This window comes from Chionomys nivalis, chromosome 15 (assembly GCF_950005125.1).
Source record: "Chionomys nivalis chromosome 15, mChiNiv1.1, whole genome shotgun sequence".
Lineage (NCBI taxonomy): Eukaryota > Metazoa > Chordata > Mammalia > Rodentia > Cricetidae > Chionomys > Chionomys nivalis.
In genome coordinates, this window is record NC_080100.1 from 4,616,446 (window position 1) to 5,193,161 (window position 576,716).

General features: G+C 44.4%; 6 protein-coding genes and 1 pseudogene across 13 annotated transcripts in view; 3 read left to right on the forward strand and 4 right to left on the reverse strand.

Annotated features, from left to right (window-relative positions):
- Positions 1–116,319: 116,319 nt before the first annotated feature.
- Adcy2 (adenylate cyclase 2) lies at positions 116,320–442,264 on the forward strand. Its single transcript, XM_057789671.1, has 25 exons — positions 116,320–116,650; positions 132,026–132,223; positions 210,578–210,739; positions 300,847–300,996; positions 346,722–346,870; positions 352,575–352,686; positions 354,324–354,451; positions 355,929–356,087; positions 356,957–357,089; positions 358,288–358,464; positions 361,013–361,056; positions 365,085–365,165; positions 366,406–366,475; positions 369,243–369,340; positions 383,813–383,897; positions 394,424–394,561; positions 399,713–399,832; positions 403,006–403,175; positions 411,101–411,185; positions 416,277–416,435; positions 421,354–421,500; positions 423,460–423,567; positions 430,298–430,412; positions 435,950–436,074; positions 441,444–442,264. The coding sequence occupies exons 1-25, from the start codon at positions 116,429–116,431 to the stop codon at positions 441,594–441,596; spliced, it is 3,288 nt and encodes a 1,095-aa protein (XP_057645654.1). The 5' UTR covers positions 116,320–116,428; the 3' UTR covers positions 441,597–442,264.
- A 4,055-nt stretch (positions 442,265–446,319) lies between these two features.
- Positions 446,320–467,056, reverse strand: Cfap90 (cilia and flagella associated protein 90). Its single transcript, XM_057789965.1, has 3 exons — positions 466,741–467,056; positions 448,692–448,808; positions 446,320–446,762 (listed from the first exon to the last, which is right to left on the reverse strand). Exons 1-3 carry the CDS (start codon positions 466,948–466,950, stop codon positions 446,583–446,585), a joined length of 507 nt encoding a protein of 168 aa, XP_057645948.1. The 5' UTR covers positions 466,951–467,056; the 3' UTR covers positions 446,320–446,582.
- Positions 467,057–474,785: 7,729 nt separating this feature from the next.
- On the reverse strand, positions 474,786–482,597 carry Fastkd3 (FAST kinase domains 3). Of its 2 annotated transcripts, none has more exons than XM_057789776.1 (7): positions 482,480–482,597; positions 479,709–481,164; positions 479,449–479,534; positions 478,684–478,858; positions 477,600–477,669; positions 476,806–476,920; positions 474,786–475,131 (listed from the first exon to the last, which is right to left on the reverse strand). In XM_057789776.1, exons 2-7 carry the CDS (start codon positions 481,144–481,146, stop codon positions 475,033–475,035), a joined length of 1,983 nt encoding a protein of 660 aa, XP_057645759.1. In that variant the 5' UTR covers positions 481,147–481,164; positions 482,480–482,597; the 3' UTR covers positions 474,786–475,032. The 2 variants fall into 2 exon arrangements, with proteins under 2 accessions (XP_057645759.1, XP_057645758.1); XM_057789775.1 differs by having other exon boundaries at positions 479,709–481,169; positions 482,480–482,595.
- A 119-nt stretch (positions 482,598–482,716) lies between these two features.
- Mtrr (5-methyltetrahydrofolate-homocysteine methyltransferase reductase) lies at positions 482,717–501,967 on the forward strand. Of its 7 annotated transcripts, none has more exons than XM_057790064.1 (15): positions 482,717–482,747; positions 483,620–483,772; positions 484,293–484,446; positions 485,446–485,563; positions 487,867–488,239; positions 489,845–489,967; positions 491,227–491,380; positions 492,285–492,373; positions 493,650–493,830; positions 495,233–495,275; positions 496,378–496,564; positions 497,345–497,463; positions 498,784–498,876; positions 498,974–499,156; positions 501,107–501,967. In XM_057790064.1, the coding sequence occupies exons 2-15, from the start codon at positions 483,644–483,646 to the stop codon at positions 501,249–501,251; spliced, it is 2,091 nt and encodes a 696-aa protein (XP_057646047.1). In that variant the 5' UTR covers positions 482,717–482,747; positions 483,620–483,643; the 3' UTR covers positions 501,252–501,967. The 7 variants fall into 7 exon arrangements, with proteins under 7 accessions (XP_057646047.1, XP_057646045.1, XP_057646046.1 ...); XM_057790062.1 differs by lacking the exon at positions 482,717–482,747 and adding an exon at positions 482,766–483,007; XM_057790063.1 differs by lacking the exon at positions 482,717–482,747 and adding an exon at positions 482,766–482,951.
- A 40,425-nt stretch (positions 501,968–542,392) lies between these two features.
- On the reverse strand, positions 542,393–546,699 carry LOC130887663 (zinc finger protein 58-like; annotated as a pseudogene).
- Positions 546,700–559,937: 13,238 nt separating this feature from the next.
- LOC130887664 (zinc finger protein 58-like) lies at positions 559,938–564,954 on the reverse strand. Its single transcript, XM_057790208.1, has 3 exons — positions 564,831–564,954; positions 564,245–564,340; positions 559,938–560,368 (listed from the first exon to the last, which is right to left on the reverse strand). Exons 1-3 carry the CDS (start codon positions 564,952–564,954, stop codon positions 559,938–559,940), a joined length of 651 nt encoding a protein of 216 aa, XP_057646191.1.
- Positions 564,955–576,602: 11,648 nt separating this feature from the next.
- The window catches only part of LOC130887570 (zinc finger protein 58-like), a 17,636-nt gene continuing 17,522 nt past the window's right edge, over positions 576,603–576,716 (forward strand). The window contains exon 1 of the mRNA XM_057790078.1: positions 576,603–576,716. This exon is cut by the window's right edge and continues 178 nt beyond it. The gene's annotated coding sequence lies outside the window, so the exon portion shown is untranslated.

Below are 576,716 nucleotides of genomic sequence, written 5' to 3' on the forward strand. Positions count from 1 at the left end.
CACAAGGGAGCCTCTTTGCCTTGCTGTTTTTATGTTGGTGTGATGGTGTGTGTGTGTGTGTGTGTGTGTATGTGTGTAGTGTTATCATTCTTCCAATAAAATTGTGCATAACATGACACAGGACAGGACACTTTGACTTCTCCTGGAATTGTCAAAGCCAGGGCACATCACATCCTTTCCTTAGCTTAACACAGAAAATTTAGATTTAAAAAAAGGTGAACCTCTTGTTCTGGATCTGACTGAAATTTTTCCTAAATCAAAGATTAAAATAATCTACCATTACAGTTTAAGACATATAAAGACAAAATTTGGCTTTATAGATTTGTATTACTTCCAACAGTGTTTGCTAAATCAAAGATCTGAATACATACTATTTGAAAGGAGATCTAAGTACATGTGCTTGTGTGTGCATGTGCGTGTATGCATGTGTGTGTGTCTGTTTATCTGTGTGCATAAAAAACATTTTGAGTTCTGGGGATCAAACCCATGCCTTGCGTATGATAAGCAAACACTCTACTGTGATAAGTCCTCAACTCCATGAGCACCTTAATCTTAAAGGGGGTGACATGGTAGAACATGATCATACCCTCAGACCACATCCTACCCAGACCTCTCTAGTAAGTCTCTTATTAATGGCTGGATGCATGATCATTTAGAGAAGAATACTTTGTTTCTCAGGCTCCCTCCTGCTACACAGGCCATGTGCCTGTGTTCTGCATAGCTAGACAGGGAGAATTGTTAAGATTCATAATTCATATATTTTTGGTTGTGAGCCTAGCCTTTAACGGCTGAGCCATCTCTCCAGCAGGCGGATCTCTGTGAGTTCGAGGCCAGCCTGGTCTACAAGAGCTAGTTCCAGGACAGGCTCCAAAGCTACAGAGAAACCCTGTCTCGAAAAACCAAAAAAAAAAAAAAAAAAAAAAGATTCATAATTCATGTCCAATTTAATAACTTCATTTTTCTTTACAACTGATTACTATTCCATTCTGTGTATTTACATTTTAAAATTCCACTCATCAGCCAATAAGCACCTAAGCTTATTCTGTTTCTTAGGTGTTAAGAACAGAGCAGCAGTGAACGTGGATGAGCAATTGTCTCTGAAGTAGGATGTCGAGTCCTTTGGGTGTATGGCCAGCAGTGGTATAGCTGGGTCATGTGGTTCTGTCTGTGGTGTTTTGAGAAACCTGCAGTCTTATTTCCAGAGTAGCTTCATCACACTTCCACTAGGAGTTTCTAAGAGTGCCCTTTGGCCACACTCAGGCCTTTCTTATTAAGGTGAAATGGAATCTTAGAGTAGTGTTAATCAACTTTTTCCTGATAGCTGAGACCATTGAACATGCTTTCACATTTACTAACCATTTCTATTTATTGTTTTGAGAATTTTTGTTTGGTTTCATAAGCCATTTTATTTATTGGTTTTGTAGAACTAATTTCCTAAGGTTTTTGTCCAGAGTCCTCAAGTTCAGCATCCTGCCAACATGCATAAGTTTGATGCTGAAGTGACCAAAGGCCTGGCCACAAGTAACTTAAGGGAGTGAGATGTTCTGACTTACAGATCAGAGGAATGCAATCCATGGTGGTGGGACAGGTATGGGAACAGGAGTAACTTCCTCATGGCATGAGCCATGAACAGAGAAATGGGAGTGCCAGTGGTTAGCTGGCTCTCTCCCTTCTTTGTATTTAGCTTAGGATCCCATTCCAAGTGATGTGCCCCCCACAGTCAGAGTGGGATTTCCTTATTCAGTTAGCTGGACACACCCAAAATGCCATAGATGCTTTTCAATTCTATTGAGTTGACAAATTAATCATGGTCCTCCTCTGTTGTGCAAAATGAAAGGTGCGTAAATGATCAGCTCATCTTCCAGCTCCCTGTCTAAGTCCTGTCTAGTAGCCAGCACTTGGTCCTTTCTGCCAGCCTCCCTTCCACATCTCTGCTTCTTAGCTGAGGTTTGTTGTTTATGGAAGTTAGGGGTTTGGGTTTATGTTTAGGTCTGTCTCCTCTGTGTTTACTGTTCTTTCTGGTCGCTTCCTAGACCCTCAGCACTGGGCAAGGGTCAGATCTTAGAATGCAGAATCATTCAGATTTATAATGAACACGTTCCTGGCTGAGAACATCTTTTGTATTTATATCCAAGGCCAAGCACAGAACTTTAAATCTAGGTAGCAGTTAAAACTTAAATTGTGTATGGAAAAATCCACTTGAACCGTCTATACCTCTCAGGGATGAGGCATGGGTTATCAGAATGGGTGTATCTCCATTTTCTACTCCAACTACAAAACCCAGTAAATGCAATAGATGAACCCATTTCTTAGAATTCTTTCCTCTTTTAAAAATACAGGAGTCTCAGATTCCACCAGTGTTGCTTGTTCTGTTGGTTGGGTGTTGCTTGTTCTGTTGGTTGGGTGTTGCTTGTTCTGTTGGTTGGGTGTTGCTTGTTCTGTTGGTTGGTTGGTTGATTTTAGTTTTTTGAGACAAGGGTTCTTTGTGTCACGACTCTGGTTGTCCTGCTAATTGCTTTTTTGATCAGGCTGGAATTGACCTCACAGAGATCCGTCTGCCTCTGACTTCTGAGTGCAGGTATTGCAAGTGTGTGCTGCCACCACAAGGAAGATTTTATTATTATTTATCATTGATGTTATTTTCCCCTGAGGACTGGGAATTGATCCCTGCCTCTCTTTACAAAGGTCAACTCAAATGGTACACAGGATCTAATATATGGCCCTGCTGTAGTTTGAATGAGAAATATCTTCCATACGCTCATGCATCTGAGCCCTTGGACCCCATTGGTGGCCTTCTAGATCCAAGAGGAGGCAGGACTCACTGGGAGAGTTCATCCCAGAGTCTGAGCTTTGAGGTTTTATTACCTGACTCCATTTCCTGTTATCTCTTCCTGCTTCCTGTGCGTTGACGAAATATGATCTCTCTGCTTCCTGCCGGTTAAGCTGGCATCACACCCAGGCTCCCATGATTTGCCACCATGATAGACTCTATGCCCTCTGGAACTGGAATTAAAAATAATGCCTTTCCCCTCTAAGTTTGATGTCTGACTACTCACTCTATCATAGCAATAGTAACTGTTGTAGGTTTGCTTTCTGGTCCTCTGATAAATATCAGTCAGAAGCATCTTCAGGAGGAAAGGGTTCATTTCAGCTTGTATTTCCTTGTCCTAGTCCATCACTGCGGGAATTCGGGGCAGAAAATCAAGCAGATACCATGGAGGAACACAGTTTGGATGCTCACCCACTGGTTTATGCTGAACTGGTTCTCTCATGCAGACCTGAACCATCTCCCAAGGGATGGATGGAACTTCCCACAAAGGGCTGGCCCTCCCACAGCTGCTATCCATCATGGCAGTGCCTCCCTGACATTCCCAAAGGCCAATCTGATCAGGGCAATTCTTCAGTTGCACTTTCCTCTTCAGAGGCGATGCTCTGTTTCGTGTGTCAGGTTAAATAAAAGCTAATCATGACACTAACGCAGGTCTGAATCTTCAAAACCTCCGCTAGATCTTATTCTAGAGCATGGAACAAAAGCAGCATCTTAAGTCGTTTCTTTGATATCTTTTATTGCATTTGCTGTTAGCATGGGTAGATAGCTACAAATTACCACAAATAAATGAAGAGCAAACATTTAATGGCTCATTCTGTATGTGGAAATCAGTGCTTAGCATAGGCAAAACTATTCACAATGTTGATAAAATCTGTATGCTCTGAAGAAGAGAGCAAATTATCTCCATGGTAAAGCGAGGTGTCCGGCTCTTTGTGTCAATCCCTGTATTCACGTACAGAAGTTCACATTGCTGAATGAAGTCTCAGATAGCATGGGAACTACTCCTTACTCTCACAGCTTCAAAACTGGGCACAGCGAGACCTAGAAGACAAGTCACCGTGTGGAAGCAAAGGCACAGTCTTCCCCAGGTCACAAATGCTGTCATTACAACCTATGGGTTTCCTATGGTTAGAAATGCTCGTGCACATATTTTGTTTTGTGAAATTCACCTGTTCATACTTGATTACAGACCAGTTTTAGAAACACAAGCATTCAGTTCAAAACAGCTTTAAATCTACAGGAAATTTCGAAAAATATAATTTCTTAGATATACTATGCTCATTTTATTATGAATACTGTGTCTTACATCTGCAATAACTAACAGAAGACTGGAAAATTACTACTAACTCATGCGTGGCCATATTTCATTCTGGTCTTTAGAATTTCTGCCTTGCGTTTTCTTCCTGGTCGGGGACTCTCCAGCATGCCACATTACAGGTGTTACTACAGCTCTAGGGTTTCTCTCAGTCATGGTAAATTTATAGTTTCATTTCTGTCATTGGGATAAAAATATACGGACACCCCCAAAAAACCCACACAGGAAGGAAAGTGTTCATTTTGCTTCCAATATCATGCTATATAGTCCATTGCATTAGGGAAGCCAACGGAGGGACTCAGACAGCTAATCATGACTCCGTGAAAGACAGAGAGAGACAAACACATTGATTGGCTAATACTCCATGAAAGACAGAGAGAAACAAACACATTGATTGGCTAATACTCCATGAAAGACAGAGAGAAACAAACACATTGATTGGTTAATACTCCATGAAAGACAGAGAGAGAGAGAGAGAGAGAGAGAGAGAGAGAGAGAGAGAGAGAGAGACAAACACATTGATTGGCTAATACTCCATGAAAGACAGAGACAAACACATTGATTGGCTAATACTCATGAAAGACAGAGAGAGACAAACACATTGATTGGCTAATATTCCGTGAAAGACAGAGAGAGACAAACACATTGATTGGCTAATGCTCCATGAAAGACAGAGAGAGAGAGAGAGAGACAAACACATTGATTGGCTAATACTCCATGAAAGACAGAGAGAGACAAACACATTGATTGGCTAATACTCCGTGAAAGACAGAGAGAGACAAACACATTGTTTGGCTAATACTCCGTGAAAGACAGAGAGAGAGAGAGAGAGAGAGAGAGAGAGAGAGAGAGAGAGAGAGAGAGACAAACACATTGATTGGCTAATACTCCGTGAAAGACAGAGAGAGACAAACACGTTGATTGGCTAATGCTGCCTCTTTGCTTAGTCTCTTCCGTCTTACACAGTTCAGGGATCCTGTCTAGGGAATGGTGCCACCCACATTGGTCTCAGTCTTCTCACTTTCATTAACAACCAAGACAATTCCCTTGAGGCATGCCCACAGGACAACCAGATCTAAAGATTTTCTCAACTGTGACTCTCATCCCAGATGGCTCTAGGTTGTGGCAAGTTAACTTTTAAAACCAACTAGCCAACTTTTTCGAGCTTCCCTGGCTTCAGTGACCTTGACAACCCAGGGAGTCTGCAGAATGACCTTCAGTGTGTATTCATCTGAAGTCTAGTAACAAGTCGCTTGTCCATCAGTGTGACGTCATCAGTGTGCTGCAGGATTAAGCTGAGTGATAGAATGCACATTTCTGATGCCCCCAATGCCCACACTGCAGCCCACTGAAGAGATGGCATGTCACCAGCTGAAATGCACTGGAAACACAGGGGACTAACTGTAGGTTGTCTTCGCTCAGCGGGGATGCATGTCACACGCAGCAGCCACAGCCTTTCCTTCTCAGGATACCTCAGCACAACAACACACAGAGGAGCAAACATCCATAAATCCCTCATAGCTATTAATTCTAACACACTCCTGGACCCTGAACACACCTTTATCCTGCCCCCTTTATCATAACATACTTTTTTTTTTTTTTGGTTTTTTGAGACAGGGTTTCTCTGTGGTTTTGGTGCCTGTCCTGGAACTAGCTCTTGTAGACCAGGCTGGTCTCGAACTCACAGAGATCCGCCTGCCTCTGCCTCCCGAGTGCTGGAATTAAAGGCATGCGCCACCACCGCCCGGCATAATGTACTTTTAATACTAATACTTTTTTCATGAGTAATTACTAAGCGAGAAGATGCTGCTAATGCCCAGTTGCCGTTGGTCACAAGCTCTGTGTAGTTCTTAAAGTGCTGATGATGCTGTTTAGATTTTAAATCACCCGAGAAGAGAGTGGATGAGTGTAGAGCTGAAATAAATGCCTAGAGGGGGAGTTACTCTGTTTTCTGTCTCCTGGAACTGAAGGATTGCTAGGGCTCTGAAGAGGAGAGGAGGAAAAGCTAAGCGAGCAGGTGTCACATACACGCAGGAAATGAAAGCTCACTTTGTGTATGATAAAGAACTAGCTTTCAATGTTTGCTAAACTGAAGGGGACTAAAATGAGGAAAGGGAACTGCATAATATAATGCTGATAATATCAAAACCAGTAAGTGACAAAGCCATTCAAACGCTTCATGTCAACGTATCATGGGTCGGAATCAGTCAAATATTCTCCAAGTGAGGTTTCACTTATTTCTCAAGAAAATTGCAGGTGGTCGTCATTGTTAAATTCTGCTTTAAGAAAGGCATGGGTCAAAAGGCATCACCCAATGGGAGAGCGTTTGCCTGGCACGCAGAAAGCTCAGACTCCAGTGCCTCCAGAAAGTTAATAAAGGAAGAAGGGATGGATCGAGAGAACGACATGACTCGGGACACACCCATAGTGACCGTAGAAGTTACCCCAATGTAACCTACTATCTCAGAGCTGTGTTATCTGATGAAAAAAGACACCCGACTAAAGCGTAAGCCAAGGACAGAGTGACAGCGGCCTGGGGAATCTCAAGTGATAAAATTTAATATAAATATCGCCTCTCAGTATAGAGGCTAAGGGGGTCATATATTGGACAATACTGACTGGAGATTAAACACAGCCTCCCAAATTAATATGTGAAGCCTGGGACCCACCTCCCACAGAGTGCTGTCTCCTCTAAAGCCCGGTGGCTGCCTGCAAAGCTTTGACATTCAGGAAGCTTCTGTGTCTGTGAAGGAAAGTCATCAGCACCTTCCTCGCTGGGAGGACCTTCCCTGGGCCACTTAGAGAGTCTGAGTCAACATACTCAGACAACATGTCAGCCTAGGGCTCTGGGGAATCCCATCCTTCCTGTTGGAGACTATAAACTGAACCAAATTCTGCCTGCTAAACTGAAAACTATATTTGTCATTTCCTACTTTCTTAGGAAAAACATGTCTGGTTTTACATTCCATTAGTGTTGATAATTATTATTAACCTGGCCGGGCAGTCAGCTGTGAAACACAAGAGGTTGTAATTCTTACAGCCAGCATCACAGTAAACTGATTTGGTCAGGGATCTGGGTAAGTAATGAAGGCAGACTTTACCGGTTCTCTTTTGAGATGCCGGTCCTCAATAACCAGCCTCCATATGTGCATGTTTCTGCGATGGCCCCAAAGCACAGGTGGAAATATTGCACAGATTACAGCAGGCCGTGCATGAGCTTGTACTGAACTGGGCAGAAAGGGAAGTTATTAACAGTGAAGTGCACTAGAACCCTGGCATCGACACAAGGGGAAGGCTACTCCTGGTTTCAGTAGAGATCCACATAATTGTTCCAGAAATTTCCAGCTTGCCCCTTTGAAATCACTACCAAGAGTGCCAAGCTCCCTGACCTTCCCACAGAACCTCCTCCAAATAATCGCACACACAACCTTAACAGTAGCACGAATTCTAATTAGTCTTAAATATAAAAACCTGGAGTCAGATACTAGGGCGTGAAAGCTGAGAGGTCAAAGAAGCAGTGCAGCCAGCAGCACTACAGTTCTTACCTCTACCAGTGCTCAGACCGAAGGGGAGATCCTGTCTCTAGGATCTCAGACTGCATCTCCATTCTGTTTCCTCACACTGCCTGCTCAGATGGCACTGATCACCTGTCTCCTCCCACCTTATATCCCTCTCTCCACCCAGTCACATCTCTCGTGTCTCCACCTCCCTAGTGCTGGGATTAAAGGTGTGGGATCCCAAGTGCTGGGATCACCTTTGTGTGAACTCTGTTTCTCTTTTAGAATGGATTGGTTTCCTGTAGTCCAGCATGGCTTTAAACTGAGATCCATCTCTGTCTCCCAAGTCCTTCCTTCTGGTCTTCAGGCAAGCTTTATTTGTTAAAACACAAAATATCACCACATATGAGTGGCAGACAGAAATCCAGTTTTCCTTCCTTAGTGACACTACCATGCATAACATAATTAAGAAAAACCCAGAGTCAGAAATTGGGATTCAAACTGAAGGTCAGAAAAGTAAAACAGCCAGCCACTGGCTCTTACCTTTACCTCAGTCTGAAATGGCGATCCTGCCTCCAGGAATGTTGGAATGAGACTGCCTGAGAGCTTCTCCTCCAGCCTTATAATCCTCTCTAGGGCTGGGATTAAAGGCATGCACCACTACTGCCCGGTTTCTATGACAAACTACTGTGGCTACTGGGATTAAAGGTGTGTGTCCCCACTGCCTGGTCTGTAAGGGTGATCAGTGCTGCTGTTTTACTCTCTGGTCTTCAGGCAAGCTTTGTTTATTAAAATATAAATGAAATATCACTATAGCCATGGTCTCAGGCGTTCTGTAATACACCTGCCTAGTTCATGTTATCTCCAGTTGTTAAGGGGAAAAGGTCTTGCTTACTTGGAGGTTGGATGTACACCTTTCTCACACTTACTCAGTTTCCTTACTGACCTCACCAGTCCTCAGCACTTCAGCTCCAAGAGACACCTCATCTTAGATGCAGGATGTTTCGACGTTGTCACAGGTGAGCTAAGATCCATCGTCCTTCCATAGCTACAAACATGTTTGCCTGCATGTCCATGTGGACACTTGCCCATATGCTGGCCCCGACTAATACATAATGATAAAAACATCTAAAATTCATATTGAATTTAGATAAACATGGTCTTCTCATGTGCTTCTTAGTATAGTTAGAATGTAGACAGGAGAATCAATTTAAAAAAAAAAAGAAACAGTTAAACTTGGTTCAGATTCTCACTTCTACTGCCAGGGTGTTTTGTAACTCTATCCCCAACAGCTGTCAAAGGTGTTAAGTCTACACCTTCAGAATTCCCTGCTTCATGAGTTTGTGTTGTACTTGTCTAGACCAAACCTTATTACATAAGAATTCCACCACCACTCCTAAGGGAAGACTCGATGCTCAACAGGAAAAGACACTTGTCACCAAGCCTGAAGATCTGAGTTCAGTCCTGAGACCCACATGGTGGCAGGAATGAGTCAATACCCATAAGCTGTGCTCTGGCCATCACATGACTTAGGCATTGTTGAAAGGAATTCACGGTCGGAGGATGTGCTTGGTACGGAGTCTGCACACAACACTGTTCCTTTGTCGGGATTTTCAAACAGTCCTAACATGGCGCTTACTAAATATGTTTGTGGAAGAAGTGGGGAAGCACAGGCGAAGTGGAGACCCATGTATAGACCAAAAACGTAACGCAAAGTTGGCTCAGTACCATTCCCTTATTTCTGAATTCCAAAGCCGGGTTACAGATATCACACTGGCCTCATCTGTTCCTGCCCATGTGTCTGCTGGTGCCATGATTGAGCAGCAGCCTTTGTCTGACATCCAGTTTCAGAAGACGGATAATGCAGAGGCAACTGGCTTTTCATTTAGTGAAAGTAAATGGTAAATTGCAGTTCTGCCTTGGATGTTTCAGCATCCTCAGAAATAACCATTCTTCTTCTCTTTAATGAAAGTTCTTCCTGCTCAGTGTTATAAGCTGAACACAGATGAGTCCGTTTGCACGAATGCACCAGAGTTATCTAGATTTGAGGGGCGTGGATGTTTCTTTCCCACTAGGAACAATCTCCTATTTAGGACTTCTCAAAAATGTTTGTTGCTTCTGTAATATCTGAATAACAAACATACAAAATAGCACACACATTTCAATGTGGTATATTTTGGGAAAAAGACAAGTAAGCTACAAAGGAAGCTACATGATTATTGGTCAGTGCTAAGGTCTGCCTTGAATTTCGCAGTCATGACTGTTTTTTCTTATCTAAGACCACTCAAAACAATCTTTCATAAATGCCTATTAAGCCATTTTGGCACAAGATAGGTAGAGGATTGGGTGTGATTGGTGTCAGCGGTCTTTTTTTTTTTTTTTTTTTTTTTGGTTTTTTGAGACAGGGTTTCTCTGTGGTTTTTTTGGAGCCTGTCCTGGAACTAGCTCTTGTAGACCAGGCTGGTCTCGAACTCACAGAGATCCGCCTGTCTCTGCCTCCCGAGTGCTGGGATTAAAGGCGTGCGCCACCACCACCCGGCGTGTCAGTGGTCTTGAAGACAAATAGAGAAGCAGAGAGGGGGTCCTCAGGTCATGGCTGTTGGAAGAAGACCCTGAAACGCTGCTTCCAGGACAGGGGCAAATGAAGCTCCAAGAGAAGCTGGTCTTTGGGGGTTGGAGTCAGGGCGGGTTTGTCAGATGTGAGTGAGCATACTGGATGCTTGGGTCCATCTGACTGAACTATCAGGGTGTGTGTGTGTGTGTGTGTGTGTGTGTGTGTGTGTGTGCAGGCACATGCATGTGCTACAGGTCACGTGTGGATGGCTTTATCTTAAATGACATTGGAATTGCTTTTCTGGCATTTAAATTTAACTCAGCATCCTAGATCTCATCTGGCTGCTTACTCTATGTAAGTTGTGAGGATTGGAGGTTCATGCCTAGGCGTGGGTGGGTTTGTAGTTAGACGGGGCAGTGCTTGGCCATGACCATGAGAGGACTGCATAAGAGCATCGGAAAGGAAAGCTCAGGGATGCTTAGGAATCATTTCCATGCACAATTTTGTGAAGAATAAAAACAAGAATAACAACAAAAATCAAACTAATGAACCCCTTGCTGAGATCTCCAGCTAATGGGGAAAGTGACTAGGCACACTATTCATTACTGTAGCAAGGGCGGGCACCTGTCTGGGGAAGCATCCCCTGATACAGGCTGATGGCATATACTTCAGTGGATCCTGGGGATGACAAAAAATGCGAGATCCAACCATGAATGAGGATGACACCACATACTTGTGAGATTAGAAGAGAGAAATGCAAGTTGTTGAGAGAATACGCGCTCAAGGCAAAGGGCTATTTCAGGGCATCAAAAGCCCTCAGAGATACAAAAGCATAAGCAGTTACATCATGAAGGCCATGGCTGTGTTGAAGGAGGGAGTGAGCTAGGGTAGTTGAGAGGCTAGGAATGTGCAAAGTTGCATGAGGCATAGTAACCAGGCAGGTGCTGGTAGAGGACCAATTTTCCAAGCAAACAAAGCAAAGGTCCTGTGGCCATTCCCATGAACCAGTCAGTCATTTTACAGATTGATCCCTTACTATGATTTATCATAGTGGTCATGGAGAACTCACCCCTCCCCACGCTGGCAGAATGGTCTATTGGGCTCACCTCCGCTTGGTTAAGTGAGCAGACACAGGTGGCCTCCACATGTCCAGGCATTGCTCGGCATGCTCTGAAGATGAGTAGGTTTAGGAGAGCAGTGAACCCAGCATCTCTCTTTCACTAATGATGGGAGTGGGCCTACCTGACCTCAGAGCACCTGGGTCTCTGGTTTGCTCAGGCTCAACACAAAGAAGGTCAGACCTGATCTCTCTGTAAAACCACTGGTCCAGGAGTCCTTGTGTGGGCCCCAATCACTCACCCATGTTCGCTTACCCTGCAAATACAAAAGAGCCACAACTCTGAGAGGAAAGGGTCCCCTGAGATATACACCCTAAGGCTTTCTCACCTGATGAGAGAGCATAGGAAGCTGTATCTATTGGAGGAAACAGAGCCATGTATAGGAGTGGCTCTCTAATTACAGGAGGGACGAAAGAGTGGAAAGCCAACAGATAAAGCGGGTTCTTCTCCAGCCCTGTATTGGACATTGTTTACTTCTTAGAGAACTTATGTCCAGGCAGACATGAATCTGTCTGTTCCCTTGGTGACCCCCATTCCCATTCTGTTGAGCTCCTCCTCCAATCCTCTTCCCTTGTCTGACAGTGACTTACTGACTGACCTCCCCGGGTTCCTGTTCCAGACGAGGTTTCTGGAACTTGGTGTCCTTTCTCTGAAAAACAGTTATTTGATCTTTACTCGTGGCATGGAGCTGCTGTTTCTTAGACAAAATAAATCACTTAAAATTGGCTTTGACCAGTAAGCTGGAACCAAGCAGCGTTTTCTTCTTCCTTTCCCCGACTTGGAGCCTAAATGTACTGTCATTAAGACCATTATCAGCCACGTGAGTTGGGGGTGAGCGGATACACATAACCAGCAGAGCGAGGGAACCTGCCTGAAATTTTAGAATTGTTCCATCAGAGGACAAAGCTTCGGAAACAATCTCCATTTTCAGACATGGTTTACCAATAATTTTCTCTTGAACATAGAAAAGGTTTTTCTTTCGGGCCCTCTATCTAGTTTTCATTGATTTTTAGAGTTATAAATCTAGGTCATTTCCAAAATGACCCCTTTGTTCTATACAGAAGCTACATGAAATGCCCTGCTGTCTGCCGTTTTCAGTGGGAGCAATGGTGAAGTCTGGGCGCTACAGTTTGGACTTTGATCCCTGGGGTATGTCCATCTCTGAATGTTTTCCCTTCTCATCGTTCTTGGGTAATGTTTGATGAGATTGGGACAGACACCGTCGATTTCCGCTGCTCAGTGTTCTCTGTGTGCCGGGAATTACTGAGGGCACAACAACTGATTCTTGGTGTTCAAAATCCACAAAAAGGGAAACACAGACAGAAGGAACCGCAGAAGCAAGGCAAGCTCAGGGCTGTAGGAAGACTGGGTCTGGGAGGACTGCCTCAGGCAACGCCACACAGCCCTCTTCTTTTTCCATAACAGTACACGTTTTCCAACTTCAAAATGAAGCTTTATTTGCATCCCAGCATTCTCACTTGACTAGGCAATTAGCAAATTTCCTTAATCAACCTATAAGAGTCTCGCTTTTAAAGTTCTTGAGTAGATTTCTGTTTTATAAAATAATCTGTGTATGGGTGAGATGACCTGGGGGAATTCATATCTGTTTTACTGACACTGAGGAAACAAATGGTTGACACGGGGAACTGTTCTCTCTGTATTCGGAGAGCACATTGGCACACACCCACACTTGTGTACAATAGGGAAAATGGTAATGAATGTATCATCTGTATCTCTGTGTGGATCATAACCAGTACTCACTACAGCGCGGGAGGGAAATTTTAGTCACCTGTGGTGTCAGCTTACGGAAGGGGTGGTAGACTGACGGCCCGGCGCGGGAGACCTAGGCAAGGAGGAGGGAGTCTGCAGCCTTTCAGACCCCGCTTCCGTGAGATGGTGCACCTTCACTTTCTCTACATTTAATGTGTTTCGATCAAACCCACCCTCCTTTTCATCCCAACCAAGTTTTCCTCAGTCCTCACCATTACTTCCTTCCAACTTCATGTATTAAAGAAAGCAAAACCCCAGAGTTCCCTGAGTGCTGTTTGTACAAACATGTGTGGAGAGCCAGCTGCTGGAGCATAGACAGTCTCTCAGGGCTGCATCGCTGAAGAAAACTGACTCTCCCTTCCCTGGCAGCCACCATTGCTCCTCTGCTAGGGGTGGGGCTTCACAACATCCTCCTCAAGAATACAGCTCTTCCATCTTGCAGACCTTCCATCTCAGACCCCGAGCATCTTCAGAGAAAGATATGTACTGCAAACTTCTTGACTGGCAGTTAGGAATTGGGTACCTGCCACTGGAAAGTGGTAGCTTTTCCGAGTGACAGATTTAGGACCTAACAGATTTTCAGAAACAACGCGATTGAAGATAGCACCACCAAGAGAGATTGTTGCCATGGTAAAGAGTGTACTGACCACCAACTACAGATTTGATCTTCTACTTGCTGAGGAAAATTGAGAAGAATTCCTTCAAGATGCATCACTATGTTAAAACTAAATGTTTGTGTTCCTCGAGTTCCTATGTTGATGCCCTAATCCACCTTCTAAAGGGAGGTAGAGCTACAGCAACGGGAACAGCAAGACCTGTGGTCAGACACAAACCTTTTAAGAAAGCACTCTCCCCTTCTCCCCGTCTTCCTCCCTTTCCTCTCACCCCTGCCATCCACTTACTTGTTCATGGGAAAAGGTCTTGTGACACACAGTAAGAGACCAGCCACCTGCAAACCAGAAAGAGGGCTCTTCCTAGGAGCTGGACAGATCAGAACCTTAACTTTAGACTTCTACACTCCAGAACTGTGAAGTACAAAAATGAGCACATGATTTTTAAGTCACCCACCCTGGAGTATTTTGTCATAACATCCCATGGCAATAAAGGCAGGTTTGCAAAATATCCATTAAAGTACAGTATAGTACTTTAACAAGGCAAGCAGAATTGTCACTGCCGCTGTAGATAAAATATCAAGAAAGACTCATTCATAGCAAGCAGACCCCAGTGTTTCCTTGGAGGAAGCCCTGGAAAAGAATGTGTACTCCTTAGAAATATGTAAATCATCCTGGTTTATAAAAACAGCAGGCCAGCTGAGTTCTCCAAAGCTTATCTGGCTCACAGCTCATTTAATCTGATCACTTAGAAGGCTTTGCTTGGCTCTCTCTGGTCTAGGGACGAATAGTCACAATTCACAAACCAATTCTGCTGTAAGTCAAAATGAATCTTTTAGTTCTAGGGCACCAAATCAAATACACGATTGACTTCAAAGAATTTATAGCTCAACTCTCCCCATTACTGAGCCAAAGTAGAAAGATCACCACCTAAGCCAATCCCCAGAGTCATGGAAGCAAGCTGTGCCGGGCAGGGCAGGGAGGATGTAAGGATGGAGGCTTATCTAAGGCTAGGCAAATCCAGGCAAGAACAGAGCCTGGAGACCTTTGCAGGCTGATGTGTCAGGTGACACCTCCATCAAGGATGTACCAGTGGGATAAACATTTGAGATGCAGGAGGCGAAGGAACTCTTTACCAGTTTATTTATGCATCAATTTCTGATCGCCACAGACTAAATTACTAGAATAGTGTTGTTCTTCACTAGCACAAATTTATTATATATTTCTTTCGGTAGAGTTTGGTAGAGACAGCTGAGAAATTGCCTGATGTCTTTGTTAAGGTGCAGGTTGCTTATAAGCCTGTGCCATCCTTAATACATTATTGCAGAAAGGATATAAGGCAGGCTGTGTTTGCTCCAGCATTCTGGAAGTTCACGGGGTTATTTAAAAGTCAGAATCCTTCATTTCTGGGTGTCTTTAGGTGCAAACAAGCACTTCTACTGAGACAGTTACTATCTACAGAAGCTTGCAAGAGAGCAGTGATGGGAAGCTCCTGTTTGTTTTTGCTCTCAGTCATTTCAGTTACTTTGATGCCTCCTAAAGGGACGTAAACATTGGCTTTTGTGAGATGCAACCCAAGTATAAATATAACTTCATAAACTTGGGTAGTAAAGTGCAGAGTTCAAATCGCACTTGACTCAGACTGAGAGACCAGAAGTTCACCTACCTTACTGAGTGAGTCTACACAGAACACCAGCCCTTGCCACTACTTCGTTGACAGCTGGTCAAGTAAGAGATGTGAGTTGGCAAGATAAATGTAGGTTCTATTCCAGAAACCAAAGCTGCTTTCCACTTTTGCATTCAAGGTACTCTCAGCTTCAAAACACTTACATCTGGAGTCGTGAGATTGTGTTCTTGGGGGCTTTGCAGGAAATAAATTAATTTCCCTGTGCGTTTGATCGTGGTCTCAAAGTGCTCATCTGACTAGAAGGGCTGTTCATAGCCATGCTCATCTGACTAGAATGTTCCTAGCCATGCTCATCTGATTAGAAGGACTGTTCATAGTCTTGCTCATCTGACTAGAATGTTCCTAGCCATGCTCATCTGACTAGAAGGGCTGTTCCTAGCCATGCTCATCTGACTAGAATGTTCCTAGCCATGCTCAGATAGTGCTCTTGAATTCCCTTTGAAGAGCGCTGATACCAGCAGAGACAAAAACACCTCCAAAAGAAACCTGTAAAAATTCAGATGTGGACATTGTCTCCATTTTCTCACGTGTGTGGTGTATCTAAACCATGGAGTTATGAGGACCCATGTGGCTTATGATCATAACATCCATAGACCCAGTAAGAGCCCTGCTGTCTAGGCACTAGCTGTCCTAATAACCAATGTTAACATCATTGTTGTTATTCTGTCTTTACCGTCACCATCACTATTATCATCGTCATCTGTGCTCTTGTTACCACCGTCAAAATCGTCATCGTCACTATCTTCATCATTACCTAAAAATCATAATCATCATTACAACTGTTATCAAGATTATCATCATCACCATCATTATCATAAGAGTTATTTTCATCATCACCACCATCATCGTCATCACCAGTGTCACTATCAAAATAATGACACCACCACCACCATCATCCCCACCACCACCATCACCACCGTCATCACCGTCATCATTCCGTTCTCCCTCTTGGCATTCTTTCTCCATACCTTCAGTACTAAGATATCTATGGAATTTGTATTGAGAGTACATGTTCTAAATTTCTACCTTTATCATTTGTCAGAAATACACTTACCTTACATATCCTACAATGGAGAAAATCATTCCAACTGAGTTCTTCCTTATCTCTCAAAATTAAAACTTTGAGCCGGAATTCTTGTTATGAATGATGAGGCACGATATAACCGGCCAGAATGCTAGACAATTGCTCATGCCCTCCCAGGAACACGCAGAGCTGCCCCTGAACCTGCAGCTGCCATATCAGCCCATTGGTGGTGACTTAAAAGGAGAGCATAGAGGTCAAGGAGAGTGTACGGCTGGTTAGTCTTGGGACAAGTGTGCCTAGTGAGAAGTATGTTGAGTAAGATTGTCATTGTCCCTAGGATCATTTTTAGGAAATCATGGGAGACTGACCTGAGAATCACAGGAAGAAATGAGTCAAGTAAATTCTCCCAGGCAGTGAACCACACAGTGGGGTTCCTTGCGGTACCCCAGAAGAGAGCACTACTGTGCAACTCTGGGGCGAGCATGCAGAAGCTGTCTACGAAGATAGTCACAAATGCCCATCTATGTCAACCCAGGGTGCAAGGGACACAAACTTGCACATCTTTGATTCTCATTCTTTTGGAGTCTGGAGCCTGGGAATGGAGCAGAGAAAAGAGATATCTTAAGTTTCACTTTTCCACTCCAGGCCTTTGTTGTTTGGAATATAGACGTTGCCAGTGTTCGAAGTGAAGCTGTAAGTTGTATGGAAGTGCTTCATTAAAGCAGATGACCACGAGGTAACGGAATGTGGACCTTCTAATTCTTCAATCCATTTTGTAGTCCAAATGTCAAGATCCATACTTCCCTTGCCTCAAACTTACCCCCAAATACCTCAGACTTCCTTCTGTTTGTTTTAGCAGAACAGAGAGTAAAGGTGTCTTCTGGTCTAGTTCAATCAGGGCTGAGGATTGGGGCAGAGAGCAGCCAAGAGCAATGTGTGGGACACGGATGCTGGGACAACAGGGGCAGTGGCCATGGTGATGTGATGCGTGTTTAATCTCCCACGCCTTGAGGACAGTGTTGTCTCCTTTCAGGAAATTTTCTATTTTCTTGATTAAATAATCTGGAGCATGGTGGCATCCTCTTTTTGCTAAACAGTTCTTGAATTCACCTATACTGGTAGGTTCAGCAGCTTACTGTTGTGGGATTTCTCTTTTTTGTATGTACATGGCTGTGTAGTACGTATGCATGTGTACCTGTGTGCATGTGTTTGGGCATGGGCATGCTGTGTATGTGTAGGGTAGGGTTGTGTGAGTGTGTAATATCATATCATATATATATGGAGAGAGAGGGAGCACAGACATGGAGGACAGTTAGGTGTCAGTCCTCTTCTTGTTTGAGACACCAAGCTTGTTTTCCAGTTTCCTGGAATTCATCAATTCATCTTTCATTTCCCAGCAGGCCTGGAGTGTAGGCATGCTGCAGCTTACCTAGGTTCCGGGGATTCATACTCAGGCCCTCATATGAGCACAGTAAACACTTTCCCAACACAAAACTGCCTCCTCTGCCGACGGTTCTGAAATCAGCCATTTTTGTCTTTCTAGAATTCCCAGGGAATAAAGGAATCCCTACCGACACCTTTCAAGTACAGCTCGAGCGGAATGTCTGAGAGAGTGTGGTGAGGATCCAGTGGTAGATCTTTTGGTCTAGTGCCACAAAGAAAATAAGAAGGCAGCACACATACACGCTCACGCACATGAGCACACGCACATGCACACACACACACCAACATACAGGCACACACACGTACACATAGATTCACAATACACATGTGCATACACAAACACACTCATGCACACACAAAACACATATACACATGCATACACACACAAACATACATGCACATGTGTACACACACACAAACAAACACACATGTACATGTACACACACACACACAGAGCCTCAAATCTGCAGAACGACACCAGGGTAAATACCCCTAAGAATGCAGCATCCCTGCTCAGCAGGAAGTAGCCAGACAGATTGACAAAGCCCAAACTCCCTAAAAGATAATTTAAGTGGAGCCTCTTCAATGGTTGCAGAGCAGCAAGCCTGCTTTCCTGAATTCTGCTCCACCCTTCAGTTTCAGAGCAGCAAGCCTGCCTTCCTGAGTTCACCTCCACGTCATGCACCAGTTTGGACCCAGAACGAATGCAGCTGGGGCTAGAAGGCAGAACTTTGCTAGGTGGCTGTGGTGGAAGGCACATTGCCTCAGCTCAGTCGGTGCCTAGCCTGGCGGATGCCACAGCAGTGCCAGGAGTATCAGCAAACGCAACAACAAGTGCTGGATCTGAGACAAGCTGGAGCACAGACCCCACTGGGCTGCCTGAGAACGCAGCCGCGGGGCCAGGAAAAGGCAGTGGCAGTTCTAGGCTCTGCATGTCGAAGAGTCTGCGGCAGAGTGAATTTAAATCAAGAGACTGCCCTATTGTAGGAGCAGGTGGACTTACAACAAATGTCTTGTTCATTATTTCATTTGTATGACATCTGTTAATATTGCTAATGCCTCTTATGTGGTGAAATAACTCAATGGTTACTTGAATAGCCCTTGAAATGTGACAATTAGCACACGAGATTGTAACTGTTTAGCCAAAGGGTTCCTTAGCAGAAGCAGGATCAGCTGGGCTGCTAGGGAAGCCAAAGAGGTGCACGAGCGAGAAAGTGTCTTCCATGCACTCAGCTGACAAGAATGAATGTGCCACGGGGGTATGGCAGCTGGGGTATGTTATTTAGGGGACTGCTGAAGGAGCAGTGGTTTCTGACCGCTCCTGGGGTCATGGCAAAGCCACTCCTAAAAGTCCCGAGTCTGAAATGGTCACACACCTCTGTTCACTTGAGGGGAAGAGGGTGTGTGGGAAATAGTATGAGGAACCAACAGTCTCTGGGATACTTGAATCTACCTGTCTTACAGACTTAAGTTTCTCTCTTGTGTTCCCTAAAAGCCAGTATTCTCCTGAGGAGATGCTGTCACTCTCTCCTGAGTACAGGTTCAATAGAGTGCTGGCCAAAGTGAATGTAGGTGCAGTAGAGACCAAAAGGCTGTGTGGACAGGAGGGTCTTCTGCTTTATAAAAAAATTAGGGTGGAGATGTTGGGAGCAGTGAGACCCCAGATCCTGAATTTCTTGTAAACAACTTGTTTTCCCCTGATCTGAGTGCCTACAGCTGCTCCGAGCACGAGATCTTCAGGAGTTCCTGATGGCAGGAGAGTGGTTTCTGGTGGGTTTGGCTGGGGCGTGGCTATCTCTATATAATCTGCCCCTGAACACAATAAAGGGGGCATTCTTGGGGAATTCAAGGATGACTTGTGTCGCTGTCTCTCTGTCTGTGTGTGTCTGTGTATTTTAACCTCCAGCCCCTTGCCCGAAGCTCGCGAACTGGGTGCCAGAGCACAAATCGCAGACACGGGGACGCGGTGCGTGGCAGTACTCGACTCTGCCACAGCCTCAGCCTCCTGGACAGGGCTGTAGCTCTGTAAGTAGCCCACCACACCCCTGCTAACTGAGGTAGAAAGCCTACATGATGTTCTCTCCTGCCTCTAGAAATGTTCTTGCTCAACATGTGACCTCCTGGAGCAAAGAAGTCCTCGTGAATAAGGTAGCATCTCATCTCTGCATCCTCAGCTCCCAGCAGAACATCAGCTATGTGAGCGCTAGGTTAAACATTGACTCAGCACATCCTGGAGCCACGACGATTGATGGACTGCTAGTCCTAGAGGCATAGGGGGGAGTGGGAAACAAGCATGGCTGCTTTCAGATAGACATCAAGAGGATGATCGTGAGTCTGTAGCATGGCACACTAAACGCTTGCAAGGGAAGAACTGTTCACTAGCCTAGTAGAAGCAGAAATCACGGGAGGCAGATGCTGTTAGGATGCAAGGTCTGAAGCGGCGAAGACCAAGTGTCATTGTTTCTTTGCATCGGGGGAGTTTTATGCAAATAACAGCCAGCTTGTAGTTCAATTTGAATTATTTTGCTGCAGTTTTTAACCCACCTGGAGGAGGCTGGTATAGAACACATCCGTTTCCAGGGTTTGAGTGGAAACGTAACATCAAATGAGTAAGTTTGTACTGAAATGTTAATAATTTTGCCATCCTTAGGTATTATTTGAGAAAGAGGGAAGAAAAAGGCTGCAGGCAATGCTCTGTTGTCTCACTTACAGGTGTCCTGGGTTCAGAACACTCCCCCTGTCCCCCTATCCCCCTGTCGCCCTGTCCCCCTGTCCTCCTGTTCCCCTGTTCCCCTGTGCCTCTGTCCCCGTCCCCCTGTCCCTCTGTCCTCCTGTCCCCCTGTCCCGCTATGCCGCCTCTGTCTGAGTGATGATGGCTGACTTGCTCCCCTTCCCCAGTTGCTGAAGTACAGTTGGACACTTAACTACATGCAGGTTTGAAATTCCAAGACCAGTACCAAGAAAGAGTAAAAACCAGTCCTGCTGGTTGGCTCTCATAAGGAAGGAAGTGCCATGTTTATATAAGACGTCACATGCTCCATAAAGTGTGCCTGAGCTCTCAGGAGGCAGGTCTGCCGCCGAGATCCCCTCTCCCTCACACACGTGACTTTCTACACAGAGTGGGACTGAACAAGGAGGCAGCTCCTGCTCTGATAACCAAAGATGGGACTCTAAAGAATTAAGTGTGTAAGCCTTGAAGGATTTGAGTTTTGTGCACAGCAAGGGACAAGATTCGAGTTTCACTTTCTGCACGCTGAAACCCAGTTAATCCCCTGGCACATTTGCTTGAGACACTGTCTTTCCTTCATTGCATGTTTTTGCCATCTTTGCCAAACATCCGGGGTCTGCAGTTGCATGGATTTACATCTGTGCCCTTAATTCTGTATTTCTGTGGTGGTGTCTTAGTATATAACTGCTGGCAGCCCTCCTGCTCCAGCCTCCCAATGCTGGAGTCCCACGTCTGAGCTGTCTGGGGTGGCTGTGTTTGTTTCCAGCCTGCAGCTCGCTAACGTTTCTGAGATTCACAGGTCTCCGGCTTGGTGTTTATAAGAGATTTCAGAAAATGTCAATTATTTTCTCAAATATTTCTCATGTTCTACTTCCTTTTTATTGGCTCTCCAGCGATATATGGATCTGATCGTTTGGGAATGCTATACCTTATGAATGCTTCATTCTTTGTATTTCTCTAGTCTTTGTGAATTTGTGCTTTGGCAGAGGAATTTTTATTGTGAACATCCTGTCACACACACACGGATGTTCTTCTCTTGGCTGTGCGGAATATTCTGCATCTCTTACTCTCCATTTTTCATCTGAAGAGCCTTATTTTCATTTGTTCCCATATTCCATGTCCTTATTGACAAGAAAACATTTCCCTTTTACCTTTATCTCCGCTTTTCTTCCCTCTTTCGGCTTGCTTTGCTTTGTGTGAGACAGGGTCTTGGGACTGCCAAGTTCTTCAATGAGCTCACAATATTTCTCCTGACTCAGTCTCCTCAGTTCTAATATTACAGGCCTGGGCCACCATGCCCAGCCACATCTGTTCGTTCTTGGTGACTATTTTCTATTATTACTTTCAATGTATTGGTCATATTTATTGTGAATTCTTGGTTGGAGAGTTACATAGTGCAATACTAGAGTACAGTTTTGTCTGTTGTTCAGGCTCTTGGACGTTTATTCATCTTAATTTCTCCGTCATCACTTTTCTTGCTGGTCACCACTGTAGTTTCATGCTCACCCCTTTCCTGCACTCACTGGGTCACAGAATCAGGAAACATTGGTTTTTCTTTCTTGCACTGGCTTCTTGTATCCTGGCAACTCTGCCTCTGAGCTGCACTGTATTTCAGAAGACGATCAGGGAAAGGTCCAAAAGGAGGCCATCCCCCACACGTGAAGATAAGTAAATAGTCATAAGGGATTAAGACTGTTTTCCAAGCAGACGGGGTAGTTGGTTAGACTTACTGATCCTTGCTCTCAGAGTTAGGCTGAGGTTTTTTTCTGCTCTGGTTACCTTTAGAGAACCATAGACTCCAAATTGTGCCACCACCTCCTTGTGCTCAGTATGTAGGCTGGTTGTCTAGTAGCTTCTATCTATTCTAAGTCCCTTGCCCTTGAGATACTCTTCTCTTGCTCCATCCTGACAGTGTTCCAGCATTACATAACTCCTAAGGTACCGAGTGCCTTTGGTGGGTAGAACTCTGTGCTGCCATCATCCCTGAGTCCTTAGCTGAGCTGTACCTCTGGGTCTTGGGTCCTTTGTCCTTCCTGAGTTCTGAGTCTTCTCTGCATCCTAAAGTTTCTCCCAGGCTGGAGACCTGTTCTGTTAACTCTCTCTCTCCCATACACAAGACAGTTTTCTGCCTACCTACCCTCCAAGATAATTAGAATTTCATTGTGCTAGGAGCTGGGGCTCATGAAGTTTTCATGATCTCCCATAGCAGCCTAGCAGGGAGTTGGTTTTCCTTTAGCATCTGGTGAAATGTGTGACACAAGGCCTGCCACAAGCTGCAAAGCGCATTCGGCTTCCTGAGGTGCAGGTGCAGATGCATGGGGTCAGGCAGCAGGGCCTGGTGCAGATGCAGGGGACCAGGCAGCAGGGGCTGGTGCAGGTGCATGGGACCAGGCAGCAGGGGCTGGTGCAGGTGCATGGGGTCAGGCAGCAGGGGCTGCTGCAGATACATGTGTCTAGGCAGCAGGGACTGGTGCAGATGCATGGAGCAGGCAGCAGGTGCTGGGACTGGCTACATCTGAGAATTCTGTTCTCTTCTCAGTCCTGGGTTGTTTACTTGGTGGCCCAAGAACTCAGGACAGCTGGGACTTGTGATATGCCAGTGCTGACTTTGTAACAGTATAAACAGCCCTTTTTCCTGCTTCTCCAGCTCTGAGTGGAAAACAGAACTCTAACGCTTTGAAAGTTTTATATTTCTAATTAGGTCTTTTCTCCACTTAGAATTTTTTTTGTTGTTCTTATGCAAGTTTGAGGTCTAATTTTAGTTTTCCTTCTTGTTTGTAGGGTTATTTTTAACTCAGCACAATTCCTTTCTTCTTAAATATAGTTTATATAACAGATTCTTACAGTTTATATAACCAGCAATCATTTTTACAGCCTGAGTCTGTAGCCAAAGCTGGTCTCTTACTGTACATCCTAGGCAGGCCATAGGCTCAGGCACCTTCTGCCTCCTATTTCCCCAGCTGTGGGATCAAGAACACAGTGGCCCCTTCATCTCTGTCATTATTTGCAGCCTGTTTGCTGCAAGAGTTTTTTGAAGTTATTATATTGTAATTTGAAGTTGCTTTGGCACCTGAACCCCAGCATGTATTCCCACAGACTTGATAGAGGGTTATTCCACGGGTGACTTCTTTCATTCTGAAGTGGTAATTGTTTTGTACGTGTCAAGTTCACAGAGTCTGCACGGGTGGAATAGCCTCCATTTAATTCGGCTTTTCATTTAATTCTTCCAGATGGCTCAGCAGTATCCCTGGCCAAGGACCAAATTTAATATTAATTCCTCCAATTACACTTCCCCACACCTCATGGAGAGTATAAATTTGGAATCTTCACTCAGATGAGATTCTAGCCTGGGGTGTTTAATTTCCCTTAGAAGACATGTTCTCCAAAACAAGAGGCAGAGAAAGCTCCACTCCATCCGCTGACAGATGTCTGAAGGTCTCCTCTGGGCTGGTAGTCCTTTGGAGTCCATCTTTTTCCTAAACCTGCTGGCTCAGTCATTGCTCAGGCAGCATCCCCAGACCACGGCTCAGCACTGAACACATGGCTCTCAGCTCGCTATGCTTCTGGTCCTGGCTCTCCGAACTTTTCTTGAAAACTCACATTTTCTTTTTAAATCATGCGTTGTTTTAGTAAATTAAAAATATATAATAAAATTAGACTTTCTTGTAATTTTAAATGTAAGTTTTACCTTTTTTTTTAGAGACAGGGTTTGTCTGTGTGCAGGTCTGGCTGTCCTGGAACTCACACTCTGTAGACCAAGCTTGCCTCCAAACTCACAGAGATCTGCTTGCCACTACCTCCAGAGTGTTAGGATTAAAGTCATGTATCAAAATCATGTATCAAAAGTATATCTCAAATGTTAGGCACAACTAGCTGGTGTCTGGGTGATCTCAGTGAGCCTTGTCCTACCTGGATTTGCCCCACTCCCTCTTGCTGCACCATATCCCAGCTGCTGAACTAAATGCTGCTGGCACCAGAGCCTTTGCTCCACCCACATGCCGTGTGTCACATCTGCAGAGCCAAGCTCCCTGTGGCTCCTGCTTGTTGGGCTTGGTGGAAATACTTTCTCTATAGTGTTACAACTCATTCCATGTTGTCTGAGGTTTCTGTCCTGCCCAGTTCCCACAGTCGTTAAGTCCCAAAGAAATTGCACAGAGGTCTATATTAGTTATAAACTGATGGGCCTATTAGCTCAGGCTTCTTATTAACTCTTATAACTTACATTAGCCCATTATTCTTGTCTGTGTTAGCCATGTGACTCGGTACCTTTTTCGGTGAGGCAGTCACATCTTGCTCTGTATCTGGATCGTGACTGCAGACTGCAGAATCCTCTTCCCAGAATTCTCCTGTTCTCATTGCCGCGCCTCTACTTCCTGCCTGGCTACCGGCCAATCAGCACTTTATTAAACAAGTACAAGAAGCAAGTGTTTACAGGGTAAAACCATTGTCCCCCAGCAATCCCATGCCATCCCTGGGTCCTGGTCCCTCCATCCCACAAGTCTAGAGTTTGAGAAGTCTTGTAGATGATATCCAGAGCCAAGTTTCCGAAGCAACACCTGGAAGACATGGCTCCTAGAGGCCACTCTCTTCCTCTCACCCCATACCCTGCCTTACTAAACCCCCTTGGTATGAATAAGGTTACCTTTGGAGAATGTGCAAATCATACTGAAAAAAGCACTGATATTTGGGATGAGAGAGTCAGGAGGTGTAGAACGCCGTTCTTAATTCATAGCAGCACACAGGAAGACCTTACAAAGCCATTCAAATGCCTGTGGCTTCTGTTCTGAACTGGGCAAAGGCAAGCATGAGATGGTCACTATGTCTTCTGAAGAACACAGAAAAGATCAAAATGACATTAGAGAGAACTTACCAGACAGTTTTCTTATTAATCACCTTGAAAGCTCAAATGCCACCTTTTCTCAAAAGTGACATCTTATTTCTAAGGCATTCTTGCTTTCAACTGGAACGTTTTATAAACTATCTTTGTGGGTGTGAGCATTTGACTGCATGGGCACAAAGTACGTGCAGTACCCACAGAGACCAGAGGCGGTGTCAGGTCTCCCCTGGAAACAGAGTTATGGATGGCTGTGAGCTGCCATGTGCATGCTGAGAATTGAATTGGGGTCCTCTGAAAGAGCAGCAAGTGTTCTTGACCACTGCGTCGTCTCTCCAGTGTCAAGTTTGTCCTTCAATCATATCTTACCTAAGAAAGAGTTCCGTTCGTCTCTGCAGCTAGACAGAACTGCCTGGTTCCGTCTCCTTTCCTCTTTTGAGAATTATTCTGTGCTCACTATTACACAGTGCTGATCTCTAGACAGGCAAACTGGGAAGCAACACTTCCCCAAACCAGCAGGACACTGACTGTCTCGTCTCTCAGCCAAATGAGGCACCCCCGTGGGAAATGCTCTGGCTATGGAGATCTGGGGCTGCCCGCCACAGCAGCGGGGACACTTCCCAGCAATGGTTGTGGACAGAGTACAGGTATGCAGTGGTGGAGGCTCAGACTGGGCTTGAGTTTTTTACCATATATCCCAGAGATGCCTTATCCCCAGGTCTGCACCTGTGCTTTCTGTTTACAAGGTATTCAGTTAACAGTGTTAGTCTCTGCACCTGGTGCTGTGAACTCTGAACTTAGACCTTATCTGAGTCTCAGTAGGTACACACAGTTCTCGGTCAGTGTGGCCACTGTCCTCCAGCTCCTGGCCCTCTGAAGGACCAGGCCCAGGGAGCGTGCTACTTAGCAGAGGTAGGTGTCATAGTGAGGGATCAGTCATGGGATGTATGGGGCCTTCCCATGGAGGAGACGCAGCTTTTGCAATCCTGTGGGTATCAGAGCACAAGCTCAGGAGGGAGATCTGAGATGCCTGGTCACAATTTCCGTGAATGAGGAATTAGGAGGCTCTGTTTGACAGACAGCTGGGACCCTAAGTTTTGCCTGGGTCGTTGACTTTCATTTCATTTTATGTCATACATTATGACCACAAAAGGAGATGTTTTGTGAAAATTCTCCAAGTCCTAAATAATAAAATTGTATGAAAGCATAGCATTGGTGACCTGTTTTTAGGAGTAATTCACACTTCAGGAAGTCATATCAGTTTTTGTGAAAATCTGAAAAAGGAGATGGTCACTTCACCTTTGCAAAACTGAAAACATCAATTTTTCAAAACATTGCCTAAGCAATATCAAAACACTATAAAATATCTGGCAAAATATGATAACGCAAAGACCGGCAATGAACCGTGTATAGAGAGTCAGAGACTGTGGGGTGCTCAGCCTCAATGAGGTCTTTATATCGCACCCCTCCTCTCAAGACTTGGGGATCTTGGTGGAAAGGGGGCAGTTGCAAAAGTCAGAGGGACGTTATCAGAGCCAGTGGTGGTGACTGGAACCGTATCTTCTGGACACAAGATGTTTGAACTCACAGAGACCATGCCAGAACATGCAGGACAGACACGGGTTCAAACCAATAGCATCCCAGCGTGGAAAAGGGGAAGTGGACACAAAATTCTGCCTCTAATGAAGAAACTTTTAACAATGGATGCTTCCTGAGAAAGGGAAAACCTTTCTCCAATATAGTGTCACGCTCCAGTGCAGGTCCCGTGCTTGGGAGTATTCGGCCAACACAAAATGGACTCTGTTTTTGTTGTTATTTTATTTTTGTTTTTTAAAACAAAAATTAAATAACTGGCTGGATATAGAGAACATAGAGGGGGAATTAGAATAAAAGAAAGAAATTGAGAGAAATATGAAATTCTCAAAGAATAAATAAAAACATTAAAAGTATGATAAAGGATAGCACTAATATTTGTCACAATTAGATAGTTATCTAGGTCCCATTTGGGGTGAGATAATGTAACAAATATAAAAGACAACAGAAAAGCATACATGTAATTGGAATAAAGATGAAAAAGTGTTTTCTGTAATAATTAACTGAGAAATGCAGCTTAAAACACAATGAAGTGAAAATAGAATTTGTTAGTTTTTGGCACCATCTGAAAATTACTGGGAAACTTTGAATCAGAAGCTTCATCCCCCAAAAGTGCACGACACGCAGTAGTTGAGGGGACAAGCATCTTTGCTAAAGGGAGTATGGAATTAACTGCTACGACTAAAAACAGCATAAAACACACTTAAAATTTACACGGCAGTTGTGAATACTTGTCGTTTCAGAGGTGACGCTGTAAGGACATCAAGTGATAGAACCACAACACACTAGACTTCAGTACACCAACTTTGAAAACATTCACAAGTGCCCATGGTGGTACATGTCTATAAGCCCTGCACTGAGGAGGACAGTGAAGGAGAATACAGAGTTTGAGGTTAGCCTAGACTACAAGGAATATCCTATAACACACACAGATATACACACATACACACACAGATAGAGTAGATACATAGATACCTAGATACATAGATGATAGATAGATAGATGATAGACAGACAGATAGATAGATGATAGAGACTGACAGGCAGATAAATAGATATATGTTAGAACATACCAAACTTTTAGTATTAATTGTTTCTAGGCCATGAGATTTTACGCACTTTAATTTTCATCATTAGATTTTCTAATTTAAGCATTTCAAATCAAGCATTCTTCAGTTTTATAATTACAAAGGGAGAATTGAAAATTAGGCCTCTGAGTGTTCCCCATGGGGAGAGGCTTTTATTTAATTAAAGTTTTACAACATCCCTCTGTTCTCCCTACGTACCATGGCATATGCTTTATTTGATGGCTTGCGCTCTCTCTCTCTCTCTCTCTCTCTCTCTCTCTCTCTCTCTCACACACACACACACTAACATCTGCACTGTCTGCCCTCTCTCTCTGTCTCCATCTGTCTCTGTCTCTGTCTCTCTCCATCTCACACACACACACACACACTAACATCTGCACTGTCTGCCCTCTCTCTCTCTCTCTCTCTCTCTCTCTCTCTCTCTCTCTCTCTCTCTCTCTCTCACACACACACACACACACACACTAACATCTGCACTGTCTGCCCTCTCTCTCTCTCTCTCTCTCTCTCTCTCTCTCACACACACACACACACTAACATCTGCACTGTCTGCCCTCTCTGTCTCCATCTGTCTCTGTCTCTGTCTCTCTCCATCTCACACACACACACACACTAACATCTGCACTGTCTGCCCTCTCTCTCTGTCTCCATCTGTCTCTGTCTCTCTCCATCTCACACACACACACACACACTAACATCTGCACTGTCTGCCCTCTCTCTCTCTCTCTCTCTCTCTCTCTCTCTCTCTCTCTCTCTCTCTCACTCACACACACACACACACACACTAACATCTGCACTGTCTGCCCTCTCTCTCTCTCTCTCTCTCTCTCTCTCTCTCTCTCACACACACACACACACACACATCTGCACTGTCTGCCCTCTCTCTCTGTCTCCATCTGTCTCTGTCTCTGTCTCTCTCCATCTCACACACACACACACACACTAACATCTGCACTGTCTGCCCCCTCTCTCTCTCTCTCTCTCTCTCTCACACACACACACACTAACATCTGCACTGTCTGCCCTCTCTCTCTGTCTCCATCTGTCTCTGTCTCTCTCCATCTCACACACACACACACACACTAACATCTGCACTGTCTGCCCTCTCTCCTGGTTGGTGTTGGTCTGCTGCGTCAGGAGGCAGAAAGAGGACAAACTGTCATCTTGTCACTTCCTTACAGGACGTGGTTTTCACTACCTATACAGTCTCCCCAGGGGAAACATGAAAATGGAATTGTTTTTCTAAACCCACTGGCGAGTGTGGAAAACCAGAGCAGAAGCAGGCAGGGGAGCCGGCTTCCGTAAGTGTTGCCATGCAGGTGCCCAGTGAACGAGCTTCCTCCCACTTACTGGGCAGCAGGCAGTTTGGCCGCTGAGCCAATGGGGTGAGAGCAGCCAAGGAGCATTCCTGGTGTTCTCTTCTGTTGGAGGCCAGGCCTGATTTTCTCTCAGGGACACACCTGTTTGTGTGTATTTCTTATCAACAGCATGAATGCACTAACGTACACTCACACATGTTGAGATGACCTCTCTGCTATTTTTGTTATAAATTGACAAAAATAACATCAGCGTCTGGAAGTGAATTTTCTCTCCTCTGCTAACACATGTTTAAATAGAGAGAAGATTGGACATCACAGGCAACTGTCTCTCCATCTATATATCTACACACACATATGTACACACACACACACGCACGCACACACATACAATACTGCTGGATGACCGTGTGCAAAACACAGACATACTCTCAAGGCTCCAGAATTCCCATGAGGTCAAGCTCTACAAAGGAAGCCACAGGTCTGACATGGTGGCTGATGCTTTTCACATTTCTTCAGCAGAGTTGGGAGGGCAGAAGACAGCGCCCATGAGAGAGGCAGCGGTCTCAGCGGGCGTGGTGAGGAGAGGAGAGGGGACATCAAGTCAGGAAGCAAGGACAGGAAAGTAGATCAATGCTCAGATCTCTGGTCTTCACCCACATGAGGGTTACCCAGCTGCACGACAAAGAGAGAACGCAGAAGAGGAAGATGGTGGACAGCAGTAAGCGAGCCCCAGCTGGAGAGTCCAAACCTGGGAAGTTCAGCACTGGAGAAGCCATGAGTTAGTTAGCGGAAGGGGCAATCAGAACAGTGGGCAGTTTTGGCTGGGTCAGAGAGAGAATTTCTGGCCATTTCCAGTGGTGGGTACGAGGAATCAGGAGCTAGGGGTTGGGACAGGAAGCTGGGAGGGTGAGGTGCGCCCCAGTGCCCTGCCCAGGGTGAGGTGCACCCCAGTGCCCTGTGCAGGGTGAGGTGCACCCCAGTGCCCTGCCCAGGGTGAGGTGAGCCCCAGTGCCCTGCCCAGGGTGAGGTGAGCCCCAGTGCCCTGCCCAGGGTGAGATGCACCCCAGTGCCCTGTGCAGATTTGCCTTTGGCGCCCTGAGCACTGTCTTCTAACAGCTGCAGCTGAGAAGCGGGGAGGGCACCTTTTACTATGGAATAGCTCAGAGTTAACTGCCTCGATCCTGACAGTCCATCCTTACTTATCTGTCCCAAGATGGGTGCAGACATCCGCTATAGTTCAGTACTTGATAATCTGATGTCCCCCCAGTTCTGTAATATCATCCTGTGGGGTGGGGGCTTTCATGGAAATTGATATATTTGGGGGTGAGGGGAGAAGCACCCTTTCCTGTGGCATCTATACATGGAGGACACAAAGGTTGGAAGTGAACTGCATATAAATACAACTATTAGTAGAGAGAATAGCTTGGAGGGAGATGCCGCCCCTCGGGAGTGGGTGGCCGCACAGAGCAAGCACCCTTTCCCTATGAGGCTTGCGAGGAAGGGGAGGACAGCCTGAAAGTCTGTTGGAAGTGGAAAGTGGGCTCTAAGGAACACGGGGGCTGAGTTCTGACAACACAGTCAAGCAGTCCCTGAGAACTTCTCAGAGATGGTGTACCGCCTGCATTCTTAACTCCCACAATGCACCTGGATAAACGCCAGTGAGGGAATATGACTGGCATAGAGTATGTATGTCTTCAAAGTGTCATCTGGCTGGTATGCAGAGAATGTGCCATAGGAGTGCAGGAGAATAAGGAGTTTGTGCAGGAGATGAGAGCTTCGAGACGGGCAGCATTTTAAAGTTCCTGTGGATCTATTATGTTTTGTCTTCCTTGTCAGTTAAAAATAAACTCTGAAGAATCACCCACTTCTTGGAACACACCTAGGCTGTACAGAAACCATAATTAGGTTTACCCTATCCTGCACATTTTCTCTCTCTCTCTCTGTCTCTCTGCCCCCCACTCTCTCTGTCTTTCTCTCTCTCCCCCCTCTCTTTCGTTTATTTGAGACAGGGTTACAGGGTTTTCCTATGCAGCACTGGCTGTCCTGGAACTCACTCTGTAGACTAGACTGGCCTTGAACTCAGAGATCCGCCTGCCTCTGCTTCCCGAGTCCTGGGATTAAAGGTATGCACCACCACTATCCGGAGCATTTTCTCTCTTTAAAGATTAATTTAAATTAATAAAAAAAGAGGCCTTGAATTTGAAAGAGAGCAAAGAGATTTATCGGAGATTTAGGAGGGAGTAAAGGGAAGGGAGCAGTGATGTGATTGTATCACGGTCTTGAATATTAAATCATCATCCAAAATTCTATTATTCTTAGATGGTTTCAGGCATCAACACGATGAATCCTGTTCTTCCTCCAATCATTAACATTTCACGTCCTCTCTTTTACTCTGTCTCCTGTTGGAATTTTTCTTTCCAATAAGTTCCTTGTTTACCTTTATGTCTGGTGTATGTGACTCACTGATTGTACACACATACATTCACACATACACACACTCATATATACACACATACACTCACACACACTCACACACATTCACACACTCACATGCAGACTTACACACACGTGTTTTATTATATTAATTTTGAAAATGGGAGATAGAATAATTCAAATGGCTAAATGGGCTGAGTCATATATGACTATACACTCCAGTACCGTGTGAGTTTGAGGTCAGTAGCATTTACTATATATACCAGAGATCTAAAAGTAAGATCTCAAAGTCTGAAACCCTAGAAGAAATGGGGGAGCCCTTGAATACATATAGGTAATGGTTTGCAGGCATTGGACCCAAAGCATAGGCAGCAGAACCGAATGGATACAAACATACCAAACCAAGAAGGTTCCCTATGGAAAGGGACAATGCCCCGAGGGAAAGGTCTAGAGAATAAGAGAGGCTGCACCATCCACTCCTCTGATAGATGGGTGATAGCCAGGATACAAGGAACTTTCCAAACCAAGTAGCAAAGACAAAGAATGAACAAAGGTTGAACAAATTCTCCTTAAAGAAGAAATTCAAAGGATCAACATGTTGGGAGCAGTGAGACTCCAGATCCTGAATTTCTTGTTTTCCCCTGATCTGAGTGCCTACAGCTGCTCTGAGCACAAGACCTTCAGGAGTTCCTGATGGCAGGAGAGTGGTTTCTGGTGGGTTTGGCTGGGGCGTGGCTATCTCTATATAATCTGCCCCTGAACACAATAAAGGGGGCATTCTTGGGGAATTCAAGGATGACCCGTGTCTCTGTCTCTCTGTCTGTGTGTGTCTGTGTATTTTAACCTCCAGCCCCCTTGCCCGAAGTTCGTGAACTGGGTGCCAGCTCACAGAGCGCAGACACGGGGGTGCGGTGCGTGGCATCAACATGCTTATGAAAAACGCATAACTTCATTAGACATCATGAAAATGGCAGATCAAAGCCAGCATGAGATGGTACCGCACATCAGTCAGGATGTCTGTCCTGGGAAGGTCAGAGTAGTCAGTGCTGGCCAGGCCGTCAAGAAGAGGGAGTAGGAGAACAAACACTGGTCCAATGCGAATGTGCACAGCTCTGATATGACCACACAGACGTCCTCAAAAGAACAAAAGCACAGCCGCCATTTGATCTAGCTAGCTCATAGCTGGGTAGGTCGCCAATGGAAATGATGGCATGTCAAACTGACTTCTCAACACGCAGTCTACTGATGCTTGCAGTAACTGAGCTACCGATTCAGCATGGACATATATTAAAGAAAAAGTGACTTATAGACACATAACAATATATTTTGCCACAAACAGGGCAGTGTCCTATCATTTGCAGCAAATTAGATGGAACTGTGTGTATAACTAGACAATGATACATGAAGCATATAGATCAAATCCAGAAATGTGGATACATCTGTCCTCACATAAATGTTAAGGAAAACACTGGAGTATAGAACAGTGTATGCTAGAACCTGAGGTGGAAGGAGGTGATAAGCAGAGAGGGGACATCACTCACATGCTCATCAACACAATGATAGCAGTCGGAGGCCCTGTTGTCCCATAAGGTGGGGGACGGTAGCCCACAGTGGCCTTCAGATAAGCATCCAGAAAGTGCTAGAGGAACTATCTCAGAAATCTTGCAGCTATGCTAGGATAGGCGGCTGTCATAAACTGCTCTGCCAACACTGAATGTGGAGTTGAGGGTGTCAATCTAGGTAGCAAGCGTGGCTGGGTGGTCAAGACAGACCCAGAGCAGCCCAAGGGCCGAGGGAACCACAAAGCGCTTAGGGATTCTTAGGTGTGGAGCATTGACTGCACAGTATAAGCACATACCAACCTCCAGGTGTATAATCTAGACAATAATAGGAGTAGGTGGGAAAACCTGAAGTCACTGGCAGGTGCATTATCAGCACCCATGGTTAGATTCAGAGACCCCTCCTTCAAAGGCTCTTAGGCCCCCCCAGTGCTCATAGCAGGTGGGTTTGCAGCAACCTGTTTGACGTCAGTAAACCAAGGGTTCCTATCTGTTGCTGAGATTTCTTAACACTCACAAGGCAGTCGTAACAACCCCTGCCCCCTCCCCGATAGTTGGAAGGTAATAGCCCAGTGCTTAAAGGAACACCTGTTCTTTGGCCAGTGATCTCTAATTATAAGTCAGGTAGAAGAGGATTCTAGAATGTTCTCTACGGGGGCACAAAATTCGTGCTCTTTGTCTGTGTAACTTTATCAGCCTGAGAATTATTGCTGAATGCTAGTTTTTTTCCTTTTATTATATTTGAGACACAGGCATGGTTGAAGTGACTTATTGTTCATAATTAGAAGCTGTGATTAAAACTCCCAGCATTGCCCTGGAGCTTTCTCCTCAGTGTGGAATTATGGCTGTGAAGCACCAGGAGCCGTGGGCGGGAGGTGTAGCCTCCCGGAATGGCTCATTGTAATGGAACGGTTCCCCGAAGACCAGCTCTGTTAATTAAAATGAGACAAAACTTCTGCTCCCAGGCGCTGTTGGGTGCTGACCCACGGAAAAGTTTAAGGGAGACGAGAGAGGAACTGGCAGTCAGCTGCATTGAACATTCCCAAATTAAAAACATTATTTTGTAATTCCCGTAATATAAACTGTGGGGGCATTCTCTGAATGTCTGGCTGTGTGTGAAAATAAGTTGTGGTATAAATAAGTGTGTCTCTCGGTGTGTGGCATCCCAAGGCAGTGTGATAAATGGCATCTCCCACGGGAGTGCTCTATCCTTATGCCTTCTGGAAGTGTTCGATGGAATGATTCAAATGGCTGAACGGGCTAAGTTGGCCACCTGGTTATAGGACTAGTAGTACATGAGTTCTGATTCTTCTGTAGGATTTGTGCTTTGAGGAGTAAAGACTAAGAAAATCAATATTTTAAAATGGGGTGGGGTTGCCGACAAAGCAGATCTCAGAACCTCAAGCAGGACTCAGCGGGGCCAGTTTAGGATTGCCAACTGTTATGGTCCGGTCACACACAGACTGTGTCTAGCGATACAGTCAAGTTTTGATGCCAGAGCAAGCGCTATAAGCATCTTTGGATCTTTCCCATCAAGGGGTGAACTTTGGTACATGTCTTCAAAGGCTTTTTCACTGAACCGGATGTGCCTGGTATCTCCAGCTGGAGGCACAGACATAAGAAATGATCTCCAAATCAGATTGGACAGCGAGACAGTGTGAACAAAACCTTCAGCGACATTTTAGACATTTCCCAATGGAGAGAAAGACCAGAGGCAGGGGAGGAAAAGGTCACGGACATGTCTGAGAGGCAGGAACATTATGATCTAGCTGAGATGACTGAGGAGAACAGGAGCTCCCAGCTAAAGCCGAGGGAGTCACAAGCAATGGGCTTGCTGTGTGGAGAAGTGTTAGCAATTGACCCCGGATTAGAACACAGAGAAACAAGAAAACACTCATCTAGGGTGGAGGGGTCATTCACTAGAGCAAACACCGCCTTCACCACTGCTCACGATGGAGGAGAGAGCACGGATAAAGTTCTCTTATTCAAATGGAGGATGATTTTGAGAGGAAGAGCAGCCATTCTCCAGAGACAGCCTGGGTTCCAGGCGCCTTGCTTCTCCCCTGGGGTCTTCACCTTAAAGTCAGTGCAAGACAACTTAGCTTGAGGATACCCCTGATGGCCCCTCAAGTCAACAAGTCTCACTTTTCTTTCCATGGGTCGTGGCATTTAAAACACCGTGAGACACATTGTGATTACTTGCATATTTCTTTCTTATTTATTTACTTATTTATCTATTCGTCCCACACAATCTCACAGAGTCCCTACTCTTCCGGGAGCACTGTCCATGTCCTGGATGGTGACCGCTGGACACCACCACCTGGTACTGTGGAGCTGGCGTTATTCCATTGCAGAAGATAGACAATAAACAGTGCAAAAAAGTCAAGCATGGGCAATGCTAGGTGGTGCTAGGTAAGAAGGCAGGGAAGGCATAGAGATAGGAAAGGAGAGACAAGATGATCAGATGGGGGAGGTAGCTAAGTGGACAAAGCTTTTGCTGTGCAAGTCTGAGGTACTCTGTTCAAATCCCCAGACCCAACATAAAGCTGAGGATGGTAACACAGGTCTGAGATCCCACCCATGCTGTGGCGGAGATGGTAAGTGGGGACGAGAATATTAAGAAGCCCACCAGCCTGCTGGCCTAATGCACACGGGACTGAACAACTGAGAGACTATGGCGCAAACAAGGTGGAAAAACGGTTCCCTGAGCTCTACATGTGTGCTGTGGCATGTGTATGTCAGCATGCACACACACACACATACACACACACACATACACATACATACACACATGCACACTCACACACATACACACACGTGAACACACACATATGTGCACACACAAGCACACACAGACACACACAAAGGCTCCAAGATTACTTTTCACCTGTTGAATCCTAACATGGCCCTTTCTACCCCCTTGCTGTCTTTCTGAACCTATAGATTCTGCAGCCTTGCCTTAAGCACAGTTTCTCCTTCAGCAGGGGCCTCATCACTTAGATGGAAGCCCTGTGTGGCCCTGACGATCTGATCCGGATTGTGCTGAGAGGCTCTGGGCAACAGAATGCCTGTTCAAGGAGGAGCAAATACCGACTGTTGGAGGCCAGAGAACACAGATTCCCCACCTTAGATTCCAGTTGTCATTTAACACATCCAAATGATTGCTCAAATATGTTGACATTTACAAAGAATTCATCCTCCATAAGCCTCATATTTAGATGGTTGCATAGTTTACAAATAGGAATAATGCCATCAACATCAGTTGTCCTGTTTTTAGAAGACCTCTCATAATAAGATAAGCCTCACATTTTCTTCCTCATCTGTTGATGGAGTAAAACATGTTGGACTGGACATGTGACCTCAACCTTACCATCATGGACTGGACCCTCCTTGTCCACAGATCATCATCCCCTCAATCCTCCTGCGGACTCGATGACACTTCATTAAGCGTAGAGACACGTTGGTTCGCTTTCCGGTTCTTCACTACTGTCTGAAACACCCAACGCCTGTGTTTGAAAGCATAGGCTTTCTCTAGATTCCCCGCGGGTCATCCTGAGGCTCCCAGCTTCTCCTAGATTGGATTCATCTGATGATGCTTCCGTGATGCCTTTGTATCATGGGACATTCTATCAAAGCACTAAAGCAGTGTCCTTGTGTCTGAGCACTAATGGTGGTTTCTGACTCTCACAGAGTTTGTTGGAATTCTGCTTTTGTTCTGATTCTGATTTCTCTGGAGTAGGGCAGCTTCCAGACTCTTTTTAAATTTGTCCCCCCCCCCTTTAAGTTTACAAACCTCTTTGTCTGCAGTATGTTTACTTTATGCCTGTCTTTGGAGTTTGCTTTTTCTTTTGTTCTTAAGATCTGCCTTTGATGAGGTCTTGCGGGATTCACACTGCCTGAGATTTTCTTGGGTTTTGAACACACAGGCGGGCAGCTCTCAGCAGTGTGAGCAGTGTTACCCAACCCCCGTCTTCAGGTGCTGCTTTACAGTATTCCAGCTGTGCTCTTTCTTGGGATCTCCTACTTAGATGACTTTGCCCTGCCCCCAACCCCCGTCAAGGTGGAAAACACGATTAAGCACCATATTATAATCCCTAAGAAAATTGGAATTCCTTGACATATAAAACAAAGCGAGCTCTTACCCAGAGTCTGAGTTTTCTTTTTTAATCCCCACCTAGAGCACAGCAGATTAGATCATCCTTAACCCTGACAGCCAGTGCTTGCGCTGCAGCAGAACAACACAGCTGAGGTGGTTTATAATGCATAGAAATCTGGCTTACAATTCTGTAGGTTAGAAACTCCCCACACAGTAGCTGACATCTGCTCAGAGCTGACACATCTCCACACAGTGGAGGCGAGAGACGTGGAGGAAGAAGAAATGAAACTTGGTGCTTATAATGGTGCTCCAGCCACCCTTTCTTTTATTCAGATTGTTTTCATGTAATGTACTTGATTTTAGTCTTTCTCCTCCCCCAACTCCTCCCTGATCCCTGATCCTCTGTTTCCCTACTCAGCAACTCCATGCTCTCTCTGTCTCTGCTCATCATTCTTTCTCCCTCTCTGTCTCTCTCTGTGTCTCTTCCCCCTTCTCTCTGTCTCTCTCTCAAAGAAAAAATAAAAGAAAGACAAAAAAAGCAACAAAACCAAACAAAAAGCACATGGGAAAACATGGAATCTGTTTTGTGTTGGCCAACTACTCCGTGAGGGGGTCTGGAGTGTGGTTGACATTCCCAGTGACATGCCCTTGGAGAAAATGGATTTACCCTTTCCTAACTGGTATTAAAAATAACATAAAGGTGTTTTGAAATGCCGTATGGAAACCCATTACTATAGGAGCTACTAACATATAGAAATATATGAGAGGAATTTAAATAGAGTCACCATGTAACAGGAGTTACTTAACTAGCCATCCTATGCTACCAAGGAAAACCCCAGAGCCAGAAATGAGTTGCATCTTGTTGAGTCATTGACCAAAGAGTCCCAAACACACACACACACACACACACACACACACACACACACAAACCTACAACACCACAGGCTGTTGCAAAGGCTGCTGGTACTCTTCAGAACCTTGACAGGAAGACAACATTGGTGAAGGCACAGTTCATTTATGCCATCAACCTTGGAGACATCAAGCTGGTGTTCAACTAGACGCTTTGCCCCTCCTAACTAGTGTTCGTCACACCGGAATGTACTTCAGGCACAACTACAGCAGAGGTCACCACCACTGTCACCAAGCTACAAAACTTGGGACCTACACCAGTGAACTAACTGATACATTGATAAAATAGTGGCACCAATGTTGGGACGAGGTTCTGTTCCTGACTCACAAGTTGGCTTTCTGGAACCTATTCCCTTGTGAGATGCCTCCCTCAGCCTTGATGCAAAGTGGGGGTGGGGTGGGAGGTAGGAGGAGCTTGGCCCTGCCTCAACTTGATATACAAGGCTTTGTTAGCTCCCCATTGAAGGAGGCCTTGCCCTTTCTGAGGAGTGGGGGAGGTAAAAAGGAGATGTGGGAGGGAACAGAAGGAGAGGAGGAAAGAGAAACTATGGTTGGTATGTAAAGCTAAATTAAAAATAATAAAATAAAAATACTAAGTGAGTAACCAACTACTTTCTGATTGGATTTGAGGCCCACTACATGAGATGAAACCCATGCCCAATACAGCTAACGTGACGGGAACTGAGACCAGGTAGATCGTGGGCATAAGGGAAAACTTGCTACTGTTCTGTTAAAGGAACACAGCGACCAAATGTCTCCTAATGACTGCTATACCCAGAAAGCAGGGCCTTGCTCCACTCATATCAGAGAAGCTTCCTCTTGCAGTGGATGGCAATTAACACAAAGAAACACAGATGGGCAGAATTTGAGACTCTGGAGTGGTGAATGGGATGTCTTCCTTAGACCCTTCCTCTCAGGTCTTGGGGATGCATGGAGACTCTGGAGTGGTGAATGGGATGTCTTCCTTAGACCCTTCCTCTCAGGTCTCAGGGATGCATGGAGACTCTGGAGTGGTGAATGGAATGTCTTCCTTAGACCCTTCTTCTCAGTTCTTGGGAATGCATGGAGAAGAGGAGGCAAAGGAGTCTAAGAGCTGAGGTAGTAGATACTTCCAAGGACGCAGCATCTTCTGGACACAACAGGTCTGATGTGTGAGGCTGTGACAACTTGTACAGGATCTGTGCAGATATCGATTAAATACCAAGAGGAATTTAGAGATGAAGATGTTTGCTGCATAGGCTTTTTAAAGTAGCACTCACCCTGAGAGCATCTCTTAGCTCACCTCTTTGGGTGCTCTAAGGTCAGCATGACTCAAACCATTCCAAAACTTACTTCAGCATTCTAAGGTGTCAATAAAATACTGTTACCAAGGCTCGCTGGCTGTGGGGCTACCAGAGCAGCAGGATGCTGAAGAACATCTGTAAGGCAGCCTGGATTCTGTGACACAAGAAGCGCTGGCTAATCACCTAGGGGAGATTGCTGTGCCACACTTTCTCGGAGCAAACAGTCCGTCGTGCTATTGCTGACCTTCCTTTCACAAAAATCTCATTCGTAAAAAGACTATTCGAACAAAAACATGAAAGCAGAAAAATAATAAGCATTGCAAAACCTCATTTTCGGGAAAGAGCGCTGTTAGGACTCGTCCATCCCTCTCTGTGTTTTCTGTGTTCCCCCTGCAATTATCCGCTGCATTTATAGGCAGTGAACAAAAAGGATGTTTTTCCCTCCTGCCCAATTTAGAAACTGCACTGTTTTCTTCCTAATCACATGCAAAGATGGGAGTTCCATGGTAGGAAAGTCAAACTGAAGATTCGTTTAAACTGTAATGTCTGAGTTGTTGGGAAGATTGGAGTGAGGCATGCCTTCTCAGAGTCCAAAAAGCAAAGAGCATACAGGTTGAGGGTGACTTTCGGGGAAATTACAGTGATTTCAGAAGTACAAACAAGGTCTTCTTGCAAGTAGGTCTGTACATGTGATAATATTAGAGAGAAAACATTTATGATATGATTTTTCTTTCTCATCACCGGTCACACACAGGTCCAAAAAGAAAGTAAAGAGGGGGACACAAAGGACAAAAAAATGTTACACAACACAAACTCTCACAGTATTTTGGTGTATGGTTTTCCAGGATTCTCATTAGAGAGAGGGAGGAGACAGACAGACAGACAGAACGACAGACCATGACAACACATGGAGACTTGTATGTTAATATATGTTTGTAATGTCAACTACTTGGGAGACAAGTTCGAGACAGGCCTAGACAATTCAATGATGCCCTCTCTCAGAAGAAAATGTAAGGAAAAGTTGGACGGGTGAGATGGCTCAGCAGTTCAGGCACTTGCTGTCAAACCTGACACCTTTATCTCCTCTTACATCCACACAAAGGCTCCTGCATACACATTTGCGCACTCGTACACATATGTGTGAAGGCACTGCACACAGAGGTGTTTCTGTCACAATCTGGGTACTGTTTGTAGGGGCTTTGTTCCTGTTTTTCAGTTGATTGGGAGGCGTTCTCTATGCCGATGGTTTCCATTTTCACTTTTGTATATTTTGAGGTCCTGGGTTACACATAGCTTCATGCACATTTCCGATGAGTGTCCTCTGAGCTCAGAACCCCCACTCATGGCTGCTCTCTCCGCCTTCATTGTCCCCTCTGTTCTCCTAAACAGTCCTCTGATCTTCTGCATCTTTATAAAATGACAGACAGTTGCACATGGACGCTTATTGCAGCTCTCTTCATGATGGCTAAGTAAAGAGCTGGCCCAGGTGTCTGCCAGCAGCAGCCTCCCTACGGTCCCTGAAATCATGATGACACGCTTATGTTATCACAAATAACACGCTTATGTTATCACAAATAACACGCTTATGTTATCACAAATAACACGCTTATGTTATCACAAATAACACGCTTATGTTATCACAAATAACACGCTTATGTTAGTTATCACAAATAACACGCTTATGTTAGTTATCACTGTCACTCTGAGTGTGTTGGTCTCATTTCATGCTCACAGGAGGATCCGAGTGCATGCGCCTGCGTACACACAGGCAAGAGAGGAATATTGGGTGTCCTGCTCTGTCTGTCACTTTCCTCCTATTCTCTGGAGTCATGGTCTCACTGAACCTGGAGCTTGGCTTAATGTCAGCAAGCCCAAGCAGCTGTGTCTTATCTCTGTTCTGGAGTTACTACTGAGCCCCTGACCATGCTTGGCTTTCTATATGGGTGCTGAGGATTTGAACTTAGGTCCCTGCACTTGTTCAACAAGAGCTCTTAGCCACTGAGCCCTTTCCCTAGATTCAATTTCCCCTTTTGAAATTTTAAATTTCTGCGCCGTGATAGAACTGAATATGTCTTTATTAAGTACAATTTGTAATCCATTTGTAATTTAAAAATGGATAAATTTGTCTGCTGCCAATGCCATGCTGTTTTTATTACTAGAGTTCTGTAATGCAACTTGAAAACGGTTGGTGCTCTCCCAGTGACTCTTGTATTACTCAGGATTTTCTTAGCTGTCCTGTTTTTTTTGGTTGTTTGTTTGTTTGTTTTAGCGAAAGGGTTTGTCTGTAGTTTTGGACCTGTCCTGGAACTAGCTCTTGTAACCAGGCTGGCCTCAAACTCACAGAGATCCAACTGCCGTTGCCTCTTAAGTGCTGGGGGTAAAAGTGTGCACCATCACTGCCCGGCTGCTGTCCCGGGTTTTTAATGTCTCTGTATGAAGCTTAAAGTTGTTTTTTAATTTGTGTAAAGAAGTAAATGGGGAGGAGAGAGGGAGAGCGAGATTAAGGGGATAATATGGAGAGGGAGCAGAACTAGCTAGAGGTCTTTTGAGAAGCCATGTGGAAACCCACCGCTGCAGAAGCTTCCTAAAGTATAAACATATACGAGAGGACTTTACCCGGAGTCACCAAATAACGGGAGAGAGAATGCTCCAACCAGCCATCATATGCTGTCAGAAGGTTTGAAACACTCAGCTCTAAAGGGGATGTCGTTCGTAAACCCTTCTCTTCAAGTCTTGGGGATCTATGTGGAAGAGGAGAGGAAAACATTGTTAGAGCCAGAGGGGATGGACGACTCCAAGGAAACAGCTTCGTCAGACACAACAGGGCTGGCGTACATATATATCTACTCACAGAGACTGTGACGCACAGACCCAAGCAGTTCAAAACTAACAAAACCCCAGCACTGAGTGAACCGAGAAGGTATTTTCAATTGGAACCTGCTGGGAAAGAGAAGTTAGGTTTTCTCTGAGGATGTTTCACTGGGTATGTGAACTACACTCCAGGGCAGTTCCTATGTTCGGGAAAAGTTACCCAATACAAAAGGCACCCCATGTACTTTGTACCTGTTGTGTTTTACTTTGTTTTATTGACTGATTGATTGTCAACTGATTTTTTTGTTTATTTGTTTGTTTTGACTTTTGTGACTTTATTTGTTTTATTTTTTGTTGTTATTGTTTTGTTTTGTTTTGTTTTGCTTTGCTTTTTGGAGACAGGGTTTCTGGAACTCACTCTGTAGATCAGACTGGCCTCAAACTCACAGAGATCTGCCTATGTGCTGGGATTAAAGGTGTGTGCCACCACTGCCTGGCTATTTGATTTTTTTTTTTTTGAGAGAGAGAGAGAGATCGTGAAGATAGTTGGGTAGGGAAGTGGGGAGCATTGGGAGGGAAATAACATGATCAAAATAGATTCAATGTACAAACTTTTAAATAAAAAATTAAATAAAATCCATATGTACATACTAAGAAGATTATCTACTGGAATGGATTTTGCTGTGGCAAGGGCCTGGAAAATGCCAGTTGGGGGCGGTCTCAAAAACAATGGCTGTGGAATTAGAATTGGTAAGGCAGGCGTACACTAAAAACAAGAAACTAAACCGTCTATCATCTGGATCTTTTAGTAAGTAAACCAGGTAAAAGAAAGTTTGGAAAAACCTTTTTCAGTCAGTAAGAACATCAAAGACTAGCTTTACGTACAAACCTTGCAAAGAAAGAAGCCAAAATACAGTTGGGTCAGATGAAGAAGTAATGTATATCTATAGAAATACTTCTAAAATTCAAGGTGAAAACAGGGGCCCTATAAAACAATTGAAATATATTCACATAAAAAAAAATCTGCAAATCCCCTCAGTCAAGGTAACAGTGCATTGGGAAAGCTCAACAGAACTGCATTTTCTTTTTATCATAAGTAATGTATTTTTATAAAGTAACATATGGCTGTTATTTGACTTTTGATACACAGAAACTCTAGACACAGTGGACATGATCAAAGCTCCAGCAAATGACACCAAATGACAACTTTAAAGAGGGAAACAGAGGGAGCAGGAGCTGTGATGAGAAGGCCGGCGTGCAGCTCCCGCAGGTGTCTGTGGCTGTGGATTGGGACACCCACTGGAGAGTGGCAGCGGCTCAGGGTGAGCCGAGCAGGAGACAATGACCGCCACCCCATAGATTCCAGCCGTCACTGGCAGCTCAGCTGGGAGGAGGAGGACCCTGTGGATCCCCACAACTCAGGTCAGTGAGAGTCAGAACAAAATATAGACCCAAACACGGGGAAAGTAGCTATTGGAAGGAGAGAGAGTGAGAGGGAGGTAGTTACAGTCGTCAGAGTGCACCACACACTTGCATGAAATTTTTAAACAATGAATTTCATAAAGATTATTATGCTGCTATATACAATATATATGCTTTTAATATATATTATATATGATATATATTATATGTATATATATATATATATATACATACATACTTCTAAATTTTTAGTGCAACTTTGCAACTTTGTCAGTCTATATAATGTTACTTGTATGTGTGCAGTTTCCGGGCTGAGCCCTTGGTATTGGATCATCAATTGGGGAAGACTGTTTCTCCTTCTCTCAGCGTTCCTTAATTGCCAGCAGTTCTTTTTCTATAGCCGAGGCCTCCTGATATTCCCCTTCCACGTTGTCCTTCCTTGGGTCTGGTTTGGGCAGCATGTTGGTAAGACTGCGTGGGTGTTGTTTCCGGCATTTCTAGGAAGTGATATTTCCCCTTCCATGTTGTCCTTCCTTGGGTCTGGTTTGGGCAGCATGTTGGTAAGACTGCGTGGGTGTTGTTTCTGGTATTTCTAGGAAGTGCAGTCTCATGACAGATTTCCTGACCCTCTGGCTCTCACAGTCTCTCTGACCCCCTCTTCTGGTCTCTGGGTCTTAGGTGCAGCACTTTTGTGGTAGACATGTCGGTTGGGGCTGGGCACCACTTGGTCTCTTGTTCCTTGTGTTCTATTTACACATGTATGCAATTGCTATTCAGGAAACAGAAGCCATGAACTCGAGAGTGGGTGGGAGGAGGAGCAAGGGGAGTTCATAGGAAGGGTTGCGGGAGGAAAGGACAGGGCAAAGATGTTGTAATTATATTTTAATTTCAGAAACACATTTTAAAAAGCTAACAAACATGGTGAGTCTATAGTCTACAGGGTATGCCCGAGGGAAATATGACCACCAGGTGTCACTAGAGCATTTCAGGCGTTGTTCAGGGGACCCTCCAGGAGGCTGGCTTTCAGACTGACAGCTTTAATAGATGGAGAATGGACCACTGAGCAGGAAAGAGGTGGGCAAGGGGATTTCTGAGAAAGAGAGGACGTGGACGAAGAGCTTGTCTAGATGCCCCTGCTCTGAAACAGGACCTTTGGGTCAGAGAAATCCAAAGGACAGTGGTAGCTGGAGGTCTTTGTGGCCCCATGACACACTGTGCCCATAAGGGGTTTATGCAAAGAAGGCTATATGTTCTTTAATTAAAATACACATTACAGAGCTTTTGTAGTAAATAATTCTGTGTGCCATGTAGAAAAACAATAAAGGAACCATTATTGGCTCATTTATTTAAGAATAGTTTATGGTTTTAGCTTTCTTTTCTCTTAGCTACTTTAAAAGACACAAATTATGCTGTAAAAACCAATAATGAACTGTCAGGATTGTGATACTTGCAGGTATTATAAACATAATACTTATAACCCAAGAGAAAAGGCAGAATAGTATAAACATGTCTTCCTGGAAATAAGTGAGTATAAATCTGAAAATAACATATAATATCCAGAATCGCCACTAAGAAAATAACTCAAAAAAATATCATGACACCTCATTTGACAAATTAGTACTTTAAAATTTTCATCTAATTCAGAATAAATCAGCGGAACAGAAATGTAAAAATGAAGAAAAATCACAGATATCAGAGGATATGGTGGTAATGAATCAAGGCCTAGAAGGGAGTCACAGCTGGAGAAACTGTACTTCTGAGCTGAGAAAGACACCAGACCAGCAATGACTTAGAGCAGAACAACAAACTGTGAAAAACCTCCAGCCCAAACTGACTAGCAGCTAGACAGACTGAGCTGGGGGACAGACAGACAGAAAGGGAGAGAGAGAGCATATTAACATAATATAATTAATAATAATATCAATGATGAGGACTGAAAGAAGAAATGCCAATACCCTTCTTACAGAAACAAAATGGTTTGGGAAAATATGATAAACTCTATACTAACAACCTAACTTAGGTGAAATGAACAAAATTCCAAAAAAAAACTAAACCATCCACATTGTCTCAAGAGATTTTAAAATGATAATAACCCTACAACAAGGAACTGGTTAGTGATAAAAGTCACCTGTAATGAGTTTGGGCACTAAAGATGAGTTGTATCCTATATTCAAAGAATAACTTATCCTTCATTAGATTTTTATAGGAAGATAAGGACATGCTTCCCAACTCATCCTGCATCCGGTATTATCACAAAACAGAAATCAGATGATAATACCAGAAGCTAACAAAGTACAAACCACTATCTCATATAAACAGATGAGCAAAATCTCCAGATAAAAATGCCAGCAAACCTAATCTAGAAGTGTGCAAGAAGATTATATGTCATGGTTGAGAAGCTTTGCCTCAGGAATGCAAAGTTGGTTTAGTGTTTGTATATCCGCGAATGAGTGTGAGCCATCAGCCGTCCCAGCAGAGTGATTGCCACTGAGAGGTGACAGGGTGGACACAAAGATGGCTGTCATATTTCTCAGACGTGTGGGACAGATCACGGAGCTATGCCAGATAATTACAAATTTTCACTATGTCCCAAGAGGGGAAAAATGAACAAGGAGGGGAAAGCCACCATTCAGATTTTCAAAGAAGAAACAGACTGTCTCTATTTGTCGCATAATTTTATTCACAGATAATCCTAAAGAACCTACTGAAAGCTTTGATGATGACAGTCTTTAAGTAGACAAGATCAATGTCCATTGAGTGTTGTGGCAGTAAATTATCCTAGGCAAAGCAGTTTAAACAATGAGCATTTATCTCTTGTGGATCAGGATGCACGTATGCTTGGGTTCTGGTGAGATGCCTCTCCTGGGTGGCAAACAACTCATTCTTCTTGCATCTTTACCAAGCATAAAAAGGACAAGAGTAATTCTTAGATACGTGTTTTAAGAGCAACTAACCCTATGCATGAGATGCCTGCCTTTGTCAACTAATTATCTTCAACTCACCCAGTTTCTATTACTATTACACGGGGTACTGGAATTGGTTTTGTGTACAGAAACTCACTGTAGCCCAGGCTAGCCTGTAATTCACCTTTTATCCTGGGCGTGCAATCTTTCTGTTTGCAGCCTTCCAAGCATGGGTTACAGGCATGAGTCACTAGACCCCAGCTCTATTTATGGATTTTGAAGGCACAGGAATATGAGTTTACTGTATGAGAAATAAGAAAATTGAGATTGGAAATAAGTAAATAATTCCATTCAAACATCAGCAAAAAGAATAAAAAACTTAAGAGTGAAAACAAGGGGCTCTATATTAAGACTGAAAGGCAAGAAGTCAGAATAACTACAGTATTCCTGAAAAGGAGAATCCCTTTTCACCCATGTCAAAGCTTACTTTATATTCATGTAAGAAAGAGCTGAGAATCACTGAAAAGAGGTAGACATCCAGGGCAACAGAACAAATCACATATGACATTCATGATCGCTTTGGCAATGCCATCAAAGCAATTAAATGGAAACACAGTAGTCTTTCAGAGCTGGGGAGACAGCCTAGTCGGTGACATGCTTGACTTGCAAAGCAAGGGGACCTGAGTTTGATCTGCAGAGCTCATGTGGAAAAGCTTGGAAGATAGTGTGGCCTTTTAATCCCACGGTTGATGAGACAGAGATCGGTGGGTACCCAAAGCTTGCCAGACAGCAAACCCATCCTACTGATTAAACTGTAGGCCAGTGGGAGACCCTGTCTCCAAAAATGTGTGTGTGTGTGTGTGTGTGTGTTACATAGACAAGAAAAACCATATCAGTTAAATATCATTCATAAGAAAAATAGTAGGAGAAGCTGAGAAAAATATGTAGATTGCAAACTTCACATGAAATGAAAGTGGAAGAAAGCTGATATGGTTGGCACTGAAATAGAGAGGGAGGAGCTTCAGGGCTGCACATTGTTCTACAGGTGCAAAGGGAAATTTCATAGGATGAAATTTTGAAAATTATGCCAATTGCTTTTCTATAGCTGTGATAAAACACCATAACCAATTAAATGTACAGGAAAAGAGTTTATTTTAGCTTATGGTTCCAGAGGAATAAAAGTCTGTAGTGACCAGGAGGCAGGACAGCAAGGAGCAGGCATGGTGGCAGGAGCCAGAAGCTGAGAACTGAAACCTGCAGACACAAAGCAGAGACAAACCAGAAGGGGCCATGAAGCTCTGAATTCTCAAAGCCTGCCCCCTCCCCATGTACTTCCGGGGCAGCTGCACTTCACTGATACTTTCCCAAACAGCCCTGCCCGCCGCGGAACACGAATGAACATGAGCCGATGGGGTCCAAACTACCACAAAAATTAAGAGAACATGGCAATATCACATATGCATACCTTTAAAACATGTGAAGTGAAGCTGACTGGTGCAAAAGGAAAAATGAGACAAACTATTTGACAAAATAAGTACGACGGGGGAAGCTTTTCCTCTACTCTTCATTGCCAGCGAAGGTTCAAAGATGAGACAGAAGCTTTAAACAAGAATACCAGCCGTGTAGGCAACTGACAGTGTATATGTAGAACATTATCAAACACTGGGTCCAGTCTTTTCACGTTCAATCAAGCCACTCAAAGAACCGTGCACATACACCATGAGGGGTGCATTCGTAAATCCTGAAGGATTGACTTGTGCGTGCTTGCAGATTCAAGGAGAATGCTCTGTAATCATTTTCTTTGTTGGCTCAGATATGGCAGTAAAAATAACAAGGGTCTTCCTTATTTTGGACTAAGCAAGCAACTTCAACATATCTAACATGTTCAGCGAAATCACCGTAGAGATTTAAGGAAATACTTGTAAGGGAATGGCGGTATGCTTCTGCATCTTAAAAGTGTGAACTGTAATTGAAGACATGCTTAGAGAAAAATTTAAAGTGCTAAACATTCAAAATTTATGGCACGAGAAAGCACATAATTCACATTCGCAAGCATTCTCTCTGAGGAAATTAGAAATAGGGATATCAGGTTAAATTAAAGATAAGCCCAGGGGAGAATCGCAGAGAAGCAGGACTTTTGGCAGGGAGAGATACCAGGCAAGAATGCAACTGCTTTAAAAAGAAATTTGCTTCTGAAAATTGTTAAAAATGCACACATAGTCACCACGAGAACTCAAGACAGAGGGCCAAATGGAAACTCCAGGAACTGCCGGGAAAGCTGCAGTGCACATGAAGGGCTGGAACCGTCACTAATATGCTCCAGTCCCTGTGGAGTGGAAGACTAAAAATGCAGCTTTCTAGAAATCTAACAAAAGAGCAAAAAGTTTTAAGAAGACCAGATTACTCAGTTAGCCCAATGATAATGCATATATAATAAAAAGTAAAATGCTTCCTTTTTAAAATATATATTTTAATTGAAATAGAATTGTATCACTTTCTCCCATCCCTTTCTTCCCTCCAGCCCCTCCTATAACCACCCACTCTCAAGCTGATAGCCTCATTTCTTATTCTTACACACACGCGCACGCACACACACACACACTCACACTCACACGTATGCACAGATACAGAAATACAACCTGCTGAGTCCTACTTTCAAGGTTCATATTCTGGCTTAGACAACCAATAAAGGGCTCGTCCTCGCAGAGACTAATCCTCCCCCTTGTCCCAGTGGTCATTAGTTTCCTGCAGTTCCGTATTTAGGGGAGGGACCCTGTGTTTATCTTGACCTTCTGTCTCCAGCAATTCGTTACCCAGGAAGGTTTCTGGTTGTGTTTCAACAAGTCTTTACCATGAACATCCTCTCAATGCATGCTCCGCAGCAGACCAAGGCGCATTGTAGGATGCAAAGACAACTTTCATTGCAGTGATAAATAAGAATTGGGCAAGAAAGGAAAATTATATACCATGCATACCACAGAGGAAATACTCGGATTCTAAAGACACAAAGAGAAAACACATCCAGCTCTGTACTAATGGTAGTGTCCTCAAATGGAACTGGCATTTGTCTCGAGTAAACAAAGATGGTATAACAGTGGGAAGCCTGTCAATTATAATTCAACACGCAAATGAACCAGAGAACACAAATCAAATGAACACAGCTACTGAAAATCCTTCATTATCAAAAGTCACTTTTCATTTCGAAAAGCTTACACATTTAGCAATGTTGAAAACGTGAATTGTTTACTCAAATCCATAAAAAACTTAATTGAGAGAATTCTTGTTATCGCAGGGAATGTAAGAAGGTGTTTCCTGTCTTTCTTACACATTTAAAAGTTAGTGTGTGCATCCATGTGGGTATACATGTGCATGCAGGTTGAAATGAGGATGGGTACTATGTGAGGAAGAAAGGGACCAGTATGAGACAGGGGAGGAAGGAGAGAGGAGAGAGGGTAGTGGGTGGTGGCTATGAGAACGTGCAGGAGTTCACTGTGTGAAAGTGATATAACAGATCCCACGATTCTGCTAAATGGATAAAAACAATGACAACAAGTAAGAAGGGGAAGCATTTGGAATAGTGACAATAACACTTGTAAGGGAACACCTAGCAATGTATGTAGAGACATTTTATGGAGACTCTTCAAATACCACACAGAGGTCATGGGAAAGTAGGAGAGTTCATTTGAGCACTTGGTTTCTGAACGTGCAGTCCGTGGTAAGAGGCTCCATTAGTGCTGGGCCTGTGGTACAATAGGGGGCATCACATGGTACTCCTATCACAGCAGCAGGAAAGAAAAAAAGCAGGGAAGCAAGATAGACCCTTCAGAGGCAGCTCCCACCTCCAGTGAACCACTTCTTCCAAGGAGACCCACCCCTCCAAGGGTTTCTACTGCCTCCTAAAACACCATCATCCTTTAGTGACCAGCCTTCAGTCCACATGCCTGCAGGGGATGCTTCATATTCAATCCACACAAGAGAATTCCATAAAAGTTGCTAATGGATGAAAGAATTAAGCACAAGGCCAGAAATGTATCACTATTGAATGGGAAAGCTCACAATGACCGTCATTTACTCCAAAATAAATTGATAAAAATCTACAAGTAAGAAAGAATATCTTGAGAAAAAAAATAATGAAGTTTAGTTGGGCAAATGTGGTCACATTAAAATGCCATATTAATTCAATAAAAAGATACAGTGTCATAGACACGGGAAAGTACTTACAAAGTCCTGTTTACTTTACCTGTTCACTTACCTGCTACCTAGCATCTGTACACATGTAGACAACAGGCAATGCCCATCCGACAGTCACGGTGTCATTTCTCAACATGGGATTGAAAGCCATGGTTCATTTCTTAATTTTTGTGCTTTTCTTCACTGTTCAAATTATTTGTAGTGGAGATTTGATTTATTTTTTTTAAAAAAATACATTTAGTTAGAATTTTTCTAACATATGCTTCCCTATATCATTCAAATAAATTTTCTGCGGCACACAGCTTATGTCCTGTCTCCCCACCCTCGGGCTGTGCATACAGCTCATGTGCTGTTTCCCCACCCTCGGGCTGTGCACATAGCTCACGTGCTGTCTCCCCACCCTCGGGCTGTGCAATGTCGCCTGTTTGTCTCCAGAGGAGCACAAAGCGTTTGAACGTCCCCTCTTGCCACCGTGGTGCCTGTCATGATAAGATGTAAGCTGGATGACTGGAGAGATTGCTAAGCAGTTAAGAGCATTTGCTGGTCTCACAGAGGACCCAGGCTTGCTTCCCAGCATCTACATGGTGGCTCACAACCATCTGTAAGCCCAGTTCCTGGAGATCTCATGCCCTCTCCTGGCTAGACAGACTTCAGACATGCATGTGGGGAACTGGGTGTCAGGTCTGTGCCAATAGCAGATGTAGCCTTTCCTCTGGGTGGTATAAGAGGTGGCCCTTCCTGTCCTACTACTGGCTTGCTTCGCCCAGACTTGATGTGAGAGTTCATGTTATCTTGTTGTGCTGTGTTCAGATGATGTCCCTGAGAGACCTGCTATTTTCTGGGGGAGACTTGGGGAGTGGGGAGATGGGGGGGGACTGAAAGAGTGGAGGGAGGCAAAAAATGATTAAAATGAGAGAATAAATAATGACTTAAAAGAAAAAAAAAACAAGTCCCTTCCTTGAAAAGCTAGACATGGGGAGGTCATCCAGGGAGAACTCACCAAGTACCTCATAGTGGAGAGATTACCCCGCCCCACACTGTAACTTCCGTTCTGGCTGCGGCTCACCCTCTTTATAGCGCTTTCACTATCATAAAACACTGAGCCCAGAGGCAGGTGCTGCTGCTGGCTGTTGTTTGAGTTGGCAGATTTAGAGGCAGAGGCCATGGTTGCCCAGAGAGCAGATAACAGAATTCGCCCATGGTGGAGTCAAGAGCTATTGATCTCCGCTGTTTCCTAGCAACACAATTAGATAAGAATGGCGGAAGAAGGAAAAGATTGAAGCTCCATGTGCTCCCCATCAGTGGCCGGGGTAGTTCACCAACACAAAATTATCTCCCTGGGCTTGTTTTTTGTGGGGGGTACTTTCTTTTGTCTCAGTGGGCTCTGTGTGCTTGTTTTGACTTTGGGTTTTCTATTTTGAGAGAGACTGAAGCAGCCTGCACTGATCATGCGTGTAGCAAGTTAGTGAGGAGATACTTTGGAATATCCAGTCATAAGATGGTAGACAAGGAGACAGACAAAGCCTGGGGATCTCAAGGGAGGCCAGTTTCCTGGGTGGTACTTGAGTTTCCACGTGAGGATGCCTTTAGCTAAAGGGTTCGAATTCACTGAGAAGCTTCAAGTTGAATTCGAAGAGTTCGTCATGGGAGACTCATCTTTTTCTTCACCTGAACTGCAGTTACAGAGTTGGAAACACTACCCACTAGACACAGTAATGGAACTCCAGGAGGCCAGCGCAGAGGATTAGTTATTTCTATTGTCGAGAAAGAGATGACAAATATAGAACAAAGGACATAATATCCCTGCTAGAATAATTCTCTTCATTCTTGTTTTTAAATTTAATGTTCATGTTTGTCTAAATATGCATGAGTGTGTGAGTGTCTGTGTGTGTATGCATGAGTGTGAATGTCTGTGTGTATATGCATGAGTGCTATATTCACACAAGGCTTTTTAAATTCATGCTTTTTTAATGCCAGATTTCCAACAGACTGCAACAAATAGAAGAAGATAATGGGAAATTTTTCTATAGAATTTCCCTCGCAAATGGGATTTCAGCATAAATGTGTAATATTGAAGTTATTACATGTCTAAGAGGTCAAAGTTCACTCACTGATATCTTACTGTGCCTATTGACCACACTAACTTCCATGCAAATATCATATATGTTATATTGTGTAGTTGGTTGTTATTTACTCTTTAGCTCTTAGCTCTTCGGGGGGTCCACCACCAAGCTCCCAAATAAATCACAAATGGAGGCTTATTATTACTTATAAATGCCCGGTCTTTGTTTGGCTTATTTCTACTCAGCTTTTCTTAAATTATCCATCTACATTTTGCCTCTGGGCTTTTCCTTTTCTTACTTTTGTAATCTTACTTTCGCTCTTATTCCATGCTGGCTGGGTGGCTGGGTGGCTGGGTGGCTGGGTGGCTGGGTGGCTGGCTGGGTGGCTGGGTGGCTGGGTGGCTGGGTGGCTATGTGGCTATGTGATTGGGTGGCTGGGTGGCTGGGTGGCTGTGTGGCTGGCTGGGTGGCTGGGTGGCTGGGTGGCTGGCTGGGTGGCTGGGTGGCTATGTGGCTATGTGATTGGGTGGCTGGGTGGCTATGTGGTTGGGTGGCTGGGTGGCTATGTGGTTGGGTGGCTGGGTGGCTATGTGGCTGGGTGGCTATGTGGTTGGGTGGCTGGGTGGCTGGCCCCTTCTTTTATTGTTCCATCCCTTTTTGCTCCTCCTCCTCTCGCCAAGATTTCTCCTCCTATTTATTCTCTCTGCCTGCCAGCTCTGCCTATCCCTCTCCTGCCTCGTTATTGGCCATTCAGCTCTTTATTAGACCAATCAGGTGTTTTAGACAAAGTAACACAGTTTCACATACTTAAACAAATGCAACACATCTTTGTATCATTGAATAAATGTTCCACATCATAAACAAATTTAACCCATCTTGAAATAATATTCCATAGCAATATTGACTAACTAATGTGCAGCAAGTTTGGAAACTTGCTGTGCGTTTGTGTATACATACATACACACATACAAGCATGTACATGCACACACACATGCACACATACGCATGCACACACACACTACTCATATACAATGTATCAATTATCAGGGAGAAAAAGACTCCTAAGTTTCTTTTGTACTAAACATAAATAAGAATTGAAAAGCTAAAACCTGTCTACAAATGAGTGGCAATAACCTGGAAACCCCTGAGATAAGCGAGTGTGGCAGGAACACTCGTGAGAAGGACTGTGTGGAATGCACTGATAAAAAGTTCAGAGCCTGAAAGAGCACATCGAACATTTTCAAGCTGGCAACTCAAAAACCTGAAATAAGGAATCAAGGAGGACAAAGTCATATATATAATAATAAAAAGAGAAAAACAATAAAGTGGTGTATTTAAAGATCAAATGTTATAAAAGCAATTGAATGGTATATTTAACTAACACAGGAATAATTTTGAAACTAATGAAATGCAATATATTTGTTATATACTTAGAGAGAGAAGTAGGAGGGAGCAGAAGACCTTGGTAAGTGTTAACTGCTTTGCTTGGCACCAGGAAGCTCATCTCTTAAACACATAGGACAAGGGCCGTCTGTTAATGCTGGAAATCTGGGACTGAGGCTGCGAAGTCCTGTCTACCGAGAGAGACCAACCAGTCCACAGTGGAAAATTAAAAAGATGCATTTGAGAGAAGGAGAGAACACGCTGGAAACATAAAATGGCTTTTATTAATAACACGTGGATTAGACCATTCAGTGACCCAGTTTTTAGGCTACTCTAATAAAAATATGCCCGGACTGTATGACTCATGTCAGTGAAGGAAACTTCTGCATGCCTGTCATGACCCACCCTCCATCCCCTTTCCAACAGCAAGGGGACATGCAGAGGGGACATGCTCCTCAGTGCCCCACCCCTTCATGGGCATGCTGCTCAGTGCCCCTCCCTTTCACGTGGCAAAAGTGAGCCAGGAGTCCAAATCCATTTTGATGGAGTGAGAGACTTTTCGATACTTTTCCGTGTTCTCTTGTGTTGCCCATAATATATAATTGGCCTGAAGTACCTTGCTGAGAATAAAGTCTTTGGAAGTACAGGTATACATTACATATAACATTAATAATCTTACCGCAGAAATATACAGCTGTCCATTGTGCACTGAAGAGTCTTGTGATGCCAGCCCCAAATGGGATGCACGTAACAATTCCTGCCCTGGAGGCTCAGGATCTATGCAGAAGGTGGGTTGGAAAGATTGCAAAACTCAAAGGCAATAGATTCAATGAAATGTGTTTTCCAGTCACAACAGGGCAGATGGATGTATGAACTCAGGGAGACCTGTACGTGCTAACACAGACAAACCCCAGTATGGAAGAATAAGGTAGCCATGAAATCTCATCCCTAGTCCAGGAGCTATTGGCATTTCCTTCCAGCCAGGAGAAGGAAAGTCAGCTTTTTTCAGTGGGATGGCGCTTCACACATTGGTCACACACCCAGGCATGGTTGGTTGATATAAAGTGGACTCCACGAATTCTTAGATTTTATAGACAGAAAGAGAAAATAAACTTGGGAGGGTTGGGGGAATAAATATAAATAAGATCTATCATATGACATTCTCCAAGATGAATAAACACTGTTTTTAGAAAGAATCTTAACTAGAGTAATTAGTGGAAAAGTCGCTGACCAATGGACAAAGACCCTTGAGGCTGTCTGATGGCACAGCTCAGTAGGAGGGCACTTAGGTTAAGCATGCACAAGTCCCAGAGTTCAACCCCCACTGCCACACAAAAAGCAAGAAATCACCCTCATTTAGCTATTACATGGAGAAAATAATGCAATGATGCGTATTTAATGATATAAAATGCTTTTCCAAAACATTATTTCTATGACTACTTTAAATTAAAGAACACTTTTCATGATTTCCAAATTATTGTGTCTACATAAATACACATCATATATGTGTGTATGTATATATACTTATATACATATCCTGTAGCTCTGTAAATTCTGTGTTATTACAAAGATGTGACATAGCCTCATGTCACTGAATATAAAATAAGATATGAGTTTTGGAGACTATGCTAGCATTTCCTATTTAAAGGAATTATAGCTTCTGAGCTTTGATATTATACGTCACCCAGAAACTGTCTCTTTCAGTGAAACACTGTAGTATTGGGTGGAAAGTCTCCAGAAATGGGCAGCTGAGAAGTCTGGTCTGATCTCTGACTGCTCATTCCAGCCATGTGAGCCTGATCTTGTGCAATCCGCTACACAACTCTCTCTCTCTCTCTCTCTCTCTCTCTCTCTCTCTCTCTCTCTCTCTCTCTCTTTCTCTCTCTCTCTCTCTCTCTCTTTCTCTCTCATGCACACACATGACATATGTGTCTGTTCATCTTCTGCTTTCAGCAGCCTTGAGAAGATTGACCTGTCATATTTGAAAACAAATATGAACACATCACGTGTCATTAAAGATAATAGTTATTGAAAACAGGCAGAGTTGAAATTATTTTGTTAGCCCTTTCTCCCTTGACATCAATTCTTTCCTGCTCATCAGCCATACCCTTTGCTTTTATGTCATATAAGTATGTCTTCCTCACTATGAGTAAAAACAGGACATTTTCACTTGGGGTAATTGAGTATCTTTATGTCTTTCGTTTTACTAAAATTCTGTAACCATTGAAGCATAGCCTAACCTTCAAATTCTCCCTTCAAATTGCCCAGATCTGTTCAATGACCTTTGGTCATGTCAATTTTGCTTTCCTAAGAAACCCACTGCTGTACTGAAGCTGGCCTTTCACCAAACAGCAGTGTAGTTCTGCCTTGGATGAGTGCCAGACTTACTGAACCACAGCTTAAAGCACATGTTCTCTGCTTAAAGACCCAAACGAGTGACAATATTGAGTCCTGTACTTCACTATCTGACAGGATTCTATCAATTCCAGGGGGAAGTGTGAGTTTCAAAAGCAACAGATAAAGTCCCTGAGAAAACCAAAGGATAAAACTCCCACCTTTTGCAGCTGTGGAACTCATTACAGAAGTTTTGTGCAGTAGATTGTAGTTAATACAGAAACTCCCAGCTGGTTAGAGAGTGAGAACAGGTGTCTGTTAAGTACTCAGCCCCAATGGGGGTCTATACTTTCCTCTCTTCTCAAGGATCAGGGATCATCTTGGACGTGGGGGCAAAATGATTGTAAGAACCAGAGTTCAGGGAAGACCAGATCAAATGGTGTCTTCTAGATAAGACAGGAGCACTGCAGTCGTGAGCTTACAGTAGCTGGGGATGGCTGTACATGAGGACATCAGTGAGCATTCTAGCATGGAGGGATAAGAGGTTTGTGAGCCTTCGCCCCAAAGCTAAGAAGTATGGGCAGTTGATGACCTCTTGGGAAGGGAGAGTCAGTTTTCTCCAAGTGTGTGGTTGGCCACAGTTCACTGGAGGCCCCACAACCAGAAGTATAAGGATAGCACAAATTGGAGTCAATGGGTTATTAATGTATATATGAAAGAGGGCAATGAATTTGGGGGAAATAGGGAGATGCAGGACATGGAAGTGAATAGAATCAATGTTCATCATAATAAATTCCCAAAGAGTTAATAAAATTTAAAATTTTTCATGGATGATTTCAATGAATGAAAACCTTTTAATGACTAGAAAACAAAACTCACATCTGCCTAGTGTCCTTGACTTTGCGCTTGCAATATGTCTGGTTTTGCAGACAGTCAGATGCTGGGCTTACTTGCTACAGATCACGTGAAAACTGAAAAAAAAAAAAAAAAAAAAAAAAAGACCACTCTCAGAGCTAAAACTGTAAGACAGACCAGTGGTTCAGAAACCCCGTGAGAGGGAATTGGATCTCTGCAGCACCTAGGCTGCAGTGCTGAGTCCTGCCTGAGACTGCTGAGTCGCTTTGGAGAATGTTCTCCTTGTGATGTGTTCAGCCATCTCTCTTCCTTGACTAACTTTCTCTTACTGCCTGCCTTCGTGAGGACCCCAAGAGAGGTACTTAGGTCTAATTGTTGAAATGTACAAACGAAAGTCTAAGACTCACCTAATTGTACAATTTCACACATCACATTGTGATTTTCCCCCACTACTATGTCGACAAACAGCTCAGTGTCCAAATCATTTGAAGGCTCCAAATGAACCCCGTCAAATAATGGGGAGCAGGGAAATTTCTGGTGGAGACAGGGAAGTGGGTTTATCTGCAGAGTATAAACAGTGTCCTGGATATAACCTGGTAACAAGGCTCCAGATTGTAAGTGTCCAGGCTGATATGGTAAAGGGGCCAGATATGATAATACCTCCAGTACTTTCCATAAATCATAAAACCTTAATGGCAGATTAGTCACCAACATGCCATATGTCTCACTAAGTTCTGTGCAATTAGAAGGGCCGCGTCAGGCAGCCGAAGAGGAGGGACAGACACATCCCGTACAGCCTACCCATGGCCTGTGTCTTTATGGCCTTATGTGGCAGGTTTGGACGAGAACACGTCCTTGTGCTAGTCCAGGAAATAGTTTGCCAGAGCACGTGGCAGTCACTGAATTGGCTCCAGTAATGAGTTTCTTTTTCATTTTCCTTGTGACCTGCGGTGTGACTGCTGTGTGCCTCTGGGCTAAGGACTGGAGGAGAACTCCCAGTATCACGCCCTGATCTTTTCAAATGCCAAGGGCTTAAGCCTTCGGGAGGCCATTCATCAGGAATGAACCTCTCACAGCAATTACTGACTTCTGCAGTGGTTAAAAGAGCATTGCCCTTGATGTGTGTGTACGCATTTTTAAATTTGTTTACTTCAAAGAAAGAAAGGGCCAAGGTGATTGTTGGGGTTGTAGTTATGGTTTTTAGTTGGTCCCAGTATTCAGGCATTAAAGCTTGCTTTTCTGTATTAAAGATTTTGTTGATTTAATCTAATAGAAGGAAGGTGTGATCAGAGAATGGTGGGTTCAGAGAGATAGAAAGTATGTTATAGGTACCCCTGCCATCTCTTACCTCAGTATGTACCCAGGAGGATACAGATAAACAAGACTTTTTCCTGGTTTTACTTTTGTCTTTGGGGCTGCTAACATATGTCTAATTGGACCAAAGAGACACTCCATTAGAGCGAATTTGTGTCTGGGCATGTGAATTTAGCCAACTACCAATGGCTGCTGAAGCCATAAACCCTGGAGGACAGCCTATTACTACCATTTATCCTGAAACCAATATAGGCTCCCACCACATCTTAAATACTTATCCTTATACGCACGGGTATGTGTAGCCTTCACAGCTTACCAGTCAAGTTCCTTTCTGCAGAAGACAGAGGCTGCTAGAGATGACTATAATTGGTCAGAATGCAGATAATAAGTGACCATGGGGTGCCCAGCCCCAAACAGCATGCCTACAATGCGATCTCTACAGCTAAAGCTCAGGGAACATCATGGAAGTTGGGAGTTAATATTGGCTGAGCCGGAGGATCAGGATGCCTGTTCCTACATAATATTTCCTGAACCTAGCAAGAAAGCTCCACAGCATGACTGCCTAACAAAACCTGCGTAATAAAAATCAGTTGACACACCAACAAAGACAGAAAAAATCTCACAGGATTCCATCCTTAAATGGCAGATGAAGAGGGACAGGCAATCAGTGACTGCTGAGAGAGAGAGAGAGAGACAGAGACAGAGACAGAAAGACAGAGAGAGACAGAGAGAAAGACAGAGACAGACAGACAGACAAACACAAAGAGGGGGGATTTCTTTAGGGATGAGATTTCCCCAATAGGTTATCCAGTCTCAAATGCCAACCTTAAACATGTGCACACATAGGCAACACTGAAGAGTTAATAATTAAAGAAGAAAAGACCATGAATTTGAGCATAAAAGTAGCTGGAAATACAATGTTGATTTTATTAACTTCTAACCTCCATAAACATACAGATATGGTATGAATGCATATCCGCACATGCCTACACATTCCAACACATGCCTACAGGGTGTTTGTGCTTACACCTCTGACCATATTAATCAAACCTAAAATAGAAGGATTCAGTTAGAGGTATTTAATGTATTAAGTGGACATTATCTCCTCTGTCCCAACCCCCAAGACGAATTAATGACTTCTTTTCCTAGAAATAATAATTTCTATTTTCATTACTAAATCCATGAACAAGTTTTAGATTTCTCCATTGAAACTGCTTTCACTCCATTTACCAGCTAAAGTTGTGATATCATGGTTCATGTCCGTGCCTCCATGTCTGTGCACAGAGGATGTTTGTCACTTGGTAATCATGACAAGAGGCAGCATCACTACAAAGTATCCCCTGTTGTTTTGAGAAGGGGTTGTCTCACACCATTGCATCCCAGAGCTCAGTCTCAAGTTCTATTTGTTGTCCTGATGAGAGACTTTCCTTAAATGTCTGTATTTCGAGGCGCTTTTATGCTTCCTTGGAGCAAGTCATTCCTTTCCGTGCTTAGATGAGTCTGGGCACGTAAAGTGGTTTGGAAGCGAACAGGACTGGATGAGAATGCCCATTATCCCTTCATTGTCATGCTGCTTACATGGAGGGGTCGCCCCAATGTGATATGTAGTTTTCATCCTCGTTCTACCAGTCACTGATCTACCTCCTGCCATCAATCCACTTAATCCCTCTCGCAGACAATGAAGCTTACAAGATAGGTGACTTAATTCTGCAATTTGTATCCTGTCTTAAGACAGAGCCAAGGTAAAACTGTTTACAGTTGTGGTTAAAGGCCTTATACAACCAGCTGCAGGTTTTTCAACCAACTGTGACTTTACAGGACTTTGGTTTTTATTTTTTTTTATGAAGGATTGTTATCATCTGAGAAATACACATACATTCATGCACATACATACACACACACTACACACATACATATACTCACATACACACACTCACATATGCACTCACATACATACACACACTCATACATTTCTGAGACGAATACTTTTCAATGCCTTACTCACCAGTTACTCACTGAATATATTATTTGAAAGATTTTTCTTTGCTTACAAATTATCAAAATCTTCTTTGCATAGTTTATTTAAAATTAGACATACAATTTCCTAAGATATTGTTAATATTACCAATCATTGAATGTCATTAGCATGATCTTCTGGCTTTCTGGTATGGAGACATCTGCACTTGGTTTACGTGTGTCTTATACTAGTTTCCTCTATTGAAGTGTTTATCTCATTTTTCTTTATCAATAAATAAAAGTTCAGGAGCCACACAAGAGATAAGTCACCAATAGATCAGAAAAATGGCAGACAAGTGCCAAGTGACCTCCTCTTTCTCCTTCCTTGATCCAAAAGGGCTGACAATCTTTCTAAGCCCCTTACTACTCCTTCCTCCATCTCTCTATCTATATGTCCTTGATCCTTCAAAACCTCTATGGCTAATTTTGGCCAGCTAGTGGCTAGCTCTGCCCTCTGATTTAAAGTAACTCCAGTGAAGACAAGTCAGAGGAGGCACAGTCATCCCTACCCAATCATAGCCACTGCGTACACATTCATACCATGGTGTGTCCCTACGTTCCTGAGGCTTGTTTAAGGCCGTGGTGCCTCCTGACTTGTCGCCCCAAATCTCTGTGTTAACAGAGGGTTCTCCTGCAAGAACGTTGAAGTCCCTTCTGCTCAGGGGCTCAGATGAGAATGGAATTCGACACAGCTTCAGCAACCTGATGTGATACCGGTGGCATTGGCTCTGGCACACCACACGAGATGTGATAACGCGAGAGATTGCGGGTGATAAGTGCTAGGGAGAGCGCAGCTGATAAAGTGGGAAGGTAATCACATCCCGAAGCAGAAGCTAACGTGATCAGCATCAGCTCTTTATAGCACAGCCAGACTGCAAACATCTGTATCTTCTGCATCACCCTCAGTGTGTTTGTGTGTCTATCAGACCCCAAAGCTTGGTAAACCAACTGATTAGCTAGCAAATGAAGGATGTCATACAATGCATTTTAATTATATTTCCCCTCTTGTAATCCTCCCAGATTCGTTCTCTCTCTCTCTCAACAAAAACAAAATCTGAAAATCAAACCTAAAATAGAAAATGATAATGGGGGAGGGGTGGAGGTAAGTGGGTGGAGCTGTGTATAATAAAACTCTCATAAGTGGATAACTGGTGGAGCTGGGTGCTGGGCACGTGGGGGACGTTTGGCAGCATCCTCTTTGGTACATACACCTGACACCCTCTAGAGTGAAAACCAAAATGTTAGGGAGCTGGTATCTGATCGTAAAGCCCTTGCTAAGTCTTTTTAGAAAGAGGATGTGTTTCACGTCTGCATGTGCTTACCACTAAACGGGAACCGTCCACTTTGGAAGACCTCAGTAGGTGGGGATGAACTAGCAAGTTTGTCATGTTGACACGAGCAACTATGGAGGAATAAATGGAGATGAAACCTAGAGTAGAAAAGGGAAGGGATAAGAGAAGTTCAGCTACTCTTTTGATTAGGAAGTTTGAGGGCAAGTTGGTATCTGAGACTATGATTCATGAATAAAGACCTGAAGGAGGAGAGAGAGGGAAAAGAGATGATGTCCTGATTCAGAATGCATCTTGGGTGAGATACCAGCAAGGCATTCAGAGTTGGGTGATGAAAGAGGACAGAAAAGGACACCGCCAGACATAGCTCAGCATTTGGCCACTCTGAAGGCGGTTGGTTCTTCTTGTTCTCATTGACACAGGAAGTCATGGAGCAATTGTAGGGAGGAGCAATACTTGACATGCCATTTTTCTAGGGTCAGCTGGAAATGGAGGCACACTAAGGAAGACCAATTAGGAGATGGCTTCAACTGGCAGCTTAAAACAATTGTGCAGAGATGACCACAGTTGATGGCTCTCAAAGAATTGGGCATTCGAGATCTTTCTGTTCAAACAGTAAACAAACTGTTTACTGAACCCGTGCTTTAGAGTATCAGAAACCATTAGCTGCACCCACAGCCTCTCTTTCCAATGCAGAGTAGACTTCAGTTTCTCATGTGTTATCTTCAAAGTACCATCGCCCTTTCCCCACCATGCAGCCCTGAGTGCTGAAGGTTGGTCATGCTGCCCCAGTTCTCAGTTCATGCTGGCTCAGCCAAGAACCCATATTCAGCAGTGGGGTACAAAGGCTCATTTCAGTGGGGGTCATGGCACTCTCATCTCATTGCCTCGCTGTTCGCTTAAGAGCATGATAATGGGCTCCCCCCTCTGTATCTAAATCTCTCAGAGACACATAGGTGAAAAACTTCAAGGGAAGATTTACCTTTGGGATTTTGTCCTAATTATTAAGCTCAGACACTTGTAAGGAAGGGCTTGTGTTATGGGCTCTGATGAGATTTCCTGCCAACTAAAAGAGCAACCGATCTGGAGCTCGGAGAGATCAGTAGAGACTACTCATTGCTCTTTGATTAGTCTTGCAAGTGCAGCTGTTGAATGTGAATTTGGAGGCAAACCCGGTCTGTGCAGACTACACTCATCAAGTGGTGCTCCTTGACAGACAGCTTTAACGAGTCATTGAAAAGCCCACTGGTCATGGTCAATGCAAATTCAGCTTTCTCTGCCTGCAAAGAAATTTAAGCTCTTTGGTTTTCATCTTTATTGACTATATTCTAAAGAGATCTTAGTCTCAGGACTCTTGCAAGCTGAATAAGCTGTGATTTCACTATTATGAATGGTTATTCATAATTTCTACCCACCCTTCTGAAATTATACTCATGGCGCTTATGAGCAAATCCCTCTTTTGCCATTAAGGATGATTTCAAATGAGTTCAAGCAATCCTTCTGCTCAGAGACATAGAAGGTCAATATGATTCTTAATTAAATTTCTGCATGCCTCCCTTGGAAATGAAAAGTAATGCTGTTTGAAATGAAGCCTTCTCTCTAGATGAGATACTTCTTGAAAATAACTAGAAATGAATTGGAATGTCACCTGACATGAGTGTCCTCCCCCTAGGGTAGTTGCGTTTCCTGTGAGACACAGGCTTCTACCATGCTCAGTTTCCCTTATGGTAGAAAAGAGGCTCTGCATTGTGCTGTGGTTATGAGAAGGAAGGCAGCCCTGCACCCACTGTGCCTAATTACAGGAACTTTGCCTTCATCACCATCACTGGATGTTCATCATCACACTATGTTACGGAAAGAAACCGCCAACTCCCAAGCAAATGCCTGTTTTCTGCTAGAGTTTGATGCTGCTGTATGCTTTTTACCACTGCGACATCTGTTTATGTCTTTGCCTTTTCAATACATCTGGTCTACTTTCTAATGTTCCTTGAATTCTGTAATTTATAGCACTCTCTAGCTCAAGCAATTAGATGGTTTCCTATTTCAGAGCCAATTTTCTCTGCCTGGATTTCCAATCATTTAAGCACAGTGCTCTCAGCTGATCTCATGATCAAACTCTACAGCTGCATCCACCGTGAGCCAGTCCAGACCCTTCACCAGTTAGGGTATCCCGCCATCCTTAGTTCTCACCCCTACCATACCAAGTATCTTGGTTCTTCTCTACTTTTCACATTATGCCAAATCTTTCAAAACTTAATTGTATTTATTCTTTGTCTCTCATATGGAACCTATGGTCACAAGCTCTGACAGCAAAAATGCTAGAGACAGAGCCAAACTCATGGCTCCCTGAAATCCCTTCATCTTCTGTAAAGTTAGAGTGATCATATCTACACAGTGTGTTCTTACATTATTAAATGAGTTATTGTATGCACTCCCAAGCATGTATCTGAGGCTGATGGATATCTCATCAGAAAAAAAAAAAAAAAAAAACACTTTATTTCTCTGAATGCCCTCACCTCTCTTGCTTGTCTCACTTATTATTCCTTTAGAACGAGGGGTACTAGATCTATAACTGATACCACCATGTAATCTATCATGGGTGTCCCAATCCGGCTTTGTTCCTTTAGATGGAGGAGAAATGTTTCAGGTTTCCTTATCTCCACACAGACTGACAAAATGGTGACTCCTCTGGAGAAGCTAAATTAATGAAAATCTGGCCGTTTGTCATTCCGTCAACCAAATGCTTCAGCTACTTTTCTTAGCTTGGAGCAGACAGAAAAAGGAGTTCACTCCTTATCCCCTAGGAGACCACAAAGAAATACAAACAGACAAGAACAGTTTCTTGCCCAAATGGCTGACAGACTCCATAAGAAACCTCTTCAATGCCCTTCATCCTCTTGAAGGAATTGGTGCTGCCAGAAAAGTCTAAGTTCTTAAAAGATTTTAAATGCCATATTCTGTATGTCCTTGAAGTGCTGAAGATTATCTAACTGAAATATATCTGTATATCTAGAAAACCAAGCTAACATAATTAAAAGTTTGAACCCAGACCCAGAAGAACAATTATCACATATACTCACTCATAGGTGGTTTTTAAACATAAAGCAAAGAAAACCAGCCTACAATCCACAACCCCAGAGACTTAGACAACAAGGAAGACACTAAGAGAGACTTACATAGATCTAATCAACATGGGAGTCGAAAAATACAAGATCTCGCCGGGCGGTGGTGGCGCACGCCTTTAATCCCAGCACTCGGGAGGCAGAGGCAGGCGGATCTCTGTGAGTTCGAGGCCAGCCTGGTCTACAAGAGCTAGTTCCAGGACAGGCTCCAAAACCACAGAGAAACCCTGTCTCGAAAAACCAAAAAAAAAAAAAAAAAAAAAAAAAAAAGAAAAGAAAAGAAAAATACAAGATCTCTCCGGAGTAATTGGGAGCATGGGGACCTTGGGAAAGGGCTGAAGGGGGAGAGGAGAGGCAGGGAGGGAGCAGAAAAAAATGTAGAGCTCAATAAAAAAGTTTGATTATTACAGATGATTATTAATCTGTATTTCTTAACTATACATTACATTTTTAAATGAACTGCACAAACACAATACCTTAAACAAAAGCAGAAAAACATATACACAGTATAGCAAATCAACCTTGAATTTGTATCAATAGACCAAAGTTCATACCAATGTAAAGTATTTATTTCTCTATCATATCCCCCTTATATATATTTTTCTTTTTAGAAATTGACCATTGAACATTTATAATCAACCCACTTTAAATGAAAACAAACTTTTATAAATAATCATTTTGTGAATTTGGGCATAGTTTTATCCAAAATGCTTCCTGCTGTTTGTTGGGCTAAGTATTTTTAGGATGCAAGGAGACCTTTCAGGGGTTCTTGTTCCATCAAACCACATTAGCCTGGAAGGAATCCACTTGGTATTTGATGTACTGATGAGATCTTCTAACTCTCTAAAATTATGTTTTTGTTCTACTCTTGATCATTTGGAATTCTATAAATAAAATCCACTTCTTTCCATTCTGGGGTTATCCATGCTAACAGCCACCTAATAAAGGAGAATTGATGTTTAAAGTGCTTCCCTTTGGTTTACCTGTTTTCATATTGTGCTGGTCCTTAGCATCTTCCAAACATGTCTAGCTACTTTTAAAGGAAACTGTTGCTTGACTTCCCACCGTGACTCCTCAGCCAGGGAAAATCAGCTGGCAAGATGTACATCATTCTGCCTGCTCAGACCAGCCCTCTCTAAATGACAAAGAAGATTTATGGACATGTTTTAAAATTTTGTTTCTACTTTACTGTGTGATTTCCCCATAACATTGCTATTTACGAAAAGATGAATAGCACTGAATTTTATCAGATGTAGCCTTGAAATTACCTCATTCATATGCCTCATTCATTGCAAACCTAGGAATAAATGAGGCTGCTTGAACTCAGGCCACTACCCCTAATGATCCCAAGGACTGATGAAGGCAAGGCCCAGAATGCTGTTCCCTGTTCCAGGAGTCTAACTAAAATGATGATTCTGTCAGAAAGTCTAGCTGAAACCATTAACAAGTACAAGGAAGCTAATCTAATTCTCACAGGCTGTCCCCAAATTAAAGTACACCATTATTCAAACTCTCATTCTAAGTCACTTTGGAAACTCAGGGTTTTCCCTGAATGACTCAGATTTCTCTGTCGGTTGAAAAAGCCAGGGAAGCTAGCAAAACTACTGAGGCCTACTGTGCTGGCTAGTTTTGTGTCAACACAGCTACAGTTATCTGAAAGGAGAGACCTCAGTTGAGAAAATGTCTTCATACGATCTAGTTGTAGGGCATTTTTTACATGGGAGAGGTCCAGCCCATCATGTGTGCTGCCATCCCTGGGCTGGTGGACCTGAGTTCTATAAGAAAACAGGTTGAGCAAGCCATGAGGAGCACACAGGTAAGCAGTGCCCCTCTATAGCCTCTACATCAGCTCCTGTCTCCAGGTTCCTGCCACGTTTGAGTTCCTATCCCAGATTCCTTCAGTGATGAATAGTGATATGGAAGTGTAAGCCAAAGAAACCCTCCCCAAGATGTTTTGGTCATGGCGTTTTTTTTTTTTTCAACCTACCCATGCAGTTCCATTAAAAACTGTTCATTAGCAATCAGTCACAGAAATTTTTTAAAATCCCACTTATTATATTTGACACTGAACTCTCTGTGACTATCTGCATTTTATCCCATCAGTTTCCCTGAGAGGCCAGTGGCAATAGTGCTCATCTAGCAAAAGGAATTGTAAGGACAGGGAAACAAAGCCCGGCTCCCAGACCAACAGTACGATGGCAGCCCAACTGGGGCCCGACTCTTCATCTGCAGGGCATCCTCTGGCCTCCCAAGGCCTTTAGTGGTCTAACAGTGAGCACCATCTTCTTGCCCACTGCCCCAGGAAGAGGAAGGAGGGTCCCTACCATAGACCAAGGGCAGAAGTTCTGGAATTCACTGGATGTTCTTTCAGATATATGAGAGCTTTGATAAGGACTGGCAGGCACCAAAGAAACAGTTGCCTGGATATGGGATTAATTAGTTGAACATGAGACCATGGCCTCAGAAGGAATAATGCTTCCATAAAGTACTGAGAATAAGAATAGGTTATTGATGTAGGAGTCCCCTCTGTATGCTGTGATTACCGTTAATGAATAAAGAAACTGCTTTGGACCTATAGCAAGGCTGAACTTAGGTAGGCAGGGAAAGCTAGGCTGAATGCTGGGAGAAAGAAGGGCAGAGTCAGAGAAAAGCCGCCCAAGACAGATGCTGGGAATTTTAGCCAGTAAGCCACTATCATGTGGCGATACACAGATTAATAGGAATGGGTTAAATTAATATAAGAGTTAGCCAATAAGAAGCTAGAGCTAATGGGACAAGCAGTGATTTAATTAATACAATTTCTGTGTGATTATTTTAGGTCTAAGTTGGCTGGGTGGCCGGAAACCAACCCTCCAACAAGTTATGGAGCTGTCCTTAGCCAAACAAATGTGTATCAATCATTTTTAAAGGGAAGAAATTGTTTTATGAAGGAACCTTGATGGGTATTCCTGGGATGGCCCCAGAGGGGCTGGTCTGCTGATATTTTCATTGATAAGTAATCCCTCCAGAAAATGTGATTCATTTTAGTGAACATATTATCATGAGCATGATGGATAGAAAACATACATCTTCCATTGTGCATGAGCTTTCTGTAGCTCTGAGCTGGCTCATTCTAGAAAGGGTCACCCATTGTGTTATGGGGATTGCTGCCAATGGAGAAACCAACACGGCCCAAGGTCCGAGTCCCACAACTCCACCACAGTTAAAGCTTAAATGTGTGAAGCCGAGGACACTCCAAAAGGACTCTTTCAGTATAACTGGAGCCTTGATACAAGTGGTGTTTAGGCTGGCTTCTGGAATAGTACCACTCACATGAAGATATCACGTATGATCTCATGACCCGCAGACATTGAAAAAAATTTTTGTTTGTTTGATTTTTGTTTAAGTTGCTAGGTTTAAGGGGAAATCTACCAATGCAAGAATTGTCTTTTCTTGTGAGTGTACATTTAAACACACATGCAGTTGCCTCCTTTAGAAATGTTATCTTTTACCTTAAGATGATAATGTTATCTCTACTTAAAGTTTCCTGTCCCTGACATGAAAACAAAGCATGTCTTGTCAGTGAGGGCTCATCAGGGCTCCAAGGTTTGGTGATGTCGTCTCTCTGGGACTCACATTAGAATTTGCTTGGTGAGAACTGCTCATAGATTATAATAAGTGAGTTACATGCTCATGTCATCCCATACCAAAGAGTCAACCAGCCCCAAAGGGAGACATGGCAATGTGCCATCCCAAGTCAGCTGGACTGATTTGGAGCTTCAGAAACCGTGTCAAAGCTGTCAGACAAACATGGATTTTCTGTAATTCGTTCTCGTTTCTTCTTCCTATTAATGTTTTCTTGTCAAATTGAAATGAAAGCCCCTTGATTAAAATAATTTTTCTTTCTGCTTATGCAAATTCTATTCATTTTAATGTGCACCACATAACACTGTTGTAGAATTTTCAAGTTCCTTATTATTCTTATTGGTATCAGGAGTATAAGATGAGTATTTTGGAAGAAGGAATTGTTTGACATTGAGTTTGGAACATCATGGCTCCCAAAACTCAACACCAGCTGATGAAAATAACACTCATACCCCCGTGTGTGGGTGACTCTAAATAAGTACCTTGACAGCAGGTATTTATAGAGAGCCCACTGATGAGACGTATTTATTATATTTAGTGTCTCCCAGCACCCTCTTCTACGTGATTGATTGCCCTCCAGCAGCAAGGATGCAGTAGGTGTATAATGAAGATGGCAGTGCAGCTCATTTCCACACAGGCTCAGGAATGGGACACAGGTCAGGCACAGAAACAAGTAACAAGGTTACTAGCCATGTAAGTACTCCAGGTCAACTACGTGGGGTAGAATTGCCCCACTGAAAAGTCACAGGAGCGCACAAGTAGTGTGCAGAAAGAAAATCCTTTTGTAGGAAAAGAATTGGGCGTAGCAGAACCAGTCAAATAAAAAGGGTTTTAAAAGAGTCATAGAAGCCAAAAGCAAGGCAGTGAAACCATATTGATATATGATACATGAATACCAAGCAGCAATATTGACTTTTTCTTTGCCCGATATGATTGTAACAGCACACACTGCCCATAACACTCTGAGTAATGGGGTGCTATGTTATAAAAACTGATGTCATTTACTGTAAGCAGTGTACCAATACCTTGTATCGGCTGAGGCCTTCAGTGGGCACATCCAAGACTGGGTTCAGGTTCTGAGCTCAATATATCTAGCCAGAAAAAATGAGCTTCCCCTGAAAGCTGCATTGGATTAAAAAAAAATACAAATTAAGTGCCACCCAACAAACATGATAAAGTGGCTTCTTGCTAGCTGTTATTACTTTGAGTAAAGTACCTGCTACACCATATCATTGTTTCTATGCAGCAGGCGCTTTCGGTGGAATAACCACCACCCAGCATACAGCAGATGCTAGTTATGGCGCAGCAACCCCCAGAGTTGAGACTGTTTATAGACTGACATTGGCTCTCTTTCTATTGATAGACTGACACTGGCCGTGAGGTGACTGCAAGCCGTGTAAAGCTCTTGCCCAGTGATGGAAAGTAGCTGAATGACTCTAGACCTAGCTGCTGACGCTAGACACGAAGCCAGCTTTGATTGTCCCATTTGCCCTTACATATTCATGGCCACTTCTTCCGTAGTCTGACTTTTATTAGGAATTACTGAGTTCATAAGCTTGTGCTCCTGATGTCGTTCCTACACCCAGGGCATCTTCTTCTCGTTCTACCATTATTCCCGATAAGTCCCACACCACATAGTCTCTCACTTCAGTAGGTTTTAAACGTATTGTTTTGGACTGGGTGTAATATCATTGAGCTTGGATTATATTACCAACTCATGACAGTGTGTTTTCTTCAATAAAACTCTCTTGGAAAGCAGAAATAAAAGCTAAAATATCATTGCATACATATACTTAGATTTTCTCTAGAAACAGAAAAGATTTGTCAGAGAGAGAAGAGGTCTTGGGTTTTTACTCTGTCTCCATATATTTCAATCAGAGTTGCTCCTGTCTCCTGAGAAATGTTTGTTTCATTTACAAAGTCTCGTGGAAACCAGTAACCTTATGTTTGACAAAGATGTAGAATGAATCAGTGTTTTAGTTATAGAAATTAATGGATGTGACACTGAAAACCTTCCTCCTGTTTTCCCCTTTAAAGACCCATTAGAATAGGAGAAGAATTGATGAGGTCTATTGAACCCATCACAGACTATATTGCCAGTTCTCTGCTGTGGAAGGAACTTCGGGCCACAAACAAACAGCATTTCCCAATTAAATAAAAAAGACTGTAGAAATTGCCAGGCTGGGTTGGAAATTCTTACCTGAAGATGTGTTAGGAAACAATCATTATGTATCCCTGGATTCATGCATAAACCAGTTTAAGCATTTAGAAAATACATGTATAAAAAGTTGGTTTCTCTTCTCTGTAAGTGTAGACATCAGTGAAGATCCTGGAGTTTTTTTCAAGGGCAAACTTGAAACTTCCGTTCATCACACTTGCTGCACGTCCGAGAGAACCGGATCTGCGGCACTCCACTCGTGTGAATGACGACCTAGGGTACCATCTTACACTAGCACTTCGTGATGGGGTAACACAATACCGTGATGGCAGAGGACCTTTTCAGTTCTGCCGGAGCACTGTGGGCGATGGAATGTCTGTGCAAAGGAAAACTTCTGCAAATCCAATCTTTGTAGAACATGGACAGTACAGTGCCAGGAGCCCAGAGCCCATCTCTGCTGAGTCCTTGTGGCTCAAAGCCTGGATTTGCAGTTTAGGTTGAAACTGTGTTAAATAAACAGCACATGGGTGTCAGAGGAGGAACACCCATCCGTCCTAATAACCATGTCTCCTGCTGGGTAGGGGAAGATGAATCTCTGTGATAAATCAGTTACTGGTAAGCAAACAACCCTAAGAGTCATTCTATAAGACAGAGTAATTTCTTGGGAATGACAGCATATTTACCAGGAGCTGAAATCCACTTGGGTTTAAAGAACTATCACTTCTAATTCCAGGCTTCTTCATTGGCCAGAAATCCCTGCATAAGATTGGCTTCAGGGCCCTGAATCCTAACCTCATCCCCACCAAGCCCAAACAGTCAACAGCCATTGCAACATTATACAAAGCTGTGCCAGCTCTCGCCTTTGTTCCACTGAAACTAAGTTTTCCAAAGGCCAGAAGAACCTCATTAAAAAGCATTCTCATCAACATTAGGCAGTCCCATTTTCTAGGGACAGTTGTGTGATTAAGGCATCTCCCTTGGATTATCCATAGGACAGAAAAGGGCTTATATATACCTTATATACCTTTAAAATCAGTAGAGCACCTGCATGTTATTTTTCTAAAGGAAAAAGATATACTACATTTTGAGGTAGAATTTAGGAGAATTCTATAATTAAAAAAATCTTAATTTTTGAAAAGATTCAATAGTATTTCCCTCAATTCTCTCCCCACCACAGTGCTTCTACAGGTAACATATAACTAAGTGCACAATAAAAAAATCAAACATTGAAAATTATGGCACTATACCAGCTATTATGAGCATTATTGTATTGTTTACTTGTAAACATTTAGAGAGGTTTGATGTCATCAGCACTCCTATGCACAAAAGTAACTCCATGAGTAATAGATATACTCATTAGCTCAATTGTAGTCATCAATCCTCAAAGCAGGAAAATCATCCCTTTGTGTACCTGGTCAGCATCTGTCAATCAAATATCTCAATGTAAAACTCTTAAAAATGAATTAGTAATAGATATTCCCCGCATCTCTGGCACAGTGGAGGGAGAGCTTGGCTTAGGAGAATCTCATGGCACATTTAAGGCTCAAACCAGAGTCTCTCGGTGTGACCTGTGCCTAGGAGAAAACCTCCATGTTTTATGCTGACCATAATTCTTGGAAATGCAGTACCTGGGAGGTCAAAATATAACATAACACATGTGGACAGCCCCAGTACAAATGGGGTCTCAAAAAATTCACCATTGGTCATTCACCTCACCTATAAAAACATCTATATCAGGCAGTTCCTTAGAAACAGAAAGTAAATTATTAGATTTCTGGGACTAGGGGAGGAAGAGATTGAGGTATGGGGCTTCCATCCAGAAGGAAGCCCTGTCTTTATTCTAGATGTGTGATGGGAATTTGCCTTCTCTAGAACTAAACATTTGGAGTAAACCCTGATGCAGCCATGCTTCTTGGGGGACAGACTTCTATCCTGCTGACAGCAATGCTTCTTCCTTGGTTTTGCATTAAACAACATTCAGAGACAGACACGCATGACAGGCAGTGTGGCCCAAAGGCTGTAAAGTTGACTGATCATCTCTTACGAAGCCACCATCATGAGATCCCTTTCCTCTGGATCTCAGCAGACACATTCTGTGATATTTTGAATAGCAAATACCAAAGAAAGGCTTTCAACACTGATTTTAAAATGTAATCACCAGGGAATGATTATCCAAGTGCCAGCACGGATCGCAATCCTTCCTCCACGCGTCTCTTCTCTGCATGTGTGGACGTGTGCTGCAGATAATCACATGCAGGTGTTTCAGACACCACCAGGAAGAACTGGAAATCTCAAAATAGGAAGGGTTGTTGAACATTCCCTATTGTTCTTGGCTTACACAACATGACCTACAGACTTGAGTGTTTCCAAATTACTAATAACAGAAAATATTTTCTTCTCTAAGTATAATCTTGAGATTTCCAGAACTTGGCTTACTTTGCATCTTTGATAAAGAGTACATTTGGATCACACACACACACACACACACACACACACACACACTAAGCAGGCACTATCTGAGTTACTAGAAATTGCCATTTTGATAACAGACTGAGGAACGAAGGGTTAGCCCTTAAGGTGGGGAACTTGGAGCACCTAGTTATCTGGTGGCAGTCATGGGAGCCAGGTATACAGAACGTCCACAAGAGGCTAGCATGTAGCTCCACATCTTAAGTACAATACTGTGCTTCCTATGAATATGGCACGTTTTGACACAGGGTCTCTCTGAGTACTGCTCCGTTGCACTGATAAAACACAATACCCAAGGAAACTTATCAAAGGATCCATTTCATCGGAGCCTGCTTCCAGTTTTGGAGGCTCAGTCCATAATTGTCACAGGCAGGGAGTCTGGTCACAGGCAGGCAGGCAGAAAAGGTGCTGGAGCAACAGCTGAGAGCTACATCCTGATCTGCAGCTGTCACCATGGTCTGGGTACGGTAGTCACACTCTCCTCCTGGCAATTTTACTCTGAATTCTCAGTGACTGATAGTAACCCAAGCTCCTAAAATTCCATAGCAAAGGAAACTTTGGAGCCCATAAGAGGGCTCAGTGGGTAAACACTCTTGTTGTGTCCATGTGGAGACCACAACTCAATTGCCAGAGCCCGTGTGAAGGTAGACAGAGAGAACTGACTTCAAAAAGTTGCTCTCTGACCTCCGTACATGGGCTATGGCATGCACCCCATGCATACACATGATGTACACACATAACAATAATAAATTATTTTTAAAGAATCAAGATATAAGTCCTCAATTATTCAACATGTCTACACAACATGATGAAATATTGTGTCAGCCAGCCCCATCTCCTGGAACAAACACGTCTTTATGTTTGTGCCTATCGTACCCACTCTGTCTTCCTCTCTCCATCCACATCAGAGTGCTCTCAATCACGGACTGACTGTACAGAACCATGGTTGCTTGGTATGTCCAACTGATGCTTAACTTCTTTTAATAATGGCTCTGAATTTTTACTTTATGTTTTATAATTTCCTATAGAATTATTATTGGTGTTAATTCCTTCTGATGTCTAATTTATGAACATAACATTAATATGCTTGGGCATGATGACAGCACAGGGCTGAGAACTACTGGGGCTTGAGGCTTTCACTGTGGGTCACATGAGAATAAGGGGCAGTGTGTAACATGGCTCTTGGAGATTAGTACATAGCCATTCCCTCATTTCCTCATCAAAACCTGTTCAGATTTCATATAAAACTTGAGTAACAGTTTTAGCCGAGTCATCTCTTAGGACTTTACAGAGAGCAGCGTACCTCCCTTATTGACTGCCCCCAGGTAGCAACAGTGTCAACACTGCCTGGTACGACCTCATGAAGCTGTCAACAAGTTCAGAAGTTCTCCTCATCCGCGCCACCATTTTCAGGAGCATACAATGGGAGATTTGACTCAGAAGTACGAGTTGGCTTCGCATGGACAGCATAATGACGGGTAAATGGTGGTGTCTGGACCCAGACCCAGACCTGAACAATGTGGCAATAAAACTGCTTTGATTTCATAAATCCAGATAGAATGTGTTAATTAAATTTCTTCCTAGGACCACACTGAGTGACTGATCAATTGCATAGCAGGCTGTCCCACACGCTCCACGCAGGGCGAGCACTGTGCAGTGTTTAGCTATTGATTTCACTCCATTTTTCATTTTTACTGCAGTCTCCTTTTCCTTGTTTCTCTGAGCTCTTAGACGTTCACTTAAGTGGCACCCAGTGGCTCTGCTTTGTCCTAAAGCCTTTGGGTAGAGTCAATGGAATGCTATGCTATCTGACCTTTTCCATCTAAGAGACAATTCATGAAGAATAGATTTTTCTTGATGGCAGGGCATGGATTACTTACTTGGTTTTATCTGGCACTAGGGGAGCAGCTGCTGAAAAACAGTGACCGATAGACCTCATGGGAAGCTTATTTCAACTGAAAAGAAAATCAACAATGCTTAATATACTTGAATTTCAAATGAAGTCACAATTGCTTTCTGCTAAGACTGCTCTGGTTACTTATTACCCCGCATCAACACTAAATAAATACACCTCTTGGCTTAAACTTAGGGATTAGTAAAGGCCTTTACTCTAAGCAGAAAATTGTACAAATGACCCATTTAATATTAATCAATGAAACAAATTAACCTTCATGAGCCCAGACCTGGGGCCCCGCCTGGCCTGGCCTGGCCCCAAAGCCCTACTGTGCTATTGGCTCTGGTTCTTGAACATGCCACTGAATACCCCTTATGTTTCAGTTTGCTAATCCCTACGGAAATAACAGCATCACTGCTTCCCCGGGCTACTGACAAGACTGTTAAATTCACACACCCCAAGTGCTTACAGCAGCGTCCAGCCTTCTGTTGACATTTTTCCTGTGACTCAGATACTTCTCTGATGTTTAATCTTGTTTTCTTTTTCTTTTTAATGAGTGTTTTCCAAAGCATATTTTTCTGTCTGTTCCTGGGAGACAGGTGTGTAAAGTGGTCATTTCCTACCGGATGCCCAACTGCACCCCACTTCATCCACACACTTTTTCACACTTCCCTTGCCGTACAGTGGTACGGGACAGGGCAGAGCAACACCGCTCTCTTCATTTCTACTGTCTCTGGAAGCAACACCGGGGCTCCCCCATACTCTGTGCTGAGCAATTCAATCAAGAGATTTAAAGCCACATTCCCATAACTGGGGTGGGAGACCACAGATAAAGAGGAGATCCTGAAATGATCGCCTTCAATTAATTACTTAATGCAAAATCTACCAAAAAATCTAGATTGATATATACTCAGAGAGTTTCTTAAACTTACTACAGAATACAAAATATCCTGGAGGTTCTCTATAAAATATGAGAGTTTTCACGTCTTTGGTACCTAAGCCAATGAAACATGGACTGGGGCAGTGAAGAAGAGCCCTGTCAGGGCTGCAAGGATGGGTTTGGCTTGGGGAAGGAGTAGAGTTTTACTAACCAATGCTGTTTGCTTGGTATTTTATACAGAGCTTCTTACATACAGTTTGCACACTCCAGCATGGTAGATTTCATTTGTTTTTTTTTTCTTTTCGTTTTTTAAAATTAAATTTATTTTTTTAAAAAAAGAAAAAACAAAACAAACCATCCCTGCTCATCCCACATACCAATCCCAGTTTCCTCTCCCTGCTTCTCCCACTCCCTTCTCCCATCCCCGTACCCGCATCCATTCCTCAGAGAGGGCAAGGTACACTGCCCTGGGGAAGGTATAAGGCCCTCCCCACTATATCCAGGCTGAGCAAGGCATCTGTTCAAAGAGAACAGGCTTTCAAAATGCCAGTACAAGCAGTAGGGACAAGTCCCCGCTCCACCGTCAATGGCCCCGCAGTCTGCCCCAGCCATACAACTGCCACCCACATTCAAAGGGATTAGTTTGGACCCATGCTGGTTTCTTTCTTATCCAGCTGGAGTTGGTGAGCTCCCATTAGCTCAGGTTAACTGTTTCAGTGGGTGTCCCTATTATGGATTTGACTTCTTTGCTCATATTCTCACTTCTCCCACTGTTCGACTGGACTTTGGAAGGTCAGCCCCATGCTCCACTGTGGGTCTCTGCCTCTGCTTCTGTCAGGCACTGGATGAAGGTTCTTTGGTGATATTTAAGATAGTCATCAATCTGACTACAGGGCAAGGCCAGCTTGGGCACCCTCTCCTCCATTGCTTAGAGTCTTAGCATTGCTTGGGGTCATCCTGTGGATTCCTGGGAATTTCTCTAGTGCCAGATTTCTTGCTAGTCCCATAATGGCTCCCTTAATCAAGATAGCTCTTTCCTTGCTCTCATCTCTGTCTTTCCTCCACCTCGACTATTCCATTCCCTCAAATTCTCCTCTTCCCTCCCTCTTTGGCCACTTCCTCCCCTTCTACCCTCCCCTCTCCCCCCACCCCCATGCTCCCAATTTTGTTGAGAAACCTTGTCTATTTCCCCTTTCCAGGTGGATGTATGTGTGTTTTTCTTGGGGTTCCCCTTGTTACTTAGCTTTTTCTAGGATCATGAACTATAGGCTCAATATTTTTTGCTTTACATCTAGTTTCCACTTAGGAGTGAGTACATGCCATGTTCATCTTTCTGCGTCCGGTTTACCTCACTCTGATTTTTTTCTAGTTCCATACATATGCATGCAAGTTTCAAGATATCACTGTTTTTTACCGCTGAGTAATACTCCAATGTATAGATGTGCCACATTTTCTTTATCTGTTCTTTGGCTGAGGGACATCTAGGTTGTTTCCAGTTTCTGGCTATTGCAGCAGCCTTCCTATATATGAATGATAAAGAAGCTGGAAGAAATCAGAAAATATCACCCTTTCACGATAGCCACAAATAACATAATGTATCTTGGGGGTAACACTAACCAAAGAAGTGAAAGACCTGTTTGACAGGAACATTGTTTTTGAAGAAAGAAATTGAAAAAGATACCAGAAAATGGAAAGATCTCCCATGCTCTTAGATTGGTAGGATCAACATAATAATAATGCCAATCCTACCAAAGGCAATCTATAGATTCAATGCAGTCCCCATAAAAACCCCAACACAATACTTCACAGACCTTGAAAGAACAATAATCAACTTCATATGGAAAAACAAAAAACCCAGGATAGCCCAAACAATCCTGTACAATAAAGGAAGGCATCACCATCCCTGACATCAAGCTCTATTACAGAGCTACAGTAATGAAAACAGCTTGGTATTGGCATAAAAACAGAGAGGTGGATCAATGGAATCAAATCGAAGACCCAGATATTAATCCACACACCTATGAACACCTGATTTTTGACAAAGAAGCTAAAATTATACAACGTGGCTGAATTGGTCACTGCATGACCTCATCTTATGCTCTCAAGAGTTTCTGAGGAGTACAGAAATAAACAGAGACTTCTCAACAGAGGAATCTCAAAGGGCCAAAAGACTCCTAAGGAAATTTTCAACATCCTTAGCCATCAGGGATATGCAAATCAAAATGACTCTGAGATACCATCGTACACCAACCAGAATGGCTAAGATCAAAACACCGATAATAGCTTATGCTGGAGAGGATGTGGAGTAAGGGGAACACTCCTCCATTGCAGGTGGGATTGTAAACTTGTACAACCACTTTGGAAATCAGCACGGTGGTCTCTCAGAAAATTGGGAATCAACCTACCCCAGGACCCAGTAATACCATTCTTGGGCATACACGCAGAAGATGCCCAATCATTTGGATTTTAAGGGAGATCATTGTTTCTCATGGTCCTGAGATGACCTGCCTATTTTATCTACCCAAGTGACTAAATGGCTGTTGTTCCACTCGAGGGTGAGTTGCCATCTCAAAAACTCAGAACCCCAACTCAGTCACCGCAGAAGCTAGAAGCCATCACAAGAAGCAGAGTTTTCTACAGCAACTCTTTGTGTGTTCTCATCTCTCTCTAAGTTGTAGTATCTTGGGAGCTATTTATTCTTGGCCTAGGGGCTTCCAGTAGACCAAGGAAATCCCCCTTGGGACATCTTCTGAACTACACTGAGCCTCATTCTCTTACCAAGTGCTATGGTTATAATGTGCCCCCTAAATCAACATATATGGGAATATATGATCCTCAATGTGTCGGAATGGGGGAGAGATACTTAACTGCGTGACAGCTACAAAGTGTGAAGCTCTCAAGAACGAATCAGTGTTGAGTGGAGTGATTGAATAGAGATTAGTTTGTCATGGAGTGTGCTCTGATAAGAAAGAATCTGCCCTCGTGCCTGCTCTTACACGTCTCTTTACATCCTGGAACACCTTCCGTCGTGTTTGTTATAGCAGAAAGACCCTGCAAGACACTGCCTCTATGTCCTCAAACTTCCCAACCTCCAGAACAGGAGCTAAATAAATTCCTTTCTTTTAAATACAATTCAGGCTATGTAGCTTGTCATAACATGAAGAAACAAACCAAGACATTGCAATGAAGTTCCTTTTCGTAGACTGTCGTCATGTTGAGATCTTTTAGTGTTACCTGTATGGATGGGGAAAATGAACAAAACTTAGGACTTGGTTGTTTATTTTTCTAAGCAGTAGGAAGATTTACTCGTGCATCAATTATCTTTACTCCCTTGTTAATCCTTGCCACTACAATCGAAATTTCAGACAAAACGAAACTGCAGCATGAGGTCCCCCTTCCCTCCTTCTTCCCATCCTCCTTCCTTCTCATCTTCCTCCTTTCATTTTTTCCTTCCTTTGCTTGTCCTGCTGACCTGTGACCCTCGGCCCTCTCTCCTCTGCAATGAAGCCAGATGTCCTCTGCCTGCCTCTTCCACAGCCTAGAGGGTGGAACAGCCTGCTTTTTTTCTGCGCCAATGCTGAAATCCATCCAGCTATATCATGTCAGAAAGCTTCATTATTCCCTTTCGGCTGCAATAAGGGTCTCCGATTGAAACAGAATATCTAATTACATTGAAAAGGGAAATATCAACATCTATTTATAAAATACCTTCCTGGTAGATTCATAGATGCATATTCTGTTTAATGAACCAGAGAGTGACCAGATTCGCCTCCGTCATTGCTGGAATTATACAAATTAGATAGGAGGGTGAGCTGAGTGGCCTGGCAGCAGCTGAGTGCCTCTTTTGCTCTGGTTTCCTAACACCCAGTTGTGCTAGAATAAAAAGTCTTTGAGGACGGTGCCGATTCCTGCTGAGGCCAGTTTTGTGAATTCGGGTCCAGGGCTCATTAGAGGACCAAGCGGAGCCAGCATGGAGCTCACAAAGCATCTGCAAGGTACTACAGATGATTACAGGCTTTTGTTCCGTTGGAAGCTGGAAGTTGGGAAAAAGAAACCCAGGAGGCTGAAAGAGCTAGAAAGGCTTTATAAGGTTTCCAGAGCTGGGATGCCTGGGCAGTGAATCGTGGCGTTGTCTTGATCCTCCTAACTTGAGTTTATGGGAAGTAGCCAGCAGTTCTTCTAGTTGCCCTTCATGCTGCCCCTTTGAAGACTTAGCCCATTCATGTTATGCAATGGTGCCTCTCAAGGAAACTCGCTTTGTGGCAGCATTAATGATGTCCTTCAGCCCCCAGAGGGACTTCTGTGACAGGTACACTGCTTTTTCAAATAGAAAATAATAGAAATTATTTCAGGAAATATTATTTTGTGTTTTATGTCATGAGATATGAGGGCTGGGGAATGTTAGAAGTTGATCACTGCAGTACATTTATAACCGGTATTCTCTGTGTTTATATTCATTACTGTGTGGGATTCTGCATGGTTCAGAACCTACATTAGTAGGATCAAAGACAAGAAATTTTGTTATTGCCACAAAAGTGTTGAGTATAACGTTGAACTTGGCATGCATATAAAAGTACAAAGCACACTATAATTCTAGGTGAACTCAGCAGGCTCAAGTTCTCACTGTGGGCTGGAAAGCAGTCCAATTTCCTTTAACATTGTAGAAGAAACATGGTGTTGATATTCCCACTACCGCAATTAGAACGCCAACCAAAGATGTGGGCTTGGAGGGACAGCGTTAAGAAACTGTGTCTCATGTGCAGAAAGTAAACTCCTTCATAGGATCTATTGTTTAAAAAAGAAAACGTTAGCAAGAAAAAGAAGTAGCAATCACTTGCACACTTGGTGTGATGGTGTCTCTGAGAAGATAAGACGATGGCAGGATCCACAAGACTGAATTTGCTTAGTGGACAGGTTACAGGCTTTGTAAGGTTCGCAGACTACTGAAAACTGACCTCAGAGCGAATGAGAGCCTTGACACAGGACAGTCATCCTCTCTCTGTCAGTGGGCAGATCCCACTGGGGCACGCCAAGATCATCAGGGACAGAATAGTTACCGCTTTTACAGTGGGAACACTCATGGAAGTCATTGTTCCCACACGTCTTTGTGGGAGCCAAGCTATGCACACTTTATCTGGTCTCCACCAGTACTGGCATTGTGGAAAATATTACTACAGATTGAATATCCCTTATTCAAAATATATGTCTCAAATTTAGGATTTTTTGATTCTGCTAATATTTTCATACACACACTGAGAATGGGAGGCAATTACAAACACAAAATCTATCACCTCATGGTCTCAAGCTCATTCTATACACCCATTCCTAGTGTACAGTGTGAAATATTCCTCTGCGGTTTCACGTCAGCAGACTCAAGAAGGTGGAATTGGGAGCATTGTCTGATTATGAATTTGGAGTGAGAAGGTCACAATGGTGGTCTTGACATTGATACAACTTACTGTCTTTTCCAGATTTGCTTGTTCTTGTTTGTGGGGTGTGTGCATACGTGTGTGTGTGTGTATGTGTCTGTGTGTATGTGAGTATGTGTACATGCGTGTGTGTGCGTGCATGTGTGTGCATGCGTGTGTGAGTGTGTGTATGTGTCTATGTGTATGTGCGCGTGTGTGCATGTGTGTGTGTGTGTGTGCATGTGTATGCATGTGTGTGTGTGTGTGAGTGTGTGTGTTTAGTTCTATGTCACTTTATCACATGTGAGTTCCAGTATCTCTTGCCAAAGTTAGACTCAGGAGAGTAAAAGATGTGTTCTTCCTCTTCTTTTAAACCCTTAGCCCATTTATTGTCAGCCATAATCTGGGTTTTCGATCCTGGCAAGCACTGATCTATTCCTCTTCCTTCTTCCTTCCTGGAGTTAGAGACAGTTGTGAGCCTTCGTATAGGTGCTGTGAACAAATCCAGATCTTCTGGAAAAGCAGCCAATGCTATTAACTGCTGAGCAATCTCTTCAGGCCTATTTGTCTGCATTTCTAATATCATATTTCAGTTGATCGTGGTAGCACACATCTCAAATCATAGCACATGGGAAGCTGAGCCAAGAGGATTGTAACTTCAAGGTTACCTGGGACAACCTAGCAAGCCCCTGTCTTAAAAACAAAACGAAACAAAAAAATTCAAAATAAACAATCAATCAAAAATGCATAAATAGAATCATGTAGTATGAGGCCTATAGATTTGTCCAGATTACGTGCTTGCACACATCAACTCCACACTTGTTTCCAATGATGAGGTATAGCCTTGAGTGAGCTGCAGTTAAGTATCCAGTGACACCAGACATGGGGCGCTTCCAGGCCGAGGCTATCATGTTGAGTATTCATGTATGCTTTTCGGGACTGATTTTTTTCATTACTCTGGGATTAATACTTATAGTTCCCCGCACTGTGTTGTTGTGTTTTCACTCTCAAATCATTATTTTTAATCACCTACGTGATTTCCGAAGTGGCTACACCATCCCACATCCCCACAGGCAGTGTGGCAGGGACCCAGCTCCCTGCATCTTCGCCAGCATCTAATGTTGTCGCTCTTTTTATTTTAACCATGTAACAGCTGTGTGGTGATAGCACCCCATGGCTTTAATTTGCATTTCCCTGATGGCTAATAACGCCGAACATCTTTGCATGTGGCGCTTTGCCTTCTGCAATTTCTGGAGGGTTCGCTAGAACATGACTGCGTTCTACTTAGACTGCTCAGTTTGAGAGCTCTCATTTTTTTTTTAAGCATCGGTGCTTTGTCAGAGACGTAGTTTTCAAACTGTTCTCCCAGTCTGCTGCTTGCCATTGTTTCCTGTGCACATAGTCTGTTGGTAAGTTTTATTTTCGGTGAGGTTTAATTTACTCTTTTTGTGGGTTGCTTCCTGGTGATACATCTTAGGACTGTTTCCTCATAGCCCAGAGTTTTTCCCCACACTGTTTTTCTCTAAGTTTCATCTTACCATTTCTATACTTTGTTTTGTTATCATCACAATGAATATTCTTTCCCTTGCTAATGTCCAGCTCCGTTCACTGAGGAAGCCTGTGACTGCCGCACTGGCTGATGTGAATGGATCCCTTCCATCCTGAGTGCACTCATAGAAATCGTGTGTTCCGGCAAAGCTCAGAGACGGACCCAGATGGTGGCTGTCCATTGAGGCTGGACACCTGCTAGGCCTTGCTGGGGCCCCATTTGTCCTTTCCTCTTGTGTCTCTCAGTCACTGCTATATACAGCATGTTCATCAGAGCCAAGCACAGTGCAGTCCTTTAGTGCCAACTGCCAGGGCACTGGGCGTGAAGATTGTGTGAGGACAGCCTGGACAGCACAGCAAGAGCCCATCTCCAAACAGGAGGAAGATGAGACTGAACGGCTGTGGCGAGTCAACCCCAACCATTCGATCACCAGCAAAGATTTGAATGTGTTCCCTGGGGGCATGCATCAGCTGTTAAGAGCTCATGCTGCTGCTGCAGGGGACCACATTTGGTTCCTAGCAACCATATTGGGCTCCGCACAACCTCCTGTAACTCTGGTTCCAAAGGGATCCAGTGCCTCTGAATCTGAGGTTCTGGATCTGGTTCTGAAGGAGTGTGCATGCAGATATCCCAATACACCACACACGCACACACACACATACGCACACACGCACGCACGCACACACATGCACATACACACGCACACACACGCATGCACACACACACGCATGCACACACACGCACACACACGCGCACGCACACACACACAGTAGTTTGAAAATAAGAGACAAAGTGAATATAGTCACTGGAACACTTGATTCTGCCTCCTGCTGACTGGCCAGCTTTGTCATGTTTATTTGTTATATTATAAACAACTTTTGCAAGAAGAGCTGGCAGACTTTTTGGTTCTTCTTGGCTCATTTCATTTTGTATTGTTAGCATTGTTCCCGGGGAATAGAATTTGCTGCTTGGAACATTTTGCCTTGATTAATGGTAAATAACTGCCTTGTATAAGATTTCTCAGCTATCTCAATTTCATCGGCAAACACTCATCTAATGAAGCTTTGCTTTTTACTAACTATGTATTTTAGAGACTTTAGTTTTGAAAGTATCTCAGGCTCCACCAAAAAACTGAGCAGAAGGAAAAATATTCTCCTTGTGCACCCAGCCCTTTCACATACGCACTGCCTTCATTATTGGCACATTCAGTAAGGTTGGTGAATAGATGCTGGCACACCGTTACGAGCCCACAATTTATGTGGGGTTCGTGCCTGTGGCTGAGTGTTGAGAATAAGTTGAAAGGATCTCTACCAACCAGAGCATCGTGCAGAAAAGCTTAAAGTTGTCATTATACTTGAGAGGCTGGGTTTGTGCTTTATGAAACTGCCAGTCCTTCTTCCAGCCAATGAATGGGCTGATGGGCGGGTCTACTACTGTGGACTGATTGCTTTCTTATTTCAAGTCTTAAGTGTTCTTGTTTGATTGTCTATTAGTATTTCTGGTTTGGTAATCCTCAACACACATATACACAAGCATATATACACGTGCTCACATATACATAATATTTCCCTCTTATATGTAATTTATTCTCTTAGTAATTAAATTTGTGGAATTGAAATTTTTTAATTTGTAAATTTTGATAGATGTCAGTTTATCAATAATTTCTTTTGTTGTACCTTTGATGTTTCCATCTAAAATGACCTTACAGACTGTGGCAGTTTAAATGAGACTGACAGTACAGAGTCGTGTATTTTAAATGTGGTCCCCAGTTCTTTTATAAGGTGAAGTCTGAAACTCTGCTCCAAATGAGGCTCAGGGATGGTAGCCAACCCCAAGCACTTAATTCTAAACTACCAGATAGTTCCAGAAAGTGAGTCAAGCATCTGGAATGTTTTACAGCCATTTAACAGTATTGGCTTTTAATTAATTGCTTTAGCTGAGCATAGTAGCACACACCTGTAATCCCAGCATCCATGAGGCAGAGGCAAGAGGACAGAAAGCTAAGGTGGGTATGGACTGTATAGGAAGAACCTGCCTTGAAAGGCCACACACAGTGGAAGACTTTCTTTGTGCTAGTACCTGAAAACAAGCAGAAAATAGTATTTAAATTGCATGAAGCATTTTATTGGCATGTGTTTATTATGCACAGTGGTAGACTTTAGAAAGTCAGTTCATCCAGTTGTAACATGAACTTTTCCCACCCTTGTTCTCTCCCCTTCCTCTCCTCTTCCTTTCTCTCTTGTTCCCTTAAACAATCTCACCTTTACTTTCATGTTATATATGTGTATGCATGTGTGTGCATATGCAAATATATGTATATATGACTTATACATCATCTAGAATCAGAAAAGGAGGGAAACATGTGGTGCCTGTCTTGTGAGTCTGAGTTATTTTGCCTAATATGACAGCCTCCAGGTTCATCCACTTTCCTTCAAACAGCAAAATCCCATTGTTCTTTATATGTGAAGGAAATTGTGTGTGTGTGTGTGTGTGCGTGTGTGTGTGCGTGTGTGTCATTTTTTTTTTACTCATTCATCTGTTGACAGGATCCTCTGCTGATTCCAGAATTATGCTGTTATGATAATCACAGATGTGAAACTATGTAGTATGTTGACCTAAAGGCCTTCAGGTACATTAAGTTACTAAAAGTATCTTGGATATTAGAATGCCAGAGATCTAAGCTGAAATGCCGTTCCTGTTTAAATTGCTCTGTAAAACGTATCAGTCTCTTTCCATCAGTCTCCTGAGTATCCATGTTTAAATGAAGCTTCTTGACCTTCTGGACCAATTCTCTCCCAAGTAAAAAAGTGCTGAATTAATACTGGATGGCTTCTTAGAAACCATAATATTTTTTAAATCAATCTTTATTATTTTGCTTAGTTGCCGATATGTGGAAACAATTCCGTCAAGAAAAGTATGTTTGTGGGAGTCTAAAAGAATAACAGCATTTGCTAACTGGTATTTTCTCATTCAGTAATGAAAATCAATTGACAGACAATGTCTTGAGCTGACCTTCCCGCTCCACCAGAGAGTTGTTGTTAGGTGTTGTTAGGGACTGGGAAGTAGTGGCGACAAGGTCTTTCTCTGGGAAACCAAATGACTACCAGGTATCATTAGAAAGCCACCAGAGGTCGTGCTGATTCTCAGACAGTTGAGTCAGAGTGTCCCTCACGTGCAGAATTTGACTTGAAAAAGAAAGAAGACGTGACGCTCGTCCAGAACAGAATTTGTAAGTAGAAGAGAAGACAAGGATTGGGGGTGGAAGCGTGCCCCGTGGAATCAAGGCACCAGCTTGGTTAGAACTGAAGCAGACTGGAGAGGATGTGATGAAATAGGGGTCTGAATAGCTGTTGGCTGTGCTCAGTGCCACCTGCAGGGTGGGAGATTTGTCTCCGAGCCAAGGAAACAAACAGAATGGCCTTTCAGCAGAAGATCAACGTGACACGGGAGACGGGTCGTAGACTCTGTGTTCGCCGCTTAGATAAATCAAAGGCGCAGGTGTGATTGCTATGGACTTTGGATTCAAAGCCTCTGGGTATGAGTCAGGGATCACTGTCAAGGGCCGGTTTCTATAAATAGCTCTGGGGCAAAATGTGAGGATGATCACCAGGTCTCCCAGGAGGCTCTGTGTTATATATGGAAAGGCGGGTGCATAAACACCATAACAGCGTATCTCCTACGGTGGCTTCAATGGTGCATGTAGACAGCGATACCACAAGAGCACAAACTCGGGAACAGTCGGAGGGAGAGAGAGGGAGGAAGGAGGGAGGAGAGAAGAGGAAGTAGCTCTCCATGACTCCTAGGAATCTTGTGTCTGCTCAGGGAACATGGCTCTAGGTCTGCTTGTGACGCACCACATATGTTAGTGTCAGTGACATGGGAATTGTTCCCCGTGCTGGCTTGCTCTTTTGAATGTAAATTTAACATTAATAGAAGAGAGGAGCTGGTTGTCTTCATATGAAGTGGGTTAATATGATAAACACATAATTTGTTAAATGGCTTCTTTAATTTTTCTATTTTATAATGTAATTACATCATTTCCCCTTCCTTTCCTCCCTTCAAAATCTCCCATATATTCTTCCTTGCTCTCTTTCAAATTATGGCCTATTTCTTTTATTAATTGTTATTGACATATATATTTATATATACAATAAAGTCTTTTCAGTCTGTATAATGTGACTTGCATGTATGTTTTCAGGGCTGACTATCTAGTATTGGATAACCAAGTGATGAACTGGTCTACCCTTTCTCAGGGCAGACTTTGCTTGGCATTCCTTAGCTGCCCACAGTTCTTTGTGTAGGCCTTAGTCCTAGTGGTCATTCTCCATCCTCTGGCTTTTCTGTTGATGTTGTTTTTATTGAACTCATGTTTATGCAATTATGTTGGTGCATAGGTCTGACATTATTATGAGACACAGTCTCATAAAAACTCCCTGATCTATAGAAAAAACACATAACATTTTCATGTCAACTTTTACTTTTTCTAAACTTAATTTTACCTTTGTTAATTCATACATGTATATAATGAATTATAGACATGAAATTTTGTGTAGTTTCTACAGTTCTCAAGAATGAACTTTGTAGATGGCAACATTATATCGCAATGCCATACAAAATAAACATGTTAAAAACATGTTCTTAGACTCAAGCATAAGTATGAAGGTACAAGATTGGTATGTTGTCAGTCTAGTATCCAAAATTGTGACAAATTTGGAATATCCATGGAGAAATAACAGCCAGAAATATGGTCACAGGATCCCCTTTCTATTCAGTTCGAAACAGTGTGTTCTCTCTCTCTCTCTCTCTCTCTCTCTCTCTCTCTCTCTCTCTCTCTCTCACACACACACACACACACACACACACACATCTGAGATCATAAGGATAAGAAGGATTTTGAGAAAATAGAAGATCGGAAATCACCCACTATAAAGTTTCATCACGAGAAGATTTTGGGTACTTAGGTGATGGCAATAACCAATAGCTGAATCCTGACCTGTCACCAAATTGATGAGCGTCGCAGCGATGATACTTTTACTTGTGTATAACTCTAATCTTCAAGACAGGCATCTCTTGTTTATACTGGACAAACCAATTTCCTCATGACAGATGAGAAAGCTGGTACGTAAGGATGTTAAGAATGGCCAGGTAGTTATTGTTCTAGACCTTCACTCTGGAGCACAAAATCTTTCTGATATCAAACTTTGATTGTTTGAGAGTAGTTCTTTGCTGCTCAGCTTGAACTACACACACAATGTTCCTTGCAGTGTAGCTATGTACTAGCTTCCCTTGGAAATACGAGGACACTGCCGCTACTCTGCATAGAGGCTTCTCTGGCAATCAATACCCACGATCCTGTGCTTCAGAATCAAGCACAATGTGTTCTGTAACTTACATTAGCTTGATAATCACTGGCTGGAAAATGAATAGACAAGGCAAATGGAAGAGGGGTGACCACTGGGTAGCTAAAGAAATGAATTTGTTTCTCTATTTAAAAATTAAATGAAACGACAACAGAAAATCCTCCTGTTTAATCAAAGCTTGTAACACAGGTTTGTCAAATAATTGAGAGTCATCAGAATACAACACCCCAATCAACAAAACGAAATAGCAAATTTACATAAACCTGGTAACAGTCATGATTTGATTCTCAGATAATTTTTCCATTCAACAAATGTGGCCTGCTGGACACCACACCATGGCTCTGGGCCCACGCACAACTGAGGCTGGGGCACTGGGGGCTCCCCTCAGGAACTTCCTTTGAAGTTCAGTTGAGTTTGAACTTTATTGCCAGTATGCCTGTGGTGTAGCTTGTGGACTTGACTATGAACCACATCCACCATAATCCTGTGCTGGTTTTTTTTTTTTTTTTTCCCTCTCTAACTCTCGTTCAGTTCATTCTATCTGAAATACCACCCCTTTCCTGGCCAAGAATGTCAGACTGCAGATTGAAGATTGCAGCAATCAGTCCCTTGCTGTCCGGCATGCTACAGCGATTGGCTGCAGATGTAGTTCAGTGGTAGAGTCCTGATCTAGCATGCTGAAGTCCACATGTGACATCTCTGGTGCTGGAAAAAGCAATTCTCAAACGTTAGAGTACAGGCTATGTAGATTTTGAAAATCACGTATGAAGTTTAATTTAGAGAGGCCTCGGGACTCAGGGAAGGTTTCTAGTAAGGGTGCCTGCCACAGGTGATCCTTTCATCCAGATTCATCATGTAATGATGAATGGACTTAAATGCCATGAGCGTCTATTGTTTTCTCTGTAGAGTAAGTCATTGATGACTTTACCACCTTCCTTCCAAATCTCTGCTCTTCATGCTTAGTTCTTCATGAGTGAGAACAAACTGTGACTTCATCCTATTTATAGTATTAATGTCATTTGAGGTGATATTTTAAAAGAAAGAGACCATGAGTTTGCACAGACTGCAAGAATGTGGGTGGTCCTGTGGCCTCTGCATCATGGGTTTGGTTCTTCCAGAGAGGGGCCAAAAACAAACACTGTCCCTTCTGGACAAGATGGCTTGCTGGAGAACTAGGGCTGCAAGAAAAGCTCCCTGTCATGAAGAATAAGACACACAGGAGTTGATTACCATCTTGGATTCTTTTCCTGGCAGGGTTTCGAATACTTTATGCATTTTCCATCCAAAGTTTCTTGTCTGATTACACAAAGGAGAACAAAGTCATTAAAAGTAATCACCATGTTAATAGACAGGAGATTGAAGACTCTGAGGGTTGGGTAAGTCCATCTTCCTGTCACATGAGGTGGTTTGGTGCTTGCCTGTAGGCTTCCAAATGAATATGAATTGGTAATCAGCATGTTTCATATTCATGATGCAATCAAAACGCATATTTGATTGAACGCTTCATTTAATAAACCAACAAAATATTCATAAGCATCGTGGTGGTAAGAAGAGCTTGCATTTTCATAATTTCTGTTGAGATATAATTACATATAGTAAAATCTTCAGATCTTAAGTTTGCTTCACTGTGAGTTTCTTAGAATGTACATACCATGAAACCAGGAGCCAGTGAAGCAACTGTCAACTTTCAAATCCTCTTATTTCTTAGTAGATTTCCATCCTAAACCCAGAGATCTTGCCCCATGGAGTAGCTTTTTTGCTTCTGAACGTCATAAATATATTACCCACTTTCCATGGTCATCCATAACAAGCATCACTAGCTCTTTTCTTCCTGGTGCTAAGGATCATGTCATTGGATGACCATAGTGTCACTCACTTTTTTCTCTGCGTTGATTGGCATGTAGGTCATCAGTATCATTTGTTTATATTGATAAAGAAGAAGAAACGTTATGGGTTGTATGTTTCTTTCTGGTGCAAGAATACCATAGAATTTCAATGTCATGTCTCATGTTGGGATGATTAATTTTACCACTGGGCATAATCTAGAATTACCTGGGAAGGGAGTCTCAAGGAGGGATTGTCTATAGATCAGGTTGGCCCCTGGGATGTTTGCTAGGCATTCTCTTGATGTGTTAAGGTGGGAAGGATCTGCTCAGTTCCTGGGGAAGAGTGGAGGGTGTGAGCTGGGCAGTAGGCAAGCAGGCATTCTCTCTTTGCTTTCCACTGTGGATGTGACTAGAGACCTTAAGGTCTTGCTGTCTTGACATCTGTGCCATGGTCAACCCTAACCTGGAATTTCCAGCTAAAATAAATCCGTTATCCCCTGCTTTTGTCAGGGTGTTTGATGACTGCAACAGAAACAACCTGAACAAATTTATCAGAAACCACCGTCAGTTCTTCTTAGTGGTTGTGCCCCCCCCCCCCCCCCCGCTGCAGCTCTCCACCGGTTGGAGTGGAAAGTCCTGTATGCTTGAGCTTGGGCGCGGGTTCGGACACAGGGGTTGGATCAGGGGAGAGCACTGAGCTCAGCTATGGCAGGATTTTAGGGAGTAAGGATGGGGGTAGTAGGGGAATTCCAGAGTCAGACAGGGGTTGATGGGGTTGAGCAAGAGTGAGGTAGCAGAAGTCTTGTCAAGCAGGGATTGGTACTGGCATTGTTGCAAGGAAACTGGAAATCTCTATACAGATTATGTAAGCTATCATTAAGCTCTGGAGCATCTAGCACTTGTTTTGTTTCAATTCTGATTGGTCCCCGTCGGGGTACAGTCTGTGATTTTCCTGGTTATTGTAAGGGTGAGGCTCAGCCAGTCCCAGTGTGGTTGAAGTAATGTTAAATTAGGTCTCTTCACATGGTAAAAGAAAGCCAGAGCCTCTCAACCTTCTTCCAGCCCAAAACACTGTGTGCCCTCTCAATCACCCCACTTCTTTGTCCAGGGCACAGCAAGTTCATTACCATGGTTTCAGGTTTCATGTGGCAATTAACCTTTAAGGAGCTACTGCCCTTCAAGTTCTGGCTTAGTAACAAAGAGGGCTATTCACAACCACCTGAGCAGCTCACCAAAACATTCCTCCACCCCACCCTGCACATTCCAAGTGAGTCCATCTAAGGCCAGCTCTGTGCATGTCAATTGAAGTCACAAGTCACATAGCAGACAGAATGTGGATTAGGCAGGGGAATACTTCTTTCCGTTAGCCTGGAAATTAGGAAAATGAACCCAGAACATTTTAAAACAATGACTCTCTTCTGGCTTATTCTTTTCAGGGAGCAGGTAGAAACAATACTTTCTTTAAAATGTATGGCCTCTTGTTATGGTTAAGACACATTTTAAAAATGCTTCATTTTCGATTATTTTGTAGTTGTAAAAGTCAGATCAGCCGGTGCTCAAGTCCTTTTAAATGCATCCTGGTGATTTGTTCACATATTTTAATGATGTGATTTCCCCAGAAGCTTCCTTGTATCTTGTTTTTACCAGGGGTGCTATATCACAGTGCGAAGGCAGAATCTCCTCCCTGATAGATACAAGGACATTTCTTCACTCTCTGTTTTGAACATAGTCTGTGTCCATATAACCATGTTCAAGACTTGATGCCTGGTTCTTGGGCCATTTTAAATTCATTTCAGAATAACATTTTGATATAACTGCATAAATCATACCAGACAGATGTCAGGGTCTCTTATTTCCCATTTCTCCCCATCTCTCCTCTAGTAATTCTTTTTGAAAAGACTAGATAATATTTAATTCAATGCATCCGTGCTAGAATTGCTCAGATGTTTCAGAGAACATCTGTGTATTTCATTCATCCTCCCACCCACCCCCAAAAGCAACAGACGTGAGTGTGCTTGCTGCAGATTCATTTACCCAACAAACATTTACCGAGTGATTGATAGAATTTGTCTGAAGACTCTATCTGTGTCCAGCAAAATAAATGCATCATCCTTTCTAAAGAAACATTTCTTCTTTGTGGATACAGAGGCTGTGTGGAAGAGGGGAACCTGCTAGTATATGCATGGGTTTCTATGAAGAAATCCCACACATATTTCAAATGACAGCCCCACAATTCCATTCAAATAAAGCCCCCATGCTACACAGAATTGTATCCTTCCTCCAGAATCCCACATTAAAAGTTATATTCTTTATGCATTGCAAAGCTTTTAGAATTTTAACATTCTGTGGAAAATCCAGCTTCAACTTTACTGTAAAAAGAAAATTCCAAAATGTAATCATTATTTCCAGACAAAAGTGAGGAGTTGAAGGCCTGCGGAAGAGGTAGCCTCTAATGCTTGCTTTCAAAGGACCTCGAAAGAGTGATTTTTTTAAATAACAACCATTTTCTTGCCTAGAAAGTACAGAAACATTCCTACACAATTCTGAGTCAAGCAAGCTTAGTACTTTGTACTCAGAACACCCTGAAAACACAGCGGCACACATTGTTATGGGTATGCGAAGGGGCTCAGAGTGGGGCTTGCGCCACGACAGCTGGGCTTGCATGGTTGCACGTCTCAGATTAATGTCGAATACGTGAAGGGGATGGAAATCAGTCATGCTTTATGAAGGTGTGTTCCCAACGCTGCTGCTGAGAATTAGGATGAGGTGAAAGTCACGACTGCCTCACTGAGAGCTATGAAGAAAGGAGGACCTTGGAGACTCACTGTAGAAGACGCTACAGCGGCTCTCCGAGATGGAAACTGTTTTCTGGTCATCTGGTGGACACTTTCAGAGATGTATGTTTGCCACTAAGCTAAGATCCCCTCCTGAGGTTCCAGTTTGCCCTGACCATCCCAACTTCCTGTTTGTTTGTTTGTTTTTCGAGATAGGGTTTCTCTGTAGCTTTAGAGCCTGTCCTGGAACTAGTTCTTGTAGACCAGGCTGGCCTCGAACTCACAGAGATCCGCCTGCCTCTGCCTCCCGAGTGCTGGGATTAAAGGCGTGGGCCACCACGGCCCGGCTCCAACTTCCTTTAGTTAAGTCTATTACTACAATTTTTTCCATTATGTGGGAAGGAAACAAAACCAATGGTGTGTTACTGGTTTCTGACCTCTCCAGCCTCAGTCGAGGTCTAAATAGGAAATAAGCCATTAACTCACCGCCCATGATATGGAACTCAGGAGAGCATTCCTCTCTAGAGGGGCAGAGCTGTCGTTTGTTCTCCTGAATTAGAGCATCTGGTTATCAGAAGGATGGCTGCTCCCTTCTGTCCACCTGGCTACCAGAAAGTGGAGCAAGAACATCTCACAGTTCAGTGAACAATCCCATGTGGCAGGGAAGGTATAGAAGACACCTGATGTCACCTCTGGCCTCTGCACACATGTACACATATGTGTTGTAGAATATTACTGTAAGGCGTGTTACTTTTGCTTATGCTCTGGAACATTTGTTTGATGATGCAAAGATGTGTTTGATTAAATAAAAGTCACCTGTGGTCCGGAGGCTGCGTCAGCAACGAGCTGACAAGAAGTTGTAGGGAGGAGCCAGGTGGAGAAGGGTTTATAACGAGGGGCCAGGAAGAGCACGGGGACTTGGGAGACTGAGGAGGTGAGCTGGGTGGGCTGCTTGCTACTCAGCCTCTCTGGGGAGCAGGATTCTATCTCAAACTTTGAATCTGGAGTGTTTTAGCAGGAAAGAGATTTAGACAAGGTTTCTTAGTAGTTTTGAAAGACTTGGTGCCTGAGGGAACAGAATTTCTTCAGGTAGGGGTATCTTGCAGCCTAGCCTCTGCTGGTAGTGGCAGCGTTGCAGTTTCTGACTAGGAAAGCTGTAGTTTCAAAGGCAGATGATTAAAAAAGAGGATACTACGTGTGTCCCCATACCTCTCCATCCACATAGACATGTGTAACCACCGACAGTCAAGCCTTTACTCATATAACAGAGAGAGACATGGGCAAAGGTCAGTGAAGCACTCACCCAGTGCTTCCAGAGCCAAGTGCTGCACAAACGGCCCCGCCGGACACTTGAGATTAACCAATATGGATTCTAGAAAGCAGCACGGCGTGGCGGTTCCCGGTTGTGGACGAGTCTCCCGAGGCTGCTCCTCACGTAGGGCAGCTTTCAATTACATCTCCATCAAATTTGCTGGAGCTCTGTCTATAGAGTGAGACCCTTTCTTAGTTATCAGCAACCAGTTCTTAAATCTGAGAGTTGTTATACTTCCATCAGTAAAGGGAAACTTCTTTAGCTAATTATTAAATGTGCTTAATGTGCACTGATGGAGACTTATTTACATGAGCATAACCATTGCTTCTGGCACGCAGAATGGAACACTCCTGGTTGGCTTAACTAAAAGCCCAAAACTTAGATTTTCCAAGTAACATTGTTGATGCAGTGGATTAGGAAAGAATAACCCTGTGACTCCTCTGTAACTAATTTAGAGCATAGTGAAAGAGCAGACTGAACCTTCGGACCAACAAGGAATGAATGAGATCAAGCAATTCCATTTCTGTACTAAGCAAAGCTAAAAGCAACACCGTGATTGTCATCACTGAAGGTGTTGGCACCATGCAAACATTCTTAGCGCCCAAAGGTAAGATGGCTTTGTCATCGATGGCAGGTCTTTGTTTCCCTGTATATTTCAGGAGAACCTTGAAGGGGCAGGAACCCTACGGTAGAGATCCTAATAGGATCATAATTTCCTGTTTAATCAAATTGGAAAGGCTAGACTCTGGCTTCCCAGAAAGTCAGAATGAAGAGGCCCCTTGTATCTTTGTTCTCTCTGAGATGTTTTAGCTCGATACCAAACACAAGTGTGTCCACAGAGGAGTTTGCCTTGGGACAGGAAGCGCTTCTCTAAGCTGTTACTCAATACTTTCTGGGAACTAACACTGACAAGCATCAACTCAGACTTCACTGTTAGAATTAGTGCATTTTGTTTCTGCTTGACAGCTGGGTTATGGATTAATTTGGGTTGAAGACTTCTAAGCCGTTAAGCCCTATCTTCAACTGAGAGATTTCCCTAAAAAAAAAAAAAAAAAAACCCTCCAAGATGTGCTTAAAGACAACATATATCTTGCTAATTACTGAACATTATCTCAATTACCTGAAAGCAGTTGCTAGCTGTTTGGAAAGTTGTGTAAAATATGGCCTGAATCTCATTAATTTACCATGAGCCTATGTCAGCACATTAGAATAGTATGCCTGGTTTCCATAAATGTTGAAAATATTTTTACTGTGCTTTCCAGACCTTGACTTAACACCAACATTTTTTTTTTAATTTTATGATTTAAAAAAATGTATTATGGGTAGAAGACATGGCCTCTTTAGAGAGTAGAGAAAGCAGGCAAATATAAACAGGAGGAATGTCACCAGCATTCACACCTTCTGTGTGTAACTGGTGATATGCTAGCTTTTGCTTTAACATTTTACTGTAGGGTAGTAGATACTGCGTATATTCATTGAAAATATGAAATGACTTCCATAGAATTACATTTTTACTGAAAATGTCATCCTTGAAAGCAGGGCAGTGGTGGTGCAAGTCTTTAATTCCAGCATTTGGGAGGCAAACACAGGTGGATCTCTGTGAGTTCAAGAACAGCCTGGTTTATAGACAAGAGTTTCTGGACAGCCAAGGCTACACAGAGAAACCCTGTTTTGAAAAATCACACACACACACACAGAAGAAAATGTCACTCTTAGGGGAAGTCTAACTATTCCATGTTCATGGTCTGTTAAGTTGCTTCTTCTTGTGTGTCCGGTCCCTCTGCCTCCCATCTACCACTGCTCATATTTCCCCATCATATACATGGAACATGTCCCCTAATTTAGCTCCTTTAAAATTTTATGGTTTTAGTGGTACCCACATTTAAATTTAAAGTAATTTGATATTTTATTTTATGGTTTATTTTGTTCCATGTTATTATATGCTCATGTATTCTTTGATTTTGCTATCAAAGAAAAGTAAGTCCAGCTCATGATCAGGCCCTCAGGTGCTGTGGGAGGGTCCTCCAGCAGAAGGGTGAGTCCATCTCTCCCTGGCTCCATTTCTTGCCAACTCCTGCATGCAGTCCATGGAGCTGATCAGACAACATATGGTTCTTTACCTGCCCTTTGGAGACAGGCTTTGATCGTACCAGCCTCTGTTTACTTTCCCTCAGGGAATTCCTGCTGTTTGTGTCTTAAATTATCAATCTTTATTTAAAAGTATTGGGAACATCACAAGTATTAGTCTTTTCACTGCCCTTAAATAAAATCTCGTGAACTTTTAGATATATACACCTAAACCCTCTGATGGCTTCAGACTTGCGCCTCTCCTGTGATCTAGTTTCATTTACTATTGCTTTCTTATTTTCTTATGTTTAAGTCAACAAATATCAAGTCATCAACCCTCAGTTTGCTCCCATTTGAGACCTTAGTAAAACCAAAGTTATTCTAACTCTTGGCTATTCCTACACAGTTCAGACATCTTTCTGGCTGGCTTTCTTCAGACCTTTAGAGTTTCCTATACAGATGCATCTTTGATAGGACTATAAAAGCTATTATCTATAACTGGTTCATGATTCATTAATTCCTATGACAGACTGGAGACATCTGTAGTTTCCTCTTATTATACAAGATTGTGACAAACTTCTCATGTTTATGTGCTGATGTGCAGCTGACAGAGATAATATTCATGCTATTGTGTTAAAAGTTTCAAAAAATGTTGTGGATTGTTCCTCCAAAGTTTGTTCCAATCCACGGTCCTCTGCTAGACTTCCAAGACAGCTTCTCTTATCCTGTTAGTATTAAATATTTTACTATTTTTGAACATAGCACCATATTGTAGTATCCATTTGTACTTTTAATTGTGTGATAATTATAAAAAGAGTATCATATGTGGTTACTAAATCTTTTATTATTTTGTAATATCATTTCTACATTTATCATCTATCTTTATTGCAGTGGTTCTCAGGCTTTCTAATGCTGTGACCCCTCAATACAGTTCCTCATGCTGTGGTGATCCCCAACCATAAAGTGATTGTTGTTGCTACTCCATAACTATAATCTTGGTGCTATGAACCATAATTTAAATGTCTGATATTCAGATGGCTATAGGTGACCCCTATGACATGGCCATTCCACTTCCCAAAGGGGTCACAGCCCAGAGGTTGAGAACCATCACTTTGTTGATACTTCATCCTTCTGTTGCTTTTAAAGGTGTATTTTCATAAGAAAGTTGTGCGTTGGTTATGGCATTTTATACTTGCCAGTTTTCTGTGATATAGCATGGTTTGCTCACATAAATGATAAACTCCTCAGTGCAGTCAAGGGCATCAAACTTTTCTGTGATCCTAGGTTCTGCATTTTATCTGGATAGGAGCGCTAGGCCCAAATCCTGCCCTTGCTGCCTGCTCTGAAGGGGCTACAGCTCTCCTAGCCATGTGCTCAGTTCCTGAGACCCTCTGAACTTGACCTGTGGCAGCCTTTGGTATTCAGGCTTACAAGGGGTCACATTTCCTGGCCTGAATTTGGCTTCTAGGCCTGCCCCTGAGGGGTTGGACGATAGACCTTGAATGTGTGGAGGATGCTCCCACCCCTGGGACGGACCTTACCTGCCGGACTCCTCTGTGCCCATTCTTCAGGGTTCCCTGACATTCCTGCTGCATCCCCCCATGCCCCACCTCATTTCTTCTCATTCTCCTGCTAGGGCTCTTTGTGGTAAACCCTGGGTAGGCCTTGGCCCCTGGAAATTGCTTCACACAGTAGTTCCAATAAGTAAGCCAGACCGCAGAGTGCAGTGACAGGTGGTGAGAGGGGTATCTCCCCAAGGATGTCGTAATTTCTCTGCCTCTGTCTGTTACCACAGCTGAGCCTCCAATCATCAGGAAGCAGAATGAACTGTCCATGGTGCCATTCCCAGGTGGGTGAACAGATACCTGGAAGGGCAGTGGCTGCTTCCTTGAGACACTATTTAAGAGTAGTCCACTGTGTGAGAGCACACACGCGCTGAACCAGGCTTGAGAAGAGTTAGAAGTAGAAGGTATTCATAGTCAAATATATGCATGAAGGGTATTAAAATATTGTTAGCATAAGTTGTCTAAATTTTCAGTTACTGTGTAAGTCCTTATTTTGCAAGTTATACTGAGTTCATTTTATAATACTAGATGAGGTCAGGTGGTGGTAGCACTCTGAAGGCAGAGGCAGGTGGATCACTGTGAGTTTGAGGTCGGACTTCTCTACACAGCAAGTTGCAGGACAGGCTCCAAAGCTACACAGTGAAGTCCTTTCTTGAAAAACTAATAATGATGATAACAATAACAATAAATAGATGAAGCTAAAGACTATAATGTAAAAGATAAAAATGTTTCTTGGGTGATTTAACTATTATACTGATGCTGAATACGTATGTTATGTCGGTAAAGGCCAGGGATATTTTCCTTAAACTGAAATCCATTCCCACACCCTAGACTTCCACCCTCCTGAAGTGCCAGGCCTGTGAAAGCCTACCAGGTGGCCCATGAAATGAAAGGGTAAGTGGAGTAAAGGTTTTCCTTCCTGCAGCTGATTTTCTAAACCCATTTCCCCCAGAGAGAGCCCTTCAGTTCCTGGCACTGCATTACTGGCGCGCTGATGTACACAGGTGCACACATCCAATCCCATGCCTGTAGGCAGGACACATTCCCACCCTACAGGCATGGCTTGGGTTTCATTTCTTTTCTTTTCTTTTTTTTTATTTTATTGCATTGTCTCATTACCTGCAGTGGGAAGTCACAGAACCCTCTCAAAATAATGTCTCTATGTTAAGAGGATTGCACAGCCTTGAGTGAATAAGAAGACAGAGCGCTAGAAGGAAGCAAACAGTTTTAGAAACATAATGCACTAAAAGCTATTTTTGAGCAAATCCCCTCCTGAAATAGTCTGACTTCAACCGCCTGCATCCTTTTTCTCCCTTTCTTCTTTCAGCTCTGAGATAATGGCTTTTCACCTTGCTGACTTCCAGGTAGAGGCCATCAGCCCTGATCAGGGTATCACACACACTTGGTAATTACCCTGCCAGACCAATATGGACTGGCTTGCGTCTTCATCACCCTGCAGACGGTGTGGCTGGAATGTCAGAAGGGCGGGCTCAGTGGTACATATATGCCCAGCTCATACCCGACATCTTCTACCAGGAAGAGATAGGAGAGGGAAGGAGGTAAGGCCAACATGGAAACCACTGAGGCCAGTCTGTGATCTACTGCTAGAAGCTGTGTTCCCAGGGATGCCTTTTATCCTTGCAACCCCAGGATCTATGATAGGACATATCCCTTCAACCAGTGTCTAGATGTGAGGACCCTGCAGCCACAGTTAAGATTGCGTTCCAGGTTACTCATGGATTCCCTGTGCTGCTTCTTTCTCCACAGCACGAGAGATCCTCCTCGGGAAGCTCTGCTGCCTCCTCTCCATCTCCTCTCTGACCCACAGGGCTCTCTCTGTACTCAGCTCTCTTCACCCACAGCTCATGTTGGACTGTGGCTTCATTATCTGATGATAACTTTACTTTTAGTTTCTGTTGTGTGTTTTCTATTTTGCTCAACTCTCTGAGGGTATTTCCACTCTGTTTCTTACCCTGTCTCTTTATTCAGAGCACAGCATTCCCGGAAGACAGCACCAATCCTAACAACGACAGTGTGTGAAATCTGTGTTATCAATGATATCATTTCTTTCAGTTACAGAGGTAACGAACTGCTCTGTGGTTGAATTTGAGGTCTCTGTCTAAGAGGAAATCCATGCCTGATAATCCAGTCAAAACCCCACAGATGAGAAGGTTATTGGGTCCTTGGAGGGAACTTATTGCTGTGGCTTAGTGAAACTGACAGTGTCAAATTATTTTCTTTGTATTTATGTTTCCACTTGTAGACACAAGTGTGCTCAGCCTTCATCTGTGAATTTTCTCTTCTCAGTGAACTACAGTGTAGGCAGAGACTTCTGGCTGCTCAAGGGGTCAAAAATCAGTAATGGCTGAGTGTTCAATCTTAACAACATTACACTAGCCCTTGTAAAGCTCAGGGATGTTGTGGGATAGGGCCTGGAAAGAAATGTAAGACCAAAACGAAACACCACTACGTATTCTCACACGTTTCCTTCTCCCCACAATGCTCATTGATTCTCTGAAATTCTTCATGGAAACCAATGGCTGTTTCCCATACTTCGGACACAAAACTATTGACCTTGCCATATTTAGACAAGACCATGGTACTTAGCCTCATCTAGAACATCCAAATGCAATGCAGTAAATTTAGCTACAGGAAATGACAGTGAAGGCACAGTGAGTGGTGAGCTGGGTGTGGCAACTGTCCAGTAAGTCATCCCGCCTCAGTGCATTTCCTAGTTTCCCCTCTTCCCACAGATAATGATGGAGAAATACAAGATGAATCACGTGATTTTGATCATCCCAGAGCTGGTGTTCATCAACAAATAATTCCATGATGGCAACGTTCAACCTCTCAAGGCATGACGACATACATTATGACCTACATGATTATCTACATGATAACATGCATGATGACAGACAACTAAAGTTGTACCCAGGGGCTCCATTAATTAAGGGCCAACTATGAATCAGAAAATCTCAAGTCTGACCCATTCTATTTTTCATGTCATCGTAGCTTCGTGTCTTAATAACTTTAGAAAACTTTCTAATATGGGCTTGTGTGTGTCATCCAGGGAACAGTGAAAAGCTGTGAGTTTGGTGCAGAAAAAAAATAAGTGTCTACAAACTAATGACAGTTTGCCTCTAGAGAAACACGGTTGATTTTTAATCTATGGGTGATGTTTACGACTTTCAGATATTCTAGGTTCTCAGAGCCTTTCCCAAGTCAAGCTGTAAAGCTAGATGCATCTCCCTCTAGAATGAATCATTGCGTCACTTAGTGTCCAAGGAGCATATGGTGAGTGTAGGGTCTCTAAGTGACTGAAGGTCTGGTGAGGGAGTCTCAGTGAGAAGAGAGTGCTCACTGGAATCACTCAGTGTTGGTGAACACAGCTGTTACACCGTCAGACCAATTGCTTGGTCTTTCAACCATCACAAGGCTGTCAAGTTAACCACACCGTATGATGACAGAAGTAAGAGAAGTATTCCATGTGTAATTCAGGCACATGTTATCAAACACATGTGTATACATCCAAAGTATCATTTGTGGCACAGAATATTGAATAAATAAAATTTTGAATGGGATAAGTAAATAAATCCTGTGTCATACATTTGGTCATATAAAGACTCTTGGTGTCACTGAGGAGGGTGGCGGCTGGCTGTGGCCTTCAGAGTCAGCAGCCACCGGAGGTCCGTGTGGGGCACATTCTTCCAAGCTGTCTCTGCTTGCTCTCCTGGGGAAAGCTCCAGCGAGGAATGAGCTTCACACCGCGTGTAGGTTTATGTGGTTTGAAAGTGTTTTTATTGGACAGAAGATGAGAAGAAGGTGGAAAAGAAAAACATTGGATCAAAAATGAGAGAATCCTTTGGGCTGAAGTTTAAGGACTCAAGAACTTATTACCTTCTTGCCTCTCCCTTTCTCCTGTACGTGGGCAGCAACTGCTACCCTCAGCTGGACTTTGTCTCCTCTCTCTTGAGGAAACTTCATGCCTGACACCTCAAACCAATGGCACATGGCTTCCCACTGCAGTCCCAGCTGATGAGATCCATGCTGCAGATGCTCTCAGGCTGAGATCGAGGCATACACGGCTTCAGTCTGTGCATGACCTGGCTTCACAGAATCAATTCCCCATACAAGTTCATGCTCACTGTGTTGATATTGCTTCAGCATGTTTTGATGTGTGTGTGTGTGTGTGTGTGTGTGTGTGTAAAGTGATTGCATGAGTGAGTTATGTGCATGTGTGTGTTCACAAACTCACACATATCTCTCACGTTTTTCAGCTTTAGCTGAGCAGGTTTCCCACTGTCACGCTTCTTTCACAGACAGCAGAACTTGCCAGAGATGGGGCAATGACTTACTTGTTGATGCAGTTGCCTTCAACACAAGACCTGGAGTTTGGTCCCCACCCCCCCACACACACTGTACATACACACACCACCACCACCACCAACAACAACAAACCATAAACCTGGGCGTGGTGTCACATGCTTGTAACTCTATTGCTAAGGAAACAGAAAGGAACACACCCATGATGCTCCTTGGCCAGTCAGTCTAGTCAAATTGTTCAGTGAGAGAACCTGTTTCAAAAATCAAAGTGTATGGGTACCTAGGCTGTCCTCTGATGTTTGCATACACTCACAGGAAACCATGCCAGTTCATACACATGTCCACCCACATTTACATCATACAGGCACATGTATGCACGCATTAACACACATTAATGTGCACACATATACAAATGTGTACAGACATATATACATGTTTGTGCACACCAGAAAGAAAAGGAGGAAGAAGAAGGCACGAAGGAGAAGGAAGCACCACTCGACACTGCTGTTTAAGTTGATTCAGACCTGGCATGGCAGCTTGTTCCTGCAGTCCCATCAACTGGGAGGTTGAAGCTGCATGCCAGCCTGGTCATTATAGCAAGACCCTATTTCAAAAGATTATAAATATACTTACAAATTAGGTTATAAATTAAAATATGTACAAAACCCATAGTTATGTAAATGGGTATAATTTTATCAGAACATGCAATAATATACACTAAACAGATGGTCAACCACAGATTTAAATTTAAAGTAAGAAAATATTTCTACATCATTACATTCGATAATAATGGTGATTATATTCTAAAGGGATTTATTTAATTAATCTTCGTAATTTGGTATCTAGGTAACAATAATTATTATCAATAATGGTACTGACCTAAATTAATTTTGTACCTTGAAAACGAAAACATGGCTTTCTGAAAGCAGTGCTTGTGTGGTTGGGGAAGTTAGACAACACAGAAAACTAGTTCCCTAGAGCAATTTAGCTTTATTGTATTTTTTAATTTAAAAATTGCATTTGTTTATCTCTCTCTCTCTGTCTCTCTCTCTGTCTCCGTCTGTTTCTCTCTCTCTCTCTCTCTCTCTCTGTGTGTGTGTGAGAGAGAGAGAGAGAGAGAGAGAGAGAGAGCATGTCACATGTGTTCACATGTGTGGAGGTCACAGGACTGCTTGCCTTGGTCAGTTCTCTCCTTCCACCATGTGAGTTCTGGGCATTGAACTTGGGTTTGTCAGGTTTGGCAGCAAGCATATCTACCCACTGAGCCATCTCACCAGCCCATACCTTATTGTTCAGAATCTCATATGTCACTGAATTTGCTCTAATAAAATAAAATTACTTCAACATTTTGCACCAACCTAAGCAAATAACAGAGCCATGGCAGTTTAAAATGTATAAACACTTACATTTGATCATTTTCTCTGGTCTCATTTCATCCTGCGATCCAGATTGGAAACTTAAGACAGATACCTTGTGGTCTGGAAAAGCAGTTTGTGGAATCAGAGTCATTCATGCTAGGCTCAACTTCGCAGTGTTGCATATGGTAGATCCGAGAAATGGAAGATTCCACCGAAACATGCCACGGTTGGTTGTCAGACCATGAGCTAGACCTGTGACATTTGCTAAGAATCAATAGTCCTGAGTCTAGCTATGCTGTCAGTTGGCAGCTTTGAATTCCGAAGGAAGAAGGATAGTAAGTTTCTTGCCTCACATACAGAATTTTAACGGAAACACAATTGTCAACTGAAAAACATGGTTCCTTTATCGTCCTTCTCTTGTAGCTGTGCTTTCAGATTCCATTCAAGTGTTTTGAAATATTAGACTCAGAGCTCCCCTTGCCCAGTCTGTAACTATTCACCAGAGACCATCATCATTCCAAATTCACTAGATAATCTACTGCGTTCCCTGTAACTCCCCTTACATTGAGTCAAAATGTATCTCTTCAGTTTCAAGCTGTTACTTTCAGCATTGTGCCAGGGAAGCATCTCCAGTTGGCTTTGTTCACATGCTAGCTCTGGGCTAAGCAGCTGTTCCTAAGTTGCAACCATTACCTGAGCAAAGGACCATAGCACAACCTTGGAAACATTTCAGACATATTCTTTTATTTCATTATCAAGTTTTTTTTTCTTCTGGAACCCAGGGAGACCTAAGGACCAACTTTGCTAAGAACAAAGAGAGCGTTGATTGTGTTTTACCCGTAGCAGTGGCCTTGAGTTTTCAGCGAGGCAGTCCTTGTAGAAGAAAAGCGCTGCCAAGAGAACAAAGGAGCCCAGCCTGCATTTCCTCATGTCCCTGGGACGGGTGCCTGGAAGCCCAGAAAGACCATCTCCATTTCTTTCCTTGCGACTCTGCCAGTGTTACCAGTTTAGTTTAGGCATCTGCTTGGCACATGTTCTGGGCAGTAGTGGCTCCCAGTGGACGTCACCACTGTAGGGACTTCTGTTCCGCTGTGACCAGTCTGAAGGTGGACTGTTGCCCTGCTCACTGGAGGGGAGTTCTGCTGCTGGAAGGTGAGAGTTCTCACAACTTGATAGAGGAAAGAATGTTTCAGAAGCAGTATCCCTTTATCCTTAGTCTCTTCTCATTCAGACCCCTATCCCATAAGTGTAGGAGTGTTCAGCAATGGTGGGTAAACTTGAGTTAATAGTTGCAAGTTCAGAGAATACTTGTCTGGATGGGGAGAGATGCTCCTGGGATCTGAGGACCTCATGAGCCATTGCCTACCTCCTCTAGACTCCTCCCAGGCAGTGATCGCCTGGATTATTGAGTTGCAGACGGTCAGGAATATTGTAGAATATTCTTTAACTAGGAAAGATGTGTTACATTTGCTTATGCTGCATCTGTTTAACGATGTAAGGGTTGTGTTTAATTATGTAAAGATGTGTTACATTTGTTTCGCCTTTCCTGCCTAAGGCACCTGATTGGTCTAATAAAGAACCGAATGGCCAATAGCTAGGCAGAAAAAGGATCAGTGGGGCTGGTGAACAGAGAGAATAAGGAGGAGGAGAAATCTGGGAGAGAGGGAGAGAGTGGGGAGGAAGAGAGGGGAGAGGAAGGGAGGAGAGGAGAGGAGGGGAGGGAAGGGGAAGGGAGAAGAGGAGAGATAGGGACATGTCTGGGGCCAGCAGCTTCTAGCCAGCTAAACATTGGAGGAAGCAGTGAAGTAAGACATGTGGAAAGAAAGATTAAAAAAAAATAAAGATCTTGGACAAAAGATAAATAAAGAGAAACAGGTGAGTTTAAGAGAACTTGCCGGAAATCAGCATAAGCTAGGCCAATCATAACTAACAAGTTTCCATGATTTGGGAGCTGTTTGGTAGCCCAAAATGAAAAAGTCTGCTACCCAGGAGTTTTCTTAGTTGAGGTTTAGATATCAGCATGTTTTTTTAGCGTACTGTAAGGTGGGCCTGGGGACCCAGACCTAAGACTGCATTTAATTTCAAGCATGATGAAAGGAGCATGTGGAAAACAGAAAGTAGAGGATGCAAACTACACAGTGAGGAGAAAAAGTGAGAGAGAGAGAGAGAGAGAGAGAGAGAGAGAGAGAGAGAGATCGGGGAGAGGGGGATGTGCGGGGGGGGGAGTGAGAGAGAGGTTGGGGAGAGGGGATGATGAGGAGAAAAAGTGAGAGAGAGGTCGGGGAGAGGGGGATGAAGCGGGGATGTGCGCTCTGATCTCATGACTCCTTGATAGGAAGTAGATTCTGATGATGTCCGGTGTGGTAGCCCCAGGATGAAGGGGTGACAGCATCAATATAGCGTTTGATGCAAAACCTCACAGAGCATGTGTGGTCCATGGCACCAACTGTATTGGGCAGGAGAGCAAGGAGAAAGAGGGATTAACTGGTACACACTGGCCTCACCACCAAAAATTTATCATTAACACTATCCCAAATTCCCTTCAGGCCCCTGAATTGCAGAAGGCCCCTAAGACAGCTGAGGTGAGAGTTTGCCACTTTGTTCGGGTCTAGCAGGGAGTCCTAGCAGCCCAGGGTGAGGTCTGTAGGGATCCCAGAAGTTGTGTTAGTTGGGAGTGGACCCTGATTAGCTTGACCACGCGATGACCACTCCATCAGCAGATGATGACCACAGTAGGGACATCCCAGAGGAGGTTAGTAGGGTGAGCAGGTCTGACAGTGTGTGTGGGGGGGAAATCATGGGCTCCCTTCTTGTCCCTTCTAAATAACAACTGGGTGATGCTTTTGAAGTTAGGCAAATCCTGAAACTAACTGAGACTCCTGCCTGTGAGTGACAGCTTGGGTAGTTACAAAGGGGGCTGCTTGGCTCAGAATCAGGCTGAAATGCTTATACTGGACAGACCTTTCACCTTCTGACCCAGGGAGGACAGGCTTCACGAAAAGCTCAAAATATTTATGGGGACACAAGTCTGAGTGGCCGTCCCGTGATCCACTGTGAGACTGAGGAGCCCAGTTACCAAGGGAAGTTTTTCTAGAAGGTTCCGTTGGGCAAAGCGCGCATGGGGGCCCTGGCTTTTGGTCTTCAGGGCTTACCCCTATGATGTCACTCCTTAGAGTTATGCATCACACTAATTTCCCCAAATAAATAAGCATTCTAAAATCATCAAGTCTAGAATTCATATCTGCCCATTAATCACTTTAAAATTAGCTTATTTTAATTATCTTTGATCCCTATCTCGCAGTAACCATTATTTAATTGAAATTTATATCCCACCTATTTCCAAAATGGCTGGAAGTGCCATTATAATTTGGCTCTGTTTTAGATAGAACAATCACAGTACTGTCATTAATCTGCTAACCCTTCCTGGGAACAGGAGGGGGTGTCAATCAACCAGTTAGCGAAAAACAGAGATTTCCAGATAGCTAAGAGGAAAAAAGGGGGGTTAGAGACTTGGACAATTTCCTGTGTATTGTGATACAAATAAAGAAGTAATAACAGAAGTAAAGAAATACTGTGGTTATCATACAGTCTGGTACAAGACCCCTTTGCAAAGGTCTTTACTGAGAATTTATGGTCCTGGACCAATGACCGGAAGAAGAGAAACAATTGCAATAAGCATCCTTTAAGAATCAACAGAAAGACCAGACATCTCCAGGCTTTATTCATTTAGAAGGAGTCAGGTGAAAGGCAGGGTGGGGCAAGAACCCCGGCCTCGGGCTTGGGTTGCCATCTTCTGTGCTGAGTCTGGAGACCACTCAGCCTTTCGACACATCCAGGGGGTTATCTTCCTGGCTAAGTACAGAAATGACTTTACAAATTCCATCTAGAGTTCATCCTGTTGCATTCCACACAAACACAGGCTGGTAGACCCCAGCGGTATGGACACAGTGCATCCAGGGAAAAAAAACATCCGGATAATCTAACCCAAAGGAAGGGCTCTGACGTGTGAGTCACTGGGCTAACTCGCTCTTTTACACAGTCACTGTGTAACACCCCACTCTATGGTCATTTACCCCTAAGTTGTCCTGTAATACTAAGGAAGTATGAAGAGCCGGCCGCTGTTTTATTGCGACATGCCAGTGTGGTGACATTTTGTAAAGCTATCATCTGAAATAAGTAAGCATAATTGTAGAACATCTTTACAAAGTTACAAAAGTAAATACTACCACGGGATTTCTTCTCAATGCATGGAAGGTGGTGGAGCATTCACCGTACAGGATGTACCTGCAAACAGTGCCCAAGGAGCAGCCTCAGCGTGCTTGCGCTTCTGAAACCTGGCATTAAGCGGGTTGCGCCACTGTTATGCATCTCACAGCCTAATGCCGATCTAATGTATTTCATTTCAGATACTTCAGTTATTAGCATCCTTACTCATTTTCTTTCTTTATCTATCAGGTTGTTTTTTTTTTTTTTTTTTTTTTTTTTCAGATAAGCCCTCCACTTGTTGGCTCCTGGGAAGAATTCATTTAGAAGTGAGGGCCTCAGTGGGGAGACAGGCCTTTTACCATGTGTTACTTAGTAGCCTATAATGCAATAACAACTGTCTAGGTTTAGATGGTCTTTTTATGCCTCTGGCCTGTTGAGCATGAAAATGTCTTCAGCGTTCCCCAGTAACAGTGTAAACACTGTGTGTCTAGATAGAGTCGGCACATTAACCGTATCTGGCCATTTGGAGCTAATTTAACCAAGGCAGTAGGCCACAGCAACCTTCTGATCATTGGCCCAGGCACCACCTGTATCAAATGCACGAGAGAGAGTTGAGTGAACAGTCCCTCAGGTGGCCAGTGGACACATGCTGGAGAGGGTGGATTCTGTCCTTTTAGGATACTGGGACTAGGTTTTCTTTAACTGGTTCTGTACAAAAACTTAAATACTGTGAATCTGTGTGTTCAAATATTTTTTTGGTAGAAACCCAGTGTTGAGATGTCTTTACCCCCATTTGTGTAAATGATAAGAGATGATGTGATAATCCTAAATACTAGTTATCCATGGCAATGTGTTTGTAAATACACATTCTCATGAAACACGTTCCTTAAGCCTCCCAGCTCCTAAAACATTGTTTGACAACTATGTCTTATTGTTTCAGAATAAAGCCTGAATCAAGGCACTTAGCATTCAGCTACTTGTGTTAAGAGAGGACAGAAAGTAGCGGTCAATGAGAATCCCCCCCCCCCACACACATACAGAATGACTTCAGGCAAGGAAGCAGATGTGAGAGAGAGTGTGAAGTAAGCACACAGGCAGAGGCCCAGATGTGGGTCTAGAAGCAGGGATGAAATGGGGCTGATGACGGGGACTGAGCCTTCGCCTCTGCTCTGCATTCTGGGGGTCCTGAATCTAGAGGTACGAAGCATTAGAAATAGGCGATGAGAGAAGGGAATGCCTGACACTTGAGAAGAGCCTAGTAAAGTTGGCAAAACCTCGTGGTTTGGGGGATGTGGGCAGCAGCCACAGCAAGAGGTCGAAGCTGGAGTCTAGCTCAGCAGTGCTCCAAGTGGCTGGGGCTTAGCATCCATCTGTGAGAGAATCCAGATTGTGGCCAGGTTCCATTTGGAAGGGAAGTGCTTAATTCTTTAGGTCTGAAGGGATGCAAAGGCAGCCTATGTTTTGGTATTTAGTACGCTGGTAAAAGCACCACAAAAATGTACCTGGGTGTTTGAAATCTTCCACTTCATAGCAAATTTTCTTAATTTATAATCAGAAATCTACAACTCAATTTGTATGCACGGGTCATAATGTTGGAAATTGAGTTTTGAAATATATTGCTTTTGTTAAGAGTGCCAACAAGAACAAATCCAAAATGCAGCAACTCTAGCTAGCTGATTCTGAGCGTTGGAACTTGCCAGTCAGTGGCAGCAAAGGAAGGGTCTTTATGGGAGTGACTTGTTTCTACCTCTGCCTCTTTCCTGTCAAGTTCCTATCCTTCAGCCTCTCACTGGATGCTCCACAAGTCCTCTGAAGATGTACCAATATCTCTTGCAATTGTTTTTCCATGATGAGTTACCGGGGACTCACAGTACCAAATATCATTTTCTCTTGATAAAACTACCTCAAAGGGTCATTTCTTTAGATAGTCTCTTTCCACGAACACATTTATTGCACTCAAATCCCTTCTGGATCTGGCTTCAGATGCAATCTTACTCTTTGCTGGATTGGTCAGGTGGAATTCAGAGCAACAGGCATTGAGTCTTTCATGGGCATTTTGCCACTTCACGGCGGAAAGCATGGCGAGGTTTCTAAGCACGTGGTGAAGGACACTGTTTCATGGAGTAGCAACTGCACACATGTCCACCCAGGCCTGCAGCACAATTAATAAAAATACAGAGACAGAAATTCGGGTTCAACCTGAAGGTCAGAGAAGCAAAACAGCCAGCCGCTGGCTCTTACCTCTACCTCTGTCTGAAACAGCGATCCTGCCTCCAGGAATCTCAGAACGAGACTGTGTCTGAGAGCTGTGTCCTCCCATCTTATACTACTCTCTAGTTCTGGGATCAAGGACATGCACCACTATCCACCTGGCTTCTATGGCTAACTAGTGTGGCTACTGGGATTAAAGGTGTGTGTCACCACTGCCTGGTCTGTAAGGCTGATCAGTGAGGCTGTTTTATTATTTGATCTCCAGGCAAACTTTATTTATGAAAATACAAATGAAATATCACAGCACAGGCCCTGTAGGATCTGGCAGAACATAGCCTGATTATGGAGTCCTACAGCCACTCATTCACTGGGATATCGTTTAAGAAGTAGACTAACTTTTTCCTTCATTCACTCATCTACTCATCTGTACATCCACCCGTCTGTCTGTCCATCCGTCCATGCATCCATCCATCCATCTGTCCGTCCGTCCGTCCATCTGTCCGTCCATCTGCCCATCCATCCATCTGTCCAATCATTCATCCACTCACTGTGTGTTTTGTAAATTATGATCACAGGGACATGGCATTGGACAGAAGAAACAAAACCCTTCTATCCCTACTGAATTTACAATCTAATGGGGAAGGGCATTGAAACTGAAATAAGACATCTGTGTGCACAAAGTCAACTTGGCATACTGCTAATAACGTGTCTCTTTCCTAAAAGAAATATCTTAAAGTAAACAGCACTTATTAACAAACAGAAAAACTCAGCACACTCTTAAAATACAGTTTGACTTGTATTATCTTTAGTTTTTACATTGGGTATAGAAGAGTTTTCTTCTTGATTTAAAAAGGTGGGTTAAAGGTATTCATTTACTTAGCATAGTATAATGAAAACATATTATAATAAACAAACCAGTTTATTATTTCAAATGTAAATTAGCTAAAGCTTAGAGATTTTACATGATTTTTCCAGAGATGCACAGTTGATATCACAGGCAGAACAAAATCCAGTACTTTAAGAAAGTTATTGCCTGAGCACTGATGGGCTATTATCAGACAGTATGAAACAACAGTAGTGGTACGTTTGATTTATTTTCAAATTCAAAAATAAAGCCATGAATCAAACAGTGGGCAATGGTTTAAAACCATAACCTATGTTATCTGAATGGAACGAGAAATGGAATTGGACAGAAATACCCTTGAACAATGTCATAGCTGTACTTGTCACAGAGAGAATTTCTTGTTTCTCTTCAAATATTGTCCTTTAATCTTAGGGTATATCTAGGTTGCTCCCTAATGACTTTAAAGACATTCACGTCTAAGAACTGATGTGAAGGGTCATGTCCTCTACCACCCCTTGCCAAGGCTCAGGCCTTGGTTCTCAGCTGGAGGCAGCACTGGGCTCCTAAGTGTCTACACTTTTAGATGAGTTACTTTGCTGATCATTGCGACAAAATAACCAACAGAAGCAGCTTAAGAGGAGAGGGTTGGTGTTGGCTCTCAGTTCAAAGGCAGAGTCTATCATGGCTAGTGGGCCCTGGTCACACTGCATCCAGTCGGGAAGCAGAGAGATGAATGGTGACGATCACTTCAACTCCAGGTCTCCGCTTTATTCTTCCCAGGACCCCAGCTCAGGAAATGATACTGCCCCCTTCGATGAACTCATGTAGAAATGCTTTTTCAGTCATGCCTAGAGGTTTGTCTCCCAGGGGATTCTGGATCCTGGCAAACTCACAACCAATATTAATCGTAATAGAGCCCTAACTTCGTTGGCAAGTTAACTCATTAGTCCCTTTATATCCACCCCAACTCCTCCATCTCCATCTCTCCACTTCCACCCACCCCACCTCCCCCCACCTCCCACTTCCACCCCCCACCTCCACCTCCATCCACCCCCACCTCTACCCACCGCCCACCTCCATCCACCCTCACCTCTACCCACCGCCCACCTCCATCCACCCCCCACTTCCACTCATCTGTCATCAAGTGAGTTGCTTCACCTGTTCTTGCTATTTGACCATGCACAGAGCTAAGTGTCCATGAGCTGTGATCACTGAAGCCACGCCTCCAAATCCATCTTCCCCTGAAGATGTCTCAGCTATTTTCGCCCCATAACAAAGAAAATAGTCTGTTTAAATAAAAATGTAAATGTTAGCTGAGCATACAAAACATGTTTCGCGGTGATAATTAATCTGTTGGCATACCATCCGTTCTTTATTATATATATTTTAGAGGTGTATTTGCCAAAGAGAAACATACATGAGCAGGCAGGGAAGTGCTGTGCTCATCTTACCTGTATCCCTGGGTTGGTTGGCACGTGTCCACCTCTGCCCTTGGTAAAGCTTACTGACCTGTTTTTATTTAATCAATGAGGACACTGTGGACATTGGGAGGAGTATGACAGCACCCTTGTTGACTGAGCTAATCCAACTGAATCTGAACTAGGAACTAAGAAAGGGGTTACTTAAGTAAAACTCACTGTGTACAAACCTGTCCTGCCGTGTGATGACTTGGTTCTCAGTCAATGAGGTGGGGAACACGGTGCCTGAAGTCTGATCAGGGGGTAAGGGTGGAGTCTGGGCAGACAGGACCTTGTCTTCAGCCTGGCAACCCAGAGGTTCCACGTGCAGGAATACACGTGTTGGACACAGCCTGCTAGAGAACTGCTTTCTCATTTGCGGGACCAGCAGCAACATGAAAATGCAAGGCGCCTCTTTGAAAATAATTAGGAATTCAAGGTGATGCTAGCAGAAACTTATGCCAAGTACAGGAGGACCCCAGAGAGCCTGGCTGCTGGTCCTCCCTAGCAAGATAGAAGGCTGCCCTCTAGTGTTGCAGGGAAGGCGAAGTTTTCAATCCTGCTTTCCTTTCCCTCGGGCCCCCTTAGAGCCTCCATCGTTGATTTCTTTGTGCGTTTGGTCACAAATTGATGCAGGGTACATTTATGGGCAAGCCCCCTTGCTCCTCACGCCTGGCTGCTGTGCAGCAGCCTTGATACCTGAAGGCGTGGAAATGAACTAGAGGACTCCTCGGGGTCCCTTTAGTGTCACAAGCCTATATTTCATGTCTTGGCTTTCTACTCAAGGTTATTTTTCATTTTGTTTCTTGCTGTTTAGGGGTTATTTTTCCTCTGCTTTTTGTCTCCCTTACAAAATAAAACCCGTCGTGAACTTTGAAAAGATTCTTGGTTCCATGGATCCCCAAACACAGATAGAATAATAATCATTTTTTGATAGTTCACTTTTTTTTAGCATTGCATATAAAACACTGACAGAGGCTCTCATAAACAAGTGAGCACCCCAAACAAAACAAAAACAATGAACCCTGACGAAATTGCAGAGGAGGCTGACGCAGCCTCGGTTTTTATGGGGCACCCTTTCTAAGGCCTTGGTCTGTGTTGTCTCCACTGAAGCTGAGAGGAGAGAAGAGCAGGAATGCTGGCTTTTGTTCCTGGTTTCTCTGCACAGCTGTCTTTCTAGAGATGCTGCAAATCCCTCCAAGGGTCTCAGAATGGCAAGACTTTTTTTTTTTTTCTCCTCTGGGCATTCAGTGCAAGCCTGGTAGGTACAAAAAATTTTGTTTAACTAAGTGAATGTAGGTAACTAAAGATTTCCTAAGGCCCACGCAGAACCTTTCCAATTAAAATTTGCCTTTATTTTTACAAAATATTTTGAGATTATTTTAACAAAATCTCCTGAGTTATGGTTCCTTCGCATATATGTCCTGGACAGTGGGTATTAAAATGCCTTTTGCTGCTAGAGAAGAGAAAGGATCTAAGCATTTACTGTTCCCTCATAAGTCTTACAGCCCCCCACCCCCTATCCTTAGATCCCAGATTATCTTTTCTTCCTCCTTGTGTGGGTGAAGGAGGATGCTTCTTACTGCTCACGCTGAGGAAGTGTGAGCTGCAGAGGAGATGGGGAGCAGCGTGTTGCTAGCAGGGAGGACTGGAAATGCACAGTTCTGCACAACCCAGACAGTCCTGCACTGGGATGGTTTGCGGCCTCTCCATGCAGAATCTGCACAGACCACTCGGCAGTGTTTCCTGCAAGGGGATCCCCTGGTTATTAGGTTCTAGGCATTGGTGCTATTCGCTGCTGTAGCTTGCTTTCAGAATCTCTAAACACATGTAAAACCTGAGAATACAGTGTTCATGCTTCCTGGTTCAAAAGAAAAGGCCCAATCAGTCAGAGGGTTTGGGCCTGCAGGAAAGGCTGAGGCTGGGTCATGAAGGTGTGGTCAAGGGTGAGCTTTTGTTTAGCAGATCAGGGAGGCTCTGCAAACAAGTCTGCTTCCACTGTTAGGGCTCCCTTAGAGGCACTGAAAACGAACTACCAGGGAGAGAGGAGAGGTCTTCTTTGGCCACTGCTTCCTCCTTTTCTCTTCATGACACCAGTGACAGAAAAAGCACAGGACTGAGTGAGGAGGATGGCAGGAAGTCCTCCCAGGACTCCATGTCCCGGACTTCAACTCTACTGTTCCATTTACCCCATCCCTGCTCTCTGCAGAGGCTCCTACAGCTGTGTCTTCACCCTCTGCATCCAGCTGTCATGGACTGTTGTCAAAAATAAAATCGTGCGAATCCCTGGGTCTGAGTGTCCATGCAGAGCCCAGGTTCAGCACTGGCGAGTCTCATAATTCAGCTCCCCTGCCCATGCTGGTTTGCAGCTCAGATCGGCAGGCCACAGCCAGAGGAGATTCAGGGGTCTCAGGCAATGTAGTCCTGGGGTTGACCACCTACTGAGACAGGGGAATGGCTGGCTATTGATGCATTTTTGTGTTTTGAACTCCTTAGAAAGTGGCTTGGGGAAATGGGTTATGAGCATCTTTGAATCGAAGGAACCCTCTAGAAGGAGTCCTTCGAAGAGCAGTGATTAGATCTTGCATCAAGAAACTAGAGAGAGCGACAGTGGTGGGAAGTCTCAGGCACAAGGAGGCCGGCAACATGGCTTCCCCAGATGCCTGCAGAGCCTGCCCACAGATCTAGCTGGGTCTCCCGTGCCTCGGGCATATGGCCCCTCAAAGTAGCAAGTGGCATGGAGTGACTGAATCCCAGGCCAAGCATGCCTACACTGAGGCCCGCTCCTGCTCCTTGGTACAACGTCCGTGCCATCCCTGCTATACCACAGGGGTTATGGGGGACCCTGTGATACCCAGCACCAAGGTCCATGGGAAACTTCCAAAGTGTGAAGAGCGAAGGGCAGAGCACCAGTGAGGCCACCTACCTGAGGACCTCAAGGGTCTTTACTTACACGGTGTGACTGAGTTCTTGGGGGATGTTCTTTCAAGAGGACCCCCCACAAGTCCCTGCAGGGACCTAACCCCTGTTTTGCAAGGTACTTCAGAGAAAGAGAAAACTTGAAGCCACAGCCTGCTAAGTAGAGGCTCTAAAGAGGGGCGGTGGTCAGGCATTCGAGACCCCTCTCTATTGGTGCGTGGCAGCGCCCTTCCTGGCTGCCCTGTGAGATCATGGAGAGGCAGTGGGGACTCTGGAAGCCCCGAGGAGGTCGAGGGTAGCCCCAGGCTGTGCTCTGCTATAGTGGAGAGCTGGGCTAGAGCCCCACTCTGCCGGACTGAGGTCCAAAAAGGGAGAGGAGGGGGCTCCCCACTGTGTGGCCTGTGACGGGGCTGAGGGGAGAAAGAAGGACGCCCTGCGCAGCTTTCCCCAGAGCGCGGGGCCTGGCCGTCGGGGGAAGGTGGTGGGCGCGGGCCGGCGCCGCCCCTGCGCGGAGGCCCGTGCGCCGCGCGCGGGGTGGGGCGAGGCGGGCCGAGGGGCCGGGTGGCTCCCGCCCTCGCGCGCGGTGGCGGCGGCGGCAACGGCGGCGCCCGGGAGCTGCCCTGAGGCCGCCCCCGGCCCCCGCCCGCGCGTCAGCGCGCCCAGTCCGGGGCTCCGAGCTCCGCCCGCTCCCGAGGCCCCTGCTCACAGCTCCGGGCGGGCGAGCGGGCAGCCGGCGGGTCGCGGCGGCGCGGGGGCGGCGGGCGGTAGGCGACCGCAGAGCGGCGCTGCCCGGGCCGGGCGCGCACGGCGGGCGCTCAGCTAGCCGCCCCAATGTGGCAGGAGGCGATGCGGCGGCGCCGCTACCTGCGGGACCGCGCCGAGGCGGCGGCGGCGGCAGCGGCGGGCGGCGGCGAGGGGCTGCAGAGGTCCCGGGACTGGCTCTACGAGTCCTACTACTGCATGAGCCAGCAGCACCCGCTCATCGTCTTCCTGCTGCTCATCGTCATGGGCGCCTGCCTCGCCCTGCTAGCCGTCTTCTTCGCGCTTGGGCTGGTGAGTGGCCTCCCTGTGGCTCCCCGGGGACCTCGTTGGTGACCCTGTCCCGCCCCTGGCTGCTGTTCACCCGCTGCGTCCTGCCGGAGGCCGGCGTGGCTCGGGCGAGGGCTGTGGGCAAAGGAAAAGTTTCCTTGGAAGGCTTTGCCCAAAATAAAGTTGCCAGGGCGTGCTCCAGGTGAATGGGGCAGGGCGCTTGGGTTCAGCATCTCCGCGCCCGGTGGCCAACTCTGCGCGTTCTCCGGGCGCCGCTGCCCGCAGCAGAGGCGGTCCTCAGGCTTCCTTGGCGCGCCTGCTGCCTCCCATCCCGGTCCGTGGAACGGCCCCTGCTCTCTTTGAGTTGGGTCTGGGCATTATTTAACTCTTAAAATAAGCTGCCTTAGGAAAGCGGTTCACGACAGCAAAAATGAAAACTAGATAATGTTCTTTTTTGCTTTTGAGTCTGCCCGTGCTTAGCCCTGCAGAGAGAAAGTGATGGAGTGTTGAACAGATGCCCGTGGTTCATCCCCAGAGACTACAAGTGAGCTAAAATTTGGAGGGCCCCTAGCTGCTTTTTCCTTTCCAGAGAAAGGCACATCTTCCTTGAAGATGGTCTTTTCATCACGGGGGGCATTAACGCGGCCCAGAACGCTGATGTCAATTTTTTTCCCCTGGTTCATAATTTTCAGTCAGGAATCTTGGGTTGACTCCCTTGAGCCCTGAGAGGAAATCTGTCCATGGAGGTAACTTCCTCTTACCGCTTCTCTTCAGTGTGGTTCAAACTTTCCCCCCCTGCCCATGACTTGTGTGTTCAGACTATGTAGGAGGCCTGGATAGCCTCGCGAGTTGTGTGGTCAGTGGTTGATCTGGGGCCGTCTCCACTGAACGCTATTTCCCGAGCCCAGGGTGCAAGTCCATGCCTGTGTTCATCAGTCTCCCTGAACAAGACTAGCAGATTCAGCTCATGCTGTCTCAAGGGCACAGAAACTCTGTTAGGTCTTTGGCAATTTGTTTTAGACATCCTGAGCATTATGGTGTTCACATTATGAGTCGAGAGAAAAGTTTCCATCGTGGCTCAATCTTTTCAGTGCCCCCCACCCACCTGTGTGGGTCCTGTTTTCTGATTAAGTTCAGCGAGGTAAGGAGAGAAAATCCAACGTGGCAGGCCATGACGTCACTTGTCCTCTCCTGCAGCAGGCAAGGCAGGGAGCCCCTTTGAACCTAGCAGCCTAGGTGTGGGGGGAGGGCAGCCCCCAGCCCTGCCAGGTAACTGGAATTTGTTTCTTGTCGCTACTTACAAGACCAAAAAGAACTTAAGAGAGATTTGGGGTGGGGCGGGCGGGCTCACTGGCCCAGAGTCTCCAAAGACCTCCCTCATTCTCAGGCTGCTGCTGGCTGCAGGAAAACGCCACAGTTGTCCTTCGGAAACCTGTGTGTTCTTCCTCCGTGTTTCTGTTTGTGGGTCTCCTGAACCTGTAATTCAAATCCTCCTGGCTGATTCCTTTCTAAATGGGGAGGAGCAGGTGATGGCCTATTTATAGTGCCGTTAGTCTAGGGAAACATGTGTGAAGTTCTTGTTCCCCAGGCACACGACTTTGTTTTCCATGTTAGAATGGTCCAACTTAACCCTCCTTGAATTAGGTGCTTTTGAATGGGCCTATGAGAAATTCACGGGGGAAAGACTCGAGGCTCGCTTCTCTTAGTGGCCTTTCGAGAGTTCCTTTTATGCTCTGTTTTGCTTCGTTTAAATGTTGGAATACTGTCCTTTTAAAGTCTTTGAAACTTCCCTAGACATATACGATGTATTTAATCATATCTGACCCCCTTCCACGCCCACCTCTCCTGAGTTTATCTCCCTCCCTCCTTCAAATCTTTTAAAGAAACAACCCTGAGTCCTTAATGCTGCCCACATGTGCATGTCTGTGGGGTTGCCCACCAGTGCAGGGAAGCCTGGCAGTGGCCACCCCTCAAAGAAAAGCGACTCTGCTTCTTGTAGTAGCCATCAGCTGCCAGTAGCCCCTCAGCTAGAGGTAGGATCTCATGCTGTCTTAAAGGGCATTGTTACTTTTCCTTAATATGCCAGTGGTGTCCACGCTTGTCTTCATTCATTTAAAACATTTTAACCAGAGTGGGTGTTTTCCAGATCTTGGTTGTGACCCAGGCCAAGGTCCACATATGACATGAAATGGATTCTTTTTCCCAGTGTCCCCGGCTGGCTTCAGGCCTACTATGTAATTTTTAGTGTAAACTGCAGGCATGTTCCAGGGAGAATGCCTGGATCTGGTCCCAAGTTTACCTTCAGGTGGGCACTCTGTCTCTGGGATTCACTGAAGGGAGAAATGCCCAAGAGATGTGGGCACTGTCCTTCAAAACCACGTCAGAGGAGAACAGACTCCGAGAAGCCCAACTTCACAAAGACTTATTTCTACTTTGCTTCTAGAGAAATCATAGCCAGCATCTCCACTTTCAAAAAGGAAATTACCCATCCAGATAATCAAAGGTAGTTATGGTAGGAACGCCTCAGATGCAATAGGGTTGAGTTGGAGCTACGCTTCCAAAGGTAGAGATGCGTTCTTGTCTCAGACTGAGCAGACCATGACCTCTGGGAGGTCCACCTCGGGGATGGAACCGCCATTGTAGCTTTGGTTCTGCCGTCTCTCTGCCTTGGCACACTCTTTGGAATAGCTAAAACAGTAAAACAGATCTAGATTTTACTGCTTGAAATCTTGGATAGTTTCCTTCATTTCCATACATCTGCCTGGTTTTGATTTCTGTTAGTCCTTCATGAGTTCTTACAGTAACAAATGGGTGGGAGCGTTCTTAAACACAGCTCCTGTCTCCTAGTCTACGTGGGCCACACAATCATACCAGGAGAACCGAAGTGCATAGACAGCTTTTTGCTATTTACCATTGCCTTTATGTACATTGTTTTTTTTTGTTTTGTTTTGTTTTTGGTTTTTTTTTTTTTTTTTTTTGGTTTTTCGAGACAAGGTTTCTCTGTGGTTTTGGAGCCTGTCCTGGAACTAGCTCTTGTAGACCAGGCTGGCCTCGAACTCACAGAGATCCGCCTGCCTCTGCCTCCCAAGTGCTGGGATTAAAGGCGTGCGCCACCACTGCCCGGCAGTACATTGGTTTTGAATTTCTGTTCAGAAGGGTAAAGGGGGACTGGGGATGTACTCAGTGGGTAGAGTGCTTGCCTAGTATGGAAGCCCTGGGTTCCATCCACCACACCACATAGAATCATCGTGGTGTTACCTTCCTGGAATCCAGCACAGTAGACAGAAGGAAGAGTATCAGGAAATGCAAGGTCATTCTCACTCCAGTATGAGTTCTAGTGTAGTCTGGGCTACAAGAAACCTTGTATCGAGGTATGAATGAAAATAAATAAGAAGGGAAAAATGGCAACCTGTGCCTTGGTTCAGTTTTATCCTAACTGATACTGTTAACATTTTATGTCACTTAATTTTCATCTACCGTCAGTCTACGATTCTGCCACACTGACCACAGTGTTAAACAGACCTTTGCTGTATTTTCATTATCTTGGAAAAACAAATGCTAGCTTGAAACTTAACAGCCTTATGTAATTGATTGTTTTCTATCTAAAAGGCTAAAAACAAAACTGATGTCACACTTGCTAGTAACTATCCCAAGATGGGATAGTTTGTATTTCCACTTTCTATTGATACGGTAAACACTTTTTCTTTGCTCGCTATGGAAAGTTTCAATAAAAAGCTGATTTATGATTTTTTTTTTCCGGCATTGGTTTGTTGAGTGCCTACCAAGTGCCTCATGGATGGTTGTCAGGGCGACCCTGAAACAGAAAGCTTAGAACTAATGAGAGCAAACTAAGTTGTAAAGATTATCATGTCACTTTGAGCTTTAGAGTTGGCTCTCATTACTGAATGTATGAAAACCTCCTTTCAGAACAAAATCTTCTCATTGATTATGTCTGAGGTCTGCCAGCTTTCCTCAAAAAATTCCCTTCATTGTTAGAAAAGATTGACATAAATTTCGCTTGTCAAAGTACCAGATGCCTCTGGCCATGTTTGTTTTGATTAACATTTATGATTAGGAGTAGTCAATATTTGAATGGAAAAGTTATAGTCCCATAAATTGGAAGCAGTCAGATGTTTTAATAAAGTAGGTTTTGTAGCATGTCCTGAAGTAAGAACATGTACATTTATTAACTATACATACGTAGCATGTGCAGGTGAGCATATGGCCCACCGACCTGATCGCGCTGTGGTGAGCTAGCTTTGAGAAGCAGTAAGTGTAAGTCCTTTTCACCAATCCCTAGGTTTTCCCCACTTCAGGAAAATTTATCAGACAGGGTCTTTCATCTGCCTACAGCAAAGCATGTCCGTCTTTCAGAACGAACAGGCACAAGCATCTGTGTGGGAACCACATCTTGATGGTCCATTCTTTCAGCACCTGCTGCAGGTGGAAGGATCACTCACTTATGAGAAAGGCTGGAGTCTGGGAAATGCCCCACCTCTCTAAAGAACAGGAGTTTCAGTGTGTGCTTTATGTAGTTCCAGAATTCTAGAAGCATGGAACAGAGCATTTTCGTAAGCACCAGAGCAAAGTTGACTAAGGAGCCATCTTTTCAGGCGTTTCTAGCACTGCAGCGATGATTCCTTTGCAGGTGTTGGTGATTTGCAGCCAGCCAGTCACTAAGTCATTTCAGTTCCATTTTACCTGTGGCCAAAGAAAAACTCTTAATTTTGTGCATGAATGTGGTCACAATATAAAGAACTATGCAGGCACAAATTGAAATTGGAAGCATCCCATGGATATTGCCTTCTGGATTTAAAAATGACGGTAGAGAACTACCTTGACTGTACAACCTAACCATCTCAGTGCTTAAGAGGCAGGTGCAGGAGGACCAGAGTTCAAGGTCATGCTCAGATTGTTTTGAAATTTGAAGCCAGCCTGAGCTACAAAAGTACATGTCTGGGGTGTATGAGGAAAAGCATGACAGCATTTAAAATGGTTAAGAGCATCTCTCTGTCTTGGAATTTTGATTTCCTTCCTTTCTGTGTTCCAGCATCTGTGATCTGAGGTGGACTATTTACCACATTATGGTTCCCTTGTTCGTCAGATGAAATTGGGCCTGCCTCAGAAGGAGATGATCCAAATGGCCAACGGGCAGCTGGGAGATTGTTTGACAACACAAGATCCCCTGGAGATGCATTTTTGTTGTCCTGTTATCCAACTGGTAGTTGACTTGAGAGGACTTATTCAACACAGGAGCAAACTGGTGCCCGGGGGCTAAATGAACTTCTAAGTCATGTAGTGCAGAGATGGGGGTCAGATCCCAGGGCACTTGGCTTTCCCCAAGCAATGCTGTGGGAGAGCATTGCAGGTCTGGAATTTCCATCCCTGACTTTCATAGTTCCCTGGTAGACACCCCTCCTGCTGTGAACAGTCTCAGACTTGACTCTGTAATGGCTGCATCTTCTTCCCCTCTTTCGGTGATGAAGGGTGACAGAGATGCTTCCTCATCACTTATTCCTTGGGTTGGTGGCCTCAGTTATTTTCAGTACACTAACTCCTCCTAGGATTTGCCTCATCGCGCCGAGAATCCACTCATGGCATTCTGGTTGTCTGAGGATGTTCTGGCATAGCGGAATGGACCATGAGAGCCATTCCTTTGAGCTGTGGTTTCTTACTGGTATTTTGAAACCATGGAATCTATTGAAAAGTAACAATAGAGCTGAGATATTGTTCATTTAACAGCGTCCGGTGGTGGTCTTCGTGACAATCATATGTTTGACCTGTAACTGGTTTTGGCAGGTGTTCAGGCAGAATCTAGTAGAATCTTGGTCTATTAAAGATTGTTGACATCGAGGCAGTCACTTAACTTGCCCTATTTCTTATCTTCCTGAGCACCTGCCGAGGCTGCCACTGCGTTGGCGTCATCCCCAATGGTGCACCCCAAGTATCTCATGTCAACACACTGAACCCATCTCATCAGTTACTCTTTACTTCTGGGGGTAACTGGTCACTCTGGGCTCCTCAACCAAAGATGCCTGTCTAACTCTCATTCCCCTCCTTCCTCTGTTGTGTGTTTGCATTCAAGTTCCTGGAGAATCCAGCCCTTGCTGAACACCTCACCTTTATTGATTTTTGCTTCTGATGATTGAAATGCTCGTGAATTGTACCAAGCAGTTTAACCCTCACATTGCTGGAGAAGCTCAGATAGGTCTATCTATAGGCATGTTTTCTCTCCACCCATTGTGAGCTCTGTGGAGAAGGAAGTCACTGTCCTCCACGTCTGATACAGCGCTAAGTGGGCAGCAGCCTCCCCACGGCTGCGTTTCCCACCTGTGGCCACCAGTGGAAAGCAAAGCCTTGCTGGTCCACCTGCATCTGGTCCTCAGTGTCAGTAGATAACCCTTTCCAGTTAAACCATCTGTTCTTTCCTCCATTACTTCTGTAAAGTAAAATGAATAAATCCCCTGAGTAGGTAGGACAAGACAAGACATAAATATGCCTAAAGAAAGTGTGTCCTTGTCAGTACAGTTTCTATACCTCAAGAGGAGCTCCTTGGCAAAGGCTTGTGTTTGCGGACGTATTTCAGGATGAATACTGACATTTTTAAATGCTGGGTGTTGAAGAAGGACGCAAAAAAAAAAATCCCACACTAGTTCAGAATTGAGTGTAATAAAAAGTTATTTATTTAGGGGTAGACTCACAGATCACAGTCCTCTACTGGAATTTGTAGAGTAGGATGTGAAAGGCCAGGGATATGCTTCCATTTATATGATAAATGTGCATATAGCTGATTTTTTTAAGGAGGAAGTGTGGATACTTTAATGACAAGTCACATTTTGACAAAAGTTTAACATTCCCCAGCACAGAAATTCTTCTGAACTTGACATTCCTATCATCTTCTATACTTCTCAGTGCTTACCTTTGAGTAATTTTAAATAAAATTACCAAGAGTAATAAAGGAATGTTTACCCTGTGATAACACGGTATTAGACTAAGAAATATACACACATACCTGGTTGGCAAATCCCAGGTGCACTTGGGAGAGAGAAGCATTAGTGAGTCACCGCGTGTGTTTGTTTCCTTTGACAAAATTAGTCTTGTGCTAAATCAATGCCCCTTGTGTAAGGGCACAACAAAAGCCCACAGAAGGTACGGGAGGCAAGGCGAAGAAGTGCCTTGGAGCGGCCTCGCTGGCATTTGACAAAAATTTCCTTCTGTGCCTTTCCACTTCCCTACCCTTTACTCCCCTAAGTTTTTCTTTGGTCCACTTTTTTCTTTCCAAACCCAGGATCTGGTGAGGATCGTGGACACAGAAGCAAATGTCAGGGACCTGGAAAACCACTATGAGATGACTGAGCAGCAAGGTCTTAGCGTTGCCCAGAACTCTAGGGTGAAACTGTGCTGAAGGTGAAGGAAGGTGCACGGGAGAGAAAGAAGAGACAAGGATGCATACACGCATACATGCATGCACACAAACTTACACACACACACATACACACACAGAGAAAGAGAGAGAGAGAGAGATTGATCAGAGTCTTGATCATTAGAGAGTCTTAAGACAAACTCTGTTTCAACCCAGTCAAAAAGCTAGTGATTAAAATCATTAGGGACATTGAGATATATGGAGTGAACACTGTCTTAGAGTTGAAACACACAGGAATACAGACACAAAGATCCTTTGTTTGTTTGTTTGTTTGTTTGTTTTGTTGTTGAGACAGGCTCTTACCAGGCAGCTCTAGGTGTCCTAACAGTGTAGACCTGTAGACCAGGCTGGCCTTGAACTCACAGAGATCTGCGTGCTTCTGCCTCCCAAAGGCGCTTGTAGAGAAGTTAGTGGACAACATGGATGAAGCTTTCTGCGTACACCCTTCACTGTCCTTCATCCCTGTCAGGGTTGGACGTCACAGCTACGAGATGGGGCTCAAAGGCACCAGAGACCTGATTGTCGTATGTGGCACATGTATGCTAGTGTGTACAGTGTGTGTTTTAGTTTCCTGTGTTGTTTTAAAAGAATAAGGTGCAGCATTTAAGATCCCAAGATAATAGTTTTCTGTAAACATTTAAAATGAAAGAAAATTTTAGGCTGGTCTGTTAGCAGAACCATTAAAGAGCTACGGAAACGATGAACTCACTGATATGATCAGCTGAGTACCGATGGCATGGATGATGGGATGTGGACATAGCTCAGACACAGGATGAGCCTCACGGTTAATCAGTCCCCGTGATGGGCAGCAGTTGATTCAGACATAACCGCCGTGCACTTTGGAATTGGGAGTGGGTGCAGAGTGGGATTAATCATTCGATTAGCTTGATGAATCTTCCCTTCCTGAGCACAGTCCTCCTTGATTTACATCTGGATTACTGGCTTACTCATATGAAAATAAACAGCCACTAATCCAGGATGGGCTACATCTGCCCAGCGATTTATTTCTGTGTCTGTGCTCCATCTCATTCCCCGTCTCCCTCCAAGTGTAAGCATCACGTGGAATTGTACTTGTCTTCTTTAAGCTTTCATTTTTGTCCACTTTATCACGCACACGCACGTACATACACATTGTGCATTTACAGCCAGTCCCTGGTCTAATGATTCTTCAATGTAAGACTCTTCAAATTAGGAATAGTGTGAAAATGATATCCACTCAGTAGACACTGTACCTGCACATTTGACTCAGACTCGTTCCTTACTTTAGAGCCGTGCAGCCCAGTCCTCTCTTGCAATGCTGGACAGCAGTGGCAAACCCCCTTCTTTGTTAGACTATCAGGAAGGAAAGCCTCCCAGGCTTCAGAACCCCGGTGCTGAGCTGAGCTGCTTTCTAGCTTAGATATTCTGAATACATTTTAAGCTTACCGTATTTTTGTTTATGGCGGGGTTCTTGGGGGCATATCTGAAGCCGAGAAGCAGATCTACAGATGTGCACTGTAAGGTGCATATCCACAGACACATTGTCCTTTTGGTAGCAAATCAACTTTTACTGGTGAACTCTAGTTTTTCTTCACATACCTCCCATGTGTTTACAATCCCACAGGTGGGTGTTCTGTTTGAGACTGTCCTGTACCAAGGGTTAAGTTTTCTTGTTTCACCATTGGTTTTAATTGTCAACTTTGCCCAATTTAAAATTACCTGGGAAGACTATGTCCATGAAGGACGTCCAGTTCAGGCTGGCCTGTGGGCATGTCTGTGTGTGGCTGTCTTGACCACTTTAATTGAGCATACCTAGTCCACTGTGGGCAGCACCATTCCTTGAGTTTCGGTCCTGGACTGTGCACTCTTAGAGAAGGGCTGAGAATTAGTAAGAATTACCTATGTGTTCACTGTCACTCTACTCTTGAATGCCCGTGATCTGACCAGCTGTCTCACGGCTGTGGTGGATGAGCTGGCATGTTGAGCCAAACAGACCCCTTCTCCTCTAATTGCTTTTGCCCAGGGTATTTTACCATAGCAATGGAAAGGAAGCGAGAACAATTGGTGAAAGTTACTATGTGTTGAAATTAAACTAATCCCTCCCAAGTGTTGGGACTGCAAGTGTGTACCATCAAGGAAGGGAATTTTTGTGCCAAGACTCATGACAAAACCACAGCAGAGGCAATGTGGAATTATTGGCGGCTCTAATTGCTAACATAGACGACCTACCCGAACCCTCATATTTAGTATGTTCCTTCAAGAAGATAGCAGCCCCCTCCCCAGGAATATTCCACCCATTGACAGCATCAGATTCAGAATCCAGTGTATTCAGCAAAGGGCATTCATGTGCCCAAAGGAAGTGTGGAAGTCATTCCCTGTGTCTGGTTTTCCTTCTCTTGGTCTGAATGTCTGTAGGCTGAAAAGGCATATTGTTGACTCTTTAGCAACACTTCATATACAGAAAACAGCCACGTTAATACCACCGACCCACCACTGCACCAGGAGAACAATCCAAACTGAAAGGGTTTACTAGTGATATACTCTGTAAAAAAATAAAATAAAATAAAGTGTTGTGTTTGTGTCTGTGTCTGTGTTGTCTGCTTGTGTGTCTGCATATCATGTGTGTTTGCCTGGTGCCTCCAGAGGCCAGAAGAAGGTGCTGGATTCCCTGGAATTCGAGTTACAGATTGTTATGAGCCACCGTGTGTGGTGGGAATTGAACCCAGTTCCAAGGGAAGAGTAACAAATGCTCTTCACCTGAGCCATCTTTCCAGCACCCCCGGGCTCACCCTTTTAGTTGTACCTTAACCCTGACCCACCCTTACTCAGTCATATTCAGTCAAAGATTGTGTGACAGACAACATTTCGCGGTAGTGGGCATCTCAGATTGCATGGTGACATTGTCATGCCCGGTAGCTGTTGGTTTTCTTCCCTAGCAACTGCTTCTCAAAGGGAGAATAATTTTTTATTAGGTTTTAACAATTACCGAGGAGCCATCGTTAGAGACAAAGAAAGAGCCCCCAATGAGATGAATGTAAAGCTCAGCACCAGACATTGGGAAACACTGTCCACCCACAGGTACTCCAGCTAAAAATATTTGGTGAGGATTCATGGATACACTTTCGCCTCCCAGACTCCTCTTTGGCTCAGTTCTAGCAAAGAACCATAGAATTCCAGAGATTCTGGGTAATGTGATTCCCTGCAACACCAAACCCACACCATAACAAACCACCCCAGCTCTAGGGCTTCTCCGTCGTCCTCCCTGGCACTGTCACTGCTTGCCATGACACTGATAGACCACTTCCACAGTCTTTCAATTCAGTTTAGGGTTTTTTCTTCAATCAAAGGGTATTTCATTGTTGACCTGCACACGTGAGATGAGCTTTAATGTGCTTCCTATGTGCTTTTGCGTGCATTTCTAATTTGCATTCTGCCATGATCAAAAAGCATGGGTCCATAGGAATACTTCACAGTTTTTATATTTTCAGCAAGTTGCCTGATACATCATGACTCTGTGTGCTAGTGATTGGATCCAGGGCATCCCATCAGCGAGGCCCGTGCTCTACCATTGACCCACACTCCCTGCACAGTGTGGAGATGCTCTGAACGTCCATGAGCACTGGGAAAGAATGCTGTCCTCCCTTGATGTTTTAATTAAGTCAGGCTTCCCTCTTAAGTTTGCTGCTTATGTCGCTTGCTGGATTTTGCTTTTGTCTTGCTTGCTTGCTCCGTTGATAGCTTGAGGGAGGTCCTTGAGCTTTCTGTTCTGAGGAGACTCATTTACTTTTATCTTTAGTCCATTTTTTGCCTTATACACTTTGAGGGTCATTAGCTTTGTATATATTTAAGATGGTCACAATTATATATTTGTTTTATATTCTGAGTTAAAATATAACCATAGATAGGAGTGGAAGTGGTTTTTTTCTTCCTATTACATATGCACACGCCAATAGGTGTCTCCAGACCCACACCTCTATCAGATGAAGAGCCTAACTAGGCGCAGGTTCTCACCCTCACTCGGGTGCTGCCGTGTTGTGCTGAACACCCAGAGCCACGGAGTCCGCAGCAGGGTGCGGAGATGAAGGTGACTGGGCCGCTCAGCCGCTTACACTGCAGGAGACAATGCAGATGCATTTCTGCTGTGAGGATGGCTTCAAAGCACTTCGGGAGAGTATTTTTAATAGAGCAGTATTGCTATACATTAGGGCATCTGTTGCCATCTCAGTGAAAAGCAGCACTTTTTACAGGAAGGAAAAAGACAGGTGCACCTGGAAGACAAATGATGGAAGCAGATAAACTGCTGCTCTGCAGCGTGGCCTCGGAGAGACACGGGATGAATAAAAGTGATGGGTGTTTAATAGTCCTAGCAATTAGAACCCATACACGATTGCTAGAAAATGCATCAAAAATGAAGGACAGAATTTTCAAAGAGAGTGATAGGAGCCCATTATCGTTATGGTAGATAATACCTCATGGAAAGTTTCCTTTGTGGGAGGCATTTTAGTACACCCCATTTTCTGTGCGTTATATCCCCCCCTCTTTACCTTTTAAAGGGTATTTTAGTACTGCTAAAGGCATTTAATTTAGTACATTTTATTTCATTTGGGGTGTGTGGTAACTTTTACACTAAAGGAGGAGAGGGAGTGAAATATAAAAATAATTTAGGTAGATGATGCTCTAATGTTTTCATTTCTGCATTAGAAGCGACTGGTTCTCTTCTGTTGCGGAGTTTAGAATCTCATCTTGCATAGAACGTAGCCATGGGGGTAACTCCATGGCTTCCTTGTCATCCATTGGGAATGGTGTGGGCAAAGGGAGCAATGCAGTTTCAGTCTGAGGGAATTCCTTGACTTCATTTACTTAACCTTAAGAAAAATGCATGATGCGCTGGGCGAGACCTGGGGAAGAATGTAGTTTCTAAGCTTTTACATACTCTATGAATGCTCCTCTCTGTCTTCCTGGACACAGTATAAAGGGTTCTATTTTGCGGAGAAGTCTCTGTCAAACCTCACTGGGAGCTGGTGCTCGTCAGCAGATGCAGAAGAAGTGGACGGCTGTCCTCTTCCTCTTTTTCAGTGGGTTCAGGCTTGGCCAAGAGTCATGTCCCCAGCTCCATGAGCAGCAGCTGACTGCCCAGTACTGTGGGCCGTGTGGGGCCTCAGCTCCCTACCGGGCAGGTCTCTCTGTGCAAAGGTGTGGCTGTCTGCTAGTGTGCACAATGTTTCTGGTAATGTCACCCAGCTAGTGAGCAAAAGTATACTCCACCACCAGCATCCCACCGTGGCTCAGGGGCCCACCTCCGTAAAAAATGAAGTGTGCACTGAGTGATGATACACATTAGCTCTGAAGACCACACACACACACACACACACACACATTTTACACCTCTGAATGGAACATCTGTATAATTCTCCTCCACCCAAGACTCAGGGATCATGGCAAAAGGAAGGGGACAAGAACCATAGGCAATAGATGATCACAAAGAAATGCTATTTTTCTGGACATAGTAGAGTGATTGCGCACACAAATTAACAGCCGAGCTGGCATGCACGTGGCTGGGCGCAGGTCACGTAAATTCTAGCACGAAGAGGAGAGGTGAGCACCAAATCCTAACCTGAGCTAATGAGCTACTTGGCAGTTGATGGCTTCTGGGAGAGGAAGAGTCAGTTTTGTTTAAGGGTGTGGTCCCTGGTGGGTTGACCTCCCTCCAGCGAAGGCCACATATCCAGTAGTACGTGTCCAGAATAAACTGTACATGATGGAGTAAAAAAAAAAAAATGGATGCAGAGTTGGGTGTTGAAAGAAAGGGGGATGGTACTGGCGAGAATTGGGGTGGGGCTGAATATAAACAATGTGCGCTGTACAGAAGTCTCAAAGAACTAAGAAAAACGAGAAAACCGCCTTCTTTATAATTTTAAGAGACATTAAAATATCGTGTGGAGAGCTAAAGGGTTGTGCAACCCAGCTACTTGGCCACCGAAAGCAAGTTACATCTAGTGTTCAGACCCTGAAAACAAGCAATAAAACGCGAGAGAATATAGAGACTTAATGTTTACATTTTATGCAGTAGCATAGTATTATAGCCAAGTAGGATGGCAAAAGACTCCCCAGGAGTCGCTGGGAAAGCTCCTGCGGACCCCTATTCTGGCCTGGCTCCCTGAAGGGGCACTGCTGTGTCGACAGTTCCCACAGCTCCTGGCCTTCATCTTCCAGCTCTGCATCTGCTAGGCGGTGAGGTGAATACTGCCCCTTCACTGCATTCAGGAAAGAAACGGAAGCGTGTTCTGGAAAAATAGCCTTCGGGCTATTGTGTGGTTAGTTGTTCTTCACCGGTGTGGTTAAGTCCGTTGTGAGAGGATTAATATAAAGTTAGTTTTTTGGCCCCATGTGTGAAACAGGCATATCCCAGTGGGTCCTGAGCATGTTAGTGCTTAATATCCGAGGGCTTGGCTCTCATAGCCCACAGGTTGTTCATCACCCTTTGCAGGGACTGTCATGGTGTCTGAGGGTGAAAGCAGTAACTTTGACTTGATTGTGGGTGGAGAGATGAGTGGGCCAGAGGGTGAGATCATCTCATGGTTTAGCTAGTTTTTGTCAGGTCTTGAAACACTGGTTCTTCTGGCCTGTCCAAAGACACACCTTTTAACTTCTGCAAGAGGGCTGAGCCCCCATGGCACATACCTGCAGTGGATCCTTGGGCTGGACTCCTGCTCTCCTGCTCTCTACATGAAATGGAGGTGTGAAGCTGCCAACGGGACAGCAAGGCTGTGTGCCCCACATCACCTTAGGCATCCTCAGGCCGCAGAAGACCTCACTTTACTGTTCCTTCACCAGCCTCCTTACGGCCCTGGCCATGTGGAGAGTTTTGACTAAACCTCCATTTCATGTGATTGTATTTGTAGACCCTTGGGTGAGGGTTAAAGACATTTATATTCTGTCCCCTAGTAAGTGTTACTCATAGCAGAACTCCAGTTCAAGGTGGCCAATCTTAGTCCTTTCAGGTATAATTGAAGAAAACATGATGTCTATGGTACAGTACTGATCTTCTATACAAATTAAATAAGAGAGAGAGAGAGTAGAGAGAGAGAGCGAGCGAGAGACCAAGTGGTGGTTTCGCACGCCTTTGATCCCAGCACTCACCCAGGGAGGAGAGGCGGGCAGATCTTTGTGAGTTTGACACCAGCCTGGTCTACAGAGTGACAATCAGAGCTACACAGAGAAACCTTGTTTTGGAAAAAAAAATAGAGAAAAGAAATGGAGACAAAATAAGTACTGGTATATAAACATGAATTTGGGAAGTGGTACCGGGTAGAAGCTAATAATAGGTAAATGGTAATAGGTGCATGGGCACTTCCTTTCCACCTAGTGGGACCGAGAGAGGGAGGCAGTCGCGGCAGCTGTGGGCACTCTCTTATGTTCTTCCCGTCCACAGACTTCTATATTTAACACGCTCTGTTCCTTCATTAGTAACCTGTGATCCCTTTAGGACAATAATTGGCATGAATTAAAATAAAAGCTAATCGTTGTAGACATGGAAGTAGTCCAAATGCGTTTCTTTTTTTAAAAAAAATAAAACATTTCAAATCCATTTGGTGACTTAATTTCCTGAGCCCATGGTATTTATGATCCTCTAATTCAGGCAGTGAAGCTGATGGCCTTAATTTCTCCGGGCGTTAATGGGTTCTTACATTCATTTGCTTTTCTTGAAGTCACTTCTGCATAAAATATATTTCTCCATTTTTCTGGAAAATGTAAGTGTGAGTGTCTGGCTATTTCATCTTCTTTAAGTAGCCCCCATTGCATGATCTGTTTTGAAAACCATGGTTATTCAACATAGAACTTGGAAACTTTTTGAAACTTTGAAGTGTCCTACTTTTGAAATGGTTCTCAGCCCCACACGGTTTGGTGCTGATTGCCGTTGGTGATGTTTTCTCATAAGTCACTGTCACTTGGTTTCCTAACGGCAGCTTCTCACTCTTTTCTGTTTCTCTCCCCAGGAAGTGGAAGACCACGTGGCATTTTTAATAACGGTTCCCACTGCCCTGGCAATTTTCTTTGCCATATTCATCCTTGTCTGCATCGAGTCTGTGTTCAAGAAGCTGCTCCGTGTGTTCTCGATGGTGATCTGGATATGTCTGGTTGCCATGGGTTACCTGTTCATGTGCTTTGGAGGCACCGTGTCTGCCTGGGACCAGGTAAGGACTTGGCGTACGTCTGTGGATTCCAACTCTGTGCCTTGATTCAAGCCTTACTTGGTCACGTAGCCTTCGTCTTAGGCTCTGGAAGACATGACTGAGGAAGGTTTAAAAATATGTCTATCTTTTAATTGACAAATAATAGTTGTATATTATGGATAGTAATGTGACACTTTGAGTTATATGTGGTGTAAGGTGATAGAGTCAGGTGATCAAGATATCAAACACCTGACTGAATTACTCTTTCTGAAATGAGAATGTTTAAAATCTACTCTTTACAACCCTTTTATAGTTTTTTGGGACAGGGTTTCTCTGTGTAGTTGAGCATCTGTCCTGGAACTTTGTAGACCAGGCTGACCTTGAACTCAGAGATCCTCCTGCCTCTGTCCCCCAAGTGCTGGGATAAAAGGTGTGTGTCACCACTGCCTGGCCTTAACAACCTTTTTTGAGATAGGACCTCACTATGTAGCCATAGTTGGCTTAGAACTTGCTACATGGACCAGGATAGCCTCAATTTCACAGATCCCTCTGCCTCTGACTCCAAGTTTGGTGATGAAAGGCTTGCACCACCACACCTGGCTCTTTTTAGCAATTTTGAAATATCTAATCTATTATTATCGACTGAAGTCAGCATAGTGAGCAATAAATCACCAAATCTCATTCTTCCTGTCGAGTTGAAAGTGAAATAAGCCAGACACAGAGGAGAAAGTCCTTTGAAATATCTATGGAGAGGTGCTTAGTAGGTCATGGAGGTGCAGCTGGAATCCATCAATCCTGCTGGCAGCAGCACTGGTCTTTTGTTTGGATAATGGAGCCACAGCTAGGTGTAGTCTAGAGTTTAGTCCCATCACTTAGTGTGCCCTGGCTCTCCAAGACTGGCTAACACATGCGTTCCTCCTCAGTTACACTTACTTGTATGTAAAGACAGACTCCAGTCACACTGCTTTTCTACCAACACGATCATATCCTGTGAGTAAGCTTGCTTCCTATTCCTGTTGCAAGCGCATGCCCACTTTGTTCTCACTGGGGCTCTTGAATCTGCCGTGTTTGGATGATGCCATGACTTAGCAGTATGGTCCAGCCTGTGATGTTACTCAGTGCTCCTGCCTTGTGAGTGGATCCTCTCTTGCAGCTGCCCAATGGCTTGGTTGAATGATGTGTCATGTAGGGAAAAGGTCTGGGTGAGGAGAGTTAGACAAGAGGCCAGCTTAGTTTTCGTCAATTAAAACCCAAGCAATGAGAGATTCAGCAACCCAGAGGCCCCTCACAGGGGACGGAGGAGCAGGGTCCACAGACAGACTGGAGACGAGAAAAAAAGAGCAGCAGAGGCTGGTGGAGACCTGATGGGAATGGCTGGAACACGTCCACTGGACAGAGGATTCTTAGCGTGACCTGACTGAGCCCCAAGTCAGGCATGCTAAGGATCTGCCAGTCTATGCTCATGTGACCAATACCAAACTGTCACTGTCCTTGGTGGCACTTTCTGCTGCAGAAGTAAGGCAGGGCGGAGTGACTTCAAGTTTGTCTTGCTCTAAAATGACACAGTCATAGTGGACACTGGAAACAGTGGGTGACTTCACCTCCTCCTCTTCATCGATTGCCCTCATGCTACTTAGAGGACTTGGTGTACCCCTCTGTGTCCTACCTGGCAACCTCCTTGTCCTCCACTGCTGTCCTTGTTCTGCATACCTGAGACCAGGTGTGCCAGACCACCCGTCTTCATGTTCGTCCTCAGCTAATGTCAGCTTGAGGGCCGACAGTGACACCTAGGTGCTTGATGGCGTGCACCTAGTATCTCCTGGACGTTCTCCTGCATTGGAAGCAGTTACTCACTGTCTTTTCCATTTCAGTACAAACATCAGAATCAGTTTGTCATAGTCATGGAAAATCCAACTGGTGTCTGGCGTTATAGTTTATTAGATTGTTGGCATTTTGCTTTGTGTGAGATTTAAAGCTAAAGAATTTAATGGGGGAGGACATTAAATAAAAAAAGAACACTGGGAAATTTTGGTAGACCCTTCCCTGTCTGAAATGGTGGTGTCTCTCCAAAAGTCTGATGCTTTTTTTTATGTGCTTCTAGGACTTCTCCTTCTTCATAAAATTAGCAAATTTTTGTTTTTGTTGTTTTATAAAAGGAGTTTTGAATTACCTTTCTCCTGCCCATTTTGGCATGTCTGTTGTTGTCCTTGCTCAGCTCATCATATACATGCAACTAACACTATGCAGACTGAGCAGGTCATTATTATTATATATTAGTGATATATATGTCTATACACATGCTTCTAACTGCCAGTAATGAAAACAGAGGCCATGGACTTGAAAAAGAGCAAGAAAGGAAATATAGGAGGGTTTGGAAGGAGGAAGGGGAATGGAGAAATAATCTATAATTTCAAAAAGTATAGAATGAATAAAATTATATGTCAGTATAATAAAGTAAAATGGGTTACTCAAACTTTAAAAAGTTACTCTACCTAATTGTTAATTTTGATGAGATGTTGGTTCTTTTCCTTTTTTCTGTTCTGCACACAGCAGTCTCAGAAGAGCTTTTGCTGCTTCTTTGCCTCGGGGTTTCGGTTTATTTATATACACAGTGTTGTCATCTGCTGCTGACAAAAATTGCCATTTTCCCTTTCAAATCCTTGATTCACTCACTCTTACACAGCACACTAATTTCTTAGCTGGGACATGCGCCATAAGGGGTAATCAGAGCCCACCGGTGGCATCAAACCCGTCTCTTCCTAAGACACCTCAGATTCATGAGTAGCTTTGTGATTATTCCTAATAACAGAAGTATTTAATCAGGAAGGAGTCTCCCATCTGTCAGGAAGTTCTTCAGTGAGCAGCCTTCCCCATCTCTGTACCACACTCCGCCAGTCACCTCTGACGTTTTCCCTGGATTTCCTGTGGCACCCACTTCGTAATAGCTCTCTTTCGTGGTGGCCTTGCTTGCTGGTCATGGGGACCAAAGGGGACTGACTCCCAGCCTGCTGTCTTTTCCTAGGGAGATAGGCAGGGGTGGAGAGTCAGGCTTCTTAGTTAATGGGCAGCTGAGCGCCACTTTGTGATCTCTGGGTTTGCTGTTGCCTACATCCACTTGCCCTGATTTTACCTACCTTTGATATAGCATGTGAGATTTTACCTTGCTTTCCATCAGTCCCTGGTTGTTTTTAAACATTTTAAACAGTCCCTGGAGAAATCTCAAACCTGCTTGTTTCATCCTCGCCCTGCACCAGCTCGCTCATGACTGATTTCTCTCGGGAGCTGGGTGGTGGGTAAACCCTTCTCACGTACCCTGGCATTTTTGTTTCCTAACCTGTCATTGGATAGATTTTTCAAAATATCTGCACATGACCTTAACTGCTTTGTAGCTGTCTTTTTCTAGCTTTGGGGCCCTGGAAGAAGTATTCACATCTGAAGGCTCAGGTAACTTGTGTTGATCCTATGGGTTGAGTGTCCAGCTCCAAGCTAGGCATGTTTCTGCAGACAGATCTGTGCCTGGTCCTTCCTCTCACTGTGGGCGGTGTACTCAGGAGAGACCCATGGCTGGGATCCGTGGTTGTAGCTGTCACTTTTTGTTGGGATGGAGATTCACTGTGAAAGCATGTTGGTCCAAGTTTATCCTGCGGTGTTCTTGACTGGAAGTGCCGTAGATGTGGGCTCCTCCCCAAACACTGGCCATCTAAAAGTGTGTCGGTAACTTTACCCTGCTTCTGAAAGTGCAGAACCACCCTTGCTCTTTAGACCAGCATGCCCCCCACCCCCCCACCCCGAGGGTGGAGAAGCTAATATTGAGAAGGACTACCCCAAGGGCGAGTTTTCTAGAAGAGGCTGCCCCTCCTGCTCCTGGGTCCTCATGGGAATGATGCGTGGGAACTCAGTCAGAGAAAAAACCCCAGTGTAGCTCCTTTCTCCTTCCCCTGAGGTTGTGGGCCTCAGTAGCAGTAACATGGCAGTGGCGGATGGAACTGTTTGCTGAGGAGGTGTTTGTGAGGAGAGTTGTTCGGGGGCTCCTTGGGTTGTACCTGGCCTAGTGAGCCAAGTGTCACTTGATAGCCTTCTAGAGACCAGGTTGACTTTGTCATTTCTAGTTTCTGAAAGGGGTCACTGATCCTATGTAACCCTCAGCTCTGTCTTACCTCACCTTGTTCTCTTCTATGGACAAAGCCCGGGCCACAAAGACTCTTTAGAGTCAGTGCATCCTAAGGACACAGCTCACCTCCCAGCAGCTGAGGGTGAGGTCGGGTCCCCCTGCTGTCAGGTCTCATCTTCACCGTACAGCAGCTTGCGTACAGCACACAGTCCCCAGCCTTCCCAGTGCAGGGCAGGGGTGAGGATGGCCAGCATCGGGCCCTAGTGAATGCTTGCCTTACCTAGCTTAGTCCTCTTCTCACACAGTAGGCGCCGTCATGCCCAGCCCTGCTAAGGTGGAGGTGGCTGGTGAAGGATCTTGCTCAGGCTAAGATGCAGGTTAGGGGAAGAGGTTGGCACACAAGAGAGCCGACTTCAGAGACCAGTTCTCAGCAATCCTAGCAAGTGTGACTGTCCGGTAGTGGGCAGAAGCCAGGGCTATCGTAAATGCTCTCCATTACGAGGAGAGTCTCACCAAAAGAATGATCCAGTCCACAGACATCAAGGAATGGAGTCTGAGGAGTGTGCTACCTCAGCAGTGGGCAGGTGTCCACATCGTTACCCCATGCTCTGGCTGGGTAAAGATGGGGGATCTGTGCAACTCTGGGAAAGTAAATGCCTGTCAAAGGGTGGGAGGCTTGGGGTAATGTTGTCCCGCCATCATAAAGCTTCAAAAGAATAACTGGGGGGAGGGAGGAAAGTGGAAGGTCAGGGCGGGGGGCTTCAAGACATTGGCCATTGATGTGTGGGGGGCTTTTCCAATGCTGTTTTGGTTTAACTCATGCCAACCTTATCTGGATGATATTTCACTCTGCAGTGATTGGCTCTGATTTACATTTGCTTCATGTAGCTGTTTGGTAAAGGCCAATTCTCACAGTGGTGTTTCTGATGTTCTAGAAGCTCTGAGTAGAGCTCTGGAGATGCACTGTAACATTCTTATCTGCATTGCACACGGGAGTCCTTGCTGTTCGCCCCACACTCTATGAATGCTTCTGGGGGAACAGCCACCTCCCCACTGACAACGCGGCCACCAGGCCATGCTTGCCTGTCATCTTTGGATTAAAAGAACTGGAGTCCTTTTGAAACCTGAAGTCAGCACAGGAGGACTGAAGCTTGCTTTCTGTCCTGACACAAATGGGGCACGTTTTGTTTTGAAGAACTCAGTAGCAGTGTGCACGGATGCCTCTCCTTTACCCAGCACATTGCAGAGAGGAGCATCAGTCTCTGCCAGGGGATCCGCATTTCACACAGGAGTCCTTGCTGGGGGGCAAGTGTTGGGAGCTGGGGAACTACAGTGTCCAAGAGTCAGTCCCCTGCGGAGGTTCCTTGAAGGCCGATTAATGATGTTGAGATGAATCCCCTGTTGAGAATTGCAGAAGCACACCCTTACCAGGAGAGGTAGACTGCAGATTCCCAGAGAAGCGAACTCCGGTGAAGAAGACATTGTTGAGATGTTCTCGTGTGTAACTGTTTGGTGAAGTACATCCACACAGATGGACAAAGAGACAGTCATCCACTTATGTGTCTGTACAGATGTGGGGGACATTCTCTTTAGCATTTCTATGCCATAGGGCATTGACATGTTCTAGGAACAAAAGTGCGACCTTTTCATTCTTATACAAATGACATCGGTTCACCCTTCTTGTCTGATACTCTGAAAAAAAACAAACAAGCAAAAGAAGACTCTATATCTTCCGTTTTCCTAGTGAAGCCTAGGTTTTTAAGGTTGGCGAATTTCTAACAGGAACAAGTTATTTCTTCTTTGCTGATGATTATTCCGGTTTGTTGAGGTGGGAATCTTTTGCAGGAGACTGGTGGTGAGGAATTGAGTTCTGGTCAGGATTGATGACCGCAGACCAGAATGGCAGGTGCTTATATAGCTGCTGCGAGCCAATTAGAATCCCCTCCTCCCCGAATGTTAGAGAGCTGAGTCCTGTTGCCCTGCATTTTCCCTGTAGGAAGGGTGAAATCAAACCTTCTGCTCCTGACAGCTTTGTTAGAAAGTGTTGAATCCGATGGCGTGGACTTGCGACACTATGGCCGACTTGGATGACAATCTCGACTCTGTTGCTTTAAAGATGCCAGCCACATGATGAGTGCTCACACTAACTCACAAAAACCAGGAGAGCCGGGCGGTGGTGGTGCATGCCTCTAATCCCAGAACTCTCCGGGAGGCTGAGACAGGCTGATCTCCGAGTTCAAGGCCAGTCTGGTCTACAGAGTGAGTTCCAGGACAGCCAGGGCTACACAGAAAACCCTGTCTTGAAAAACCAAAACAAACAAACAACAGAAAAACAAAGAAAAAAAACACACAAAAACAAAAACAATGCTACAAAACAGTAGATAAGTGGCAGACGCCTCACTGAAAGTTGGTAAGAGGGAGAGAGTAGAAGCCTTCTGTGGCCTTGGAAGTGGCACAGAATCAGCTGGTGTCCCCTGCCTGCAGCATTGGCCTGCTGTTAGCACATTCCCACTGGCAGATCATTCTGCTTGCGGATGACAGGAGAAAGCCTTCCCTTCAGAGCCCTTCCTGGGCTGCCCAGGAAGCCCTTTTCCGTGAGCCCTGGCGATGTCTCATGGAAGCGGTTTGGATATGCACAAAACACAGATGTGAAAAACATTTAAAAGTAGTTTTTATCTCAAAACAAAGATGGAGGAGTTGGCTTTTCAGTGGCGAGGCCCCCTCTGCTGGGATACGAATTTTAAGGACGCATACTGGGTAGACTAAGCCTGCTGTACAGTTATTTTGGGATCCCACACAGCACTGGCTGTTTAGAGTGGAGGCAGCATTTCTGAATTCCCCCTCCTGTTGGGTCCCAAACAGCATGTGGGGAAATTATTCTGGCCTTGCACCGATACCTGCCATGCCCCTCGCCGGGCTTTCGCAGACCTTGTGTCATTGGGTAGCTGCTTCGGTTTGTGTCCTCAGCCTCCCCCTTCTCCGGTCAGAGATTTTTTTCAGAGGAACATGGGGCCGGCCTTGGAGATTTGCATCTTAGTTAAGTAGGGTAAGGTCATTAGGCAGGCTGTACCAATCCGTCTCTGTCTGTTCTTTCATGATACTCAACCCCCACCCCATGTCTGATGTGCATTTTATTTTGTCTTTTGGTTTTGGAGTGTGTATGATGTGTATATTCTATGTGTATTCATGGATGATATGCATTGCCACAGTGTACAGGTGGAAATCAGAATTCACCCGGAGGTATCGGTCTTCCCCTTCCACCATGTTTGAGACAGAGCCTTACAGGGCTGGCTGGCTGTCCCCTGAGCTCCCAGAAAGTCTCGTCTCTTATCCTCTCATCTCATAGGAGTGCTAGGATTTACAGATATGTGTTACTTCCTGTGTGTGCTGGGCATCAGAACTCAGAACCTCTGAGCCATCCCCCAGCACCCAAAGTACATTTTGCTAACACTACACCCTCACCATCAAAGCTAAATGACCAGCTCTAAAGTGTATTTCAAAGACTATGTGACCTGGGACCACACACACAGGCACTCACTCACATACAAATGCACGCTCACATGTACACACACACACACACACTCACTCACTAGACTGCAGGCAGTTACAGTAATGACTGAATGAATGTACAAAGAACACAACCGTCTACTAAACTCGACCACAAGACTGCTGGGCCGCACTCCCAGGTTCCTCCCAACACCAGGCGCCGAGCTCACACACCTGACTTTATCAGCACAGACTCATGCAGTCAGGACTATCACTGCTTGTATTCAGCTGATGGGAAAATTGGCTTCCAGAGAGGTTAAGCAAATTGTGTAAAGTGTAAAGCAGGAAGAGAAAAGGTATTTGTTTACATCTGGCATCCCGGTAGCACCACAGCTGACTCTGCACCCCCATTGTTACTCGTACCCAAGCTTACTGTTTGACATGGAAGGAGCACCTTTAGCAACTCTAGACCACTTCCGTGTTAGAGATTCAGAAACTCAACATGTGGGGGGTTCTTCTGAGATGCCAGAAACTTAGACTGATCCAGCTCTGAGTCACCAGCTGAGGTTTTCATTTAGAGATTGTTTCTTCCACATTCTGTGAGAGATGGGACCTGACAGGCAGAGGAAATCCACGTGACCGTGGCGTGTGTGCGCTATGTGCCTCTCCTGTGTACCGTAGGGAGCAATGCTACTTGGGCATCCCTTGTTCTTAGACTGAAGCTGAAGTTCTTGTTCACTGTGTTAGAGTTCTTATAAGCAGGCCTCCTTTCCTTTCAGGTTGGAGCTATGTAGAAGCACCCAGGCACCCAGGCGTACGCGCAGGGGAGCTGCCGGAAGCAAAGGGATGAATCCTTATCTTCAGGCTGGAGCAGCAAGTTCTCAGGAAAAAATAACTTCCCAGTTAAATTATTTCCTATTAAGAGTTGCTAAGCAACACCCCACTTAGCTCCTCTAGTGTTCTGTATTTCAGGCTTCCTTTTCTCTGTGGCCACTAGTACCATCCTCCCCTGACTCAGACAGAAAAGAGTAGAGAGCACACCGCAGATCTGTGGCTCCCTTCTCACAGACAGTCCTGGCAACCTGGTAGATCCAAGGTAACTAACCAGGACATGCCTCCTGATGATATTGATCCTGTCCTGCAGAGTCTTGTGTACCTAAAGATCATTCCCAGCCAAGCTCCGAGTCTCCCATTTGTAGATGAGCAGGCATTAACTTTCTAACTCTGCTTTCCTTTTCCTCTGGTTGGAGCTTTGCATTGTCTTACGTGTAGCCCCTGTGCCTGACTTCCATTTCCCAGAAAGCTTTGTGGATACAGAAAAGCAGATATGACATTGCCCCTGCAGATGGTGCTGGAAGAGGTGGAGGGGGGTGTTGGTATCACTTCCCTTTATGGCTGCTGTGACTGGTTGCACACAGGATGCAATGTAATGGAGGAGGTCCCTGCTGGAGGGTACCACCCATCCATCCTGGCGGCCATGGTAATGGAAGCAGATCTCAGATGTGGTGGAAGAGTGTCGGGCTGCTTGGTTATGGCTGGGAAGATATGAGAACAGAGGAAGAACAATGCAGTGCTCTCTTTTACTCTTTTAATTTAGCTCAGGACCACAGCCCACGGGAGGCTGCTGCCACATTGAGGGTGGGTCTTCCCTACCTTAATCCTTTCTGGAGGCACTCTCATAGACACACACACACAGGAGTGCTTCGCTAATGCCCTGGGTACTTCTTAATCCAATTAGTAGACAATCGAAACTAACCAACCATTATAATTAAACTATGTGATTAGCACACAAATAGAAGACGTGAAGATGCAAGGGGGCTTCTCAGAAAGAAGGGCTTTAGTAGTTAGTAGGAGGGGCGCAGGAGGCTAACGGAATGTGAAAAGACCGTATGGACTTGTGTGAATGACGGTCTGAAACTGTCAAGGAGTAAATAATCAAGGGGAAAACAACAGAAGACTCAAATCTAGAATGTTCTATTCCAAATTCCATGTTCTGTCCTCCTCGTTTTCTGTTTCGTTGAGATAGAGTTTTATTATGTCTTTACCCAGGCTACTCTCAGGCTCCGTGGAGCTGTTTCCTACAGGTCCTCATGTGATCGTCGGTCATCATGGAGCAGTGAGCTATGATGGCTTGTGTGCATGGTGCCTTCCTCACAGAGTCATGACGATGGAGGAAGCCAGCCGATATGGTGACAGTGGAACTGTGTCCAGTGATAGTGAAAGGCAGTTAGCATCCCTTCAGAGAAGTGGGGTACAGCCCACAGACACTACTTGGCCCCCTCTTCCCCTGGTTGCTTGTGGGCAGAATGTGAGGTTCACTGGAGGTAGGGACTCCAGTTATTCACGTTCCCGAGTCCGTGACATCAGGGTGACAGGTGAGCGACCTGTGTTCCTGTACCCTAGTAAACACATTTGTTCACAAACAAAAAATAAAATCAACTATCATGCCATACCTCCCAAAACAATCTGCTTAATGCCTTTAAATACTGCTCTGAGCACAGGCCACCTGCCTTCTCTGTGCAGAGGCACTGAGCCCCCAGGAGGTCTCTAATCAGATAAACTGCTTCCCTAAGATTGCAGTGAGTGCTGGGTTCCCATCATTTATTACTGAAACATTTCCAGCTTTTGTTTTGGTGATTGTCCTGCTGTAATGAAGTACCACATGGGAGATATCTCTTTCCTTTTTTTCTTTTAAAACAATCTTTTCTTATTTTACATACCAATCCCAGTTCCCACTCTTTCCCCTCCTTCCACTCCCCCTCCCCTTTCCCCACCCCACCCTCCCTCCACTTCTCAGAAAGGGTAAGGCTTCCCACAGGGAGTCAAAAAAGTCTGGCACATTGCTTTGAGGCAGGACTAAGGCCCTCCCTCCTGTGTCTTGGCTGGGCAAGATATCCCTCCAAGGAGAATTGTCTTCAAAGAGTCAGACGCCGCCCCCACCCCTCCTGGAGAAGGAGGAATCCAAGATCATTGTGCCGACCAGTTACTTTTCTGGTGGGCGGTGCTCCCTATCTCTGATACCATGCCTTCTTATGGTATCTTCACATGGTGGCAAGCGGACTGGAAAGGGACGTAGATGTTGAGTCTAATGGGAAGGCATGGTGGATGGATGGTCCTGGCAGCTCTGAATCCTCTTATCAAAGTGTAAGCAACCAGTTAGGCCCAGTCACCCACTGCAGACCCCACCTGTCAGTACTGATGCACCTGCAACATAAGGCATAGAGGGACACACTCAGACGGTAGCAGCCTGGGGTGGTTCATCGCAGCCTTACCATCTTGAGAATCCACGGTTTCTCTAAACCCTTGGGGCACACTGGGATTTCCCTGCTGAAGCCTGGAAGCTGCTGGCACTGACAACCATCCTCTTAACCTCCCTGAAGGTCACCCTCGGGACAATGACAGGAAGCTCTCCAGGAGTAGAATTAGTAGTGTTTCCCCCATAGAGACTCTGGTTAGGGGCCTCAGTTCTCATGTCTCTTTATAACAGTGGCAGCATAGGACCGTAGCGCTGCCTGAGAGAGACACCTGTGCAGGGCACAGGGCCATGCTGCTGCTGTGTCTCTCCCTGGCCTTTTGTTCTTTGCCATTGTCATTGTCACCTTTAGCTTGCAGCTGTGTCAGGCCAGGCAGACTCTCCCTGTGTGCCTCTGTTGTCATGCGACAGTCTCCTTCTAGCACATCAATCTCACTAGTTCAGCCACACATGCCCTCATCCTAACTAGGAATGGCTATGATGACCCTATTCCAAATAAGGCCACAGCCTGAGGTCCGAGGCTAGGGCTCCAGCGCGGCTTTTTGAAGGGAGTGGGCCGTCCTTTAACCCGCTGCGTGCGCCACAGAGGGATCTGGTAAGATACAGTTTATGGAAGTTGTGTTTCTTTGCTTTCACACGTGGTGACGTCCAAAGGCTCCTAAGACTGAAGACTGAACTCTAGACATAGCCTGTGTCCAGATCTGTTATGTGGGCCCCAGAAAAGTCCCGTTGTGGGTCTCCTGTTTAAAATTTTATTGAACATTTTCAAACCACGATAGTAAAGCAATTACATCAAAGCTGACCCTCGGGGGTAGCACAGGCCTCGCTGGCTCTGCGGATCTGTCCACCTGTGTCTGTTGTGATGCTGACGGGAGGGTAAGGAACGGTGTGGAAGATGCTGCATCTCAAAGACAAAGAGCCCCCGACGACCATGTGTTCTTGGCCCCTGAATTTTCTTAGGAAGAGAAGAAGTTCCTGTTATGAGGAAGGTTCTTCCAGCCACCTGAATCCTGGGGAAAGGGAATGACAGAGAGATGGGCGAGTACAGCCTTTGAGGGCAGCTGCTTCTGCTAGAAGATGGGATGGGTGCTGACTTAGGCTGAGAGCAGACTGATGGGCCTAATAAAAGTCTTGGTTTTGCTACACATGATTTCTGATTGTTTTTGTTTGGTTGCTTAAATTGAGCTGTTATTTTACAGAGGAGGTTTGGTGCCCGAGGGTCCATTAGTACACGACATTCTATGCCCCGGTGCAGATTATGTTAAATTTATTCTGCAGGAAGTTGCTTTTAGCACCTTTATTATCTAATAAATTTAAAGTTAAGATGAACAAGTATTTTGAATCCAGTCATGCAATCATTTCATTTTGATGTAGGCTGCGCTAGAGATGTGCGCATTGAAGCTGGATGAGGTAACAGAAGCCCAAGTTACTTTCCCACCTCAAGCAACTAAAACGGGACAAAATGAATGAAGCAGTAATTTTACGATAGTTGGAAATATACTGCAGGAAACACGCTTGCAGCAGAGGGGAAAGAGATGACGGGGTCGAGGATTGCCCAGCTTCCTGTCCCATGCCATTCTGGTGCAACCAGAGAGGGGGATGTAAACAGACCCCAGCCATGTGCTGAGGAACAGAAGGGGATCGGAATCTGAAAGGGTAGAGCACTCAGGGGCTAGGAAAGGGAAGAGGGGAAGGAAGAAGAATAGGAATCACTCCCGAACTTGAGGGTACCACTGCTCTTCTGCAGACCTCTAAGGAGCACGTGCTGCTGGACTCACCAAGGTCAGGGAAGGAAGTGGGAGGGGCATAGTGCAGCACAGCTGTCACTCAACTGGAGAACCAAACAGGGGCATTGTCTCGGGGCAGGGAATCATCTTATCACAGGGACCAAAGGGCTTGAAACTCGTACCCAGTGAAGAGAGGTTCAGAATACATGCTTTCTACATCCATAATTCCATTCAGAGATTTTGTCACTTTTATTTTAATAGCTGATGGACAAGCAAGAAAAAAAAACCATAGGAATATAAGCTGTTTGAATAGCACTATGAAACAGTTGGTCAAGCCGATTTCTAAAATATTCCTACCAACAATGCAACGTATCGACTTTCTCAAATGCATATGGAATTTCCAAGAAAGAACTTGTTCTGGGCTCCCGTAGTTTACTAAATTAGAAATGATTGCCGTCATACAATACACGAGAAACGCGGAAAATCAATCAGTAATTGGAAAATAGCAACCTACTTCTAAATAGCCTATGAGTCCAAGAAATAATTACGAGAGACATTAGAATGAATATTGGGCTCAATAAAATGAAAACACGTGCAATACTTTCAAAATTGCCTTGCTCGGCGGGAGTGTCACAGCTGTGGCTTATCTAGAAGGAAGGAAGGGCTCGAGTCAGTAGGGTCAGGTTCCATCTTCAGAAGCTAGAAAGTGGCGTGTAAACTATCAGGAAAAGAGAAACGTAAACACTGAAATTTTATACAGAAAAATCATAGTGATGATCAATGAAGTCAAATCTGATTCTTTGAGAAAACCAGAACAGTTGATCCAACTCCAGCCAATTGATCAGGAACAAGGATGGGGGTAGTTAATCAGCACTGGGAATATGAGAAGGGTTATTTATAAATTCTGTAGTCTTTGAATGGATAAGAAGACCCTATCATGAACAACTATTTGAGTTTAGAATGTGAATGTCCTGAAGGCCCATGTGTTCATGTGATCCCCAGCCATCGGTTCTATTGGTTGATAGAATCTTTAGTAGATGAAGCCCAGTGTGGTGAATTTAGCTAATTAGGGGACATATTTTTCAAAGAAAATCTTGACACTCCAGTCCTTGTCTCTTTATTTTTCTTTCTGGCTGCTATGTGTTGAGAAGCTTCATCAACCATACTGTCTAGACATGATGTACTTAAAAGTAACAAGACCAACTACCTATGTGCTAAAACCTTCAAAACTACAATCCCAAATAAATCTTTGTTTTGTTTAAGTTGATTATTTCAAATATTTTTATAGTAACAGAAAGCTAATTTGTACAATTTTACCCAATGAATTATATAACCCCAACCAAAAAGATAAATTCCTTATAATCAAATTAGAATAGATCTATATATTTAGAAATAACTGGGAAAAAGAATAAAAATCAATTGATTAAAAATTTAAGATATATCATTTAAAAAATCTCCAAAACTAATGATTTTTCTGGTAAGTTATACAAATATTTAAGAAAATGATAATCGTAGTATTAAAACTTACACAAAATAGAAAAGGTATTTTCTAAATCATGTCATGAAATTATTGTTATTCTCATGTCTTAACCAAGGACATTTTATAAAAAGAAAATAAACACTGTAGTTTTCATGAATATAAATAAAAAACTAAACTATGAATTTATCCAGTTTTAATACTCATACTATGTGCATGTGTATAAAGACAGAAAGGACAATATTGGTATATATGCAAAAGACATAAAAATATATGATAATATATAAATGATTTATCCTAAGTATACAAAGTTGGTTTAATACTGAAAGATTTGTTTCTGAGATCTGGCACATTAATCATCATTTCAGTAGAGTGGCTACATCAGCCTTTTATCAGACACTAAAGAGTTACTTGACAGCAAGGTGGTGGAGGCACACGCCTTTAATCCCAGCACTCTGGAGGCAGAGGCAGGCGGATCTCTGTGAGTTTGAGGCCAGCCTGGTCTACAAGAGCTAGTTCCAGGGCAGCCTCTAAAAGCTACAGAGAAACCCTGTCATAAAAAAAAAAAAAGAGTTACTTGACAAAATTCAACACTTGTTTATGGTAAATTACAGGTCCCCTAGGGATCTAGAATAAGAACTTCCTTTAACTGATAAAAGCCATTACAAACTGTAGGGTCCTGCTTAGCTGTGAACTTCTGAATGAAGTCCCCTGCCATAAGGGACCAAATAGGATGGTCTTTCCCACTTCTGCTCCCTTTCAAATACTTGACTTTCTCTCTCTCTCCCTCTCTCTTTCTTTATTTCTCACACACATGCCTTACTGAGTCCATTTTGTGTTGTTCCTCTGTCCATTTGTTTAGGGTGATGACTCCCAGTTCTCCCTCTCTCAGCAAAGGATTGGAGAGATGAATTGTGTTCAAGAATCTAACACCTTCTAAACTCCTATAGATTCAGCATAATCCCAGTCAAGATCTCAACAACTCTGTTTGCATAGTGTTAAAAAAAAAACAGGCCCCGAGAGTGTGTGTGTGTGTGTGTGTGTGTGTGTGGAAATGAACAATACTGAGGTTGTTGAGAAGGGAGGGAAGTAGCAGAAGAAATCGAATATAGAGGTCATACCCTATTAGATATGGAAAATTTTCTGTTAATCAGCAATAATCAGGATAATGAAGTGTTCATATAAGCAGACATTTAGGGCAGTGGAACACAGTAGACTGTCTAAAAATAGTCCCCTGCATACATGCTCAATACACTTTGACAGTGTTCCAAGAAAATTCGATGGAGAAAGCATAAACTTTACAGAAACAGCTACTGAAAACAACTGTAGAGCCTTGCACTAAGATAAACCTTTGCCACTAATTCACGGTGTGTTAACGTTAACACAGAGTACCATAGACTTAAATATTAGCGCTGAAGATATCAACATCTCAAAGGAACTGTGAGGGTGCTTCTCTGCCGCTGTTGGTGTTGAAGGCATTTAAAAAGAACCCGGGAGAAGAAGTCAACTATTAAAATCGAGAGGAGAACAGAGTCACTGGGAAGCTCATAGAGTGGCGATGTTTCCTTCTGGTTTATGATCTACAGAGAAGATGATTCTGTGAGCGAAGATTTAGTAGCTAATAAAATTTTAAAAGTTTGGAAAATCAGCTGCCCAGTCTTTTAAAGTCAGTCGCTGTCTAGTATCTTTTACAATGGCTTTCAACAATTGTGCACATGGTACACATTCACAGTGTGTAGGTATTTTCTTTAATGTTCCTGGAACACAAAACTTCCTTTATTGAACTCTTTGACCTCCTGACTGGGGATATAACTCAACAATGAGGTTTTCCAGGGAGCACAGAATACATCCTTTCAAAGCGTGTAATAGTGAGATAACCTCTAATGTTGGAGACAGGAAGCCCAGTTTTCTGGTGAAGGGAAACAAAGAGGGAAATTATTTTAATGAAGACAAAGTGATAAGAGTAGATAGTACAGTATTGGTGCTGGAAGAGATAATTAGGGCATGGGAACCGAATTGGGGAGCTTGGAATGAACCATTTTCAGTGCAAGTACAGTGGGGATGGTGTGTTCCGTTCAGTATACAGAAGCACAACTTCAGAATGTAATTTATAAAAACTGAGCAAAAAGTATCTATTGTAAAATGCACATACATACTCACTAAAGATGCAGATATAAGATCTAGGTGGATTAAAATCTACATGAAGAACATAGTTCATTAAGGTTCTCATAAAATGTTAAGAATAGAATGAAAAAATAGTTTATAAATAAAAGAAATAAAAATAAACTATTAAAGCATATAAAATTAATTCAATCTACTTTGCTTCTTTACTTAAATCTGCGTGGGCACACAGGGCAACATGGAAGAGTTGCTTTTGCCCATGTTGCCTGTCACAGAAGGAAACCCGGGGTTGGTGTTGAAGGTACAGTGAAATAAGTAAAGCTCGGGTATGAAGGTAAAGCCACATTAGCCAGAGTCCATCCTGGACCCGCGTAGACACATGAGGGATGCGGTCAGACTCCGTCACACTCTGGATCCACATCTTTGGAGAATCTCAAGCAGAGTCTTTGTATAGGAATGAATGCTCCCTTCTTTATCAAGAATTCAAACCACCTGATTCCTGGGGCTCACATGGATGTCCAAGGCTTTCGGGTGTGAACACGTTCTCAGGCTTGCCTTCCAAACTGGACACAGGAGCAAGCCTTTGTGATCCATCTGCCGCTTTGAGTGATGGCATCTGTGAGCTTGGGCCTGTCTGCTTGTGGGCTCTGAAGAGTGGAGCAGGACCCTTCACCCGCCAAGTAGAAGTTTGGTCTTAAAAAGTAGTGTCTCCCACACCGCGGTTATAAAGAGCCAGTCCTGTCAGCCAAGATTTTCCTGGCGCCTGTCCTGTGGGAGGCCTGCGTGGGTCCAGAGGACTTTTGTAGCTGTGTGTGGAGGAGCTGACTGGGGATTCGGTGCGCTTTTCTCCAGAATGCTAATTTGTGATTAACTGCTGCTAAGAGAAGGCTCCTGTCTGCTAACCAAAATACCTTCTTTTTGGTACTGTGTTAACGCTTGAGCCAGATAGGGGTCTGGCTTTATATGATCTGGGGGCCTCGTTCCTCAGCATGGCTTAGCAGCTGACTTACATGTTAATAATGATTAGACGTGAACAGAGTTCCTTTTCCCCCATGAAGTAATCAAGGGATTTTGAGAGGGTGAGCATCAGTGAAAAAGGCCACTCAACATTTAGGAGTTCTCTGAAACCTGAGAACCCGGCAAGGCTGTTTTTCTGTAGGGTTGTCCTGGGATGGTACTTTAATTATAGATTACAGTTTGTAGATTTGGTCCTTCTCTGTCATTTGTCAACCTGCTGTTATTGACTGGTCACACTGGGTGATAGGCTTGTGCTATTTTTCTGGTAGGTTCTCAGGCACCTTTTACCACCCCCTCCCACTCCTGGGAACTGACTTCCATTCTTATGCAGAGTGGTGCCCAGCAAGGAGGATGGGTGTTTCCAGAATGCTAGCAGTTTCTACTGCCTGGGCCAAACCAGGCCTTGGTTCTATCTGACATCTTCTCTCCCAGACACTGTCCACTCATGATTTAATACCCCTGCCAGTGCAGGGACTGTGGTCCCCTTAGGTCATATGACAGTGATCTGGGCTGGCCGGCATCTAGAGTCAGCAGTTAGCAGACACAGTTCAGAACAGAAGATGCTCATTTCAAAGCACCAGAAAAAACTCCTATTGTATAAAACCTGTTAATCACATGGATATATTTTTCCTCAACCGTAAAATTTCTTAATGAGAAAACATGATTAAAACTCATGTCCTTAGGAGTGGATGCCCAAGGTGCTGGTGACCGACAACAGCTCAGGTTTCATTCTGATCCAAGCCAACTCTATTTTCAGTATCAGTCGCATAGTCAGACGTGGCTCAGGCTTCTCTCATGTTTCAGCATACCTTGACAGTGGACACGGGCATTTGTGACCCCTAGACATGAGCAAAGTCCCCGAGTGCGGAGCCCTTTGTTTCCCTGGGTTAGCTAATGCACTTCTGGAGACAGAGGCCACTGGTAAACCTCAGAAGCCCTTTGAAAAGCCATATTTGTAAATTTTCTGTCCTGAAACTTTTTGATAACTCTACAAATCAATTTTTGGTGTTTTTCACAGGCAGGTTCAGAGTCTTACAAGTTGTCAGTCCCTTGAGATTCCCATTCCCACCAACCCTTGAAAGGGCACCGTTCAGCTCTCATGAAACTCTCAAGGGTCTTCTTTGTGTTCTGTCCAGTGTTGTATTCTTTGTATTCTCCTGCTGTGTGGTGTTGCACTTGTCATTTGCTGTTCTGTGTTCAAGCTCAAGTCTTCTCCAGGGCCGACCCCCTGGTGATAGGCTGCCCAATCCCATTTCTCCAGGGCTGACCCAGTGATAGGCTGTCCAATCCCATTTCTCCAGGGCTAACCCAGTGATAGGCTGTCCAATCCCATTTCTCCAGGGCTAACCCAGTGATAGGCTGTCCAGTCCCATGTAGTCATGTATAAACACAAATCCTATGAACAACACTAACTAGAGTCAGAAGAGGAGTTCATGACGTTGCGATGCAGGGTAGGGGCAAAGGATGAGTTGCAAAGGGATGAGCTGAAGTGGGAATAATGAAAATACAGTACTTACATATAAAATTATCAAAAAAATGTCAAAACAGGAGCTAATGCCAGACTGTTGTGAACATCTTTCTCTGTAGCTGGTCTGACCTCAAAGGGAAAGTAGAATGATGAAGACATCGTGGTTATGGGAGAGAGCGTCACATGTGAGGGCCTCTTTGAATATCCTGCAAACCAGGGTGGGTGTCAGTTAAGAAGTTCACTTAAACACAAATGCATACAAACACAAACAAGAATCCAGGTGTATTTGAAACCTCAAAATAAATATCCAATAGTCTCTATTAAAAGACTAATTACTTATTGAGTTCCCACAAACAGAATGTCTATCAATGACTTGCAGGAAGGTATCACTAGGGATCCCTAGAGCCCACACTGTATAGAAGCGTCGGTTTGATTTTAGGAGACATTGCCACTGTGCAAGAACCTATAAGGCCCCATATCAGGGCAAAGAAGAAGAAGGACTGCCCTTGGACCTTGAGTGTAGAGCTTTGGGACACCAGGGGACAAGTGAGTAGGAAGGGAGGGAGGTACCAGGTCTAGGTTTGAGAATCTAGGTGTCCATTGAGATCTCAGAGTGCAAGAAACAAGGCTTTTTGATAAACACAGGCATTGAGCCTTGTGGAGGAGTGCTTGCCTGTCATGCGCAAGGCTCCGAGTTCCATTTGTAACGTTGCAAACAGTCAATCAATCCATCATTCCATCCCCCAGTACATCGCTCATTCGGTATAAAAATGGAGCTTTGTGTGCTTAGAGCCATGCAATGAGATGGGGAGGGAGCAACAGTAGAGGATGACAGCATCCTAGGAACGGTCCGGAGAAGTAAGAGAAACCGTAGCTAAATACAGGGATTACAGCATTGAGAAAAGAATTTAACAATGGTGAGTTGAGGACAGATGTCAGACACTGCAGAGGCTGAGGTCCGTTGGCTACTGAGGCCTGCTGCTAAATTAGAAATGATAGGGAATTAACGTCTCCTGAGGCAAGAGGAAGCTCCGTCATGCACTGCTTTTTCATTTACTTAGAAACGAGCCCCACTCGGAGATGGCACTAAAATCGTTTAGGAAAGGTTGTCCTTGATTTCCTTTCACAGGGAGATAGATAATTCACTGAGAAAAGGCACTCTTGGGCTCCGCTTTAATGATTATGCCCTGAAATGTTTAATTACAGAAGCTTTTCAAGTATTTTTTCCTGAGTTACTTAGGAAAAAAAAAATCATTTCATTTGGGTTTTCAGAGCTAAAGCGTACATGCCTAAGAAAGAATTGTCTGATTTTCTTTCCGCTGTGACAGCTTGGGCCCTGTTCCTCCAAACTAGCTCCATGGAGCATTGTTCTCAGGGAGATAGCATTCTGATTCAATGGGTCTTCCATGGCACCCAAAATAATATCACGTTGAAAGTTCATGGACATTAACTTAGAGCAATGGCTCTATCAACAATGGTCAAATATTCCAATGACCTTACATTGTGAGGAATCTGTTAGGGAGAAAAATCAAACAAGCTATAGCTGTTTATCTGAATTTTAAAAATGAACTTATGAAAAAACACAATACTAATTTGAAAATATCAGCTAAGACATAAAAGCCAGTTTGTTCTCAACCCATGAACACATGAGGGTACACATGAGGCATATACTTACTCAGAGTTAAGAGAGCCAGGATCATAAAACCAACTGGTGTTTGACTTCAAGCAAAGATAGAAGATGCTGCTGTCTCTGGATTGTAGATGAGGGGCCGAAGTCTCAGAAGTCAGCCTGGGTCACCACTAGGGTCACCATGGAGCCACTAGGTGTTGAACATGGTTTTCCATTTTAGCGTGTGTGCATGTAACCTTGGCCAGAGTTGAGCTTGATAAGACAAGAGAAAAGCATGTTTGAATACAATTTTCTTAGACGATGAAATTTGAATGTCTTAGAAAGAATCAAGCAGCCAAGAGACTCAATCTTGACTAGAAAGGAATTGCAGGGTTCAGAGGCAGGTTGGGTGTCTAGCCGTGACTGTCCAGCTGGTATTGGAGAACTCAGGGATGCCATCACACCTCCAGGGGGTTACCACCTGCTTGCTAGTAGCCAAGCTTCCTAGAGTAGGGAGTCTTTAGGATCTAATCCCCGCCTTCCTGAGGAGGGGCTTAGTTGAGTGTTCCTGCATGAATCATTGATGACCCTAAATGTTTTAAGAAAGATAATGGGTTGATTCATCGGTTAACGGACGTGTCTCATCACCCATCCTCTTAAGCTGGTGACAAATGTCTAAACTGGTTAAAAGGCTATCAGGGAAACCCCTTCATTTGGAAACTGGAGTAGTAGTTTCCAATTTTCCAAATCAGTGTTGCCCCTGTGGTTGACTGAAAGCTGGTACCACCTTCCAGAACTTAATAATCAACGCTTCAAACAGTGGCATTAGAAAAGAAGGCACATGTAATAAGAGGCACTTGGCATCATCTCCCAGTCTGTGATACCAGCCACAGAGAGGGTCCAGTTACGTTAATGCTGTTCTGAGCAGATGTTTCTATAGCAGTTACACGTTAAAGTTATTTTAAAATATTTACTTATTTTATGTGTCTGGGTGATTTGCCTATATGTGTGTCTGCACCATGTGCTTGCCTGGTGCTCAAGGAGGCTAGAAGAGGGCATTGGATCCCCTGGCACTGAGTGACAGATGGCTGTGAGCCACCCTGGGAATTGAACCTGTGTCCTCTGGAAGAACAGTCAGCGCTTTTAACTGCTTAGTCATCTCTCCAGCGTCACAGTTGTTTCTTGTGTCCCAGCAGCCAGCTCACATCTGTCTCACTTGTGTCACGTGACAGCTTCTCAGGGACCCAGAGGAAGACTGAGTGGGGTTATGAGTCTCACCTGTCCGTCATCCAGTTCTCCCAGCACCTCCCTGAAACCCAGGGTGGCTTGTTTTATGTCCCCTGCCTAAGCCAGGGCACCAGTTGGAATCCTGTCCTAGAGGTATTTTTATAGATGTGGTTAAACGTGTATAGTTAATTGCTTTCAAGAAAATGACCCTTGACATTTGGGGCTGAATCCGCTCAGCTGGAGGCCATTAATGCAAACCCAGAGCTTCTGGAAGGCAGAGATCTTCAGCCTCAAGCATGCAGCATCAGCTCCCTTCTGCTTCCAGCTTTCCCCATAAATTCTACTGCAGAGCCCAGGTCACTTCCTTAAACATCTGATCTCATGTTCAATTTCCCTGGCTCGGTTTTTATCAAAGAATTCTGATTGATACACCTTTGTTACACAGAGCTGCCTCACAACCGTGTTTAACTGTCATTTCCTTAGATTGCCCCCAAAACTTCAAAACTTGTTTGCTTTTCACAGAAGTCCGTCATTTATGTCACGAGTGACCTTGGTCAGTGGTTCCTATATTCAAAGCACATTTTAATCTGTCTTTCTTTGTGACTCGGAGTTTTGCTGTCTTCGGTTTCAGGCGTCTATTGCTCTCTTGAGACATCTGTCGTTTGCCTCTGATGAAGTTGTGAAGAGTTTCTCCTCTGTCCTTTTTGTCTTTTGCATTTTCTCAGTATGTGTTGCATATAAAATTTCCAAATGAAAATTAAATTAATTCCTCTTCTGATTTTGAGAGGTCCTATTTAGGACCCACCCCCTCCCCCCCCCCCACACGTACACTCTGCCCGTGGGACATGAAGGAGTGCACATTCGTGAGCTTATGCTAACACGTAGATTCTTGACCCGCGTGGAGTTGGCCCAGTGGAATGTGGAGCATGTGGATCCAGTTCTCCCTTCGCCCTGCAGCTGCTCCAATGTGGCTTTCAGCAAGGTTGTCCCTCCTTTCCATGACAGACCTCCAACTGGAGCTTGAGTCTGTTCTTTGGAGAGGTTTTGTAGTTTATTTAAATACTGACAGTCATTTCATATTAAACACATCATTGTAATTCTTTTCTAGAATTAGAAAAAATATGCAGATGTTTTATTTGAGTTATATGAAAATTATAACTTCTTTTTTGTTTATTTTTTTTTATTTTTTTTTGTTTTTTTCTTTATCGAGAAAAAAAAATTTCCGCCTCCTCCCAGCCTCCCATTTCCCTCCCCCTCCTCCCACTCCTCTCCCCCTCCCCCACTCCTCTCCCACTCCCTCTCCAGTCCAAAGAGCAGTTAGGGTTCCCTGCCCTGTGGAAAGTCCAAGGTCCTCCCTCGTCCATCCAGGTCTAGGAAGGTGAGCATCCAAACTGGCTAGGCTCCCACAAAGCCAGAACATGAAGTAGGATCAAAACCCCGTGCCATTGTCCTTGGCTTCTCATCAGCCCTCATTGTCCACCATGTTCAGAGAGTCTGGTTTTATCCCATGCTTTTTCAGACCCAGTCCAGCTGGCCTTGGTGAGCTCCCAATAGATCAGCCCCACTGTCTCAGTGGGTGGGTGCACCCCTCTAGGTCCTGACTTCCTTGCTCATGTTCTCCCTCCTTCTGCTCCTCATTGGGACCTTGGGAGCTCAGTCCAGTGCTCCAATGTGGGTCTCTGTCTCTATCTCCATCCATCGCCAGATGAAGGTTCTATGGTGATATGCAAGATATTCATCAGTATGGCTATAGGATAGGGCCATTTCAGGTTCCCTATCCTCAGCAGCCCAAGGAACTAACTGGGGACATGGCCCTGGGCACCTTTGGAAATCAGTGTGGTGGTTTCTCAGGAAATTCGGGATCAAACTACCCCAGGACCCAGCAATACCACTCTTGGGAATATACCCAAGAGATGCCCTATCATATTACAAAAACATTTGTTCAACTATATTCATAGCAGCATTATTTGTAATAGCCAGAACCTGGAAACAACCTAGATGTCCTTCAATGGAAGAATAGATGAAGAAAGTGTAGAATATATACATATTAGAGTACTACTCAGCGGTAAAAAACAATGACATCTTGAATTTTGCATGCAAATGGATGGAAATAGAAAACACTATCCTGAGTGAGGTAACCCAGACCCAAAAAGATGAACATGGGATGTACTCACTCATAATTGGTTTCTAGCCATAAATAAATGACATTGAGCCTATAATTTGTGATCCTAGAGAAGCTAAATAAGAAGGTGAACCCAAAGAAAAACATACAGTTATCCTCCTGGACATGGGAAGTAGACAAGATTGCCGGGCAAAAAAATGGGATCATGGGGGTGGGGTGGGATGGGGGTAAGGGGAAATGGGGAGAGAAAAGTGAGAAGGGGAGGATGCGGGGAACTTGGGGAAATGGGATGGTTGGGATAAAAGAAAGGTGGATATGGGAGCAGGGAAATATATATCCTAATTAGGGGAGCCATCTTAGGGTTGGCAAGAGAAATTATAACTTCTGTGGAGGGCACCGAAGGCTTTGTGGTCTCAGAACATTCTCTATTCCCCTCCTTCATGTCTGTTCCTCTTCCTCAGGCTGGTTTGTTTCATGTGCTTCTGTGAGTCATTACTGCTTTTATTCTGTTTGTCGCTTTGTTATGAGTAGCATGTGTTCCCCACTATGTATTTTATGTTCTCATGCTTTAAAGAATTAATTTTAATTTTCTGGTTTTTAGATCTGTTTGCATGAGTGTGTGGTCTACATGTGTATCTATGCACTACGTGTCTGTTTGGTGAACTGGACGATAAGAATGAGGCTCTGGGGTTGGAATTACAGGTGGTTGTGAGGCATCTCGTGGGTGTTGGGACCCCAGTCAGTGTCCTTAGCTGCAGAGCCACCCCCCGGCCCCCCCGGCCCTGTTCTTATACTTTTGTAGATGTTCATTGATTTTGTGTTTCTTTTATGTCCTCACCTTCTACATTTCTTACAGTTTATACGTGTTTTAAACGCACATCTAAATTTTCAGAAGCTTTTACTGTGTGTTAGAATGGCTTCTGCCTTGTTTCCCTTGGTTCCCGTGCCTCTCTTTCCTCATCACTGCGTTGTTACCCTAAGGACAGTGGTGATGGCTGGCGTCTGGGTCATTTCTCTGGTAGAACTTTCACTAGTGTTTCAAGGTTAAGGCATTTGAACCAAACTTTCTGTTTACCTAATTCATTTATCTACACTAAGCACCCACTGCATTTCCTCTCTTACCGCTTTTTTTTTTTAAAGCATTGTGTAGTTTGGTTAAGTGCTCTTTGACATTTGGGGGAAACGGTCTCATAGATCTAGGACTGTGGTGGGTGACATAAGGATCTGAGTTGTTCGCGGCAGTCTCTAACATTGTAAGAACATGGATTTGCTTCTGGATACTTTTTATCCTGAGTTACAGCTTATCTACTGTCAGACTTGGAGGCTCCACTTTAAATGTTACTTCTTTTGTACAATATATTATTTCAATCCTTTTATTTTTAATTCCTGGCTATTGTAAGAGGCTCTTGCATGAAAAGAAAGACTTTTGGCCTGCAAGCCGTTATGTAGGTAAGACAGAGCAGCCATCCAGGTCTGTTGATGGGCCTTGTTTTGGGTCTGCTCTGTATGTGTGTGCAGCCTGGATACACAGTGTTTGCTGCACTCTGTGGACTTTGCTTGTTAGTTTTTAAGAGGAGGTCATTTCCTTGGGCACTTAGGAAGAAGTGCATTCCTGTCTCCTTGCCTGTGGACTGGTTCTGATTGAGAAGCAGGCCTGTGAATGAATGGGATGCCCAATGACTATGGTTAGATGTAGCTTCTGCGTATGGGGAATCCTTTTAATGACTCTTCTGTGTATTCTGTGCCCATGTTAACGCTTAGGCAACTGAAAGTGGGCGTTTGCTGCCTCTCCTCTGTGGGCTCCTGTGAGGGGAGTCACTGCTGCTGCACACTCAGGCTGAGCCCTTGAAATGACAATAAAATAATTAACACAAAGTGGATCCCGGTTTCCTCCTTGAGATGTGTAATAAATGACCCCGGAGCTCGCCGGAAGAGGTAATGGCTTTCCCTCTGGAAGTCATCCGCTTGGGAGAGTATTAACACTCCAGTTTCCAGGGGAGAAAACAATCTTCAAATAGCTCAATCTTCACTTAAACCATCTTCAAAAATTTCCGAACTTGAAGTGTGAATATCCCCCTTGATTCCTGCCTTGCTGACTTTCCCTGTAGGTCCCTATTTCCCACTTCTAAGCATTGGTAATTTTTTTTTATCACACAGTTGGACAGAGACAGTATTGAGAGATGTTCACTCAGAAGACATTTCAAAACAGTGTTCAGACGTACACATGACATCATGCTAACTGATCAGGTTTTAGTTAGGAGTATATGTGCATATTCATATACATACATGCATATAACAGCAATGAATGGAAAGCAGACCGTGAGTTTAAACAAGAGGAAAGGGGGAGGGAGGGAGGAAAGGGCAAGGGAAAATATTGCAATTATATGACGATCTCAAAAATGAAAGAGATGATTACAAAATAAAATTAACAGCAAAATATGACTGATAAAACACACACACAAAATATAAGGATGATAACCTAAGTTGAAAAAACTGTCACGCGTGACTCTAACCTGCAGAGTTGGCACGGCCGAGGTCTGGATGGTTCCGGGCTGTTAGTCACTCACCTGAACCAAGGCTGCTGCTCTGTCTGTTCACTGGCGTGCTCTGACCATGGCTCAGGGGCACCGAATTTCCTGGACTGACACACAGTGTGGGAATCAATTCCAACTCTTCTAGTTACTGTGGTCACATCCTGATAAATAACCTTTCCCAGGAGACCATTTTGTTGTTTGTAAACACTTGCATCTTAATATTAGATACAGAAAATGAAATTCCTGATTCAAAAGTTTCATGCAAGAGGCTTTAAGATACCATACCCTGCCTGTGACTCAGGAGTTTGTCCTTTTGTGTTGCAGAAACTGATCCTGGTTCTGATGTTACCGTTCTGATTTTTGGCTTGAGTGTGCTATGTAATCAGACTGTATTTGTTTAAAGGTAGCAATGGGAAAGTAAGACTAGCTAAGGTTTTACAGTCCTGCTTACAGCGTGCTCCTGGTGGTACTGCATCAGTGATGGAGGCCAGAGTATCCCTCATGTGTAGTATTTAGAAAAGCCATGGCCACATATGGTTCCACTAAAACTTGCGATGTAATTGGTGAAATGCGCTGAAACGGGGGACATGTGAAGGACCAGCCTAGTAGATGCGGTGTCATGCCTTACATAGGGTGACCCTGTGCAGTTACAGTTAACAAACCAAGCCATAAACTCATATACTATGATTTGAAAAACTATATAACTTATATAACCTACCTTCAAGTATTATTTTATTCATATATGTATTATAATCATATGCTACTAGGTGATTTATGATGAAGATGTGCATTATTTGATATTTTCTTAAATTTAGTTATATAAATGATAGACTTATTACAGAAGATTTGTTTTCAGGCAAATTTTTATGTGTTTGTGTGAATGCCTGCATGAATGTAAAATATGTATGTGTGCTACATGCGTGCCTGATACCTGCAGAAGTCTGAAGAGAGAGCCCAGTGCCATGAGAGCGGAGGAACTGAACCCAGGAATTCTGGAAGAGCAGCACTCGCTCTTCACTGCTGAGCCATCACTCCAGCCCAGGGGTAAAATTTAAAATTATAATTTTACCTGTTTTGCTCATGTTTAATGGAGGGTGTGACATAAAATATTTACAGTCTGCACAGGCAGGGAAGTCTGACTGCATGAGCATACTTTTCACTATGACCTTATTCACCAGTTATATTGGCAGTTTAGAACAATAATAAAATTTAAAGTTCCTTTAAATTGGTGTATTAATTATTAATTTGCAATGAAAATTGGATGGAATAGTATTATTTTAAAAATAAAAGTTAGTTCTCAGACTTAAAGATTATCCTGTTGATTTGAGCGAATGAATTTATCTTGAGAAGCTGTCTTTTGGGATGGAGTGTTTGCTTTTTAATGGTTTGGTAAATGCATGGTTTGAAGGAGATGGAAGGGGTAGTTTCTTGCCTGAAGGGTATCAGGACTTACAGCCCAGAGACTCAGAGCTTCAATTAACACAAATATGTTTAAGTTACTGAAGTAAGACGCTCATATTGACATATGAATACTCTGTGAATTGCACACCCCATAAACAGCATGAATATTCTCTGAAATGTTATTGCAGTTAGCGTCAAATAAATAAATATTCTGCTTGCTGTAATGTTCAGGTTTTAAATATTAATAGTTTATGGAAATATTGCTTATTCCTGCTGTAGTATTTAATGTGGCCTCTATTTTTTTAGAGTTTAAAATATAACCATAAATTGTTGCATGGGGGTAATTCATGAAGCGTTTGTAGCCTCGATGTAATAATCCATTGTTTTCCATTTTAATATTCATGCGGCACAGCATAACATAAGATACGTGATTCCATCTCTTTTTGCTGAGGCTTGATAGGACTCTCTAGTCAAACTGAATTTTTAAAGGAGATGTGTTTGTTCCTTTAATTCAGTAAGATTAATTTGCTTTCCTTTGCTGACCACTTGGTCCTAGACAGCAGTCATTCTCAGCTGGGCTTCACACTGATAAACAGTATGGGAGTCAATACACTTTTGGAAGGTAGCCTCTTAGACTCTATCCCAGAGTCAGCTGCATTCTTGGTGACCGAATCGTCTGTGTTAGCCAGCCCATGTGCCAATGCCCACAACAGTTTAAGAACCATAGATTTTCCTACTTGAAAGCCCCTGTCACCCTGCATCCATGTTCCATGCTATGAGGCTTCCGGTGAAGACCTGCTGATAGGTACCTGTGATAATGTGCCCAGACGCTTTACAGTTTTCTGGTTGGAAACAAACTTATACCTCTTTCTAGTTGTCTGAGTTGGGCTTGCTTATTCAGTCATGGCTACTTGCCCTCTGGGGACAAGAGGGTGTAGTAACCTCAGTGTGGTATCTTCTGTGTCGCTCCTGTGTAGGTATTGTCTCTCTGGCAGGAGACCCCGGGTTATACTGGAGCCTCCTGCACAATAGTAGGGACTCTCAGGGTCTCAGAAACACCACTCTCCTCCCTCCGTCATGTTCCTTGAATCTCTCTGAAGAGGAAAGAAAGACCTTGATTCTTCCGTAGAACTTGGAGAGTCAAGTCCCAAAGGGAAGACATGGGAAGAGAATAGACTGCCAGATCAGGGCCCTGCAGTCAAAACTACTGACATCTGGGTTGAGGATTTCTGGCCCAATGTCCATTGGTCCGTTCAGAATCAAAGGCAGTGGAAAGAGGGCAGAGTTCCCATGAAGGTGAGAAGTAAATCACTGAGGACAAAAGAAATTGAGACTGTGCACAGTCGCCAAGACAGGAGTGTGACCATGTCTGTTGACATCAAACAAACCCCCAGCTTTCAATTAGTAATGTCGTTCAAAACAATCTGAGTAGAAACAAGTGAAACACAGATTTTATTTCAAGCAGTTTCCTCACTTGAGGCCTGGACTGCAGCTTGTGATCCTACCATTCTGCTCCTCGGGGATGCTGAAGCCATGATGGCTGTAGCCGTGATTAGACTCTGATTAGGTCGCTCTCATGGGATTTTGCAGTGTCTAACGTTCTGAGAGTCCTGGTGCTTCACAAGAGAATAAGGAGGTATGGGAAATGATATTGTTTTTGATTAATGAGCTTTGGACCAAAAAACTAATATAGTCTTTTATCTTATTTATAAGTGTAGCCGTTTTGAATTATTCATGTTGTACTTTAAATTAGTAATGATGTCAAGGAACAATTTTGTACAATAATATACAACAAGGAAGCAGTGTTCAGTTATTTAGTGGTACTTCAGACATTGAGCTAATATAAAACTAAAGCAAGGTTTTGCAAGCCATGCTCATATAATTTCAACTAATGCATAATTCATATGCTTTCTAGAGGTATCCTTTTATTTGTTCCCCAAGAAATATGTAGGAATATGAGACGTATCCTGGGATTCTCTTGGTAACTTGTGGGTTCCAGTTCCCCACTTCACAGGTTATAAGCAATTACAGCAAACATAATGCTTTTTCTGTCTAATATGGTTGATCTAGAGAAAGGAATGAAGCAAAGTTTATTTTGTCAAGGAGTTTAATAAGATATAATATGGCTAATGCCATTATCAGTGGCCAAATAATCTCAGAAGATGAAATAACACAGAATAAAAAACATTTGCCGAAAACTGGATTGTGCGTGAACAAAGTAACATGTTCAGAACTTGGGAAGGGGTCAGTGGCAGCTGCCTTTGAAGCATCATGTAGGGAGGAGCTCAGATGTAGCAGATTATCCGGCTAAGTGTCTGAAGGGTTGATGGAACACCACTCCTCACAGTGATTCTGTTGCTGTGATAAGATGCCATGACCAAAAGCAGCTCAACGGAGAAAGTTGATTTGGGCTATGGTTTCAGAAGGATCCAGTGCATCGTGGCAGAAAGGCACATGTGGCATTGACAGCAGGAGGCAGGGAAAGGCACAGGAAGTCAGTGAAGCTATACCTTCTCAAAGCCCACCCCCCGCGATGTACTGTCTTAAGCAAGGTTCCATGTCTAGAGGCTGCTATTAATTTCCTAAACAGCACCGTCAACCAGGCACCGAACGGTCAACTGCATGAAGGGCAGAGCTCCTTGAGACCACTGTAGTATGGCTGTTCTAGGGATGGGCTAAGATGACTTCCGTTGAAGGAGAGAGGCTCTGCTTTTGGTTCCAGCTGCCCAGCTAGCATATACCCGAAATAACCACACAGAAATTGTATTAATCAAATTACTGCCTGGCCCATTATCTCTATCCTCTTATTAGCTAACTCTCACATCTTGATTTAACCCATTTCTATTAATTTATATCACCACGTGGCAGTGGGAAAGAGTTGCATGTCTGTCTCTGGCAGCTCCATGGTGTCTCTCTGACTCTGCTTTCTTCCCCCCAGAATTCAGTTTTGTCTTCTCCGCCTACCTAAGTTCTGCCCTATCAGGCCAAGCAGTTTCTTTATTGACTAAGCAATGAGAGCAACACATAAACAGAAGGACCAGACTTCCAGGAGTGTGTCTATCAGCATGTGATGGAGTAATGGTGGAGAATAAATCATGCCAAGCTAGGTGGCTTGCCTTATGAGATTATTTCTCACTGACTGTCCTGGGAACTAATGTGTCTCAGCTGAGCCTCCCTCCAGGCTGCAGGTAGATTTAGATTTCCCTCCCTGAACTTCATGATTAGAAATGATATGTGTCTTCTCACTAAGCGTCACCACAACACAAGGACCAAGCCAGATACTCAAGCACTTGACAGACACAGCTGCTCTATGTCCTCTCCTCATCAGAAGTCAAAGCCAGCCATGTAACCAACACTGTCAGTGTAGAACAGGAGTACCCTGGATACAGATGGGGATGGAGCAGCGGGAATTTGTACAGCCAAGATCTGAGGAAGCAGGGAAGCCTTCAAGCTGAAGATGACTTCAAATATATGCAGATGCTCATGCCACTGTCTCTCCTGTCTCCTGCTCACCATCGCCTCAAATCCACACCCCACGTTTAAAGATGGCGTGAGACTTGTTTTTCCCAGCACAGTTTATCTTCAAGCAGGGAAGCCTTTTCAGAAGCAACAATTCAATGCTGCTATTTTTTTTCTAAGCATAGGAGTGTGAGTTTGGAGAGTAGTTGAGGTTAGTGTTTATTTCTACATTAGCCCAAATGGGATAGACTGTAGCTACTCTGTGCTTATTTGGGGAATCAAATTAAAGATAAAATATGAAGTGCTGGCATTCCAGGCAGCATTAGTGATAGACAACCTCTGCCATGATGTGGACACACCTAGCGGCTGACAGAGGTCTGGGGCCAGAGGCCCTGCCTTGGAGCATGTTGCTCCGTTTGCTCTTGCAGATGGAGAACCCAGTGGGATGTGTGCACACCCCAACATGTCAGCGACGTTCAGAAGGAATTCGTGAGGGTTGCATTCTGCTTTCTTGTAGCTTTTATTTCATCAGCTGCCTTGAAACTTACTGTATCTGCATGTGTACCTCTAGTACATCTGAGATTTCGATGTAGCCTCCAGGCTCACCAGACCCCCAAGGAGCTGCAAGGAACTACAAACCTAGCTGTACTGTCTCTGTGGGTGTCATGGTGTTTGTGAACAAATGAAGCCTGAAAGTTAAAAAAAAAAAACAACTTAGAGTTTTAAAAATATGATTTAACTGTAACTTCCTGCAAAGTATTATACATCATCATATCATTGTTTTAGACAAAGTGTGTTTTAATAGATTCTTTTCTGACCTCACCTCCCACTGTTAACTACATTTTCGTGTCAGTCTCCTTTCTGCGTCCATGTAACCTGTGGCCCTTTCTTTTCACTCGGACCCTCTTTTTATTTCTGTTGGTCTCTTTTCTGGTTTTGGGTTCCTGGCATCTGTGTGATTTGAGCGCACACCATTGCTGCTCTTGCGATCCCCTTTAAGTAGAGCAAGTCGAGGAGCGGATGGAGCAGCACGGAACCGTCTACGGAAGCAGATTGAGGATTCGATTAGGATAAGTGTGCTTTCATAGCCCACAGCAGAAGCCCGATGCTGTGTCTCAGCTTGTCCGACCTTGTGATTTGAAAGTGGCAGCTGATTAACACTTGGAAGAGAGTCATCGATCTCCGGCTAATTAATGGAAATGTTATTAAAATACTGGCAGATGAGAGTAAGAAACATGTCAGTCCCCAAATTGTGTTTCTCAGCTACTGGTTAATAATAATAGGTCAGTCGCCAAGTTCTCATTTCCTGATGAGATGGCGTTCGGTGTGTTGCTGGTCTACTCGCACTCACTGAAGCCGACAGGAAATCATTCGGTATTTCAGTCGTATAGGAAGTACTTCCTTTCCTTGCATCAAAAGCGCTTATTGTTGTGTAGCTACTGGGAATTCAAGTGTTTGACATGTTATTGATGGGGAGCTTTGAGATGGTACTAACTGACAGCAGACGTTATTAATCACACCTCAGTGTTCTGAGATCAGTGTGTATCAAGTCTTTGATGGAGCACTCGCCACAGCTCTAGGCCTCCCTTGACTGTTTCCCTTCTTTCTGTATCACATACTCATCTGTTGTGTCTGTGACATTTCACGGTTGAGCAAACCTTTCTGTTTATCAAATGTGTGGTTTGGATTAGAGCACAGACGTTCCTATACCTCTGTTTGCTTCTGTGGCTCTTCTCAATGGCACGGCGGATGCCTGGAGAGAGGTCGCTCTGGTGGTCTATGTAATAAAGGACTTGTCATATCAAACAATTCAAGTGGAAGGGGAGGATGGATTTCACACACGTGTTGGGAAGGGGATATCTTGGAAGACATTTTAGACCTGATTGGAGAGCTCATGGCCTAGAGCTTTCAAGTCATTTATTTTCTTTTGACTTGACTCTTGTTTCTGTTAGAATCAATAAAATGTGTGTTAAAAGAAAAATTAGATAAATTTGATTACATACTTGGCATTTGAAAACACAATGGCATTTGTGCTCCTTGCCTACCGTTGCATGTCTCCACTCATCTGAAGTATCAAAGCCAAGACACTGTCCTTGTGTTTTTCCTGGTGTTTTTCCCACAAGGGGTGATATCTTCACCACCCCTTCTACCCTCGTGTAAATGGCAGAGAGAACTGTGCTCCATGAAGTCAGTGCTCTGGCTAGCTCCTTTCTGTATGCCTGTACTGGGTTTTTCCTGTGTCCTCAAGTCTTTAAGCAAGGGAACTCATCCAAAGATGGGTGATGTTCCCCAAACAGAAAGCTTCCTCTTCCTGGGGTTTCAGACACTGGCCAGTCCAGTTCCCAAACCTACACAATGTAACATGATGCTCTTATGTTATTCTTCCTCTGTTGCCTGGGTGATTGTCAGGGAGTGCAGAAAGACAGATAAAAGGATCAGCCTGAGGAAAGAGTGGGCATACTGTTAATCCTGTAGTGTCCCATAGGAGTGTCTATAGAAAGTGAAGAAAAAGACATTGCATCATGCTCACACCCCAGAAAAAAACTATGGAGGTTGACAGGAGGGGGAGATGGCATTCCCGTGAAGGACTAAAAGCAGTCTATGAAGACAGTGCCTTCATGGGCAGGGAAGACTTGCAAGGAAAAGCAGATGCTGGAGGAAGGCAATGGCAACAGAGGAAAGCCACCATGGAGAATTCAGGGCAGGACTCCTACGGTCTCCTTCTGAGCATCTGCATTTGGGCGTGTCTCCCACACCGCCAAGAAGAGTGTGTTTGATTTTGAATAGAGAACTGGTATGACTATTCATCCTTATACAAATTTGGGCCAGAATTGTTTCCGAGTTTGAGCTTTACAGCTTTTTGGAATGTCACACACACACATTGTGTGTGGGGGGGAGGGGGGAAGAGAGAGGAAGCTCTGAAGGACATAACCAAATTAAACACAAGATTTTTCATGTATAAGCTACCTACCACACATAGGCTAAAGGTAATCTTATATATTTTTTATTTTTAGTGCATATGCCTTTTGGCTGTATCCCATCACCCAATCCAGGTGTTTTGAGTGCTCAAATAGAGTCTGATTGTAAGAGTTAGCCAATAAGAAGCTGGAGCTAATGGGCCAAGCAATTAAACAATATGACTTCCATGTGGTTATTTCGGTTCTGGGCGGCTGGGATGAACATCTGATTTTGATGCTCAGAGTCAGCCTGTGCTGGTTACTTCTCAGGCATCTACGACGTGTGTATCGTCGGCTGTCCATCTTCCTCTATACAATGCATGCTGTTTGAGAGCTGAGGCTGGGTGGAGCTACTGTGCAGCTTCTCCTGACCCTCCAGGGCTCTCCTTGTGGATCATGAAGTCTTTTGTAGGTTGTTGGTCTTCCCTAAGGATGCCATGCAACGGCTCTCATCCCGGATCCCTGCCATGTCTCTCCAGTTGCCTGACATGGAAGCCTCTTGGATCCATAAAACTGCCCAACTCCTATCCAGGTGCCACTGACTGACTTCCAGCGGTATCACTTGGGATGAAATCTCTTCCCACTTGGCCCCGATCCTTTCCTAACTCATGATATAAAAATCATGGGTATCTGAAGTCACTGAATCCCAGGAGAGTGTATTAGATCTGGAATATCAGTCATGCTAGCTCCAGGCGGGCATGCCTGAGTCGGAATGCGATATAAGCTCTGTCACTTAATACACAGTAAAAATAAAAGTCGCTGCTTTAACATTTGACAGAACTAAGTCAAAATAACCACCTCCAAATAACAGGAGTGGGTGGTATTAGGGGGAGGTGTGGCGTGTAAGAAATTGAGGAATGTTGAGTTTGCAAAACTAATTGCATCTAGAATTTCAGATCTCTCTCTGGGTGTCCAGCTACTATACAAAGATTGAATTTTGGGTCTCTCCACCAATATTAAACGTCTTTCACATTTTCTTCTCCATCTCATGTCCTGTTGTTCAGCGTGTCCAGCTCTCTGTGTCCAACTCCCCCAAGTCCTCCACAATGGATCTTTTTTTTTCATCTTTTTAAAAGCTCTTTATTTGTATTCTCTTTCAAATTTCATTTCTATTTATTTATTTATTTATTTATTAAAGATTTCTGCCTTCTCCCCGCCACCACCTCCCATTTCCCTCCCCCTCCCCCATCAAGTCCCCCTCCCTCATCATCCCTAAGAGTAATTCGGGTTCCCTGCCCTGTGGGAAGTCCAAGGACCACCCACCTCCATCCAGGTCTAGTAAGGTGAGCATCCAAACTGCCTAGGCTCCCACAAAGCCAGGACGTGTAGTAGGATCAAAAACCCATTGCCATTATTCTTGAGTTCTCAGTAGTCCTCATTGTCCATTATGTTCAGCAAGTCCGGTTTTATCCCATGCTTTTTCAGACCCAGGCCAGCTGGCCTTGGTGAGTTCCTGATAGAACATCTCCACAATGGATCTTTTTTTATCTTATTCCTTGCAATATGCTTCTTGCAAGTTGAATGTTCAGTTCTGCTGCATCTTCTAAAAAGTCACCTTTCCCAGACCGTAGGCTCCACTCTCTCCCCCGAGAGCCCCACCTTTGATTTCATGTTCCCTGTGTACCAGCGAGTTCATAGATGTCGCCAGCTGGGGGTACTGGATAGCTCAGGCATTGCTAGGAATAAGCTCCCTGGGAATGGAGACACCTGGAGTTCTCAGAGGGAAGCTATGCATGGTTGTTAGGATGACAGTTTAACAACTTGATTACATTCTGTGTATTTGTGTTTATAGATACAGAGGCAAAGATAGGTGTCTATTCTAAATTATTTTAGAAAATGTCCTCTTTCTCTTAACATGATGTGTGTGTATGTGTGTGTCTGTCATGAAGCATCTCATGAACGAAATATTAGCACCTGCACACCTATTGCCTAAACTCAGAAAGCATCGAAGACAGGAGGGTACCCTCTGAAACAGTTTCTCTTCTGAAGAGTATGAGCCCCCATTAACCCATGTACTAGGAAGAGAATGTGTGCAGATGAAGTTCTCTGCTGAGCTTGTGACATCCAGCAAATGATTATCTTTATGTCTTTGATATTCACTTCAACCCACTGTTACGTTTTTCAGAGCAAGTATTCAGAAATCGCTCCAAGGTTTTTCCGCTGTCTATGGTGGCTTGTGACACTCACAGAGTCCCAGTTTTGTTTGCTGAGATCTGCCTGCTGGCACCCCTTACTTGAGGAGACAGAAGAAGTTGATTTTCATGATGATAGTTTAGAGTTGACTCTGGAACCAGCCATGTTTAAGAGAAGGGAAAGAGTAAGAGCAATGAACTCCTGTAGCACTTGCTGTATCAGGTGCTGGTCCGTCAGCCTCTCCACACCATTGGTTCTCATGCTCAACCAGCCAAGGAGACTCTTCTTTTGGAGCTGAGAGTTAGCTCAAGTCCACTGCCCAAAGACCAGCCAGTGAGTGGTGGGACCAGGTTGATAAGCCAGATAGGCTAAGGTTCTGAGATGAGGTTGGCATCGCACAGCAACAATGCCTCTTGAAACCACAAGCGTGATTGAACTTTCAGCAAATATGCACACACTATCCTTCAAATGTTCTCAGCTCTGCCAAAGCTTCTCTTGCATCAGTATTTCCTGGCAATCGCCATGGCTCTGAATGCATGCCTCCTATCAGCTACCATCTTCTCAGGAACTTGGGTTACATCTGGCCGTGTTTGTCATCAAAAAGAGTCTTGTAGTAGTGGTTGGTGTGCCATTTTGTCAAAGCAAAAACTCAAAGGCCAAATTGTCCTCAAATGCCTGGCTGTGAACTCACCCAATCTCCAGTCATTCTTGGACTCCTGTTAGTTAGCAGTTTCTGGATAAGTGAATTTTATTTTGATAGCAGAAAGAAGGAATAACTTAGAGGGTCTTCCCAAGACAAGTAACTTGAGTTCAAAGTAGTGGTTTTATCCATACATCCTATTTGATTAAAACCTTGGGAGGACTGTATCTCCTTCCTGGCTCTCCAGTCATTCAGGGCATGTGGTAAAGTTAGCCATCATTTATGGGTATTTCTTGAGTGGTGCATTCTTACAGGTTTTGGGAAATGTCTTGATATTTTAGTTGTTTCGATAACTGTGATTTCTAGAGGATGCCTGGTGAAAGTATGCTAAGCAATAAAAGATGAACCAGCATATTGCCACAGGATGAGATGAAGAAATAGTGCCAATGTGAAAACGACAGTTCTCAATAAAGGAGAATCAAACATGCTTCTTGCTGTATTTTAATATTACAAAATAAAATATTTCTATTGATGCTAGTGATCTGGGTTTGGGGCTTATTTTATTGCCATGGTTACCATTGTCATTTAGGAAAAGAATGAAAGTGAAAAGTGTGTTCTACCTAATTTTGTCTGATCTCTATTTAATCAGGAATATGCGTGTGCCAAAGTAAAAAAAAAAAAAAGTCAGCAGTCTTCTGAAGAATGTTCTAGAAAGGCTCTAGTTTCGTAAGTTAGGCTAATGCTGGAACTGAAAAGGGAGGCAAGGCGTGGTAATAATAGGAAATGCAGTATAGAAGTCTGAAGGAAGGACCTGTCATGAGGCTCCTGTCAGAGAAGTGAAGCAATGAGAGCGTTCCCAGAGGAAGGATGCTTTAGGGATATGTTACAAGACTGTATTACTATAGAAAAAGATACCAAAGGCAAGCTAAATGGTAGATAAAAGCGCCGAATCTAGCTCATAGTGTTTGCAGCTGGAAGAGCAAACAGCAAGGTGCGGCCTTTGGCCGGGGACATTTTGGTGTATCGTATCCTGTTGAGAAGGCATGTGCATCTGTATGTAGTTTCTCTTCGTTTCCGGGTCAAGTTGCCAGGACTTGATAACCTTATCCGATCCCATTGTTCCTTGAATGTCCCAAAATATTTTGATAGGATTGAGTCACTACCCAGTGGCATTAGCCTGACACCGGGGCAGGTCGCATCCAAACCGTAGCAGCAGCGGAGAAAGAAAACACCCTTTCAGTAATGCTGTCAGATTTCATTTCGGTTTGACAGCTAGATGACAGATCAGGCAAACGCTTTGCAAGCCTGAAAGCGAGTTTGTAGTCGCTTTTGACATTTTAAAAAGGACTGTTATTTTTCTTTTTTTGGTTGTTAAAACTTAAGCTGTTTTTGAAAAACATTATTATGTCAACAGTCACAAGTGTGTTTGTGGACAAGAAGTTCGTGGATTAGTGGCTGAAGAGTTACAGCTTCTCACATTATACCCTCCTTGCTTGACTCAAAAAGTCTTCTGTTCATCTGTCAGCTCTAGGAATTAGCCCAGGAGGGAGGACCCAAAAGCCACTTGAGACTCTTTCCAGGATGTGACTTCAGACCACACATTTGAACTCCCTCAATCACAGGCGTGAAAAACACTGGAAGCCAGACAGTTAATGGGTGCTTGTCTAAATAACACCTTCAAGAAATGTCTGGGTATTTCATGTCCAAGACAGTCATGTAATTTATAATCAGCCATGTATGTGTGCGGCAAAGCCTGCTGTCCTTCAGGGCTTGACTAGCAGACATTGTCTCCAGAGGGGAAGGGCAGCAGATCAGGACACCCACATGCTCCTCATTCTACCTAGAGTGAGTTGGCCCAACAGGAGAGACTACTTCCGTGGCTGACTTTGTATTTTTAGAGACTTTCGGTAAATAATCTTATATGTTTTGTGATTAGAAAAAATAATCTCTGTTTTGAAGAAAAAATTAGAACATGCAAAAGTTATATATTTAAATAGTTACATAAATAGTCAACCAGCTGTTCATAAATACTGTGGATTTTCTTATGTTGATACCTGGAAGTTTCTCCTTTATATTTGGATTTTACAGGACATAAAAATCTTATTTGTAATATGTGACTAATTCTTGATATAAATATGTATAATTTTAATGTTATTCTTTTAACATTGATGGTCCCATACTGCTTACCATGCATGTTACAATTAAAGGTTGGCTATTTTAGATGATCTGAGTAATTTACAGTTTGTTTATTTAAATTTTTAATACTTTCATTAATTCTTAGATAATTTCACCATTGTAAAATGACCATTAACTCAGCCTCTACCTGATCCCCCCAGACCCACCCGTTACTTACCAATACAACATTGTCTCCTCTTTTAATTTGTAATCCACTAAGTCTGGTTTGTGCCATGTACTCTTGGGTGGGTGTCCTTTCCCTGGAGGGTGGTCAGCCTACCAGTGGCCACACCCTTAAAGAAAGCAGAGTCTCCCCCAACAGTTGTTAATTGCCATAACTACTCAGCACCCACCTCCCCTCCCATGCTGGGCCTTTGTGTGAAGAGTGTTTCTCTGGGGCAGCAGGCAGGGCTGCTTCATGTATGAGCTCACAGCAACTGTGACAGCACAAGTCCCGCCACCTTTTTCTCTTGTCATTGAAGGCTTGTGCGTGAGCATCTATCTCAGATCATTTCGTAGAATATAACCCTTGAGGCGCTAATTCCCGGAAAAGCATGGGGCAGTGTTTGAAGCTTTTGACTTTAGTTTGATTGCGTTCACCCTGTTTTGATGTTCAGTTATTTTCCTCCTCCCTCATTGTTCTGATTATTTTCCTGATTGTTGCAGTTAGCCTTTGAGTCACCGGATTACCCCGAAATTTCTTTATAAATTTCATTACATGTATCACATTCATAAATTAATTTCAGTTAGCAACAGATTGACAGTCCGGATGCTTCCTGGATAACTTAAGGCAGCCCCTCCTGGCTCACATTCATTGCCTCTGATGGGGTGAGGTGCCGCATGCCTCGACACAATGCATTCTGCACATCGCTGTGCAGCTATATTCTGCTTATGTCTAAATCAATCTTATTCATAAAATTTGCATGAAGAATTTTGCCAACTTTTTAATTTATGTGTGTGCATGTTGTCTATGTGCACATTCCAAGTATGTACATCTCAAAACAAATTAACTATTGATTTTTAAAACATGTTTTCTTATTTTGATTGGTCTTCTGCAAACAAGCATAATCACCCATTCCTCTCCACATAGTTATATTTGGCACCTTCTTGCTCAGCTTATTGCTGTGGCTAGACCTTGGGGAATAATAAATGACACCACTCGTGTGGTATTGATGGCATGTGCTAACTTCAGTGGATGCACACATGGAATTCCAAGGAGCGTGAGGAGGGTGGATGGCTGTTGGTGAGTAGTTCAGTGTGGAGTCTAAACAGTGTTCTTCTCTCCTTATGGCCTGTTTTAATTTTGCACACTTCTTAGCATCTTTCTTTTCATATTTTTATGGGCATTTTCATCATTTGTATTTCTTGTTGCATAACCTAGTTTTGAACGGTGGTTTCTCAATGGATGTTCAAGGTTGCATGTGTCGCCTGGACAGCTTTTGGAAGCTACATGATCATCTCCTATACTTTGTTTTCAAGTTTAGTTTGGTTATGATCAGAAAACACACTTTACATGTCTAGACTGAGATTTGTTCATTGGGTTCAGACCATGTTCCGTTTTGACAGCATCCCACGGCTGACTGGTGATTCATGCAGTCCATAGTTGTTGGGTGTGGTGTACAACACAGCAGAAGTCAGTTTTAATGGTTCTGATTTGTGCTTTAAGGAGAATTACCATGTTTCTGAGTTTATCATGAATGTTTGTTCCTTCCTAATCAGAGATGTACAAAATGCTGGTACACCACAAGGCTGAGATTGAAGAATCAATAGTTTGGGTTATTCTCCAAGAGAACACTCCAATGATGATCGAAGACTGCCCTATGTAGGAGGAAACACTTCATTCTACCTTAGGAAGGCCAAATGCATTTTTCTTTTAGGTTATTACCAAAACACCAAAAACATTTCATTCTGTGAGTGCCATGCAGAGTGTAAGAGGTCACTGGCAATGAAAAATAACGAAGTTCCAAAGATCCCTCACAGTGAGGCAGTGTAGACCACTCTCGACAGCACCACAGTGGGCTGTGGCATGCTTGCTGACATTACATGGCTCTTAAATTTAAACTCTGTAATTTAGGTATATGTTGCAAGAGACTGGTATCCCAAAGCCTCCAGAGCCATCTTTAACCAAGAAGCTATCTACAATCGGCATCAGCGTGGAAAGACAAATGGTTATCTCTAATGGAGTCTCACTGGGTGTGTTACCCACACGTTTGCAGGCTTCAGGCCCAACAGTAAATGGCCGACATAAAATGAGATCTGTGGAATCTTTGTAGACGTTTGTAACGTATCGCTTTGTTGGTCTTACAATTCCTTTGCTTGTCTATCATAGCTTACAATTTTGTGTTTTTATGGTGTGTGTGTGTGCGCGTGTGTGTGTTTTCTCCTATGCTTTTACTACACTTTAAAAACATTCTGGCTTGTTTTGTTGTTTTCTAAGAAGAGAGAGGAAAGAACAGCATGGTATTGGGTGCGTGGCAAGGTAAGGAGGATCTTGGAGGAACGGAGGAAGTGGTGATCAGAGCATACTACATGAAAAAAATGCTAATAAAAATTTATATTCATCTACCTGTTAGCACTCTACATATGCTTTTTACATGTTGAGACATGATGTTTCTGATCTCATTTCCCATAAATCACCATCTCCTTGGTTCTTCCATTTATAACAGACCTTACCAAAGCTGCTTTCACCCTGGTCTCAGTTTGCCCTTGATCCAGTATTGATCCAGAGTGAATGAGATGCTAAGGCAGTGAGGATGCCCAGAGGAAAACAGGTCTACCTCGGTCCCGATGGGTGAATACTGCACTTCCCTAGGTAACTCTCAGGCCCAATTCTGCTGGAATGGGTGGCCACTGCTACCCCTCCTTCTTACTATTCTGTGTGGTGAGTCCTCTTCACCCTCTGAAATTTGGATCAATGTGACTGCACACCTACTTAAAACTTTCATAAATCTTGAAGAAAGACAGGCATGTTCAACAAAGAAATTTTAAAGTAAGCTACCAGTTGAGGAAAGTACTTAAAAGTTAGAGGAATGTCAAAAAATGTTCTTAACATATAGAGAGCTTTTATTCTGTTTGATAAAAAAGATTAAAACCTCCAAAGAGGAAGAGGCAGTCATGAATGTATAATTCACAGGACAAATATTACATGAGAAGCTTCAAAGTAGTATCAGTAGCAACAAATGAATTTCAAGAGGTGCACACATGTTCCATCCCTGGGCCAAGTGCTAGCACGTAGCCCTGGAAGGGATTTTGCCACATTTATTTAAGTCTTAAAATGCACATTTATTTTGACACATCGGTTCCACATCTGGTGAACCGCGGGAAGAACATAATTACATAAATGTGCGAGATGGTGCGAGATGTGTCACGGAGTCTTTGCTGGAGCATTCCACAGTTCAGAAATGCCAGATTAAAATAATCGGTGGAATATGAAGACTCATTACTACAATACTTGTGACACATCCTTAAAAATCATATGTCTTCATGTAAGCTGATCCTGTGGATTTTCTTCTGGTGTCCTTGACCCCTCTAGCTCCTACAATCCTTCCCTCAACTCCGCCAAATGTTTGGGTGTGGGTCTCCGCATCTATTCCCATCAGTTTCTGGATGAAGCCTCTCTGATGACAGTTGGGCTATCTATCTATCTATGAGTATAGCAGAGTATCAGTTTTGGCCAGTTGTGTTGGGTTCCACACAGTCTGAACCTTCATGGGACTGACCTATACCCTCTGCATACATGTGACAATTGTGTAGCTTGGTGTTCCTCTGGGACTCCTAACAGTGGGAGTGGGGCTGATTCTGACTCATTTTCCAGCTTTCGTGACCCTATTCCTCATACTGGGTTGCCTTGTCCAGCCTTAATATGAGGGGAGATGCCTGGTCTTACTGCAACTTGATATACTGTGTTTGGTTAATAACCTCCGAGGCCTGTCCTTTTCTGCATAGAAATGGAGGAGGAGTCGGGGGGGCGGAGAGATATGGGAGGAGGGATTGCAAGGAGAACAGGGAGGAGAAACTGCGATCTGGATGTAAAATAGTAAAAATCATAAGATAATATGTGTAACATAACTCTACTCTGCTTGCCATAGAAAACAGAAGGGTAAATGTCCAAAGGATAACAGGAGGACAGCAGGGTATGTCGTCAGAGACTGCTAATAATCTTTATTTTAAGCATCTGTGATGTTCCCTAGTAAGCCTTCATTAGTATGAAGGTGAAGCAAAACATTATTATTTGTTAAGAAAGTTATATTGTTAATGTAGTTTTATGTTTTATTTTAGAATTTTGTATATGAGTACCATATTTATATTATTTCAATTCCACTCTCTCACCCTTCCAACTCCCATGTCCCAGCACTCCTTTTCAAATCCATAATCTCCTTTTAATTATTGTTGTTACACACACGTGCACACGCGTGTGCGCACACACACACACAAACACACACCCTCCTGAACTAATTTAATGCTCAGTATCATATGTGTATATGTTTAGGACTGACGACTTGGGATTGGGACACATATCAGTGTGTCCATATAATTCATGTTCTAAATGTAGAATCACAGTGAAAATACATGATTTTTCATTAAGGATACACTAAGAAAGTGGAATCTAACGAGCTATTCGGTACCATTTTCTCTGTGAAAGTGAGCATGGACAGATTTTATCTGTTAAGACAAGAATGTATCAAGTTTTAGTTCCAAAATTTTATAGCTTTATATACATGTATATAAACATATGTATGCATATCTGAATATGTGCATTCATGTCAATATATTTGAATGTTTATATGTATAAAACTTAGCATACATATCCACACCTATGTATTGCCATGTAGTTTGCAGCAGTGTTTTGGTCAACAACAGACCATGCACATGGCAGTGTACCCATAAGATTAAAGTCAGCAAAAAACCTGTCTAATCCAATGACGTCAGTGCCAGTGTATGTAGTTCCTAGCATACGTGGTAGTCACATGTTTCCGGTGCTGCTAGTCTCAGCAGAGGTCCTATGCCGATTGTCCTACTAAAGCACAGTAACTATCATAGTACGTCATAATTGATGGTAAAAGCAAGTGACTATTACTAGGTTACGTACTTACTACACTGTGTGTTTTCATTGTTCAGAGTGAATCCCCACTGATAACGTTGGTAGACAGCAGTATGTTCTTGCCCAAGCAGCAGCCCAGTTACTCTCCTGTTTACTGCCCCCTCCCCCTGGGACAAATCCTCAGGCCATGCCCTGTTGTTGCCGTGCACATCTAGGCGGCAAACACATGTACTATGATGGTTGTGCACATTTCTCAGAACTTAGCCCATCATTAAGCGTCACATGACTGAGCACACATGTTCAACTAAGTTCTCTGATGGATCCAGAGATTTGTTTTTACAAGCTCTCTGTGTAGTTTGCCAGTGATATTTTTAAAAAGAACTGTAAGGGAAGTTGCGGGGGGTGGGTGGGTGCAGAGCTCTATGGAAAAAGCCAAGAGTTTCAGACAATATTTGGGGAAGGGCAGCACCCTCTTCTTGCAGCGGCTGGCAGCCATGTGAGCAATTGCAAATGTCTCGAACACCTCCAGGCAGATTGTTACTGTGGGAACAGACCTCACTTTGTAAAGTTGGGGGATGCAAGCCTGTATCACTGTGCTTAGCTGCGCCTTCCTAGTGAAATACGGATCCTTTCCCTTTGTGAATTCTGGCATTTCAAAGAAGTTTTATATTACAATAAAAAGCAGTTGGCCTTAGAGCTTATATTAACCCTGTAGCAAGCAGACTTGACAGTGTAGATGTTAAACTTGACCTAATAGTAAAAGATGGTACCAAAAAATATCTCCGTGGTCAAGAGGGGCAAAGCACACTAGAGCAGCCTGTGTGCGGAGGGAATGGCTGCTTGGGAAGGGTAGTCCCTAGAAGAGAATGGTCTTAGCCCTAAGGTATGGAAGATGGCATGCCACCAGGAATTAGACACAGACATTGGCTATGGGCACAGGTTTCTTCCAGAGAGTTCTGAAGTGTTTAGTGTATGGCGGCCAAAGGAGGTTCTGCTCCTCAGGATACCCTGCTGTAATGTGACTGACAGCCTGGATATGGGTCCTTGGAAAGGGAGCATCATGGCGTCGAGGCTGCAGTTCTGAAAACGAGCGTCATTCACCCACATGGCCTTTCTCATAATTTCCAGGTTTATTGCTTCTCTTACATATCAGGTTTGGGACCAATGGGGCTTTGGCGTCTCCTTTGCCCCAGTGAATCTGAGCCTTACTTCTCATCCTGTGAGTCCTTCCTGCCATGTTCTCAGAGCATTTTTCTTTAGAACAATTCCTCCACAGTCACCTTGCACCACTGCACACAAGAGTGAAGGAGGTCACTCGGGCTCCATGCTTCATAGCTTCAGTGCCCATGTCCTTCCCTGGACTCATCATTTGATCCACAATCCAAGTCTTCGCTGATCACTGACTTAGAGGAAGCCTACCTTTTAGATGAGAAGCTTCCTCTTTGCCACTTAGATCTTGATGGGGTCTGACCTTTTGGGGTCACATTTGGTACACCATGATGAGACATGTGGGGGATGTTTTTCTGAACATAACCCCTAAACAGCATGTTCCTTTAGGTTCAAATCAGAAACTTTGGTTCCCTAGGAAGTCAGTATCGTCATTCGCATTTTTTGCAGTAGACATATGACGAGACTGGCCTGATGGGGTAGAACTTATGCTTTTTCTGAGAACAACCTATTCGACGTGAGGCCATTTTTTTCCAATGGTGATTCTAGTCATAATTTGAATTGATTTCCATCTTTGATTTCAGAACTGAAATATGCATCCTCATGCAGCAAATTTAGACTGTTTATTTAGATAGGCTTTTATTGGAAAACTGCAAGTGGTGTGGGTGAAAACTTGTCTATACAAAACACATCATTAAAAAAGTGTTGTGGAATTTCAGCTTCTCCTGAAAACAACATTGGGTTATTAATAAGCTAGTCTGTAGGTAGCTTTGTCAGGATTTCTGTGAGGTGTATGAGTGATGCAGGGCCATTCTATGCCTCCCACTGTCCTGTGGGAAATGCATTGTGCCCCCCAACCCCTGATCATGGCCATGTATTTTCCAGCTCAGCTTGCCTCTGGGACTTCTGCCCCCACTGCTTGTCTTACTCAGCTCTCTCAAGCACGCTTTGAGTCCAACCTTTTTAAAAAAAAAAAAAACGCTCACTGTGGTAGAGAGTGATGGAGGGACTTTCCCAGGAACACAAGAGGAGTGCAGTGCCGAAAGGGAAGTTTCTACAGTGGCCAGCTGCAAACGGAAGTTTCTGTCCCTCCTGGTCTAGCAGCCATTCAGTCCCAAAGAAACACACAGAAGCTTATATTAATTACAAACTGTTTGACCTATTAGCTCAGGCTTATTATGAACTAGCTCTTACAACTTAAATTAACTCTTCATTCTTATCTATGTTTAACCACGTGGCTTGGTACATTTTCTCAGTAAGTCATTCTCACTTGCTTCCTCTGCATCTGGCTGTGACTGCATCTCTGCCTTTCCTCTTTCCAAAATTCTCCTAGTCTGGCCACCCCACCTATACTTCCTTCCTGGCTACTGGCCAATCAGCATTTTATTAAACCAATATGAGCAACAAATCTTTACAGTTGTACAAAAGTATTATCCCACAGCAGCCCACCTTCTGAGGGAATTTTCCTCTTAAGCCACTTCCTCAGTCCATCCAGTTACCCAGAGCCACAACGGCTTTGTGCTAAGCACCAGTCTCACTGCTATGACAAAATTCATGAAAATCACATGGGATGGCTGATAAGAATTAGAGAACTAGGGCAGAAAAGGGGGACAGGTTGTCACTTTAGGCTGATGATCGACCATCACCAGCCATGTCCTGTGTCCCAAACGGTTCCAGAACTTTCCCAAACAAATGCTGCATCTAGGCATCAAGTGGTCAAGTGTGAGCAAACCTGCAGATAATACCATATTCAAACTGTAACTGTCAGTTCAGGAACTGTCTTTAACACAAAGATTCCTGGAGGGCACAAGCTCTTAATCTCTTCTCTAAATTCATCTGGAGACCAGAACTGCCTCAGAGGCTCCAGAAGGGCACATTATGACCTTCTGCAGAGTGAGCTTCCCAGGGCATGCCATTCACAAAGAGCTTCGGACAACTACGGTTATTCAATACCCAACAGTCCCCCTGAAAACATGCATACAAGTAGCACTATTCAGACTGAAGAGGTTGTACTTATGTATTTAGGAGTATGTACGCCTATACATGTATGCATGTAATAACAATTAATGAAGAAAAGAGGTCATGGACTTGAAAGAAATCAAGGATGGATATATAGGAGGATTTGGAGGGCAGAAGGGAAAGAGAAAAATAATAAAATTATAATCTCAAAAAATAAAAGAAATAATTTAAGAAGACAAAAATTATGCTTCTTCCCCTAACCAGCCAACATAAGAGAGGGATCCAAGGTGTGGGAAATCCTGTGGGTGCTGGAGAGGGGGGAGATGGCATGGTTATTACTGTACTTCATGGAATCCATGCTTGAAAATAAAATGCTTAAAATCATTCATTTGCTTAGTAAGATAAATTATTCTTCATGAGCTGGGTTGAATAGCCAGTCCACTTCACTCATCTCAAAATTTCCATAAAAATGGAGAAGATAACTGATTCTTCTCCCCATCCTGAGAGAGGTTCTGAGCCTATTTCACCACTTCCTGTCTGTGACCATGCATACATGTCACCACTTCCTGTCCATGACCATGCATACATGTCACCACTTCCTGTCTGTGACCATGCATCATGTCACCACTTCCTGTCTGTGACCATGCATCATGTCACCACTTCCTGTCTGTGACCATGCATACATGTCCCCACTTCCTGTCTGTGACCATGCGTACATGTCACCACTTCCTGTCTGTGACCATGCATCATGTCACTGCTTCCTGTCTGTGACCATGCATCATGTCACTGCTTCCTGTCTGTGACCATGCGTACATGTCACTACTTCCTGTCTGTGACCATGCATCATGTCACCACTTCCTGTCTGTGGCCATGCATCATGTCACCACTTCCTGTCTGTGGCCATGCCTGAGCCCATGCGTACATCTTCTCTTTGGATATTCAGTTTGAAGGTAGGCTTCCCACCGATGCACGCTGGGGCCCCGGATCTGTGTGACTATGCCCCTGGTGGGGTGTGCCATTCCAGACAACCTGAATTCATTTTCTTGCTCTATGGTCACTTGTGTTTGTTTCACAATAAACCATCTCCATTTATTTTGAGGAGAGAGCTGGTGTTTTGCATTGGTCGTGAGGATGTTCCCTTTCTGAAACTTATGCAAGCAAATAAAAGCAATTTCATGGAGTCTAACAGGGCTTGACATGGGCATTCCAGATGCATGCAATGAGTCTTCAGTTCCTTTTCCCTTATTCATTTTTTTTGATAGAATTCTGAAGACAGGTTTAATATGCCATTTGATGTTCAAGTAAAAACTTGAAGGATATAGTAGCAAAATTTATCATTTTTACTGAGTAGGGATATTACTTCTGAGGAAAGGAAATTGGATATGTGATAGGAAACTGACTTTTAGTATGAGAGTAGGTGGGAGTTCTCACAGACTGAAATATATATTCACAATTGATGTCAGCTCCTCCCCTACAACTGGTAGGAGTTGTAGAATATTAATAGTGTCTATAAGAGCTGTCCTTTTATTCTGCTAATACCATTATTCATATCTTTCAGAGATTCTGATACTAAATGGCACCATTTTTAAATGAGAATATTTAGCCGCTCACAGTTTCCTGTGAGCTGACTCCTGCCTGCCCCACCCACGCCGCAGCTGAAAAGTGAATCGGAAGCAGTAGCTGCTTCTCAAAGGCTACAAAACCTTGATTGGGGAACAGTGAAGCAACAGAGGCTTTAATATAGACAGAGGAGACAGTTCTCCTCTGAGTCTTCTGACTCAGTCTGAAGACAGAATAAACCAGGAAAGAACAGAAATGTACTTTAGAGTGAGGTGATCTATGCCTCTGAAAGCTGTCCGCACAGTGATGCATTGATATAGTCGCATATGAATATTCATATATTTCTTTGTTCTTTATCATGACAAAATGCTTAACAGAAGCCACTTACTAAAGGAAGAGCTCATTGTGGCTCACAGTTTGAGAGTGCAGTCCATCACGGTGGAATAGTCATACTGCAGGAGGTCGCAGTGACTGGTTGCATTGTGTACGTGAGGACGTAGAGAGACAGTGGGCAAAGCAGATGTCATGCAAGTGTGGGACATGAGCTCAACTCTTCGAAACCCACATTAAAAAAAGTTGGACAGGGTCCTGTGGCTCTGTAACCACAGTACTCTGTGGAGAGATGGGAAGTAGAGAATGGAGATCCTCCAAAAGCTCACAGGCAGCTGGATTTGGTGAGCAAGACACTGTGCCTCCAACAGGACAGAAGGCAAGGACAGACGTGTCCCATGACATGGGCTCATCCATACACATACATGTAAACTCACATACATACAAATACACAAACATATACATCATACAAATATCCACATGTCCACACACACATATGAGAGAGAGAAAGAGAGGGAGGGATGAAAGGAGGGAGAGAGAGAGAACCAGAGAAAGATAAAAATTCTTATGTTCTACTTACTTTGGGCTGGTGCCATCCTATCCAGGCTGGGACTTCTCTCCTCACTTAATCCCTCACAGACACATACCAAGCTTGTCTCCTCGATGGTCCAAGCCCTGTCAGGTTGACAGTGCAGATAACCATGTACAGACGCATCCATGTGCGCTTAGAGATTGTCTCCAGTGTTTGGAGGGATCGCTTCCTGATAAAACCTTTGCAACTTGGGAATGTTGTGACTCAGAAATCCAGGTAACTGGGGCATTCTTCTGTAGAAGCAGAGTGCACTGGTGTCCCTTGTTTGCCTGATGCGCTCCTGGTTTACTGGGTGTTGCTGCTCACTCCCATGACAGCATCTCCAGAGGTCCTATCAGGAAAAGGTCAGAATTCAGGAGTGAAAGGATGGTTTCATGAAGGCCTGCTGACCTCACACCCTCAGTTTAGGACATTCATGGAGGATCAGGTTTCACAGCACACCTCAAGTGGGGGGTGGGGGAGGTGCCGTGGTGCTGAGCGGACAGGCAAGGTTAAAAAAACAAAACAAAACAAACAAAAGATGTAAATGAGGAACCTGTGTTTTCTTGGAAGTGATGCCGAGGTACAGCGATAAAATCCACTCACTGGCAAACCGGACACAGTGAGGGGCCGAGAGACAATGCCAGCTCGTGGTAACCGTGCGTGGGCTGGGCTCTGTGACAAGCCACGGCTGTGGGCAGGAAAGTGATGATTTCCAGTTTTTAAGGCAAAAGAGAGCGCGAGACACTTGTGTCAGTGATCATAGCGGAGAAGCACAGAAAGACAGTGGAGCTGGCCTTGATGGGGTGTCAGGAGGAAAGAGACTCAGGAGACGATGAGGGTCCAGCTCACTATGAAGCAGAACCTAGTAGGGTGAGTGGTCCTCAAGAAGGTTCTGCAGCGGTTAGATGGTAACAGCTGGGTGTGGAGTAGGAGGAGCTTAACGAGGGGGATTGTGTGGATATCAGTCCGTGTGGAGTAGGAGGAGCTTAGCGAGGGGGATTGTGTGGATATCAGTCCGTGTGGAGTAGGAGGAGCTTAGCGAGGGGGATTGTGTGGATATCAGTCCGTGTGGAGTAGGAGGAGCTTAGCGAGGGGGATTGTGTGGATATCAGTCAGTGTGGAGTAGGAGGAGCTTAGCGAGGGGGATTGTGTGGATATCAGTCCGTGTGGAGTAGGAGGAGCTTAGCGAGGGGGATTGTGTGGATATCAGTCCGTGTGGAGTAGGAGGAGCTTAGCGAGGGGGATTGTGTGGATATCAGTCCGTGTGGAGTAGGAGGAGCTTAGCGAGGGGGATTGTGTGGATATCAGTCAGTGTGGAGTAGGAGGAGCTTAGCGAGGGGGATTGTGTGGATATCAGTCCGTGTGGAGTAGGAGGAGCTTAGCGAGGGGGATTGTGTGGATATCAGTCCGTGTGGAGTAGGAGGAGCTTAGCGAGGGGGATTGTGTGGATATCAGTCCGTGTGGAGTAGGAGGAGCTTAGTGACGGGGATTGTGTGGATATTAGTCCGTGTGGAGTAGGAGGAGCTTAGCGAGGGGGATTGTGTGGATATCAGTCCGTGTGGAGTAGGAGGAGCTTAGTGACGGGGATTGTGTGGATATTAGTCCTTGACAACACCTGAGGCTGAAGGAAAGAGAAGAGCCCGGTGAGGTCGTCAAGTGGTTTCCTGACTGTGTAAGAAGACTAGAAGAATCAGAAGACAGTCATGTGTGGAGTGGCTGCCATCCGGTCCACAGTGTTAGGTCACATGTGACTGTGAGGAGATGCTGGGTGTGTCCACGGGAGGACAGTGTATGAAGGGATTTGGTGCTGGGTTCTGCTTCCCACTGCAGAAATCCTGAGTCATGAGTGGGCACGGGTGACGTGACAATAGGTGACGTGACATAAAGGATTAGGTCAGTGGATACCGTTAGGACAGTTTTGAGGTACAAAGAATGTTTCTGATTTTAGCAAAGCCAAAAGACAGTGTTTCAAACTCAAGAGCATTTCCCTAGGGGAAGGCAGTTTAAGGTGAGAAGGAAATTTGGTAGACTTGGTGCAAACCTTCCCCTTGGCCAGGCTCATAAACTGGACAGCCAAATTTTAAGTGATCATTTTAGGCCAGAGATTGGAAGACACTGGTATGGAAAAGACAGCTTGTTCAGAGGAAGGCTCTCTTGGTTCCCTCAACCTCTGCGTGCAATTGGCTGTGCCTCCGTAGTGCACAGGACAAGAGGGAAATAAGGAACTAATGTGCTACAGCTAGCCCTCATCTTTCTAAGGGCTGGCCCTGATTGAGTTGACACTCACCATGGAAAGGTGCCTTTGCTTAATCAGCTACTACAGGGAGACATTTCCTTCCTGCCCCATCTTGCCTCCATCCTGGATTCCTTCAGTCTAGTTTCACCAGGGCATGGTGACCTTACTAAAATCCATGATGGCCAGGTCATAGACTTGCTTAGCACCCTTCTGTGGCTTCCAAGTCTTTATGCAAATATAAAGTGTGTTAAAATAGGAACTGAGTCTCTACCTTCCATCCTTCCTTCCACACACATCTGTTACGTCTTTCAGCTTCTCATAGCATTGACTGTGAATTATATCAAAGACATCTTTTTCCCATATACTCAGATTTTACTATCACTAACCCTCCTGAGCCAGGGCTAGATCCCATTGGCAGACACTTGGGTAAGCCTGCAGGGGGCTGGGCCTCAGAAGGCAGAGAACATCAGCTGATGATGAGATGCCCTGAAGTCCCAGTTTACTATTGCAATAAGGGCCGTCAATCACTTGTATGTATTTCCAAACAAGTGTGAATTGAAGTAAGAGAACTCTACTACAGGAAGTTGTCACCTTGACTCAACCTTAAATGATGGGTGGAAATGAGGGGCCCGTCCTTCTGATCCATGCTTTCTGGGAGAACACTAGGCAGACCTCCTCCTGATATTGGCTGTCCTCCTAGAGGACCACATACACACTCCTTTGAAAAATTATCCATATGTTCTCCTCTCCACTGTCAGTTGCTTTTTGCCATTTCTCTCTCAAACCCTCTGTGTCTGAGAAGAAAAAAAAAAACAACTCAAGTAAGTCCACGTTTAGTCCCTGGTAATTACCTTTAGCTCAGCCCATGACCTTATTTATCGCACACAGATACACATTTGCCCTTTAGCTGTAACCACTCCTCTGTCACATCTGAGTCAGGTTATGGTCTGAACTTCGCTACGTTAAATCTACTTCATCGCGCCTTTGTAGCTCCTGTCATTGATGTCCCAGATACCAACATCTCTTTGTCAGGAATACCAGACCTCATTCCATCATCTAATTCATTTGTTGGATGCTGAAAATAGGGTAAATTTAGTCTTTGGAAAATTAATGCTATAATTTTAACCAAAAAAGTCATTGTACAACATTAATGGCTCTTAAGACCCGAAACTTTGATTTGTTCATAGGGTATAAGGCTAATGGCATTTATAATGGAACAGTGGCACTTGTTTTAAATGAAGTGACCAAAACTGACTATATTTGGGTATTTTTAAGATTGAGGAGTATATTTGATTTCATCTTTTGCTAATTAGAGCTTCTTAAATAAGACTTATTTCCAGATTGGTTTGTCTTATTTTATAAATAACTAGTGAATGTCACGTTATACACCTCAAACTTCCCTGGAATTTACATCAGCAGGAAGAATCTTAAGGATCTGACATCTTTTTCTAAATGTAGTTCATGAAATCGTTTCATTTCTTCTATTTGGGAGTCGTCTAGAGGCAGTTTCAATGAATTATTTAGCCAGCCAGTGGAGGTTCCCCTCATCTCAAAAGGCAGCATAATCATGAAGATGACTGAATTTATAAAGTGTTCTTTCATGCCTACCAAAATGCATGTGCTCATTCTGTGTGTGCTGGTGCATGGCAAATGCTGATTACTTTGCGAGAATATTGAAGGAGCTGGGGGCATTGCTCTGTGGTGCGGGCTTTGCTGGGCACACAGAAGGCCCTGGGTTCAACCTGAAGAACTGAAACAAAAAGGAAAGGAAGATGAAATATGAAACGATATATTTCTGTTATCAGAGACATTGAGCAAGACTAAAATCTGGGTGAGATAGTTAAAAAAATAAACATTAAAATATCATTCAGTAGAGCATGTTTTTGAGAGAAAAAACTAATATGAATGGTGCCCAGATCAGTTAATTTTATGTTGCTATCACAAAGTACCCAAGGCTGGGTATTTTATTCAGAAAGAGATGTATTGGGAGTCAGGGTTTAGAGGTTTGGGGTATAATACTGACTGCAGTTCAGATTTGTTAAGGACCTCAGAATGGAGGTTGTCATTATGAAGTCATATGGAAATAACCAAAAGCAGACTCAAGAGGAGCCAGATGCATTCTTTCATAGCAGCCTTATCTCAAGAACCAGTGTGGACCTGCCATTACCTTTGGAGGGAAATACCCCAATGAATTAACAAGATAAAGCCCATCTCTTGAAGGTTTGACAGTTGTTCAGTATCACCATACCGAGGAGCAAGTCCCAACACATGCGCCATTGGGCAACACCCTCAAACCATATCCAAATTCATTATATTACAGAAGCATCTATTCTTCCCACATAAAGACCTCATGATAGCCTAAAGTATGATTCAACTAGGTTCAACTTGGAGACCAAGAGTTTATTGAGATTACTTACAAGCAGATGTGTAAGGGGTTGCTCACAAGAATAGAGACAACATAAAGGCAACTGTATCATTGAAAATCCCACCCTGCTCTGAATGACAGCTTGTGAAAGCTACATCTTCCAAACAGGTAGCTTGATAGATCTGAAACTCTTACTGCTTCTCATTACAACCTTGGAGGACAAAGAAGCTTTTGTGAGTCTTGAAAATTTCAGGGACTTCCTGAGACTTGCGAGTTGTTCACTTCCTGAACCTTAACAAGTGTTTGTTCATGATGGGATGTCTCAGTTCAGAGGAAATGGCTACAAAACAAAGTCACAGCAATGACTCAGTTTGAAAGCAGTTGTTTACTGCATGTTCATACATCATTGTGGTGAAACTCACTATCACGGTCAGAATTATCAGAAAGAAAGTGGATGGCCAATGGTGTTGGTGGGTAAATAGATGAATGCAGACTTAGTGGACCGCACACATACAGCTTCCACCTTGCACTGATGTTGTATGGATTAGAGTACTATAATGATATGATATTGACATGCTCATTTTTTCTTTAAGTAGCTGTGGGTTTGTGGCAAAATTGCACTTAAATTTATTTATAGCCACTTAAGATGGTACAGAGTGAGTGCGTGGCCCTGGCAATTTGGATCTCAGCTTCAAAGCTTCTTTGGTCTGACTTTTTGGTTATCCAATACCAAATAATCAGCACTAAAGATAATCATACAAGTAACATTATATGGACCAAGCAGGTTGTATTTATATGTTGAGTCATATATATGTATATACACGTGCACACAAATATACATATGTAACAAAGATTAAAGAATGAGAGGCCATGGATTTGAAAGAGAGTAGGGAGAGAGTGAATAAAATCGTTTGGTGGGAGGAAATGGAAGGGAAATTATGTAATTAAGGTATAATCTCAGAAATTAAATGTATATAATTAAAAAAAATCCTTACCTGAAAGTGACTAAAAAGAGGTTAAGAAGTTGATTTTCTCTGCCTGTTCTTTTGATGTTACCTATACCCATGGCCGTTCTTCCCTATCAGGGCCATTTATGGATGCCATGGAGAGCCTCACTCTGTGTAACTCTATACATGTGGTATGGAAATTTTTAAAAACGGATGGCATTTTAATAGAATATATATTACTCAAAAGAATTAAGGAAACAGAAATAGCAAATAACTATTTTAGAAACCTAAAAAGAGGAAACTTTTTTCTTATTAAAATAAATTTTAAATTAAGATAGAACTATGCCGCTTTCCCCCCTCCATCCTCGCCCAGATTCTGTCCTTACAACCCTCCTATGCCTCTCCTCTCAAGCTGATCATTGCCTTTTCTTTGTTTATTGTGGTTACAGCACATTTCTCAGGGATGAAACCCCTGGTGATATCCAATGTAAAGAGGTCATCCCTGACACTGTGTGCATCAAAATGACAAAAATCGTTGCAACAGGCCCTTATTTACACGTTTGTGCATGAATGCTCACACGCACATGCACACACACACACACACACACACATGCATGTAACAATAATAATCAAGGAACTCATTCAGAAGGACTGTAGTATCAGAGAGCACACCTGGGGCTGTGGGCTTTCGGGAGTGTGTTATGTATTAAGAAATAAGGAGAGAAAAATCTCTTCAGCAGATTTTTTTTTTTATTCTGACACCATTTAATATTTTGACTAGATAAAAACAACACAGCAAAAGTACCACCCCTGGTCCATTTGTATGTGAAAAGTGTAGCAATGGTGGCTAATCCCTAGTTTTTGTTACCACATTGACTGTAAGTTTTTCGCGTGTGTTGCTCATTGGTAGGATATCAGTGCCTGGTAGAGAATATCTACTTGGTGGGTTGATGGGGGGATAATGTCTGCACCAAAGCCCAGAGGTGGAGTCTGCCAGTGTTTCCTCTACTTGGTGGGTTGATGGGGAGATAGTGTATGCACCAAAGCTCGGAGCTGGAGACTGCCAGTGTTCCCAACTGGGAAGAGGATGGGGAGAGAGATGTAATTATAATCTCAAAAAGGAAAAAAAAAAAGGAATGTTTAACAGGCCCATAGAGAGAAAAACATTTTCCCGGGAACTATGTACAATGTGTTATGGCCTGGGAAGGAAGTTCAACAGCTGAAAATAGAATTTCGTTACATTCTTTTAAAATTATAAAATGGTAAAAATAAAAGGTTGCTTTGATATATTCCCTCAAGTTAATTCCTATAATTTATGTCCAGTTTCTAAGGGACAAACTCTTACCAAATAATTGTTTTAAGTCTTTACCATTTTATTAAAACGTAGTATATAAGTAAAGCATGTTATAAAATAGCTGTTTCCAAATTGGAGTTCTCATTAAAATGAAGATCGAAAATTGATGTGAGCTATCAGCTTGTTAAATTTTCTTGTACTCAGCTGAAGGAGCAATGGGAATAAATGAGTATTTATAGAGAAAAGCATATGGAAGTGTCATTTTTAATTGTGGCCGTTATACTTGACCTAGAAATATAATAATGGCCAGGTTCTTTAACCTGTGTATAGTTTAATATTTAATCTCTCGATGGAGGATATTAATATGATGTGCATTATACATTTGTTAAAGTAGATTGGATAATGCACGTGAGTTGTTAGAACAGTGGACAGTGAGTACACAATAAGCAACACCTTCCTGCGAGCAAAGAAGCGCTCACGAAAACACTGGAGTTAATGGAGCGATTCCGTGAACCGGTGTGCTGAGGGCTGGCGTGAACAGACTTCAGTGTGCAAGCTGAGAAGGAATGAATGTGGTGTGATGATAGAGAGATAGATGATAGACAGATAGATATAGATAGATAGATGATAGATAGATAGATAGATAGATAGATAGATAGATAGATAGATAGATGATAGAGAGATAGATAGAGAGATAGAGAGATGATAGATAGATGGATGATAGAGAGAGAGAGATGATAGATGGATAGATGATAGATAGATAGATAGATAGATAGATAGATAGATAGATGGATAGATAGATGATAGATAGATGATAGATAGATGGAGATAGATAGATAGATAGATAGATAGATAGATAGATAGATAGATAGACAGATAGGTGATAGATAGATCTATATAGATAGATATTCATTCCTATGGCTACATTATATTACATATATATTATGCTGATATATTCATAATAATATATCCAGCCATAAGCAAAATTGGACAAAAGCACTCAAATTTGCTTGGTAAATAAGATGACTAACAAAGGAATGCCCTAAGAGTAAATATTGTTAAAGATGCAGAACTCTAACATATGAGCACTCGGAGTTCTTTGACAGTATGTTGTTTTCTATCTATAATTCTAACTTGAGTGCTTTATCAATCAACATGAATGTGTAAGTATGGAGAGATTATTTATTTATTGCTGACACAAATTTTAAACATTCCAGACAAGAAGGTCCAGAAAGATTATGTGAAGTAGATCCATGCACGGCTGCATACATACACATATATTAGAATGTAGTTAAGTTCTAATAATTAGGTTAGGCTCCCAGAATAAAGGTAGACAGACAACCAGACAGAAATATTTGGATGGATATCTATCTCTTTGCTAACCATTTGGGAGTAAAGACAGGATATTACAGTTTCTGGTGTTAGCGGTCCTATTCTGGGTGGCCTCATAATCTCAATATAACCCCCCCAGAAGCCTTCACATCACTAATAAAGGAGAACACACGAAACTGTTTCATCGTCCCAAAAGCATGACAGAGAGAAACTAATAAATGTTGATGCTGTTTTGGATGTTGGGAGCAGTGAGACCCCAGATCCTGAATTTCTTGTAAACAACTTGTTTTCCCCTGATCTGAGTGCCTACAGCTGCTCTGAGCACGAGACCTTCAGGAGTTCCTGATGGCAGGAGAGTGGTTTCTGGTGGGTTTGGCTGGGACATGGCTATCTCTATATAATCTGCCCCTGAACACAATAAAGGGGGCATTCTTAGGGCTTTGGTATCAGTGTTAAAAGGTCTGCGTGTCGGTCTCTCTCTTGCGTCTGTATTCTCAACCTCCAGCCCCTTGCCTGAAGCTCGCGAACTGGGTTCTAGTGCACAGAGCGCAGACACGGGAGCGTGGTGCACAGCATTTGGTGATGAATAAACTTTTATATATGAACTAACAGAGACAGATGTGGACCCAAACCCAAACGGAATCAGAGAACTACCGCATAGAACAGAGGACAGGTTGATGGCCACCAAGAGGCGGAAAAACAACATAACCGTTCCAGAGGTTGGGAGATCCCATCCAAAGTGAGACAACTGTATCCCTGAGGAAGATAGGGTTGGCCTAATGCAAGAGTCACGTGATGAGGAGATATGCTACCAAAAGTCTCCTGGGTATGGCATGGCCATTGCCCCATGGACTCACTGCAGCCGTGGTGAGTGGCACACGACTGAACACATCAGCATTTCATCATGGATGGGTGGGGCCTCTGGCCTCACGCCTTCTCCAAAGACTGGCTGGCTAATGATTGCTGGGGTAGGGAGTTCAGTTTTATTAAGTATTAACTTACCACTGGGTTAGTTGTCCTGCTCCAGTCAGTACACGCCACCCCCGCAACACACACAATGCTGGGGCAAACAACTTTAGTTAAAGTCAGGGAGTCACACAAAAAAAAAGAAGACAAGAAAGTAGGAAGGAGACTTAAGAAGGGTCTCAGCAGGAAAAGTACGAGAATGTTAAAGAATGTTTTTAGAAAGAAACGTGTTATGTATGTATGTATATTAATTTCCAGAGAGGAAAAGGAAAGCTACCTGAATGGGAAAATCCTTAAACGTGGCATGTCAGAACAATGACTCACGGTGAATTTACAGGATGGTACTGAGAAGGTCCAGGATGGCAGGGTGTTCACCTTAGACTTAAGGCACCAATGCCTGGCAAAGGAGGACAGAACAGGGGAGAGCAAACTAACCAAAGCATAGGGCTGAAGAGAGTGAAAATGGAAACCAGTCACACTGAAACAAAAGAACAGCGGCAAAAATCAGAACTCGCTGCTTCTTCCCAAGAAGCCATTGATTGCAAAACGTCTGTGCTGCACCTTCTTGAACTTAGATAGTGCCTCATTCCTGCCTACGTGGTTTCTTCCTGAGATGGACAGGACTTGGCAGGTGTCTCTGCAAAACTCCTGTAAGGACAAATCAGAAAGAAGGAATGGGAAAATCTCTTGAAACAACAGCAGCGTATGCTCAAGCAAGCTAAAACCCAATCATAAGAAGCACGTTCAGATGAATTATAAAACTTAGTCCACTGGGCATACGGTTCAGTGGGAAGCCCGCCTGCTTTGCAAGGGGCCCATGGGATCCACCCCAACAAAGTGTAAGATGAGGTATTTGATGTCACTTCTGACTGAATAGTGATTTAAAGGCCATCCTGGGCAACATGAAGTGGAATATTGACTATCTCGGGGAAAATTTGAAGAGAGCAACAGAGCATTTCACAAAACTGTGAGGAAAGATGCTGAGGACTGGACACTAGCCACAAGAACCACGGTAATAAGATAATGAGGTTAAATGGATTGGACTCCACATACACACCTACTACATACATATTTCATTATATTGCTTTTATTTTTATGGATTTATATCGTATATCTGTTGAAACCATATCCCCCCCCCAAATAATTAAAGTCCTAGAATTTAAAAATGCAATATGAGAATTTTGGAGAAAATGAATTAAACCTTTAATCTGTGCATCGAAGGCCCCATCAAGTACCAGAGGAGACCGGCCTGAAGTATCTATGCCAAGACATTTCTAATTACTAGGATTTCAAAGATAAGGAACGTCTTCAAAAATTTAATAAAAATGACTCATTAATCACAGAGGAAATGAACTATGATTGGCAGCGGCATGCTTTATAGTAGTCTACCAAGTAATGGATTTTTTTCCATGATCTCATAATTTCCTATTCAGCCCGACTGTTTCCAAGAATGAAGAACTCAGGGATGTCACCTTATGTAAGCACCCTAGCAGTTGTCAAGGTGGCTCTTGAAGGAGTTTGAAGAGAGAAAGACCTTGTTCTTGAAAGCACTCCGGATCCCACTTGCTTTGGTAAATAACACCTTTTTCACAAAGAAGCTGAGCAAACAAAAGGGAAAACAGCAACAAAAAAGCAAAGCAAACCAGTCTCTCTGGCAGCCATCCCTTGCGGTTTGAGTCTGTCTTACACTGTCACCGGAGCCTACTTCAGAAGCATCATACTGAAGAGCAAGGATTTTTTTTTTCTCTAGGAGGTGACAGAAAACTTAGACCTAGCGATGTGACCTGTCCTGAATCTACTGCGTCCTGCAGGACGCTCAGAAAGCCTGGAGTCACAGTGAAGCCACAGTGATTCCCAGGCCATCATTAATGTTTAACCAATAATGAAGAACATGATCAGCTTCTGAACTTTGTGGCTGTCTTGTATATCTCTGAGTGAAATCAACATCGACCAGTGTGGTAAAACAGACCCTCTAAGTCTTATGTGCCCTGACATGATAATAAAACTTAAAAAAAAAATTGGAAGCCAGGTTGACAAGGATATGAAACAAACTGATAGTGTGTATGATACGTTTATAATATAAATTGGTTCGGCTACCTAGAAAATGTCCTAGGGTCTACGACAGTTCAACGCAGGCAGAAAGCCTCCTGCTGAGAAGTGTCAGTCATTCACCGATGTGAGGGCGTCCCCAGCAGCACTTGGAATAACCGCTTCAGTCTGTGCCCGGAGACTGCTCCCAGGGCCACCAGAGGAAGAGCAGTTCCACGCATTGTGCCACCTTCCCGGAAACCAGGCAGCGATGCAAAGAAGAAACACATAGATAAGAAAACAACAACTGACAAAGGATTGTGTGGCGTGGTTTAATTCATATGAAAATTAAAAACATCCACGGTTCCTCTGTGGCAGGAGTCAGGAGTCACTTTTGTGAGCTGGCTCGCAAGGGTGATCAGGGCAGGTTCTGGGATGCCTGAAGCATTTTACTGGTTGGTTTGGTTGCGGCAGCATTTACTTTGGATGTGCAGGTTTTGGACTCTTCCTAATGCTGCTCCTCTTTCGTTATGGAGGCCGTAGCTTGGAAGACAATAGAGAGGGAAGGTGAGGTGAGCTTTAATGGCTGCGTAGGTAATTATCAGGAGCCAGAAGATCTGAATCAAAGATGGGAAGCAGTTAGCGCCTGCCTACTACAGAAGGAACAAGAACACTAAACACATATGTATATGTGATATCAGTATAGTCAGTGTTGCCACTAAACCAACTTTATAGAAGCATAACTCTTTATAAATGTGAAGAAGGCAACTTCCCACAGAGAAAATGGAGAGCTAAACATAAATCTGACACGCTTGGTAAAACCGTTGTGTGGTGTTTAATAACTGTAATCTCTCTGTCTCATCGGTAGTTCCTGCAATGGGTTAAATGCTTGCTGTGCAAGTACACAGACTGAAGTTTTGTCCCCAGAAGTTATGACTAGGCAGGGTGGAGACGGAGGCAGGGGTGCCGGGAGGCTTGCTGGCCTTAGTCTAGCCAGGTCAACCAGCCTCAGGCTCAGCGAGAGATGCTGTGTCAAAATATAAGGTGGGGAGTGACTGAGGAAGACTCGGTTATCAGTCTCTGGTTTCAGCTCACACCTGCACACGCATGCATGCACACAAACACATATTCACACATATCAATATATAAAGCAGATACGAATGAACCTCACCTGTTTATAAAAAATAATAACTCTTTCTACTGGATCAAAAAAGAGAACCCAGCCCTGACTTTTACAAGAGATGAAGACAGGGTATTTAAAAGATCAAAAGACTGTTGACTGTATTTTAGGGCTGTGTCCCTTTGACATGGCTGCCACTGTGAGATGCTATTTGATTTCTTTCTTTCTGAACAGTTAATTCCCATAGGAGGAAAATCAATTCTTGGAGAGTTTGAACACCAAACAAGGTAGGGTTGGAAAGGGCCAGTTCATAAATCTGCGCGGCTATATACATGTCTTCATAGGTGAGTTGGGGGACAATGGTCGCATCTTGCCTGTGGTAGAATTCTTGATGGCTTCTATAGACTCTGTTCCTGTGGAAGGAGATCTCTATTTGTTCCTCCATGTCCTGCACAGACGTCCTCCTGCTGAGGACTGCAGAGTGGAAGTGAGAAAAGAGGGAGCTGGGGGAGAATCCTGGCTGATGTCACCATTCCATCAACCAAGGTCACTAGCAGCAGTGTAGGTCACAGTGACAGCTCTTGCCGTGATAGGAGCTGACAGCATCTCTCCTCCTCGGGGCTTCTCTTCCCCAAGGGACAAAGTTATGAGGCCTGCACACGACAAATTTCAGCAAAAGGACATTCTCGAAAGTCCGTTATTGATGTTCCTCATCTCATCAAGATCAAAGACAAGTAAGCCGGAGGCCCTAGGGATGTTTGAGGACTGAGCAGCATTCTGTGACAGAAAGGGATGCCAGGTGAGAAGGAGCTCGCGGTGAAGCCTGAGCATTAATTAGCGGTGACTTATCAACTCTGGCTCATCATGCGCGCGGCAGGTGCAGCTGCTAGTGGAAGGCGCTAACAGAATGGGGGTGAAGGGTGTGTGCGCCTGCATTATCTTTGCTTTTTATCCTGTAAATAGAAAGATGACTTTAAAAATACATGATTAAAAATACTTGATGTAAAGTTTCTGAAGGAAATGAGGCAGAGCCTCCTTAGTTCAACGCAGACGTTAGCAAGGAGAGCGCATTATCCTGTCAGAAAACTAGAGAACTCTGTGGAACTGTGAATGAAGGAAACTCTTTCCTCCACGAGTTGCTTTTGGCCATGGTTTGTTGTCATAGCAATAGTAGCCCTAGCTACAGCACCTACTTTTTATGATTAGAGAGGATAAGGTGATATAAGATTATATGTACTTATAAGGGTGGGGGTAAGGCTCCAAAATTAAACAAACCAAAGAGTAAGTCTTTAAGGAAAACTAAAGATAATAGAAATCTAAGCCAAGTCATCAATGATGTCAGCCTTAGAGTTGTATATTAAATGATACCCACTGATAAAGGTGATGTGTTCATTGGAATTAAAATGAAAATGTATTCATTTGAAGTGCAATGATACTTGGAAATAATGGTCACACTTAGCACTCAGCTCCTGATTTTTAAATATCCTTTGATAAAATGAGGGTCCCTGGGAAATTCTTCATTTCAATTCGCAGATAAAAGCCTAGTTTGGAAATTATCAACACATATTTAAAGGGTGAATTTTTCTGAAGTGGGCATAGACTCTGAGTTCATCAAGACATCTATAGGTCAGAATGATGCTGCAGGACTCAGGAGATTTTACCCCATGCACGTTCCTTCAGATGGCTTCCTACATCCTTTTGTTAACAAGGAGTGGTTACATTTAAATCGCTCCCCCAAAGCTGGCCATCTACGTTCCCTTCCCTTCCTGGATGTACTGGTGAGTTTTCTGACAGGATATTTAGTGTTCCTGTTATCGTGTGCTTCCACAAGAAGGAAGAGGGGGGCACAAGCCAGCAGCAGACTCGCCAGTCCCATCTGTATCTGTCAATCTCCATCATTGTGACGCAGCCTTGAACGCATGGGGGAATTTCCAACCCTAACACAGAAGAAGATGGATGTTGCTAATCAACAGAAGAAATTGCTTCATTAGGATGTTGGTACTTTGCAATTAAAATTGTTGATATTTTTAACCAACAACTTAAAATTACATTTTTAAAAATAGTTTTATAGGGTTTTGGATGAGAATTATTTTGATGTAGAATAAAAGATTTAATAAAAGGGGATTTTTTCCTTCAAAGTCTTAGTAGCTAGTGAGAGAAATAGAGAATAAAGTTACATAAGAGATACTTACATTCTCTTTACCAAAAGAAGATGAGGTTTGATCCCCCTTACCAAAAAAATTAAATGATTTCAACTCCTCTATAGAAAGAAAATGGCACAGGGAAAGGTGAGCATGAACTTGCAGAGAGAAGAAATATATATATATATATATATATATATATATATATATTCTTTTTTAGTTTATTTTTTAAAACGATCTTTTCTCCTTTTACATACCAATCCCAGTTTCCCTTCCTTCCCCTCTTCCCACTCCCCTCACCTTCCACCCACCCCACCCCCATCCACTCCTCAGAGAGGGTAAGGTTTACCATGGGGAGTCAACAAAGTCGGACATAGCGCTTTGAGGCAGGATCAAGACCCCCCTCCTATTTTTTGCCCGGCAATCTTGTCTATTTCCCATAGCCTGGAGGATAACTATATGTTTTTCCTTGGGTTTACCCTCTTGTTTATCTTCTTTAGGATCACAAATTATAGACTCAGTGGCCCCTATTCATGTTCTGGCTTTGTGGGAGCCTAGACAGTTTGGATGTTCACCTTCCTAGACCTGGACGGAGGGGGGAGGACCTTGGATTTTCCACAGGGAACCCTGACTGCTCTTGGGACTGGAGAGAGAGGAGAAGAGGAGTGGGGGGAGGGGGAGAGGGGCGGGAGGAGGGGGAGGGAAATGGGAGGCGGGGAGGAAGCGGAAATTTTTTTTTCAATAAAAAAAATGTTAAAAAAAAAAAAAGACCCCCCTCCTAAATCTAGCCTAAGCAAGGTATCCCTCCATAGGAAATGGGCTCCAAATATCCAATTCAAGCAGTAGGGATAAATCCTGGTCCCACTGCCAGAGGCCCCACAGACTGCCCCAGCCCCACAAATGCCACATTCAGAGGGCCTAGTCTGGGTCTGTGCAGGTTCCTCTGCGGTCAGTTCAGGTCAGTGGACTGACACTAGCTCAGGTCAGCTGCCTCTGTGGGTATCCCCATCATGGTCTTGATCCCTTTGCTCATATTGCTCCTCCCTCTCTTTGAGAGAAAAAAATCTTAATCTCACATTTACCTTCAGCCTGGTTTGGCTACAAATAAAGATCCTAAGAGGCTGAAAGACTGAAAAACCACAGTGCTGTGGTAAGTTGGCTTCTTTTGCTTTCAGGATTAAATCCACCCCCCTTCTTCCCCAGCACCACCACCATGGGAAGGTTCACAGAAGAGGGCCACATCATCCTCATGGCACCTACATATTCAAGGTTCACACTAAACAGTACCAACAGTCTGCATTATAGATCCCTCAGCTAGGCCATCCCTGGGCTAGGCCATCCTCCACTGGGGCTGGTGAGCTCAGGAAGGCTAGAGCATCTTTGGGCTAGGGCATCCTCCGCTGTGACTGGTGAGCCCGGGAAGGCTAGAGCATCCCTGGGCCAGGGCATCCTCCACTGGGGCTAGTGAGCCTGGAAAGGCTAGAGCATCCCTAGGATAAGGCATCCTCTGCTGTGGCTGATCATCTACCACAGTAGATGTCTGTAGACACAATAGAAGTCACCACAGCCTTCTGCCTTGGAGAACTGACAGGGCCGAGGGGGAAAACCAGAAGCCGTTCAGAAGCCGTTCTCTAGTCCGGATGGGTAGATGCGACTGCAGACATTCTTTTGGTTAGCTGTTAATAGCAGAGCAAAGGAGTAATGGAATCCCTGCCAAGGACCACAGACATAGGAAGAAATTCAGCAGAGGCCTCTCTCTGTTGGACCTCACTGTACTGTTTACTCAGTAACTGCCTCTAATCTGAGAGCCCAACGTCTGTGGAAACCCAGTCGCAAGGCTGGGTACCAGCTCCTTCTATGGGTGGGCTTGTCAGCCAGTGGGAATCAAATCCTTGAAGGAGTCCCAGGTGTGTGCGTGTGTGCATGTGTGTGGTGTGTCATGACCACTTCGTAAGTGAACAGATTTGTTTATTAGCAAAGTTGAAGTAACTTATGAGCCATAAAAATAAACAGGAGGCCAAATATCAAACTTTATATGATCTGAAGTTGAAATATTTCTTTATTGAACCCTTTTTCATATCCGTATTTTCAAAGAAATGAAATTAACAAAAATTTGAATGTGAAATCATTCTTTTTGTTTAGCCCATAATTCTCTAGAACAAACTGCTTATGCAAACAGGAATTAATATACACTTATTAATATTTAGCTAATAATATGCATTATTTATCCAGAAATAAATGCGATGTTTTCTGCTTCTGAAAGTGAGTCTAAATCAATGTGAACTCTGGAAGCATGTCATTTGTTATGTGTTTCCACGCTACTGATCATTAAACTTTATTTCTTTAAGTGACATGGTACATGAAGTCATGGAACAATGACTTCAACCTCAAACTGAATGCATGAAATATAAAGTAGAAAAGCTGCCATCCTATGTGAATTGCGGGCTTTGATCTAAACATGAGGGTTGTTGGTAGTACGTGGGGTGATAGCCAGATCCCTTGGTGTGCTGTAAGTACTCTGAAGGCTGCCAGTTTCCCTAGGGAAAGAGAACAAGAGTCTGGGCGCCTCCACTAACACTGATTGGTCAGAGCTAGTGCTGTGTAGGAAGCAACTGTATCATTCAAGAAAGCTTCACCCAGTTGATGCTAAAATAATCTGTCTTACAGCTCAGGGATATGCATTCTGTCTGCTGAGATTTTCCTTGTTTGGCATAAGGCAGAAGCAAACCAAGGCATGTAGAGCTTGGTGGGCCTCTCTGGAGAGATCCCACGGTGGAATGCTAAGGCCTGCGCTGATTTATGAGATGCTGGATACATAGTTTAAACTGGAATCCCAGAACAATATTTGTTTTTAGATGAATAATTCACTCATTTTCCCAGCATGATTTTTTCTCATCTGAAGCACTGGCCTTTCAGATTAAGTAAATATAGTGTTTCAAAAGAATATAGACATGAATATTCATAAGAACCAAAACAGTGAATATAAATAAGAGCCTTTTGCATAACATTCTTTATTTATTTTTACAAGTGAGTTACTTTTTCCTCTTTACTTCTTAGATGATATATTTCAAAGTAATTTCCCAGGACACTGTTCTTTCCACAAAGCCCAGGTATTATGAGATGGAGATCATCTCTTTGTCAAATCTCTTCAAACAGTGACATTTTTCTAAGCATCCATAGAGCAGATCGCACTGCTATGTGGCACTACCAATTAGCCACAGATTCAGCCAGCCTGCTGCCAGGAACTTGATACAGCATTTGTCTAAACAAGTGGAGGAATGTCCAACAACAAAGAAAATGAGATAAGATTTCATATCCTGAAAGTATAAAGCTAGTTCATCCACACAAAGTGTGCAAACAGTTCCCTGGTGTTTTCATTCATAGGCCACGATTTAAAATTTAAAACCTTCCTATATGTAGATGGTGCGTGATTGTGCCCTAGGCATAGAGACAGCATTGTCCCTTTATTGCAGCTCCCTGGGGGTAAGGTGAAACAGCTGACAACAGGGGACACCGGAATGAGAAGAGAAAGGCACACAAGTGTGAGGGCTTCGCTTAGCATTGCCCAGGTGACTATCTGAGAAAAACCCGTGTGCTACTGTGCTCTTCAATTTACTGATGAGGGTAGAGATTCTTAAAGCCTTCCGACATCAGCAATTTCTGAGCCTTCAGGGGTTAACCTGCATTGCTGCCTTTTTGTTGGCTACCAAAGGCTGTCTCTGTTGTCTTTGAACATTGGGCCCATAATAATATTTGAAAATTCATAGCTGAGAATTAATAGGAGGAAACCTAATACAGCCACAACAGAGATGGGTAAACTTATGGCACAGCGTACCTGCTGTGTGGTTACCACATGCCATCCTAGAGAATGGGGTTCTGCTTGGGAAACTCTGGCCCGTCCTGTCTTGGTCCATACACACTGAGGACCAGGGAGGCATGAAGGGGGAAGTGTAGCCACTTCTACAAAAATTTAAGATCAGAAAATAGAAAGTTATCTCCTAGCTGAAAAAATTAAATCATTAAAATAATAGATAAAATAAAATACATTAAAAATGGGGGCGAGAGAGATGGTTCAATGATTAAGAGCACTGTCTGCTCTTCCAGAGGACCTGGGTTCAGTTTTTGATGCCCGCATGAAGGCCAACAACCATCTATAACCCTAGCCCTAGATGTCATCCTCTAGCTGGGCGTTTTACACTTGGGATGCACAGACATTTGTGCAAACAAGACACCCATACACGTAGAATGAATGGCTAAATGAATATCTGTAGGACAAGCATTCTTTTCTCTTAATCATGCAACTAGACAAGGTAAGACGTAGGCATTTTCTAATAAACAGTATTTTCTGGACTCTGGCTTTGCTCCATGTCCCACCCACACCCACCCCTTAGGGGGGCTCAAATGCCAAGAAGGCTGGTGGAAATGCGGATGGACTCCTCTCAGGCTCCAGTTCACTGCTGTAATTCCACCGATCAGAGAAAGTCAGCCGAGCATGTCCAAAAGCAATAGGTAGGGTTTATCCTCCAGTGGTGAAGCCAGGGCTGGAGAAAGACAGACTGTGGTCAGAGGACATTCTGCTTCCTCTTCCAGTAGGAAACAGGAAAATCCAAGGAAAGTGGCCTTGTGTTCTTACAGTGTCTTTTGGCCAAAGACCAACATTCAAAAGAAATCTTTAAGCTCTGCATAGATATTGTAGGAAATGACCTTAGAATGAGGAAAGAATGTGCCCTTTCCAGATGAAGCACAGATTTTAAACACTCTCACAGCGAGGATGGACACAGTGGCCTAATTTCAGACAAAAGACAGTCATTTGTTAATTATCTGTGGAAAGGCTTCAGATTTCTGCTTCAAAAAGCGGCTTCCGCAGACCTGACATTCATCGTGTTTGTACCCGGGAGTAAGGAGACAATTGGGGGGGGGGTGCTTGGAAGCCAGGTCAATCACAAATGATTGGTGTGCAACCATGAGGGCCCCATCATGAGCACAAAACAGCAAGCCTGGTATGACAGCACCCCCGTCATCTCAACCTCCACCAGGGAGACGGGGGAGAGGGTTTCCTGAGGCTTGCTGGCTAGATCACCTAGCTACACTGATATGCTCCAGGCTCTGTTAGAGACCTAACTCAAAAACTAAAGTGGAGGAAGATAACCAGGCCATGAACTTCTGGTCACCACATGCATTCACATACATATACGTATGTACCAACACATATACATTCATAAGCTTGTACACACACTTTCACACACAAGCTAAGCGAACAACAATGAAAGGAATGAAGTAAGAAAAGGAGTTACGGAAAGTGAAGAGACTGACTTAGAGCCTGGCTCTTGCTGAGGTAGTTCACAGGTCCTAAGAATCCTGGGGGAAGGAGAATTCGTCTCTCCCAGGCATGAGCCCCTTTGTTGACTGTGAATTGAAGAGTGGTTAGTCTTGAAACCACATACATGCATACATACATGCCACCACCAAAAAGGGACTCAGTCATATATATGTGATTATATATGTATCATATAGATAATGATTATCAGCTTGAGCATGGGGGGATGGGAGGAGCTTGGAGGAAGAAAGGGAGGAAGTGATGCAATTCTATTTAAATTAAAAACATATAAAAGGAAAATTTAAAAAGTTCAAGTAATGTATGTGTGCACATATGTATATAGTATACATATATATGGATATAAACATATTTATATATATAAGTAATATACATACATGCATACATATATATGGTAAGACTGAATTGGGGAAATCATTGCAGGACAAATTAGCATCTTAATCATGTAAATTTTGAGGACCAGTCTTTCCTTCTATTCTTCCTAAAAGAAAGTGGCAGCGGTGGAAGCTAAGGAGTGAACTATTTGTAGTATATGGATTTATTTGGGAACTGTATCAATTAAAACCCCTTTAAGAATCAAACGAAGATCAGAAACATTGTATCATGCAAGGTGTCAGTGGGACTCCTCTCTTCCTGGTTTCAGAGATTTCCATCCATCACTGGTATTCCTAGGCTGGTCGTGAAGCAGTGCATTTTGGAGGGGGCTATGAGGTGGGACAGGTGGACACCCTACAGTAGCAGAGAAGCAAAGAGACAGAGAAGGATCTCGGGTCCCCAAATTCCTTTCAATGGCACAGTCCAGTAACATAACCTCCTTCAACTCAGCCCCAACCACTGAAAGTCCCAGCAGCCTCCAGTGATGTCACAGACTTTGGATTAAGTCTTTAAATACACGAGTCTTTTGAGGGATGTTCACACGTCAGACTACAGCACCTTCATGGACGTTGGGATGTCGGATTGGGTTTAAAGTGAATCTTAATCCAGCAAAGGAGAGTGCGAAGGTGGGGCTGCACACTTCTCTAGCCCAGGATGTTATCCCATCACTGACGGTAGCGTAGTAGAAACCGTGAATGGTGGGAGAGAAACTGGAGAGCACACACTTAGGTAGATATCCAGACCCAAGTCAGGCTGCCTCTCCTAGTCTTCTATTGTATTAAGCTTTTTAAAAATGCATGATCTGCCTCCTACCTGTTTCAAATTAAAAAGGCACAGAGGGATCGCATTGTTCTACATTTGGTCCTACCGTCAAGTCTCTCTAATGCTGATAGCGTTTGAAAGAGGATAATGAAGGCTACCCTGTGATTCATGATCTCATCATTACCATTTCAAAGCCCGGGGTATCCGTCAGGGGGGATAATGCGTGCAGTTGATTCATAATATAGCGTTCAAGGTACTCTTTTCACATCCTAGGGGTGTTCAGAAGAGTTTTGGTTGGAAGTATGGAGGAAATAGAACCTCTTCTACTATTCCAGTCATCAGTATGGCTTAGGTTTTTGTTTTGAGTTACTGTTCTAAAGGAAGTTTTGTATATATTAATGTAACTGTGGCAAGAGACATCATGGGGACTACTGAAAAATTAAAATAGAATGATCCATAATTCAACCTTTCCAGGCTATGAAGAGCAAGCAGCCTCCCCTTTTCAGAATGGTAACGAAGGCAGATCATCTCGAACATCCATCAATGATGGAATAGATAAAGAATATGCCAGTTTAAAAAAATATCTGTCTGTGATGATTCATGCCTGTAATTCTAACACTCAGGAAGCTGAGGCCGAGGAATTGTCTAGTGCTCAAGGTCATCCTATGTGATGTAGTGAGTTATCAGACACCCTACGCTACAGAGGAAGAGTCTGTCTTAGAAGGAAAATGTGGTACGTTGGAGTAACAGCTTACGAAAAAAAGAAAGCCCTATCATTTAGGACAAGACAGATGAGCATTGGGAATGTTGTGTGAAGGGAAATTAGTCAGGCATAAAAGAGGAAGTAGTACCTGATCTCACATGCACAGCCTAAAAAGCTAAACTCCTACCAGAAACAAGCTAGCAGTGCAAAAGCCATGCCATGCGGGAAGCTGCTTCGTAGCTGCTGTAGTGAGGCCTGTGGTGTATCAGGGGTATAAAGATCAATACTAAAAAGGTGGTTTGAGATTACAGTCATTTAACTGAAGCAGGTGCTCCCCGGGGCTTTCGACTTCTCCAGCTTCGGCTTCTTGCTCAGGCATACAGTACCACGCATGAGTTTTTCTCTGAGGAGCCAGACCCTAAATCCTGCCGGAACAGAAGCAGAAGTGGCATTGCTGCGAGGTGGTGGACAATAGGAAGTGGACTTTCTCGAAACAAGTGAGACATGAAGGGACTGCTTTGGGGCTGGAGGGTGGCCGGGCCCTCTGGCTGTCCCTCTCCCCGGGCTCTCCAATCTTGCAGCTGTGACGCGACTCTTCTGCTCCCACACAATGACTGATGCCCATAACATATACAATCCCTTCCTCCTTCAAGCTGTTTATGTCAAATATTCGATCATAGACATGATAAAAAATTAAGTAATGCAGCTACTCTGTCTCTGGTCTTAATAGAAGTTATTATAACATTTCATAATTTCTGTGTTAATTTACATTGCCAGCATCCCAGCAACCATATACCATGTTCCCGTGTCCTCCATCCTGGAGAGTACCTGCTGCCTTCTGTCTTTTGGTAATCGCCATAAAATATAAGATAGTATCTCCATACGCTTGTAATCCCTATTTCCCTCATCTACATACGTGTGTGTGTGTGTGTGTGTGTATGTGTATAAAAAACTTGGTTTGAATATTTCTACCTTTACTTTGGGGGAAATTTGCTATTTTTTCATTTATAGTTAGAATTTCCAGCACAATGAGATACAATGCTATACCCTCACATTTTACTTAGAATGGTATAATTGCTATAGTTTGGGCCCAACACTTGTCTCTTTAAAAATTTGGAAACTGAAGGCTGGATAGAGAGCTAAGCAGTTAAGAGCACTGACTGCTTCTGCAGAGGACCTGTCTTTGATGCCTGGCATCTACATGGTAACTCACAGCCACCCCTAATTCCAGCTGCAGGGAATCTGTCTTAGTTACTTTTCAATAAGATAGCATGTGTTAGCATGATAGCACATCATGACCAAGGCAACGTATGGAAGAAAGCGTTTGTTCAGGGTTTACTGTTTCAGAGGATGAAGCCATAATCATCAGGTCAGGGAAATCACAGCAGGCAATCAGGTATGGCATCAGAGCAGCAACTGAGACCTCATATCTCAGTCCATAAACAGGAGGCAGAGAGCATTAACTCAGAATGATATAAGCTTTTGAAACTTCCAAGCCTATGCCTAGTGAGACTCCTCCTCCAACAAGACCACACCTCCTAATCCTTCCCAAATGGTTCTACCAGCTGAAAACCAAGAGTATGAATTTATGAGCCTGTGCTGGTCATTCTCATTCAAATCACCAGAGGATCCAATACCCTCTTCTAGCTGCTTAGGGCACCAGACATGCATGTGGTATACATATATACATGTACGCAAAACACTTATATACATAAAATAAATAAATGAAAACAAGCAAATCAAGAAGCTAACATACTATGGTATTTCTAATTTCTCAGAGGATATTTGAATAAAGTATCATTTCAGTAACTCTGTTTTCTGGTTATAAAAAGTCAAAATGGGATTTTTTCCCTATAGTTTTATTTCCATAACAGAAATATAAACCTTTCTTTGATGACATTTCTCTTGAGAACCCCATTCCACTCACAACTGTTTTTGCCTATCATGTGGATTAGTGGGTTCGTAAAACACAGAAGAGAGTGGAAGGAAGGTCAGCAAAACTTTAGTAGGGGTTGCATTCCCTGTGCGCAGGGGCTGCTCCCTCTTTAGTATCTGCTGCTGCCTGCCATGGGCATCTGGCCAGTGTCTGTCCAATAGAGCGTTGGGTTTTTTCATGTAATTGATCCATTAAATAGAAAATTTTGAATTCAGGAATAAACATATTTACAGTTAATGGCGAGGCCAATTAGACTGAAGAGGACAGTGGGATATTGTAGCGATGCTCCTGGGGCACGTGGGCTTGTGTTACACTGGCATGGACAGTAGACATTTAGTGAAGAGAGCAGCTTATGTAGCAACTACTATGTCATGTGCAGGTCTTGACTCTGCAGCCTTGGCTCTGAGTAAATCCAGCCCTTGCTCATAGAAGGTCATTATCCTTTGCTATGTGGGCCAGCATCACTAGATAAACAAAACAGTAAACACGATAAGTAAAGTCGGTGAAGAGGACCAGGGGTATGGAAGGCAAGGACGTGTCATGCAGAGTTCCTTGGGTCCACCAGAGGAGGACGTCGTCCAAGGAGGAAAAGCCGTAAAGGATCTTTACACTCAGAAGCACAGACCTTGCAGTATTATCCGGACAAGAGAAAATAGAATGTTGAAGCAAGGTGGACCAGGGAACACATGCTGAAGTCAGATCAAGGTGGACCAGGGAACACATGCTGAAGTCAGATCAAGGTAGAGCAGGGAACACATGCTGAAGTCAGATCATGGTGGACCAGGGAACACATGCTGAAGTCAGATCATGGTAGAGCAGGGAACACATGCTGAAGTCAGATCATGGGCACTTGTCTAGCTAGGGAAGATCAGCACTAAGGGAACGTGTCCTATAAATGCCAGTGCACTTACTACTATAGACTGCTTTGAACTAGTAGAAGTGATAAGCTCACATTTGTAGACTTGTGCCACAAGGAATACTTAAGTTTTAAAAAGCAAACTGGTGGGCTGGAGAGATGGCTCAGTGGTTAAAAGCATTGCCTGCTCTTCCAAAGGTCCTGAGTTCAATTCCCAGCAACCACATGGTGGCTCACAACCATCTGTAATGAGGTCTGGTGCCCTCTTCTGGCCTGCAGACATATACACAGATAGAATATTGCATACACAATGAATAAATAAATATTTTAAAAAAGCAAACTGGTTAGTAATGTATACAGAAATAATCCACTTTTGTAAACATCACATTAACAAGGCAGAACGGGGGATACATGGCCTTGGTACAGTTGAGGTTAGCTGAGCCATGCTTATTGACTTGGGGGCTAAGCACTACAAGCTTGTAACTGCCGGTTACGTGGATCACCTGAGATCTTCTACCCTCACTTTCTGATATATGTCTTATTCCATGACTGTCAGGGAGAAAAGGGACCATAACAAATTATGCACTGTGTGTGTGTGTGTGTGTGTGTGTGTGTTTTCTACTAGTGTAGAGAAGCTACGCTAGTTATGTTTATGCTTCATAGATAGTCGTGGAACCTCCCCTAGCTGAGCAGACATGTTTGTAGGAAGTTGAAATATGAAATTGAAGGGATACAAACAATGGAGGATCCACTCTGCTGTCCTTGTTCAGATGGCAGAAGAAGGCCAGTGGGTTATCTAAACTACATTCTTGCCAAGTGGAAAGGCCCTGAGGTGGTGTCATGGATGTAGGGTAGAATAATAGACAGCCACCAGGAGTGGAGTATGGGGAAGTCTTCGGCCAGAAGGCAGCATGACTAAGGATAAGCTTTGTTGGTGCGTGCCTGAGAGATTGGAGATTGGGCCGTCACCAGACGAAGGGAGTTGGCTGCAAGTGGAGCCGGTCAGTGAGTCTGAGAAAAGCTCTGAGGTCTAGAAAGTGACGGTGTTCAAGGGTCAAGTGGATGTCTAGGAAGATGTGTGTGTCTTGCAGAGGCTTGGTGAGGATGCGTGCTTGTGACTGCTCTACCGGCGTGAACACAACTGCTGTAGATTCCGCGTTTCTGGTATTTCCAGTAGTCCTCAGAACAATGGCCTTGCTTTTATTTTCAGTCTCTTGTCACACACAAGAGAGAAGAGCACAGCTTGGAGGAATCTTATGTCCCCATGGTAACATGGAAACTCTAGAGATTGCAAGAGAAGTTTCTGGGAGTTATTTTACCCACATGTTCTTTAGATGTGCCAGATCCACTTAAGTTGTACATATGGTGCTCCTTGAAGTTGGGTGAGAAAACAGACCTAACACCATGAGGACCCTCTGAGATTAATAATGTGTGAAGACAGTTCCTCCAGAAGACCTGAACTTGACTTTCAAGGACCAAGTTGTGCTGGTGGATGCTGCACAGGCATCCCGTCCTGGGCTCCTGAAGCACCATCACTGGAGCCCTGACCTTGATCTGATGCAATGGCTTGCCTCAGCTTTGGGAAATCAGCTGTGATGGGCTGGCCCTCAGTAGCTGCTGGCCAAGGTCATTAGTGAGCCCGACACTCGGCGCATGTTCTGTCATCAAGAAGATAACACGATGGAACCAGTCCCTTTCTGCCTGGGCAGATCATTGTTCACTGCATGGAGTGCTCCTAAGAGCAGCCCTGAGTCTCTCCCACACTCTGTATCTTCATATGTAAATTACCTGAGATCAAGCTTCTGCCTTGATTTCATATATTTTGTACAGAACAGGAAAACCAGAGCGTATGTCTTGCTGACTTCTAATGCTTTACTGGAAAACAACTCCATAGTCTTTTATTTTGAAGAGGCAAAAGGAAAAAAAATATTTGCTAGGGAAAGTATGGCTATGTTAATCTCCTCACCCACATTTTTTATCCTGACAGCCCATATAAATATAGCCTGAAGGGGAGGAAGCGGGGGCTTGAAGCAGATGGCCTACACTAAACTCGGGCTTCCTGAGGACTTCTGGTCACTTTGCCCACCCACGGTGGCTTTCTCTTTGGCTGTCATTCCACGGTGACAAAGCTTGTAACAAACAGAGAAGACGGTTTAGGGGCCATTTCATTGTCTCTGCAGAGTGGGGCTGGTTGGGAAGGGAGGCCCTTCTCTCAGCCGTGAAGATAGCTGGCATGCATGACAGACTCATCTACTTGGTTGTAATGGCTCAGAACTATGATCGAGCCTCCTCTCTTCCCTCTCCGGGAGCTTCTGCCCCATCAGAGGAGCTTCTGCCCCATCAGAGGAGCTTCTGCATGTTTGTGGAATGAATGTGTGTCCTGTTTAGGATGCCCTGAAGAAGATGAAAGGATGCGTTTTAGGAATTTGTGTTGACTTTTAGGCTGTAAACCTCCCGTTTTCTGTGTGCACCACAACTGTGATGGTAAAACAGACAGGAGGTAAGATGCCATCCTGGAACCGTGGCATAGAGGCACACAAGCCTCTTAAGTTACAAGTGTGCCACAGAATGGGCAAGAACTGGCCTCCTCGGGGCAGCACTGTGTGTAGGGAACAGAACCTGGTGTTCATGTCACATTTGGGAACTCAGAAGATTTGCACCAGGGCAGCTATGGTGATCTATCCATTTCTATCCAGTGACTCGGCTTCTGTGTCCTCTTCAGATGGCACGGGATGCTGCAGTAACATGTGTCTCTCTTCCCTGAGGTTCGTGACCTTGTACTCTTTAGTCTCTCTTGCTGTAGATGTCCCCTGATGTCTCTCTCTGATGTTCTTCCATCTCTGGCTCTTTTGCAATGAAAATGTTCTTGTTTTATTACCTAGTAAGCATTTTGATTTCTATTCTAAAAGTTTCTCTAAGTGGTTTCATATCGATTGTTTTTATAAAGGTCAAATTCATAAAATATAAGTTAGCCATTTTAAAATGGAGAATGTGGTGGCATTCGGTGCCTTCCCAGTATTGGGCAGTGAATGTCTCTGCCCAATGGAAAAGCCTTTTCTCTCACCAACAAAGAAGTCTACACTTGTTAGACCATCACTACATGTCTTCTGTCCCACAGGCTTGCTCACAGACCAAGCCAAATGGATTACTAGGGATTTCCTTATCCTGCATAGTTTATATAAATGGAATCATGTAATAGAGAGCCTTTGAGGTTCATCCACACTCTATCATGTGTCAAGACTTTAATCCATGCTATTGCTAAATCACATTCTGGTGTGTGGGTTTGACAGGTGATACCCTGGGTATCATGGCTGGGTATCCGTGTCCCCATCTTTTAATTGATATGCAAATTCCGTGGTGTGTGTGTGTGTACTTCCCTTTGTAACTGCTTTCTGCATATTTAGGAGTGAAACAGGATCGGATGGTCTTTCTGTATCTCACCGCTTTGCCAGAAAGAACTAAAGCCCCACAGCAGCCGAAGCATCTTCATCCTTGCCCTGTGTGTCTAACTTTGCTGTCTCTAAAGCAGCGATGCCCAACCCCAGTGGTGACTTGGCTCTTTCACACAGTGTCCTTAAACTCGCCTTGTGTCTGCAGCAGTTTCCTTACTAAAATTTGAAGTCCCACACAAGAAATCTTTTTCTCCCATCATGATGGCTGGTTATCTTTTTTCTTTTTCCCTTTTTTTTAAAAAAAAATTATACGTTTTATTATATTTTAGAAGAATATTTTCATATTATTTTATAGACCAATCCCAGTTCTCTGTCCCTCCCGTCCTCCACTGCCCCATCTTCTCACCCCACCCCCAGCCACTCTTCAGAGAGGGTGAGGCCTCCCATGGGGACTCAATGAAGTCTGTCACATCACTTGAGGCAGGACCAAGGCCCTCTCCCTTGTATCTAGACAGAGTAAGGTATCCCTCCATTGGAAATGGGCTCCAAAGAGCCAGTTCATGCACTAGGAATAATGGAAAGGGTACCTAAAATGCCCTTCCGCTGTAATCAGATTGATGGCTACCTTAATTATCATCTTTTTCTCTTTTTATGCATGCATATACATTCCTGTGCCGGCTATGGCGAATATGAAGGCAGAAAATAACCTCGGGCCTTGACACAGAGCCTCTTGTTTGTCTCCACTCCCCATGCCAGGCTAGTTAGCCTGTAGGCTTCGGAGGTGTCTTCCGGTGTCCACTTCCTGTCTCAGTGTAGGACTGTGTGACCACCACATCCAGGTTTGCATGGTTCCTGGGACTTGATCTTGGGTCCTCATGCTTCCATGGCAAGTGTTTTACCCAGTAGGCTAGACTGAGTTCATCTCTGTACTCAGTGAGTTTGTGACATTGTTCCTCAAGTGAGAATGTTTGTTTTCTGCCTGCTCAAACAGTAAAGGAATGGGGATTTTCTGACACTCCTGTTTTCCTTCCTTCTATAGGTGTCCTTCTTCCTCTTTATCATCTTCGTGGTATACACCATGCTTCCCTTCAACATGCGAGATGCCATCATCGCCAGCGTCCTCACCTCCTCATCTCACACCATCGTGCTGAGCGCCTACCTGTCGGCAACCCCAGGGGCCAAGGAGCACCTGTCCTGGCAGGTGAGTGCCCTTCGCAGTAGGAAGCAGTGGCCTTCCACAGCCCTTCTCAGCAGCCGTGGAAGACGCCAGGTGACCTCAGGGTATCCTTGTTGTCTGCTCTCCAGCAGCTGCTCCTTGTCTGCTCCTTGACATGGTCTGCGAGGGCCGTTCAGCCCTGTCCTCCACTGTTCGGGTCAATCGTCACTTAGCCATTAGCAGCAATGAAACTAACGTTCAGAGGATAGTTGGGGATGGAAGCACCATTTTGCTGATTTCTGCGTGGCGATATGATTTTGGAGACAAAGGAATACATTAAAATCTTACTATATGTTACAATTTCAGGACACTTACTTTTAGAATAAAATATCATGTGATTAGAAGCCAAGTCTCCCCAACCTGTCTCTTTACAGAGTACAAGAAACATTTGAGTTTCTCAGTCTTCTGGAAGACCCGTGAGCATTGAAAAAGCAGTTCTTTAAAACTCTATAGCAGCAAATTTGTGCATTCCTAATAAGTGGCATTTCAAGAAGCCATTCTATTTAATTAGTTAAAAGCATTTTAAAAGCTATTTGGTTTCCTATTACGTGTATTCATAAACATGAGATTCAGTGATTTGGAGTCATTCCTAACAGTGTCTTTTTTAACCTGAAAATATATGCTTTTATTTTCCTGTTTGGGGGTAGTCACAACCGCTATGTCCACAGCATAAAATATACTAATAGATCCAGTTTTCAGAAAGGGTGTTTTAATTTTTGTTTGTGATGAAATTGAACCAAAGCCATGGAATTCTAAGTAAGTCTTCTAACTCTGAGCTGCATGCTGACTACACAGAGGGGGTTTCCATATGGCTAACCTGACCTCTGCAGTGAGAGAAACTGGGTGTTCATGTGTTGGAAGCGGATGGCTTACTTCCTGGTAGCCAGGAAGCAGAGAGATGGCAAGGAAGTTTCTGGGAACAAAACACATCTTCAGAGTCATGCCCTCATGCCCTCAGTGACTGGCTTCCTCTGAGAAGTCACACCCCCTGACAGCCTTTCACCCATGAACCCATCAAGGGTTAATCCCTTCATGAAGTTAGAGCTCTCTTTTTATCCCTTTGCTATGCTCAGCTGTTTAGGGATCAGCCTTCAACACAAGACCATTTGAGGTCATTAGGAAATCCAAGGCATCATAGCACCCTCTGTCTGCCCTGAGAACAGAGGCAATAGTCTCTAACTATGCAGTGTTCTGGGTCTGCACCTCTGAGACACAGACAGAGGCCAGCCAGCATTTACACAAAGGATTGACTGAAGGTGAAGTGTATCACTGCAGAGTGATTAGTTGGTAAATAAAGACCACATTCAAGCTGCACAGCACACTGAGCTGATATGCAAATGCATTGTGCAATGATTGTTAAGTAGACGAGGTTACAGACTCATCCCTACGCGTGGTGTGTGTTACAGGTAACCTTGTTCCTCCTATTTGTGCCCTTTGACTCTCAGCTTCCCACTTACCCCAAGTCCCAACTCTGTGAAACTTCCATGCCGTTCGAGGGGAAGATGATCCCACTGTGGACTGAGAGGGTTCCAGAAACTTCCATTGCAGGTTCCACCCGGAGCTGATTCCCCAGTTCTGCATTGCCTTCTGCCATCTGCACCTTGTGGGTGATGCCCCCTTTCTTCACCAACAGTAGCACCATGTTTACTGCTGGCACCTGGAGCTCCGCCTCCTGTGTGGGTAGCTGTGTGCAGTAGCGAGTGCAGATACAGAGTCTGCTCCGCCCACTTATGTTCCAAGCACAACCGTGGAAAAGCTGCCCTTCCTCCAGCAGTGGCCCCTTAGGTGTTTCATGGTTGTGGCAGCTGTGCAGTGGGGGTCTGCACTGCATACATACCGGCACATTGTACCTATCTCCCTGCTTCCTTCATGAAGAAATGAAGTATTACTCTCAGGATGTAAGGCCTTAATAGCTGTCATAAAAATCAAACAGAATTATAAAAATAGAAAAAGTCAATGCTTCACAAAGAAATGTGTGTGTGTGTGTTCTAGGCCATTTTATATTGTATTGAATTGTTTTTGATGAATTGTTATCTGTGTTAGTGAAAGAAATCAGAAAAAGATTATTATGCTTTTTAAAAAAAAACTCTTTCCCAAAACTAATAGGAAAATATGATGGCTGTCAGCTAGAGGTAAGATAATTATGGAACTATATAAATGATTTTAATATTACTTAATGCTCTAGTGTTTCATATAAAGATAACATTGGAAAGAGAAGAATTTGTGATCCACTTCTGATGTCATCAATAATTCTTTAATTGCAAGAACCAAAAGGGTAGAATACAGTGATAGGTTTAAAAAAGATGCAGTGTAGTAACTGTTATTAAAAAGAACGATTGATTCATATGTAAACAAGTATGAAGCAATGAGCTTTATGACTCTTGACCACTGCTGAGAACAAAACCTAAAACATACCACTGGTATTTTGATTCACAATGCTTATGATAAGTATTGCCTAGGAGAAAATCTGCCTAGCCTATGTCCGTCCTAAGAATGTTTTATTAAGGTGCATCTTTGGCATGGGGACTCTGCTGAGATCGTGTCTTACTTGTCTGTTAAGTGAAGTACTGGTTGAAGGGCAAACCACTCCTCTCCAGTGCTGCATATCAGAGTTTAATGTTCTTGGGAATTGCATTTAGCCACCATATGTCTCAAAACATTCTCATCCCATGACGGAGGAAATTTAGTTAATGATGGATATTTATAGAGACTCCTCTCTAACACAGGAGAAATTTGAAGTATTACCCCTCAATGAATGTAATAACTTTTATTTTGAAGTAATTACAGACTTATCAGTAAGTCACCAGTTCAATACAGAGAATTACTTTCTCCTGAAACTACTTAAAAGCAAGTGACATCCACACACCAATACGATGCCCCAATCCCAGTGTTTTTCCCGCAGTTCCAATGTCTTATAGAAGCATAACGCATCTGTCCGTGTCTGAACGTCCGTGCCACTTGGTTACTCTTACAGGATTGCCCCCACCTTCTCCACGGCAATATGCTATTAATCCTCCGCATTTCAGTCCGAAGCCTTCCTTGCTCTCTCTTTGGTGCCCGTGGTAGCCACACTCTTGAAGGTTACAGGCCCACTGAGAGTGAAGTGTTTTTAACTTGAGTTTTCTGTCTCCTGGGGAACAGGTTCAGGTTTCCATCTTTGTTAAGAATCAAGACCACAGGCCCTGGAGTTGTAGAAGGGGTGATGAGCTCTACTTAGTCTGAGTCCACTGGCCTTGACGGCTGTAAAATTACTACCCGCGTCTTTGTTGATGATACTTGCTTTGTAGAAAGGAACTTTAAGGTTAGGCATACAGCCTGCCCTTCAGCTTTTGAGTTCTTTTATTATTTGCACACACCTTGTGCTGTATTTCCCATTTTGTTTTGTATGTGTTAAACCATGTGTGTCACAAAAGCATCTCCGGGACCCCTGCCAAACTGACTTTAGCCTTCTGGGCACACCCTCCTCTTTTTGGAACTTTTCTTTCTTACAGAATAGGAGGTTTCAGGTTTGACTTGTTTTGCCCTGGCTACCCCTAAGAGTAAGATCTCTGCTTCTTTACACATTTATTTACTCGTTAATTTATTTTATTTACCAAGGCAGGGTTTCATGTACTCTAGGTTGGTCTTGAACTCTCTATTGCTGAGAATGACCTTGAATTTCTGACCCCCCTGCCTTCGTTCCCTAAGTGTTGGGATTAGTGGTATGCACCACATGAAACCAGCCTTGACTGCATGCTTAGTTATGCAGACTACAGCCTCTGTCCTCTGCTTCTGTGCAGTGGAGAAGGTTTAGAGGTAACATCTATGTGTTGGGTATTTTTTAGTTTTTTGTTTGTTTTTGCTATCGGCTGTCATCGTCACAATGTGAGGCCCATATATTGAGAGCTGTATTGGTTGTTATACATACTTGTATCAGATGATTTTTCCATTGTTGTAATAAAAATACCCTGAGGGAATTAACTTAGAGGAGGAAAGGGTTTCTTGGCTTAGCATCCTTAAGAAGATACGGTCCATCGTGGTGGGAGCATGATGCCTGCTTGGCAGGCAGGGAACTGATGCTCATATTTCATCAGCACATGTAGCACAATTAATAAAACCCAGGTTCAACCTGAAGGTCAGAAAAGCAAGACAGTCAGCCACTGGCTCTTACCTCAGTCCGAAATGGTGATCCTGCCTCCAGGAGTCTCAGAAGGAGACCGAGTGAGGGCTGTCTCCTCCTGTCTTGTATTCCTCTCTAGTGCTGGGATTAAAGGTGTGCACCACTACCACCTGGTTTCTATGGCAAACTAGTATGGCTACTGGGATTAAAGGTGTGCATCACCACTGCCTGGTCTGTAAGGCTGATCAGTGCTGCTGTTTTACTCTGTGAACTTCAGGCAAGCTGTATTTATTAAAATACAAATGAAATATCACTACAAGCACGTGTGCATTTTTTTTTGGTCCACAGCTGCAAAAAAAAATAATAATTTCTATGATTCTTAATCTCCTTGTAAAACTAGGCTCCCATATCAGATTTCATGGTGTCTCCCCATCATGCCAACTTGTCTATAATCCTGTCTGCTCTCTGGGATCTGAGGATCCATCCATGCGAGGCTGCCACTATGACTGCATTATCTAGGAGAGAAGCAAAAGAGTGGGCAGAAGAGATGGGACAAAGAATGACCAAATTTTGAGTTGCATCATTGTAGAGAGGAAGAGTAAAGGAAATGTAGTTGGGAAGGCAAGATGAGACACACACATCCCTCCCCATTGTGCTGGCTGCATCCTGCCTGAGCCCGAGGTGTGGACAGTTAGGCAGCCATGGGAGGAGAAGGGAAGACTGGAGTCCTGCCTCACAGGCAAGGGCAGTGGTCCAGGCTCAGTAGGCTTTTACATCTTAAATATGTATCGTGTTCAGTTCCCATCTTGCTCACTTGCAGATGTCCTCATCACTGTTTTCGTGATGCCTAACCACCTTCTAGAAATGTTCAGGCATTCCTACACTATGCACCATGCTGCATTTTATATCTGAATTTCAGTCAGTCTTGCATCTCTATATCCTTGGTATTCACAGCACGTTCTGAATTTTCATTTCATATATCGATCCTTTTCCCCCAGGAAAGGGGGGATTTGAATATAGATTTATTTAAACAAGTCAGTTATATAAGAATCCATATTTATGAAAGAAGATGGACTAAGGATTGCTTATTGGTTTTCTAACAGGATTACTGAGATGTCAGGGAAATTGGTACAGGATTCTTTGACGCTATGATGGATTTAATATATCTAAGTGTGAAACACGTGGAGCATTTTCATTGAACCTAATGTCGAATAGTCTATGGTGAGTTTGTAATCAACGGCGATGTAGGTTTGTTATGTAACTGAGATGAAGTGTAATCAGGAAGTGTATATGGGAGTCTGGAATTAAATTGCATTTGGGGTCTAATCTGAGAAGCTCAAAGGAAGAACAGCAGATTACCAGCTGCCCAGTTTCTGGTGTGGAAGGGACTAATTGCTAGGAATTTGGATCTATGTCCTGCTATTTGTTTTTCAGAGAAGAACTGAATATTATTATTTTCCCCCAATTAAGAAATAATTCTTTATATCACAAAGCTATGGATTAAGTATAACTCATATTTTGTTTTAGTAAAATATTGCTTGCCGCTTATGTGTTTGAAACTCATTTCAGTTTGGAAGGAAGGGGGATTGGGATGGGGAAAATAGGTGTGTCACATGACTGAACTTTCAAATGTGAAAGCATCCATGCTCCTCTTTCCCTCCCCACCCTCCCCACTCAGCCCTCACACCACCTGATCTGACTGCAGAGAATTCTTGCCTTGGGCACAGGGGATAAAGAACAAGTAAGCAGCGTTAATGCTGGCTTCAGGATGTAAAATCACACTAAAAATATTTGGTCGTTTCTTCAGTGAAAACACAAGCCTAGGAGACTGGATTTCAGGTTCGCAGTTAGCAGCCTGTCTGTCTTAGAGTGATGTCTAGGTTTGTTCTGTGGCCTTTATGAGTCAGGTGTGTGTGTGTGTGTGTGTGTGTGTGTGTGTGTGTGTGTGTGTGTGTAACAGGCGGAGGACAGGAATCTATCAGAGCACAGATCTGTTCTGAAAAATTTGATAAAGGATACATTAAAAGAGGGATTCCCTAAAAATGAAGAAGGATTGAAATCTGTGAGCCATGTCTATCCTCTGTTGGTTTTCTCATGCAAACTCTGTGACTTGCATCCTTCAAAGGGGGTCATTCTCTGCACACACATTACACTGTGACAGATTTATCAAAGCTCACTCTACAACTTTTGCTGGCATTTTATTTGAGAGGTCGAGAGTGATCTTCCTCCTATCTTCACTAATTTGTGTGTCTTTCGGTCCACACTTATAAATCCCAGCAGCTTTGAGAATTACAAATGTTTGTTTCTAAGGGAGGAAGGTGGATTGTGATAGACACTGACCCATGACATTCATTAAAGCACACAGCAGGTAATGAGAAGATAAACACTACCATTGAGGGGTTGGGAGGGGTCACCGATGGCCCCTCCCCTGTGTACCTGCCCACATGAGGAAGCCCCTGCTATGTGTAGCTATAATTTGTCCTCTGTAAGAAGGTTGCGGTTTTCCTGAGGGGTCCCTCTCAAGAGAAAAAGACACGTTGTGAAGAACAAATGGCTGAGAATGGATACAACAGGACTCTAGGGTGTAGTTCAAGAAAAGACAGACTTGTGGCTGGACCTAATGATCTACAAAATGGGAATGATTATCCTGGCATGATGATGGCCTTTGTCCCTGACTGGTCACATTGTAGGGATGCATTCACCCCATTTTGTTCAGTGCAAGACAGGGTGGACAGCCCAGAGAAATCATTCCAGGGGCTGCAGAATTGATAAAATGAAGAAATAAATGAAAAGGACTTAACTGGGCCAGGCACGTAGCACTCTGAGCATCGAGCATTGGTAATAACTGCTTGGTGGCAGATGCACGACATTCCCAATACATTTTCAGAGTGCAGCAACCTCCCCAGGCTGGTGACAGAGGGAGAAACATGTTTCCTGTTAGCTCAGAAGTCACCAGAGCATGAGAACACTGGTCCTCTACTTCACATCTCCTAAGAGATGAGAGACCTTAGTGGACAGGCTCAAGGCTCAGACTCACCATTATGGAAACTCCAAAGCTCATTAGCATTGTGATGTAGCAAGGAGCACGGGGAGGTGGGCGGTAGCTTCTAGGTATCAGGAAGGATCTGGGTTTGGATCTCACTTCTGCCTTACAGCTGTGTGTAGTAGACACAGAGGTGATACTCCCAGTTTCTCCCACAGACAATCTGGGCTGGCAGCACTTGAAGATGCTGTTAGATGCTGGCTTTTAACTATTATCCCCACGGGGACTGTCTAATGCCTGTAGAGACCTGCCTGTGACTCTGGTAAGGTGGTCCATCTCGTGGAGTGACCATGTCTAGGATATATATCCATTCAGTGCTGGCCCTGTGATGTGTTGCTCCAGCCTCAGATCATTCATGGTTTTTTTTTTCCAAAGCACGAACTGTGGTTCAAATTCTCCCTCCACCCAGTTCCACTCCCTTTCCTCCCTTCGGGTCTTGGTGCTATGTCTCTCCTAGGAAACTCAAACCTTCTGTGTCAGAATGTTGTCTATATTTTCCAGTGGCAACAAGAACGAATCCCTGTTTGCCCCCATATAGGACACTTACTGTATACCAAAGAAGTAATACCACCCAATTCCAGCTCGGTGAACAAATGCCTCCGTGGGGGTTACTCCCAGGAACATGGTTGTGGAGTTATTAACAGGAGAAGCAACATAACTCAAAGAGATTAGACGAAGACTCACAAAAATAGCATCATTGGACTTCCTTATGGAGCTTGCAGGGAGCTGCCACATGGAGGAGTCTCTTCTCCCTAGCAGTTGGGCACTGCTCACAGAACCTTAGGGGAGGGGGTTTGTGAGCCTTGTACGTTTTGTGAACTTCCTAAACCTGGACCGCAAATGGTATGGCTGCAGGCCATCTCTGTTGATACGGTTCAGGTGAGCATAGAGGCTCATCCTTCTCAGGAAGCTCATGAAACTTACCAGGCTGAGAATTAGGGAGGCGTGATGCATTTCCCGTTGAGGAGAGTGTGTGGTACCAGGAAGCAAAGAGCACACTGCCATCCAAGGCTTGGCTATAACTTTTAAAGTCCTGGCCATAGACACCTATTTTGGCCAGTTGGATTCCACCTCCTAAACATCCCATAGCCTCCCAAAGTAGCACCACCTGTTGGGGAACAGGTATTGAATGCTCAAGCCTGTGAAAACATCAGATTCAAATCATAGCCATAGCAGATACTGTATATAAACAGCCCGTCATCAAGCTGCACTAATACTTATCCCCCAATAAGCAGGAGATAGCAGTAGTAATATATTTTTGCTTGGTTTATATGGTTTCAGAGACTTCAAGAGAAACAGAAAATAAAAATACTTTTTATATAAAGTCATAATCAAAGTGCAAATGACCTACAGAGTTGAACAGGACAGGGTTTGGGTCTAGTTTTGATTATCCAGCCTGTGGTGTGTGCTTTGCAGATCCAAGATGACAAACTTCATGCTGGTAAGATTCTACAAGCCCACAATCGATGACAAGAAGCTACTCTGCTCATTCTCAGGGTCTGAGGTCCTCTAGGTTCAGATGGCATGGCTTTGGAAGCCCCTGAGACATGGCTTCACAAGTTACAACTTTGACAACAAAGTATTGGTTGGGTTGGTAGCCTCCAGAGACGAAGAATGGAAATCTATTTATACTAGTATCCTTGCTTCTGGTGAACCAGTGACTCTTACTCTTTGGACTTAGATTCCATGACTCTATGCTTTGTCAATGCTGTATTTTCTTTTTTTTTTTTTTTTTTTTTTTGTTTTCTGAAACAGGGTTTCTCTGTGTAGCTTTTGAGCCTGTCCTGGAGCTCCTTCTGTAGACCAGGCTGGCCTTGAACTCTTAGAGATCTGCCTGCATCCTGAGTGCTGGGATTAATGCTGTATTTTCTAATCTCTGTCTCTGTATCTTCATTTCTTCTACTGTTCATGGGGACAGTGGTTCTAGTAATAACCCCCATTCTAAATTCAGGATGTTCTAATTTCAACTTCTGTGATTTAATCTGGAAAATTCTAATTCCCAAGAAATTATATATAGAAAATCCCAGTAGTCATAAAATTGTGAGATCTACTGTTTGCCTCACCCTGGGTGCCCACACCCACAATTATCCACAGCTCCACTTCTCTCCCTCATGTTGACCTCACCATGGTTTCACACACCCATGGTTATCTGCAGTCCACTTCTCTCTCCCTCATGGCTGTTGTAGGCTGCTCACTGGCTCCCTGATTCTCCAACATCAGTGAGCATGTTAAGCTCTGTGGTGCATAATATATGAAAACACCTTCTTGGAAAGTACTTTTGGTAACAGGAAAACAAAGACAAGCTAGCAGAATTAAGAGTGTTTGGGGATTTAACCCTTGTTAAATAAAACTCTCATTCATAGGGAAAGTAAAAATGATGATTGTTCCATATAGTTTTCTATAGCTAAGACAACTAAGCAACTGTCCTTGACTCTGTGCCCATTATAAGATTAGAGAAAGACTGGTGAGGGAGAAAGGGAGGGAGATAACAGGAGAGGAGAGGGAAAGAGAGGAGAGGAGTGGGGGTAGCTCAAGCTCTCAATGGGTTTCCATGAACCACCACTCCTGAGCTCTCTTGGTGTTTGGTCTTTGTTCTTCAGGCAAGCAACCATGGCATTGTCAAGTAGATTGTTTTATTATTCAAAACAAAACAAAACACCCCAACTCATTTCCTTTTGAGTGTTTTTTCAAGCTACCTTTAGGAGAAAAACTTACAGCAGCAGGACTATGAAGTAGACTCATTGGTTTAACTTTCAGTTTAGTAGAGAAGTCTTCTTTTAAACAGAGGCTAACTTGGGGGTTAAGAGAACTGAAGTTTATAATTGGAAGCAAGGAGCCATTTACATTTATTTACAGGCGTTTTCGTCTCTCTTCCTTTTCTTTAAAGAAGGGAGTCTTGAACTGTTACAGACTTGTATATCCAGTGTGGACGAGACTGCACAATATTGAGCACATCTTGAGAATCTATAACTACACCTTTGGAGGTGTGATGTACTTTTCTATAGTTTACTGCTTGATTTTTTCTGGATGGGAAGTTATTTTGCATCTGTCTTGAGGATGGCAAGAGCAAACACCCCTAGTGATAGCAATGAGTGATTTCCTCACTCACATACTCTGAACTGTAGTGTTTAGTGTATTAGCTTAAACTAGGTTAGATTAGAGATACCATCTTCTGTTTTTCCTATAAAAATGTTTCTGTTTAGATTTACTTTCTCCCCAGGAGTTGGTTTTGTTAAATTATATTCTTTTATAAATACTGACTTTCTCATTCAAAATTGAATAATCTATTTATGCTTTGAATTTTTTCTGTATTTCTACTTACTTTTCTCTGATTAGAGATTTGTTCATGAATCTTATTATTCCAACTTCAGATTCATCCAACTAATACTTTTCTTACTTTATTTTAGTGCTTCAAATAGTGAATTTTGGATCTATGCATTATTTTATGCTTCTTCATTTTTTGTTACTTTCTTTTGTGTTTTTAATGTTAGTATCTTAATTTTCACTAATATCTTTATGAAATATCTCTCAATAATTATCATTAATATCTTAATTTTCCTTTATTTTTGTTATTTAACTCGTAGTTTTTTTCTTTCTCAGCTGTATAGATACCAGATTCTTAGTCTTAGATATATAAACCTCTTACCATTATTTTTTGCATATTTTAAACTTGGTTTGCATCTCTGTTTTGTGTAGAAAACTTTCATTGTTGTTGTTGGTGATGATGTTTTTTCTGACAATAGGCTATTTTTTTAATTTTCACATTTATTGTTGATTATAGTTTTAATCCATTAAGATTAGATATAGTGTTCTATTTGCTTTTTATGTATTCTTTTGAAAAATGCTTTTATTTCATTTCATTATTGGTATTACTTATTGTGTATGTACTTAGCGTGAGTGTTTGAGTGCAGGGCCATTTCTGCATGTGATGATTAGGATTCTGGATTCTGGAGATGGAACACATGTCATAGTGCTTGCATGATGTCTGAGTTAGGGTTTCTACTGCTGTGAAGAGACACCATGAGCACGGCAGCTCTTATAAAGGAACACATTAATTGGGGCTGGTGCAGAAATTTAGTCCATTATCTTCATGGCAGGAAGCATGGTGGCATGCAGGCAGATGTGATGCTGGACAAGGAGTTGACAGCTCTGCATTCCAAATTGGTGGGCAGCAGGAAGAGACAGTGAGCCACTAGGTGTGACTTCAGTTTCTGGGACCTCAAAGCCTGCCCCCAGTGACACACTTCTCCCAACAAGGCCTTCCACGTGAGCTTCACACTGGCCATGCTGCTGCTGCTGCTGACCCCCGTCCATAGTCACTAGAACTCGCTGAGGCACTTTTGGTGGGTGAACTAATGTCATGATGACCTGAATTGCACCCCCCAAATCTGCAATGGAAGGAGAGAACAAACTTCTGAGCGCTGGCTCCTGACCACCACACCTGCATCACTGTGGTTCTCCATAGCCAGTGGAAATGATCCTGGGGCTAGGATAAAAATCCTACTTTCACAGTGCATCGCTCATATTCTTCTTTCCCTAGTTCAGCTTCTTGAATATCCCAGTCTCATTGGGTCAAGCATCTTGACTCAGCTTCCATCCATCTGAGTGGGCCCTTGAATAGCAAAGCTCCTTCTCCTTGCATTGCGTGTTAGCACCTCCGTGAATGTCCATCAGCACCTCTGTGAATGTCCCTTACAATGTCTTTTCCTTTGATCTCCTCTCTGGTGCCTGCTTGCCTTTGATACTCACCATACTTACACTGGAGGTTAGACAGCAGTGTCTCGGTTATTTCATATTGAATACATAAATGGCTGGTGTGTTTCCTGTCTCCTTGGGAACCTAGTTAATTCCCAGGCTGAGAAGACGAAATATCATCTTCACATGGTAAACTACAAATATTGAGTTTTCAAAAACTTCTTAAAAACCTACCTTATATTTTAACTCAAACTATAGATCAAGACCTAAGACGGGACAGAAGATGCAGACACTAAGAGAGAGGGGGAGATATTTACATGTACACTATACTTGGATTCCAAGCCCTGTGATGGTTTGCCCAAGAACTGCAGTTTGACAGTTGAACTCATCCGAGCAGAGAAGTCGTCCATTCTAATCTTCGAGCATTCTTTCTCCATGTCTCCTTTTAGCTCCATCTTTCAAAAGACAAGCCTGCTTCTGGGTAGAAAAGAAGAGGTTAAGGCGGGGGACAGTGTCAGCATTCGGCCTTAAGTGGCCATGGGTGGCATACAGATGTGGGGATGGAGGGTGAATAAGGCACCCACACCACATGCTCCTGGAAAACCTGTTTTTGTCTTTCATGGGATGTGTCAATCAGAGTTTAGCACATTTCTGTGTCTTTGTGTCTTTCTTGCCCTTTTTTGCCACACATTTCACGGGCCTTGAAGTAAACTCTCTGTGGAAGAGCTTGGTCTTTTTGAAATATTTTTGCCCCATCACTTAAGGTAAACAACATTAAATGGGCAAACATAGGACTAAACCTCTGAGATATAGGACAATGGAGCACACAGGTATGTGATCAAATGTAGACACACAGTAGGTACCAGGTGTCCTTGCCAGCACCAAGCAAAGAGAATCAATGGATGGTTCTTTTGTGGCCTTCACCCTCCTTCAGCAGCCCCACTGGGTCTTAAGTGTTGATCAGTTAGGTCTGGTATCTACCAAAGGTAGCTGTGAGAAGTTTATTAGTTAACTTTCTTGCTTCCTTCTTTCCTTCTTTCCTTCTTTCCTTCTTTCCTTCTTTCCTTCTTTCCTTCCTTCCTTCCTTCCTTCCTTCCTTCCTTCCTTCCTTTCTTTTGATTTTTCAAGACAGGGTTTCTCTGTAGCTTTGGAGCCTGTTCTAGAACTAGCTCTTGTACACCAGGCTGGTCTCGAACTCACAAAGATTCACTTGCCTCTCTCTGCCTTCTGAGTGCTGAGATTAAAGGTGTGCGCCACCACAACCCAGCAAGTAACTTTCTATTGCTGTGATAAAACACCATGACCAACTTATTAACTTATTAAAGAAAGAGTTTAATTGGGATGATGGTTCGAGAGGGTTAGTGTCACTGATGGCAGAGAGAAGGCATGGTGGCAGGGCTGGAACAGCAGCGGAGAGCTCACATCGTGGTCCACACTCAGATTGGTGAGAGGCTTTTAAAGCCTCCAAGCTGGCCCCACTGATGCACATTTGTGGTTCATTGAATACAATTGTCCCCTATAGGTTCATAGGTTTGAATAAGAGCCCTAATTGGTGGGACTATTTGAGGTTTCAAAAGTCCAAGTCATTCTCAATTAGGCCCCTCTGCCTTGTGATTGTGTCTAGAGATGTGCGCTCTCAGCTGGTGCTCCAACGCTGTGCCTACCCACTGCCATGCTCCCTGTCTTGATGGCCATGGGCTCTAAGTCTCTGAAACCACAACTCTTTCTTTTATAAATTGCCTTGATCACAGCCAGAGAAAAGCGGAGGCATACCTCTGCCTGAAGACTGCAAGTTTTAATACTTCCCAAATAGTTATACCAACTGGGGACCAAGTTTCAACATTCTTATCCTAACCAGCACAATAGCAATAACAAAAAGGATGATAACAATCCTAAAACCTCCTCAAATGTCTGTGTCATTCTCTTACTGTCTTCAGGATATCCCAGATCTTTACATGGAATTTGAATCATCTTCTGAACTTTACAACTTACAGTATTATAAAATAACCAGAATAAAGTTACAAAAATAATGAAAGAAATGGAATGTATAAATAGAATTTTGAGGATCTGGGATTGATGCTCATTGGCAGAAAAAGTGAATCAAAATTGAACTGTCCTCATTGATGTTCACATGACCCATAGGAAGAATAATGGCTAAATATTTGCTTTTATTTAGCCCATATAATTTCTGTCTCTGGACCAGTGAAGAATGACTTATTTTATCTACGTAACCATGCAGTAAAGAGCACTGGCTCAAAGGGTATTTTCAGAATATTGCAGCAGAAACTGGGCCCACCAACCTAGTGAAAACTGCCTTATGTTTCTCTCATAATATTGTCCAGGAAGGGCAGCTCAAATTTCAGACCTATTAACAAGGCAGGAGGGAATGTTTCTTGTGAGTGCAGAGTGGTCTCGGAGGCAGATCAGATCCTTCATGAGGGAATCCTCGAACCTTACCCTCCTGGAGATGGTACAGACTCCACTTGAGTAGATGATCTCATGGTGGCATTCCCAGTGAAAAGAGTCCCCATGTCAAAACCTCACTTAAGAGGACCAGAGCAGCTGGCATTTGTTGGATTAAAATAAGAAATCCCAGTGAAGATGTTGAGGTGACTTGAACACCCAGACCTGTGCAGGTGAGGTGCGTGGAAAGCCCACCATCCCAGCAAATCCTGTCAGACCTGTTCAGTAGCACACAGCACAGGTGATTATCCCCACTTTGATGGCCTTCCTCTGGGAACCTTTTTCAGACATCTTCAAGAACCACAACTCATGCCTACAATGCCTTGAAACTTCATGGCCAGCCTGGTTTGTGTTTGGTTTTGGCCTGGGCAAAAAGTGGCTTTATTGGCGAGAACATTGATCACACAGAACTTAGGAGGTGTGGTTGGGGCCCTTCTTGCCAAAGGCGAACACATGGACACAACACCACTTAAACTGCGTTTGCTGCACGACTCAACACGTCTTCCATCTCTCCCCTTCCCCTTCCTGTTTGTGTGCCTTAGAAGTTTGACCTCTAATTTTCCCAGCATGAATGAGAGACCATGGATTTCACGTCCCAGTATGTGGTCACCTTCTCCCAGAGAAGCCAGGGTCTCCACCCCATACTGGCTAAGGCGACCTCCAGTGGCATCCCTGCCATAAACATGGTATTTCTAGTTCTTGTATGATCTGCTGACGTCAGAATCCCCCCTGGATACTTTTCCCGCCCTCTGTCTGCCTTGCTGTTTGCTTAACTGCTGGAAAGATTTCGCGGCATGCCAGTCAGCCATAGAGTGTCTTACAAGTCGGCTTTCAAGTTCATCTTAGACTTTCAGAGTGGAGCAGAGCTGAAAATAAACGCGAGAACACAGCGACTTCATTTCCTTCCTTTGGCTCTTCTCTCGTAGGGAATTTCAAGCTTGTGTGAGCTTTGGCGAAGAGGCCGGGGAGTGGGTAGGCATTTTATCCTGATGTTAGAGAACATTTTTATGGGAATCTTACAAACCACCTCAAGTTTATTTTGGGGCCAAATTGAGATTCTCATTTATTATTTAAAGGATTTTAAAATCTAATATTTATGATGTCTCAAAGTAAAGATTTCCATTTCAGTGCTGACCTTCTGACTTGCATGTGATTTAGAAATTGTCTGGACGGCCTCTGCTTCCAGATTTCCATGTGTATCTTCAATACAAGTCAGCTTGCACCCCACGAGAATTTCAGCAGGGGTCTCCAAACTCAACTCATTACTTCCCAGCTTATGAATTTTTCATGTGTGGAAGGCACCACTGCCTTCTTGATTCATCCTGTGAATTGGGAGTGATTCACTTTGCTTCCTCTTCAGCTCATCCTCCTCCCAGCTACTGGATCTGAGACTCAGTTTCTCCACTGTCTTCTGTTCCCCAGGTTCTTTCCTTTCTGCCCAGGTCTTTGCAATAGCTCAGCCTCATACACACCTACCCGAAGACTGTAAGACTTCAATGCCTGTTTACACTTTAACCACTGGAAGAACAGGCCGCCCTGTGACTATTGAGATAGCTACAGGTCCAACAGGCACAATCCCAGCTCTCGTACAGGCTGCCCCTTCCTTCCTTGGCATAGGTTCTGAGATCCTTGTGGGTCCTCTCAGTTCTGCTGCATCTACTCTGCACTCTGGAGCATTCTGGCATTGACACCTAGCCAGTACCTGACAGAAAACTTAGTTATCACCTGTGTGAAGTCCTCACTGACCCCAAGTGTGTGCCAGGTATCTGGGAATCTGTGAGTAAGCTCGGGCAATAGGTCCATTTCCCTCTGTCTGGCTCCCATGTTACCCTGGAAGTCTATGCAGAGGAAGAGCATTGCCTTAGATCTAGGGCTCCTAGCAGATGCTAAAGCCATGCCCCCCCCCCTTACTACAGCAGCATGGGGGATCCTGGAGTCAGGAAGGTGTGAGCCCAGATTCTAGTTCTGCATGAATGGGTCACATGAGTTTGAGCAACTCAGGTCAAGTTTGAGCTTCTCCAACCACTTATGAGCTATGGCCCATGGCCTAAGTGTAGAAGAAGGGTAACAGGACTGGACTGAGGATGTGGCTTTATGTGGCCTTACACTGAAGGTGTGGCCACATGTCCTGTGAGTGGCAGCCCCTTTTCAGAGTATAGCTTTTCGTACCCCTCACTTTTTCTGGCTCATTTTTTGGTAACAAACAAACATAGAGCTTTTACAGTCAAGACAGAGCCACTGCCCAAGACTTTTAAATGGGAGGACATATTTCACATCAATCATGACATCGGTAATGTTTTCTGTAACGGTTAGGGGTGAATCATAAGATGTTTAGCTCTGTATTGTTCTGTATCAGACAGAATAATTACAGTTCCATGTCCACCCACAGCTATGGAGAGTGATTATGCTGTCTGAAAGGTAAGCTTAAAGAGTGGTTTAATTGCTCCATAAAACTGAATTGTTTTCTGTTTTGTTTTGAGACAGTATCTCATATATCCCAGGATGGCCTCAAATTCCCATGTAGCCAAGGATGATCTAAGATTCCTGATCCCCTATCTCCACTCCCCACATGAGATTACAGGCATGCTCTACCACCATTATTTGGCTTCAAACGTAATTTCTTAAATTAAAAAAAAAAATACCTAAATTCTATTCTTGCTGTAAATTTAACAACTTGTTAAAATTTGCTGTCATTTGCTAGGTCATCATCCAGCAGACTTAGTTCAAGGAATTCCTACATCCTAACACTTTCTGTCAATATCAGTGTGGTGTGTATGTGAGTTTTCGTGTGAGTGAGTTCAAGCAGGCATGCCAGGACACACACACACACACGGAGTGAGCAGACAGTGTCCAGTATTGGTCCTTGCCTTCTGCCCTGTTTCAGACAGGGTCTCTTCTGCCATTCCCCACTGCACTTGCCGTCACCAGGAGCTCTGGAGATTCTCCTATCTATTTCCCATCGTACCACAGGTACAATTGGATTATAACTGCCTGTGCTACTGTGTCTGGCTCTTAGATGGGTTCTGGGGACCTGAACTCAAGTCATTGGGTTTATGCAGCTGGACTTAGCCACAGCTCTGTGGATAGGAATTTAAAAAAAAAAAAGATAAAAGAAAAAGGAATCTTCAAGTATTTGAATGCCTACTCAGAGGCCTGTAAGCAATGCTGAAATCTAGGAATGCAGACTTAGCAGCTTGCAGAGTGACCATTTCCTTCATAATGTACCCATCTTCTGACTGCATTACCATGTTCCATACTGTACTTTGAGAATTGCAGCGGTTCTTTACAGTGATGTTGGGTCTTGCCAGTTTCTGGACAGTGATTGTCATCAGGGCTCATGAAGAAAATCCTCAACCACAAAGGCTGATTCCTGTGTCTCTAGAATAGGGATTCTGTATTTTTCTGGGAGGCTGGGGAGATAATATTTTCAGGTCATGGGCTGTCTGGTGACAGGCGTGGATAGCCATGCTCTGGGAACAGCCACAGGCAGGGAATTTGTATGCCAGCAGGTGTGGCTGAGCTTCAAGAAAATTGTTTACAGAAACAGGCACTAGACAGAGGTGGCTTGTGGTCTGTGCCAGAAACCAGCTATCAATCATGCCCTCACCCCAGAGCAGAGTATCACAGTACACAGTCCTTGAGTAGCTACTGTTACCATCTTCTTACTCAGCATAAATGTTTGTTTTCTTCCAAGACTTAGAGTGTGCAGCTTCCACTGCAAGCTTCCTCTTGGAACTACACCCCGTCTCCATGGTCTTTGAGTCTGGAAAAGCACACTTGTGACATCCCTCCTGGAAGTCACGCTTGTTTTTTGTTTAATTGGTCTCCACACCTCTCCACTAACCGTGAGATTCAGGGCTGTTATCATTTCCATCTCTGATTCCGGTGGTGCCCAAATGTGTCTGAACGTCTTCTGAAATCCAGCAGATGCTTCCATTTCAAGAGGCACACCCACATCTTGATGCTGTGAGCACTGGGAAGCGCAGGCCCATGCCATCGGTTCCCTGGCCCGGCTTGTGCCATCTGCTAAGCAGTTTCCCAAAGAGTGCCCAGGAAAACCTGTGGAAACATCCCAGAAAATGCTGCTCAGTATTCTCCATGGTTTGCATCCTGACTGCCCGGCTGGGATCTTTGTTCTGCAAAGAGAGACCACTGTTCATGAAGAGAGACTTTTCTTTTAAGCACACGAACTAACTCATGGTTTTCCTGTAGTGTTGCCTCTTTGTTTGCTGGTTGTTTTTTTTTTTTTTTTTTTTTTTTAAATTCCATCTTCTGAGAAGACAAAGAAAGACCAGAACTTCTTGAGGGGTGTCCATCCTATACTTTGTTTGCCGTGCTGTCTGTTGGCCTAGCTCTTAGCTTTCTGTCTCCTGTGAGAATGTTGTCCTGGTACTGTATTCCTAGCAGTAGCCAAACTCTCTGGCCAGTGTGCATGGTCCCATCAGAGTCCATGCATGGTCTTGCCACAGAGTCCTCTGCTACTAATGCCTTCTGCATTTGCACTGGATTTCGTTCCTGCTTTTACGAAACAAGCAAGTGATTTTAAGTGGCTTTGGCTTCTGACATGATCCACTCTTATTAGGTCTTCAAAGGCTCTTGAGAATTTTTGTTTAGAATGTCTGTAAATGTAGCCTGGAGGGTTTTCATGCTCTGCCCAAAGCGGGCATCTAAAAATAAAGTTTAAGCTGACTGGCAGCAAGAGAAGTGCCCAGATCAGCAGATGGTGTGAAACGCGAGGCTTGTAAAAGAAAATGTATTCATGAAAATACACATCCCTTCCATGTATTAAAGGTCTGCTAGGAACACATGTTCTTGGTAGACTGGAGGGCTGTCAGGGTGTCGGCAACGGAAGGCATCTGTATTTGAGCTTGTTGAGCTCCTGCCTGAGCTCTCTGGTGACAAGAAGCATGACCAGGAAGGTAGTCCGACCTGGAGGGTGCCATGCCACCTAAGGTCAACGCTTCTGAGGATGTGGCTCCATGGTGACCAATGGACATGGGAAGCATCTCAGTGCACCTTATAGGAGTCACCCCCATTCTGCCTGTCCCACATTTTTATCAAAGGTGTGTTTGGTGACAGAGATGATAACGAGACATTCCCAGAGAAGATTGTGATGACATGATTGTGGAGGAGAGGCTGAAAATAATTAAAACAGAATACAGACCCCAAAGGAGATGGAGGTGTGTGTGTGTGTGTGTGTATGTGTGTGTGTGTGTGTGTGTGTGTGTGTGTGTGTGTGTGAGAGAGAGAGAGAGAGAGAGAGAGAGAGAGAGAGAGAGAGAGGTGTGCACATGAACACATTGTGCATGCAGGTGTTTGTGTCCATGTGTATGGAGGACCAAGTTCAACCTCAGATATTCTTCTTCTTCAGAATCCATCACCTTGGTTTTTTGACATAGCGTCTCTCACTGACAAAGAATTTGACCAGAGGGTGAGCTGACTGGCCAGCCAGCCTCAGCGATCTGCCCGTCTTCTGCCTCCCCAGCCCATAGATTACAAGCACATACCTCTGTACTCTGCTTTTTGTCTTTTGTTCTTGGGACTGAATCCAGGTCTTTGCACGTGCACAGAAAGCACATCACCAACCCAGCTCCTGCAGGACATTTAGCATGGTTAGAACATGCAGGAAATTGCTTTAGCTTTCCTTTCTAACAGATAAACACCAGAACACAACCTGGATGAATGCAACAAGGGGAAAAGAAGAGACCACAGAACACCCAGAGAGCTTTGGGGATTCTTTTGTACGTCACAAATAAGGCCACATGATACTTGTGTGCATGAAACAAGGAGAGTACAGATGTCCCTGTGTAATGGCCCTTGGCACAATGTCTGGTTATTTTTAGGAAGCAATAACTGTTGCTTGTTTAAAATTTAATGGTTAATTAGAATGGAGTTGATTGATGTTTACAAATACTTCTCAACTCATTCGTCTTCTAAACAGTGGGCTCCTTCCCCTTCCTCCACAGTGGAACCTCCCAGGGGGTGGTTCAGCTTATAAGTGGGTAGAAGCAGTCTGACTTAAGAGCCCACATCCCAAACCACTGTGGCATACCAGGGCTACCTGCTTTCGTAGCTAAACAGAACCTTTTACTATCGTCAAATTCAGTACAATAAAAACAGACCTTGAGAGGACTTCCTTGGCTTTATTCAATGACTGGGTAATGTTGTCTGAGTTTTCTGACCCGCCTGGTCCCCGTAGTCATTAAGTCCAAAGAAATCACACAGAGGTCTACGTTAGTTATAAACTGATTGACCCATTAGCTCAGGCTTCTTATTAACTCTTATAACTTATATTAGTTCATAATTGTTCTCTGAGTTAGCCACGTGGCTTGGTACCGTATTCTGCGGTGCAGTCACATCTTGCTTCTTCCGTGGCTGGGTCATGACTACAGAAAGAGCTTTCCTCTTCCCAGAATTCTCCTGTTCTCGTTACCTTGCCTCTACTTCCTGCCTGGTTGTCCCACCCTACACTTTCTGCACCTGGCTACTGGCCAATCAACGTTTATTTAAAATATAATTGACAGAATAGAGACCATTGCCCCACGTCAGGGTAAGAGTTAAGCTTTGACACAATGCCTATATCTACTATGCTGGATTTCAATTTATGGAGATGAAGTTTATATGTTACAGAAACAGTGGGTCTCATTAAGGACCATGTTCAAAAAGTCCCAGGAGTTCTGAGAGTTGTGTGGGTGCCCCACCCACAAGGGAGAAGTGTGCAGACAGTAAGCCTGAGTTCTTCCAGCTCTGTCCTTTCATCAGTAGGCAAAGAAAGGGCATCATTATCTGCTGAAGACCTGCGTAGTAGAATGGAGCATGGACAAGAACCTTGGCCAGCGCAAAGCCAAAGTGTCAGCATTCTTCATGAAGAACTCAATGGGAGACCCCTACTGAGAAAGACCAACACAAGTGTTCTAGACTCAGACAGACGCCCACATCTTCTTTGTCTTCTTTTCTGTACTGTTTAATTAAAACAAAAGTGAAACAAACATAGATAAGAGCCCCAATTATTTACCTTGAAGGACTCCTTGGAAAGCAGCATCCATGCACATACAGCAGGGCCACGAGACAGTCCATCGAACCGCTGCACACGAGACAGTCCATCTAACCGCTGCACACGAGACAGTCCATCTAACCGCTGCACACGAGACAGTCCATCTAACCGCTGCACACGAGACAGTCCATCTAACCGCTGCACACGAGACAGTGCATCTAACCGCTGCACACGAGACAGTCCATCTAACCGCTGCACACGAGACAGTCCATCTAACCGCTGCACACGAGACAGTCCATCTAACCGCTGCACACGAGACAGTGCATCTAACCGCTGCACACGAGACAGTCCATCTAACCGCTGCACACGAGACAGTCCATCTAACCGCTGCACACGAGACAGTCCATCGAACCGCTGCACACGAGACAGTCCATCTAACCGCTGCACACGAGACAGTCCATCTAACCGCTGCACATGAGACAGTCCATCTAACCGCTGCACACGAGACAGTCCATCGAACCGCTGCACACGAAGCAGGCATCTGCAGCCTATTTCCCAGGATCCATGTCTATCTTGTCGATCCATCCTGAAACTACCCTTGAAGTTATCCAGGGGCACTTGCCAAAAACATAGCCCTTGTGCCCTCATGGCACTGGCATCCTAATTGTTTCCATTCCTCCAGTTTCATCTAATTCACTGTGAAAGATAAAGTAGACCAGAACTTCATTCATCTGCATGGGGAGCTACGGCATAAAACAAAACTGCACCTACGTGTAGAATATTTAGCTTTAGTAGAAGTCTATCATTTTATTGATCCTCTCAAAGGACTAGAATTACTTTGTTTAATTTCTTTGTCATTTTCCTGATTTCAGTTTTATTAGTTTCTGATCTAATTACTATAACATTATTTGAGGTTTACTTTTCTCCCCCCTCTCTGGAAGATGAACATTTTCATTGCACGTGTTAGGCCTTTATTTTCTGATGTATGAATTTAATGTTATGAACATAAGTAATCTATTATCAGTGCCCCACAAATTTTGATAAATTCAACTATTCAGAATAATTTTTAAGTTTCTCCTGACACTTGCTTGGCTGGTGGATGATAAAAGTATATATTATTTAATTTTCACATGTGTTAGGTGAGTCTAACTGTATTTTGATGTTGGGCTTGAGTTTAACTCTGTTCTGCCCATGAGACATCAGTTCTGAAAGCATGTTTCATATGGTTTTGTTTCTTTTTATCTATTAAAGTTTGCTTTAAGATCCAGAGCAGCATCTGCTACAATAAATGTATTTGTGAGGAGAATGCCTGTCCTCTGTTGTGAGGTGGAATGTTCTGCAAATGCCAACAGGGTCAAATTGGTTGATAAGTGATAAGTCCTTCATACTCCTGTTCTGCTTGCTTCCTCCATCAGTTATTGCAAGTGGGGTTAAGTCCCCACCTAGCACAGATTTGCTCTTTCTACATTTTCTAATGTGTTTCTTCTTTGTGTTGCTAGATACAAAGAAACTTAAGAATCCTGTACTTCATCATAGAATTCACCTTTTATCTCTATGCAGTGATGTTCCTTAGCCTTGAAAATCTTTCTCACTCCAGTGTCTCCTTTATATAAATTTTAATGTGACTGTACCAACTTTGATTTGTGTTAGCAGGTCTATCAGTCAGAATTGTCCAGGAAATCAGTCAGATACACATTCACCCACACCCACCCATGCACACTAAGAGATACACTTCAGGAGATTGTTTACATGACTGGGGGACAATAATAATTGAGATTGGCAATAATTGAGGCTGGTAGGCTGTGAACTTTGGGGAAATTGCAGTTTGAATAAAAAATTAATTTCTTCTTTCCTGTAAGAAGTTCTGTGTCACTCATAAAACCTTCATCTGGTCTGAGGAGGCCTATTGTGTGTGCTGCAGTTGACCACTTTAAGGTTTTTAAAGACATCTTCACTACACCTCCTAGGTTAGTGTTTGATTTCAGAAGTAGATACGAAAGCCTCGCCAACTTGGCACATAAAACTAACTGACAGATTCCAGCCTTTATCTACCGGGCACCAACACACATCTTTAAACACTAAATTTAATGCAAAAATAAGTGGCGACCATATTTTCTCATAACATGACACAGCCATCCTATGTGCAATGAAATACATCAATACTTATCTAAGAGAGGGTGTGAAGTCACTGGTAACCATCACTATTCTTCTTCATATCTCCTTGCTTCAATTCTGTGATATTAATTGTTACTAATAAGCTTTGTTATATTTTAGTTAGAGAAAAAAAAGCAGACATTTGCTTTACATATGTGTGGGTGTGTATGTATGGATAGATACTTTTATTTTTTCATTGTTTCTATGAACAGGAAACCAGGTGGGGTTTGGTGGAGCCCATTCTCTCAGGGTAAAGAGCATAGCCTGGTGTCATTGGCAACCCACTGCTCTACTGGAGGTATCACAGCTGAGCTGCTTTTCACGGCTGTTGGCAGCATTTAGTTCCTCATGGGCAGTCCATCCACGAGTCTCAGATTCTCATGATTTCTTGGCCAGAGCCTCTCTTGGCTAGTTGCCACTTGGCCCTTTATGTGGCCATCTCACGCCATGCCCCTCCCGTTGTTTTCCAGACAATACTGAGGAAGTGCAATGGCATCACAGTGGAAGCCGAAGTCTACAGTCTAGTTGGGAATTGGCATCTATCCATCCCCATTCCCTTTCCCTAGTCATAAGAAGTGGGACACTGAGCTCCACAGTCATTACAAAGAATAACACACTGATTCAAGAGCATCAGCGGGCCTGGGATGTGGGGTGCCATCTAGTAACGAGGTAACTAAAGGCCCACACCCCACATGTCCAGATTGAGGGTGCCTCCTGGAATCACACTGGATTCACTTCCTAAGTTCACTCCCAGTTACTGGGCTGTTCTCTGTTTCTTTTCTTTCTGTCTGAAACGGAAATAAGACATTAGAGTCTGTTCATCCTGACAAGTGTTTGGTGTGTATGGATGTATGTCTTTCTTAAAGACAGTGCCATTCGGTACCTGTATGCCTGGGAGGCAAAGAATTGTGTCTGTTCTGTGCTGATGATCTGCAGAAACTTCTAGTGGAGCAACATGGACCAGGATGCATCCAATCTCAGCCCCGACAGCCCAGCCTACAGCCGCAGAGATAGAGTCTAGAGAAGGGTGCATATCTGCTGTTTTTTGCCTCTGGATATTTGTTCCTGCCTTTTGAAGGGGTAGTTTATTTTCCCTGAAGGTCATTTTGCAGGTGAAATGACAGTCCTTTAGCACGCCACTGGAAGGCCCCTCTCCAACTGATAAGCAATCTTTCGCACATTTGCTCTTTTCGGCAATCACATTTTGCCGGTAATCCCTACCTTCTGAGAGGCTCAGCCTGGGTGATGGGAGGCTTAAGGACTGGGATGTTATCAGAGCCCTCACAGCTGTTCCAGGAGAGGCACTATGCTTGGTCTTTCAGAGAGGTCATCACAGATATTTTGGGAAATCTCTCTTTCTGAATTATCGTTTCCCAGAACCATCGGAAGAAATGCACCTTTTCTGTCTTGTAAAATTTTCTGCTGAGAATTCCTCTCTCTTATCACTGCTCCTTCATACCGAGAAAAACAAAGACCACTCAGCCCTTCCATTAGCCAGCGTGAAAAGCCTGCACAGAAACTAACTCTCTGATGAGGTCGTGTTTTTTCCTGTATTGATCCTGTGGTCCTTTTTGTACAAGAGAAATCAGAAACCTATTTCATCTAACACGTCCTCGTAGGTTTATATGTCCCTAATGCCATGCCCAGGGAAGGTTGAAAATGAGGAAAGTGCCTGAATAGATATGTCAAAAGTAATGGAAATCATGACTGGTTGTGTACTTTCTTTGGTACTTGCGATGAGGAGCGAGCATTACCCAGTGTGTCCAACAAGCTCCACTTCCTAACTCTTGTAGTAAGAGCGCTACCTCCTTGTACTGTGGTGAAAGCAGCCTTGAGGGAATAAAGAGTCTTGTCCAAATGGACAGCATGTAAGTGACAGACCGAGCACTCAGGTTCAGGCATGCTGATGCCATGCTCCATAGGTTTTTGGGGGTGCTATGTCTGCATACTCTGAAATGGTAAGCACCCCAAGTCAATGCAACTAATGAAGAGCTAACATAGAAATTCATCACCCAAGAGAAGGGTGTAGGGTGTCACACCTAGAGTTGTATAAATGAAAGACCCAGAACAGAAACCTCTGACTCCCTCATTTTACTCAATTTTGAGACATATTATAGTGGCTTTGACTGCAACTTAATTCTCAATCAAAGTGTTCTCTGTCTTCAAGATCTGGTCACTGAGTAGAGAAGATACATGGCTATTCAGTAGGCATCTTCTGAACCTCTGCTGCTGAGCCTGGGGCAGGGTATGGGCTGGCAGGAGTGAGGTGACCAACCCTATGACAGTCTGGCAGGTCTTGCAGAGTTTACTAATGGAAACTGTAGCCTGAGTCTTGCACATGTTTTTCTCTTGAGTGTGGGCACATGCTGCAAGTAGGGGCTTGTCTACAAAGGCCAGTAAGCAAGATGCTCCTGGCTTGCAGCAAACCGATCAGGTTCCCAGCTGTTTCAATGAGGCACCAAATCTTGTTCATTGCAGAGCTTGGCCCTCCTACTCCTTTTGCTGTCAGTGGTAGGACAGATGTCCCTTGTCCTGAAGAAGGGAAGCTTCAGTGGAAGCTAATGTTGAATTTGGCTCCAAGCAGCCACGTCCACTGATGCCAACTGGCTTTCTGCCTCTGCAGGTTGGTCCTGCACATCAGTGTTTGACACTATGACTGCTTCTCCATTGTGCTCACGATAGCTGACTTTCTGCACTTAGAGCTGCAAGACTTTCAGTGCCCAAGTCCTCTTTCTCCAGCTTGTTGCTTTTCACCAAGGAAACTCATGGCCTTTCTGCCATCTCATTGTGTAATGAATTTGAAAAGCCATTACTATAGGAATGATTTCTACCAGATTACTCTGACTATAAATTACATAGGAGGAAGCTTCTGGATTTGGGGCTTCTTTCTCTGGGGTACACACACAGTTTACTTGACGTCATTGCTGCTTTTATGGACACAGTCACATCTCATGACTGAGCCAAGTAGAAGGAGGCAATATTGTGAGACATTTTTTATACACACATATTAAATGACTCATCAGGTCTGACAGACAGCAAAACAGTATTATCAGATTAAGAGGAGAGCTTTATTTAGTCAATTATTTATTCTTAATATCTTAAAGATTTATTCTTAATTACATATTTTTATGTGTGTGTCTGTGTGTAGGTATGTACATAAATGAGTTCAGTACCCACAGAGGGTACTAGATTCCATGAAGCTGGACTTTCAGGTGGTTGTGAGCCACCCCACATGGGTTCTGTGAATTAAATTAGGGTCTTGTGCAAGAGATTTACACACTCTTAACCACTGAGCCATCTTCTAGGCTCCAGTGATTTATTCTTTAGTTGATTTTTCTCCCCGATATGTAAAAAAAAATATTTACTTACAATGGCCCTAATGGTTCTCTTTGATAAATACATTTATACACATACTTTTATATTAAATCAAACATAAAATTTATATATTATAAATTGTATAGCTGCTCATATGCCACCATGTAAAATCCAGGCATTTGAAACAGAAATGAAATGCCCCATAGAAGCGATTATGTCAGGACCACAGAGCTGCCATCGTTGTCTTTAAGGACAGCCAGCAGAGCTGCTGGCTTAGAGTCCACGGCCGTGACTGGTGCCTATGTTTGCATAAGCAATTTTTATAAGCTCTGCATCAATGGCCCCTAATTGCTCTGCCCCTCCCAGGATAATCTACCGCAGTCTCAGCTTTGCTGGTATTTTTAATAATTTCTTAATAGAAGCAAGTCAGAATTTTTTCTTCGGGCTCTGGCATTGTGATCACAGTGTCACTGGTACAGTGAAGTCAGGACAATGTGCCCACATTTCAACCCCAAAGAACCTCCCTGGCAACCTGCCCAGAAACCCAATGCCATCTGTAATTTACATATGCATGAACCTTGTAGAATTAAAAATAAACACATAAGCAATAATATTTACTTGCCTGCCTTTGTTCCTCGCTGTAGGGGTAGAAGGAGTAGGCGGGACGTGTTCATCCGCCCTGGAGCCCTGGGGCTGAGCAGTGTTTGCTGCCTCTGCAGTGTAGCCGAAGAAAATCCCATGTGGTGGTTGTGTAGGTGAGGAGAACGCCACAGGAAGTTAGAAGGGCCTCCATGAAGCTCTCGGCTCCATCGGGCTAGAATTATTTAAGTCTTATAAATGACCAGAACGGGTACAAGCAAGCATTTTAACCAGGGAAGCAAGGGTATGTTACTGTAGCAAATCATCCTGGAACCCCCACGGTTATAGCAGGGCTGCATTTCTTGCTCACATTCAGCTTCTGACATGTATGATAGGCTGCATCCTTTCTGCAGGCTCTGGAAGAAGGGGGCATCCCCACCTGAAGTATTGCTTAGCTTAAGCAAATGGAAGGCTGAATGAAGCCATAGGCCTTTGGGGTGCTGCCGAAGATTCTGCTCACAATGAGTGATGTCATTTGTATTGATCATGACCTGGCCAAACCTTGTGTTATTTGATCAGAAAAATAGAATTTATCTAACAGAAATGGGGCCCTTGCTCTCAAAACAAGCTTGAGATTAAGGAATAGGAAGGTCTCACCTCCGCAGAATGTTGCACTAAATATCAGTGCAGATTAACCCAAAGGTTTCTTGAGTTATTTTGCTTTTCAAATACAAAGCCTTTTGCAGGCAGGCGTCTACTTGCTGCTTGATCTTTCCTACACCATCGGTGAGATACACAGAGATACTTTCATGCAACTGTAACCACATTCCCAGGCTTTAGTGAAGGCTCCAGCTTTGTAACCTTGTCTGAGAGGATTGGGTGTCACCTGGTCAGGCTTCCCCCTGTGGCTGACCTGGGAGAACATCATTTGGGGCCCTGGAAGCAAGATAGAAGAGTCTCTCGGCTTATGACACACTTGGGACTCTGAGTCAGCAAAGACCTTCCTGAAAGGTTCCTGAGGTCCATACCTGTATCTCATCTTCAATATTGTGAACTTAGGTGGCAGGAGTTGAAATGATCCAAAGCAGTTTCTGCTTGCAGGAAGTTCTGGGATCTGTTTCCCAATTGTACATTGTGTGGTCTCTCAGTGCATGGAGACTCCTGCAGAGACTCACAACACACAGCCTTGGAGGACAGTGTACATGGTTTCCTTTTAAGATCTTAGCCAGGAGTGCGCTTCCTCTTGGGACCCTTTTCTCATGCAGAAGACATAAGGAGGTCCATGATGGGGCCTACATCTGGTTCACCTAGGAGGCAGTGACCACCAAGTATGGCTGTCACTGGTGTCTGCATACAAATAGGGCCCATCACCTCACTAATTCTGGGAAACTGTGTGTTTGGAGGACACATGTTTCAAACGACGTGAGAGCCCATAGAAAAGTCTCATTTGCCTGTGCCCTTGTATGCCCACGTGGAGATGCCTGGGAAAGCCACCCAATTTCAAAACCATTTCTAAGGTTATGCCTTCTGCTTTTTATTATTCCCCATTTAGATAAGCCTGTGGGAGAGGTATAATTTATTTTTTGCTTTATAAACTTAATTTTATTACCTGAATAATAATATGTTAGCAGAAAACAGTGAAATCAGGACAGAGTTGCATCATTCAGTTAAAACTGCCATTAATGGCTTAATGGGAATCCTGTAATATTTGGGGTAGATTTTAATAGCACTATTGATTGGGAAGAGCAATAAATCTATTGTAATTGCTTTCAATGGATGGAGCTTTTTATTAGACTAAGAAAAGACTCATGAAGAACTGAAATGGTGGCATAAACCTTCAGATAAACTGACTTGTTAAGGCAGAGGAAATAAAAAATTTCTTACTCCACGTTTTAATCACATTTTTCTTAAAAAGTCATCTGAGAACTAGGACCTGTGATCTGCTGGAAGCAGCATTTTGATGACTGGCAGGCCTGCTCCATGATGGCACTAACGGAAAGGAGCCTTCATGTGGTGCAAATCCTAGAACTTTTTTCTTTCTGAGGAAGAAGTTATCTCAATATCATATTAAAAGACATTAGAAGAGGAGAAGGGAGAGGATGGAGACATGCAAGTGCTAGACATTCAAGCCTGAAGATCTCCAGCACCCAAGGAAAGGGCCAGGTGTGGGAGCAATGTTTGCGATCCCAGGGATGGAGAGGTGGAGATGGGAGAGTTTCCGTGCAAGGTCTACTCGAGTTGGTAAGCGCCAGGTTCAGTGAGAGACCAGAAAAGGTCAGGGAGAAATGAATGAAGAAAGATGCCAGCCCTGACCTCTGGCCTCTGAATGCGTTTCCACCTGTGTGCACTCACACACATGAATGTGTCTGTACACATACACAGAATATTAGGAGATGTAGTTTCCTTATAGTCTTGGAAACCTTTGCATAAAATGCAGTGATCCTTGTTGACAATATTTACTAAATGTAGCACATTATATAAATTCCCGTGATTTCTTCTGATATCCTTTGGTCTGGATCTGCAATTAATATCATAGAAAGAGCTCTGTAAAGTGATTTTTCCTCCCTTCTGCCTCCCCTAGTCTTTCTGCCGTGTGAATCTTCCCTCTCTCCCCAGCCCTTCCCCTTCTCTTGGTCCCTCCATCCTTCCTCCCTTCTTCCTCCCTCTTCTCCACTCATGTCTTCCTTCCTTCCACTCATGCTGATAAAGCCCAGGTCTGCACACACACTACCCAAGCACTCTCGCCCTGCAGGACACACCAGCCTGAACTGGATGTTCTAAAACCTCTTCTATGTATAAATTTTAATTTTTTTTATCATAAATGTACCAGCGTAAAAGTGTCTATTAACTTTTAGGAGATTTTAGGGTTTTCTGTTGAGGCTGTGTGTTTCTTTTAATTGCTCTTTTGTACTAAAGATTTATTACGGACATAGAGCTTTTAAAATACTCTACTGACAATGCAGTATTTGTTAATTGCTTTTAAAGGTTGGGATGACTCTGCAGCGCAGTCTTCGTCACACTGGTGGAGACAAAGGACAATCCTAGATGTGGGCGGGTGTGTGCTTTAGTGCCAGGCAAACTGAGAAGTGAATTCCCAAGGGAGCCCATGAGGTCATCAGAGCCTGTGGTCTTCTAAAGACATGGGAAGAACTTCCTGGGGTATAGCTTATGTAGAGTAAGATGCGCGGTCCGGCATATATGCTCTGGTGACTTCTGACCAATCTGTCATCCTGAATTGGCACCGGCATAGTCAAGATGGAGAGCAGTACCCTTCGGGATTTTAATATTGTGGACCACCCAAAACATGCAGCAGGCTTTCCCGGAGTCCTGGCTTCCTGCTACATCCTTGGGTATCATTATCTGTGACATAGCCTCACCTTTCAGGAAAACGTATGTCTTCTTGCTGGAGTCCTCAAGAGCCAGGGAGAGAGCAGAAGGAGGAAGTGTCACAGACCTCAGGGCGTTCTCATCCCACCTCTCACTCCATCTGCTCTTCCTGTAAGACAGCTGAACCTAGGAAGGCCAGATTCATTCTGTCAGGCTGCTCCTCCAGGGCACTTGACAAATACAGCTTACGGTGCCTTCCGTCCCAGTGATGTGCCCATGACCTCATAGTGTGTGCCCTCTGATGAGGACTTAGGCAAGCGGCACATGCCTTCATATAGGTTGAGAGGCTAGATCAGAGAGGACACCATAGGCTTGACTGTGGGTTGGCCCGGAACTTGAAAGACGGCCTCACTCTGCATAAAGTCATTGCTGTCAGAAAGAAAAATGCAGAGGCTTCTCAGAATGGAGCTTGTAAAACATCAAGGACCCCCAGATTTCCAGACCTTCCTACCAGAGTATTTCATGGGTGTTAAGGAATACAAGCATCAGAACATGGCTGATTAGCTTCTCAAAACGTTCAAGGGAACTGTAGGGAGATGGTAAACATGACAGGGCTTAATTACTGGTGACGTTCTCACCTGTGCTACTATGAAAATTCCACGTGATAATAAAGATGTGTCTGTTTAAAAGATCCCAGAGCAAAAGATGCATGTGAATGTTGAGTAAACGAGTTATCAGATCATTTTTTAACTGTCCGATGGCTGAAGCCAGTGTTTAGAAACAGCATAAAGGGGTCGAGGAGTTGGCTGCAATGCTGATGTGCTTGCTTCTCAAGCAGGAGGACCCGTGTTTGATTTCCAGCACCCATGTAACAAGTCAGCTGTGTTAGTAGTGTGATTGAATTTCAGTGTTGGGATAGGAGCAGGATGATCCCTGGGACTTTCTGGCCATCCAGACTCCCTGAATGATGAGGTCCAGGCCAGTGAGAGACCAGGCTCTCCTGAATGATGAGGTCCAGGCCAGTGAGAGACCAGGCTCTCCAGAATAACTGAGAACAGTGGCCCTAGAGTAACAGCCACGGTTCATCTCCGCTGCACAATCACAGCCGACTTTGCACCCACCTGCACATAAACACACTTTCGCGTGCCTGCCAGATGATCAGCCACATCCCAATGTGTTAAAATTGATACTTTTCTTCTTGCAAATTAAAGATACAGGATTTGTTCTGTGATGGTTTTTTTTAAGTGTTGATCCAAGCACTTTTGTCTTTCATGGAAAAAGTTGAGTGTTCTGGTGGCATTTTGTTTGAAAAGTAAATTTCGCTTTCAACCATAATAAAGAAAATATGCTATTCTTAATAAGGAAGTAGTTGTGGGAGGAGGGGAAATACACATTTGATGATAATTATAACCTCCAACTGTTTACTTGTTGTAAATAACAGTCTAGATGGGACTTGAGTAACACCTGTGTTACCATACGGTGGAGCTTTGGGGAAAAATAGATTATGCTAAATTCTATAAGCTCATGTAGACTCCAGATATGATCTTTATACACAAAAGTATGCCAGCCGGGCAGGCAGCCCAACTGAGTTTTTTGAAAGGGCTGACAGAGCTAATGTGGGCATGCCTCCTTCAGGTTTCAGACTGTGGCTGGACCGAGGACTTGGAGCGCACAGTACGGCTTGAGCCCTGTGGTGTCTCGGGGACCTGTGACTCTGGGAAATACTTCTGCACATCTGCAAACTGTGCGGCAGTTCTCGCTGCAGACAGAGTCACGGGGGTCAGCAACCACTCCCAGATGCAAAGCAAATGTGTCTGAAAACCGCCCGGCCGTTTCTTTCAGACCCTGATTTTTCCTCAGCTTACCAGAGGCCTTCTGTGATGTCTCCTCACCCCGAGAGATGTGGAAGGAATGGAACTTGCAGTCACCGTGTTCTCAGATCAGAGGTCATGCATCTCCCTAGAAGTGTTGTTGTGCATCTGATTGACATGTGTGCATTTCGTGTGTATAGTGTTTGAAAAGATGTCTTGAAAGAGATGTTGTTCCAGCAGGTGATGTAGTACCGTCGGTAGCGTGTTTGCCTTGGGTACGTGAAGTACCACATACCAAAAATGGGATTTCATATGAACAAATTAGCATGGGCATGTCGTTTCTGGGATATCATAGCTAGAACATTGTTTTTCAAACCTAAATTTTGCTCACCTAAAGGCATAAATGATACTTGCTTGAATCCTGGGGGAAAACATTGCTCTGGGTATTTCTAAAAAGACAGTTTCCAAAACATTCCGTTCTTTTTTGCTTGTGTTAGCAAACTATTAAGAGCAAGTTAGTGTCACCAGAGAAAAGTATTTAGCTAAGTTGTATTCAGTAAAAACCGAGAGTCAGATGTGGAAGCTGGGAGCTGGATTTCTAGGTCTCTGTTCTCCGGAGATCAGTAACAGCAAACCTCAACTGAGGAAAAAAGAAATCGAGGTCCTGGATCTTGGGTATAAGGCAGGATGCGCTCTATTGTGCAGCAGATCTTGGGTGTAAGGCAGGGTGCTCTATTGTGCAGCAGAAGCAGCTAAACTCCCTCTGCTGAGGTGTCTGTGTTGAGTTCACATGTATGAAAAACCTGGACGTCAGGAATTCTCTAGAAGGAAAGGGAATATTTCTCATCTCATCCATTGGTTATGTTTTCTTCACTGAGAGTCAGACTCACAGACAACTGTTATATCATTGTTCTGTATCTTTTGAGGTTTTAATGTTTTCATTTTTAAAGTAGTTAAAATAATAACCAGTTCTTATCATAAGGAGGAAAATGCTACTTAAAAGTCTCTCGTATGTCTATAGAAGTTACTGAGCTTCTTTGCATGACTTCACTCCTTTATACACACACTCAACATTCAGATGTCATCATGAGGACTGTCTTTTGCAATCTCTGGCCTTGAAGCTTCTGAATAAGCTTGAATGGAGGTATTCATTTGTATTCCTTTTGCAAAGTAATCGCGACAATAAAGGTCTGTTTGAATTCACTGCCGTTTTTTTTTTCTTTTTTAATTTCCCTTTTCTTTTCCCTCTCCCAACTTCTCACAAAGCCTTCCCACACCCCCACCCACCCAACTGCTTATTCTTTCTCTTCCTCCCTCTCAAAAAAAAAAAACCCAACAACAAAACCAAAATGAAAACCAAAGCAAACTTTAAGTAAAAAAGAAAATCAAAAAAAGAAAACAAAATAAAAAGCCCCCAGAAAATGGAGCCTGTTTTGTGTTCACTGGGGCCTGCACTGGAGTGTGGCTCATATTCTCAGTGATGCCACCGTGAAGCAAACTTATTTTCCTTTTTCCAGCTTGTGTCAGTTACAAATACCTTCTGAGTTAGGGGCAGGACTTTCCCCCACTTTTCCTTCTCAGATCAGGGATTTTTTTTCTTGTTTGAACCTGTGCGTGTCTTATGTATATTGTCACTGTCTTGTGTGTCCATCCTGTTGCATTTCCCTGGAGTCCTCCATCACATTTGACTCCTACAATTTTTCCTTTTCCTCTTCTGCGTAATTCCTGAGCCTTGAGGGGCTAAGGTTGGTAAAGACATCCCGTTTAGGACTGACTGCTCCAAAGTCTCTCTTCTTTGCACATTATCTGTCTGTGGAGCCCATTGTTAACTGCCATCTAGTCCAAGAAGAAGCTTCTCTGATGAGGGTTGAACAATGTTCTGCTCTTGGGTGCAGCGATATGTCATTAGTGGGCATTGTATTGCTATGCTCATTCAGCAGAATAAGAGTGCTGTTCCCTTGGGTCCGTGACCCTTGTTGACTCAGACTCTTGACCACTTAAACAGTGCCAGGTATGGGGTCCATCTCATTAAGTAAGCCTTAGATACAAAAAAGTGATTGGTTCCTTCCATAACATTTGTGCTGAAACTGTCCCCGTGTGTCTTGCAGATCGGTCTCTAGTGTAGATCACAGTGTTTGTGCTACTGATGATGACTTTTCTCCTCCGGTAAAGTGCTAAGTACGGGTTAACACCATGAATGCTGATCCATAGGGGCGAAGCTTTTAGTTGGGTACCAACTCAATTTCCCCATGTTCAATGACACAGTGAAATACTGTGTGCTCAGCAACAGGGCCTTACTCTTGCACTATGGAGAGCAACAAATAGCCTTAGTAATAGCCTGTGATGTTTGGGGAACCGATGAGACCTCTTTGGTCAATGACTCAACAAGGTTTAACCAACTCTTGGCACTGAGTGTTTTACTTGATGGCATGTTTAGTTGGGGCACCGTCTCCCATCTTATATGATGATTCCATTTGAATTCTGCTTATTTCTTGATTGGGTACCATCCCTTCCTGTTCCATGCATACCACAGGCACACTGCGTCAGGCTGCTTCTCTAGGTGTGTGAAGGAGATGAGCCGCAGAGTCACTTCTTACCGTGCTGGGGTACGAAGGGTGTCTGATGAACTCAAGGGGCTCTCTGGGATTTTATTGGAAGCAATAGCAGTCAGCAGTGCTTCCGTGCGTCAGGCGGACTGTAGAAGCCCATGGAGTATACCAATTCATCTCTCCCTGCAGAATCCCTGGGAGATACAGAGAGGGCGATTGTTTTACTCAAGGACACCTAGCTGCCACTCTGCCTAATTTTCTCACTGGGTGAACGTCTCTGTCTCTACAGCCGTGACTCATTTTCTGGCTGTGGTGATGGCCGTAGCTTCTTTGGTTAAGGATGTGTCTGTCCTGCCCCACAACTGTCCCCTGAGCCAGGCTGACGTCCTGGCTTTGAAGAAACTGTAACTGTGCTCCACTGTCACTGTGGCGAGACCCAGAAACTGGATGGAGCTGCCCCGAGGAGTTCATATGACCCGTGTTAGCAGCCATGTGCCCCACCACAATTTTGTTTCATCCTACATGTCAGGATTCACAATATTTTGATGGTCAGGACTAAGCCCAATCAGCAACGAATAACCTTTAACCAGTACCAGGAAAGGTGGGAAATTCCAGAATGTACTGTAGCGAATAGAACACTAGGCTGTAGGCACGTGAAATTTCCCCGTGGCCACTCAAGTGCCACCCGTGACTTCATTTCCCTCCTTCCACACAGCAAGCTGTTCGTTAAGCCATTTACCAGAAGTGCTCTCGCTGCAGAAGTGGGGTGTGTCTGTCAAGCACCTTTCTTGTCTGCTCAAATAACCATAGAACAGCACACAGATTCCCTTGGGTGTCATCTGTTCCTTAAGCCAGCCATCATAATAAAGACAAAGAGAACTTCGTGCCTCCATGAAATCTGTTTCAAGCCATTGGCTAAAGTAAGTAGGAATGTGTTTACACTCTAGCCCCGGCACTCAGAGAAGACAGCTAACCCAGGTAACCGTGGCTATGTTAACCCTCACGTCAGAACCCAGCTCCCAGTGCCCAGTACCTAACACCCTGCACCCAGCACCCAGATCACAGCACTCAGCTCACCCCATACAGGCTGTACCAGAAAAACTGAGTTCTTGGTTCCCTTCAGACTGGTCCCTGACTCGGAGATGTTGTGGGTCCACTTGTCATCATTTAAGAGCCCTTCAAATGCACAAATGAAGCGTTGAGTCATTCATTAGGATATTTACCAGAAGTGCTTTTCAGTTTCTTTTCAAGGCTAGAGCACTAAGTTCAGACAGGAGATGTGCTCGTCAGGCGTCTTTCCCACGTTAAAGTAACTACACAACAGCACACTGCCTCCCACGGTTGTGATCTGTTCTTTATGACATCCTCTATGACAGAACTGAAAGAAAGAATACTGTCCTTGTGACCACTGCTGGGGCATTTCATTTGTTCAGTATCAGTTGCCTTCAGAGGATTCAGGAAGAGCACCTGGAACCCACCACCACCACCACCACCCCCAAGCACAGAAAAACAGCAATGATGTACCAAACACTGTTGTCTGAGCTTCAGAGCAAACCCAGTTCATACTGGTTGCTTTCTTAGCCCAAAGGATGGGGGCTGGCACTTCTGTCCACCAGCCTGCCCTTCAGAACATCCCTGAAGATTGTGAATTAACCAGAGTCTGCTCCCTTTGAAACCCCATCATCAAGGGATTGCTGGCAACTCTGGAAGGCCCAGGCAGATTCAGTGTCTCCAGACTGTTGCCCAGAGGCAGCCAATCAGTACAGCCTGAACTACGCGTATTGGTAGATTCGAGAAAGCACAAATTTGAATTGGTTTGGTCTTGAAGCTTTTTCCACTGAATACCTAATACCATCCCCAGTTCTTAGATATACACTATGAAGAACTTCATTTGGCTTTCTCCAATTGAAAAGAAAAATCAATCTAGACTTATGCTTCCAATAATGGAATAGATATTCCTTATTAAAGACTTCTCTCCTGGAGTAAGGGCAGTAACAGCATCAAGGAAGGAGCCTTGGGCTTGTTAAAGTAGGACCCCTGTCTGGGTCAGTGCATTACGAAGACAGCCGTGAGTCAGCCACACTGCTCCAGCATCCAGGAGCCCTCTGCATTAGCACACATGCATGAACAGCACAAACTCCCTTTTATTCTCAGTGAGTCTGCATAAATGAACATCCCCTTGTGTCAAATCTGTATGCCCAGGAAGTATGATGGGGAGAGAGGCACAATTCCCGTGTGGTCAGGAGCTGAGTCACACTGGAAACTGATTCTTCGTGGCAACAGGGCTGAATTGGCCACTGCTTCACCTCATCCTATGCTCCCAAGGGTTTCTGAAGGGTGGAGAGCTAAACAGAACTCTCAACAGAAGAATCTCAAATGGCCGAAAGACACTTAAGGAAATGTTCAACATCCGTATGCCGTGCACCGCGCCCCCGTGTCTGCGCTCTGTGCACTGCCGCTCAGTTCGCGAGCTTCGGGCAAGGGGGCTGGAGGTTAAAATACACAAACACACACAGAGAGACAGCGACACGGGTCATCCTTGAATTCCCCAAGAATGCCCCCTTTTTATTGTGTTCAGGGGCAGATTATATAGAGATAGCCACGCCCCAGCCAAACCCACCAGAAACCACTCTCCTGCCATCAGGAACTCCTGAAGATCTCGTGCTCGGAGCAGCTGTAGGCACTCAGATCAGAGGAAAACAAGTTGTTTACAAGAAATTCAGGATCTGGGGTCTCACTGCTCCCAACATCTCCCCCCTAAATTTTGTATAAAACAGAAGACCCTCCTGACCACACAGCCTTTTGGTCTCTACTGCACTACATTCACTTTGGCCAGCACTCTATTGAACCTGTACTCAGGAGAGAGTGACAGCATCTCCTCAGGAGAATAGTGGACCTAGCAAAGCTCTGCTCCAGCTGCCTTCTAGCCCCAGCTGCATTCGTTCTGGGTCCAAACTGGTAGGGAATTTGGGCATTGTCATTCTGTCTGGCTACTTCCTGCTGAGCAGGGACACTGCATTCTTGGGGGTATTTACTGCCTTTTTTTTTTTTTTTGGTTTTTCGAGACAGGGTTTCACTGTAGTTTTAGAGCCTGTCCTGGAACTAGCTCTTGTAGACCAGGCTGGCTTCAAACTCAGAGATCCACCTGCTTACTGCCATTTTCTAGTCATGCTTGGATGCCACCGCGGCAACGGGGGAGAGGCGGAGGCTCCACCTCCCCCACGGAGCTGGAAGGTGGCAGAGCAGCCTTGTCGCAGTCTTGCTGCGCTTCTGCGCCCTGAGGCCCGCACTGGAATCGGGTCTAGCCTTCTTGCATTCTTGCCTCTTCGGTCCTCAAGGCAGGTCCCGGGTTTTGCATGCCTTGAAGCCCCTCAGCGCCCCCCCCCCCCGGAGCCGCCTTGGCTTTGGAGCCGCTGCCGCTCACACTCCACTGCAACATTTCAGGAGGTCTCAGGGATTCAAACCACATGGAGGCAGAGGCAGGTGGATCTCTGTGAGTTTGAGACCAGCCTGGTCTACAAGAGCTAGTTCCAGGACAGGCTCCAAAACCACAGAGAAACTCTGTCTCAAAAAACCAAAAAAAAAAAAAAACAAAAAAAAAAAAAAAAAAAACACACACATGAGTATCGAATAAATCCTTAGGCTCTCATCGTTTGTGGAGACAAAAACAGAACCTCCCTTCCAAAACATCAAATTCTTAAACCCATATTTTAAAGTCAAAATACTTTTCTTGGCAGTTCCTAGAATCAAATGTCTTCCTCCAGTCCAGAACACAAAAGACAACACAATCAACATATCATACATCTGTACACATTCATCTCTTTGAGCTATATACATTCTATCTTTTCCCAATACATACGTCCCCTCCAGCCAGGGACAACCCTGTTCCTTTATCTCTTTCTCTTGACTTCCACTTGCTGCCAAACCGAGCAAGGACCTCAGGATTAACACATACCCCAATCCACCCTCACCTTCTGAGGGCGACCTCTCAGCAGTCTCTAGTTCCCGATATCTCAGCTGGGACCTCCAATTGCCACTCACCGTGCCCCCCTTGTCTGTGCTCTGTGCGCTGGCACCCAGTTCACGAGCTTCGGGCAAGGGGGCTGGAGGTTAAAATACACAGACACACACACAGAGAGAGACAGCGACACAGGTCATCCTTGAATTCCCCAAGAATGCCCCCTTTTTATTGTGTTTAGGGGCAGATTATATAGAGATAGCCACGCCCCAGCCAAACCCACCAGAAACCACTCTCCTGCCATCAGGAACTCCTGAAGGTCTCGTGCTCAGAGCATCTGTAGGCACTCAGATCAGGGGATTACAAGAAATTCAGGATCTGGGGTCTCACTGCTCCCAACACCCTTAGCCATCAGGAAAATGCAAATCAAAGCAACTCTGAAGATTCCATCTTACACCTGTCAGAATGGCCAAGATCAAAACCACCAATGATAGCTTATGCTGGAGAGGTTGTGGAGTAAGGGGAACACTCCTCCATTGCTGGTGGGAATGCAAACTTGTACAATCATTCAGGAAATCAGTATGATTTCTTAGAGAATTGGGAATTAACGTACCTCAGCATCCAGCAATACCATTCTTGAGCATTTACCCAGAAGATGCTCAATCATACTACAAAGACTTTTGCTCAGCTATGTTCATAGCAGCACTATTTGTAATAGCCATAACCTGGAAACAGCCTGGGTGCCCCTCAACTGAAGAATGGATAAAGAAAATGTGGGACAGTCTAGGTGAAGGAAGAACAGCGATGAAAGCAAGGAAAGAGATGTTTTGATTGAGGGAGCCATTATGGGGCTAGCAGCAAAGCTGGCACTAGAGAAATTCCCAGGAATCCACAAGAATGACCCCAGCTAAGACCCTAAGCAGGAGAGGAGAGAGGGCCCAAACTTACCTTGCTCTGTACTCAGACTGATGAATATCTTAAATATCACCATAGAACCTTTATCCAGCAACTGAAAGAATCAGAAGCAGAGACCTGCATCAGAGCACTGGACTGAGCTCCCAAAGTCCCGTTGAAGAGTGGGAGGAGTGAGAATATGAGCAAAGACGTCAAGACCATGATGGGCACACCCACTGAAACAGTTTACCCAAGCTAATAGTAGCTCACCAACTCCAGCCCGACAGGGAAGGAACCAGCTAGGACCAAACTTGACCCTCCGAATGTGGGTGGCAGTTGTGTGGCTGAGGCAGACTGTGGGATCACTGGCAGTGGCATCAGGATTTATCCCTACTGTTTGTAATGGCTTTTGGGAACCTCTTCTCTTTGGATGGCTACCTTGCTCAGCCTAAATATAGTGGGGAGGGCCTTGGACCTTCCCCAAAGCAATGTGCCCTACACTCTCTGAGGAGTCCAAGGGGGAGGGCTGGGGGGAGATGGAGGCAGTGAAAAGAGGGAAGGGAGTAGGAACTGGGATTGGGATGTAAAATGAAAAGGATAGTTTGTTTTCTTTTTTAAATAATAATAAAATGAAAAACAAGAGTTTCTGAGTAATTGTGCTTCTAGTTTGCAGGTATTAGAATATTTCAGCATGGGTGGAAGGGATATAAAATCCATTAAGCCAGTCAGCAACTTTTCATTGCTGTTTGTTTGTTTTTGAGAATTTTGTACGTTGAAATAGGAACTTATCTACCCACTGTTTCCACCTTCAGCTCCTCCGTGCCCCTCAATATTCTCCCCCAATGTCATGGGTTTTGTTCCTGAGGATCCAGGAGGTTTTGTGAGTGTTGCTCATACATGTGTGGCTATAGGACTGTCCACTGGAGACCCCCGGCCACCATACCCTCAATAAAGAGTGACTTCCCACCCCAGCAACCATCTGCTGTTGTAGCTCCTCGGTGAGGGATAGGCCTGGAGGTCTGCACCCCCTCCGTGCCGGGGTTCGGGCTGGCTCTGTCTTCTGAGGGTCTTGTGCGGCTATCAGTATGGCGGTGAGTACGGGACATGCCATGCACTTCACAGCACTCTGGCTGTTACGTTTCTTTCTACTCTTATTTCAAGAATATGTGAAACCATTTCAAATGGTCTTTATGCAAAAGACATTTCCAATACTTCTAAATGGACTGCACCAATAATTCCAGAATGTACCTGATGATATATTTGTGAACATCCTTTCAGTCTGTATCCATCCATCACTGGAATGTTTCTCGGGGCTAATCACAGTATGAGAATGTGCTTTCTGCTTTGCCGAAATGAAGACAGATACAGCTTCGCCTCAGTGGTTTCCATGTGCCATTTCAGGGCTTTGATTTCTTTCCTCGGTTTCTCTCCTCCTTCCTCTCATCTCTCTTCCCACTTGCTTCTCTGCTGATCTGATCTGATGTCACATTCTAGACAGTCACTCTCCAGCCCCGGGCTTTGATTGTTGAGCCTTTTTCCCCTAGATAAGATCTGCGTGTTTTATTGGCCAATATTATTGTACACAGTGATGGGTTTCTAAAGGCTTTTTCAGCAAGTGCAGCAAATAGAATCCTGAGATCCTCTGCTTTCTTCACTGCTGCTGCGACTTCCCTTCTCTCTCTCTCTCTCTCTCTCTCTCTCTCTCTCTCTCTCTCCCCCCCCCCCCCGCCGCGCACCCGCCCCCCCCCCGTCTGTGCTCTGTGCACTGGCACCCAGTTCACGAGCTTCGGGCAAGGGGGCTGGAGGTTAAAATACACAGACACACACAGACAGAGAGACAACGACATGGGTCATCCTTGAATTCCCCAAGAATGCCCCCTTTATTGTGTTCAGGGGCAGATTATGTAGAGATAGCCATGCCCCAGCCAAACCCACCAGAAACCACTCTCCTGCCATCAGGAACTCCTGAAGGTCTCGTGCTCAGAGCAGCTGTAGACACTCAGATCAGGGGAAAACAAGTTGTTTATAAGAAATTCAGGATCTGAGGTCTCACTGCTCCCAACACCCCCCCCCATGTGTGTGTCTTCCTCTCTCCCTCTCTCTCTTCCTCCCTTACCGCCTCCCTCTCTCGCACATACACACAATTTTATGTACCTATTGGATTTCAGGCTCCACAAATGAGAAAGCAAGTGATATTTTACCTTCTGAGTCGGAATTGTTTTGTTTAATATGATAGTGTCTGGGTGCACCATTTTCTCTAACTGTGTGTGACACGGTTTCACCCTTCTGAGTCATGTTGGCGTTCCTTTGACTTGCTCTTGAGAACAGTGGGTCTCATCCTGTGGTCACCACCCCCTTGCCAAACCACTATCTCCCCAAATAATGACACCACAATCCATATCTGCAGCAAAGTTACAGTTATGAAGTAGTGATGAAAATAACTTTATGGTTGGGGTCACCACAACATGAGGAGCTGTATTGAAGGGTCACAGCCTTAGGAAGGCTGAGAAGATTGTCTCTGTAAGACTCCTTCCTGCTTTCTGTCATTCCAGTGAGAGCTTAGTCATTCCTGTTTTCTTTCCTCTACAACTAAAGTGACAACTGATGTCTCTGAAACCTGTTTCCATTGTATCTTAACTGATGTCTTTGAAACCTGTTTCCATTGTATCTTAACTGATGTCTTTGAAATCTGTTTCCATTGTATCTTAACTGTTGATGAAGATGGGATATTCTTTCGGGGTGTGTGGGTCCCCTGTCTTTACTGCCCATGGTGTGTAAAACTTGACCTTTTGACTTTCAGGGGCCTGATGTTGAGACTAGCTCTTAAGACAGCTTAGAAACCCAAACTCCATCAGTCATATTTCCAGAATTTTCCAACTGCCACATCAATCTTCGCCCTATTAGAGTTTGTTATGCAGATTTATATAGCTGCTTGATATCTGTAGTCATTCAATGCATCCTGTGTTACTAAAATTCTCTCAGTTCACCATCTCACACCACAGAACCATGAGGAAAAGCATGACCTCTGTCAGACCTGGAAGACATTGGAGGTGCAGAGTTTGAAGAAAGGTGTCTATGCACACGCCTCCTTCTTGCTATCTTTCTTTTAAAGGAATAGTTTTCCTTTTGTGTATCTTACTGATTCCATTACATTCCTCTGAGGAGAATATTCTGGATTTTTGTTTCCCGTATTTGATCTGGTTTTAAGAATAGCTCACATTTTGTCCATTTGTTCTTTTCGTTCTAAGCGAAGAGCCGGGCGGTGGTGGCGCACGCCTTTAATCCCAGCACTCGGGAGGCAGAGGCAGGCGGATTTCTTTGAGTTCAAGACCAGCCTGGTCTACAAGAGCTAGTTCCAGGACAGGCTCCAAAACCACAGAGAAACCCTGTCTCGAAAAAAAAAAAAGCGATGAGTGCTCAGAATCAATGTGCATTTTCTTAACTGATGCCCCCCAGCGTCATTTGGGTCGTGCCCACATGCTCCCACGGTGTCACAGTGTATCTCTAATCTGTTTACTCATCCCCATCTCAGGCTCTGATCTGTGACTCTCCAGTCTCTCTGTCTGATGAGAATTAGTAGCAGATCTCCCTCTTCATTAACCACTAGTAACATCAATTTAAGAGAAAGTTGCCACACTGTGCATACTCTTACCCTCAAGCTTGGTGCAATAATTAAAATGTTGATAGCTTGTTATTAAGCGGTAGGGGGAGTCGTTTCTCAGGTAATAGCAAGTTTCTCATCTGAGTGCCCAGTCTCCTTCCCAAGGAGTTCATTGGTTTCTCAGAAGCATATCTCATGAGCTTAAAGAGAAATCACCGGATATATTGGGGTATGTTCATGGCTTTTGCATCTAGAAATTGTTGAGAGAGCTCATCACTAAGATGGCCTGTATTTTGTGTTGAAGGTGTGCCAAAAGTAGAATTTTCTCTTTATTAAGATGAAATCTGAGACTTCAGTGCTTTCTAAGCAAACCAGAGAGCACCTGCTTCGAACCTGCATAGCATGACCTCAGTCAAGGTGAGCTCTTAGTTAATACTACTCAATGGACACATTCTTGAGAATATGCATTCCTCCTTTGGATTGCTCAATTTCCTTTGTGTGTTTGTGAAATATGTATTTTTTCTTAGTTAAAATTTGATGGATCAGGCATGAATCTAATTTACTATCTCTAGGCTACTTGCCCCTTTAAATCAAGCTACAGTAATATGACTGCCAGTGTCTTTGTTGACCTTTTGTCTTGTAGACTCAGAACTATTGCAAAACTTTGGCCCTAATGGATTGCTGAAGTTAAGGCTTACTTTGCATGAAGGAACTGGTCCTACTTAATAGTTGGGCGTGAGTGTGACTCACATGGAGTCTGTCTATTCTCATGAAAGGGATAAACATAAAAATAGGCAATTCCAGCTCATGTGGCGATAGTCACAGGGTAATGGATGGCACCAGAGAGAGCTTCTCAGTGGCTGAACCTGGCAGGGGTGGGGAGCACCCAAGAGGGTGACACTGTAGCACAGAGTCCAGGGGACAAAAGAAACGTGACAAAAAAGTGGTTTGGCCTGTCTTTTTTTTTTTAATTTTTTTTTTGGCCTGTCTTTTGAGTGTGTGTGTATGCGCATGTGTATGTGTGTGCGTATGTGGAGTATGTGTTTGTGTGGGGGTGTATGTGTAAGTGTGTGTATGTGTGCATGTGTATGTGTGGGATGTGTGTATATGTATGTGTTACATTTCTTGTTGCTTGGGCAAATCCTTGAAAAAGGAATGGTAGCTTTGGTGATGTGAGATTCCCCCCTCCACCCCCCCCCCCCCCGTATGCTGTGAATGCTATTGGTTAATAGAGAAGCTACTTTGGGTCCATTGCAATACAGAATAGAGCAAGGCAGAAATTCTAGGCAGATAGAGGAGCGAGAGAGTGGGTGGAGCCAGTGAGATGCCATGTAGCTGCCAGAGGAGACAGATGTTGGAACCTTGCCGATAGACCACAGCCTCATGGTGATGCACAGATGAATAGAGATGGGTTGATTTAAGATGTGAGAGTTAGCTAGAAACATGCATAAGCTAATAGGTCAAATAGTGTGGTGATTAATATAGTTTCTGAGTGATTATTTCACGTCTGGAAGGCTGGGAAATGAATGAACAGTCTCTGCTCAACAGTTTGGGCTCACAGTTAAGAATACAGTCTATAAGGGCAGGGAAGGCATGGGGCATGAGGCAGCTGTTCGCATTTTGCCCATAGTCGGGAAGCAGAGAAGAGGCAGAGGCACACGTAGAAATATTGCTGCTCGGCTTCCTTTCCTGTTTGTGCTCAGTCCAGAGCCCAAGCACAGTGCTTGGTTCTCTTGTTCATGAGGATACGGATGCAGACACATTGATGGGCTGGCTGCTCATTATGAGCAACTATAGCAAACGTCACTACAATATGTGAATTCCATGCCCTGCACACTCATTATAGACGATGATCATTGACTGAAACGGGGTAATGCAGTTCCTATACTGCTCTAGTCAAAATATAAAGGAACCAACCAGTTTTAGTCCAAGTCTCTCTTTTCATGTTGTCCTTTAAAAATATGCAGCTGCTAGGCATTGTGGGTACAGCTCCCTAATACATCCCAGATTGGAATGTGACCTTACAAGGAACAGCTGGAGTGAAAATGTGAAGTTGGAAACAGAGTAGACTTCTGTGAGGCTGGGAAAGAGGCTGGATGTTATGTCCTGACTCAGAGTGAGAGAAGGTGAATTGTGGATGTTACGTCCTGACTCAAAGTGAGAGACGGTGAATTGTGGATGTTACGTCCTGACTCAAAGTGAGAGAAGGTGAATTGTTGGATTCAGCCTAAATATAGGTAGAGGCACTTGAAAATGAGCCGAAACGAGATGAGGGAAGAAGAGGCGTAGAAGGAAAGAGGACAACACGTAGCTTTCTAAGTTAAGACCTGTCCACGGCAGCCAACAATAAAGCCATAAAGGGGAGCTAAATATACAAGCCCACCACACTAGAGAGCCTCACTCTAGAATGTGGCACCTGGGAACTTCCTCTTAAGGCTCAAGAAATTTGCTGCGATTCAAGTACAGTATTATTTTAACAGGGTTTCTTAAATATGTATAATCCTATTTCTTTTGTTTGGAAAGAGAAACATCGGTGGGGACCAGGCCCTGTCCTGGAGCTTTTCTCAGTTTTCCTTCATTATTAGTACCTGGGAATCAGGTTTTTAGGGTTGTGGAAACTCTTCTTGTTCATACATTGATGGTTGATTCTACAGACATGGGCATGGCTAAGATTCCACAGGAGGTATGCTCTAAAGAATACCAAGTTAGCTTAAATATATTTAGATGCCCCTTCGCCTACAGCAGGGCTACATCTTATTAAACCCATCATGAGCTGAAAATGTTTTGTGTCAATGATACCCTGGGCACAGCTGACCTGTGGAACATCACAGCTCGGCATCATGAGATGCTGTTGAACAGCATCCCCTCATCACAACACGGCTGGCCCAAGCTGCAACTCGTGGCTGTGGCCCAGCATCGTCTCACCTGCTTGGAATAACACCCAATTTCAAAATACAAGTTCCACTGAATACCTGCAAACCAGTGTTAAGTTGAGCCATTGCGAGTCAAGGACCTTTAAAATGATATGAGGTCTTTGTTCGTGAGGGTTCTCTGGGTTAAACAAGGCTAATGGTATACAGCCTCCTCATCATAATTCACATGGGCTTACTCAGAGAAGCACATCACTGGGCTCTTGGATCTCCTGTCTGGCCATCACAAAGTTGATTTGCAGAAATCTCCAGTGGCCTCCTCTAATCTCCAGGCATCTCTCTGTGAGAGATCAATAGGCATGGGAATGTAGGCATGAGGTTGCCGCCATGGAACACAGTGCCATCTTACAGTTAACAGTTGTTGTTTTTTTAATAAGTAGAAGCAATACACCATAGATTAACAGATAATATAATGAATATCGAATTCAGTCACAGTCATTTATTATGAAGAGATATTATTGACTGCACATAATTCATATGCTCCAGTGGAGTATGCTGTTATTATACACCACCTGCACGGGAGGATTCTGTACCTATTAGTGTCACCACAAATGGATTATGGGACGTTATGAAGGTCATGCATCACTAGGTGACAGGCACATTCAGCTGCACCATAATTGTACGAGACCTCTATGGTCACTGAAGTGCAATGAGCGACACACGCGGTATATCATGCCTAGGGTTGAGATGCCCACACAAATGGACCCTCTCATCCTCTGACTTTTAATTTATATCTCCTTAGGGTGACAAGCTAGGCAAACCCAACTTTGACCTTCAAGTGCAGAGTAACCGTGGATCACAAATGAGGCTTACAACCATGAACCCTAAGGAAGTTCTGAGCGATGTTTACAAAATGTCATAGTCTAAGAATGTTTGCTTCGTTCTTTTGAAGGTGGGAGAACTTTCTGTCTGATAGTAAGGGATGAAATGGCTGCATGTTGTCACAACCAAACACAACTGTGTAAACGTGACAGAGGAAATGCATACAAGAAACAGGCATTTGCAGCATTGTATAGAAACGGTTTTTTGGTTTTTGGCATTTCAGAGTTGATGGCAACATCACAGTTCCATCGCTGAGCGGAAGCCCCATATATGAACACAAGCTCCAGGAGGACAATACATAAAAATTCAAGTGGGTTATTTAGGGCAATGGAGATTATAGCAGATTTATAATATTTTCCTGTAAATTACTTGTGTTGTTTTCCATAATCTAAATGTAAAATGGTACAAATTTATTTATTTATATTTAAGATGTAACCATTGTAGTTATTAAAGATGGTTGTGTGGAAGTTCGGGTATGAAGTCCATAGGTATCCCCTCATTTTTCAGTTCCTTTACTTTTAAACACTCATTATTAAGCTAATTGGTTGGTTTAATATTCCAAAAATATTTCTCAAATTAGGATTTTGGAGTCAGGCTAATAGATTTTCTGTGGATCTGTTTACCTTTGGAAAAGCTATTTGTTTTGCTTTATTTTTAAACATTTTAAAGTTTTTTAGTTCACATGCAGATTAATGTGTTTCATTATGATTTTCATACAGCTATATCATTGAATATTGGAAGTGGTAATAATTTAGTGTCCCAACCCCGAATCAATTAAAAGCAAGCTGTGGTTTTATGATGAAACATACACCATGCATCCTGCTTCCGAGGATGCTCAGGTTCAACACCAGTGCTAAAATGGTAACTTACTATTATTGTAAATAACTCAGCCTATGGGAAAGCAGAATTGAAATTGTCTACAGCATGCTACCTCTGAACAACATTATGGGCTTTTCAGTACTTAATAAATGACCCTGATAGCACGTGTGTGCACCTACATGTGTGTGTGTGGGGGGGGGGATTTGACTTGGCAAATAACTGTAATCATTTTTTTTTTATTTTCTAAAGCAACAAGGAAGTATTATTCAGAATAAAATACTTTGAAACGGTCCCTGGATTCAGTATTCTTGGTCTTTGAGTTCTCTTTATCAGAAATCCAAGGGTTTGTGCACCCTCTGCCTCTCAGCTTCTCCCCACCCCCAGAGTGGAGGCAAAAATGTTTTCTTTCTGGCTTTCTATGCTGCATACAGGCTCTCCTGGGAGGGGGGCGGCACTAACAGAGCTGTCACCAGGCTGCCACAGATGGTTCTGTACTAAATCTGCAGCCTCAGTTTATGACTTTCCGGGGGAGGGACGGGGCTGGCTGGAGAGCACTCATGCTCAGGAGATGCTCCCGCGGTTAGCCTGTACGGTCAGCCCACTGGTTACAGACTGCAGATACCCCTCCCCGCCCCAGGCTTTGGGCTTTTTCAGGTTGGTCATTGAAACCAACAGAATAGCAAGGTACTAGGTGGTGAAAGAAAAGAGGATTTCAAAATTATCCTAGCTTGTGTAACAACTGGTGTTAGATTGTAACATGCTACATGTTGCAAAGTAACATGTTACAAAGTAGCATGCTTCAGTATGTTTGTTTTAAATGCTCAAAACGTCCTTACCCCATAGAACACTAATATACTTGAAGCAAGTTATTAGAGGTCACCACACAGCTTGTAAAATGGAGGCAGAGACTAAACCCTTTTACCATTTTTTTTTGGGGGGGGGCTTTCAAGACAGAGTTTCTCTGTAGCTTTGGAGCCTATCCTGGAACTTGCTCTTGTAGACCAGGCTGGCCTTGAACTCACAGAGCTTCGCCTGCCTCTGCCTCTCAAGTGCTGGGATTAAAGGCGTGCGCCACCACCATGTAGCTGATCAATACCCTTTTCAACATTATTGAGAGTTTTTCTAACTAAGGTATTTATTCTAGACACATCCTCAGACATTAAATGTATCTGAGTAAACAAGTAAAGCAAGCAATTTGTTTAAAGTTGTCAGGGTATTTTTAAGAAAATTTATGTGCAAATTCACCAAGGGGGTTTATCTTTACTAGGAAAATAACTTTTAATGTGATAACTCAGTGTGTGTTAACGAAGCAATCTCAGTGTCTCCGATGCCCAATTTCTTCCTCATTAATTTGCATTGAATGCCATTTTATGTCCATGAGTTGTGGAGGGGAATTAGTCTTTTTTTTTTTTTCTGTTTTTCAGACCACGTGCTGGTTCAATCAGGCTCAGCCAGTCAGTTAGTAGGGTTATTAGATGATTCCAATGAGTCAGAGGAGGCTCCTATGAAAAGCGAAACATCTCATAACTCATTCCAACCTGCAGGTTTAGAACTAATAAAATAAACAAGTATCCATGCTTGATATCGAATACATGATCCCAAAGCCAGAGTGTGCAAACATGCACAAAGCTACCTTCATTCTGTGAACGCCTTCAAAGTTGCATGGTTCCTGAGCCTGCAACATTCTATAAACAATTATAGCTTCTGCCAAACTTGCAGTTACCATGCACATATGTCATTTTGATACTCGTGTAGCTGTAATCAGACTTTCCTAAAAATACTGATGGTTTTCACGCAGATATCTGCTGGTGGGTGTGGCACTGTGAGGCTGGAGACAGCATCTGGGAAGCTGTTGAGCCTGTTGCTTGGGTCACAGCCCTGGGCATTGGAGAGGCTTTGGAGAGGAGAGCCTCATGGTGTCACAGACAGCTGAGACAGAGTCACTATTTGTGCGGCTGCTTCCTTATAACTGTCAACATGAATAAAACAATAATAAATAAAATAGAGGAGATGGTTGTTTCAAAACCCCAAAGGAATGGAAATCTATGACAGTTTGTCACCTGTCTCCAGTAGTGGGGCAGAGGAAAGTGAAGTGTTTGCCGACTCAAACCAATGGCAAGTTCCAGCGGCTGTGTGGAGAAGGGCAGGAGAGAAAGGAGGGCAGAGCCAGCAGCTCCCCGCACAGCTGTCTGAGCTGGAGCTGCAGACTTGTGGGAAGACACCAGGACTGTGACTGTCTCTAGGAGAATCCATCCTTAGTTCCCAGGAGAGCTCCCCCCAGGGGTCTAGAGTCAAATAAAACAGACCAGAGGCTCCTTGATACCCATTTCCCAGTTCTGTGAAATCTGTAGATGCAGAGTTCTTTGATTGAAAATACACAAAGGGAGAACACATTTAATGTGTTTTATTTCTTGGAATATAATCCATCAGAGAAGTCTTTGAGAACTTTCACCAAACGGCCTTGAAATATGGGTGTGAGCAGCGGTGCAGTGCCTGGCGCCATGCGAAACCGGAACCTGAAATATGCTCCCTATGCTTATTTTCTTACTGAGAAAATTGCAGAAATAAATACTGAGCTATCCCTGCTGTGAACATTTTTTTAACTACCCTCACCTTTTCCCCTACTCTGAAAAAAATATCTCCCTTGGGCTTCCATTTGCTGTCTGGATATTTTTAAGGGGGAATTGTTTTCTTTGGCAAGCCTTTGTTTGCAGATATGCTTTTCATTTTAGAGGCCTCTACAGCACATTGACTTGTGCACCTGGTTTCTTGGTAGTGAGCAAGGGTTTGTAATGGGGGTATTTATTTTAAGGGCTTGCTTATCTAGCTCTGAAGCGGGATCCATGTTAAATAAAGCTGGCAGGCCCCTCTCACTACCAGTTTCCATGTGTAAACAATCAGTGTGCTAACAGGTCTCTTGGGGCCTGCAAGCCTGTAAGTTCTTCATGTAACAGGTCTGGAAGAAGTCTGTAAGTGTGTAGCAGAAGGTCTCCTATGGTGTAGTCCAAGGCTACCGGCTATGAGACCACTGTGATGGTGAAATGTCACCCAGAAGCTCACGTGTTTGAGGACTTGGCTTCTAGTTGCTGGTGCTATTTGCAAGGGTTGCGAGACCTTCACTGGGTAGATTCTAATTGGAAGAAGTGGGCCACTGGGAGCGGGCCTTGACAGCCCTGCCTCAATTCCTGACCACTCTTAGTTTCCTAGGTGAGGGTGTGATTTCACCCCAACCTCCTGCTCCTCCTATTGTCCCTGTTCTGCCTGTTGCCATGTCTTCCCTTTGAAACTGCAATCCAAACCAAATCCTCAGACTAAATACTTTCCTGGGCTCCCCTGAAAGGTGGGAACAGGACAGGCAGATTTGAAGTAAAATCTATGGACACACATTAGACCGTGCATCTGAATCTGGATATGACATCCATCATGACCGAAGACAAACAAAGGTCTTCTCCAAAGGACAGGAGAGCATCGGTGACCGGAAGACACTTGAGCGAGGATCCCTTTCAACTGAATTAAAATGATGGAGATTGGGGTAGCCAGGAATGAGGATAGTCCTTGGAAACTGCAAATATGCTCATAATTCTTCAGTCCTACTTTGATTAAGACACACGTGTGGGCTTTCTGTTGGTGAGTTTGCCGTGTTTACCTTGTAACTCACATGATGTAGACGTGTTTGGTTCACATATAATATATGAAACCTTGTCTGAGACTCCATTGCATCAGGTGGTGCATGTTCACGCTAATTCGACTTTGAAAAGTCAGTAATACTCCTTGTACCAGCTGCCACAGTCCACCAATGAAGATTTTAAACAGCTAAGAAGACAATATGGGTTGAAATGGATTCCAAATATATCTAGCCAAAGAAGGAAACCTGGAAATGGCAACCTGAACACATAGGGCAAGCATGAATTAACTAGTGAATATTAGACTCAGTCCAACTGTATTAAGAATTATGTGAAATACTAAGGGACTAACCTAAATAAGAGGCTGTTTGTATCAGAGTTGGGAACATCCATATGCAATCTTTAAACCACTTTAGATATAAAGGCATTCTGGTAAAAGTATCAGTAGAAGATAATGGCCAGGAGCCTTCAGCGGCTCTGTTAATATCCCCAACTGTAGGTCGGAAGAGTAAACACTACTAAATAGCTTCGTGACTGTTTGGTGAGCATCGGCCAGAAAACCATCAGCCCTGAGTGTGCCATTGATTTTTCACATAGGGATTGCTGTGCAGCCTAAGCTGGCCTGGAATTCCCTGTGTAGCTCAGGTTGGCCTGGAAACCATGATCCTCCTGCCTCTGTTCTCTAAATGCTGCCAGGATTATAGAAGAATGTCAGAATGGCTGCCTGACAAGTCCTTGAAGTGATTCCATGATAATCAAGAAACAACAAGGTTGACTTTTCTCAGTCCAGTTTAGGAAGAGAAGATACCTCAACTACCAGCATATCTTGGTTATGAGACCAAGCTAGGATGAAGGAGATGATCTGACTGTGCTCCTAATAAAAATTTATATAAAAGAATTTTAGTAAATAAAATCCACCAATATACACACAAGAAAATCTCTCTTAACCATGTTAAGTTTCTCCATTGCAAGTAGAATTTAATATTTGCAACTTAAACAATTTCATTCTCTGCATACACAGAATAAAAGAGAAGATGAGTATAGACATTGTAATGACTGTACAAATTTGTCAATATTTACTTCCCATCTTTGTCTTTTAAAAAAACCCAGCCGTTTAGAACAGGGCAGTTTAAAATCGGTAAAAGGCACACGGGAAATCATGCAGCTAATGTTATACTCTGTGGTCATGTCTTGAACATGTTCCCTCTGGAAGCTAGAAGATGCTTCTATTCCATTTTACTATAGGGCTTGCAAATGAAATGAGGCAAGAAAATAAATGTCAGCAGACATAAAAAGGAGAAGTAAATTCTTTCCCTAGATGCGATATTTATTTGTGGATTGTAAGGCAGACGGCTCCCACATGAGCAGGGTGTGTGTTTCGCAAGCCCGTACATGAAAGTCAGTTGCTCTTTGATACATGGTGGCTAGGAAAATTGAAGAGTAGAAGATATATCTTCTTTGTAATTTTGTCAAACACCAAAATATTTAATAGTAAATTAAATCACAAATGAGATTTTTGTATTTGGCATTGCCTAGCAGCTAAATAAAAAAGGGCACTTGATTACAAACCAAAGAAAGGTATATTTAATATAATTGACATAAACAAAACTCACAATCATTAAGTTGGAAATTTTCTCAAGGTCATTGCACATATTCAGTTGGACTCACAGGTGAATCCAACAGTCATTTTTGCAGAGTTATGTGATCCGATTATAGTGTTTACAGAAAGACAAAGACTTTGGGCGGTGTGAGAAATCAGGTAAGAGATCATAATTTAAGTCTTTGCCTTGATTACCTTTAGTAAACAGAACAGAGTGCTTATATATAAATTATATAGAATAGACAGACAGATACATCTATAAAAAGTACTTGAGATGCATAAAAGCTAAAGAGGATTGGTGGGTGGACGAATGGGGAGAAGGACATTTAATGAAGTAAGTAACCGACTGCTCTCTGCCGTTGTGACTTTTCCTAGAGAAACACAATCAAATGTATTTTTACCCCAAGTAGAGCACAAGCAAGAGACCAAAAAAAGATTGCCCTCCAGTCTTGCTCGGTGAACCAGTGAGCTTTGTTGGGGTTACTTATAAGCATGTAAGTGGCAGTTATGTCCAGGATCGTGAATGGCTCAAAGTCAATTATGTCCCTGGAAGCTCCCCATGCCTTCAGCATGAATGATGTCATGGAAGCTGCATCCTTGGCGCTCCCTGCATGACTTGCAGGCAACTTTTTGGAGAGACCTCCTTAGCAGCGCCGTTACCACCAGTATGACAATGTGGAGGAGACTGACTGAGGAAACTTGTGACTATCTCATGTCCATTTTAGGGAATCAGATAAAGCAGGAATGACTCAGGCGTACCCTTGTCCTGCTCACTCTCATTGTTGTTAGCATCTGTGTGTGTAACAAATGTAACAGTTGTTCCTGAGTGGGGCTGCCAGGCATGGTCTGGTGGGGAGGTGGGTGTTAGAGAAGCAGCCCCGGGAGATCCGTGCACCCTGGCCTCCGTATTTCATCTGCTAAGATGCACCAGCCGGCTCTGTGATGTTGATGATGTTCCCATTTAACATGGAGGATCTAAGAAACTGTATGGCGTGGCCTTGAGTTCTTTGTCCTGTGGAGAAGAGAACTCTCAGTTCTTTTCTTTCAATGCCTTCCACAGATGAGTTGATGAAGATATTGGCTCTTCCCTCGTCGTCCTCAGGGAACTCATTCTATCAAAAGAATAGGGTATGTTCTTGGTAGACCTCAAAGATACAGACTTACCATTTGGGAGGAGGTCCAGTGTTTAAGGGGAAGTGGGCATACTAGCTGGTAGTCATGGACAGTAGCAAACATCTAAACCACAGGTGCGGAGGAGGTGAGTCACTGTGAGTGTGTGATTCTTTCTGCCCTCCGGTTTGTTTGCAGTCATTGCCGCGCTGTGAGCTGAGAACCCCCAACTGTCCGTGTCAACGATTAAGTTTTCTTGGCTTGAATTCTTTTCAAAGCAACCAAAACCAAAACAACATTTTCTTTTGATAACACTAAATAGGGGAGCTTTATGTTTTAAACCCACGGCTGCTTTGTGCTTTATTATCACAAAGCCTTCAACTCTACCTCTTGTAGAGCAAAAATATTATTCATTTCATTGTTTCCTTAACATCCGCCTTGCATTCGGGTAACCGCTGAACAGAGCATTGAATGCAAATGCAGGCTTTATATACAGTTCAGGAAAACAGAGATGTCATTATGAAAGAAAAATAGTGTGCTTGAGTCTAGGTTGGTTAATAAATAAATAAATAAAAACCTTGCCAACTCTAGTCATTTGATTGTACATTGCTCCCTGTGTTATAACTGATACATGCAATAGTTAGTATCTGTGGAAGGAAAAATATTGTTCTGATTTTGCTTATCTGTTTCATTTTTTTGAGCCTGATCAGTATTGTAACTTTGAATTAATCCATGAAAAGTTCAAAGAAGCAGTTTAACTGGGAAAGAAGATCCCATTTAGGTTTTGCAAACTATTGATAACAAAGTAATTTTTGTGAAATGTTGATGCAAAATGTCCAACCAGAGTGATAATGTTTTCAAAGACCTAACTTTGAGGTCTCACTCTGATCGCCAGCCTGCCCTTTCTGTCCATGTGCCCTGTAATCCCCTGTACTTTCCTCCCTCCATTCCTGGCTTTCCTGGGCTCTTGCCATCCCAGAATCCATCAGAGTGAACTATTCCTGGTCAATTTATGAATCCTGTCAAATGTGATAGAAAGAGAATGTACAGTTAATTAAATTCTGTCATGCTTGTGGAAGGCTTCATTTTAGAATAGAAGACAAACTAATCACACACACACAGGCAGACAGGGACCTTGAGTGCTTCCCCTTCCCTGAGTGTGTGTCTAGGTAGTGAGCCGACTGCCTCTAAATTACCCAGACCTGTTCATGGTGCTCTGTGTACAGAACTGCCAGAGAAGAGCTTGCTGTCTGCAGTGCTGGGAGTCCATAGGCAGATGGGCAATATGTTATCTCACTGTGTGTGTGGGAAAAGTCATCTTGAGATTATGGTAAAACTTTATGGGTAGAAGTTCATATTCTGTGTCTCTTAGTCCACATAGCCATCTGTTGATCTTTCTGTCTCTAGATAGCACCCACTCCTTACCCACCCATAGTGACATTTTTAGACTCTAACCTCTGCGTAGGAATTTGCTTTAGATGTTGGAGGCTGCAAGGACTTTTTCCACCGACTTCCAGCCAACTGTTAGCGTTGTTTACTGAACACTCTTCATGTTTTCACTCACTAACAAAACTCCATTATCTTTATTATTTACATATCTCAATTGCCCTAAGAAAAGTAAAAGAAATTTAGAAGAAAATGAATTTTTCCTCAGGGTACATACAATAATATCGTATTATTGGGTGAAAATTGCATTACAGCTGGGCCAGTCTTTGCCAAATTCATCTGACATGCTCAACCAATATCTTACTGGTCCTATTTTTGGTAAGTTGATAAAATTAATTGGCAATTTATAAAAAAAATTTATAAAAACAATAAAAAAGCAAAACCAAAGAAAATGAAATGTCGCTGAGAATCACAGACAGCTGGGTGTTGTAGTGGACACCCACAGTCTCTGCTTTTTGGAAGGGCTGAAACCAGCCAGGACAGTACAGCACAACACCAGGAAATCCCCAATGGTTGCCAGGGCTCACTCACTGGCACCCAGAGTGCTTCTTTGCCCTTCCAAAGTTCTCACACAAACAGAACCACAGCAAACATTCGAGGACACAGGCATACTCTATTCCAGCAAGACTTTGTGTGCCCCGAATGTTGAGATGTGTATGGCTTTTGTATATGATGATATAACATGTAATTGACATTCTTTCCAGTGTTTATGCATGTTTTCTTTCAGTGTATATATAGAAATATATATGCAACACTTTCCTAATTTATCAGCTGTATAAACCAGTGGCAGGCTTGGTTTGAGTAGGGATAGCTGTCCAACCCTGAACCCGACTGAAGAGTGGAGAAACACACCAAAGACTGGTAAACGATAAGATGTCGTAAACGGGGCATCACTAGCCAGTGAGGAAAGTGAGGTTTTGGGAAATATTGTAAGCATTTGGCTGCCTTCCAGAGGATAAAGGTATAGTGAGTCTTTTTCTGTCCCACCAGCCAGCTGCCAAATAATGACACGGAGACTTCCTATTAATTATGCAAGCTCGACTTGAGCTGAGAGCTGTCAAAACTTAAATTAAATTAACCTACTTTTATTCATCACATTTTACCATGTGGCTTTTTACCTCTCTTTCATCTTGCCCCTCCTGTTTTGGTGATATGAGATTCCCCTCTGTATGCTGTGACTACTGCTGGTTAATAAAGAATCTGCTTTAGGCCTCTTGCAGAGCAGAATAGGGAAAGGCAGGAATTCCAAGCAGATGGAGAAAGAGAGAGTAGGTGGAGTCGAAGAGATGCCATGTAGTTGCTGAAGGAGAGAGATGCCAGAACTTTACCCAATAAGCTACAGCCACGTGGTGATACACAGATTAATAGAAATGGGTTGATTTAAGATAAAGGAGTTATCCAGGAATATGCCTAAGCTAATAGGACAAGCAGTTTTCTAATTAATACAGTTTCTGTCTGATTATTTCGGGTCTGGGCAGCCGGGAACGAACAAACAGCCTCTGTCTACAATTCCCCTCCATGTCTCCTGGAGTCCTCACACACCTAGATTCATCTCCTCCTCTTCCTTTCTCCCCCTGGAAATCTCATGGATGCCTCCTGCCTAGCTGTTGGCCATTCAGCTTTTGACTACATCAAATACACCTTCACACAGTGTGCAAGTATCCCATGGCACAAAGGTCCTTCCACTTGTTCATCATTCGGCAGCAAAGGTAAAATCCTAATGAGAGACCAGTGAGGCTGCCGAGAGAGCAGATCTTCAGCTCAAGTCTTGTCACTGGAGTCTGACCCCTGGAACCCTTGGGAAGGTGGACGGAGAGCTGACCCCACGGGGCTGCCCTCTGACCTCCACCCAGACACTGTAGCATCCACACAAACACATATGCCATGCACACACATTGAAAACCTGTAAATGCAATTGAAAGTGAAAGTAAGTCATTAAAATTAAGGATAAATGCAGCAAATCAAACTAACTTGCAGAACAGTGCTAAAGTCATTAATGACAGCCATTTAATTATTGTACAATTGCCTCGACATTTACAAAGAGCAAACGGCACAAGACAGCCTCATGGCTTATATGTTCCAACTATCCCCAATTTGTTTTTAAAGTATTTTACTGCTCTTGTCTCATTGTTTTATTAAAATATTTTAATAAACGGTTGCAGCAAATAGATGGAAATCATACACAGTAACCAAGCTGTCAGGATCCCAGCTCTGCTCGTACCAAATGCACATGGGCAAAAAAAAAAAAAAAAAAAAAAAAAAAGACCAGAAAGAAATGAAACCAGTATGTGTTATCAAAAAAGACAAAAGGAAAATATAATTGAATAGCCAATTTTGTAATCTGGAAACGGCATCAGATGCTTAAGGAGTTGTGCTTGTGACTTTAAATTCTGCTCAGTGCCCCGTTGGTCATTGTCCTGAGAAAGCAGGGCCATGGATGGAAACATTGCACTCTTTCTCATCTGGAGGCCAAAGATGAGCCCCACAACGTTCTGTAAAGCGATGCTGCCTTTCGGATCTCCCAACATCGTCGCTCACCTTCTACCAACTGAGGAAACACTACTCAAATAAAATCAACGCAAGGGAAGAAAAGCCTGAGCTAGACCACACCAAACTGGAATGTTTAACCTGTTCTTTGGTACATCCGTGTCTTTTTCTGTGTGGATGCGTGGATGTGGAAGTCACAGGACAACTGTGTTGTCCTCCCTCCCGTGCCATCCGCTGCCCTAGAACTCACTGAGTAGGCTGGACTGGCTGGCCAGTGAGCCCCAGGAGTACACACATCTCCACCTCTGGGTAGAAATTACATGTGGATGCAGCCATGCCTGGCATTTGGACCAGGTTCTGGGGATTGAACTGCGGTCTCCATGCTTGTGTGGCAAAGCTTATACGGACAGAGATTCCTGCCCACACCCTTTATGACTGACACTAAGTTATTTTGTAACTGTACTGTCTGTAGCTGTGCATCCAGGTGTTGGCTATCGGGGGCACACTCGGCTGACACAGACATGACCGCTTGGGGTACCCAGGTACCACAGCCACACACATATGTAGACTCCGTCTATGAAAACTAAGGTCAGAGAAAGCAGGAGCTGTTGGAAGGTGACAGAAGGGTGTGAGTCACTGGGGAGTCACTGTTCTTCAGTGAAGTACCAAGGACGAGAAGGGTCGATACCGCAAAAGGAGGTGACAGAGGCTAAGTTTGGAGCACTTGCAGAGATGGTAGCCTGTAGGGATTATTAATTCATATCTGGAATCTTTCAGCTTCATCATTGAATTTCTTTTAATCAGTTCTGCCATGCACCAGTGAGCGCTATAAATTACACACACGGTGCTGCAAAATTGGATCGTATTTAAATTGTGTCGAACTGAAAATGCTATTTTAAAAATACATATAATATATAATATTTTTAAAAGTAGAATTCACAGTTAAGTTATGCCCACATGCGCACACACACACACACACACGGGATTGTTTGTATATTACTTCTCCTTTGCTTTTGTCATTCTGGGGATTAAACACAGGGTCGCTCTTACTTGTGCTTGGCAGTCCTGCTGCCTTACATCCTCTGTCACGGCCCCAGCTTTGAGTATGTGTTTCAAGAATGTTTATCCCAACCTATGCAGCAGTCTCTTTTCTATTGCCGAGAGAAAACACCATGACCGGGACATCTTATCGAAGGAAGGGTTTGTTTGCAGACATGGGTCCAGAGGGAAAGGTGTCCTCCACGGTGGAGAGGCGTGGCATCAGGCAGGCTACGACCGGAGCAGCAAGCAGGGAGCTCACATCTCACACTACAAACGTGAAGCAGAGAGTAATGTGGAGTAGGGAGAAATGTTAGACTTCAGGACCCACTCCCAACTGACGTACACCAGCAGGGCCAACCCTCTAAACCTTCCCTCACAGAACCACCAACTGGGGACCATTGTTCAAATACAGGAGCCTATGGGGCCTTAGCTCTGTTCTCAGTGAGTGACTCTTCAGTACTCTGTCGTCTCGGTGCTCAGTCATGACTCTTTCCTCTGTTCCTCCATGTCTTAGTCTTGTTTGGGGAAACCCTCCCACTCTGATATTACAAGATGGTACCCTAGGATTGAGTGAGGCGTTTTCATGGGGAAATCATTTCTCGGTGTTACGGCACCAGGCTTGATGGATGATTCAAGAAGGTGTTGTCTTCAGATAAATAGAACCTAACAGCCTTCGTTGATTCCCCATGGGAGGCCTTACCTTTTCTGGGGAGTGGATGGGGGGTTGGAAGGAGCAAAAGGAAAAAAGGGAGGAGGAATTGTGGTTGATATATAAAACTAAAAAAACTAACAATTTAGTAAGAAAATGTTTGCTATTGGTGATAATCCACAAGCTAATTGAAATGCAGACACAAGGATAACAGAATGTCTTGGCACTCATATGAAGATAAAATATGATTTTGTTGTTTTGGTTTTGTTTCTTTCAAAGAGAGCAAAAAGAAAAGGAACATGAAATTAGGTGGTTAGGGATATGGGGAAGATCTGGGAGGAATGGGGAGAGGGGAAAACATGATAAAATATATTGTATGAAAAAAGTTTTTTAGAACTTTTCTTTGTTTTTTTTTTGTTTGTTTGTTTTTGTTTTTGGTATAGGATTTCTCTGTATAACTGCCCTGGCTATCCTAGAACTCACTCTGTAAAGCAGGCTGGCCTTGAGATCAGTGATCCACCTGCCTCTGTCTCCTGAGTCCTGGGATTAAAGCCATGTGCTACCACCACCCAGCTGAAAAAAAAAAGCTTATAATTAAAAAAAGTAGGGAACAGTATCTAAAGGGGCTCCAGGAGGATGCAGAGCCCCAGCAATGCAGATGGAAACAGGGCTACAGGGCAATGCAGAGGTCCAGCAATGCAGAGGGAAACGAGGCTCCATTGGGGATGCAGAGGTGTAGCATGCTGCTCCTCTCTGACTTAACACACAGATACCAGGACCTGTCAGCCTGATGGGGACCTTTACCTGGAATTTGGAAAAAGGGAAATGAAGAAAAAAGTCTTAGGAACTTACAAGAAAACAGAAAAAGAAGTAAAACTGTAAGGAGACCTGGCTTGCATGATATAACATGTCAGGCTGAAGTTGGTTTTGATGCAGAAATATGCAGATCAGCAAGTGCAATAAAGGTACCTACAGCAAATACACATAGAAAAAATCCTGACGGAGAGAAGGTTCCAGAAGGAAGTCAAGTTGAACGAATTTTGTAGACTTCATTTGGGGTTAGACTGTGGAGAAAATCCCAGCTGAGTCGAGCATTGGATGGGATGGGGCAACAGGAGATTGCAGGAGCCAGTGAGAGATTCATGAGTAGTGGCAACCGGACGCATTTCCTTCAGACTCCCAGCTTCACAGAGATAAGGGTTCCTCAGTGTTGTGGGGTTGGCCATGTTATATAAGATGGAGCACACATTTTGAAGTTTGGTTTTACATTCCATTGCTATTGTTGACTCCCAGCCCTCTGCGTGAACAGATCAGTTGGGATTAGAGGGTAGGCTGGAGGACCTGAGGCAGCCCCCAGAACATATGGGAGAGCCGTGAGGACATCTGCCCAGCTCTCCCCAGGGAGACGCATCCTCCCTTAGTTATTCCATTGCGTGGTGACATGAACACTTCTCTTGCTTGCAGAACATGAAGGCATTTTATTCATACACACAAAAAAGACCTGAACTCTCCTCCACCCCTTCTCTTCACAGCGTGTTGGAAGCATCTCTACATTGTAGCAAGACTAGAAAGCTCCAGAGGTACCAGGGAGGGGGGCACTGGAGTTGGGTCTTGTCACTGCACACAGGGTGTGGTCTCAGCGTGAGGGACCCATCAGACCTAGAAGAAGCAACAGTACCAAAAGGTACCGTCAACCTTATTGTCCCAAGAGTTCCAGGGGGCTTCAAGGTAGAAGAGCTATTACTTCTCAACCTAGCACCAAGGGAGGGAACTTCCTAGAGTTTGTTAGTTTGATAAAATGCTAAATTTACATTTTTAAAAAACAGGAGTTTGAATTAGCGATGTATATGTTCATTGAGAGTTCTTGGGTCCATCCCATTTGATTTTTGTTCCTTTGGTCTTTCACACAGAAAGCTGACGTTGGGGTCATGTCTTACAATATTCCAAAGGCAGCAATGTCTCCATCAGCAAACTCTCAGGCACTTTGGAATGGGACCGAATGTTACTTTTCATTAGCAGAAGGCCTCCAATGCTGAGTGATTTCATTTTCAGCCAAAAGAGATTTCTTCTTGTGTGAGGTCAGCAGAAATGATTCCATGATTTCGGTCTGATGTGGGGACCTAGCTCATGCACAGACACCATGTCAACTAAATGCATTTGTCCTGTGGGGTTTTCAGCCGAATGTGTTGCTGGCTTGCCCTTGGCCAGGCTCGCTCATGCATGGAGGAGGATGGAGTCTTTTGCTGCTGGCCGGATGAGCATGCACAATGTCATCTCGCTCCTGCCTGACTTGGGATCACAGCATTTTGGGGCTATGAACATGAGTAGAACGTGGAGGAAAAGAAAGCTAGGATGAGGGCGAAAAAAAGAATGTAGTGAAAACCCACCGAAAAGAATCAAAATGTCTTTCCTATGCAGTCGCGACCCACAGATGTATGTATCTAAAATATCCATTAAAGATGCACAGGTTTTAATAACCCCACAGGCTTTTTCTCAAAACCAGGAAAAGCAGCACACGCAATGACAGATCTCTGTCCCTAGGATGTTGCACCGTGGAGGACACAGGGAATGGTCCCTAGCTGGAAAGTGAGTCTGCACAGGGTTGGTGGCAAAGGACGCTGTTATCTAGGAGTGAACCAGGGAAGACGTCCCTGACAGTGGCAGATGATGATCTGAGGTCTGAAGGATGACATTCTCCACAGCCACAGAATTCTAGGTTTGCATATTTGCCAGGAAGTGAGTGTGCCGAAGAGAGGAGTAAGCCAAGAGATTGGAGAAGGGGTTGTGGTAGAGCGGGAGGGTGTTGACGCTTGTCTGCACTGAACGGAGCAGTTGGCCATCACGGCTGATGCCTTTCTCTTGGTCGCTGTTACTGGCTGCAGTACTGTGAGGAAGAAAAGGCAGGTTCCCCAGATGGGCTCTGAGGTCACTACTGTTGCAGCAACTTGGGTGTGGGTGTTAGCGATGGACATGGTGAGAGGTGTTCTCTGTGGGGTACACACCGAAGGCTGAGCTGTCTAGGTTTTCCAGCCAGTCAGACATGGAGGAGACAGCCTGCACCTAGGATTCTTGAGTACGGAGGGTGAGTATGCAGACGAACACCAGGTCACTTTCTGAAAGTACAATTGAGAGGTCTTAACTTCGTGATCAACAGAACCGTGAAGACTCCGTGTTTTCAAGAACAGGACTCACTGTTTTCCCTGGATGCTCCAGTCTCTGCAAGGAGCCAGGGATGCTTGTGTACTTCTGTGTATGGTGGCTTTTTTGCACATAACAGTCTTTAATTACTTGACTTAATACTAACCTTACATGGTTCTCATCAATTATACTTAACCAGAAACATAAATTTGCATGAAGGAGTGGTGTTTGTCTGTCTTGTCTTCAAGAGAATGTTTAGTGTATAAATGACCAAATGAACAAAATTTCACCAACACACTGGGTGTTCTATATTGGGAAGGCATTCACCCCTGAGATGTGATTTAGAATTTATTAAAGAAAATGACCCAAAGCTCTTACATGAAGAGCTATTTCCTTTACCTTCTTAAACCAATATTATGAACCTTATTTCAGAGCAGGAAGAAAGATTGTGTCCCAGGAAGAGACCGGCCTCAAGGCTGGTTCCAATGGACAGGATCCAGAGTCTACTTGTAAATGCTGTCTGTCTGTGTGGCTCTAGGCCAATTATTTGGGATACTGGTGTATCATTTTAAATTAGTTTGCCTTCCTCTACCCTTCCCTTTAATCTGTTTTCATTGTCCTTCAAGGCAGAGTGCTTTCCAAGGGAATAGTGCTGTTATTCATTATCTAATTATAATCGTTCCGTCCAGTGAGTGCATGGCGGCAGGCATCCAGACACCTGGCCACACCTGTGCCAGCTCTGGGAAGTCAGGTGGAGCAGAGGAAACAAACAGCAGGGAGTCTGAGAGTGGATCCAAGAGCACCTTCCTTGTCCGCGGCTGTGGCTCACCCTTGGGTGGCTGTTTACATTGATAGTTCCATGTCTGTTCACAGATAGTTTTATGTAGTTTATACTAGTCTTCCAGGCCCTCGAAGCAGAGGCATTTAAACATGCTGTTTTCAAACCTACACTGTATTTTGTAGTTCTTAGTCTGGTTCTTAAGGAAAGAGTGGTATGAGATTGGGGGAAAAGGCCCTTTCTGTTTGTCATTCTGTTAGTTTTTCCCACACGTCTGTTGGCCGAGAAAAATCCCTCTCTATTATTAAAAAAAAAAAAAAGAATCAATGCCTACCACTTCCCGAACAAGTATCTCTAAGTTAGAAATTACATAATGTTTAAATGTTAGAAAATTATATAAACATACCAAAAATTTTGTGTATGATATTTAATAAGTAACCCCTTTCAGCTTTTTTCAGTTTTGCAAACACATTCCCTGCAAAGGACTTCTGACAGGACTTCTCACCCCTGCTCCTTGCTCTGGCAGCACCCCTCACATTCCGGGGAGACCACCCCACCCCACCTTGCTGTATGTCCCTACAATGCATCACTTAACAGCTCCCCTGGGTATCTACATATCTCCTAATACCTGACATGCTTTTTATACTGCTAAAAGAAAGGTTTTAGCTGCAATGAGCAGTCGTTCGAGCATTAAAGGATGTGTGAACCAGGAAACACTGCATGACAGATGGCTTTGGGCTGGACTCCCGCTGGGTGCAGCAAGAGTTCACAAGCAGGAACTGGCAAGGTTGCTCCGTGGTTAAGAGCGCTTGCTGCTTGTACAGAGGACCTAGTTTTGATTCCCAACACCTAGATGGTGTCTCACAACCATCCCTCTCTCGTTCCAGGGCATCTGACGCCCTTTTCTGGCCTTCATGGGTATCAGGTATACATGCGGCGCACATACGTAACTGCAAGCAACGCACTCATACACATAAAACAATCTCAAACATTCCATTCGATGACTCCGTAGGCAGAATGTGGACGTCCGACTCACGGTACATGGTAAACCCTAGAGACCGTTCAGGTCATGGTTTCTCATGGAGAATTATATAGTTTCACTTTCTTCTTTCCTGAGGTTTGGTCTCCTATCACAGAAACCTGGATGCTTCTCAATCTAACGACTTTCAGAATTTTTTTTTTTTAAATTTTCGAGACAGGGTTTCTCCGTAGCTTTTGGTTCCTGTCCTGGAACTAGCTCTTCTAGACCAGGCTGGCCTCGAACTCACAGAGATTCGCTTGCCTCTGCCTCCCGAGTACTGGGATTAAAGGCGTGCGCCACCACCGCCCGGCTCAGAATTTTTTTTTTAATCCATATAGGTTCAGAAAATGCTTGTTAGGTGTAATTTATTTACTTAAATATTTAGTGTTTTGTGTGTGTGTGTGTGTGTGTGTGTTCACCACCTTTGTACAAATGCTCACAAGGGCCAGCAGAGAGTGTCAGAGCCCTGGACCTGGACTTATAGGTGGTTGTAAACCACCTGATGTGGATGCTGGGACCCAAACTGAGATCCTCTGAAAGAACAGCAAGTCCTCTAACCAGTGAACTGTCTCTCCAGCCCTCCTCAATGTGTTATTGAAATCCCAATTAGGTGCTAGTTTGTAGCCAAACATTCCTTTGCCTATTGAGGAATGGATAGTTCCCTCCCTCTGTACCCTTCAGTGGTTGGAAGCACTGTATATCATCGTGTGTCTTCACAAGCAGGAAGTATAATTTTGTTTTTCAATGTCCATTTCCTCCCTGGAGAGCGAGGGAAAATCCACTCCTGTGAGACTGGGCAGGAAAATCTTGAGCTGAAGGCCAACATGGAATACACCACTCGATATCTGCCCCCACACACCAAAAGTTAACATGGGCAGCAGACTGGGAATACAGTGATCTTGGACAGATTTTACATAAGCAGGGGAAGTGGCGTACAAGAAAACACTCGGAAATAACTCATCAGCAATGTTTTGAGTTCTCCTGAAAGCCCAGCCCATAATATGTCTCAGGTAGAATCTGTACAAGAAACAAGGTTCAGAGACCTGTTGGTCTATTTTTCTTTCCTTTTTTTAAAAAAACTATTTGAAGGTCAAGAAAGCCTTAGGCTTTTCTTGGCTCCTCCCTTCCTCTGCCAATTGCTCTTTCTGGTTTCTGCCTGAAGGCACTGGAGGAGTGAGGGGCCAGGGTGAGGCTGGGGCTGTGGTTTGGGCTAGATTCAAAGCAAATGTTCAGGAGGGCACTCGAGAGAGTGTCACAGGACCCTCTTTGAACAGTCTGAGCTCCCAGACTGCACAGGCCGTCAGGAACACCAGGCTGCAAAACCACCGAGAATGCTTCAGGGACTCCAAGTCTGGCTGTGCTGCTTCCTGGGCTCAGCCCTGCTGTTGAAGATGAATTCCTTCAAGAGTGGGAGGATGGGAAGGGCTGGGAGGTGCCGTGGTGGCACCGATTACAGTCCACCGTTCGTGTCGCCAACCCTTGATGAACACCCGTGTACCTTCCACTGTGCGTGGAGATGGAAATGCGCTTAGTGTGAAGTCTAGCAATTGAGCTTTGTTTCTTAACTTCATTGCTAAGTCCAGTGAAGGAAGTATCCTTTGACTTGGCAGTCAGGCTTCAAACCAAGTACGATGTTTACATACATGAGAACATCATATTCTGCTCTATAAATACACACTTGGGACCATGCCAGATGACCCAAGTTCCATCGCCAGGACCCACGAGATAGAGAACAAATTCTGGCAGGTTTTCCTCTGATGGCCTCATGTTCCATGACATGTAAATGCATGTGTACACACACACACACATTCACACACATACAAACACACACACAAATAAAAAAAGATAATTCATAATCCTAAACCCCCTTAGTGCTGGGTAGGAGCTGAACTTATTCCCTCCCAGGACCCTCTTTCCTTTAGATGTGGCCAGGCTGGACCAGGAAAGGACAGCACATGAACAGGAGGCAGACAAGGGCTTGTGCTCACAGAGGAAGGCGCAGCCTACAGAGAACTGCAGCCACATCTTTAGGGGAAAGTTCTTTCCAAGGAGTGGACACCAGCAGACTCCCAGAGAGGCCCAGCCAGTGTTGTGGCCACTACAGTAGTTTGAGAAGCTGGTACATAGTGTCGTGGCCAGCATTTCATAGCAGTTGGCTCATGGGCTAGCAATAGCACAATCCCATTGGCTGTTTACAGTGTGGGTTGTTGAGGGGTATCCTAATCCAGCCAGGGTTTTCTGGAGGTGGATCCTGGTGTTCTGGACTCCTGATCTTCATTATGGATTATGGAACTAGGAGAGCAGAGCTGGAAGCTGCAGAGGACTGCTGGGGATTCTGGGCAGAGGGCTGCAAGACATGGTGTTGATAGCTTGAGCTCTTGGCCAATCGCTACCTGCCAGGGTTGTACTGTCCTGCTCTTAGAGCTTAGGACACTTGCTTTCCAATGACAAGCAATGGATGTGGGATACCTCCTCAAGGAGTCAAGTATGCTGATTCCCCTCTGGGTACCCGTGAGGATATGAAACCCATGTCCGTTTGAGTCCCCAAGTGTCCCGTTGAGCGGTTATTTCCCCACCTCTTACTAAGTCTTGGTAGACTTCATGTTTCAGGCATGAAAGGGATCTTGGCTGGAAAGGGAAGCTCTGGGGACCCATAGCTGCCCCGTCACGGTGTCGGCCTCCCTGTTATACTGAGCAGGGAGTTACTCGCTCTCCCGCAATTGCTTTAGTAACGGCTCCAGATGGATTTCTATAGTGACCACATGGGGCAGGAGCTGTGGGTTTATGTCATACGTCATGAGGATCGACTGAGAAGCAGAAGAGAAATTGGGGTAGGGAGAGGTCACATGATGAGTGGTGTAAGAGAATGTGGTATCGAGGGGCGTGTCCTGATGTGAGTCTGAGTAACAGGATAGCAAGGGTAACAGTGAAGGTGTAGTATGTCAGCTTCATGTCACTCTGACAAGCCACCTCCAAAGACCACCTGATAAGAAGCGAAGGTTTTGTCTCACGGTTTTGTATGTTTTGGTTCATGGATGGCTGGCCCTGTAGCTTTGGAGTCTATGGTGAGGTGGGACAACATCGTGGAAGCATGAGACAAAGGGAATTGCTGACTTCATGGGAGAGGGAAGAAAAAACAGAGCACTGATATCGCTTTCAAGATTACATAGCAATCACCTACCCTGCCACCACCAGGCTTGTCCTAAAAGATCCCACCTCCCATAGAGTCATGGCCAAAAATCAAGCCTTCAACTCGTGGCTTTTGTATATATTTCAGAACCAAATTATAGTGCAAGAAGCATGATAATTTTATGCAGAGATTATGGGACATCCCTTTTGGCCATGTTGGAGAGTATCTTTGAGTCACTGGGTAGAGATTTGTGCCACTATAAGTGAATTCTTAAAGGGGTATCTAGGATTGAAGCACAGATTTAGGGACATTTTACTAATGGCGTGTGTCAACCATAGTTGCCAACGTAATCGTTCAGCTGCAATTCTAACAAAGTAAAGCAAGACATGGCAATGGGGACAGAGGTGTCACAGGAGTGCTCAGTGACAGAAGACAATGAAAGATGACACAGAAAGATGCCAGGGGGTGGTAGATGGCCAAGCTTGGCAGGGGAGGGTGCCTGATCACGTACATGTGCCACGTGAATTTGAGGAAGTTGGAAGGGAGGGTCAGAGTGAATTTAGGGGAGCTGGAGGGCACGGGCTATTTAGCAGTTTGAGATTGCCAATAAAGAATGTCCCATGTGAGCAGGAGTCCAGCTGTGGTTCTGGTGGACATCACCAATTTAGCAGATGTCCAAGAGCTGAGGATCAGGTCCAGTTAAAGACCTGAGATCTCTTAGAATCAGAGCTAAAGCTAGGGGAGGGCTCCAGTACAGGACCTATGGCCCACAGTCATGCTGAGGGAGATGTCCAGCCCTGTTTCTGCCAAGGTGAAGGGTGGAGCATGGTGGTCTGAACTTTGCTTAGGACCCGAGTCCTTCTCAATGGGCTCCTTTTAGTTTCATTTTGACAGTAATTTTTAGACCAGTTTAGTTTCAGGGCTAAATCAATGGTTTTCTTTTACATGAACGGAGGAATGGAATGACCATGGAAGACATTAAGATAGGGCAAAACCAGTCAAGGTCAGTGTCACTGGACCTTCCCTCCAGAGACCCCAGAGGAGGTCCTTATTTTCACTCTTCTACATTCTGGTGACTTCAGACATCCCTTAACAAGGATTTCCCCACCCTGTCTTCTCTCCTCATGGCACCGGCCACTGCATTTAGTAGCGACCCTCATCCATGATAATCTCATGGGAAAATTATAGGTCTGATCACACCAGTGGTGATTTAATGAAGTCCCTGTTGTAGGTTTCAAGTGGGTGAAAGGGTCACCATTGAGTAGCTACAATAAATGGCTGGGTGGCAGCTCTTGACATTTCTAGGGAACACAGTCTCACAGCGATCTCCGTGTCCCTTGGTCATTAGTATCTTAAGGCATTATGGGAGTAGTGAAATAGTCTTCCCTAGGGAAGAGCACACTGATTGGTTGTCTGGTACCAAATGATCATCCCTGAAAATATGCATACAAGTAACATTATACAGACTAAGCATCTTGCTTTTGTATATTTATATATATAAATATATATAGCAACAATGAGAAAAAGAGGCCATGAATTTGACCGAGGGCAAGGAGGGATAGATTGGAGGCTTTGGAGAGAGGAAAGGAAAGGGGTACATGGTATAATTGTAGTATATCTCAGAAAAATAGCAAACCATTAAAATAAAGTAAGTGTTAATGTGTGAGGTGCATGCCGGGTACCAGGAAGGCATTTCCACACTGTGCTCCAACCAGGTCCCACATGGCTTGTAGCCCATCATTATATAAATGTTCCTTGAAGAAGAGTACATCTTTTGATTGGCTAGCTCTTTGGTTCAATTGGTCTGATTTCAGTGGTGCTGGGAGTTGAAGCCATGACCTCATGGTAGCCAAGTACTCTGCCACTGATGTATGTCCACAGCCATCTGCTCCAAGTGGTCAGTTCATGAATGTCTTCTTCATCTGGACCTGCTGCTTCTCAGCCTTCAGAGCTTCAGGCCCTGGGCCGCTTGACAAGGACCCTTTTGTGTTTCTCTAGAACTACTTCAAGGGCTCTCCTTTGATTGTCTTACACCACAGTCATAATCATCTTGCTCTTAAAACTATCTTAGTATTTCTGCCTGTAGAAGAAAGTTGATTTTTTTTTGATTGCTCTCAGTTTGTTGCCTTATTGGTTTGCCAGACTATTTAAGGCATGCCATATACATTTCTTTTATATGTGGTCTCAGCTTGCTCATTCAATTTACAAAACATACTCAGAAAACTCCATGGGAGCTCCTGCTGCAGACAGGCAAGGCTGTTGGCTGACTCAGCTGGGCTTCCCAAATACATGAGTCAGCTGTACATTTGACTGGGAAAAGAGAGCCAAGGACATGCTTGAACAAATGGAAATTGTTTCTTTACATTAAAAAAAAGCATTCAAGAGAAGGGAGATCCTGTCCATGGTCTGGTGTGTCAGTGGGGTTAGGGTCCGCACCTCCAGGAGTCTTCTGGCTCTCCCCACGGTCACTGAGAGCCCACTGCACATCCCACCCCTTCATCTGGAATGGAATTGAACATAGGGAGCAGGGAGTTAGACGTGTCCCAAGTCCCAGGAACTGCACCTGCTCTTCTTTCTTAGGAGAAATTAAGTTTCAAGAGGGCCTTCCTCCCACAAACCACTCATCTGGCTCCTTGCCACATCCAATCACAAGAGAGCCTGGGAACACAAACATACGGGGTGTGTCCTGACTTTTCTTTGCGTGTACGTGTTGGAGAGTAAAGCAGGCACCCGTGGAGACAGGGGCAGGAAGGGCTTGACTCAGAGATCAGCCCTGCGTTGTTCAACCCAGCTATTTCCAGGTCTTAGGGGCCTTCATTCTACCACCGCACACAGGCATCTCATCTGACTCAAGGAAAATAGCTATTAGCTTAGTAGGCAGTCATTAACTCTGAAGTAGATAAGCCATGAACTGTAGTTTCCCCCTTTTAAATACGGGGTGAACTTCTTGGAATGCAGCGCCCCAGGCACTTCCGTGGCACGGAGCCATGCCTCTGTCGTCCTACGACTGTGGTCGGCCTTAGAGAGGCTGTTAATTAGATGGGGAAAACCTTGTTTTGAAGGGGATGCTAGTAGACATTTTGATGCCAGGCTTGATGCAGCATGAAGCAATCCTCTCGCTGAGGGCCTGGGTAGGGGACAGTCTGGCTTGCACCTCCCTTGGAGGGGAAACTCCATGCTCTCAGTATGTTCCTTTGCCCCCCCCCCATGGAATGTTGTGGTAGAGAGGAAGGGGAAAAATTAAACAATTACACAAACAGTATCTTATCTATGTTATTAATTCAACATCAGTCTATGGGAAAATTAATATTATTTATGAAAGACAATCATGCATTTGCATCTGGACTGGGCTCATGACCGTGGAAACGCAGCGTTTGTTGTTAGCTGAGTTCTCTCTGAGTGCCTTCTTGTAGGCTCTGGAGTACCGTCCTTCTTATTAATTTTAAACTTAGCTCAGTTGCTTAGCCAGACGAGCATATTCAGGATACTTACATGCTCCAACGGAAGAACGTGGGAGTGATAATTTCAGAATGCAGCTTGTTGTCCAGTTTTAATGCCATGGTTTCTGTTTCCTTAGAAGACTGGGATATTTGCTTTGTGCTTCAGAGACACCATTTATTGGTACACACAAGTGTGTGCTCCATCATGCCGAGAGGGCGTGTTTCAACACCGCCCTTCCTACGTCATAAGGGAGCCGCTCCTCCCAGCTATCTCAGCCTGGCTGTGGTACTGTGCTTACCCTCTTCCGTCTGTTGGCACCTCGTCGGCACTGGCATGGATCCTCTGAAGTGTCACCTTCCTGGCACGGTTGTGACACCTGAGAGCGGGTCTTGGCTCACCTCTACCTTGACCACTCTGCCTTCTTCTCCACTCCATCCTGAGGATACCTAATTCTTTTCACTGGCGTTCCCTTCTCTCCGCAGTCCATGTAGGAGCCCCCTAAGGAGTGGCAGGGTATCTTTCATTTGGTTTAAAGCGTTAATCCAGGCCTCCCATTTCTTGTTTGAATAGCGAAACCATCAGGCATCCTCATTAGCATTAACCATTATTCAATCCCTGACAAAATTCTCAGCCCTCCTTTCCACTTGAACTGTTTCTTTGTTCTGAGGGTATTAAAACTGAGTCATCTGCTTCTTACCTGACATTAAGTTTCTCCATTGGTCTGCGCAGCCTTTGCACATGCAGATATTTGTGTTAAAATTAACTGCCTTCCGGGGTGGGTTCCAGGCATGCGCCTGTCTTTTTAGCACGCCAGGCACACCCTGATTCAGAGCCTAGTGCCCTGAATCTCGTGAGGAGAAGACCCAGAGGCGCTTCATTTTGTTTGCTTCCCAAACATTACCCCTGAGCCAGAGGGTGCATCTGGGTTGCACCTTCTCTTTACAGCATGCCCTACAGCGTTGCAAAAATGTAGCTTTGCACCCTGTACCATCCTGTGTGTTTCAAGGGATGTTTTCACTAGGTTCCTTAAAACTATAAACCAGGGTGGGAGTCACACACAAAGTTGGGTATGATTTATTGGTTGAGAAAGAGGCACCTGCTCAGATGGGTATACTTAAATCTGTGCCAGTGGACTTGTGAGCAAATTGACCTTCGTTGAAAGAATGATGTCGTCAGGCAGAAAGCAGGCCCTGGGGAGAAACCTGTTCACAGAGAGAGCAACCTAGAAGCCTGTGTTCCTCTGCTGATCATCATCTTCCTTCTTGGGTGGTGTCAAGTAGGTTTCTGGAATAATCCAAGCTATGAGACATGCATTGCTGGCTTTATCTTTAAAGAGGCAGGAAAGAATGAACTAATATTAATGTGGTCATTTATCACAAGGAATGAGTCTCTCCTGTAGACCGGAGGGTTGTGTGGTACCATCCCCTACCTTCTCTTTCTGGAGAAAAGAAAGAGCCATTTCTGTGGGAATCACTCATGAGTGTGGCATTAGCTCAGCGGGGATGCTGATCCCTGTGTTAAAGTCACATCTCAGTCGGGGAAGTTGCTCAGCGATAGAGGGCTGCCCTGGTGTTATTAAGGCCACCGACTTAACCCTCAGCTCCATCGCCCAGAAAATGGTGGTGTTTCTGGAAGTTTTTCCATTATCACTCTCCTGGGTGCTTTTTAAACAATATTTTGCAAGCCACTCTTGTGAAATTTTAATACCAGTGGTATATTACATTCTGCGCGTGGCACGTGTATATGTATGTGTAAATTTAATACCTTATCAAGATCCAGGGTCTGACCAAAGGACTGCATGGTTGCGATGAGGAATTCATAGTTTTGGATATGGAAACCTAAGGCTTAGACTCCAAGCCAGGGGTTCTCAACCTGTGGGTCACGACCCTTCCACAGGGGTCGCCTAAGGCCATCAGAAAATACAGATATTTGCATTATGATTCATAATTGTAGCAAAATTAGAGTTGTGATGTAGCAATGGGAATAATTTTGTGGTTGGGGTCACTACAACACTAGGAACTGTATTAAAGGGTCACAGGCATTGGGGAGGTTAAGAACCACTGCCCTAGAGAGTATCAGTGGAGACGGACAGATTAGCCAGGGACTAAAGCTGCCAGGAAATGCCCTCCTCCACACAGGGCTATTCCCCCAGAGATGGGCTTTCCCCATTTTTCTGTAATTGAGGCATTCACCACTCACTCACCACCACCTTCCTAGACACAGGCCATTTCTCTGGATGCTTTACAGTGCCCAGCAGATCAGAGTTTCATTTTCAGTTTCAGAAAGGTTTCATTTTCTCTTTGATTACAAGCAAGGATCCCAATCCTCATGGGGCTCACTCTTTTGGGGAAACTTCATGTCCAAACTAATGATGGGTTTTCAGGTGTCACGCTCATGGTTTGCATGAAGGGACAGTTCCACATGCATAAAGACAGCACCCTGATATCCAAAATAAGGTAATGCCATGGCGTCCTCAGTAAATGTGAGAGGCAGAACCTTGGGGTGGTTGACTGAGAAACAAAAATCACATTTACATATAAGTCCAAGAGGGCGGGATGATATATGTTTTTGTTCGCATATGATTGTCATCTGTACCTTGAGCTGTTCCTGACATGTCATGGTTTTCCATTGTATTTGTTGAATGAATGACTGTCTATTTTTCAGTAAATGAGGTAGGGAGACCCCAGCTCCGATCAAGTAGATCATATGGACATGGGAGATTTCATTAATTCAAATAAGGAATTAGAACCCTCGCTAGTCATGATGGGTGCTCTGTGAGCTACTCAGTATCCAGAAACGGGAACGTGTGGAGTGTGAGGAGAGCCGGAAAGCAGGCCAGTGAATGTAACCATAAACATAGGAACACAAAATACATGTTTCATAGCCAGTGACTGTGCGGAACTCCAGGGAGTGTTGTTGGCAGGGAGCAGAGGGAGCACAGTCTCAAGGACACTTGAGGGGTAGCACAGTCTCAGGGACACTTGAGGGGTCACCTGACACCTCAACAGGAGCATCAGGAGCAGGTGTAGGCAGTAGGCAGGGAGCAGGAGAAAACACATGGGCAAAGAGCCTGAGCGTGGATTCGTGGCAAAGCTGGAAGGTTTTACCTGAAAGGTTGGCCTCCAGGGCAGAGCTACGGGGCAGAGCTACGGGGCAGAGCAGGGAAGAATGTGATAGACACGGCCGAATGGAAAGTGTTCAGGGCAGGGTAGAGGTAACGAAGAGATCCATTTTTATGATCCAGACCTCGAAGGAGCAGTCCATATGTCCTTTTGACATTGCTGTCTGGAGAACAGATGACTACAGCAGTGACTGGAGTTTGGGTCATCGGGAAGAGAAACAAAACCAACTGCTCAGAACACTCAGAAGCCAAGTGAGGAGTAGAGGGACCATTGGGAGGGCAACTTGAAAGGAATTAGTGTCCCTAAAAGGATGTTTCGTGGTGGATTGTGGTTACTTCCTCACGCAGGGGAGGGACAAGAGCAACACAAAAGCTTGTCAACACATCTTGGAGGTTTATCTTTAAAGGGAAAAGGAGAGGAAGCTGGGAGTAGACTCATCTGCTGAGAAGGAGGATGCTACAGGGAGGGTGGTGCAGACCGAGCTATGATGTGGAGCCTAGAGTCCTCCTGCCAGGGAGATCTGAGAAGCAAGGCGATGGTCCAGGTCTATGTGGTTTTCTGATTCTCGCATGTGGACTTAGAATGTGTTTTCTTGAAAGCTGTGGAATTTGCCGTCAAATTTGATCAGAGTGCATTCCGAACACATAATTTAAAGTGATTCTGGTCTGTTTAGTCCTGTTCTACTCCCAAAGTGATTTGGATGCCAGGCACATCTTTTCTTCATCAGCATCCTTCACTGTGGCGATTGCTGTAGGAATCCTTGAAGTATGGAAACCATTCCTTCTCACAATTACAGAATTTTAATGTTCCTGTCAGGAAAGTGGCTCTCAAGGCCTCCTGACTGCAGGAAGCCCAGCATTGCCTGGCTCTGTTCCTTCCCAATGCAAAGATGATTTTGAGTTCTGTTCTCCTTATAGTACCATTAACACAAAAAATGTAAAAAAAAAAAAATAGAAATTTTTTAATTAGTTACCAAATGGAATGTCTGCTCTTTATTGTGAATCTTTTGTCTGTCTGTCTGTCTGTCTGTCTGTTTGTTTGTTTTCAAAGATGGGGTTTCTCTGTGTAACTTTGGTGTCCTGGAACTCACTCTGTAGACCAGGCTGGCCACGAACTCCCAAAGATCCACCTGCCTCTGCCTCCCAAGTGCTGAGATTAAAGGCATGCTCCAACACTGCCAGGCCTTATTATGACTCTTAAAAGGTCATAAATTCATCTGTTAGTGTTAGTCTTGATTTTCAAAACCTCTGCTAGTTCCCCTCTTGATGACTTTAGTGGTCAGATTTATTGTGGTCTATGTTCACTTTGGCAGTATTTTTTTTTTCATGTTTCAGAGTTTTAGTGGCCTTAGACGAATTGCTATTTTCTGGATGGTCTACAAAGCCCTCAGTAAATGAGGAATTGTATTAGTTTGTCCCAGAATGAAGATATGTTGGAACTTCTAATTTACTTATTTTTATCATTGAGAGTCTCAAAGGAAGTACAGCCCTTTGGTCTTATTTTCTTTGTAACCTGGAAAAGTGTGGGTCAAGTCCACCATATTGAAAGCATCTGGCTGGATAGTACCAAGAAAAAGAAACTGGATCTCATCAAAGGAATATATTTCCTTTTAGAACTCATTTGATTGGATATAGAGAACACCAGGTGATATAAACATAAACCGCACATTACTTCTTCAGGAAAGATTAAAATTCGTGAGTCAAAAAATGACAAATACATTGCTTGTGGGTCTTTATGCTCTGCTGGTACAGTGGGTTTCTCTGATGGGTTTTCCAGGAAGCAGTTGTGGTCGTTTGAATGCAGTTGGCCCCCATAATCTCTTAGGGAGTGACACTGTTAGGACATGTGACTTTGTTGGAGTGAGTATGGTCTTGTTGGAGGAATGGGCTTTGAGGTTTCCTGTGCTCTGGATACCACTCAGTGTCTCAGTTGACTTCCTGTTGCCTGCAAGATATAGAACTCTCAGTTAATCCTCCAGAACCACATCTGCCTGCATGCCACCATACTCTCCGCCGTGATGATAGAATGGACTGAAACTCAAAGCAAGCCCCCTCAATTAAATGTTTTCCTTATAAGAGTGGCTGTGCTCATGGTGTCTCTTCACAGCAATGAGAAACCTAACGAAGACACAGACGTTGTGATGTGATGAGTTAAGTTGGTGCTCTTGAGTAAGGCCTGTATGGGAGTGAGAAGAGCAAGAGCACAGAGAGGGGCAGCATGGACAGCCGTGGAGGCGTGGGGTCAAGCCAAGTCACAGAATGACCCAAGTGCGATATCCATCACTTGATGCAACTAAGGGGAAAACACTGGACTTCTGGCCCTGTATTTATTGATCACGGTATTCCGAACAGCTCTGGGAGATAGAAGGGAAGATGGAAATGAGTGATAGAAAATAAAACCCCAGAAAATAGAGATGTTTCCAGTTCCTGTGGGCAATTACTGGAGAAGCTGGCATGGGAAATAGAGATGTGGCAGGAAAGCAGGGTGGAGGAGACCCCACTGCTCAACCGAGAAGCCTGGTGGAGTCCTGCCACCAGAGTCTACGGCAGTGTGCCCTGAGCGGGTTCGCTGACCTTCCCTGCTATGGAGCAGTCCTTCAGTGCTGCCCACCCAGCATTAGGGCAGCCCTGTTAGCTGGGGGTGCAGGTTTCCATACGCCTCCTGTTCTGCAGATGCCAACCACGCTTATGTATTCATGACGATGGCCACCTGCACTGATGAAAACTGAGTGTGATCAACGGGGCTCAAGCAGGACGAAAGCTCTCCTACCGGGAGACCCTGGGACTTGGTCTCTTTTCACAAAGTCAGGAACTAAAGGCAGCTCTGCCTAGATAGCAAGTGGTGTCTCAGAAATAGCCAAAGAGGAGACCCGAGGAGCTGACCCAAACCCAGTGAGCACAGAGCTGAGCCTGGGAGGACCGAACCTTCTTTGGCCAGCATGAGCAGTGTTAATATATCTTCATCTTACTTATGTCTTCCATAAGCAACAGTTACACAGAGGTAAGTGAGATGGACTGTGAGTCTAGTACAGTCAACAGAGGTGGATCACTAAGAAGCGCCTAGAAGCAAAAATGGTATTTGTAAATTTGTACAAGATGTTTATGCAGAAATACCATGTATCCATGTTTGTAAATGTTGAGCACAACCCAAATCTCACTTCATCTGCTCCGGTTTTCCCTTTCCAAACGGTGGCTTCTTCGTTCATTTTTCTGTATATACAGGCTTCCATCCCAGACCTTCCAAAGGCCTTAATGCTAAATCTTCGTAATCTTTCTCTTGAGGCCTTGACTTCTAGGTTCATTCAGAGAGGCTGGTGACCTTTCTGCCAGGACTCGGGTTGGCGACAATGCTCTGTCCAAGGCCCTACCGGGCAGCCCAGTAGAGCACAGAACAGGTCTCCAGATCATAGCTACACAGTCTTCCTTTCGCTCTCTGGATTGTATGATAACAGAGCATTTGAGGTCTGGTCACTTCTAAATTCTCTGTTGATTTTCCTTATCTTTGGTAACACCTTAAATTGATACTAATGGGATTATCTCTCTGCCCATGAGGTTTTCTGGGGCTGTGACTTTCTGGAGGCACTGAGAGAGCAGATTATTGCTTCACGTGTCAGTGCACACAGAGAGGTCATTCCTGACATCAGTGCAGTGCTCCTTCTCAACATTTTCTCAGGGCGTTCCACATAGCAAGTCCACATCATTTCATTGCACATTTTGTTTAATTAAATGAATTGTTATATTCACTTTGTTGGAACTCTGTTTGGTCAGTGAGGTGGTTTCTAGGCTATGAGCCCAGTACTCAAGAAGATATTGTAAAATTTCAAGTTAAATACGTCAGTGTTTGGTATATGCCAAATCTCCAGCTCCCTTGAAGGCTGTCTTGAAGGAACTCCTGGTTCCTGCATTCAATTGCAGTGTGTTCTCCTGTTGACCTTGAAGGAACTCCTGGTTCCTGCATTCAATTGCAGTGTGTTCTCCTGTTGACCTGGTTTGCAAACCTGGGTTTTAGTTGTTACTGAGAGCCACCCCTGCTTAAAATCAAGATGGGACCCCTGCAAAATTTAGGTTGCAATTTTGAACTAGAACTGAATATTGTGAAGTTATGTAGCACTCAATGTTCATGGTGACTGCTGACATCGAGTAGTAAATCACTGTGGTTGGTTATCTAAGGGTGACATTAAATACTTGATTATTTTTTATATTTGATTTCAACATATCATGGTGAGTGCTAGTTGTGACTAATAAGTCTTTAGAACATAATATGAAGTTGTTTTAACCTTCCTGGTAACATACTAAAAATCCCTAGAAGGTTCTTTGGTCCTTGGAGCTTTGTAAGGAATTCATGACAGTGACACACTGCAAGCACTGTGGATCAAGGAATCTGTACTAGTGCTCTTATTTATCCTAGTGAAGCTCTGTCGTGTTTGAGGAAGAGGGCGCTGCCTGTCATGAACCTTCCTTCAGCTGCACCCATCCTACTCTTACTCACAAAGACAGAGCTTTGATGACTCTCCAGAGGCAGACTGTGGGACCATCATCTGAGAAGCACAGTGACTAAGATTAGCATCTCGGCTCTCATGAGAACGCTGCTGTGTGGCAGTGTTCCACCACCTCAGGATCTTACAAGCTTTCTGCTTCCTCTTCTGCACTGATCTGCGAGTCTTGTGGGGAGGTGTGATGTAGCTATCCCATTTATGGCTGAACACTTCAGGGCTCTGGCATACAGGAATTCACAATGCCTGGAAATGCATGTCCAGGACCTTCCCAAGATCAAGCCAGACTAAAACTTCTAGCGTGGATCAAGGGGGTTTTAATGACTGTCTCATTTCCGGCCACAGTCATCTTCAGTAATAAGTGACATTTCTCAGAAAGGGGTGCCAGTCCCACATTCTAAAACATCCAAGTTTTATTCTTTGAGTATGTTTGCTGGGAATGTGTAAATTAATTGTTTTCTTAAACTTATTTTGTGACCCAGTGAGGTAGCTCAGTGAGCAAATGTGTTTGTTCTGCAAACCTGAAGATCTGAGTCCAGTTCTTGGATATTAAGGTCGAAGGAGAGAACATACTCCCAAAGGGTATCCTATGACCTCCACATGCACACGTGTGTCTACACACAGCATATATAAATTAATTAAAGGAAAAGAAGGAGAGAACATACTCCCAAAGGGCATCCTATGACCTCCACATGCACACGTGTGTCTACACACAGAATATATAAATTAAAGGAAAATAAAAATGCATTGTCACGTTGATAGGGACCAGTTGTGTCAACATGGACTTCATGTGTTGAAGTAGTGACTCCACATGAGACTTCTTTTGGATACGAAGTCTTTGAATGATATCTAGTGTAAAATGAAAGGTTAGAGTTACCTCTAATGCTAGTTGTTTGATGAAAAGGATGTCAGAACACTGATACTTGCAGGGCACTTACAGAAACAAGGCTATGCAAGGTGTCACTGTATTAATGTCCCCTTCAAAAAGTAGACTGGAATTTAATCACCTTTTAAATAGTGGTCAGTGGAAAGTCTATGAAGTGGTGAGGCCATGGTGGATCCACCTTAGTGTTGTAGGAGTCTGCTTGTTCGGTCCCAGCTGTCCAGAGTTGAGATAACCACACATACACTGTGTTAATTAAATCACTGCTTGGCCTATTAGCTCTAGCTTCTTATTGGCTAGCTCTTACATCTTAATTTAACCAATTTCTATTAATTTGTGTATTGCCACGTGGCTGTGGCTTACCAGCAAGGTTTTGGCTCATCTCTTCCTGGTGGCAGCTACACGGCTTCTCCTGACTCCACCTTCCTTCTCCCAGAATTCAGTTTAGTTTTCCCCACCTATCTCTATTCTGCCATGTGCAGACCCCAGACAGCTTCTTTATTCATTAACCAATAAAAGCATCACATTACAGATGACCTTACCACACCACCTTAGTGGGCACCTCTGTGCTACTTTAAGACTGCAAATGCAGCCTCCTTTGCCCCCTTGCCACCTATTTCCCACCTTGTATAGGCACAGCATGATCCTAGAAAGGATGTGGCATTTGGGGCTCCACACTAGACTCCAAAATCACCAAACTCATTGGCACCTTGACTCTAACTTTCCAGTCTGTTTTGCTGGGATCTGGGAGCTTCATTTGGACTATAAATTATGTAGAGTAATGTATTCTGCCATTACCAGTGTGGATGGATAATACAACACACAGTGAAGTGCAATAACAAGACAGTCGCTGGCAGGCTAGAGAGAAGCTCAGCTTTGCCTGCTCATACCATGATGTTGGCCTTAGATGATAGATAGATAGATAGATAGATAGATAGATAGATAGATAGATAGATAGATAGATAGATGATAGATAGATGGATAGATAGATAGATAGATAGATAGATAGATAGATAGATAGATAGATAGATAGAGCTGTAGCACAGGAGAAGTTGAACGGTGCTCTAGGTAAAACAGATGCATATTCTCTTATAAAAATTACCTAGAGGTCATAGGGAGGCATCAGTGTGTCTTAGACCTTGCCTTCATGTGCTCACAGGAATGGGTAGACCGAGGAGTGCGGCAGGTGCTTGAGGTGACTCAGAAAGAACCTTCTGGGGAGTCAGAATGCTGTACAGTGCATTTCAGCCTCTTGTCCTCTGGGAGAAACTGCGTACAGGCATCTCCTTTCAAAAGCACTGTTATTAACTACTCTGTTTTTTCTACCCGCAAATGGTTTCAATTACAGATCAAAACATCTGCTGCCTGTTTGTTTGTTTGGTCGATTGGTTGGTTGTTTTTTTGTTTTTCAAGACAGGGTATCTCTGTGTAGCCCCAGCTGTCCTAGAACTCACTTTGTAGACCAAGCTGGCTTCAAACGCACAAAGATCCTCTTGCCTCTGCCTCCCGAGTGCTGGAATTAAAAGCGTGTGCCACCACCCAGCTGTTTGTTATTGGTTCCCATGTGTCTGTGTGCTGCCTGTTTTGATCAGAGTGAAGAGAATATTCCAAGCCAACTGAAGAAGCCAGAGCACTCCTTGTCTTTCGCCTTCTTTGGGAGTCAGAGACAGCATGGCCACACTGCTCTCCTGGGAGCACGCTTCCTAATGCCATGTTTTCCACCTTGAAGATGGACCTGGTACAATTCGTTGTTGCCCGTGTGCTTGTGCGTAGGCACAGCCCCCATTGTTCTGTGACCTTCAGTGCCCGTATCACTGGATCATCTACTAAGTGTAAAAGATACAGTCTTAAGGATTTTCCTAGTCGTAGTGGGGCACTATTTATCTGTTAAGTGGTAATGAATAAAGCAGGTGGTATTTAAATGAAGCTACCTTTGGTTGATTCAGATTAATTAGAGTTAAATTAATGAAAAATGTGTTCAGGTTTTCTTGAAAAAAATTAAATCTGCCGAAATTATCATAACAAAACAAATTATATAGTTTCTTGGAAAAGCATATTAAGGACTAGTCAAATTGGGATTGTATGAACAATATACTTCCATGCTTATATATGTCTGAAAACCACTGAGATGTATCAGTTAAAATGGATCCTGCTCAGACAATAAGCCATTCCCATAGGAGCAAGAATTTAGAAAAGCACAGAAACCAGCATCAAGGGGTTTCTTAATGTTCTGGAGACCACTTGTCTCCTAGATCTCTCAAACAGGAGCTGGAACACCATTGAATATCATAGACTTTCAACGTCTGAGGACATGGTGACCACTATTGGTTGTCAGTAGCGATGTAAAGTTCAAGCAACCATTACTGGATCATAAAATATCTGGTGTGAACACCAACATATTGTGAATGTGTGTGTGCCAGAAGGCATTGTGAGGAGACAGGATCCCAGCTCCATGAAGACCAACTCTCAGGGAAGGGCTATGTGCTCTCGGATGCTCGGAGACTGGGGTCTGGAGCCGGTTTGGAGAGCAGGGGAATGAGGAGGGAAGTGCCTGATAGTACTGTTTGGTAAAATAGGTCATCTGTTAAAAGGAAACAACTCACCCCATTCTTGGATACAAGATGTGGAAAATATGGGCTGTGTTCCTAGCAGGTCCTTCTCTTTTAACTTCTACCACAAAAGCCTGTGAAATGCTCATGAAGTGTGGTATGAAATTATCAAAGAATAGACACAATAGAAGTTAAAACACATATTTAAATTACTGTTCCTGTAGTTCTCTTTCCTTTTTAATCTCTGTAAGTTCTTTGTAGCATTTACCTGTTACATCTTCCCCTTCCCACAGTGCAGCCTGTGGCTAAGGCAGTCCTGTTAGCTTGAACTCAGATGTGGAATGCACTGGAAATCACCAGAGTTGTGGCCCCTTCTCCACAGAAAGTAGGAGCCTGGAGTCATAAGGGAGCTTTGTATACCCATCTTCCACGGAGCTCTGAGTACTGGGACACTGACTTTTTGATCTTTCTGCATATTCTGATCTGTCCATCAGAGTGCCCTGCTCTCCGCAGGTTCAGATTTACAGCTGCTGAGCTGTGAAACATCTGGGTTTTTAGTGTCCCCATTTTGAAGGAAAGCTGTGCTCTCAATGACATTGTCTGTAGGGAGATCATGTTGATCTTCTAGACGCCATACTTCCTTTAAGTAAGCATTGATCTTCTAGACTTCATACTTCCTTTAAGTAAGCTTCCAGGTCGCTCCAGAAAAGAAAAATGGTTCTGAAGGCCCCCTCCCTGCTGCCTACTCACTGCACTGGAACTGAGCACTAGCCCTGTGGTGCCGTTCTATATCCGAAATATAGCTAGAAATAGCCCAGTGGCCTCAAAGAGACATGGGAAAGAGTGTAGAGGAGTGTAACACAAACAGTCATCATAGTACTGTCTACTGTGTGATGGTAATTTCCCTTAGGAGTCAGATTCATGTGACTCCTCATTTTCCGTTTTAACCCAAGGCCTTGACAGTAGCCACTGTTGAGACTGCTGAGCCTTCTGTGTCCTTTCTCCTTCGTTTAGAAGGATTTTAAATTAGGGTAGGGTTCTAGCACCCAGCCAAGTACCTGTGGCCATTGTTAACCAAAGCTAACAGTGCTTCCTGTCTTGCCTAAAGTACAGGTAAAGCAGAATGCTGAGCCCACTGAATACAGCTAATTTACCTTAGAAATGCTAAGGAGGTGGACTTGAGATTACCCCATAGCCATGTCTGAGATCTCCATGAAGGAGATTTCCAGGTGATGGTTCTCCACCCCAAGAGCATCATCACGAGCCAAACGTGATGCTTTGGAGATGCAGGGGGCTTGCTGAGTACTCTCTGGTGCTTCTTCATGGGTTGCCTCCCTTTAGTTTTCTAGGACTGGTACTTGGCATATTTGCATATGGACAAACTGTTTCAAATACAATATTCTTTCCCTTCTTACACTGTGTTGTTTCCTGGTAGTGGAAAATTATGATTTCGTGATGGTCTTGTGCTGTGGCACTCAGTTTGCCTTACCCACAGCATATATGAATGCCTCTTTCTTTCTGTCGGGTCCCCTTTAATTTCACACCTCAAATGTACAGTAAAGAAATGGACATTAGCCTCCTTAGATTGCATAGCACCCCAGAGTCGCCAGGCATCTGAGCTGGCACCTAAGCCATTTGGTACATTTCTATGGTGTTTGAAGTCAATAAACAGCACCCTTAAATGTTTTCTCCCAGGTGACATTTTCTCAGCCGGGTCACTCTTTGGGTCTGGTTGAAAGTGGCTTGACATTCTCCCTACATTCCTCTCTAAGCATACACAGGCATGAGGCTCCAAGGACGTGTGACCATTCCAAAACGTAGCCACTTAAAATAGCTGTAAATGATGGAAAGCTTTTATAACATAGGATACAAATGCCTTGTAAAGAAAAGAAAGTTCCAGCTTCTCTTAAAGAAAAGTGGACCTCTTCTGAATTCCTCAGAAGTCCTTCGTCTCCTGGCAACGGTGTTTCTCCTAGAGGTAAAGTCTGGGGAACGTGAGTTGGCCAGACAGCACTGATCTTGGGGAACCAAGGAATTGCATTCACACATCATGTAGTTTTGTTTCCTTGACCATAAGAGGGGCAATAAAGCACGGGATCCTTCTAGACTCTTGAAAGCTTGGAGAGTAGGAGGTTTGGGGAAGGAAGGTGGTGGCCACCTGAGAGAAGAATCATTGCTTCCTAGTGAACGCTGCTCTTCTGCAAGCCCATGCTGTGTTCATGCGCATCTCTGAGGATCAGTGAGAAGGTTTGACAGATCTTCCACCTTTAGATCAAGCAGAGGCAGGGACTGGAAGAGCTGTGGGTACAGCAGGCTTCTATGGGCTGTCCTGGCACAGTGCAGTTTCACAGATTCCAGACATGAACCTCACACAGTCTGAAGATGTAGTTTTAACCCGGGAGGGGGGAGGGTAAACCTAGTCTGGTGTTATTACCTGAAACGTTTTTTTCTTTTTCTTCCAAACCATTTCAGAGGAGGGTAACTTCCCTGTCCTGTTTTCTGACAGAGGTTATGGTAGCTAAGTGAGACAAGATAAAAGAGACAGAGACAGTATGATGCTATCAAAGAAACCAAACACTGTGAAAATAAGAGTTTTTGTTATATGCTGTGTTTGGCAGCCTTTTGGAAAATAGAAGGCTTTGATGTGATTTTTGAGAAGCAAAATCTTAACCTAATCATTTCTTTTACACCTTGGGTTTGATATGAAATTATATGACTGCATCAATTTGAAAGAAAAATGGCTCAGGATGTTAGTTAGGTGCTATTGAAATTCCACAGTCAGTTCTGTTAGCCGTAGAATACGGTCTACCAAGACAAAGTCAGGTATCAGAAAGGATATTTCACATCAGAAAAAAAAATCCCATCATATTTTATTTGAGATTAACTCTTTGTCATTTACTTCTTGAACACCTTTTGTGTGTTTGCAAATAAAACTCAGAAGATGCACTCCTAATTACTGATACTTAGGAAGTGTTGAAAAGCATCGAGAGTGAATGGTGGGGTCTGGAGAAAGGGATCAGAAATCAAGAGCTGTTGCAGAGGACCCAGGTTCTGATAGCACACCCCACACTGAGCAACTCACAGCAGGTTGCACTGGGGATCCAACACCTATGGCCTCCTTGGACACTGATGTCATATACACGTGAGTGTGCATGTGTGTGCGCACACGCACAAATAGATAAAATAAGTCTTTAAGAAAAAAAAAGAATCAACATGTTGAAGGAAGTTTTTTAAATCCATGGCTAGGCAGACACACACTGCTGCCTCATAAACCCCACTTACCACGGACAGACAGGCTTCCATTGATGAAAAATAAGGAAAGTTCTTTTTTTTTTTTTTTTTGAGACAGGGTTTCTCTGTGGTTTTGGAGCCTGTCCTGGAACTAGCTCTTGTAGACCAGGCTGGTCTCGAACTCACAGAGATCCGCCTGCCTCTGCCTCCCAAGTGCTGGGATTAAAGGCGTGCGCCACCACCGCCCGGCGAAAGTTCTTAATTTTGTGTGAGTGTGTGTATGTGTTTGTGCATTCATGTGCACATGAATGTATATGTGTGTGGTCATATGTGTGTGTGAACCTGTGTATGTGTGTTTATGTATATGTTTATGTATTGTAAAGGCATGTGTGCATAGGTGTATGTGTATGTGTGTATACATTGTACATGTATATATGTATGTGTGTTGTGTGTACTATGAGCATGTGTGTGTATGCATATATGTGCCTGTGTGAAGACCACAGGTCAAAAAGTTCAAGTGTCTCCCCAATTGCCCCCCATTTCATTCTTTATGTCCCTACACTGAACCTGAAGGTTGCTTACCAGACAGGACTGGCTGACAGGTGGATTCCAGGAGCTCTCTTTGCCTCCTCTGCCCGTTGTCATGATTACAGAAGCATGCCACTGTGCCTAGTTTTCACTGGATTCTGGGGGGTCAAACTCAGGTCTTCCTGCTTACATCGTAGGCACTGTAACAACCGAGCCATCTCTCCTGTTCCATAATTTCTTACTGGACAGGAATTACTTGACTGGTCAGCCACACAGGCAATGTGAATGGACCCAGAAGTTCTAAGGGCACACCCAGGCTTCAGTCTGCAGTTAGGGGTCTGATCTGGTGTGGCATTCCCAAAGCAGCCTGCCCCCCAGGCAAGGGGTAGAAGATAGCTAAGGTAATGAAGAGAAAAACCCCACAGTTCTGTGGTGACAGGGTCCTCCAGCAGAGCTGGTTCTGCAGCCTAGAAGCACTCTTTTGATACCTCCAGTTTAATCCCAGTGTGAAGTCTGACAGCCATGTCACTTGTCAACAATTGTCCTGGGCACTGTGGGACAGATGTACCACCCACTGGAAAGGACAACTTCCCTTCTGACTAAGAGGAAATGAGTGGGCAGTGTAACCTGAGGAGAAAACAGAGAAGAGCCTTTGCCTTGGCAGAGGATGGGGCTCTGCATTGGCTGCACTCACGCCCCCTGCTGGTAAGGCTGGGGCACAGGCAGTGGCTTTGCTCACTTCTGTTGCTTACCTTGGGTTCATATTCTGGAGGAGTTGAACTCCCAAAAGCTTGCTATTTGTGTTGAAGGCACTTTGAGAGGAAGAAGGGAGTCAGCCTCACAGATGATAACTCAGTTGCTTTGTTATTGCTTCAGATGTATGCAATGAGGAAAGAGTTAGTGTTTTCTCAGTGAGCAGCGAAGCTTTTCTTCCTTCCTGCATTTTTTGGAGCTCCATTCTTCAAAGATGTTCCAGCGATGATGAGGTCTGAGTAATCCTCAGCAAACCACATGGTCATTTCACAGAGGCTAAATATAGCAGGGTTTATGAATGGCGTGCTACTATATGTGAATCCCAGATCAGACTTGTTCAGCTGCAAGTGGAGCCCCTCAAGCAGAACGTTAAAAGGTCTTCTAGCTGGGCACAGTAGATCACACTTTTGATCCCAGCACTTGGGAGACAGAGACAGGCAGATCTTCATGGTGTCTACAAAGTGAGTTCCAGCACAGCCCTCGCTACACAGTGAGACCCTGTCTTGAAAAGCAAACCAGCAACAACAACAAAGAATGTCTTCGAGACTTCCCACCCGCTCTAGCGTTGGCACTCACAGAGGCTGTGCATTGCTGTACAACAACAGTGAAACAAGAGTCCTCCATGCTAGGAAATGTGTGGACATGACGTCAAAATTGGTCTCATTGCTCTCAGTGACCTCTGACCTGGTACACACACTCATGGATGATGAAGACATATGCCATCCACACAGCACTTGTGTTTTACATGGGAAAATCATGTGAAACCCTTGTGTATATGGGCCACACGTGTGGTTCATGTGGGGATACTGGCACACACACTGCACATGTATGCCGCATTGATTACATGTCTTCCTCATGCATATAGCATGTAAAGAAAAGCACACAGAGGTGCACATAGCATTAATATTTTAGCTATATGTACTACTAGAGTAGAGATAAAACACAGATGCACAAAAGAGCCTCTCAAAGGTGAGCTGTGAGACTGAGATTGATGAGCCACCCTGTCCAATAACTGTGGTCTTGTGAGTCACGTGGGACAGCACCAAAGGCGCCTCTAAGCCCATAAGGTTCTTTGTGGAGTCTATGGAGTACCAACAGCAACTCAGAAACAAGTTTATCAATCCATTCTTCTCATCTTAACTCTCCCCTGCCTACCTCTCAATCTCCTGCATTCCCCAGGACTTTAGGGTACTTAGAACCAACATGTCTTTTCCTTCTATTCCCACAGCCTGTCAAGAGATAAGAAAAGGCATTAGACAGAAAGAAAAATAAGAAACATGGCCACCTTTATTGTCATTGTAACTTTAGAAACACACTTAAATATGTCCCCTGCCTACCCCCAGATGAGGTCTTCTGCAGCCTTGTTGAGAGATACACCATGGCTGGGAACGTAGCACATGCTGATGCCCGCTCTTTAGGGAAGGCAATCCGCATAGTGTCTGTGCTTTACTCCTGGAAACCATCCCATGAAAGCATGCTGGTCAGAGAGAATGAAGGGACAGCACCCGTGATTCTGTGGAGTTTGAATCCGAGAGAACTTTGAAGAAATGGGATAAAGCTCCTGCTCGCTTTGTCGAGTGGCGCGTGATGCTAGCATTGCTGGGGAACACGAGGTCTTTGGAAACAATGCCCTTTCTATGCCACTGAAGCCACAAGAGACTTGCCATGTTTAACGGTCATGTGGTGTGTCTGCCCATATCCTGGGTAGGCCTACAAACTCAACCCTGAGTCCTAAGGAGCTTGCAGTGTGTGAATTATGCGTCAGACAAGAGCATCCTGGGAAGGCCATTGTCACCCCCGCTGATGGGAATACAAAGGGAATATGTCTTGAGAGCAAATTTGTAACATAAATCAAGAACTTAAAATGTGCCTGGCTTTTGACTTCTTATGTTATTAGTAACTGAGTCTAAAGCAGTGATCAGAGAGGAAGTCACGGCTTTGTGCACTGTGCATGAGGCTGACATCTGAACATAGTGCAGGCACATGGAGTATTAGCACAGTAGCATCGAACAATATAGACATATACAGACATAGCTAAGTGAGTCATCGAACTGAATACCAACTAAGAATTTGGAAACCTGCCTACACATAATTTCTGTGATCTTAGATACCTTTTATTTTTTGTTACATAAACAGAGCATGCAGCTACCATAAACACAGAACCAGGCCTTTATGAACAAGACGGACATCTTGACAAAGGAAATTTAGAACAGAATTTAAAATAATTATGGGTAGCAGACTTTTTCCTGGGCAGGGAAGTCAGGGCTGTTTTCAGCTTTCTTTTATATTTTTGTGTTTTCTAAGTTATGAACACACTTTTATTCATCGAAAGATTCGTAACTATTTTTGCTTAAGGGCTCCTTTCTTCGTCTATAAACAGAAAACCATTTATCGAGCTTTAGTGAATGCATTTCAGGGTGGGATGGCGCGTGTCAGTCTGCATATCTCAGAGGTGCCGTGTAACAGACGTGAAACCTCTGTGTCATAGGACAGTAGACTGCGGGTGGCTGGGGAAACTCTCTTCCACATGTCTGTCATCTTGAAACAAATGTAGAAAAGCAAGCATCTCAGCTTCTGATAGCAGACACGAGAACAGAGTTAACCACAAATGGCTGCAAGCCCTGGGTGGGTACAGTTCTGCTCCCATGGCATCAGAAAGAAAAATGGGTCAAAAGATCTCCTGAGTAATTTGGAAGCATGGGGGTCACGGGAGAGGCTAGAAGGAGAATGGGGAGGAAGGAAGGGAGCGGAGCAGAGAAAACTATATAGCTTGATAAAAAGGGGTCAAGCCCACCGTCAAGAGACAGACTCTGAAGGGCAGGATGAGAAAAGGGGATGGAGTCTTGAGTGGAGATGGATGTTTTGTTTTAGGCAAACCATAATTCAAATGTCAGTTAGAAGCAGGAGTAGAAACAATTCCTGAATTGTTTTAATTAACCCTGACATGCAGTCTGTTTCTAGTGGGTCCACAAGGAAGATGCCCTCACCATTCTGAATGTCCTTTTTCGTCTCTTTAGATCCTGGCCAATGTGATCATATTCATCTGTGGGAACTTGGCAGGTGCCTACCATAAGCACCTCATGGAGCTTGCTCTGCAGCAGACCTACAGGGACACGTGCAATTGCATCAAGTCCCGGATCAAGCTGGAGTTTGAGAAACGGCAGCAGGTAAAGTGTGTTCTTAGCCCTGTACCTGTGCTATACGGGGAGTTTCTAGGATATTAGCTATTATTTAACACTAGCGCAAGCGTCTTTCTTGGTTTAAACAGGACTGGGACATCACAGCAGCGCGTGCAGGAGCTGTTTTCCACCCGGTTGATCATGGCCACCATCCAGAATCATTTTAGCATCAGGAAGTCATTTCATTAGGGGCTGGTGGCTGCCGTTGTTTGCAGCTGTCCTGTGACGATTGTCAGAATATTGTATAGAGATGTACACGGGATTACACATGGACCGTATGGAAACAGTACAAAGCATAACTGATAGGGACACTGGGAGGCCTGTGGGGTTAAAACATGCAGTGCCCTCCAGAACAGCAGAAACACATAAAACAGACAGACTGGAGGGGAAAAAAATCACCCGAGTCTTGCAGTGGAGATCCTTTATTTTTATTTATTTATGTTTGGATTTTTGAGACAGGGTTTTTCTGTAGCTTTGGAGCCCGTCCTGGAACTAGCTCTTGTAGACCAGGCTGGCTTGAACTCACAGAGATCCGCCTGCCTCTGCCTACCGAGTGCTGGGATTAAAGGCATGTGCCACCCCCGCCCAGTGACATCATTCATTTTAGGTAGTGGCATGATACTATGTTCGTGACTTTTCTCATTGCTGCGAGAAAATATTTGACTTGGGCAATGTGAGGAAAGATGGGTTTGTTTAGCATGCGAAGTTTAAGGGCTCTGTCTGTCACGGCAGGGAAGGCGTGGCAGCGGGACTGTGTGGCCACTGCTTCCGCGGTGTCCACAGTCAGGAAGCAGAGATGAATGCTCCCGCTCAGCTGTCTTTCTATTTTTATTCTTGCTGAGGCCCAAGTCTACAGGGTCATGCCACCAACATTCAGACTATACTTCCCTCATCCAGTAAACCTCGCTGGAAAACGCTGCATAGACACCCCAGCTGTGGGTTTCCATGTTGATTCTATGTCCAGTCAAGCAGACAATGAAGATTCACCATCACAAGGGCCACGGGACAATCCTTAGTCTATTCTACGCGTTTCGTCAAAATGTATTTTGGTGGTGGGAGGGAAAAATGATCACTTGAGTGCTGGCACTGCATTTCTGTTTGTGTATAGATCTGAGAATAATAATCAGGTTCTTTTTCAAATGGGAACATTGGTTCATTTGTTCGGCAAATATTTAGTGAACAGCATTGGCACTGAGCGTGGGTCTAGGCATCTGGGTGTCTACGTTCTCACTGTTATTACCGACAATCTTGTGGGTTTTTAAATTATTTTTTAACCTCCTATACAAATAATGTTAAATTCATTTGTTAAATACATGATGAGATTGCCCCACCTCCATAGTTAATGTGATCTGTTTTGAAAGAATTCAGATGAGGTGCATCATAGTACACAAAGACAGAGTTTATTGTAGAGTAAACTGGAGAACCCTCGATGGGTGAGAGTGGCCGGCGGGACCGTTGCAGGGCAGAGCCCTCTCCCTATGTGAGTGAACGATGGCGCATAGAGCACCAGAACAGCCTCCACTGAGGGTATGCTTTGCACTGTTACTTCTGAAATTTCTACAACTGGCAGCCTTACCGAGGAGTTGTTTCCTATCTAGGTAAGTGACAGGCCACTTGGATTGACGCTTTTGAGAGGGGCAGTGAAATGCTCTTTTCCCTTAGCAGCAAATAGCCACCTAGCAAATAAATATTACAACCTTCTGGGAAATCCAGGAAGTCATTTTCCCACCTGGACCAGAGAAGGCCTCAGATCCGTTTTAGCAGTAATCAGAGCTCTGCTGTCTCTGTTCTTGGTTCTCCAAGCTGCTGACTGGGAAGGGTGGGTCCATTCCTAGCAACCTTGAAGTCTGCTAAGAGCTTACTTACCTATCTACTGGATCTGTCAATACCAACTGACAACTCAGTTTATCTTTAGATATTTGTGCCCAGTTGTGTTTAATTTCTGGATCCTGGAAAATTCCACAGTGTCAGTAAGTGGCCCTGCTCATTCACAGGCGGTGCTGCTATCACAGGGCACATCGAGTTGTCCTGGGGATAGATAGAGAACGTGTGTTCACACAGATAGATCTCCAACAGACCAAGGAAATGATTCCATCCAATTTCAGATTCACGGGAGGGTGAACCAATTGGGGCTGTTTTCAGGACTGTGGATGGTCCAAAAACAGCCTTGTTACTGAGAAGCTCATCCAGCCGGACTTTCAGGTCGTGCGAGCGGCCTCACTGGAGCCTAGCCCTGCTCTTCTTCTTTTTTTTTTTTTTCCTTTTGATTTTTGAGACAGGGTTTCTCCGTAGCTTTGGTTACTGTCCTGGAACTAGCTCTTGTAGACCAGGCTGGCCTCGAACTCACAGAGATCCGCCTGCCTCTGCCTCCAGAGTGCTGGGATTAAAGGCGTGCGCCACCACCGCCCGGCTAGCCCTGCTCTTCTTTATACCTTCTAGTACCCCTCCCCAAGCAGTCAGGGGGTGAAGATGGAGTCCTGATCACCACCCCCAGTGTTAGGGGGCTTAGCAGGTCCATCACTGTACACCTGGGGTCACTATACGGTGTTGCTTATTTCATTGCAATGGCTGTCAAGCCGGCACGTCTCAGAGGCCACCACAGTATTCCCTGGCTATCCAGTGGTCGTGTCTACAACTGTGTAGTCCAGAATTCAAAGTGCTTTAGAGCAGAAAGTTTCTCTTACAAATCAAGAAAAGAAAATCGGCAAAGTGGCTCAGCTGTTAGGAGCACTTACTGCTCTTGCAAGCACCTGAGTTCCATCCCAGCACCTACATAGAATATCTCACAACTGACGACCGGTAACTCCAGCTCTGACGCCCATTTCAGGCCTCTGTGGGTAACCATGTCATGTTCACATACCTCACACATATACATGAACACATAACTTTTAAAAGTACAATTTAAAAAAAAAAGGATGGAGATGCGTCAGATTGGTCCCAATAGAATCAGCTAACTTATTTCTCATCACCTCGAGTCTCTATTTCAAAACAGTACTAAGGCTACAGGGAACTGCAGTTCCAAGGAGACGGATCATAGAACCTAATGTTTACAGTCACAGCTTTGACAAAAGCAGTGATTCAGGCTACTGACATCATCAACACATCATATTTCCTTGGCATGGCCCGGAGCTTTGGGAGAACACAGCATTCTTGCCTCTCTGAGCCAAGAAGTCTAAGTGTCCTGGCAGTCCATGTGGCCACGTCTGCCACACTCAGCTCCTGGGTCATGGATTCTCGGGGGCAGAGTCTCTGGGACCCTCTTGGGAGGGAGCAGAAGGGGATGAGTTATTTTATGAGAAAAGCCAAAGATCATCCCTAAAATGAAGAGGAAAGACATGGGTGGCAGAATTCTCGACATTTAATAAAATAGTGTTTGGTCCATCGATTGTTAATGGTCTCCAAAGCTGGAAGTCCATCTCCAGAGACTGATTCCTGGAATGCGCTTTTCCTGTTGGGGATTCAGAAAGCGTGTTTCTAGAATGAAAATATGTGGTGGGTTTATTTTCAGAACAGTTTATTAAAAAGACAAAAAAATCATCTTGCTCAAAATAAAACTTGGTGTTGTGGAGATGGCTCAGTGGGTAAAAGCATTGCCTTTTAGCCATGAGGACCCGAGTTTGAATTCCTGCGACCTCTGTGCAATCCAGACACAAGGAGAAAGAATCCTTAATCTCAGTGCTTTTCTGGGGATGTGAGAAGTGGAGACAGGGGAAACCCTAAAAAGCTCATGGGCAGCCAGCCTGGCTCAAACATCTAAAACACAGCAAACAAAGAGACCCACTCTGAGACAAGGTGGAAGGTGCGTTCTGACACTCGGGTTGTCCTTTTCCCTCCATACATGGCTGACATGTACATGCCCAAATTCACATACAAGCATCCATACATCTCTACATGGACACGCTACACACACACACACACACACATACACACCTCAAGATGTTGATCTGATAGATTTGAGAATAATTAAGAAGAGAAAAAAATGGCAATGTATGTGCCTTCATAGAATGGATTAGTCCCAGAAACATGAGGTCTACCTGGTGCCACAAACCAAACTGATGTCTTAGGTTCCATGTGTCCTTCCTTGCGTCCCGGTCACTTGCTGTCACCCAGTACCACTAGCTTCCCATTGTAGTAAATAGCAATACCTTCATAAACTCTTTGTCAAGGAAGATGCATACTGTATAGCTAGGAAGTTATTTTTGCAGCCATTATGTAGATAATAAATACTGTATCCCAATGTCACATGGCAGGTACCTCAAAGTGAGCCGATACCCACAAGTTTGAGAGGCCGTAATCTTGATTAACTTTGTGAATTCATCTTCTCATGCCTAAGAGAGGAAAGTAGAGGGCAGGACCCCATAAGACAACCCTCTCCAATCCTGAAGAGACCTATAAACAACTGTTGTTCCTGGGACATATGTAAAGAATTGCCTGATTCTAGAAGCATTTGGTTCATCTATCTGTGATGCTTTCCCTAGATGCCAATGAGAAGTCTGTCTAGATATTAATATTAATACATGATTAAAACATCTGTGTAATATAAAATGAGGAAAAAGAAAAACGAAAATTTTTGATAGGAATATTCTCAGACTTGCACTTTTGCCCTAAAAGTGCCCACATGTGGGTGCAGCAGCAATCACTACGTTTCAGTAGGGAGGAACACATGCGCGTCCCTAGAACTGAGGCTGCCTTGGGGGCTGCAGAGTTAGCCTCTGTGTTTCGACTGTTACCTGCTGCTTCAGCTTCTGCAGGAAAAGCCGCAGTCACAATTGAGCTTCACATGGCATGGCAGATGCTTCTCTGTCAGCCCAGGGCACAGCATCTCTCTGGAGTATGTAATGGACTCTCAGGAACTCTGGAGAGCTGGCTGCAGAGCCAACCAAGAGCCCTTTCTCTTAACTGCTATAGCAATTGAAATTGATGTTGCCTCTGCGGGAATAAAAACTGATTTCTTTTTCAGTGTAGAGAGAATAAGTCTACTGGGCAAAGGACCTCCCACCTGCAACCCAAGCAGTTTGGAAGGTGAAAGGGGAGGATTGCCGTAAATTCAAGGATGCTCTGGGCTCCATTGTGAGTTCCAGGAGATCCTGTCTCATGAAACCAGGAACAAAAAGAGAAACCAAGAGAATGGGGGAGACAGAAGGGAGAAAGAAAATAAATCCTTATTAATCTGTATATTGTCATCATTTTAAAGACATTAGAAGTGTTTTTACAGCCGGGTGTGGTGATGCACACCTTTAATCCCAGCACTCCGGAGGCAGAGGCAAGAGAATTTCTGTGAGTTCGAGGCCAGTCTGGTCTACAAAGCGAGTTCCAGGACAGCCAAAGGTACAAAGAGAAAACCTGTCTCAAGAAACAAACAAACAAAAGCATTTTTACAAAATTTATTTTGGTGTGGGTTCTGTAGACAGCACACACATCCCGTAGGAAACCCTAGCCAAGTGAGGCCAAGACCCCTGGAGCCAGAACCCTGTCGGGAGGACAGCAGAATGGGGTTCTTTTCTGTTTTTGTGTTCAGGCTTGCTTTTCTCTTTCCAGAGTTCAAAGGATAAGCAAACAGCTTCCGTATAACCCTGACTAGCCTGACCCTGGTTTTGGTTTATACCATTGTGCTGCGCACCCCCGCCCCCATCTGCACTCTATGCGCTAGAACCCAGTTCATGAGCTTCGGGCAAGGGGCTGGAGGTTGAGAAATACACATGCAGAGACAGACCAACACACAGACCTTCCAACACTGGTACCAAAAAAGCCCTTCTTTAATAGCACTTTGGAGGCTTAAATACCCTGCCAACAGGTGAAAATCCCATCCTCTGATCCTCTAGGCAAAGCACAGCTTCTAGTAACTTCCATTAGAAGGCTCTAGACAGGGAAGAACAGCTGAAGGCCAGGACTTAATTGGTCCCAACACCATTGCAAAACAACAACAACAACAAAAACCAAGAGTACCGGTACACACTTGTGATCCCAGCACCTGGGGTGTGGAAGCTTTAGAGAGTGTTTACTGCTGTCTTTGGCGTCTCCTCCCTGACAAGGAGGTCTAACATCTGTCCTTGGTGCCACGGCTTTCTGTTTGTTTATGGCTTGAGAATTTTATATGTGAGTATGTGTCAAATGCACAACCCACTCCCCGCAGATCCTTTCATAGTCTTCCACCAGCATTCCCTCCCAAATTCCTTTATCCTGTTTGAAGCCCACGGAGTCCGGCGCATGCTGCTTGTGTGTACTTGGCTGCATCCGCCATTCCAACCCGCCAGAATAGCATCAAGAACGGCTTGAGTGTGTTGTGCTACCGTACATGGGGTTGTACTCCTAGAAAACTGGGCTGGGATGAGCCATGGAGAAACCTCAGGAAGACTCTATGGAAATGATAAGCCATCTGGGTGCTTTTAGGTGAGAAATAAGATCAATTCTGGGAGAAATTAGTCAACAATCTTCAAAGCAGTTCTTTAGTTAAAAGAACTGAGACATTACCCACTTTTTTATTTTTATTTGTTTGTTTGGTTTTTCAAGACAGGGTTTCTCTGTATAACAGCCTTAGCTATCCTGGAACTAGCACTTATAGACTAGGCTGGCCTTGAACTCAGAGATCCACCGGCTTCTGCCTCCTGAGTGCCAGGATTAAAGACCTGTGCCACCAACACCTGACAACATTACCCATTTTTGGAGATTGCAATAAAGGTTGTACTGTGAGCATTCTTTTTTAAAAGGAGCAGAAAACATCCGGTGAAAGAACAAGAAAAACAGAGAGAAGCTACCAAAAATCATCACCGAACTTGCTCTCTAAGGAAAAGCAGAAGTGCAGAGGATTCTAGAAGGTCACAAAGAGCAACCATGTGTTTGTTCTTTATAAAGATGGATGCTCCTCTAAAGAAAAAAAAAAAAAACAGAAGAGAACCTCTTAATGATCAAGGGTGCCCAAATATCTTTCTACCGTGGTCATACAAAAGTCTAATGGTAAAATAAAACCCCCAAAATTTTCTCCATGTGAGAAACTTCAGCAATACCTTCTGCCGGTCAAAACACCCCGATTAGCAAGAGAAACACTTGGAAGCAGTTGCATTACTCCAGACTGTGACAAGCTAACACTGTTGATTTCAGTAGAAAGGCTTAGAGCCCAGGATGCTGTCCTGGGAAGGACACGGGCTTTGCTGTTGCTGATGCCACGGAAGCTTCCAGTATTTTAGGGTGATGACATTTTATTCTTTAGGATGAGGCATCTTGACATGTTCAGGAATGTGTGGTAGGAAAAGCATAATCAAACAGGAAGGATCAAGTGTGTTCCGCATCAGTTGATGTGTGAGAAAAACAGGAACTATAAAATAATTAATATTTAGAAAGCAGTTCGAAACTCTCCCATCCTGGTCTCATCATGCATCCTTCTAATGCTTGCCGCTTACAGGAGAAACTGTGGCCCCATCTCAGAGTCTTCTGAGACCACTATCATGTTTTTGTTTTTGTTTTGCTTTTATTTTTCCCTGGGTATTGATAGCAGGTATGATATTACAGCTTTTTCCTAGGAAAGGGGGCATTTGGGATTTATCTTTCCGGACCCACACGCACATGGGAGGGTCAGGTAGCATGAGCACAGACCCTCCCTTCTATCCCTTGTGTGCTCGCTGAGTCCGTGCCATTGTATTTCTGCAGGTTGAGAGTTAGGACCAATGTAAATACTCTGTGGATGCTTCGATGCCTTTCCTCACATATGTTGGGTGTGACCAAGTGTCCTGTCATAGAAAGTGTGGTTCTCATCTATTGTAGGTCCCATGCATTCCTGTGAGATGGCGACTGTAGGAGACATCTGACCTGGAAGGCAGGGAGGAGCTAATGACCAAACATACGAAGTAGCAGAGCAGCATTTCCTCATAGATCCCGGAAGAAAGAGGATAGCACACGGGTTCTGGAGAGGGAATGAACCTGAGTGTTGTGAGTCTGAGAGCCACTCAGGCAGCTTTCCTGAAGAGACACCTGCTTGGAGGCTTTGGAGCAAACAGGCACTGTCTCCAGTGGCTTAGACTGATTGACTGTGGTGTGATATATAAGTGTAGTCTATACCAGAATCAGGGCCATGGAGGTGAATAAAATAGAGTCTGTAAATGCAGGAGAGAAGGGTGCCGAGGAGGACGCACCAGGCACATATCTGCATTAATCACATCAAGGAAAGGGATGGGCAAGTACCTGCCGTGTCCAAGGTGAACCAGTCCTGCTTCTAAAATGAGAAGGGCAAGACACTTCCGAACCGCAGACAGCTTGTGCCCTAAAGGGAGCTGCTCTTTTGTTATACCTGGCACCGAATAAAAGCAAAGAATGTGGAGGAGTGTTTGCTAAAGTCCTCTGCACCACATAGGATCCTGCCCACGATGTGTTTCATTATCTCTGGCATCACTGCTTAAATTATGCATTGACTGTTTCCAGTGTATGTCATTACATTTTCTGATGGATTGTTGTCTTCTAGGTTATTTCCTTTTATTCAGAATCATTCATTTTATGGAAGGGGAAGGGAGTAATATTGATGTTTTTTATGTATTTTTCCTATACTATAAAACACTACCATGTTTAATCTAGTCTATATTTTTGATTCATTCTACCATTAGCTACTAACAAGGATTATAGGTCAGATAGAAACAATTAGAAAGTTATTTTAAACGAATAACATAGAACTATGGAGGAAACAAAGAATGCACAAGACTCAGGGAAATAACCAGAAATAGTTAAGACAAAATCTCAAGCACCAATGAAGTTCAGAGCTTTAGTAACCAGAGAGGATACATCACAAAGGCCGTGCTGAAAACATCCATTCATGCCAGGCTTGGGAGGACATACCCTCACACTCACCCCTTGGGAGGCAAGGCAGCTGGATCTCTGTGAATTGTAGAACTTCCTAGTCTACAGAGTGAGTTCTAGACTGGCCAGGACTGCATGGTGAGACCATTTGCCCACATATAAAAATATCTGCACATATCACTGAATGTAGTATCTTGAGCTAACTACTCACTGCATTTCATATCTGTGCTGGTGAATTTCACTAAGGCAAAACATGGCAGAATATATAGGAGTGGGTGTCCCAGTGGGCACTCTGGGACACAAGGAGAAACGTGGACAGCTGATCTTCACCATAAGAAAGGAAAGTGGGTCAGGGAAGACTGAGGACCTTGGCTCTAATGACAAGATTCTTGGGATTGTGTGTCCTGAAAATTAATGACTAAAATTTGAAGGCTTTGTTGAAAAACAGGGGAAAACCTTTCATTAAAGATTAATACTTCATCAGCTGAGATGAGTGAATACTGAATGTAGATAGAATATTCCACCCTGGAGAAAATTGATGACGCTCTCAAAGTTGCAGATGAATAATGGGAAAAAGCTAAAATTGTCGTTAATTCAAGTTTGTGGTTTTACGTCCTCAAGAAAAATGTTCATTTCATGACAACACATTAGCATTTTGCTTTCTGGGACATCTCGATTTGATTTGATTTGACTGGGAAGGGACCATTATCAGAATTCTGCCTGAAACCGACCAGATCAAGAATAGTATTGTACAGAGAAAGAGAAATATACAAATTTTATGGTAGTTTAGCTGTTTCCTGGATAAAATGGGTTTAGCCATTCTATCTCTTGTTCTTTCTTTTCCAACCAAATAGAGCAATCTGGGTCATGTTGTCCGAGTCTAAAGAAATCATAACTAATGAATCCCCGAGCTGAGGATGCCATGAGCTTGGGAAAATTTGCTTTTCTCGTAGGTCATAAAAAGTTTTGAACTTGTTGGATATTCTTCTCCTCATTTGGGGTGATCATGGACAGCAAGATGAGAACTGTGAGCTTCATCATTGGCTTGTGTCCTTCATCGATCCCTTTCTCAGCGAATTACCATGGAACTCACTCATCTCTTTGAAGCCACTGACTAGTGCAGGTGTCCCAGTGAAGGTCAGCAGAGGATGGGTGGAAGGCAAAGGGCGTTTTGTCACGTGGAATCAAGAGCCCCATTTGATCTGCCCCACAACTTTCAGACAGAATAAACCTCCGCCTAAAGCTTTCTTCGACTTGTGCTAAAACTGACGTTGTACAAAATGAAGACATAAAATACAAATTACCCAAAGTTCCCAATTCATGAGTAGCATGAATGATCATGGGGCTAGCTGTGAGTCTATTCTGTTGTCCCTTTTTGGTGCTATGCTAATGTGAAAGGTCCCAGGAGTCACATCTTACTTTTAACCTCAAAAACTGAACTATATGTGTGTATACATAAATAAATGGTTATCTGCACACTGGAGAGGCTGAGAACCCAGCAGTTGCTCAACCGACAAAGCTGGTGTGGAAAGCCTAGAAGATTCCTGAAGAGACATTGACCTTCAGTCCATGTTGAAAATCTGAAGACATGAGACTGGTGCCAGCCACAGCAGCAGCAAGCACGTTCCTCCAAAGGGAAGTGAAGCAAACATGCATTCCTGCTTTTTTTTCTTGGACTTCTTTGTGTCCAGGCCCCAGCTGAGACGTGCCTCTGACTCTGAGAACGGGTCATCCTGCCCCAATTCATCCCTATGACAACACCCAGGGGTGTGTCTCTTAGGTGTTTCCAAATCCCATCAAGGTGACAATCAAGATTAATTTTCATTTGCTTGGGTTATAGGTCATCATCAATCAAGTTCTTGTCTAGCAAGCCCCAGGCCTAAATTCAATCCCCAGTCAAAAAAAGAAAGGTTAGCCATTATATTATCATAGGTTTAGATCAAAGATTTGTGCCACCGCTACGGCTAATAATGCTTCCTCAGAATACCTGTAGCCTACAGTTGGGCAAAAATCCTCTAACATCAAACCTGACCTTGAGCATCCCCTATTGTTGAAGGAGGCCACTAGTTAGTTCCAGGTCACTTAGCCCCAAAATAATCACGCAGAAGCTATATTAATTAAATCACTGCTTGGCCCATTAGCTCTAGCTTCTTATTGGCTAACTCTTACATATTAATTTAACCCATTTCTATTAATCTGTGTATTGCCACATGGCTGTAGCTTACCAGGTAAAGTTCTGGCATCTGTTTCTGGCAGGGTTACATGGCTTCTTTCTGACTCTGCCTCCTTTCTCCCAGCATTCAGTTCCGTCTTCCCTGCCTACCTAAGTCTGCCCTGCTATAGGTCCAAAGCAGCAGCTTCTTTGTTCATTAATGGTGATCACAGCACACAGAGGGAAATTCTCTGTCACCCTATCCTGTATAGTCTATTGCATACTCTGCTAAAAGTGAAAAGCAGAGTGGTTGCATGACTGTGGTTTCATACCTTCAGAAGCTCAAAAAAATCCCAAGTTGAACCAACGTAAGTCAACACATACGTAAACCAATCACTTTCAAGCAACACTGTTAGTCCACCTTATTTGAGACCTATTTCATTCCTTTGGAGTTGCCTACATGAGAATGGATTGAGGTTGTCCCTTTTATTCCAACTATTAAGCCCAATTTCTGCTGTCCATATATTCATGGGTGTGGGACCTTTGGCTGGGGTATGTTCGGCCTATGAGTGGCAACATTCTTAAAGAAAATTGTTTGTCCTTTTCACAGCAATTATCAGCTGCCAATAGCTTCAGGGGTAGGACAACATGTCTACCTCCCCTCTCTACGCTGGGATTTGGTCATGCATGAACTTTCCTGGGGCTTTTGCATGTTGTTATAACTGCTGTGAGTTCATACGTACAACTGCCCTGCTATATCTGGAGGACGCTGTCCCCTTGTATTCATTCACAACTTCTGACTCCTGCAGTATTTCTATCCCCTTCTCTGCAGTGAGCCCTGAGCCTCAGAAGGGGAGCATCCAGTAGCGATGTTCCATTTAGGGCTAAGCATTCTGCAGTCTCTTATTCTCTGCTCTCTGTCCACTTGATGATCTGTGTTGATCATCATCTACTGCAAAGAGAAGCTCCTCTGCCGTGAGGGCTGAAAGAAGTCTTCATCTCGGAATATAAAAATAAGCCATTAGAAGTCGGTTTAACATTACATCCACTCAGCACAACAGTAGCAGTAGATTCTCCCCTCGGCCCTGTGGCCAGTCTAGTGATGGATTCTTAATCCATGAATGATTCCAGGTATGGGTTTCTCCTGTGGGCCGTAACTGAAATCCATCAAAAAGTGGTTGGTTATTCCCATGATTTTTATACCACTCTTGTACCAGGTGACATGTCTTGCCAGGTCAGTCATCACAATAGCTAAGAGGACTCATGGCTGGTTACTTTTCTTCTCTGGTACCATGCATAGTTCTTCCTAGCACAATGAAAACTAGCCAGTACAGATGAAACTTCCAAGGAAGTATTAAGTACGGTTTAACGTCTTCATGTTCCCTGATTCAAATGCCCAGTGTCTTCAGCAATGGGGTCTAAGTTTCAAGTTGTAGAGCATCACTACAAGCACTGGTAATAGCTGGTAATGTTTGGGGATCTGTGGGGCCACTGTCAGCAACTCTAAAAGTACAAAGCTCTTCCTAGCACTGGGCTTTTTACTTGCTACATCTTAGAATATTCTTGCCAGTTTTTGAATTGTAATTGGCATTTATCTCAGTGACCCCAATAATGCATGGTCCTTCTTGCTGCTTAAACATTGTAATTTGTTTTCTGTAACCATCAGTGAATAATGCGATAAAGGTGTTTTCTTTCTGGGCTTTCTGAGCAGCAGCGTTTTCCTTCTTGCTTCCTCCAGCTCACTGCTTTCCTTCTTGAAAAAGGTGACTGTTCCTTTTACTCAGGGCTCAGCACTTCCTAATGCCTGTGCTCAAATGAAATAGCACCCAAATAGACTTCTCAAATGACAACATTCCAGCCTGCCTGTCTGAGGTTTTGTTTCTGGGAGTTTGGTGGGCTCAGGGGAAGATTGTTTTTTATTGACAATAGATTCTTCTCTCATACAAAACATCCTGACTACAGTTTCCCCTCCCTCCACTCTTTGCCTACATGGAGAAGACATTCTTAGAGTGTCAAGGATACCGGTTTTTGTTTTTTGACCTTTTGCCCTTGTATGAGTCCTTGAGAGCATTCTTCCTATTCCTGCCCACCCATCGCATGCATTCTTGAGGATACATGCAGGGGTGTTTTTCCTCAATATCTGTGTTAGTGAGCTTTCCTAGGCCCCAACTTGCTAGGCATTCTGTTTAAATTTATCACTGGCTTTCAATCAGCTGTAATTCTGTACTGTATTTTGTTTGTTTTTTAGACATTTTGTCAGCAATGCAATGGACATAAATGGCCCAAACCCCACCTCTGACTGTACCACATGTGTCTGTCACTTTCCACTTATGCTCTGTTTTTACCTACCCCAACCCGAAACCTCCCTCCTTACCTCGGCTGTCGCCATTTTGTTCTCTAAACAACTAATTGCTGTGCTCATGGTTTCCTCTTTGTCATGGACACAGTGACCTGCGTTGTTTAGCTTCCATGCCCCCAGACTAGTCAGGTTCAGAACACATAGGAGCATCCTATTAATCCTCCCAAGGCACAGTTAATTCCAGCGAGGCTGAGCCTGTTAACAGCTTGGCCTAGTTAATAATGCAGTGTCCCTAGCAGATGTCCCCTGACTTTTGATTGAGAAGTAATGTTATGTAATTGTTAGGAGCCTGGCCTTGGGTCCACACTGCTTAGGTGTGAGTCCCTTGGCACCTTTTGACACTGAAGTAACTGTGGGAAAATTACTTCAACTTTTTAATCCATAATTTCGTATAAATAGCTCATTTGGGGCTGTAGTATTTATTATACATACTATCATCACTAAAAGGATATATGTTCACCAAAGTATTATATGTGAATTCTGTGTGGCCAAAGTGAATGTGTGATGTAAGTGTCTCTGGTACTCCTCTCTTGCTGTAAGGGCATACTCTGACCAAAGCCACTCAGGAAAGGGTTTATTTGTCTCACTATACATGGCAGAGAGGTCAGGGCAGCAGGGACTTGAATCAGTTGGTGGCCTTGTACACAATCAGGGGAGAAAAAGGAACAATGAATGTCTATGTTCCGCTCACATTCTCATTTTTATACAGTTTGGAGTTGCAGCCTAGGGAATGATTCCACCCACAGTGGGCAGACATTCCCATCTCATTTAATGTAATCAGCATAGCCCCTAACAGGAATGGCCAGAGTCCCCTCTCCCAGATAGTTACAGGTCTCATTTAAGATGACAACTGAGAATAACCATAACAGAATTATGCAGTGTGTTATGTCAAGACAGAAGCTGTCTTGGTCAGTTTTTGTCACTGAGATACAAACTGGAGTTATCCAAGAGGAGAGAATTCAGTTAGGAAAATGCCTATTGGATTCCTGTAGGCAAGTCTGTAGGGCATTTTCTCAGTTGATAATTGAAGTGGGAGAGCCTAGGCCACTGTAGGTGGTGCCACCCAAGGTTCTGAGTGATAAAATAAAGCAGCCTGAGCAAGACATTGGAAACAATCCAGTAGGATACACTACTCCATGGTCTCTGCTTCTATTCCTGCCTCCAGGTTCCTGCTTACGTTTCTGTCCTGCCATCCCTTCATGATTGACTATAATTGAGACGTACAATCCAAATAAACCATTTTCCTCCCGGGTCTCTGCTGTGAGACAAGTCGGGCTGGCATCTTTGATGAACACAACAGATGTTTGAAACTGGCAGAGCAAGAGTCCTACACTACTGACATCCAGCGTTTCACTTTAACATCTGTCTGCCAAGCCAAATCAACATCTGTGAATAAGACTAAAGCCAAGACGTAGGGATGCACATGGATTTAAGAAATCCACCATCCACAAGTCAAACAAACTGAGATTATTTTAAGATTTACCTCATTAAGACCAGTATTAGGCCGGGCGGTGGTGGCGCATGCCTTTAATCCCAGCACTTGGGAGGCAGAGGCAGGCGGATCTCTGTGAGTTCGAGACCAGCCTGGTCTACAAGAGCTAGCTCCAGAACAGGCTCCAAAACTACAGAGAAACCCTGTCTCGAAAAAAACCAAAAAAAAAAAAAAGACCAATATTAATTCAAATGAAAGACGGGGAAAAATTGGGAAATAAGCATTGTATGGATATATACTATTAAAACTTTATAATTGCGGCTAAATTATTATTAATTAATGTAAAAATAGCACTAAACAATAAGAGAGATAAGCCTTTTTAATGGATAATTTCATCCTGGGAATTATTGAACTGATGGGTGTCCCATCCAGGAGACCTAACTATATATATGTACATACATATTTACATTTCAATAAATTTTTAACTACAAGATATATATATATAATTTATCCTACTGCTTCAAATATGAATACTATGTCCATATAAGCACATACAAATTGCTTATTCAGTTGGTTTAAGTCATATTAAATATCTCCCTTTTAATTTCAAACAGCTTTAAAGAAGAAAATAGATTTTTATGTTCATCAAAGTGGACCATGAGTTCATAAATTTGAAAAGGTCACTTGTGGTAATTCAGATTTCATTACAAAAGAGATCAGAGACTTTGTTTGTATAAGAGTAAGACATCCCTGAGTTATAAGTCTAACATGTCACGTCACTGATCTTTCCCTTCTGCCTGTGTGTGGTGAGATCTCAGTTTCAGGCCAGATAGAGAGTGTTTATTTTGCACGAACTATGAAACTGTCGAAGTTTAAATATCTACAGTTGCTGTGGACGGACTGTCCTTGGTAGTTCCTCCTGTTTCCTGACGCTGTCGCCATCCTTCCCATTGAAGTAGTTCAGTTGCAAAGTACAAAGAAGTGGATCCCCCTTTCCTTCCTCCTTCCTGATAAAGGAGACAGGGGAAATGGCAGAATACCAAGGCCAATTTAAACACTGCCTGGGCTCAGTTTCCTCGTGTGGACATGAGGCTTCCAGACTTTATCCTGAGTAGGTTTCTTCTGTCCAGCCATCCATGAGTTTATATTTTTCTAATATTATTTTCAATTTCTCATGAACCTTCAAAGAAAAGCATGTATGACTGGTGGCTTTTTCTTCATATTTTCAACTGTAAATCAAATTCTGCTTTTGATGGCTCCTTATTCCTCCCCCTTTCATCCGTCTAACCTGTAGACATTTCTTCTAGCATGACATCATATTGTCCATCTTTTAGGTCATCTTTTAGTTTTTATTTTATTTTTATTTTTCTAGGCAGGGTTTTTCTGTGGCCTTGGCTCTCCTGGAACTCACTCTATAGACAAGACTGGCCTTGAACTCACAGAGATCTGCCTGACTCTGCCTCCTGAGTGCTGGGACTCAAGCTGTATTCCATCATTGCCCAGCGTGGCCATAATTTTAATTGTAAATAATCTGCTTTGCTTATACCCACAGCCGACACAGGATAAGACGTTGGGCAGAAATGTACGCGTTTCCCCAGACACACAAGCACAAGCCTGCCACCCTTCTCCCTCCATTCTCCTGAGTTTGCTGGCTTACAAAGAGCAAATGCCCGCAACAACGACTGTCTCGGTGAGGCCCTCAGTAAATGACAGCTGCCATCAATTCGTCATCTTTGATTATTTGCACTGAATGCTAACAAAGCTGAGTTGATTAAGTGGAATTCTGGAATGATAATTGCATGAAACCCTCCCCACAGTCACAACTACAGAACTGAAAGCTAGGTTTGAGCGGCGCAGAAGGCTAAAAGGCATGGGATCTTCCACTGTGCACCTCTTGAAAAGCCCTAAACTCTCTTGGCTCCTTCACCCTGGGGAGAGATCTCCCCCTTGAGTTTAGCCCGGTGCTGCTGATGTTGTTGATAAGATGATGAGTATGAGAATGTGACAGCTCTGAAAAGAGCTCACTTCTCTGGAGTTTATGGGATGAGGGCCAGTTTAAAAAGAAAATAGAGCTGAAGGGAGATACTTTTCCCACATCCTAATACAAGGGAGTTGAGCAAGATGCTGTGGTTCCTGGAACAGGATCATCTGTTTGTAGGACAGTTGCCTAGGGAGTATTGCTTGCATCAAAAGATGCTGAAGGACAGTTCACTGACAAGATATTGCACAGTGGTTAAGTCACCACTCCTTGGTGATTTGGCAAAATAAAGTGTACAGAGAGAAATGTTGTGTGGATTGTAAATTCCATGAATGACTGATGTTTCAGTCCAAGGCCTGGGGCTGTGGTTCAAAGCCTGTGATGAGAGGTTCTGCTCAAAGGCTGTTTACACAGCCAGGATATAGAGCCAAGAGTACAATGTGTTTAGTGATACTCTCTTCTAGTAGATAGATAAGATGCTCATTGGTAAATACTTCTCCACTATGTCCTTTAAAAGTCATTTTAAGCAACTGAGGTTCCAGCCCCTGGCAGGATACATACCAAACTTTATCATACATATAAAAGCTGATCAAAGTAACTCTAAAAGATGAGAGCTTTAAATCACTCTGTGATCATAGCTGTGGGCATTTGCTTTGCCTTTCTCATTAAGTCAGGACAGTCATACAATTACTGAGCTTTTTATACTATGGGAAAAGAACAAGAAAAAAATAAAACAGAAATAAATAGTTGGCAGGGGGGATTGGTTGAAATTGCAATGTTTTCTTGCCAAAAGGAAAACCTAGTTTCAAGTATTAACTGTAAAATGTGTTGCCATTTTCATTTTTAAAATGTGATTTGATGGGCGTGTAAGGATGCATACAGATAGTCCATTCACTGGTCTTGACGCTTCAGATTTGCCATTTTAAGCTGTAATTTTATTTTCTATGAAATTATTTTCAGTGTTAATGAAAGGAAACCCTCAGACAGTGAAACTTAATAATTTGCCTTTCCTGTAGAACTTTTTTCATTAGACTGATCTCACTTTATATATAATAAACATAGATTTTAAAGATGTTGTGTGGCCAGCCTGGCGTGGGGGGATGTCACTTTCGTTCTTAGATATGATTACTAAAGCAAGCTAGCGGGATGGGAGTGGATTTTATTGTTATCGTATGTCATTTGCACAAAACGCTAGGTTTCCTTATGAGTCTTGGCATGCATGAGATGTCTTTCTACCATTCTCCTCTCTGTTATCCTTTCTTTATATTTTCGGTTGTGAGCCTAGCCTTTAACGGCTGAGCCATCTCTTATAGAAGCCTTGAGAATACCATTCCCCTTCTGGGAGTGCGCCTTTCCTTTCTGTGAGGTGACCCTTTCCCACTCCATGGAGTCACCTGTTCCCAATTTCTGGGGTGCTCCTCTCTCACCTGTATAGTCATCCTTCCCAATAATGAGCAGTGATCTTTCCTATTTTGTGCAGTCCCCTTTTTCATTCTTTGGACTGCCTTGCCATTGGTATGTTTTTTTTTTATTGATTTTTATTGAGCTATATATTTTTCTCCGCTCCCCTCCCTTCTTCTCCCCTCCCCTTCAGCCCTCTCCCGTGGTCCCCATGCTCCCAATTTACTCAGGAGATCTTGTCCTTTTCCACTTCCTATGTACATTAAATCCATGTATGTCTCTCTTAGGGTCTCTTTGTTGACTAGATTCTCTGGGATTGTGAATTGTAGGCTGATTTTTCTTTACTTTGTGTCTAAAAGGTACTTATGAGTGAGTACACATGATGTTTGTCTTTTTGGGTCTGGGTTACCTCACTCAGTATGGTGTTTTCTTGTTCCATCCATTTGCCTGCAAATTTCAAGATGTCATTTTCTTTTCTTCTGTTTAGTACTCCATTATGTAAATGTACCACATATTCCTTATCCATTCTTTGGTCGAGGGGCATTTAGGTTGTTTCCAGGTTCTGGCTATGACAAAGAATGCTGCTATGAACATAGCTGAGCACATGTCCTTGGGTGTGATTGCGCATTCTTTGGGTATATACGAGAAGTGGTATTGCTGGTTGACCTTGCTATGTTAGTGCTTAATTGTATGTGAGGTTTCTTTGGCGAACTCTTTAGAAAAGCAATGACATATTGCACACATAAAAGAAGAAAAATGTAAAAATAAAAAGATAAGTGGGGATCGTAGTTTTAGAGTGTTTAAAATGAATGGCCTTCATGACTCCGACTTTTCCCATGCAGCTCTGTGTCAGAACTTTACAATAATTCCCTGAGCCCAGTGCTGCTGGGGTGATGACAGAGTAGGGTTCTTACCAGCAGAACTTATGTTTTATACTAGATGTAGTTACTAAGAAATTTGTATTTTGAAATCCTTACTTTTGCATTTCTTTCCATTTCTCAGGGGAGCTCTTAGACCCAGATCTGAGGGTGGTCTGTAGAGCCAGCAGAGGGTAGCTGGGGGTTGATGAACTTGATTTGGACAAGTTTCTCCTTGGCTAAGACAAGAAAAAATGGCAATTTGAGGATAATAATCTCCTCCAAGCTGCAGCATTTCAAGAAAATTAAATGTGGAAAAATGGAAGGTGTTAACTATTTTCCTGGCAGCAGAATTCAATAGGTATTTGATGGGCTATTAACCCTTCTCTCGGCATTGGTGTTAGAGCACTGGGGTGGAACCCAAACAAAAACTTCCTTAAATAATCTTCTGAAAGTAAAACCATGTTTTCGATGTTCTATGAGCATGTAATACTATTGCATGTATGTCTCACTATCACAAGAAACTTGAAAGTTCCAAGTTCTTGTCAGCACTCATGACGAATGGATCTGGGATACTTGGAGTACAGTCATCTTGGGAGCAGAGGGTAATTTCTGCTTCTGGGAGAGTTAGAGTTCCAAGGAGAATTGTTGAGAATGGAATTAGAGATTCGAGTCTGGAGTTCATGAAGTTCTGGGCAAGATCCACATGAAAGAGATAAAAAGAGGAGCAAAGGTTGCAACTCTCACGTTGACAGACTGAGGAGATTCCCATGTAATAAGAAGACAGCCAGCAAGGCTGGTGTTCAGACACCCTGTGGTTGTCAAAGAAAGCAGAGGATGTGGGCCAAGGTAAGAGGATCACTCACTCCTGTGAGTTAAAGGGAAGCCTAGGCAACATATGCAGACCTGCCTGTAATTCCTGTTTTAACTAAATATGAGAGATGAATAGCATGCACGTATGCTACTGCATGGCCCAAGGGAGAAGGACATGGATGTCTGTATGAGAGTCGAGTAAGTGCTGGAACCCTGGGCCTGAGGAGGAAAGAAGTGATGGGCTTCTCTGCACATGGGAAGGAGTGGAACACAGAGGGAAGAGCAGACAGTCTGATCTTCCAGGCGGGGTGTAGGCGTGTAGGTGGACATACAGCTGGTAAGGATGGGGTCCTTCTTTTCCTTTGTTTTTACTGTGTGCCTTCTCACGCACAAGCGGTGGTTTCCTCCTGCTCTTTGATTTACTCCTCCTTTCATGTCGTCATACTCTGTCTTCCTCACACAAGCCTGGAGGGCTGTGAGACGTGGCAACATGCACTGGACTCACTGGAATGAATATCCAGGCTCCCCTTGGTAGTCTGTGTGAGCTGTGAAATGGTGGGAATGTGTAAGAGGGAAACATGGATAGTTATCCTTTGCTTGTTTGTGAACATGGCTTCTCAGTTCAGAAAGTGTTTCTAACTTAGTCAGAAGTGTTTCCAGTGATTCTTGATCTTCCTTAGCGTTGAAAGTCGGGCTATCTAAGGACATATATCTGAGAGTAGAGATTAGTACCTGCCTTACCATAATGCCCCTTGGCTGCTTTCACAGCAAGATTCCTGATTGGGTGTCTCAGGGTCAGGACCAAGTGGCCCAAAAGTACTTCTAAACTGGCTGTGTGGGAAAGGGACTCTCATATATGGTTTTTCTTTGGCTTTTGTTGTTGTTGCTTTTATTGCTATTCATGCCTGTTGGGGTGGAGCGAATGTATTGATCAGCGTTCCTCAGAGAAACAGACCTCAGAGGGTCCACACACATATAGTACAGACTTCTACATGGCATACATAAAATTGGCTCACCTGATCAGGAGGTTGAAATGTCTTGATCTGCATCTCAAAGAAGACCCACCAAAGCATATAGGGAATGCTGAGGAAGAGGAGGCAGAAAAAATGTAAGAGCCGATAGATGGGAAGAAAGTAACGAAATTCTGCCCCTTAGACATGCCGTGGCTTTTGTACATATCACCTCACTGAAGCTGCGGTTGCTTGCACAAAACCAAGCCAGTTAAAATCCTAACCTAGTTGGGGTAGGAGCCCCAAAGGCCCACCGTTGGTGGTGGAGCTCCTGGCAGCTCGTCAGCTCATGGCTGCTGATGGAGGAGGAGTCACTCTCCTTTAGGGATGCAGATGCTGATAAGTTGTCCACACCCCAGTGAAAGGTTCTACACCCGTGCACATGGCCAGTCCTACTGGACTTGGGATTATTAATAACACAAGAAGAAGATGTAAAGTTGAGAGATACAATGAGGAGTCCTAGGAAGAGCTGGGTGGAGGTAGTGATGGATGGGTCATTATCAAAATCCATTGTATACATGCATGAAATTTTCAAATAATAAATAAAATATGGATGGACTGAAGAGATGACTCAGTAATTAAGAATACTGCTCTTCCAGGGCTGTGGTTTGATTCCCAGCATCCACATAATGGCTCACAAGCATCTGTAACTTAACCCAAATGCTCTTCTGACCTTTCTGGCCACTGTATACTTTTGGTACACAGACATACATGCAGGTAAAACACCTTTATGCATACATTAAATAAGAAATGAATCTATAAAGACTTGTTTCAAAACTAAAATATTGTTTTTGAAAGAGTTTGCCAGATAAATCCCAATCCATGGACAAAAGATTAACAAATCCCAACTCTAGCTAGCAGATCAGGTGTAGATTCTAGAAGAATAATGAGTGAGTAGCTGAAGAGATGGCAGTTAGAATGCCCAGTTGTGAGGACCAGAGGCCAAATCCTGGCACTTACATTGCAGATGCATAGAATCCATCTCTGAGGGACCCCACATCCTGTTCTGATCTCCATATATTCATAGTTGCCTATGACTGCAGACACCCACATGCCCACAGACACACATACACATAGACCTAAATAAATAAAATTTCAATTGAAAGAAAAGTAAAGGGCACTGTGTGTGCAGAACAATACTCCATGAGCTGGAAGTACTAGGAGGGAAGAGGGTGGGATCGTGTATCGGAGGACTATGGCAGCAGCTCCCTGTCTCTGCCCAGTGCTCTGCCTGTCTCCTGCAGTGCTTATATGTGCTTTTTCTCCATCTGAATGTCTTCTCACTGCACACATGCACACATACAACTGCACCTTTTACATTTCTAACCTATAAGCCAAGCGATTAAGAGGTTCACCAAAGTTCTCCAATCAACACCAAAAACAATGCCCACTAATGCCTTCCTATGGGCTTATTGGCATGAAGTAACTAACTAGACAGTGTCTGTGAATGTTCAGGTTTGCACAGTCTGGGCTTTTCCTCTCTCGGCTAAAGGTCAGAGGTCTGAATTCCCAGCTATGAATCTTCCTGATGAACCATAAGACCCATGCAAAGGCAGCAATGCCTGAAATATAACAACCGCCTAGTTGCTGAAGTCACCAGGAAGAACCACACTTTGAAAATCCACACTGAAGGTGCACAGGGTCTTTGGTCTCTGTGTACAGTGACACCCTCCTTCCTTAGATTTTCAGCGGTGAAACTAGGAGTCTCTCCCATGCTTCCGCATGAGGGCTAGATTTCAAGGGGCTGCCTTTCAAGGCCAGCCAGAGAAATATTTTTCCTGTAAGTTCTTATCTTCACCTTTTATCAGTGTATAAATGGTATTCAATGCATTGCTTCTTTGAAAACGCAAGGCTAAGGAGACAGAAGCTGTAGCTGTCATCGTCACTGCACAAACGAGCATTAACCAATGGGGACAGGGTGGAAGAGACAGAACCAGTGCGATGGAAAGAAGGAGAGATTTAAGGAATTATTTCATGCAAGTATGGAGTCTGGCAGTTTCAAATCCCCAGGCTGAGTACAGGCTTGAGCCAGCGCAGGAGTGAGCCAGTTCAAATTAAGAGACTGTGCACCGTACACCTCCCCTTGCTTGGGGAATCTCGTCCTTTCCCTGTGGAGACCTTGAGCATTGGGAGTAGGCAAGCTGCTTTACTCAAAGTCCATCAAGTTAAATGTTAATATGAAACAAAGTTTGCAGGAAGATCCGGAAGAATATACAATCATATATTGGACACTGAAGCCAAGCTAACTTGGCGCTTGAATACTTAGGTTTTAAACACTGAAATGGGGGCCAGGGTTGTAACTCAGTGGTAGAACAGTTGCCTAGTCTGTACAGGGCTTCAGTTTTGTCCTTGGCGCTGTATTAAAAACACTAAACATGAAAATCTATTCCATTCTAAGTCTTTGGAGAGCTATAAAATCCATTGTGCCAACTTTCAGACTCCGAGATCAAAGTACTGCCATTGGCTGTGGCTTCTACCAACTTCACCTTCAGCATAGGTAGCTCCTTATGCTGCAGCTTCTCCCATGATTCAGTCCAGCTCTAGTTTAATAATGTGTCATTTAAATAATTACACATGGCTTTCCAGGGCAGTGTACTTTGAGATGAGAGTTGGCATAAACCAAAGTGTCTTCTTCGTGTGTGTCGTGGCGGTGGCAGGGGGGATGCTCATGTGTGTATTGTACTTCAGAACATCACAACATCCAGACCACTGCTCTCTGTTGGCTGCCTCGTTGCTTCTTGTCAGCACTGAGATGAAAATGAAAACAGCATGGTAAAGCTGATACCAAAACCATTGTCTGTCTCTCTGTAACTGTGCGGAAACCCACAGCTCTGTGGTTTCTGAGTAATACTCACCCGTTAATCCTCAAGTATCCACAACTTGTAACAGGACACTCGTGGGGCCAGGGCATTGACTCCCTAGGGACAGACAATGGCTCTGCTATGAGTAAGATCTACAGCCATGGCCCAGATTACAGGAAAGAGTTTCATCAGTTTAAGGCAACTTGTATAAATAAGACTTCCCCGGAGAGTCAGTTTCCAAATTGCCGCCGTGGATTGGACATAGTCAGCAGGTCAGAGACACACAGGGAGCTGTTACTTATACAGACCCACATTTCCAAACTGCCACGTGATTTGTTGGCTGTCACATGAGGACCAGGTGAATACAATCATCGAAAATGGAGCTGTTTGTGTGAGAACCTTTAACATTCACGTCTTAGTGACCATGTAATTCTTCGTGCTGATATTTCCAAATCCAGCTTAATCAGCTGTGAGAATGCAAACCCAGGCTGTGTGGACTTGTAAGAGGGACACAGATGCTGTGTGGAATTTGGTTTGTGTTCTGACAAATAAAGAGGGCAGAGTAAGGCACTAGTTAACCACAGAAGCTGGGCCGTGGGCCACACCTTTAATCCCAGCAGAAATGCATTTGATAAAATTGACACACACAGTTCCAAAGGCCAGCAAGTCTGAACTCTATGAGGCAATGTAGTTGGCTGGAGATTCAGGCAAGAACTGTGGCCCTGAGTCAGAAGAACAGAAACCCAGACACATTTCTATTTTATAGGTTGGAGGTGGGATTCCTTCTTCAGAGAACTAAGTCTTTGCTCCAAAGTCCTCCCAGTGAGTAGATTGGGCCTTCCTACATAACGATTCCGAACAACTGGGCAGGATAGCCTAACCACACTGGTGGCTTATATCAGTCACCATAGGGATGGAAAGGATAGCTCTGAGACAGGAGATGCCTTCTGCCTGTCTTTAGAGACACAGCTCCCTGTCAGCACCAGAAATCTGGGTCTCTCTCTCTCTCTCTCTCTCTCTCTCTCTCTCTCTCTCACACACACACACACACACACACACACACACACACTGCATGGATTGCCTTTCTTGAAGCCTATGGAAGAGATTTCTTAGCCTTGACTATTGTCTACTACTCCATGCTTTTCTTGATTACTTAGAATCATCATGGTTGATTTGATCCAAGAGACAAAGCGTTAAGACATGAGCCATCAAAGTGCTTATGCCAATTCACTTGGGGGTAAAGGTTGCTGAACATGATAAACATGCATTTATCTCTCTATTCTTAGAACGTGCACACAGTGTTCTAGGGACAGTTGTCCCTTAGTGTTCATGAAGAACTGGGTCATGATAGATACCAAATTCTGTCATGTAAAATGAGAAAGTATCCATCCAGAAAACCATCCACATTTTCCTGCATGCTTTAATACACATAGTGTAATGTTAATTCTATATGAAGAGTTGTGTACTTCATTGTTTAGGAAATAGTGGCACAAACCCCTCTACATGTTTAGTGTTTATTTGATCTAAAATCCGTTCAGTGAGATCATGAGACGCACAGAGGAGCCAACTGTACATTATAAATCACAGCTTAGATAAGCTAGAAACCCTTCTAAATTATTTACTTGTGTTACATTTATTGGAGAGGGATGCATGCCATGGGCAGAAGACAACATGTGGAAGTGAATTCTCTGCTCCCCACTGCGTGGGTCCCCAGGATCAAACTCGGGTCATCAGACTCATGGAGCCATCTGTCCAGATCCTAAATGACTTACATTTTAATCATGTAAATACGCCTTCTTTCTGAGGTTTCGGCAAGAGCATCGTGATGAAATATGCATCATTAATGGGAACACAGGCACTGAAGGACCGTGATTCAGAACAGGACACAGTTAACATGACAGCAGGAGTGGCTCCTCCCGTGCCAGTAATTATGTTAAACATAAATGGATTAAACTCCTCGTCTCGAACACGTAAGAGATTATTGACAACGCTGGCAAGAGAGTCTCTACTGTGGTCTATTTTAGCTCCATGTACTTGGACACTTGATTTTCATGAACAAGTGATCCCTTAATTCAAAACAAAACAATCGAGGATACTAACTTTACAGTCTGAACTTTTCATGGAATTCAGTTCTTTATTGGCATTTCCCCTCATGTTAATCAACTCCTAACAATTTAGCCACAGGGTACTGTTTTTTTAAGATTTATTTTAGGTTTTTACTGAAGATTTTTTTCTTTTAGATTTATTTTATGTTTTTGATGAAATTATGAGTTCTATTTTGGGGGCTAGAGAGATGACCCAGTGGTTCAGAGCTCTGGTTGCTGCTTTTCCAAAGGACCCAGGTTCAATTCCCAGCACCCTCATGGTAACTCACAACTGCCTGTAACTCCAGTTCTAGTGGATCTGACACCCTCAGACAGGCAAAACACCAATGCATATAAAATAAATAAATTAATCTTATGCAAAGAAAGTGTCTTAGAAACTTGTCCTGAGCCTGATGGTGGGAAAAAAGCCTGTAGTGAGACATGGGTGAGAAGCCACCTCACAGATAGTGTCATGCATCACACCGATCAGCCACACATGCCACTGGGAGAGCACCATATATCGCCTTGATGAGTGCCTCATCTCACTGATGGTACCATCCTCTCCCTGATAGAGAAATTCGTCTGTCTCTACCTCCTGGCCCCATTGGACCAGTCCTGGATCGTTTTCTCATCAAAGATACTTCTTTTGGCCATGTCTGTGGAGCCACTTTTACTCTGGGACATGGCATATTCACATCCTGGGAGTGGAGAACTGAGATGCCAATGAAAACCCCTGTGCCATTGGTCACATGTCCAATATGGACCCAATATATCCACCAACTTGTTTTCTTTACAAGAAATATTGGGTCCACTTGTGCCATGGGCTTTTCTCTATAAAGAGACCATTCATTCCTAGGGATCCTGTAATAATTTCCCCAAATATAAATTCTTCTTACCACAAACATACTTTCCTCCAATTCTGAAAGCAAAACTTGAAATGGGTCCATGGTGGCCCTTCCTTCTGAGAATTCTAGAGGAAAATTTGTTCCCCTGCCTTTCCAAGATTCCAGAGGCTTCCCACATTCTGGGCTCGTGCTCTATCCTCCATCGCCAAAGCCAAGAGCATAACATATTCATTTTCTGTGTGTGCCTCTCTGTCTGTCTCTGTCTCTCTCTGTGTGCCTCCCTGTGTCTCTTTATGTATTTCTCCATCATCATCATCACCATCATCATCATCACCATCATCATCACCATCATCATCATCATTGCCATCATCATCGCCATCATCATCGCCATCATCATCACCATCATCGCCATCATCATCACTATCATCATCATTATCACCATCATCATCACCATCATCATCGCCATCATCATCACCATCATCATCATCATCGCCATCATCATCATCCTCATCATCATCACCACCACCTTTTATTTTTTCCTCTTTGCTTTCCTCTTATGAAATCGTCTGTCTGTGTTTCCTGACCCCACTAGAGCAGTCCTGGATCATTTTCTCATCAAAGATACTTCTTTTGGTCATATCCACAGGGAAGCGTTTACTGTGGGACATGGCATATTCCCATCCTGGGAGTGGAGAACTGAGATGCCAATAAAAACCCCTGTGCCATTGGTCACATCAGTTTTGTGAATAGCCATCCATTTATTGACAACATAAAAGTTGTTTCCTGATGAACACAAACTCCAAATTGGAAGATATTGCTGATTCCAGATAGAATACAATAGGATTCAAAAGACAATGAACATCCTTAGGTCAAACAATTATTGAAAGTTTAGCACTGGTCAGTGTTTCAAAGGCGAGAGATGGTTGGAGAATCTCTCCATGTCAAGCTCAGAGGCAGAAATGCAAAGATGGTTTCCACCTGTTCTTGTGAGTAGAGACAATGGCAGCTGCACATCCTCACTCCTCTCCTGCACGCACAGGTGTACCACATGGCATAGTTACTACTGGTCTCAAAAGAGCCTAGCCAATGCTTCTCCAGCCTTGCAAGTCAGCAGACAGCCTTGTCTCTTGGTGCCCAGGGAATGTTGACCATTCTACATTGCCAATGGCTCCTCTTCTAATTTTAATTTGCATTACTGAATTGTAGATGTTTTACTAGCATCTCATCTGGCTTAAGATGTATTTCTAGCGAGGTCTAGGGGAAAAAAGTGTTATGAAGGAGGCTATTAGCCGATCTCCAAAGACACCATGACTGTAGAAGTTCCAGCTCCCACATAACAGAATGGCTTCACCCACAGGCCACTAGATGGTTCCTGGTCAGCAGCATCAGAAATGAAATCTTGGGAGAGGAGTTGTAATGTGGGGGCATCATAAAGAGCAACCAGAGCACAGAAAAGCCATTCCTGGGAGCAGAGTCAGAATTTGAGAGGGAACTCATGTGCATCTTCGGTGCCTGACACGGCCTTACTACTTTGAGATCAAGCTGGAGCCTTCCAAAGTGAGTCAAGATAAACCTGGAGGTTGGTTTTCAAGGTGATGCTAACATTTTGTGTTTATAGGCGCCTACAGAACTGAGAGCCCTCTGAGTGTTTTAAAAGAATCTCTCATAAAGCTGTATAATAAAAAAACATTTAATGACAAAAGATGGGACAAAATTGCCCAAAGGACACAACCATAGTTTGTTCAGTCTAAAACAATAAAAAATAAATAAATAAACCATGTGAGGTGTTTTTCCCCTCACTGCTGAATTGAAAACTCATTATAAAATTTTGCTTAAATTGCACAAAGCTATTTCTGTTCTCCAATAAGATTTTCACTTGCAAAGTAAGATGGTAAAGAAAGACTTTTTTCTTTCGAACTACAGTGAGACTCTATACCAAGGCCCTTCAACCGGGCTGCCTGTCTGTCCTTCATATGTTGCATCAGTGGGCACCAGGAGATCACTGGTGACCCTTTGAGGTCCTAGTGTCTTGTCTAAATGCCATCACATTTCTCGTGGTGGCCCACCCTGCGCACCCAGCCAAGTGTGATCCGCAGCTTGATTTTGTAGCACCCTCCGCAGATGCTCCGTTCATGAAAGGAATTTCCCATGCTCTAGGTTCAGAGTGAGGAGCGTGACAAGCAGACAGCAGGGCATTCATGCATGAGAAGTCCCTCTGTCGTGTAAGCAAGATGTATTGGCTGATGAGTTTTTCTGCGTGTGTTGGAGGATGCTAACATTCATGAGTGTCCCAGACTCAGACAGAAGGCTAAAGTCTTGATCGTCATCCTCCCTTGGTATACTGCCCCCTTAATAGAGGTCATTGGGTCACATCCTACTCTTGAGCTCACCTGTCTGCCCCAGAAACATCACTGCTCTCCCCATTCTCTCCTGTTCCCGTTACTTGTGCTTCCTTTGGGGTCCAGACCCATCTCTTTCACTTAAAAAGAAATAATTGTCTATCGTGTGGCACTGGATGGTGGATTATGAAATCAGTTCCTGGATTGGAGGCAGCATCTCAAAGGAGTGAGAGAGTACACTTCATGTAAAAAATAAAATAAAATTTTCTTCCAGGATGGGGTTAATCGTCTCTCTCTCTCTCTCTCTCTCTCTCTCTCTCTCTCTCTCTCTCTCGTCCTCTTTGTTTCTTTCTTTTGATAGCACACAATTATAAATGTGTCTGTGACTAAGTTATAAACATAGATGTTCATTAATGCCACACATCATACCTGGCCTCCACTATCCACTCAAGACAGAAGATCTGTCTCTGGTATTGCTTTTTAAATTTCCCTACTGTCCTATTTTTAATGTATTTTCATTCACTCAGGACAAGAAAGCCTAATGTTAAGCCTACAGCTAGTGCAAAGATGGGCCTTGGAGGCCATGAGGCATGGACAGGCCAGGGAGCTCAGGCAGCTGTACCTCAGTGTGCGCCACCAACAAAATACTGAGAGTCTCTGGGCGTCAAAGATTGCAGCCAGCGCCGTTCTATTCCCTTTTCTTCTTCCCAATGAATGCTTCCATATTTATCCAAGTATTAGGAGATTTTTAATTATTAAGCATTGGAATAATACAGATAAAGCCAGGGGCAACTGTAACTGAAGTGATCACATTTAATACTTTGGATAGCAACGGCACACCATCCTGGATAGCAACAGCACACCAGCCTGGATAGCAACAGCACACCAGCCTGGATAACAACAGCGCACCATCCTGGATAACAACAGCGCACCATCCTGGATAGCAACAGCACACCAGCCTGGATAACAACGGCACACCAGCCTGGATAACAATGGCACACCATCCTGGATAACAACAGCACACCATCCTGGATAACAACAGCACACCATCATGGATAACAACAGCACACACCCCTATTGTTAGTCCAGTGTTGCCTCATAACTTTTTACATCAATGTATACAACTCTATAGGTTGGAAACCATTTTGACTCAACTCTTTTCTGGTGTGATTTTTAATAACATTTATTTCTGTATTCCTCTAACAAGCCTCCACTCCCTAAAGGCTCCATAACTTGTCTAAATATCATCACTGGCTGGAGACCAAGTCTTCGATCCATATGTCTATTGGGACCTTTCCAGTTCAAAACCACCACACATCTGTATTCTCCAAGCTATCTCACCGGCCCTGGTAAAAATAATTTCATTAAAACTTCTGCAGCACATGAATATGTCTGTGATAATGGAGAAAATGCTGAAGCATTTCTTATTTTGTCCATTATTTTTGAGCATTTCAATGCTACGTGTTCTGGCTGCTTCCTGGGGGTGGAACTCAGTAGAAAGCGAGCAAAATCATTACCTTTCTTCCTTACTGACACACTCCTGGAAGACAGCGCTCCCGAGAGCAGTGGATGCCTGAGTAGGAATGGAGGAGGGCTTATGTTTAGTATTAATTACACAACTGAAGATCAGTTCCCTCTCCGATCACAGAGCTGCCTCAAGAGCCTCTGACTCATTGTTGGCTGCATGTCTTCTGGAGACATCCCTGACAGCTTATGAATCAAACTAATTGTAGCTCTTACTTGGTTATGAAAAAAAATGACATGTGCGTTCTTCTAAATGAAGTCTTTCTCACACAAATTATAGGTTGCCACTGTAGATCAGGCAACATGTATTCTGGATTCTCGCTGTTGGAGAATTAGCTACTAAGTGGGGAAATGAGATACTTTGTTTTGCAGTTACACTGAGGTTGAAGACCCCTGTTTTCTGTGTCTAAACATAAGGGTTTGAGAAGTCTTGATTCACCACAAGTATGGCAAGCAGTTTGCCCTGACCGGGCTCCTTCCTCCTTAAGCTGGAGGAAATGAAACTGTAGCAGGTAGTAACAGTCTAAACGCCCATTCAAGTTAGTGGCTAATCTCAACTAGAACTTAGAGCTTTGGTTGAATAAAGCAATCCTGCTGCCCTGCCTACCTTTGGTTATCTTGATGGCAGCCAGACACTTCAGTCCCCCACATGGAGAACCCATGAAGACATGAGTGTCGGGCAGAACTGGGATTCCCGGCGCGACTGGCTAACACCAGGGCTTAGTCTCTTGCTGCCACACTCAGAACTCCTGCTGATTTGCACCTTTGCCCTGGTGGAGAAAAGTAAGATAAAGCCAGAGGAAGGACCATTCCATGGGTTCAGTCTCCACTACTAGAAACAAACCAAGAATAACCCTGGTTGGAAACAATGAAACCTTCAATGTCAAGCAGTCCAGCTCTGCGATTTCTTTATGCGAAAGGGGCATGGCAAGACCTAAGCCAGGCTGGTGAGCACACTGAGACAGGAACTTCACGTGGATGTTATTCTAGCTCACATGGTGGCTGCTTTTTTCCCCTGTTAACTGGGATCAAAATCACAGTCTTGCAATTGTCTACTTTTAAAAGAATTGCGCAAAGAATGTGAAGGAAGAAGGTAATGGGGTGGGCTGTTCCAATTCACTGATGTTCAGAAGAAAAAGAAGGGAAGAAACTTAAAAACTAGATAAGGAAGATGCAAAGATTAGCATGATACGTCAACATGTGTGGGAGATTGATGGGATATTGGCCCTTGGTGAGCTAGCTACCTCTGATAGAATAAAAAATCCATTGGGGGCCGGGCGGTGGTGGCGCACGCCTTTAATCCCAGCACTTGGGAGGCAGAGGCAGGCGGATCTCTGTGAGTTCGAGACCAGCCTGGTCTACAGAGCTAGTTCCAGGACAGGCTCCACAGCCACAGAGAAACCCTGTCTCGAAAAACCAAAAATAAATAAATAAATAAATAAATAAATAAAAATAAAAAATCCATTGGGGGGAGTGGATACCTAGGATCTGATCCTCCTCGTTGCAGGTGGCACAGGAGTGCCCCTTGGGATGGTCCAGCCAACTGTCTCGCCTTGATCCCACTTCCTCTTTCTAGTATGCACAGTCCATGGAAGCAAGCACTTAATATTTTCAGTGAGGATAAATGAAGGTAAATTCTGTCCTCTGCCTGGAGACTGGGGGTGGGAGGGAGGACTTCCTTCCCAACGAAAGCAAGGAGTTCCCTTCTCTCCATTCCTTGCTCCCTGTCTTTTCCCGCCATGTAGGAATTCCCCTCATCCCTCAGTCAGAAGCTGAAAACCCCTTCTCAGCTGTTTCCCTCCAGGTTTGTGGACACTAGTGAGAACCCCCTGACTTGGCTGGGTCAGTGCCAGTTATGCCTGTTGTCTGTTTTATTGGGATTTCTTTGTTGCCTTTTATAAATGATGGTCTATTTGGTTAGATATTGGGAGAGTGGAATTCTACCTTATAGCTTTAATGTGACTTAAATTTGGCCATCTATCTTGTTCATATTCTTATGGCTACCAGGAAATTGTACCATAATTATTGGCCATGAAATAGCTTTAGTAAACTCCAAGAATTCATAAGAATATATAAAGAAATGCATCATTCCTGCCTATTGTGGACAGTAACTGAGAGAATTGGTATAAGTGAAAAAGTTAGCATAAAGTTAAATGTCAGGTGGGCACTTCGGATTACACACTTGCCTTACTTCAGAGGATGCTGTGTGTGGACTCAAGGGGCTACATTGCAACTAACACATTCAGAATTCCTTTGTGATCAGCACTATCCTAAAATCATCACAAGCAGCAATTCTTTGCATCACACTGCAGCCTTCTAGTAGGGACCCTCTCATTCTCCTATATGTGGGGGTCAAGCTTAGAACTGAGAAAATCCATAGGAATTTGTGAAAATCTTTTTAATCCATATAGATTCTTGCCTAAATAAACTTGTGATAAATTTAAAGTGACCCATCTCATCTGTAGGCAACTGCTGAAGCTTACCTTCTACCCCATTTATTTTAAGAATGACTTGCCAGGTATTAGGTTTTTGTAGGAGCAAACAGTAGAGAGTAACATCACAGTCACCCAGTTCCTGTGAGACCCAGGCCTTCTCTGTCTTATCCTGTGCAGTTTAAGCTTGGCCAAGAGCCAGGGTTCAGATGAAAATGCAGACAGCCTGTGAGTATAGAATTAGAAACAAGAGGAACTCACAGGATCAAACTGGAGTCCAAGGGAACTCGGCACTTACAGCTGTGGTTTCTGCGTTCCTGGGATCGCTCACAAGTAAAGATGCCACTCTCTGCAGAGGCAACCATCGTGGCTCTACTAATGGTTTAGAACCATAAAATTGGGAGACTGCTATCCCAGTACGGGAAGTGAAATGACGTGGCCAGTTCGTTTTCCACACTTGAAGTTTGGTGTGTGTATGTGTTTGTGCAGGGGGGTAGGTAGGAACGTGTTACTTGCTTTGACAATGGGAAGTGGCACCATGCAGCCCAAACTGCATGAGAACATGACAGTCTCCTGACTTCTAAGTCTGCTACTTTGAGACAAGCAACATGGAGGCCACGTGGCCTAGGGAAGGACACATCACATGATCAGACTTGGAAAACAGAATCAAAGCCTCTGAGATTGCCAGAAGTAACTGCCAACCAGACCTCTCTCTAAAGCTGTCCTGCAGGGCCAGGATGCTGATTGAATCCAGTCATCTGATTTAGCCACAATGAAAACAGCACCCGCCACACACCTGCTGCTTCCCAGATTATGAGAACAGAGGTTGCATTGTTTTCTTACCTTCTATATTTTAGGGGATTGTTTTTTGCAGCAATAGCTGGTGGAAATGCATTCCCAAATGAAACAGGCTCTACGCTCAGCCAGTGTGGGTGCATAGTGTGAAAATCACACACTTCTCCCTCAGAAACCACTGCAGAAGATTCGACATTTTATCATACTTCAGCCTAGCACATAGCAAGTCAATACTCTTAACATCTTTGGGGAGATTGACAGATATTTTGGTTGGAATGAGAATCATCAAGTTTCTTTATTATGCTAATATGGTTATTCAAATTAATCAATAAATATGGTTTTTAATTGAATCTTCTCGCCAACCATGTCTTTCATCATTCCTATGCTGATCTGAATTTGTGTTTCCTGCCAGAAAATTTTGCCATGGCAGGCTTGAGTTCATAAGTTATACGTTCCCTCCCCACCCCTCTACACTGCATTCTGGGCTGTGCACACTCCATTCTGTCAGCAGCTGGAGTCTACCTCAGAGGATGTTTGGCCTGCACGCATGGTGGACATGAGCACTCAGGCTTGAACCTGCAGAACAAAGGGCCAATGCTCCGTCTTCGGCTCTAGAAAGGTCAGATATCAGAAGCCCTTTAAGGATACATTGAAAGAATATTAAATCTCAACAGGCCTACAGTTCCCCCACGAATTTACACATACCTAACAACTAACATGATATCCAAGACATTTTTTAAATATGAGTGTGAATATGACCATGCATGCATGCAAGTTACATACATGCATGTACAGAACATTTTATCCATGTTTTCTTCCTTAGAGAAAAATCAGATGACTTTAAGAATGACTGAAGATGAAACTCGGGATGTATTCCTATTTCTGTTGCTATATTCAAGGATGTCTCCCCATTTCCTCCTGACACCTTGACAGCAAAAGGCCCAGATCTGACTGCAGAGATTTATTTCACTAGCTCTCGGCTCCCAAGAACTCTGAGGATCAAGAGGGGGCTCTACTGTACATGCTGCATAATGTGTGACAGAGCAGAGGCCAGGAGAGTCTCCTGCCAGCTGCCATTAAAGAATTAGACAGAGTAAGGAGAGTACACTGGAAATTCCGTTCAGAGTGTCACGAGGCCTGTGGCCCTTCACCCATGCATCCGTTGCCATGTTCGTTCAGCAAATATGTCACATGCCAGGTGCTGGCATCTGTTTTATGCTGGGCACATGATACTAAACAGACACAGTCTGGACGCATGTATGCCAGAAGTTAATAGGTGATTCCAGTAGGACTCGAGGGCCATTGATAGGGTAAACCAAAGCAGATGGGCGTGGAAAGAATGGAAGATGGAGGAATGTTGTGAACTAGTCTGAACAACTGTTTACAAATAGCTTTAACCGAGGGAGGTAGATGGGAACAACATGAAGGTATCAGTCATTAGGTCCCAGAGGAAGGATGCTCTCCAGGACAGACTTAGATAGCATGTGACCCAGAAGATCTGGAAGGAGAGGAAGTAAAGGAGGTGAGGTGCATGCAGAGAACCACACCTTAGAACATACTGGGGGTCTATAGTTTCCCGAACACTAGAAGCATCCAGAGGTGGTGTTAACCAGAATTGACTGCTTTCTATCTCAGACAGACCTTCACTTTAAGGAGAAAAAGGGGGCAGAGAGAGACAAACAGGAGAAAACCCACTTGGGAAGTAACTCCTTCTTCAGATACATTGCTGGCACCTGAAGAGGAGCACTAAGTCAGTGTCAAGGCAGTTCTGTGCTATGAAGACTCGTAAGAAGTGAGCAGATGACTGCAGGTTTATATTTAGGCAACTGACAGCATGCTCAGCCATTCCTTCAACTGTATTGACAAGGGCATAGCCTGAGCAGGAAGATAATGGCTTCTGCTAGAAAACGATGACAGGGAACCCAGAGAACCCTGGTTTGTCTCCAGTTCCTACTCTTTCCTTCCATAAGAACAAGAGCATCTTTCTAGATAAGCATACCCCACCCAGAGTACAGGCGCGCCTCAGCCCCTCTTTGGCTGGGTGTGTAGTCGTCTGGGCTCTTGTACGGTAGCATGAGGGGAGAAGTAATGAAGTATTTCCCAGCAATGCCCTGGAGAGATGTGCTCTTCCTTACTGGAATGAGGGGAAATAAAATTACGCAGAAGACCATAAAACCCAGATTGGAAAGGAACTGAAGTAAAGAATGGGGAAGACCAAATGTGTCTGACATTCAGAGCAGTGATTGTCAGCTCTTTCACCCCCAGAAGACATGTGGCATTTGTCAGGAAGCCTATGTTGTCTCCACATGGTGTAGGAGGTCCTTCTGTCTATGTGTTGCTTTTATTGGTTAATGAATAAAGAAACTGCCTTGGCCTGTTGATAGAGCAGAACTTAGGTAGGCAAGAAAAACTAAATGGCATGCTCAGAGAAAGGAGGCAGAGTCAGAAAGACACCATGGAGTGCAGCCAGAGTCAGACATGCTGAAACTTTGCCCGTAAGCCAGTGCCATGTGGCTATACACAGATTAATGGAGATGGGTTAAATTAATATGTAAGAGTTAGCCAATAAGAAGCTAGAGCTAATGAGCCAAGCAGTATTTTAAATAATATGGTGTCTATGTGATTATTTTGGGTCTAAGCTAGCCAGAAGGGCAGGAAGTACAAGCTACCTCCTCCAACACATAAATGTGTCTGACATTCAGAGCAGTGATTGTCAGCTGTTTCACCCCCAGAAGACATGTGGCATTTGTCAGGAAACCTATGTTGTCTCCATAGGCACTGGCATTTCTTTTGGCATCTAGTGACGTGAAGCCATTGCAGTGTAGTCTAAGTCTCAACCTTCAAAGCTGCTAACCCTTGAAGCATGTAGAAAAGTCCCGTAAGAAAAGCACAGGAGCCAACAGCACACTGGTAGCTGGTGACTTGGAGGGCCAGCAGACAATGTGAATATGCAAAGCACAGATGCAGACATTAGGGCGTGGTGAGGACTGTGCTCAGCTCAATGGTGCCTACAGGAACAGACCCAGACCATGGTTAGATCCTTAACCACACAGCAAACCTGACATACATGTGAACTCTGTGAACCAGCCAGGCTCAGCTCACAAGATATCAGGTAATTGTTTTCCTTTGGATCTGATTTTTTTTTTAATAAGTGTTAACATTACTGGACTTGTAGGCCCCTTTTACTTGCCAGATAAGACAGGAGAGATCAGGGTCCCTTCTTGGGGTTCCTAGTCTCCTTAATAAAATAATCCAAGAATGCAATCAAATGGAAGGGCAAAGACAATTTTATTAGCATTTGAAAAAAAAAAAAACTTCGGGGCAGGCAAGTTGTAAAAATATCAGCAGTCTCAAGGAGAGAAGAAAAAAGTTAAGCTCGCATGAAGGTCAGACACATGGTAGGTGCGTAAGTCAGCCCAAACTGTGAGGGAAACCCAAACTGTTAAGGAAAGCATGCTTCAAAAGGAGAAAAAGAGAGAGAAGTCACACTTTACTGATAATAAAGAAAAGCAGGTCAACTTACAAAACTGGGCTAGAGCATAGGGGCTGTTATTCTGGGAAGGAAAAGCACAATGTCTCGTTAAAGGATTAATTATTCCGCCCATCTCTTTAGCATAACTTAAAGTGAGCCCACCTTCCTAGGGGTGGTTCCTTTGCCAATGATGGACATAGCCCATCCCGAAGGTTAAGTCTCCACTGAGGTCAGATTCTATTCTCTTAATCAGATGGATTTTTCCCTTAGTAAGCCTTTCCTGCTGTTTTAGCATCAAGGGCTTCTGTCCTCAGCCTCAGATGAGTGGTGAGACTCACCATAACAAATTCCCACCTACATTATCTGTGTGCTCTGCTTGCATCTGTAAGGAATCCACCACCAGATGCCTCACTTCTCAAAGTCTGTGAACTCTGAGCTATGCTTTTTTTTTTTCCATATCAGATCTGAACTAGCATCACTGTTTAGAGCAGTGTGACTCTCCCCAAAGACAATTCTATTAGCAAAACTTAGAAGCAGTGTTCCTGCGAACTACTTGCTGTCTGGTTATGACAATGTGTTCTCCAAAGACAAATATATGAAATGCGTAAACACTTTGTATTTGGACCGTGCAGGTAACAGGTCAGGGGTGTATGCTCAGCCTGCAGTAGAATAGCCTTAAAATAAAATTTGAGGAATGCGGCCTGCCCCCTTTTCAAGTTTTGGCTTCAGTGGGTTTGTCTGTCTTTAGTTGCTTCTCTGTCCTCTGAGGAAGCACAGGACTGGGCCTGATTAGCAGAGGAGGATCCTGCACTTCTGCACCCTTCTCTTTCTCATTTATTATTCGTCCTCTGAAAAGTTGCTTTTGTGCTGAAGTGGTAGATCCATTTAGTGCCCAGGGGACAGCCAGTGTCAAGAACAGCCAGTATTGGGTACAGCCAGTATAGGGGAACATCCAATGCTGGAGATGATCAGTGTTGAGGGACAGCCAGTGCTGGGGATAGCCAATGTCAGGGGACAGCCAGTGCCAGGGGGATAGCCAGGGTCAGGGACAGCCATTGTAGGGGACCGCCAGTGTCGGGGACAGCCGTGTCGGGGGACAGCCAGTGTCAGGGGGATAGCCAGGGTCAGGGACAGCCATTGTAGGAGACCGCCAGTGTTGGGGACAGCCGTGTCGGGGGACAGCCAGTGCCAGGGGGATAGCCAGGGTCAGGGACAGCCATTGTAGGGGACAGCCAGTGTCAGAGGGACAGCCAGTGTTAGGGACGGCCATTGTCTCTGGCTTCAACATTCTTCAGGGGAAGCACCATTCTCCCATCAAAAATAAAGACTCCATCGTACCCAAGACAGGTGTATGGGATAGTCGGGCACTAGCTGAGGCTGGGTCCTCCATACCTGTACCTACGTTCGCTTTGTCTCCTGAGCACTGGTGAGAAGCAGTCAGCCACTCACTAACTCTGACTTCAGACAGCGACTCCACCCATTTGCTTCTCCTTCGTCTCTTACAAGACACGGGGCGAACAGCAGTACCAAGTTTGTGGGGAGAACTAAACAGAGTAATACTTACAAATTGCTTAGGCCTGGAAGTGGTGCATGGAAAGTATCTAGAAATCTTGTTGAGTGGAGAATCTTAATCAAGAGTACAGCACCTGGCCTCAAGAAATATGGATCAGAAATCCACCAGGAACTGTAGGACTGCTTACATAAAAACAGTCTTTCTGTCAATTTCCGTGACTTCTGCTTTTCATTGGGGCAAATCTTGTAAATAAATTATTCTTGCTTCTTTGTGTAATAGAAGGAATGCAGATTAATACACCATCGCTGCTATGCTTGATGGAACCCATAGGGCTAAAAGGGCAGAACTTCAATGCCACTGAAAGCCTGTAAGTTCCTCAGAGGCAGGCAACCTTGATGAGCCTTAACTTCTGCTCTGAGTGATGAAAAGAGAAAATCAGAATGTCAGAGAGGCCCATCCCAGACTTTCACCTTGAAGTCACAGTCACAGGTGGAGGTTCCCTACATGACTAAGTACATGAAATCTCATCAAGTCAGAACAGCTGGGGACATCGTCTATCAAATGACATGGGTTAGCTTGCACAGCCTTTATGGGGTTATAAGCTTCTCTACAGCTCCAGTATAGTGTGGTAGAATTGTCCTCAAATCAAGGTGATCTCCAGGAATCATGGTCTCCCACTTGTACTTGTTGGGCATAGGTAGATTAGGATTCTATATCATGCATGGTTGTCAGGCTTACAAAGCCACTGTCTCTCACACTAATGGTCCTCAGGAGGAGGCAAGCAAAAGCCTGGTGAGCCTGCCGGCCCCAGATGCTCCACATGAAGGAGAAATGCGGCTAAGTTTGATTGTTAACCTTCCATGATATAGCATCACCTAATAGACCCTCTGGCGTGGCTGTTAAGAAATTCCCAGATTGTGCTAACTGGAGTAGGAAGACTCATCCTAAATGTGAACCTCGCCGTCCCTTCGGCTGGGATGTCAGACTGGACACAAAGGAGGGAATAGTTGAAACACAGGCCTCATCTCTCTCTGCTTCCTGACTGAGGACACCATGGGACCAGCGGCTGCACACTCCTGTTCCCATCGCTTCACCACCATGTAGAGCAGGACCATCAAATGGGGAGAAAAAAATAAACCTTTCTTCCCTTACATTGCCTTTCTCGGGTAGTCTGTTGCAGCCTTGCAGCAATGTAGCAAGAAGAGCTAACTGAAGCCCTTACCACAGATGTCCATTCCATTGGTCCCATTGGTCATGGCCTGATCAGTGGAACATAGAGGAGGGTCTGAATGTTCCAGAGCAAGTCAGTCTACTGCTAGAAGTTGTACGTCTGTAACTACACTCATATTAATTATCTACATCTTATTCGTTAATATATTCAGCTTTGCTTTGGGGAACCCTTCATCAAAGCCCACTTCCTTTTGTTTCTTCTCGAGTTGATGATACTGTAGGCATCCTCACCTGTCCTTTCTCCCAGAGGAAATCAGAACCCGGTGTCCTGACCTACCTGGCAACCCAGGTATCCTGCTTTGGATTTCATTGCCCAGTGTCCAGAGTGTGGCCAGTCTGCACACATTTTCTCCACAGGGCTACTTAGCCGTCACAGATAGTCCATAGCTGGTGCGACACTCCGTCTGCAGATAGATGACCTTGAGTGATGGGTCAACCAGAATCGGCTTCCCTCTGGAGTGTTTCACTGCTGGCCTTTATGCTAAGTGAGATCTTGATTCTATGCGCAGTCCTTTATGCGGATATCATGTTCCATTATCTCAGACTCGGTGCAAGGCCCCACCCGAGACCTGCCTGTCATCTTCCTCTGAGTGCTGGAACTCAAGTAGTCTTTGTCCTGCTCTGGAGAACACAGCTGTGGCCTTCCCCAGGGACCTCCACAGTCTCCCAGCAAGGACTGAGCATTTATCCACCTGATGAGTGATTTCTGGTTCCCCAGAGGCTCTGATTTGGAGAATTGAATTGACAGTTGATGGTAAACAGTTCAAGCTTAGAAATACCAACTTCCCGTCATCAGTGACTATGGACGTAATTTACAGTCTGACTTGATGGGTGCTTTCGTCTCTAACTTCATTTGGCTGGAGAGTGATTGCATGCGAGTGGTGGTTTCATCTTTTCTACCTCTTTTTCACGTGTGCTCTCCAGAAAGCCTCTGGTCACCTCTTCACAAACCAGAGTGAGCGGAACAGTCACCCACGGTCCAGGTTGGAAGTCTCAGATTCTGCCTTGACATTAGGTTTTCACTGAGCCACGGCTATGCTGATTTTTTTCTGTTGACATAATAGTTAAATTGAAATGAAATTATATGTAATTGGGGGTTTTAGTAAGAAAATATGTTATACATGCAAGGAAAGGCTGAATGGTTGGTGGCAGAGACTTGTGGTTTGCTGAAGAGTACATTGATTTTAATTTGGACGGGGCACTCCAGTCCTCTAGACTATGAAATAAGCAAACCCATTGTGCTAGATAAAAATCCATTCTTCCCCAAGTTGTGTTTGGTCATGGAGTTTTATCGTAACAATAGTAACCCTGAGTAAGAGCCCCTCCTTCCCCACACACAGAAGTGGACATGCTGGCCAGAGCGTCCTTGTCCTTCTCACACTTCTGGATCTGCTCCTCAAGGACCACACAAAAGCAAGATTATGGTTGCAATCTCTTGACTGGCAGCCCTATTTAGGAAGGTTATAGAAATTAGGGGAGGTGGAACAAAAGTCTCGCTGGTGGAGAAAAGTTACTGGGGACACTCATCACGGAGAGCATGGAGCAGCACACGGTTACTGGGGACATTCGTCAGGGAGCAGCACACGGTTACTGGGGACACTCGTCAGGGAGCAGCACACGGTTACTGGGACACTCGTCACAGAGCACTGGAGCAGCACACGGTTGTCTGGAAAAGGTAACTTCTACAAAGAGCCCACCACAGTGCGAGGGAAGTGTTTGCTTCTAGCAGGGCCGTGGACAGTTCCCCTGGTACAGTAGAATTGGTTTCTAGACAATGAAATCAAGTCTCAGATGCCCATGCCTCTGTTAATGGCAGCAAAAAGGCTGGAACTCGCATCTCCCCACATCTTCTCCCATCTCAGGGCTGCTTCTGCTCCAAAGGGCCGTTCTCCATCATATATAAAAACTGTAACTGCTTACTAAAATGGGCATTAAATAAGCATGCAGCAAGACTTTTCAAGTAATAAGTATTCAGTGTGATGTGCTTTAATTAACTGGTCTGAAGCAATACTTACATGGACCCTGGGAGGAAAATCTTTGCAAGACAACAGAGCAGAGAAGCAATAGCACTGTGGCCAGAACACAGCTCCAGCAATACACAGGTGATGGGAATCAGCAGAAGGCATCCATTCTCTCAGGTGTGCAGGCCTGACCCTGGCTGCAACATGAGGTGTGCTCTAGTGTGAACTGGTAGCTCCTTTTCACACTCTCTGTGGGTGTCTTCTAAAGGCCAAGGTCTGGGTGGGACCTGAGCTCCTTCGTCTTGCAGGGCAATGTTAGATGAGACAAGATCTCCCTTTACAAGTGCACGAGGGAGCCGCCTATGGCTCTGCCCCGCTCTGGAATCCAGGTTTCTGATAGGCCCTTTCAGTTGGGAAGAGGAGAGATATGGTACTTAACATCCCCCCTGCATGTTACACTGGCTTGGTGTTCTGAGAGGATTCAGCTGCATTTAAAACAATTGTTAGATAGAAGAATTCTGAAGTAAAAAAGTTTAAAATTCCAACCATCCAGCATAGACAGGAGAGGGGCTCATGAGGTCTCACCCCTATCTGAGAGCTCTTAGCAGCTGACATCTCTTTCAGGAGAGAGAGTCCATTTCTGTGGGGGTGTGACCCCTCAGAGGTCACATGCTCCAGTGATGGCTCTACACATGTGCACATACAGTTATCCGTGCTCCAGTGATGGCTCTACAGATGTGCACATACAGTTGTCCATGCTCCAGTGATGGCTCTACAGATGTGCACACACAGTTGTCCATGCTCCAGTGATGGCTCTACACATGTGCACATACAGTTATCCGTGCTCCAGTGATGGCTCTACATATGTGCACATACAGTTGTCCATGCTCCAGTGATGGCTCTACACATATGCACATACAGTTGTCCATGCTCCAGAGATGGCTCTACAGATGTGCACACACAGTTGTCCATGCTCCAGAGATGGCTCTACAGATGTGCACACACAGTTGTCCATGTTCCAGTGATGGCTCTACAGATGTGCACACACAGGCCACACTACGTGGACTCGGGACTGTGAAAGGAAAATGAAGAGGTCATGAATTTGGGAGGAGGACATAGGAAGGTCACTGAGAACTTGGAGGGGCAGAGTGGGATAGAAACAATAAAAAGAATTGGTAGTAAAAATGTGTAAAATTCTCACATAGCAGATGAAAATTTAAAAAATTTTATCCAAGTAGTTAATTCTTTGCTTGAAAAATGAATTAGCTTTAAATGTTTACTCTCTGCCCAGTTCACTAAAAAGAAGAGGCTCACACATAAGTAATTCTAAACTTTATCTGATCTGTTTAAATTGGATTTTCTTGCTGGGTGGTGGTGGTGCATGCTTTTAGTCCCAGCACTTGGGAGACAAAGGCAGGCAAATCTCTAGGAGTTTGAGGCCAGCCCGGTCTACAGAGCGAGATCCAGGACAGTCAAGGCTGCACAGAGAAATTTTGTCTCAGAAAAAAAAAAAAAAAAGTTTTCTCATGGACCCTTCATCACAAAAGTAACTTAAAATATAACCAAAATGTTTTTGTATTGTTACATTAAAACCATTGGGGCTCATAATGCCATAGTTTGATTGGCAGAACATAGAAATTTACTGCATGAACTCTGGAACTCTTGCATAGAGCACTCTTTAAAAGAACACGTTTTAGGAAAAAATGTATTGGCCATTAGCATTAGATCTGGGGACAAAAGATGGTCAGAGGGGCCGTTTGGCACTCACAAACTTCATATTGAGCTCTCTTTTGTAAGGGAAAAAAGACAGATTTCAAACAAAGTGCCTGAGATTTCATCACCTTGCACACAGGTTTGTGGTGGTGCTTGCTCTCTGGCCCCACACCTCTCCCAGGTCGATCCTGTCTATGGACTACTCTCGGAAGAGTTGGTATTGTGTGCCAGTCATACCCGGATGCCCAGGTCACGGACAAGCTTTTGTGGGGCTCATTAACTGTACCTCCTAAATCTGTCATTTTAGTATATTTTCATATACTGGTGTGTGTATGTGTGTGTGTGTGTGTGTGTGTGTAAGTGCACAAGCACAGTGTGCAGGAGTGAGCATGTGGAATTCAGAGGACAACTTTACAGAGTTAGTTCTATGCCTCCCGTGGGTTGTAGGGATCAAACTCAGGCCATCAGGCTTATATGCAAGCACTTTACCACTGAGAAACAGCACTGAAACCCACTGTCTTTTAAATATATTTTAACAGCATTCTTCAAATTGTATTTGGAAGAGGGAGGTGTGTCACCGCACAGCTATGAAAACCAGAGAACCCGTTCTTTCCTTCCACCATGGTATCAGGGACCAGACTGCAGTTGTCAAGCCTTGTGGCAAGCGTCTTTGCTCACAGAACCGTGTCAACGCTCCACTCCCGAACATTCCTCTGTGTTCTAAATCCACAGCGATTCTTTAATATAACAAAAGAGACGGGTCTGTTTTATATAACATATGAATTTCATCTTCTGCAGTTTTTCAGTACATTTTTTAAAAAGTTGGTCATTCGTCTGCTTTCGGATTTAAAATAGAGATTGTGACTTACATTTGGTTGTTAAATAAGGCTTGGAGTGGGAGAGAAAAGCCACTATATTTGATTCTCCATTTTTGCTCATGAAATATGTGTCCCCAGGAGGGACTGGCTTGGGGTATAGCATGCTTCCTTACAGAATATGGAACAAAGGCTAAGCCACGTGGGCCCCACGTAGAAGATCTGAGTTCAGTCTGTAGGTGGTCTCAGTAAGCGAGATGAGGGACTGGGGTGGCAAGGAAGACGTTGCCAATGAGTGAGAGAATGAGCTCTCCTGAGGCCCTTTAGAGGATCTCTGGAAAAAGAAGCAGGTGGGCATGGGAGATAACTGAGACCCGAGAAACTGAACATGGAAAGGAACGAGCTACAGTGACTACCAGGAAGCAGATAGCAATTGCCGTGTACCGTTTGACCTTTAAAAGTGGAAAAAGACGAATTTAAAGGAAATTCATGTGTTTTTAAACTCAAGCTTTTCTTAGAAACTCACTTTTACTAAGATCTAACCTTGTGACCACCAGAAGGGTCCTGTTAACTAAGAGCTGAGGGCCCACCCTGGAGCCTGCAAGGTACCAAGAAACATCAGTTGTCAAGAGCCGTGGCTAGGAGGTCATACTAACATAGGGGACTCTACTGATTGTTTTAAATGCAATAGTTTAACATTTAAACTATTCTATGTTGACTTTAAACTTTCCATGATTGCCCTTATGTGATTCTTTCCTTGTAGAGGTTGGGAAAATGACCCCCAACTAAGATGGGTATATACAGAAGTCAGTGTTGGCTCCCATGCTAGGATTCACTTCTAGTGTGTTCACTAATGCGGAAACCAAAAACCCACAGAAAGCTCATGCGCTCTGGTGCTCTTAGCTTCTTCTGGATGGTGCTTCGCAGAAACTCCCACTTCCGACTCTGTTTTCACAGTAGTTGGTAATCACCGGAGGAGACAATGTTTATCATAGAGGAAATGAAATATTGGAAAATATTTGGCTTCCTTTTTCAGGGAGTGTGGGATATAAGCCGCCTTTCCCAAGTGCAATGAAGCTTGTGGTTTATCACACACATGAACGGAAAGGTGAAATGAATGTTTTTATCTCACGCTGTCTGTTGGTATTTTGGGTTTTTAATATTATTCCTGCTTTTCTATTTTAGAATCAAAATAGATGAATAATATCCTTGGGGAAATAACTTTACCTTCTTTTATTACCCATGTGGAGCACTCTTATTGAGAGTTCAATAAATAAGAATATAATGATATGGCCCGACCTCTGAAGAGTTATGGTTTTTTTCCATCCGAGGAGAATGACTTCCCTGCCAGGCAGCCTCTCCCATAACTGTCTGAAGTGTGCTGCCCTTTTTCCCCTTCCTCGCAGGAGCGCCTTCTGCTTTCCCTGCTGCCAGCTCACATAGCCATGGAGATGAAAGCTGAGATCATCCAGAGGTTGCAAGGTCCCAAAGCAGGCCAGATGGAAAACACAAACAATTTCCACAACCTGTACGTCAAACGGCACACCAACGTGAGGTACGGTGCACACCAACGTGAGGTACGGTGCACACCAACGTGAGGTACGGTGCACCGTGCAGGCCCTCAGCGGCACGGGGAGTCGGGCGTCACATCACACAGTAACTGCCTGTCCTTTGATGGTACAGTGGGGCCCACTCCTCTTACCTTTCTGATGTCACTCGGAACCTTCACATTGGGGTGATATAATTTGACCTGCTTCATTCATTGGGTTGATACATAGTTTGTAAACTTTCTGTCTGTGATGGAGAGGAACAGAGAAGGAGAGGTGGATGGTGAGGTCTTTTTCTGAGAGCCCCCACAGTCAGACTGCAATATCATCAGTATGAGTGTGCATGAACTTCTTAGACACAATGGCCAATCCTTCCAGATGTGTTTCCTGGCTACAGAGCCTCCATGAAGCCAGCATTCCGAGGAGGTTGGATTATTGGGTCGACCAACTAGTGGCAATGGCCACAGGGGCTTGATGCAGATCTTTATATTTCTCATGGCAATAACTGCTTTGTCAAGACAGACATTGTCGTAAGTATATTCCCCAGAGAGTCATCCTTAGAATTATAGTGCTCGGAAGCCAGCAAGCCAACACTATGGGATTCTAGGCAAGAGGGAAAATGTACGAAACCTCTATTGCCCCTGATGTAGAAAGTGACCTGTAAGGCCCCTCCCTTCAGGCTGGGAAGGAGACTCATTCCTTCATCCCCATCCACAAGCCACCACATGGCAAGTGTTCCTTTCTTTTCCTCTCCATCCAGGTCCCTCCTTCAGGAATTTGTTCTCTCATCCACCATTGTGATGATGCCAGGCTTTCTGTTAGTCCCCACAGTCCTCTGCACATATACCCGGCTGTGTCTGCTAAGCTTTGGTGATATTCTTTAGTGTCAGGGAAGATTCTTGAATCATACTTCAGTATATTCGGGACCACAGATATGTTTAACTGAACATGACCTAGATGTGGGCCAAAGCCTCTTCCCCAAATCTTGACTCTCAACCCCGGCTGGGAAGCATCTGCTAGAACTGGAACCCAGTCTATTCTCCAAATCTGGACTCTCATCACAGGCTACTGTCTCCCGGGTCAGCTGTTTTAAATCAAAGTTTTGAAATCCGAGATGAAGCATACACTTTACTGAAACTTAGATACATAGCTCATTTGGCATCAAATCTTACAAAAAGGTACCCAGAGCCAGTGGCATGCAGGACCCAAGTATAGGCATAAATAAGTGGGCAGTAAAAACTCGTTTCACCAGACAGTACCTAAAGGAGAAACACTGGTGACAGGATGGAAATCGTGGAGAGAAACATTGAATGGGTGAGGGAGAAACTAAGTCTATTTAAAGAAAGTTATGGCCCATTAAGCAATAAAATTGTTTAAAAGCCCCGTTTGCCTTTGGCTGTGTAAGCATTTCATCTATAAAGTTAAAGAAGCAAGAAGTTAACATTTCTGGTGTCTGGGGGTGTGCCATTCAAATGCTTCCTCTCTCCAGCTTTCTGCCACCCAAGCTACTGCAATCCCCCTCCCACTGCAGGAGCTGATTTCAAGGCATTTATTTATTTGGGGAATCAAAGCCTGCAAAGGAAAGCGTGGAGGCATAAGCAGTCACTGGACATCTTGATGGACACCGTGGCACCCTCAAGCAGTGAATAAATCCCTTATACCACCTGTATTACTTGTCAATTTTTGTTTACCAGAACACCCCAAATTTAGTGGCCTAACACAGACATTAGCATCTCACAGCATCCGTGGGCTAGAAGTTTAAGAGATATTTGTCCAGATGTTTGAGGCTTGCACTCTGCTGTGAAACTCAGGCCAGGTGTTAGATACAGCCGCCAGAGGACCTGCCTTCTATGTGGCTCCTGCCCTCCGTGGATGGTTCACATGGGGTGTTAGCTAGAGGCCTCAGCTCCTCTGGTCCTCACCATCAGATGCCCGGACGTCCTCACCATCAGATACCCGGACATCCTCACAGCATGGCGGCTCAATTCTGCCAGCACAAGGAATTCGTTGCTGGGCATCCAGAGAAATCAACTATTTGCCTCCTAGTTCTGCTTTGGTGTCCATTAGAGCTGGGGCTTATTCCTACTAGTAGCGGTTCCTAGCACTGATGAAAATAGTGATTTCTTACCGGGCGGTGGTGGCGCACGCCTTTAATCCCAGCACTCGGGAGGCAGAGGCAGGTGGATCTCTGTGAGTTCGAGACCAGCCTGGTCTACAAGAGTTCCAGGACAGGCTCCAAAACCACAGAGAAACCCTGTCTCGAAAAACAAAAAAACAAACAAACAAAAAAAAAACGTAGTGATTTCTTGATCTGAGGACAGCAACTGTTGGTGGCCTTCTGACCCTGGATTGCCTTTCTCTGGATCTTTCCCAGTCGTTCTTAAGCAAGCACAGACAAAACATTTGAAAACAGGGCTGGAGAGATGGCTCAGTGGTTAAGAGCATTGCCTGCTCTTCCAAAGGTCCTGAGTTCAATTCCCGGCAACCACATGGTGGCTCACAACCATCTGTAAGGAGGTCTGGTGCCCTCTTCTGGCCTGCAGACATGTATACATAATGAATAAATAAATATAAAAAAAAACATTTGAAAACAAATGAAAGCAAAATAAAAACAAGTGTGTTTTTGCTTAATCCTACGTATCATTCGGTCTGAAACTACATCTTTGCTACATAGCTCAGGACACAGAGAATTTTTCTTCACTGTGATTGGTTTCCCTTGTCCTCAACTTCCTACCTCTGGTGTGAATCCCAACCAAGCCACAGACCTAATTAATACCAGCTTCCCCAATCCAGATCTCCTGTCTCCAGATCCGTGTAATTCTTCTGTTCCTTGTTGCGTTGACCGTGCAGGCCCCTACTGACAGAACACGTCAATCTTCGTGTCCATACAACCTTGATGTTTCCTTTTCTTCCCGAGTTTATCCTCATCTGTGAATGAGCGATATTGTCACTCTTGAGGCTCCCTTGTGCTCTTTCCACTCTCCCAGGACTTCACTCTCTTTGTAAGACGTGGAACCCAGCCTGTGTTCATTCACTGGCGGGTGACTTAAGGCAACGACAAAACTAACAAAGATAAAGTGGTCTTCTTCCCGGGCAAGCTCACGATCCGTCTGAACCTAGATTCCAAACACAGTTCACCCAGGAATTACCCTTCAACATCAGTTTCTTCTCTTGGATGCTCCCTGCCAAAATCTAATCAGTTGCAGTGTGCGATTCATCTTCCGTCTGTGTCTGACCATGTCTCTCCACTGCTCCCCACACAGACCTTGCTCAGGCTCCAATGGCCTCCCTGCTTCCACGGGGCACTCCCAGGGTGACCTCTGTGATAATGATTCTTAGATCATCCTCCCCCGACCCCATCCCCATGTGAGCCTTTAGTGCAACCTTTCTGATGCTGCAGCCCTTTAATACAGTTCCTCATGCTGCGGTGATCCACCACCAACCATGAAATTATTTTCTTTACTACTTCATAATTGTAGTTTTACTGCTATGTATTGTAATGTAAATGTCTGTGCTTTCTGTTGGTCTTAGATGACCGCTGTGAAAGAATCATTTGACCCCCAAAGGTGTCACGGCCCACAAGGTCGAGAACTGCTGTCTTAGAGCCTAACGATTCCTTTACGCGGTTTCTGATACTGCACCACAGTCTCTGCTTACTCTTTTCATTTCTCTATTGAAAAGCAAGGGACGCAGCCCCGCTGTTCATATTACAACACTGGGGGTCACCTATGATATGTATGGCCAGCCTACCATGGGGCTGCTTTGCCCAGTTCAGGTTCTAATCATCAGAAAAGCTGATGTTACAGACGAGAAGGAAGTGGCTTCACCCACCTTCACCTGTTCCTTTCCCAGAGTTCTTTGTATCAGGTGCTCCTTCTCTGAGTGAGCAAACTCAATCCTTCCTCTTGGAACATGGCTCAGCTTCTGCCAGCCATTCCTCTAAAGGGATGGTGGGAGGAATTAGGCATGGTTTGAGAGATCATGTGAACAGAACAGAAAGACCAGTCTTTTCAGAAGCTTGTGGAAGTCACCTGTCCCCCAACAGAGGAATGCATCTCTCCCGGGATAAAGCCGCAGCCTGTGCTTTACTGCAGAGTCCTGTCCTGATCTGGCTGCCGTGAAGATGATTGGCACCACATAGTTTTGTTTTCGATGTGCTGAAATGGGCACAATGTTTTACAGTTTGACCACTTCTAAGGGAATAGTTCTTTGGGAGGAAGTGTTCACAGAGCTTTCCCACTGTCTTGATCATTTCCATAACCTTTTCCTCATTGTCCATGGGGTTCCCATCCCCATAAATCAACAAACCCCGACTTCCTCCCCTAACCCAGCACCCGCCACTCTGCCTTCTGCCTACAAGGGCTGCTTTAGTCTAAGGCAACATGGAATGTAATCACTTAACATTTGACATTTTGTGCCTTCAAGTCCAGCATTTCCTGGGATTTCGTTTCTTTCCCAGGCTGACTAATATTACAGTGTATGTATAGATCGCAGTTTCTCTTCCCATATGTCCACAGATGGACTTTTGGGTTGTTTCCACCCCGCCTTGGGAATAAAGCAAATTCAGACATTCACGCATCAACATCTGCTGGAGTCTTTAATCCCACATCTAAATCTTGTTCTCGGGGTTAAATTTTTCAGGAGCTATCATAGTGTATTTCATAGTGGCTATACCCATGTACGCTTTCACCAGCAATGCACAATGGATCCAACTCTCCACATGGCTGCCAATTTCCACAGTTTGCTTTTTGGGGTTTTGCGTTTGTTTTAATAACCTTCCTCATGACTATTTCTACTCTATGGTACATCTCAAGCCACAACATCTTCACTAAGTGACTGTTCAGACACAAAGCCTTCGTGACCATCTGGACTGAGCTATTGTATGCGAAAGGGTTGATGCACACACTGGCACACATCACTGGTTATTCTTGGGGCAACTCACAGTCACCCCCACTGATCTGCACATATGCAAATGAAGCTGTCACATCCAAAGAGTGAAGTTCCCTGGACGCTCACCTCCCTGCCTGCCCGTTCCCTCTCTCCTAACAGTCTGCCGTTTCCCTTTTCAGTATTTAACAGGAGTCACCTTTGAACACTCACCGGTGTCTTGATTTGTTTAACATGTCACCCCAAGTGAAGTCTAAGCCTAGAGTAAAGGATGCAGGATCAATCATTATTCCCTTTTAGAAAGGAATATTATTGCTTTGAATTTTTTTTCATTTGAGTTGGTGCACACGGGATTGGACTTTAGCAGCTGTTGCTTCTACTGTAGGAGTTTGTACAGCATGAGTCACATGACAGTTCAAGTGGGACCGACATTCCACTGGTCACCTGGGTTGCATGAGTGGGAAGGCAGGCATGGGGGAAGACCAGAAGGAGAGGGGGAAGAAGAAACGAAAGGCCTGGAACTAGACCAGTATGATGAGGCAGCTTGTCTCTTCCCACTAAGTCCTCAGGGAAACTGCGGTTGGATATGATGTATGAGAGAGGAATAAAAAAATAAATTAAAAATAATTTTTAAATGCAGCACTAGAAAAATATTTAAATGGTGATGTATTTCAAGGTTTATGCATTTCCTGTCCAGGAAATAGCATATTTCTCATGAAACTACTAAGTACAAAATATTTACACTGTTCTAATAGGAAATTGCCATGACTCATCTTTACAATGTAATATAGACTTTTAAGTTCTCTTCCCCACCTGTTCCCACAGCATCTTATACGCTGACATCGTTGGGTTCACCCGACTTGCAAGTGACTGCTCCCCTGGGGAACTGGTCCACATGCTGAATGAGCTCTTCGGGAAATTTGACCAAATTGCAAAGGTGGGTTTCACAGCGAAGACATATAACATCCGGGCGCATTTTCTCTCCTTCGAGAACGTTTGCAAAACCTGTTGGTTTTACTTGCCATATCCAGGAGGATGCCCTGGCATGCAAGTTCTCTGTGTTTTCATCTATTTTTAGCGGTCTGCTTACATACAATTCTACACTCAAAATAGTGAGACTCTCTTGGCAACCCTGTGCCCCTTGGGATGTTAGGGAGGCATTTCCACGTGAAGGTTTAATCATTCTCTCTTCACAGAGTTACGTAAGATTCTGGAAAACCCTAAGGTATGTGGTGTGCCTTGTGTACGAGCCCTTTAATCACTGTTGCCTCACTTTCATCTTGTAGCCTCTGTGCCACTTAAACAGACACGTCAGTTCACAGTCGTGCTGTGAGTGTGTACATGGAAAATTTCACAAAAACCTAACCTCGAGCTGGTGAAATGTGGGTGGAAAAACATTTCCTTTTTTTCCAGCTCTTTGCTTTTCATTACATGTTTCTTTTTAGCCTGATTTTGTCTCTGAATGGTTTCCCAACACCCTTCATTATACCTACTAGTATTCGTTACTTATATGCACAAGAGTTGCTCTGCGTGGGTCGGTCATTTTTAAACAACTGCCAACAATGTCTACAGACGAGGGCATGGTCCTCTGTGGCCTGTCTCCCCGAGTATGCTACGTTATCATGTGCATCAGCTCCCACTGGGAAAGGAGGTTAACATTTCAGTGAGAGAATAGCTCTGCCTCACTCCTTTTCAAAGGAAAATGTTGAGTTTTGTAAGTTAACATTTAAAGAAAAAAAGAAAGGGTGAAACTTAATGACTTGAATTCTCCCATTTTTATTGCGTTGCCTGGTGAGGTTAGGTAGAAGAACGTGACCGGAAGCAGCATCCCTCATGTCCACATGATCATCTCTATGCTGTGTGAACCTCTTAGAACTCACATCTCCCTGTCCCATAGGGATCAGTCATGCTGGAATAAAGCCTAGTCTTCAAGTGTGATTTCATTGTAACTAGTTATATGTGCAGTGATTCCATTGCATGTGATAGATACAGGCAACAGGAAGTGTGTCTACAAAAGAATCTGGAACGGCACACTATTCCCCAGAGTAGGTGGATACAGTGTGACCTCCTCTCGGAATGTCTGGGCTTCTTCTGAGTCCAGTCCAGCTGATGTGGTCAAAGACAGGATCCATTCTAGATGATAGATCATGACGTATGTAAATGACATAAATGGAGCACCGTGAACAAGCAGCCTGCCCAGCCCATTGAATGAATACTGGGTAAAGCAAGTCACTTAAGCCGAGCAGCTTAAGGTCACAGCCAAGCACTGCTGTGAAGCACCAACATTCTGCAGACGTACACTAGCCGGTTAAGAAGTGTGCAAGAAGCCTGACTAATGAGTAATTTGCTTTTCTCTTGTTTATGACACTGCACTGGAATTACTAAATACGTCATCATAGTGCTATAAATAAGCATGAAAGTATGTCCTAGTTTATGAGCTATTAGTCAGGAAGAGACACATGCCGAAATGACCTCGGGAGCTGAGTCAGCAGGGCCGGCAACAGGTGCCGTTCAGCAAATGCGAATCATTGTGAGAGCACCGTGCAAATGAGGTCTTCCGCTTTCTTCTTCCAGGAGAACGAATGCATGAGAATTAAAATTTTAGGAGACTGCTATTACTGTGTTTCCGGACTCCCTATATCTCTCCCCAACCATGCCAAGAACTGTGTGAAAATGGGACTGGATATGTGCGAAGCCATAAAGTAAGTGCATCCCTCGGAAGCACTGCTCTTGTGCAGAACGGTTTGGAGTTGTATTTCTCACCTGCAGCTATTTCTGATTTCCATGCGCGGGCACTAACTGTACACTTAAGGATAAATATGAGGAAACAGATCTCTTGGCGTGAGGAGTCCTCAGTCCAGAGAACGGCTAGTACCAGCACTCAGGGGCATTGTTATCAACCACTGGTTTCAGAGAAACTGAGTTAATAATTTGTTGGTTTCTGAAGTGATTCAAACAAACTCCTCTCACGGGCTCCACATTGATTCAAACAAACTCCTCTCACGGGCTCCACATTGTAAATTACCTGTTGGTCTCAGGTATGATGGATGAGGGGATAAAAACAGTTTGCTTTCTTAACCCCCCAAGAATGGGTGACAGCCTTGGCATCTCATCCATTCTGGGAATTCTTTGTTCTCTTTCTCTCTTGCACAAAGGAGCAGCATTTGTATTCCCATTATTGAAGCATGAGTCAGGAAGTCTAGTGAAGGGTTACCCTTTGGGGAAACCACTTATTTTTTTTTCACATCAGTAGTCCATTTCGTGGCAATTTTGGCATGCCCTGGTACCATCATTATGCCACGCCCCAGGCCATTGTGAGATGCTAATGCTTTGCTTTACTGTGACGAGCGATGGGAACCATCTGTTTTCTGCAATGTGCTGCTGTCCATCTCTGTTCTCTTCCTCGTTTCCCCTGGGGGAATTCTACCCAAGCGCTGAGATCATCTTCCTGGACACTTCTTTTGTAATAATATCTTAAGTAATGAATGATAGAAGCCAACATTGCCCAACACTTCTATCTCCACATCAGGGGAGTTCTTCACCGGCCTCTGTCAACAGTCATCAATAGTCATAAAATATCAGAGACAATTTTTAATTGCAATCCTCTTCATAATATATTATTAAAGCCTTTAAAATTATTTTCCTTTTTAATTAAAGAATATATTCAGTTGATAAGATTTAACCTTATGATTATTTCTTAAAGATCCATATTTGAGCAGAAGTTATTAAGCTCCCAAATAAGTTATATTGTTCCTCTGCCAGCAGAGTATGTTTATCAGGGGCATGCACATTAGGAATTGAAAATGGTATTTGAAATGGGGTCTGATGCTGCAAGACAGTGATATGCAGACATCTGGGTTCGAACACAGCGGGACTTCATGCACATGGATCAGTTCTGTATGCATGTTAACTGAGGACATGAAAACAGTGGCCCAAATGCCTTGTCACTACTGACCACTCCAAGCAGAGCCTGGAGCTTTGGGTCCACTTCTGGAGTGTTTAGGAGATGCTACCCTTCCTCTTGCTCCAAAACAGCAGATGGTGGTCCTCTGCCATGGGAGGGTCTATGGTACATTGCCCAAAGTCTGAGAGGTTGAATAATAACATGCAGGGAGATTTTCTGTGCACCAACGGAATAAAATGACATTAGTGAGCTATACACACTTCTCCCCTCTTTAGGAAAGTGAGGGATGCTACAGGGGTTGACATCAACATGCGTGTCGGAGTGCATTCTGGGAACGTCCTGTGCGGTGTGATTGGTCTCCAGAAGTGGCAGTACGATGTGTGGTCTCATGACGTCACTTTGGCCAACCACATGGAAGCTGGAGGAGTCCCCGGGTAAGACAAACCTTGAATTTCTCTCTTCAAGCTGGTGGCTCAATTCGACATGTCAGGTCAACCAGGTAATACCGGCTTGCAGAGTTTTAGATGGCTACTCTTGCCTGAGTTTGGTATCATAACCTGTGTCCAGTAGCCTCTTGCAAAAATCACTTGGCCTTGTTCAAGTGCTAGAGGCTTACTTAGAATGTTAAAATATAAATAAATAAACCTCTAGGCTTCCTCTTTAGCAACACACACACAAACTCAAACACCAATTCTACAAACCTCTGAAGCCTTTATCCAAGCATTGCAGATACCACATAGTAAATTCTACACCTTTCTTTGTTTGCGGATTTACAAATGTTGATCAGAGCTGTCGTTGAATGATGCAGCGCAGGCTTGGCATCGCTCTAGAACTTCTACATCTACAAGCAGTAGACTAAGTCCCATAAGCAGCCGGAGAATCCACTTGTGGTTAAATGTCAGCCATGTGACTCCCACATGTGAGGGCCGTGATTCCAAGGCACACAAGAGGAAACACTGAGGAGGAAATCCACGCTTTCACACAGCCGACACTTCTGCTCACAGCCCAGATGCAGATTTTGACAGATACTCCCATGAAAATGCATTATCATCCAATATTTTCTGCTGAGGTTCGCCACACCTGCTGTGCAGGTTTCTGTGAGCACAGAGGATCTACAAGTGTTGGTGTATTAGGACCTCTAGGTGCTGTTCTTTACAGTAATGGCCAGTCCAGCACAAACTTCCATTGAAGTCAGTATTTCAGAGGACACACTGGTTTTCCTTCACTAGAAGAGAAATTATTCCCCAAGCCGCAAGCAAACAGAAAATCTTTCTTTACATCTCTGTTTAAAATTCCATTTCAGACGCGTTCACATTTCTTCAGTCACCCTGGAGCACTTGAACGGGGCTTACAAAGTGGAGGAAGGAGATGGTGAAATAAGGGACCCGTATTTAAAGCAGCACTTGGTGAAAACCTACTTTGTAATCAACCCCAAGGTCAGTACCACTCTACAGTGTAGATAATTAGCTCGTTATTTCTGTGATTGGGGAGCAGGTAGTGAAAACATCATTGCAGGTGATGCTTTTAGCTAAGAACTGGCTAAATCTTCACCCTCAAAACCACTTTAAATGCAATCAATGGCTTGATTATAAAAGACGTTTTGCAACAATGAATTCCAGTGCTTATTCAGAAGACAGTTGAAATGTATTGTCTCTCTCCATGTGCTGATGGGATGGATGAAGGGTGCCGGTCAGGATTATTATAGAGGTCTGTCCTGTTGCACAGCGCCACCTGTGAAAGGCTCTCTGTGCGCACAGCCTTGAAACCTGTGAGTTAAGAAGAAATAGAGATTCTTAATGAAGTCATCAAACATTAAAATCTCATCAGGTGAAGTAAGATAAGTGTGTGGAATAAAAGGGAGAAAGTTTTTCAGGATTAGCAAGTAAATCTCACAATTCATTTGTGTGAAAATGTAGATACATACAGACCTGCTTCCTTGTGTGCCAAAAGAGCCCATCACCTGAGAAATAATCAGGCAGGGAGGTACTGTCTGTCTCGTCTTGTGTTCATGCCGCCTGTTAGAGGAGATCCAGGGACTCAGGGCTTTCAGCGCTGTTCATTTCTCTCAAATTCCTGCCAGATGGGTATCATCATCCATCATAGGCCCCTACGCTCTGGGAAGTGGTGTAACTGTCTCCAGGTGACACCACTGGTAAATGGTGAAGAATGCAGGGATATGGGCATCCAAGCCATGTCACCCAAGTTCACAAAGTCAAGATCAGATCCATTGGCATTTGTCTGCCATGGCTTCCCTATAGCCCACACTTGCAATTAGTTTCACTGTTGACCTAGAGGTCAACACGAGTATTATGAATGGGAAGCAGTGGATAAGTGACAGGAAGATATGTTCAGGCCAAGAGTCACAAATTATAGGTACATGCGGCCACAACAATATGACCAGTGCAGCCAAACCTAGTTATAAAACCACCAAAACAAACTAGAGCAGATCCAAGTTCGGCTGAAGGGTTGGTTGACTTCATGAATTATCATCCACTAATATACCTACCACTTTCACTGATTGAGTTTTGCTACGTAGAGAGAAAGCAATTGACTTGGTCCAGTGAAACTGGAGCTGGACCAGGAGGGAGGGGAAGGTTGGAGTGTACCAGTCGTGATGCTGTTTCTCCTCCCAAGGGAGAGCGACGGAGTCCCCAGCACCTCTTCAGACCCCGCCACACCCTAGATGGAGCCAAGATGAGGGCATCTGTCCGCATGACCCGGTACTTGGAGTCCTGGGGAGCAGCCAAGCCCTTCGCACATCTGCACCACAGGGATAGCATGACCACAGAGAACGGGAAGATTAGCACCACGGTAAGCCTGCCTCAGAGAACGGGAAGATTAGCGCCACGGTAAGCCTGCCTCAGAGCCATAGGCATGGTAGGAGGGCTGTGGGCTCCTCCTGCAGCAAAAGATTGGGTATCTCCAGCCAAAATGCTTGTCTGCAGTGATGGTGACCTCTGAGTTCACGGGGCCTTTGAATCCAACACAGAGCAACTTTGCTCTTTGACTCCATAGCCCAACATATCATTATTTATACAACTGGCTGTGACAAGACTCTTTAACCAAGTTCTTTTTTTGTCTTATGAGGTAGAATACCATGAGCATTTTAACAGGAGTAGATGTGAAGGCAGATGGCTGCTCATGGGCATGGCCAGGACTGCTCCAATTCCAGATGGGCAGACTGTTATAACAGCGGTGCCTGCCCCATCGCTGTGCGTCCCTGTTCTGGTTCCAGCCACAGATACCAAGGTCCTCACCATGGGGACTTGCGCAATAAGATGCAGAAAAGACTATGGAAAATAGATGTAGAGGGAGCAGGAAGAGTGAACACAGTTAGATGGTTAACATAGTCCCAACCGTTATTTCAGTCCTAAAACCACTTCCAGTTCAGATAAAATGCAGTCTTTCATGATTTTCACTGGCTGAGAAGGAGCGTGGAGATGTCAGGTGGAAGGCGAATTCCCATCTGTCCTCTTCCCCAGGCCTCAGAGTCTGGCAACAAACCCTTAAGTCCAGCAGGTGGGACCTACAGGTTAATCGCGTCTGTTTCTACAGCTTCTCTACAGTTCTTACGTTGTCTCTTTCATTTTTGAGATTATCCTATAATCACGTCATTCCCCTCCCGTGTATCCCTCCTTGCTCTCTACCAAACCCATGGACTCCTTTGTCATTAACTGTTGTTCCACACCTAACTTAAAAATCAATGTAAAGCAGCAGAAGCAGAGGAGAGTGTGGGGCAGGTCCCTAGAGTCCCCTTCTAATGGGCAGGGGAGATCACAGCGGAGCAAGATAAATGAATAAGGTTCCTTCAAGTACAATAAGCCCCGTGAGGAAGGTAAACTTAAGTGGATCAGGGAGTAAATGGTGTCTGCCCTAGGCAGATGAGCGTGAAAGTCTCAGGGGAAAGAACAGAACAGACCGGAAGAGCAGGCAGGAGGGCAAGGTCAAGTCCGTCAGAGGACTGAGTGCGGTGTCTGCTGGGAATGGAGGAGAGGCGGATGTGACTGGGAGTCGTCAACCATGGCGAAAGGAAGCTGTCTAGGGTGGGAACTGAGTGTGGCGGCTGCTGGGGAGAGAGGGGAGGCGGGTGTGACTGAGAGTCATCAACCATGGCAAAAGGAAGCTGTCTAAGGTGGGATGACAGGGTGAAGAGTTCACGTGACCCTTTCGGGGTGTCTTAAACCAGCGAGGATTGCGACAAAGATGTATGCTTTGGAGTGACAGAGCAGGACTTCAGAGTCCCCAAGGCAGAGCAGTGTCCTCTCCGGCTGAGACTGCAGCAGACACCGTGAGAAGCACACTCACGGCCATCCTGGAAGGGGGAGCAAAGGAGACGTGATGGTGGCATGGGTCTGCGCCCCCAGCGCATCCCACAGCTGGAGAATGGTGATTCACTGAGATGACCGCTGCATGGCAAGTCGGGTTATTTAAGATGGAAAATTACGACCTTTCTGTAACCACCATCAAGTTGGCATCTTCTGCATACTTCCATCCGACAAGGAAGACCATGGGCGGTTGTGCAAGTCTGAAGCTGTCGGAACTGGAGACTGCAGGTGGCGTTGGGAGCTGACGTCAGGGTGACATCATCAGGAGAGGGGTCCATTGTGGAAGGCCTGCAGCATCCAGTCCCTTAGGGCACTTAGAACAGGCATCCCCGACTCCTGTGTCCAGTTGCCAATTCATATCAATGTTCCCAGTCACAAGAAGCGTGAAGCCAAGTTTGAATTTACTGTTCCAGCTTTTACGTTAATTCCACAGTGTCCCTGTGGTCTTTTGGATTTTGAACTCTTGCTACTATTACGCAGTGTGATATCTACCTGCCAGCCCTAACCCGTGTCTCCCTTCCACTCTTTCTGGAACTTCCAATTGGTCATGTGATATTTGTTCCATCTGTCCATTGTCCCTTGAGTCCACACATTGAACCCGTGGTGCCATTTCTTACAACCTGGTTAAGTGGTCAGTCCTTGGATGGACAGTGAATGTTTGGAGCTCCTCTTGTGTTTTAAAGACTATCTATTATTTGTGTGATATTTCCAGGTGACTGCAAGCTTACAACAACTCTTTTGAGGGCTTCTGGGGACCACCATTTAAACTGAAATCTAAACGTTTCAAGATTGCAAACTTTTAAAAAGCAAGATCATGCTGTTACTCCCAGCACCCCAATGTCCAATGTTTGTGCATTACACCAACATTTTAAGTGTTTATGATAAGCCCTCTTCCTCATATGGATTATCACGTAGTTACTTAAACCATACTCACCACGATAAAAGAAGAAACGCGTCCCATCTCAGGATCATCGCCTCCTTCTTCCTGAGAGATGCTTTTGACACTAATTGAGTTTCTTTGTTTTTAATTGCAGGATGTGCCAATGGGTCAACATAATTTTCAAAATCGCACCTTAAGGTAGGGCTTGTCATTGACAGTTTAATTTCTAAAGGCATATTGCTAGTTATTTATCTGAGAGTAATTATCGTCAATTAGAGCTATTTCAAAGATATCTTCCAAAAGAGCAGCTCCTATAAAGAACCCTATCAAATTACTGCCAGCTTCTAAAAATAAGAATATTAGTGTCTTGCTATTAGGCTTGAGAGGGAGCGCGGGAGAGAAGGAAAACACCACCTGCTCAACTCTTTGCTGGGGATAGAGTGTTTTCTTGAAATCCCTCTTCCTAATAGAGATAGAGTTTTTAAAAACCTGAATTGTTTTACATTTTTCAATTGCTACTTAGAATCTATGTGCTGAATCCCAAAGGTGACCCAAGCTGCCCACCCTGCTCAAAACGGAAAAAAATCCTTTAAGAATTTTCTCACGCATCCTGCCACTATCCACAATAAAATCGTATCTCTGTCTTTTTGTTTAACTTTATGTGTGTGAGCATTTAGATACATGTATTGAGGTGCACTACATGTATGTAGTGTCCATAGAGACCAAAAGAGAATGATCGAGCCCCAGATGGTTATCGCATGGGGGCTGGGAACACAGCCTGGGTCCTCTACAATAGAAACACACGCTCTGAACCATGAAGTCGTTCCTCTGGGGCTCACTACATTTTTGACCTCACACCCCTCTGTCTTCCATTTTACTCTAATATTGGAATAATCAATGTAAAATATTGGCACAACAGTTAAGGCAACTTTCCTTTTACTACAAAGAGACTGCCTTTGACGTGTACAAAATGGAAGAAAAATGTAGGATTCAACATATTTCCCTGTAGAATATGCAGTGTGTCCAAGTGCAAAGTAAACACACCTGTCAAGCCCGTTTGTTTTCCCAGAACCCTTCCATATGACTATTGCAACTAACTCTAATTTGTATTCTTGCAAATTTGAAATTTTAGCATTGAAGTGTAATACTTTCTTCCTTATGTTCTGAAGTTGATAAAGCTCTTGTGATTTTTTGAAACATGTTTTTTCATAATCTGTGCCACGTTAAAGTGAACTTAAAGTAATCTTCAGAAGATTATACGGTACCTCTGTGTCTCTAAGGTACCTTGAGAAGGCATCACCTGCCTGAGGCTGGTGGTGTGCTCACATGTGTATGAACAGCCCCCCTGAGAAACTTTCACTCTCTGTATTCTTCACATTGGAGCTCAGTTTCAATGGACAAGATAGAGTAGGAAATGCTTCATAGGAGCCCAGCACCGAGCAGGGAGGTGACTTCTGGGATGAGCGTAACGAGGTGTCTAGTGAAGGCCATGCTACCATTTTATCTCAAACACCAGAGAAAATCCAATTTCATACCAGCTGTGTTCCCGTGGGGCAGATACTCTTGCATAATTGTTATGAAGTGAAAGAACCTGAGACACAGGGGAACGGGAAGATGCCAAGAGTCTCATGACTACCAGAGCTGAAGCCAGGACTTGACATGCCTCCAAAGCCCTGGTTGGTTAGGAAGGTCCCTGTGTACACTTGTCCCCGTTTGTCTGTGGTTCTTGACCTTTGCTGGCCTCTAAGCATGTGGAGAGAACACAGCTTTTGAGTCAGACTCAAAGGGCTTCCTCTCACATCTGAGCTCTGTAACATGGCCCCCTACAAACTTCTCTGAGGTTTTTGCCTAACCAGGGCACTGACTTCTCCTGATGTCTCCTGTGCCTCTGTAAGTGAGTTTGCTAAGGAAGTGCATTGGACAGATCTGAGAAGGAAAATCCCTAGATGAGTATTGACGCATTGGAAAGAGGGATTGGAGCACAGAGCGGTGGGGAAACTGAGCTCAGTGTCAGGGGCCAACGAAATGACGAGAAACCAGAACTGCTGAACCAAGGGGACAAAGTCAATCAATAGGTGTTGGTGAGTGAAACCACCAAGGTGTATAGGTGTATAGGTATTATAGGTGTACAGGTGTTATAGGTGTACAGGTGTTATAGGTGTATAGGTGTTATAGGTGTACAGGTGTTATAGGTGTTATAGGTGTATAGGTGTTATGGGTGTGTAGGTGTTATAGGTGTACAGGTGTTATAGGTGTATAGGTGTTATAGGTGTGTAGGTGTTATAGGTGTACAGGTGTTATGGGTGTATAGGTGTTATAGGTGTGTAGGTGTTATAGGTGTACAGGTGTTATAGGTGTACAGGTGTTATAGGTGTACAGGTGTTATAGGTGTACAGGTGTTATAGGTATACAGGTGTTATAGATGTATTGGTGTTATAGGTGTATTGGTGTTATAGTTGTATAGGTGTTATAGGTGTTATAAGTGTATAGGTATTATAGGTGTATAGGTGTTATAGGTGTATGGATGTTATAGGTGTATAGGTGTTATAGGTATATAGGTATTATAGGTGTTATAGGTGTAGAGGTGTTATAGGTGTATAGGTGCCTTGTCCTCTCCATGGTGGAGGTCACACAAATGGGAAATCTGTGTCTACAGCAGGATCATTATGCAGATGGTCAATTGAAATTACTCCTCAGAACCTGTACTTGGTGACTGCTTCGCATTGCATTTAACATGGTGAACCCTGCACAGGCATTTTTCACTAACCCTGAGCAGATTAACAGAGCCAACACCTTAGCTCAACCGCTCAGGAAATAGGTACATTTGCCTGTGAGCCCCAAGTTAACAGTGCAATTTCCTTAGACTTGGCCAGACTGTGAAAAAAAAAACCACTGAAGTAAAGTCCAGAAACTCCAGCCTCATCATGGAATTTGAAAATTTAAAAGAGGGTCTAAGTACATCACTGGGAGCCTGTCAGTGAGGGTGCATGTCCACACCAGGTGATTGCTAAAGACCTTTACTTTAAAAAAAATTATGCAAAACGGATGGAGGTGAAACTTGGTGGTAGAACACAGGATGATTCTCCATAAGGCACTGTGAGATCCCAGTACCAAACCTAAATAAAATAGGACCAAAACCAATCTGCCTTCTACAAATGGATTTGAAGTTGGTAAGATTAAACCTCATAATTGAATTGGTTTGATGTGTATAGTTGGATCACTTCATGACTTTTTTTTAGAATGAAATCTGCACTTGACCTTTTAGAGAGTGGCAGAGAGAGACACAAAGTCAAAATCTAGAGTGTGAGAATATACACATCACTGTGTCTCACTGATGGTTCTTTGAGATTTAATTACAGATAAATGATAAGTGTGACATGCCATATTTGTTAGTGTTCTTATCTATATATATGGGCAGATAGGACCTCAGAAAAGTGCCAGTGTTGTTCCAGATTAGATCTACCCATTTAGTACTGAACCATCTTGATGCATGTGTCTGAAGACAGGCATGACCTCATTTAAACTGGCAAGCAAGGGCCAACCTATGCTTTTAATCTTTCCAGTGGATATTTAACTTTTAAAATAGATGCCAACCTCACCATCTCCTTTATGCCATTCTCATATGAATTACCTGCCTCTCAGAGTAGGGAGGGCACTGTTAGTTGGCATAGTTCACTTAGGAACTATCTTTTTTTGGCTTAAGGTCACCTTCCCCAAGACAAGTGTGGTAATCTTTAAGTCCACAAACAGAAGCAGGCTCTCTGTGGGTGTGACTTTTGCCAACCACAGAATACTTACTTTAAGCACAACAGTTATACTAAATATATTGTATGAAGTGAATCTTTGAAATGTCTAAACAAAGACTAGCTTTGCAAATTCTTGGAAACTGGCCGAGAAACTTCAAATACAGGAATGACTAACATAATCACATTTCTCTAGGGTTATTTCTATAGCCAGTGTGATTTAATCCAACTGGGCTGTAAGTGGAGAGTTAGGACATCACTTAGGGAAGGAAGATCTTTTTGTATTAAACACCACGTACTCTTGGTGGTGATTTGACCGTCCAGTGAGTGTCACAGAAGAGTAAGTCGATGTGCTTCCCACCATAAGCATTGTGGTCAATGTATTCAGTCCACAGGTGAGTATATGCTTTGTTACCATGAACACCAGCGTGATATCTACCTTCACACTAGCATTCTCACTCGCAATGTTTCCTTTTCGTATAGAACTAAGTCACAGAAAAAGAGGTTTGAAGAAGAACTAAATGAAAGGATGATCCAAGCCATTGATGGGATCAACGCGCAAAAGTGAGTGTTTTTATTCTCAATCGGCTTATTCCAAAGTCTAATGTTTTAATGCAACGGAATATTTTCCAAGCATCTTCAGCCCAACACTGCCATCCTTACAATAGCAAACCCGAATGTCTCAAATGGTTCATCAATTTCCCCCAGTGCCCTTCGTAGTAGGTTCTGTTAATAGGATTTCTGTCATGCTATAAAAAAAATAAGTTCTGCCTAAAAAATAGCCACCCAGTTACTTAGCAACAAACAACATGGCGAGGAGTCACACAGAGAAAGATCTGTGTCAGTTCGTATACTTGGCTTTTATTTTTTATTTTTTAAATTACATGATCTCCTCTCTTCCCTCACCTCCCTCCAGTTCTTCCCATGTATCCTCTTGCTCACTCTCTCAAATTCATGGCCTGTATTTATTTGTTGTTACATATTTTAAAGTTAGTAATTATGGAGAAACTTAGATTTGTTGTGAAACTCATCTATGTCATAAATGAACCCACCTGTGCCACAGAGGACTTTGCTGTGTCATGTAAAGTCAGCTATGACACAGGCCCTCATCTATGTTACAGAGAACACTACCTGATTCATGGGGGACTCACCTGTGTCATGGGGACTCACCTGTGCCATGGAGACTCACCTTCCTCAGCCTCTTCTCCCTTGATCCCCATAAACAAATTTCTATTCTAATGAATCCAGTCACTATGGAAATCACTGTGGAGGTTGCTGACAAAATAAACTAAATATATGTCCATATATGATCCGATTATGCCATTCCTAGGAATATGCCCAAAGGACCCTTAACTCAACAGATGACAGCAATTCTTCCACATAAATCTTTATTTTTAGCATTTCTCTTGAAAAGTTCATGGTTTTTATTCTTTTGAGATGAGAAAGATGATAATAAAGGATTTGGGGTGAATGTGAATGAAGCGTGGGCATGGGCTTCTCCTCGGATGGATTCTCTTTTAGCTGTTTAATTTGGCTAACTTTAGTTTGAATTTAGTATGACGATTATAATATATGACTTTTTCCCAGAAGGGCCTTGTGTGACTATGCATGTTACTTTTATTGATCTGGCTACATTTTTAGCCATTTATAGTATCTGAACTAGTCATTGGCATTTTACACCAAAATAATACTCAGTTTGGGAGGATTTACGTCCAAGAAAGAACAATGCTGGTATGTTATTTTTTGTGAGTATCTCCAGATGCTTGGTTGGATGTTTGATGTTTTCTGTCTTTCTCGTTCCCAGGCAGTGGCTCAAGTCTGAAGACATTCAGAGGGTCTCCCTGCTTTTCTATAACAAAAACATAGAGAAAGAAGTAAGCCATGTTTTCTCTTAAAACTATATGACTTCCTTTCTGAAATAGTAGTTTTGATTTCATTCATCAAACTGGGTGGATATTTTTTATATAGTTTTCAATTAAATACTTTACTAATACCTGTCTTTGAAACTTTTATTGAATTTGTTCTTTGATGGTTTCAGACCAATGATTTCAGACCTATACCTAAGGCATTCTGATTTCTGCACCACCTCGACCTGGGTCAGGACCACCTGGCTCTACTACTCCCAGACACTCACACCTTTCTTTTTGCCAAATTCTTTCTCTGGCCCTCTGGTAGTTTTGCACATCTGGTAGTAAATGATGCATGGCTGAAATTCAGAAGGAACAGGGAATGTAATCACTAATGTTTGACTGTTCTGAGTGTGAAATTTTCTCAGAAAAACTTTTAAAACAGTGGTACTCAACCTTCTGGGTATGCCGCAACCCTTTAATGCAGTCCTCCTGTTGTAGTGACCCCCCAACCATAAAATTAATTTCATTTCTACTTCATAGATGTAATTTTGCTGCTGTTATGAAGTGTAATGTAAATATCAGTATTTCCTGATGGTCTCAGATGACCCCCGTGAAAGGGATGTTCGGCTCTCCAAGGGGTCAAGGCCCACTGGTTGAGAACCATTGCTTTAACTGGGGAGAGGGGGATCATTCCTAATAAATTGACAGCATCATTCCACAAACTGTTTGAAGGTTGATAGAAGTCTGGAGTTTACATCTAGCTACTGCGTTAAGGAAATTAGAAAACTCAAACTTTTAATTTTGCTGCATCTAAATACTTTGGCACCATGACTCTTAATTGAGCTGGTTTAGGCTCTGATAAGCAACAGATGTGTGGCTTTTACAGATTTACAAAAATCACCCCCAGGAAGGATGTGTGGTTCTGTTAGGTCACACCGGCACCCTGCTCACCTCTTGTTTTGTGTTGATCCAAAGAAAGAGTAGGCTTCAGAGGTCATGTCCATCATCCAACCACATACTTCCAAGCTCAGGTTGAACAAAATGCTTAAGTTGGCAGCATGCTCGACTATTATGAAAACTCTGCCTAGAAGGCTCACATCATTGTTCCATAGAAACAGAACGAAAGAGTCAAACATTAAGTCTTTTCAAAGTCCATGAAAGTTGGATTTTACAGGCACATGCATTTCCCCGTGTGCCTCATCAAGAAGATCAGTAACATACTCTGCAAATTGTTGCCCAATTAATACTTATACTGTCTTAACCCCTGAGTCACGCTAGCAGATCCTAAAGGCCGTTTATTATTTAACTGTCGGCACTGTCCCTTCCTGCTAGAATCCCTTGGTTAACACCAAACAGCAATCCCATCTCTACACAAAGCCCTGAAGACGTTCAAAGATAAAGAAGAATATAATGTACGGGATTTAATCACATTCCGGCAATTATGCTAATATGGCGCCTTCATCAGCATGCAAATCGTCCTGGCTATTAAGTCACCAAATTCAATAGGAAAGGCATTCTAATAAGGAGAAGGCAGTCGTCATTAAGAATGCAGCTTTTGAGTAATTGTGCACACACCCCATGCGTACACATCTGCAGATGCCAATGCGAAGGCAAACTTTGGAGAACACTGGGATTTTAGCGCCCTTTTCAATCTCTTAGTTCTTGGAAAAGGGGAGAGAATACAACAAGATGTATGGACAAATAATCGGCAAGAGACCTAGGGGAGATACGTCTTTCAACCAAAACCTGAATGACTCAAACCCAAGGACTACATCCATTTCTTCCGAACTTGGGAAACAGACTAGACCCGTATAGATAACAGAACCTTGGGGTATTTGTAAGAAGTCACGGCGCCGATTCACAAAACTTTGTCTCCCTTAGTTTTGTTATGAACTCAGTTTGGGAAAGCAGCGTAGCTTCCTATGTGGAGGGCTGCCTTCAGTCTTCCTGACGTAGGTCCTAGGGCTTCTTACTAAATGAGTCCCTTAACATCATTCATCAATATTAATATGAACTCTGGTCTGCAGTTCCTTCAAGCAGAAACAGGGACAGAAGTGGTTTCTGCCTCACGGTGGGTCTGTCATCAGGGTTGAACACTTAGGACCTAAAGCACTCAGAGTTGTAAATTAGGAACAGACACTGTCACAGCCACCCACCACCATCATTGCGGATTCAGTGGTGTCTGGCTTTGTGTTCCTAAGTCAACCGGGAGCAATCCTGGAGCGGCTAGTATCGCCAGTCTGTCGTCCTGCACGGTAGACAGGGCCCCTACTGATGGCGCTGGACAAGAGAAAGGAAGCTCCCTAGGCCATCCTCAGAACCATCCCACACACCTTCTTCTCTCTTCATCCAGCACTTTAAGTAGCCTTGAGGTAAGCAATGAAGAAAGATGCTGACATGCAAGCATTGCGTGTGTCCGCCATTTTCTTGGTGCTGTTTAAAAGCGTTACTACTTGGAAAGTCATTCCCTTTCCCCCACAGAATGCTAGGGTAGGGAGACGGCGCAGGCATGATCCACTGAGCTGCGCTGGGGTGCTTCCTTCCTTCCTGGCCTGACAAGTGGGTTTCCAGCATGTGCACTCATACACTGCAGCCTGTGTAAGCCTCTCAACGTTCACCTGGATGGAGGCCGCCGACTGCCTGAGATGGCAGCCATAGCTTGTTTTTGCCTCCCCCGTCCCAGATACAGTGAAGCTGCTGTGTGCAGCTCTGCTGTGTGCAGCTCTGCTGTGTGCAGCTCTTCTCCGCAATACCCATCAACCATTTCTCACAGTGTCCCTTTCCTCCCCAGTACCGAGCCACTGCACTGCCGGCGTTCAAGTACTACGTGACTTGTGCCTGCCTCATCTTTCTCTGCATCTTCCTTGTCCAGATTCTTGTGCTGCCAAAGTAAGTCCGTTAGCCCACCCCCTTGGGATTCCCAGCTGGTGCGCCTCTCCATTGGAGCATGGGTTTATTTACAGGATATGTAAGAATGTTAGTTTACAAACAGAGGGGCCGTTAGCCATATCACAGCAATGGCAAGGTGACTACAGTGTTGTGATAATAATACTGGGTTTTCAATATGGCTGTTCTATTCTAACTTTCATTATAGAATTTTTTATAAATACATTTGACCTTTATTCCTTGATCTTGGTATGATTGTGATGCCCAGTCTAGAAAATTTAGGCTAATGTAGTTTACATACAAAGAGCTCAAATGCAAGGTGTTCCGATTTCTTGCAATACCGGGGACCAAGCCCAGAGCCGCAAGCAAGCATGTGCATTGAGTGCTCTACCAATATGCCCAATCCCCAGACCAATCGGTGTCATTTCTAATGTTTTATGCCACTGTTGGGTCTGAAGAGATGGCTTGATGTGAAAGGGCTTACTGAGCAAGCATGCGGAACTGACTTTGGAGCCCAAACACCCACGTTAAATCTCACTCTGGTAGCATGTCCTGCAGCCCCTGCACTGACTGGGAGTGATCCCAGACAAGTGCATTCTGGGATCTTCAACCTCAGCACTGCTTGTGGGGATCAGAGACAGGTGAATCTTAGGATCTTTTAGTCAGCTATTCTAGCCACAGTGACAAGCTTCAGGTTCAATAGAGACTCTGTCTCAGAATGATAATGTGGAAAGCAGAAAGGGATGGTACCTGGTGACGACTTCTGGCATCCACAGCACACATACACAAAAGAGCGCGCATGTGCCTGTGCATATGTGTGCACACACAGTGTCGTTACCAGATAAAAGGGCAACACCTGCTCCTGGCCTGTCTACTCCTCCACTGTTTTGTACATTCTGTGAGTTGTGCACCCCTCTTTTGTCTTAAATCTGCCCTCTGTTATACATCGGGGTACAGGTGGTCATAAGAGAGAAGGAGACACAGAACGGCGCATCTGAGCCAAGCGGGGAATCTGGCCCACACTTTCAGATGGGTCCATTCAGGCTCCACCCGCTCACAAGAAAGCATCCTATTGTAACTAGGGAAACTGGTGGCTCATCTCAGAGTTACTAGTCTCGTTAATGAAAGAATTTAAGAGCAGATTCAGAAGAAAACTTGCAGCCAAGTTTATTAGAGTTTGAGAGAGAAAAGGAAAACAGGTAAGCATTAACTCTTGGAGAATTCGTAGAGGAAAGTGCTGGAAAAGAAAAAGAGAGAAATCTGTGCCATTTGTAAGCCATTTGAGGGGCAGACAGTTGGGGGATGGTACTTCAGTGGAAGACTGAGGATGCCCTAAGTGCCTGGGCTTTGGCTAGTGTCTGAAAGGGAGAGATGGAGAAAGGAACAACTTTCTTGAGTAATTCAGAAAATCAGGCTTACTTAACCCAGAGCTCTCTGAGTGCCTGGCTGTACTGAGGGCTGAGCTTCTGAGAAGGAAAATATATTATTTGCCCATCTCTTCAGTACAGTTAGTTAGATGAAGGGCAGACCATCACTCCTCCAATTTCTTTAGCACAGCTAGTTGGGTGATTGACAGGCCCAGCTGGATGAACGCTTGTGATGTTGGTAGCTTAAAATGTTAGGTCTCCATCCACAAAGAGGAACAGATTCCAGTCTCTTGGAAGGGAAATGGCCATCCCTAATGAGCACCAACAGAACACCAATAAAGGTTTCTTTAGAAGTCCTCTATCTAAAGAGGTAGCATCATTTAGGAGCAGTGCTGAAATGGGGGAGGGGGACTAGATACAGTCCATGTCCACTGTGAAAACTAGGGGTCATTCCAGAGCTGTTCAGCAGACAGGGGCAGTGTCTGGACTGGTCACATCCCCACACGGAGCCAAGGGAGAGTTGCTGAGGGTCCAGATCTCCCTCCTGCTTGTGGGGTCTCTGCCCTGAGCTGCCCATCCAGTTTCTATCTGCCGCTTTCACCATCCTGGTTCCTAAAGGACACTCTCTCCCACACTTTCTTATCATGGCTGTCTTCCAAGACGATGACTCTCGCTTTGTACTGTCAATCAAGTTTTGAGAAACTCATCATTCTTCTAATAAACGGATATAGAGGAGATTTTCTGAGATAGGTTTTTCTCTTGTCACTGCCTATTTTGTAGGAGCCAAAAAAAAACCATTTTCAATCTACCAAGATTCAGCGGTGTGCTGCAGTTTATCCTGTGAAGTGCAGCTAGGACTTGTGGGCAGCTGGACTGCTGAGATTGAGTGGCGGTTTTTTCAGACGAAGAGGCTTAGCAATTAGAATCAAATGCTGTCTTCCCTTCTATACTGCAAAGGCTTTTGTCCTGGGCGCTGAGCCAACACAATGGCATTTATAGGAGAAATAGCAAGGCAAGGCATTATTCATGTGTACAGTTCCTCAGCTATCTCCCCAGTGTTGGAGGGGTTCCCACCAGATTTCCTCTTTTCCCACAAATTAACATCATCAGACATGAGCCAAAGGCACCCTTCTCTGCTTAAAAAAAAAAAAATCCTCGGTGAAATTTCCCACTGTCAGCTGACCAGCCTTCCGTTCAGATATGCCAATAAATTAAATTCCTTTCCAGTACCAGGCCTGCAGCAGCTGGTACATGAGGGAAATGTTCGTCCCCGACGCAGACTGCCGGAGAGCAGAGGCACGCTGGTGAATCACGATCACCCAGGGAGCTGCGCCCTCACTGCTACTACTGAGTACCTACGTTCATTTCCTGCATCTGTCCATTGCGTGAGCCTCTGTGTTAGCCCACATCCTAAGTGACGCAGGGGCTGTCATCCTCTGGAAGGAACTGAAAACGTGAATGTCTGTTTTTAAAATATCCCTAAAGAAGACAAAGACTGAGCAGGAAGAAAAAAAAAAGCACTTCATAGTTCTTAGTTTTAAGAAAGGCATTGCAAATAAGAATTCTTAAAATTTCAAAATTTACATCACCTTGTCATATTGCAGTGTTGGTTTTGATTTTCTTCTCTCTTAGTCTGCTACATATTGATGCGCCCAAGAAAAGCCCATTCCCTCATCCCATATTTAACCATTGAGCATGAGCCCTGTGGAGTCCGCACAGGCCACCTTTCCTACTGCTGTTGGCAGATGCAAGCCAGGAGGAAGGCTCCTGCAGCCCAGACTCTGGCCCCTGCCTCCCTCGGGAATCATGCTGTATTGCCTTTCTTCCTTCACTGTTTTTTTGTAGTAGCCCTGTCTCTTTCTATTAAATTGTGTTTACTTTGAACTGTTTCAAAGCCACAGCAAAGGACAGAGAGTGATGTCACAACCACCGCAGTGTTCACAGCACAGACTTGCAAATGCTGCAGATGGGATCCTTCCTCAGGGCACTGTGTGGACTTAGGTGTGCTTCCTATACGATCTTTTTAATTGGTGCAGTCTTCCTTCATGTGAATGATACTTTGTTCACTTTATATTTTTATTGTATTTGATGACGAGTGCTTTCATCTCTTGTCTTGTGCTAAGTGCTACTATTTGAACCCATATTCCTAACTTTTAAAGCATTGCTCAGTTCTTTAATTCCTCTCGTGATTCTGGAGCTTGGACGTCCACAGGGAATGCATTCCATTCCCTGTCATTGTGGTCTCATCCTGTGCATGTAGGAAATCTGCCTTCTCTGGGTCCTTCTGGGGCTTTTGTCTCTTCTAATTTCTTAGTGTAGATGGGCACCTGTTCCTATGCACCTAAGTGACAGGTGTGGCCTTTCCTGTCTTTGTTGAGCTGCCTGCTTTTGTCTCTATGCCCATTGCGTCCCTTCCAGCCCACAGCTCCTAACTGTACATGGTGTTTCTGATTCCAGCTGCTGGCTGCACAGTCTTTCCTTCAGGTTCCACTGCTTTGAATGGTTGTGCTTCACTTAGACTGGTTCCATACCCATCTTAGATTTATAATTTCAATGTGTGTCTACTGGGTTCTCATGAAAATATGACTTTTGATATATGCAGTTCTATATTTTGCATATGGATTTTGAACATTACTTTTATCTCCTGAAACAATATTGCTGTTTTCATTCTATTACTTATGGCTCATAAACAGATGGATTGTGCCATTTGGTCTGTTGACTATCCTGTGGAGGTGTTTCCTTTCACTGTTTCTAATTTAGACATGATTTCATCGCAAGGGCTCCGGCTCACAGTCACCTCACTCATTCTTGCCTATAATGGCATCATCATGAGGTGGGTTTTGGTGCCAGGTACCTCTGGGGTTCACCTGTTGGAGGTACCACCTTTGGCTACATCCCTAGGTGGAAATGGCTGCATAGTAAGTCATGGAGATTGCATGTCTGTGGCCCGAAATGAGATTGGGGATCCTGAATATCTATGATGCCTTTTTCCACTTAGGGTCCTTGTAGAAGGAGCAGTGGGCTACATTCCTGCCGCCCAGCTCCCGGCCGCCTGGCTAGATTATGCCCCGAAATAACAACACACAAATTGTATTCTTTTAAACATTGCTTGGCCCATTATATCTAGCCTCTTCTTGGCTAACTCTCACATCTTGACTAACCCATATCTAATAATCTGTGTAGCACCACGAGGTGGTGGCTTACCAGGAAGATTCTAGCGTATGTCCATCTTGGGCTGGAGCTTCATCATGTCTGACCCAGAGAGGAGAGGCATGGCAATTGCCTCACTTCCTCTTCCTCCCAGCATTCTGTTCTGTCTGTTCCACCCACCTAAAGGCTGGCCTATCAAATGGGCCAAGGCAGTTTCTTTATTAACCAATGACCTTCCTCCATCAGGTCCTGGAGATGGTATTCTTCTCTCAAGATCTCCAGGCCTGCTTTCTACTCAGTGGTGGTACAGCGCTTCATGGCCCCTGAGCTCCCTAAACCATATCTCAATTCCAGCTCACAATGAATCAAATTCCTGGACGCATCACTTACTGTGGTAGATGTTAAATCTCAGACTAAATAGACTGTGCCAGCCTTGGGTTCCCTTGGGTCTGTCAGGCTTCAATGACCCTCAGAGTTTGATGCCATTCTTGTGGCTAATAATTTTATTTCTTATCTAATCTGTGTGAAGAATAATTTGTTGCACTGTATGAAGCATTTTCACTAAAATTTGTGCCTCTCACTTTTGCTTGGCGTGCCCTGACTTGTTTTCTGACTTTGTTGTGTTAGAGTAAGCTTGCTTCCTCATCAGCACTCCCTCTCATATGCATGGATAGCTGTGTATTTGTAATTTTTGTATTTTAAGTGATAATTGTACAAACATATGGGACATGGTGTGGTATTTTGATAATAATAGGTATGGGGTAAATTAGAAATCAAGGTAGTTATGTCTACTACCTGCTAAATCTTTTCTAAGTCAGAAAAGGCAAGCATTGATTAGGATGAGTGGGTGAGCTAATGAATGACTAACGGGATCTTTTAATTGGAAATGGTCAGTGGAGGAAAGCATTTTCTGGAAAGAGGTTCTGGAACCTTCTTTACCCAGTCAAAATTTTGAAACCTGGTTCTAGTTTCAGGATTTGAGTAGAATTAATTAAATTATCCACTGACCCCTCTGTGCAGGGCTGCTCTGCCTGCACTGCATACATATGATTTTACCTCCTATTTTAAGACCAAATAATATTCAAACACAGAGAGCATTTTTGCATGTTTCAATTATTTTATTCAAATTATCTGTCAGATTCAATGATTATATTAAACCAAGCATTGTTAAAATTATTGAAGCAAGGGTAAGTTTTTCTAATAATGTTTAGTTAGATATCTTGTGTTTCATTATCCTAAGCTAAGCTAATAATAATGATACTTCACTTAAGATAATTTAATAGCAAAATTGCAACATCAGAATGATTTTTTCTACTTAGACTCTGTCAATTTCCTTACTAATTTAAAGATATATTTTCAGTAATTCTTTAATAGTTTCTTCAAAAGGCCATTTTTTATAATTATCTCAAAAGAGGAAAATAAAAGACAACAATCTGAAAATAGTATCATTCATACCCAGTAGAAGTAGACTCAATTTCTTTGGCATCAGCAATGGGGATTAACTACAGTAGAGGCCATTTGCTTTGATGGGAAGTCAGAAGCTGGAGCATGCCTCAGGAAAGCAGACTGTGATAAGTTAAGAGAAACTGTCTTGGCAGCTTATAGTGATGCCCACCGTAAGAGCTATGGTGCTCTTACCCAGTGCTTCAAGACGTTGTGAGGATTTGAACCAGAGGTCATGAGCTGGATGTGTTTTGGGTTGATGTGTTTGCTTTCCTGGAGCAGGAAAGAAACATGATCGAGTAAGATGCGATGGTTTACGTGAATGGGATAAAAATGGTCCCATCCTGAGCTGCATTATAAAGAGGATGCAGATGGTTCTTGCTGCCTCATTAGATATGACAATTATCAGAGGGATATTTTGTGGATGCAAAAATTATCAGAGTTCTCTTTGTGCACTTCGTTTGAGAAGCTAGAAGAATACCCTACCATTCTACAGAAAGAAAGCATCCCGTGGAAGGGACAGATTTGAGGAAAAAATGTGGATAGCAGGGCTCATTTTTCACACCAAGGATGTGCGCATATATTAGACACCAGGTGCCTGTGTTGTGGGAAGGAAGGAAGTCTGTGAGCTTTGGAATCCTGGAAGAAGTTACATTGAAATACAGTCTGGAAAATTCATTTCTTGGGTAGATGTTAAGTCTCAGGAAAGGGTTAGTAACCATGGGAGGCAGTTAGCCAGCGAGAAAGCATGTGTGCTTTCCATGGGATAAACCGTATTGGGAAATTCAAACCTTTGGTCTGTATGATAGCCATGAAGGGAAATTTTGCTAGCCAACAGCACTCCTTTTTCTTTCTCCCATACTTGAGGACCTTCACGTGGTGTGAAGACCTCAGAGCTGAGTCTAATCACCTGCGAGCTGGCATCTGGGCCAAAGACTACATGAATTCCTTTCCCTGTCCTGAACTTCCGCCTCTTCTCTGCTCTTGGTTGCTGCTCAAGTCCCTTCCCTTTTGAAGCTGTTCCACTTATTTCTACAGGAGAGTTCCAGTTGTTTCATGGTGACTTGTCATCTGTCCCCTCCACTATTGCCCTTGATAAATGCCACTCAGAAGTTCTGAATAGAGGTGGGATAGTCTTCCTGGAGGGATACGTCGGGTGGTGAGGAAAAGGAGGCCCGTGTCTTACAACCTTGAGTGAAGTTCCAGAGAAAGGCATCCCTGTTTATCCAGTGAAATAGCTTATAATAAGGATGAATTGTAGGCTCTGAGGGAATATGCTTCTGCTGAGTTATTCTCCCCCCAAATGAGTGACTCTGTCTCTGTTAGGGCCACCTGTATTTCATGAAGGCAAAATCATAGAGGGGGAAAGGACTTTGTCTCCAATCAGCCTGAAATTTCCACGAATGTAACAATATAACTGATTAAAGTGGCAAAGCCAAACATCGTCACTAAAAGGTGTAATTTCTCTTGCTTCATGGGAAGGAAGAGTCAAAGTTACTTTTCAGTAAGTTTATAAATCAGTTATACGCATGTGTTTAAAAGAAACAGTTTCACAACAAGAATGTTAATTGAAATTGATTAAGTTGCACAAACACCTTGGTACGCTTAATGGGCCAGGGATGCTTTTGAAAGAATGAGCTGGATAAATGGTAGTAACTAAGAGCTTTGGACCAACCACTGCCCTGACTCGTGGTATTTCTTGTTCCCTGGTGTCTTCTATTACAGAGGACCATTGAATTCATAGTTTGTAAACAACAGGAATTCATCTCAAAGGTTTTAGAAAGCAGAAGTCTGTCCTCAGGGTGGCAGCCTGGATAGGCTCTGGTGAGGAACGTCTTATGGTTGGAGACTAACTCCATTCTGGCAATCTGCTCACATCCCACACAAGCATTCAGTACCTAATAACCTTAGAAGAGACAAATGTCTGCATAAATAGAAATGACATCTGGGACAATGTTTCCTGCTATAAGAATTTAGAAAATGATAGTAATAGGTTCCCCAATAGGGTCTGTGATCTCTCCAGCAAACTGGAAGCTGGCTCAGTTTAGTACTGGACATGAATTCCCTCCTATTGAGTGGACCTTAAGTGTACCTAGACAGCCAGCTATTGGTTACCCCGGAGATAAATCTGCCACTATTGTAAAATGGAAGGTATCTTGCAAGGTTGGTCATTATTGTGACTGTAGACTTTACAACTAGATAGGAAAATTGATTGTTTTCCTTCCATGGCAGCTTGCATAGCATCTTTGGTCTACTCCTTTCTCTACAAAAAAAGGATGGGTATTGGAGTGAAATTGTCAGCTTCCTGGTAATTGTTTTATGGAACACTAAACCAAACTACAAACACATTTTCTCCAATTTTACATGAAATATCAACAAATAAATAAATTATACAAACTCAGAAAAGCCATCAAAGGGTCTGAAAAAGATTGAAATAAGTTATAAAAAGTTAAAATCTTAGAGTCTGATATATAGAAATACCAAAATCAAATAATAAATAACCAACAGTATCTAAATATCTAAAATATCCCTGCGTGTTTTATCCTAGGCTATTTGCCTTTGAATAAATCACAAGTCCACTGGGGAATCATAAGAGAAAATTTTAAATGTTTAAAGAGTAACAGATCATATATTAAAATATGTGAAATATGTCAAAAAAGTAGATGAAGGTTAGAGATTATGAATTTAAAGCATTAATGGACTGAAGGAGAGGAGGGAAGAGAAACTGTGGTCGGGGTATAAAATGAATAAATTAAATAAACAAATGAATATTTTTTTAAAAAGTTTGTGGACACAAAGAAAATTCAAGAAACAGTTCTATACAAAGAATTTTCACATACAGTTTAATTAACCGCTTATCTATAAAGGGCACAAGTGTGTTTATAAAATACAATGAATTCTATGTAAAACATACTATGTACACATCAGACCCTGGGTAGACTTTTAAAGGTAGAGGTGGCCAATCCAAACGAATATTCAGTACCCAAGTCTTTGGAATGCAGAGAGCTGTACTGTATTTTGCTATTTTTGTGGCCGTTGTGCAGCAGAGCACACATGGATACCAATAATGTATTTCTCACAGACAAGACTGATGTGATACTATCAAAAATATTAGACATAGTTATGCATTGAATTTTCAAGACTATTTAACTTACTATATTTGCCTTACTGTATAATTTAAGTGCTCCTAAGCTCCTTTTCAAGTAAGTCTTTGTACACTGCAATGTACTATGGTGCATTAAATAATGGAGTTTTATGATCTCTATTATTTTTGTCATATTTGTCCAGAATATATGAATCTTATTAATATTTTAGAATAAATAAAATGTTTGCATTAGAACAGAGGAAAACATCTAATCTTTTAACTGTTTCCAGTTTAGGGAGGCAGGAAGAGATGAACACATTAGACTCAAACAAGTAAATGAAAATAGATAATACTTTTTGAAGTCAGTAAAATAGAAAATAATTAAGAAAAAATTAATGAAACTAAAACTTGGCTTTTAAAAAATAGTTTAAAAAATTTTAAGCCAGTAGCAAGACTGATAAAAGAAAATAAATATAGAGGAGATTAACACAAAGTTCTCAAACCGTGAGGGAAAAAGTAACTCACTGTGTACTTACAGATACCACCTGAATACATTAGGAATTTTGTTATTTCCTGAGACTGAAAGTATTTATATAAGATAAAATAAGTATCCCTTATTTTTGTATCTACTGATTTGTATTTTTTATCTATTGATTTACTTAAATTTGCTTTAAAAATCTTCCTACATGGGGCTGGAGAGATGGCTCAGCGGTTAAGAGCACTGACTGCTCTTCTCAAGGACCAGGGTTCAATTCCCAGTACCCACATGGCAGCTCACAACTGTCTGAAAATCCAGTTCCAGGGGATCTGACACCTTCACACCAATGCACATAAAATAAAGTTAAATAAACCATAAAAAAAAAATCTTCCTACAAGAGAAAGTCTACACCCAACTGTTTTTATGTGAATCTCAAGAAACATTTTAAGAAAACAAGAGGAAAGAATTACTCAAATATTAACACATTTTATAAATGTGCACAAATAAAAACATCCTACTTTTAAAAAGAGCCTAGAAGCCCAAGGATACAAATCCAAGGTCACGTGGCACTGTGTTCTGGAGAGCAGCAGTGGGAAGGCAAATGCACAACAAAGAAGGCAAAGGACTGTTCCAGGAAGCAGATCACAGAAGAGGAAGCTGCAATAATATAAATTCTAGGCATGATCGAATTCAAATGAATGGCTTTAGTTTCCGGTTGCCTTCATGGAGGGCTGAGACACGTTTTCCCCGGTCCACATTAGCGTGTCAGTTGTGTAGAGTTGAGACACGTTTTCCCCGTCCACATTAGCGTGTCGATTTCCTTTTTAGCTCATGCTTAGGCAGCCCTACTGGTGAGCCGTGATGGGTGTAGCTCCTAGTGTTACAGTGCTATACCACTGCTGCACCCTTAGGGTTATACTACACCGCTGGTCCTTGTGGTTCACAGGTGACAGCTGTGTGAGACTGTGTTTCACTTCCCTCCCTTGGAGCCTTGAGTTTTATGATGGAATCTCCAAGAGAATTAGCAATCATAACTTCCTGTGTACTCCAGTGTCTCTTTGAAAGACAAGAAGAAAGTGTTGGAAGGTCCAGAGTCTTAGAGGGAAATATTAGCATACTCTAACATTTGCCAATTCGGTGCAAGTCTGACTCTCAGGCTCTCTCAGAGTTTTAGCTAACACACTTCATTCCCAACAATAAGTAAAATATATAGCATTTTTAAAATGCATAAGACATAGTAGAAATGTGACATATTTATCACACACAGAGCAAAAATAAATTATCATAATGGGAAAAACAGAAGCCCCAGTTTCTGTTCCAATATAATGAAATTAGAGATAACGAGGGCCAACCAAAAATAGTCAGTCTGCACAATTTGATAATCATGTTTTTAATTATTCTCATATTATAAGGAGATGGAAAATTGAAATTATAAACTTTACAGGGAAGAGTAACTATGAGTAGCTATATACCAAAAGCTATAGGATTTAATTAAAAGAATAATTGTTGGAATATTTATGACCTTTCTTAAATGCATTTATTAGGAAATATAAAATATTGGTTATAAATAACAATTAAAAACAAACAGTATAAGTTTCAAAAAAAGTTATTTTCAGTTGAATTGGAAGCTAAAAATGTAGAAAATTAACAGAAATCATAGTCCTTAATAATGAAACAAAAACTCAATTTTGAGTTTGGCAAGGTATGTGGTTTCAAGACTCATCCAGATTTTAGAAAAAAATAAACATAAGAATAAATTATTTCAAATATGTGAATTATTGAATTATAGGAAAATGTTACCTACGATTTTTGTATTTATTTTTTAAATTATAATTACATGATTTTCCTTCTACCATTTTCTTCCTCCATCTCCTCCTGTGCATTCCTCCTCATTCTCGGTCAAAGTCATGGCTTCTTTTTCTTTAATTGCTGTATTCCTAAATACATAAACAAAACCTGCTCAACCCATATAATGTTATCTGCATGTATATGATCTTGGTTGGCCGTGTGGTATTGGATAACCTGGGGAAGACCATTTCTCTGCCTCTCAGCCCTCCCCCATTGTCTAGTGTTGAGAACCCATGAGCTTTTCTTTCTGTTAGCATGTCGGCTGGTAGTATTGTTGTTCAGGTCTTGTGTAGGTATCCATGTTGATGAGACTTCTTGGGTGTGGTCTTTCTGACATTTCTAGGAAAGCAATCTCACAGCAAACTTCCCATTCATCTGGTTCTAACAATCTGGACACCCTCTTTGCCACAATGATCCCTGCGCCTTAGGTATAAGAATTAAACTGTAGATGTTACATGGAATTTTTACATTTCAAAATCCAAATACAATAGATAATTTCCTAGTGGCATTATCAAGAGTGATTCAAGAAACAGAACCAACAAACACAGTGGAATTATAAATGCTGATGAATAAGAACAGATCTCAGTCAAAAATATAATTTCACTGTGACTGGAGAGATTGCTCAGTGGTTAAGATCACTTATTGCATTTGCCGAGGATCCAAGCTCCCAGGACCAACATGGTAGCACACAACCATCCATAACTTCAATTCCACGGGATCCAATAGGGATACAAACATACATACATACATACATACATACATACATACATACATACATGTTCTATGGAGGGATAATGTTCTGGATAAGGGAATTTAGGGAGCACATAGTTGTAGCACAAATAATAAAAACACAGAGACAGATATTGGGGTTTAACCTGAAAACCAGAAAAGCAAAGCAGCCAAGCCACTAGAGAAGTCTTACCTCTGCCAAGGCTGGGAGACCACAGACTAAGCAGACAGCCTTCCTCTCCTCTCATTTTATACTCCCTCTAGTGCTGGGATTAAAGGTGTGTGACTCCCTAGGACTGGGATTAAAGGTATGAGCAACCACCACATGGATTTGTTTCTTCATTGATCTTGTGTAGCCCAGGGTGGCCTTGAACTCACAGAGATCCATCGGCTTCTGTCTCTCAAATTTTGGGATTAAAGGTGTGTGCCACCACTGCCTGACCTCTAGTGGCTTAGCTTTGCCCTTCTGATCTTTACGTAAGTTGTTTGTGTAATAGAATCTTGATGGGCCATGATGCCAGTCAACAATCTAGATTGGATATACATACACCATCTTATAAGGATCTTCTTTTAAAGCACCCTGACTCAATGCCCAAGTGTCGGTTTGAACTGAAGATTACAGCTCTTGTTGGCCCCCATAATCATCTCTTGAAATAGCATAGGTGTGTGAGACAGTGGATTGAGAGGTTGTGCCCCATTGTGAGAGCTTTAGGTGTTGCTCAGTACATCAACTGCTTGCTCCATTGCTCTTCCTGGGGCTCAGGGAGTGTTCTTGCAGGATGATTGCAGTTGAACTTTGTAGCAGGAGGAGCAGGCTTGTTGGGGTTTCTCTCCTGCCCAGTTCCCACAGCCAGCAAGGTCACAAAGAATCACATAGAAGTCTACATAAGTTATAAACTGATTGGCCCATTAGCTCAGGCTTCTTATTAACTCTTATAACTTATATTAGCCCATTATTCTTGTCTATGTTAGCCACATGGCTCAGTACCTTTCTCAGTGGGACAGGTCACATCCTGCTTCTTTGGTGGTCTAGGCTGGACTGTGGAGGAATGGGCTTCCTTCTTCCCAGCATTCTCCTGTTCTCATTGCCCCACCTCTACTTCCTGTCTGGTTGACCCGCCTATACTTCCTGCCTTGCCAATCAGCATTTATTTTAAACATGATTGACAGAAGACAGATAATTCTCCCACACCAGTACTTACTCATTTGTCTCTGGTTCTTCTATTCCCTTCCTTGCCGTCTGGAGGGTTCTCTTCTCTTCAGAGCTGCTTTCATCTGTTTCTGCTCTATTTCTAGCCAATTGCATTGGCACCAGCTTCCACGGTGGCCTCAGATTACATCTGACCTTTTATGGGTGTTCCATTTGAATTTCGTCTGCAATTGTTCATGGTGTTTTTGCCCCTCTCTTAGTGCTGAACTCTTCTAGCATGGTGTTAAATAGCATATTTAAGACTGAATTCTTTAGTTATTGAAAGTACCACTCAGACATACATAAAATTCCTTTTTTCATGTGGATTTATGTATCATATGAGCGTGTGTGCTCACATGTGTGTGGATGACCTCACCTGTGGGTACATGCATGTGTGTGTGCATATGAGGGTCAGATGGTAACACTGGGTGTCTTCTATCACTCTCTACTTTATTCACTGCGAAAGAATCTCTGCTTTGAACCTGATGCTCACTGATGCAGCTAGCCCAATGAGTCAGTTTGCCCTGGGGATCCACTGTCTCTCCCTTCTGAGTGCTAGGAACATGGCTTCCACACCCACCTGGCTTAGTACTGGGTGCTGAGGATGAAAACTCTAGTCTTTGGTTGTTATAAGTAAGTGCTTTTCTCCACCAAGCTTTCTCCACAGTCCTGACGTACATTCTCCTATGTGAGCCTGAAAGCTGTCTGGGCAGATTTAACTGGACATGCTTTTCATGTGATCACAGGATGCTTCCATGTTGGTTAACTCGATCATATATGTGCATGGCCTGCTCAGTGACGTCCTGAAAGAAACTTGGGAGGCACCTAACAGTGTCTATGTGGAATATAGTTGAATCTGGGTGGAAGGTGTGGAGGAGACTGGAGATTCAGTGTCCCCAAGACACCAGTAGGGTGTAGGGTGAGATGCTCAAGGTGGTCACGGTGGCAGCCATAGAGACAGCAGCTTCTGGGGCACCGGGAGCAGGAAAGAGGCACTCAGGAGATGTGATGGATTATTTATCTGTATGTGTATGCATACATACATGCATTCATACATACATGCATGCTACTGTTTGAAGTTCTAGTTCAGTCACATCCTAATTAAGTGGAAAGTGTCGTTGCTGCTGCTTTCCAGAGTGACAGACATGACCTCCACGCTAACCTGTTGCTTTTTGTTTCCCGGTAGAACGTCCATCCTTGGCTTCTCCTTTGGAGCTGCGTTTCTCTCCCTCACCTTCATCCTCTTTGTTTGCTTCGCTGGACAGCTTTTGGTAGGTGCTTCCAACATAGAACTTTTGGAGAGTGTGTTGATTATATTGAAATGGCTTACTTCCATTTTTCAGCAACAAAGGGATTGTTGACTGATACTTGGAGAGCTGTGGTTTCTAGCATCCTTCAGGCCATTGGGAAAGAGAGTCTCAGGTATAAACTGAAGTGTCTCAGAGACAACAAAGACACTTGCTTAACAGCTATTACAATGTTAGGTGGCTTTTTTTATACCTGGAGATGGGGCTTCACTCTAGTGTAGACTGACTTCCAACTTAGAATCCTCTTGCCTCAGCTTTCCAAATACCTGGGGATATAGATATGGACCACTGCACCCAGCAAAGATGAGTGTCACTTCCAGAGACTCATGCTTTTGTTCATCTGTTTGTCAACTGTTTGGAAATCATCTCTGAGTTTCAGACTACTTGTAGTAGTGAATGCAAGTGTCAGAAGGTTTTTATGAAAGGGGTAATCAAAGTATTTTTAAATACACCTTTGAAATCTAAATTGAAGATATAAAAAGTTAGAAGTCTAAAAAAAGATACCATTTATTTGTGTTTGAAATCAACCATTGTACAGTTTCATAATTTACATATTAGCTAAACATGAGTTTGGGATATAAAAGTTATCTCTTCATTTATTTTTTGCATATTAAACAAGTGTCACTAGCTGGCCAGAGAACTATGAGAGCTACCTTAGAAATCCAGCGAGGAGACATGCAATAAGCCAATGTTTCATTTTAATGGGCACAAGTGAAAACAGGAGAGGCTACCTAAACTGAGCCCCAGGCATGCATGTGGTGTACAGACATATGTGTAGGCAAAGCATCCATGCCCACAAAATACTTACTATGAGAATACACATGGTTTGCCGTGATCCACAGTCTTACCTGTGTGGAAAAGCACAGACCCACTCTCCTTTTCCTTGTCCCCCAAAGCCCTCTGCAGCCCACCTCTCTGGCCTCCAGTACTAGAACTATCACTGTGCTCCACTTCAAATCCAATCCTGTTCTAAAAATAACAGTTCACACCCCTGTGCCTGAGAAGCTGTGTTTGCCATCGACATGGAGACGGGGCATGGAGGCTATTGGGTCTGCTACTTTCAAAGAAATACTATGATCTTTCTCATGCCTCCCTTTTGGCCTTGGAGATTCCAGCCTCTTTATTATTAAGAACACAGCTCTTGGGGCTGGAGAGATGGCTCAGTGGTTAAGAGCATAGCCTGCTCTTCCAAAGGTCCTGAGTTCAATTCCCAGCAACCACATGGTGGCTCACAACCATCTGCAATAAGGTCTGGTGCCCTCTTCAGGCCTTCGGCATACACATATAGACTGTTGTATACATAATAAATAATAAATAAATATTTAAAAAAAAGAACACAGCTCTTTTATCCCCCTGTTCTTAGACTGTGGACCCCCAAGTTCTATTAAGATGAAATTAACAGTTCTTCATTACCATCCCCCTTCCTGGGGGCTTCCCAAACCCTGGTACCTACTTGCCACTCAATAGCAAGTTCTTCATGACTCTCTGTTGTCTCAGAAGATTTCAAAGCTACAAATGAACCAGTGTCTGCCTGCCCTTCAGAAGGCTATAACATGCCAGGGTTTGCAAAGGCTAAACTTGAAGACATGTCTTTTTTATTTACTTTTAAAATGAGCACACAGAAAGGAGCAAGTTTCCTTTGTACGTTTTTATACGTGCATTGTTTTGGATTATCCTCCTCCCCTGCTCACCTCCCCAGTCTCTCCCCTCACGTGAACCCTTCCATCCCCAGTATCAATCACCCTATCCATTTTCATGTCTCATGTACTTTGCTGCCTGCCCCAACCCATTCCTTAAAAGTCCCTTCCCAAACTCATGCTCCTTTTGCAGTGTCGAGGCTGATACCTGTGCTCACTCCCACATAAATAAATACACACCAGCAGTCCTAGCTTCTGAGAGGGAGAGAGATCACAAGTTCAAGGCCAGCTTGGTCAACATAGTGAGTTACAGGACAGTTGGGGTTACATAATAAAACCCTGTCTTAAAAAGTAGATTAGGAGCTTTAATCCACACATGAGAGCCGTCATGTGTATTTGTGTTTCTCAGTCTGGGATACCATCTTAATATAATTTTTAGGTATATCCTATTTCCTTCAAATTTCATAATTTCTTTGTAGCTGAATTAGATGTCATTGTGTGTGTACCCCATTTTCACTGTTCATTCCTACATTTATGGATACCTAGGCTGATTTCATTCACTTGCTATTGTGAATACCACAGCAGCAAACATGGCTGTTGTGAATAACACAGCAGCAAACATGGTTGCGCCAATATCTCTGGGTTGTATGCCCAGAAGTAGTATATCTGAGTATATCATATAGTAGTTGTTATGATTCAGTCACAATATGGCTGACACTTCTGGGTTCCAGGGCCACGCATGTGCAGACAAGCCCTCAGGCATGACCCATGTGCAGCATGGTTGTATCACCTACATATGACACAGCTATGTGAGCCCTTGTATGCATGCATGAGCTCCATCATCTGCATATGAGGTAACCATGTCATCCCCTCTGCGAATGCGCTAGGCAGCCTTTAAGAGCTGGACACGCCATCTTCAGCTCTCTGTCTTTCTCTCTCTCTCTCTCCCTCTCCCCCCCCCCGTCTCTCTCTCTCTTTCTGCACATCAACCTTCACCAGGCCTGTACATGCCCCCCCTAATAAACTCCTAGGGGGGTTTGTTGCGTGTTTCGTGTTTCCTTCCCACTCACGCCAGATAATTTCAGTAGTTCTATTTTTAGTGTTCTGAAAAACCTCCATTCTGATTTCTGGGTTGGCTGCACCAGCTCACAATCCCACCAGCAGTGAATGTTCTTTCCCAGCATCCTCTCTAACATGCGTTGTCATTCATTTTCTTGATATCCATTCCAACTAGAGTAAGACCTCTCGCTCCAACTAGAGCAGAGGAAGATCTCTCACCTGACAAATATCAAGTCAAAATGGATTCGTATTCCTAAGCCAAAAGCTGAAATAGTGAAACAGCTAGGGAAGAAAACACGTCGAACTATAGGCGTAGACACAACACACTTGGGAAACAGGGCTCCAGTAGTACAGGAAGCAACCCAAGAATTGACAAATGTCATCACACAAAACTAGAAGAAAGCAAACTGTTGACAGGAGGAAACAGCCTACAGAATGGGGTAAAATCCTTGTCAGCTGCACTTCAGATAAGTTAATATTCAGAATGTATAAGCAGGTACGAATTGAACACCAAAAACCATAAACCTGCACATCAATAAACGAGCCAATGAATTGAACAGATAGTTCTCAGAAGAGGAAATACAATGGCTAATAAATAATTTGAAGGGTGTTCAACAGCCTCGCCTTCAGGAAAACACAAATTAGGACATTTCTCTTGAATGTTCAATAAAGGAATCCGTGAATAAGGCTCCCCAGTGGCCGGCTGTAACTTCAGGAAGAAATTCTCAACCCAGTAATGGGTTCTTTTGGTATTTGTAGGATTCTGTAATGGTTGTTTAACTGTCAACAGCAGGGTTATTGATGGATAATTGATCCAGAAAGTGTTAAGTGTGTGTTGTACGGTGCTGTGTGAATAGAAAGGGAAATTGTGTATATCACAGATACTCTATGGCGATCATGGCAAGATGGTGCCGCCACCTGGCTGCTCATTCTCTGGGCCCTAGAAAACCTACCAGTTGCATAAGAGCTGGTGGGATTAGCATTTACTTGTTAATTAAATATCAAACTTATGAAAATGTGCAGAATGCCGCCAACTGTTAACCTGCAAACATAAATGCCAAGGGCAGTATTGATGCTAGAGATGCCAGTGTGAAATTCTTGCTGTGAAGAATTAAAGTAAGCTGCTCTATCCAAAGGGAGTCACGCAGAGGCAAGGGTGGTGGCTCGCTTTAGTTTTGACTTTCAACATGATTGGAGGAAGAAACACTGAGGCACAGATCAGGCAGAGATGGGTGTGTCTATGAAGCTGTTTCCGGGGCTGCTTAGCAGAGGGAAACTCCATCTCAAATGTGGGTCATACCATCACATGAGCTAGACTGAATTACAAGGCGGGGAGGGGAAAGGCCAGTTAGGTGTTTTCCCCTTTCTCTGCTTCCAGGCTCATGGCTCCCACTGCCAGCCTCCCCTGTCATGATGGACAGACTGCATCCTACTAAGCTGTGATTCAGAATAAACCACCTAGGTTGCTTATGTCGGGCTTTTGGTCACAGCAATGAGAGAAGTTACGAACACTGCCACTCTGGCCGATGCTTTTCCTTCAAAAGGATTGTCCTTGGCATAGTCTTCTGTGCAAAATGTATAGCCCCAGGAAGCCATGGCGGTTGGCATTTCACAGCTGGCTTGATAAAAGGTCGTGAAGCGTGCCACCTGCAGACACTCAAGTGACAATGGCACACAGCTCCGAGCTCCTTTCTGTCGACCCCCAAATGTGAAGAGATTTATTCGGTAACTTGTTGTGAACCTTGTCAAGGAATTTCTTTCTTTTACAGTGGCCCTGAGCAGCTCCTCCCTGCCCTTCCCTCCCACCTGCAGCTTGCCACTGCCTCCCCAAGGAGTGCTCCCTCCCACCCACCCACCCATGGCACTCCTTTCCAAGTCCTTGCACGTGGAAGTGGGCTCGGCAGCACGTCCTATCCCAGAGACCTTGGGATCTCCTCCAGTTCTGTGATGAGCATCATGGGACTCCAGCCCTATGCTGCATAGTTGAGCCTCAATTTTATAATATGCATTTTGAACTTTTTATTGTGTCATTGCCTCCCCTGACATATAGTAAGTCCCTTAAGACAAGAATGCCTTCTCAACACCCAGGGGCCTCCCACTAGACCCAGTATAACCCTGTCCACGTGAACATGCTTTGTAAGTAGGTGCTGCCTCGACACAGGGCTCTTTATCTCCCCTATTCTGCTCCATGAAGCCCCTCCAACCCCTCACAGATGCTCAGAGCCAGTGAAGGGAAAATTACAGTGATGGCAGGGTCAATAATGAACACAGGTATTGTCAGACAGCTTCTGAGCTGTGTGGGAGGGACTTACCTCTCTGTGGTACAAAACAGTACCTCTGACCAGAAATAGCACACACACACACAAAAAAAAAAAAAAATCCCCCAAACAAAGCTTACCTTTGAAAATGGTAGAAAATGTCGGAAGAAATTAGAAGTAGCCGTGTGCCACCCAGCCAGCCACCTTCTTCAGGACAATGATGAAAGCACACTGTGCAGAGTTCATCCTAGGGGAGGAAAAGTAGGTCACACGCCAGCTAACACAAAGCTCCGGCCCCTTCAGGAGTGCTGCTCCATTGAAGTCTGCCTTCTCTAATGGCAATATGGCACTCACCTTCTAGGGCTGAGCGCGCTGGTGACCCTTTTCCCTCTCAGCTTCTCTTTGTCTGTTTGGAAAATCAGTAATAATTTGGAACTACGTCTGGTAAATCGCATGTGGCCGCATGCTGCTTTCTCTGATCCAGACGCGCCCCTCCTTCATTTGACCAGCAGCATACATGCACATTATAATCGCTGCTACAATCGATTTGATGTGTTCTCATTCACCATGTCTCCTCTTTGACCAGCAGCATACATGCACATTATAATCGCTGCTACAACCGATTTGATGTGTTCTCATTCACCATGTCTCCTCTTTGCCTCTGCTAATTTTTTCTTTCTTCTGTGTTTTTTTTTAACAGTTATACTTTTTTCTCCCCAGCAACTTGGACATGATGCATTCCAACCTGGCTGATTATTTGGGGTTTGGTTTTCTTTTATTTTAGAATTTGGGCTGTGCACCTGATTCTCAAATTCTATTATAGCTGCATCCTGAACAATACAGGGACCATAGTCTAATCCCATCACCCATCCCATCATCCGGGCTAGAACTGTTCAATCTTTGTATATCTAATATTCTCCGATTAGTCACTTTATCATTATTCTAGTTGGTTGATGATTTATCTGACTGTCCCTTCTCTGGGACTCGGTTTTCTCAGTAAGCAATGCCTGTCTTCCTAACCCTTCCCATGAGAGCACTGCATGACGGCCTTTTCACTTTACGAATCTGTGTGTCTTCATTGTGATCATTTATCATTTTTTAAAAGTTTGTGCTTACAGTGTCACATTCTCCTAGCCTGTACAGTACCCAGAACTCTCTTTCTCCCCCTGCCTCTCCCTCTCCCCTCCCTCCCCCCCACCCTGTGTCCAAGTACAACATGCATATTGAAGTCAGAAAATAACTTCAGATTTCCTCACCTTTCACCTTGTTCCCCTCCCTTCTTTCCCCTCCCCTTCTACCCTCTCCAAAGGTCCCCATGCTCTCAATTTCCTTAGGAGATCTTGTCTTTTTCTAGTTCCCATGTAGATTAGATGCATTTTTGTCTCTCTTAGGGTCCTCTTTGATGTCTAGGCTGGTTTTTCTTTACTTTATGTCTAAAAACCACTTATGAATGAGTAATATTTGTCTTTCTGGATCTGGGTTGCCTCCCTCAATATGATGTTTTTTAGGTCCATCCATTGCCCTCAAATTTCAAGATGTCATTATTTTTTCTTCTGTGTTGTACTCCATTGTGTAAATGTACCACATTTTCCTTATCCATTCTTTGGTCCAGGGGCATTTAGGTTGTTTCCAGGTTCTGGCTATGACAAATAATTCTGCTATGAACATAGTTGAGTCCTTGTGGTATGGATTGAGCATCTTTTGGATATATACCCAAAATTGGTGTTGCTGGGTCTTGGCTAACTGGCCCACTAGTTTCCAGAGATTCCTGTCTCTGTCTCCTATCTCAATATGAAAGCAATGGGATTGCAAACGTGTTCTGCCACGCTGGGTTCTGTGTGGATCTGGGCATCTGGACTCAAGTCTTCACATTTGCATGGCTGGTGTTTTATCGACTGAGCCAAATCCCCGCCTCACTGATGGCAATGTGTTGGGTAGAGTTATCTTTTCAGCCTTTGGAAATCCAAGTGCACTGTGTCAGCACTGACTCTCCCGTGGAGAGTCCTGTCTGTTGGTTTGGGTTCCAGGACTTGAGTGTTCATCATGCACCTTCTGTCACCCCGTCCATGGGTCTCATGGCTCCCAGCAAAACATCTAGCTCTTCCTTCCTGTAACTGTATATTTTTCTTTCTGTACAAATTTCAATATAGTTAGTACCAACCCTGTTTATTGGTGGTGAGTGTGGTCCTACCTATCTGTCCTACCTATCTCAATGTGAGGAAGAATACGGCCCAGTGATGAACAAGAACGGGAGGAAGCAGATTTGGTGAAATGATGCTAGTTTCTAAGCACAGACTACACCACCCTGGACTCAGGAAGCATCTCCTCTTCAGTTGAATGGTGCCTTCTGAGGACAGGTTAACGTACTGTTTGAAATGCTCTTATTTATAATGTTGAATCAGAATGTGGCTGTTAATAAATCTCTTTTTTTTATCAGGGGTGATACTCAAGAACTGAAAACCGAATATTCTCAGCTGTGTAGGGAACTGCAAACAGAATCAGGGTTGACTCTTTCTGTAATGAGTTAAAATACAAAGTTTCACTGTGGCATTTTCATACCCCAGTTTCTGTTCCAGGCAGGGTCTTTGTTATCCCAGGATGACCTTGAACTTCTGGTCTCCGCAGCTTCTCCTCCAGAGTGCTGGGACTGCAGCATGGGTCACTCTGCCCCGGCTTCTCCATTATCCTTTGATCATTTCTCTTTCATTGTGAAGTCACAATCTTTGGGTTCTTCTTATTTCATCCTGGGTTTCTCTGTTTGCCCACAAAGCCTTTCTGCTTCCTCTTCCCAGATGCAAGCACTGATGACCAGCTATCACCATTTGCTTTTAACTCTGCCTCTTGTTGGCAATGTGGGTAGAAAACAGAGACACCTGCCTCCTTGACCCTTACAACAATGTAGCCAGGCAGTGGTGGCTCACACCTTTAATCCCAACATTCAGAAGTCAGCGACAGGCAGATCTCTGTGAGTTCATGGCAGCCTGGTCTATAGAGTGAGTTCCAGGGCAGGCTCCAAAGCTACAGAGAAACCCTGTCTCCATAAACAAAACAAAACACAAAATAAAAGCAATGAACATTTTGCTTGCTGTTTATAAATGGTCTCAAAGTACAGCTTTGAGGGTCCAGTGAAGACTGTGGGAGAAGGAAAGAAGCCAGGTGCATCCGAATCTGTGGTCCTGAGCCCACCAAACCCCTGTGTCTAAAGATCTCTACACGTTCTGCCAGTCACTTGACTCTGCTGCATGACTAGAGACAAAGTTCCCATGGGTTCATCCACATCTATTTCAGTGAACATCTAGCCTAGGGGTGGAATATAGCATACTCCTACTAGAGAGTATATTTAAAATCAGTCCCCTCAATTTGTTCTAAAACTTCAGAATTTTTAATTTTGTGATTTCAAAAATGTCTTGTAGTAACTAGATAACACTTCACCTAATTGGTTGTAATATGAACATCTGAGATTACTATGTGTTATCCTTGGAGTGATAAATATTTGTGTTTTCTATTCTAAATCTTCAGTATCATGGGTATTTATTACTCCCAATACAGAGAGAAAAGAATTGATTAGAATCATTTTTATCTTTAGAAAAATACTATCCCTACTCCATAAACTTCAAACATAGATGTAATGTTTTAATTGACCGGAGCCCAGCCAAATACTATTGTCTGATAGAATCTGAGGTCGATAAGAACATTATTTTCTTGGATCTGGATCTTCCTACCTCATCTCTGTACAGAGCTCAGATCTGAGTGTGTTTTGTGTCAACACCACCGCTAGATACAGTATTCCTTACACAATAGTGATGCACTTCTTTTCACCCGTGGCCCTTGTATGTCCTGAGAGTTAAGGGCCACCATATTGGGTAACAGATTCAAAGGCATTGCTCACCCTTCTGAAAGCCCTGTTGTTTCATCAGCATGTGAAATACAGGCCTGTCTCCCTGTGTGCTGGTGCGGGGCAGCCCTGCAGAGCCCAGTTAATGTGGTTCCTGCTCCAGCCAGAGATTCAGCTCCTGGGGCCAATCAACACAGACTCTACTCTGCACTGGCTTCTCAGTGCAGAGTGCCTGGGGGAAAAAATCTACCCAAGGAATGAGCCCCAAACCTGAGTCCTCACCCACAGGAAAGGACTTGTGTGCTGCAGACTAAGATTCTTCATTTTTTGTGTCAGGGGCTGTGGGTGGGGGTGGGGGCCAAGTAAAGAGTAAGAGAGGAAAAAAGAACTGATTACTGACGTCATCTGAAGAAAACTGAACTAGACTCCAAGTCACAAAGATGCCGTGCAGAAATACCAATGTTTTCTTCATTGAAATAATGAGAAAAGTCAACACTTGTGAGTTCCTTTCCAGTGCCTTAGGTTTACGTCTCTGAAAAGGCCAAGGAGGTGGGTGCACAGATGGAGACAAGAGAGCGTAATTAACGTACAGAAAGTCTCACAGCTGTGGGGAATTGCATAGAAGTCGCTGATTGGACTTTTACCCTCAAACAGCCTCTCGTTCGGCATCAGCCTTATTTGATACTTGTGTTGACATTAAACATATTATACTGCTTATGTCAACAATATTTTAGGAGTAATTCAAAAAGAGCGTGTGAAATAGGTAAAGAAATGTAAGTGCTGTTTGCTAATGTCACTGGGGACTGTCTCACATTGAGTTTTAAGTAGATTGTGCCAGGTCTACCACAATATAAACATGGGAGTAGTTTTGTGCTCTCTGGAATCCATCGCCTTGGGACTAGTCTCTGTTAGGAAGGTTGAAACCTATCTCCCTAGAGATTCCCTAGAGAATTCTACAGGTACTGCCTGTCATATCAGATAAAGGGCACAATCCTCGTGTGACCATGTGACTCACTGTACTCTACCCTCAGACCTACACTGGGGAGACTCATGGTTCCTCCATTGCGAAGTGGAGTAAGAGCAGCCATGAGGCACCATAGTACAGGGTAGAGTCCATGGAGAGCGGTGAGGAAACATGAGCTTCCATTCTATGACAATTGCGATTCCTGCTCGTAGCAAGAGAGCTTCAGTAGACATGCGTACTGGAGCGTGGGCTGGAAGCATCCCACATCTGCTTCAATAAAGAAACTAAACTCTGTGTTTACGTGGTCTGTTCTTAGGCTAGCTGCTCCCACAGTAAAAGAAATGGAAGTTATGTTGATCTCTTTTCTCCAAAAATCCACTGAATTTGTAGTTATTGTTTCAGATGACACATCCGGTCAGTACATCCCCCAGAGTGACTTAATTAACTGAAATTTTCCCTCTGCCAGAACTACCTAAAATCATAATTTCAGGTCTGTCTGAAAAGACATGCAATCATATCATACCTTTGTCATAGATGCTTAATTTGTTCTTAATCTGACAGCCCAGCCAACATGATTTTAAGAAGGTCGTGACTTGTATGGGTCCTCAGGGAGGGATAGAACCGATTTGTTTAATCTCTGAGACGTGTCGGTGTTTCCTGCAGTTTTAAACACCATCATTTTACGCTCCAGAGAGTATACTACACAGCAGTATGCCTCTTCTTTCTCTTCCCCACAGCAATGCAGCAAGAAAGCCTCTGCCTCCCTCATGTGGCTTCTGAAATCATCCGGCATCATTGCCAACCGCCCATGGCCAAGGATCTCCCTCACAGTTATCACCACTGCCATCATCCTCATCATGGCTGTGTTCAACATGGTGAGCTCCTGGGCTGGGTCAGGGTTGGCATGGGCAGAACCTTTCTTCTGTGGTCTGCCTTGTGGGATGGGCTGGTTGGTTTTCATCTGGCTTGGTTTGGTATGTGTGTGGATGTTTTTGCTTGTGTGTATATCTACCCACCACATGCATGTCTGGTGCCTGCAGAGGTCAGATGAGAGCATCTGATTCCCTGGACCCGGAGCTATGGAGGGATGGTTGTCAGCTAGTGGGTGGGTTCTGGAGATTAAACCTGGATGTCTGGAAGAACAACCAGTGCTCTTAACTGCTGAGCCATCTCTCCAACCCTGCGTCTTGCAGTTTGAGGTGTCCTTCTGACACCAATCGCTTCCTGCCTATTCAACCCACCCTCTCACAGTTGCTGCCATCCGTCTGAGGACAGAGAGGCTTTCCACAGGCCTCTGTGTGAGGAAGATGGCTTTATGGGATAGTTTTCCATGTCTTGTCTTTTGGTGTCTGCTCAGCAGACAATCAGGATAACCAAGCAGGCGATAAGGATAGCACCAGGAGAGACAGCATCCAAGCGATGACAGCCAACCACAGGGGCCACCCTGCAGTCTAAAGAGGCCTGGCTGCAAACCCCAGTTCATTATAGACTGAGATGGTAGGAGAGGTTTTCATTGCACATCACAGGTTCCATCTCCTCTTCTCAGCATTGAGTACTACAACCTCTGTCATGGTGGATCTAAGAACCAAATAAACCCATGTTCTCCCCATAGCTAAGGTGGTGCCCTGGTTCTACAACCATGGAACCAATGATCAGTCTTTTCATTTCTGTGTTATCATTACTTCTTCTTCCCCCAAAAGAACACTTGGGCTATCATTGTACTTGGGGTGCATCCTTATTAGTGCCCTCATGCCGTCATCATCATTGTCACCACCATCATCATCGTCATTGTCATCATCATTGTCACCATCATCATCATCATCATCATTGTCACCATCATCATCGTCATCATCACCATCATCATCATCATCATCATCATCATCGTCATTGTCATCGTCTGAGCTAGGGTTACTATTGCTGCTATTAAACACTATGACCAAACCCAACTTGGCAATGAAGGGGTTTATTTTGCTTACATTTCCACATCACAGTTCATCCCAGAAGGAAGTCGGGGAAGGGACTCAAACAGGGCTGGAACCTGAACGCAGAAGCTGATTCAGAGGCCATGGACGGGTGCTGCTCACTGACTTGCTTCTCACTGCTTGCCCAGCCTGCTTTCATAGAACCCAGCACCACCACCTCAGGGACGGCACCACCCACAGTGGGCTGGGCCCTCTCCTGTCCCATTAGGAAAATGCACACATGTTTACCTATTGCCCAATCTTATGGAGGCATTTCTTTCTATTGAGGCTCCCTCCTGTCTGATGACTCTAGCTTGTTTCAAGTTATCTTTAAAACTAGCCAGGATAACCATCCTCAGAAGGTCCTTTGTCACAGTATATATTGCAGATGTCACTAGTGGCTGGGAACAAAACAGCAGTATCTTGAACAGCCCTTTCTTCCCAGAAGCATAGAATGAGGATACGGTGACAGATTTGACATAAGGTATTAATAATAAATGGTTTAATGTCCCCACAAGGTAGGAAACATTCATTCTCAACAACAAACATGTATATAAATGTCAAAGTGCGCCTAGAGCATTGTGAGATGCTGAGAACCCAAGGCCCGCTCTGACTCCCGGGAGTTCACAGTGGAAAGTGGGAGACTGCCAGCTGGATAAAGCAACCAGCAAATCATCCTAAACCACGTTGGGGAGGGCAGGATGACATGGGGTGAGGAGGAAGTGGGGAGACACTGGGGAGGGCGGGACAGCGTGGGGGTCAGGAGGTCAGGAGGAAGTGGGCAGACACTGGGGAGGACGGGACAGCATGGGGGAACAGGCAAACACACATGTAAAATAAAAATAAATCATTTTAAGACGTACATATTATTGAGTAAAATGTTACAGAAAATGTTTGATTTAACCCCTTGCCTTGTCCAATCCCATGGCAATAATTCGACTTGCAAGATAATGGAGTCCTCCCTACTGTCCGTTCCTCTCCCCTCCCCCACCGCCGCATGCATTTTCCCTTCCTGCCCCAAGGATTTACTTGTTGTGGCTCCAGTGAGTGAACTCCCACAGTAATGTCCTGTTGTGTCTGGCTTATCTCACATAGCATGCCGTCTTCACGACTCTTGTCTTCCTATTGGCGCCATTTCCCTTCTGTCACAGAAAAGCTTCAGTTGGCCCTGTTTTCCCGGCCAATAGTCAGTGGTCCCTCTTAGCAGCTTCTCAAGGCTCAGCTGCCATTTGTCCTGCGCACTCAAGATGGCACAGATGTATTCAGGACAACCTGAGAGACCCGGGGGCTGTGGGGTAGCCCTGTGCCGCCAACTGCGGAGATGGGCAGGGTATATGGGAACTTCCACAGATGTCACTCGTGGTTTTTCCGAGCCTGCATACAAGTAGCTCTGACACAGTCCTGGTGAGTCGTATCTGAAATGACCTCAGATGTCACCAGGATTTTGAGTGTCCCACATTCATCTATGTGATGCTAAACATCTAGATGAAAAGTGAAGGAAAATATTAGTTCTCCATTTTTTCCAGTATAAGGTTTTGTTATCAAATTACAAATGCCCTTGTTTTGTCCTGCCTGCGTTTCCGGCTGGCTGTCTCGAGTCACATGTAAGAGCTGGATAACTAATGAAAAAAGAGGCCATGAATTTGGAAAGACAGAAAGGAGAGGTACTTGGGGAGACGAAAGAGGAGGGAGAAACAATGTTATTATATATGATAATCTCAAAAAACAGAAGAAATGATGTCTAACAGAAAGCCGGAGCACCCTGCCATGGTTGATGCCGGCCCTGTGGTGATGCCATCAGGTGCTCTCCCACATCATTTCCGGGAAACTTCCAGGAGATCTGGAACGAGTCAATCAAACACAAACTTGTGATTCACACAGACGAGAGTTGACTGAAGTCAAACATTGAATAACCTAGAGTTCTAATGACATCACCAGGCACAAATCACCATGTCAGATCCTGTGTTCACAGCTAACAGTACTTGGAAAACATGTTTCTGATTGAGACTCGACTTGTGGGAATTATAATTTGTTTTTTTAAACAGTCTTATTAACACTCAATGAGACTATCTTGTTCAAGGCAATATAAATTTCCCAGTTGTCACCAAGACTTTAGAAACTAAAAAGACTCCAACAAGGACTGCCCTAAACAGTCATGACATTGAGAATTCATGCTATAAGGAGAAGTGAGGTAGCTTAGCGTGGAAGAGTAGGGAAGAGGGACTGGGAAGGATCATGCTCTGGGGATGTATAAATTCTAGGAAGTTAGCAGAAGTGTTGTCCGGAAGCTTCCTTGTGCACAGAGATTGGCCTTGTCTACTGATTTTTTTAAGATTTAATTTTATTTTATGTGTATGAGTGATCACATATGTGTGTGTACCACATGCATGCAGTGCCCCCTGAGGCCAGAAGAATGTATCCGATCCCCTGGAACTGGAGTTATGGACAGTTGTGTGTCTCCAGGAACCACGCCTCTGTCCTCGGCAAGAGCGTTAGGGCTCTTAACTGCCAAGCCAGCTCCAAAGCCCCCCACATTGACTGCTGGTTTTCAGATTCATAGCATTGTGCTTATGTATGGCATCCTGGCAAAGGCTTGGCTTCACAGAGGCTGTTGCTACCCACACAACATGAGCATGGCACCTCATCTTTCTTCTTTTTGGTCTCCATAGTTACATCATCAAGAAGTTTTTGTTAATTATTTTAAAGTCCTGGGTTCCTATAAGTAGACTTGGTGGTATCTCCCCAAGTCGAAAAGGCTCCATTTTCTTCCTTTCTGCACGCTTCCGTGTTTAAATTAATTGCACTTGGGATTGATTGAGTCAAGGTCTGTGGTGCTTTAGGTCATAGCGTAGGCCTCGTAATTTCTTCATTCTGTTTCCCTCCTGTTACAATTTTCCCAAAGAATTAAGAGAACTGTAAGTTAACTGGAGATTGCGGATCTTGCTACAAATTATTTAGCAGCAGATAAAGACATCTATGTTTCACTGACTTTTAACTATATATTTTATTTTTAATGGATAAAAACACTCTGTCTAGTACCGTTGTTGGGAGAGGAAAGAAGTATCGCTCAAATTATAATAAATAAATATCTCCTCTACTTGAGATAACTGGCAAGAACCAAAATATATAAACACCAAAGAATATAAACGGGTAAACACAAACACAGCAACCATGGAAAAAGTGCAAGAAAGGTTTACATGTCAACCTTGAATGCTAATATTTAGCCCAGTACCGAATACACAACCTAGGTTTACAGATTAATTTCTTTCTGGAGAGAGAAGCTTGTGAGAGTCCTGATTTTCTAGTTTACCTTTCCAGAGTATGTCTGTGATCCCCAGTCACATGACAGAAAACTGATCAGTGGTCACCGAAGCAGTTCGTGCCAGAGCTTGTCTAGGGGAGAGGGGTTGGGTTTGTCCTGCCTTTCAAACAAGTTGGTCCTTTACCTCTGCATGCTGACCTGGATGCCCATTGCTAATCCCACCTATCTTTCCAGAAACATCCATTTCCTCAAGTTTGTAACCCTTTACCCACCAACTGTGAAGCTCACAGATAATGTGTGCAAATATGACCGTAGGCAGATGTGACCGTAGGCAGATGTGACCATAGGCAATTGCCTTTTTTAAGTCTATTGCTTCACTGCATGCCTGAACCAAGACGGCAGAGACTGAAGACAGTTCTGTGTCTCTCATTTTGTGAGTGGCGGCTGAATATCTGTGTGGGGATGATGTCAGCTTAGCAAGCCTTCCCGTGCTGCATGCATTTCAGTTTAACTCTTGATTCAGTTGCTTCTGTTTGCAACAACAACAGCAACCACAATCTTGAAGCCTTGGAGTTTCCGTACTGAAGGTGCAGTACTGTGATGGTTGTTTACTTATTGCGTAGAACATCCCAAAATGTCAAGAAGGAGAAATTAGAGCTGTAATCGCTGGCAGTATAGAGACCCTGGACCATCCACTGACTGCATATAAGAAACATAATCATTCATGAATGCTGCTCTCACCTTCTACTTATTACATCCAATCTGTAACAATTCACTGAAGAAAATATCGTTTCTCTTTGCAGTTTTTCCTGAGTGACTCTGAGGAGACCACCCTTCCTACTGCCAATACATCAGACGCAAACTTTTCTGTCCCAGAAAACCAGGTAGCGATTCTCCATGCACGGAACTTGTTTTTCCTCCCGGTAAGAAAATTGCATCTACTGGTGTTTTGCTGTTTGCCTGTGATGTTTGCCTAAACAATGCAAGGTCCTCAGCCTCAGATGTGACCTAAACTTAGCCCATCATCCCAATCATAAGTCTTCGGAAAGCAGATTCTGCTCAAGGAGCCCCACATTGGTATGTCCCACCTATACATAAACCACATGATGGACTCAGGAGCTCTGAAGCCCCTGAAGGTAGCATGGCTTAGCAGATCCACCCACTGGAGCATCAGGGAAATTGTGTGGTGTTCACAAGACCACACATCTCTAACCCCATATTACAGGACATTTAAGACTGACAGGGAATGGGGCAGAAAAAGGTCCCACTTACCTCTGGTCATGACATAACTCTTCTTAATAATAAGTATAATAATTGTAAAAATTACAGTAATAAATTACTGTATTAAAAATTGGCTGTTTTCAATATAAAAGCACACCAACTCTTTACCTGAAAACTTCAATTTGTGAATTAATTTTACAGATTGAACAGTTTTCCCCACAAAGGTTTTGGTCCAAGTGTCTGCATAATAAAAAAGAACAATAAACTGAAAGTAGATAAGCACAATTTTTAAAAATTCATTTTGTTACAACCAGTCTTTAAATTAAACTCAGCCTTTAAATAAGATCTTTTAAAATATTCAATAAATAATATACATTCATAGTAAATTGATAAAAGTATTACTTAAAACCATTCCAAGACACATGATCACAATTTTGTAATAATGTATGTAGTAACATATATCGGAAGCATGGAGAGACACATAGAGATGATAGTACCGGCCAACTGTGGATACTGGGACCATTAGACTCTCCCCTTTTCATGTGTGTTGTTTTATGTGCTTCTAATTTTAACATCAGATGCTGCTAGCTGGAAACTTTCATAAAACAGCAATAAATCCCTTTTTAAAAATGACAACTTATGAAAACTCCACGTCTTTACAAACAATGACAAAATTGTAATATCCCTATGCCAAAATCATAAATTTTACTTAGCTTTGCTTGGGCTGGGTTCTGTTCTGAACTCTTATTATTGTATATGATCTCCACGTGAGCCCCCTGTGTTGTCATCTGGGCTCTCCACGTGAGCCTTCTGAGGTGGTTGGCATCATTTCCATCAACCCTTTGAGGGGCAAAGGGAAGACACAGGACCCTTCCCTGCAGAAAGGAGCTCTGCTGTGAGGTTCAGATGGCCCAGGAGATGCAGGTAGATGCCCCACCATGTTCATCTCTTAGGTCAACCTCACAGCTCTGAAGAGCAGCTTGGGGTCCTTGTGTCCCCTGAGCAAGGAACCACCAGGCTGCAAGTCATAACCTCATGTACTCTTTTTGTAAAGATCATATTTACATTTCATTTGCTTTATTAAAAATCTATCATGCTTTAACACTTTTAAAAAAAATACACTGGTGGATTACCAAAACTAAAAAGAGCCAATTAAAAAGAAAAAACACTCAGTGCAAGCCTACATTCTGTGAGAGTCTAATGACACTAATCAATTGTATCAAATTACTATCAACATTCTGATCAAGTCTCCTGGGGTTTCCTACAGAGATGTTGGTCCACCCCGAGCTATCCTAAGAAGGACAGTGCTAAAGTGTATTGGTCCATGGGTCTTCAGAAGCCCCCTAAGGTTACCTAACTGCTCACCTAAGATGTAACCAGGGCTGATTTTGAGAAACACACTGCGAGGAGACGAAGGCTTCGCTGCTTATATGTCCACATTTCTCTTATTTCACCTGACCACACAGGCCTGAATAATCCCATCATAGCCCTTGGCCTCTTTCTATTTTCTGTGGTGGCTCAGAGCAGTGGAGAACCAACATGGAGTAGTCTTTCGTGAACAGTTTAGGATTACAACACTCATTGTCTCATAAGATGCTGCCACCCTCAGTAGGGAGTGGCTGCCAGGCATTCACACAAGGAAACTCTGACTTCTGCTAGAGTGACCCATTGTATCATCCGATGGCAGTTGCTGTCTCCTCTGAAAACAGTAGTGTGAGATGAAAGTTCTCCAAAGTAAAGGGCTTGCGCTGACGCTACACAATGCCTCTTCTGTGAGAACAGAACTCGTGAGCTGACATCTGTAGCCTTCTGTTGAGCCCCATGGGAGTGACTCAGAGTGAGGCGAGTTCATGAATGGTGCATCCCTGTGATGAAAACACAACTGGATGCCTTATGGACCGTCCATGTCACTGAACTAAGATGCTCGCCCTTTCTTCATGTTCGTTCTGTCCTGGAAATGCTGGAATAGAAACCCAGCGCCTTGTTATTCAGATCTCCATGATGTAGCAACAGAAAGCCTTCCGAAATGGCAGATGCCTGTCTTTGGCAAGTCTGCCTTCACTGCAGGTCTTGGACGCTGGACTTCCTGCATCTGTTCTTTGCAGGGATCTGTAAGAATGACGTCATAACCCTCATTGTACACTGAAGACGCTGAGATATTGACAGTTATGTCGCTAGCCAGACATCACCGAGTTGATAATGAGTGATGGGAGCAGGCCTGAATCCAGGGCTCTTCCACACCTGCCTGCATGTGATAGACAGAGGGGAGATGGTCAAGGAAGTGGACACACCTTTCTGGGGTCTGAGATGCAGTGTCCCAGCATCCTTATGGCACCTGTCCAACTCCAATAGTTTGACCTTGACCCTTGGATCAAGCTCTCAGCCTAAATCCTGATTCAGAGAGGGTCTACTCTGAATTATGAATTCTCCTTTAATAAAATGTCTGATAGCCTGGTGCTTTTAATGGAGATACCTGCAGGGATTTAAATCCTTTCATGAATTAACAAGTTGACAAGGCCAAGAAAGGGTCTACCTAATATCATCTCTGAAAATCCCTTCAGTGTGCACAGCACACTCTGCTTTTTCATCTTCAAGAAATAAATGGCATGTGTGGATGACATGTCTTCAGTTTGGGTAGTTTTGATTTTTTTTTCTGAAGTGTTTGGCTAGTGTTTTTTATTATTTCTATTTGCTATGCCAGATTATTTCAGAATCTCATGAAAAACACACTCAGGTGTGAACCATCAGGTCAGAGTATAGAGATGTGCACCTGCCTCCCCATCCAGCTCTCATGTTGACCTTACCTGTTTGATGGTACCCCCAGATTCAGTGTTTCTTAGCGACCCTGAATGTATGTCCTTTTCTCCTGTCCCAGTACTTCATATACAGTTGTATCCTGGGCCTGATCTCCTGCTCCGTGTTCCTGAGGGTGAACTATGAGTTGAAAATGCTCATCATGATGGTGGCGCTGGTGGGCTACAACACCATTCTGCTCCATACCCACGCCCATGTCTTGGATGCGTACAGCCAGGTCCTGTTTCAGAGGTGAGTAGACCCACTCCGTTTCTCCTTATCACACTCGTGGCTATTATGGTCTTAAGATCTTATGTTCAGTGAAAATTAATCAAAGCTGCTGCTCTCAGTAATCGCAGTGAGTTTCTTTGAAATGATGGTTCAGGAATATGAGGTGTGTTTTCATTCTTGATAATAGAATATGTGTTGAGAGATGCATGTCGAGAATATGCCAGAGTTAAGAGAAAGGATTTGTATAATATGAACCCTTCCTACCCTACCCCCGCCCCCTTAGTTGTCCCTGTGTTGCCCAGGCTGTATTGAGCTCCTGAGCTGCAATAATTCACACACTTCAGCCTTTCCAGAGGCCAGCACGCATGACAGATGTGTAGAGCCATGCCCATCTTCATAAATACTGTGTGGTAGCAGCATTCTGGGACTGCCTGCCTCAGCCCTAGGCATTTTTCCCTAGGCGGTTCTCTGTTGCAGAATTGTCCAATATATGGTAGGGTGTTTAAACATTGACATTTCAGCATTCTGCATACCAGTCTTTCCATAGCCGCTCCAGCAGCAAAACCCGTACCCAGAAATCACTCGATCTCCCCAGGAGAGTGATTTGGAGACAAAATGTCATTCAGTTCAAAAGGAAAGGCACTAGACAGAATAAGTAGCTGCTTTCACAAGTCATGGTGTGAAGATTCCTTGTAGACTTTTCCGAAATACCACTGTGCAGAGGGAAAAGGTCAAACCTAGAAACTTTCTTGCACTGTGAAAAATCCGACTGCCAAGAGAAATACAATCCTGTTGACTCTCCCCAGGACCGGATGCAGGAAGGCACCCTACAAAAAGAATCTTATCACGGTCATCACACAAAAGCACTTATGAGTTGACAGTCGTGTTTGTACAAAGTTTTCAGTTACCAAACTACTTCCAGAAACTTCTAAAGAATACTTGATCCGTACTTGAAAGAGGGCATCTTAATTATCATATTATCCATTTCACATCTCAGTAGCAAGGTGTTTCGTGCCAAGCCTTGATTTCTAGGCCTACAGGAATTTTCTGTGAATTCTTTGCCTTTTCCTTCATATCATCCCTCTATTTTTGTGGGGTTTTTTAGTTTGTTTGTTTTTCATCGCAGGAGGGCCTTGTACATTCCAAGCAGGTTCTCTATCACTGGCTTTTATCTCCAGTTTTTAATATAAAGAGTCCTCAAATAAGGCGCACGGAAATGTCAACTCAGAAAGATGGTTTGTGCTGATAACGTGTGATCTCTTCTCCAGGTGCACAAGGTGACCCCCTCACTGAGCACTTCTTATCAATACAGACACTTTCAGAAACATGGCATCAACAGTTATTGTCACCTAATTTAATTTTCCCCATCCTCTGTGCTGTGAAGCCTGATAGTCTGTAATCGTGCTGAGGGCACGAAGTTAGAGAAACACATAACTGTATTAAGGGAATGCTATTATTCCTTGATATTAATAATAATTATTAATTATTCCTTAGCCAAGATGAGATGAAACTAGAAGTTAATTTTCCTATAAATTCTTAAAATCCCCAGCCAAGCATGCTTTATTATCTCTCCACCAAATCCAGCGAGCCTGTATCACTTCCCTAGATAAATGTACCATTACTGGTTTTTGCATACCACTGATAGACCTATTAAATTTTCCCTTATTAAATTTAAAGTGCTGAGATATGTCACATGTTTGACGCAAAGAGGGAAATGAGATTATAAAGCTTGGCATGAGGACATTATTGCTCCTGCAATGGGACTAAGCCCTGAAGAGACACCATCGCCAAGAGGCTCAGCGGCGGCAAAGCGGCTGCTACGTACTTGTGGGGTGTCTTTGCACCCTTGCTTTGGAATTCCAGTGACCTCGCGCCAGTGGCGATGACTGGTAGAAGCCAGCATTCTCTTCAGGGGCTGTACCTGCCACTGTTGGGAATCTCCTTCAGAGAGCTCTGCCCTTCTCCAACAGATACCTGTAGGATCTGGGAATTCTTTCGCCCCTAAATGCATTCCTCTGCTGAAGGAGCAGTGATAGAAACAAGGGGTGGAATAGCCCATCACCTCCAGTTGTATGGTCTCCCCAACACCAAGGGAACCCCGAATAGAAAGCCCTGAGAGTGGCTCAGTCACCCCGATGCCCATGTTTTCTGTTTCCTGCACTTTCAAGGCTTGGTGTGAGTGATCAAGGTTTCACCACGCTTGGCCTGTTTTATTGTGCTGACGTGAAAGTGGGATGTGTTTGCAAGCTTGCCTTCCAGTCCAGATGCCAGAGTCCAGTCCAGTCAGAGAGGGAGCGTCCTCAAATCCCAGAACCCCATATGTCCCTCCAGGGGGTAACTGGCTTACAGATGACCAGAAAACATGGGCCTTCTGCTGGAGCCAGTGCGCTGCTGAAGTCCATCTGGTCATGTCCCTTCCCCTGCCCATTTCAGGCATTGTGTCCTCATCCCCTCCTCGATCTACATTTCCTTGACCCTACTGACTTTATACCAAAGCTTGGCTGTCATAGGTCAGCATGATTCCTCTCGATAGGGGTTTCTGGAATTGTCCTTCATTGTTCTAGAATGTTCTCAGAGGGATGCCTCCCAGTTCTAGCCCTCCCTCCAGAGGTATGCCAAGTACCAAGTCTCTTCTGTCTTGTTTCCATCCTGGAAATGAAGATTGACCATTTCTATTGTGGTATGTTCTCTCTCTCTCTCTCTCTCTCTCTCTCTCTCTCTCTCTCTCTCTCTCCCTCTGTGTGTGTGTGTGTGTGTATGTCTCTTTCTCTGAGAGAGAGAGCGAGGGAAGAGCCATACACACATATACTCACACAGTCTTGAGGAGTTTAATTCTCTCAAATTTAGTCAGACCCAAGAGTACTGCTATGCCTACAACTGTGCCTAGCATGTTCCTGGTGCTGAATGAATAAATAATACAATAAATAAATATAATCAAAATATGTTCCAAGCAGTACAAAGGTCCCAAACACTGACAATAATAACCCCCCCCCCATCTACTTCCTGCCTCTGCAGCTCCTTGAGGCCAGGTCACTCAAAAGAAAGTTTGAAGAAGGTCCGGGCCATCTCTGTTTAATAACAGTGCCAACAAATGAACACAGTTGGCATGTGAGGCATGCTTTGTCATGGCCTGGTAAGAGGCCTTCACTAAGGCAAACTTGACATCCATCATGATAACTACACAGAGAAGGTCTGTACAGCTGTGCAAATGGTTGGCATCTTCACCTCTTCTGAGTTCTCTTTTTCCAAGAGGGCTAGCAAAGGAAGGAGAAGCCAGCACTAGAAAAGCTTTTGCTACTGATTAATTCATAAGATGACATCAAAGGTGTCATTACCAATTCATGAATGTGGCAAGGTTTTTCAGGAAGAAACATCAGACTGCATGGGGCAAACGTGCCGCTAACGGTCCATTCGTGGCAGGTCAGCAGCATCCCGGCACCAGATAAACACTTCTTCTGCGTCACTTCACAGGAAGGATATGTTTGGAAGGTGCAGAATGAGTTGTTCCCATATATCTGGGTTCATTCAACAGCCTTACATTCTTACCAGTAGAATTCTTACCAGTAGAATTACAGAGAAATGAGAAATTGAGGAAAAATGAAAGAAAAAAAAAACCTCCCAGAGCAGAAGAAAAAGTCATTGAAAAAGTCCATTGTCTGGGGTTACAGGGCTGTGGCGGAACCTGGACAAAGGCTAAAGTGAGCTCTACTGAGGCTGCTTAGTTCTCGGGGCATCATGGGAAAAGAGGGCCCACGTGTTCTATGCTGGCAATCCCTAGCCCCAGCAGGGAAATGTTCATGTCCTGTTCACCTGATACCCACCCAGTTAGGGGTGGTTGAAGCCTCTGTCCATCCATCTCTGATACGTGTTCTGTTAGTGGCTGGCCTTGTCTGTCACTAGCTGCTAGTCTCTTGGCCTCCAACCTTAATCCACTCTGATTTGCATTTTGTTAGTGGCTGGCTTTGTCTGTCGGCTAGCTGCTGGTCACTTGTCGCTGCCCTCCAACCTTACTCAAGTGCTGTCAATTACTAGTTTCTCTGTTCTCATTCACACTTGATTAACTCATAGCTGCACCATGTCAGAGAGTTCACCTAGCCACCAAGATGTAACCACAGTCTTTCTGTTTAGACCCTTGCCTATGGTGTGACTTCATAGGTGGAAGCTTCTGGCTAGAACCAGCTTTGCAGTTTATTCTGTTACAATCAGCTGTGTTAGAAGCAAAACTATCAAGACAATGGTGTCTTATACATATCGCTCAAGGATTTGGGGTGGAGGTAGCCAACTTGTGGTCACAGCCCCAGAACTGTGTCCCTCTTCTTAGCCGTCTTGTTCTTATCTGACACCCAGCAATAGGCTTTCTTATTCAGCTTCTGGACTCTGTCATGGTAACCCTTCATCTTCCCTTTGCCCCCAGTCTCTGTTTTCACTGCAAAATCTGGGAGCAGCTTCAGTCTTCAGCAAGGGCCCTTTCCCCTCAGTACCGAGGGAGCATCTTCCGCATCCGTGAGATCATGTTTGTGTCCATATGCCCAGGTTGCTTTTCCTCCCGAGAGTAATGAAAATGTCCTGTGTACCTCATCAGAGCAGTTTGCCCACGGGATAGACACTGACTGGTTCACTAACTGGTTTCTCCATCGCTCTCACCTCATTTATCAGAGTGTTTTGTGCATTGGGATTCCTAAATCTTAAGGGTCAGGATGATTGCTCCTTAGCAGCCTCAGGCCAAGGGCCAGCCAACTACACATCAGTGTGTGACTATAGGCATGTGTGGGGCCCAAGTCCCCAGAGTCCAACCTATGCATAAAAGAAAGCATACATCCCTGTCCTGCTAGAAATCACTGTCAGAAACATTTAAAATTACACTGGCTGCATCTCCTGGCTTCACAACTTAGTGATGTTGTGACCTGGTATCCCACTGCCCAACCACAGGAGATCAAAAAAGCTTAATCATTGTGTGTGTCTGTGTGTGTGTCTGGGAGAGAAAGAGAGAGAGAGAGAGAGAACAGAGAGAAACAAATATTGAGTTAAAAGTGTGAGAAGTATCATTTTATATAAATAGCTAAACCCATTCAATGATTCAAATTATGACACTTCACACACAAAAAGATAAAGGATACATTGACATTTTAATTCCCAGGACTTTACAATGTGAGCTTATGAGAAAATAAGATAGTTGAAGATAAAAACAAAATTAAAATGAGATCAAAGGTGCCCCCCTTGCCCAGAATGGCTGCAGTTTCTAAGACTATGGCCTGGTGACGAGACAGAAACAGCGCTTGAGGTCGCCCAGCGATGATGAAGTCGGACCCTGATGTGACCCAGAAGCGAGCCCAAGCGAGCCCTAAAAACTGGACAGAGACAAGGGCGCTCTAGGTTTCCGAGGCGAATTGTTCAAAACGCAACTTGGCTTCAGACTCCAGCCTCCAAGTCTACGCAATAGCACGATTCTATTTGGAACCACTCGGTGACGCGGCCTTTGTTGCCGCTGCGGCAGGAAGCTGACAGTGGTCAGGACAGTAGAGCGAACTCTCGGGAACATTTCCAGAGTTTGCTTCATCTGTGCCCTCGCTGTCAGCCCCATCTACCTGCTCTTGGACAGTGACCCAAGAGTAACCCCAGAATGGATCTTCACATGCGAATTCAGCTTTGAGATTTCAAGGGTCCCAGCTTCCTTTGTCTGCAAATGTCTGCTCCTGCAGCAGCCCACAGTTAACAGCTGACCATTCATTTTGCTTACTCGGTAAAAGATACTTTTGAGAGAACGTTTTGAGAAAACTCGGTTTTTCGTGATGGACAGGGAGTTTCACAGCAGAGAGGGGCTTCCACCTACTGGCCCCCAGTGTTCTGCAGGCTGTGTGCGGCTTTTTGTAAGGTGGGTTGAAGTCTGGATTTTGTCCCCTCCAAGACCAAGGAGGAAAGCCTTCCCCTGGCTCTTCCTCCTCCGGCTCACTGCTGTCTTAAGTCGTTTGGAAGGTCTGAAAGACAGGAGGAAGTATGGTGTCAACCCCTTCCCTTGCCAAGTTACTCATGAGGCGTCCGTGTGAGGCATCCAGAACAGCATCCCAATGGCTTGCTTACACACACTCTCTACGTGTTAAATGAAAACCTAACCAGGTTGCGAATTCATAAGAAGACCCTGCCTGACCCTTACCCCTTGTCTCTGTATTTGAGGCCTTGGGTCTCTTAATGAGAGATCTAAAGAAAATTAAGGGAACTGAATCTTTATTATGTCTCTGAAAGAAAAAAAACTGCAAAATTCTGACCTGTGTACTTAGCTTTTTATTCTTAGTTTGGTGTTGGAGGAGTGGTAGCTGGGAGGGGGAACCTGTCATTTCTGTCTCTGTCCATGGCTTACAAAGCTAGGTAACATGCACATGCAAAGCCCAGCCTGTACCTTCCAGGGATGGTGGCTGTGCTATCCTGCTCTTACTAACCAGTCCTCACAGTGTCCGTGTGGTTAATGTAGAAGAACAGAAAACTGAGTTTAAAGCTCACTTATGTCACCATTGCTGTTAGATACCTGCTTTCCCCAGCCATTTAAACTGTGCCATTAGGCACATTTGCCTGAGGCCAAGAAGAGCCCCGTGCTGTAAAATCAGCTCCAGTGACAGAAAAGCAGCCCTGAGCCCTCCTCCTGATTCTTGAAGAAATTGAGACATCCTTGTGGTAAATGAGGTCAGCATCCTGACAGCCACAGCAGGTGCCCCCTTCTGGAGAGTTCTTCCATCACCGGGAATGGGTGATTCCTGCAGAAATCCGCCCTCCCTTCCCTCCTCATGTTGCGTTCTGCCTGTGAGATTTGCTGGTTTCCTGTTCCCCTGTCTTCTAGCCATCTCCTCCTATTGTCACCGTACACTGAATTCTGAAATCAGCAGTGCCATTTAGAAAGAGTGCCGTGGGTCGGTCTGTGTCCCGGCGTATGCTTAACCGATGTATCCAGAATGACCCCATAAGGTTTTCATTGATATCACCTTTGACAGATGAGGATAACGTTCACAAGGGTTTCTCCACAGTCCCACAGCTCATAGTCCCAGTCCTGGCTCCTGTACTTTAGAGCCCACCGAGCTACGTCCAGTTCTCTTAGGATCTCACTTGCCCCAAACCTTATGTGAGGAAACTGGAAGCTCACAAAGCAAATGAAGAAAGTGGTTGCCAGCCACCACGTTGTCCATGGGGCAGCGTCTGCACAAAGTACCCATTGTTTTCCAGCTCTTCCTTGTACTCGAATGTGGGGAGGTTGCTTGCCAGAAAAATGCAGGCCACTGCCAAGAGTTGCAGTGGATGTCTCCTTGCATTACTGCAGATGTGCCAGGAGGCATTGCCTTGACTGCTGTACTGAGAAGGGATGGCGCAGCGCAGCTAACCGGGAATTGCCAGTGTTCGCCTGGATCAGCTGGTCGATTAGCAATGAACAGAATTCCTATCTCTGTGGTGCAGAATTGCACAGACGTGTTAAGAGTGCATCAGCTAGAATGTTATAAAAACCACACCTGTCAGTCACAAGCAAGAGGGGCTTGTAGAAACTCACTTCCTTATTTCATTTTCATATCTTACACGGTCAACAATTTCAAAATACTCTCTCATCCTGAGAGGAATAATGGAAACATCAAGAAACCATACATCCCATTATCAATCTCTATCCCACAAGCATTAATAGAATGGATTAATTCAAGTCCCTCCTGCAATATCTGTTAGAGCTCAGTGCAGAGTAAAGGTCTGTATTAATTCGCACGTTTTCCTTTACTGTGTCCTCAATATGTGGACTTCAACCTTTTGCTGTTTTATGCAAATTGGGTTTGTGATATATTTGAAATGTGCATTTGACTGGACGAAATCTGGAAATGACGGGGACTCTAGAGTTTGTCAGTGCTGGGGTTCTAAGCCCTGTATGCATGTTGTATTGTTGTGTTGTGATCTGCCTGTCCATCGTTTGTTCTCTTCAATAGACCGGGCATTTGGAAAGACCTGAAGACCATGGGCTCCGTGTCCCTCTCCATATTCTTCATCACGCTGCTCGTCCTGGGTAGACAGGTAAGACGCTCTTTCTGTTGTCTCCTGAGGTGCAGATCTGCGCTGTAGATATGTTTCTGTTTAAAAAAAAAATGTTTCAGATCATCTAATTACTTAGACAAGCAAGACACGCAAGGTGTGGGCCAGATACAAAGGAAAAGGTTGTTTGTCCACGAGGGGCAGACTTCAGAACCCCAGAGATAGGAATCAATTAATTTTGCAAACAGCTGAAACTACAGACCCTTGTGTGGGTCGGTCACGGTGAACAGCACCCTTCTTCCCAGAGTTAGCATGCCACCTTGGCTTCGATTGCAGCCATTCCTCAAAACATGGTTCTCTGAAGAAAAAAAAAAACTTCATTCTGTGGTGCAAATGAAACTATTACTCATTCTTGGGGCCTCTGCCTGCTCCTGGTCTCGTGGGAGAGGCTACAAATAGTAAAGTTTAAGGATTACCATGTTTATGCCTGTGCACACAGTCAGCCATGGTGACTGTAAGACGTATTGGAAGCCAGGCCTCACTGTTTTAAAGCCTAGGGTATCGGCATTGTGAAGCCAATAGATGATTTGGGTTAAAAGGCACCGAACCTTTAACGTGGTAAACCAATAGAAAAGCACATGGACTCTGTGGCGAATACCCACAGACTAAGTGACTCTCAGTCTGGCTTCCAGTCTGCCTTCTAGGTAGCAAAACTGCACAGCTGGGCAGAGTCTGTTTCATTGGCTAGTATGCAACCTCTGGGACTGTCCTCTAACACCTCAGCAGGATGAACTGCATGCTTCCTGGGAGCTAGCAGTATGGCAGTCCCTGGGCTCAGCTAGTTGGGGCCCTCAAACCCTGTCTGCTTTGGGGGCTCATCTCTTTCCCACTTCTCCTGTGACTTGATCATTTGTCTGTTGCTTGTTCTCACTACTGACCAGCTTGCTGCTCTCAGTCATGAAGCAGCCTTACCCCTGCACTTCCAGGGTCACCCAGTAAATTACATAGAAAAGAATGAGATTCCTTGTGCAATGGGGAAATAGCAACCCCTCGGCTAGCCGCCTGCTTCTCCGTGTCATACCATTGATGCGATGTCCAAAGTCTCTTTAATAATCTCCAGTCAGATCACCTCCCATCCCAGAGTATTCGAAGATGCTAGAACCAGATTGAATCCCACCCAGCAACCCATTTTTAATGGCCATGGGGATGGCCAGCATTCAGTACCCCTCTGTGATTGTGGCCATCCCTTTTTTCTCCTTACCATAGTGATACACGTGCTTCATATCCCAGACACCTGGGAAAAGCATTGCTTCCCAAAGGGGTGGAGTAGCTCTTTGTGGTCACTTATGCACCTCGGGCTGTGACTCACACGTCTGCATGAGGCGCATGGGAAACACCATGGCGGGCCAGGACTGAGGGCTAGGCCTCAGTCCAGAACCAGCACAGGGATGATTTGCTACAGAAGAGTCTTCTGGGATAAGAAAAGCTGTGCTCCCACACCCTTTCCAAATCACAGATACGTTGCAAACAGCTGCCAGTGCTTACACAATATCTCCAAGGGCTGTGGCTTCCATGACTCTGGAGTGACCACTTCCTAGCTTGTTTATCACACAGAAGAATAGATAGCATTTTTGCAAGCTACCTTCATGGGTGTGTGGTCTCCTTTACCCATGGCCACCTTCTCCTGAAGCAATAAAGAAGTGTTTGCTTTCTGAGCAAATCGGCAGCCTGAAGCTCACTCTAGTTATATAAGCTTAAGGAAAGCAATGACCAGGCTGGGAAGTTGGCTCAGGAGTTAAGGATACTTTGGCTCTTACAGGAGATCCAGGTTTAGTTTCCAGCACATATGTGGTGACTCACAGCTATCTTTACCTCTGATTCCAGGGGATACAGTACCCCTATTCTAGCTTCCACAGACACCAGGCACACACATAACACAGACATTTCTGTAGGCAAACGCACATACACATAAAATAAATACATCTAAGAAAATTAAAGAAAACTTGTCCAATCTCTTGTACAAAATCTACAGTAATACTTGCTGTATTAAAATTTTAGTTTATGAGTCTAATTTGGCCAATGAAGGGCTAAATTAGGAATATGGAAGAAGCCCATATTTCCTCTAGTTTAAACTGTAGCATGCTGCATGTCAAGTCTGTGTAGCATTTGAGGTGCATTCCTAGCATGAAGCAAGGCAGTCTCCGTGATCCCGCAGTAAGACTGATGACATTTTGTTCAGGTGTCTGGACCCAAAGATGAGTCAACCCCACCCCTATTACCCCTGATTTTGTCCTTGAAGGCAGACAGGAAGCTCTTTAATTCCTTGAGGTGGGTTTTGGAAATAGGGCAGAGCATGAACGTGCTATGAGGCTGTGTTGATTGTGACACAGCACTAAGGGTCGCCAAACACTTGTGATGCACTCCCTGCCTGACAGGATTTGAGAGATGGTGGCTATCTGAGGAACAGGAAGTTTACAGAGTGAGACTATGGCTCAAGGAGGCTAAGCAGAACTCCCACTGTGCTCCACAAGGGGACCAAGGAGCTCTTTAGCTCTTCTTATCAGCTCTGCCTGCCCCACAGTCACCTAAACCATGCCTTCCTTAGTCCTAGATCTCTGCTTAATGTCTTACATGGCCATCCCCACAGCTCTGTATCAAATCTGCATTCTCATGTAAAAGATAATGTTCTCGTGTTATCTTACAGAGATAACAGCCATTGAATTTAAGACCCAACTTAACTCCAAGATATGTTCATCCCCAGATCCCCATCAAATATATAAACATATACACATGACCAAGTAGTAAGATAATAGTCACGACTCTCAGGATGCAGGACTTGAACTGTTCAGTTCATTACTGGTTTGAGAGAGATACATTTGATTTCTTTTGTGGCCTTCAGCATGAGTTTCTCTTATGAACAGTGCTTATACACAGAAGAGAGAATCTAAAGCAGTTTTCATTACTTGAGAAACTGGTACAATGGATAGATGGACTGGTGAATGGATGAGAGAGATGCTAGAGAGTTTGTGGATGCATAAATATAAATGATTGACTGATGTTGATACTATAGGTTGAGTACATAATTAACATATGCAAAAAGAGCTATGATGTGATAAATTATGGATGGATAGATAAATAGAAGATAGGTAGGTAGGTAGATAGATGATAGATAGATAGATAGATAGATAGATAGATAGATAGATAGATAGATAGATAGATAGATAGGCTATATTTGTAAACAAAAGAAGTTTATTATATGCCTCAAAGTTTTAGACATTCAAGGGCAAGCTCCTGGCACTCTCAGCAGTAGTGAAAACCATCTTGATTACATCACATTGTACTACAAGTGTGTGGCAAGAAAGATTTAATCACAAAATAGAAAGCTAGATAGTCTTCCAAATCTCACAGTCTCTTCAAAGGAGATACCTCCAGTAACTAAAGGACCTCCCACCAAACTACCCCTCGTGTCTTAAAGGTTCCATGCCATCATCACCACACTGAAGACCAAATTTCTAACACTTAAACCTGTCAGGGATTCGTGTAAACCATATCCAAACTGTAGCAGGAAGGTATGTAGGTGGACACATAGGTAGATAGTAGATGATAGACTATATTACGATGCATATATACATAGAAAGATGAGCAAATAATCTCTTAGCAGATATTTCCAAGTTACTGATGTCCTTCCAATAGGAGACTAACAAAATATTTGCCTGTGATGCCATAAAAACGCCTGAGCAGCCTCTTGCTGTGGCTCATGGGAACCTTGAGACTTAGGTGCAGCAGGTTTACTACCTGAGTTGGCTGGGAGGTGGTCTCATTTACATTGCTTTCCTTTGTGCCTGACTTTGGATATTCCCCCGTGTCTTCTTGATACCCCACCATGCCCTGCTTCTTCTAGCTAAAACCCAACTGCACTGCCCAGTTGCCCGCAGATTCCAAATAAATGTTGCATTCTCCAAGATAGAGGGCTTTTACAGTTAGTGAATGGCACAGTTTTTATTAATATGGTGTGTGAGAAATTTGACTTTAAATATAAAACTTTTAATAGGTTTGTTTTTGAAACTGCCTCACTGTGCGAAATGAAAATAAATGGCACACCAAAGAAGGGAATGCTTCTTGATGTATCACGTGTAGTTTGGATCAAACTAATTAATGAAGGATTGTTGTCTGTCAAGCTCGAAGTGTGGGTTTTTTTCTAGAATCCCTACTTGTGCTTGAGTGTGTGTGTGTGTGTGTGTGTGCGTGTGTGCGTGTGTGCTGTAATTTTTATAATTAATCAAACCAGTATAGCAGCAAATGCTTAGTTTCACTCTCCTTTGCATTTATGTGTTAATAACTTATTCCCTGTGCTGAAAGTCGCCCTCTCCGTGAAGCCCGTCTTTGACAGAAGGTTTCCCTCAAGGCTGTTCCGTTACACTCAGTATATCACAGGAGACATGAAATTCTGGCAAGGACAGAGGGTCACTGTCAGCTAATCAGTTTCTCCATTTCTACAACACTAATCGTAACTGGCTGATATGCTTTTGTATTATATTTTAATACATACTAAGTTATGAACATATATGTTTCTCCAGTGGCCCTTTTCTAATTCAATAATGTCAATGTACACTCTTATCTACAATATGCTGCCATTCTTAATACATAGTACAATGATAAACAAAAAAATCCATACTGAATGAACAACTCTATAATTGTGGTAGAAGAGACTGCTTTGCAAATTATAAGGGCAAATTACCACAAATTTAAAGTGTTTTTACGTAGTGAAAATCATTGTCTAGCAAGCACCATGAAATTCTTATTTATTCATTATTTTCATGCTACCAAGCTGCTTAAAGAGTAGCTTGAACGACTCTTGGCAATCTAGAGGAGCTTCCAGTCGTACTAACTTGTCAGCCTGCAGAGCCCCTAGGTCCCTGTTGCCGAGGCCCACACACCCCTCAGTCTGGTCTCGGCAAGTCTGTTTTGTGCGGTGACTGACGGATACTTGGGTGGGACGGCGGGCTCTGTGGGGAGGGCGACAGTTCCGTTTTGTGCCGCTTTGTTCTTCTTGTTTTGTTTTCTCTTTATGACCTCCACTCTGGCAGGACAAGATGCCTATTGTTTCTTCACCTCTGTGTCCTCTTGTAACAGAGTGAATATTACTGTAGGTTAGACTTCCTATGGAAGAACAAGTTCCAAAAAGAGCGGGAGGAGATAGAGACCATGGAGAACCTGAACCGAGTGCTGCTGGAGAACGTGCTTCCCGCACACGTGGCTGAACACTTCCTGGCCAGGAGCCTGAAGAACGAGGTCAGATGGGCAGACTAGGGTCGGTCGGGGTCAGGGTGGGTTTGGAGGCGCTATACACTGGATTTGCAGGGTGTCCAAGGTCGGCCTGATGTGTTCCATTTCAAGAGGATGTTGACTATCCATAGAGACATCAGGGGAAGCGAAGAGGTATCCCTTGGTTACTAGAATGCTTGCCTAGCATTTTCATAGATGGGATGTCTCATACCTGTGATCTCAGCATGTGAGAAGTAGAGGCAGGGGGATCAGAAGTTGAAAGCCATCTTCAGCTGCACAACAAATCCAAGGCTAGCCTTGAGTGAGAAAAGGACCATGTGAGACCACGGCTCAGAAAAATAGTCTTCTAATATCTAAGCAATAAAAAATTTGTTCTTAAGAATTTCTTCCAGGCTGGTGAGGTGACTCATAGGCAAAGGTCATTGCTACCAGGCCTGATAACTTGAGTTCAGTCTCTGGGGCCCACGTGGTGGAGAGAGCCAACTCCACTAGCTCTCCTCTGGCCTCGGTAGGCTCACACTGTGATGAGAACAGAGGCACGCGCCTGTGCAGTCAATTGCAATTTAGAATTTCTTCCTTAAGCGTGGAAAGTTCTGAATGCATAATAAGAGGCTCAGCATTCCCAAATAAGCCCCCTAATTGACCACGTCTCTCTCCCCAACCATGAAGGACACTTTATTCACCAACACCCGTGTGATAGAGTCCAGGTCAGGAGGCCCAAATAAGCCAGAGCCATGCTGTCGGGTTCCTTGGGAGACTCTCAAGGCCTTGGAATCTGAAGGACAATGAGCTAATTTATGAGACTGGCAGATATAAGAGCTTTCCATAGAAGCACCCACAGACCTGAGTCTGCCCACCTTGAATGGAGAGAAGTGGGCATTTGAGGATGCTCAGCAGACTTGGATAGATTGTGTCATTGAAATGTGCAAGTAGCTTGGGCAATGAAATGTTCTGTTGTTTGTGCTTTTTTTTTTTTTAATATCGCTGAGAAGCAAGGGAAGGCAGACAGATCCACAATTGGACATAATTTCAAGTATTAGGTTAGCACTGCCAGCGTGATGCCCTGTGCTTTCCGTGACGGCTGAGCCATCTTCTCCACAGGAGATTTGTGCTGAGGTTTGGGAGAGGATTATGAAGGCAGCAGAGGGAAACTGGACGGATGAACTCATTACCAGATAAACTCAACCTGAGTGAACAGGCTGCTGCGCATCCTCTTGTGAGGAGCTTGGAGCCGCTTACACCCATGCTGAGATGGAGAGCGGGTTTCACTAACAGACATTTCGTGGTTCCCATCCACCGCTTTTTCCTTATGCCTTTTTCCCCCCGATACTTTAATTCGTGTTGATTTTATTGCAGATTTAATGATGCTTAATGTATTGCATTTATGCCCCAGAGATGTATTCTTAGAAAAGTCAACTTATAATTTACAAACAATAAATAAATAACCGTATGAGGGGCAGCAGCCAAGACGTCCAGGGGTGCAGGGCATAATGGTCCTGCCAAAGCATCAAAACATGCTCTCCTCCTCGTCACCTGTGTCCCCTGACCTAAGCAGCTTTCTCAGAAACCGCAAGGAATTAAGTCACTGCACAAATTAAGAAATTGCTTTAGTGGTACGGGAGTCTCTTATACCTCTGGCTGTTTCCAAGTTTTATTTATTTATCGTTGTGTGTCATGTGACCGGTGTGTGTAAAATAAAGGTGTGCATGTGTCACGTGTGCATGTGGAGGTCAGAGGACAGCTTTGGGGAGCTGGTTCTCTCCATCTACATGTGTTTTGCAGGCTTGCGCACCAAGCGCTGTTACCCACTGGCCATCTCGCTGATCCTGCTCGTCCAGTTCCTAAGTTTAGCCTGCTTCTGCTGTGGCCATGTGAGCCAGCTGGTGCTGCCCGAGACACAGAAGAATGTCCATGCCAGGGGACAGCAGTCTGTCTGTCAACACGCATCAGGAGTGTGGCTTTCAGGCTCTGGGGAGGCCACTGTAAGGGAGGGATCACTGAATCTGAAAAGAAAGTACTAGAAACTGGGAGATGGAAGTGGCAGGTGACAGAAGGACTGGAGGGAAACCTTGGACCCAGAGGGAAGCACCACAGCCCAGGGCTGTCCCTCTTTGAAGTATCCTGGGCCAGGGCAGCAGTACAGCCCCCTCCCTTTATCCTCCCTGTGTGTTGATTCCACGCAAGCCTCCAAGCACAGTTTCTCTTCTTCTTCAATAGCCCTGGTCCCTTTTGTATCCCTGTGGGAGAAATACCAGAGCACATGTTAAAGGGGAGAAAGGTCCATTTTTGTTCATGGTTTTAAAAGATTCAGTCCATGAACGGGTAAAATGAGGAGCCAGAGCATGCGGTAGTCCCGAGGAGACAGTCCCAGTGGCACACCTCCTCTGGTGGCCTCACCCTCATATCCACTACCTTCCGGGAACGACCAGAGTGATCCACCAAGGGACTAATTCATCTGTGAGGTCAGAGCCCTCATGCTGTAATCATCTGAAAGCCTCTTCACAGACATGGCCAAACGGGGTGCCGCACAGCTTCCCCAGGCGTTCCTCAACCCAGCCAAGTTGTTCTGAGGATCCAGGTGAAGGAGGTTATGTTTAAGTTTATCCAGGCAGCCTCCTTCAGGGAGCCAAGTCTTGATCAGCAGACATTCTGGGGATATACTTTGTAAACAAGAGCCCTCCGAGGACTCCCAGCCCAATGCCCAGGGCATCCCTTATCTATGAGAACAATAGATTGGTTTGCCCTGCGCTTTCAGGAGAAAGCACTAAAAAGTGGGCCGAGCCTGCGCATGCTCTAATTGAAAGTCAGTTATAGGTTTTGACCTGTATGGAACTGACTAGGAGACCAGACGCTGAAGAAGAGAGAAAGTCATGAAGATGAGACTTACTGTAAGGGCAGAGTGGAGCCCTTCCCATAACCTAGGGCTTAGCACTGACTGATTTAGGGCTCTGAATGGTCCCAGGAAACTCAGGAAATACATAGTGAGCCCTGACATTTGAAAATGCCAAGAAGAAGGTATGATTGAGTGACGAGGCCCACAGGGCTGGGACACTGGGACTAGAACTAGACAGACAGGATGTTGGAAAGTCAAGAGGCTGGGTGTTTCTCAGGGACCGAGGATGAGAAGGAATACTGACAGGCCGTGAGGAACAAGACCCGGTTTACGTGAGTCATTGCAGCTTTGGACAACTAATGCCATTGCTGTGTGCCTCAGTTTCCTTATCTGTAGGGAGAAACCAATCGCATGGACTTCGTAGGATCACAGCCGTGTGTGTTAATGAAAGTGTGTTCACAGAGGTGAACAACCCATCATGAAATGGGCACTCTATGTGTGATGCCTGTCAGGGGAGGAGATAATGCATGGAAAATGGTTCCTAGTGTTGCTAAATGTCCCCTTAGCCTTAAGCGGAGAGTCAGTGCATCTTGTAGGACTTGTATTAAATGGTCTTAACCAAAATGGGCTCCCAGCTGTTATCTCTTCTCTGGTGCCCTGATGCCCGAGCAGTAGCCAGCATTCCTGGAACCTGGCCTCGGGAGTCTCGTGTACGTCAAGTCATCTACACAGGATAGGAAGCTCAGTGCACACAACAGCTCTAACGAGATCTGCGCTGCAGGCCGGCTCAGCCACACTGAGTGCCGGGAAGACAGGAGAGCCTTGATACCATTGTTCTTGCAGCATTCACGGATGTGGAGACAGGAGCTGAAAGCGCTGCACATGACAGGTCCTGGGAATAGGGTCTTGGCATGAATCTCCTTTTCCTTGAAGCTGTTGTGACCTTCCTTTGGGTTGCCATGCCCTAACGTGTTTATTATGAGGCTGAGCTTGGTGTAAAAAAAAAATTGTCCCTCTGAAGGTACCTGAACCTGGAATTATGATGCTCTTTAAGTGTGCACCCTGCCAAAGGATTGGCCTAGCTGCCAGGGGAGCAGAGCTCACTGGTGATGTGTGCAGAATGGCACCCTGTCCCCCACCCTGTCCCCCACCCCAGGCACATGAGCAGCACCAGCCCTGGAGTGCTGCTGTCACTCCGAGACTGGCTGTCTCACTTCGGGGCCGAGTGAGACTTTCCTGGGCTGCACTGTAAACCCCAGTGTACCAGGCTATGCTGCCTGTGCTGCAGACAGGCTCTCTGCACTTGGGATGAGCCCACCCACAGCCCCCCTTTCTGAAACCATTGAACTTGAGGGTTTCACTATACAACAAGGGAACAACGGAGATGCCTTGCAACTGTGAGGGCAGGATGCTGTGGTTTTGCTGCCCTTACACTGGAGTCTCTCTCCACTTGAAGTTGAAGGATTTTTCAACTAGATGCATCTGGGATTTCAGGCCTGTGAATAAGTGGCCTGAGGGGCTCCGTTCTTTCTTCCTGGTGCAATTGAAGGACTCACTTGAATAGTTTTATCTTCTTTGCAATACCCAATAAAGAGGGAAAAACAGACTTACTTCCAAAGGATCAAGCCGTAACACACTATTTTATTATAGTATTGTTCTTTGAGGAATGGCTCTTGCTTCCCTTCAGTTGGCTGAAGGGCATTTTGTCCTAGCCCAGCCTCTGATAGATTACACCTGTCTGAAGCAGAGAGGACAGGTTTTACTCAAGGATTCCGACTGATACATAGCTGGTGGCCGATGGAACTTGTACCTGTGCTTGAGAGGTTTTTCTGTCTCACTGGCAGCTGTGAGAGGTCCAGGACTGGGCTATTGCAGGTAAACAGGGCCTGCGTACAATAGCATCTTCCAGGAAGTGTGGTGAGGTTCCATTAAAACAGATGGATATTCCTGAGTGGAAGCAGCACTCGAGTGGCTGTGCTGTCTGTGTGTCCGGCAGGAGGAGGGTCCCACTCTCCATGGGCATCGTCATATCCACAAGTCCTCCTCTGTTGGAGGCCAGTGAATGCTCACATCCTCTCTGTCTCTCGGCAGGAGCTGTACCACCAGTCCTATGACTGTGTCTGCGTCATGTTTGCTTCCATCCCGGACTTCAAGGAATTCTACACAGAATCAGACGTGAACAAGGAAGGCTTGGAATGCCTTCGGCTCCTGAATGAGATCATTGCTGACTTTGATGATGTAAGTGCTGAGGCTTACCTGAAGAGCAGGGATGCCCCATCCCCACAGCGTATGCCTCTTAATACAGTTGAAATTAGTTCAGGACGGTGACATCATGCCTTCAGACTTGCCCTTCGAAATAACTTTCCTTTCTTTCAGTTTCTCCTCCCTCCTCTTCTTCCTCGCTCTACCGCTACCACAACCCCAACCCCTATATTCTCACCCCAAATCCACTTCTCCTGCTTTCTGTTTAGGAAAGGGCAGGTCTCCCGTGACTATCACCAAAACATGGCATATCAAGTTGCAGTAAGACTAAACACCTCCCCAAGTATTGAGGCTGGGCAAGGAAACCCAATGTGAGAAGTAACTGACCTGGGCTCCTAGGGGCTCACAGAGATTGACCCAACAACCAGGGAGCCTAGGCTGAATGTTATAGTTCTGCAGCTTGTCCCTCTCATGGGTCTCCTAACAGTGGGAACAGGGGTTGTCCCCAACTCTTTTACAAGCTTTTGGGACCATCTAACTTTTGGTAATTTGAGCTCAAGTCATATCCTGTACCTTGTTTACTGGATAATTTGGTGGGGGGATACATTTTATTTTAAAAGTAATGTAACTGCAGAGGACAGCTACTAAAATCTGCATTTAAGTCATTAGTAAGACTTTCTAGAAAGGCTTAACCTCCAAGAAAAATACTTAACCCAACCCTTTACATATTAAAACATAATCAATCTATTTATCACAGTAGATTATCAGCATCACTGTCTGTTTCAAGGCCTTTGGCAGACATCAAATTGAGCTGTATATGAATGGCGTGCTTTGTTGTTGACAAAGCAATACATGTGTGGGTATTATATCATTTTCCAGAGAGGACATGACATATTGTTAGACATTGAAATAGGTATCATTTTTCACCTTGTAATCTTCTGTCTATTAGAGAATAATATGTCCTATTTTCTGGTAAGAAAGAAAAACCCACACCTGTGATTTCAAGGCCATTGCAGCTGCTCTCCTCATATCAATATTAGACAAAATAGAAGACATTTGTCATCTGTGAGTGTGTGCTCGTCCTGATTCATGAAGCTTTGGCATACATGAGGACACTGTATAGCATAATGGTTTCAGAGCTGTGCAGTTCCTAGTGGCTTCTGGATCCTGTGTCCTCTCTACCCCATCTCCACGTGAGCTCCCTCCAGATGTTCATGGAGGAGTCATGACAATCAAAGCCTTCTGCTCCTATACCATCTGTACAGTGGAACGCAGTTGCGTGTTAGCTCCAGCTTGCCTGCAGCAAGATGCAGGCTTCCCAGTCCAGACGAGTGAGTGCCAGTGACACAGGGTTTTCTCACATGCTTGAAGGGTTTTGTCAGTAAGCCTGGAAGAATAGTCTCTGACTAGCAGAGTAGCAAGAAAGCAGCAAGAAAATGCTCCTGGTCTTTGGCAGGTGCTGTTCATTTGAGACTGCCCTGCAGAATCTCCTCCCATCCCTACGCTTCCCATAGCCTTCCCACCGTACCAGAATGAGGGTGAATGCAGAAGCCTGGAACTAGTACTGAGGCCAGTTGAGATCGGGGCTGATGGAAGGGTGAGGTCTTTAGCTGGGGAATCTCATTCTCCTCACTTCAAGTGCTCAGCTGTCAAAGCCTTGCAGGCCCTGCAGGGAAGACCTTACACACTGAATCGGTGTTATATTTGTGCCTTTTACACATGGAACTGGAGATTTATTTGCAGCCTGTTTCCCGTATCGTAATTTACCCTGGTTCCTTCCCTAAGTCTGACAGGCAATCTGTGTGTATTACAAGCACATCCTCGTGTTCTCTTCCCGTCCAAGGTGATGTGCTTATGAAGATGTCTGCTCCCAGCATGCTCAGGTGGGAGAGTGGCATGCCCTTTACTGTGGCCTAGGATCCAGAAATGGCTCGGTAGAGCCGGGGATTCAGGTCAGCGCCTGGCCAAGTAACGATGGTTGTCATTGCTCTGCAGCTGCTTTCCAAGCCAAAGTTCAGTGGTGTTGAAAAGATCAAGACCATCGGTAGCACATACATGGCGGCCACGGGTCTGAGTGCTGTGCCCAGCCAGGAGCACGCCCAGGTAGGTGCACACCTGTCAACTGCCTAAGGATGCGTGTGTCCAGGAGTCACGCTGTAGCCAAACCCAGAACTCTACCATGTGTATTGCCCAAAGTTGAATGTTCATAGTCCTAAGAGAATTTAAAAAAAAAAAAAAAAAAAAAAAAAAAAAAAAAAAAAAGGAGCTCTGGAAACTTCTTAGAGTTCTCTGAAGTCTGATTCTAGAAGATAAAACAATCAATTGTTGAATGATACCAGGTAAATAGACAGGTGATGAAACAGTTAATAGTTGATTGATCCCCGACAAATAGGCATGTTAAGGCTGAGTGCTCCAGAGACTCCCGCTCTCTGCGCAGTGCCCAGTTCTGGGTCTCTTCGCTAATTCCCATCTACTACAAAACGAAACTTTTCTGATGAGGGCTGAGAACGCTCTGCCTATGAGAACAGCGATACGTCATCGAGTCATCTGACTGCTCTGCTCCTTTAGCAGAAGAGTAATGGGTTTCCCCAGCCAGCGACCTTTGAGTATTTTCAGTCAACTAGGAGTGGAGACTTTTTTCTTTTTTTAATTTTTTTTAAATTTTATTTTGCATTCCAACCACAGTTCTCCCTCACACCCCTCCTCCTCACTCTCCTCTCCCCCAGCCCACCACCCCCATCCACTCCTCCCAAAAGGTAAGGCCTCCCATGGGGAGTCAACAAAGCCTAGCACATTAAGTTGGGGCAGGACCAGGTCCATCCCCACAGCATTAAGACTAAGCATGGTATCCCTCCATAGGGAATGGACTTCATTCAGAAAGTTAGCTCATGCACCAGGGATAGAGCCTGGTCCCACTGCAAGGGATCCCTCAGATAGACTAAGCTACACAACTGTCTCCCACTTGCGGGAGTGGAGGTCCGAGAGCTGCCAGTGTAGAATTCACGAGTTTCCATGAGCTTGGTTCAGCTGTTTCTATAGATTTTTCCCTCCATGATCTTGGCCTCCCTTGCTCATATATTCCCTCCTCCCTCTCTTCAACTGGGTTCCCAGAGCCCGACTTAGCTGTGGATCTCTGCATCTGCTTCCATCAGTTACTGGATGAAGGTTCTTTGATGACAGTTAGGTGGTCACCAAGCTTATTACAGCAGATGGCCAGTTCAGGCACCCTCTCCACTATTGCGAGGAGTCTTAGCTAATTAGCTGGGGTCATCCTTGTGGATTCCTTGGAATCTCTCTAGCACCAGGTTTCTCCCTAACTCCTTAATAGCTCCCTCTATCAAGATATCTCTTTCATTAGGATGGAGTGGGAGAGATTTTTATCTTGCAGTGTTTTGTTTCTGTGTTAATGTAGAAATTTGTGCAATTTGTTGGGTTCCCACCTTATCAGGAGAGTAGGCATGCTGAGTGGTGTTCAGCATAGTTTCACACGCAGCCAGCTCTAGGACGGGTGTTGCACAGAGGAACGGGACCCACCAAACCACAGTCTCCCTCCTAAAGTAGGTGGAATTTAGAGATAGGGAGGCATGAGTCCCACATTATCGGTTCACCCACACCTCCACTGGAGGAACTGAGAGACAACCCAGACCCCGATAAAACAAATTCCCATGAAGTATCAGGGAGGTCTGTTCCTATCCTAACAGTCCTGAGTAGAGAGTGGAAGAGGGTTCCTGACTCAAGAGGAGGTATCCCAGGGTTTCTACTACTGAGATGAAACACCATGACTAAAAAGAACTTGGAGGAAGAAATGGTTTATTTCATCTTAAAGTTTGTAACTCTTCACCCAAGGAAATCAGGTCGAAATCAAGGCAGGAACCTGGAGGAGTATCTGATGCACAGGCCATGGTGGAGTTCTGCTTACTGGCTTGCTTAGTCCACTTCCTTATACCATCTAGGCCCACCTGCTCGGGGGTGACACCACCCACAGTGGTCTGGATCTTCCCACATCAATCATCAGTCAGGAAAATGCTGCTACATTCTTGTCTATGGGCCAATATGATGGAGGCATTTTCTTAATTGAGAGTTCCCCTTCCCAAATGGAAGAGTCATGTTGAAAAAAAAAAAAAAACACTAGAAACTAGCCAGCTGTATTAGTTTTAGTTTTCTTCTGCTGTGAATAGATGCTTTTTATTTCTTATAAAGAAAACATTCAACTAGGGTCTTGCTTACAGCTTTAGAGGGTAATTCCATGACCATCGTGGCGGAGAGTTTGGCAGCAGGCCAGCAGCCCTGGCGTTGGAGCCGGAGCTGAGAGCTTCCATGTTGAAACAGCAACCATGAGGCAAAGAGAGAGAGAGAGAGAGAGAGAGAGAGAGAGAGAGAGAACCAACTGGAATGGCATGGGCCTGTGAAACCTCAAAGCCTACCCTAATCTGTACTCAGCAAGGCCTCAATCCTAGTCCCTGAAACATTCTTGGGGCCAGGCATTCAGGCATATGACTTGTGGAGTTATTCTCATTCAAACCACGACACCAGCAGTACAGACAACTCTCAAATTATTCTAACTAGATAGGTCATGTGTCCTGCTCGTCAGGTGATTTCTTTCAGAGACTTAGTCTAATGGCTGTACTAATTGATCAGTGGGGGAAAGAAGGAGAAAAAGTAAAAGAAACCTAATGGATTCCTATCCTTGAACTCTCAGTCGAAGCCGCCCAAACCAGCTTAGAGCCTGGGGTGAAAGAGCAGTGTAGCCCTGTGCATGCTCTTGCCCATTTTTAACAGGTTGTATTTTCCCATATACCAGTAATGTGTTGAAGTAAAAAAAAAAAATGTAAAATATAAAATACAGGTTTTTTTAATGCAACATTGCTTAAATGTAAGTATCTCATATATAACCAAAGCAGAACTCGTTTTAAGTTTTTACTTTCTGTTCTAATAGAAACAAACAGATTTTGTCAATACCTTCACTGTGTATGTGTTGGCGTATTCGGTCGGTACGATAAATAACCAGACCAGCTCAAGAACAACAGATATAATTTAATAATTGAAAAAGGGGGGAACTCACACTACAGGAGTGGGAGGTCCGAAATCCAGAATGGTCTGGCGAGCACTGCGTAGAGAGAGCACGCACCTACCTAGCCCGGTTTTTCTACCTGTGCTCCAGGCGGCCACACCCTAACCAGATGTGATTGGTTGAGCTTCCCCATCATCTCCCCCTTTTATCTAAACAAGATCTATCCAAACCCAATACAACTATATACAATAGGAACAGATACCAAATGTAAAATTATAAGTAATAAACAATATTAAGCAAGAAACGCATAACAAAAGTTTTACTAAGCATTCTATTTCAAGGAGTCTAAATAATGTATTGAAATTAAGTTTAGCTAAATCATGAGGAGGGTAACTACAATTATCTAATCTTCAACTCCATCAAATATCTGAGAAGGGAAGTAATATTACTTGAGTAAACAGGAAGTCCAATCGAGAAACTTCCAAAACGTGCAACAAGTGACAGAGACACTGACTACCTGGGCAATCACCCAGAGTCTCATTTGCAATGTTGAGGCAACCAACTTTGGCTAAGGCCTGACGTAACTGACATACCATTTTCAAAGGCAAGAAACTTTTCAGAACTATCTTACCCTGTCTTGGCAGGATATGACAGTCCTGTTTCATCCATTTACGGATACTCTGTATTTCTGGCAGTGGTTGAGGTATGGGCATTTCTTTGCCCAAAGGCCAGTTCTGCCAAGAAGAAAGGCTCCAGGTGGAGTGTCTTTGGTGCTCAACATTCTCTTGGGAGTAGATCAGTGTTGCCAGGAGTGATTGTGTCTCATTGCCACAGAACTCTAGGTTAGAAAAGGTTTGATTCTGCTTCTGAGTTGGCATTGTGATTCACCAGTGATGGTTTTCAGCCCGGACAGAAACAGCTGGCTTTCTGCATCTGTCTCCTTATTTATAAAGCGAGAACATTCTTAAGGTTCCTTATATATAAACCTCTTTTCCTAAGACTCTTCGGAAGATGGCATTTACTATTCAGAATATTTAATAGACTCCACGGTCTCCATAGGCAATAAAAGGGCTAATAATGGCAGTACTGACTATTTTCCACTAATGATATCATTGTCGTCTGGCAGAACTGAGATAAGAGCTTCTGGGGCATAAATGAAATATTATATGCCATCATATCCATGCAGGAGACTTCTACCCAATACAAGCCATTTGTGATTACAAATTTTAATTAGAATCTCAGCAGGTCATACAAAGATGGCTTTCTGTCTGGAAAGCAGTTCATTGCATTTTGTGAGGTAAAATATGGCTTTCTTGATAAATGTCAACACAAATGTTATTTTTCTTAAAAAAAAAAGAATGCCATGTCTCTAAAATGTGCTTCATATTGTTTCTAAAGTTATAAACAAAATATATTTATGTGACCAGATGTTTAGTTTTCATAGCCAAACATTCAATTTGCAAAATATGTGGACTTTTTAAAGAATTGGTTGGATTTTCTTAAATCCAAAAAGAAACAAAATTATCAGAATTGTGGCCGTTTGGAATCTGGACTTTATTTAAGATTGCCTGGGCATTGTCTGTTTGCAGAACTATATCTGCCCACCAGTTACATGCAGAGGGGCGTCAATGCTCAGCTGGGCCCAGCCTTGGTATCAACCCCTGCTCAACTTTATTTGTGCTTTTAAAAGGAAATGGTGAATTCTAATTTAAATCACTAAGACAATGTAACTAGAAGCTTGCGTTCCAGATTGTAAGAGAAGCAGGCATTTGTTAAGAGAGCAAATGCTCCAGGAACAGACTTGAAGTCCAGCCTGCTCCATCATCCTGTGACGGGTGCCCTGATGGCCAGATGTCCCCTGAGGAAGTGTACAGTGTGTCCAAGCTGGGAGCTTGCCCATCTCCCGGGCCCTTACTCCTACCCTGGTGACCTCAGTCTCCACCAAGTGCCATCCTTGCAAGCCATGTTGATCCCTTTCCTTGGCTTTAAGACCTCAACCTGCAGTAGCCAAGTGGCAGTTTGGAGATAATTGTCTTGACTTGCAGAGTGTTGCCTTTTTGAAGACCATTTTACTGCAGAGTGAGCTTTCCCACCCTTTGTGGCTTTTCTGGTGACAGTGAAGAGCAGGGAGCAGAAGTGGCTTATTCTCCCCGCCTCTGTCCCTCTGCTTCTCTGCACAGCCTCCCTTGCTCCGCCTCTGACTGCTCTGCAGGCCCCACTGACTGTACAGGAAGCCCCTGCTTTATCCCTACCTGGTCAGTCACCCTCTGTGTTACCACTGGTGGCAATTACTTGACCAGTTTTCATCTGTTCCCCCACTAATTCTAGCAGGAACTTAAGTCAAAGACAGTACACACGGAAGAAAACTCGTTTAATGCCATGCCTGAGACCTCCATTGTAGTGAACAGTGCCTGCAGCTTTGATGCATAATTACAGATAGCTCAGCAAACCTCTACCAGCAACACGTTTGGAAAGAGGTGACATCCGGCCGGGGCTGGAACAAATCCCGGAGGGGAGAGCAGAGCAGGAGAGATAGGGACTTCCTGTTTGCTCGGGGTGCGAGCGCCCGTTGCTTGTTTTGCATTTAACATTGGCATCCAGGCTTTCTTCTTAATGGTTTTAATTTTAAAATATGCAATTCGATAACCTTTAAAATAAATTCATTTGCTTACTGTATGTGAACCAAACAGGCATCAGGGCTTGGTTGGGACCAATCTGTAGATGGACCGCTAGCTCCATCCAGCACCTGCCAGGAGCACACATCTCTTTCCGTTCTCCATCACCACTGCAATTCAGCCTCAGGGTCCATGTGAGCCAGGAAAAGCTCCACACTCCCCCCATCCAGGGCATCATTAGCGGGAGCTCGCTGGCAGAGCAGGGACTGGAGACACTTTCATTCAACCTCCACCACTCTGCTCCTTAAAAGCCTAGTTTAGGAGCCACCCAGCACGATCCCTAGGAATCTTAGTACCTGTTGGTTACCCAGCGGATGAATTCTTTTCCACCATGGCCAGCCCAAGGGCCTTTATTGTGAAATGAAGAGTTGGTGCGGAGGTTTCAAAGTGGGGTTCAGAGAGCACAGGAGATGCCAGCAGGAGTTCACTGGCAGAATGGAGAGGCATCCAGGTGTCTTCCCACTGTAGCTAATGGCCCGCTTCCCTGTAGATAAGGCTCCATCTAGTCACCTTGCTCAATGACTTGTTCAAAGGTTTCTTTCCAACGATAAGAAGTCATATTCTGAGGTACAGAGGTTAGGATTCCCACACAAGACTCAGCCTGCAGCATGCCCACCTCGTGTCCTGGAGAGACAAAAGTAAGGTGTGTGTGTTACCAGAGCTGGGGAAAGCTGCTGTGGGATGATTGGCAGCTGCCACCAGAAAAGGGTAGGCTTGCACTTCATGGTGAGAGCAGAACTCTATCATCTAAGCAGCCCTTCTCAGCTTCCGTAGAGCTCCTGGTGGACAGTTCCAGCTGGGAGCCAGGGAGAGGCAAGGAAGGAGGGGCCCTTGGCTGGGTCAGACCAGATAAGGTTCGGTATGTGGGCAATGAGGAGTAAGAGCAATGCAGAGCTAAGGTGGGCCACATCTCTGAGCCATGGTGCCTTCTCCCGAGGGCGCATGGGATGCTGGGACAGTGTGTCCACATGTCATGCTCTGGCCCCAACAGTGGACTCAGATAAAATACATCCTGCGATGAGATTTAATTCTCCCACTGTGTCCCATAAAGGTGAGTCCTCCCTTCAGGATGGGGCCTGGCTCATGACAGGATGATGACATCGTTCTGTGATTCTAGCCCGACCTGGATGTCTGTGCTCTCTTTCAGGAGCCTGAGCGCCAGTACATGCACATAGGCACCATGGTGGAGTTTGCATATGCCCTAGTGGCAAAACTGGATGCTATCAATAAACACTCCTTCAACGACTTCAAACTGCGAGTGGGTATGTTGTGCCAGGGCATCTGAGCAAGCACCGAGGCCTGGGGTGGAGAATAAGGCTTCAGGACGCAGTGGAGAGCCTGGTGTGAGGCAGGCTGTGTCTAGAAGGGCGTAGGGAGGCCGTGAGCTCCCCAGAACTGCTTCTGTGCAATTTAAAAAGAGGCACTCCCTTCGGCTGAATTCAAGGAACAGAAGCATGGCTCAACAGCTGGAGCTGGAGCAGTGTCTTAGTTCCCAGAACGTCCCCGCAGCCAGCTGAGGGTTTACCTAGCACATAACTCTTCCCTTGCTCTGCCATATTGGTGGGAAGCCACCATACTTGCTGTTAACAATGACCTGACATCAGCTAGCTTCCACACCAGTACCAGAGATAAGCAAAGTCACTGACTGGTACTTCTTAGCACTGAGGGTGGTGGCATGTCTTGTCATTCCACCACTGAGAATTAGGAGCAGGAGGATTCAAGAATGAAGTTCAAGACTGTCCTCGGCAGCTATGTAACAGTTCAAGGACAGCCTAGGCTACTTGAGACTCTGTTTCAAAAAAAAAAGCAAACAAACAAAGTATACATGTTAGGATTACTGGATTTGGATTCCATTTATAGGAGCACAGTCTTCAGGAACACAAAACGTGTGTCCCAGATAGCTCTTCCCATTCTCTTCAACCCTGTAGAAATTTTTAGTAGTCATAACTTCTAATTGACTGAGAAAACAAAACTTCTTGATTTCTGAAAAGTTTTTTTTAACAAACTTTAAGTTGATATTTAGCATGTTCCGTGATGACTTGCCTTTTCCAAAGTCTTACTTTTAAAAAGCAGTGTTTGAAGCCATCAGCTTAGCACACAGCTGGCCCATAATATATGCACGGTGTCTGCAGGAATTCGTGATTTCTAAGAGCTTCTTTGACAATTTTTTTTTTTTTTTGCTTTCTTGGCAACACATTTTGCTTCTTCCACTAGTCCACAGACAAGCAGTTCTTGTGTCAAGATCCATCTGTGTGGTTTATAACTTTACTTTGAATACAGATTTCTACTGGGGGGGGGGGGGCATCTGGATACTTGAAGCTATTTTCTTCCTTCTCGGTACATGTGGCCTGAATTTTAAAGCCTCCTGATGGCAGATGAGGTACTTTTCATGACACGTGCTGCTGTCGGCCTCTGAGCATGTTTTTCCTTTGTCCCGTGTCACTTCTGTACAGGTGAGCCTTTCCCTAGACTCTGCTAACACAAAAGTCGGGGGCAAGGGGACCAGGACACTACCCTGTCAGCCAGCAGTCCACACTGAACATGTTTCTTGATCCCTGCAACAGAGCTTTCTCTGTGCATTTTCTTGACAGCCTGGAATATGGTGTCCTCGAGCGTCGGTGCTACGGCTCTGTTGCTATAACAAAATCCCTGGATGCTTTGATAAGGAAAAAAGGGTTCTGCAGCTCCCAGTTTTGGAGGAGGCTGACAGTGCAAGACCAGATGCTACCCCTTCATTTGGCCCAGACTGAGGCCGTAACGATGACATCACAGCATGGGGCAATGACGTCATAGTTGTATATGTAAGAGAAAAGCCAGAGAGAGACTGGAGGATTAGATTTATTCTTTGTAGTAGCCCACGCTCAGGACAGCTGAGTCTACATGCACAGTGACATATTCACTAAGTCCATCCTCTTGAAGGCCCTACCACCTGAACACTGAGATTTCTATGGACAGAATACCTTTTCCAAATATACATGAATAAAAATAACCCAGCCATGTGACATGGGAACAGAATCACTCTGTGTCACATCCAGAGTGGTCTCAGTGTTGAAAGGGGTAAGGTGGTGGATTAGAAACACACAGGACTTCTCTGCATCTCCACAGATCTAAAAAAACAAACAAGCCCAGCAGGTTCTTGGCTGTAATAAGATGTGGTCACACAGAAAGGAGCACAGTAAACAGCGGGCGGCTACAGACTAGATGTGATCCACGGGTGACGTACTTCAAGGTCACAAAAGAAACAGCCAACCCCAACACAGAGCTTTGAGCAAAATGGCGAGTGAGCGAGTGTCTCCCCAGTGGAGCCGTGAGAGAGAAACAAGCTCAAGAAAACGCACAGGAGCAAAAGCTGAGCTCCACAGAAACAGCGCTAGACCACAGGCCTGCACGCTGCGCTAAGCAGATAAGTCAGGCAGGAGCCCGGTGCTTCCTGCGCTTGCCCCCTGGTGTAGCCAAGCCATCCTGACCCGTACTTTGCAGCCAAGTGTCTCTGTGGGCAGAGCAGAAGACCCTGCATTGTTACATCTTCCAACCACACAGGCCTTCCCTCTTCCCCTGATACAGCTAGAAACAACCCAGTGAGCCAGTGTGGCCCCATGAGGAGGGTGAGGATATGGACCAGTATGACCCTATGAGGAGGGTGAGGATATGGACCAGTTGTGGCTCTATGAAGAGGGTGAGGATATGGACAAGTGTGGTCCCATGAGGAGGGTAAGGACGTGAACCAGTGTAGATTCATGAGGAGGATGAGGATTGGTTTGAGACTAGCTGCTGCAGATTAGTCCTGGAAAAGGTGGTTACTGGTCTAGATACAAACTTTCTGAATTATTTTCAGCAGTGAATGACTGCCCTCAATGGGTATTTGTCGAATTCCTTTCTTCTGCTTATTAGATAGCTTACATCTCTCCATTCAGCAGACACTTCAACCCTATGGTCTCTTAACCCGAGTTTTACTTGCCTTTGAGTCCCCCTTACCCATGCCCTCAGGCTCCCCTAAGAGGTATTTCTTGTCTGACTCAGCACAGAATACTAGCAAATGGCAGTTCACAGTGGGAACATAGAATAAAATTATCACAAAAAGCAATGGCTCCAGCAAGAATTAGATCCACTCTTGATGCAGCTTCTTCCGCATGCCATGGGATCAGAGCCATAAATCATGCACACTCATCTTGCGCCAAGTAGAAGTAGCCTTCTGCTAGCCATAACCAGTTCAACCAGCTCAGGCCTCACCCATCCCCAAGAGCTGCTGTCTAAGCAGAAGTCTATGACAGCCAGAAGAGACGCTGATGGATGAGGGGCTAGCATCTCAGGCCAGCATCCTGACCTGACTCCTGGCTGCTCTGACCCTTGTGACGGAGCTGGATGTATGATTTGAGCTGTCTACAGTAGAAGCAAGTTTTGCTGAGTACAGCACAGAAGCAAAGTGGAATATATTTCTCATATCTTGGACATGCAGGATTTAATAGAATAGTATTTGGATTTTGTTTCTGAGCCTAGATTCCCACTGCAAAAATCTATCACTAAAAAATTCCCTCAGTAGGCAGGTCTGCAGTCAGAAGCTACATCTTTCAGAAGTGGTGAGGATGCTGGATGCAGGAGAAAATGTAAATGAGTGATCTTAGAAGCCTATCAGTCGTTCCAACGGCCCCCTCCTACTCCACCCAAACACTTATGGGTCTATGTGTTTGAACTGAATTTCTTGGCAAGAAATAAGAAGTGGGCTTAGAAGATCACAGGGCTCCTGTCAGTCGCAGACACTGGTTTGAGTCTTGCCCCACTGACTTCTGATAATAGGTGCCATCGCCTTGGCCCACCCCTAGCGACGACACTCTGAGCCCAATCAAGCAGTAACCAGAGTTTGTAATTGAAGCTGATCAAAAAGGGACCTCATTAGAATCACTGTCACCTTCATTAACAGTGTGTCCCCGAATGCCGTATTATCTGGGGAAGTAATAAAGCCCATATAGTCCAAGATTCCCACAAATTGTTTGTCCTTCAGCAAGAACTGGGCCAGCTGGATCAGAAAAAGAGCACTATGGAATTCTCCATATTGAGTTTTGTCTTCTTGGAGACTCAGTTAGAAGGGAGACTTCCACCCAAGCAAGATGAAATTCCTCAGACTAATGAACAAGAAAGCTGAGGGTTTAGCTTCAACAGAACCAGACCCCAAGATTCTTGGAGGTTGGTCATTAGTGTCATTTCCTTGTAGAGGGCAACCTCAACAGCCGGCTCTCCTACAATCTCGGAGATCACAGACTCGCCCTTACTTCTGAATGCCAGTGTATATATAATCCACTTGTTTATATTAAATTCTATTAGCATGTTTTGTTTTGTTTTTGAGACATGGTTTCTCTGTGTAACAGTTCTGACTGTTCTAGAATTTGCTTCTAAGACCAGGCTAGCCTCGAACTCACAGAGATTCACCTGCCTCTGCCTCCTGAATGCTGGAATTAAAGGTGTGTACCACCACTCCCTGGCTTAAATATCATTATTTAAATTGTATGATTTTTTTTTTTTTGCCTGCAAGTATGTTTGTTTGCCATATGCCTGGTCCCACAGAAGAGGGCATCAGATTCCCTGGAACTGGAGTTAAGCAGCTGTGAGCCACTGTGTGGGTGCTGGGAATTGAACCTGTGTCCTCTGTGAGAGCAGCCAGTGTTCTTAGACACTAAGCCATCTCTCTAGTCTCTTTCCAGTAATTTTTAGAGATTCCCCAAACTTGAGTTCCACCAACCTTTTTATCTCACATATTAGTTGTTTTGTTATTAGCACAGACATGAGCAGAAGCTTTCTGCTCTCTCTAGAAGTAGTGCCAGTGAGAGGAATCCATTGGGAAACAGTGTAGCAAAATAGATCACCATCAAGAGCATGTTCAGAAGCAATGAGTTCATGCAGGTAAAAACCACATATAGCAGAGACAAAAGAGATGTGCTGTTAGGGACCGCAGAAGCCATGAGCCCATGCAGGTAAAAATCACATGTAGCAGAGACAAAAGAGATGTGCTGTTAGGGGCTCCAGAAGCCACAGCTGACTTGCATTCTTCCTTCTGCCTGAGTCATAGCACCTGCCTCTGCTTTCTCACTCACAAAACAGTAACGCTAGTTGTCTGACCCACCGGCTAGGGTCATGACGCCTGTTAGAGGATTTTGTGGTGGGGGAGCACTGAGGGTAGTTCATGGCAGTCAGAGATGCTGCATCAGTGTGGCTCCGGTGGCCACTGTGATTGCCGTGTTGGCAAAAGGGTGGTAAAATACGCTGAGTTCATCTGCTCAGGGTACACAGTTAAAATGTGAGTATTTGGAAATTAATTATATTAATTATATTAGGCTTGGTAGCTCACACCTTTAATACAAGAACTTGATAGGAGGGTTTGAAATTTGTAGTCAGCCTGAGCTACCAGACAAGACCCTGTCTCCAAAATGAAAACAGAAACAAGGCAAAAGTCACGTTAGTTATGAACTCTGGAAGAGTTGTGATGATCTCAGCCTAAGATTCTTTTGTGACATCAAGAAAAACAGTTTGTCACAGTAATTAGTTTTTTGAAGCATGCCCTCTTATAACAGAGAAGGGACAGCAGCCCTGCAACATGGGCAGAGATCTAAAGGGAACACAGACATCATGGGCACCGCAGCACCTTGAGAGGATAAAGTTGGAATTGCTCTGGACTCTGATGTGTAAAGTCTGTGGTTTGTTTAAGATTTGTTTAATAATGATGTCTCAAGCACACTGTAGACAGCTTTCTGACTTAGGACACTTGCTGCAATTAGAACCTTGCTAACCTAGCTCTGCCATGTTGCAGGTATCAATCATGGACCTGTAATAGCCGGTGTCATAGGAGCTCAGAAACCACAATATGACATCTGGGGCAACACTGTCAATGTCGCCAGCAGAATGGACAGCACCGGGGTCCTGGACAAAATACAGGTAATTCAATTTCTTCTCAGACACTCTTGGTGTCTACATCAAGTTACATCAAACAGTAAAATAATAATAAAATTTAAAAATTTAAATAGGTAAACTTTGAGTTCACTTAAACCCTTTTTTAGGGAAAATGTTAGTTTTTGCATTTACTGTCGGGAATGGCACCAACCAGATTCTAATGATGCTAAGGCCATGGACCTTATAAGGACTTCAGGTCATCCTCTGACCAGAAGTGGCCTGTGTGGCAGGACGGTGGCCCAGGGTCCTGGGTACCTAAGAGATGCCCTCCTGTACTGAGTGCCGCGGAGGTGCCTCCCTGAACTGCTGCACTTTCTGACCCCATCACACATATAAAGACTTTGCGGGGAAGGCCTGCAGCTCAAGGGAAAGTAAGACGGAAATCAGCCTCGCATGGCATTTCAAGAGCTCTAAATAACCCCAAATCTCCACAGTCCACCCCAGGGAGAGAAAGACGACATCTGACAAGGGAAAGCAACAACCTGAAAAGATAAAATCGTACCATGTTAATATTCCCGCTGCTCATTAAATCCATTTTAGCCATAGCTAAAGTAACTCTAATTAGAAGAACACTAATTATATTCTAGAAAAAAAGGGTATAAATTGCTAGATGGATAATGAGAAAAGGTCTGGTTTAGGAAATGTTATGAAATGTCTCCAGTTCTCTCACCGAGCGGCAGTTTATGTGGGGTGGAAGGACAACCCAGTCAGGATAGAAAGTCCCAAGATGGGATGGAGGCAGCCAAGAAGAAGGCTATGTCCTCCTAGAGTTGGCAGTTTATCTCATTTAATTCCTGGCTCCACTCAAGTGCTGAGCTGTGGACTATGGACTATGGACTTGTTTGTCACCAAGTGCCCTCACACTGTGGAACGGTGTTGCATTGGAGACAACAGGCACACAGTGGTCATCACAGCCACTGGGTCTCAAATATGACAGCATCATAAAAGAGGGCATGTTTCAAACCATGAACTTTGCAGGATGGAAAGTGAGCAGACAGGCCAGAAAGGGAAGTTAGTCTGATTCCTAAATGATTTTACAGTTGCCTCTTATGAAGGGCTGGGATGCTGCAATAGCTTCGGGCTATAGGTGCTTGGACCTGCACTTCCTCTCTCCCGAGCAGCACTAGACATGTGAAAATTGTTCAAATTATGATATACAAAGGTTAAAGACTTTGTTCCAAATTCTAGCCTTGTGTGGAGACTTGGGTCACCTCCAAGCTACCCAAAGAGAGATGGTACAGGTTCTTAGTACTTTGATGAGACTGTGAGCTTTTCCCTCCCAGAAGCCTCTTGGAGCAGGTGCTTGCAGCCAGCCACTTGCAGAGAGCATGATGGCACCGGGCTGCCTGCTCTACAACGTACCTCTTAGTTCTTTTTTTTATCCCCTGTTTAGTTATTGGCCTCTGGTGAGAATGGGTGTTGCCCACAGGACAGAGGCAGTGGAGAAAAGGTTTGGGGTCACTGAGGGGAAAGAAGGAAAGATAGGTGTGGGCACGGTTAGAGGGTGATCCGCGGAGGAGGGGAAAATTTAACAACACAGACCTGTGCAGAAGGAGCGCAGGGGGCTGCTGCCCATTCTACCATTTGAAATAAGAAAGATCTAGGACATAAAGAATAACAACAAAGGGAAACAAGTCCACCTCTTTATGTATCATTATTTAATTACATGCATATGAATATGCGTCGTGCGGGCAGGAATGTGGATATGTGCTTGTGAGAGTTGCCTGCAGAGGCCATGATGCCTGACCCCTGGGGCCTGGAGCCATAGGTGATGGCAAGCCATGTGATGTGGGCTCTGGGAATCAAAGTTGGGTTCTGTAAGAGCGGCGTGTGCCCTTAACCGTGGACCAATCTTGTCAGCCCTGGTCTTGTTTTTAACCTACATCTTTTTACACTTTCACACAACATCTGTAGAATGAGACGCGTGTTCTCAAGGTTTAGATGTCACTTTAGATGTATTTATAGGAAAATTACAGTTAATTTTGTGCCTTGATATGAAAATGTTGTTTTAGATTGTACATGGAGACTATCTCCTTTATTCCCATCGTCAACCCCATATCCAAATCACTTCATGTCTTTTGATTAAATTATAGTAGAGTTTTATTTGACCTATTTTTATACTGGAGAAAGCCTTTCTGAAGCCTGCCATTGCAGTAGCATATTGCTCCCCACCACAGTTACTCTTTGTTCCTCAAAGAGGGATAGGGAGTTTTCTGAAGAGCTGAACACCTATGCTTATGGTCTTACTTGCCTTCTTCAAAATTGGTTTCAGTACTAGAGATAAGCGAAAACCAATCTGACTTCTAGTGATGGAGCTAGTGAGCTGCTCACGAGTCCCCAGAACGCATGTGCCTGCTCAAGCGTAGTGTCCGGCATCTGCAATGAGGTGCTAAACTCCCCAGCTGAAAGAGAAGTGTGTGTGCACATGTGTGTATTTGCATGTATGCGTATGTGTTCTTGCACATGTGTGCATGTACATGAGTGCTTGCATGTGTGCATGCATGTGTATTTGTGTAAGTTTCCATGTCTATGTATGTTCCCATATGTATGCATGTGTGCTTTAAATGTATGTATTGTATGCATACATGTGCATATGGGCTTGCATATGTGTGTTTAATATGAGTGTATATGGTGTGTTTGCATGTGTATGCATCCATGTTTGTTTTTCACGTGTGTGTGTCCATACATGGACATGTTTTGCCAACTTCCCCTACCTCATTCTCAAAATTAAGTGGTTTCACATCTCATCCCAGATATGTATTGTTATGAAAGATAATTCCAGCTATGTGGAAAATTTGCATGAAAATCACTGGACATCCATTGTAGGCATTGTCATGTTTGTCCTTTGGAAGATGTGCTAACTCCCCACGCTGTGTGCCTCAGCTTGGATAAGGGTCTCAAATGACCAGAAGTTTATAACGTTGCCTCGCATGTGCAAAGCTCTAGATTTGAACTCAGCACTGCCAAAAAGAAAAAAATTATATATTCTACTGTCATCAAGAGCAGGGTTTTAGTTCACCCTGCTCTCACCCACCTGCCTGGCATAGCATTCCATCTTGTTCAGCCCAACTGGAGTCGATTTCAGTGGCCGTTCTGAAGGAGAGTTTGACTTTGGTTGATAATTAATGGAGCAAATACGGCTTTTCAGGGCTCACCTCCTTCCACTTGAGTCAATCAGTCAGACCCTAGTTCTCGCCAGGTGAGCAGCAGTCCAACAGGGAGAAGGCAGACGTAAAGAAGGGAGGTGTGCAGATGACACAACCAAGTCCTCCAGGCCTGACCAACCCAGCTGGCCGTTACTATGGGAACAGAGGCATCTGGCCATGCTCACAGGATCCAACTCAAGTAACCTTTGCTCTGGTCACATCCCCTCTACCTGGGAGGCTGAGATTTGGTTCTTCTGATGGTGCCTGAGGCTGGTCATTTTCGACCAAGAGGACCCAGTAGAGTACCAAGAGATAAGTGGTCCAATATCTGAGTCTAACCATGCTCTAGAGCATCAAGGCCTTCAGTTCTTTCTACGTGAATGTTGTTAACCAACGCCAAGGGATGCCAGCAATCATGGACAACATGGAGTCTCCTTGTAGGCATACAAAGAACACCACACCCCTTACCAAGGACACACTTTCCCACCTGTGTTTCCTCTCCATACCCAGAATGTTCAGAACTTGATGGTTCTTTAGAATATGCTTTACTATTCCTGGCAAGTTTAAAGTCCTTGGTGTAAACATCAGAAACAGCAAGGCTGTAAGTCCCCAGCAGCCACTGTGGACATGGCCGTGCCCTGTGTGACTCTGAGGGACTTTCTTATTGACACTTATTGAACTATGTGTTCCAGGATCTCAGGCAGGTGGAACATCTCCACAGATAACTGAGGAGGAACTAGGGCAGATCTCTGTAGAAACAGGGAAAGTTTGCAGCCTGTGGCTTGTGCTGACTCAGAAACTGATGTGGGTGCCAGGCCGGCTTCCTTCTGGGAACTCACCTTGCTCTCATCCAAAAGCTGCTCGTCTCTGCTTACATTCCAATGTAACAGAGAGGAAAGTTATGACTGAAAATTTCATACATTATTCTCTTCCAATTTCATGTTTTTGTAACCGATGGAATCCACTTCATGACATTAGTGTGTGCATGAGTGTGCTGTGATCTACTGGATCACAGGTCGCCTCCTGGGGACCATATACCCGAAGGACTCTGACTCTCCTCCCCTAGGAGCCATCAGTCGCCAATATCTCCTCAGCTGAGGGATGGAGCACCCTATTTCCTTCTCCGTTCCGGGATGTCGTGTGGCTTGATGCTGTGCAGGTCTCATACATGCAGACATGACACTCCCACGTTCATATGTGAATCTGCCCTCTTGTGTCTCACTACTCATCCACTGCCTGTGGCCAGTGTAGTCTTCCCATCTGTGGTCATCCCTGAGCCTTGGGACGGGAGCTGTGGTACAGAGATGCCAGATAGAGCCGAGCAGTTCACGATCTCTATTCCCTGCATGTTTGCCAGTTGCATGTGCTATTGCCGTTCTGATGCAGGTGGAGAAATGCATTCATTCACAGGTATAGAATGAAAGAGCCTAGGGAGCAGTTTATGCTACATCCATTTAGCAGAGTGATGGTACTGGGTTCTCCCCTAGAGCTAGGACCTAGCCAACCATAGGTATTTGGCACAGTTTAATGGTACCACATGTGAATTCTGCCTTGTGGTTCGTGTACTAGGAGGCGTATCTTGCCAGGTCAGTCACTGTAGGTTGCAGTGTTCATTGCTATGTAAGATGGTTAGTTGTTTTTCTCCAATAGCATCATGCCTAGCTAACCAGTCAAGATGACGCTTCCAGGTCTATACCAAGTTCTGGAGGAGAGCAATGGCGATAACCTGTAATGGTTTCTACAGGACTCCACTGACCACTAGCTCCAAATGACGCATCCATCCCTAGCAGCAGGCTTTCCCCCGATAGCCTATGTTGTCTAGGAGAGGTACTGTCACCCACCCCCTCATTATAGAGTAATTCCATTTAAACTCCAAAGTATGCGTACACTTTAGGCAGCGTCTACAGTAGTGTGTCTCCATGTAGGTTTTCCAGGTATTCAGTGTTGCTTATCCCTCCCCGATAAGCCACAGGCGTCTTAACTTTGGACATTATTTGGCAGTTTAGGCTCTTTCCGTTTCCTTTTTTATACTAGCACTAAATTAAACATGACTGACTTTAACATTTTCTGGTAGATTGTTTTTCCTCTATTAATGTCTCAGGAATGGAGTTCTTGGGGTAGCAAACAGGACAACTCTTTGACTCCGTTTGAAGTGGGTGGCACCGACTTGGGGAGTAACCCCTTTGTGTGTGTTCCTGTGGCCCATAGGTGACCGAGGAGACCAGCCTCGTCCTGCAGACGCTTGGCTACACATGCACATGCCGTGGCATCATCAACGTGAAGGGGAAAGGGGACCTGAAGACATACTTCGTCAACACAGAGATGTCAAGGTCCCTTTCTCAGAGCAACTTGGCGTCCTGAGAATCTGCCCCTTCCTGGCAAGGAGAGCGTACTTGCAGGAGCGAACCACGCACTTTCTGACTGCAGCCGCCTTTGTGTCCGTCATGTTGATGTCCGTGCTCTGTCCCACCCTCTGGAGCCCTCGCAGAACTAGTTCCTGTGACCCAGTGGCGTACTGTTTGGTGTCTGCGTGAGCCCAGATTGTCCTGCCGCTTGCACTGTGCTTACTCCTAAGCAAAAGGAGAAGGGAGCGCGTCCTAGGAGAGCATTCAAAGAAGTGTTGAAGAGAGAGGCGAAATGAACACAAATTCTTAAGGCAATAAAACTGGGGGGTGTATCTTATCTTCTGGTGCATGCTCTTGTCTGGAAACTACGGTAGCTCGTAACTGCATCCCTAGTCTGATATTCAAACACACAGTATTTGTGAATTAAGTTGATCCTGTCACCCAACATGGAGTCTGTGCTCACCCATCCACGCGTGTCATTGCCAGCGATCATCCGCGGGCCTCAGCCGGGACTCACGGCCCTTGTCACCCTGCTCTGTTGTCTTGTGGAAGCGGCCCATTGCCGTCCATCAGCAGAATGAGTCCTCAACAGCCTAGGACCAGTTTTGTACCAGACTCGTCGGAGGTTTTGATGCCATTTGTCTTTTGTAAGGTTAATTCATTAAAGATTTATGTACTTTGGTTTATAGTGCTGTATCCTTTCTTTCCTTTCCTTTTTTTCCTTCCTCCTGTGATGTGGTCCAGAATGAAAGTCTGTTTTCCGTCTCTCAGCCTTTTCAGAAGCTGCCTGGAAGCTAGGACGGAGTCAGACCCTTGCATGATGGAGATGGCAACACAGTTTGTGATGCAGTGGATTGTGAAATGGTTTTCTGGGAGGAAAGAATCTGTGCCTGGTGTATCTGATGGTCTGGTTTCAATTATGCTGTCTTTTGAGGACCATTTAAACAGTTAAAAGTCACCGGGCAGTAGAGTGCATGCCTTTAATTCCAGCACTTGGGAGGCAGAGGCAGACGTAACTTTGTGAGTTTGAGGCCAGCCTTGTCTATAAGAGCTAGTTCCAGGACAGGATCCAAAGCTACAGAGAAACCCTGTTTTGAAAAACCAAAAAAAATTAAAAATAAAATAAAAAAATAAACAGTAAAAAGTTGGTACAAGCCTCGGAGCCCTATATGCCTACTGGACCTTCTGTAGGGAAATACCTTGCCAGGGCTTGCGGAGTCAAACAGAAGCATTTGGGACCAGCTGTGTAAATCAGGTACCACAATAGGCTGAGTGGGCTGAGAGGCTTTGCTGAGCTTACAAGCTGCCTGTGCTGTCTGAGGAGGCTTAAGAAGACATGAACACAATGTCTGTGGCAAATCCAACTCTGAAGCTGCTTGGGCTTGGCTATTTTTTTTTCTTTTTTCTTTTAACATAAGGAAATTACACTTTGCCAAATGATAGAGAGAGAGAGCAATTTTGCAGGCTGATTGAGCAAACTTGGTTTCCTCTGTCAGTTCCGAGCAGACGTCTAGAGGCGGCAGAGGACTCAGATGGGCTACCAGGAGACTAAAGCTTCCAGTCCAACCCCTGGCTCTAACCCCTGGCTCTGGTTTTTCCTAGCTGCACGTCTCGGGCACATCGCTTGACTCCTCCTAGGCGTATTTTCCTCCTTGTGAGCTCATGGGATCCGGTGATTAAACGAGCTAATGATGGAGAGAGAGCCTGGCAGTACCCAGCATGATCTTACCAGCATGTTCACAGCAGGCAGGCAGCTGCGGTGCCAGGACTTCGACTCAGAACTGTCCTTCGCCGTGTGTGTGTGTGTGTGTGTGTGTGTGTGTGTGTGCTGCATGGCCTTTCAGTTTTCTGCCTCAACCGGGCATTTTTGGATCCTGTAACCACATGTGATATTGGCTTTAATATGGTTAGATCACCAAATGGTAACTGAAGGGAGAGATGTGATATTAGGGCATTCCTCTTCCCTCTAACCAAAACCTAGGCTAGTGTGCTGGGGATGCCAGCGGGTCCAGCCATCAGCAGGCATGTCCAGTGTCTTTCCTCCTGTACGGCTCACACCCAGGTTGTTCTGGGCCGCTGTGCTCTGGTAAATAGTCGCTGTGATTCTTCAGGTTTCCTCCCACAGTCCCCCAGAGAGACAGAGGACAGGGCACTGTGAGAAGAACCTGGGAGGGTAGAAGCCGGAGCTAATTACCTGTCTGAAGCATCCGTACAGTTTTGACAGCACCTAAGGTCATTGTCAGTGTGTGCCTAGCACAGCTCTGGTCTCACACCAGCCTCTCAGGGTGGGATGTCTACCTGCTTACTCTTAACCCAAACCTGGACCACTGAAGAAGAAATCTGGCCCAACCTACATTTACAGATTCCCAAGTGGCTTCCTTCCCTGTGTTAGGTGAATAACTTCCCAGGGGATTCGGGCCACCTTCTGGATTTGAGACTCCCTCCTCTTCAACTACAAATGCAGAGACAGGCGCAGAGATGTCCAGTCTGCGGCTCCCGGTCAGGCGACTGCTCTGTGGCCATGGCGGCACTAAGGTAGAAAAACTGCCTGTTTTATCAGATCGAAAGCAGCCACTCCTGATTCGAACATCTTGACCTCTGAGGAACAAAAAAATATCCTTAGAAACATGCAAATCAGAGGAACTGTAGAGACCAGCATCGCCCACGTGAAGCTGCTTCTCACGCACCTCCCCCTCACCTTTTAGCCCTGTGGGAGGCCCCTCCCACAAAACATCAGGCTAGTCCCCTAACTCCCATGCTTTGATGTGACTGGAGGTGGCTGAGGTGTGCGGTCTGTCAATCTTCCCATGTTCTCTTTGGCTCCTTAGTGCCCTTCCCGGAGGCAGCAGCCGTCAAATCTCCTCTGCCTTCTTCTCTTTTTTATCAGCACACAGATGCAGGAAGCAGCGTCAAACAGTGGTGGGGACTTGACAAGTGGACTCTCCAGGCTAGGGACATGGCTCAGCAGTCGCCGCCACTCGCTGCTCCTAGAGAGCCCTCAAGTTCATTTTCCAGCGTCCATGTCCGGTGCTTACAGCTGCCTGTAGGTTCAGCGTCAGGAGATGTGGCATGCTCTTCTGTCCTCAGCAGGCACCAGCTGCTGTGCACATAACCACACAGAGACATGCACACATGCTTGTAATTTAATAGAAATCGTTTTAAAAATGTCTTTCCTTAAGATGTCTATAACTGGCATTCATATATTGGCTATAAATGTTGGGAAGCCAACAGAAATCCATTTAATTTTCCTGTACTACTACTAAATGTGAGGTCTCTTGAAACCTCAATGGTTTCCATCCCTTTTTAAAAACAAGCAGCATGCTGGGTGGGGTTGCATACACCCTCGACCCCAGCACTTGAGAGAGGGAAGCAAGTAAATCGGAAGTTCAAGGCCGCCTTCATCTTCACCAGAACCTCATCGTCAGAGTCGACGCCAGCCTGAGCCCTATGAGACCCGTCTCCAGTTCTAAAAAGGAAGGAAGGGAAGGAAGGAGGGAGGGAGGGAGGGAGGGAGGAAGGAAGGAAGGAAGGAAGGAAGGAAGGAAGGAAGGAAGGAAGACAGGAAGACAGAAGAAAAAAGCGAACAGTAGATTCAGAGTGTAGGAGCCACCCTGAAGTAATGAAAATAATTTAGATTGGCATTGATTTATTTCATCTACTTATAGGTTCTAGTTATAAGAATAAATGAAGAAAAGGTACTTCACACAAACCCCTATAACCCAGGTTTTTGTGTTTTTTTTTTATTTTGTTACAACTCTACGTGTTCAAGAACACCTCACACGTGCTATTTCACTGTTTGGGAGGAAAAGAGCGAGAGCACTGGCAAGAGTCTCAGAAGATAAATATTTAGGAGTTACTCAGCCTTGAAACTGCCAGCAATTCAGGATCATGTATCCTTAGAGAAAGCACCTTGCAGATTCAAAACAACTAAACCAGTGACTGTGTACCAAGATTAATTAAATCACCTGCCCATTAACTGTGAAAAATTCAATCAGGGAAGATGAGAGATGATGGCTTCGGAAAGATGCATTCATTAAAAATATATCTTAGCGCACGAGTGTGCGTCAAGTTCTCCTGCAAAATAAACGCTTCCAACCTAGGTTAAAAATCAGCTGCTTCCAAAAGAGGAAAGGACCCAAGACGAAAGCCTCAGGCTGGAGGTGGATCTCAGGGGCACAGTGTGCAAGCCCCCGGCTTCAGTCCTCAGCATCAGTAGCAATGACCCAGGAATGCATCACTTCAGAGCTCAGAACTGTGCACATTGCACATGGCCCATTCTGGTAGTGCTCTGATTCACGTGAAACCTTGTCTAAGTTACGAGATTTTACTTAAAGATGACAAAATAACAGATCCAATGGAAAGAGTGCAGCAGGCCGAGTTTTCGCTGTGCCAGCCCGACACCAGAGTCCAGCCTGTGCCCCGTACCTGTGCCCTACAGCTTCTCCCTGAGGTGTGGCAGTGCCACCCATTCGGTTCTCAGTTGTGCAAAATCAATTTATCTGTGACCTCAAGAGAACAAAATGTCCTCTCTGGAGTTCTGTCATGTCAAGGGCCATTTTTCTTTTTTTTACATTTCCTCCCAGACAAACACAGAGGTAATGTTTATATGGTGGCTAGGGAAGTTTCCCTACATGACCGAGAAGAACCCAAATGATACTCCCGTAAAGCCCTCCCCAAAGAATGCGTGCAAAGTGGGAAGCCAGCGTACAAAACAAACACAGCTGCTATTAAAGGGAGGCAAGCTTTCCTTTTATTCAGGTGTTCAGAATGAACTGGTATGGTGTCATTTTAAATAAACCCAATGACAGTCCTTACACTGAGTTTTTGAGCATGAGGGAAAGTGCGGTGCCCAAGCCCCCTTAGATAGTTATGTGCGCACCCCCCCCCCTGCTGTGGTCAGAGTGCATCCCTGCAGCTGTAGAGAACATGGATATGAAAGTGAGTTCGGAGGGCACTCCCTGGCCAGCGCACCTCAACGTGCCCTATAAACCGCGAGACGGCTTCAGGCTGGAGTGATGTGCCCAAAGCCAGGCTCCTTGATGCTGGGGATGTCGTTCTTCCTGTAGAAGTCGGTCTGCACGTGGTTCACACGGCCATAGTCTCTGTTCAGGGGCTCGATGGGCTGATTGATGCGTTTCCCATACACAGAGGACATCAGCACCGGCACGGTCCTTTCCTGTTCCTGGGAAGATGAAATATGCAGTCACCATCGTGAGCACAGAAACCGTCCTGCCCACAGTACATCAGCACAGTGGCCCATCCTTCAGCTGCACCTCACCCAGGTGACATCTCAGTGATTCCTGCATTCCTGCAGTGGCAAAGCCAGGGACCCTAGTCCCTCTATCATCATCTGCTATGACGCCCTGAACTAGACGTCAGTTGTGTTCTGACTTCAGGTGCTGTCCCTCCTCCTTCTGTCCCCTCCCCACCCTCTCCCAGCCCACCCCCTACCAGCCGCTCTTTGCCCCAGCACACAGAGCAGCAGCCTTGAGCTTCCAGCTCTCTTCTTCCCCCTGGCCCCGCTTGGCCAGTTTGCTGCCAAAGAGCTCCAACCACTCAAATCTCTGGGTGTCACAAGGAGTCTTTCCTGACTCCTCCTCTCCCCACCCCCTTCACTGTCGCTATGGGCTTTCTGTGCCTGCTGCCAATCAATGTGGAACCAGGTTTCTTCTTTGCTGCTTGCTCCTTTTTTTGCCAGAACTCAGCTCTGAGAGGACGGGGGCTTGCTTCTTAGTCATGAAGCATGTCTGTGAAATAAGTGATGTCACGGTGCCTTTGTCATTTAACTCCAGCCCAAATTAAGAGAATAAAGAGCGGCGTGGTGGCAGGAAACACTGGCCTCGCACATGTGAAATGAGCATTCAGCTCTTCTACCACATCAGCAGACTTGGTGATCTGAGTGACAGCCACGGTGGAAGAATCCAGTGGCTCAATAGAAATCCCACCGGAAGCCGGGCAGTGGTGGCGCACGCCTTTAATCCCAGCACTTGGGAGGCAGAGGCAGGCGGATCTCTGGGAGTTCGAGACCAGCCTGGTCTACAAGAGCTAGTTCCAGGACAGGCTCCAAAACCACAGCGAAACCCTGTCTCGAAAAACCAAAAAAAAAAAAAGAAAAGAAAAGAAAAGAAAAAGAAATCCCACCGGAAGCTTGGGTATCATAATGTCCATGTGATGCGCTGTCTAATAGTCTCTGAGTACTCAGCCCGACTGTTAAAAAGCCTGCCACCCTCATTCAGAACTGACAATCATGTCAAAAAGCAGACGTGACTGACGCAGACCAGGAGAGGCCCAGCCTGGCCCAGGAGAGGAAGCGCCCCGCAGCACCTGCCCTCTTGATGTGACCATGACAGAGAAGCCACCTCTACCAGCCACCTCCCTCTGTAGCTGGTTCCAGATAATTCCTCCCTTTGGGGAGCATGGGGGACATCAAAGCAAAGCAAGCCACATGCTGGGGACTTGAGGAAAATAGAGATCAGTGTGCCTAGAAAAGCTGTGGTAGCCGGGGCTCAGTGTGTGAGCAAGGACTCCTATCTGTTGGATAAAAAGCACTTCCTAGTTTTATTCTGCCTAAATTGTTCAGTTCCCTAGAACCAATCAGAAAAACTTCATGCGAAAAAAAAAAAGAAAGAAAGAAAGAAAAACTTCATGCGAGACTGGCATCACAGACGATTTTAACTTCTCAGCACAGAAAAATAGATGCAAGCCACATAAATAAAGCTACACAAAGCAATGGAACACATTGTCAAATGTTTGCATATGGTCACATATACATGCACAACCCTGTATATACACACAAACATAAACACACATGTTCATACATGTGCATAAACAATGTGCAAGTGTGTATTTGCATAGATATCTGTGTGTTCTCACATACATGCAGATAAATGTGTGTGGAAATGTGTGCACAGGCACACGCACATATATATTCACATTTAATATAGACACGTGTATGCACAAGATCACATACACATAATACAAGCATGTATCCCAAACACACATGTGTGTGCATATATGCACATATTCACACTGTATGTGTGTACATGTTTATGCATGGGTACACACACGCACATAGTTCTGTTGGTTTATTAGCAACATTTGTATATCTTACCTCCTCATTAATATGAAGTCCCAGGTTTTTGGCATGTTCTCTATCGTCTCGATGTAATTTCTGGTTATAATCTAGTCTCCTCTTAAAAACACAGTCGTAGAGGGAAATGACCCCTGTCTGGGAATAAGCAGAGATGGTCACAGGTGTGCCGGAAGGCTGAGCCACTGGTATCTGATACAGCTCTGAAACCAGCACTCAGTGGGGACCGGAGAGTGCAGACTTTCTGTCTGTGTGAGTAAGCACAGGGAGGGTCAGCACATGGCAGACGGGCTGTGACCTGGAGCAGAGAGGAGCTCAGGCCCCACCAGCAAGAGCAGTGCTGTGAGGATCAAGTCTGAGTGTGAGGAGGGGTCCACAGTACCTCTCCTCTGCCCCCGGTGTTCCTCCTCGAGACATTCCTCAGCGGCTGTCCCTGTTGACGCTTCTCCAGTAGCTCAAACCTAAGTCCATGTTGTTGCTGTGTGAGAATTATGTGGACCGAAAGGTTCATAAAATGTGTTTTTCAGTTTAGAGACTGGGGGTTCAAGGTCAAGGTGAGCAGATTCACCCCCTGGGGAGGGTCGTTTTCTGCTTCTCACAGGGCCCCTTCTCTGCATCATCGCAAGGGAGAAAGAGCACACAGGCTCGCTTAGGCCTCCTTGATGGAAGCACAAAACCCATTCATGAGGGCCCTACCCTCAAGACCTGATCTCCCAAAGACACACCTACTGACCACATGTCTGATGAGTATGCTTCTTGCCAGAGTAAATCTCCTCTGTCTATCTGAATAAGGAGGTGTGTTGATCGAGGTTTCCCACCCGGTCGCACGGTCATACAGTCCCAAAGAAAAGAAACACACAGAGGTCTACATTAATCACAAACTGATTGACCTGTTAGCTCAGGCTTCTTCTTAACTCTTTCTTACATTTTATATTAGCTCATTATTCTTGTCTGTGTTAGTCACATGGCTTGGTACCTTTCATCAGCGAGGCAGTCACGTCTTGCTTCCTCTCTGTTTGGGTGATGACTCTTCCCAGAATTTTCCTGTTCTCATTGCCCTGCCTCTACGTGCTGCCTGGTTGCCCCACCTATACTTTCTGCCTGGCTACTGGCCAATCAGCGTTTTTTAAAAATAATACAAGTGACAACATAAAAGACCATTGTCCCACAACAGAGGGGTGGGGGTTATGTGTGTTTGTGTATGTGTGTATGCATGTGTATGTGCATGTGTGTATGTATGTGTTTGTGTATGTGTGTAAGCATGTGTGTGTGTATGCATGTGTGTGTATGTGTGTTTGCCTTTATTTCTACTTTTCTTATTTCTCAGAGTGTCTAATACAACCTTCTTCTGCTATAAAAGGTCATCGTAACTAAAAAGGAATTACACTTCAAGCTGCTGGCCAATGGAGAAACAGTCTGTATGTAAGCCTCCCCTCCTGAGAGACGAAATCACCTTTCTTCAATCCCATGTATAGCTATAGCACTTGGTAACTGACATTCATGTAATATGTCTGCATATATAACATAAACATGCAATATATACATATATATATATATATGCACATACAGCTTAGATGTTCTGGGAGATGACTTGTTAATAAAATGATTTTCTACATATCTCTGACTTTCTTCTTCAAGTTTTTCTTAGTTAATCTGCTTGTGTGGTAAAATAAATAATTCATGGGTTAGATGGTATGTAATCTTCACCTCACATCAGACTTCGGTTGGTTGCCCTGATTCCTTTGGCAACAAAGCCAGACTTGGCTTCTCCGTGGGATTTGAACTGAGCATGAGCTGTCTCACACACACTGCGGTGGTTTGGTTTGGATGTGCGTTTGTTGGTTTGCTCCTGATAATGATGTTAGAATAATTTCTTCTGTGGGATAGTGGAAAAAAAGGATTCACACACATGTTGCGTGGGCTGGGAAATGCCGTGACCCTGTTTATAGAGCGCAGGAACCCAGGGATGCCGGCAGTGATGGGAAGGGCTGGAAATGCAGCTTCCAGCAATCAGGACATTCATGGCTCATACACAGGTAGATTTGGGGAGACAGCTCATACCTGGCAGTGCCCTGATGTGACCACCATCCAGTGAGGGAAACAATGTGCTTTTTAAGAATCGCTGTGCCAATATTTGTAAGATTTTTGCCAGTAGTCTGATGTGCAGGGAGCTTTCACCCACTGGCAGAATCCTCCTGACTAAACTCAGAGACGCTCTGTGTCTGTCACTGGAGGCTGTGACTTCTGTCTGCATGGCTGCTGCTCGCTAGTGAGTCTCTGCCAACCACCCTAGGTGTGTGTCTCCTGGAAGAAACACATGATCTGGGAAAGGGTTCCTTAAAGACTCACTCCATGGAGAATTGATGAATTATCAGCATTTAGTGCCGTAAAATTGTCTAGTGCCTTGTGTCTTCACATCACATTGCAGACAAAAGTAAATTCTAGATGAAATAGGAAAAAGAGAAAAAGAAAACCCATAAGGGGCCTCCTACACAGAAAAGCAATAAGGAAAATGTCACAAAGAAAACATCAATCACTTTGACTCTATAAAATTAGATATTTGCTTATCAAATAAATCTCAGTTTCTTTAAAAACCCATTTTAAGGCCTGACACGGAAACTTCAGAGTCTTGAACACTCTGTGCAGATCTGTCGCTGCAGAAGCTGGTGGGCCGTCATCCCTCACGGGCAAAGCAAAGATTTCTGGGAGAAACAGCGGGGGGCCCTTCAGTAGCGCAGAGGAAGTCACGCACGAAGCCCACTCTGCAGGGCTGTGGGTGTAAATTCTTTCCAGGTCGGTCCCAGCCCAGATGCAGGACTTTCGAGGCACAAAGCTATTGGCCAAGTCTAGGCGAGGCTTGCAACAAAACAAGAATAAAATAACCTGAGAGCCCTCATACCGTGTTAGTCTCACATACACAGAACATGTTTTAATTTGGTTTTTATTTGTGTGTATGTGTGTTTGAGTGAAGCCATATATGTAAAGGTAGCTACAGAGGCCAGCAGAGGGCGCTGGATCCCCTGGAGTTGGAGCTGCTCAGCTGTGAGCCACCTGATGTGGGTGGCAGAAACTAAATTCGGGTCCCTTGGGAGGAAGAGCAGCAAGGACTTTGTACTGCTGAGCCGTCTCTTGTGGTGACTTCAGCATCGATGGTAGTCAGGCTGCTGGTATGCTCTCTGCTGCTGTGGCTTCCCTGGAAGCCCTCCTCCACTGCTAACACGGCACTGTCTGTAGGTTTAGAGAGCACCCACAGTTCCCAAATATGATCACACCTACGATCAAGTAGTTTCCTTCTGCACTCTGAAAACCGTATATAAAAGTGGGAGTGAACGGTGCTCCCCATGCCACGCTCGACAGTGCTCCCACTAGGTAACTAGCTGCTCAGGTAAGGGGAACCTTCATGGGAAGAGGGCAGCACCAACAGGAAGGGAACAGTTGCTGAGATCGGCCTGAGCTGGATGTACTTCTTGCCCCATGCTCTCCACCAGACTAACCTTCCTGGTGGAGTGGGTCCTACCCGGGCCCTGAGCTGATATGAGAAAACCAAAAGGCAGGACAGACTCAGGAAGAAAAGGGGCATGTAACCGCTGTTACCCAAATGCTCCACACCACAGAAACTTACTGCAATATGCAACCTCACGGGAAAAAGAGAGCAATAGTCTACTGCTTTTCATTGTAATGAGGTGATCTAAAACTCTGTAAAAAGGAGTAGCTGAGAGTCCATGTTGCCTCCCAATCCAGGGTGTCGCAAGCGCGTAGAGCATCTTGATCCGGATTAGGGATTTCACTGTTTCTGGGCAAGGACTGATGAACTGTAGGCAGTGCTCCCTGGCCCCTTTCTACCCCTGCTGTGTGTGCACTGCATATTCAGAACATCACAGAGTAGTAAATGAACTTTTCTATCATTGAAGAATAGGCATAAGAAAGAAAAACGTTCCTGGTAGACGGGCAGCCTCACTGAGTGATGTGCTCCCCACCGCCAGTGTCTAGGCAGAACCGAAGTGTGTCTCCCATTGCCGATATTTTGTTCCTTTGTGGCTTGAAGCAAAATGATTTTAATAAAAACCAATTGGGACTGAGATTCTATCACAATAAAGACTTGGTGCCGCCCAATTAAAATCTCCGAATCACTGAGATTTAGTCTCTCTGATTTAGCTTTAAGAGAGAGAGAGAGAGAGAGAGAGTCTTCCTTAAACATGGTACCCCCGTATGCTACTTGTAATGTCTGATGTCCAACTCCCTGTTTACCTCCTGTGCCCCCAACTACTGACACAGAGCAGTCTCCGGCCAGTTGTGTGTGTGGATATTATCTGTGCAATGGAGTCTTGTGTCTTCCACTCCCATCGTGGGTTAGGTCTACTCCTTCTGTAGCGTGGGAATGGGTCCGGCTTGGGAGATATGATATTGATTGCTAGGTATTAAGTGCTGAGATTTGATCTGAATATAGCATAAGAGATGGTACCTTCTGAGATGATTGACATTAGGTGGGGTTGTCAGGGCAGTCTGGTGGCTATATTCTGAGTGAAGCCAAGGAAGTACATGTGTGCACACTCCTGGCCTCTCGGTGTGGCTTAAACTACTGCAGGAAACACATGTGTCACACTCCTGGCCTCTCAGTGTGGCTTGCACTACTGCAAGAAGCACAGGTGTGCACACTCCCAGACTAACAGCATGCCCTGCACGGATCCTGGACATTCAGCCAGTGAGACCACCAGCACATGTGGTTTCTGGAAATCTCAGAACCATGCCCTAAATAAACATTTTCTTTATAAGACACACAGTCTTGGGTATTTCGTTATAGTGGTGGAAAATGAGTTTAAAATAACTGAAGGTGCCATTTTAGTCTCCAGGAGAGAAACTTGAGGACCTTACTTTAAATGAAACTATAGTCTGAGCATGGGAACAGACAGCCACACTAAAATATATAAAATATAATAAATACTAAAATTTTCCAATAAATTAAGGGGAAATGGGAAAGTAGAGTGGCACGGAAGAAGGATGGTAAATTCTCATTTGTTCTCAGCTCGTGGGCGGACCTGGGCATCACAGGTGGTCACACGACAGTGCCGCAGCCAGAGCTCAGCAGAGCAGCCTCTCAGGTTCTGTGAACCGAGCTGTGTCGTCCAGAAATTCACATGCTGGTGTCTTATACTGGGGAATGCAGATTGCTGCCCTATTAAAATAAGCTTGCTGAAGACGTACTTGGTTACGTACTAGCGTAAGGCAGTACTACACAGGGCGCCTGGTTGCTCTTGAGAAGGACAAATTTGAACCCAGAATCGTACATCAGGAAGGACAGTGTAACCAGAACAGGAAGATGGCCATCAAGAGAAACAAGGGGATGAGAGCTGAGCTTTCCCCCTGAGCCCACACAGACTTTCACCCTCCAGGACTCTGAAAGGTGAGTTTCCGTTGCTTTAAGCCACCAAGCCTGCATGGCACTTTGTGCCATACTGCTGGCCGACGCCCTTGGTAAAAGCAGCTATCTTTGGAACTGCAGGGAAGCCAGAGTGGGGTGCGAGCAGAGGCTATTGCAGCAGGGCTGGGAGCCTAAGGAGCATGCTCCTCTGGGTAAACTGAGATTGCTGGCCACCTGAGCAGACAACACTCAGATACAATCACACTCAGATACAATCAGAGTCCATGGGATTGCCTCTCCGATCACGTGAGCAGTTCTACCCAATGGGCTGTGAGCTGAAGTGGCTGTGACTCCTTAGGCTGAGGTACTGAAGAGCCAGTACCCAGGGTCACAGGCAGCATGGAGCGGGAGCAGCCTGTGAGGTGGGTGCTGAGGGACACACTGCCAACACCTCTGGAAATGTACCGTGAGAGGTAGCACGACTGAGCTCTGTGGACTCTTCTGTTGCTGCTGCATCACCAGCTGTGTCCTGACAGGTGCCGTGGGTGACTGAGGAAGGCAGCTACCCCCTGTGGGCTACAAGGCCGACCTCCACCCTGAGGTTGCGGGTTATTACATCCTGCGGCTCTTCCCCTACCTTGGAAGTGCTCCTACTCCCAGAAGTTACATACACTGTCACACAAACAATAGTTGTGAGGTTTAGAATAGACTGAGACTCTGGTCCTTTCTTTTTTCCTCCTTTTCATTTGACACTAAATATAAAAATAGTCTTCTTTCTCAGATCAAATTGTTCAGTTGGGAGCTCTGCCTCAACCCCACTCCTCCCTCTCTCCAACCCTGTCCCCCTCAGAAAGATCACCAAAAGGCCTGGCTCCTCTCCCCCACCCCTGAAGTTCATGACTGCGCCTACACGATTTTTAAGCTCTGGTCCCTAGACCTGCCGTGTGATTGTCCTCCTCCCTCTCAGCCGTACTTCTGGGAGACTGGAAAGGTCACCCAGGAGCGCTTGGTTCATTAAACCTTTCCTTTTAATTCGACTTGATCTGGCTTATTGTGTCGGCGGAGAAATCCACTATCAGGATATCCAAAAATACCTTTCTTAAATTACTTAAATTCTGTGAGAAAGAAACAAGAAAGAGATGTGCATATTTTCATAATCTTTTTGACAATTTGATGCATGCTTATATATACACATATATTACAATGTATTATGATCATATTCAGCCCATTTACCTCTCTCATCTACCTCCCACTTCTGATTACGTGTGTGTGTGTGTGTGTGTGTGTGTGTTTGTGTCGTGAATAGAGAAAGAGCCTATGTAGTAGGGATATAAAAATAAGTAAATAAGTAAAATTTTAAAATAAATAGCTCTCATTACAATTTATGTTATTTTAAAAGGAGGGGCAGTGGGTTGTCACATCACTGCTCCTGGAGCTGTCCAGCACTCAGGCTGGACGGAAATGAGAAATGAATCAGTGTCTGCCATGTTACACTTCTTATCTTCAGCCCAGTGTTGCACTTACATGAAACCAACCACTCACTGCAGAAAATTCTGCCTCGTTGTTAGTGATTGCTGATTCCTTCGGTGTAAATAATCCCACTGTGAGGTCTAGCGGGACGGCTCAGGGGTTACGGACTCTTATACTTTCAAAGGATTTGAATTTGGGTCCCAGAAGCTTCATGGCTTTCACCTACCTGTAATCTAGTTCCAGGGGATATGATACCCTCTTCTGGCCTCTGTGGGCACCAGGCATGTGCAGACATACATGCAAAAAAAAGAAAAAAGAAAAAATACCCATACACATAAAAAGTAAATTTTAAATTTAAAAAAAAAAGTTCCCACTGTGGACGTATGAGGGTAGCCGACCAAGTGCAAAGTCCAGAAATAATGCTTAAAATGTGTTTTGTGAGTCAGAAGGAGCAACTGGCTGAGGGAGCCACTGAAGCTCACCCCGGCCCACACTGGCTTAAATGCCAATCACCTGTGAACGGTTGCTACTCTTCAAAGCCACAGCGCCCAGATCACCTCCTGCCCACAGACACCTGACCTGCTTCCAAAGCAGAAAATCCCCACCGTCACTGATTCCCTAAGGGCTTCCTTTGACTTCCAATGAACTCAGAGTGTCTCAGTGTGGGTCGGGCAGTGTGCTGAGCTAAGAAAATTTTACCAGCACTCAGGACTGTAGTTTAGAGCTGCAGTTCATCAGAGATGGGAATCAGAACCTTCAAAGGACTGTTTTCTGTGGCTTGCCTGTGAACAAGATCCCGTTCCCCCCCCGGAACATCGGGACAGAAGCTTCGGCAGTTTTTATAACACCTCAAATAATCTGAGACTATTTCACTCTTGAACTGACGTCGGCAGAATTCCTCCGAGCTGACACGTGTCTGTCACACATTGGAAGAGTGCTCGGACTCCATTGGTTCCGCCTCAGTTCTCAGGCCTGCAGACATACACGCAGGGGAGACCCGGTGACTGCAGAGACAGCTGTGCCCCCTCTCCCCTGATGCTAGCTCCTCACTGGCTAGGCGTCCAGGAGTTCCCAACACACATCAGGTAAGGATGATCCCCAGAGGCTTAAAACTCAGTTGTTTTCTGCTTGCAATTATTCAAACTTCTGCTAGGGCTAGGAACATGCTTCGTGATCCCTGGAAGCTCATGCGTTGGAACTTGGTTCCCCAGGTGGCAGGAATGTAGGACGCTGGTGCGCTTTTAAGAGCCAGGGCCTGCCAGGGATTGACTGGGAGGATGTGAGGGTCTGCTTCCTGGCTGCAGACGTGACGGTTTACCCGGTGGTGGGCTCCATCGGCACCCACGCCCTGAGATGGTGTGGACAAAAAGCACACTCGACACAGACCAAGGGCTGCTGCTGAGAATTTTAGTCTTCCAGCGTTGGAGCTAAAGAAACTGTTCTTTTAGCTGGGCGGTGGTACACGCCTTTAATCCCAGCACTCGGGAGGCAGAGGCAGGCGGATCTCTGTGAGTTAGAGGCCAGCCTGGTCTACAAGAGCTAGTTCCAGGACAGGAACCAAAAGCTACGGAGAAACCCTGTCTCGAAAATCCAAGAAAGAAGGAAAGAAATAAATAAATAAAGAAATAAAGAAAGAAAGAAAGAAAGAAAGAAAGAAAGAAAGGAAACTGTTCTTTTAATTTTCACTCTTTTCCCAGCAGAAAGTTTTAAAAAAAAATAAGCAAAAGACTTGAAACAGAAAAGCTTACTTTCTTCATTAAATCACGTGATTAATTGCCAAGAACCTTAGAATCTTATTAGAGTATGGAAAAGCTGGTTTAATATTACCTCATCAAACTGTGAAATAAAAAAATGCCAGGGCACACTGCTACGTGAACAGAGTGAGCTGAGCTGGGATTAGCCGCACGTGCCTACAATGCTAGCACCTGAAGCAGGGGCACAGCACAAGTCTGGATTCGCCTCGTCTACTTACTGAGTTCCAGGCCAGCTTGGACGACATTAACAAATCCTATCTCAAAAGCAGAAATAGAAAAAGGAGAACAGGAGAGGGGTTGGGGAAAGGAGGAGAAGGAGGAGGTTTAGGCACAGAAATGCTCTCCTTAGAGACTTGAGAACCTGAACGCAATCCCCAGACCCCACATTAAAAAAATAAATAACTAAAATGTCAGGTGCAGTGGCTCCCACTTACCATTCCAGAATTAGGAGGCAGAGACAGGCAGAACCCTGAGGGCCACCCACTCTGGCTTCCTTGGCAATCTCCAGATCATCGAGAGACCCTGTCCACACCCACAGCTGCCCTCTGGCCTCCATATGCATGCACATACAGAGACCTGTGTTCCCTACATAACACACAGATGAAAAGTATGTACAGACTTGTGTGACTATTTGTGAACACATGATCAGACTCATATCATTGCGTGTAGAGGCACACAGCAAAGAGATGCCACACCAGCTTGTGGGCAGTGTTGCTGCTGGTAGGCACAATCTCCCTGTGGGAAGACACACTCACCTCCTCTCTCCCTCATTCCTCCCTCAGTGCTGAGTTCCCAAGAGGAGCTGGGTCACTCCCTTAGAAGATTCCACCTGCCTAGGATGAAGACACTGTGCTCTGCACTCTTGGTAGAGCTTGCTGTTCCCAGGGACAGATAACTGAACAACAGGCATGCAGCTAGCACAGGCGAGAGGCACCTGTGATCCCCACCAACCACCGCAGGCATAGAGTACTAAACCACACCTAATCCAAACGCAAACCCCTGGTTTTCTAAGTGCATCTTCCAAAAAAAAAAAAAAAAGTCTTAGGCTTTCATTTTTAAAACTTCCCGTTCTATGTATTCATCTCTCCTTTATCCACCCATGTAGCAGGTGTGTATGGAGTTCCAAGAGTAAGTCCCTGTTTTGATTGGTTAGGAGATAACATGACAGAAATTAATCCTGGCCCGGGGACAGCTGATAGTTCACTAGGGGGAAACACAACAGTAAGATAAGCAAGTTAAATTTTGAGTAGACAAGAATAGGTGCAGAGGAAAAAGAAGAGTAAGGAGCAAGAGAGGGAGTGGGCATGCAGAGAGGCACCTGCCGTCTCCTAACGTGGCTGGGAGTGTAAGCGTCTACTGGAGAGCCAAACAAGACCCCTAGATCCTAGAGACATCAGCCTCAGCATGGTGGCTGCCTCTCCTGCTGCTTAAGAGCACTCAAAGACACATGGTCAAATATGACTAACGTCTAAAGGGCACCATACGGTGGGGGCTCAGGGGAGCACACCCTGGATACTGGCTGTGCACCCCTGTGTACTGGACATTGGCTGTGTACCCCTGTGTGCTGGACACTGGCTGTCCACCCCTGTGTACTGAATACTGGCTGTGCACCCCTGTGCACTGGACATTGGCTGTGTACCCCTGTGTGCTGGACACTGGCTGTCCGCCCCTGTGCACTGGGCACTGGCTGCATACCCCTGTGCACTGAGCACTGGCTGTCCGCCCCTGTGTGCTGGACACTGGCTGTGTCCTTGGGACTCTACTTTGCAGCTCTGGGCAGACTGCATGAGCTTTCATACACAGGAAGGTCTCGCTACCCTAGACCAAGAACATTCCACAGGGAGGGAGAGAGCGCTCCTGGAACACAAGGACGCTATCAGCCCTGCCTCCACGTCTAAGAATCTGCACATGCAGAAGGGGTTCCCGCTAATCCCAGCAAAGCCAACGTGGGGCCTGTGGAACACAGCTTTCTACAATCCGCCCTAGCACGCCGGAAAACACATTCTAAAGCCACTTAGGCGATTTCTTTTTAATGTAACTGTTAGACTTTGGGGGATTTAATCAAAACCTTCATAACAGGGCATTCTCTTCCAACTCGGCTTTTCCATTCCTGGGGCAGAAGTGCTGTGCACAACAGCAGAAGAAAAAAGTAATTTAAAAATGTCATTGAATTGAATCTGCTTTGCTGCCTCTGGAAACATAGCTCTTAGGGAAACACAGGCTGCTAGCGCCCCCTAGGGAGCAGTACCGGAGCTGGTCACATTTTAGCAGCCTGAGAGGACAAACTTGTCATCCTATCCAGGGACAATAGCAGGACTGTAAATAACTTGACAGCCTGCAAAGCATGGATGTGGGGGGCTCCCTGGGGCGGATGAGGTAGAGGATGGGGCAGTGGGTGGATGCTCATCTTTACTGCAGTTCTCGGAATTAATCTCCAACAGTGATGGGTATGTGAGCGGTTGGCTGCTGGGAGTGAGCACGTAGTGCAAAGAATCATCAGTCCCTACAGCAAAGGAACAATAGGTGCGTTTACAAGGGCTTGCTGCATCTCATACCACACGGACTAATTAAGTCAATTCTGTTTGTAGATAAGTGTGTGCACGCATGTCTCTCTGTGTGTGCGTGTGTAGTCCAGAAGCTGATACACAGTATCTTCCTCAAATGCTCTATGCCTCATTTTTTTTTATTTTAATGAGGCAGTGTACCTCACTAAACCTGGAGCTCACTGATTCTGCTAGACTGGCTGACCAGGGAACTCTGAGATCTTCCTGTCTCTATCTTAAGGAATGGTCAACATCCTTAGTCATCAGAGAAATTCAAATCAAAACAACACTGAGATTCCATCTTACACCTATAAGAATGGAAAGACCAAAAACACTGATGACAACTTATACTGGAGAGGATGTGGGGAAAGGGGAACACTTCTGCATTGCTGGTGGGAAGGCAAGCTGGTACAGCCCCTTTGGATGTCAGTGTGGCGATTTCTCAGAAAATTAGGAAACAACCTTCCTCAAGACCCAGCAATATGATTTTTGGGTATGTATATACAAAGGATGCTCAATCATACCAAAAGGACATGTGCTCAACTATGTTCATAACAGCATTGCTTGTCATAGCCAGAACCTGGAATCAACCTAAATGTCCCTCAACCAAAGAATGGATAAGGAAAATATGGTATATTCACACAATGGAGTACTACACAGCAGAAAAAAATAATGGCATCTTGAAATTTGCAGGCAAATGGATGGAGCTAGAAAACATCATATTGAGTGAGGTGACCCAGAAAGACAAATATCGAATGTACTCACTCATAAGTGGCTTTTAAACATAAAACAAAAACAACCAGCCTACAAATCACAATCCTAGAGAACCTAGACAACAATGAGAACCCTAAGAGAGACTTACATGGATTTAATTTACATGGGAAGTAGAAAAAGACAAGATCTCCTGAGTAAATTGGGAGCATGGGGACCTTGGGAGAGGGTTGAAGGGGAGGAGAAAGGCAGGGAGGGGAACAGAGAAAAATGTAGAACTCAATAAAATAAAGACTTTGTGCACCACACATTTGCACCAGGACATCCTGCACCACAGGACCAAGTGACTGTGCACTGAAACCGCCAGCCCACGCCAGCTCTTTCTCCCTTTGGTTGGCTTAAGGCAGAAAACTGACCGTCACACTGTTTAAAACACCCGAAGAGCATCCATGGTCATCAACTCTCTCAGTCCAATCCAAGTATAGCTACAACATACCACAGAGTGGGTGGTTTTAAAGCAACAGGTTTTTATCTCTTACTGTTTGGAGCCTGGGCTGCCCACTGAATGGTTCTTAGTGTCTGGTAAGGGCCTGATCCCAGCTTTGTAGCTGGTACCTTCTTGTGGTGTTTTCTCATGGCAGGAGGAGTGAGATGTCCCTGAGCCCTCTCAGGGTATGATTCTATTTATAGAAGTTTCACCTCATGACCTAAGCACCTCCAGAAGCACCTACTCCTAAGGCCATCACCTTAGGGAAATAGGATTTCTGCATGCAGATTTTTGGGGTTGGGAGCAGACATTCAGAACACAGCACTACAGTCAGAACTACATAATACTGCTGTTCAGCTTGAGTCAACCCTGTAGATGTGTGCACAGGTGATTGTCAGCAAACCTCATTCAAAATTCACCCTCATTATTCTAAATAACAAAGAGATCAGGGAATTCACTTTTTCTGTCCTGCTACTGGCTAAAAAGCAGCCCACGCCCTCTTGAGGCATAAGTACCACAGGTAGACAGCTGGTCAGGAGAATTTGGAGATGTGTTTTGTTGCCTTCACTGCTCTTGACATTGGTGGCTGTGTTTGTATCTTTTCCTTTTGTGTACTAGGAAGGCTTCAGGCTTTAACCGTGTTGTAACTCTGGTTACTAAGATTGAGCTACATTAGTGCAGCGGGGCAGGCTGTAGGAATCCTTTTTCTGTAAGATATTGGACAGTAATTTTTAAGGTGTTGCAGGTTGCCTAGTTTCTGTGAGAATACTCAACTCGGTGAGGTAGCCATGGACAATATGAGGTTAGTGGCGGTGGGGCTGTGTTCTAATTAAACTTTATTTAGAAGGGAGTGGGCAGAATGTGGCTAGAGCTGGAGGTGTAACGCGAACAATGAAAAATAAAAAAGTGGGAAAGGAACAAAATGGGAAGAAGAATAAGGCCAAAGTCGCAGAGCCTGGAGAAGCTGCACTGCGGGGGGGGGGGGGGGGGGGCTGGACCTGCATGGAGGAGGTGAAGAGGTGGAGCCTTGATGGGTGGAAGAGATGCACAGACGCTGGCAGTGCGTGGAAACCAGAAAATCATGTACGCTATCCAGAACGAACAGAAATGTTTCTTAACTCTCAAGCCACTGTAAAGGAAAAGTTGATACAAAGAGAAAATGTCTGTCTGACAGTGAACCTGATGCTAACAAATCCAGGGGGAAAGGGGCATTGCTGACAAAGCAAGGGGCTGCTACAGGGGTCCCAGTGCTGAGAAGTGATAATCTCATAAACAGAAGGGCTCCGAGGCAGGCTTGGTGCTGGCAGAAGAGGCAAACAGGCATGAAGTGTGCTCAGATTATAATTGCTTTTCATGGACAGGGACTGGCTTGACATCCTTGTCCAGAAGAAGAGGCTCAATGATTGTGTGTGTGTGTGTGTGTGTGTGTGTGTGTGTGTGTGTGTGTGTGAGGATGGGGGAGGGGGGGCGAAAGAGAGAGAGATCTGAAACCTTAGTTTTGGAATTGCTAATGTGAAAAAAACTAGTTCCATTCTAAGGGAAATCAGAGATTTGGTAAGTGGGTTTTGACAATATTAACGGTTGCTGGGATTTGTTTTTGCTTTGCAACAAAAGACAACTCCACTTTTCCGTAAAGAAAAGCTTCCCGGAGCTGTCCCCTTATCAGACAGCATGCCTGACATCCCAGTTTCGTTTGTCTTCATTGGAGGACAGCTTTTCCTCAGTATTGGGAAGTTTTCTAGCCATCACTCAGTCAGAACTGACTTTTAACCAGTGTGAGAGAAACAGTGTGTAACTGCTATGATTTTTGTTCATGTGTGTATGCATAAAGTATCTCTATAAGTAGTTTTCGTTCTCAAATATGCACCGAAACAAAGCCATAACCATGTTCCTTGGATTCCATCTTTCCAACTGACCCAAGAAAGCACTTCAGTTCCTTTCAAAAGGTACCTGAGGCGTAAACTTTCAAAATCAGTCATACCCAGGCAGTGACTCAAACGCAGCCATATCAGATTTCATATCTGTATCATCACACATATGCAACTATTTATTTGCACAAGTCCTTAAAGACATGATTTTGCCGCTGCCAAAAACCCCCCACCCAGACAAAGGAGGCAGTCAGATTCCGGGTTAGTAAGCTAAGCCGGCTTCAGCAAATACTTGAGGGTTCCTCTGGAGAACCACTCCTTTGTGTACAGTTGAAGTCTGCGTACAGAATAGCAGAGATTGTTCATGGAAACGTAGTCGGTGTGATTAGATGAACTGCCGATTTAGGATCCACTAGCATAGACGGGAGAACAAAATTTTACGCTGCTGTTATTCATTTGCATAATTTTTCTTTGCCCCAACTCATTCCATCACGGGAACCTTGCTCTGGTCTCCCTGCAGATATCTGGTCTTTGTGAACTCCAATAATTCTGGAATAATTCAGACAAGGCACACGGTGTGCGGTGTAGGAGACAGGCAGGAGAGAGGAGAGCACATTCTTGGGGCGTGGGAACGGACAGTGGCCAGAAAGACATTGTACTGGTTTGTACTTTCAGAAGGCACTGTACCCTTTCTAAAGTCTCTGTCTTTCTGTCCAGTTGGCAGCCTGTCTGATTTGTCTTAGAGGTGGGGGTGGGGTAAACCACCTGCTTTGTAGTAATTTTATAAACTTTAGGACTTCCGTCATCAGGCTTAGGCCTTCCAGGCAGGCTGAGGATGTAACATCTCCTCTCAGGGCCAGACCGTTCCTCCATCAGAAGTCTGAATCCTGTGGTTGCAGTTGTAGAGGCTGATGAGAGAAGGGCCCAGCTCTAGCGCCCTCTAGCCGTGCCATGTCTGACTGCCTCTGTGAAACCTAAGCTGTTGGGTAGTGGGTTTGTAGTTCAGCGGGAGCTAGGAAAACCATTTTGTAGTAACCAGCCTGTTATCTCGCTGGACATTACTTGCTTTATTATAAATAGTGGAGCAGTGGTCAATAAATAGTTTCAGATTCATGTATTTAGAATCCTTAGCTCCATCCTGGAAGTCAGCCTCTGTCTCTGATACATATTTACCTCGCCCCCATCTACTGACTTTTTAAATCCCAGTTCTCGGGGGACACCAGGATGGTATTCCACAGAACCCCTGAGATGATGCGTTATGAAAGTTTCGTTTCATCAGCACAGACTTTGTGACTGTTTGCCACATTCTGTGCGCTAAGACTGCTGTCATCAAAAAAATGGCTATCATATAGGCACTGCACATGTATGAAAAGTTCATCCAACAAATGAAATTACTTACAGAAAAGAGTTTATTGATATGTTTGGTTGGTATTGTAGACAGGGTCTCATGATGTAGCCCAAATTAGCTTTGATCTCTCAATCCTCCTGCCTCAGATTCATAAATGCTAGGAACAAATATGCTCTTCCATGCCTGGTCAGCCAGTTTAAGAATATTGGTCATAGAAAGAAGAATGGGGCCAATGGCAGCAATGGCGTTAGAAACTGTAGCTGTTCACCCTGATCCCTTCTAGACATTCCAGCACATATCCAAGGCTGGGGAGACAGATCTGACAACAGTAGCCACCCCCTTGTTCCTTCCACATCGCTCAACCATAAACAGACCTGCTGCTGTTAGATGAGACCCTTCTGGGAGTGGGCTGGGGCTTATGGTTGCTAACTAGCCACACGAACGAAGAGGCAGCCGACAGCATGAACTCGGTAGTTCTCAGGTTGTTCCTACAGAGGCCTGTGAGGGAAGCCTGTTCCAGGCTGCACTCCTCAGCTGGCCTGTGGTATATCCTCCCCACAAGCCTTCGCTCCACATTTTCTCATCTGCGCATGTCTGTCTCTGAAAGCTTCCCTCTGCAGGTGTACTGGGTTAGGAGCGACCCGACAGTTCACCTCAGTCTGATTGCCGCCGCTTTAGACGTAGGCCTCTGGATAAGTTTGCATTCTGTGGTACTTGAAATCAGGACTCTACAACAGGAATTTTAAGAGTCCGGACACTGAAGTTGCTTACACCTGTGGCTGGGGTGCCTGAGCTACACGATGTGAGCCTGACATTTCATGTGGGCTGGACTGTTGGGAAGGAAGAGGATTCATCTGAGCTCTGGGGTTGCCAGTGGCAGGATAGGAAGAATGCATTATTGTAGGAACACATCAGACACTGTGAAGGAACAAATGGCTTCCTTCATCTCAGACACTTGAGTCATACACACCCCTCTTCTGGACAACTCATGCAGTGCCACAGCAAAAACCTGGGGGATCAGGTCCTGCATTACTTCTTGGGGCCAAGCATCCATATCTGGTATCTCTTTTCCACAATGCCACCCTGAATCTCGCATCCTAAGTAGGATGCACTGATGATGTTTGACTACAATAGAGAAAAGGAGGAACTAATGACCCCACACAGCCTAAATCTGCCTCTTCCATATCAGTGCCTGGTGGACAGAGCAAAGTGGCTGCCTCCGACCATGGAGTTATGCGCAAGACCAGCCAGTGCCCAGTGTTCCTAACCTGGAGTCTGACCACAGCTCCCAGCCCAGCTCTCTCTGCACCCATCTGTCACACTCTGTGATGGGTAGTTTAATGTCAATTTGACTCAAGCTAAAGTCATTGGAGAAGAGGGTACCTCCTTAGATCAGGCTGTAGGCAAACCTGTAAAGTGTTTTCTTAATTAGTGATTGCTGGGGGAGGGCCCAGCTCATTGTGGGTGGTGCTATCCCTGGTCTACAAGAAAGCAGACTGAGCAAACCATGATGAGCAAGTCAGAAAGCAGCACCCCTCCATGGCCTCTGCATCAGCTTCGGCCCCCAGGTTCCTGCCCTGTTTGAGTTCCTGTTCTGATTTTCTTTAATGATGAACAGTGATGTGGAAGTGTACGCCAAATAAACCCCTTCCTCCCCAGCTTGCTCCTCCACAATAGCTCCTGAGCAGAAAGGGCAACCCAGCGTCCTGATAGTAGTCACTGAGCTTTTTAGGGAACAGATGACTAGTACCTTCCCTGCTGTTCCCAGAGAGGTTCCACTGGCCAGCTCCCCACTGTGGCTCTGATCGGGTGATCTCTTTATGCACACACCTCCTCCCAGCTACTCACTCTCGGCACATTGCACTGACATCAGGCTCATCCCTGCCCATCCTCACTTCCTGAGAGTCTTACACCCAGTTGTGGCGGCTGTATTCTTGAGCTAGTTGTGCCTCGGCTCAGTAGAAGGCCCCTCTCTTGCCTGCTAACCATGCCTGGCCCACTACTGTCGGCATATCGCCCTCCAGCCCCTTCATATCCAGTCACATGGGACAGTGCCCCAGACTCCAGTATTCAACCCTCGCGATAGTCAGACTTAGAGCCCCCGGCCAACCCCTGTAAGGGCTGTAAACTAGGAGGCTTTCGTGCTCTCCACAGTGTAGCGTACCCTGTCGCCCTATACAATTCCTCTGGACTCTGCAGCTCCACAGAGTTTGTCCTTGGCACTATCCTCCGCCATACAGCCGCGCCATCTCTGACGCCACTTGCTATGTAACCCTCGCGCCTTAACCTCAACAATTGGCAGGTTGCCCCGGCACCTTCCTAAACTCTCGTTCCTAGCCCTCTGGCCAGACTGTTTCACTACCCCTGAAGCCCTGTCCCAATCACTATCTGAACAGACCCAGTCCTGTGTCCCCGCCCAGGCCTCGCCCTAGCACTGAAGCTCCGCCTCCATCACGTCCCTTGCAGCCTCTAGGCCCCTCCCTGATAGTGCGAGCCCTGCTCCTCCCCTCGCTCTGCTGGGCCCGCTCACCTGGCTCTCGCGGCTGAAGTATCTGAGCTCCTTGGGTTCCTGGTGCCGAGGCGGGATGTAGCTGAAAGCTGGCACCGCTGAGATGGGCAGAGATCGGGGCTTGCCCCGCAGTGTGGAGGCAGTGATTTCCTCCTCCTCTTCCCCATCTTCCACTCCCCCCTCCTCATCTTCCCCCTTTTCCTCTTTTTCTTTCGTATTGCCCGGGTCCATTGCCCGCTGTTCAGTCTTGGCCTGTCCCTCTGCCTAGGAAGCCCAGGCCTCAAGCATCAGCTTGTGGGGTTTCTGCGTCCCTCAGGGCGTTTGTGCTCAAACGTTGCCTGGCAACTGCGCCTTGCCCTCAGCATCCGCTGAGTGACGAAGTGTGTTCTTTGCCACCTCCTTCTAGGTCCTTCTCGCCACACCCTGGGAGAGACCTAGCAGCGGTTGTGTGTGGCTTTCCAGGTAGGAACAGCCTAAGGAACCACACCCATTCTGCTACATCTGCTTTCTTCGCGCAGTTTGTTCCAAGTTTCCGGGCTCTTCATAGCTTTGCAGATCACGACAGAAAGCTACCATGCCTCAGGATCCGTTGGTACAGCCCCGAAACAAACAGCCCTGGGCCACAGGGAGCTTATAGCCTGCAGGAATCCGGTGACAAAGATGAGAAAGGCTGCGGAGGTTCAGGACAGCGCGATCCAGCAGAAACGTGAGGGCCACGTGTGTAACTCACATAATGGAAGGTTAACCGCGCCGAAGAAGAGTGAGCGGCACACATGGAGCCTCGACATGTGGTGGTAGCTGCATTTCAAATGTGGGCTGGGCGGGTCACAGGAGCAGAGGAGAATGACTGTCACTAGGGTTTAAGGCAGCTCTGGACCCTCCCTCCTCAGCTACAGGAATCCCACTTCCTTCTTTCCCCTAGCCTCCCCTAGCAGATTGCCCAAGTGAAGCATGAGTCAGGCAAAAGGCCAGGAACTTTCCCACCATGAGCCGAAGTCTCAAGGGCCTTAGTTTTTCTGGGAACCACTTAGCGATGTGGACATTTCCCTGGAGCTTGGAGATATGTAAAGAAAAAGGGGCCATCTCCCTTCTCCCATGAGCAGAAAAAGTGAAAGTATGCCTGATAGTATTTCTGTCCACGTGAAAATATTAGCGAAACAAAACAAAACAAACCCTGTAATTTACTCTCAACCTTTCCCAGTTCTCAACCTTTTCAAAGGCAGAGCAAGAGGGACCAGTTTGGGGTTCATGAGACTTTGCACACCTGGGAAGGTGAAAGTGGCTGATACTAATTAGGATGAGAACTCACTTTAGCCAGCATAGCCCAGACTGAAATAATTCCACTACAAATGGTCTATTCACAGCCATTCAAATGTAGCTCTGCTAGTTGCCATTTTAGTGGTCACAAGGACTGAGAAGCAGGAGAGGCCACATCAGGCCCATGTGTTGACATAGGACCTGGAAACTGCGCCACTTCTGAGTCCCAGCCCAAGGCACGTGACCTTCACTCTCAGAGCTGCAACTTGTGTCTTGTTTCCTTTACGTGTCTCTCAGGGCTGTCATTCTGCACTTCCTTTTACACCACGCTGGCCTACGTGGAAACTGTGCACGCTGATGGCTGTGTGCACGGCACAGAAGTGCTATGTACCGGGATCCTGCTGTCTGCAGGTCTCCAAAGAGAGGCGTGAGCCCGTATTTCACAGAGGCTCCATGAAGTCCAGGAAATGGACTGGTCAGAGGTCAGGGATGCAGCCCACACTGCAGTGGGAAGCCTGTGCTGTTTCTCCTGAGAGGCTCTGTTAGAAGCCATTCTGCTAACCCCGGGCGGGAAGGAGAAATGAGAAGAGATTGCTGTCTGGTCACATTAGCTGTAACTTCAGCACATCTTGCGTGGCAGACATGCTATATTTATGCTGATTTCTTATACACCCTCACTAAGGCTAGGAAAACCCACCTAGCTCAATAGATTGACGACCAAACCAAGAGGTAGGGAAGTACATAACTGGGCACAGATAATTACTTCGTTTTAAAATAGCAGCATAAACTCAGTTAAGTGGCCCCATGTAATTGGGACTTTAATTCACAGCATCTAACATATCCTCTGCATTTGGCCTGTTTCCTGACGGTCTTAAGGGGTGGGCCAATATGTACTCATGTTTGTGGCTCAGAGGGGGGCTGCCCGGCTGTGTTTCCCTGCAGATTTAGAGAGCATCATGAAGTCAAGTATACAGACACTATTAATAATGTGTTCACACTGGTCTCTAAATCTGAGCCAAGGCCATGGGAAAAAATGAGGTCTAATGAGTGAGAAGAAAGCCATTGTCCACCCAAACCATCTTATCTTAATCAGGACACATGCCAGGGTCCATAGAGAAGATGAACAAACTTTAACTCACTAGATTTCCTGTCCTTGATGTTAAAAAAAAAAAAAAGACATAAATATTTTGAGGGTGTAGAAGGCCTGACGCCGCTGGCTTTTATACTCGGCTGACTTACTGCACTGATCAAGTCCTTATCGTAACCTTAAGCATCAAACTTCTTTGGGCTTTATAGACAAATATAAGATATATAAGATAATCAAGAGGAATGATAGAATTAGAAAACCTTTTTTGGACTATGTTTTAACAATAGTTAGTCAAGTAATGGAGCTAAGTCACACTCGATATAGGCTAAAACTACTAGGGAAAGGTTAATGGAGAGGAGGGAGAAGGGAGAGAGAGAGAGAGAAAGAGAGAGAGAGAGAGAGGAGAATGAACCAAAACTGGCCTTAAACTACACTCTGGGTGTCACCTTCAACTCGGTGGGAATTACAGCAGACACAGGGACAGGTTAGATGACAGTAAGTCAACAATTTTGACCATTCTGTTGGGTAACTGATTAATTTCTCCAGGTGGAGGAAGGGTAGTTGTGTTATCAAGACTTCAGAGCTTTGTAGCTGCAAAGAACCCGAGGACTTCACATCCTGACTTGCGCACAATAAAGCGGAGACAGCACAAGGACCGCGATACTGTCCTGATGTGAAGCTGTAGAAAGCAATTATTAATTTTGTTACTTGAAATAGTGACTGAATGGTTAGAAAATGGTTATAAATGTGCACTGAAGTATTTGGGGCAAAATGATATAATAGCTTGGGTTTTCTAGAAGCACTCCAATAAAAAATAGATGGAACATGACTGAAAAAATATGGTAATTTGTCACGCTGAATAAAGGGACTCATGGTTCCATTATACAATTGTTTCAGCTCTTATAGTTATTCAAAATTTTTCCATAATAACAGTTAAAAACAGCGGGGTTACAGAGAGATATTGTTTCTTGCAAACACAGAGCCCAAAATATCAGTTCAGCCCACAGACCGTGTGTGGCATGTGCCAGAGACTGGGGAGTCATTGGAAAGAGGTGTTTGTTTCTCTGAGACATGAGTTTCCAGGTTTATAAAGGCAAAGCTTCTTTCGATGGACTCCAACAGCCAAAGGACATTAGTATAAAGTTAGAGTTTTCTGATTAGAGGCGTGTTGGGGAATATGATTAGAGGTGTGTTGCTTTTGTTTAGGCTGCATTTGTTTAACTCTGTGAAGCTGTGATTCTTTGCCTGTCTAAAACACTTGATGGTCTAATGAAGAACTGAACAGCCAATAGCGAGGCAGGAGAAAGGATAGGTGGGGCTACCAGGAAGAGAAGATAAACAGGAGAAAAGAGGAAGAAGAGGAGCAAGAGAAGAAGGAGAAGAGAATATCAGGGGCCAGCTGTAACCCGCCCAGCGGCTGTAATCTGCCTAGCGGGTCAGTTATTCCAGGGTCCTGAAGAGGCGCTATCTGAAAAAGACATGGGTGGGAAAGAGGAAGGAGACCAAGCAGAGTTCTTGTCAAGGTCTCCGTTTATTAGCGTAATGGCAGCAGCTTATATAGCCCTTGGATGAGGAATTTGGCTTGGGATGGGGACAGGGGCATGGCAAGGGCAGGAAGGGATCTTGCAGCAATGGTCACGAGTTGACACTTGGTCACGAGTTGGTCACAAGTCGGTCACGAGTCAACACACCTAGTGTTCTCTATGCAAGCGGAATCATTCCTTTTGTGATTCCAACCACAAACAGTTCTCTAGATAGTTGGGATGTGGGGCGGGTTCCGCTAACAGATAGCTCTCAAGATAGTTGGGTGTGGGGTGGGCTCCGCCAAAAAAACAGTTCTTAATACCGTTGGGGTGTGGGCTTTCCGCAAACATCCCCAGGACAATGGTTCCTGCTATATTCTTTGGGAAAATGGCTCCTGACATCCAGCCATCCAGCAAGCCATGGAGAAAATAAAGTATACAGAAACAGAGAAAGCTAAAAGCCCAGAGTAAAAGGTGGCTGGGATAATTTTTAAAAAGCGGGCAAGAAACAAGCAGAGCTAAGGTCAGACATTCATAACTAAGAATAAACCTGTGTGTGTGATTTATCTGGGAGCTGGGTGGTGGACCCCAAAAAAGCCAAAAGATCTCCCATCCATCACACAACAGGGGAGCAAGGGAAGCTACACACTGGAGGAGGCAGAGTCGCTGGCCAAGCAAGGAGGAGACGGTTCTTGTGGAACCTGGGAAAAGGCAGCAAGTCATCCAACCCAGTGAGGCTGGGTGGTACACACTGAAGCAGAACAACTTGTGAGCGAGTGCTTAGCCTGCAGACATGATGTTACAGCTGCGGACGGTCTACCCTAGTCTTCCTAGTCCAGTGTCTGCTCAGAAAATTGAGGCCCCTTCTGTGTCAGAGTGACCCATGTAGCTCAGATCCTGCAGTTCACAGAGGGATGTCCCACACAGCTCAGATCCTGCAGGCCACAGAGGGATGTCCACAGAGGGATGTCCCACACGGCTCAGATTCTGCAGATCACAGAGGGATGTCCCACGTGACTCAGATCCTGCAGATTGCTGAAGATGCTGCACTTCATCATTTGGTTTCAGACAGCACATTGGCACTGCATCCTCAACACTAATCACAGAGACAGTTATCATGGGTCTATAGTTGTAGCCCTGCATGTTGTAAGCAACAAGCGGCTGTGTCCCCATTAAAGCGCATTCCTTTGTGAACCCTCACTATTAGCTGTGTGAAGCAGCTTATCTGATGAAGATGGCGTGTATACTGTTGACAGTAATAGCCCCAGTGTTCACTGAGCTCTGACTGCTTTCTAGACGCTGGGCTGCAGCGCATACGCAGGCCTCCTTGCCCCACCACCTGTCCACTCTCCATGAGTCTGAGAAATTCCTATTTGGGAAAATCTCGGCCTGTGTTCACTAAGTGAACTGATTTGCTAGTTCACTACCACAAAGCCAAGATCTCAATTTGCAATCCTCCAGCAAGTGAGCTGTAAGATTATCTTTTAAAATAGGAACCTGATTGCACCTTTGGTTCCCTAAAATTTACCCAAATCTGAATTTTTCTCCTTCCTATTTTTTCTTTCTTCTGAAAAACACTTGCCCACAAATGCATCCACCAGCAAAGTTTGGAAGTAAGGATTCCTATAACTCAAAGATCTCCCATCCATCACACACTTCATCCTGGTGTAGTTCCTGTTCCTGTCTGTCTAGGCCTGATTCAGGCAAAAAGACAGCGGCAAACATAAGGAAAACTGACATAGCTGTCATTGCCCTTCCAATTCTGACCTTCTCCCTCCGTGTGCAATATACACACACAAACATGCATGCTCTGCTCTCTCTCTCTCCCTTTCTCTCTCTTCCTCCCTCCCTCCTCTCTCTCCTTTACACACACACACACACACACACACACACACACACATCTGCTGCTTTCATCCCTGTACTCAGTCAATGCCATGAACTTTGCTGCCCCCTAGTGACAGTCCCAGAGACTATCCCTGCAGCTTCCAGAGTCACCTGCCCAACAACTTTTCACCTGTTTTCCTTTCTCACTCTCCTTTGCAGATACAGGAAGATTAGACCTTATTTAAAATTGTAAAAGATGCGGTACTTTGTGCTATCTCCTGGATCTGGTTGCTGCCACAGCAAACAGACACAGATCAGAGGCTTGGAGATTCAGATTATAGAGACTTAGCTACACAGTTTGCCAAATTTACGCCGCTTTGTGAAGCCAAAAGTGTAACAACTAGCCTATTTTTATAACATATGCAAATACTTTCAAGATTAATTCTTTTTCAACAGAGCCATGGTTAATTATAGCTTCCTTCCCTGTGGCTATCCTCTTTGCTTTGTACCAAGCACAGAAGCCAGGGTCCCCGTGGCCTAGTTCCCGTTGAGACCTTTGCAGATGGGTTCAATGTGTGTTCCCAGGGAGTCACTACTCACCCCCAGTACATGTGAATATTGTACTAGTGTAGTCTGTGCAGATTTAACTTTCTTAGGCTAAGCCTTAAGACGACTAGAATCCTTATAAGAAAATGTGAACAGGAAGCCCTCGTGAAAGGAAGACCAGAAGGCAGGGCCATGCATGGAAGCAGAAACACACAGACATCAATGAGATGTTCATGTCAAGAGGCAAAGACCCAAACACACCCCAATGGAAAGACAACACCGCGTGTACACCACACACACACACACACACACACACACCAATGGGAAGTAGGTCATGTGTAGATGCCAGTACAAATTAAGGCACTCTAGGAACAGTAGAAATGAGATGGAACGGTGAAGCATTCTCTCCTAAAAGCCTTCCAATGTTGGGAGCTATAGATCCCTGGCCCCTTGACTTTCTTTGCCTGCAGCTGCTCTGAGCAGGAGACCCTAATGGCAGGCTGATAAAGCCTGCAGCTGAAAGATCCCGAGAGCTGGGCGTGGCTAAGGATCCCTATATAAGCTGCCCCCGAGCACAATAAAGTGGGCATTGGCATTCTTGTATCAGGGATGACCTGTGTCCGTGTCTCTCTCTGTGTGTTTATGTGTTTTTAAGTCTCTCAGCCTGGTTCCCAGCTTGCGTATGGTCTTGTTGTGGCACGGGATCTACCAGACCGTCAGTTTAAACAGGACAGTGCAGGACTGTTTGGGGTTTTAGCATTCCAAGGTGGCTATCATGCTGACACCTTTTGGCCTCCAAGCTGTGAGAACCAATATTTCCATGGCTGTGACCCACATACTTTGTGGTACTATTACAGTACCCCTAAGAGTATAAAGCAAAACTTGTCCAAATTTGTTTTCTATTGCAGTAATAAACTCACAACCAAAAGCAACTTGGTGCAAGAGAGTTCATCTAAGTTTACAGGTTACAGTCCACAGTGGAGCCAGGCAGGAGCTCAAGCAGGAACCTAGAGGCAGGAACTGCAGCAGAGGCCATGGACAGAGAGGCTCCCTGACTTGCTCCCTGGTTCTCTGCTCGGCCAGCCTTTTTATATGGTGCAGGGAAAATATCACCTGCAGTGGGCTGGGCCCTTCTACATCAGCTAGTAATTAAGAAAATGCCAGACACACCCACAGGAAGTCTGACCCGGGCCACTGAGGTTCCCTCTTCCCATGTAACTCTAGGTTTGTCCTTTAGGTTCCTTCTCCATATGGCTCAGATCCTACAGGCCAGAGCGATGTCCCACAATCACGAACAAGCCCATGACAAGCAGGTGAGGACACTGAAATGAACCCAGGCTTCAGGATTCTTGACCCACGATTCTTAGTACGCTGCTGCTTCTCAGGACAGCGTTGACACAGTGTGCTCACCTCTAGGGCATCCTCTCTGAGGCAGGAAACTGCACGGCAAAATGGAAAACTACCTAAACCCGAAGGCAGCAGAGACCCAGGATAAGGTGTCCAAGTGGTCGGCAGTGGTGAGCAGTCAGCGCAGCTGTCCCTGTGCAGGGCCACAGACCCGCGTGGTAGAGCCCCCCACAGCTGTCCCCTGATAAACCGGGACGTTAATGCACAGGGTAATTCCTCACGCATCCAGGAACCCCCAAACCCGCCTGGCCAGCTCTGCTTCTTCACTTCTATCCTTCTCACCAACTATCACCCTCACCAATAAAGGAAGTGAAAGAGAAAATGTTTTCTGACCCTTACTGGAAAACACACACCTCTAGAGAACGTCTTTATTAGCAGACAACGCTTCATAATAAGACATACAATTAACATTTGCTCATTACATTGCTTTATTGTGTTTAATGATTCTCCTCGATGCAGTTGAGGCATCTACAACATTCATGTAAGTTGATTTTAAATTTACCGCTAGAGCACATATAAATAATAATTTACCACCAATACCCGTATACATGGTATAGAACAGCCACAGACCCTTTTCAGATCCCACGTCGGTAAACACTTTTCCAGGCAGCAGCAAGTCACAGATTCCTCTGTCTCTTACACTCTGAATCCCGAAGCCGGTTTCTTTGGTTACCAATGGACAGGAGAGTTTGGAGGAAACAGCTTGCTTTGTAAATATTCCACCAACTCAAGTCTTGAGGTAAGTAGCTCCAGCTCATGATAGGGCACCTGGAGGGGAGAGCAGCCATTAAAACCTGTCACCATCCCGGGCAACTCTGCTCTTCCTCTGCCTTGGGTCTTACCCCTCCTCCAGCAGAGGGACCCTGACCCTGGAGTTCCCGGCACCTAGAGGGCAATGCTGGCACAGAGGGGCAGCTGAGTGGAAGCGTGGGCTAAGTGTGCTCGGGACTGAGTACTGACGGAGAAGGACGAAAAGTGAGCCTGAGCTCAGTGGCTGGCAAACCACTAGGGCACACAAAGCCAGAGCCAGGCCTGGCTGCAGAAACAGCAAGGGCAGCGGGAGAAAGTGGAGAGGGATGGGGCCGGGGAAGAGGAGAGAAGGATGGGGAAAGAGGAGAGGGATGGGGCCGGGGAAGAGGAGAGAAGGATGGAGAAAGTGGAGAGGGATGGGGCCGGGGAAGAGGAGAGAAGGATGGGGAAAGAGGAGAGGGATGGGGCAGGGGAAGAGGAGAGAAGGATGGGGAAAGAGGAGAGGGATGGGGCAGGGGAAGAGGAGAGAAGGATGGGGAAAGAGGGAATAGAGAGCAATGGGGTCGGGACCAGAGCTGGGAGCGAGGGCTAGGGAGCAGGCCATGTGTGTGAAGGGCCGGCCTGTGTGCAGACTGGATGAATGGATGGTGCTGAATGCTAAGAAGTCTCTAGTTTAGGTTAAAGCACTGAAGAAACTGTTTCTGCATACTGCATGGCTAGCTGTTAGAAGATGAATTTGGGAACGAGCATGGTACCATGGAAAAGCACCAGAAAGCAGGCTAGAGGGGAGTTAATAACTACTAAAGACAATTGGGGACATGCCTGTCCGTGTTCACCACCATGGGGACATGCCTGTCCATGTTCACCACCATGGGGACATGCCTGTCCATGTTTACCGGAATGGGGACATGCCTGTCCATGTTTACTGGAATGGGGACATGCCTGTCCGTGTTCACCACCATAGGGACATGCCTGTCCATGTTCACCACCATGGGGACATGCCTGTCCATGTTTACTGCCATGGGGACACACCTGTCCAGTTTACTGTGATCCCCCAGCAGACCTTACAAAGTCCCTATTGAGAACATAATGGTAGATGAAGACCCTGGAACCACCTTGCTTGATTTACCCACTAATCAGACAGAACCTGAAGCAAAGCTACTCTAGGAACTTAGCAATTCTAGGCAGAGTTAAGCACTGATAAGGAAATAGATATGTATCACTTTGGAAAATACCAAGTTTTGAATATTCTAACTACAAAATGCAAGTCAAGTAATAAGTCTAAGATATAAACTAGACAGAGCGTGGTGGTCTGCCTGAGTATCCGCCCACTGACTGTTAAAGCAGGTTAAAACAGGCTGGGCCTGTAAGATGCATGAGCAGACAGCGACAGATGGGGCTCAGGAACTGATCCTAGGCTTGCGGGGACCACTTACATCAACTGACAGAACAGAACCTAAGCTAGATGCGCACATGAGCTAGGGGCGTTCAGACGAGGCTGTGCACAGACAACAGGTCGGCCGTCATGGGTGGACCACCCTGGCCACGCCCCTGCCGCCACGCTCATCTGGGTGTTCCCAATGTTTTCTGCTCCGCTCATGGGCTGCTGTTTGTTCCACTGAAGTCTTTACAGTTGCGCTGTATCAGCGTAAGTAACTGAAAAAGCCAATTGGTCGTGGACACTGCTTTTACCTGAACAACCTGGTAGCCAAGCAAGCGCAGGTGCCTTTGTTTAATGGCCTCTTTCCCAAGCAGGTACTTGCTGTCAGAGCAGAACCGCTGCGGGCCGTCAATGCACAGTGCCACCCTGCAAGAGCAAAAGAGCTGTAACTCGTGAACCAGCTAAGGTACTTGTTTTTAGTTGCCAGGGGTTATTTGAACTTGTCTATTGGTGTGTCAATATTATTTTTAAATGAATCATGAGTAAACTGTCCTTTAGTCTGCGGGAAAACATTTAGTGCTACTATTGTCTACCAAATGAAAGGATTTTCCAAAAATGATAAGTTCAGTATTTTCCCCCATTTTTGAAAATAAATTCTTTTCCCCCAGCATATCCTGATCAGCTTCCCTCCCCCTATTCCTCTCAGCTGCTCCCCCCTCCCCTTTGCCTCCCACTCCCTTTCTGGTTCTCATTAGAAAGGAACAGGCTTCTCACAGATAACAACCAAACGTGACAAAATAAAACACAAGATGGAGCAAAACCGACCGTGTCAAAGTCGGATACAGCAGCCCAAGAGAAAGGCAAAGAGTCCCAAGGCAGGCAAGAGAGCCAGAGACCCAGTTCTCATGGTTGAGAGTCTCATAGAAATCCTAAGCTAAGCTAAAAGCTGTAATGGATACAAGTGGTGCAGCCAGTGTGGGCCCCGTGCTTGCTGCTTCCGTCTTAGAAAGCTCAGTGTTTGAATTTCTGGAATCGCTGCTGCCCATCTTGAGAAAAACATCAGTTGGCTAACTTAACTCCAACTTTAAACCGACAGCTTCTTTACCTTTTGTGGACATCCTCATCCACTGTAAACGGCAACACAAATCCATCTTCATCTAATTTAATTTCAACATCTAGCAAAAGAAGAAAGGAAAAATTCCTCGTGTGATACCCTCAACAACATTATCTTCCTGCGTTCCTTGTTCTGGTTTCACTTCTTCCGTATTGCCTTTCTCAGAGGGCCAAGGCTGCAAAGTAATGGCCACAACCGACAGTGAGAACAGTAATTTAATGGACCCCACAGATGAAGAAAGCCAGCTTTGAAATAAGAAGTCTCAGTTACTCTGAAACAGAGTGGTGTTTCAAGCAATCTATAGCATGCCAAAAACCATGATCACCCTCTCCTTTCTCGTGTAACAAAGGCCTGAACCCTTCAGCTCAGAGGGCGAAAACCCTCTAAGTGACGCTGACACCGGCCAGCTGCAGACCTCACCTCCTTACAGGTCTTCTCTCTCCCCATGTACACAAAGCACCCTGCACCCTGACAGGTGCCTCCCAAGCCTGTGCACATCCCTTCCTTCTCTTTCTGACACTACCATCCTTTCTGTAAACAGAGCCCCGTAAAACAGACATGAGATTGTCCACAAACTACTCTCTTGTGTGTGATCGTTTTCTTTTCCTCAACAACCTGAAAAACAGTTAGGGCAGAGGGACAGGGACTCCTCCATCAGCCCTGCACGAGAGAACTACAGCAGATGAAGATCTATGCCGGTGCCATCTATGTGAACGTCTAAGAAGCCATGTGTGTCTCCTGAGCACCTGAAATGTAGCTAGCATGACGGTGTGATGAGGAACCCGTGTTTAATAGCTACATACACTAGAGGCACGACACACAACAGATTACAACAGCAGCTACAAACATCACTGACACTATCTTCCTCAGTCTGTCAGTCTCAGAGGTCACTATGTGGCTAATGTGTGAAACTCAAACTCAGAGTCTTGGCTCTGCACAACTCTGATAGCCCCTCCTTCTCCTTGCCTTTGGGTGAGGGAAGGTTCCCTCCTGCATCTCAAACCCCTGGCTACTAAGTCCTGTCTATGGCTTAACAAGGACAGGATGCTCTGACCAAGACCCCTGAGCTACTTACCTATGGTGTAACAATAGGGTGTCAACACTTTTGATGCAAAATACAGTCTTGATCCTAAAAGATCAATTAGCCCCATCACCACGGACTTGTAGAGGTGGAGATCCACGGGGGTCTCCAGGGAGCAGCACGGAGTGAGGAACGACTTCACTTGATACTGAGGAAGAAGTTTGGGGCCCTAAAATTCATACATGCAAACACAAGAAAGAAAAATCAAAGGGAAAGAGCAATAGTGAGCTGAAGGCTACTAGGAGAAAAGACGGACACAAAACTATGTCATATACACAGCGTGTTTCCAGGACACGGGACCAGACGAGAAGGCTGCTCCAGCTCTCAGCTTTTAAATGAGGAAAGGGCACAGAAGGCTCAGTTTAAAAGCTTCTTTGGATGTCTGGAGATGCTTCAAGGTCATAATCATTCTCAGCTATGGTTTTTGTTTGTGTGTTTTTCAAGACAGGGTTTCTCAGTGCCGGGGAGTCTGTGGTAGTGAACCTCTAGTGTTTGCTGGGGAGTCTGCGGTAGTGAACCTCTCGTGTTTGCCAGGGAGTCTGTGGTAGTGAACCTCTCGTGTTTGATGAAATTTAGGGAGCTATGCGGTAGGACAGCAATGGGCAAAGACAAGAATACAGAGATGGGTCATTTGCCAACAAGGCCATACCACAGGGCCCGTTCAAGTCAAAGTTCTGCTGTTTCAGATGAAAATCACGGGAAATTAACGACAGGCACCCGGGGGACATAAAGCCCGGCCGGGCACGTCCGTATCCTCACCTTGTAGAAAGCACACTCTAGGACCGACGTCATGAAGAGCTGGGTCAGCTGCGCCAGGCTCACTCTATCCACATACGACTCTTCACCTGAAGAAACCAATTGTTCAGCTGGGATTTTGGCATGCACAACGAGGGATTATGACCATAAAACAATTTTCCCTCCTAAGAGACGCACTTTTAAATGACACTGAATCATGAGCCAAGGTAAACAGCACCCGAGTACATCCCAAGTTACAAGGGTTAATTTTCTAACCGCCTCACCTTGCAGCCGTTGAAGGAAAAAGGGGCTGAATATTTTTGACATGAAGTTGACGGGGTGGCATCCAATCAGCGAGCAGGAATGGAGAAGCCTCAGTAGCATTCTTGGTGGAAAATAACGGAAATGAGCAAAGAGCACATTTTCCAGCTTCCTAAATAAAGCAGGGGCATTTGGCGGCAAATAATTCAGTTTTCCAAACGGCTCGATTAGTTCGGAAACCTGACTAGGTGAGAACTTTTCTGACTGGCAAACAAAAGCCTCCGCAATGGCATCGAGGATGGGCTCGGAGCGAATCCGCTTTCTACTGCAGTAGGCCATCACGGCGCTGGTGACCTCGGGGTCCAGGGAGAGGCACAGGGCAGCTATGTGCCGCTCCAGCGCCTCTGTGAAGAACCTGTCGCTGTATCCAAAATACACAAACGCCTCCAAGACCTTCCCCAGCTCTTCACTGGTAAAGCGAGGAATGTATCTCACCATGTGCTTGCCCAGTTTTATAACCAGCGGAACGGCATGAGTCTGGTCCAGGGCCACTAGGGCGGTGAGCACGTGGCTTATGGATTTAGGACTCAGGAAGGAAACTATCGAAAGGGAAAAGTTGTTTATTGTGTTTAAAAATGTCTGGTGTTTGTCCACTTTTTCAGGACAGGCCTGCAGGATTCTATAAATGGCCACGATATCCTCCGGGGCAAATGTCTCCAAATTTTTACTGTGCAGTTGACAAAGAACCAGTTCCAGGGTCTCACAGCCTGCACCTTGAAGTCTAACCAGGCTTTCCCCGAGAATACAAAGAAGGCGGGTTTCCAAAAGGCCTCTTTGGAGACGACTCCGGCATTCTGCCATCAGGGTCAGCATCAGGCTACTTTGAGGATCCACAGGCAATGTAACCAGAGATTGCAGAGCCGTCACCATGGCAGCATCGGTCAGACGTGAGGGGTCCCGCCCACATTGAAAGCACAGAGCTTGGAAGAGGCTGTTTTCTAGTATTCCTTGCGGCAGCCTTTGCTCATAATCTTTTTCCCCGACCTCGCAAATCCTGTGTAAGGCTGCTGACGCCAAAGTGACGGGCAGAGTGTCCTGCGTACTTAGGAAACTCAACACTTCATCGAGCGAGGTGAAGCTGTTTAGTCTCTTGCAGAGTGTCTGTTCATCCTCGCGCGAAAGACTTCGTTCCAGCTGGTTCCATTCCTGTGCTTGAGAGAACCACGTCTCAGCAACTGGATGAAGGTCATTTCCGTTTTGTGAGTGAAAGTTTTTACAGTAGGAATGATGGAATCTGGCCCTGAACAGCCCAGGGTGTAGGGAGCAGAACCAAACATGGAGACGATCTTTGACTATCTTTTGGACGTGACTGGCAGGATGAATTTTCAAAGCAGCCACAGCTCCAGGTATCCAAAAATCAGAGATATGACAGAAGTTTCTCCACAGGGTGATTAACGCCATGCCATCTGATTCACAACTCTGGACTTAGCATAGGAACAAAAAAAACATCATGGTCAAATGTATTGAGAAAGATGATTAACATCAATGTTTACAAAACTAAGAATGAGCATCCCATGACAAAGACTAAAACACAATAATCTTGCATATATATATATATATATATATATATATATATATATACACATATATGTGTGTGTGTGTGTGTATTTAAGACAAGGCTTCTCTTCCTGCGAGCCAGGAAATAGAAAGACCCCCCTCCCCACCCATTCTCCTGGCCCTGACCTCCATATCTCATTGGCTGACACCCAACAATTTCACCGTAACTAGCCAGGCTTCCCACAAAAGACCAGCACACCCTCCTAGGCAGAGTCACAAAGATTTTTTTTTTAATGAACTATGCCCTAAATCTAAACTTCCTGTGTCATAGACGTACCAAGGATGTGCTAAGCATGCCGTTCTCCGGCTGCAGGGCCACACAATGTACTTTCATAAACGTTCCTTTTCAAGGACCAAGTTCTATGGATAAAAGGGAGTCCACCAACACGCGCCTCCCTTAATAGGTAAAGTTGGCTGCTGAAGAAACAGTCCAGAGCCCCGACAATCACATCATCGTGGTTACTTGCTGAGGCTTTCAGTCCCATGTGTCTCCTAACAGTCTTCAAGAGATCCTGTCTTTCTGTTTCATCAATGAACTCACTGAGTTCGCTTCATCCCGAAATTCTTCTCAGTGGAGCCCCTTTGGAGCTCGGAGGACCCACAGGTGCACCGTAGCATCCTGGGGCGGACTTAGCATCCTGGGGCGGATTTCCTGGGGCCTCACCCTCCTAATCCTAAATGTGGTCGCTGCCCAGGCTCTGCAGTAAGTCCTATCTACGGACCAGCTTACAGGAATTCAGTTCGTTTGATCGACGCTTTTCCAGCTAAGAAACTGCAGCACGGAGGATCTATCGTGCCCAGTTATGCTGTAAGCGAAAGAAAGGGCTGGAATTCAAATTTTACCTCTAAACTTCGAGGCTCACGTGTTGGCAGAAGGAAAAGTATATACATATATATATTAGATTGCTTTTGTTGTTGTTTTGTTTTTTAAGAGAGGGGAGGAGCAGCCGGCAAAATTCAAACTCGGGGTACGAAACGGGCAAGGGTGGGTCATCGGCTGGGGCTGGGGCTCCGCACTTGTTAAAGCAATCATAGAAAAGCAAGCGGACAGGGCAACGGCAGAGGAAGGAGCCCAAGGGAGCGCGACTGAGCGGCGATCGTAGCGGGAGCGCGACTGGGGGACCGGAGCGGCGATCGTAGCGGGAGCGCCGGGGAAACGCTCCCCTACGGAACTTACCGAGCGGATCCGAGCCGCGTCCGGAGAGACGCGGAGCTTCCGAGTCCTGGGAACGTCCGCACCCTGACACCGTCCCCTACAGGGAGGACATCCCGAGACAAGACAAGCGCGGCGGCACCAAGGCACCGCCCACATCCGGCGCTCAGCGATTGGCCCAGGTCCGCCGGCGTTTCCATCGGTGGTGCGTGAGGAGCATGCGCGATCGGCTCCTGGGTGCGCGTGCGCTGTGTCCCCAGGTGGTGTCCCGCGCGGTTGTCAGCGACTGGAGGTACGCGCGGCCCGGGGGTGGCGGGGAGCCGGGACTCGCGCCTGCGCGCTGGGGATGGCGTCCCTGGGTCGCCGGGGTCGCCGGAGGCTAACAGGGTGCGGTGGGAGGAGGCTGCTTCGCTAACCTTTCCTGCAACCCCGCCAGCCCCGCACGTGTCGCGTTGCGAGGCGTTTTGTCAGCTCTACGACCCAGCGGATGTCACCTGTAAGCTCCTGTGTCCTGGCTCGCAGGCAGACGAGCCCCAAGAGCTTACAGCTATGGTGGGCTCCTTTCCTGCAGATTGACAGCCTTTCGGGGTTAGCCGCTAGGTAGAATTTCACTCCCCTTTATGTTCTGTAATTTGGTTGTTGGTTATCTCCCAGGTGGGGCGTGGTTTAGGAATACCGTCCCCGAATGAAAGTCCGTGTACACTAATTGCTGATTTATTTTTAGCGGTGGGAACTCTGATGACGGTCAGTGCTTTGAATAGGATCCAGCAGGAAAGGGGAGTCTCCCAATTTTAGGGGAAGGCTGTGCAGTTAGGGTTTTTAAAAAGGAAGAAATAAGACCTTTGTAAATGACACTGTGTTTGAGCTTTGCTCGGGCCCTTCACCTTGCCATCCTTAATCATGCAGGTTACAAGGGAGCAGAATTGAGGTTCAGATCACTCCCATACAAGTATGCACCTCTGAAAGACACCTATAAGGTCCAAACGTAGCTGGAAATCGGGAGTGGGTTTCTGAGCACCACGATTAAGAGTCTCTCTTCTGTATGCTTCCTGTCTTAATTCTCTCAATGCCAAGAAATAAGTGTAAAGATTGCTGTAAAATGAATACCTGCGGGTTATCTCCTCCATTAAGTAGTATCCCCTTATCCCCTTGGTGGTTTTTCAGTCTCACCCTAGATGACCTGAGGTGATGAGAAGGTTTCTGTTGCTGTACGCCACACAGCGAGGACAGGCGAAGGCCATTGCAGAAGAGATAAGTGAGCAGGCTGTGTCGCACGGGTTTGCTGCAGATCTTCACTGTGTTAGTGAGTCAGGAAAGGTAAGGGCAGCTGTGCCTGCAGATTTTCCTGTGCTTTGTGATGTAAAATGAAGCTCTGTATGCATTCCTTTCCATGTTTTTGTTAAGGGGACTCACCCAGGCCGGCCTTGAACTCACACTGTAGCGGAGGCTAAATTTGAACTTGGTAACGTTCTACCAACTAACTGAGATTAAACTTAGATGTATACATGTCGATGAGGCTAAAAAAAAAAATCTGAAACAGAGAGATACTATCTTAAACATTTGAATTAGCTTAGAAAAGCTTAGAAACTGAAACAGATACTTGCTGCCTGCAAACGGTAACAGTGTATGGTTCATTCATCAGCAAAGGCGAACAAAACTCTGCGTCCTTTGCACCTGGTCACAGGACTGGTCGCTAGTGTTTGTTGCAATAACTCAGCAAGAAGGAAGACAGGAAACTGGGCTGGTTGCTTCTGTTTGCTTTGTCTTGCTCTTGCTGGTGTGTTAAATCACAAATTCATGCAATCCTGTATCCTGATTTGGTCTCCTTGTTTTGTAGTATGACCTGAAAACAGAAACTGCTCCTCTGGTAATGGTCGTATCTACCACAGGAACTGGAGATCCACCCGACACAGCCCTCAAGTTTGTTAAAGAAATAAATGACAGGACGCTACCCACAGACTTCTTTGCTCACCTGCGGTATGGATTATTGGGTAATGAACTGTGCTTTGTTTTTAATATTTGCAGTTACTGCTTTGATATAGGAATATAGCTTTCAAAACCATGAAATATAATTGCATGTGTCTTTTCACAAAAATATTGTATCTATATAAAATGTAGAAATGTCCATGATAGTCTAACTTATACTCCAAAGCAATGTTCTGATTCTCTCCTCCCTCTCCCCCCCATCCTGGGTGTATCTGGGCATCCATCCCAGGGCCTCACACCCTAGCAGAGCATGTTACCACTCAGCTACACCCCCAGCACTCTGCAGAGCCTCTCCAGTAGCCATAGAATATTTTCAGAATATTAGTGTCTAGGTCTCACTGCAAACCTAAGGTAGAATTCTTGAAGGAGCAAATAATTAGGATATTCAGTTGTTTAAGATTAACAGCAGGTCTCTAAACGAGTATGTTCCCTAAGAACATAACTTCAGAACTGCGGTTTTCAGTCCCAGCTGGGGAATCTTAATTAATAAAATAATTCTTTTGTATTCACTTGGCCTGCTAGAAGTGACTCCGCAGTTCAGAGGTGAGACTCTGTTCTCTGTAGTTAGTAGCTCTTTGCCAATGGTCAAATCCATCACATGTTAAGGAAATGGTCTAGAGCTTCGTAAAGCATAATTTAAACAGGCTATAGTAAGGATCAGAAGGGCCAGCAAGACGGCTCAGTAGATTAAACAGCTCGCCACCAAGCATGACAGCCTGATTTCAAAGCCAGTTGAGCTATTTCTTCAGATTCCTGCATTGTTACATTTATTCATGGAAGCAGAAATGTTAAGTATGTGCATTTCCTTGACCGGGCGCAGTTTGTTTTGTTGCTGTCTGGTGCTTTCATGACGCGCAGTAGAGGGACACCACATGGCGTCGCTGAAGAAAGTGAGGAAAGGTGCATCCATACATTATTTCTTCTAGATGTGCCAGAGTACATTTTAGTTCTCTGTCGGTTATGTTGCTGAGCCTTTGTATGCACTGAGTATTTGGGTTCTCTAGGTTTGGGTGACTCGGAATACACATACTTCTGCAACGGAGGGAAAGTAATCGATAAACGACTTCAGGAGCTTGGAGCCCAGCATTTCTATGACACTGGACATGCTGATGACTGTGTAGGGTAAGAACAGCGCATGTCTGTTTCCAGTACACTTTCACATGGTGGAAGTTGGTGGGCTTATAGATGTTTGGCTTGGGTTAGCACTGCCGGTCATCTGAGAGCCTCTTATATCTCATCGTTTATCCGGAATCCAGGAAGCTCAGATGAGTGGAGCCTGATTGGCCTATGTTGTCACATCCCGCATCCCCGCCTCTACCCCCAGTATCTGTTAATGGAAAGAGGGAAGCATCCGGCAGGTTACATGCATCTCAGAGTATGGAAGTATTTGTAAGAGTGAGCGTTTTTCTGGCAACGTTGGTATTGCCTTCATGTCTTTTCTTTGCCCTGCTCACAGGGGCCCTGTTAGCATCTCCTCTAGTGGAAGGAGCCCTCAGGCCGAGCATCACTGATTACGGCATGTCTTGGCTGTCTCTTACCATCTTAATGGAGTGCACTGTTACCCTTTTTTCTTTTTGGAGCTCAGTATTTGAGCCTGTGCACAGCCTTCCATATCCACCTAACATGTTTCTGTCCAGGTCTTCAGCCCTGTTCTTTCACAGTCTGCTGATTAACCTTTAACGGTCATTATTGTAGCCAGATGAGAGTACACAGTTTTGGGTTTTGTTTTATTTTGTTTTTAATTCTGTAAAAACACTGAATGAATTTCCAATCAGCGTGTCGTAAATGAGCTGCTGTAGTAATAGTGACATCATTGATACCCCGCTCTTCGCAGTGCTCCTTTTCTGGGTGTGCAGGGACTTCTCACAGTCCCCCTCATCCTGTACAGTGCCCCCGCCTCCCGTGAGTTCCTTCAGCTGCAGTGCTAGGAAGGGTCCTGTCTCATGCACGGTTCCCTCACAGTGACAAAGTTCCGGCATTTTCCACATTACCTGCTCGTCCTGCGGCTTTATTTTGAGCTCTCTTTTGTGAGCTTGGTTTATCTGTAGGATATAATGTTTGTATCAATCTTTAGGCTGATTTCCTGTGTTTCGGGGTCATGTACTTGATCGAGTATTAGAATTCCTGAGTGTGTTCAGTAGTTTGTGCATCTTAAATGCTCAGCCTGACGTCTTTGTGCGTCCGGAGTAAAGGTGTTTGGCTGGAGACTTTCTTGTCTGAAAAGCTGAGACCTCTCTTGCTCCCGTGTGCCTGGGTTGAAACCTTGCATTCCCACTTGACCAAGAGTCTTTGCTCACTCATCTTTCTGTGCCTGAGATGGATAATTGTGGGATGCACTGTGCAGGTTCAGGCCACGGTAAGACAGACTGATGCTCGTGGACCAGGACCATGCTTCTTCCCAGCGTGCACTGAGTGGGCACCGGCTCCTTTCACAGTTACTGGTAGCATTGTCTAACTCTTTCTCAGTTGTGAGAGTGAAGCTTCACATGTAGCTTACCATTGAACTTGCTTTTGTGAAGACTCCCCAGGGTAAATAACGTCTGTAGCACCAAACTCCTAATGAACTCAGTGGGCTCACACTCTGGGAAGATGGCGCTCTGAGGTGAGCCTCCTGATGGCCAGTCACCTATCACAGTGATGAGGAGTTGATGCTGTCTTTCAGTTGAGATAAAAAGTGATCATTTCATTTCCTTCAGTGTCTGCCTCACACTGTCTTGTCCACACCCTCTCCTTAGCCACCACTGTTGGTGGTGTGTCAGGGACACTGTGGTCGTGTTGTGCTTTGTTAGTCCTAACTGAACCTCTGCAAGTTAGGAGTGAGTGATTCCACTTTCTGAAAGAAAGAGAGGGAGGGAGAAGGAAGGAATTCTTTTCCTGAGATTAACCTCCTGGAAATCTAAAGGGGGGAGAAAGAGAAAGAGATCACATTTTAAAGGACACGTTCATAGATTGGTAGATAGGGAGGGAACTTATTTAGTTAGACATTTAGTCTTAATTTAGAATGTTTTTTTTTTGTTGATATCCATTAATAGACAAAGCGAGGTGGTACCTTCGACTGATAAAATGACCATTTATAACAGTGTTGCTAAACTCTGTTCGTGTTATCGGGTTTGAACACACTTGTAAAATGTTAGGTCCCTGGAATGAAGACAGCCAGCTATGAGGGCCATTAGATTCCCATTATCTGGGCCAAATAGCTTCATCTCTCAGCTCGTTTGCTTTGTATGCATGTTCAGTTGTACAGTGCTAATCAGGGCAATGCTGTGCTTTTGAAAATAATCACTTGTGTATTTTTTGAGTAGTCTCTTTAGTGCTTTTAGCATTTACATACAGTGCTCTGCTGAGCAGACAGGCTACTTGTTATTTCACCGTTGTTCTCAAATGCACAACTTAGGCCTTTGGTTTCTTCCCTGTGTCACATACAGTTTAGAGCTCGTGGTCGAGCCGTGGATTGCCGGACTCTGGGCTGCCCTCACAAAGCTCTTTAAGACGCTCGGAGAACAGGAGATGAGTGGTGCGCCCCCACGGCCAGCAGACACCCCCTCAGACACTGCTGTGGGGCCCGAGTTGCTTCATGTCCAGTCGCAAGTTGAACGCCTGAGGTTAGAGGATGCGGACAAAAAGGACCCTGAGGTTTGGGGACAAAATGAAGCAAACAGGAGTCAGACGAGAGCTTTGATTGAAGACTTTGAGTCCTCGCTCGTCCGCTCCGCTCCCCCACTCTCACAAACCTCTCTGAGTATTCCAGCTTTGCCCCCTGAGTATTTGGAGGTGCGTCTTCAGGAGTCGCCTGGCCAGGTGAGAGATTTACTTATGGTGCCACTCACTGTGAGTTCTTGTTTGTGACATCAGGACAGGGGTCCGAGACTCGCAGACCGAGCGCAGCATCTCCGGCTATAACAACAGTTCCGCGGCGGCCGTGCCATTGTGCTGAGCGCCGTCTGTAGCTGCTTCTGTGAGGAGTGCTCACCGGAGGCCTGCAGAGAAGACCCTTCCAGCAAAGCTAGGCCCCTCTCTGTCACAAGGGGCTTGATGTTGCAGAAGCCTTATTTCCATCCCTGGCGTAGCCTTGCATGGTGCCGCTCTCGCTCTGTCTTCGCTTTCAATGGCTGAGTCCTCGGCCTGCTCACGTCATCTCTCAGGAGCCCTGAGTTCGTCTGGCCCTGCAGGACAGAACCTCAGCACCCCTTCTCGTCCATACTCCCCCAGCTTTTGTTGTTGGGCTCCCCGACTCTGCGTTTACATTGCTGTCTGTGCTGCACCTCTGTCTTCCGTCTGTCACAGTGCAAAGGTCTCGTCACCGCGATGGGTGTCCAGCTGCAGACTCCTGTCCTAGCAGCCTGCAGAGGCTTCTCTAGCACTAAATGTCACTGATGGCGAGAGTCAGACTGTGAGATGCTCTTCTTGGCAGTTGTGTGTAGCTTGAGGGGTAAAAGTGGGAGACAGAGTGAGGAGCTGAGCTTTGGTCCATTCTCAGCAGAGGCCTCAGCCTCCCTTGGGATTTTTTTTGTTTGTTTGTTTGGGTTTTTTTGGGTTTTTTTGAGACAGGGTTTCTCTGTAGCTTTGGAGCCTGTCCTGGAACTAGCTCTTGTAGACCAGGCTGGCCTCGAACTCCCAGAGATCCGCCTGCCTCTGCCTCCCGAGTGCTGGGATTAAAGGCGTGCGCCACCACCGCCCGGCTCCCTTGGGATTTTTGAAAAGCGGACTGGTTCTTAGTGATTGTCTGGTACTGGGACGCAGGCTGGGTTTATGGCCATCGTAGCCCTGGGATTTGGACTGCACTGAAGGGGAGGTGGCTGAAACAGGCTGTGACTGCCACAGGCTGAGCCCTACTTACAGAGCTGGCGGAGGACTGAGCTGGTGCTGGTGGCAGTTCTTCCAAGGGTCACATTCCAGAGTTCCCCCTACTGGGGCTCCGGCTTCCGCTCTGACTTCCCCCAGCCTTCCCATATGTCCAGTTGTCCAAAGTTCACTGGCTTTCATTTGTTAAGATTAAATATAAGAAAATCAAGTTAGGAAAGGACCTGGAAGACATCACAAAGAACTAGGTTTCTGTGCAGTTTCCTAAGACCTGTGCTCTCCTTGCAGGGCCACTGGTCACAAGTACCTCTGAAATAACAAAAACTAAGAGTACCCTTCCTCCATCAGGCCTGCTCGCCAGTAGGCTTGGCCGCCTGCCCCACTGGTCCCAGGACTCTGCCTATCTCTGCTTCTTAGTGCTGAGATGACAAATGCATGCCTCCGTGTCTGGACTTCTAATGTGGGTCTGGGGGTTGTATCCCATTTCTTAGTGCTGGGATGACAGATGCATGCCTCCGTGTCTGGACTTGCCTCCGTGTCTGGACTTCTAATGTGGGTCTGGGGGTTGCATCCCATTATATTTCATCCCGTTTGTTTCTCAAGGAGGAAAGCCAGGTATCTGTGACTTTGGAGGACCCAGTTTTTCAAGTCCCAATTTCCAAAGCTGTTCAACTAACTTCAAATGATGCCGTGAAGACCACTCTGCTGCTGGAACTGGACATTTCAGTAAGTTGTTAGGGAGTTCGTTCTCAACACAGTTGTGTCGTGAAGACACATGGGCCCTTTGGGCGCTTGGTTACTACACCCAGGAGGAGGTGTCTCTGGCAGGGCCTGGCCATTTTATTCCTGACCTGTCATTTTCTCGAAGCCTCTCTCCTTTACTCCAGAGCAAAGGTGAGAGGAGATGTGGCTGTCACTGGCAGAGCAGAGTGTAGCACCCTGACCACAAGCCAGGAGAGCAGTGGGATCCAGGCGGCATTTCACCTGTGGCAGGCCAGCGGAAGGGAGCTGTTCACCTAGGATTAGCCCACAAGGCAGAACTAGAACTCAGACTAGATGGTCAGGAAAGCACCAGCTTCTCAGAGCAGTCTTCCTGGTCTGTAGAGACTCTAGAAAGGTTTGGGAATCTCTCTCCAGAGAGCATTCGCCTGTGGTGTCGGGCTGTACGTGACCATTTGACCCCCATCTGAGGGTCCATCTGCATGTACTTGCTGACGGTTATTTCCGTCAGTAAGTCAGCCCTTTATCTTGAAGAATGTCCCAAGACATACACACAGACAGAATATTGTATACATAATAAATTAATTAATTAATTAATATTAAAAAAAAAAAAAAGAACGTCCCAAGAAGCAAAGTCCCAGGAAAATCAGAGCACTTCATGGTGTCTGTGAACATTCGGTAGATGCTTCTGATAGAAAAGGAAATGACATCAAACCTACTGTATTGTGTCTGTGCTAGTGAGAAAGTCCACGTTCTATTAAATACAGTAGGATGTGTGTGTGTGTGTATACGTGTGTGTACATATGTGCGTGCACACAGGCCTGCGAGAGCTGGAAGGTGATGTTAGGAATGTTCCTAGGATAGTCTCCATCTCAATCACTGAAGCAGCTAGTCTCAGTCAAACCCAGAGCTCTCAGGATGGCTGGGTGTGGGGTGTGCATACCCTATCTCCACCTTCAAAGGCTAGTTTTTCAGGTGGCACACATCCAGCCAGCATTTATGTAAATCCTGGGAATCTAAACTTTGCCCTGCAAACTCACTGACTAGAGCTTTCTGCCCCCACCCCACCCCACACCCCCGCCACATAGTTTTGTTTGCTTTGTTTAAGATGGTGTCGCACTCTGACGACCAAGCTGGCCTATGGCTCCCTAGTGATGGCTTGAGGGTGTGCACCAGCACACACAGCACACCGCCTCTGGTCTTTTCTAGAATAGCTCCTAGTAAAAGTGAGTGACTCACTCAGTTTCACCTTGGTCCTTCTCTAGAAAACTGAGTTTTCCCACCAACCTGGCGATTCCTTCAATGTGATCTGTCCAAACAGTGACTCTGAGGTCGCAGGTCTGCTGCACAGGCTGCAGCTGACTGACAAGCGAGCGCACCGTGTCATCCTGACTGTTAAGACGGACACCAAGAAGAGAGGTGAGACAGCTGCTGCCTGTGACCACACACGCACATGCATGAGCACCAGCAACTCCAGTGCTGGCCGCTTCTCCATGCTGCCTGTGACCACACACACACATGCATGACCACCAGCGACTCCAGTACTGGCCGCTTCTCGGTGCTGCCTGTGACCACACACACATGCATGAGCACCAGCGACTCCAGTGCTGGCTGCTCCTCAGTGCAGCTCTTATTTAGAGTGAGCAGTGTGGCAACACTCACTAGTGGGTGTGGAAAGAGCCCAGAGCCCGTATGTGAAACTCCCATTGTATTTACTTTTCATGGTCACATGTTACTATGTAAAAATAATTTGCTGTAAATAAGAGAAGTTGTTTTATTACTTAAAATATTAATATTAATTGTACATAATCTTGAACTTATTCAGTTCTGAAGTTCCTGTTTTTTAAAAAGAGTTATTTTTATTTTGGGGTGTGTGTGTGTATGCACCACATTGTGCTGGTGTCTGGTTAAGGCCAGAAAGGGGTGCTGGATCCCTGGAGCTAGAGTTACAGGCGTGTGGGTGCGGGAACTGAACTGGGGTCCTCTAGAACAGCTGGCATGCTTAATATCTGAGCCATCTCTCCAGCCACTGAGGTTACTTTTAATTTCCCTGGAACATGGTCATCTTTTTCCACTCTGTTTAGATAATTGCCTTCTATTTGGTACATTTTGAATTTATCATTCTTTTACTTTTGTGAAGTGGTTGTTTCTTCCTGACATATTTGTTTCTGCCAGTGTCTTCTTGATCATTGCCTCAACATCGCACGGGGTAGCTCTGGAAAGTGTCTCAGCTAGCTGTATTTTGGTGAATGCAGAGCTGTTCTGATGATGTTTTTGTGGCTGTGTCTTTTCTCTGCCCTGACCCTTCTGCCTCATCTGCCAGGAGCTGCTGTGCCCCAGCATGTGCCCAAGGGCTGTTCCCTACAGTTCATCCTCACCTGGTGTCTGGAAATACGGGCAGTTCCTAAAAAGGTATTTCTCTTTGTCCCTGAGTGACTCAGAAGATGGGCAGTGCATGTTTAGGACTTTTGGATGAGCCTGATACCTGCCCCTTAGAGCTATAAGAGATAATTCAGGTGTCTTTCTAATGTCATGGAAACGGATCTCCTTCAGCTGCCCTATCACCTGCCTTTAATGTCACACAGTAACAGGCGACAGCCTGGGCTGCACTGCCCCCTCTCCTCCTCACCCCTCCCCACCACCTGCTGTGCGACTGCAGATCTGTGTGGGCGGAGTGGGAGTCCTTGGGAGCTGTAGAGGGATTTTAGGATAGACTGAGCCACTAGAGGTCAGTATTACATCAGGAACTGTATTTTAAAATGCTTGTAGCTATTTTTTTCCCTAAACTGCTGTGCTGGACTGGAACTGTCTGAGCAAACGGACAGTGCTAATACAAAGCAGGCTTCTGTCTCCCATTGAGCCTACGCACTGCTGGTCTTGGGAAGTAAACCGCCTTAGAGTCTTAGACACAGAATTCATTTTGATGAGAACTTCTTAAATTTAATTAATTCAGGTTGGCTTTAACTTTACCTGCATTTTAAGTTTTACAAAGTATATGTCAATATATTTCTTTACTATACAAAATGTGCTGTGTTAAAAATATCTGTGAGGATGTGGCATAGGATGTCAGAGTTTAATTCTGGAATCTAATTCCTCTTCCACACACGTCCATGTTCTGGTATGGAAAGACTGAGGGTGTTTTTAATGTATGCATCATATTCATTGGCTTGATCATGAACATGTTTGGAGATTTTCCATGGTGGAGGAAATGTCTAAATAGAAATTTCTGTACTATGATAGTCTTTGCACACGTTTGGAACATATGTTTTTTGTTTGTTTGTTTGTTTTTGTTTTTGTTTTTTTTTTTTTGGTTTTTCGAGACAGGGTTTCTCTGTGGCTTTGGAGCCTGTCCTGGAACTCGCTCTGTAGACCAGACTGGTCTCGAACTCACGGAGATCCGCCTGCCTCTGCCTCCCGAGTGCTGGGATTAAAGGCGTGCGCCACCATCGCCCGGCTGGAACATATGTGTAAAATAATTTTTTTCGAGTATATTTGGTATTTCAAATTATTTATCCTTTAAAGCCTTGAAACATTTTCTGATGTTTCAGCGTGTTCCTTCTCTTCCATTTCTTAGTTATTCATTCATTCATTCATTCAAGAGAAGGTCTCACCTTATAGTTGTGACTGGCTTGAATTCACAGAGCTAGCCCTGACCACCGGGCAGCTCACGGCCGGCCTCTCTCCTCAGGCCTTTCTGCGCGCCCTGGTGGACTACACCAGTAGTGCAGCTGAAAAGCGGAGGCTGCAGGAGCTGTGCAGTAAACAGGGGGCCGCTGATTACAACCGCTTCGTCAGAGACGCCAGCGTCTGCCTGCTGGACCTCCTCCTCACCTTCCCGTCCTGCCACCCTCCACTCAGCCTGCTGCTCGGTGAGTCGTCCCTGCCCCGGCGCCAGTAAAGAAGGCTGGCCGTTCGTGTCTCGCTGTGGGTTTTGTGCAGATACAGGGTGACCACATCTAAAAGGGGGTGGCCAGTTATAGTGACATCTGGGATCCCTCCTGGAAGCCACAGTTCCTCTCTCTTTCACACTTTCTGATTTTTTTTTCATTTTTTTTTCTGTAATTAATGTCACTGTCATTTTCTCTGTTAATTTATTCAGTTGTGATTTTTTTTTTCAAAGAAATTAGCGTCTTTTCTCGTTTTTTTCTTTTCAGTGAAGTAGTTTAGCTGAGTTTTATCTAGCAGTAGCTGTTCGGAGGGAGAGTGATTTCGCCAATCAGAATGTGGTGTAATTGGGTGTACCGTGTGCCCTGTGTAGAAGGCAGAAGCACTTCCATCCAGGTGCAGAAGTAAGGAGATGAGGAGCAAGGGGGCCCTGGTAGTACAGACTGACACTCCCGAGCCTGGTGCCTGGCTCACAGGGTCTGTAACTGTCCTGGAGTGATGGCCGTGAGCAGGAGGCAGGATCCTGTAACCTTTCTTACTAGACTGCATTTAGTGGAGCAGGGCTGTTTAATAGTCACATGTGTAGTGCTTGCTTGCGTTGAGCCAGCAGGGGGCGCTTGGAGGCCTGTTCTAGCCAGACTTTCCGTTCCTTTGGTTTCTTAGGATTTTTTCCCTTATTTTCCTCCCAAAAATTTTTTTGGGAGAAAAAATCACTATGTGAGGCTAGTCTCCCCCATTCCAATGTCTAAGCCAGCTGGCTGGTACTTTTCGGCTTCATGGTGTTATGGAAAACTTAAGATGAATTCTTTACTGAACTTATTTCCCTGCTTTATTAAGACTAAGCAGTTTTAGAAGGAATATTTCAAAGTTTTGCCCAAGTAAACTAAAAATAGAGCCTGTTATTCACAAAAATTACAAAATTTGTAAGCAGATAATTAAAGTATGGGTCATTTATGTTGCTTTTCCACGAGTCCCTCTGCATCTTGAAGCCACTGGCTTCTGAGGAAGTTGGTTTTTTATCATGTATATAAACACAGGAAGTAAAAGGGCATTGTGCTCCTATTTCCTAAAATTGATGACTGTGATATTTTTGTGGCTTTAACTTTATTTCCCATCTGGAAACTCCTGGACATGTCTCTTCGGCAGCTCCGTAGACACGTGAAAGCAGTGAGCCTGCTGGCTGTGGGCCACTGACGGCTCCGTTCTTCATGTCCTCACCCCTGAGACCAGCGTGGGGAGAGGGATCACTGGGCCAGGTGCTATAAAATCCTTTAAAAGAGAACATCTTATTTTGGATATTGTACATAAGAAAGTTCAGTATAGGCTGGGTTCTGTTCTGTGCCTGTTTCAGTGGGCCTGAGTTAATTGCCTGTTTTTACTTTTTAGAACAGCTGCCCAGACTCCAGCCTCGGCCGTACTCATGTGCGAGGTACGAACACTAACATGATACACAGTTCCTAAGTCCTGCCACACATGAACACTAACATGGTGCATAGTTCCTAAGTCCTGTGAACACTTACTAACATGGTGCACAGTTCCTAAGTCCTGCCACATGTGAACTTCAGATCTGCATACTCCCCTGCTTTCTAGAGCACGGTGTAGACACGGTGTAGTGCACAGTGTAAGTACAGTGTAGACATGGTAGAGAGTACAGTATATGCACAGTGTAGACATGGTGTAGAGTACAGTGTAGACACGGTGTAGACATGATGTAGAGTACAGTGTAGACACAGTGTAGACACGGTGTAGAGTACAGTGTAGACACGGTGTAGACATGGTGTAGAGTACAGTGTAGACACGGTGTAGACATGATGTAGAGTACAGTGTAGACACGGTGTAGACATGATGTAGAGTACAGTGTAGACACGGTGTAGACATGGTGTAGACATGGTGTAGAGTACAGTGTAGACACGGTGTAGACATGGTGTAGAGTACAGTGTAGACACGGTGTAGACATGGTGTAGAGTACAGTGTAGACATGGTGTAGACACGGTGTAGACATGGTGTAGGCACAGTACAGTGCAATCTGAAGAGCCCAGGGCTTCTATACCCTGGGAGTTCACAGTTTGTACCTGATGATCCATGTTCCCGTTTAAGGCAACTGAAGAGCTGGCAGAGTGAGTGCTGGCCTGGGCCTTCCAGTGCCCTGCCCTTGCCCCTGCAGCAGGGGTGCCTGTGGAAGTGAGTTCACCCTCCCTTCTTACATAGTACAGCGTGGACTGAGGTTGGTGAACGTCTCCTGGTGGTTTCTTCACTTTCACACCTGTCAGCTTTATAAATAATACCCAGTGCATTTGTCCCTGTCATTGGCACGGTAATAAACTCAGTCGGGTAAATACTGAGTAGGGAATCTTGAAGGAAGAGCCGTGGGGCATCTCACTTCCTAGATAGAACTGGAGCCTTTCCTGAAAGACCTCACCATGCAGAAGCAAGGGTTAAGATGGCTCTTGTCTAGAGCGGCATCATGGTGGATTGGAGCCCCCTTCTCCCAGCACAGTGAGACAGCAGCATCCGTCCCTGTGTCTTTGCAGCTCGAGCTTACTCCGTCCTGACAAGCTTCACTTCGTGTTTAACATCCTGGAGTGTCCATCCCCCACCACAGCGGCCGCACCGCGGAAGGGGGTGTGCACAGGCTGGTTGGCCACATTGGTAGCGCCGTTTCTTCAGCCAAACACGGAAGCTCCGCACACAGACCGTCCTGATGCCCTGGCTCCTGAGGTACTAGGACAGTGTGAGCTAAGCTCGGCCTGAGCTCAGCTCTCACCTGACTGGACACTGTCTAACATGTTAAACATGCAGCTGTTGTTGTCTGTTGTTGCGTCTTGTGTTTGTAGAAAAGAATGCATTTTCTGTGACTGCTCTTGTGGGGGCAGTGATGTCTCCTAGTGCTGTGTCCCAGCTGGGTAGTGGTATGATCTTACTATATATCTTGATCATAGCTACTCTACACCCTACTCAAGCTTCCCCCGGGACACCCCCATTCACACTCCATCCCAGCTCATGTCCTGATTTGTTCATTTATTTTAAGTTACTGAGTTCAGTTAGTGTTGCCCGTGTGCTCATGAGGGTGGACCTGTCCACTGGGCTCAGGAACATACCAGTGGCCACAGACTCGGAGAAAAGTGACCCCCCCACACCACCACCACCACCAGCTCCAACAGGTCCTACCCTGGGGGCTGCTTGTGTTTATACTTCTTAGCCTGCCTTCCTGGTCACTTATTCCATGGCTAATTCTTTTAACTCACAGGTGAAAAAGTCTGCTAAGCGAAAGCACTTTTGATATGAGTAGAAAAGGAAATATTTGCAAAACAAACTGTTCCTTCTTCCTCTGTCGTATGAGACGTGTTCAAGGCTTTAGTTGGGTCTGGTGCTGCTGTGTGACCGAGTGATGCTTCTCTGAGAGGAGTTGACACGTACGCACCCTCACAAGCTCACTTAAGTGCTCGTTCGAGCTCACCTGGATTGTCTTTACTCACCAAAGCCGGTTCAATATTCCAGATACTGATCTCTCCTCGAGCAACACATTCTTTCCGCTTACCAGATGACCCTTCGGCCCCCATCATAATGGTGGGCCCAGGAACTGGCGTAGCGCCCTTCATTGGCTTCCTCCAACACAGGTGTGTGCTCCTTGTCCTCGGGTGGAGACAGATTGCTCATTTTGTCTTCAGTCATGTTAGAATAGTAGGTGTTGGTCATAAAATTTTTCCTTTAAAAGGTTTCCACCTACTATCAGGTGCTGTAGTTATTTGTCCCGTGGGGAAGGTGTTTTTCAGTCTCTGCTCCAAGTCTGGAGCTTCCCTGTGTGTGGTGACATTTCTAGCTGTCACTCTGCGTGTTTGTCTGTGCTATGGATTATAGCATATGTCCTTGGGGAGGAATTTAAGGCACACCTTTGTGCGATGGCGGGTTCAGCTGTCCCTGACCTGAGCTGGGGCAGTAGTCACAGGTACACCTGTAGCGGCTGTCTAAAGTGAGCCCAGACTAGAAGAGTGGCCTAGTGGGCATCTAGAAGAGCCATGTGGTAGAGCAGACTGATCTGGCTTCTCTCTTGTTCCTCAGCCACTGCTCTTCAGGCCCTACTCTCACCACCTGTGGTGACAGTGACTAAGCTGTCAACTCCTACAGGCTGTGCTCACCGTCCATTGGTTCCTCTGTGTGGGCTGATGCTGAGACAGCACAATGCTGAAGTGTGTGGTGAAACAAGTCACACACTCCATTGTAGACAGAAGTTTCTGCCCCACCTGGTCCCGTAGCCATTCAGTCACAAACACACAGATGCTTACCTCAATTAGAAACTGGCCTACTAGCTCAGGGTTATTATTCACTAACTCTTACAATATAATTAACCCATAATTCTTATCTATGTTTAGCCATGTGGCTTGGTACCTCAATCAGTGCAACATTCTCATCTTCCTCTGCATCTTAGTGGTGGCTGCAGACTGAGCATTTCCTCTTCCCAGAATTCTCCTGTTCTGGTCGCCCCACCTCTACTGCCTGGCTACTGGCCAATAAGTGCTTTATTAAACCAATACAAGTAACAAATTTTTACAGGGTACAAGGGCATTTATCCCACAGCACTTCGTGACCTCCTTTGCGGTCACATCCCTGGTTAACTAGAGGCTGTCCAATGTGCTCTACCTCTTAAACATTCTGTCACCTACCAGGTCCCCTCTCAGAACCAAGCCTTTAGCACCTGAAGTTCCGAGAGTTACTCTCTAAAGTTACTGGTGTGTAATTTGTTAGGATGTCTGCTCAGTGTGAACAAGAGCCCAGGATCAGTCCTGAGTGCTGTGACATAAAATCCCAGATAATATCCAGACATAGCAAGTGCTGTTACAGTGTAAAGGTGGATTTTACAGACCTGCTGGTTGGCGATATTTCCTGATAAGATACTAGTTCATGTGCTCACTATATCAAACATTCCCTTTTTGTCTTAGAGAGAAACTCCAAGAACAGCACCCAGATGGAGATTTTGGAGCAATGTGGCTGTTTTTTGGCTGCAGACATAAGGACAGAGACTATTTGTTCAGGTACACGCGCGTCTGTTGTATCTGGACGGTTGTAATGTGCAGACTCGGTCATCTTTAAGCCGCCACCTTTCTGTGACCATGCTATGTTATGTCGCAGAGAGGAGCTCAGGCGTTTCCTCAAGATTGGGGTCTTGACTCACCTGAAGGTCTCCTTCTCGAGAGATCCCCCCCGAGAGGGGGAGGAGGCCCCAGCAAAGTACGTGCAGGACAACCTCCAGCGCCACAGCCAGCAGGTGGCCAGGACCCTCCTCCAGGAGAACGGCTGCATTTATGTGTGTGGGTACGTGGCCCGGTGGAAAAGGCAGCTCTGCTGCTGTGGATGGATCGAGGGGCCAGGGAAGAGTGTGACAGTCACTGAGTTTTCACCTACCTCCCACATAAGCACACAGCGAACAATCAAGTCTAGCGCACACTTAACAGCCGGTTTCTTTCCAGGGAAGCAGTGTGAGTGCTGGCCCTTGCCCTGAAGAATGCTTTACTCTGGGTGCATGTTTGCAGCATCTGAAAATTCGTATTAAAACCTAGTCACACCAGGCGGTGGTGGCGCACACCTTTGATCCCTACTTTTAGGAGGCAGAGGCAGGCGGATATCTGAATTTGAGGCCAACCTGGTCTACAGAGCAGGTTCCAGGACAGTCAAAGTGGTTACATAGAGAAACCCTGTCTCAAAGGAAAACTTCAGTCACTTAAATTGAAATCTCACATAGATTTTGTTGTGTAGAAGGCATTTGTGATTTGCAGCACTAAGCCAGCAAGAGGAAAGTAGGATTTGACTCTGAGAATGCCCCTCAGATTAGCATCCTTTTTCTCTAGGGCGGTTTGTGGTGGTCAGGAGGCAGAAGACCTGGGTCACTCTTAGCACTAGCTTTACGTCCATCCTGTGGCAGTGTCTGTCACACAAACTCAAAGGCGCCATGTAGAAACTACATTTCAGAACTTGACTCTAAAACTGTCAGCTAGATAAAAGGAAGTTTTGAAATAAGAAATTTTACTTTTATCCTAAGACACCCCGAGCCTTTGCCATCTTCAGTTAGCCAAGCTTTTATCGAACTTTTTAACTATGATGCGGAAGATGAGATCCTGACTGGTTCAGCTTTTCAAGGTGTGTTCTGCTGTCCAGATGATTTCATGACCCTGATAGTTTGTGGCTCTCACCTGAAGAACACTGCAAACCCCACACACTCTGGTTTATATTTTCATTTAGCTTTTGTTGAAGTTTTTGATCCATGTTTGCAGAGGGCATTTTGGTCTCATTGAGACTGAAGTGTTAGACTGTAAGTAGCAGAGGCAGCTCATCACACAGAAGGGCCAGTTGTGGAGCTAATGTGGCTGTCTCCTCAGTCCTCCCCTGCATAGCCCCTTCCAGTCACCCAGACCTTCCTAGAGAACATGAGTGGCTTCAGAGACGAAGGCTGAGTCACTAGTGAAGCAGGCAGGAGCAGAGAACACTGAGGGAGGGAGAGCCTGTCGGAGCCAGCGGCCAGTCATGTGAGGTGAAGGAGAGAGGAGCTGTAGATGTGACAGAGGGTTTGGCCATGGGCACCGATGCTCTGGAGTGGTTGAGGCAAAGATGAGGAACGAGAAAGATGGTACAGTTTCCCTCCTGGTGGTCAATTGGCAGGACGGGCTGTATTCCAGACATCACGTCCTGGCTTATGTCTTCATCCAACATTGGAGCACCTGCTAAGTGCTTGCGCTGTTTGGACATTGGGAGAAACATGGAGAAGTGAGGCCCCTGCCTGACCTCAGCAGCCATTGTGGGAGAGAGAGGCCTGGAAGCAGTGCTTCATTAACATGGAGTTAGCAAGGGACAGCGGCACACGAGGTGGTGCCTCCTCTGCCTTCAGGAGCTAAGACCCGTCCTTGGTGAAGGGTCTTTCACTTCATGTGCACGAAGGCTTGGGAGGATGAGAGCGAGCAGGTCTGCTGTGCGCTGTGGGAGAGGGAAGGGGTCAGACAGGTGATCCAGGGCTGGGCTTCCCTCACTGGGCTGCTCTAGCGGGGCGGTGAGCCGTGGAGCCATGTGGCCAGCTCTATGTAGAGTGGGCACCCTGGGTGAAGACTTGACCTGGGGTCGGTGAAGCTGGATATCTGTGGGAAACATTCTGAGAAATGAGGAAAAAGCAGAGATGTCAGGGTCAGAGGGAGCTAGGTATGTGATTAATTAATAAAGAGGATTTGGTCTAAAAAAGAATTCCTGTTTGGTAAAGCATGCTCTTTTGTTTTCTAGAGATGCCAAGAACATGGCTAGAGACGTGAACGACGCCCTTGTGGAAATTGTAAGCAAAGAGACTGGAGTGAGCAAGCTGGAGGCAATGAAAACTCTGGCAGTGTTAAAGCAAGAGAAGCGATACCTCCAGGATATTTGGTCATAAAACCGGAAGACATTTTCCCCCATAAAATGCCAAAAGACAATTTTACTGAAGCTGAGTGTAGAATTTTTGACTATTTCTTGGAGGAGGTTGGGTAGGGAACAGATTGCTTAGGAGTCTGGTGCAGTCTCCCACTCCTCCCCTGTGCCCCCCCCCCCCCCGGCACCGCACTGTGGGGTGGAGAGGTCACTGTCATCACGCGTGGGCCCCACAGGAGGACAGGGAGCCGATGGCTCACCTACACATGTGTACATCATGGAAAACTGTGGATATGTTAGCTCTCTATGCAGAATGCACAATATTCATGCCGGTAATATTTAAATTAAATGTAAAGCATACTTTCTGGGTGTTTATATAATTATTTAATTGTGGTTTATTATCAAAACTATATTTCTGATAAAATTTTAATTTTATGATCATCCTTATAAAATAAGGGTTTTTATGCTACTAGAAATCTATTTTGGAATATATTTGTACTCCGCCTCTCTCTTCCTGATGATGTGCAATGCTCTGCAGCTTGGGCGTCCCCCCCCCCAGGAGACATCATGTATACATTGTGTCATGCTGCACCTTGTCCTTCTCGTAGATTCCTTTCCAGTTGGGGTTTCCCAAAACTGATTTTATTTCTGTGATACACTCAGATTGTATCTTAGCCTTAAAATACTCCAGTTAGATTTCTGATTCCAGATTCTCTCGAAAGTTATCAAAATAAAGCCTATGAAAGGACTCTCTGGCACTTGTGTGTTGTTGCTGGGACTCAGCGACTTAAGGAGGGGTATGTTAGCTCAGTCTGGTGTGCGGTGCACGGCGGTGGGGAGCTCATGGTGGCAGAGCTGGGGGCAGCGGTCACGTCGCGTCCACGGTCAAGGGAAGACTGCCTGTGCCCAGCTCTCTCCTTTCATACACTCTGGAGCCCCACCCATGGCACAGTCTGCCAACATTTAGTGTGGGTCTTTCCACCTCAGCCCAACCCAGATAACTTCTCACAGGCACACCTGGGATGTGTCTCCAAACTGTCTGGGTCCTGTCAGCTGACTCAGTATAACTAGCGCAGGTTTGATAAACTTTCTCCGTCTGGTATATTGTCTTATTTAATAGTGCAACATTTGAAACCAATCGATACCTGGCGAAGTGTCCTTGGTCGCTGTGAGAATTAAGATCTGAAAAGGCAATTCTAATAATCTCAACCTTGGTGAGAACTTGCGGCTCTTTCTACTTTTCTCGTCTTACATTGTGTATTTTCACTATTGCATATTTTATGTGCAATAAATAAAATGGGGCTTAGGAAAATGGCACCGAATACTGTTACGTACTCTGAGATCAGTTCTGACGAATGTGTGGAAGTGTAGGTTGAAGACAGATGTAGTTCACTGAGATGCAGTGGAAATTTGCCTCCTTTTAAACTGGCTAATGATTTTCAAGAATCAGCTACTTCTGGTCATTTTAAAATTTAGCATTTATTTGCCTTTTAGCTAGCATCGTTCTTCTATAAACATGGATGAAATTCAATAAAAGGAAATTCCCACTTTCTATGTTCCCATTATGCATGTATCTCCTTATACAACTACACTGAAAACCAGAGGATGGTGATTAACCAAGTGTGTTCAGGACCAGATGTTCTGAGTCAAAGAGAGGACCCATGGGAGGTTCTGAAGGAAGAACCTTCCGCTAGACAGGAGGAGGGTTTAATTAAGAAAGAGCATTAGACAAAAAGAACATTTAAAGATTTCACTATTGCCGTCACCCACTGTTTCCTACGGTTCAGTACTGAAGCTAGAACACAGCACATTCTTTTCACTGTTTCCAGGGTTTCTTAAAGTGCCTCTCCTTAAATTCTCGGGATCCCACACTGCTTAGAAACGCTCTAGTGTGAGGCTGGGAAATGGTGTTTCGTGGCTGGCGGCACAGAACAATAAACAGAAAACAAAGGGGCTTTGGCTCACAGTATGGCAGTCTACTTTTCAGAGATTGTTGAATATTTATCAATAGTGGCAGTTTATTTGGCATTTTAACACAAATATGAATTCTTACTGTGGTTCGTTCAATTAAGACGTATGATACATAAAAGAACAAATAATCCAATTAAAAAAAAATGGGGCATAGACCTAAACAGAGAAATCTCAACAGAGGAATCTAAAATGGCCGAAAGACACTTAAGAAAATGCTCAATATTCTTGGTCACCAGAGAAATGCAAATCAAAACGACTCTGGATTCCATCTTACACCTGTAAGAATGGCCAAGATCAAAAACACTGATGACAACTTATGCTGGAGAGGTTGTGGGGAAAAGGGAACACGTTTGCATTGCTGGTGGGAATGCAAACTGGTACAACCCCTTTGGATGTCAGTGTGGCGATTTCTCAGAAAATTAGGAAACAACCTTCCTCAAGACCCAGTATTACCACTTTTGGGTATATATCCAAAGGATGCTCAACCGGGTCACAAGGACATGTGCTCAACTATGTTCATAGCAGCATTGTTTGTCATAGCCAGAACCTAGAAACAACCTAAATGCCCCTCAACCGAAGAATGGATAAGGAAAATGTGGTACATTTCCACAATGGAGTACTACACAGCAGAAAATAATAATGACATCTTTAAATTTGCAGGCAAATGGGTGGGTCTAGAAAACACCATATTGAGTGAGGTAAGCCAGACCCAGAAAGACAAATATCATATGTACTCACTCAAAGTGGCTTTTGGACATAAAAAAGCAAAGAAAAATGAGCCCACAATTCACAATCCCAGAGAACCTAGACAACAATGAGGACTCTAAGGGAAACATACATAAAAAGACAGGATCTCCTGAGTAAATTGGGAGCATGGGGACCATGGGAGAGGGTAGCAGGGGAGGAGAAAGGAAGGGAAGGGAGCAGAGAACAAAAAACATAAAAATTTAAAAAAATATTGTCTTGGAGAAATTAGCTAAGGGGGAAGCCCTTCCCTATGGTAGGAGGCCACTTTCCCAGACATCCCGAGACCCACGAGGAGAGCTATGGCTTTATGCGGGTTCACCTTCACGCCTATCGAATGCCTCTGTCTTTTTGCTGTTGTGACTGCTGTTGCTCCCATTACTACCACAGCTGACACCATCCTCCACCTACTCTTACAAGAACCCAGACCTTCGCCCTTCCAACATGAAGACCATAGCTCTGGCAGAATCCGCCAGGCTTTCAGTGCCAGGTCCAGACTGGAGTGTAGAAGGAAAAAAGTACTCATGTTCGTGTACGCACACATAAGTAAAAATAGAATAAATGTTTTATTTAAAAAGCCATACGGTACATTGAGCTGTTCTCATCTGAGAAAACTAGCCAGCATGCTAGAGCTAATGGGCCAAGCAGCGATTTAATTAATACAGTTTCTGTGTGATTGTTTTGGGGCTAAGCAGCTGAGAACTAACAGCCTTCTTCCAACAGTCTAGAGCCAATAGTTACAATCAGAAATGTATCCACAGACAATGCTTTAGGATGCTTAGGAAGAGACAAGGTAAATGTATTGCTTGTTGAGACATCCATCAAATTTTGCATGGAATTTCTACCACGGGAGCCAAGTGTGGGGTCTGCGTTCCAGCTTATGGCCAGTCTCTACAGAAAACCTTGCTCCCAGTGAATTCCAAAGAAATTGAACAGGCACTGTCTGCTCTGTAGAAAATGTGCTCCTATTGAGATCTTCCACCTTAGCTGTTTTTAGTTGTGTGACACACAAAGATGAAATGAAGATGCCAGCCGGAGCCGGGCGGTGGTGGCGCACGCCTTTAATCCCAGCACTTGGGAGGCAGAGACAGGCGGATCTTTGTGAGTTCGAGACCAGCCTGGTCTACAAGAGCTAGTTCCAGGACAGGCTCCGTAGCTAGAGAAACCCTGTCTCGAAAAACAAAAAACAAACAAACAACAACAAAAAAAGATGCCAGCCGGCTGCAGCTTCCCCAGGCACCTACAGGAATACTTTATATGACTGATGATGCCCATCTGCATATGGAGACCGCCATGCATCTTCCACACGAAGCAGTGAAATGTGAGTTATCAGTGCACTCTCTGTCCTGCATGGCGGAGCTCAACAGTTCCACATGGTGGCCGCAGGGCTCAAGAGTTGCATCCTCCTTACCTGCTCGTCTACACCTACTACAGTACCGCAGTAGTCCCATGATGCAGCTGTCACCCATCCTGTCTTTCCTGCCTCTCTCAGCAGCAGCATAACCAACCATGTGAGCAAACTGGACAAGGACAACTCAGTGAAGGCCCTCACGGGAAGTAATCAGCAGAGACAGCTTCTATAGTGATATTTTATTTATGTTTGATCAAGAAAGCTTGACAGGAGATCAGGAAGTAAAACTAACCCACCAGAGGCCAGACAATGGTGGCACACACCTTTCACCCCCGGATTTGGGAGACAGAGGCAAATGGATCTCTGGGAGTTCAAGGCCACCCCAGGCTAAAGAAGATCAATGCAGAAACAGAGCCAGGTGGTGGTGGCTCCCACCTTTAATCCCAGCACTAGAGAGCAATATTAGATGGAATGAGACAGAAACGCACTCCCTTTCAGTCTGAGGATTTCTTAGAGGGAAGAGCTCTCTGGTGGCTTGGTTGCTTTGCTTTTCTGATCTTCAGGTTGAACCCCAATATCTCTCTCTGGGTTTTTATTATTCATGCTACAAGCTTCATCTAGGTGGGCCACAAAGGCAGGTGACGTTGGGGCTGCCAGCAAGGTTCCGTGGTGGTGGCACGGGCGGCAGAACTGGGCATAGGAAAAGAAGCTCTCCTGTCATGAGCCACTTCTTGCTTTCTAGATGAGCATTGCCTGAGAAACAGTGGTGTGTCTCTTTGGGTACCTAGATCATAAAATAGGACAGAAGCAATGAGTGAGGGCTGAATAGATGTCTAGTGTCCAGCTTTGTCTCACCTTCCAATGGACTGGCTTCATGTGCAACGCGGTTGAACAAGGCCGTCAACATTCAGTAAAATGCCTCTAGATGGCAGCCTGAGACAACTTTTGCCTGATTTTCATTTGCACCTTTTTTTTCTTCTGTTTTCCCCATGCATAGAAAATAATACTCTTTTTTAAAAATATGTATTTATTTATTATGTATACAATATTCTGTCTGTGTGTATGCCTGCAGGCCAGAAGAGGGCACCAGACCCCATTACAGATGGTTGTGAGCCACCATGTGGTTGCTGGGAATTGAACTCAGGACCTTTGGAAGAGCAGGCAATGCTCTTAACCTCTGATCCATCTCTCCAGCCCCAAAATAATACTCTTTTAGTGATATAAGGTGGCATTTCATATTGCTGTTGTGAGTTGGAGTGTTTTTATTTTTCCCATTGGTCACTTAAAACATCGATTTTCAAAGTAGACATTTGTGTCCCCTAAATCCCTAGGATAAAAGAACGGAACAGGCATCAGGTTTGGACTCAGGGTCGGGATTAACGGGGCCAGCTAGTCACCTCAATACCCTGCATTTATTTCTTTATGAGCTGGAGCTAATGATGCCGCCAGTCCCTCCAGCCCTGGTGGTGGGAATGAAATGAGGTCATCTCTGTAATGCAGCTAACAGTGTGAGACTCACAAAGGCTTGTTAAGCTGAAGTCTGTGTCTCTCTGGGGAATGGGTAGGGTAGAGCAGAAGTCTAAGAAGCAAGTCGGCCCATAACTGCCATTAGCTGAGTGGCCATGGTAACTGCTTAGTGTTTTTGTATCTCGGCTTCTTCGTGTGTACAGGGATATAACACCTTTTCTACGGTGTTCCACGTCTTAGGCAGCTGGGTAAAGCTTTAAGGGCGCATGAAGCCATGCCCAACAGAGTAGCTGGTACTGAGTTTGTACCCACACAGGAGGGTGCAGAACCCCTGAAGAAGCATCCGATCTGCTTCCAGTCTTTCTATGATACAGCAAGACAGGGAAAGTGAAGTCCGAAGAAATGTATTGGATGATTTATGTCTTTTAGATCCTTAGAGAATGCTTGGCTGCCCGCATCTTCATCACACACATTAGCGATTCTCCCGATATCTCTGTCTCTGTGTCTTGGGTCTGACTAAGCTTAGATCAGAGTCCCAACTGCTGTCAGGGTCATGTGAAAGGAATGTTCTAGACAGGAGCAGGTGCAGCAGCGAGTGTACAAGTCATGGACACACATGCAATCCACAGAAAGGAATCTGACCATTTGAAATTTGGTGCACGTAACGCACATACACACACAGAGACACACACACAGACACACACAATGGACTTTGATCCAAATCTCACTAGACAACATCCCTCTATTACTTTCCCCATTTTATCTTTTCCATTTTTCTTCCCAAGTCCCCTCCTCCTTTTGTGTTTCTTCCCCTCTGTCTCTCCTCCTCCCACGTGTGTGTGTGTGTGTGTTTGCGCGCATTACATTGCATTCATTTAGGATTTCCTACACAAGCATGTGCGCTGGCTGGTTTTGTGTGTCAACTTGACACAAGTTAGAGTCATCAGAGGAAGGAGCCTCAACAGAAGAAATTCCTCCATGAGATCCAGCTTAAGGCATTTTCTCAATTAGTGATCAATGAGGAAGAGCCCAGCTCATGGTGGGTGGAGCTGTCTCTGGGCTGGTGGTTCTGGTTCCACAAGAAAGTGGGCTGAGCAAGTCATGGGATGCAAACCAGTAAGCAGCTCTCCTCCATGGCCTCTGCATCAATTCTTGCCTCCAGGTCCCTGTCCTGTTTGAGTTCCTGCCTTCCTTCAATGATGAGCAGCAATGTGGAAGTGTAAACCAAATAAACGCTTTTCTCCCCAGCTTGTTTTTTGGCTATGGTGTTTGCCACAGCCATAGAAACCCTAACTAGGACAGCACGGATGGGGTTGTGTGCACGAGTGTAAAGTAAGCGAGCTGTGCCCTAAGTGTCTCGACCATCTGTGCAATTACTTGTTGCCCCTTTACTGCACCATTGCTGCCCCCGTGTGATGGCTGCTCCCATCCAGGCCTTCTCTGGTGACTTCCACATCCACAAATCCAATCTGCCATCCTCACCGGTCGGTCGTCTGTCACTGTCACAGAGAGGCCCTGCTTCCTTACGGTGTTTGAGATTCCTGCTGAGACCTCCGGGAGCATTTGTCGTCGCTTTAATTTCTGCATTGCTCTGATTTGTTGCATTTCCTCTTGCTAGCAGGAGGACAGTTAAAGACTAATACTTCTAAGCTGCGTCAGGTAATTGAATTGCTCTGAGAGGAACACAGTGTTAAATGGCGTCCATTGCAGCTTAATTTCTGGTGTTATTTCTGGTTACCGTTGAAGTCTGCCAGGTTCCCACTAGGAATCTGGCTCTAGACTGGCATTTAAGATCTTCGTAACTGAATCTACTGTGCTATTCAGGGTTGTTTCTTTCAGACTAGACTCACCGTTACCCAGTACAGCTCCTACAGAGCACGGCTACTTCTGTGGGAAGAGAGATTCACGATAGGCTTTGATTGAAACCGAGGACCCAGTCGCAGCTAAATGACAGGCGCTCGAAATTCTAAAGGACCCTGGGCAGTGAGGCGGGCCCTGATGGAAAGAAGATCAAGTGTTACCAAAACCCTGAGCTGCCCTTCAAGATTTCCCACAGTCCTCTGGGCCATCTTCTATGGACATTTGAGCGTCTCTGTCCCTGCCCAGGTGGTCCACTCAGTTAGATTCTCACAGCAATCAGCATTAGAGGAAAGCAAGGCAGAGGGGGCGGGTCTTGTATCTACAGAGCAGTGAACAAAGATGCTAAGGATACTGAGGGGGAATTAAAGGGAATCCCTGCTGTGAAGACCCAGGAAAACACAGGTGTAAGATGGGCAAACGAAACTGAATGGCCGGTGCATGCACAAATGTCAGTGGGGGCAAAAGAGGACCCTGTTGGTGCACCCAGACATATGACAGCCCTGTCCCCATGCACCCACATTCTACTACTCCTTCAGAACTGGGCCAAAGGATGCCGGCAAGTGCACTGGAGATGAAATGTGAGTGAGATCAGCAGTCTATGGCGGGGGGGGGGGGGGACAGCACCCCGTATTGCAGCTTGTGAAATAAAGGCAGGAAGCTTTGTTTTTGAGCAGAGGGAATGGGGGAAGAGTGCATATGGAGAGTTCCAGAAGCCCCTTTACAAAATCCAAGACCACATGAGAAGAGACTGGACTGATGGAGACCATCAGGGCAGACATTTGGAAGCGTGTGACTGGCGTTCCCTGAAAAATGCTACCTCCTTCCTTTCTCCTCTTCATACCCATTCACGTCTTCTTGTCTTCTCAAAATGGAGGCTATTTGTCCTATAATGTTGACTGGTGGCATCCAAAGGGATCCCTGTGGAGGAACTGTTGAGTAGTTACTTAGATAAACATAATCTAGCAAAATAAACCCTTTCAGAGTTCCTGGCGCTATGTGTGGATCTTTCGATGGGTGACATCTAAGGAAGATGCGTTTCTGTTCATTCAAATATTCACCTAATAAGCCATATATATCTAAAAGTCTTATTCATCTGAAAGTAAGTACTTTCCAGTTTTGAACAAGCTTATTGTCTGTTTGGGTACCGCAGCCCTGGGCTGGCTGTCTTCAGATGTGCAGGGCGTGATGAGTCAGAATGTGGTCAGAAGAACTGGCTCCTCTCTGTGCAGCCTGGCAGGGACATCCAGGAGGCTATCCCACGGCTCTGCTGTGCACTTGCTGTGGATTCTGACCATCCAGGAGATGGGAGCAGTGAGTCACTCACCAGCAAAGGAAAGAACTGAGCATGTGCAGAAGGGAAGATGTTCACACTTAGAAAAAGGAAAGTTAGTCTGAGACCGGAATTGGGATACTAATGTCATTTACAGAGAGGAAGGTAAAAAAGCGAGCGTGCGTACAGGAGCAGAGCATGTCCATGGAGTGAGTGAGAGAGCCTTAGCTGGAAGGGTCAAGGAGACCCTGTGAGGGCCTGGGCATCTCTGTGGCAGCAAACGTCCCTTATGCTGACTGCCCCCATCCTTGTCATGTTGTGGGTCTCCCTTTCCTCACACTGGAAACTCCTGTGGAGCCGAGTTACTTGGAGCAGTCCTCAGGGGAGCTGGGGAGGCTGTGGGGTACAGAGATGAACTGTTTCAATGACCTGAAGGGGATTAACAGCACCCATGGAACCTCCAAATCCACTCACACAGTTGGGGAATCTGCATCCAACAAGGTACCAGTTGCGTCCACTCACAGGCCCAGAGAAGACACAAGGAAATTGGGCCTTGTCCTTGTTAATTTCCCAAATAGAAAGAACAAATTAGATTTCTGGACACAATGGAGAAGAAAGGACGAAAGGGCTGGTTGGAGGACATGCTCACTCCTGCTAACACCTTGGCAGATCCAACAGTGATGCTTACAAACACTGCCAGTCTGAAGTGGGTACCATGTCCCTGTGTCAATCTGAGACAGATAGATCAGGAATGGGGTTGGCAGGATTGGTCTCGTTGGGGAAGATTATCGTAGCTGCTAAGTTACGTTGGATTTTCCCTTTTGTGCTCAGATGGGTTCCGAAGGGAGAGATTTGCGCTGTGCCGCTGTCGTGTATCCTTCAAACTATTGTTCCTGCCCGGTTCACTCTGGTCGCACCAAAGTACACACCCAGGGGATAAAAATATTGAAAAAGATATGGCCATATCTTCCTATCACCTAAAAAGTCTAAGTTCTTTCAGCAAAATTTTTTATTAAAACAGGAAGTTTTGCTAATTGGAATAAAGGCAGAGGTCATGCTAAGGAAGCATTTTGTTTTCCGTGTTTAATTTGGTATGTTTTACTGACTCACATAGTTAAATGAAGAATGAGCCAAGATTAAAGAGGGTGACTTCTAGGGGGGTGGTAACTAACACTGAAGAACATGTGCTCTTTCCTTAAAAGGCCTCAACCTTTATTGCTAAAGACCTGAGGCTTATTTTGCAAAGGGACAAGAACAAGGCACATTCAACTGATACAACTCAAATGGAAAGCTGCAGTTAGAAATTAGTCCCTGCAGCTCAGATGTCACCAGAGATCCCTGAAACAGGGAACAAGCGCATCCTAAAAAGAACCAGATGGAGCTGAAGTCACTTGACCAAGTGTTCAGCACTCTACAAAAACACCATGCCAGCCAGCTTCAACCTCAGCTTCTGTAACGCATTCACTTCTGTTAAAATGACAATAAGTCAGAAAACATGACCTGGACCAAGAAAAAGAGTGATAAGCATAAATGAAAGGCAATGGCATTAGCACATACAGATGCATGTGTAGATAGTGAAAAAGTGTATGTATTTTTTTTTTGTTTTGTTTTTCGAGACAGGGTTTCTCTGTGGTTTTGGAGCCTGTCCTGGAACTAGCTCTTTTGTAGACCAGGCTGGTCTCGAACTCACAGAGATCCGCCTGCCTCTGCCTCCCGAGTGTTGGGATTAAAGGCGTGTGCCATCACCACCCAGCAGTGTATGTATTTTTTATAAATAATCTGCATACATATCTATTTAATGATGTCTGCATACATATGTAGGTAGATAAATAGATAATAGGTAGATAGATAGGTGATAGGAAGATAGATGATATGTAGATAGATAGATAGATAGATAGATAGATAGATGATAGATAGATAGATAGATAGATAGATAGATAGATAGATAGATAGATAGATAGACAGACAGATAGACAGACACATATATAGATCTTATCTGAATGCTCTGGAAGCATTCAGTGCCCTTAGCCTCCGAGTCATCCCTCGAGGCCCTCCTCTCCCATTTTTGCTGTTTCTGCTTTGAAAATCAAATCTCACTGTCCATCTGGAATCTTGAAACTAAACTGATGAAATGCGGACCCTGGACTCTCAAAGATCCATACAATAGTCTTTGGAAATTTTCCTTCCATTCTCTTGTTGGTTAGAATGGGGTGGGATGCTGAATTTAATTTGAAAAAAAAAAAAAAAACGGTATTCAAATCTGTTTAAAGACATGCCCTTGATTCCCTTTGCACTCTGAGTGCCTTGTTCAGATTGTAGTCATGGAAACATGCTACTGTCTGATTTGGATTGAATGGCCTTTCCCCCAAATTGTGTCCACCCTTAGAATTCTCATATGAAAGTAGAATCTTTGAAGATAACAGTTAGATCTGGAGCTGAAATTAAGGATTAAGATGAAATTAAGAATTAAAGATGAAGGAGCAGCTGAAAACCAGCATCTGGTGTCTCTGTGGGTTGAGAAAAGGATACTCAGTAACCCAGAGGCCAGAAAACCATTAGGATGGAGATGGAAGCTGTGTTTTCAAAGCCAAAGAACATGGGAAATTGTTAGAAACTCTAAGGAGCAGGAACTAGGGGGCACTTCACACAGAATGTGGCCCTCGGGTGGGGGTGGGGTCACTGTGTCTCACACTCGAGGCCTTTGTCACATCCGAGAATGAAGGCCTGTCATCTTAAACATCCAGATCTCTGACCACCTGTCACAGGTCTCCTAAGACACAAACATCTCAGACATTTTCACGTTCCCATCCTATTCCTAAGTATTCAGTCAAACGCTCGGTACTGGTGTCAGAGTTATGACCACAAAATCCGAGGCAATGCATCCAGGTGAGAGCTCCTGTTCTCAGGAGAGATTCTGGAAGTCCATGGTCAGGACAGGCCAAGGGTCAGGAACAAGTGACCATGGCAGACAGAGCTAGCTGGGTGGTGGTCTCTCCGTGTCTGGCTATGAATCTGAGCTGTGTTGTTTAGCGAGTTCTGTCCAGAGCTCAGCAAAGCAGAAGCAATAAGAGTACTAAGAAGACAAATGTGTAAGGACAGAAGGCCAGCGTCACGTGGCAGAAATCTGATACAAGGCCTTTAACCTGGAAGCTGTCACTGAAACAATTACACCATGACTCTGACACAACACGAGTAAAGGACCGGGGTGATTCTCCGCCATCACAGGAAGAGGAGAGCAGTGGCAAACTGGGCTCAGGGATAGTAACTGGAAGAGCAGAATTTACACAACCGTCATCCACCATGCAGTGACACACAACAGTCATCCAGCATGCAGTGACGCACATAAGAGTCTATACGTATTAAGAGGGGAGATATTTAGTAACATTTTGTATGTGGCACATTTTCATAAACAGCCATTAAGTTTTCAATCAGAAAAACAAGGCCATTTCTTTTTTTAAAAAAATGAAAACTTAGAAAATAAAAGCAACATTATTTTAGAAAACAAATCCATGGGTGAAGAAAGATCATAAATGTTGTAAACTAAGAAGAGACATTACAAGTTTCAACATGTTGCCAAGAATATAAACGAGATTAATGGCTTTCCTTGTGGGGTTTAATTGACTGCTGTAGGGATTTATATCACTCTGAGAAAATTAAAGCCATTCAAATCATTTCATTAGATTGAAATGTTCTCAGGTCTGACTGCTAACGTTTCAAATCAAGCAGAAGTATACAAGTTATTTGCTCATAACCCATTTGTTCAGACTTGCACTGATACCTGACAAACATTTATGAATCCCCCACTGGGTGTCTGCAGCAGCTGCTGGTCACATCATTGCCTGTTATCCTTGTGTCCCTCTTACATGCCTGGGCCAGTGGGCAAGCTGGGCAATAGACAGGCTGCAGCATGAACAGTTGGGGCATCCCCATGAACCCCATGTTAGTGACTTAGACACCCTAAGGGATGGGAGAGTCTATGGGGTCAGCTTTGTTGGTGATTTTCTTCCTTTTCAAACAGGAAGTACTTAACTCCTCTACATGCTGTGTTTGTGGCTGAGATCTAACAGTGCCTAGTTCAGGGAAATTAGTAGAACCATCTGCCTGTCCTAGGAATCCTGGGAGACCTTCTGGGTACTTTGTCCGTTTCTATGTTGATATGTAACTTGTTTTCCGAAACAGGGGGAACAGAGCAAAGCTCTTACACCGAAAGTTTCCCTTTAGGGTCACTTAGGTCACCCTCGTTTTTATAACTGTGGACATCATTTTGCCAGTCAGTCACATTTTCAAAGGACCTATGTACAGTGTTTTATTGGGGAAAATTTTCTCTCATATTAATGGCTTAAGCATATCCATCTATCATATCCTAGTAACAGATCACTTCTAACAAGAATATTATTGTCTCAAATGTTGCTGTCTCCCATTGCATGTTAAGAAGGAACACCAACCCCATCCACACTCCAACCCACCCCTGCACACCTTGAAAGTTGTAGGATGCCTGCTCAGACTGTGGGGGTGTAGAAGAGATTTTTCGGCGCAGGAAGCCTCTGCCCCACTCATGTGCATGCATGCAGGAAGCTCTTCTGGCCAGCCTGGCTCTTTCCTTGTCCCTCTGCCTCACTTCTGCTCACTGTTCACATCCATCTGTTGCCTCCTTGGGGGACTCTAGCATTGTGCAGGGTCCTAACAGCTACCTCGTTGTCAGCACAACTAGAGGAATATGCTCATTCCACCCCCAAGCAGTCGAGCTGATCCCTGGTTTCTGCTGAATTGTCAGTGGAGAAATCAGCGCTATTGTCAGGAAACAGGGAAGGCAGGAGCTGTGAGACATGAAAACTACACACCTGCCATCCCAGGACATTCAGAGACTAGAGCAAGAGGATCTGGATTTTAAGAACACTGGACAAATTTGAGGTTAGCCTCAGCTACATGCCCAGGCCCTGTCTCAAAACAAACTCAAAGAAATAAAAGACTTGACTTTCCCAAATGCTCTATGCTTCCTGAAGACACAACTCTGGTGCTTCTAGGTGGAAACTTCTCCTATGCTTCTGTTCCAAGCACGTGTATTGGGATTTGTTTGGACCTTGCCCTTGTTTTTGATTCATTTGCTGGACACGAGGAACATGCAAAAAGAAAGGAAAAGCAGAGAAGGCTGGAGCCACTCTACTTCCCGTGTGCCCAGGGTTTCATTGAGATCCTCATGCGCCATTTTTTTGCTAACTTTGAAATAACTTCCCAACTACCTGTTATAGTAGTATTTTTTCTTTTCTTTACATTCAGACAAACGAGTAAATAAAGCTACTTTGTTCCTAGAAGTGACAGAAATATAATAGAAATATTTCCGTCTGGTGACTGACTCCAAACTTCATTTTTCTTTTTCTTTTTTTTTTTTTGGTTTTTTCGAGACAGGGTTTCTCTGTGGCTTTGGAGCCTGTCCTGGAACTAGCTCTGTAGACCAGGCTGGTCTCGAACTCACAGAGATCCGCCTGCCTCTGACTCCCGAGTGCTGGAATTAAAGGCGTGCGCCACCATCGCCCGGCTTGACCCCAAACTTCAAATAGACAAATATTTCCAAGAGTCTTTAGAATGTTGGCAGTGTCTTTAGTCAATTGGCTTCAGGCACAAAACATTTGTGGGCATGTATTGAAAAGTGCATGCCTGTAACACATGTAAACACACAGAAAGACAAGAACATTGTTTTCAAATATCATATTAATTATCTACTTGCTGATGGAGGAAGGTCATTGGCTAATAAAGAAACTGCCTTGGCCCATCTGATAGGGCAGAATTTAGATAGGTGGAGTAAACAGAATAGAATGCTGGGAGGAAGAGGAAGTGAGTTCAGATGCAGGGTAGCTCCTCGGAGAGACAGACGCCATGCTCTCCTCTCCAGAGCAGACACGATGAAGCTCTGACCCAGGATGGACGTAGGCTAGAATCTTCCCGGTAAGCGCACCTTGGGGTGCTACATACATGAACAGAAATGGGCCAAGCAGTGTTTAAATGAATAGAGTTTGTGTGTCATTATTTTGGGGCATAAGCTAGCCAGGCAACCATGAGCCGGGCTGTGGGAAGAGGCCCACAGCTCCTACTACAGATGGCGCCCACGTGGATAACTGCATCCACAGAAAGCCTGAGAAAGCTTGGGAAAGAATAGAGTAAAGCGTGTTTTCTTGGTAGCAGCAATTTCTCGGGTCTGCTCTGCTTGCTAGAGGCAAGCAAGTGCTCTCATCTAAGAGAGGCTTCCTGACTCAGCTTCAGCTGTGAAACCTTGCAGCTCATTTAAGAGGTCCTGCCACGAAATACTTAAAATGGTGTTGGTGAAAAGCTGAAGGCATGCTTTTCGGTTTTCAGCCGTAGCAGGAAAAAAGTTGTGCTGTTTTAAAATGCCGGCTTTCTGGGCCATCCTGCCAGGGCAAACTCTTGACTGTTTGAGGCAGGAGGGCCGACTACAGAGAGAGGACTTGATTGTTGTCTGTGGATGTAATGCTGCAGTTTGCTTGTTGGCAAAGACCTTGAAACGCCACAGAGTTGTGATAAACATGGCTACAGCTGGTATCTCCGCCATGAGGCTGGAAAGCTAAGGAATGGCACGGCTTTCGTCCTACTGATATTGCTTGGTAAATTAAAGACTCATGTGGTCAGAAAAAGAGAGATATACAGTAAAGAGAGATTCAAAGACAAAGAAAATTTCTAAATTGTTTACAGTGTGTTAAAAGTATATGCAGGCTAAAAGTTCTTAAAAAAAAATAAGGAAGAAAGCAGTTGGGTGTGGTAGTACACACCTTTAATCCCAACACTTAGGAGACAGAGGGAGATTGACCTCTGTGACTTCAAGGTGTGGTAGCACACGCCTTTAATCCCAATGCCTGGGAGGCAGAGACAGACAGATCTCTGAGAGTTCAAGGACAGCCTGGTCTAAAGAGTTATTCCAGGACAAAGATATACAGAAAATATAAAACAAAAGTAAAAATAAACAAAATAGAGTTAAAATAAAGCCGCACAAAGATGGAAAATACAATGAGAATCTTGATACTATATGCTATTATGCTCTGTTTGAATTGTTTTAATGCTGAGGAAGGAGCAACAGATGCTAAAAGATATTTGTTTATAAATGCTGCTGAACTAATCCAAGATAGATATTTTCAAAATACCTTGACTTTAAAATTTGAATCTAAGGACATGATGCTTTGGAAAGGAGTTTCTTCTTTTGTTTTCACAGAGGATGAGACCCTGTCGATTTTTTCTATTCCAATATGGTATGATAGACCACGCCCTCCTGAAAGGTTGCTGTGAACACCTTCAGAAAATTACTTCACTCAACTGCCGACTGAGATGACCCTGGCACACAGGTTATTCCATGAAAGATCTGAATAACAGCGCCCCCATTCAGCAGGAAGCAGTTTGGAGAGAAATAACTGCGCCCATATTCCCAAATATTGTTTATAAATGTTCTTTTACATTTAAAGGGGGTTATGATATAGGTATGAATAATTTGCATTGATATGGATTTTGCTTTAGTGATTTAGATTTAAGGTCAATTTTGTTGTATGTATATGTATTTCTGATCTTGATTGAGGTATTGTGATTGTGTAGTTCATTTAAAAATGTAATGTATATAGGTTGTTAATGGATAATCATCTATAATAGTCAAGCTTGTAATCATGTTAGATTTTCTAGATGTACATAGATATATTTTAGATAGGCATTCTTCATATCTTTCAAAGATTATAAAATAGGGCATTTTAAGTGTTTTAATAACTTAGGGTTTTTCATGACAATGAGACACTCTGCTCCTGGCAGCACCAATCTACTTCAAGAAGAAGATGGGCATCGAAGAGGCACCTTATGGAGTTTGATAGCCATTTGGGCAAGAAACTGTTCTTGCCTGGACTATTGCATAAACTGGACACAAAGAACCCGCAGAGAGAGGACTGCTGAACTTGCCTAAAGGTGAGATGATCTTTCGGGGTTCCTGATTTATGAAAGAGTCTGCGAGACATTCTGCAGGACACAGCAGATAGTGACTGAACTGACTTTGAAATTTCCTGCTTCATGGAAATGTGTGCTGGAAACTATGGGCCTTTAGGCCGAAGATGGATGCCCCAACGGTACAGAGAAACTTTGGGTGACTGTCAAGGCAGCGAGATGTCTCTGTCATTTCTAGAGTTTAGAAGTTGCTTATTTCTTGTTTGCTTAGGTAATATTATATCATTCTGGAATCTTTGATAGAGTTGAAGAATAGATAGATAGTTATAGTTTTCTTTAGTTATGATAAAGATAAAATAGATGTAAATATTGTAACTGTAATTCTTACTTGATAACTGTTTTGCTATATGTAATTTTGCTATGTTAGAGCCTTTCCTTTTTGTTTAAACAGAAAAAGGGGAAATGATGGAGAAAGGTCATTGGCTAATAAAGAAACTGCCTTGGCCCATCTGATAGGGCAGAATTTAGATAGGTGGAGTAAACAGAATAGAATGCTGGGAGGAAGAGGAAGTGAGTTCAGATGCAGGGTAGCTCCTCGGAGAGACAGACGCCATGCTCTCCTCTCCAGAGCAGACACGATGAAGCTCTGACCCAGGATGGACGTAGGCTAGAATCTTCCCGGTAAGCGCACCTTGGGGTGCTACATACATGAACAGAAATGGGCCAAGCAGTGTTTAAATGAATAGAGTTTGTGTGTCATTATTTTGGGGCATAAGCTAGCCAGGCAACCATGAGCCGGGCTGTGGGAAGAGGCCCACAGCTCCTACTACAACTTGCCAATCATTTATTGAGGTATTTGAAGGAGTCTGGGCAACAGGTTGTTCAGAAATTCAAGAGTGAAGGAAGGCAAGGATGAATCCATACTAACTCCAGGTGTTGAGGGTTGGATAGGATAGATAAATGTGCTCGATTAACATGACCATGAATTGGTGGCATGTCTCTGGTCTGCAGGCTTCGTGGGCAAATGTAACTGTCTAAGCAACAGTGTTGGGAGAGGTAGCTGATGGGAGTATTTGGAGGCCAAGTCCTAGGTAAGCGGATTCCATAGCATCATAAAGGAGAGATAGAAGGATTCAACTTCCCACCTTCCACTGGGTTAGGACCTACCAATCCTCAAGGGACACCAGTTGGCAGCGGAGTTCCCAGTCGCCATATCTGAGAAAAGCTAGCTCACAGGCCTGTACAAATTACTCAGTCAAGGTATTGCTGTTACAGCACCACTATGCAGACTAAGGCCACCTATGGGACAGAAAGGCAAAGAACAATTTGGTTATCATGCGATCTATTTACTCAATCCTCTTCATTCCAAACTGGGAGAAAAATAAGAGAAAGCAAAACCCATTACAGAATGTGGCTTTCGTAGTGTTGATAAGTGGTTATAATTTACAGCTGTAATTTAATTAAGCTGTTGTTCTCACCAGCAGGTGATCTGGCACAGAGCTGGTCTGAGTGAAATTAATGTAGCCTATAAATCTGCAATTCATTTCAACTTGAAATGCTAGGTCCTAGCAGAGGGAGAAATGATATATCCCAGGCACCAGGAAAGGCACGGTCGTATTTCAGATACATAAGGGGTACTGATGTTGTGTGCTTCTTTTCATAGGAAATACAAGTGAGGGGAGGAGGGAGAATGGGGGCCATTTCATTAGATTTAAGGTTCTTTAATGTGAAGAAAATAATATTGGAGGAGCAGTCCTGGAATAACAGAGCACAGCATGAATTTCTGTGTGAACCCACTTACCCTCGGTGTGCCACTAAATTACCCCTGAAAGCCTGACATTGGCTCTCGTTCATGTCTGGAACACAGGCAGCTTTCTCACTGACATGGAAACATGCCTCATCTGGGAGTCCCGGATATAATTAGTGTTTCTAGGTTGATATTGTAAAGGGAGGATAAATTGGCTCTAACAAATGGCTATGTTTAGGAACACCTAGCTGGAGCCTGGAGCCCTCTGGCTCGTTATTGCCCTCTGGCTATGGCTGCCCTCTGGCTAGGTTATTGCCCTCTGGCTATGGCTGCCATCTTCTGGCAGTGTGGCTTCCATCTTCTCCTGACAGCATGACTGCTGCACCTCCAGTATCACATCTGTATTCCACTCTTTCAAACAAGAGGAGAAAAGAGGCCAAAAGATCAGTTCAGTTCAGCCTGCAGTGTGTGTTGTGTTGGGTGCTTCATCTTGTTTAACCCCAGAGGGCTTGTTTAACCCCAGAGGTCTCCTAGGAACCTGGAAACATCCCCCTTCCAACCTCACAGGGATTCCCGCAGCACTCGTTGCTTTACTGAGTCACTCTTAATTATTGCCTTAGCCACATCTCCTGTCTGCAAAAGAGAGCTACAGCAGCGGTCTGGTGCCACTCCTGTCACGACATCTGCCATTTCAAATGGATTTCGTGGAAAGAGCACCTCTAACACCAGCAGTCTCGCCACTATGTGTGTGGGCTGAAAGATGCATTTTGAAATGAGCCAGTTACGCTATGAGTCTACAGAAATGTTTGCTGTTATAAAAATACTTGAAGGAGGAGGAAATGCAGAAGGCAAATGTGTCCTAAGAGAAGAGGCATCTTCTTCTGTTCCCCAACTCCCAGGCTCATAGAATCCGGTGTTACTAAGAGCAGACAAAAGGAATATGTCAGCTTGAGGCCCTGGTCTACAGAGTTAGATCTAGGACAGCCAACGCTACACAAAGAAATCCTGTTTCAAACCAAACAAACAAAAAATCTGGAGGAATGCTTTAGAAGCATTGATAATGGAAAGGAGGTGACATGTTGAAATTGATGACCCAGACGAGAAAGCACCCACACTCGGCATTCTGATGTCGGGTCTTTCATGTGGAACTCTATCTTGTTTTATTGGTGTGCCCACCATGTAACGACTCGGTGGTAACTGCCGCCCTTGAAGAATGCTATCTTTACTGGGCTGGCATTATGGAAACTCATCAGCTCCTGTCACTGAGTAATGCGCTTCTTACAAAGACAAAGTAGAAGAAAACAAAGCAGGCTTTAAAATAAAAGCCGCATAAAAGTAAAATAATTACTGCTACTTCAATAGAAGGGAAAAGATAGAAATCATTTTAGGCATGAGAACCTCAGGCAAATACCAACAGCAAGGAGGGATACCTGACAATGACGTTTAAATGTAATCACATGACCTTGTCAGGTTGCGTTAATAGGACAGGCGCCCACATAGTGAGCAAACTAAATAAAAGCAAGTAAAATAATAAATAATATTCTCTATTATCCCCAAGCAATGCCCTCATTAGTTGTTATGAAATCAGAGGACTATGTCACTCCTGCTGTGGAAGGAAAGAATTACCAGAATATTTCAAATCAGTCTTGGTCAACAATTTAAAAAACGGCCACAGTAGCAAAAATTTTATTGGATTGCTTCTTTATATTTCCTGCTGCAGACACATGGGGAGGTGACGCAGCTGCCTATCAAGGAAGTAGAGCTACACGCTGTGCTGATAGTTCCTGGGAACTTAGAATGAGGCTTTGTACACCTGCTACTTTCTCTAAGCTATCTTGGGAGTAGGCTTCAGGCGGGTGAGAGCTGCCCTCCTCCCTAGCTCAGCAGTGAGAGCTGCCCCCTTCCCTCACTCAGCGGTGAGATCTGCCCTCCTCCCTCCCTCCCTCAGCGGTGAGAGCCGCCCTCCTCCACAGCTCAGCAGTAAGAGCTTCCCTCCTCCCTAGCTCTGCGGTGAGAGCTGCCCTCCTCCCTCCCTCCCTCAGCGGTGAGAGCTGCCCTCCTCCCTAGCTCAGCGGTGAGAGCTGCCCTCCTCCCTAGCTCAGCGGTGAGAGCTGCCCTCCTCCCTAGCTCAGCGGTGAGAGCTGCCCTCCTCCCTAGCTCAGCGGTGAGAGCTGCCCTCCTCCCTAGCTCAGCGGTGAGATGCCTCCCTCTCCCACATCTCTCGTCTACGGTGAAGGCCACTCATGCCCAGCCTTTGCTTTTGTGTGCTCTGCCCCCAGGACCTGGCTGTCGTTTCGCCCTCTGCTTCCTAGGCCTGATCACTTGTTGCCGTCAGTCATCTGTAGGTAGTGCCTGGTGAAGGAGACTCAGGCCTTACATTAGACCAGAACCGGCCAATTCGGCTCTTGAAAATCATTACGTTCTTCGTTTTCCAAATCTTGTTCTGAGCATGCGCAGCTCTGTGACCAATAATGGTCACTGAAGGACTTTTCTGTAATTATGTGCTCTCAATGCATTGAGGATAAATATATTTTACTCTGTAATAAATGCCAAAGTACTATCAAACTGGGTCATTGTTGTGCTTTGATGTCCCTTTAAGGGACAAGCCACGCCCACTCTGACCTGCCCACGCCATCTGACCTCTGACCTGCCCGCGCCATCTTGTCTCTCTTTCTGTTTCTTCAACGTGGCCGCGCTCTCTCTGCTTCTTTCCCTCTCTCTCTCTCTCTCTTTCCCTCTCTCTCTCTCTCTCTCTCTCTCTCTCTCTCTCTCTCTCTCTCTCTCTCTCCCTCCCTCCCTCCCTCCCTCCCTCCCTCCCTCCCTCTCCTCTCCCCTTTTTCCCCTTTTAATAAATGCTTTTATGGCTACTTTCTGTGTCCATGGGTCTGCTCACAACCGCCGGGCATTGGGAACTCTGCGGGACCCACCGGAGCTGCTCCGTGAGCCCGCCGGGTGCCACCACAGGCCGCACGGTGCGTGCCCTCCCGCTGCTGGGAAACTGTCGCCGCTTATCGCTGGCTCCGCCAGCCCGCCTCGGGGAACATTTTAAGAATAACAGTCATTGTTTTCCATTGTGTACAGTTTTTTGTACTTATTTCATAGCCATTTTGCTTGTTCCTTTCACCCAATAAAGAAGGGTATATAAACCGAAGGTATGTACTTGCGTAGACCCTGGTGAGACTGGGGAAGGAAAGGCTCTGCCAGGTGGTGGCGCAGGGAGGAGCCACCATGGCCTTTTTCTTACACATCTTGAGGAAGTTGAGCTTGGTGGCTGGTTCTTCTTTTCCCTGGATCACTTCTCAAAACTATTTATGTATCTTCCAATACTGAAAAGCAGACAGAATCACATGACCCTTGCTGGAACTGACAGCTCCCGAAAAGATTGCAATGCTGGCTTCTGGCTACAGGAGCAGCAAATTCTCCAGTCGCAGGCCTTCCTCAGTTTACCTGTCCACCTGGACTTGTGCATCGTCCAGCGAGATCAGGACTCTCGTTCATTAAGGAGTCTTCGGGTAAGGCTGTGTCTTCTTATCTTTCCCCCAACAGTAGGCAACCCGAATTGATTCAAGAGTCTTTGGAGCATCATTAGCCTAGCACTCTCTCTATCGTCTAAGAATCGACCTGAAATCTGCAGTCTCCAACCTGAAGCAGAGCTCTCTCATCTGAAGCTGGCCGTGCTGGAATCCTGAGCTTGGATAGGAAGCCTCCAGAATAAAGGATAACTAGGTGTTTGGTGCTCAGTATCAACCAACACATCTGCAATACCACCGCTGCATCTAAGGCTCGGGGCACACTGCCAGGAAATCAAGACGTCTGCTGTGAATGTCTCCGAGAAACGTCAGAGAAGCCACACCTACAAGTCTCTTCAACACGGTTGCTTAAACAAGGCCTCAATAACAGGGGAAAGCTCACAGGGCCTCCATCCTGACAAAGAGCTACAGACAACAAAAGTCTAGTGAAAGGAGAACGTCTCTCCCAGGAAGGAGCCCCCTATTGGTTAACCAGTACCAAGTGGTTCTGAAATCATATGTACATGACCAACGCTAAACAGACTTGTCAGGTTTTATTTAAACATTTGTGCATGTATACATATGTAACAATAGCGGGCGAACAAAAAGAGCTCATCAATCTGAGAGGGAGTAAGCGGAGAGCATGGAAGAAACTGGAAGGCGGGCTGTGGTAGCAGTTGGAAGGAGAGAAGGGAAGGGGGAATGATGAGATTATATTTTAATTAAAATTAAAATAGAAATTTAGAAGATTTAAAATAGTTTTGTATTTTAACTCGGACAAATCTTAAGAAGGTTAAGTTTATCCTTTCGTGTAGAAAAAGAGACTGAACTTCAAGGGTGTGCTCTTTGCTGTTTTTAAAAATTCCCTTGATGCCTCAATTTTTACAGTGGTGGGTGTGGGCATGTCCAGATTTCAAACAAATGCAGCTCGAGCATGGCGGTGCTGCTGCACTGTGCTGTTGTAGAGAGATGACTTTAGCCCTTCTGTTATTAATGTGCAGCGGGATTCGCGTGGGGAAGCGCTTTGCTGATGACTGATAGTGACGATGATTGATCATGATAATGGTGATTGTGACGATGATGATAACGGTTGTAATGATAGCAGCTACCATTTTCCATCCACACATGTATGTGCTGTCTGCTGCCTGCAGCATCTGTCTTCCTTCCAATGATATGCAAGTAACATGCGTCTTTCCAATGCTAGACGGAAGAACCAGGACTCACAAGTGCTCTGTGCCTGAGCCACAGCCACAGCCACAGCTCTCATTCCTTTTAAAGAAATGAGAATTGGAGAAGGACAGGATGTGAACTGCCAAGGGCACAAGCTGGACTCCTAACTTGGTTCTGGCTGTTTTGTAAGCCATTGGCTCACATTCCTCTGCTATACTCTAGTACACTCCTGCAATCTTCAAGAGATTCCGTGAACTGTTGGAGTGCTAGGAAACCCAATCACTTTACCCTCTTTGAAGTACTAATGTGCACTCTCTGGATTGAGAAGTGACCCTGTTGTGAAGGATGAGTAGTGTCTAATCTCCTGAGGAACATGCTGAGCCACCCTTCCCTTAGCTATAATATATTGCTTAATTTTTTAATGGACGGGTTGATTTTATGCTATGCCAGTTAGTTTTGCATCACTGCAACCAAACTCCTGGAAAAACCACTTGAAGAAGGAAGGGGTTGTATTGACTCGTGTTTGGAGGGAGTTCTGTTCTTCACTCTGAGGGAAGGCATGGCCGCATGCCTGCCTTCACGCTGGTGGGGATGTGAGGTGCAGTCTCTTCTCACAGTAGTAGACTAGAAGACAGAGAGTGGTAGAGGGCAGGGAGTAGGCTATCGCCTTCCAAGCTCTACCTTGATGATCCGCTCTGTCAGCCCTGCCCCATCTCACAAAAGGTCTCCCGAAATAACACGACCACCCAAAGAAACAGTCACTGAAGATGTGAGCCTGCAGAGGCTCTTCCAGGTTCAAACCACAACTTTCTACTTCTGGTTCCCAAACTCCCACGACCATCTCATAATGCAAAATGCACTTAGTCCAATGTTATGAGTGCCCCATGTCTTAAAGGTTCCAACACTGTTCGAATGTCCAAAGGCTCATCAAACTCAAGGCACACTCTTAGCTGGGAGCGCCTGTAAAATACAATAGAAACGTACTTGCAATACAAATTTGCATGGCACAAGTATTATTCTCTGTTGGGGGCTGCAGACCCCTGGCCCCTTGACTTTCTTTGCCTGCCTCAGACCCTTTGCCTGCTGGAGTGACTGAGCAAAACAACTTGTTTTCCTGTGCCTGCAGCTGCTCTGAGCACGAGCCCCTCATGAGTTCCCGATGGCAGGGGAGTGGTTTCTGGTGTGTTTTACAGCTAACAATCTTAAGAGCTGAGGCATGACTATCAGTTAAGGGCCCCTATATAAGCTTCCCTGGAGCATAATAAAGTTGGCGCTCTTGTTTCAAGGATGACCCGTGTCTCCATGTCTCTGTGTGTATATGTTTAAATCTTTACCCTTTTCCTGGCACCACACTACAGACATAGTACCATAGTATATGTAGTACAGGCGGACAGGACAACTATTCCCCAAATAGAGATATAAAGGCAGATAACAAAGACAATTTCAACCAAAGCAAGATCAAAACCCAGACTGTTTCTCCTGCTCCCAGTTCTCCTCATCTACCCATTGTCAATCCCGGAAACATACACACGAATAACATTATACAGACTGAGCAGGCTGTATTTATGTATTTAGAAATATATATGTGCATTCACATATTATGTAGCAGAAATTAATTTAAAAAGAGACCATGCATTTGAAAAAGAGCACGGAGGAAGGGGAAAGGGTATAATTATAAGATAATCTCAAAAAACAATGTTTTTTTCCAGACAAGGTTTCTCTGTGTAACAGCTTTGGCTGTCCTAGAACTCACTCTGTAGACCAGACTGGCCTTGAACTCACAGAGATCTGCCTACCTCTGCCTTCCAAGTGCTGGGATTAAAAGCATGCGCCACCATCACCTGACTCAACAATTTCTAACTTACTGCACAGTGTTTTTTTTAAGATTTATTTATTATGTATACAATATTCTGCCTCCATGTATGCCTGCAGGCCAGAAGAAGGCACCAGATGTCATTACAGATGGTTGTGGGCCACCATGTGGTTGCTGGGAATTGAACTCAGGACCTCTGAAAGAGCAGCCAGTGCTCTTAACCACTGAGCCATCTCTCCAGCCCCCACAATGTTAATCTAATACATTTTGTCTTTTTTTTCCATGTATGCAATTTTTGATAGAATTGTCAGACAGAAAGGAAATGCTGGTTGATCTCAGGTCTTAGCAATTTCAGGTCCAGCTGATAAATTCAAGAGCTTGCTATCACAGCTCAGATGTTTGGCTAATTACAAGTCCTCATCTCATTTAGGAAACAAGACATCACAAGAAGAACTTGGTTTGAACTAATTTTTATTTAGACCCTAATTTAAAAATTTTATCCACACCCTCTATAATACATATATGCCATATATTTATGCATGGCCTTATTGAATTATGTGTGTCACTGTGGAGGTGGGCTTTGAGGTCTCCAGTGCTCAAGCTACACTCAGTGTCACAGTTCACGTCCTGCTGCCTGTGGATCCAGATGCAGAACTCTCAGTTCCTTCTCCAGCACCGTGTCTGCCTCCATGCTACCAATGCAACCATGATAACAATCAACTAAACCTCTGACACTGTAAGCCACACCCAGTTAAATGTTTTCCTTGTGAGGTGTTATGGTTATGGCCTCTCTTCATAGTAACAAAAACCCTAGCCAAGACAACATTCAAGGAAAATACACAGCTTTCTGGGAAAAATCCAAATTTAGTGAAATCTGCCCTGGGTGCACATAGCATGTGAATCTGTTTTCCAAAAGATCAACTGGCTGATACTTTTACAAAAGACCGATATGAGGGCAGCATCAGCGATCTGACACTGGATCAATACACAAACGGATCAATACACAAACATTTCATTCATTATTCTTCATGAGAAACAGATGTCTCTCTATGAGGACTGTGCTTTTTGTAAAGCATATGTACAGGTGAATGAGTGGATGGAGATGGGGAGGAGGCGGTCCTTGGGAAGGACATGATCACCTCCCCTTGTGCCACAACTGTGATCACAGGAGGCCACTCTTGGATGGTCCCTCTAGAAAGGCAAAAGCCCATTAATCTATGATGCTTCCTTCTCCCTGCTGAAAATAAGGTTAAAAACTTACTGTGTCATTTTTGTTATTGAGTTTGCTTTAGAAGACATAAGTTATTTTCTCTCTTTGATGCATTTGTAACTCTTTTGAAAAGGTAAAGAAACTTCTCCACAGCTTTGAAGTGTAGAAAAGTCTTTCCGCAGCACTTTAGGGTCATGAAGTTGTCTGTTTGAAATGAAATCATCAAAGAAGCTAGCCCAGCCTCCTGCAATTATCTTCAGGAGGATGGAATCTTGACTTTGGTGGGCACCTTGCTCCCAAATTTTCTTTTGTCATGAAGATATGAGAAGATTATTTTTCATTTGGGTAAAGCCAATTAGCTTACACAGATGGCCAGCCCAATTACTGAGCATATTTATAAGACATTACACATGATAAATGGTGTTGTCAAATCTTCTTACTTGAGAACTAATTATTGTTTATTTGGGGACCGTGTAAGAAATGGGTGTCTGCTTGACTGCATCAAAATGTGGGATCTCATTCTGTCTCTGCAGTTGTTTTAGCCGATTGCCTGTGATGCTAGTCATTCTGATTTAATGGGTATTCATTAATGTGCATTCTGTGAGGAAGTTTTTCTGGGCTGACAACGAGATACTACTTTAAGTGATATTTGTTATATTTCTGCAATATTTCCATACCTCCATCAGATGCCTGGCCACGAGGCAGGGTTTTCCATGGCAAGAGAGCAAGTGATGACGAGAGGGGTGGGGAAGAATGAGCAATTCTGACCTTTCACTGCTTCTTATGGGCAACACAATAGTTTAAGTACGTTGAAGGGAAGCCCTCAAAGACATGATGATGTCTTGACTCCTAGAACCTTATTTGTTAATAGGGTCACTGCATATGGCATCGGCTGGTCCAGATGCCGTACCGGAGCAGGGAGAGCTCACAGTTTCATACCGCTGGTGTCCTCAGAAGAAGTGGGATACCCTTGTGACAGGGAAGGCAGACAGCAAGTGGTGCAGGGAAACCTGAAGAGGGCCTGGAACCCACAGCCACCACCACAAGCTAGCAAGAGGACGGAAGGGCTCTCTAGAGCTTTCAGAGCGCATATGGCCATTGTCACCCCTTGGTTTAGAGTTTTTTGCTTCCAGAACTGGGGGGGGGGGGGTTGTATTAATCCATCTAGTCGCCATTTTTTTATTTGGCTTGTTTGGCAAGCCTGGAAAATTGTATGAGTAACCTATTCGGCTCTGAACAAAATATCCGACAGAAACAACTTTAAGGAAGATGATTTATTTTGGTGCCTGCATTCAGAGGGCTCAATGTCCCTAAGGATCCACCCATTATAGTACGTCAATACCCCAGACCTCACCTCCCAAAGTTTCCTCAATTCCCAGTATGATGCCACCACCTGCAAAATGGGTGTGCAAAACAGGAGCTTCTAGGAGGACATTTCAGACTTGAAATAATAAAAGCTTAGTGCAAGATTATTTTCTACTCCAGCTAGGGCCACATGGCATCACAGGAAGAACTTGGTTTCAACTAATTTTTATTTAGACCCTAATTAAAAATTTTATCCACACCTCTCTATAATCCATATATGCCATATATTTATGTCCCCTATTATTCAGGGTCTTTCTAATACAATTCCTTAATCCATGTCTTCTTTATTTGAGGATATTTTAAATCTATTCTCTTTTAATTTTAGTGCTGATTTTTAGATGCTTCCACATCTGAAGTTTTGTACACATCACTACCTAAGTCACCGTCTGCGGTCATCTAAAGGAGAAGGGCCCCCACAGACTCCTCTGTCCAAATCTGGTCCTCAGATCATAGGACTCTTTGGGAAAAATTAGGAGGTGTGGCCTTGCTGGAGGAGGTGTGGCCTTCTGAGTCACTGGTGGCTTTGAGGTTTCAGGGCCCCTCATCAGGCCCAGTCTCCCTTGTTCTCTCTGCCTGCAGCCTAAGGATCGGGATATAAGCTCAGTTACTGTTCTAGCATTATGGCTATCTGCCTCCCATGATGATCACGGACTAACCCCCTGAAACTACAAGAGAGTCCCGTATTAAATGCTTTCTTCTGTAAGTTTCCTTGGTCATGGTGTCTCTTTGCAGCAACAGAACAGTAACTAAGACACCTTCCAGGTGTGTGTGTGTGTGTGTGTGTGTGTGTGTGTGTGTTGACGACTGATTGGAAGACAGATTGCTGCGGAGACTGATTCTCTCCCCCACTGTATCCAGTTTCTACTGAAGAAGGGGAAACTAACAGAGAAGAATTGGGAGCTGATTGGCATTTTGTGGGATCATTTTCCTCATTTGCCTGATTCTGGATTTAGAAAAAGAAAATCTATAATCTACACTTGGGACTTTTCAAAATATTCTAGTGATATAAAGTCTCAAGAAACCATCCTTAAAAGTGTGCCTAATTTAATTTAAAAATTAACGGAGGTGATTTTCTTTTTTCTTTTTTCTTTTTGTTTTGTTTTGTTTTGTTTTGTTTTTCGAGACAGGATTTCTCTGTAGCTTTGGTGCCTGTCCTGGAACTAGCTCTTGTAGACCAGGCTGGCCTCGAACTCACAGAGATCCGCCTGCCTCTGCCTCCCGAGTGCTGGGATTAAAGGCGTGCGCCACCACCACCCGGCTCGGAGGTGATTTTCAAAATTGCATCTGAATATAAGAAAGAAAGAAAGAAAGAAAGAAAGAAAGAAAGAAAGAAAGAGAGAGAGAGAGGGAGGGAGGGAGGGAGGGAGGGAGGGAGGGAGGGAGGGAGGGAGGGAGGGAGGAAGGAAGGAAGGAAGGAAGGAAGGAAGGAAGAAAGAAAGAAAGAAAGAAAGAAAGAAAGAAGAAAGAGAGAGAAATAAAACAAATTTTAAGAAATACTATACTATATCTGGAAAATAGTGGAGGAATATAAGAAAACCCAAATAATGTTAAATGAATATTTTTCACTATGCTATGTTATGGAAATCTGATTTACCATGTAATGCAAACACTCCCAGGCCAGCACGCTGTCAAAGGTGTTGTGGGGGAGGGGTCCCTTTCCTTGCCGATGGCATTTACTCAGTTTTCACGCCGCAGCAAAGTGCCGTGTTTGGAAAGTTTCATCGTGATAAGCACAGTATCTGCTGCCTTGTTGTCTTGCACATCACCCACCCAAACATAAAGACAGACAGGGAAAGAGACCATACGGGGTTTGTATGTGTATTCGCCTCACCCAGACAGCCGCCTTCCTAAAGAAAGTCTATTTGGTTGCTGAAATTCGTATAAAATGTGATTGACTTAGTATGTGTTTTTAGCAATCGCTCTTGTATGCCATGCTTATGTTTTCTGTCTTTCTGCTGTTCTTTTACACACTGTGGTGGTTAATACTTTATTGGCATGTGTTCATTGTACACATTAATAGGTTCTATAAGGAAGTGTTCACACATGTGTATAATGTTCTTTGGCCGTGTTTTCCCCGTGTCTCTCACCTCCCCTTTCGTTAGTCTCTGTTGTTCTACAGATGTGTTTCCATTGTTGTGTCATTCACACACACACACACACACACGATTACATGTGTGACTCTGGTATAATTTCCATAAATGAGAGGAAACATGTAACTTCTCGAGTTGGACTTAATTTCATTAACGCGGTCATCTCTGGTTGTATCCATTTCCCTGAAAGGACATGACTTCCAGTTCCTTTGTATGAACAAATTTCTATTGTGCCTCCACCGCAGTTTCTCTCTCCACTCTTGCTGGTGGACACCTACGTGGATTCTAAGATTCCGGTGCTGTGAACAATGCCGTAGTAAACACGGACATGCAGGCGTCTCTGCTGCATGGTGGATGCTGTGGAAGCCACAGCCACACATTTCCGTAAACATTATGCAAGGATGTCTAAGTGCGTGTCACCAGCGGGATTCCAATATGTATTTATAGATTCATGAGACGTTTAATTCAGTCAAATTCATAACTCTTGAAAATACATTTGCAGAATTTTGACCAATGATTGCAGTTGGGGAAATGTTAATTATGTGTGATGAGGTACTCAGACTCATTCGTTACCAATGATTACATTAAGTCACAAATAAATATACAAAACATAAGGGATACCAGCAGGGGGCGCTCAATCAACACGTAAGGGAAATCCTGCCTACAATTCAATGCTTCAAGAATCATCAAGTGTTAACAGACTTTCATCTGTTTCCTCATTCTGATTTAAAAAGTAATGACTTTTATTATTGCTAGATCTACATATGGAAAGATACAGTTATTAATCTGATTTATCTATCAGTATGCTTAGTCTGCACAAGTATTATTAAAAACCAACATAATGAGGCATGATTCAGGGATCTAAAAATAGTCAATAGTTTTGTGTGTATACGTGTGTGTTCATGTGTGTGTGTGTACATGTGTGTGTGGGGGGGCATGAGTGACGTATATGTGCTTCCACGCATGCATGTGCAAAGGCCAGAAGCTGACTTCCAGTGTCTGTCTCTATTGTTCTCCATCATATTTCTTAAGATAAGCTCTCTCTTATCTTAATCACTGTTTCGGGTGAGCTGGCTGGCCAGTGAGGCCCAGGATCCACTTCTCCTTTCCCCGGTACTGTGGTTACAGCCATACACAACTAGGCCCAGATTTTACATGGGTGCTGGATTCAAACCCGAGTCCTCATGTTTGCTCAGTAATGCCTTATCTTCTGAGTTGTCTCCCTAGCCCACAGCCATTTGGACTAAATTTGATCGTATAAGTCATAATTGCAATATTAGCCCTGTAGAGACAATATATAAATTATTCCAGAATATTATCAACTATCAAATAACCCAATTATGGCACTAAGAAACATGGGTTAACTCCTTGGTTGCTTCTACTGTTGAAGGGTTGGACTCCATTCCTGAGGGCTCTCTGGGGATGGCAGAAACTCCAGGAGGTAAGGACCAGGTAGTAAACTAAGTCACCAATGCCATGTCCTTGAAGGGGATAGTGACCGTCTCTCTGTCTGTCCACTTCCCAGCTTCCAGTCATTCTCTCTAATCACAGGACCAGCGTGACAGGATGAGGTGGCCATGGGCTGAATTTCTGAAAACATGACCCAAAATAATCTTTTCTTCCCTTTAAACTGATTACCCAGATAATCTGCCATGGTAATAAAAAACTGACTACCCAGTATTATAACGAAAATTTGAAGTTAAAATTAATTTCAAAAGTGTACCTAATTAAAGTAATTCTATAAAAATATTCAACACTATTTCTCTTTAACAAATAGACCCCAGAAGTTTCTCACACAGCCTGAAGGTCACTCTTGCTGGTTCTGTCTGCTGCAGGCGGAGATTGGCAGTCTGTCATTTTTCATGAGTGTGAGCTAAGAAATATGAAAATGGATAAAACTTAAGCCTAGTGTGACTGCCATGTATTGTCAACTCCTAGAGGAGAGCAAGGTCATTTTACTTCTTGAGAAAATGGTTTCTTGGCTTTGGGTCTAATAGAAGTGGTCCATTATGAGTGAGGCAATGTGCTGAAGTGATGCCTGAGCTGGGAAAATTAGTCCTCAGTAAATAGAGAAAATCGTCAGGTCTGTTGTTTCTTTGGTTAGGTTTCTTCTAAGACATGCCTGAGGCTGCCGTAGACGGGATTGTTTCCCTGATCTCCTAGTGGGTGTGCCTTCCCAGCTTTGGCCACTGTCCCCTGTGTGTTCCTGAGTGTCACATCTGCGTGTGTGCATCGTCTTGGTGATGAAGACTTCTAAGAAGGGCAAGCACATCTTGGTCCTGTGGCCTGGCCATTGTGCTCCACCCACCTCGGGAGAGTCCCCGCCACTCTCTCCCGCTACCACCTCCAGAATCCTGGGCATCAATGAACTCACCCCCACACAGTGAAGTTTAACCTCTCATTGCTCTTCAGCCAGTGTTGCGAATTAGGTACGATAAATAACCAGGCCAGCTCAAGAGTAACAATTATACTTTAATGGTTATGAGGGGAAACTCACACCACAGGATTGGGAGGTCCAACTTCCTCTCCGTCCGGTCTGATCTGATCGCACGGAGAGAGCGCACGCACCTGGATTCTCCCAGTATTTCTATCTGGGCCCCAGGTAGCCACACCCTAATTGGATGTGATTGGTTGATAGAGTTTTCCCATCAAACCAGTGTTTCTGGTTTCTTCTTTTCAGGCACTTAGTACACCACAAAACCTCTGTGACTGGTTAAAGCAAGCACAATAAAATTTGTCTTTTGAGACATATGTGACTCTGAACTACTGAACAGCAGGATTTTGCAACCTGATCTCAGGGTTTGGGGATGCCAGCCAGCCTGTGAGCATGACCAACGTGATTGCAGGGACAAAAGTGGACTGAGTGACCACGGACAGATGTACCCAGAGGCAGTAATAGATGATGGGGCATCCAGAGGCTGCCGGAAAAGGTACATGGAATACACAGGTTTGTGTCTGCTGAAGGAGACAGCCACGGCAATGCCTTCTAAAGGAAGCAAACAGCCTGACACATAAACCTGTCTTCCTAGCCTGCTTAACTGTGCAGGCTCCAGCTTTAGAACCTGGGTCAGATAAGAAACTTCTTAGTGAGTCTTGTATTCTAATATAACATCGTATTGTATTTTTCCTCAATGAAATGGTTTTTGGATGTTTTCAAAAGTTTTGCAAACTCTGCGTTCATTTTTAGTGAAAGTTCCTTCAAGCAGCTCTCCCTGGAAACTCTCTTTCCTGAATTATTTAGTGAAAGGGAAGCACATAAAACTTACAATGTTTGATTTATGGCACTCCCAGGTTCTAAATTCGCATTCCCAATGGAGAATTGTCCGACGCTTAAGTATTATGCTCACTTTTTCTCCCTGATGCCACGCAGGAAAAATTGCTATGTTGCTATCATTTGGTACATGTTATGAAGACTACAGAATTATTGGGCTCTGGAGCTTTTCTTTTTGAAGATATAATAGTTTATTAAATACTACAAATGCTTTTCACCTTCCCCAAGATTCTTTTAGTGCCAGTAAGAGCCAATGGACACACACACAGGAGGGCTCACCTTGCTCTGTCCTCTAAACCACAGCTAAATGCCCTGGACCCAGCTTTTAGAGGACCAGAATGAAAACATGTCAGTGATCTTACCCAGCATTCAACTCTTCATACCATAATATGGACCTCCCAGGCAGGTTATACACACTGCTGCCATAGTGCATGACTCTCATGGGGCAACTAACAGCTTTCTGGTTGGTGTTTGAGGCTTGCTGTGTTGGAGGGAATTTCATGCCCGGCACTGTACTCCTGGTCTGAAGTTCGTGGCTGTGAGGCTCCTAGGTCCTAGGTTAGTACTTGCTAGTTTTATTGTGCTCAAAGGTCACGCTCTCCGGCTGTCTTTTAAATACTTATGTTTATACCCATAGACCTGGGCTGCACTCAGCCTTGGTGGGAGAACTGTCTTTGTTTGGTAGGCAGCAATGGAGAGAGGTAGGTGCTGAGTCATGTGACTCAAGGTGCTGAGTCTTGTGGTAACTGTGCATCTACCTCACTCTCAGTTACAGAGGCAGACGGTAGCAAATGGTAACTGTGTATCTACCTCACTCTCAGTTACACAGACAAAGTAACAAATGGTAACTGTGTATCTACCTCACTCACAGTTACAGAGGCAGAGTAACAAATGGTAACTGTGTATCTACCTCACTCTCGGTTACAGAGGCAGATGTAAGGACGCTCCACAAAGAAGAGCTAATGCTGCTTTCTCTTGCACACACAGGAACTGAAAATGTGTATGTCAGCTTATGGAGGTTCTAGCTCAGTAGAAACACAGGAACCGTAAATGTGTGAGTTTATGAGTTCTAGCTCAATAAAAACAACAGAACTGTAAGTGTGTAAGCTAATGGGTCCTAGTTCAATAGAAACAACAGAACTGTAAGTGTGTGAGCTTATGGGTTCTAGCTCAACAGAAACAATGGGGCATCATAGATATTGTTAGATGTTATCACAGTGGTTTCTCTGGGGAACTCACCACCATGGCATGTTCTTGCCAAATTCCCTCTAAGAAATATAAGTGCATCGAATTATCCCGCATTTGGAAATGTCTTCACCACCAGAGACTAGGCCATTCTGAGGGCCAAAGATAGTGGGGGCTGTACAAACACCAGGAGGACCCATGTCCTGCTTCTTCAAGTTGAGTTCGGCTTCTTTCTGTCTGTGGGGTGAACGTTTGTGTGAGAATAAGCGTCTGAGAATCATCTGAGATGAACCAACAACATCTGGGTTGGCCGGCGTGTAGGACACAATAAACCATCCTGAAAATTCAGTCAGGGCTGGCACCACAGCCTTCAGCTAGGTGAACAACTGGAACCCAAAGATCTCCCATGGATAAAAACTCTGTAACATGATGAAACTGAATCACTTGGGTCCAGATAGTTAGCTATTGAAGGCACAGCAGACATGCTTCCTAACTAGGAGATTATGTTATTTTCTTTTTTAAAATCTGTGCATTGTGTGTCTGGTTTCCTCAGTTCTGGCACTGGTAGTAGGTGCTTCCAAACTGCTAGAATTTCCCCTCAGGAGGTTTCCTGTCTGTACTAATGCTTCCATGAAATCAGACCTAATATTTCACTCAAATACAACTGGACAGATGCACAGGGCACTAGAGCTTCTCCCATGGGCACTTAGCAACAGAAACACAAAATCCTCAGCCTTTCAAAAGAGCCAAGGTGGCTGTTTTGTGAGTTTCCATGGAGTGAACAGAATCCACATGTATTTGGATTCCCACGCAGTAACCTACTGACATAGTACTTTGAAGACATGTTGAAAACTGTGTGTGAAATCTGTCCTGAAGTGCAGAAATTTTATATATATATATAGTGTGTGTGTGCTTTACCTATTATGTTGAAAAGGCTACCTATCTTGGAGAGTCTGATATATTTTAGTCTTCTCCCCCACCCCTCCTTTCCCATGCCGTCCTCTGCCCTCTCCTTTTCTCCCCTCTCCTCTTCCCTCCTCTCCTGTCCTCCTCTCCTCTCCTCTCCTCTCCTCTCCTCTCCTCTCCTCTCCTCTCCTCTCCTCTTCCCTCCTCTCCTCTCCTCTCCTCTCCTCTTTCCTCCTCTCCTCTGCTCTCCTCTCTTCTCCCCTTCCTCCCCTCCTGTCCTCTCCTCCCCTCTCCTTTTCTCTCGTCCTCTCATGCAATTGTTTTTCTAACAAACATGCTCTTCCCCATAATGTATCTGATTTTAACCGCATGCACTCCCAATCATGTGTAGACATAAGATAGTAAATAGAATTCTCTATTTATTGGAGGACAGTTTGCCTTACTGAAAATGCATTTAAAACCAGTTCAGACTGGATTAGCCTTTCTGCTCTTCACACTCAGATATATTGGGAGTATGCTTGGATAGAAAATATCCAAATGTTGGGGGCTGGAGAGATGGCTCAGTGGTTAAGAGCATTGCCTGCTCTTCCAAAGGTCCTGAGTTCAATTCCCAGCAACCACATGGTGGCTCACAACCATCTGTAAAGAGGTCTGGCGCCCTCTTCTGGCCGTCAAGCATACAGACAGAATATTGTATACATAATAAATAAATATTTAAAAAAAAAAAAAAAAGAAAAAAGAAAATATCCAAATGTGAGTGTTACTAGGGACAGGGAATTGTATACTATTGTTCAGAGACTGGTGTATTTTTAGCCTGACTTTCGGTGGTCTAGTCTGAGGTTGGGAGGCACATTGTTTGCAGAGGGGTATACATGCAGGGGAGGACACTGGGCTGCCAAGTGCATCACAAGAGGGGGTATGCATAACCACATGGGGTCTTGTGTGAAACTGCCTGTGTCACTGTCGCAGGAGATTAGGAACCTTCCACTATGACTGGGGAATTCCCTCAGACATGTTAAAGTCACACATTCTAAAAGCAGTCAGCTTTTATTTTATGAAAGCCAGGTCACTTTACTACACTTCCCAGCGTGCATTGTACAAGAGCTTTTGTACATTTTACAGCATGTTCGTCATTACCCTACATTCATTGCGCCCCAACAGTCTTCAAAAAAAAGAGGTCAACCCTCAAGGGCTGAGTGCAGTGTGGTTTTCAGAGTTAGGAATCCAAATGCAATGGATCTTGAGAAACTTGAGCGTCCTCGGTCATTATTACAGGTGGGGATAATTAGCTCACTTTGCAATTTGTTCAGAGGGCTTTTGCTCTGCGCAGTGCTCGCGTGACATTTAGATCAGCATTTCTCTTTTAGATTCAGTATAAAAATTTTATATTTATCTCGAGTGCCCAGGATTATTTGAAATACACCCTTTTAAATATGGTTGCTTATCTTCACTCTTAACTAGAAATGTTACCCCTTTAAGAAGTCATGCAAATGGTTAGTTCAAAAAAATAAATGTTACCGCCATTCGTCAGGTGATACACTGGACTCTTGAAACCTGTAAGGAGTAGACATTGAAAGCTCAACGGTGACCATGTAAGGTAACACTTTGCTCATTCGCTAGATTCAGTTGCTCAGATGTCAGGCTGTCCACAACAAAAGCACATAAGGTTATCAGTTATAACAGGATATACAGTTCTGGAAAATATTAAGAATAAATAAACTTGACTACACTGGATTTTTTTGAAAAACCAGAAGTAAAAGGCTGATGTTGCTCTCACCACATGAATGTCCATTTGCAGTCTTCTTTCCCTATTTTATTGTAATTTCCTACTTGTAGAATCAACATCTAGGTTTGGCTTAGGTGAAAAAATAGTTTATGAAACAAATAAATGATCTCACACCTTTTAAAAAATTTCCAACATTGACTGTATGTCTTCAAATAGACTACCTTTCCTAAAGCCTGAAAGCCACGCTTCTGATAAAATAGTCTCAGTGGTTAAAACATACGCACGTAAGTGTAAGCTTGTTCTTTTATTCCGGCTTCACTTGCCACCCTTTCCAGATTAGCTCGGGTAAATTAACTAAACCCACTCCCTGCTGGGCTGTGTCCTTCCCCCATTACACTGCTTCTGTCCCCTCTCATCTCACGCTGACAGACCAAAGACCTAAAATAGATACTACTTTCCACCGTTACCCTCACTGTTCAAAGCCTTGCATGGCTGTTTTGACTGTGAGATCTCATTAACACCGAGCTCATTAAAACCACAGAGGATGGATGAATTCACAGGAACCAAACTTTGGTTGAGTTCAAGGTGGGTGGATCCAGCTGGACCTCTCGATGGCTCCTAGGGACTGTGCTAAGGACATGGGAATTCCAGAAAGGAAAATGATAGGATCTCATGAAAGAGCGAACTATTCTGCCTTTTGTTTTGTTTTGTTTTGTTTGTTAGTATGGCTTAAGGTAGGTCTGCTTCACAGGTAGTCCCTTGACCAGATGATTGACTTAGATCCACTGGAGTGTTTGATCTCCAGCCAGGACAGAGGCTCTAGTCTCTTGACCACAAGCAGGATTTCCTCATGGGTCTTGGCTGCAACTGTAACAACTGCTTCCCAACACAATGACTCAGTGCCTCCTTTGCTAGGCATTACAAGATTCTTTTAGAAATTGCCTCTGCCTTGTGTGGTCTGGGGCAGACTGAGCCCATGCATTCTTCCTGTACCATCCTTCTTGCAGTACATTTTGAAAGGAGGGGGAGGGGCTCATTAGCTTCCCAGCACAGTGGGAGCCGCATTGCTAGTGTCTCGAAGCAAGACAGGGTTTCTCTGTGTAGCTCTGGCTAGTCCTGGAACTAGCTTTGTAGACCAGGTTGGCCTTGAACTCACAGAGTTCAACCTGCCTCTGCCTTCTAAGTGCTAGGATTAAAGGCCTGTGCCACCACCACTGGGCAGAAGCATTTCTTTTATGTAAGCATGCTGACACCATGGAGAAAGCTCTCCAGGTTGTTTCCCACGGACAGCAGCTGCTAACAGACCTCAAGATGGCACTGTCGAGCAGCTGAAGTCAGTCCCAAACCAGACACAATGAAGATCCTTGCTAGTTATATATCAAATTTTATAAAAATTTAAATCATAAGTCAACTTGAATTAGGTGGACTTACAATACCAAAGTTTTAAATTTTACTTATTTGAGGCTTCTGGTTCATTGCAAATTCCTGGACAAAGCTAAGAGGACATGGTTCACATACCCACAGATATGCAGCGAAGCTTACTTTCCATGCTTTTGCAAATGACTCATTGCAAAGACCCTCCCTGATGCCCCCAGCTTCACAATTACTGCAAGCGATTAATTCCTATTATTTCTCAGTGGTAAATAGGGGCCCCTCATTAGCGGGAAATGGCCATCTGCCAATGGTGGTGGCACATCTAATACCAGCACTCCAGAGGCAAAGGCAGGGGAATGTCTGTTCAAGGTCAACCTAGAGTACAGAGCAAGTCCCAGGACAGCCAGGGCTACACAGGGAAACCCTAAGTCAAAAACAAACAAACAAAAACACCTCCCCCCCAAAAAAAACAAAACAACATAGCAATCTAATCATAACTCTCCCCAACTCCAGGTACCTTTAGCTCCCTAACTGTCTCATACTTTATGAGTTAACAACTATCTTAAGCACTTATTCATGCTTCATATGCAGTTCAAGGGGGTCATTACGGCAGTCATTCCATCGTGGTGTGAAGTCACAGCAGCAGGCGGGGAAGGCATGGTGGCAGGAGGAGGAGACTGGCTGGTCACCTCACACTCACACTCCATAAGCAGAGTGTAAACAGAAAGGGACCAGACTATAAACACATTCACAACAACCCTCAGTCACCCCCTTTCACCAGTAAGGCTCCCTTTCTTAAAGGCCTTGAAGCCATTACGTTATAGTTCAGCCAGCTGGGGACCAAGACTCAAAGAACCAAGCCTAGGGGGACAATTCAGCCCTAAGGCACAATAAAGTATTGGAACTTGGGTAGTGTGAGTGAGACCAGCCGAAGGCAATGGAGAGAGAACAAAAGAGGTCTTTGATGCTTAAGTCCCTGCCCCAGCTTGCTCAAAAAGCAGGCTCTCCTCTCCCCAATTTCTCCTTCTTCCTTTCTCTTCCCTCCCTCTTCTCTCACATTCCATTTTGCTCTTTCAAACAGCAAAAGAAATTCCCTAAAGTTGAGTAATAAATAGCATGTTATAGGGAAATAATATGTGTGCAGATGATCAGTACAAGCGGACAGGCTGAGAATATGCTTGATATGCAGAGCAAGTTGCAATTAGTTCAATCCACTTTTTAAAAATGTAGGTGTCAAGTCATTAGAAAATACAAAGTTTATTTATGCTATTTATTATCAAAACAAAATATTGGTGGTGTCTTGCTGACTGCAAGTTACTATGCTGAGAAAAAATAAATACAACAGTGGCATGTGGCTAATATTCTCTACACTTTGACCAATTTGCCTCTGTGTATTATTCTCCATCTACCACACAACTAAGATTTTCTGGTGGGTGTAGAGAGGTGCCTTACCCTGTGGGTATAAAGATGAGAACTTGGGTTCATTTAGTTACTGTTCACTCATTAGAATGACAGCATTAAATTCTTCCTAGGGCTTATCACCTGGCCATGCCAAAAAAATTACATCACCAATTTAACATCACATGAGTTACCGTTTATGAAATGGGCTTTGAATCCAATCAGAAAACGATCGGTTGCTCCACACCTTTCCTGCATTATTGCTCTGTGGGCACTGCTGCTTTTGTCTGAGGCACAGCAGCAGCTGCACCTGACACTAAAGCTGCCTCAGCTGACGACTGCACCTCTGCAGCCACCGCTGCTGCCTTGGGGCTGAGGTCCTGGACTGGAAGAGCCTTCATGCTGTCTTAACTCAGGCTCTGTCCTTTATTTACCAGTAAGGATTCCAGAGCCAGGCGCTGGGTGGACACCTGCTAGCTCAGAGAGGCGGAGCTTCTTACACACCAAGAGGGATGTTACAGGAGCTCGGATGACTTCACTGGGAAAAACAACAGTAACTATGTCACAGCCCAGATCTCAGATTCCGGGTGACCAATGGACAAAGCTAGGACATGGGAAAGGTTTCATGGAGCATTTATGGTTACAGAAGATGGAGACTTATTAACAAAGGCAAGTTTCAAACACACTGCTTGAACAAACTATTAGGGGTTGCAGCAAAGAGAAGTCTCTGCTGTTCTCTGCTGACATTCTTAGTATTCACGCTGTTGTAAGTTAGGCATATGTGTTGCCATTGCAAATAATTAATGGATTCATTTAGGTTGGATAAGATATGAATTGTTGACAAATATTTTACAACACTTCTCACACTTGTGGAGTTTATAGTCAGAATGAATCATTTGACATGTTTCAAGGGTTGAAGAGGTATTTATTTCCAGTGAGAACACTGACAATTTCCTCTTGGCATTTTCTTTTTTATTGCTTTACAAACAATACCATTCAAAATTTCCACCTCCTCCCCTCCTCCCATTTCCCTCCTGCTCACCCTCCTCTCTCCCCCTCCAGTCCTAAGAGAAGGCAGGGTATCCTGCCTTGTGGGAAGTCCAAGGCCCTCCCCCCTCCATGCAGGCCTAAGAAGGTGAGCATCCAAACAGACTAGGATTGCAAAAAGCCAGTACATGCAGTAGAATCAAATCCCACTGCCATTATCATTGGCTTCTCAGTCTGTCCCCCTTGTCAGCCACATTCAGAGAGTCTGGTTTGATCACATGAATATTTTTAATATCACCATAGAATCTTCATCCAGAGATGGATGGAGATAGAGACAGAGACCCACACTGGAACACTGGACTGAGCTCCCAAGGTCCAGATGAAGAGCAGAAGGAGGGAGATGAGCAAGAAGTCAGGACTGCAAGGGGTCACATTGAAACGGTGTGATTGATCTAATGGAAGCTCACTAAGGCCAGCTGGACTGGGACTGGAAGAGGTAAACTTTTAAAGACATTTGTAGGATTCTCTCCCGTATGAACATAAAGATTAACACACTATTTCCCACATTCCACACACTTCCATGAATTGTCTTCAGAGTGAATTTTTACTTGCTTTTTATGTCACTAAGGTCTGAAGAGCAGCAAAAACATGTGTCACTCTTCACACTGCCAGGGTTTCTCTCCAGCAGGAACTTTCCTGCCGTTACTAAGGGATGCACGATAAAGAAAGGCTTTGGGACATTCCTCACACTTGTATGGTTTCTCTCTAGTGTGAATTCATGAATGCGACAGAAGATCTTTATAATGGGAATGCTGTTTGCCACATTCTACACACTTATAGGGAATGCCTTCATAATGGATATTTTTGATGTTGTCCAAGGGATAAAGATAACAGCTGGCACAGATTTCACACAGATTGTGTGCATGTGAGCCAGGGCAGTGAGATTATGTAGGAACCGGAGGAACTGTCTTTTAAGGACAATTCCTTTAAGTCTCTGAAGGGATGAAGAGGAGTAAAAACCTCTGCCACACTCTTCACACTTGTAGGGCTTCTCTCCAGTATGAACTGTCTTGTGTCTCAGAAGGGATGAGCAATAAGGAAAGGGTTTCTGACATACTTCACATTCGTATGATCTCTTTCTAGAAGGAACTTGTTGCTGTTTCTGTAGCCCTACAGAATAGTTAAATGCTCACATTCATCACACTTGTAGGGTTTCTCTCTAGAATGAACCATTTGATGTCTCTTCAGTGCTCCCTTAGAGGACAATGATTTGCCACACTTGTCACACTTGTTGGGGCTGTCTTTGGAGTGAGTTGCTTGATGTTCTCTAAGGTATGGAAATGAGGAAAAGGATTTGCCGCATTCTTCACACTTGTAGGGTTTCTCCCCAGAATGAATTCTTTGATGTTGTTTCAGCATTGAAGGATAGTAAAATGATCTGCCACAGTCTCCACACTTGTAGGTTTTTTCATCAGTATGATTTTTCTGATGTATAAAAAGTGATGAGCGAGTATTGAAGGCCTTGTGACATTCTTTACAGGTGAAGGGTTTTCCTCCTGTATGAATTCTCTGGTGTATGGAAAGATTTCTATGAGAACTAAGGCCCTTACCACATTCTTCACACTTGAACCGTTTCTCCCTTCTACGAATTCTCTGGTGGTGAATACACACTGAGTTACAAACAGTTGCCTTGTTGTAAATGTTATAATCATTGGGTGTTGTTCCTGTTGAGCAAAAGTTGAGATATGAACAAAAGCAAGGAAATGTTCTTCATATTTCCCACTCTTATATTTTTAAAAGGAAATACACATTTTGAAGCATCAATGAGAAAGTATATATTTCAAAACATATAGGCACTGAGCATAAATGACAAAGTATTGGAGGAAGAAATAATGTATCCTTCCGCTAAAATCAGGGCACAACCAAATGGAACAGACATAATGGCATAGTGTTCAATGTTAAATAGCTAAGTGCATTGTAAGGGCATTTTACTAACAGAAATAAACCCATTAAAGAACAAAGATGTTCTGTGGCCAGACACCCATTTAAACTATAAAGCAGTCAAACTTGGAAAAGAGAAAGTTAAATGTGATTGTGTGGATGTGAGATTATAAACAACTACTGAGTCCTAAATAGAGAGAGAGAATGAACATGGCATAGAAACAAGAAACTTGCGTTTTCCAATGAAGTAGAAATTCAAAGCAGAGCTCGTATGTATTTTTTAATCTTATACTATCCTTATATACTTTATCAATATGTTTTTTCCATCTACCAGTATACATAGGGAACGCATAACAAATGCTTATATTATAGGTTATACACACTTCCAAATAATACCAAAGAAGATCAAATTGCAAAGTGAAGAAAAGAAATTTGAACCCACAAAGTTTAGAAAGCTTACTGGGGAATTATTAAACAAATATTCCCAGCTACAGACAGTTTAAATCCTTGAATATGCACCCACTAAGGGCATGAATTTTATATCCTTATAACTTAGTATATGATAAAGAAAAAAGTTAGGGCTGGGCGGTGGTGGCGCACGCCTTTAATCCCAGCACTTGGGAGGCAGAGGCAGGCGGATCTCTGTGAGTTTGAGGCCAGCCTGGTCTACAAGAGCTAGTTCCAGGACAGGCTCCAAAGCTACAGAGAGACAGCTCTCAATCTCATTCTGAGATATTTGGACTCAGGATCGTCATTGCAGACTGGCATAGATCTAAGTGCCAGTGGCTAGCTGTTTTGCTTTTCAGACCTTCATGGTGAAGCCTAATTTCTGTCTCTGAGTTTTTATTAATCGTGCTTCTTTTGTTTATGCGCCGGATCATTTGTTTAACAGTAAAGATGTGTTGCTTTTGTTTGTGCCATATTTGTTTACCTCTGTGAATCTGTGACTCTTTGCCTGTCTAAAACACCTGATGGTCTAATAAAGCTCTGAACAGCCAACAGCAAGGCAGGAGAAAGGGTAGGAGAGGCAGCAGGCAGAGAGAATAAATAGGAGAAATCTGGGGAGAACAAGGACGTCAGGGGCCAGTCACCCAGCTACCCAGCCAGACAGGGAGGAAGAGTGAAAGTAAGGAAGACAAAAGCCCAAAGGCAAAAGGTAGATGTGTTAATTTAAGAAAAGCTGGTTTGACAAGCCAAGTTGATGCTGCGCATCACCGACAAATAAGGCTCGGTGTGAGATTTATTCGGGAGCTGGGTGGCGGGCCTCCAAGAGAGTAAGGAACAAAAGAGTAAGAGTGAAAAGCAACAGACAACACTTTGACATTCCAACATAGTGTCAGAAAAAAAGAAAATCCAACAACAAAGCCTACAGCAGATAACTAAAACAAAAGAGGGCTCAACTTTTCTTGCATAATAAAGAGTAATATTAAAATCAGATGTGGTCGAAGAAAGTGGTAATTGGGCTGGACGTGGTGATGCACACCTTTAATCTCAGTACTCAGGAGCAGAAAGATCTTTGTGAGTTCAATGCCAGCCTGATCTAAGTAGCCAGGGCCACACAGAGAAACCCTGTCTTGAAAACAGCAAGGACAACAAGAGGAAAACACACATGTCTCAGAGGTTTATGAGGGTTTAAGTCTCTTAACCCCTGTGTTTTCCCAACAGTGAGCTGTGCTTCTATTCACAGTGACTTCCAAGGTTTTCCTTTTTGTTGAGTTTCATTGCCATGTAAGACTCAGGGAAGGAGAAGCCAATGTGTTGGTCAGACTGAGAGTCATTTATTTGCAGAGGTTGAGAGCAGACTCATGCCAGAAAGATCCTAAAGAATGATTCTCATAGTATCATGTTTCAAGGCACATGGGAAAGCCTGTCTTTCTGCTGGATCTTTGGGTCTCAACTCTGCCCCTGAACCCCTCATTCCTACACACCTGGGTGCACTGTGGCTGCTGCTTGTCTCTCCCCATCTGAAGGCTCTGGTCTTTGCTCCAGAAATGTCACCAGGTGTGGCTTAGAGACAGCAAGACCTGTTTGTAGTAAAAAGGGAACAAGATTGAGTGTTCTTTTGGTTGGAATTGACATGTCCCTTACAGTACATGGCATATAAGGAAAGATATTATGTAATAAATGTTTGCAGAATTTCAGTTCCTTAAATGTTTTCTAACAGGTTCATCATTACAATATGTAAAAAAAAAACAACCCACAACATTCAGATTCTATGTTTTATTTAATGGAGAAAAAATTAATTCTGAATTGTGAAACACTTTAATTAACAAGAGTACTCAATGTCTCAGGCCATTGAATTTCTAGCAGTTTCACTGGAGTGAAGGAAACATATATCCAACACAGAAAGGTTAAATGACAATTGGGAGGCAGAGGCAGGCGGATCTCTGTGAGTTCGAGACCAGCCTGGTCTACAAGAGCTAGTTCCAGGACAGGCTCCAAACCCTGTCTCGAAAAAACCAAAAAAAAAAAAAAAAAAAAAAAAAAAAAAAAAAAAGAAAGGTTAAATGAAAAAGGAGAAAAACAGGGCTGGAGAGATGGCTCAGTGGTTAAGAGCATTGCCTGCTCTTCCAAAGGTCCTGAGTTCAATTCCCAGCAACTACATGGTGGCTCACAACCATCTGTAATGAGGTCTGATGCCCTCTTCTGGCCTGCAGACATACACACAGACAGAATATTGTATATATAATAAATAATAAGTAGTTTTTAAAAAGGAGAAAAACAGTAAGATGACTTTTTTAATCATTTATTTGTATTTTTTAATGTGCATTAGTGTTTGGCCTGCATATATATGCTTGAGTGTGTCAGATCTTAAAATTACAGAGAGTGGAGCTCTTAATTGGATGCTGGGAATTGAATCCCAGTCCTCTAGAGGAGCAGTCAGAGCTCTTAACCACTGGCTCATCTCTTCAGCCCCGAAACTATTCTTAATACAGTAATCTCCCAAATTCTTCAGAAAACAAAGGATATGATTCCTGCTGTTGAGATGCTCCCAATAGATACTGTGCAGATGGAGGAAGTTACAAGTTGATGGTGAAATAAGAAGTCACTACAGAGGAGATGCTCACCCAGGAATTCAAGGTGGCTGTAATTCTCCAGCATCACATCCCTGTACAGATTCCACTGAGCAGGCTCCAGACATTCCCTCTCTTCTGGAGAGAACTCGACGGCCACATCCCAGAAGGACAGCATTTCCTGAAATAAAGATCAATGAATGATACCATGCTTTAATTAAAGCCATTGATAATATAAATACCGAGGTGCATTGAGTTGATAGTTCTCCTGTCAATTTGACAATAGCTGGGGTCATTTGAGGGGAACAAAACCTAATGGAGAAAAGGCCTCTCTAAGACATTTCTTTGGGAAGCCTAGAGGATATCTTTTTATATCTGTACATGAGACAGCACAGCCCACTATGGGTGGTGCCCACCCTGAGCAGGCAATCCTTTATGGTACAGAAAAGCAGACTAGGCAAGTCAGTAAGCTGTGTTCTGTGGCCTCTGCTCCAGTACTTGCTTCAGGTTCCTGCCTTGACTTCCCTCAGTGATGGACTGTTACCGGAAGTTGGAGTCTAAAATAAACCCTTGCTTCTCTCAGCTGTCCTTGATCATGGTCTTTAGCACAAGTGTAAGGCCCCAGGCATCTCCCTCTGTCTGTCTCCTACATTCCTTCTCTTACTTGCTCTGTCTGCCCCAAAGTCCCACCTACATCTCCTGCCTAGCTATTGGCCATTTCGCTTTTTATTAGATGAATCTGGTGCCTTAGGTAGACAAGGTAAACATAGGTAAACACTGTATCTTAACATAAACAAACAATCCATAAACAAATGGAAAATCTCTTCTCAAAGTTAAACTAATATTCCCAAACAAGGACATCCCCAAGTGTTGGCTTCCTGATGTCACTAGACAATGGAAAAAAAAAACCACTCCTCCAACTTCTGTGCCTTATGATTCTTTACATTGAACATGGCTGTATCTTATATGAGTTACAATGCATTGCATTAAACATAGTAATGACACCAGGTTATTTACCTTTGCCTGAAATCACTTCTAATTCCACCAGTGCTGTCACAATTGGCAAGAATATATTTTTTTCTTTGAACAATTACTAAATTAAAATATACAGATGTCGTTGCCGGGCGGTGGTGGCACACGCCTTTAATCCCAGCACTGGGGAGGCAGAGGCAGGCGGATCTCTGTGAGTTCGAGACCAGCCTGGTCTACAAGAGCTAGTTCCAGGCAGGATCCAAAACCACAGAGAAACCCTGTCTCGAAAAACCAAAAAAAAAAAAAAAAAATACAGATGTCATTTTTCACTCTATCTTATAATTGCAACTTTTCTCCTGTCCCCCAACTCTCCATCTCAAATATGAGGTGCATTCCTCTCAAATTATTGTTACACACACACAGTACAAAACTGCATATAACTATATTTAACTTTATAATTATGAATGGCCTATTCTGTTCACTGTTGCCTGTGTGTATGTTTTGGGGACTGACCACTTGTTACTGGATGAATGTTGAGTGGGCTCATCCCCGAGGAAGACCAGTTCTCCCTCCATTAGCAGTCATTAGGTGCCTATACCTCCGTGTGGAGAGCAGATTGCCGGTGTAGGGGGTCTTGTGCCATTGTTCAGGGTTTGTTCAAGCAGTCATATTGTTGGGGTATCATGGGAGCAGCTTCCCTTCCCTTTCTAGAAGGCACAACCTCACACCTTCCTGGACACCTGACTCTCATAACTGATATGTTCCCTCTAAAGAGATACTCCCCAAGCCTTATGTGCAGCAATTGCGGTGTGGTGTATCTACTGGGTCAGGGCAGCGCACAACAATAGTTCTCTTCACTTTGTAAGCTTTTGTATTTTTCTGTAATGCTTTCTGCGTTGCAGTGAGGAAGGCCCTTGCAGAGAAGCGACAGCTACGCTTACGTAAATGCAGATCTGAGAATGAGAGTTCGGAATGCAGCTAGGGATGATGGCGGTTCAGTGGCGTTGGTACGCTCTCCTGTACAGCTTAAGACCTAACGTCATCAGAGACAGCGCCTAAGCATTGCCTCAGTCCTCCCGTCCCCTGTAAGTCCTATTGAGGAGCCAGGCAGACCTCAGAGAGTCCGAGCACAGCCTGGTCTACAAAGTGAGTTCCAGGATAGCCTGAACTGTTACACAGAGAAACCCTGTATTACAAATAAATAAATAAATAAATAAATAAATAAATAAAGGCTACATAGAAAATTATCTTTAAGTAAAGAGCAGAGATGAAATTCAGTGAAGGGCCAGCAAATCTACAAGAAACAGGAGAATGAAGCAATCTGGTAATTAAAACACCCAGTATTTCTCAAGGAAAAGAAATTGCACTGCTTGAAAGCTTCTTTGTAGCGAGTGTAGAAGGTTACCACTTCTAGAAGTGAAAAAAAAATCGACCCCAGGCTTTTCTTTTCTTTTTTTTTTCCCGAGACAGGATTTCTCTGTGGTTTTGGAGCCTGTCCTGGAACTAGCTCTTGTAGACCAGGCTGGACTCAAATTCACAAAGATCCGCCTGCCTCTGCCTCCCAAGTGCTGGGATTAAAGGCGTGCGCCACCACCGCCCAGCCTGACCCCAGGCTTTTCTAACCAAGGCAGTGGTTCTTTTTTTTTTTTTCTTTTTTTTTTTTTTTTTTTGGTTTTTCGAGACAGGGTTTCTCTGTAGCTTTGGAGCCCGTCCTGGAACTAGCTCTTGTAGACGCTCTTGTAGACCAGGCTGGTCTCGAACTCACAGAGATCCGCCTACCTCTGCCTCCCAAGTGCTGGGATTAAAGGCGTGCGCCACCACCGCCCGGCTCAAGGCAGTGGTTCTTAACACCTGGGGCAGGACCTCTTTGGAAACCTTCACCTCCAAAAATATTTGCATTACAATAAACAACCTTAGCAAAATTACATTTCTGAAGTAGCAAGGGAAGTAATTTTATGGTTGGGAGTCACCACAATATGAGGAACTGTATTAAAGGGTCACAGCATTAGGAAAGGTAAGACTGCAGAATTACGGTGTTACAGAAAAGAGGAAAAAAATGCCGGGAGGTGGTAGCACACACCTTTAATCTTAGCACTCAGGAGGATCACTGTGAGTTCGAGGCCAGCCTGGTCTACAAGAGCTAGTTCCAGGATAGGCTCCAAAACTACAGAGAAACCCTGTCTCAAAATCTCAAAAAACAAAAAACAACAAGAAAGAAAGAAAGAAAGAAAGAAAGAAAGAAGGAAGGAAGGAAGGAAGGAAGGAAGGAAGGAAGGAAGGAAGGAAGGAAGGAAGGAAGGGGAAAAAATTACCAGTGGAGAAGGGAAAGAGCCCGGAGAAGATGAAGATGGAAGCATTAACCTCTGAGAGAACTGACAAGCTCCCCAAAGCAGAAGTAACTGTGAGGATCACTCACCATATTGCCCAGTACAGCTGCCACCATTCTACGTAGGGAAGTGTCTGCCATGATGGATCTGCCATGGAAACATGAATTACATAGTTATAGTTTTAGTATCAAAATAAAAATCATATGCTTTGCTATGATTACATTATACATTAAATGTCTAGATGTATTTGCGGATTTTAATAATCTGTCCATACATTGAGTCTTCTTAAAGCAATAGTGTATGGAGTATATCCAATACAGACTTGGGTCATGGACTCTCACAGATTTGACTTAATTCCATATAGAGACCACAAAGGAGCCAATGGAACGCAGATCTGAAGAGAGGTGGTCATGCAACCACACACACCTTTCATCTCAGAAATGTTGCTTCATTCCATGATGTCTATGGAGGACACTAGAGGAGACACGTTTTTGTTTTGTTTTTTTGAGACAGAGTTTCTCTGTAGCTTTGAAGCCTGTCCTGGAACTAGTTTTTTTTTTTTTTTTTTTTTTGGTTTTTTCGAGACAGGGTTTCTCTGTGGTTTTGGAGCCTGTCCTGGAACTAGCTCTTGTAGACCAGGCTGGTCTCAAACTCACAGAGATCCGCCTGCCTCTGCCTCCCGAGTGCTGGGATTAAAGGCGTGCGCCACCACCGCCCGGCTTGGAACTAGTTCTTGTAGACCAGGCTGGCCTCAAACTCACAGAGATCCACCTGCCTCTGCCTCCCAAGTTCTGGGATTAAAGGCGTGCACCACCACCCGCAGACACTTTTATAACCAGGGTTGACAATGTAATAAAAGCCTGTGCTGCTCAGTTATGTTATTTTTTTTTAAAGATTTATTTATTATGTATACAACATTCTGCCTCCATGTATGCTGACACACCAGAAGAGGGCACCAGATCTCATTACAGATGGTTGTGACCCACCATGTGGTTGCTGGGAATTGAACTCACGACCTGTGGAAGAACAGCGGGTCGCTTAACCTCTGAGCCATCTCTCCAGCCCCTCAGTTATGTTCTTTGCATGTGTTTGACCCTGTTCAAATCTTTTGCAAGGTCTCTCCATGGCCTCAGACATAATCATTCAGATCAATCGGCAGGAACTGAATGTCATCACCCAGCACCTCCGCTCCAGGGTTTTCCAGAGATGACATGTCTAACACAGCAGGGTCATGCATGAGCTGTAAACACAGGTAACTCCTTCCCTCACACTGACACAGAGCACAGTGAATGAAGCCTGGGAGGAAAGACACAGGGCTGTCAGCAAGGGGAACTGGACTGGACCTGTGGAAGAGCAGGACCCCCCATTAGCAGTTTGCTTTACTGGTTGGCTACGCAGTGCCCCATGTGAAGGACGGTGCAGGAAGTGGTTTTGTTCTGGCTCACTGTAAGAAGCATCTGCTCACAGAGGAACCTCTGCTGTAAGGACAGGGAAGGCATCCCAGCTGCAGCTGCAAAGACCCAGGAATGAAATCACAGCAGCTGCATCAGTCAAGAACTGCAGAAGGGAAATGAAGAAATAATGGAAGGAGCAAACTGGAAGAAACCAGAGAAAACCAGAAGAAAGCCGCATCAGGTCATGACAGAAGCTAACACAGATTAATATCCAGAAAGAATAAACATTGAGTGGCTGGAGAGATGGCTCAGCATTTAAGAGCTCTGGTTGCTCTTCCAGATGTTCTGAGTTCAATTCCCAGTAAGCACCTGGTGGCTCACTACCATACGTAATGAGGTCTGGTACCCTCTTCTGGCCTGCGTACATATGTCCAGACAGAACACAGTATACAACATATATAAATAAATCTCAAAAAAGGAATAAATATGTTACAACATGGAGAAATATTCAAACAAGACAAAGTGAATACTCGCTCACAGGGTAAACGCAAATAAGTATGTAATCCCTAAAATCTAATGTCTTTAACTAAAATATCTTAGTGTAAGTTACACGTGAAATGTGTCAAGAGAAGTTAAGCACAAAACGTTCTTAAGTCAGCAAAGTGCCGGCTGCATGGGTTTGTCACAGCGCTCCTTGCAACGACATGAAAGGAATCACAGAAAGTATTCCATGTCCATAAAGTGTGTTCAAGGATTTCTCTATCACAGACTCGGGTAGCCTAGGCTGGCCTTGAATTTGCTGTGAAGCAGGGGAGGACCAGAGGGCCCTGCCTCCCCCTCACAAACGCAGAGATGACAGGGATGTGCCTCAGAGGAGACTGACGTTTCTTTTCTGTCACAGGTCTGGTTACTAAAATCCCAGGAATACACACAGGTCTGGGAGTTCTCCTCACCTGCTGACCTGACACAAAAGCCTGGCACTGTAACACAAGGCCATGAGAGCTTTTCACCTGTTCCTAGGGACCCTGCTTCTGGACCAGCTCAACAAGCTCAAGGCCACATCAAGACGTTGACACAACCATTGTGTGCCAAGCAGACATCCTGTCGTTTTTACAGTTAGTCCACCCTACATTAGGGATGGAGGACCTTTCAAAGCTTTAAGAAAACGAGATGAGGCCTGGAGTCAGCTTCTGCAGTTCCTTCTTCCTGAAGAGGGTCCCTCTGTGTGTGGGCTCTATGTGTGTTCTCTTACCCCTAGCCAAAACTTTTATGTAGCAGCTAATTCTGGAAGATCTGCTGTGTTCCAGATTTTTCCACATGCGACCTGTTGGGCATTTTCCCTCTCTTAATTCTTTAACTGACAGAAAAAAATGAACGCAATCAAGACCTCAAGACCACTACACTAGGCCGGTTACAGAGCACACAGGAGCAATCAGACTCCCCGTGTGCTCTGCAGACACTGAGAAATCTCACAGCATCCATACGAGAATGGGTCAGAAGTGAAGCGGGCTTCCCCACCAAAGCTGCTCAGTGAGCTCCCAGCTCCCCCTCAGGCGCAGGCAGTCAGCTGACCATCCTTAGCTTGCAACCCTGGACTCAGCACTGTCATGGCGCTCCCAGGCTGCTCTCCTGTCCCAGAAGCCAAGGCGGACTCGGGCTGCACGTGGAGTCCTAAGGAAACCATCACTCAGGGCACAGTCCCTGTCGCCCTCACCCCAGCTCTGACCTGCAACCTCAGGTGTCCCAGCTAGTTGAGCCCAGCACCTCCAAGGCAGCTTCTCCCTGAGCTTCTTCAGCCAGCCCAGGTCCTCTCCCTCCAAGACAGCCTCGCACCACGCACAGAGCCTCAGGCTGTGCTGCACCCTGGACCAACCTCCAAGTCAGAGACTCAACAGGAATGCACGGCAGGCCAGGCAGGACTCTCGCACAACTTTGAGGAAGACGCACGCCTGGAGACTAAAGCTGGAATAGGATTTCCTGGACGGCTTCTTGTGACGTCACAGTCTTAGGGATTACATTTCCCAGAAATCTGCGCGAAGAAATTTTAGGAACCCAGGTTTGGCGATTTCTTCCGTTGGATTTTTGCCCGCCCTGTGCAACGGTATCTCACCTTTCAAATGAAGTTGCACTTCCACAAGGTAAAGACGTTCGAAGAAGTTGTAGGCTCAGTGCAAAGGAACAGGACTGCCCTTTTCGGAGTTAATCTATCTAATAGTTACAGCAGGGCGGGGCGCACGCCTTTAATCCCTGACTCGGGAGGCAGAGGCAGGCAGATCTCGTGAGTTCGAGGTCAGCCTGGTCTACAGAGTGAGTTCCAGGACAAGCTCCAAAGCTACAGAGAAACCCTGTCTCAAAAAACAAAACAAACTCTGGAGGTAGAGGCAGGCGGATCTCTGTGAGTTTGAGACCAGCCTGGTCTACAAGAGCTAGTTCCAGGACAGGCTCCAAAACCACAGAGAAACCCTGTCTCGAAAAACCAAAAAAAAAACCACCACCAACAACAACAAAAAGCAACTTCTTTATATGCTGTCTCACAGGAATTAAAAGGACACTCTTTTCTGTGGTTTTTCAATGGAGAATAGAAAGAATGTTAGCTCACCTCAGATCGAGCACTAATGACAGGCACAGCAACAATTACACCTACTTCCCTATCTTCATGAAGCAATTAGTTTATAAATGTAGGGCCCAGCCAGGACAAGCTCAGTAGAGGCTGAAATTTTAGTAGTCTACCCTAAGACAAACTGAGACTACCCAGGCACCACCCAGGTACAGACCATCCAAAGGAAATTCCTAACATTCCAACCGTTGTAGATAGGATCACCTTCCAGCACACACCCATAGCTTTTCACCAGGACACCCCTAGACAAATCAGGGTTCCTTAATCTTAGAAATCCCTCGCCCTCACCTTTGATACTATAAAAACCCAACCCCCACTGAGCTCGGGGCTCTCCCATCACTCTAATACGTTGGAAACATGTGGACAGTACGAGTTTGCAAACTTGTGTAAGAATAAAGGCTCTTTGCTTTTACATACAGGCTCGGTCTCCCAGCTAGTTTTGCGGGGGGAGGGGGGGCACACGACTCCGTGATCTGAGCTCTCGGAATAACAATCACAGGGAGTGCAGACAGGCGTAGAGATGAGGAACAGGAACACAAAGGGCTCAAGGCAGCAACATCAACAGCACTAAAACTCTGACTGTCCTCAGAGTGAGAACTCAGGAAAGTTGCATGACTTGCAGGCAGCTCCGCTGAGGAGGGCTCTCCTCTCCTTACTGCCTATATAGCCATTAGCAGCAAGGGTCTAGTGAATCATGCAAATAACTATGAATTCCCCATGCCTATCACTTGTTCATTTCCCCAAGGGTAATGAGGCCCCCCTCCAGAATGAAATGTGTCTCTTCAGAGGAAGTTGCTGTTGGTCAGATTGCGTACACAGTCCTGATGGGGGGAGTGATGAATGCTTCTGTCTGTACTGCTTATACTGTCAAGGGCTGACATCCAAAGTATAGAGCCAGGGCGTGTTTACACGGGGTCTCCTTGCCTCAGTTATCTGCCACAGCAGCTCCCTAAGAGCCGTTAACAGACGTTTGACTCCTAAATGATTTCAGGTCTTATCAATTTATCAGTCAGTTTCAAACTGAGTTTGAAAGCCAGGCACAGGATAGGTGATCTCATCATACATAGATGTCATGGAGTGAGTCTCAGAAATACATATCTTCAAACTTTACCTTGGAGTATGACCTTTTCTTGAACATGGGGATAGGTGTTTGTAAGATTCTCCAAGATCTACCTGGACACAAGGTGATACTGAGATGACCAAGGTCTACCTGGTCCTGACTCTGTTCCTGTTTCCCTCAGTCCAGTAACCTTCTTCCACATTTACATGGATTATGCTGTCTATAACCCATGTCTTAAGGCTTGAGGGACAAGCAGTTTTCCATACCAGCCTGCTTACTGTCTCTGGACATCTGGCTGTCATCTTAATTGCTCTCTGCATTTTAGGCGTTGTTTATCCTGTTACTTATAAATGCATTCGTTGCTTAGCAGCCTCCTACGATATCAGTCATTTCTTCTCAAAATCCTCAGTGTGGCTATTTGGGTATATATCGTTGTGTATGAGGTTGTAACTTAACCCATAGCCCTATAATATCATGTGAGTGCTGATTCAGCTAAAGACAAAGCAACCATGCCCTTATTCATACATGATAGACCAATCTATCAAAAGCATAGGGGCACAGTGGGCCAATGACAATCATCCCTCTTCAATTTGTAATGTAATCTAGTATGTGTGGGGGTGCTCAGTGCCCTTGGTGCCGCTTTCTGTTGTCATGCTCAGTCTGAATGTGCTGCCTCCTCCCCTACTATAATCTCAGCCTGAGATGGCACCAACTCTGACAAACAAGTGCAAGGTGAGGAGACAGGAAGTGGGCCGATTTCTAGTGCTCACGACCACCCGTGGTGGAGGCAGGAAGGACCACCCGTGGTGGAGGCAGGAAGGACCACCTGTGGTGGCAGCAGGAGCTGCAGTGTTGGCAAGCTTGGACCACCCTCTCTATACCTTTTTCCCTTCTGAGACCACCGGCATCAAAAAGCCTGTTTTACTAAGGGTTTCTATTGCTGTCAAGAGACACCATGACCACAGCATCTCTAATACATTTAACTGCATGGCTTACAGTTTCAGAGGTTTGGTATGGTATGTCATGGCAGTGTGCAGGCAGACATGGTGCTGGAGAGTTAGCTGAGAGTTTTATATCTTGTGCAGACAAAAAGAAGTAAATTGAAACACTGGGCATATCTTGAGTACAGGAGACCTCAAAGCCCACCACCACCACTGTGGCACACCTTCTCCCAAAAGTTCACACCTACACCAACAAAGCCACACCTCCTAATAGTGCCACTCACAATGATCTCACAGGGGCCAATTACATTCAAACATCACAAAAGCTCACCAGCCAGGGAGGCCAGGGGCCAAGAAACTGCAGCCAGTGAGTGTGGGGCCTCCTTTTCAGTGCTAGAGTGTGTTACCTTTGTGGTTTTCAAGGTAGAAAAGCTCTTCTGGGTCCTAATGCCAGCTTTTTCTGCTAGGTCTCTAAGTGGGCTTCCTCTAGCTGAGATAGGATATTTATTCCCTTTGCCTCTGAGATTCCCTTGCTTTATGACTATGGTCTGCCTTGCTTTCTGTCTCAACAAGCCTAGCTACTCTTGCTTTTGTTCCAACTTTTCTATTATAGAAAACAATTGTCTTTGGGGCATGGGCAATATTACAAACCTATGAACATATGCTGTCTTATCAAACTGAAAGAGTTGATTCTGAAGCGAGGATCTGGCATCCCTACATCAGACGCAGGCATGTGCATCTGTAAGGTCTAAATCTCCTGTCCTGAGTCCGTCCACTGAGACAGGGAAAAAAGATCAAACAGCAGCCAAGACAAAGACCTTGTGTGTCTCAGAACACCTGGCAGGGACATATGTGGAGTGACGGCTGCTCATTTTCATCTCATGGAATAAAGGTGTTTGTAATAAAAGCAGATAATACATAATGAGAGTAAGAGAGACCGTCTGTCTAAAATCTCTCAGTAACAATTCCAGCATTGTAGGGTAGCAGATCTCCCTCAGCAAACTTCTGTTAGATGCTGTTGAAAGACCTGGATAAATCCAGACTCTTCTAGCAGAAAAAAAATGAGCCAAAAATCTAAGCAGGGAAAGAAGAATCAGAAATCTAGATTAGGCCGGGCGTGGTGGCGCACGCCTTTAATCCCAGCACTCGGGAGGCAGAGGCAGGCGGATCTCTGTGAGTTCGAGACCAGCCTGGTCTACAGAGCTAGTTCCAGGACAGGCTCCAAAGCCACAGAGAAACCCTGTCTCGAAAAACCAAAAAAAAAAAAAAAAAAAAAAAAAAGAAATCTAGATTAGCCCGTTCAGTGACTCTGTTTCAGGAACTAGCTGAAGATAAAGTTAGATTATAATCTTGAGAAACAGGGAGGTACCCCCTTGTGATTATCACTGGTATTTTCAGAATTTTCCAATGACGCCCTTCCTACCCCCTTTGGATTACTGTGTTATGGTTTCTTCTCCTTCTCCCAGCTACTCGGGGTCGAACTCTCTACCCCTGCATGGGAATGAGTTTCAGCCCCAGTGCACTGGTTCCTGTCAATAAACCTTGTGTGATTGCAGCAAGGACAGTCTCTCGTGAGTTCCTGGGGGTCCTGTTATCCCGAGACTTGAGTGAGAGTCTGCCCACTCTGGGGGTCTTTCACTGTAAATACATATTTAACAAGGGTTCTGACAGTGCAAGATAGTAACAGTATATACACAGGGAACGCACGCTTGTTACATCACCCTACCTGTGTAATTCGGGTTCTCTTATTAAAGTAATTACTGTACAATAACTTCATAGTGAAACAACTGCCCTCTTCATAACACCAGCTGTGCCCATTCAAAATAATCACATCTGGCCTCCTTCAATGTTTGCATGCTTCAGAAAGGAAAGATGAACAAATTATTGAAAAATAACCTGAGTATCCAATCATTCTTCCCAGCTTGGAATATGCAACTGGCCCATAAATGCATGAGGCCTTAGGGTTTACTGTAGAAGCAAGGGTATACAGGGCACAAACACTAAAGAGTGCCCGCCCACCTATCCATTGGAGGAATTGAGTTCAGTGGCCTCAGATGTCAGTGCAGGTGGGGCTGCCCTCCAAGTACCCAGGTGACTGTGGAGGCCCCAGAATGTGAGCCTGTTTCCACCTTGAAGGCCAGAGGGTTTTAGCTTGTTCAAAGTTGTTGACGAGTGTGCCTACGCGCCCTAACAGAGGGCGTGGTTACTTGTTTAGACGTCCTAGACAGTAGACAGGGTACAGGTAGATCCTCTCCACCCTGACCAAAGGTCAGAGGAGTCAAGTATGCTTCTGCTCCTTCTTTTTTTTTTCTTTTTTTTTTTTTTTGTTTGTTTTTTGAGACAGGGTTTCTCTGTGGTTTTGGAGCCTGTCCTGGAACTAGCTCTTGTAGACCAGGCTGGTCTCAAACTCACAGAGATCCGCCTGCCTCTGCCTTCCGAGTGCTGGGATTAAAGGCGTGCGCCACCACTGCCCGGCTCTTTTTTTTTTTTTTTTTTTTCTAGACAGGGTTTCTCTGTAGCTTTGGAGCTCTTGTAGACCAGGCTGGCCTTGAACTCACAGAGATTCACCCGCCTCTGCCTCCCTCCCAAGTGGGATTAAATTAATTGGTTTGACCTAGGGAGTGGCTGCCGTCAGGATTCTTAGTCTAGGGTGGGTTCACTGCCTAAACAACAGAATGCTTTTCTCATGAATTAATTGGTGTTGAGTTAGGGAAATACTGTACAATTCTTTGTAATATTCTTTATCACTAGGACTTCTCTGCAGTGTGAATGCTCAGGTGTGGGAGAGAGAGTGGGCGCATGTACAGATTTTGTGACATTGTGTCTAGTATGCCACTGGATGGTAACTGCAGAGTTACGAAGAAGGTTGAAAAGCCTCCCATATTTGTTGCTGTCCTAGATTGATTTCTGTCCGTCTGATAATAAATGGCTGGGCTAAAACCAACAAGGTGGAATAACCACTTTATTTCAAGTTATGAGTTACTGTTTCTCATTCACGGACGTCAGGACAGGAAGCCATGTGGGAAACATGGGGAATACTGCCTTGGGACTTGCTCATTCTAGTTTGTGTTCACGGCAACTTTTCTGCAGCCAAGGAATTCCTGTACAGGGAGGTGCTGGTTATCCTGGCTAGCTTCTAGTACATCAGGTAGAAATTAAGAAAACAGAACACAAGCTTACAAGCTAATCAGATAGAAGTGAATAGGTAGCTGAGAGCCCTTCGGATAATGCGGATAATGCTGGCTTGTGTGGTGTGGTTATCTTCAGCAAGATGACAGAGACGTCTGCACCTGCAGAGTTCCTCATCTTTGACGAACCTTTGTTGCTGAGGAAGACTTCAATTATTATTCAAGGCTTAGGCACAGCTTGAGTGTGTAGAGTGTCTCTGCAATAGGAAGTATCTGCAGATACTTACAGTGGGAAGAACTTGCCACAGTGATTGTTTTGTTGGCTGTCTCATCACAATGAATTCTCCAAAGGTTACATAGACATGAGGAGCAGATAAGCACTGGTCCTTTTCTGAACATGAGTATGGTTTCTCTCCGGTGAGAATTACTGAGGTTGAACCAGGACTGAATGACTACAGCACCTTCACCACAGCCTTCAATGCTTTGTCTCACTGCAGAATGAACACTACTGATGGTAGATAGTGTTGATTGAGCGGTAAAGACCTTGCTATCCCTCACATGTGCATGGCTTCCTGACTCTACGATTCATTGTTGCTGCATAAGGTCTGGATCTTCAGAAAAGGTTTTACCACACTTCACATGCCTGTGGACTGCCTATTCAGAATGAATTACTTTATGTCTTTGAAGGGCTAAAGAAGTGTAAACTTTTTATTACATTTGTAGATTTCTCTCTAGTATGAACTATCTTGTGTCGAGAAAGGGTATAATGATTAACAAAGGCTCTGCCACATTCCCCACACTTGTAGGGACTGGTTTTTTTTTTTTTTTTTTTGGTTTTTCGAGACAGGGTTTCTCTGTAGCTTTGGAGCCTGTCCTGGAACTAGTTCTGTAGACCAGGCTGGCCTCGAACTCCCAGAGATCCGCCTGCCTCTGCCTCCCGAGTGCTGGGATTAAAGGCGTGCGCCACCACCGCCCGGCTATGGACTGTCTTCAGAGTGAATTATTTGATGTCTTCTAAGGGCTGAAGAGGAAAAACATTTGCAATACTCCTCACACTTGTAGGGTTTCTCTCTAGAATGAATCCTTTGATGTTGCTTCAGCATTGAAGGATAGTAAAAAGCTTTTCCACAGTCTTCATACTTGTAGGTTTTTTCATCAGTATGATTTTTCTGGTGTATGAAAAGTGATGAGCAAGTGTTTAAAGCCTTGTGACATTCTTTACAGGTGTAGGATTTGTCTCCAGTATGAAGTCTCTGGTGTATGGAAAGTGCTGAGCGAGAACTAAGAGCCTTACCACATTCTTCACACTTGTAGGGTTTCTTCCCTGAATGAATTCGCTGGTGTTGAATAAGGAGTGAGTTATAATCAGTAGCTTTGCTATAATTGTTACAACCACTGTGTGTTGTTCCTACAGAGCAAAAGTTGAGAAGTGATCAAAATTTAAGCGATATTCTCTATATTTATGATGATTATTTTTAAAATGGAGAGATTTACCCATGCATACTCAGGGTTTGACACCCGCCCCCCCAAAGCCAATGTGTCCCTATCTCATAAGATCATTGTATTAGCTTAAAAATGTAAAAGAGAAAATACATAAAGTATTATTCAGGTTGGCTGAAACAAATACCTTTAAATATAGATAATATATTTTGAAATCTTTGTATGCTGTTTTTGCTCACTGAAAACCTGGTCCAGAGGTAAAATGTGCACCACCCACTTCAAAGCCAAGGATAATTGTCTGAGTTTCTTCCAGTGCCCTGTCCTGGGTCAGGTTGGCTCCCTGACCCTGTGACAGGCAGAAGGAAGAGAATAGGACAGCTCAAGAAAAGACAGCATGCGCTTGAGCAGAGCTAAGGGGTGAACTCCTTCCAAGAAAGGCTACTACTATTTACCTTATAGGAAAAAGATGTGTGAAATAAAAGCAACTAATGGGATCCTTGCCATTAAAAAGAGTAAAAGGGACACTCTGCCTAAAATCAATCAACAATAACTCCAAAATCATAGTCAGATAAATTGTTAGATGATGTCAACATCAATTTAAAGATGATTATGAAAAGCCTATCTATTATCTAAGTAATAAAGACTGTGTTATGTTTACTATAAGGCTGACCTGGAAACTTCCACGGCATAACGCTTTAACAGTATGCGCACAGGTAATATTAATGTGTCTCATGACCCTCGCTGTGCAGTTCGGATTTAACCTTCTTTAATTTAATGGATGTTGCACAATATCCTCTAAGCTGAACACCATCTTCATAACTCTAGCTGTGTCTGCTAACGGCAACCACAGCCGGGCTTGTTAAATAATGTTATCCCTTCAAAAATGGAGGAGATAGGCAAGGTCATTGACCTCTCACCTGAGGATCCACCTGGCCTCCCAGCTAGCTGCATGGAACTGTGACTAAATTGCATGAGGTTCCAAGGTTTTCTGGAGACACTAGGGTATCTAGGCAAGAATAACTAAAGCTGGGTTGGGAGTCCACTTCTGTGTGGGAAAGCCGTCATATGTACTGGGTAATGATCCCCCTGAACATAGGGGTATTGTCTAACACCCTCCCCTCTGGGACATCTTCTTACATCATGTGGTAAGTTTACTTGTTAGGCCAGGCGGTGGTGGCGCACGCCTTTAATCCCAGCACTTGGGAGGCAGAGGCAGGCGGATCTCTGTGAGTTCGAGGCCAGCCTGGTCTACAGAGCTAGTTCCAGGACAAGCTCCAAAGCTACAGAGAAACCTTGTCTCGAAAGAAAAAAACAACAACAACAACAAAAAAACCCACCACCACCAACAAATTTACTTGTTAGGGTTATTATGTCTCATTTGCAATTGCTTAATAAAGGGGGCAACACATAAAGGTTCAGATGGCTGTTCCAAAGAGAGTAAACTATCTCAGTTGAGACTTTACAATCCGTTACCAGCCGAACTCATGCTCTATACTTCCCCTCTCAGGATTCTTGTTTACAAAAAGTGCTCTCTCAACCAAGGTTATTCATATTACTAAAGCTCTTACTAGGATATAATCCTTCTCTCTCAGGACCAGTGAAACCATTTGAAAAAGTTACAAAAGACATAAATATGAAGTTACATCATTAAAAGTGGGTTAAATTATTTTAGATGAGATAAATTATATAAGAAGAGGCTAAACCCACAAAAGCTTCAAGAGAAGTCACAGCAGGTTTGAATATGCTATATGGGACCGATAAAAGATGAGACTCCAAGGTAACATACCTAATGCTCAAAAGATGCTAAAGTCCTAGGGTTATAATGACTATCATTGCTAACAAAACCTGGCATAAAGGTATCTAGTCACTTTTTAAAAAAGATTTATTTATTTATTTATACAGTATCCTACCTGTAGGCCAGAAGAGGGCACCAGATCTCATTATAGGTGGTTGTGAGCCACCATGTGGTTGCTGGAAATTGAACTCAGGACCTCTGGAAGAGCAGTCAGTGCTCTTAATTGCTGAACCTTCTCTCCAGCCCTCTAGTCACTTTTGATAAGTTTGTTAAATGTAAACCATTTGGAGAAACTGAGTCACAACAAGAACTGTGGTGGAAGCCGGGCGTTGGTGGCGCACGCCTTTAATCCCAGCACTCGGGAGGCAGAGGCAGGCGGATCTCTGTGAGTTCGAGACCAGCCTGGTCTACAAGAGCTAGTTCCAGGACAGGCTCCAAAACTACAGAGAAACCCTGTCTCGAAAAACCAAAAAAAAAAAAAAAAAAAAAAGAACTGTGGTGGAAATGAAATGTCTTTCTATTTTTCCAGGTGTCTTATAAAGGTTAACTTTACACTCCTTTCCTTCGGATGTGTTCTTTAATTTGTTTGTTTGTTACTGTATTCTTGGCTAACATGGAACTCACTCTGTAGACCAGCTGGCCTGGAACTCCAAGATTTATCTGCTTCTGCCTCCCATGTGCTGGGATCAAAGGCATGTACCACCACTGCCAGCAAATACATTCTTTTTTTTTTTTTTTTTGGTTTTTCGAGACAGGGTTTCTCCATAGCTTTTGGTTCCTGTCCTGGAAATAGCTCTTGTAGACCAGGCTGGCCTCAAACTCACAGAGATCTGCCTGCCTCTGCCTCCCGAGTGCTGGGATTAAAGGCGTGCACCACCACCGCCTGGCCAGCAAAGACATTCTTCATGATAATGCAAGATACAAATGTAGAGTATCTGCAGGACTGACTTAGATTTTGTAAAGGTTCACTATAAAGTAATTAGGAAACTAAAGCTCCCAATCTCTCCATAGACTGTATTTATGGTTTAAAGTTTATTTTGCATAAAAGAACTTCCATATAATTTTTTTTTGAGACAGGGTTTCTCTGTGTAGTCCTGCCTGTCACAGAACTTGCTCTGTAGACCATGCTGGCCTCAAACTCACAGAGATCCACCTGCCTCCTGAGTACTGGGATTAAAGGCCTGTGTCGCCACTGCCCAGCTGTTTTTTGCTTTTATTTGTTCATTTTTAAATTGTGACTTTTTAAGGCTCAAAATTTTAATAAGGTAACTTATTTTCATTTATAAAATTCCAATCTTATGACAGTTACTAATTTATTGAAAGCTGTTACAAAAGGTAATTAAGACATAATAGTTATTTATGAGCCACCCCCTATTCGTGATTAAAATCTTTATTGTGCCCCAAATTTTGTTTGTAGTCCTGCTACATACACATGTAATTCATTTTCCCAGACAATATTAGAGGGTGACACTAATTCCTACCATCCATTCTACAGTCCTCAGTGCAGGTTATCAGAGTTAAGCCTAAAGCCATTATACAGTCCTCTGGGTAGGTTATCAGAGTTAAGCCTAAAGCAGTTATATCAAATAAAGGTTAACTTAGTTTGTTTAATATGCAATAATATCTAAATATGAAGTATACTTTTAAAAATGTGGTTATTGTCATTAATCCCAGCACTCAAGAGGTAGAGGCAGGTGGATCTCTGAGAGTTTGAGGCCAGGCTGGTCTACAAGAGCTAGTTCCAGGATAGGCTCCGAAGCTACAGTGAAACCCTGACTCACAAAAAAAAAAAAAAAAAAAAAAAAAGAACCAAAACAAAAATACTAGCTATAGAAATTGAAAGTTGGAGTAATATGGGTTAAATCTAAATTACACTCGCATGCAGGACACACCCAGAATCAAACAGCCACTTACCCTCCGAGCTGACACATTCCCTACCAGGCTAAATAGGATGAGAGCCCCGTCAAAGGATAAGGATGGGGAAAGCCTGCCTTTCTGCTGGATCTTTGGACTTCAACTCACCCTCCCCACGCTCTCTTTCCTACACACCTGGATGCACAGGGGCTGGTGCTTGTTTCTTCACATCCCAAGGTCCGTGCCTTTGCTTCAGAAATGTCACCAGGTGTGGCTTAGAGACAGCGAGGCCTGTTTGTAGGAAAGGGAACAAGATGGCTTGGGTGCTCTTCTACTGGGAACTAAGTGGTCCTTCCAGGACACTGCTTATGAGAAAAGACATTGCAGGAAATCGGTTCCTAAAATGTTTTATGATAGATATATTGGAATATGGATGAGGAATTTACAATCTGCAGATTCTAAGCTTCATTTAAAGGAAATAACATTAAAACTGAACTGTGAAACATCTTCACTAGCATGAACGCTTCTCACCTCCTGCCATTGAATTTATCCCAGTCTCACTAGCGTGAAGGATGCATGCTTCCATCACCGAGAGATTAAACATGGGCAGAGAAAAACAATGAAATGTTTCCTAGCTATGCTGCAACATCCTTCATCTTTCTTAAAATGAAGAATATGAAATTCTCTGTTGGAAAGCACAAATTTCCAAGAGATACCACACAAAATAGGGGAGATACATATTGATGGTGAAATAAGAAGTCACTATAGAGGAGATGCTCACTCAGGAATTCAAGGTGGCTGTAATTCTCCAGCATCACATCCCTGTACAGATTCCACTGAGCAGGCTCCAGACATTCCCTTTCTTCTGGAGAGAACTCGATGGCCACATCCCTGAATGACAGCATTTCCTGAAATATATAGAGCAATGAATGATACCACACATTGAATAAATTAAAACCACCAATAATATAATTATTATTGTAATATAAATTAGTAATATAAGTACTAAGATGTATTGGGCTGGATAGTTCTCCTTTCAATTTGACGCTGGCTATTTGAGAAGAGAGAAGCATAATTGAGAAAACAACTCCATATGATTTAATTTTCTCAATTGGTGATTGATATGAAACAACCCAGCCCATTGTGGGTAGTGCCAGCCTGGACAGGTGGTCCTAGAAGGTTAAGAAAGTAGGCTGAGCTGAGCGGTGGTGGCGCACGCCTTTAATCCCAGCACTCGGGAGGCAGAGGCAAGCAGATCTCTGTGAGTTCGAGGCCAGCCTGGTAAAAGAGCTAGTTCCAGGACAGGCTCCAAAGCTATAGAGAAACCCTGTCTCGGAAAAAAAAAAAAAGAAAAAAAAAAAAGAAAAAAAAGAAAGTAGACTGAGCAAAGCAAGGAGAACAAACCAGGAAGCAGTAGTCTCTGCTCCAGTTCCTACCTCCAGGTTCCTGCTTAGACTTCCCTTAGTGATGGACTGTGAAATAAACCCTTTCTTCTCCCAGTTGCTCTTGGCCAACATCTTTATCAGGCAATAGAAACCTTAACACAGGCAATATTTACTTGTGAACACAAATCTAGATTTTGCCTAAGGATGAAAGGGAACTGGAAGCGCTTCTAACAGAGGTGAGTCATGTTCCTCTGACCTTCGGGAAGGAAGTGGTCACATGATCTTGCACAGTACCCATCTTCAAGGAAAGAGAAGGCAGAGAGGATGCTATGAGCCCACGTGGAGTCTCTCCTTTTAAGGCAGATGAAACGTAAAATGAGCACATCCTCAGAAGAACATGCACTTGGTGTCACACGCTTGTAGTATACACCACAAAAGCCGTGGGAAGAAGATACTGACCAAAGCTTCATATGCACAATCATGAATGTGAAGTGCGATGAAAACGCGATTCTGCTGCCACTGGCAACGCTCATTTTCCATGGAGAAGGAAGGCAAACAATACTGACCTGAGGGGGCGAACTGATTTGTTCAAAACTGCTGCAAACTCAAACTACAAGAGTGGTCACTGGGGACTAACTGTCCCTCCCTGAATGGAGGCTGGTCCTAGAAGCAGCCTACTACAACAGAACAGACAGAACAGAACTCCTAGGAATTCTCACGCGCACTCTCAGTGTCCCCATGGAGACATATTTTTTTGCACACACTGCAGACAAAGCTGACTACTTGGAGATTGTGGGGAAGTCAAGGCTACTTGCAAAGACAGGACCGTATTACTGCTCAGACTCCAAACACCAGTGACCCTCCCTTCAGCTCTGATCTCTCCATCAACTACAGAACATAGTGCTTCAAAGACTCACTACACACAGCAAGAAGTAGGAACACACAGGTCTTTATCCTAGCTCTTGTATTATCTGTCAACATTCCCATCTGCGCTTTCTGCTGAGATAGGAGACTGAGGATTTCAGAAGTTCCTTCTGGGTGAGTGCAGCCATCAGAATTCTCCTTTGATCACCTTGCTCAGCCTCATGTGGATTTCTTTAGGGTTGTCGAGACTTTGCTGAAACTCTTGAACATTTTCCATTACTGTTTTTAAATGCTGTAAGTTTTAAGGCATCATTTGAAAAATATTTTCTTCTTTTGGTTGTGAGCCTAGCTTTTAATGGCTGAGCCATCTCTCCAGCCCCCCCCCCCAAATATTTTCTTCTTTTATCTGATTCTGTGTTTTTGTTTATTTTGGGGTAGGGGGATCTCATATAGCCCAAGCTAGAATTGAACTCTATATGGATAGTTGAAGCTAGCCTTGAACTCTTAATCCTACTGTCTTTTCCTGCTAAAGACAAGAACTGCTGGATTCTGCTACGACGACATGGCAGGGCCTGCACGTGAAGGTCAGAGGATACCATTTGGGAGTCATTCTCTCTTTCTACCATCTGAATTCAGGTATTGAATGCTGTCAGTCTGGGTAGTAAGCATCTTTACTCATTTGCCCATCCCCCAACTCTATTCATTGCTATTGTGACATTCTTATTAAACATATTGCCAAGAAAAAAGAGAAACATTGCCTCTCTGTTGGCAGCCTTCACACATCAAATTTCAGTTGTCAGAATTCTTGACTTTCAGCTGGTGGAAAGCTTCAGTTAAGCTAAGGTGGGGGGGGGAGAGAGAGAGAGAGAGAGGGAGAGAGAGAGAGAGAGAGAGGGAGAGAGACTCTGTCTCTAATTCTCCTTAATTTTTCATCTCTCCAGCCCCCAGGTGCACAGCTCTACAGGAATGAAGAGCCCCTTGTCCAAGTCTTCAGAATGCCGCTCTAAACTGGTTGTGCTATCAGAATATTATAGTCCATCAGATTTTACGGGGTGCATGTCCTCATCATTTTAACTTTGAATCGAGGAGGAAACCCCTTAGCCATGAAAACAACATAGTGAGGATTTGCAATTTGACAATATATGAAACAGAGAACAATTTCAAGAAAGAGAATAGTTGTAGAATAACCTGTTAAAAGATAACAGATTGTAGTCATCCGGTGTGTATGATTATATTAAATTAACAGTGTCTGCAAGAAGACGGGCTGAACTCAATTCAAGCCAAGTGAGATAGAGCAGGGGAGGTTTACAGATGCAGTGTTGGCATCTCGTACATTTGATTGTTTGTCAGGATGCTGCTACTTAGCAGAGACCCCCCCCCGCACAAGCAGGTGTTATGTAGATGGACCTTCTGCTCAAACACACTTTCCTTGTGTATCTATAATGAGGTGCTAATTATTTATACTTGCTGGCTATAAAATTTATATATTCTCTTGCATAAACATGCATTTGCACACTGTGTATTTTAAATAAACAAACTTCTCACCCTGTAATCTATTATCTTTATTAAATTTCTAACTAAATCAGTGATCATATACATTTATAACATCAAACTCTTGCCAATCATCCCAAGACACAATCTCTCTAAGTAGGAGATTAATATTATATCTAATCGAACATAAAAATTGCATCGTTTCTAGACAGCCTTGTTTGTTGTCTTTTTGTTTTTTGAGACAGAGTTTCTCTGGATAACAGCTCTGGCTCTCCTGGAACTCACTCTGTAGATCCAATTGACCTTGAACTCACAGAGATTTGCCTGTCTCTGCCTCCTGAGTGCTGGGTTTAAAGGTGTGCCACCACCACCTGGCTCTAGCTAACTTAATATTTTAAAAAATTGGAAAATTGCTCGCTCTCCCTCTATCTGTCTCTCTGTCTCTGTCTCTCTCTCTCTTTCCAGACAGGGTTTCTCTGTAGCTTTGGAGCCTGTTCTGGAACTCACTCTGAGGACCAGACTGGCCTTGCACTCACAGAGATCTGCCTATCTCTTCCTCCCAAGTACTGGGATTAAAAGTGTGTGCCACCACTGCCCAGCCTCATTTTTCTTTTCTAAAGTAAGCTTAGGAAACTACAGATGTCTCTGTTTCTTTATAATGTAGCAGGATATGCTTCTAACTTTGAAAGACCCCGGTAGGGACCTTCCCTCAGGTGGAGATCCCCGGACCCAGAGACCAGGCCGAGACCACGGGTCAGATGCAAACTGCAAGAGGTTTATTAGGTAGACACAGGTACCTGCGGGCGGCAAAGTCTTTCGGAGGACTTGCGCGCCTGCAGACTGGGAGGAGGACTTTTTATAGGAAAGAGGGCAGCAAAAAGCAATTTACAGAAGCAGAAGCTTGGTTATCGGAATGAGGCCGGGGGCACGAATGGTTTTCCTCTCCCAGCATGGATGTCTGGCAGCAGACATCCTGCTCTTATCTTATAGATATCTTACTTTGCAGTCATCCTGCTTTGTAGATGTCCTATCTTATAGATATCCTGTTTTCCTCTCACGAGAGCAGGTTAGCTGCTGATCCTGAGAATCTTTCAAGCAAACAGGACGTTTTCCCGGGGAGCCTGCTAGCTGCGGGTTCTGAGGAGGGGGTCTGTAGGGTCTTTCAACGTTTATAGAATACTTAGACATGATGGCTTAGTTAGTGTTTTATTGCTGAGAAGAAACTTTGTGACCATAGCAATTCTTATAGAGGAAAGGATTTAATTGGAGATTGTTTGCAGTTCAGAAGTTTAGTCCATTGTCATCATGGCAGCAGGCATGGCGGCACACAGGCATGCATGGTGCTGGGGAGGTAGCTGCGAGTTCTATATCCGGATTAGCTGGCAGCAGCAAAAGAGAGACGCTGGGCCCAGCTTGAGCATTTGAAACCTCAAAGCCCACCCCTAGTGAGGCCTTCTTCCAGCAAGGCCACACGTCCTAATCCTTGCAAATAATGCCACTCTCTATAAACCCATGGGAGGCTTTTTCATTCAGACCACCACAACTGGTCTCTCAAGAGGAAGTCCCTCCCTCTTTCTCTGCAATTATGGGTTTAATATTAGTTAATACAATTTGATTCATAAAGCCTATCACTGTAAACACCTAACGGATGCTGACTTCAGATGCATTTGAAGTATGCTCTTAGCCTTTTTGTTAATTTTTAATCAATTACAAATAGAAGACCCTTTCCAGTGAGAATGCCTGTGATTTCTGCTTGAGAAGCTGAGGTGAGTGTGGTCACCTCCTGTATATTACTTGTTTACTGAGCTATGCCCCGAGGGATATACACACTGGTGCAGGGTGAGCAAGGAAGGAAACTTTAGCAGCCAGGGGGCTTAGAGGCAGCCGCTGTGGCCATGAGATTAATCATTAATCCACATTAATAGAACCCAGAGTAAAGAATGTTCAAGAGTGGGGCTGGAGAGATGGCTCAGAGGTTAAGAGCATTGCCTGCTCTTCCAAAGGTCCTGAGTTCAGTTCCCAGCAACCACATGGTGGCTCACAACCATCTGTAATGGAGTCTGGTGTCCTCTTCTGGCCTGCAGGCATACACACAGACAGAATATTGTATAAATAATAAACAAACAATATATATATATATATATATATATATATATATATATATATATATATATTTTTGGTTTTTCGAGACAGGGTTTCTCTGTGGTTTTGGAGCCTGTCCCGGAACTAGCTCTGTAGACCAGGCTGGTCTCGAACTCACAGAGATCCGCCTGCCTCTGCCTCCCAAGTGCTGGGATTAAAGGCGTGCGCCACCACCGCCCGGCTACAAACAGAATATTTGTACATAATAAATAAATATTTAAAAAAAAAAGAATGTTCAAAAGAGTAAAGACTTAAGGAAAGATAAAAATTAATCAAGATGTGAAAAGAAGTAGAGAAAATAAAGATAAACCTCAAAATGATATCTTTTTTTTGTTTTTGTTTGTTTTTGTTTTTTATTGATTTTTATTGAGCTCTATATTTTTCTCTGCTTCCCTCCATGCCTCTCCCCTCTCCGTCAGCCCTCTTCCAAAGTCCCCATGCTCCCAATTTACTCAGGAGATCTTGTGCTTGATTACCTGTGGGCAGGAGTTTCACAAGCAGGAAAAACATCGGGATGTGTGCTTGTCCCTGATTGGATGTAAGCTGGAGGTATGGCAGGATGTATGCTTAGCCCTGATTGGATCTGATGGAAAATGAAATGTGTTTTCCTCTTAAGCCCTTGCAAAACTTGATTCTAGGCCTTTCCCCAGGAACCTGGGTTTAATTAACGCTTGTTTCAGATTCAGTTTTAAATTGTGGTAGTGGTCTTGTTCTCCGTCAGTGGGACCCCGACTCAGTGACCCCACCAGAAGTGTGCAGCTGTGAACATCTACTTGTTTTGACATGACTAACCACTCTTTTTGGCTTCGGCAACTTGCTTATGCTGACATTCAAGGACTACATTGAAGTCACCTAGACTGCCCAGTCGTGACAGAGGAGACCAGCTCTCGGACTGCTTGTGAAGGTAGTCAAGGTCTTCTTTCGTCTTTAATCTTAAAAAGCCTTCCCATATCTGCCTTGGAGCAGCACTGTCTAGTATGGGTTAGAGGCTACAGCCTTGCTAGCAGAATTAATATACTTGGTCAGCCGGGCAGTGATAGCACAAGCCTTCCCAGCACTCGGGAGGCAGAGGCAGGCGGATCTCTGTGAGTTCAAGACCAGCCTGGTCTACAGAGCGAGTTCCAGGACAGGCTCCAAAGCTACAGGGAAACCCTGTCTCAGAAAACCAAGACAGACAGACGGACGGACGGACAGAGGAAGGAAAGGAAGAAGTTTGGTTAATTACAATCTGAACTGAGTCTGTGGGTCTTTTCCCAGGTGGTTTCAGACTCCATAAGAAAGCCTTCTCTGTCTTCATAAACCTCACATTGTGTGAGAATGTAAGTAGGGGCTGGAGAGATGGCTCAGATGTTAAGAGTACTGACTCTTCTTCCAGAGGATCTGAGTTCAATTCCCAGCACACACATGGTGGCTCACAGCCATCTGTGATAAGATCTGGTGCACAAGCATACAGGCAGGCAGAACACTGTATACATAATAAAAAAATAAATAAATACATCTTAAAAAAAAAGAGTGTAAGTGGAAGAAGTGCAAAAGTGGACTTGAGTTCCTGGGGGCTAGCTCAGTGACTACATCTTCATTTTATAAAAACAAGCAACAGCAAACGCCAGCAGAACATCCATAAAGGAGAACGTGGGGCTGGAGAGTGGCTCAGCAGCCAGAGCAGAAGACTGTGACCCTCACCATGAGGCATGCCCTGTCCCTCTGGCCTCCATAGGCGCCCACACTCACATCGCATGTCCACACTCAAACACAGACATACACATAATTTAAAAATAATAAACACAAATCTTTTTGTTGAAAAGGACACAACTAAAGAGAATTGTAAGTTTCAGGCATACACAGCACTGGAGAAAAATTAGATTTTCTCTAATTTAAAAATACATACATGCAGCTAGGCAGTAGAGAGCTTCAGCCCACCACACTGAAAGCCTTGGGCCTCTGTTACCAACAGTCTTGTCTGTGAAAGCAGCATGCTCTGCATCAAAGAGCATCCTGACCCTTGCCAAACTAAGCGCAGAAGGAGATGACATGTATAGGAATGAGCTGTTTCTTACGATGTACGGCGTCAGAAGACAGTCCATGAACGAAGCTGTGTGTGGGAGAAAACTTCAGGGAAACAAGACAAGCGTCTGGTAACCTCTGCTCCTCTGTAACATGGGTTGTTCTTGGAGTGTGCTTCCGTGCCCCTCCCAGCTGTAAATAGCAGTGGGTTTTTCTTTAGGTTGCCCATCATCACACCCATTAATATTCAAAATGGTGCTTCCAAGCGCGAGTTGTCCTGTGACCACGGACAGCATGGGCTAAGGTGACCTTGTCCTCCAGACTGCAAGCCTAAACGCCTGTGACCTTGCCCTGGTGACTGTACGCAACTCAAACTCCGGTGAACTTTGTTCTCAGGACCTTGCTTAACCCTCAGAATATATATAAAGAAAATTGTCTGACGCCCTGAATAAAATTGGCTATTGCATTAGACTTTATTCTGCCTCATTTTTAGGCCCCACTCTCCCAGATTCATGCTCCCAAATAGATCGGCAACAGTATGGGCTTGTTATGTTCCCATGTATTTTCTACCGGTGCTTTCTTGTCTTTGTTCTCCCAAGTGATTTATTAAGTAAAACACTCTCTTTCCTTGTAAACATGGCTTAATGATTATATAGTATCTTTCCATGCAATTACTCAGCAGTGAAGATTCCTGCGTGCTCTTTGGGTCTCCAGCGTCCCTGGCTGGAAATTCATGTTGCAGACTCGGTCTCATTTCATAAGCGGACCTAAAACTGTGAAAATAGTGAATAAATAAATACATTTAAAAGTATATGTTATTAAGTAGGCCAAGTTTCAGACTACTTCATTAATTTCTGCAAATAGAAACGGACTATCTATTTTCACTACATGTGTTCTTCAGTATATGTGATGGCTTCTCACACGGGTTCTCCTTACCATGAAGGCCCTGTGCCACCCTCACCTGGGAAATCAGGCCTTGGTGGATTCAAGCTATAGGAATCACTCTTACAGAAATGTAAGATATACTCATTCAAAATGTCCCTAAACGAGGTTGATGCTCATTTCAAATTTTGCAGTCACTGACTAGAAGTAGTTCGTCAGTCAATTTACCATGTTTTAATCTATTTTTGCATGCACTTTAGTAGGACCAAAGGCAGCTTGGTACACACCTGCCAAGATGGGCTCTATAGAGACCAACTAAAAAGTAGCCCCGAGTCTCAGTTTACCCTATGGCAATACCTGGTTCCAAAACCACCCAGGCTCTACCCTGAAACAAACCATCCAAAGGAAATTCCTAATGTTCCAACCATTGTAGATAGGATCACCTGATATCCCTCAGCCCAACACATCCATCCCCTTTTACCAGGATATGCCTAAACAAATGTCAGCTGATCAGGGGTTCTGACTCTTAGAAATCCCTCACCTCAACCTCTGTTATAATAAACAAAAACCAAAACCACAAGAACCCCCCCCCAAAAAAAACCACCCCAGCTGAGTTCAGAGCTCTCTGATCATGACAATGTGTTGTACACACAGAGAGTTCCAAGTTCAAACTTGAATAAGAATAAAGTCTCTTTGCTTTTACACATAGGACTCGGTCTTGTTGTGGGTTTTTGGGGGACTTCGTGATCTGGGCATAGCCACTTTATTTTTCTTATTAATTTTGAATATTTCCAGGTATTAGTGGTTTTTATTATGGCATATTCTTTTTTTAATTATATTTGTGTGGGGGGTTCTTATATGATGGTATGTGTGTGAAAACCAGAGGATAAGTTTTGGAAGTTGGTTCTCTCTGTCTCTGCGGTTGAGCTGTGCACTCTCAGCTAGTGAGCCTGAGAGCTTCCAACAGTTCTCTTATCTCCACCGCACACCTCACCGCAGGAGCTCTGGGACTCCAAATGTGTATCACCACATCTGACATTTAGTACCGGTTCCTCGGATCACAGTGATGCAATGCCTTGACCAGCAAAGCCATGGTCCCTAATTTGGCCACGTTCACACTGCTTTGCCATTATCTGCCCTCTTCTCCGTTGTCCCCAGTGCCTGGGTGCCCTGCGGGCTCCCTCCCCTTTCACACTATCCATCTGTCATTATCCTTTCCACTCCCCCTCATTACAGACTCTTCTTGACTTGGTTGTCTTCTAAATATAGACTTATAGATGCTTTTCATTGGGCATTTCAGTTCAATTTATACCTGGTTCTCTGGATAGAAGAAAATGCCCAGTTTACATGCTTTTTAGCTCACATCTATAGCTTTTGTTAAGACTCAAGGATGTGAGTCTTCTCCTGCCGGTTTACAGACACTTGTTACCTGCTTTTTCTTCAATACGGATTTCAGTCCAGATTGATATTGCTAATATATCTGAAACTTCTATGTCATTCCATGAAATAGAAATTCATAGAAACTTCAGAAAATGGAGATAGTCATAAAACCTGGATCCACTTCTCACAGGTCCAAAGGATTCCAGAAAAATACAGCCTGAGTTTCCCTACTTGCCCGTTCCTAAGTCACTGCACTCTCTCCTGGTCTTGGAACCCCTTCCCTTCTTCAATTACTGACCCAACTATGACTCAATTTAGACTCAATTATGGCTCTGAAAGTTCCAAATAAGTTCATAAGTTTTTACTTCTGTTCCTGGCTTGTGTCTGTCTCAACAGGTTTCCGCTTGGCTGACAGACAAATCCAAACATCAACTGATGACAGCAATCTGCTCCGAATGACCAGGAGTCCTGAAAAATGAGAAGTCGTCACACCTGTCCTTGTGTCTGCCCTCCAGTGGTCGGCTTCCCTGGGGCCATAGGTACCGGAGCTTCAGCCTTGGTATAACAAGATCAGAACAACAGGGCCTTGAAAAGGCCATAGATGCAAGTGTCGCAATCCTAGAGAAAAATCTGTTGCATATTTAGAGAAATTGCTCCCCTCTCTAACAAAAATAGTTCTCCAAAGTAGGAGGGGCTGATGGGAGGCCCTTGGAGAGCAATGCTGCTTTCATATGAACCATTCTGGGGTTTTCAGGGCCTAAATGGCACTGCTTAGGAAGAAGCTACATGGTAGACAGCTGGAGAGAACAAAATGAAGGAGGATGTGGATCTCTGTAAAAGTGGTCGCCCTGGTTCATACTCTCTTGTCAGCCTTAGATGAACCTTTAATCATCTTACTGTTGGCTCTCATCTATGAACCACGTATTGAAAAACCCTCATTTTCAAGGGCGGTGGGAGAAATCCCCCAGTCTCAATAATTCAGGCCAACAGATGCAATCAGCAAGAGGTATCTTTAATGATTACACAGGCGCCTGAGGGTGCAACAGTAGCTTACGCCAACTGCCCACACCGGGCAAATTCAAACAGCCGTATTTATAGGGAAAAATGATTACATAAGAGGGTAGTATAGTACAAGCATTTCATTGGCTCTCAAATTGGTGGGCTTAGCTCATCCTGGGAATGGTCCCATGTCTATTCTCGAATTTCCCCGAAAAACCATAAAGACAGATAAAACACCCTGTAGCAAGTTGGTAATTTAGATAGGATGTCTTGGGGGGTGGAGTATCCCTCTCCTTAGCCTAGTCAGTGAGTCTGCAACCCATAGATATCCAGTTTTAGCATCGGCTGAGCCCGGGGGCCCAGCTAATTTTTTAGCAGAATTTAACATAGTATGTGGGCATGGGGGTCTTTCAAGTATGGGGGGGGGTCTTTCAGTATAATCAATGCTTTTATCAGATTTATTAAGGAGTGGATCTTCACAGTCCAACTAATGGGTTTAAACAACAGTACGAGCCAATGAGCCAAAAAGAAGCATCTCCAGATTTGAGATGAGCCAGTACTCAAAGGGGTGGGGGATGAGAGGATCCAGCAGACGCTATAACAGGGTTCTCAGTCTTCTCTCAGAGATCAGGCCTCAATTTCAGTATTCTGAGACTGAACAAGCCGTTTCTGAGGAAAGTCACAAAGGACAAATGATCTCCACCATCCCTGAAAGTAAGGACAAGGGGACCTGGTACATGCAGTACTAAGCCAGTCAGCAGATAACCAAATAAGGACAAAGCCTGGGACTTGTCCAGGCCTGGTCACAAATGGAAAACCGTAGCTCTGACCAGTCCCTAACTAGCCCTGGCCAATTTTAGGAAGTATTAATATGATTGCCACTTGCTTAAAGACACCTTCAGATAAAATGACCTGCCTAGGAACTTCAGTTGTGTTTAAAAGAGGTCTGCCAGCTTCTCTCAGAGTTGACATGATGGAATGGACGGTCCCAGTGAAGGACCAGGGTAGAGCTAAAAATCCCTAGTAGGAAGAGTAGAGCCAAAAACCTCTAGCAGGAAGAGTAGAATCAAAAATCTCTAGCAGGAAGAGTAGAGCCAAGAATCTAGGTTAGCCGGTTCAGTGACTCTGTTCCAAGAACTGGCTGACCACAAAGTTAGATTATAATCTTAAGAACAATCTTGAGAAACCGGGAGTTACCCCCTTGTGATTATCACTGGTATTTTCGGAATTTTCCAATGACGCCCTCCCTACCCCCTTTGGGTTATGGTTTCTTCCCTTAAATACCTCTTCTCCCAGCTACTCGGGGTGGAACTCCTCTCTACCCAGGCGTGGGAAATGAGTCTCCGCCTCAGGGCACTGGTTCCTGTCAGTAAACCTCGTGTGATTGCAGCAAGGACCGACTCTCATGAGTTCTTGGGGGGTCGTGTTATCCCGAGACTTGAGTGAGAGTCTCCCTACTCCGGGAGTCTTTCACCAGCATGCTGGAAATTAACAACTCTGTTGCTGATTGCATACGTGGA

Bases quoted from the DNA above. Each gene is read 5' to 3' on its own strand.
- Mtrr (XM_057790064.1), top strand. From the start codon at position 483,644: ATGAGAAGGTTTCTGTTGCTGTACGCCACACAGCGAGGACAGGCGAAG. The intron at 484,447-485,445 runs GTAATGAACTGT...TGGGTTCTCTAG, and splicing joins CCTGCGGTATGGATTATTGG to GTTTGGGTGACTCGGAATAC. The intron at 492,374-493,649 runs GTATTTCTCTTT...CTCTCTCCTCAG, and splicing joins TACGGGCAGTTCCTAAAAAG to GCCTTTCTGCGCGCCCTGGT.
- Fastkd3 (XM_057789776.1), bottom strand. From the start codon at position 481,146: ATGGCGTTAATCACCCTGTGGAGAAACTTCTGTCATATCTCTGATTTT. The intron at 478,859-479,448 runs GTGAGGATACGG...TATGAATTTTAG, and splicing joins TAGAGTGTGCTTTCTACAAG to GGCCCCAAACTTCTTCCTCA. The intron at 476,921-477,599 runs GTAAAGAAGCTG...TTGCTCTTGCAG, and splicing joins GATGAGGATGTCCACAAAAG to GGTGGCACTGTGCATTGACG.
- Adcy2 (XM_057789671.1), top strand. From the start codon at position 116,429: ATGTGGCAGGAGGCGATGCGGCGGCGCCGCTACCTGCGGGACCGCGCC. The intron at 356,088-356,956 runs GTAAGACAAACC...ATTCCATTTCAG, and splicing joins GAAGCTGGAGGAGTCCCCGG to ACGCGTTCACATTTCTTCAG. The intron at 383,898-394,423 runs GTAGGTGCTTCC...TCTTCCCCACAG, and splicing joins GCTTCGCTGGACAGCTTTTG to CAATGCAGCAAGAAAGCCTC.
- LOC130887664 (XM_057790208.1), bottom strand. From the start codon at position 564,954: ATGCTGTCATTCAGGGATGTGGCCATCGAGTTCTCTCCAGAAGAAAGG. The intron at 564,341-564,830 runs GTGAGCATCTCC...TCCTACAAACAG, and splicing joins CAGCCACCTTGAATTCCTGA to GCCTCGCTGTCTCTAAGCCA. The intron at 560,369-564,244 runs GTGTGTAGGAAA...TTTGCTCTGTAG, and splicing joins ACCAGCCCCTGTGCATCCAG to GAACAACACACAGTGGTTGT.
- Cfap90 (XM_057789965.1), bottom strand. From the start codon at position 466,950: ATGGACCCGGGCAATACGAAAGAAAAAGAGGAAAAGGGGGAAGATGAG. The intron at 448,809-466,740 runs GTGAGCGGGCCC...GCTTATTCCCAG, and splicing joins ACTTCAGCCGCGAGAGCCAG to ACAGGGGTCATTTCCCTCTA. The intron at 446,763-448,691 runs GTAAGATATACA...TCATCTTCCCAG, and splicing joins GACTTCATATTAATGAGGAG to GAACAGGAAAGGACCGTGCC.